General features: G+C 41.9%; 2 protein-coding genes, 1 long non-coding RNA gene and 1 other non-coding gene across 18 annotated transcripts; 1 reads left to right on the top strand and 3 right to left on the bottom strand.

Annotated features, from left to right (window-relative positions):
- Window positions 1-31,077: 31,077 nt before the first annotated feature.
- Window positions 31,078-41,781, bottom strand: LOC110557926 (uncharacterized). Of its 2 annotated transcripts, XR_009592474.1 has the most exons (4): window positions 41,662-41,718; window positions 40,790-40,857; window positions 36,297-37,048; window positions 31,078-36,083 (listed from the first exon to the last, which is right to left on the bottom strand). It is a non-coding gene; the product is annotated as an uncharacterized LOC110557926 (long non-coding RNA). The 2 variants fall into 2 exon arrangements; XR_002476976.2 differs by lacking the exon at window positions 40,790-40,857 and having other exon boundaries at window positions 41,662-41,781.
- A 72,642-nt stretch (window positions 41,782-114,423) lies between these two features.
- Window positions 114,424-319,521, top strand: Asph (aspartate beta-hydroxylase). 12 transcript variants are annotated; one of them, XM_021659815.2, is made up of 25 exons: window positions 114,424-114,944; window positions 155,092-155,241; window positions 156,788-156,832; window positions 158,067-158,135; window positions 183,517-183,609; window positions 186,128-186,202; window positions 189,442-189,561; window positions 191,761-191,793; window positions 192,865-192,921; window positions 194,662-194,709; window positions 195,144-195,176; window positions 198,636-198,674; window positions 199,335-199,370; window positions 200,400-200,444; window positions 243,977-244,062; window positions 247,283-247,369; window positions 253,814-253,964; window positions 255,861-255,997; window positions 264,272-264,370; window positions 266,021-266,110; window positions 271,639-271,776; window positions 292,231-292,366; window positions 299,856-299,947; window positions 300,302-300,435; window positions 315,146-319,521. In XM_021659815.2, exons 1-25 carry the CDS (start codon window positions 114,818-114,820, stop codon window positions 315,294-315,296), a joined length of 2,271 nt encoding a protein of 756 aa, XP_021515490.2. In that variant the 5' UTR covers window positions 114,424-114,817; the 3' UTR covers window positions 315,297-319,521. The 12 variants fall into 12 exon arrangements, with proteins under 12 accessions (XP_021515490.2, XP_021515491.2, XP_021515494.1 ...); XM_060385961.1 differs by lacking the exon at window positions 114,424-114,944 and adding an exon at window positions 150,652-150,795; XM_060385966.1 differs by lacking the exons at window positions 114,424-114,944; window positions 315,146-319,521 and adding exons at window positions 150,653-150,795; window positions 300,770-300,990.
- Window positions 318,424-503,469, bottom strand: Clvs1 (clavesin 1). 3 transcript variants are annotated; one of them, XM_060385972.1, is made up of 6 exons: window positions 503,282-503,469; window positions 490,237-490,861; window positions 420,365-420,539; window positions 340,587-340,697; window positions 337,189-337,424; window positions 318,424-319,267 (listed from the first exon to the last, which is right to left on the bottom strand). In XM_060385972.1, exons 2-6 carry the CDS (start codon window positions 490,689-490,691, stop codon window positions 319,180-319,182), a joined length of 1,065 nt encoding a protein of 354 aa, XP_060241955.1. In that variant the 5' UTR covers window positions 490,692-490,861; window positions 503,282-503,469; the 3' UTR covers window positions 318,424-319,179. The 3 variants fall into 3 exon arrangements, with proteins under 3 accessions (XP_060241955.1, XP_060241956.1, XP_060241957.1); XM_060385973.1 differs by lacking the exon at window positions 503,282-503,469 and adding an exon at window positions 503,019-503,157; XM_060385974.1 differs by lacking the exons at window positions 490,237-490,861; window positions 503,282-503,469 and adding an exon at window positions 503,019-503,274.
- A 51,420-nt stretch (window positions 503,470-554,889) lies between these two features.
- Window positions 554,890-554,995, bottom strand: LOC132655056 (U6 spliceosomal RNA). Its single transcript, XR_009592637.1, has one exon. It is a non-coding gene; the product is annotated as a U6 spliceosomal RNA (small nuclear RNA).
- Window positions 554,996-576,716: the final 21,721 nt, after the last annotated feature.

Here is a 576,716-nt window from a genome sequence, read left to right as displayed (position 1 = left end):
AAAGGGTGAGTTTATTCAGGAGCAAGTCTCAGAGGCTTAGAACATTCTAGGCCTAGGTTAGATTTTAGGGAGGATAGAAACTTTCAGGAGCAGGCCTAGGGTAGCAGAAGGAGAAAGTAAGCCTCTGAGACAACAATTGAACCAGGAGAACAAAAGTTCCTTTTACATGGGCTTGTATGCCAAGGTCCTAGGAAGCCACCAATGTGTGCTCGGCAGTGTGTGCCAGGGCCAGATTTCCTGTAAGGAGGCTCTGAGATGAATTCCACATTTCAATGAAACTCTAGGATGTTAGCAATGTTGGGTCTGAGACATCTGCCAGGGATAGCTGCAGGATTGGGGTAGAGAGAGAGGCTATGTGTGCTGTCAGGAGAAGGCCAGAGAGGCATTGGAGCTCAGATGATTCCATCACGAATCCCAGATGGAAGACAAGGAGCTGCAGGATTTTGGTGTTTACTGGGATCTTTCCTTGCTGTCTTCCCTTTTGTCCCCTTTGGAATGAGGGCATTTATTCTGTGCCATTATATACTTGAAAGTATGTAATTTCATTTTTCATTTTATATGAGCTCACATTTAAGAATGGTCCTTGAATCTCAGAAAGTACTTCACATTTTTAAATTGGGTTCGGACTGCTAAAGACTATAGGAATCTTACAGATGAAATTAAAATGCATTTACAATACGAGATAAACCTGAGACTTTGGCACCTACGGTTGCAATGCTATGATTTCTGAGTGATATTTTTAGGTGTCGGGTTGGCAAGGAGCAGACTCCTGATGGTTAATCTTGATTACAGCTTGATGGGATCTAGAATCGGGATGTAATCACTCATTTAGCTTTTGTCTAGGAAAGTGTTTAACGGAGACTCACTCTAAGGATAGGCAACCCCACTGAATGGGCTAGCGTCCTATACCGACTAAGGAGGAGAACGGAGGATGAGCAGCAACCTTCATGTTTCTGTTTCCTGGTTGTGGATACACTGTGACTAGCTGCCTTGAACTCCGGCTGCCGTGTCTCTGCTGGAGACTGTCCTCACAACTGTGTGCCAAATTAAACCTTCCTCCCTCAAGTTGCTTTTGCCATGTGTTTTGTTATAGTCATGGGAAAACAGCTAATAACCCAGCGTGGATGAGCTGCTCTGCCATTTCTGCTTCTGTCCTGAGTGTTTTCACGTATTGGTCAGACACCGGAAGCGGTAGACTAGAGGAAACAGTACAGAGCCTACCACAGATGTCCTCTGAAAGACTCTACTCAGCAAAGCAGATGCAGAGACTCACGGCCAAACTTTGGGCAGAGCACGGGGAGTCTTATGGAAGAAATGGGAGGTGACAGAAGGACTCAGAGGGGACAGGAGCTCCCAAAAAAGCCAAGAAATCTGGGCCCAGGGAGGCCTGCAGAGACTGATCCATCAACCAAGGACCACGAATGGAAAGGACCTAGACTTCCTGCTCAGATGTAGCCCACACACATCCCTAGGAGTAAGGGGAGCAGAGGCAGTCTTTAACATATACCCAATTGCCTACTCTTTGATCACTTCCTCCTCATGGTAGGGCTTTCCAGGCCACAGAGGAAGGGGATCCAGGCAGTCCTGATGAGACCTGATAAGTAGGAGAGGAGGACCTCCCCAATCAGTGGACTAGGAAAGGGACATGGTGTGTGGGGGGTTGGGGTTGGAGGGAGAGAGGGTGGCACCTGGAGGAGATGAGAGAAGGCGCTACAGCTAGGATACAAAGTGAATAAATCGTAAAATAATAATTTTAAAAAGTCATTACAGCAAGATCTATGGCGGAGACTAATTTTTATAAAGAAATCTATCAGATTCACAGTTTCAGAGGCAAGAAAGTCCAAACGGCACAGTGCAGGCTGTGGTAAGGGCCCCACCGAGAGTCGTGGAGGGCTATGGGAGGGAGAATCACATCTTCAGGGAGGAAGCCGAGAAAGCATGTGGCTGGGAGCGCTTCCTGACCCCCCTGAGAGGAACCCCAGTGAACCAAGGACCTCTCATGAGGCCCCTCTACAGCATTACTGCTGGGGGCTGAGCTTCCAAACATTTAGGGAGGCAGCTAATATCCAAACCGCGGTAGTAATAAACATGAGGTAAACCCACTCACATTTTATTCCCATGTCACTGGGCACTTAGGAGAAAAAAAAAAAAAAAAAAGGAAAGAAAGAAAGAAAAAGAGAGGCCAGTGAGATGGCTCAGTGGGTAAAAGTACTTGCTTTAAATGGGTGATCTGAGTTTAGTCTCCAGAGCGCACTGTGGAAGGAAAAACCTGACATACTGACTTCTGAAAGTTATCCTCTAACTCACACGTGTGCAAGATGGCATGCACCAACACACACACTCTCTCTCTCACTCTCTTGCACCACACACACACACACACACACACACACTCACACTGATGATGATGATAATAATAACAACTTGTTAAATTTTTAACAAGAAAAATAGAGAGGAGACGGATATTTGCGGCACTGAAAAGTAAGGATAGAGGTAGCAACTTCCCAAAATTGAAGGACAACTTGAGAAAAAGACCAAGATGGCTGGAAAGCTTTAAAATATCAGAGCAAAGAAGGTGACTATAGCAGAAAGAGCAGGTGGATGGAGCAGGAGGGAACAGAATGAACTCAGTGTCTGCTGTTCCATGAGAAGACACCGCTTCACTAGGTACGTACACATGGCTAACTCCAGGACTCTTGCTACTTACAGTACTTGTAAAGGCTGTGCTGAACTGTACTCCATCATATGGCTGGGCCAACTTTGCATAGCATACATATTCTGTAGAAATGAATATGAGTGCTCAGGTAGTCAAATAAATATACAAGTCATTGAAGGAATTTTTTTTTCCTTTACAAAAGCTATCAAGCTGAAAGGAAAGCCAGGTCCACGTATAACAGAATCTGTTGGATGTTCATCTTTACCTGGCTCAGAGCTGTGCCAGCGTGAGACTAGAGGGAAAGTAATTCTAAGTCTATTAGATGGTTTAAAGGCAGTTGAATAAAATCACCAAGTATCATTTTCATAGGGCCCCAATTTCTCTCTCCAAGTAATTCTAGAGTCAGGAATCTTTCCAAAGAATTCCTGCTGAGCTATACTGGGATAAAATCTGGCCCATTGTGAATATAAAATGGCAATTTTATTTAAACAGTTGGAGCTCCTTGGGTCTCTTCTGACCGACTCTAATATTCTTCTTGTCTATATACTTTGGACACATTTTCACCTCACTCTAAAAGAGTTTTACTGCTTAATCATCTTCCTCTTGCCACCTTCCCCCTTCTAGAGAGTTCCCCTTGGAACATGGAATGACTTGCATAGTGGTTGGTTGACACATTTCACAGAAAAGTTATCACTTATAATCTCTAGCACATGTCCCTGAAGTCAGCTCACTGGCCAAATCATCTACCCTTCCAATATACCATTTTCCAGCTGTGAAATTTAGCTGATAAGTCTTCCTGCTTCAAGTGTTTCAACTGAAAAGGGCTCACAGCATCACCTCCCCAGATGTTGATGCCCAGACTCCTGCGTTTGAAAAGCTAAGTTACAGATTTTGACTTGAATTATTGTCTCACCTGTGTCCTTCCTCTGGCAAAGGCCAATAAACATGCATGCATGGGTTCGGCTCGTTTCACAGAGTATTTCTGGTTTAAGTCTGTGAACTCTAACCAGCCACGCACTGGCCAAACAAACTTATTATGAGACCTAGCCATGATATGTATATATGAACTTTTGAATGAAGTTGGTACATCATCAAAAATAGGTTGTAGTTTCTGTTTTGATCAGAGGAAAACATAGATTGCTATATTCATCCCCCACAATAGCGTCAGGTGGGCATTATGTACCAGGTTTAGTGAGTCATGGTGAGGGCTGTTTGTCTCCTCAGTGGGAGACAGGGTTTACTGTGACAGTGCATTTGAGGACCATAGAGAAGGCATTTCCATGACCTTGGGTGTTTATAAAAGGATCCATAGGTAGTGTCTCCACGTTCTACTCTCTAAGTTCAGCTCAGAAAGGCTGGAATTATGTTCTTTTTATCTCTAACAGCCTCTGGCCAGGGTAAAAAATGAAGCCCATGTCCCTGGGAAGGGATGGTGTTTATGATAAGGCATATCACATCAGCTATGTCAGCCTGGACCTCAGTGAAGCCTCCTTCCAGCAATGCTCTCGTTTTCTTCCCTTTGCTGTCAAATATCTTGAAATCAAAACTGTGTTTCCTGCCTGAATTGTCTCCCTCACTTTCTTGCCTTTCCAGTTCTTCTACACCACCACTCACTGTGGGATCTGATCACATCACTCTTCTGGTTCCCATGGGTGTCCTATGTCAAGTCCCTCAAATTCCTACAGTTCAAATTGTTCATTCCTGTGTCTTTAGTGAAACATTTGTAAGGGCTGGAATGGAATTGAGCACATCCTAGGCACCTAAACCACATTCTAATATCTAATAAGAACTATTCTAACTAGGAAAGTAGCTAATCTTTATGGAGCACTGGGTCCAAATCAAGCATTTTGCCATCTGATTTCATTTTCCTTTTTGCCTTTTTCTTTTCCTTCCTTCCTTCCTTCCTTCCTTCCTTCCTTCCTTCCTTCCTTCCTTCTCTCTTTCTCTCTCTCTTTTTCTTTTTTTTATTTGAGACAAAGCTTCTCTGTATAGCCCCTGGCTATCATGAAACTCCCTCTTAGACCAGGCTGTCACCCTGCCTCTGCCTGCTGAGTGGTCGGATTAAAGAAGTACACCACCATGCCCAGCTGTTACCTGACTTCTAAGTACTAACTCATTGTTTTCCTCACAGCTACACTGTGAGGTTTACACAAACCTTAGCCCCATTTCCAGATGAACAATGTAAGTGCCAAAAAGGATTAACTCAAAGTGAGCTGTCTCAGAAAAGGCTTTAGCTCAGGCCCCAACCTGCTTCACTGAGAACTCTCTATATGCCTGCCACCTTTCATAACTTCTTGACTGGTCCAAAGCCTCTCTCAAGAACCCTCCTCCCATTTCAACAGATGGCCCTGTACAAGAGAATGTGGGTTATCCCTGAAAACAGTGGCCTTCTGCCAGATCTCAGTGCGCACAGGTGTCACCAGACTAAATAAAGGCCCGAACCCTGGGAAACACACTATCAATGCAAGAGTAAAGGCCTATGTTAAGGAGAACATCAAAGATGGCATTTACCCAATCTTGTGACATGAGGGAAATATGGCTTTTGTATACTGTGTCATGTTGACAAAGACCTCCTTATAGAGAAGTCAGAAGAAGTCTACCTTGGAGTCAATTAAAGCCTGTGTCAAAGAGCAGAGGTGACTGCAAACCCAATGCCTATCACCAATCTCGTCCTCAGTGGCGTTCTAATGAGTTCCACTCTGCTGTAGTCAGAAACATACTAGCATTTGTTTCAGGATCTCAGTAGATTGGAAATGCCTTATCTTTTTTTTCCTTTTATTGAAAATAATTTTTTTCTTACATAATATATCCTGATTACAGGAGTAGATTGCCCCTCTACTCCTCCCAATTCCTCCCATCTTCCCTTGCATCCAGATCCACCCCTTTCTGTCTGTCATTAGAAAACAAGCAGGCTTCTAAGGGATAATAATGAAATACAATAAAATAAAACAAAAACTAACACATCAGAATAGGACAAAACAAACCGAAGAAAAAGAGCCCCCCCCCCCCCAAAAAAAAAGGCACAAGAGAGAGAGATAGACACTGAGACTCACTGTTCACGCACTCAGCAATCCCATGACATCACTACACTGGAACCCATAATAGTTATCCAAAGGACTTGTAGGGTAAAAGAGCAAAATATTAAAACAAAACAAACAAGCAAGCAAACAAACAAACAAACCCAGAGTCTTGGCACTATCATGGGACAAGAAACTTCCTAAAGATGCTGTTGAGCTTCTCTTCTGTTGGACTTTTACTGCTTGCAGCCTACCCTTAAGAGGAGTTTGTTTCCCCAGTGAGACTCCCTCGGAGAAAACGAAATTTTCATTTACAAGTGGTTATCAATGGGAAATGACGTCTGCATTTCAGATGAAGGCATATGATCTCTTTTTAGCTCAAGAACCCCGCCCGGTGCACACCCAGGAAGTCCCTGGACATCTGCCTTCAGTGTCTGTGACTTCATATGTGTGTTGATCCTGTTGCTCTAGAGCACCTTGTTTTCTTGATGTCCTCCATCCCCTCTGGTTCTTTCACTCTTTCTGCCTCTTCTAATGCAGGGTTCCCTAAGACCTGAAGGGAGTGATTTGATGGAGACATCTCATTTAGGGCTGAATGTTCCACTCTGTACATCGTCTGGCTCTGGGTCTCTGGATTTGTTTCCATCTGCTGTAAGAGGAAGTTTCTCTGATGGCTGAGCAAGTCATAGATTTATGAGTATAGCAGATTGTCATTAGGAGTCATTTTATTGGTAAGTTCTTTTAGTAGAAGAGTAGTATTTGTTTTTACCCTGGCTGTTGGGGTGATCTTTTCTGAATGAAGAGAGGTGACTACAGGCCTGACTTTGGTATTGTAATTTTTACGAAGCATCTCCTGTCTCAGTATTTTGTAAACACTCCCTCCAACCCCTTCTGATTGGTTAAAAAAAAAAGCTGAATGGCCAATAGCAAAGATAGGAGAAAGAGGCAGGGCTTCTGGGCAGAGATAGGAACTCTGAAAAACAAGTAGGTGTGGGAGGATTTGCCTAGGTGACATGGAGGAAGTTGGACATATGAAACTGAGGAAACTTAATGATCCACATGGCAGAACTTAGATTAATACAAAGGAAACAATTTAAGGTAAGAGCTAGTTTGGGAACAAGAGTCAACTAAGACCTTTATTAAAATATATATATGTGTGTTTCCATGTTGTTATTCAGAGCTGAGGCAGGCATAAAAAGCTCGCATTGTTTTATGTAGCCTAACTAGTCCTAGGTTCATGGCCAGCCAAGTGGTGTCAGGTATGGATTCCATCTTGTGGAGTGGGTCTTAAGTCAAATCAGATATTGGTTGGAGGTCCCACAAGCTTTGTGTCACAAATCTTGCAGGTGGGGCATCATTATAGATCAAAGCGTTTGTAGCCGAATTGGTGTTTATGTTTCTCCTTTGGTAGCGTGTAGAGTACTGTACTGAAGACTCTAGGACACAGAGGGGAAAGCTCTTTGTGCGCACCAGCTCATCTTCTTCATGTTTAATGAGTTGTATGAGTGTTATACTCAACAACGTGGCCTTTTAACTGATAGTCTTGGTAAGAACTTGGGTTGTTGGGGGTTCCTATGGGGTTCCTTCATTTACATGGCCTTCATATATGTATTTATTTTATGGATACTTCCATATTGCCTCTCATATGCCCTTAATTGTAGTAGCTCTCTCTCCCTGTTCTCCCTCCCTACTTGATCCTCCTATTGCAGCTTTTGCTCCTATGTATTTACAATTATTCTATTTCCCTTTCCTAAGTAGTTCTTATCTGTCCTCCTAGTCTTTTACTTTATACCCAACTTCTCTGGGTCTACAGATGTAGCTTGGTTATCATTGACTTAACAGCTAATATCTACATGTAAGCAAATACATATCATATTTGTCTTTCTGGGCATTACAATACTCAAGATGATTTTTTTTCTAGTTCTGCCTATTTATTTGTGAATTTCATTCTTTTAAATAGCTAGTAATATTCAATTTGTGTAATTGTACCACATTTTCTTTATCCATTCTTCTATTGAGGGACATCTAGGTTGTTTCCAATTTCTGGTCATTATGAATAGAGCAGCAATGAGCATGGCTGAGCAAGTGTCTCTGTGGTAGGATGAAGCATTGTTTGGGAATATGGTCAAGAGCGCTATTAGCTGGATCTTGAGGTAAATCAATTCCCATCTTCCTGAGGTACCACCACACTGACTCACATAGTGACTAAACATGCTCCAGTGGAGGAATGTTTCCTTATTCAACATCCTCCCCAGCATGAGGTGTCATTTGTTTTATTGATCTAAGCCATTCTGACCATTGTAAGATGAAGTATCAAAGTAGTTTTGATTTACATTTTGCTGATGTCTAAAGAGTTTCTCAGCCAGTTGCGTTTCTTTTCTTTTTTGAGAATTCTGTTTAGATATGTACTCCATTTTTAAATTGTGTTGTTTTCTTACTATCCATTTTTTAATTTTTTAAAATATGGATATTAGTCCTTTATTGGATGTGTAATTGGTAAAAATATTCTCCCATTCTCTAGGCAGCTGTTTTGTCTGAATGACACTGTATTTTTGCCTTACAGAGACTTCTCAGTTGCATGAGGTCTCACTTATTAATTGTTGATCCTAGTACTTGTATTAACAGTTTCATTTTCAGAAGGATTTTTTTTCCTGTGCCAATGAAGTCAAGACCATTCCCCCTTTTCTCTTCTAACAGGTTCAGTGTATCTGGCTTTATGTTGAGGCCTTTGATCCATTTGAAATTGAGTTTTGTGCTGGGTAATAAGTATGGATCCATTTGGATTTTTCTACATGCAGCCATAATGTGGTTGAAGATGCTGTCTCATTTTTCAGTGTTTCTGTTTGTTTTAATTTAAAAAAACATGTGTCCACCGGCATGTGCATTTATATCTGGGCCTTCTATTCAATTCCATTTATCAACATGTCTGTGCAAATACTGTATTGTTTTTATTACTATAGCTCTGTGGTACAATTTGAAGTCAGGGGTAATGATGCCTCCAGTAGCTCTTCTTTTGTTCAGGATTTTAGCTATTCTGAAGTTGTTTGTTTGTTTCCATGGGAAGATGAGAAATGTCCTCTCAAGATATGTGAAGAATTGTGTTGGAATTTTGATGGGGATTGCACTGAATCCATAGATTGCTTTCGGTAAGATGGCCACTTTTACTATGTTAAATCTACCAATCCATGAGCATGAGCGACCTTTCCATCTTCTTGTATCTTCTTTGATGTCTTAAAATTTTTATCTTTCACTTGCTTAGTTAGAGTTATCCCAGAATATATTATTTTAGGCTATTGTGAAAGGTATAAACACCTTATCTTATTGTCTTAGTGCACAAGCAGTTAGTGATGTCTGGATGGCTCAGCTCTGCCTCCACTTGAGCATGAGGCAACTGGCTATTTCTCACTCTGTATCATTGGTAAAATAGTTGTGCTAAAGATGCATACAATTCTGTCATTTGACAGCTGACCCCAGGCCATTATCACAACCTCACCTCCTTCGTTCTCTCTCTCACCCTCTTCTGCTCTAGCTCCATTGCCCAGCAGCATGTACCTTCCCACCTTAGAGCTTAGTACATTTTGTGAGCTCTCCTCGCCCTCATCATGCCTTTGTTTTTTTTTTTGGTTTCTGCTCAAGGTCCCTCTTTTCAGAGAGCTGTGCCCAAGCACTCTGTCTATACAGGATTAGCACCATCCTTCTTCAACCTCTGCCCTCCCTTCACTAACCTGCCAGGTATTTGTGACCTGGTAACTGTCTCTTTTAATGGGAGGTTAGCTCCTTGGGGAGGAGTGCTCCTTGGTTCCATCTCAGAATAAGAACAACATGAAATACAGCCATCCCCCAGGATGAAAGGTACATGGGCTACCATATTCCCCACCCCCACCCTGAATACCCAGGACTGGGGGTGCTCAGTTCGTTTTATGAAATCATGCAGCATGTGTGCATAACACATCTCTCCATAGAAGAGGATGCGCAATAAATGTTATGAAAGTAGATGTTATACTGAATTAGTGAAGAATGAAAAGAAGTCTATATTTTTGTGTATGTACAAATAGAATTAGTAATTTTTTTCACCCACAGTTGGTTGGACACACAGTTATGGAGGGCCTTCTCTAGTGTGTTCTCTTATAACATAGTAAGTGCTTAATAAATGCTTGCTGAGGGAAGGAAGTCAGTCAGTCCATAAGTGACTATGACTGTCTCCTAGGACTATGACACAGATTGTCTTTTTCATCCTGTAATTTCCAGCATCTGGTATAATAGGTCTAAGACAAAAGAGCATTTTAAGCTGATTCTTGGTGTAAATGAGAGGTGTGTACAGACAAGCCTTTGACCTCCGCTGAGCTGTAGAAGCAGGCACACTTGCTCTGCATAATGCTTTGCCACAACCTCACAAATGCATGGAGTCCTAACTGCTCCAACTTAGAAAGAGCATTGTGCCAAAGAGCTGGTAACACTTACCCAGGATCGTGAGGCAACTGAAGGGCAGATTTGGGATTTGAAGTTATCACCTGTGCTCTTTCTGGTACCTGGCACCTCTCTTAAAAGGTTCGTACCTTTGTTTAAACAAATGGGCACTCAATTGAAAGTCCTGTAATTAATGAAGTACATCAAGGCAGAAAATTCTATTGATTCTCCCAAGTGAGCCGTTTTACGTTCCCTGATTTTAAAATTTGCTCTTCAGGTTCCCTTTCAAGAAAAGCGAAATGGGAACAGTTGTGATGGTAAATTTAACAGTCACTTCGAGCAGTTGTGAATACAAAGGGCTATACAAAGCATAACACTCGTGAGGCTAAAGACATTGCCACAGTTTTCAGAATAACCACATCAAGTCCCCTCCAGTTAATTTGTTCTTTGAATTATTCCAACCACTTATAAATTTAGTGTTTTCAAAAACCAAGGGGTTCTAGGTAGTCTCTGCCATTCAGGTCTCAATGGAAGAGGCCTTCTTCTTGAACATATTCTGTTTGTGGCATGTCTTCTGCATGTGAAGATCAAAGTCTCACAGAGAGTTCTTGATCAGACTGGGCTCATAAAGGCCTTCTGGGAGACAGGGAAGTGTTTTGCAATAGTAGGAAAGCTTGGACTGAGTCTACGCAATCACACGTATTCAAATCTTGCACATTCTGCTGAGTCTTGCACTCAGTACCATTGCCAGCTGAGTCATCGGCTTGGTGATTGTGACCCGTGTGCTCAGAGTTGTTTAAGGACACGGCCAGAGGCAAGTATCACGAATGGGGGTGTCTAGAAGGAGATATCTGTGCCCCTCAATAACCATGACTGCCATACTCCTGTTAGTGTTGTTATGGGTAGTCCTGTCAATTAAAACAAAACAGTTCAAGACAAAAAGTTGTTCCTGCTTATTTCAGAGCTGCCTGGTGTCAAGTTCAAATACAACCTGTGAACTAGTAACATTCCACACTGATCTGGCAACTATTACTCAGAACCTCCATGTTAGTGTCCATAGGCAGCTAAATGCAACCTTCCCCAAAGGGAGCCTGTATCTAGATTTTCTCTCTGTCTATATGCGAGATTCTTTTCTTCAGCCCTGTTTCAGCAATGGCAGCCCTGCTCCTCAGATGGCTCAGTTTTAAAGTCATCCCCAATCCTTCTTGTCTCTGCCTTCAAGACATCTCCACAACCTGGCCCCTGCAGTGGTTTGAATGAGAATGGCCCCCATAGGCTCATGTGTTTAAGTACTTGGTCTCCAGTCGGTGGAACAGTCTCTGAAGGATTAGGAGATGTTGGGGGAGGTGTGTCACTGGGGGGGTGTCAGATTTCAAAAGACTCATGCTGTTCTCGGTGCGCTCACTGTCTCTCTGTCTCCTGCTTAGGAATCAGGGTATGAGCTCTCAGGTGCTCTGCACCATGCCTTATCTCCAGCATCATGGACCCCAACCTTCTGCAATGCTGAAGCAAAGGCCTCCTTTAGTATGTCTCCTTTGTTGTTTTATCACAGATATAAAAAACTTTAGCCAAGAGAGATCCTTTCTCATCACTTTCATGCTTTCATTGTTTAGTCACCATGAATATCCACATGAGATGCTGAGATGAAATGCAGAACCCGGTTCCTCTGCTAGGGCGGGACAGAGCAGAGAATGGGTGAGAATGCAGAAGTGGGCCCTGTGAAACGCTTAATTTTACAAGATGTTGAGGCAGCAGAAGATACAAGTCCTTCGCTTTGGGTCAACAGCTCTCTAGGCTTAGAGCTCCACTTGGGTATGCATACCTCTCCTTCAGGAGGGTTCATCCCAATAGCCTAGAAGAGAGACCTACCCAACATCCACCACGAGAATGCATTTAAAATCAAGTGTTGTTGAGGGGCTGGAGTTCAACAAACTTACAAGAAAAACACATCTGAATGTTTTTTGTTGTTTGGTTTTTGTTTTTGTTTTTTCTTGCAGCTTCAGATCAGTGCAAGAGCATCACTCTTTGGAGACTCCCTACATTTGAACAGACTTCCTGGTAGAGATATTTTACAGTGATAATAACTTACCTTTCACCTCCCATTCTCAGGTCTTTACCCAAACCAGTATGGATTATGACAAGGGAGCAAGGGCCCTTGTGAGCTAGAAGACAAGTGGATAAGCAGGGGGTTTAGGAACGTAAGCAGTGTCTCATGTCTGCTTTCTCCTGTTCTCGTGTACTAACTGCCAGCAGAGTGCCAATGGCCATCTCTCGGTAAACTTGCCTAACCCAGTGATCGTGATATTCTCTAAAGTACCAGATTACCTTCTTAACATTGTAGTAGTCATCTCCTGAGGGAGCCATTCATTCATCGGTCCATCTGCTTCTCAGACATGTGTTGAGTAATAAGTGTTTTAACACACAATTGCATAAGAAACCTTGACACCTGCCCTGCTGATGTTTATGGTAGGTAGGGACAGCTTGAAGGCATAGAAACTCAACCCAACCAATACATAACCTCATTTTCTATTCTCAGACCCACCCTTTCTTGTCAAACTAAAGATATCCCCTGGCCTCTACCGTGTGACATTTACAACTCCAAAGTTCTATCTGGTTCCTCTTTCTTTCTGTGTCATCCTCAGTTCACCTTTATTTCAGCCCTCAAAATCTGTTGGCTTGAAATGAATTTCATTACAGTCCGTAAGCATCCGGCCTTACCTGTATTCCATTCAGTTTTTGTTTTTTGTAAGATTCCTGCCTTGCCACATGGATGAGTGTGGGTAAAGAGCTATACTTTGTGTCTTATTAGCATTTGCTCTCTACTTTTCAAGCCTTTCTCTCATCAGAGCTCTCATTTGGGGGATTATTGTTACCAAGACTTCAAAAAGTCTGACAACTCTATTGTGTGAAAATCCAAATCAAGCCAATAGACATGGTCTGGTTTGTTAAGGCCAGACCAGAGGGAGGGAAAGAGAGATCTTTGCTGCTTAGAAAGATGCTGATGGTGCTATTCAGAAAGGGACTCTAAGGATTCTAGTTTAAACAAACTCTAATAACAAAACTCTTCCAGCCAAAAGTGAAAGTTGATCTTCCGACCTGAATGGTGCCAGCAATACCACCTTCGCTCCTTCAGCGATGCTGCTGACGCAAAGTGACGCATCTTCCACTTTGCTTGTGGGAGAGCCAATCAGTTTCCTTTGAATTCAATCTTGATTCAAATGCTTCAGCCCTCCAGGGAGAGGACAAGAGCAGTATTTCAGAAACAGGGGAGGACCCAAATGCCAAGTTTCTGTTCTTGTTACTGTTCAAGTTTTGGCCCTATGAATTCCGTCTCAGTTCCATGTTTTTTGCTAAGCTGGTTTGTTTGGGGAAAAAAAAATCTAATGATAACTACAAAACCCTGAGGTCAGTCTCACCTTACTCAGAAACTACAGCGGGGAAGCTCAGCTTTCTGAGGCCAGGAAACTTTGGAAGCCACTGATCTGCTGATGACAACAGGAGGCAAAGATATGGGCCAGATAATTTTTTTTTCTTTACCAACACACGAATCTAGGACTTTACCCTCTTCCAATCGTAAGGCACAACAAAAGCTTTGTTGATAGCTGGATGGTCAGGTGGAGGAGGAGAGGGCAGGCCAGGTGACCCACAGGGGAGTTCAAGTCTGCTCTTCAGCGGTCTCTAAGCAATAGGGTGAACCTTTTCTCTTTCTCAGTTTTCACCCTCTGTTTCACACAGGCAGTCACCCCCTGAAAGGGCAGAACAGGAAGAAGAAATGGGGTGCAGCAGGGACAGGCTGGATCTAGGAGGAATTGATAGAATACTCCGAAGACATTGGAACAGTCTAGGGTGACGTCTCAAGACCCAGATCCGCTTTCCTCCCTGCTAGCCTCTAGGCCATGTCTTTTTGAGTCTCTGTATATGCCCAAAGGATATAAAATAAGCCCCCTTTCTTCATGTATGATCACCCCCTTAGAGTAGAAAAGGAGTCAACATGTGAAGATGATGCTGTTTTACCACCAGAAACTCCAAGGCCAGGGTAAGTGCTCTGTTCTGTCTGACACTCTGTGCAACTCTAATGGTATGAAGGTATTAAAGGCCTGCCAAGCACCAGGCATGGCTCTGTGTCCCTCCTCAACAATCACAACAGGCTTATGAAATGAGTAATAGTACTGTCGGTCCACTTTTTATAACTATGGGGCCAGAGGCACAGAGAAGCTAACTACCTGCTCTAAAGTTGCACTGCCAGCAAGTACCAAATGTGGGATTTTGTCCTAGGGAATATGGCTAAGGAACCCTCTAACATTACCACACAGCCCCAGCCGGTGCCCTAAGTACAGTGGTGTGGACAGCACCAGCACATTTTCCTGGGTGAAGGGCTTAAGGGGAACAATGAGAACTATACAAAGAGAGGGCAGAACCCACAGTCATGCCAGGAACACAGGTGCCATCACACTCAACCCATCACAGAGACTGGGTGGTATCACACCATTGCACTACCAATGGAGATGCTCACCTGGGTAAAACCAGAAACATGAGCAACCCGCCTCAACATGGAGGGGTCCAGTTACCATCGCGGTGTGCACATCTGTCTGTCCACCCAGTGGCGTCTCAATGATGTGCAGTTTGGATATAGTTCCTGGACGATAGGAAGATGAACAGCTTAATGATCCTAACAGAAAAAGGCTCATCTTGTCCATGTACGTCAGCTACCTGCTTTCACAGAATACCATAAAGGGTGCTTAAATAAGCACAAGTTTCTCACTGTCTGAAGACAGGTGAGTCCATGTTCAAGGCAGCAGCAGATGCCTGTCTGGTGAGGCCTCTTCTTGGTGTGTGAAAAGCAAGCTGTCTTCTCCTTTCATCACATGGCAGAGAGCGAGGAGACATGAGGCATATTCATTTGTGATTCTTACACGTGCTCAGTTCGTTATTTCCTCTCTGAAGCCTGTCTTCCATTTCCAAAGCAAAGGGCTAGGGTTGCCATCTATCAATCAATGAGGTAAAAACCACTGTATGAGCAGCCATCCAGTAAGTCTTCACCAGCACTAGAAAAACACTGGAGAGAGATAGACTGTACAGGTATGGGTCAAACCCGTCTCCCAGCCATCGTGCAAACAGATCATGGAATGACTTCCTTCTTCTTCTCTATTCCCAAATGGATAGCTCAGTTTTGTTGCCAGTTGTACCTCAATGTCCCATTGCCTGAAGTGAAGTGTCCAGGTGGAGCTGAGGGACCCAGCCCATCCCATGATGTCACAGGAAAAGATTTCCTTTCATTTCCTCCCTCAAAGGTCTCATGGGTGTGACCTACACAGTGTTTCTATGAAGCTGCCCTTGTGGGCAGACAGTGGAGATGAATGGTCTATGGCTACTACAAAGGAATCATTCCAGAGTAGAGATAATGCTGGATTAAGAGTAACATAAACCTTTTAATTTTTTTTTCAAACTGAAAGAAAACTAAAACTACCTTTTTTTTCGTTTTCTATTTTTAACTCAAGCATAACAGCTAAACTTTAAGAAACCCAAGGATTTATCGAAGGAAGGTCTCTTTCTGTTAAAACAAGGGCCTTTCCTGGCCCCGCCGCTCTCCAATCTCATCCTGAGTCCTTGAAAGTCCATAGTCATTTTTCTCTTGGGACAACTGAACTGTGGAGCTGAGTTAGAGTTCCAAGTTGAAGTGTCAAGGACTGACCCTTCTTAAGTCAAACAAGTCATAATTTAAAACAGTTGTTGGTCAGAGAACCCATTTCCTCCCTCTCCCTTCCCTGATCTACAGATAACAGCCTCAACAACGAGAGAATAAAAGAATGGGTCAGCCAGCCAAGCAGTGTATTAGAATTCAATATCTAAGATAATAAAATTCAGAATCAAAATTTCAGTGTGAATTGGCAAGAAAAGACTCTCTTTTGAAAAAGAGAGAAAAGCAAAAAGACTTCTGCCCCAAGTGACTGCTCCTTCTTTTGGCCACCCAACTGTTTAACCCCAAAATGAGGTTCAGCAAATGGTCCTTTGTCTTTGTCATTTTTCTAGCCCATTCCAGCAGGATAAATCTCACCTGATTTGACGCTTTTGTAAGAAGTTTTAATCACTAAGTTTTAAACTACCAAGTCCGGCTATTTTCCAGTCAAGGGCGTTAAGGTTCAGACCTTGTTCTAGAGGGCGATTAAAGACTTACTCTTTTTATTCAAACCGCTCTCAGATTTTCCTGGTGGTGTGATGTGGGGACATAGAAAAGCCATTTTTTCTGAAGTTGGTTACTTAGTACCATTCACATGGTGGTGAATCAGCAACAGCTTGTGTGCTGGAAGACTTATTTGTGAATGTTCTGACTACACGTTCAAACCTAAAAACTTCATTGATGGCAATTGCTACAAAGACACACTAAAAGTGGCGGGGGGGAGAGAGAGGATTTTCAGGCTGGAGAGAAACGTGTTCCAGCAAGATGAAGCTTGTTCTAAGACAGAAAGGAGGCGAAGAAATGAAGAGAATGGGCTTTAGAGACATCAGTGATCTCAGCCATGAAGATATGAAGAGGTACAGACCATTAGAGTTGAGCAGGGTGTGGGTTTATTTTTAAATATGGGGAATATAGGCTTATAAACAATGATGCTGGCACCCTTATTAACTGGAGGCATCAGTCAGGCGTGTCCAAACTTTTGACATTGTGACACATTATCATTTCTCTCTTTCTACAAAGTTCATGCTAAACACGACCAAGTTAGGGCCAAGGTTGATGGTGCACACCTTTAATCTTATGTGGCAGGCACAGCTGGATCTCTGTGAGTTTGAGGTCAGCCTGGTCTACATAGTGAGTTCCAGGACAGCCAAGGCTAAATAATAAGCCTCTTCATTAAATAAATAAAATAAAAATGAAATAAAAGGAAGAAGAGAAGGAGGAGACACAAAAAGAAAAGAGGAAAAAATTCAAGTTTCTAAAAATGTACCAATAAATAAATTAATTAATTAAATAATTAAAAGAACTCATGTTTTCAGTAGGGCTAGGTAGGGCCATGAGCCGTGAATTGAACATGCCTGGTAGATGGTCCCGAGTGCTTGTGTTCATATCTAGACAAGAATCTTTAGAGTGGGGCCTGGGCGCGGCTGTTGTGCAAACACACACATCTCAAGTGGTCCTGAAACATGTTCTCTGCTAAGTAAGAAAGCTTTACTGCACTACTATTTTCCATTTTATCTTTTTACAACGTTTTAGTAGCAATAATTTCAAGAAACTATGTTCTGAATTTGTTAAAATTGGAGAGCATGACAAAGCATGGGGAAGACAATTAGAATGAAGTCTAGCCATTAACTAGAGAGACTGCTTAGTTAAGGGGAGTCTAAGCCTATTCTCCTGGGTAGACCTCAAAAGATCCATGGCCAGGAACTCTGAAGATGTATAAAAAATTCTCTCTCTGCTTTTCTTTTTTCTGACTCTCACGTGTGATTTTTATAATATTAGTATTATATCATATATTTGGCGTTGACTTTCATTAATTTAAAAAATTAGCAGAGGGAGTGGTGCATCTGATTATGACATTCTCATAAATGTATGTTATTATGTTTCATTCTTGTCCATTCCTCTCTCACTGCAGTCACTCACCACCTACTCCTCTCTTGCTGGTCACCTTTGTCCCACACGTAGTCCCCCCTTCTGCTTGCAAGTAATACTCTCTCTGTCCTCCATTCCCCTTTCATAAGGTCTCCACTTCCCTGTTCAAGATTGCCTTTCTACTCTCCCTTTTCCTTTATACACACACATACTTTCTCTCTCTCTCTCTCTCTCTCTCTCTCACACACACACACAAACACACACACACACACACACACACACACACACACACACACCCTTAACACTAACATAAATTCTGCATAGGAATGAAAACGTAGGCATTTGTCTTTCTGACAATGACTTATTTTGCTTAAAATAATGATCTCCAGTTGGATCCTTTTCTTACAAATTCCAGGATTTCCTCTTCCTTCAGGCCAAATAAAGTTGGACCGTGCATATGCACCGTATTTTCTTTACCAGCTCACCTGCTGATGGACACCTAGCTCACCTGCTGATGGACACCTAGCTCACCTGCTGATGGACACCTAGCTCACCTGTTGATGGACACCTAGCTCACCTGCTGATGGACACCTAGCTCACCTGTTGATGGACACCTAGCTCACCTGCTGATGGACACCTAGCTCACCTGCTGATGGACACCTAGCCCTCTTCTGTTTCTTGGCTGTTGTGGGTAGTGGAACACTAAGTATGAATGCACAAGTATCTCTATGCTGCAGTGTGTTGAATTAGAGTCCTCTGAGTTTAGTTGAGTCTTATGCTAGTTCTGTTTTCAGGTTGTTTAAGGCTCTCCACACTCACTTCCATGGTGGCCATGACTGCTTACATTCCCACCTGCAATGGGTCAGGCTCCATCTTTCTCCTCATCCTCAACAGCATTTGTTGTCCCTTGTTTTCTTGATGTTAGTGATTCTAAGAAGAATGAGATAAAATCTCAAGGTAGTTTTTATTTGCATTTTTCAGATGGCTTAGGATTTTGAGTGCCTTTTAAAATACTCTTTAGCCATTTTCTTTTATTGAGAACTGTCTACTCAGTTCATTGGCCCAATCATGGATTAGATTTTCTGGGTCTTTTGATGTTTGATATTTGGAGTTCATTAGAAAGACAAGGTAAGTTTATGTCTACTCTACAGTTGGCAAAGATTTTTTTTCCTCGTCCTGCGTGTTATCACTTCAGAGTTTTGTTTTGTTTTGTTTTTTGACATGAAGAAGCCTTTCTCTTGTAATTCTATTTCCCAGTTCTTGGAATTTCCTTCTTGTATTATTCTTGGGATGGCCTTCTCTGTTATTCAAATCCCTTTTGGAAAGTCCTTGACAATCTTTTTTTGTATCTTGCAGTCTTTCCCTCTTGTGTTTCTTAAGAAGTTTCAAACATTTCTCTTTTACATTAATGTCTTTTATCCACTTTGAATTTATTTTCATACATCACCATGAAATATAGAGAAATATATCTAATGTAATTCTTCTACATGTAGATACTCAGCTTTTACAGCACCTTTTGTTGAAGAGCTTGTTTTTTTTATTATATGTATGTTTTGACATATACTAGGTGCCTATAGCTACAAGGACTGAGTTCTACTACAGCCTTTATTCTTGTGACAATATTATAGTTTTTATAATATAAATATAACTATAAAAAATTTGTGGCTCTGCAGAATAATTTGAAACCAGTTACTATGAAACCTCTAGCATTACTTTTCCAAGTCAGTATTAATTTGGCTAATTAGGGCCTTTTTTTTTTGCTTCACATGAACTTCTGTGAAAAGAGGAATTACTAAAGGGGATTAAAACCCACTCACGTATCAAATGTATCTAATATATAAAAAATGGTTATAAAATAGAAAATGGAAAAACTAACGTAGACTGTATTACAAACTCAACTGTTTAGAGTGGATATAGACATAGTCAATGGATGAGATAATAAAAAGGCAGACAAGGGGGGAATTGCAGAAGAAGCAAAGATAAGTAAATGAAAGGAAAGAGATGAGTGGGGAAGAATGTTGTGGGCATAAAGAAAAAAGAGCAAGAGATGAGAAAACAAGAGTTTCTCCATGCAGTGGTTTGAATGGCCCCATAGGCTCCAATATTTAAATGCTCGGTTATCCAGTTAGTGGAATGGTTTGGAAAAGATTAGGAGGTGTGGCCTTGGAGGAGGAGGTGTCGCTAGGGTGGGCTTAGAGGTTTCAAAAGCCCAATTCTCCATCTGTGTGTGTGTGTGTGTGTGTGTGTGTGTGTGTGTGCACCTGCAACTTATGGATTATTTGTGAGCTCTCAGCGACTGCTCCAGCACCTGCCTCCCAGCTGCCATGCCCCCTGTCACGGTGATAATGACTAACTCTCTGAAACTGTAGGCAAGTGCCCAATTAAATGCTTCTTTTTATAAGTTGCCTTGGTCATGGTGTCTTCTCACAGCAATAGAACAGTAATTAAGACACCCAATTATCAGAAAATTTGAAAACAAAATTAGATAAATGTAAGAAATGAAACGAAGTAAAATAAAAGCAGTAGTAAAACAACAACAACTTAACACTACTGAGAACATAGTAGAAATGAAGAACATATGGTTAAAGAGAAAAAAATGACAACAGAAAAGTGTTACCCAATAACAAAGAAGTTACAAAAACAAAACTAGGTAAATCTATAAAAACAAAAAGATGAGAAATGAGGTGAAAGGTCAGAGCAAGCTTCTTTCTGGACATTTGAAACTTAGAGGTGTCCATTGCTACCCACAGGGATAGGGGTAGGTCAGTCAGCGTGTGGACTCACATCTTCTGTGGTTCATGCTGGTGATCCGCCAGCATTGTGATGTCTGCCAGAGCTGTCTTCACTTCAGCAACTTCTCTTGTGTACCAGGAGCCTCTGCTGACTAAACTTTGCTTTGTTGTCTGGGAGCTGGGCAGGCTTCCTCCTGATGCTCTCCTGATCCTATTCTCTGAGGTGGTTAATATTCTGGCTGTGGATGGCTCCCAAATGTGTTGGGAGTGTGGGAAGCCACCAGAGCCCGGAGATATGTATGGGCCAAATAGCCTGCCACTAGACTTTTAGGGTTGTTTGGGGCTAATCACCACGTTGGAGGTATGTACTTCAGGGTTCCTGTGCTCGCTAGCATCCCGTGGCAGAGAGATGCCCCCAGAGGTGGTTCAAACTGCTGACCTCATACTCAGGGTATTCTCCATCGATGAGACTGGCTCCCGGCAACCCAATGCAGGTTTATATTGCCTGAGCTGAGCCTCCTACAGTCTCCCTTCCAGATGTCACTCACCACTCCAAATCACATACAGTGACAAACTTTGATCCGTGTCCACTGCTGACACATCACAGAAGGATCTATTGGCTCAACAAAACCCACCATTGGATTTGAGGTTTGGGTGAGTCTGCTGGCTTCTTTGTGCAGTGGCTGCAAGGCTCGCTCTTTGGATGAGTTGTCCTCTCTCTGCCCTAGTCCTAGAGCAATGTAAACAGAGCTGTGTTCCACTTGGCTTTGCTTTCTTTTCTTTCCTTCCTTCCCTCCCTCCCTCCCTCCCTCCCTCCCTCCCTCCCTCCCTCCCTCCCTCCCTCCCTCCCTCCCTCCTTTCTTTCTTTCTTTCTTTCTTTCTTTCTTTCTTTCTTTCTTTCTTTCTTTCTTTCTTTCTTTCTTTCCTACTTCTCAGCACCTTTCTGCAAGTCCAAGCTGCCTCTATGGATTTCCCCAACCCTCTTGCTCATTCTCTCTATTGAGTAGTCTGTTCTTTCTTATCCTGGCTCTTCTCCTCAGTCAGGTTATGTACTGGCAGTTTCCTATCTGCCATCTTACCTAGACATCTCCATTATATTTGCTCTGAAGTGGATTTTTCCAACCAAAGTGAACACACCTTACACTATGTCCCTAAGCATTGTTTGAGAATATCTGTTTTAAGAAGAAAGATGATATTCTACCATCTGTCCTCCCATTGTGACATGGTAACATCATTGCAGGAAATACCCTTGTACACAATCTCTGAAATTCTATAGATAGATAAATAAGTAGATAGATAGATCTACCTTTCTGTATAAATAATTTGCATTATTAATTTTTCCACTTCTATCATAAAACACCATGACCAAGGCAACTTACATAATGGCTGGTTTATTTTGGGCTCATGGCTCCAGATGGATCAGAGGCCATCATGAGAGATGGGCAACTGTGGAGGCAGGCATGGAAACTGGAGGTGGAAGCTGAAAGCCAAGCTCTCATTTTAAACCACGAACAGGAAGCAGAAAGAGCAAACTGCTATAACTCTTTTGAAACCTCAACGCCCACCCTACACTGATATGCTTCCTCCAATAAAGCCACCTCCTTTAAACCTGCCCAAACAGTGCTACCAGCTGGGGAGCGAGCATTCAAACACTCAAGAATATGCAGGTCATCTCGTTCAAACCACCACACACGCATACACAATTTGAAATGTGGAATATCTGGGTCCGATAGTACGTCCTTTTATTTTTTTTACATGTGTGGATGTTTTGCTTGCAGCTGTGTATGTGCCCTATATGCATATCTGGAGCTCTTGGAGGGCAGCAGAGGACATTAGATCCTCTAGAGCTTGAAGTTAAAGGCAATTGTGAGTCCTGATGTGGGTGCTGTGAATCAAACGCTCAGTCCTGTCGAAGAATAGTCAATGCTCATAACCACCGAGCCACCTCTCTAGCCCCTCATAGGTTCTTGTAAAGATTCTTGCATCTTACTTACAAATTTCTTTTGGGAAAGGCCTTACCAGTGTGTGTCACTACTAAAGTGTATTAATGTGTGAGCAGCTATAGTCATTACATCCTTTTAAAATGTATTGGGCAGCTCTGATTTATTCACTAACCATAGGTCCCTCCGTTAGTGAAGTTCTTTCAATGACTGTCTGATAAAAGACCCAAGTGTCCTTTAATAAGTTAACCCAGAAAAAGAAAGACAGAACACTCGCGTGGGTCACCATCCTAGTCTACTTGCAGGCTTCAGCACAGCAGCTCTGCCTCAGGGAAATCTGGCGATCACCCACTCTTTCTTCCTCCAACGTACAAGTTTAGCACAGCCCTAACATGGTGTAAGCCCAGCTGAGAGGCCAAGCTCCTTTCTTTTGATGCCAGCGCCTTGGGAGTCATTTGCCTCTTCCTGACACTGGCATCGACACCTGGGCCAGGCTTCAGCAACTAAGTATTCCTAAGTGTTTGTCTCCTAGAAACAGGGCAAGCCCGGGGATAGCTGAGAAATCACTGAGGCAGAGGAGCATCCAGTAGCTATCTGGTTAGTCCTGTGCTTCAGCCTAGCCCCAGGCCTAGCCCCAGGGCAGGGCACCAGCTCTATGCACTTAATGCTATCCTCCCTGGCCCATGGCTACCCTGAAGGTCAGCCTCCCAGAGATGTTCCCATTCCCACCCCCTTTACACTGTGAATATGAAACCTTCGTGGCTAAACAAGTTTGCGGGCATGATTCAGTGAAGGATTATGACATGAAGAGATAATCCTGAGATTTTTACACAGGCTCAGTGAAACATCGAGAATTTTCAGACCAGGAAGAGAGGACAGAAAAAGACAGGTAAAGCCCTGGACCAGTAGAAACATATTGGAGTGATATAGCCATGAATCAAGGAATCCTTGTGGCCTCTGGATACTGACAGAGTCAAGGAACAGATTATCCTGAAGGCGCAAGTACTTGCTCTGCAAGGCTCCTTTTGAACTTCTGACCTCCACAACTGTAAGAGGAAATTCGTGGTGTTTTAAGCTGTTAATTCGCAGCAGCATATACCTTTCTGACAGTCTTTCAGCACAGATCTCTGCAGATGCTGTGTTATCCATTGAGTGTCACCCACCCCAGCCCCCATCTCTGGGCCCCATTACCATCCCTCCTTAAAAATGAAGACATTCTCGCTCTGAGTTGAGAGCCTCTGCCTTCTCTCCCTACACTGTGAACTCAATAAGGAAAAAGGATGCATGTGGCTCAGCACCAAGTACCGTGTATAAATTAAACAGTCCTTGTATGAACAAATTAAAACTTATTTGTACACAAACATGCTATGCCACATATCACCTTGAGAAGCTTACAACCAACCAACCAAACAAACAAACAAACTTCAACAACTGATTCTGGAAACCCCCTTCACCTTGTGCCGGAAGTTGTAAATGGCTTGTGGGAAAGAAACTGTGAACAGATAGAGAAACACTCCTGTTGGGCTCCCTTTCTTTAGACAATGAAAATAAAGCTTAAAAAAAAAAAAAAGTCTACTTATCTAAAAGGAAAATCCTGTTCTGATTTATGGTAAGGCTTTTTAAAAGCTGACTAGACACACACTTGTACGGAACTAAAAGCAGTCGGTGTGTGTGAAAACCTACAGGGAAATCCGTGTTCACCTCGGGAACAGTGGGTGTGGCTGCGTTTCTCGTACATCAGCATTTCTGTAGACACTCCAGTGGCCGCTTGCAAAATTTTGATGGTCTGCTAGAACTAGCTTGATTCCGCTGATGTGAAACATGCATGTGAAACACTCGAGCTTACAGTCCCTAGCGCAACACGGACCCTTCAATGATTTCACCCCCTTCCCACCAACCGCATTCCAGGTCTAAATTGTTTTAAGCATTTGGACTTGATCCCGTAACAGTTCTAAACTACACGTGTGCACAGGGATATTCTTTGCAGTTCTCTGTAGCAGGACTGGATTGGAAACAACCCAACTGTCAATCAACAGTAAAATGGTTGAATAAATTATGGTCCATCTATAATCCAGAGGGTTATGCATTCCTTCAAAAGAATGAGGTTGTTTTATATGTACTTCTTGCTTCACAATAATATTTCATTGCTCAAAACCCTCCGGGGCTTCCAATTGCGTTTATATGGTCTCCAAACTCCTTCCCCAAATCTAAAATGCCTTGTGCATCTTCTTCTGAGCCCAGGGCCACTCTCCACTCCTCCGTTTGGATTCAGCATCCTGGCTTTCTACTTTACCAACTCTCTAGCAGCTGTCCAAGTCCATCTCTGCCACAGGTCCTTTGCACTCGCTGTTCTCTCTCCTAGAATATTCTCCTTAGGCCAGTGTTTCTCAGCCTTAATTACACCTGTAGCCAAGACTGCATTCCAAAGCAGTCAGTTCAGTCTCTGAAGGAGTCTCCAGGATCAATTGTTGGGATTGGTTTGGTTGATTGTAAGCTTCTCAAGATGATGTATGGCGTAGCTTAAAAAGCAGGCTGGCTGTGGGTGGGGACACTACAGGCACCTATAGCCCAAACATCCTCTCACAAGGGACAGTGTACATTGTACACTACTTTCAAAACTAAAGATTTCATTTATCAGGCTGAGCTTGAAAACCAAAGCAGAAGCAGATGGTGAGTCGAAGCCAGAGTAAAACATAAAGATGTAAATGTTACCGGAGCAGCACATTGTGAAAGCCCCCAAATGTAAATAAAAACAACAGGTCAAGAACTAGAGAGCTTTCCAAAGAAGAGCAAAAAAAAAAAAATAATAATAATAATAATAATAATAATAAAGGCCAACAGGTATATGAAAAGGGGCTTAACATTCCTGGTGTTTATGAGCAATGCAAACAGCACGACAAAGAGACACAATCACATAAGGTGGCTAGTGTAAAACAGACAAGAAATGACAAGGGTAAAACTACATGAGTAGAGCTACCATATGAGCTAGCAATTTGACGTCTGGGTATGTGCCCAAAGGAAACTGAATCACTGCTTCTTAAAGATACCTGTGTCCTTGAGCTCTGTGTAGCATCGTTCTCAGAGTAGGCAGGACGTATAATTGATGTTCCAGTACAGAAGCATGGGTGATGAAAGCGTGGTGTGCAGATACAATGGAGTATCATTCAGTAGACAAGAGAACAAGACCCTGCCACTTACAACAAGAGAGGCAAACTTGGAAGACAGTATGCTTAGTGAAATAAGCCAGGCACAGAAAAAAAAACCCTGCCAAATCTTATTTATACATGGAATCTTAAGACGTCAAATACATAGAAACAGAGAGTAGACGATAGGAACCAGGGTAGGAGGGAAGAAAAGGGGGAGGAGCCTATCAAACAGCCCAGACCTGCAGTTCTGTAGGATGAATCAGCCTGGAGATCTGATGTATAGAAAGACCGGGTTAGTGTGGGGCTAACAAACAGGGACTATCAACCTGACAGGCTGTAAAACCTAGATTGTGTTAATTGAAGATGAAGGACCCACTCTAAGGACCTCTCTGTAAGTGGGAGTCCTAGACTGAATAAAAATAGAAAGTGAAGGAAAGTGCGTAAAAGATTTGGTCATACAGACCATCTGTGAAGAATGGAACCTTTAGTGGAAGGAAGGAAGGCGGTGTGCCTGCACCGCCCTCCCATACATGCCCTATACATGCAAACACATTCATAATAACTAGATGCCATGCAACTAGCTGCCCCAAGTTCTCGTCATCATGCCTCCTCTCCTGTGATGGACCGTACTCTCAAACTGGGAGCCAAAATAAATCGTGGCATCCTTAGGTTGCTCCTGTCAAGTATTTCATCACAGGAATGAGAAAGGTAACTAACACTTATGTATACCGAAATATCTGCTAAGAGACATCTCAGGTGTTCTTAATAATTGCACAAAAATGTAACAGTATGTGGCGTGGGCATTTTAATTTCTTCGAGAGGACAGCATAGCCATATCATGTCGCGACCGCCTCGACCAGCAAGGAAGACGCAGCCACCAGCTCTTCCTCAAGCAGTTTATTCAGGCCTTTGTAAGCTTCTTCTCCCCCCCCTACCCTGGGCCCTTCCCAATTATATTGGCAACCACATCAGCCAATCACAGCCAACCACACTCACTCATCAGACCTGCAGCAGGCAGCCAATGGGCCAGTGCCACACTCGCCTTGACCAAATATGGACTTGTTTATCAGCAGTCAGTACATCCGGCAGGCGCCATCTTTTAGGCTCAGCAACTTAATAGCCTAATAGCCACGGCTTGCCACAATATCACATCAGTCAGAATTTAGACCCATTTGCTTGCTTTCTAACTGGGATCTTGTGCTGCTTTCTTCACACCCCTGAGAAAGACTATCATAGCCCTCAGATGTTTTTAAAGAAAAAAGGTGAGCATGAAAGGCACACAGTGTGTGTGACTTAAGTAACATTCAGTTTTGTTAAGCAACAAGTGACTGAGGCAATGAATGCCTTTAAAAAGAAGAAAACTCAAAGACAACAGAAACAGCATGGGAACTGAGGATCAAAAACAGCTTCTCTGGATAAGCAGCATGTAGTTTTAATCATGAAGGTTGACTGGATCAACAGAGAGCCACATGTCAGGAGGGAAACAGAAGGAAGGGTGGTCAGGCAGAATTCTGTGGCATGTTCAGAATGAGGGAGTTATCCTGGAGGAAAGAGCTTGTCTAGAGAGACAGCACAGCTGTATGTCAAGATGGCCCAACCTTCTGTTTTCCATCATGTGGCAGGCATATCTTTAGTGGAATCATTACCTTGTTAGATAGTACAGAGAGTCTATGATTGGAAGCAGATCTGTTATGGGCAGAGGCAGAGGTGAGGGTGGTTGGAGGCAGGATTTGAATGGCTGTTTCCTTCAGGGGGAGCTTGTGTGGTCTCCCAGGGGTTGATTCTGGGGCATGAGTTCAGCAGCCTCAGAGTAGCAAGCTTTCGGGGCTCTCCAGGGACATATTTCAAACCAGTTCCAAGTGGCAGCATTGGATGCTCCCATGGGGCAATGTAGCTATCCTTGGGGAGAGTTCAGGTCCTGACAGGAAAGAAAGCACACACATTCAGGCTACTGAGGACAGTACAAAGACTGAATGGGATGAAGACCAGGGAGCAGGCTGGAGTCGAGGAAGAGCTTCTGTGGCAGAATTTCAAGGGAGGCTGTGGCGTAGCAAGCAATACGTAATAAGCAACTAATAAGTCACTTCTCTTGTTGGAGTGACAAAAAAAGAAAAAACAACTTAGGAAGAGTTTAAGGGTTCCGCCCATCCTAGCAGAGGGGATGGGCAGTGGGAATGTAAGGTGCTTCTGACATTGCATCTGCAGTTGGGAAAGAGAGGGGTGAAGGCTGGCGCTCAGCTCACTTCCTCCTTTCTAGTCTTTCTGTTCATCCACACCTGCAGTCCGTTGGATGCTGCTGTGCACATTCAGGGTGAATCCTTTCTTCTTCACATATGCCTCTCCGGAAGCAACCTCACAGCCATGCCTAGAGGTTTCTCTTAAATGGTTGTCAAGTAAACACAATTATTGATAGCTTGTTCTTGATTGTTGATTATTATTGATTATTGATACCTTCAAACGAGAAACTTCCATTTGACAACCCCCACTCTGAACAGTTGAAAAGACAAAATAACCATTCATTGCAAGGAGGCAGAGATGGAGGATCACAGAGCAGCTGACAGGAGTGGTTGCTTTCTAGAAAGGATGTAATCGTTGCCAAGCAGGAAGTGGGCTCTCTTTTGTCTGCCTTCCATACAGATTATTTCACTGTGGAACAAGTCCAAGTCAGAAGCCAGAGAAGAAGGTCTATCTGGAGGACAGAGCAAGGTGGAGAAGGGCAGACTGGCTCCGGAGCACTCAGCACAGTGGAGCAATCTTCCAAAGCAAGAAGCTCCCAGAGGGCCAGATGTGGTGGCGCACACCTGTGATCCTAGTACTCAGGCAGGCAGAGGCAGGTGGATCTCCATGAGTTCGAGGCCAGCCTGGTCTACAGAGTGAGTCAGGACAGCCAAGGCTGTTACACAGAGAAAGGAGAAGGAGAAGGAGAAGGAGGAGGAGAAGGAGAAGGAAGAAAAGGAGGAGGAGAAGGAGGAGGAGGAGGAGAAGCTCCCCAAGCAGCTCATCAGCAATCTGCATCCTCCCAACAGAATTACTTTGTGTCTTCTCCTATGCCTTCATCTCTAATCCTGATCCTGCAACTAAACCATTTGCTAGATGTTACCAAACAAACAAACAAACAAACAGAAAATACCCATGATCTCTCAAAAAATGTGCTCTGTCCACTCGGGTCAGGTAAAGAGGTGCATACTTTTAAACCCACCACTCAGAAGGCAGAAGCAGGCAGACCTCTACGAATTCAAAATTAGCCCGGTCTGCATTGCGAGTTCCAGTCAAGGCTACATAGTGAGACTTGACCTCAAACACAAAACAAAACATACACTCCGTCCACAACATATATCTAAAGTACAGAGACTTAAAGAATTGATGGATTTGCTTCTTATGGCTGAAAGTGCTGGATGAAAAGCTCCTTGTATATTTATGAAATCTTGGAGGAGACAGAGGTCTCCTTTAAACCCAACCTTAAAGCAAACCCATAGAAAACATTGATAGCTTGTGGAATATTCAAACGAGAAACTTCCATTTGACAAAATCCACCATGAACAGCTGAAAAGGCATAAAACAAAATTCAAACAACAAAGCAATATCTTGACAGCAAATTTAAGAAAAAAGTTTCCTGTCTAAACATATGACATCATACATATATATAAGAACTGACCAAAATCCTGAGGGAGGGCAAGAAGAAAAATATCAAACAAATAAGGGAAAAGCCATGAAAATAGAAATAGACACAGAGAGGCAGAGTAGGTGAAAAAAAAAAAAAAAAAAAAAACTTGTTTATTCAAAGAAATCCAGATCTGAAGAGAAAACTTTTCCCCAACTGAGATCTCAAAGGTGCTTTCACGGAAAACAGCTTGGTGAGCCAAACTCAGTGGCACATGCCTGCAATCCCAGCACTCAGGGAGGCAGACACAGGCAGATCTATGCGAGTTCAAGGCCAGCCTGATCTACAGAACAAATCCAGGACATCCAAGGCTACACAAAGAAACCCTGTCTCAAAAATAAACCACAACAACAAAAAATAAACAAAAACAAGAAATGGCTTTGGTGCAAGCAAGTTTACAATGAAAGCCTTTCCTGAATTTTTTGGAGGAAAATAAGCTAGTATCGGCTTTCTAAAAAAAGTCAACTGGCAGCTAAATACTGTGAAACACTAAATATTTATTCCTCTACCCCAACATCCTCACTTTATCAAAGCTATCAACATAACTCTCTCCACAAAGAATGAAGTCCAAGCAGCTCCCTGTGGAATGTAACTTCCAACTTCCGTCTCCCACATCTGCCCTTGCCTCCTTCTTGGCTTGAGTCTTCTGGAAATAGCTGTTACCAGGTTTTCCCTGACCTGGATCCACTGGATCGCTTTCCCCTGCATGTCTCCACTGCACCTACTGCACAGTTACTGTAAATATTGTAAATAGTATGTTCATGTTCATTTACATATCTAATTGTTCACTTGTCTCCATCATGTTAATTTCTATTCTCATAGTCCCTACATTGGTGCTTTTCAAAGTGGGGCAATTCTTCTCCTCTAGGAACATTTGGCGATATACAGAAACATTTATATTTAAGATTATCTTTATCTTAAATGTATGAGTGTTTTTGGCTGACATATATGTATGTATGTATGCCATGTATGTGCTTGGTGTCCATGGAGGTCAGAGGAGTTACAGGTGGTTTTGAGCCAAAATGTGGAGACTGAACCCAAGTTCTCTGGAAGAGCATCAAGTGCTCTTAATGAGCCATCTCTCCAGCTCCTAGAAACAAAACAACAGTAACAAGTAGGAGGTGGAAGATGGCAACGGTATTCAGTGTAGAGAAGGCAAAATTGTTGTTGTATGATCAATAGTTGTAGTTAGTTCTCCACAAATTCTTCAGCCCAAATGTTAATAATTAAAAACCATATGCTATATTTAGTTCTCCCCTTGTTGGGGACACAATTGCATAACCCTCTCCCTCCAATCTCTACAAAATTATGTACTGAAATGGTAAAAAACATGCAGGTTTCATTGGTTTCGGGTAATTTAGTTTCCCTGTGTATTTCTAGGCTGGCCTTGAACTGGAGAGCATCCTGTCTCAACTTCCCCAATACCACAACAAGATTTAAAATGAACGTTTCATGTCCCTGTATTTGTTTGTGCAGGTTCTTGTGTGTGCAGGTGCATGTGTATTAAAATGGACCTTTGAAGTCCAATTTTCTCCTCCAGGTCATGAGCAAAACAACATCTATGATAGGCGATGCAAGGAAGATAACGTGAGATGCTACGGACCCAGTGTCTGGGGCAAGGCTGGGGTTTCATCAATATTACTGTGTTTTCACAGGAAAGTACAAGACTAAGCCATAGACCGCAGAAGGTGCTGAAAGGAGTCGAAGGACCCTGTCGTAAGGTCCCTTCACTTGATAGCTGAAGAACTGTGACTATGATGGGGCTATGAAGGTCAGTCCTGCCGCCTCCTTGACTTGATATCTGAGTTCCTAGCTTTAGTGGTGAAGCAAAATTTCACTGCGTGGATAGGAAAGGAATGCAAGCTGACTCTTCAAAAAGAAATGACTGCCCTTTTGGTTTGGGTTATAAGTACAATTGGTAGGTATGTCAAATTAAAAAAAAAAATAGAATACTAACAGCATTAATTCAATTGAGTAATGTTACCAGAAGTTTCACAGGGGTTTATTTTAAAATTACATTTCTGGCATTTATGCACAAACAGGCAATTGTATTAAATACAAAGTTAAACAAATAATACATTCTTTCTACTGTAGGTGATCTCGTCAGAATTCAGAATTATTTAAATAGTTTGTCATAAAACACTTAAATATCCACAGAGATTCTGGTGTATGTGCTAAAATATAACTTCCTAGGAATGATTCAGCACTTTTTGCTCAATTATCAACACGGACAGGCAAATATCTTAGCCAGGTTTAACTTAGCAGCAGCATCAGATTTAAGGCCTTAGATTCTAACATGCTGTGGCTTTTTAAAAACCAGTATTTCTATGTGTGTGTGTGTGTGTGTGTACCTGGAGGTCAGAAGAAAACTTGTGAGTTCAGTTCTTCCACCATGTGAGTTCTCAAGATTAAATTCAGGTTGTCAATCTTGGTGGCAAGTCCTTTTACCCACTAAGCCATCTCGCTGGCCCCATGCTATGTTTTGTTTTGTTTTGTTTTTAGTACCAACACCCGTATAACCAAAATTTAAACAAATTATGGCAAATAAATGAAAACATTTCTATTTTAACAATGTTTTAACATGTATGGACTTTATTAGGTGTTCCATGTATAGTCATCTGGTATGTTTAAAGAGTGAGCAATCATATAAAAGGAAATATGGTCATAAGTGATTGAAGTAATAAAATCCCCAAACTAAATAACATCTCATAATTCACGGCACAGCAGATATTAGATTTCATTACATCAGTATATAGCTTAGCAGTAAATTCTCCTGATGGCCATAACCCTGCAAGGTGTTGTCATCCTGAAAAATGAAGGAGAGGGAGTTGGTGAGGGTACAAAATGGATAAATCTTCCCCAGGGCAGTGCGCCTTCGAGTTGCAAAGTTGTAGCGCAGTGCCGCCTAGTGGCAGAATTTGAGTCAGCCAGGAGCCTAACTTGACCATCATCTGGGAGGCTCCAGGCAGCAGTGGATAGTTACAGATGCTGGGATTTGCAGCCAAGTGTGGGGCGGAGCTCCGGGGGTCCTGTGGAAGTGTTGGGGGAAAGATGGAAGGACCTGGAGGGGACAGGAACCTCACAAGAAGACCAACAGAGACAACTAACCCAGACTCCTGGGGACTTTCAGACTGAGACATCAACTATGGAGCATGCGTGGTCTGGACCTAGGCCCCCTGCACACAAGGGGCCGATGAGAAGCTTCGTCTCTACACGGGGCGCATGGAGGGCGGAAGGGCGCTGTGTTTCTAGCATAGACTGTATTGCCTGGTTGTGGATCTCTTCCCCCTGGACTCTTGCTTCCTAACGGAAAGAGCTGTATGATTGGGGTGGGGCTGCATGAGCCCATCTTGCCGTGCTCACCACCTGGGGCTGGGCCCGAAGCAGCATCTCGGGCACAGCGCAAACTGCTCCGCTCTTCACCATCAGGACATCAAGGATCCGGGTGTGAGTTCTATGTTCACTTAACCTTTTGTTGTTGTTTTGTTTTTTAAGACAGGGTTTCTCCGTGTAGCTTTGACTGTCGTGGACTGGCTTCGTAGATCAGGCTGGCCTCGAACTCACAGAGATATGCCTGCCTCTGCCTTCCTGAGTGCTGGTATGTTCACTTAACTTTCAACATACTTCTATTTAAACAAACAAACAAACAAACAAACACACACACACTACCTGACTGTGACTTTGGAAGGATTGTATGACTATAGGATTTTGGACTTTGGACTAGTTTTTATTCTACTTTTGAGTCTGTTAGCAGGTTAGAATTAATGCAGAGCAAATACCTTACAGGGAGTCTTTGCATAGGTACATGAAGTCATTACATTCTACACTTTAGATTTTCAGATTCTAGGACTTGAGAGCAGCACCAATACTGTTAATAAAGATTTTTTTTTCTTGAACATAGGGTGTCACGCACAAAGACTACCATTAAGTATTTGTATGTAGTATGGAATAAAGCCAGCATGAGCATTTGAGGTCTGGGGTCCCAGCCAGCCTTACTCTCCTTCCCACATTTTGGCAACAGGAAGGGTGACTGACACAGAAGGGCACCTAAGCCAACACTGTTCTAGATGGACTTTCAGAGTATAGTAAAAATAATAATAATAAAAACAATAATCAGAACATAGATCTCTTCTCAGTAACAAATATGTCTTTCTTCAAGATTTAGAAAAGGCATATATTTCAAGCCAAGATCAATCTCAGACTTTGATGAATAAATACATTTTAAATGGTGCAAAGCAATATAGCAGGATGTGAAGTGTTTGAAGCAGAACACTGTCAGTGTAAAAAGTAAAATCTGGACCCAGCTGGGCTCCACCCTCATTAAAGCCACTGCAGATGAGCACTTCCTCCTCTTTCCAACGTAGGTGACAGTAACTTCCTTCAAGGACAGACATTCAAAGGGAATGGAACAGGAGTGAGTGACCCGAAGAGAAAGAAGAGAGACCATCGGGCCTTGGTTATCAGGCTTCAATTTGTTTTGATGGCACTTCCCCAGATAATTCTGTGATGTAAGTTCTTGCCATGTAATATAGTGAGTACATTTTTACGACACTGTAAAACTTATTCTATCATTACCTTTATCTTACAGGTGAGCAATTGGATGCACAGAGGTTGGTCTTCCTAAGGTTAAGGAGGAAGTAAAGGGATTGAGGCTTGTGCGGTCCAACCCAGATTCAGCTCAGAATGACTTGCTTTCAGCTGTTTCAGATTTCCCGGTGACTTGCAGACAGCTTTTTTTTGTTTGATTTTGTTTTTAGATTTATTCATTTATTGTTTCTACAGCATTCTGCCTGCATGTGTGCCTGTGCACCAGATCTCACTGTAGATGGTTGTGAGCCACCATGTGGTTGCTGGGAATAACTCAGGACCTTTGAAAGAAGAGAGAATGTTCTTGACCTCTGGGCCACCTCTCCAGCCCTGACAGGACAGTTCCGGCTAACAAAAAGGCTGTCCTCTGTCAATGCCAGGGTTGCACTGGTCTGCTCACCAGCTCTTTCCATTCCCCTGGCCTCCTAGTGATGTAAATCCCGGTCGTGATTATTCTTCAATAAACAGAATAACTCACAACACTGAAAACATTGAGCGACTGTGGTGGTGCTTAATCCCAGCTCGGTGAACCAACCTCGTCCACATGGTGAGCTGCAGGCCAGCCAGAGCAACATAGGAAGGCCCTGTCTCAAAACAAAAACAAAGCCCAAAACAGAAAAACCCAAACACAGCCATAAGTACATTCTAAGGTTTTCAAGAGACTTGTGTGTATTTGCTCATTTAGAACTCAGTAGCTAAGTGATGTAGGCTGGCAGTTTGGCTTGGGCAGGAAGTCTCCCCAAAATGAGAGGTTGCCCACTGTTATCCCACATTTTCAAATCAAATATCTCCTGTTCCTGGGGAGATGGCTCACTGGCTAAGAGCACTGGCTGCTCTTCCAGAGGACACAGGTTCAATTCCCAGCATCCACATGGCAGCTGAGCGCTGTTTGTAACTCAAGTTTTACGGGATCCAACACCCTCACACAGATAAACATGCAGACAAAACACCAATGCACACGAAACAAAAAGTTTTTTTTTTTTAAAGTTAAAAAAACAACTCATCGCTTTAAGTCCATCTCCTTAGTTTTTCTTTAAGAGCTTACAATGTTTATGATGTTAAGGAATTATTTTTACAAGCAAAACCATTTTTAGGAAGGCTCTAACTCACTGGAGAATTGACAAGAGTAAGTTTCAAGATGGATTTCCAAATAGAAGAGGGTGTGAGGAAAGTTTTTATGGAAATTAAATAAAGTAGCTTTCTAGTATTTTCCAATCTTTCAAGATATTACATATTTTTAACACTCTACACCCCAGGCTGAGCTCAAACTCCAAGGCCAGCCATCTGTCTCCCAAGTGCTGAGTTTGCCACCACGCCTAGTACATCTGGCTCTAAAACACGCTGGGCTCCTGTGGTAAAGACCAACCTAAGTGTCTTTTTTAATCATCTTTGTGTGTATGTGTAAGAAATGTATATATGCGCCTGTGCATTTTGATCATTTTATGAACTTTGTTTCTTCTTTTGGTTTTTCAAGGTTTCTCTGTGTAACAGAGCCCTGTGATGGGCTCACTCTGTAGACCAGGCTAGCCTTGAACTCAGAGATCCGCCTGCCTCTGCCTCTTGAGTGCTGGGATTAAAGGCCTGTGCCACCAACACATTTTGTGATTTTAAATGTAATAGCAAGTCTGCAGGTCACCTTCGAATGCTCTTGAGAGGGTACTCCTCCTTCTACGCTGCCCACTGCGGTTACAGCACTCACTCCCAAAGAACCAGAAAACTCACAGCAGAAGTGACTAATTTGTACTTTTATATTAGCCTATAATCTGAAAACTCTTTGCTGACTAGCACCCAGGGTTTTGGTGGTTTTGAGACAGGCTCTATGTAGCACTGGTTGTCCTAGAATCACTATGTAGACCAGGTCTGCCTGCCTATGTCCTGAGTGCTGTGGTTAACTGTGCATGCACTATGCCCAACTCAATACCTAGTTCTCAAACCAGTATTTGAAAGAAACTGTAATTTGTCTTTTGGTTTTTCCCTCTTCTTTTCCTAGTGCTTTATTTTTCAATTTTCTAACCTACATATTGATTAACACAGGGGCACACGTACCTATACATACACAGAGAAGTTATATAAGCCCAGACTGGGATACATACATCATTCCTTTCTAAATGGCTGGATGCAAAATAAATCTAGGTAGAGAGCAGCATCTCATGTCCTGAGAAACCAGGGTAAACTTTTCCTTCTCATGAGTCACTCTGGAAGCTGATGTTGCCGCTTCCCCCTCTTACACCTGTAATTTAGGCCTTGCTATGACTTCCCAGTGTCTCAAACCTACAAAGGGAGTCAAAGTTGACCACTCAGCTTGTATGAAATGCTGGCTGTTTACCTAGTCAATGAAGAAATAACTAAGGCAGGCCTTCCCATCTCCAAGCAGTTAAACAGCAACTAGAAAGTCTGGAAAACATGGTTGGAAAAGTGAAGTCAGTAACTATCAGGGTAAGAGTCTGAATTCAAACATCCCGACAACAGTTACAATTGGCATTTATTCAAAGTGAGGCATTGGAAAAGCCAATAATTTTTGTTTTGTGGGTTGGGTTGAATCAATGTCATAAAAATATGCTGAGACCAAGCACATCCAGATCTCAACTACAGACTGCTTTCACCTACCCTTCTCTCTCTTTTGTTTTTCAAGTAAGCGCTTTCTGATAGAATTCAAGGTTGAATTTGTCCTAAAGAATGAAGAAGAAAGTAACATGTCATAAACCACAAATAAAACTCAATATAATGGATTACTTTTTGCTTGTAACTTAACTTCTAGAACTATGTGCTTTTTAAATGTAAAACCTCACAAAAATCAGTGTAGGTCAGGAAGAGCACCGGGGAGAAACTGAGTCTCCAGACTTGCCTGGTGTCGATGAGGCATGAGGACAGAAGTCCAACCCTCCCACGAGCTAGCAGATCACGCAGTGGACTTCATAGAACTAAAACTCTTCAGAAAGCAGGAACCAGAGTTCAGGGAAAACACAGTGGCCCACGAGGCAGAAAACCTGGATTCTAAACCGGGCCTTCCACGCTAGAGACCAGCTTAGTCACCACAAGTCTTACCACGTTGTTCTTCAAGATAGAGCTGAGCTCTCTGCTAACCTCACTTGGCTGCTGAAATGCTATTCATGGGGCATGACTTGGCGAACACTGAAGCGCTGCACAAACAACCATGTTTCCCATTTATGGCACTGCCCCCTAAGCGACCAACACTGCTAGACACAGCAAACCTGTTCTACTTCCTCATATTTGTCCACTGCTCCTTAGGCATGACCTGATGCCTCTTCAGGTGAAACACTGTTGTTATAAGGTCCTCAGGAGGCCTTCTGATGGTTTCTCTCACATCTTAGCATAGAATGCTGTATCAGCGAACAGCCCTGTGAAGAAGAAGAAACAGAAGAACCAGATGAAAGAGCTATCTCAAAAAACAATGCTTTTGTTTTTGTTTTTAGACAGGGTCTCACTGTGCATCCCTGGCTAGCCTTGAACTCACCATGTAGCCCAGGTTGGCCTTAAATTCAGAAATTCATTCGTTTCTCCTCACTAGCCTTTAGACTCACAAATGACTCAAGTGACATCCTCTGGTTTCTGCTCCTAGATGCTAAAATTACAGGTGTAACTCACCATACTAGACATGAGCTTTTCATGTGTATGTGTGTGTGTGTGCACACATACCTCTACATACATGCTTGCGCGACTGTCAGCTTTTCTATGGGCTCTGAAGAGCATCAGGTTTTGAGCCATCTCCTCCACCCACATTTTTCTTTTCTAATGAGCAAAATATCTTTATGACTTATAACCCAAGACTTGACTAAAAAAGAACCAAGAGTTCAAATAATTAGGTAAAGTAGAAACCAAAAGCATTTCACACTCTAGTTACTTCTTGAGGCCAAAATCCCCATTTCGTATGAACCAATTCAGAAAATATTTCAAATGCGCATCTTGTCCTTGAAAACATTAGTAGACCACACCTCTTCCTCTAACCCGATACTACTTCAGGTTCTCAAAGTCTAATGCCCTCAGCCCTGACATCATGTGCTACCATCAGAGTTGAAATGACAGGGGACAGGAAGGAGGCTTGGGGGCACTTCAATAGTTTGTAGTTGCAGAATTTTTTTTTTCTTTTCAAAGTGGGTGGAGCTATGAGAGTTCAGATTAGGCGGCAGCCTTCACCTCTTCTCCAAAACTTTTAGTCTACATAACCTCACTTGACCATCATTCTTTCTTTTATTTTTTTAGATTTTTTTATGTATTTGTTTTATGTACCAGTGCTCTATCCGCATGTGCACCTGCACGCCAGAAGAGGGCAGTAGAGGGTATAGATGGTTGTGAGCCACCATGTGGTTGCTGGGAATTGAACTCAGGACCTCTGGAAGAGCGGACAGCGCTCTTAACCGCTGAGCCATCTCTCCAGCCCAGACCACCATTCTTAAGATATACTTATTTCTGGGAAAAGTTTTATACCATCAGTAAACCATTTAAATATCAATAGAAGTCCATTTCCTCCTCCCAAACAGCTAAGTATTCATCAAAGGAAGAGCATTTGAACATAGACAGTTAGAAATACTCCATGTTAAAAACAAATGCACCCCGCCCCTTGACACCTGGGCAGTGTGGGAGAGCTGGTCCTGGCAGCATGAGCGCTCTTGGCAGCAGCCTCAGGCAGGAGAACTGGCCCCACCTTTCACCTTGGCAACGCAGGAAGGCTGACAGGATGAGTAACTCAGCTACCACCCAGGTCCAGAATGGGCCCACCCTAACATTTACCTCACCTATGAACTGCTAGAGTGAATGGGGGGGGGGGAAGGGACTGCAGATCCAAAGCTGCAGGCTCTCCAGACACAGGGCAACAACAGGACATCTGCAAAGATTTTCAGTGAGGATCCACTATTGATAGTACAGCAGAAACCTGAGGCCGTGAACTAGATCAATGACTCACTGCAATGAACAGCAAGAAAAGCTGTTCGGGCAAAATATACGGTATGACACACTGCAGCTTCCACAGCAGGATATTTTGTTTATCTATTTTCTTTTGGGAGAGGGACTTCGAGTGGGATTGGGTTGTTTGATGCAAAATTCACAAAGCTCAAAAAGAAGTTAAAAAAAAAAAGACTACCCATGATGACATGTTACAGTATGTATTTATATTCTAATGTAACCATATACCATAATAAGTAAATAAAAGTTTGGCTACTTGGATTAATTTAAAAAGACTCTTAATGTAATAGAGCATGCCTGTAATCTCAGCACTCAGGAAGCTGATGCAGTGAGTCTGAATTCCAGGCTTTATCTAAACAAACAAACAAATATTAATAATACTAACAGTACACTTAAGAGGCTGGGAATATAGCTTAGCCTTAAAGTTCATGCCAAGCATGCAAAATACCCTATGCAAAAACAAAAAACAAACAAACAAAAAATACCTCACAAATCTTTGGGGGAACAAGGTTGAGTCGGAGGAAGGTAACCTAGAAGAGGCCAAGGACAGTACCTGATGTGTGCAGAACAAGTATGGTACAGGCAAGAAAGAGCAAGCTCAATTATAGAAGAATTTTAACATGTCTGCTCTTTCAAGAGATAATATCCAAAGACCTTTTAGGTCTGTGTGATCCTGCTGGAATACAAACAGGCTTTTAATCCAATAGACAGAAGCAAGCAGCTCTGAGTTCAAGGCCAGCCCAGTAGAGAGCAAGTTTCAAGTAAAGAAAAGCTTAGGTCCAGGTATGGTGGTACACTATTTTAATCCGAAACAATGAAGGTAAAGTTAGTTTGTAAAAGGAAGCACCCACATTTGACAATGATGTTTAAATGAATGGCAGAAAGTGATGAATCAGAGGAAGACTTGATAGAATAGGATATGTCCCACTTTCATGAGGAAAGGAAAGTGAAGCTACTTAAGGGACAATGCAGAGCAAGAGGCAGTTTTACTAGGAGAGTTGAACAGAAAAGAGGTTGAACGAGAGAACAAGCTAGACAGGTGAAGACAGAGCAAGCCCCAAAATGAGAAGGAGCCAGAAGATTAGAAAAGATTGCTGGAGTTAGCGAGGCCAAGCAGAGCAATTCAGAGGCCAAGAGAAAATCCAGATTGAATAAATTAGTCGGGAGAGGAGTTTGACCCAGCGTAGCTGAGTTGAACCAGCCAGCTATGAAGGAGCTCAGAAGGAGTAAGGGTGAACATATTAAGCACTAAGTCTCAAAAGCTTAAAACATTCTAGGCCTAGGTCATAGTGCATGGAGGCTAGAAGTGTCCAGGACTTGGCCTAGGGTCAGCAAGAGGCAGTGAGCCCCTGAGACGTCTGAAATAGGCAAATAAAAGTTCCTTTTACACTCAATCTTTTTAAAATTGAGGGGTAGGAAATCAGAAGTGTGATTGCCAGGGAACATTAGGTTCTTTTGTTTTTCTTTTTTTGTTTGTTTATGTGTTTTTCCCCATTTCCGTTCTCTCTTTTCTTCTCTTTGAATTGGCATCTCTCCCTGGCCTGGAACTTTCAAAACATGCTAGGCTCACTGGCCAGTGCCCAGGGGATCCACCTCCAGCTCTCCAGCGCTAGGACTAAAAGCATGGACTACTAGGATTGCAGGCTTATTTTTCTTTCTTTCATTTTAGGTTCTTTCTTTCTCTCTCTCTCTCTTTCTTTCTTAGGCAAACTCTCTTCTCAATTAGCTCCCTCTGACTTCCTATTCCTCAGCACAGATTACATGTCTTCCCCCAACCTTAGAAAACTGCCATGAATAAAACTGTTTCATAGGAAAATTTAAAACAGTACAGGGCTTAACGCTGGAGCTCAGCTGGTACAGGGCCTGCCCAGCATACACAAAGGCCTGAGGTCCATCTCCGGCATTACATAAAATGGCAGTGGTGTGGTTCACACCTGCAATTCCAGCATTCTTAGTGTGGAGGCAAAAGGATCCGACATTCAAGGTCATCCTTGAATTCACAGTGAGTAAAAACATATATGTGTGTATACACACACACACACACACACACGTGGGCTACATGAGACCCTGACTCAAAAAATAGAAATACAAATATGAAAGGGGGGAGGTGCGCTAAAAACTAACGTGTAGGAGATAAACTGCAGTTGGAAGTGATTATGATAAGATTAATATCCACTTACCACGTGTAAGGTGCCGGGCACTATTCAGTTCACTCCTTTCGCATTAGCTGGACTACAAGCCTATACTGCTGAAAAGGAAGCAGGCTACTAGAAGAGAGCCAGTCCGAACTCTGTTAAAATCAGGTCTCTAAGACCAAACATAAACACCGAAGTAGAAGGCCTTATGTTTAGTGAGGGTCCTTAAAAATTTGGTCAAGTGGGTGAAATTAATGACTTCACACTAAGACACTGCTTTTAAAAGCTATTCCAATTCACACCGCCAGAGGGCACAGACTCGCTTTTGAAAACACGGGGTGTGGAACTTGGGAGCGAATGGTTTTGAACACTCTCAGCTTTTAACCCGTGCCGGGTTTGTTCTAGGGCCTCCAATAAACAAAAATCCCGCCGGGCCCGCAGCTCCAGCTCACGTGCCACGCGCACCAAGGTTAACCTGCAACCTCACTGTATCCAAACCTCTAATTCTGACCGAAGTTCGAGGGGCTGAAGGCGGGCTCACGTGCCGACTGCCCCCATCGCGGTCACCAGCGATACAGAGCAACGCCAGCGGCAGCTAACGCGGAGGGCGGCGTCGGCCTCCAAGCGCTCCCTCGGGTCCCTGCGGCACACATCCGCCCAGCCATGCCCTCGCCTCCCCGCGCGGCCCAGGGGAGCGCAGGCCGCACCCGCTGTCCAGCCACGGCCAGCTCCTGCTGGCCAAGGTCCCCGTCCCACCCCCGCTGGCCGGGCCTAGCACAGCGAAACCCGCCCCTTGGGCCGCACTGGGCCGCCACGAGCCTGGAGCCCAAAGACTCAGCTAGAGCAGGAGGGGAACAAGCCGCCAGAAAAATAAAAGCGCCCCGGGATATCCACCAAGGGAGGACCCCGCCACTTACCAGCGGCTTCCCCGCCGTTCCGGTTGGAGAGTGGAGCGCGGCCTTCTGGGTAAGCCCTAGAGGGAGGCCGCCCGCGCAGGCGCAGCTCTGACGGCCCGGGAAGTAGCTCTGTTAAATCTTTGTTGTCGGAGTGAGGTCTGCACACTGGGCTGGTCGTTTTGAGCGCTCTTCTGCAACAAACGTTCTTCATGACACGACGAGGAAAATAGCAAGAAATTAGGAGACGGGGCAGAGTGTCATTCGGGGTTCTGTTACAGAAAGGGATTTTTATAGTGTTATTGGAACCATTGCTCGAAGACCGGTAATGTGGTAAAAGATGTTAAGGCACATAGCTCCTCCGGATGCGCGAATTCCTTTTCTCAGATGGCGCAGCATTTTAATATAATCTACATACATTTCCTCATTCTTAAAATTATTTCTGGATTACTTTTAATACCGGATATAAGGTAAACACTACACAAATAGTTGTTATATTGCATTATTTTGGAAATGACAAAGGGAAAATGTACGTGCATGCACTCCTCCGCAATCTGTGATGGTTCAAATCAGTTGATGGGGTCTCTTCAGATATAGGAGGGTGGCTGTGTTCTCATTTAACTCTAAATCTAGGGTGTGATTACTACAGTTATCAGTATTGGAGAAAGAAGGAAGATGCTCCTCAGAAAGGTTAAATAACTCACCCAAGGGCATTAAGTTGAGAAGAGTCCAGATATTTTTTCTAGAATTGAGAAATCCAGGTTCAAATTCAGCCCTCCTCGTTTCTAATATATGCAGCACAGCTATTCCCAGAAGACTTTCAACCTCTCAGACTTCACTTTCTCCACCTAAAGATTCATATCAAACCATCTTAGCGGAAAGTTAGGTCAGATGCCCTTTAAAGATATTAAGTCTAAGGCAGGAATAGTGGCGCATGCCACTATTGATCCTAGAATTCAGTAGGCTGAGGCAGGAGGATCACTGCTAGAGTTGTTTGACATAGTGAATTTGACATCACTCTGGGTTACCCATCAAGACCTCGCCTTAAACAAAACAAGAACTATATTAGACCTAAGATATATTTTAGAACCTGTATAGAATATTAAAAGCAGAGCAAGTTCATAGACTGTACACTTTCAAGGTCTCAACTGCAACAGGTGAAGTCTAAAACAGAACAGTGGACAGAAAAAGGAGAAACCGATAGTTACTGTTGAGTTTGAGCATGACTCAGCAGTGTCCTTATCCTGCTGTCCTTCAGTCTTAGTGAGACCCAGTACAGCATAGAACTGTCTCATTATGAACTCACAATCCATAACGAATAATTCAAAAGTTGAATTCAAACTTGAAATTTAATGCTATTTGATGCCTTTATCCACAAGTTCTAAAGTCCTGTGGCTGTTACCCCTTCTGTTTCTGCTGCCCCTGTTCCTGGCACACTAGTCATTGTGTGCAGCTCTAAGAGTGTATGCTGAGGTCCATCTGTGCCACAATCCCGTATGCTGTATAACTGAATGTATGGACTGTGAAAAACTTGCCAAGAGGAAAAGATTTCTGACTATATAAGAACCAAAAGTTAATTGAAAATGAACTGTATAGTGAACCCAAGGTGTTTCTGGCCATGCTTACTCATATTGTACTGGGTGTCCTGCATCCCCCGTTCCGAACACAAATGTCACACTGGGCTTTGTGCAAGCCTTCAACCTACTCAACACCAACACTGCTAGACCTTGGCTCAAAGCCAAGACTACTCCATGCTGAGACCTGCAGTTTCAGTGTTTTGTTAATTTATATTTACGTATGTATATGTATGTACTGTGTGTGCATATATGTACTATGTGTGCACCGGCACTGTGAGGGCCAGAAGAGGGTGACAGATCCTTGGAAGCTGGAGTTACAAGCAGCTGTGAGTCTACTGCTGTGGGTTCTGGGAACCAAACTCCTACCCTATGGAAGAAGAGCAAGGGATGCTCTTTACCACTGAACCATCTTTCCAGACCCAACAACGTTTTGCATTAAATCTCTTTATGATTTATTAACAATAAATTTTTGACATGTATACCTATTTTATGCACCTTTATCCATGGGCCATGCAAAAATTTCTTTAGTAAAAAGGGGCCATAGTAGAAAGTTTAAGAAGCCTAGATTAAGGAGTACTTTAATAGAAAGAAAGACACACATTTATCTTCTCACTTGAATTTGACCTCTTTGCTCTTGAAAGATCCCAGAAGTATAAAACTTACACTCTTTTGTAGCCTTTCTTCATTTTAGTTTTAGATTAACTAGTTTTACTGGTAATGTTTTCATTCACCTTTGCTAACAAAGAAACTGGGAAAAACTTACCGTATTGCTCAAATGCCTCAGAGTTTGACTGGCTGGAATATGTAAACAAGCCTAACTTACTCTAATTAGATAACTAACAACTAGTTAACTAACTAGCTAACTAAATAACTGTATATATATATATATAACTTACAACCTAAATGTTAAAACAAATTGTGAAATAAACTTGTTTTGCAGCATTGTTATAACCCTTCAATTGTTTTTTTCAGGGGCCTTCTGAGATTATAGAAATTATAGCTGCTATTCTTTTTGTACTTGTAATTTTATCATTGGATAAATTGAAAAGGAGAAGAGATTAGGCAACTGACATAAGAAAAGTTCAGGATCTACTTAAGTAAAGGAAATTAAGATGGCTAGTGATTCATTTGATTATAAAATTGATAGTTAAACTTATCAAAGTGCTAGGGGAGCTGCTGGGGTGACCACACAGTCTCTGATTGAAGTGGAGGCCTGCTCCACAGGAGAGAAATCATGCTTGGTACTGTAAAGCTGCCAAAAGCTCCGGGCTGGGAGATGACGGAGAGCAAAAGCTCCAAGGAAAAAATTGCAATTGTATTACTAAATCAGATTGCCTCTTAAATGTTTAGACTTATACCCATGAATGAGTGCCCATCTCGGCCTTGGTCAGAGAAGCCTCTTTTGGTGGTGGTTGGTCAGCAGTCAGCATAGAGGTTCATCTGGTCACAGTGCTGAGCATGTCTGTTGAGCGTTCTGCCGTGAGGCACTGATGTTACCCCCTCTAAGGTTCAGGAAACATCTTGATCGGTGTGAGAGAGGATATAAGGACTGGAAGGAGAGAATGTAGTAGAATGCTGTTTTAACGCAACTGCAGCATTCACGAACTCGGCAACTGTGGTACCCCGCACAAAACATGCACAAGACTGAGCCCAGGCACATTCTTTCCAAGATGGTGGAGGGCTTCATGAGGATCTATAGACAGTTAATAATTGCTAAGGGAGAGACATTTTTCTTTAGTAACGTAGCCAAGACTGAGAGCCCCTGTCCCTATAAATAATCCTCCCATCTGCTCATGTAAACAACCCTAGTTTAACTCATTGATCACAAAGAGGAGGAGGAGGAGAACTAGGAATTAGATGCTTGAAAGTAAAAGGAGAAATGGTTGGGATGAGACGATCAGCAAGAGTCAGACTGGGACAAGAGAGTAATGAGGGGTAAATAGAGTCAAATACTTTATGTACATGTATAAAAATGTCACAATGAAACATCTTATGTGTAATTAATATATTCCAAAAATTACAACTAAAATTGTCTTCCCTCAAATAATTGTTTTCATCATATGCTATAATTAGGGAAAACTTTGACATACATTTTGAATAGCACACTTTTTTACAAATTTAGATCTTAAACTTTGGGAGGAAGGCTGTGACAACTGATTTGGGTTCCTTTGAAAATAGAGCCATTCTTTGCCTGACCCCCTAGTGTTCACAGCAAGTAAGTATAGATCTGAAAATACCAATAAGAAGGACAGTGAGATACTCCAATTCCTCCTCCACTTTTGTTTTCAAGGTCAAGAAGCACCACTGATCTCATAGGCGACGTTCCCTTCTCCTGTCACTGATCTACAGTCATTTCAAAAAATAACCTTTCATCACCATCCTCACCAGGAAAAACAGCCACACTCACTATGCTTATATGAATTTGGAATTCCTTTTCTCTGAGACTGTAAAATACTGTTGTTGTTTTTTTTTTTTTAATTTGTTTTGTTTTCGTTTTTTTCTGTCAGCTTTTTTCACAATGACAAAATATTCAAGATAATAAGCTTAAAAAGAGTAGGGTTTATTTGGACTTGTACTTTTAGTGATTTAAGTCAGTTACCTCCACTGTTTGCAGGCCTGTGATGAGGCAGCACACCATGACAGGACCATAACGGCAGAAAAAGCTGGCAAGCAAAGAGTCAGGAAGTGATGAGGGTCCTACTGTTCCCTTCAAGGTCCCACTGAAGATACCTGACTTCCTTGCATCAAGTCTCCTAAAGGTGGTAGCACCTGCCAATAGCACCACAGCATGGTCCAATCTTTCGTTACGTGAGCTTTTGAGAACAATCTAGACTCAAAATAAAGCTAATGCTACTCAAGCATAGTGTAAGACTTGGGCAGACACAGGCACAGAATTCCATCATTTCCACCCAATCCTAGATAGACTTCACTTTTGTTTTGCTCTCTTTACAGTGAGTTGATGCATTCACTGAGTAATTGCTGGCTCTCAGCATGGTTACAGTGCTTTCCTTTGGAGACAGAGCTGTTCATGATTCAGTTGGTTGTATATAGCTCTCTGGTGTGTCAGTCAGGGCGGGGGCATACATGCGCGTGTGCCCCTCATAGTCAGTCAGAAGCCCTCTGAAAATTTGAATGATGACTTCGTCTTATTAAGTGGAACTATCAAACAGTAAGTTACATTTTCCTCCAGGGCTCCACAAAACAGGAAAAGAAAAGAACTCCATTGCTTTTGCTTGCTTGTTTTTGTTGTTGTTGTTGTTTTCCAGGAATTCTTTTGGTCTGTCCCAATTAGATAAGTAGCATCTATTTATTAGAGTCCCTGTTCCTTTCCATGCCATGCTACCTGCAATAGCATTAAAAAAATATTTCACTCTCTTGCTAAATGATTATTTTTGTTAATTATATCTAACAATCTCAACTAATACAGAAATTATATTGTTTCATTTCATGCCCAAAACTTAATTCTTTAAATGTTTATTTACTCAAATCAGTAGATAGTGAACTCAGTCAGACCAGTCAGCATTTGCTTAGTGATAATTAATTTCTCTAAATAAAGCCAGAGATTTGCCTCTCTGGTATTCTAAGAGACTTTAGATCAGACATGACCTTTCCGATGATTATTTAATTACATTTCTTAGTATCCAGTGTTCCAATTAGTCTCAATCTGTTTGCTGGAAATATTGATCAAGCACAGAGGTATTTATTGTTAATCTCTGTTCTCCTGTGCTTCTGCCTAACAGATTTTGTATATTAAAATCTGTTTTGCATTACAGCCTCTTGGTATTCCTTTTAGCTGCATGCCAGATAAGACTCTATTGCTGAACATACCATACTCCTTGATTGCAAGATGTAGAGAAAACTAACTAGAACTGAGCTAGAAGCTTCCTCCCTGTTGGATAGCTTTCATAGGACCAGAAAGTTGCTGGCTGCAGGCAACAAATATTTTACCCAGCTGTGAACCTATGAACTTCAGTATAACCTGTCAGATGAGATGCAAAGAACAATCACAACATTAAATTCATAAGAGAAATGGTAGTTTACTAAATATATACGGTATTATCCCTCTGTTGCTAATGTTTATCTGCGTTTTTAGAAGAATATAACGTTATGTGACAGTCAAAGAAATCAGATATGACCCTTGATGCAACAATGGCACAACTGTTACAGGAGTAGCCAACTGTACTCTGATTGGATTTATTCTTGCTCCACAGCAGGAAATTCATGCCTGGTGCTGGAAACCCAGTCAGAGACCCATGGCTGAGGAGGCTTTAGTCCCCAGGGGAAATTTACCAGTACTGTTGCTAAATTGATATGCCACCAAACTGCCTTTTAAATAGTTATTTTAGGCCCATAGAGAAGTATAGTCTCCATCACGTCTCTTTGCAATGAGCAGGAAGGAATACAGAGACTCATGGTAGCTCAACATGCTGAGACTTAGGGGCAGTAGAATGCTCAGCCTGTTGTAACCTGCTTACACGCTATAGTTCCCCTGTTGAGACCTACTTCGGTTCTTAGCATAACTGTGGCTCCTCTGTTAACACCTACTGTAGCTTTTAGCATATCAGAAGCCATTTTGCCTCGAAGTCTCCATTTTGGTTATAAGGTAAAATTAAATTCAAGTGTTCAGACTCTGCCTTCCAATGATTATGTCTCTATGGTTTCATTTCTCAAACTTTGTATACTTGTTACCTGGATACTTTATGAAGTCCCCAAACTGCAGAACCAATCGAACTAAAGGTCAGTTAGAAACGCTTTGTCTAGCTAGTCAAAATATTGTAATGTTGCTTGCTACACCTGGACACCTGGTTGCAATTACCTAGTTGCAGTTTGTTTCCTACACCTGGTTACAGTTTTGTTACCTGGTTGTTATATATATATATATATATATATATAACAGACCAACTATATATATATATACAGACCAACATTATAGTCTGGCTCCGGAGTCCAGATTACGGCCCTGACCAGTCAGTTTTTGTTCAGCAGTCAATAAACTTCCATCAATCCGAGTATGGTGTTCAAATAGTCAGTTTGAGTGTGGCTATTACTGAACCCATAACAAGCCCTAAAGAGAATATTCATATCGTCCCCTCTAAGGCTTGGTGAACATATGAGGAGTCAGAAAGCATGCCAGAGAAAAAAAGACAGGGACATAAGCCATGAAATGCTATTATCCCTGATAGCATTTAGCTGATTTAGCGACTTGCTGTCACAATCTTGCATCAGCTGTGGCTGCCTGTACTGGGCCAGGACAAAAACCAGCCCCACATGGAAGGGCTTCTGGAAGAGCCCCACTCTTCCCAGCAGAATGTTTGACTACTGGTGGGTTCTCAGAAACAGGAAGTCAGTTTTCTTCAGTTGTTATCACCTGGCAAGCCCACAAGGCTCCAAAGGAAAAGTCCAAACACGGTTAGCCCTGGACAGTCCTGGTTAAACTTGGTGGGTCAATATATATAATGACACAGAGTGGAAAAAGGATTTGTTGAAGGGGGTTGACCGTAGTGGGAGAAAAAGAGTGCAGAGTGAACATAATCATAGTGTTTAATACATAGATACGAAATCTTCAAAAAAACAAATTTAATGAAAGTTATTAAAGCTGTTTTGAGAGATAATCAAAATATTTTTAATTCAACTCTTCAGGTACCTTGTAGAAATATATACATTTAAATTTATTTACTTATAAGTCTGATTGTGTTTAAAAGTCTGCCAGGACCAATGAAGGAAAATATTAAGATCAATCATTTCTGAAGAAAGACCATTTTCTCAAACTATGGGTTATAGTAGATTCTAGCACCTGCGCGATTGCCTCAGCAACTAAGCTCCTCCTCCCTAACCCTGAGGGATTCCTGGGTCTAGCCCATTCTCCACACCCATCATCCAGACCCCCTCCCCCATCAATTTAGTGAGCTCCTACAATTGTGTTCTAGAAAAAGTCTCACTCTTTGCTAACAGATTATCTCTGCTGATGACATTTATCAGCCCACCTGCCACAGATATTGATTCTGAAGTGACTTGTAGTTAGCCTGATTTCAAGAAAGGGAAATTGGAACTAGTCATTTCTCTAAGATAAGGTGCAAGACAGTGAAAGAGCATCATAAGGTAGATATATAGAAACATTAAAATTTTTATCTATGGCTACCTGTATTTAGTCAGGGTTATCTAGGCTAATAGAACTTAAAGAATATATATATATATATATATATATATATATATATATATATAATGGGTATTTATCAGAATGACTTTCAGGCTATGGTCCTAGTAATTCAGCAGTGGCTGGCTATCAAAGTCCAAGAATCCAGCAGTGGCTCCGTCCTTGAGGCTGGATGTCTCAGCTGGTCTTCAGTATGCACTGGAATCCTGAAGAAGTAGGCTCTAATGCCAGTGAAGGAGGGTACTTGCTAGAAAGGAGAGATCGACTGGCAAAGAGCAAAATCTTCCTTCATCTGTGTCCTTATATAGACTTCCAACAGAAAGCACGGCCCAGATTAGATTGGGTTAAAGGTGCGTCTTCCTACCACAAAGATCTAGTTTAGAACTAGATTTTCCCACTTCGAAGTAAGCAGAAATTCCCCACAGGTGTGCCCTCTATTTTGGGCGTTTCATTAATTCCAGATGTAGTCAAGTTGGCAACCAAGAATAGCCATCACATTATCCAAAAGCAAATTCTTCTTAAGGTAAAGTTTTAAATGTTTGGGTCACTGCTGACATGAAGAATTCAATAAATCCATAGGCCCCAGAGCATCCTAACCAAAAGAAAAAGATGAAGACCGGCCATTATTATCCCGGTAAGTGCCAGACAGTTCTGAACTCAGTGATTTGATTTTTAACTGAATGGCAGTGTCCTGGAGTGATACAGTTAAGCAACCCAATAAGGCCATGTTTGTTTGTATAGGGAGCAGAGGGAGACTAGAGCTAGGAAACAGAAACCTCTCTTCAGCCACCACAATGAGGCATTGTTCTCTTGAATGAAGGGGAAGCTGGCTACTCTTCTGCAAGAACTCTGCAGTCAATGAGTTTGGAATGTCCCCATTCAGGCAGCCTGGCATCTGCAGAACAGCAGGCACTTTCTTACTCTGTTATAGCACTGCTGGAAGCATTGCCCCTAGGAACTTCAATTGACAATGGAAGAAATAAGGTATTGCTTAATGTCTGCCAAGTGTACACGTACCCTTGTTAATCAGACATAGCCAGCTTTATAGAACTCCGAAATTCTCACAGTGCATGCTGTAATTTTAAGTGTTGGGCCCTCTTTTATGGAGATATCTGAACTGGTAAACACTGCATAACATTATAACACCTCCCACATCCCAAATGCCTTCAGTCCCGAAGCAGAGGCATGAAAAGAAAATGCATAACATCAGTCGTTTGATCTAATTGAAGGTTCGTAAAACACCTGCCTTGTGCCCAGAAGCTCTGGGCTCTGCTTTTAGAGATGCAAATCTCTTTTACTCTGCCAATCTCACTCAACATTTAGGGGCTTTTGGGAAAGTTCAGAATATTTATCTTCCCATGAATACTCACTTTAGATGAGGCTTGGTGGGAATAGCATCAGCCTAAGGGGCCAAAGAACAATTGTAGAAATCACTCTAAGGTTTAATGTCTGAAATCCAGACTGTGAAGACTCAAACCAGGGCCATGATGAAATCTCTGTTGTCTCTGCACAAGCTCACTATTACATGGTAAGATCTTTAGAAACTGACTAGACTTGAGTCAGGTATGGCCAACCCACATGCCATAGGCTGCGTGCATGCCAGCATAGCTACGAATGCAATTTTAGGTGATGTCATGGTGCAATGTCAAAAGATTAGACACTTTTGCTGCATGACTTGTTTTGAAATGACATAAAATTAATGCTTCCCCCTGATAGGGACAACATCAGCACCCAAAAAAGAGTTCATCCTTAAGACATAAAATGAGTTTATTGGAGCTCACTTCAGAAACAATAGACAAGTACATAGAGTTCCATTTTTCTAAAGTCATAAATCCTACATACACAAAGTTTCTGTTTCACATGGCTCCGAGGCTGCCACAGGATTGGTGCTAACCTCAGTTCAGAGTGAAACACAATAGGAAAGCATTAGAGGTGCCATTACTCGGGCAACAGAACGGACAGATAAAAGCAAACCTTGGGAAATGTTTATACGCACTCCATCCTTGGCCTTTGCTAATTCTGTTGGTCTTGGAAAACATCATCACACCATGGACCAATGTTCTTCTCCTGCAGTCCAACATATGGAACAACTAAAGAGTGGCTTGCTGCAAAATGGAGTTTCCCTGGTGAATATTCAGAGAACTGGTCTCACTATGTATGCCTAATTGTAGGAAAACGTCTCATTCTGTTAGGCAGAAGCAGGGTGTACTTTTAAGGATAAGTATGTAAAGATGGAGAATTTTTTTTTTCCATTAGCAAATGTGAGGCCGACAAGGATCACTGATCAGTTTCTGCCTACTCAGCACCCACCATCCAGTTCCACTGGCATCTCACATCATCTGGAGAATCCTCCACTGTGGGGTTATGGGGTGAAGAGATGAAGTCACTTCCCATGTGGAAGCCAAAGCTGAAAACTCTTTGTCTCTGAATTACAACAAGCTTGTCCTGTGGGTATAACTTAAGTGGCTGAGGGAAGGAACCGTGGTTAGAGTCTAAGCCAGTAAGTGTGTATAATGGGCTGTGGAGAGCACTCTTCACTCCTCGTAGCTCCCTGGTGCTTTGTCTAGGACATCGCTGTCAGCCTGAGCCTCTGGTACCCACTAACAACTTCAGGGAGTTAGGTTAGGAAAAACTAAGCAAAGAGCACTCACAAATGCACAGGTTCCTCATTTTGAGTAGGACTAAATTACATTTAAACTCAAATGCTCTGAAAACATTCATTGTTTTTTAATTACACACATTTAAAAAAAATCACTCTTTAGTCTTTAGCCATTCTTGCAGCTCAGGATTTAATTAGGACACTTTGGGTTTGCTTGTTTTGTCATAAACTCATGTAGCCCAAGCTGGCCTCAAACTTGATATGTTGCCAAGGACACCACTAAATTCCTGATCCTCCCATTTCCACCTCCCAGGTGCTAGGATTACAAGCATGTGTCTCAGCTCCTAGTTTATGCCGTGGTGGGGATCGAACTCATGGCTTGAAGTGAACTAGGTAAGCATTCTGCCAACTGAGTTATACTCCCAGCCCCAGCATTTTTATGGTGGGTAGATCTTTGGTGAAAAATCTTTTTTTCTAGACATTTTAAGGATTATCTTTTCTCTAACTTAAAATTTTTACTCTGTTTATTAGAATGTGATCTGATGCATGTGTTAGCTTTCTGTCCCCGTGACAAGGGCCTCTAATATCAACTGATAATAAAGAAAGGTTTTCTTTTAATTCATGGCTTTCAAGGTTCCAGTCCGAAAAGAATTAACCCCGTTTCTGTGAGCCTGTGGTAAGGCAGAAGTACTGTTCCTCTCATAGCCAGGGGTAAACAAACAAACAAACAAACAAAAAAAAAACAGAAAAAGAAGAAGAAAAGAAGAAAGGTAAGTCTGATCCTTGTTGGCCTCACATTTGCTAATGAAAAAAATCCACCCTCCATCTTTACATATTTATCCTTGAAAGTATACCTCACCCCCTGGTCCTTCATAGGCTTATCCCCAGTATTGAAGACCTCCCTCTCAGCCTCTTCAATGTTCACCACTCTTAATGGTGCCATCCTGAGGAGCAAGTGTGTATCCTGGGCCTTAGGAAAGCATGTAGGACCCATGCTGAAGCAGTACACATCTCACAGGTGGCTTTGTATTCATCCAATTAAAGGTTTCTCTCCTTTTCTTTTCTATTAAAAAAAAGTATATTCTGATCATACTTTCCCTCCTCCAAACTCTCCTAGATGCTCCCCACATCCCTATCCACCCAACTCCACACCCTTCCTCTCTGTCTCAGTCTCTAAAAACAATCAGGTAAAGAAAACAAAATAAAAACGAGAAGAAATACATAAGAAACAAATATATATTTATAAGAAATGAATATATATACATACATACACACACACATACAAAATCAGGAATCACAATACACAAGGGAAAGACTAGTAAGACAAAAAAAAAAAAGGGCCAATGAAAAATGAGACAGATAAATCTACAAAAACACCATTGAGTTCATTTGTGTTGCTCATCTACTGCTGGGAATGGGGCCTGCCCTTAACTGTGGTTTACAAACATACTGAGACTCCACTGGAGAAAATTAAGTTTACCTTTGCAAGTGGTTGTCAGTTGCAGATAGCTTCTTGATTAGAGATGGGAGCCCATGTCCACTTCCCCCTCTCAGCACTGGGATCCTGCGAGGCTTGAAGCTGTACAGGTCCTATGTGTTCCTCCATAGTTACTGTGAGTTCATTTGTGCAGTAGTCTTGTTGTGTCCGGCAACCTCTGTTTCCTTGGTGTTTCCTCTGGCACCTACAGTCTTTCTCCCTGCTCATCCACATAGTTCCCTGAGCCCTGAGGGAAGTGCTTTGATGAAGACATCCCATGTAGGATTGGCTGTTCAAAGCCTCTGATTCTCTGCTTATTGTTCTCTTGTGTGTCCTTCTATCAGTTCCCATCTATTGTAAGAAGAAGCTTCTTTGAAGATGGCTGAGAAAAACACTGACATGTATATAGAAGATTGTCATTAGGAGACATTTTATTGCTATATTCCTTTAGCAGAACAATAGGATTTGGTTTTCCCCTAGGTACATAGCTGATTCAGCCTCAGGTTCTTGGCTACCCTAGCAATGATGGGAATGGGTTCTGTCTCATGGTGTTGGCCTTAAATCCAATCAGAAAGTGGCTGGTTACTCCCACATGCCCCAGTTACACCAGCATGTCTTGCAAGCAGGTTGTGGTTGCAACAGGGTTTGTATCTGGCTTGAAGAATACCTGTCTCCTCTGGTGCTGTGCAGAGTACCTTCCAACATCGTGAACACTAATTAGTAAGAGTGAAACCTCTAGTCAGGCACAAGCTCAACTTCTCCCTGTTCAAGAACATACATGACTGTTGTCTTTATCAACAGGGCTTTACCTTCAGTTTGTGGAGAGAAGCTGATAGTCTTGGCAACAGCCTAAGATGCTTGGGGTTTTCCACGAGGGCCTCTTCGGTGAATGGATAAACTAGGTGTAAACCATTCCTGGCACTGCAGGGTTTGCTTGGTGGCAAGGTTGTCTAGTGGGGACGATGTCTTCCCTGTTATTTTTTGACTTCGTTTAAATTCCTCTTATATATGAAGCTTCCATGGTAGTAAATTTTCATATGACCCCTCAAATGGCCCTTAGTGTTAGTTGTTCCCCCCATGTTCCCCCTTTTCTCCTCTCTTTCATTTCCTTCTCCACTTAATCTTCCCATTCCAGCCTCCTCCCCTCTCTGCATACCTATATAATCTGGTTTCCCTTCCTAAAAAGCCCTCCCTGCTAGTTCAGCAGTTCTCAACCTGTGGATTGCAGCCCTCTTGGAGGGGGGAGGGTAATTATGCTTCACCGGGATTTTCTAAGAGCATTGGAAAACACAGATAGTTACATTATGATTCATTACAGTAACAAAATTGCAGTGATGAGGTAGCAAAGAAAAGAATTTTATGGTTGGGGGTCACCACAACAGGAGGGATTGTATTAAAGAGTTACAGCATTAGGGAGGTTGAGAACCACTGTGCAGATTTCTTACTTGACATCTATCCTCTGTGGTTATACCAGTTGTACCATAATACCAAAGGCTTACACACTAATATCCACACATAAAAGAAAACATACAATAGTTGTCTTTGGGAGTCTGCTTTACCTCACCAGAATGATTTCTTTCTAATTCCATTCACCTGTGAATTGTGTAATTTCATTTTTTAACATTTGAATAACACTCTATTTGCATTTTCCTAATGATTGAACATTTCTTTAAATGTTTCTCAGCAATTTTTAATTCAGAATTATTACTAAAAATGATATTGTTCTTTTAAAATACTGTTTCTGCCCATTCTTGTTTCATGTGCTAGTGACTCATATTTAAGGACTCTCTCTCTGTTTTTCTGGGGCTCCTATCCTTACTAATCCCTAAGTTTCTTAGCACTGTTTCCACCAATACCCTACCATAGAGCAAATACTAAATTTCCTGTTAGGATTTAAGAATGAATGAGGAGTGTGCATGTTTATAAAGAAATGGCTGAAGTCTAGCAGAAATGTGTAGCCACCCATCGAGGGACCCAGGAGTGTACATCTGGATACATTCTCCTCTGTGCTACTCAACATGCCGGAACACAAAGCATTGTGGTCTGTGTAGTTTAAGACACACGTGATTCACAAGGAGGGTCGCAAACTTTTCTAGTCAGTATGCCACTCCTCCAGCATCCAACCTCACAATTCGCCTCTCTAAGGTCAGCTTTACTGTGTTTAACAGCGGTACAGGTCAAGGATAAAATGCAAAGAGAAGACAATAAACAAACAAACAAAGACCCCGGAGCTTCATCACAAACAGAAAACTCTCCATGCCCATGCTCCTCCTGCCCTAGCCTCCAGCAGGATGATTTCCCTCCTTTTGTTCTGTAATGACTTTGGAAAATATGTGCTAGAACTAGAACAGGAAACATATGAGCAGTATTAATGCTTTTTCTCTATTGTTTAGAATTTTATACATGTATACAGTTCCTATGTAACCTTCCTAATACGTCCCCCATTCAAAATTCATGTCTTCCTTTTTTTTGTTAAACTATAATCTACTAAGTTAGAAAGGAGTCTTTTATGACTCATCTTGCTTTAACTGAAAACGAGAATGCAAACAGGAAAAATGTCAAGCATAAACAAGGCCAAGATTCCGTTTCTGCTCATTGCTCAGCTTAAGCTACTTACACAAGATCCATGAGCTTGACGGATGGGAAGGAACACTGATAACTGATGCATTGAAATCGCCCTGAATGCTTTCATCGTAGAAAAGATTCAGAAGAGCTAAAGATGGTAGTCGTTTTTAAGTAATGCTGAACAGATCATTAAGATGAAAGCAAGATATATGAATAAGTTTTACAGCGATAATTAATACATTATTCTTAAAATGTATAGTATTTTTCCTGTTTTATTTTTTGTTTCTTTAATTTAGTTTTAAATTTTCCTGTCTTAGTAAATCATGTATTAATATCAATACTGGTGACCAAATATAGCACTTGTCTATGAACCACTCCAAGTGTTTGACACATATGTTTGAAAAGTTTTACCTTTACCACAAAAGGCATTGGATGATGTTATCAGTGGGGAAAAAATCTGAGAAAAAACAAAACAAACAAACAAACAAACAAACAAAAAACAGTGCTGCACCCAGGGTATTCTCCTTTGAATTTAAGTTGTCCTTAAGTTAAACCATGAAACAATACACTCTTTTTCTTTCCTAGAATATTTTTCCACTAGTATTTGGCAATCATGCTAGAATTACATAATGTTATGCATTGACTGAAATATCAAAGGAAAAAAAAAAGCTTTTGAAATAAGGCTAAATGAGTACTTTTACATTCACATAACCATCTACGTTGAGTGCTGTTTGAGTGTTTTGCTTTGACAATGGCATGGTGTTTATCCAGTCAGACTGCTGGTGGCACACTTCACTTCTGAGGGGGCAGGGTGCTTGTTGTCTGAACGTTTCTCATTTATAACCTATTAGGCTCTGAGATCCCATACTCTATGTGGTAGGAGTATGGGATCTTTTTATGTCACGTAAGGTTAATATAAAACTACTTTGAATTTTACTTGCCATAGAAGTTCCAAAACTTGAAATTTTAAATCAGACAAATTCTTTTTTTTTTTAAAGATTTATTTATTTATTTATTACTTATGCAATGTGTGTTAGCATGTACACCTGCACGCCAGAAGAGGGAACCAGATTTCATGTTTAGATGGTTGTGAGCCACCATGTGGTTGCTGGGAATTGAACTCAGAACCTTTGGGAAGAGCAATCAGTGCTCTTCCTCTGAGCCATCTCTCCAGCCCAGACAAATTCTTAAGGGATTTCAAAAAAATAAGCAGAAGTTATATTTCTAATGACATGGTGCTTAATACTTCTTCAAGGAATCTCTCATGGTTTGAGTATGAAATGTCTCTCACAGGCTCATGTATTTAAATACTCGGATCCCAGCAGGTGAGACTATTTTATGGATGATATGGACACTTGGTGACATATAGGCCACGCTTGCAGAAGTGGGCATTGGTGGACCAATATCCACCTTTCATTCAGATGTGAGCTCTCGGAGTCCTCATTTACTAAGATGTGGGAGTACCACCCACATGCACCCATGCTATTATGGACTGAGCCAAAATAAATCTTTTCCCTCTTAGTTGTTCCAGTCAAATATCTTTTCACAGCAATGAGAACTTAGGTAACATAGGATCAGATGAGATGTTTAGCTCCTTTCTGTTGTGCAGACACATTGATTCATTTTTCATTAACTTGTGAACAGTAATTTAACGTACTACTGAGATATACCAGCACCAAGGACACTTCATCTCCTTGGTGCTTCCCATAATGGTGATGCCTCCCTGGCAGATTCTTAATTAGCTAGTTAATGGTCACTTGATTAAAACAGAAACTTGATCTCACACTTCGCTTAGGCTAATTCACATGCTAATTCACATTCCTGGTCTGCTTCTCTATTGCTTTGATAAAACTCTATGAAAACCAACTTGGGAAGGAAAGGGTTATTTCAGCTTAAAAATCATAGTCCATCATTGACAGAAGCCAGGGAAGGAGCTGAAGACAGGATTCTGGAGGCAGGACCGAAGAGGAGACCATGGGAGAATTCTTAATGACTTGATCCTTATGGTTTGCTCAGGCAGCTTTCTTCTATAAGCCAGAATCACCTTCCCAGAGACAGCGCCACATGCAATATGCTGGGCCCTCGAATGCCAATTATTAATCAATAGAGGCATGCCCACAGGCCAATCTAATAGATACGATTCCTCAGTTGAGCCTCCCTCTTCTCAGGTGACTCTAGTTTCTGTCAAATTGACAAAAACTAGCCAACACAAAATCCCTAATTAGAAGAAACCAGATGCAGATTTTTAAATTATTAAGAAAATAAATTCAGAGATGACATATCTAAATCTGAAAGGCCCATTGATTTCACTTAAAAACCATTCTGAGCTAGGCAACAAATGCAATGCTAAAAGCATAGTACCATTTTCCACACGTGTTTTCGTAGATGAATGTAAAACATCAGAGGCAAATGTCAAAACACACCCTCCCCACACACACATACTAAGATATGATGCTCATTCTTGACAAAGGCATCTTGACAAATACAACAGGTTCAACAAAGCTAGACCTATAAACACCTTTCTGTGACAGCTAAAAATCTCAGTTACCAGCTGAGCAGCCCAGGAGGAGCAATTGAAAGTATTAAGCTGTTTAAGCATTGTGGTGATTTGAATAGGATGGACCCCATAGGATCATAGATTTTAATGCACCTGGAGAGGCACTATTGGGAGGTTTGGCCTAGTTGGAGAAAGTTTGTCACTACAGTGGGCTTTGTGGTTTCAAATGCCTAAGTATTTTAGTACCTCATATTCAACCTTCTCCTGTTCTTCCCATCTCCTACCCCTCTCAGCCTCCATCCACATCCAAATAGATAAATTTTAGGTTTTACGTGTGAGAGAGAGCATATAGAATGTGTCTTTCTGTGTGTGGCTTTGTTCCATCCAATTAGCCAATTTTTTTTTTTTTAATAACTGTGCCACTGTACCCATGAGCTCACAGCAGCTGTGGCTGCAGAAGATGAAGCAGTGTTTTATTATGGGGCGAAGAGGGTCTTGTGAGCACCCAACCCTAGCTGAGGTGCAATTGACAACTGCTGACTTCTTTTGGAGGATCAATTTTCTTTAAGGGTGTGACCAATAGTAGGTGGACCATGTGCCCATGCATGGCCCCATATCCCCGAGTATATGGGAAGCACAAATAGAAGTCCAAAAAAGAAAAAAGAAGAAATTAGGAAGAGGTGTCGTTGGATCTGGGATGAGTTAGTAGGAAGAATGGGGTGAGTATGATCAAATGCATCCTGTGGGATTCTCAAAGAGTTTATACAAATATTACATGAAAATTTAAGAAGTAGATCATGCACTGTGGCCTCAGTAGAACCATTGACAGTGAGCTGAAAGCATACAAGGGGCTGAGCAGCATTTCTGTTTCCAACATGCCCGGGCGAACACTACTGTGGTTACTGAGGAAAATGAAGCTCAGCTATACCCAGGGTCTGCCAGCTAAGACGAGCAGGTTTGACCTCACTGTGACCATGATGAGTCGTATTCCCCCAGATGTGGAGAACTGTCTACCTTGCACACTTACAAGGAACTAACAAGGCCTTAGAGTGGGAGGAATGCCCTCTTACTGTAGTGGCTGCATATATATATAATATATATTTATATATATTATATATATATGCATATATTTATAAAGAAATATATATACATGCATTTAAAACATATTCCAGTGATCAGATGCACAGTTTCTCCCTATCTCTAACCTTGGCAGCTGCCCACTTGACCGAAGCTGCACCCAACACCTCCTGCCTGGGTAGAAACATCTGAATTCACAGAAATAATCCTAACATGTTGTAAATTTGGGAAACTAGCCCTTGCTTGTCACACAATTTGCAGAGCCTTGTTATGCAATGTTTAGCATGCCTAGCCGAGCTTTCTTCATTGTCTTCGTTGCTTCTGCCCAGAAGAGCATTGCCAGTGAAACTGAAAGAACTGAGAAGTTTCCATGCCTGCGCAAGTCCAGGATCTAAATTTAAATGCAGAGAGTCATTCACAGTCCAAAGATGTGCAAAGTTTCTTCATAATTTAAATATTGGTGTAAATCCCATGCGAGGGAGAAAAACTTTCTTTTTAAAACATGACCTTTGTATTGCAGTGTGTGTGTCTGTCTTTGTATAAATGAAAAGATTTACTCAGTTTTCCAAACATAGATTTTCTTTTTAGCCTAGAAAACAATACTGATTTCGAAAACTGATTTGTTGCTCAATACTCCCCCCACCAAAAGAACAACAAACCCCCCAAAACAAAACAAAACAAAACAAAACAAAAAAAACTACACTATAGCATTTGCTCACATGATGAACTATAAACTCAAAAGTGCCAGGTAAAACTTGTCCTGTGGGTGCAAATGCAATTCCTCAAGAACAAATAAATCATGACACAACCCACAACTCAAATCCAAAACATGAGAATTAAAACGAGTGGCTCCTTCAGTGTTTACACACTCACTCACTCAGTGTGACCTTGTGGGTAAATGAAATCAGAAACTCTGAAGGCTCTATCGTGGTCAGTGAAGATGTATGCAGAAATCATCAGAATACTATGATGAAAACTTTGTTCTTAAACTAGGTGAGAAATGACAGGTAGTCTGAGCTGAGCAAGGACAGCTATGTGTCTGGGCAGTCTGGTGGCACAGTGGAAGAAGTGGCCTTCAATTTTAACTCCGAGAATAAATGTGGATTAAGGAGAGAAATGGTGAAAAGAAGCTCTACACAGAAGACTCAATCAAAATAAACAAAGCAACCCACTTTGAGCATCCTGAGATGGGCAGCTTTTGGGGAAGAGAAATCAGCTCAGAAATGCTGGTACTTCAATATGCCAAACACTGGGGCAGACTCCACATGCACAGAAGGATGTATTCAGACCTCCAAGGGGGATAATATTTTTTTTAATTTTTCATCAATTACACTTTATTCATTCTGCATCCCCCCATAAGCCCTTCCCTCCTCCCCTCCCAATCCCACCCTCCCTCCTCCCTCTGCTTGCATGCCATTCCCCAAGTCCACTGATAGGGGAGGTTCTCCTCTCCTTTCTGATCTTAGTCTATCAGTTCAATCAAAAGTGGCTGCATTGTCCTCTACTATGGCCTGGTAAGGCTGCTCCCCCCTCAGGGGGAGGTGATCAAAGAGCAGGCCAATCAGATTATGTCAGAGGCAGTCCCTCTTCACATTACTATGTAACCCAATTGGACTCTGAACTGCCCTGGGCTACACCTGTGCAGGGGTTCTGGGTTATCTCTATGAATAGTCCTTGGTTGGAGTATGAGTCTCTGGGAAGTTCCCTGTGTTCAAATTTTCTTGTTCTGTTGCTCTCCTTGTGGAGACCCTGTCCTCTCCAGCTCTTACTATTTCCCAGTTCTTACCTAAAATTCCATTCACTCTGCCCAACAGTTGCCCATCAGGCTCAGCATCTGCTTTGATAGTCTGAAGGGCAGAGGCTTTCAGAGGCCCTCTGTGGTAGGTTCCTAGGTTGTTTCCTGTTTTCTTCTTCTTCTGATGTCCATCCTCTTTGCCTTTCTGGATGGGGATTGGACATTTTAGTTAGGGTCCTCTCTCTTGCTTAGTTTCTTTAGATGCACAGGTTTTAGTGGATTTGTCCTATGCTGTATGTCTATATGAGTGAGTATATACCATGTGTGTCTTTTTGCTTCTGGGACAACTCACTCAGGATGATCCTTTCCAGATCCCACCATTTACCTGCAAATTTCATGATTTCCTTATTTTTCATTGCTGAGTAATATTCCATTGTGTAGATGTACCACATTTTCTGCATCCATTCTTCAGTTGAGGGGCATCTGGGCTGTTTCCAGCTTCTGGCTATTACAAATAAAGCTGATATATGCCCAGTAGTGGTATGGCTGGATCTTGAGGAAGCGCTATTCCTAGTTGTCTGAGAAAGCGCCAGATTGATTTCCAGAGTGGTTGTACAAGTTTACATTCCCACCAGCAGTGCAGAAGGGTTCCCCTTTCTCCACAACCTCTCCAGCATGTGCTGTCACTTGAGTTTTTGATCTTGGCCATTCTGATGGGTGTAAGGTGAAATCTCAGGGTTGTTTTGATTTGCATTTCCCTAATGGCTAGTGAAGTTGATATTTTTAACAGCGGTAAACTAAGGAAACCAGAGCACAGCCAGTCTGAAAAACTGTCCTGGGCTTCTCCAGCTAGGACAGGGTAAGGCTAGTGTCCAAACCCAGGAACGCTGTCTACAGAGCCTACTTTCCCAACTCAAGGCCCAACGTTTACCCTGAACTCAGCTCTGCCCCTCCTACACTAGCTCTACCTTTTTCCTGGATCCCCTACTTAGGTCAACAGCATCTCACGCACTTGACGGCTTTTTACCAGAAATTTCCTTGATTGTTTCCTCTCTCATCCCTGCTCCCTATGAACTGCCAAGCCTGGCCTTGTCTGACTCGGGGATCTCTTGGATTTTCTCTTTTGTCCATTCCCTCTGACTCTTATTTTTAGTCCAGGCCACCCTCATCGTCTCCCTGGAATGATCAATCTCTAGCTGCCTTTTACTCCCGATTTCACTTTCTTCAGTAAATGGTTCTCAAAGTGGGTATCTTCTGGGAGTTTGCAAGGAATGCAGATTCTCAGGTTCTCACAAAATGTGCTCAGAGATGTGTCCAGCAACAGGTTTCTCTAATGGGGATTGGGAGGCTTTGCTCAAATAATTTCTTTATGCCGAAACCAGCATGTATATTTGAAGAAGCAAAGTCGATCAAGCTCTTCCTTCCACTGAATAGCTGTCAGCCATTTCAGCTTCAAAGCTCTTCTTCAGAGATACTGGTCCACTCTGTCAGTTGGGTTTTCCTGTGTGTTTCCGCTGTCCTTCTGGCCTGAGTCACCCAACTGTCTCTCTTTTGTCTGTACATGCTGCAAAGTCAGGGATCTCGTGCTCTTCGATGCAGCCCAAGAAACTTATACAGAGACCCTTCTGTTATGTGATAATCATGTATAGTAGAGAAGAAAGGAAAAAGGAGAGATGGAAGGTAAGGCAGAAAATAGTCAACACTGTGTTCTGGAAACATAAATATAAGCCTTAAAAAGTGACGTCAGTAGATGACAGAAGTCTTTAAAGGGCTCAAAGACAAAGGGGAGCAGGGGCGGGAGAAATTTAGAGAACAAGACCACAGGATGTGATGACTCACTGGGCTGTAGCTGATAAAGTGGATTTAGCAATGTGAGGGCCGGCAGGGAAGTCCACCAAATAGAAGGCTATGCTGAACTGAAGTGCAAAATAGAGTTTGTGGAACAATGCAGCCAAAGCTAATGAATGTTGCTTGTCTCCTGGGGGGCTGAGCAGAGGAATTCAAAGGCAACACAGCCCAAAATGCTTATGTTATGTTTCAAAGCTAGATGAAGATGAGTATGGCAACACTCTTAGCGTCACACATTTTCTGGGATGATAAGCTTAGAAATGCATCATACAGGAGGCTACTGAGTGTCATCTGAATGAGATGTCTAATAGGAGAATCTCTAACAGTGCTGGAAAGCATCAGAAAATGGAGATAGGCAGGGGACCAGCTAGGAAGAGGTCAGAGTTGAAGCTACTGGAAAGCCTGGTGTCTGAGGGTGCTGGGAATGAGCAAAGGTAGCCTGACAGCAAGTAGCATCTTCTAGCTCGGTTGTTCTCAGCAGAGGTTAGCGCACTACTTGCTTCCTGTGCATCCTCCTAGACAGTTCCTTGGCTGCCTTCAGGATGCATCCTAGAGTCAGCCCCCAAGAACACCAATCAGATTCTACCCAGCAACAGATACCTCAACTTGGAAGCATGCCAACATCAATTGTACAGAGAGACAAAACAGCAGTGTGCCAAGTGCAAAGGGCCAAAGGTTAAAATACATGGTTCAACACTTCTCACTCAACACTGATGGCCTACCTCGCTGACTCCCCCTCCCCACCCCACCCCTGCAGAAATACATCTACTACTTACTGTCCTTTGCCAAAGGAAACCAGTGTTCGGGATACTGGATCCTCATCTTACTCCATCCTAGCCAAAGATGCAAAATGTAGTGTGGCCGCCTGAACCTTATTGCTTCAAATTACAGAACTTTCAGCTGATGCTGTAGATGTTACAATGGGGTCAAAGGGAAGAACATTAATTAATAAACAGAGTTGTAGAATTCCTAAAGTAACAAAAAATGGGGTCACTGTTTCAAATTAATTGATTTGAAGGATATTTAAATAAAACTATAGAAGCTAAAGTTGTTCAAATTGTTGCCAGTAACACAAATGAAGAGGCTAAGGATGGCACTTGTACTGCTACTGTTCGGGCAAGGTCTGTTGCCAAGGAGGGCTTTGAGAAGGTCAGCAACATGTTACTACAATAAGATTCAAAAGTGTGAGCTTAGCTGTTCATGCTGCAATTGCTGAGCTTAAAAACAACAACAACAAAAACAGTCTAAACCTGACAGTCCCCAAGGAAATTGTTCAGGTTGCTGTGATTCCTGCAAATGGAGACAAAGATACTGGAAACATCATTTCTGATGCAGTGAAAGTGGTTGGAAGAAGGGGCATCTTCACAGTGAAGCACGGAGAAAACCCTGAATGATGAATTAGAAATTACTGAAGGAATGAAGTTTGGTAGAGGATATATTTTATTAATGCATAAAAAGGTCAAAAATGTGAATTCTAAGATGTCTATGTTCTGTTGAGTGAAAAGAAAATTCTAGTGTCCCATCCACTGTACCTGCTCCTGACTTTCCCAGTGCTCATCAGAAGCCATTTGGTCATAAATGCTGAAGATGTTGGTGGAGAAGCGCTAAACACACTGGCTTTGGACAGCTAAAAGTTGGTCTTCTATACAGTTACAATAGTTATTCAGGACGAATGCTGTGCAAGCATTGTGGCAAGCCGTGGCTATTAGGCTATTAAGTTGCCGAGCCTAAAAGATGGTGCCTGCCGGATGTACTGACTGCTGATAAACAAGTCCCTATTTGGTCAAGGCGAGCGTAGCACTGGCCCATTGGCTGCCTGCTGCAGGTCTGATGAGTGAGCGTGGTTGGCTGTGATTGGCTGATGTTGTTGCCTATATAATTGGGAAGGGCCGGGGGGGGGGGAGGGGGAGAAGAAGCTTACAAAGGCCTGAATAAACTGCTTGAGAAAGAGCTGGTGGTTGCGTCTTCCTTGCTGGTCGAGGCGGTCGTGACGAAGCATCACATGAAAATTTACAGTCAATTTCAGCATTGACTGTGTTTTCTATCTACTTATCAATGACCAAACACAAAATACATTACAGGATTAGAACTGTAAAAGCAATTATCTTTATATTCTCTTTCATAAACCTCTGGTTTAGTCCACCATTTAAATGTTTCTTTATAAGAGTTGACATGGTTATGGTGTCTCTTCACAGCAATAGAAACCCTAAAACAGCTAGAGAGAAAGAATATCTATATTTTCATTCTGAAATCGTGTGACCTCAGTTAATGTTATACATTCTAAGTATAACACATGCTCCTGTAATTTTAAAATTATTTCTTTTATTATTTGATATTGTAATATAATTATATTACTTCCCCTTCTCTTTTATTCCTTCAAACCTTGTCATACACCTTTCCATGCTTTCTTTCATTTCTTAATTTTTTTACACTGTAACATACATATATAGGTATATACATGTATGTATAGTCTGAAGTACATAAGTACAACCTGCTCAGTCTGTAATGTTACATGTATGTATGTTTTCAGAGTTAGCCATTTAGTATCAAATAACTAACTGGTGTTCTCATCCCTGTGGAAGGGTTTTATTTTTCCTCCCGCTGTCAGCCCTCCTTAGCTGCCTGTATTTCTTTGTGCAGGGCTGAGGCCTCATGGGCGTCTCCCTGTCAGTGTTAGCATGTTTATTACTGTCGTCTTCGCTCAGCTCACCTTAGGCAGTCATGTTGGTGACACTTTATTGGTGTAGTTTCTGATGTTCCCAGGAGACACACCCTTAGCCCTCTGGTTTTTCTGACTTTGACCCCTTCTTCCACAGTGATTCCTGAGCCTTATGTATAGGGATTGTTTTGCCTGCATTGGAATTGGGCTTCACAGCAAAGAATTTTGATTGTTTGCATTGCATACAGTTGTTTGTTTGTTTGTAATGGTCTGTCCGTTCCTGCAATTTTTTAACTTCATTTATCTTTAGAGCTGAGTAAGTAATATTCCAGTTTTTATGTATACCACTTCTTCACTATCCATTCATCCGCTATCGGCTTATTCTGATTCTTTGCTTAGTCTTTGAATAAGCCAGCAATAAAGTTGAGGGTGCACACCTCCTCAGTAGGGTATGGAGTGGCTCAGGAGCGAAATCGCTAGGCCCTATGGTAGTTTTCTTTTGAATTTATTTTGAGAAATATCCAAGTTGATCCTACCATAGCTGTATCAGTTTGCACCCTAGAGCAGTTCAGTGTTAGCTTGATGGTGGTGATGAGGGACTTGAGCATTTTAACTTGTAGCATGATACCTTAGGATCCGCCACTACAGATTAGTCAAGAATAATACTCTCTAAAAATTTTTATTTAATAACCCTCTAATTATGGCACGATTCTAATTATCACATACATGAACATGTGGCCCAAACTTAAGGTAATAAAATTTCTTAGTTTTCACCATTTAGGCTTTTAGACACGTGTACTCATGATCACATGTTTCTTTGCATGCTTGTCATTCCAGCCAAAAACTATTTAATAGTCAGCAGATATATATGCGGACATTTAAATTATTTTCAAAGTGCACCAAGAAGACTTCTAAAATGACTGCAAGAATGTGAAATATGTGCCTGAACCAGGAATTCTATGAACGAGGCCAATGAAAACAGATTAGAACAGAACCGTATGAGGAGTGCCTGCTTTGTCCAAGTGGTCTCTTCATTTTGACAGCTAAGTCTCTATAAGACCAAATATTTTATCTGTGACACCAAGGAGGTGTCAACAACTTCTCGGATTCTTCTCTGCTGAGTTAGTAGGGAATAATCCTTTCATCTGCCATTGAGGAGTAGGTTACCTTAGAGCAGAGAGCACTCACTCTAAGGGGGAACGCAGGCACAATTGTGAGCAAGCAGCTGCATTACACAGTAGAAGGTAAACTGTGGGATGTCTCAGGATCTGTGGAAGCCTGGGTGTGACCAAACAGGTTCACCGGTTTTAGGTTGCCTGCAACACATCTGTCCAGGCCTTTCTGGATTTTACAGTCTTCATAGAGAAGTCAGGTGCAATTCTAACCACTGTGCCTTTATATGCTACTTGGTCCTTTTCCCCTTGCAGCTTTTAATATTTTTTCCTTGTTCTGTTCAATTAGTGTTTTTATTGTTATGTGTCAAGGGAATTTCTTTTCTGATCCGTGTGCTTGGTGTTCTGTGTGCTTCTTGCACTTTTATAGACATCTCCTTCTTTAGGTAAGGGACATTTTCTTCTATGATTTTGTTGAAAATATTTTCTGTGCCTTTGACCTGGGTTTCTTTTCCTCCATCTATTCCTATTTTTCTTAGATTTGGTCTTTTTGTGGTGTGCCAGATTTCTTGGCTGTTTTGTAGCAGGAGGTTTTGTATTTAACATTTTCCTCTGTTGTGTCTTCAATGCCTAAGATTCTTTCTTCCATTGTTTTTTCCTATTCTGTGGCTTGCCTCTGAGGTCCCTATTCTAGACTCCAAGGGAACCCCTGATGTCACCCCACAGTACAATACCCAGGAAACTTGCAGAAACAGTTGATAGAGAAAGTAATACTTTCCATGATAAAGCCAAATTTAAGCAATATGTATGTACAAATCCAGCCCTACAGAACACACTCCAAGGAAGACTCCAACCTAAAGAGGTAAACTACATCTGAAAAAACACATGCAATAAATAACCTCAGACCAACAAATCAAAAGTAGAGAAACACACACATCACCACCACCACCACCACCATCACCAAAACAACAACAAAATAACAGAAATCAATAAATGCTGATCATTAATATTTCTCAGCATTAATGGCCTTAATTCCCCAATAAAAAGACACAGACTAACAAGATGGATGTGAAAACAAGATCCATCCTTTTTCTGAAACCAAGAAGCACACCTTAACATCAAGGATAGACACTTCCTCAGGGTAAAAGGATAGAAAAAAAGAAATTCCTTGAAAAAGAACAAGCTTTTGTAGCCATTTTAATACCTGAAAAATAAACTTCAAACCAAAACTGATGAGAAGAGATGGAGAAGGACCCTACGTTCTCACCAAAGGAAGGGTCCAGCAAGAGGACATTGCAATTCTCAACATGTATGCCCCAAACACAAGGGCCCAAGGTTGTAGAGGAAACACTATTGTAGTTTAAAATCATATATTGACCCTCACACACTGATAAGGGGAGACTTCAGTACCCTACTCGTATCAACAGACAGGTGACCCAGACAAAAACCTGAGAAATGCTGGTGCTGACTGGTGTTATAAACCAAATGGACACAACAGGTATAGAACGTTTCACTCAAACACAAAAGAATATACCTTCCTTTTAGCACCTCATGGAACTTTCTCCAAAACTGACCACGTACTCTGACAAAAAGCAAGTCTCTACAAATACAAAAAAGAAAGAATTCCCTGCATCCCATCAGGCTGCCATGTATTAAAGCTGGATGTCAACAGCAACTGAAACAACAGAAAGCCTACAAACTTGCAGAAACTGAACAACTCACTATTAAATTTTAAAAAATAGATAAAACGGAAATTAAGAAAAATTAAGGACTTTCTAGAATTTAATTAAAACGAAAACCACAACATATCATATCAAACTTATGGAATATGATACCTAATTTTAAAAAATGGAGAGGTCTTACACTAGTAACTTAAAATCGCACCTGAAAACTCTAGAACAAAGAAGAAGAAATCACACCCCAAATGAGTAGATAGTGTAAGGTTATGGGGCGTTTTAAATAATGACAATTAGGCATACAGCAGATCTTTTATGTGAAAGAGGTTTATTAGCTGGAGGTGTAGAGAAGGAGAGAAGGGAGACCAGGACATGATGGGGGGAAAGAGAGAGAGAGAGAGACAGAGAAAGGGGAGAGGGCCAAGAGAGGCCAATAGAAGGGGAAGAGGGCAAGAGAGACCAATAGAGAAAAGACCAAGAGAGAGCCCACATGGCCGGCTGGTCCCTTTAAGGGGCAAGGTAACCACGCCTTCCAGGTGTGACCACATGATGACATCATAGGTTACTCGGCAACCCAGAAGCAGGTTTGGTTCCAAAATCCTAACATATTTCCGGACTGAAATAAATAAAGTAGAAACAGAAAAATATTCAATGAATCAATGAAACAAAGAGTTGGTTCTTTTGAGGAAATCAAGAAGATCGACAAATCCTCTCTTTCTCTGTTCAGCATTGGCCTGGATCTCAGCTGGGTCCTGAAGCTAGGCTTCCAGATGGACAACGGGGTTACATTTTTTTTCTCAGGGGAAGCTAGAGTGCTTCAGGGTGCCGCCTGAGTGTGCTAAACCTGGGTGTGGAACAGTTTTTCCACAGTGTTACAGTGGGAAAGAGCCACAGTGTTTGGCTCCTTTAGCATGCGATTGCCTGTGGCAATGAAAGCTCAGGCCTTCCAAAGCCTGTGGCAATGCGGAAGTGTTACAGATCTTGGCTAAGCTGCTGACCTGATCTGCTTGCAGCCAAAACACAGGACTGGTGAGGCGAGGGGGAGGGCCAGGCCCAGCCTGCAGGAAGACAGCCCCAGTGAAATGAGAAGTCTCAGATGGTCTTTCAGTGAGAAAGTTTACCTTTATTTGTGTCAAATCAAGAGCAATAAAAAAACCTGGGCAGAGAGAGGGATTTCGAGAGTGAATGTGTTTGATTTAGTGTTTTATTTAGTCAGGGAGTCAGGGATACTTAATGGTCCCATCACAAGAAGGAATTCAGTATTTCATTATGCTATGGGGGAACGGGAATTCTCCAAGGACTGCTGTACTAAGATTCTTAGCGCGGTGGGGTTTTCCTAGGAATTCCTAGATGCTTACTAGAGCAGTTTCCTTCTCAGGGAAGGGTCTGGCCTGTAATCTGCCCTGAGGGCTATGTGATGCGCTTTAGCTCTTTATAAGACCTAGGGTCACCCAGATCAGGGGAGATTTTTTTTAGATCCCTGATGAGAAAAGGAAGTCAATCATCATAGACTGAGTGCAAATAACTGCCTATTCGGAGACCTTATCCAGCAGAGCCCCACAAAATCCTTATTCAAATTAAATAAAGGTGAAGAAAAACTATCTAAATTAACAAACTTAGAAATGAAAAGGGGGATATAACAATAGGGGAGGGAGGGTGGGACTGGCAGGGGAAGTGGGAGGGGCTTATGGGGGAGATACAAAGTGAATAAAGTGTGATTAATAAAATAAAATTTAATTTTAAAAAAAAATAGACACTGAGGAAATCCAGAAAATCATAAGGACATACTTGAAAAACCTATACTCAAACAAATTGGAAAATCTAAAATTTTCTCAATAGGTACGACATACCAAAGTTAAATGAAGATCAGATAAGTAACTTAAACAGACTCTAACCCCTGGTGAAATAGAAGCAGACATTGCAAGTCTCCCAAACAAACAAACAAACAAACAAACCCAGGGCCAGATGGTCTCATTGCCAAATTAAATCAGACTTTCAAAGAAGAGTTTATGACAATATGACAATACTTTACAAGTTATTTCACAAAATAGAAATATTATTGTTCAGTTCATTTTTTGAGGCCACAGTTACCCTGATTCAAACCACATAAAGACCCAACAAAAAGAATTACAGACCAATTTTCCTTATGAGCATAGATGCAAAAATATTCAATAAAATACTTGCAACCCAACTCCAATAATACATCAAAATGATCATCCACCGTGATAAGTAGGTTTCATCGCAGAGATGCAGGGATGGTTTAACAGATATAAATAGATAAATGTATTCCACCATATAAACAAACTGAAAGAAAAAAACCCCACATGATCATCTCATTAGATACAGAAAAGGTCTTGGACAAAATCTGACACCCCTTCATAATAATAGTCCTGAAGAGATTAGGGATACAAAAGATATGTTTCAATATAAGAAAAGCAGTTTAAAGCAAGCCCATAGCCAAAAACAACTTAAGTAGAGATGAAAATTGTCTCTTCATACCTATTCAGTATACAACTTGAATGCTTCACCCGACCACAGAGACACTTGCTTGACCATGTTCATTGTTGCTTTATTTGGCAATAAAGGAAAACAGCCTAGTTGTTCCTCAACAGATGAATGAATAAAGAAAATGTGGTATGTGTATACAATGGAACATTACTCAGCCATTAAAAAGGAAATCATGCTCGCTAGAGGTTCAGTTCAAGGAATGAATGAGAAACTATGTATTTTGTATTCATGCCAGAGCACAAATGAGCGCAGTTAGCTATTAGTGCCAAATATTAATATGAAAACCCAGTGAGGGTCCAGACTTAAGAAAAAATAAAATTGCTTTCTTTTGTCTTTTTAATTGATTTATTATAAATTGCTTTCTTTCGATTTTGATATTTCTGAAGGCGCATAGTGTGAAAGTCGTGATTATTCAGTAAAAAAAAATGCTTCTTTTATGGAATAAAAGCAGATGTCAGGTAATACACCATTGTCATCATTGCAACAAATAAGGATTAGTCAAAAGAGCTGCAGAGATTAAGCACATGCACTCTCTTGTTCTCCCATCCAAGAAAAATGCCCATCTTAGCCCCAAAGGCTCACAGCACAGCATCAGCGGGCGGAATCTCCCTTCTCTCCATGTAGTGCTAAACCCCCTCCCCAAGCAGTCTGAAAGCCCATTGGCTAGAAGAGTGAATAAATGCCTTCTCCACCAAAGGCCATGAATGTCCCTGACAGCAATAGGACCACACAACATACTGTTGAGGAAAGCTGTGATGCCCATGACAGAAAAGCAGTGCTGAGCAAACACAGAGTGCCTGCTGAGCAGAGCGTGCTCAGACAGCTCTTTGACTTCTAACTCTGCCCAGGGCTTAATCGCCCTACCTAGAAGATAGGTTTTATGACTGCACCATTGCAGGGAATAAATGAAGGTGCTGGGGAGCTATTTGCCTTGAGTCTCACAGCTAAGTAGATGACGGAGTTTGTGCTTGGGACTTCAGGAGGCCGCTTCAAAGCTGGAGGCAGCTCAGTCACCCGCCAGCCAGGATGACTCTGTGTTCTGCTGAGAAGGCTCATTTCCTGCCAACCTGTCCCATCCACCAAAAGAGCAGGAAGGGGGTGGCAGCCAGTTGGTTCTGTTTGTTCTGAGTATCAGGCACCATGTTGAAGCCGAGACTTAAATATACAGTAAGGAGCGTTGAAGGTTTCAAACTGGTACCAGCAGAAAGAATAGGATAGGCATGGCCATAATTAGACCTGACCATGATGACTAAGTGCCATATGCTAAGGGGCTGGCTGGCTTCAGGCTGAGAGGACAAAGTTCCTTATCAGCAAGGTGGAGAAGGACCAACGCCCAAGGTTGTCCATATGCACACCATGAGATATATGTGCCAGCACTCACACACATGAACACACCCACACAAAAAGAAATGAATAAAAATAGGGAAAAAAATGTCTGTATCGAGGGAGATTTCAAAAGGAGGGAAATGAGAAGTACAATTTTGACCAAGTAGAGGTGAAAAAAAAATACATGTCCTGGTGAACATGAGGGTCTACACTGGCAGATGGAAAGACCAACAGGATAACAGGTATATTTTAATAGTTCCTAGAGTTGGTAAAAATTACTGCTGGGAGAAAGGAAAACCCCAGGAGCCAGAAAATTCTGACGGAGATCTGGTGAAGTTGGGAGTAAGGCAGTTTTGAGGTAGTGATGAGAGGAAATGCTGTGAGCCACCACGTTCTTTGAGATGCTTAGATAAACCTTTGAGCTACGAGCGGAGCCCCAGGCTGTTGGCAGCTAGACACCAGACCTCAGAGCAGGAAGAAGTGGGGGCAAAGCCAGGAAGGGGACGTGTGAAATCTGCAGTCCCTCATGGGTAGCTGAACTGCTCCTGTACAGAGTACATCGCCACTCCTACCGACCTCAAGCTTCAGGAAGCATGTCAGGCTGACGCCAGCCCGCTGTGTTGGTGCTCCAGTCACAGGGCTGTGGCTTTATTGAGACTTGGTGATGTAATGGCTGTGTGTGTGTGTGGGAAGGGGTCTATGCATTAAGAAAACTAATGTTTGCTGATATTAAAGGCACTGGGACTATTACCATGGAACCCCATGAGAAGCAGGAACCAACACTAAGGAGATATGGCCACGACACTCTGTCCACCGTACCAGTTTCTGTTGGCACGAGCAAATTCTAGCTGAGGCTAATTTTAAACTTGAAAACAAGGACACATGCCCCAACCAGCTGCAAAGCCTTATGTTATAGCTGGACCATGAAACATCCCCCACAGGCTCATAGATTAGAAGTTTGATTGCTTGTTAAAGAGCTTTTTGGAACATGACTGCCTTCTGAAAGCACTGACCTAATCAATAGATTTCCTTCCTGTGATGAATAAATAATATGGTGGCATTGCTAGGATGTCGTGAAAGAAAGGTAGTGGATCTAGTTGGAGGAAGTAGGAGAGAGGGATGACGATAACTCTGGAGATTAAGTCGTTAGTGGGACTCTACCTGTCCTGTTGCCATGTATTCCCTTCTCTCAGCTTCCTGTCTATCACAATGAAGAGAAGGTCTTCTGGTACTCAATGTTACCACCATGATTTTCTGCCCAAGCACTTAAGGCCAGTCTACCATGGACTGAACCCTCACCAATGCTGAATGAGTCTCCTCTTCTTTGGAATTGTTCTGACCACAGCAACAAATGCTAGTACCCTTGGAAACAGAATAATCACTCCTGTAAGAGGAATTGCGGGTGTTTCTGGAACTTAAATGAGTTAGCACAATGAAGCTGTGTTGGTCTAAAGCCAGAGGCCATGAGCAGTCAGAAGCTATTACTACGGATGCTGCTATATATATGGTTGCTGCTCTGGCTGGCCAGCAGGCCTGCCTGTGCTGCAAGGACTCATGCTTCTGAAATGGCTGATGCTGCTCAGGAGCAAAGCACCCACGGGGACTTAGGCTTCTGCAAGCCTCTGGGTCCCTTCCCTGTTCATGCATCTGTCTCCAGCCACTAACCACAATGTGAAGTTGTGCTTTTTTTTTTTTTTTTGTTATTGTTGTTGTTGCACAAATAGCTGCTTACACAAATAGCACCCTCTCGTTTTTTATTTCCTCAAGGAGTTTTAAGTCCATTCACATTAATCCTCCTCTTCCTGCTCTTCTCCCAGCACTGCCAAAGTCAAGTAAACTGAGCTTAATCTACAAAGCTTTTGATTCTGAACTGCGTGTGCTCTAGCAACAGCCTTCCAAAAAATTCTATTTCTCTACCACTGAAACTCATGCTCCTGTCTTCAGAGCTTCCTTTTATTGCTAAGAGAAGAATCTAATTGTGGATTTAAATTAACTTGCAGAAGAATTGTAAACATGTAAATCTTATTGTTTCTTAACTTGGCATCTTCAGACTTGAAGAAGACACAATGTCACCAGTTACATACTAGCTCAGTCTCTAATTACAGAAAACACAGACATTATAGGGAACACTGGGTGATTAAAAGTATTGACTCCACATCTGCTTCTGCCACTCTCTGCTTTGGGAAAATGAACACTTACATTTCTTAGTATCAGCTGACTCTTCAGTAAAGCAGTGATAACAATGTAACTGACTGTGCTTTTGAGGAGGTTAAATGATATAATTCAAGTGCACATTAGTTACCTGGCCTTGCCAAACATGAACAAACCATTTCAAGTCAAACTACTTTAACTTTACCTCTAACACTTATACACATTTTAACTTCAGACAGTAACAACTCTTCCTACAAACCTTTGCTTTATTAGCTATGTGGTTAAAGCAATGAGTTTTGTTCTAAACTATCTCTTGTGATCTGTGCCTCTGGTTTGTCTCATTTATGTGATCTATTTGATCATGTGTGACCAGGAAGAGACCAAAGGAGTCTTTATCTCTTCCGTGCCACTCAATATGAACTAACAGGCAGTGAACAGTAATTTCTGCATTCTGTGTTCAGACAAGGATTATACCAGCCACATTTCCTGACCTGTTTCCTACCCTTCCTCTCAAACCCCAAGGGGAATATTTACCCTCCAGTTCACCCTTTCTCTGCTCTTTGTTTTATTCTCTAAGACCAAATCAAAATTATACATTTTCATGTTTTCTTAAAAATACTGTATAAATTACATTTGGAAATGAAGAGAAGAAAGGATATAAGGAAGGAAGGAAAGGAAGGGAAGGCAAGGCAAGAGGAGGGGGAGGAGAAAGGAGAGGAAGGAAGGGAAGGGAAGGGAAGGGAGATGTCTGTCTCTAAGAAGTGGCTGGTGAGGAGGGCACCCAGAGCATGTGGCACAAGCACACAACGTCTGGATTGGTCATTGCTTGCAGGTAAGTCTTAACTTCAGCGGGGTCACCTGTGATCTCACAAATCTATCTAATTACTGAAACACCAAGTGGATTCTGAACTGGTCTGATGGAGAAGAAGCTTTTAGAGTATTCCCAACAAAGCATCGTCATTAGTGAGACAGGAGACATCATCCCTTCCCCAGGATAGGAGAAATCTGCAGTAGATGCAATTAGTCAGCCATGAGTTCCTCTCAAGAGTGGAGAAGTAACTATCTGGTTGAGCTGAGTGGGCTTTCACAGCAAGTATGACTCCTTACTGTCTCAGGCATGAAAACACTAAAAGATGACCGATTTCAATGCAGATTACTAAGTATCTATCCAATTCCCACCATAAGTTCCACAAAACCCAGTTAGGCTGAACCATCTGGTGACATTCTACCTTTGGAGCCAGTCCTACTCTCAGGAGTTCTTTCTTTCTTTTTATTAATAATTCAGCTTTCACTAATAATTCAATATTTCAATTTTCTGCTTCCTCCTTGTTCACATTTCATTATTATTCTTGTGGGGAGTGAAACAATGAACTCATAACCCACTGGCTTGGGTAGTTTTACTGCCACTTAATTGTCCAGATGCCGAGTATTCCAAGTTAAGGTCACCAGGAGCCAGGAAATCCCTGTCGACCTACAAGAACCCACATCATCAGTGCAAGCCGGGAAAAACTGTATAAAAGCCAGAATTGGATTTGAAACAGCATTTTCATCTGAGTGACTAGGAGCTGTCCTTGGAAATGTAATAAAAATAATGTTTGGTTTTTGTATTTGGGGTATATGGTTTTGGTGTGTGTGTGTGTGTGTGTTTATTTGTTTGTTTTTTGAGATGAAGTTTTGCTAAGGAGCCTGGGCTTGCCTCTGACTTGCTCTGAGTTCAAGATGGCCTTAAATTCTTAGCAGTCTTCCAGCCTTAGCCGTCTGAATATTTGATTACAGATGTGCATCATGGCATCTACTTCTTATTGTTGCTATTTTTATAATCCATGCTGTCTTTTTATTGTTATGAAAAAAATACCATGAACAAGGAAACTTATAAAAGAAAGCATTTAATTTGGGTCTCATGGTTTCAGAGAATTAGAGTTCGTGACCATCATGGTAGGGAGCATGGCAGCAGTAGGCAGGCTTGAAGCTGGACTAGTAGCTGAGATCTTACACCATGACCCATAAACATGAGACAGAGAAAAAGAAAGAACTGACTGGGAATGAAGTGGGCTTTTGAAACCCCAAAGCCTACCCTTACTGACATACCTCCCCCACCAAGGCCATACCTCCTAATCCTTCCCAAACAAAATTACAAACTGTAGACCAAGTATTCAAATATATGAGCTCTTAGAGGCAATTCTTATTCACACCACCACACTAAGGCTAATTAAATTTTTAAAAAATAAATTTTAAATGTCTTCCAATCAACTTTATATATTGGTATTAAACTCAATATTGTGTCTATCACTCAATATTGTGTCTATCACAGTCTCTAAGATAAACAATCAATAAATGGGACCTCATGAAACTGAAAACTTCTATAAAGCAAAGGACACTGTCATCAGAACAAAACAACAGCCTACAAATTGAGAAAGGATCTTCACTACCCTATATCTGACAGAGGGCTAATATCCAAAATATATAAAGAACTTAAGAAGTTAAACACAAACAAACTAAGTAATCCAATGAAAAAATGGGGTACAGAGCTAAACATAGAATTCTCAGTACAGGAATATTGAATGGCAGAGAAACACTTAAAGAAATGCTCAACCTCCTTCCTTAGTCATCAGGGAAATGCAAATCAAAACAAATATGAGGTTTCACCTTATACCCATCAGAATGACTAAGATAAAAAACTCAAGTGACAACACATGCTAGAGCAGATATGGAGAAAGAGGAACCCTACTCCATTGTTGGTGGGAATGTAAAATTGTGCAACCACTTTGGTAATCAATCTGGCTCTTTTTCAGACAATTAGGAATAGTGCTACTTCAAGATCCAGCTATACCACTCCTAGGCATATATCCAAAATATGCTCAAGTACACAACAAAGACGTTTGCTCAACCATGTTCATAGCAGCTTTATTTGTAATAGCCAGAATCTGGAAACAACACAGATGTTCCTCAGCTGAGGAATGGATACAGAAATTGTGGTATATTTACACAATGGAATACTACTCAGCAATTTAAAACAAGGAAATCATGAAATTTGCAGCAAATGGTGGGATCCTGAGTGAGGTATCCCAGAAACAGAAAGACACATATGGTATACACTCACTTATAAGTGGATATTAGACATATAATATAGGATAAGCATACTAAAATCTGTATGCTTAAAGAGGCTAAGCAAGGGGGACCCTGAGTAAGATGATCAGTTCTCACTCAGAAAGGCAAATGGGATGGACATTGGAACAGGGAGAAAACAGGAAACAGAACAGGAGCCTACCACAGAGGGCTTCTGAAAGACTCTACCCAGCAAGGTATCAAAGCAGTTGCTGAGAATCAAAGCTAAATTTGGGCAAAGTGCAGGAATCTTATGAAAAAAGGGAGAGATAGAAAGACCTGAAGGGAACTGGAGCTCTACAAGGAGGGCAACAGAACCAAGAAATCTGGGCCCAGGGGTCTTTTCTGAGACTGATACTCCAAACAAGGACCATGCATGGAGATAACCTAGAACCCCTGCACAGATGTAGCCCATGGCAGCTCAGTATCCAAGTGGGTTCCCTAGTAATGGGAACAGAGACTGTCTCTGAAATGAACTCAGTGGCTGGTTCTTTGATCACCTCCCCCTAATGTGGGAGCAGCCTTACTAGTCCACAGAGGAAGACAGTGCAGCCAGTCCTGATGTGACCTGGAGGAGGACCTCCCTTATCACTGGACTGGGGGAGGGGCATGGGAGGAGCTGAAGGAGGGAGGGTGGGATTGGGGGATGAGGGAGGGAGCTTCAGCTGGGATACAAAATGAATAAACTGTAATTAATAACAAATAAAATTTAAAAACTTAATAATACATTCAGAATGAGGTTAAACATGGTTGATGTTTCTGTACCAAGAAGATAAGCATATTGTCTGAAAGTTTCTAAATGCCAGCTGTTCATTCTTTTTAGAAAAGTAGTGTCTGTCTAGTACACACACACACACACACACACACACACACACACACACTTAATCTCTAATTTTGCTTATTTCTGACTTTCTCCTTCCTCTTTCTTTTTATAAGCTTGGCTAAAGGCTTATTAATTTTATAAACCTTTTCCAAGAACGAATTCTTAGTTTAGTTTCTTTTGAGTATTGCTTTCTTAGTCTCTATTGCTTTAATTTCCTTTCCATTTTTTATTGTTTCTTACTGAGTTTGGAACTGGATGCTTTCTTTTTAGGAGACTCTTGATGGGCACCATCCTCAGATTGTTTATTTTACTTTTTTTTTAATGCAAAATCTTATTGCTATGTACTTTCCTCTTATGACTGCCCTGGCTATGTCCCAAAGGTTCCAAAAGGTCATGTTCTCATTTTCACTTTTTTTTTCCTAGAAATTTTTAAATTTTCTCTTTGATTTATTGGATAGCCCATTGTAAATTCAAAAATGTACTGTTCCATTTCCAATTATGTTCAGAGTTTTAGAATCTCTCATTGATATCTGCTTTTGTTCCATTATGATCAGCTAAGACATGAGGAATTATTTCAGTATTCAGCATTTGTTGATAGTTGATTTGTGTTCTTTGCTATGATCAATTTTGAAGGTCCTGTGTACCATGGGGCTGGAGAGGGAATATATACTCCTTTCTGTAGGGTGGAATATTCTGCATATATTTGTTAGCTCCAGTGATCCATAGTATATTTTGGCTTTTAAGTTTCTTTGCTCATTTTTAGTTCGAAAGACATTTCTAAATATGAGAGTAGGACACCGAAATCCCTTACTATTATTGTATCAGGACCTATTTGACATTATATGCTTTTTTTAAACCTCCAACGATATGCAGAATGTCCCTGGAAACTTATTCTAGAAAAAAAAGTAGATAAAACTGATAGACTTTTAAATGTGCATTATTTACAAAAATCAAATTTGGAAGCTATAAATAACATAAGAGACCCATTAAAAGCAACAGGATAAAAACTTTAAGTTTTTCCTCACAGAAAAACCCAGGGCTGGATGAACTCACTACTGAATTCTGCTCAATTTTAAAGGAACATCTCATGCCAATTCTTCTTAACTATTTCTACAAAAGGTAAAGAAAAGGAACACCATGAAATTCATTCTACAAAGGTGCTATTATTCTGATACCCAAACAGGGTAAAGATATGACAACAACAACAAAATGAAAACTACAAACCAATTTCTTTGATGAACGTTAATACAATAACTGTCAATAAAAATACTTGTCAAATTAGTTCAGGAACATAATAATAAGATTATATATTATGACCTAGTAGGCTTCTTCCCAGAGAGGCAAAGTTGGTTCAACATATGTAAAACATTAAATGCAATACACCACATAGACAAACTTAATGGCAGAAACCACGAAATCATCTCAATTGATGTTAAAAAGGTATTTGCTGGTCAATGGATGGACTTAGAAGTTATATTGTTTAATGATGTCACTCAATCTCATATGTGTATCTACTCCATGTTTACATGCAGATATGTAAACAGCTGTAAGTGTAGCTATAGTATATTTGGAAAGGAGCCATGATTAGGTGATGAGGAAGGATGGAATTCAGGCAAAATGATTCATGAGTCACAAAAGTGGATGGGCATGGGAGAACTGGCCCTGCCTCTCACCCAGGCAGTGCAGGAGAGCTTGTAAATGTTGGTTTTATTTCCTCAGGTAGGGGATGAGATGAGAGTCATTCCTCAAATTTTCTGGCTTTTTCTGAACTCTCACCGGCTGTTTCAACTCAGTTCTTTTGGCCTTAACTCCTCTCCAAGCTGAGTGATTCAAACTGGCTTCCCTTGGTTTCTAACTGAATCGTTCTGCCTGGCCTCAAACCAATTCTGGCAATATGTTATAATCCTTTGGCTTCTTCTTATTCTCAGGCTCCTTCTGACTTCACCAGTGTCTAACTTGTTCTCTCTGTAACCTGTCTCTGTGTAAAACTGTCCCAATAATCAACTCTCGGTGCAAAACAAACAAACAAACAAACAACACCTCTTCTCTCTCTCTGCAATGTTCTTAAGCAGCCTCTCTTTCCTGTCCTGTTCTTGGGTATATCCTATCTCTGATTCATTCTGTCACATCTTTCTTTGCTTTGTCACTTCATCTGCCTCTCAATTAGCCATCACTTTCAGACATGGCTGTGTCCTTCTATAAACTAACCTTACCTTCATTGTTTGAGATTAAAGGTGTGTACCTAGGGCATGTCTGTATTCCAGCCAGATCACAAAGACCAAAGAAGGTCTTTGGATATGATCTCTTGCTAGAGTAGCCATGTTGCTGGATTAAAATTCCTCTACAGGAGCTGGGCCTGGTGGTGTGGGTGTGGGAGGAATGGTGGACTAACCAACTCAGCTACCACCCAGGCCCAGATCCAGGGCTTTGAGTTGGTCCACTCCAACATCTACCCCATCTATGAGCTGCTGGAGTAGGTGAGGTAGAGCCAAAGCTGCAGGATCTCCATGACACAGTCCTATTGTGTAGATGCTTGCTCAGCCATGTTTACCAAAGCACTGTTCACAGTAGTGAAGTAATGTAAACAACACGTGTCCAGAAACTGAAGAATGGAGAGGAAATATGGTTTACATATGCAAGGAAATATTTTTCAGCTGTAAAGAAGAATCAAGTTGTGTCATTTTTGGAAAGTAGATGAAACTGGGGGGGAAATCACATGAAGTAAATTAAGTCAGTCTCTGAAAAATGAACATTAAATGTCTATCCTCATTTGTGGTTATCTCCCTTTGTTTGTGGTTGTCAGTAGAGTTAATACAGTCACATAAAGCATGTATCATCACACTAAATGAAAGTAGAAGTTGAAATGTCTAGAATAAAGTGGTGCTAATGGGAGGTGGGAATAGTGAGGTGGGAGGAAGTTGGGGAGAAGTAGGCAGAGTAGATACACTCAACATGAAACGCACATCTGTAAAAAATCCAACGAACAGATACGTATATAAGTACCTCAAAGTTCAACTCCAGTTTTTTTCGTTTTAACATAATATTAAATTTAACACATGCATGGTTCAGCTAATTCAGGCTGAGGAACTGCACACTTAAATGTTGTTACATCTGTTTGCTCTAGCCATCATCATAATAGTAACATTTTAGAAGCCCAGTATGTGGGACTGAATCATTTTTTGACACTACATAAAAATAGAATTCAGCACAGAGGCAAGAATAGCAGGCATCCACACTTCGTGTAAAATTAAACCCTACTTTTAAAATCTGAGTGACTAATTTACATTTCTTTGCCTCTTGAATAGTTTTTGTTGAATTTTCAGATTTGGAACAGATTTTCAGACCTGGTGCTGTGCATTTAGCCTGCATATAGTTGTTTAAACTATTTACATTCATTCCTTTCCATTTTAGATAGTACTTTTTCGTTTTCCCTTTAACACAGGAGTTAGAAATAATTATATTCCCAAAGAAATTCTTCCTTAAAAACATGATGTTTGTTCCTGAATCATTTGGACTCTTGGTTGCAAATGAGGTTTAATGAAGAAGGGGGTTGCATTGGCTCCTATCTCTAACCTGGGAATGCTAAAAACTAAAGACAGATGATCTTTCTTGGGGTCACTACCTCCTATTTCCATTTCTCTCTGTAAGTGTTGTTCCAGCCCAGCAGCTGGTGGTGGACTTCATCACGTGACAGGACATACTGACCACTCCCTACAGCATACACCCTCAAAGCTCTGTACCAAGAAAGGAGGCAATCCCTGTAGCAGATCAACCGTGACAAATCTCTCTGGAGAAGTTCCACCAGTAAAGTGATGACCTCATAGCGTGGCTAGTGGCTGGTCCTACAGCTACACCGTTCAAGGAATGATTTAAGGAAAGGAAAGATTTATAAGCAGAAAATGAAAAGGCTAACTTTAATTATTAATGGAAAATGTAAATAGAAACATGTTGATTCTTTAAATCAAATGTGCTTTCTTCCATGAAGAACTTTAATTAAGCACCGGGGTGATGGTTTAGTTGGTAAAATACTAGCTGTACAGGTCTGAGGACCTGAGCCAAATCCCTAGAGCCCAGGTCAAAGGGCCTGGTATGGTGGTGTGTGCTTGCATTTTTAGCATTGGGTTGGGGAAGGGGAGACAAGCAGGTCTCCCACTCCAGAGAGACCTGTTTGGTAACCTCCTGGCCAGTTAGATAGCACTTCAAAAGACAAGACTCCTGAGGAATGACACCCACGGTTGTTCTGGGGCCTCCACAGGCATGCACATACATACACACAGCCACACACTCGCACATACATGGACAAACACACATGAAAGTCCTTTCTTCCACCACAGCGCTTGTAGCATTTGCCTCATCTGCTCAATGACAAACTAGCTAAAGAACTGACTGCATTGGGTCTGGGCCTGAGTGACTAGTGCTCAGCTTTGTATCCAGAGTGGAACAGGTTGACTAGTTGACTTGAACACATATGAAAATATAAAAAATTATTTGCACACAGCAAGAGAAATGTAGGTAACACTGGCCTATTCTTGGCCGCACTAGACACCCCACAAACACACACCCTGACTCTTTTACCACAAGTGAAGATTTGTCTTAACCGAAGGATGACAAAAGTGTGAAAAAAACTTCTAGTGACCTAACAAAGCTAGGTATTTTTCATCTTTCTTCCTGGATGCAAGCCAACACCTCTATTCTCAGACTCCTTTGGGTTTTAAATATACCCATTAGTCTATGTTCTTACAAATTAAATGCTTGTCATCTATAAGACAGGCCTTGAGCCACATCCTCGGCATTGCCTCTTTCTGTACACAGCCACCCAGACTAACCCTTCCTACACTACACAAGGAGTGACCATTGGTCAGAAAAGAGTGAGTCATGACACCAGGAAGTCCGGACTGCCTGACAAGTGTATGGAGCTGTGCTGACTCCTTGTAGCAGAATACTCACGTTGGAGGTGATAGGATGAGAAAAACAAAAACTTAGCTCTAAAGCTGCTGGAAGGCTAGCTAGGTTGCCTTGTTATGGAAGTTGGCCTTGTGAACTGAAGTTCCCTGGAGGAGCAGCACCTGTGTCAAAGATGTTGCAGACAGATCAAGGGTCAAAATTATCTGGTGATGGACTTACCTTTCTACTGCTGTGATAAACAGTAAAAGCTGCTTGAAAAGGAAGGCATTATTTGGTTTATGTATCCAGTTTGCAGTCTATCATTGAGAGAAGCCCAGGCAGGAACTTAAGCAGGATAGGAACCTGGAAGCAGGAACTGGAATGGAGAGCATGAAGGAGCACTGCTTACTTGAATTGCTCCCCATGGCTTGCTTGGCCTGCTTCTTCATGCAAATTAGGGCCACCCGACTAGGGTGGCACCATCCGCTGTAGACCATCCTCACAATATTAGCCATTAATGAAGGCAGTGTCCCCTAGTCCTGCCGTGAGGCCAAGATGTTGCAGGCATTTTCTCACTGAGGTGACTCGAGTTTGCGTTAAGATGACAAGAGACTAAGCAGCACATCTGGACTATCCTTCACTTTTTTGTTCTTTCAAAAAATATATTTATTATCTGTGTGTATGTGTACACAGGTCAGAGGACAACTTGCGGGCACTCTAACCTGCAGAGCATTGCGGTGATTTAATAGCCATATCTCTATAGTAGCATCCCTTTGACTCTCTGGTAAAATTTTTGTTATGGATTAGCTTAGCAGACCACTAGACTCCATCAAATAAACAGCTAAGAATGTCAACAGATGTCTGAGACCCTCAGCAGAGACCCCACTCTCCAGCCATCCCACCATTTTGTATATGCTGCCTATCTGATTCCTTTAGTATTTTTGGCAAATGTCTTCAATTTTGTCTGTCTCTTGTTCCGGGACTATAAAAATTACACAGAGGACAAAGCAACTTATACCTGTGTTCCTGGACTGTGCCCACTCATATTTGGCTCAGAACAAAAACAAAATCTATATTTCACTTTGCAACCCAAGTTTGGTTTTATGTCAAAGGCAAGTTTTTAAAGTTTGTCAATACAAACTTTAAAATACTAAAAGGTTGACCACCTGGGGCCACTCAGAAGGGTTTGCTTTGAAAACTGTAGAGGAGGACAAGCTGGAATCGGGCTGCAAGAAGATGCTTGGTAAGAATGAAGCCCATCCTGGGACTGAGCATGAGAAGGTTTGGGGCTAGAGAAGGGACAGCAGAAGAGGTAATTCAAGAAATTGACATTTTTCTTAGGACTTCTCTGCTATAAGGTAAAGATTTAAAGTACTTTAAAAATTATTCTTGGTGATCACACTTCCATCCCCTTAAATCTGATATGGAGTAAAAGGACTGCCCCCAGCTGGCTCATCAAGCAGTCTGGGGTCATTTCCGTAGGAACTGAGCCAGCACTGTTTCTTATGGGGTTTCAATTTTTTTTTTTCAATGCAGTTTATTCAGGAACCTTGAACAATCATCTGACCCTGGGTAAAGCCAGCCCACTTTAAATAGCCTCTGGGTAGCCAACCTCAGCATGCCACGTGGGCAATGCAGATAGGTCCACATACATGGAAGCAAGCCAGATCCTCGGCCTTAGCCAAATGTGGAGTTGTTCGTGACAGAGAGCACTCACCATCGGGAAGGTGGAAGGCGGAAACCAGCTCCATCTTTCAGGGGCGGCATTCCACAGCTCTCTACAGTTCCCCCTTTTGGTTTTAGACGCATCAGGCAAGAGTAGAGGTCTGATCTCTGATATTAGAAGTAAATTGGGACTTTGTACCAATGTTCATTTAGGTGTCATCCACCCAAAGAGCATCAGACCCGTCTGATACCTTTTTCTCAGAGGCGGGACCTGGGGCACCAACCCGCATGCAATCAGACATGCTCTTCTCTGGGTCCAAAGCGGCTGACCCTGAGTGCAGTGCTTAGCCTTGCATCCTGAGCATAACATTTTAGCTTTTTATGGTAGCCTACCATCCTTGGGGAGACTGTCCTGCTTCAATGGCTATAAAGGCCTGAATGGTCATGGCTGCATTACACTGTTGTGAGACTATAATCTTGCATATATACCACAGGCAAACCAAGGTGACCAACACCAGAAGGCCTGCTAACGCTCCCATGCCCGCCCATTCCTTCAGATGATTCATGGCTGCAGCAATCCATGATGATAATCCTGTGGCTAGTCCTGCGTCCACTCTGGTAGAATTTACCTTGACGATGGCCACTCTCAGCTGCTCCATCGTAGTATCGAATTCTCCAGTCCAATTACCTAAAATATAGCTAGACAATTGTTTAGACAGATTTGCAGCACAGGGAAAATTCTCATGTTGTATGCTAGTGACTCAAAGTCCAGCATACTTTCATTGACAGCCAAGTTGAGCGATTTGCCATAGGGTATCAATTTGCTCCTGCACGAGGTCAATCCTCTGATTGAACACCATCAAACCTCCTTTTAGTTGAGCATTAATTCCTTTTTGTACATCTAAGGCATGAGCTACATTGGCTAAAAGGTTATTCAGGGTCTGAGCAGTCTGCCCAGTATGACTCATGGCTAATGCCGCGGTGGTAGCTCCAACAGCCGCCAATGAGATGGCAGTAACAATGGCAGCTGTAATTCCAAGATCCCTTTTCTGTCTGAAGAGAGTCATAGCGTGAGGGGCATCAATGGGCACAGGCACCCAGCGAGGCATGCGAGTAACCAGCTAGTAAATTTACTAGCATTGCAGCATTGGGCAAAAAAGCAAGTATCATTACCACAATTACTTGGCTCTATCTGGTTAATAGTGAATAAAAATGGGGGATATAAACAAACAGGTGTGGGCTTATAGGAAATATTATGAGAAGCCTTAACCCCCTCGTTGGAACATCCTGCATCAGTTCTAGAACTAGCAGTGGTGGTGTCCGAGGTCTGAGTAGGTTCAGGAGACCATTGCCCCCAGGGGCGAGACGTGGTCCATGCCAATTGACTAACTCCATGTTTTCCTCCACTTTTGAAAGTCATTTAAGGTTCTTAAATTATTTCCCCCCCCTTTTTTTTAAATTTTTCATCAATTACACTTTATTCATTCTGCATCCCCCCATAAGCCTCTCCCTCCTCCCCTCCCAATCCCACCTTCCCTCCTCCCTCTGTATGCATGCCACTCCCCAAGTCCACTGATAGGGGAGGTTTTCCTCTCCTTTCTGATCTTAGTCCATCAGTTCAATCAAAAGTGGCTGCATTGTCCTCTACTATGGCCTGGTAAGGCTGCTCCCCCTCAGGAGGAGGTGACTAAAGAGCAGGCCAGTCAGTTCATGTCAGAGGCAGTCCCTCTTCACATTACTATGTAACCCAATTGGACTCTGAACTGCCCTGGGCTACACCTGTGCAGGGGTTCTGGGTTATCTCTATGAATAGTCCTTGGTTGGAGTATGAGTCTCTGGGAAGTTCCCTGTGTTCAAATTTTCTTGTTCTGTTGCTCTCCTTGTGGAGACCCTGTCCTCTCCAGCTCTTACCATTTCCCAGTTCTTACATAAAATTCCATTCACTCTGCCCAACAGTTGCCCATCAGGCTTAGCATCTGCTTTGATAGTCTGTAGGGCAGAGGCTTTCAGAGGCCCTCTGTGGTAGGTTCCTAGGTTGTTTCCTGTTTTCTTCTTCTTCTGATGTCCATCCTCTTTGCATTTCTGGATGGGGATTGGACATTTTAGTTAGGGTCCTCTCTCTTGCTTAGTTTCTTTAGATGCACAGGTTTTAGTGGGTTTGTCCTATGTTGTATGTCTATATGAGTGAGTATATACCATGTGTGTCTTTTTGCTTCTGGGACAACTCACTCAGGATGATCCTTTCCAGCTCCCACCATTTACCTGCAAATTTCATGATTTCCTTATTTTTCATTGCTGACTAATATTCCATTGTGTAGATGTACCACAATTTCTGCATCCATTCTTCAGTTGAGGGGCATCTGGGCTGTTTCCAGCTTCTGGTTATTATGAATAAAGCTGTTACAAACATGGTTGAGCAAATTTCCTTTTTGTGTGCTTGAGCCTCTTTTGGATATATGCCTAGGAGTGGTATGGCTGGATCTTGGGGAAGCACTATTCCTAGTTGTCTGAGAAAACGCCACATTGATTTCCAGAGTGGTTGTACCAGTTTACATTCCCACCAGCAGTGGAGAAGGGTTCCCCTTTCTCCACAACCTCTCCAGCATGTGTTGTCACTTGAGTTTTTGATCTTGGCCATTCTGATGGGTGTAAGGTGAAATCTCAGGGTTGTTTTGATTTGCATTTCCCTAATGGCTAGTGAGGTTGAGCATTTCTTTAAGTGCTTCTCTGCCATTCAGTATTCCTCTACAGAGAATTCTCTGTTTAGCTCTGTTCCCCATTTTTTAAGTGGGTTACTTGGTTTGCTGCTTTTCAGCTTCTTTAGTTCTTTATATATACTTGTTATGAGTCCTCTGCAGATAGAGGGTTGGTGAAGATTCTTTCCCATTCTGTAGGAGGTCGCTTTGTTTTGATGACGGTTTCCTTTGCTTTGCAGAAGCTTTTCAGTTTCATGAGGTCCCATTTATTGATTGTTGCTCTTAGAGCCTGTGCTGTTGGTGTTCTGTTCAGGAAGTTTTCCCCTGTACCAATGAGTTCTAGGGTATTCCCCACTTTTATTTCAAGCCGATTTAATGTGTCCGGTTTTATGTTGAGGTCTTTGATCCACTTGGACTTCAGTTTTGTGCAGGGTGATAAGTATGGATCTATTTTCATTTTTCTACATGTAGACATCCAGTTGGACCAGCACCATTTGTTGAAGATGCTATCTTTTTTCCATTGTATGGTTTTGGCATCTTTGTCAAAGATCAGGTGTCCATAAGTGTGTGGGTTTATTTCTGGGTCCTCTGTTCGGTTCCATTGATCCACCATTCTGTTTCTATGCCAGTACCATGCAGTTTTTAAAACTGTTGCTCTATAGTACAACTTAAGATCAGGGATGGAGATACCTCCAGAAGATCTTTTATTTTAGAGGATTATTTTAGCAATTCTGGGTTTCTTGTTATTCCATATGAAGTTGAGAATTTTTCTTTCCAGGTCTGTAAAGAATTGTGTTGGTAATTTGATGGGCATTACATTGAATCTGTAGATTGTTTTTGGTAAGATGGCCATTTTTACTATGTTAATCCTACCAAGCCATGAGCATGGGAGATCTTTCCATCTTCTCATATCTTCTTCTAGTTCTTTCTTCAGAGATTTGAAATTTTTTTTCATACAAGTCTTTGACTTCCTTGGTTAGGGTTACTTTGAGGTACCTTATGTCATTTGTGGCTATTGTGAAGGGTGTTGTTTCCCTAATTTCTTTCTCAGCCCTTTTGTCTTTTGTATACAGGAGGGCTACTGATTTTTTTGAGTTAATTTTGTATCCGGCCACTTTGCTGAAGGTGTTTATCAGCTGTAGGAGTTCCCTGGTAAAGTTTTTGGGGTCACTCACGTATACTATCATATCATCTGCAAATAGTGATAATTTGACTTCTTCCTTTCCAATTTGTATCCCCTTGATCTCCTTCAACTGTCCTATTGCTCTAGCAAGGACTTCCAGAACTATGTTGAAGAGATATGGAGAGAGTGGGCAGCCTTGTCTTGTCCCTGATTTCAGTGGGATTGCTTTAAGTTTCTCTCCATTCAGTTTGATGTTGGCTATAGGTTTGCTGTATACCTCCTTTACTATGTTTAGATATGTGCCTTGTATCCCTGATCTCTCCAATACTTTAAACATGAATGGATGTTGGATTTTGTCAAAGGCTTTTTCAGCATCTAGGGAGATTATCATGTGGTTTTTTCTTTCAATTTGTTAATATGGTGGATCACATTGATGGATTACCATATATTGAACCACCCCTGCATACCTGGGATGAAGCCTACTTGGTCATGGTGGATGATATCTTTGATGTGTTCTTGTATTCGGTTTGCGAGTATTTTGTTGAGTATTTTTGCATCAATGTTCATAAGGGAGATTGGCCTGAAATTCTCTTTCTTTGTTGAGTCTTTGTGAGGTTTAGGTACCAAGGTGACTGTGGCTTCATAGAATGAGTTTGGTAATGTTCCTTCTGTTTCTATTTTGTGGAATAGTTTGAAGAGAATTGGTGTTAGCTCTTCTTTGAATGTCTGGTAGAATTCTGCGCTGAAACCATCAGGTCCTGGGCTTTTTTTGGATGGGAGACTTTCGATGACTGTTTCTATTTCCTTGGGGGATATAGGACTATTTAATTGATTTACCTGGTCCTGATTTAGCTTTGGTAAGTGGAATCGATCAAGAAAATTGTCCATTTCATTTAAATTCTCAAATTTTGTTTCGTATAGACTTTTGAAGTAAGTCCTAATTGATTGCTTGGATTTCCTCAGTGTCTGTAGTTATGTCCCCCTTTTCATTTCTGATTTTGTTGATTTGGATGGTGTCTCGTTGCCTTTTAGTTAGCTTGGCTAAGGGTTTGTCTATCTTGTTGATTTTCTCAAAGAACCAGCTCTTGGTTTCATTGATTCTTTGAATTGTTTTATTTGTTTCTAATTGATTGATTTCAGCCCTGAGTTTGATTATTTCCAGCCATCTGCTCCTTCTTGGTGTGTCTGCTTCTTCTTTTTCTAGGGTTTTTAAGTGAGCCATTAAGTTGCTTGAACGCGCTGTCTCAAATTTCTTCTTGAAGGCACTTAGTGCTATGAACTTTCCTCTTAGCACTGCTTTCATTGTGTCCCACAAGTTTGGGTATGTTGTGTCTTCATTTTTATTGAGTTCTAGGAAGATTTTAATTTCTTTCTTTATTTCTTCCCTGACCCAGCTGTCTTTTAGTAGCAAGTTGTTCAGTTTCCATGTATGTGTAGGCTTTTTGCTATTTCTGTTGTTACTGAGGTCCAGCTTTATTCCATGGTGATCCGACAGGATACAAGGGATTATTTCAATCTTCCTGTATTTGTTGAGGCTTGCTTTGTGACCAACTATGTGGTCTATTTTGGAGAAGGTTCCATGAGGTGCTGAGAAGAAGGTAAATTCTTTTGTGTTTGTGTGTAAGGTTCTGTAAATGTCTGTTAGGTCCATTTGATTCATGACCTCTGTCAGAGATATTGTTTCTTTGTTTAATTTCTGTTTTGTTGACCTGTCCTTTGTTGAGAGTGGGGTGTTGAAGTCTCCCACTATTAGTGTGTGGGGATCTATATGTGGTTTAAGTTTTATCAATGTTTCTTTCACAAATGTGGGTGCCCTTGTATTTGGGGCATAGATGTTCAGGATTGTGATGTCTTCTTGGTGGAGTTTTCCCTTGATGAGTATGAAGTGTCCTTCCCCATCTCTTTTGATTAATTTTGGTTGAAAGACTATTTTATCAGATATTAGAATGGCTACTCCTGCTTGCTTCTTGTGTCCATTTGCTTGAAAAGCCATCTTCCATCCCTTTATCCTCAGGTAATGTCTATCTTTGTGACTTAGGTGTGTTTCTTGTATACAACAGATTGCTGGGTTTTGTTTATGCATCCATTCTGTTAGTCTGTGTCTTTTTATTGGAGAATTAAGTCCATTGATATCGAGAGAGAGTAATGACCAGTGGCTGTTAGATCCTTTGAATTTGATGTTGGCTGTGGTCATACGGTTGTGTGCTTGGTTGCTTTTTGTTTTACTGTAGTGGGGTTATTTATTTCCTGTGTTTTCTTGAATGTAGCTAGCTTTCTTGGGTTGTATTTTCCCTTCCAGTGTCTTCTGTAATGCTGGATTTGTTTGTAGGTATTGTTGAAATTTGTTTTTGTCATTGAATATCTTGTTTTCTCCGTCTATGAGGACTGAGAATTTTGCAGGGTATAGTAGCCTGGGCTGACATCTGTGTTCTCTTAGGGTCTGCATGATATCTGTCCAGGCCCTTCTGGCTTTCATAGTCTCTGTTGAAAAGTCAGGTGTGATTCTAATGGGTTTGCCATTATATGTTACTTGGCCTTTTTCTCTTGCAGCTTTTAGTATTTTTTCTTTGTTCTGTATAGTTACAGTTTGATTATTATGTGGCGGGAGGATTTTCTTTTCTGGTCTAATTTATTGGGTGTTCTATAGGCCTCTTGTATTCTTATTGGCCTCTCCTTTAAGTTGGGGAAATTTTCTTCAATGATTTTGTTGAAAATATTTTCTGGGCCTTGGTGCAAGGAATCTTCTTTTTCCTCTATTCCTATTATTCTTAGGTTTTGTCTTTTTATGTTGTCTTGAATTTCTTGGACGGTCTGTGTCAGAAATTTTTTAGATTTATCATTTTCTTTGACAGATACATCTATTTCTTCCATTGTATCTTCCACACCTGAGATTCTTTCTTCCATTTCTTGAAGCCTATTGGTTATGCTAACCTCTGTAGTTCCTGCTTTCTTCCCTAAGTTCTTTCTCTCCATAATTTCTTCCATTTGTGGTTTTTTTTTTTTTATTTTTCCAATTCTATCTTCAGGTCTTGAGCTATTTTGTTGGTTTCCTTCCCCTGTCTGACTGTATTTTCATGTTTTTCCGTCAATTCCTTCAGCTGTTTGTTTGAACAATCCACTGTTTCTTTTATTTCATTCAGTGATTTAAGCATTTCCTCTCTAAAGGCCACATACTTTTTGTCTTCAGCTTCTTTTATTTCTTTTCGTATTTTATTTGTTTCCTCTGTTATCATCTTCTTGAGCATAGATGTTAGGTCGTCTCCTTGAATTTCATTTATGCTGGGGTGTCTAGGGCTATTTGCCCCTGGATAACTGGGTTCTGGAGATGCCATAATGCTCTGGCTTTTGTTGGTTGAACTTTTACGCTGTCCTCTACCCATTGGGCTATCTTAGTTGTTTGAATTTAGTTTCTGGTTGTTCCTGGACTCTTGTAGTGGAGAGAATCCCTTTGGCAGGAAGATGTTTTGTTCCTGAAGGAAGCCTTCCCAGCTTTTTGGGTATAGTCCCTGGATGTCTGGTGTTTTTCAGGAGTTGCTACAGCTCACCTCAGGCCTAGAGACCTGGGTGGTAACTGTGGTCCTGATTAGTCAAGAGGGCTCTCCTCTCACCGGGAGAAGTCCTGGGGGAAGCTGCCTCCTTCTGGGTTTCTTGCTGTAAATTTAGTGATCAGCTGCGGTAATCTGTGGCGGGTGAGTACTGCTCTGGTGTCTTGGGGCACTCAGTTCTGTCTGTTTGCAATCTGCAGTCTGCTAGACTTTCCCTAGGTGACCCCAGCAGCACGGTTTCTTCCTTCTCTGTGGGGTCCTCTCCGGACAGGGGTTCCCAGTCCCTGTTGTACTGGGGTGCACAGCTTGTCTGTACCGCTGGGCTGAGCGCAAAGCTCTCTGCGTGCGGCAGGAGCTCGGCTGTGATGGCGGCAGAGACCTTCCGGGGAGAGACTGGGTGACCTGTGATCAGACCCGCAACCCTGCTTCCCCGTGGGGTCCCCCCGTGACTGGGACTCCCAGTCTCAGGTACCCTTGTGCCCACGGATCAGCCTGGGAAAGTGGCTGGGACACGCCTGCTTGCGGCTCCAGCCCGGAGACCCAAAGCCTGTGTTACCCGGGATTTCTTCCGGGTTCTGGCTGGGTAGCCATGAGTGGACCGGACCAATTCCCACGCCGTGGGAGCCTCCCCTCACCTGGGAAACACGATCAATGTAGTTTCAGGGCCCCGAGTTCAGTCTCCTGGTCTCTGCATGGAAAGTGCTGTCCTGCTCCTCAGACGCACTGTTTTCCCTGCGCCGCCATCTTGGCTCCTCCCCCCTGGTTTCCGGGGTTTCAATTATTAAATTGCTCTTTAAGTTTGCTTCTTCTTCTCTGGGCAAAAAAGATGTGTATGTTAGATATAGGTAAAAAGAAGTCATTTTGAAGAATGCAAACCTTACTATGGCCTGTTGTTCACTGTCCTTTTGTTGAGTTCAGAGTGTTTTAAAAACTGTTAAACCTGCAAAGAGTTGTAAACTAATGAACTGTAACCAGCTAGGGTCCTTTACCCAGTTATCAACCATGCCAGGTGTGTGTTTATATGTCACTGTGTCTGTCTGTTTCTCTCTCTCCCTGTCTATTCAGTTATTCTACAATAACTGTTATGTATAAAGCACTAGGGAATTAATTTTTTTAAATAATGATCAAGATTATAAATAATTTTTTTTATATATTTTGCTTTGTGACATTGAGTTGGGGGAAAACCATACCTCATTTCCCCTTTGCCAAGTGTCCCCAATTTTGTTCATGATATAAAGTATAAAAGGAGGCTGTAGTTTGAACACGACTGTGGGCCTGCTCTGTCCTCTGGATCTGTCGGTAACATTCCACCAACAGCTCTCTGAATGCCCCTGTCTTCTGTAACAGTTGCTCCTGTTTCCAGTTCTACTGCAACTCTCACACTCCCAGAGCCAGCCTTACTGTACCCTCCAGAGAAAACAGCACTGGCTAGTTGTGGCCTCATCACCTCACGTCTGGGCCCACATTCTGACGAACCTTTACTCCAAGCTTACAAGTTCTAATGCAGCCGACCACCATTTTCAGGGGACCTACAGCCACAGATTCAAACAACCAATGACTCATTGCAAGAAACATTTACAAACAAAGAAGTGTGGACAAAAGAGTATACCATGGGACACACTGTGACACACTATAGCTTCCATTATTAGATTTTTTTTCTTTTTGGTGGGGGAGGTTACAAGGGCAGAGGACAGGTACAAAGGGACAAGGAGATGAGTGGAACTGGAGTACACATTGTGAAATTCACAAAGAAGTAATAAAAAGTTCGATAAAAAAAAAGTTCAACAATACAGCAAATAAACGTTTCTTGCAATGAGTCATTGGTCTGGTTCAAGGCCTCTGGCTGCTACTATACCATCAATACTGGATCCTCACAGGGACTCCTCTTGGATACATTGTTGTTGCCTTGTGAATGGAGAGCCTGCACCTTTGGATCTGTAGGATGGATCACTTGCTCCATAAGTTTGTTGATGGGGTAAATGTTGGGGTGGAGCAAACTCTCCCCCATGGACGTCAAGGGATTACTGTCATCACAGACTTCTCTTTTGGACCATCTACGTCCTAGCAACAGCAGCTACTTCTTATCTATCTGTCCCTCTATCTATCTATCTATCTATCTATCTATCTATCTATCTATCTATCTTTGGTTTTTCAAGACAGGGTTTCTTTGTGTAGCCTTGGTTGTCTTGCACTTACTTTGTAGACCAGACCTGCCTCTGCCTCCCCAAGTGCTAGGATTAAACATGTGTACCACTGTGCCTGGGGGCAGCTATGGCTTATGTGTTAAGTCCATTACCTACCTGTGCCACTTTTGCCACTGAAGTTCCCTAACACTTGTTTGGGCCACTCCTTATATCCATCTTTAAACGATGACACTGTTTTCTCTCCAGACCTTGAATGATTCACTATCCTAAAATGACAAGGAATCTTTTACTAAACAATCATTCATTCATTCATTCATCCATTCATTCATTCATATAATACACTGCAAAGCTCTTTTACTTTGACAAATCAAGTGACCACAGGAAGGTAGCTAGGCTCTGGACTCCTGGGCTGACTGAGGTGTTCATCCACTCCTGAGGAAATAATAGCAGGCTTTGTTCCTGAGACTCCACAGTAAACCTCTAGTCTTCTTAGCATGCTCATCTTCTTTGAGTATGAGAGTGCAGATGCCTGCTCTTCTGGGATGCCCTCCAGCTACAGGGAGCTATATTTCCCAAGGTCAGAGCCTTCTGGAAGAAGACTGCATCTATTGACTCAAGATGTTGATAAATAAATCAGTACAGCCAGCCAGGAAGATGGCTTAGTAGGTAAAAAGTACCTGCTTCAGAGGCTTAAGGACCTGTACCAGATCCCAGAAACCCAACGGTTATGGAGACTGAAAAGCTGATACTTGTCCTTGGACCTCCACAGACATGCCATGGCACACATGCACCTGCACTCTCACACATCACACATACAAATACATAAATAATAAATAAAATTTAAAATGTTAAAGAAGGCATAGTTGCTTCTGTCAGTGCAGCACATTCCGATGGGGCCCCTGGCTCTTGAGCTTGCACTACGTGACTAAGGCTGGCTAAGCCCAGCACAGCAGTCTGAGCTCTCTCTCTCTCTCTCTCTCTCTCTCTCTCTCTCTCTCTCTCTCCACCCAGCTTGCCTCCTGCTCATCTCTCACAGGTTGGCTTTCTACTATATACCTTGCTCTCCAGCTGCTATCCTGATTGCTATAGGTGTACCACCAGGCCCTCTCGATTCCAGATATGTTCAGATTCATTGTATTGCCTCTTTAACTCATGGCTTACTCAACAGTATAATTTTCTTTTTTAAGTTTCAAATATTTGAGAATTTTACTTATGGGTTTTTGTTCAATTTCTTCTGATTTATACTGTAAACAAAAGTCATAGTCAACAAAATATGCTTATACTAACATTTTTGGGATTTTCTTGATGGCCACATTTTTAATTTTCTAAATGATCCATATATACTCAAGAAACATGCACATGTTATATCTGTTAAAAAGTTACCAAGTCAATGTATTGTTTTTGCAATTAGGGCTATATTTACTGTGCTGGTTAGTTTTATGTCAACTTGACACACAAATTAGAGTAAAATGAAAGGAGAAAACCTCAATTGAGAAAAATGTCTCCATAAGATCTGGCTGTAGGAAATTTTCTTAATTAGTGATTGATGTGGGAGGGTCTACTTCATTGTGCGTGGTACCATCCCTGAGCTGGTGGTCCTAACTCTATGAGAAAGCAGGTTGAGCAAGCTAAGGGGAGCAAGCCAGTAAGCAGCACCCCTCCATGGCCTCTGCACCTGCTCCTGTCTCCAGGTTCCTGCCCTGTTTGGTTCCTGTCCTAGCTGTCTTCAGTGATACACTACAATGTGGAAGTGTGAGCCAAATAAACCCCTTCCTCCCCAACTTGCTTTTTGGTCATAGCGTTTCATCACAACAATAGATACTCTAACTCACTTACTTATGCATTTTTATCTTCTTCAATAATTAGGAGAATTGGAGCTTCCTATTATGATGGCAAATTTCTCAGTACGCCTGTGTCTACTTTGCCCTCACATATTTTAAAGGTCTCATCCCATGCTTAGTGACTTGAATTTCTTTTTTTATTCAGCTATGGAAATCACCACGTTGTCTTAACATTCTTCTGTTAGTAGAAGCACACCAGCTGTCAGTAACTTTCCACCATGTTATTAACATCCTTCTATTTCGACCTTTGTATCCCATATGTTTCAGTGTATCATTGTAAATAGCATACATCTGTCAATATTTGCTTTTAACAGTCATATTTAGTTCTTTTACTTTACTGTAATGACTGATAAGTGCTTCTAGTTCCACTCCCTGTATGCAACATTTCAGTTTGTTTTTACATTTCGCGTGCCTCATTTTAAGCACCAAACAGCAAGGTTTTACTGTGCCCCCCCCCCCCCCCGTGGTCTTTAATTTGCTCCCAGTATCCATCGCGTTGAGCACTGTAGCCTCCCTCTATCATCAGCACACAGCCAGCCACACCACAATCCGTACCACACTGGCCGAAGCCAGGGCTCAGCACCCACACTGAGGCTGTGCTCCTCCATGAGGAGGCTTCTTAGGGTTTCATGCTTTGAGCTTCTGCTGTGTTCAATGGTGAATCTTACTGCCATTGGGACACGGCTGTTTGGTGTCATGGGGGGAACTGGAAATGGAGCCCTCTCTTTAATTAGCGCACCTGAGGACAACCTAACACTTTTTTTGGTGACAGAAAACTGCTAAGAAAAGACAGGTTGGGTAGAAAAAAAAATCCTTAGCAGGGGCTCTGAAGGAGGAGGAGGGACTCTGTAGTTATAAAAACAAACTTCAAGGAGCTGTTTAAGCAAGGTGTCGAGAACAAACCTTTGAAAGGGATCCATGTTTGCTCAGTAGAACATTAAAGCTTATAATTGCGTTGCCACATTTAACTTTCTTTCCCTTTGCTCTTGTAAGGTATGCTTCCTTATTTCAAAAGCAAACCTCTGTAGCAACAGAAAGAGAAGAAGAAGCAAATTGCTCCAGATAATTGGAGAAGCTAGACCATCTTTCATTAGCAAAGACTTTACACAAATGTGTAATGCCTTACTCAGGTCAAGTATAAATGGTGACGAAGTGCTCTTAATTTTAGGAGTACAATTCAGAGCATGGCATAGGCAGGAAAACTGAGTTAGCCAGGGCCGCTCATAAAAATTGTCATAGAGGTGAAGCAGCAATGAAGGGGACAATGAGTGCAGAGAGCTGGCCCTGAGAAAATTGATTAGAAAGTGGAGGAAAGTGGAAAGGGTCCTTGTGTGCTGAAGAGCAGAATACATTCTGATGGTGAAGTCCATACTTCTCAGCCCAGGCCACAAAGCAGTGCTCCTGTCTTAAAAAAAAGAAAAAGAAAAAACAAAACAAAAATACGGTTGAACTCTGATTTAGTTGGTGCTCTTTCATGTGCTCCCTTGAGGACTTTGAAACACACCAGATTTGGAACCACTGGCCAGAAGGAAGGACTAGGACAAAGGGAGCCGAAGAAACAGAGGGGAAATGATATTTGTTGGTGGTAAGGTGTTGGTGCAGGGGCAGGAGACAGGGTCTTCAGATCATTTATTCTCTAGGGGAAGAAGACAGAGAGGTAAACGTGGCTTCAGAAGAGTGTGATTTAATTACTGGGACCTGGAAGGAGATGAAGGAGTTCAACAACACTGTCCCACTGTGGAGTAGGAAAAGAATGACATTTGCTGAGGGCATGGGAGAAAAGCCGGAGAGGTCAGAGTGGCAGAGGTTGGAGGGGGTCTACAGGTTGCGAGCAGCCTGACTCTGCTGAGAACCCTGTGGGGCTGCTAAGGCCCTGTTCTGTAACACGAGGGCCAGGCTGAGCAGCACGTCTATGTTGACTGACACAGGCTGGCTCATGATGGGGAAATGAGATGTCCTGGAAAATGACCGTCTTAGGAATCACATATATGGACTGTAACTGGTCCACTGCAGAAGGAGATGAACAGGGAACAAGGGCTAGTGTGAAGAGCAAGGGAACTTCAGTAAAGTGAAGGTGGTTAGATGGAGATGCACCCCACCAAGAGGAGCTGTGTGAAGAAAGATCAGGATGTGGTTCTTGGAGAGGAGGTGCTGCTGAGTTTTGCCAACTTGACACAAACTAGAGACACCTGGGGAGAAGGAATCCTGAGGAATTGCCCTCATATGGTCGGCCTGTAGGTATGTTTGTGGGGACATTTTTGTTTTATTGTTAATTGATAAGGAAGGGAGGAGCCTATTGTGGGTACCACTTCTGGGCATGTGGCCTGTGCTGCAGAAGAAATCAAGCTGAGTAAGCTTGATTTTCCTTCATGGCCTCAGCGTCAGTTCCTGTCTCCAGGCTCCTGTATCACCTTTCCTCGATGAAGGACTGTAACTTGTACGCTAAATAAAGCCTTTCCTCTCCTAGTTGCTTTTGCTGTTGTTTATCACAGAACCAGAAAGCAAACTAAAACTAGGTGCTACAGTCTGACTATTTATACACCATTGAGTGTTCAGCGGTGGGTGATGGATAACCAGGTCCAGATGTAGCTGAAGTTATTCATGGACGGTGCATTAAGGAAAAATAAAACTAAGCACCAAAATGTCCATTGCATTTACCCAAATATTTTAAATGTTTTCCTTATATGTAGAGCTACTAAATCATATGTCATGTATATGGTATGTATATAAAAATGCATATAAGTAATATACAGTTATATTTGCCTACATGATTTTGTTTACATGATTTTGTAAACACAAAAGGAAAATAATAAAAACTCCACATGTGTATATACAAGTTAAAAGGACCAGATGAGAATAAACCAATATGTTAACAGTGAGATCATGGCTAGTTTTTTTCTTTTCTAAATAGTGGATAAAAGATCATACCATGTATCTAGAATCACAAGGGGCACTGATTGCAACTGACACATGAAAAGAAAATGGTTTAGCAAAGTAAACTTTGTTCTTTCCGGATACCTTAGTCTTTGAGGAAGTAATATTCTGAACTACAGAACATATTTTGATGTATTAATACTGATTGCTTAATTCAAACAGTCATTCAAGTGAGTCATTTCCTTTCCAACCCATTCTAACTTTGAGACACCAATCAGGTCTAATTATTTAGAACTTATAAATATTTATTCTCAAGACAGGTTTCTGATGTTGTTAAGGTTGACTTCCTACATAGAAGTTGACACTGACGTACTGCCAGCCTTTCTCTGAGGATTCTGTACACTTAGGATTTTGTACACAGAGATGACTGTATAAAGAAGAAAAAAAAAATCAGGCAAAGAAAGCCTGACCACACAACTGTAACTTGCAAGTTGTCAAAAAAATAAATCTACATGGACACTTCTGATCCCTCCTTTGAATCCTGTTTCTTCCACAATGTTTTTGAGAATATTACCTATACCACTAGTAGACATGAGCTTTTAAAAAAATTATGTGTATGTGTATGACTATGCATGTGTAGCTACTCACGTATCTTTGATGTGTGTTAAATCAGAAATTCTGATTTCCTGATCTTTGGTAAGGCATAAGGTTACTTTCCAAAGCTCCCAAGTGATTCTTGAGACAGACTCATTTTGAATACAGTACACTCGGTTAATTTGAATGCAGTCATTGCAGCCCCGTGGCTAGCAAGGCATCTTCTGGGCTGCTGATACGTCAGTGCTTTGATGTCCAGCCATCTTGAGCTCCTGGTCCCTCAGTCCTGGGTTTATCACCAACTTCTAATACCTGAAGCACTTATCCTAAGGGTTTTTCGTGTGTCTCTCTCTTCTTTGAGACACGTTACAAGCCAGCTAAAACTGAGGAACATAAGCCTCAAGTTCCTTCCTAAGAGAATTAAATGCAGGCTAGATCTGACCTCTCGGTTCTTAGAAAACAGAATGAAAGAAGCAGTTCAGTGGGAACCAACACTTGTGACAACTCAAGGACCACTGTTGCATGGTTAACGATGGCCTTGGGGCCACAGCCGGCAGGGGCTTCAGGAAGGTCGCCTAGGATAGGAAGGCCGCCTAGGACAGGAAGGCAGCAACCTCAGGGGCTGCTAAAGATGTAATCAACGCAGATCACCGAGACCTTACTCTTACCATTACATTGCCAGCACCATCAGACCTTTTTAATGATGGATTACGTTCCCTAACAGTGTGAGCCAAGGGTAAACTCTCACTTCCTTGAGTTACTTCTGTCGAGGATTTTTGTCTCAATGAGACACAACAACTTAAGTACTAGTTAGCTTTAAGTGACTTTTAAGCACTCTTTGATAACTCACTCTTCCTCTCATACGTAAAATGATAAATCTGAGCAACATGCTCCTCAATATTCATTTGCTGCCCTGGATTCCTTTGCCTCATACGGTGTGCATGGGACCGTGATGACGGAATCTCCCTGCCCTCACCCATGCCACGTTTGTTGGCAAAAGCAGGAGGTGACATTCTGTGCTGTGTGTGCATCTTTCTCCCTCCAAAACAACAAGAACTCCTTAAGAACCAAGAAGAGTGCCTGGAAGAAGTAGACATTTCATTAACGTTTACTGAGCAGGCTGCAAACTATAGTTACTCATTAAAGTTCATGAGCTTGCCAATTTTGGACAGCAATTTTATAACATAACTTTGGCATTGTAGTTTAAATGAAGCCTTACATTGTGCAGGAACTCACAGGGCAGTGTCTAAATCAGCAAGGGGTCAAGATTTGTTTTAGGTATGATTTGAATACGTGGGCATGCTTCCATTTAAGACGTAGATAGAAACACTTCTTTGCATTTATTTGGAAAACACTTTACTTTCTAGTTTACTTCACCATTGATTTCCTCCCAGTTTCATATTGTATAAAAACCAGTTCAAATAAGCAAATAGTTTGATGGAGTGCTGGATCATACTGTATTTGTATTTTCCGTAATGTCCTTAAGGATTGTCTTCACACACCAGTCAATGGCACGCAAAGTAGCATCAAATACAAGGAAACTCATTCACCACTTATGGTTCATTTTCCATTGCGGTAAGAAGATACCTTGGGCTGAATATCTGGAGACTGAAAGCGCAAATAGCATTGTGCTGGCTCTAGTGAAGGCCTGCTTCCTGACCCCACTGTATCACATCAAGGTGGAGGGCATCATGTAGGAACAAGAGATCACATGCTGAGACAGGATGCCAGAAAGATCACAGCAGATAGTTGAATTCTTTTATAACAACCTTATGGGAACTAGCAGGGGTCCAAAAGAACTATCTTAACCCCCTTCAAAGGCAGTGTCCTCAATGACCTAATTACATCGCATTAAACTTCATGTCTTAAAAAAAAGTTTCGCTGCACCACTCACTATGTCTCCTGATATCACAATTACTGTGGTTTGAATCTCAAATGTTCTCCCATAGACTCAGGTATTTGAACGCTTTGTCCTCAGCTAGTAGTGCTATCTGGGAAAATTGTGGAACATTTAGGAAGTGGCACTTTGAAGGATGTGGGTTAGTGGTGCGGGCTCTGAGGCTTTATAGCTTGGGCTATTTTCTTTCGGGTGCCCTCCAAGCTTATCCTGAGTTTGAGTGTTTAGCTGGATGAGCTGGCTTGGGTTTAATTATTCAATTTCACCTAAAGCACAGAGGATGAGTCATTTTTACACAGAGAAAATTTGAATAGGATGGCTAATGCTGCATGATTATAGATTAATATGTGCATTCCATTTTCTTGTAATTGGTTAGACAAAAGACATTATTTAAGAGTAAAGAAATTGAGGGAAAACCTAATTTGTGGCTCAAAACAACCTCAATTCATATATATATTCATATAATTCATATATATTATATATATAATATATACATATATATTATATATATATTAAAGCAGCAGTCAGATTTTGAAAAACCTGGTCAATGATTCTCCTAAAACCAAACATGAAATGTTTTTAAGGCATTCATACCGAAGTTATCTGTAAAAGGAACCTTTACTCCCCTGCTTCAGTCATTGTCTTGGAGGCCTATTGCCTCTGTCTTGTGACCTAGGCCTAGTCCTGGAAGCTTCTAGCCTCCATACATAACCTAGGCCAAGAATGTCTTCAACCTCTGAGAGTTACTGCCTAATAAGCTCACCCTTTCTTGTTCTTCCTGAGTTCTTGGGTGGCTGCTTCAATTCTGGCTCAAACTCCTCTGCCAGCTGACTTATTCAATCTGGCTTTTTTCTTGGCCTCTGAATTGCTCCAACAATCTGCTCCAATCTCTTGACTCCTCATTCTCTGGCTCATTCAGTCTTCACCTGAGTTCTCTCTCTCTGCAACCTGTCTCTCTATTATTGTCCCTGTGAAACTACCTCCTCTCTTTCTCTGCATTGCTTCTTAAGTAGCTTCCACTCCCTCCCTTTCTCCTGAGATTTGGTTATATCCGATTTTGTCAAATCTCTCTGATTTGTCACCTTTTCTGCCAGTCAAACAGACATCACTTTCAAACATGAGAGCTTTCTTTTACAAACTAATTTTACCTTCATTGTTTGGGATTAAAGGCATGTGCCAAGCCTGGACCTAAATTTTTCTTTTACCTGAAACTTGCTCTATACCAGGTTGGCTTTGAACTCTGATCTGCTTGCCTCTGCCTCTTGGATTAAAGGTGTGTTCGTATTCCAGCTGCTTGCCTCTGTCTCTTGGATTAAAGGTGTGTTCGTATTCCAGCTGGATCACACAGACCTAGAAGGTCTTTAGATGTAATCTCTTGCCACGTTCTGAATTAAAAGTCCTCTACAACTTCCCTCTTTCTGTTTGGACACAGTTTAACTTTTACAATAGAAATAATTATCAATCCCACAAACTTAATAGTCCAAATGTCCTCATGAAGATCCATTCAGCCATTGATGCAATGATCCTTCATATTTGCAGTCCTGATCATTTATCCTTCAGCAACGGTCCATTTCAGCATCAAGGTTTTCCAGTCTGCCAGTCTGATGAACTATTTGTCCCTCATCAGCTGGTTTGCTAAGCTGTCTCCATGCAGCGGGATTTACTTTCTGTGTCATTTGCATTGCTGTCTTTCTCCATCTCTTCCTTGAGTCTTGCCTTTCATTTGAAAGCCTCTCTTATTCAGATCAGATCTTTATCAATTTTGATGCAACTCATAGTCTTTCATCACCTATGAAAATATAGGCAAAACCTCTTCTCCAATATGACATAGTCCCCGAGTTCCATTCTGATGTTAAAACACCTTTAAAGTGTAGAGGTTGATATAATACAGTAGTTTTTCTACAACCGGTGTCTTTTTTTTTTTCTCCTCTGTCTCTTTGTCTCCTGAGGCAGGGATTCTCTGTATAACCTTGGCTGTCCTGGATGTACTTTATAGACCAGGTTGTCCTCGAACTCACAGTGATATATTTGCCTCTGCCTCCCTGAGTACTGGGATCACAAACATGCATCTCCATGCCTGGCTTACAATCTAGTGTCTTTTAGCTAGTCTTACTCCCCCTTTTTGTTTACCAAGGTACAATTATATCTTTATGAATTCACACATAAACTAGACATTTAGGCACTCTCATTTCATACCCAGCTCCATGCCAATGAGTTGGTCTTCACTCCAGTGAGATAGGCTTCTTACCTATTACCCATAATGGGTAATGAGCTGTCTATCTTGATCCTCAATTTCATTAGGTACCATAGGTTCACAATCAAGCATTTTCTCTTCTCTCAGCTCCTCTGTCTCTTATCTGTAAAACCTTTGTATTGTCATAGTTAATTTTTCTTGGACAGCTATTTTGTGACCTTTATTTTGAGAAGAAAAATATGAAGATTTCAATTGACAGTTATCAGTGTCTATATAAGAAGTATTACTAGGATGATTTAGAATATAAGTTCTTCATTTTTGTGCTTGAGAGTTTCCTAACAGAACAAAACAAACAAACAAAACACCTGGAAAAGGTTTCTTTTCAATGCTTGTCACTAGTAAGAATATAACCCATGAATAAACAATTAAACAGTTAACTGATGTAGAAATAGAAAAGCACCTGTCGTTGATTTAAACAAACATTTATACTCTTCTTTTTTGCTCCTTCTGTTTTCAAATCTCTAGGCTCAGAGCCTCCTATATACCTCCACATGGTAGTGTGCACTGATAATCCCAGCACTGGGGAGGGGAGAGAGGCAGATCCTTGGCTTAGTCAACTTAGTGTTCAGTCCCAGGTCAGTGAGAGGTCCTGTCCAACCTCCCCCCCTCACCAGCTGCCCAAGAAAAAGATGGATGATGCTTAAGAGCAACTCAAGAACTCAAGGTTTTCCTCTGGTCTCTAAAGCATGAGAACATACCCATGATCGTCCCCATGCCCCACACAACAGGTACTCCTCATCACATACAAATACAATGAAAAGAAACAAAACCTTTGTCACACACACACACACACACACTCCTTTGACCAAGTGCCTATTCTTTCTGACATTAACTGGAAACAGTTTTGACCAGAGGAAAAAAAGGCTCCAACATGACTGTAAGCAAAGGCAGTGAACACATGCTCTGTGGTTCCTAGGCAACCAACGAAGCCCTCCAAGTGTTGGAGGAAGACTTCTCAGTTCTTCCAAAGTCTCCCCAGTGCAGAGACGAGATGGAGTAGAGAGAGAATTTTGAGGGTTTTCTGGAAATGATGGAGGTATAGCTGAGAGAGGTATCATGACCATCTGGCCCTGCTGTCTGATGCTTTAGAAAGAAGGGCCTCCAGTGTAACTGATTCAAATGATTCATAGGGTAAGCCAAGAACTTCTGCAAGCCTTCTCAAAAGTTCTTTGCACTATATTTAGGATCTCTGTGGGATGAGTGGGCCAGTAAGAGGTCAGATGTTTGAGAAGTAGGCTAGGAAGGGTTAGAAACAGTGAAGAAGGGCTAATATCCAGTATATATAAAGAACTAAAGAAGCTGAAAAGCAGCAAACCAAGTAATCCAATTAAAAAATGGGGAACAGCACTAAACAGAGAATTCTCTGTAGAGGAATATAGAATGGCAGAAAAACACTTAAAGAAATGCTCAACGTCATTAGCCATCAGGGAAATGCAAATCAAAAAGACCCTGAGATTTCACCTTACACCCATCAGAATGGCCAAAGTGAAAAATTAGAGTGACAACACATGCTGTGGAGAAAGGGGAACCCTCCTTCACTGCTGGTGGAAATGTAAACTTGTACAACCACTCTGGAAATCAATCTGGCTCTTTCTTAGACAACTAGGAATAGTGCTTCCTCAAGATCCAGCCATACCACTCCTAGGTATATATCCAAAAGAGGCTCAAGTACACAATAAGGACATTTGCTCAACCATGTTTGTTGTAGCTTTATTTGTAATAGCCAGAAGCTGGAAACAGCCCAGATGCCCCTCAACTGAAGAATGGATGCAGAAATTGTGGTACATCTACACAATGGAATATTAGTCAGCAAAGAAAAATAAGGAAATCATGAAATTTGCAGGTAAATGGTGGGAGCTGGAAAGGATCATCCTGAGTGAGCTGTCCCAGAAGCAGAAAGAAACACATGGTATATACTCACTCATATAGACATGTAACATAGGATAAACCTACTAAAATCTGTACATCTAAAGATACTAATCATGAGAGAGGATCCTGACTAAAATGCTCAATCCCCAACCTGAAAGGCAAAGAGGAAGGACATCAGAAGAAGAAGAAAACAGGAAACAAGCTAGAAAACTCACCAAAGAGGGCCTCTGAAAGGCTCTGCCCTGCAGACTATCAAAGCAGATGCTGAGACTTATGGCCAACTGTTGGGCAGTGTGCATGTAATCTTATGCAAGAAGTGGGAAATAGTAAGATCTGGAGTGGACAGGAACCCCACAAGGAGAGTAACAGAACCAGAAATTTGAACACAGGGGTCTTCCCAGAGACTCATGTTCTAACCAAGGACTATTCATGGAGATAACCTAGAACCCCTGCACAGATGTAGCCCATGGCAGTTTAGTGTCCAAGTGGGTTCCATAGTAATGGGAAGAGGTACTGCCTCTGACATAATCTGATTGGCCTGCTCTTTGATCATCTCCCCCTGAGGGGGGAGCAGCCTTACCAGGCCACAAAAGATGACAATGAAGCCACTCCTGATGAGATCTGATAGACTAATATCAGAAGGAAGGAGAGGAGAACCTCCCCTATCAGTGGACTTGGAGAGGGGCATGCGTGAAGAAGGGGATGGGAGGGTGAGGTCAGGAGGGGAGGAAGGAGGGGCTTATGGGGGGATACAAAGTGAATAAAGTGTAATTAATAAAAAATAAAAATAAATAAGTAAATAAAATAAAAATAAAAACCTAAAAACAAACAAAAAATAAATAGTTTATAAGCCAATGGGCACATAAATGTAAAAAAAATTGTAATTAGCCAAACCTGAATAATTTAAATGTTCCTTTTTTCATTCTTGCAACACTAAAATGATGGATGAATTTGGAGCAATGTAAATATCAGATGAAGGGTGTGTCACAGACTGAAAAAGTTGAAGAGCATGGACTCACCAGTCTACAAGCAATATCAAGATTCTGCAAAATGCAAATACAGTGGCTCTATTAACAGAGACAATTTCTCTCTTTTTTTTTTTTTTTTTACATTTAAGTTAAAATAAAGACATTTTGCTGGAAAAAAAACCCAAAAAAACAAAAACAGAAACAGTGAAGAGCAACTCACTCACCCTTAGTCATAGTCACCAGACTGATCCCACAGGAAGTCTGAAAAATGGCACTTCCTTTTTTTTTTTTTTTTTTTTTTTTATTATTGTCCAGCCAACTAGAAAGTAGCGGGTCGGTGTTCCCAGCAGCCACAAGATGGCAGCCTTGGGGAAAGAGCTAGTATAAGAAAAGAAGGCACCAAGGCTTGTTCTTTGGCTCTCATTGGACCAAGGACCCACCTATAAAAAGGAAAGGCTGGGAGAGGAAAGATGAAAAGAAGTAAACCTGGGCTCCTCCGTTAACTGCCTTCAAATCTGCATGCTGCCAGTAGATGGTAGTGACAAGGTATCCTCCTGTTAGAAGAAATGGAGAAGAGGGATGTTCAGTACAGAATGGTGGTTTCCAAGATGCTTGTTGCGCTTGCTCTGAGGAAAACATTGGTTTGAGAGTGACGGGCCTCGGGCAAGCCTGCTTGTCTTGAAGGCTGTGCCCTACTGCCCATTAGCAAACTCCACCCCTGACTCTCAGTTGTCAATTTTATTTTTTTATTTTTTTGGCCTGTACCTCTGGTATGGCGTTACTTACTGTAGAGCCATTAGTGTGTGGGATCAGAGCCAGGAACTGGAAAATGTCTGCCAGTCCTGCTGGACCTCGGGTCCTTCCACCCAGCAACCCGCACTTGGAATGTGAGTCCTGAGGGTGGCAGTAGGATAAAAGAGGGCTTCCAGTCAGCTGGAAGAGGTTGTTCCCTCAGAGCTACAGAGCTTCCAACCTGCCTACCAGATCAGCCAGGAAAAGGACTTTAGTTCATACTGCACTGATAACAGGGGAGAGGAAAGAGTATAAAAGATGAGGGGGCCATGACCTTGTACTCTGAGTCTTTTTCCTTTGTGCTCCCTGTGTGTACCAGAATGCAAATATAGTTTACTTTCAGGAATAGACAGGAAGGAGAAATCACTGAAAAACAGCAGATGAGAGGAACATGGAATTACCTGGAGGCTTTGAGGCAAACATGGTGGAAGCCTGAAAGATTGGAGCTTGATGACGGTTATGTGTGTGCAGTGAGGCCTCTTACACACTTGTGCTCATGGAATCATTATTCATGGACTATTGTAGGTTATAATATCTATTTCTGAGCAGTATTTATCCTAAGGCTGAACCTTAACATCTTTTTTGTTGTTGTTGTTGTTGTTTTCTAGACAGGGTTTCTCTGTGTAGCTTTGGCTGTCCTGGAACTCACTCTGTAGACCAGGCTGGCCTCAAACTCAAAGATCTGCCTGCCTCTGCCTCCCGTGTGCTGGGATTAAAGCCTCGTGCAGTGCACTACAACCGGGCGCAGTTTAACATATTTTAATACCTGAAGGGATGCTTTTCCCTGGGCATCTCTCTTGGGAATGAACTGCCAGTACACAATAGCTTAGTTGACATTTCCCAAGTTTTTAATGCAAACACTTATGCCCAACTGTGGTGGTTTGAATAGGGTTGGCCCCCACAGACTCATGAGTGTGAATGTTTGGCCCATGGGGAGTGACAATATTAGGCCTTGTTGGAGGAAGTGTGCCACTGTGGAGGCAGGCTTTGAGATCTCCTGTGCTCACGATCCATCCGGTGTAGAAGACAGTCTCCTCCTTACTGCCTTTGGATCCAGATGTAGAACTCTCCAGCACCATGTCTGCCTGCAAGCTGCCATACTTCCTGCTATTGATGATAACGGACTAAACCTCATAGGTTATCTTTTCTGCTCCATGCCGGTCTGCTTGGGAAGCAGCAGCGCTGCTGTGAGGCAGTCACTCTGACTGAACAGTTGGCCATTATGTGTTTATAATGAGTGCACTGCCCATTTTAAGTAGGATTTCCTTGAATCCAGCTTGTTTTCAGGGGCTACTCTAGTTTTTGAGTGGTTGCTGTAGAGACAAACACAACGGTTTCATTCTCCTGTGCTATTTATTTAGTTATTTGCTTATTTATTTATTGGTTTTGCAAGACAGGGTTTCTGTGGAGCCTTGGTTGTCCTGGGCTCATTTTGTACACCAGTCTGGCATCAAACTCACAGAGATCTGCCTGCCTCTGCCTCCCAGAGTGCTGGGATTACCGGTGTGCACCAATGCATCCCACCCCATGCTTGCCTTTCTCACTACAGTTTATTCTCTCTCAGTTTGGGAATGGAATAAATGATCAGTGAGCTACGATAGCAGTGTTTATTCAAATAAGACTTTTCGAGTGGAGAGCTGTGTGCAAAGACTTCTTCTGTGGAACGATACTTTATTCAACCCGGTCACTGTTAAATGTTTGCCCTTATGTGCAATTTCACAGTGTTTTGTATCCAACCATTCTAACCTTTTACATAGATGGCCCACCATGGATATTTCAGCTTGAGAGGGACTGTGCAGCTTGAGGTAACCAAGTGAAGTGATGTTCGTCGCTAGGCACTGGGGAGAGTTATCCTCAGGCAGAAAGAGGGCAAGTGCAAAGATCACAGGATAGAACCGATCCTGTCATCCATGCTCTGTTCTGGACACTGTCTGAACCACCAAGCTCCCACATCTCAGTAAACATGAAAACAGGCCTCTCTCATGGACACTAAAATATAGAGTGTCCTAGTTATGTTTGTAACTTAGATTGTTTTTAGTTAGGCCTAAATGCTATATCAAGATATTTGTCTTTTATTTCAATTTTCTCAAATTTTAGGAAGAAAATGCTGTTTAAACAATCTCTTAGGATACATCTATACAAAGATTTTACATAATTGCTTCTTTAGGCATATGTTTTGGTAGCTGTGTTCCTCAATTGTTTTTGTTTTATAGCTAGAAAAATTAAGTGTAGTGTGTCTGCTTAGAGAAACAGAGGAAAAAACCCCACCTTATGTCATTTGTGAGGCAGCAGCACAGAGACTATTTTTACTGCATCTTTATTAGATTAATATGGTCTCTGGCATCAGGAGAAGTAGCTTTAGGGGTCATCTAGAATATTGGTGACTGTGTTTAACTCAAGGAATTCTGCCAAGAGAGAAATGAATTGAAGCATTGGAACAATTCCATGAAGGACTGAAAAATATCCAGAACTACTACATTATAAAAATGTGAATTCTGTACTCCATAAAGTAAATAATCTTGTAGTGTTTCATATATAAATTAATAGACAGCTTCAGAGTAATGAAATCTTATTATCCTGCAGCGTGACTGATGTTCTCTGTTAGTTTCATACTGCCAGACTTTTGGCAAAGCTCCTTAGAATTTTGTTTTGGTTCTGGCATAATAATGTTTGTCATGTGCTGATGAAATTGCAGAATAGATTCAAGTTAGGATGATGTCACTGCAAAAACAAAAAAAGAGGGGGTTAGTTAATATGAATTTCATGTAACTTATACATGCTTTTCCAATAACTATCAAGGATTCTGGTTGACTGCAATGATTGTCTTCATTGTAAGGAAAATTCACCTGCTTTATATAACTAGACTTTATCAAACTGAAAGGTCGTTGATGCTAATTTTAGGATACTTTACTCTGGCTCCGAGACCTGTCTCAGAGATTGGTGGCTTCATGAACACACACACACACACACACACACACACACACACAGAGAGAGAGAGAGAGAGAGAGAGAGAGAGAGAGAAAGATTATCTTACAAATTGAATTCTTGAGTTTCTTCATATTATTCTCTACATCTCAGATACTTTTTAAAATTCCACTGAAATATCAAGAGTATTTCCTTTTATATATCTCATATTGCTATGGTTGAAATTAACTATTATTCTCCAATACTTCAATTTCTTCCTACCTAGCTTTAAGTTCAGTAATTAAGAATAGTATGTTAATTCTATCAATTTCTTAGAAATAGCAACTGTTTAAATGTTTTTTTTCCATGAGGAAGTAACTTAGAAGCTTATCTGCAGTAACAGAGTCAAGTTTTTGTTGTAAAAGACAGTTAACTAACTTACTGAACTCTAACTAACTCTTTAGGGAATACTGTGAGTAGAGACAGTTAACTAACTTACTGAACTCTAACTAACTCTTTAGGGAATACTGTGAGTAGAGACAGTTAACTAACTTATTGAACTCTAACTAACTCTTTAGGGAATACTGTGAGTAGAGAAAGCTTAAAAAGGTTCTTGTCTATACTTGTATTTCAGCTCTCAGACATCATCAGACAAGATTCTTTTTGTGGTTAACACAGAAACAACCATCAAACTGCAGAAAATAAGTGTCTATTGAGTGTTTATTCACACATAGAACATATATCACCCCTCACAGCCAAAGGTCAAACACAGGAGACGAGGAGGAGGAGGCAGAAAGGTTCAAAGAATCAAAGGTTTTGAGGGCTGTAATAAAACACGGCCTCTGGAAATAAGACCCCTGTGTTCATGAACTCACTCAAGACCTGCATAGAATCAGGGCAGTTGACATTCCTGCTCCCTGAGACAGTATGTGTTTGCCAAAAGGCATTTTAAAAAAGATTTATTTACACATATATGAGTGCTCTATTTGCATGTGTGCCTGCGTGGTAGAAGAGGGCATCAAATCTCATTATAGATGGTTGTGAGTCACCACGTGGTTGCTGGAAATTGAACTCAGAACCTCTGGAAGAGCAGTCAGTGCTCTTAACTGCTGAGCCATCTCTCCAGCTCATTTTATCAAAGATGCTACAGTTTTCTCACTTAGTTCCAGATGATGCATTTCCAGAGCCCTCTCAATCAAGCATGCCCCAGTACTTAGGTTGTGCTGCTTAGGGCTAAAATGATGTGTAACTTTATGTTCCTAACACCCCCACCCCTCTCCTAGACCTAGATGATAACTCTCATGAATATACTGTACAGCTTTGTTACTGAGAAAAAAAAATGTTAACTTTTAAAACTGTTGCAAATTATAGTCTTTGGACAATATTAGAAAGAAGATGTTTCTTAGCAACCCCTAGGTGTAGCTTGAGAGCTACCCAAGTCCCATATACACCCATTGTGGAGGTGGTTTGAATAAGTATGGTCCCCATAGACTCATGTGTTTGAATGCTTGACCCATGGGGAGTGGCACTGTTAGGAGGTGTGGCCTTGTTGGAGTGGGTGTGCCCTTGTTGAAGGATGTGTGCCACTGTAGAGGCAGGCTTTGAGGTCTCCTATGTTCAAGCTCTACCCAGCATGGAAGACAGTCTCTTTTCCTGCAGATCAAGATGTAGAGCTCTCACATCCTTCTCCAGCAACATTTCTGCCTGGACGTTCATACTTCCCACCATGATGATAATGGACTAAACCTCTGAAACTGAAAGCCAGCACCAATTAATAGGTTTTTCTTTATGAAGGTTGCCTTTGTCATGGTGTCTCTTCATAGCAATAAAACCCTGATGAGACACTCATTGTGAAGAGACTCAATTGCAGCTCTTCCTTAGACGAGCCCATACTTGTCCTGCTGGCTGTGTTTTATCTCTCTCTCTGAAGCATCTTTTTTTTTTTCCTAATAAGCCCTCCACTTAAGAGCTATATTAAAACCTTCTTCTAATAAAATCTCCAACTCACTTTCTTATTGGCTCACCCTGAAAGTATTTTCTGAAGTGTAGCCATAGGTGCTGGTTTTGCTTGATTTGGAGGTCTCAGGAAAGGGGAAGCCACTCTTCAGGATTTTAGGGGAAATGGAGTGGAGAGGTGACTATGTCCCTCTTACTAGAGACAATACCAGGTTTAGTTTCTGGGAACTGCAGGCCTCTTGGAGACAGCTGTTAAAGAAATGTGATTTTCCCCAAACTATTTCTCCCTTTCATAAGTGTCTACACTGAAGTTTCACTCTTTCTTTGCAGGAAGGGTGAAAATGATCCCAGAAGCCTTTGCTGCAGGAGCCTAGAGTCAGGTGAGGTATTCTCGACTGAGAACGGGGCCTTTTCTAGGAAGAATAATTTGGAGGCAATTCTGTATGCAGGCTGAGTTCATATCCCCTCTCTATCACCAACTTTGTAACATTACTGGATTCGTTGATTAAAATATCCAAAGGAAATAACTTGAGAAAAGGTTTATTTAGGTTCACAGTTCTAGGGAGACTTTAATCTACTGTGGCCAAGGAACGAATAATAATAGTAGCTCCCATTGTCAGAAACAGTGGAAGCCCACGGCAGCAGGAGAGAAGGGCCTGGACCAATAAAATAACCTTCAAAGGACTGCTCTTGGTGACCCATTTAGGCAGCCAGATAGGTCTCACCTCCTAAAGATTCCCCAGCTCCCCAGATCAGCATCACCAGCTGAAGAATAAGGATTTAAACATTTGTGGGAGATATTTTAGATTAAACTCCCCAAAGCACAAACTCTATAATAGTGTTTTATGAGAAATTAAAAGTTTTATCTTGGAGATCAAGAACCTTTTGCTTGTTTTTTTTTTTTTTTTTTTTTTTTTTTTGTAGTTTAGATTTCAGTATCTTATATTAAATGATACGACTCAGATTTGCCTCTCAGCTTCTCCTCATCCCCGTCATTATTTCCTGCTGAAATAATGTCCTTTGTGGGCAGTAAGGGGTGCCCAAGAGAGAAGAGAGGACTCCTGGAGGCAGAAGGAGGCTTCGAGATAAAGAGATGAAGTGAAAACCACTGGTCCACATCTTCATAGACGTACGAAAAAGAGGCCTACTTTCTCCTTGCTCTGCAACGTTGCCCTCGCTAGATGCCACACTCCATCTGGGCAGTACCCAGCGTTCATATCTGGTTATGACAAGGCAGTGAACCTAGAAATTGCCAGTGGTGGCTGAGGAATTGCCAGCGCAGGCTGCAGAGGGGAATAAAGCTGAACGTCCCCTTCTCTGTTCTTCTGCAAGGGGGTGCTTCCAAGGTGGGCCAGCATTCCAGGAAGATCTCAGGATGTTGACAGCAACGTATCAAATCACCACGTCTTTCACGCTTTTCTGTTGCTCACAGACACGCCTTGGGCAACTGGTGACGCAAAAGTGATGGTGGTCTCTGCTGGACCTTAGCTGCTGCCATTTTTATTTTTAATACTCAGTTCTCAGGCACCAGCATAGGAGGCGGTCCATGGCTGGAGACATCAAGTAACGTCTGGCAAGTGTCGTGCACGGTAAGAAAATGGGGTTTTTGAGTCAATGCTAACATTTTTATGCCTTAACTAAGGTTCTCCAAAAATACTATGGCACCAATGACATAAATCCCTGTTTTGAGACCGAAAGGATCAATGATCGCGGTGTACTGGTGCATGCTTAGGCTCCGGAACCAAATTCCCAGGAAGAAGCCAAGAGGTGGTGCGCCGCTCTCGGGCACCACCCCATTACCCGCCCCATCCCGTTGGAGCTAGAGCGCCAAGGCTCGCGAGAGCCCTGGCGGCTTCCACGTTTGCCACGTTCCAGAGGATCAAGACAAACTAGAAAGCCACAAGCCGCTCTGGGGTTTGCAGCCGCTGCACAGCGCCAGACCGGCTTCGGCCGGCGGGGGGCAGGGGAGCGCAGCCGGCCCCGCCCCCAGCCGGCGGTCCTCAGGATTGGCCCGTGTGGCCGTCCTTCAGAGCTGGTGGGCGGGCCGAGGCTGGCGTGGGCGGGGCCGAGACTGTGGCAGCAGAACGCTCTGAGCAGCGCAGGGAGTCACACACTGGCTGGGCGCACGCGAGGCTGAACCCGCCGCCGCACGCTGCTGCAAAGTCCTCCGAGGAGCGGCGAGCGCGGTGGAGGCTGAGGCGCCGCTGCAGGAGCCGCCGATCGCCGGAGTCCCCCAGCACACCCAGCGAGGCCCCCGTTCTCTGCAGTCCCCAGAGCGGCTCGCGATGCCCCCGCGCAAGAACGCCAAGGGCGGCGGCGGCCACAGCAGCAGCAGCAGCGGCAGCGGCTCCGGCAGCGGTAGCCCGAGCACGGGCAGCAGCGGCAGCAGCAGTAGCCCGGGGACGCGGAGAGGTCAGAGTCCCCCGCAGGCCGGGCCCGGGCGGCGGGCGGGAGCAGGGTGGGCTCTGCAGGTGGGGTCTGGCCGCCGCTCCGCCGCTCCTCTCCATCCTCGGGGAGGCCGCGCTCACCGGGTGGGGAGGCAGAGAAGCAGGGCTCGGCCCGAGGGCATCCCGGCGCGGGCCTCGGGTCTCCTGTGCGCAGCCCGCCCGAGGTCACTGCGCGAGGCCCTTGGTTGCCTTTCCTAGTGGAAGCTGGGCGTAGAGGACCCTTTATCTGCTCCCTGCAGATTTCGGGGCGCTTGACCCTGAGCCAAAGTCAGGAAAAGTAAGTTCTAACCTGCCCTGCAGCGTGGAGGAGCAAGCAGCGTGGAGGACTGTATTCAGGGGCTGGATGCATCGTTCTTGAAAATTATTTTAAGGAGTTTTGTTTAGTTTTCTTTATATGTGTTGTGTTTGCCTCTTAAAATATGAGGGGATGTCATAAAATGCTAACCGAGTTTTCTTTCTGTGCCTCCTCCCTTTCACTTTTCGGAAAAAAAAAAGGAAAAGGAAACAAAAGAAAAAAATCTACTGGTTATTCACCTTTCTGCTCCATGTGCATAGCAGCAGAGTGGAGAACAGATGTTTTAAATCTGTTTCGTGTCATGTTTCACCGGGTCCCGGTTTCTTTTATATTTCCTTCGAATCATATTTAAAATATTGGAACTGGAATACACATGCGGACTGATTGTGAGCTCTCGGGTTCACTAGACATGATTTAGATTCTGTGCCGCCGGCTTGTGGGCAGTCCATTATTATATGTCATATATAGATCGGATGATTATGGTTTTATTAGTAGCTGTCAGGAAGACAGATAGCTTTTCTTCGTAGCCCTTACTGTCTTATTTATCTTCATACATATTGTCTTCGTTTCACCCCTTTTCAGCTCATTCCCTTTTCTTGACCTGAATAGTTGAGCACCATAATAGGTGCTCAATGAATATCTGATTAGAAAAATGAATGAATGTAAGTGGGGAAGGTAGTGCGGTGAAATCCACCGTACACACTGGCGTTCTGAGAACTGATGTTCGTGTTCTTAATGGAAGGAACTCTGTGTGCACAGTTTGAAGTTCAAGGCGCTGTAGTAATTGATTCACCTTTAAAAGGGGTGTTCTGGTTCCCTAAACCAGCTAATCTGCACCAGGCAGCACAGCTTCTTCTGGTCACTGTGGCCGTAGATGTGAACCCTGTGAATGAGGAGAGCCTGCTAGGAGTGGAGGTATCAAAGAGGAAGATTGTAATGTTTTCTGTAGCTATTTACTAGTGAAATGTCTTTGCTGCTGTCCTGGGAACTTCCTCTCTGCTGGGGAAAGTGCTTCCGTCACTTTATCCTTTACACCCTGGAGCAGAGAACTGATTGCATACAACCAAGAAGTCACTTAGGAGCCCTGTGGCCAGTGCGAATCAGTACCGAGAACGTGCAGCATTCCCCTATAGATAAACCGCTGTAACAGTCAGCTGACCGGCTTAGAAAAGGTCAGGATGTGTAGTACCTTATTCTCTCATTAGGATGGATAGTGCCTTGTCCTACCAGTCAGTCACATTTTAGTCTAAACTCCAAGGATCTCAAACTGTCGACAGTTTAGCACACTGATTGCATAACTATACTCAGGCATGCTGTGACGGAAGCACTTTTGTTCTACCCCTTCCCCAAATCCAAGCCTTCATTATGTAGAGTGGACCATCGTTCCGAGGCCGTGATTTTAAGTTAATATTGAGATCTGACTGGGTTAAGGAGAAGGTACCAGAGGTTGAAACTACGCCTCTTCCTATTGTGCTGAGCAGTTACACCACTGTGAGAAAGTGCGCTTCTGTTTATTGCTTTCTCACGGCAGGGTACAGCTGAAAGAGTAACGGACACTTAAAGGAAAGTTAACTTCGTGTGGTCACTGGGTTAGCGAGAGTGGCATGCGAACCAGCGGTGGCTGCTGGGGAGGTCCTACAAAGGCGCAGATATCAGTGACATTGTTGAGGCATTTAGTGCCTTTTAGTTTTATAAGGCAAGACAGTTCATGCTTCAAGGTTATCTTGTTCAGCCCATCACGCCCAGATCGAAAGGGAGAACGCAAGCCAGAATCCAGGTTTTCTGTTGCTCAACACTGCACTGCACTGCTTGAATCTTGGGTCCGTAAACTGAATGTGAGGTATCTTACAGGGGTAGGGTAGGTTGAACTAGTTTATCAACTTTCCTTCTGGCATTTTTCATGGTATATTTGCAGTCATTGTGGAAATTTGTGCTTTTGTCTTTAACTAAGCAGCCTTTTGGCTAAAATATGTTTGAAATGACAAACTTGTAAATCTCCGTTTGAAAAGTGTGCACCCTGAATTTTCTACATGGAGAATCTGATGTCAGTAGTGACATCGGTCACATGGCTTTTATGTAAAAGTGTGATGGGGATGAGAGCTGTGATTCAGTCTAGTAATGCACACCTTTTAGAAAAATATGTTTTAAAGCAGGTTTCTGCTATTCATGGTCTTCAGCTCACCTGAGATGTGATAAAGTGGAGTTTCATTTTTACATTTTTCAGTTTTACTCCTTAGAGCACAAAAGTTGGGCCTTTAAGCTTTAGCTTGCATATTCAGTGTGATTTGCCTGGCTAGCCGGGGCCAGCAAATGTCTTTCTCACACACAGTTACTGATGGGGCCATGGCTGTCTTTGGGCTCGCGGTGTAGTGCAGAGAGGCTGGAGCAGGCTATCAGCACTGTTGCAGGTAATGCCCCCCTGTGCCTGTTTTGCCTGTGGCTTGCTTCTGCCTTGCCACCTACCAGGAGGTGTCGCTGTAGAACATGCTTCACCTCCCAGCTGGAAGCTCTAGTTATGTAATAGCAATTATGTCTTAAAACTATTTAATCATTCTAGACTTATGCAGAAGAAACTCTTATCTGCTGGGGTTCATGTCTCTTAAGATATTTAACAGAATTTGAAAATTAGTAATGAGTTTACGTGGAACAATCCTCCTAACACTGATGAAGTATGAAATATATCCATATATATTTGATGCTCTTTGGTCACTTAGAAACATGCTTCTGAGTTTCTTCTTTCCCTACCGCCACATACTTTCAATGTCTCATAGGTTGCTAATGTATACCACATGTTGCTGAGTGTGTCCTGGCTTCCTTGAAAGAATGGGACCCTTGGCACAATTCTTTTTTACTTAACTGGGGGGGGGGGGGGCTGGTCAGTTAGGGCCAGTGACATAATCCTCTGCCAGCCATTTAAGATGGAAAAGTAGGAAGTCTATAATTTGCTCACTAGAATTTTATGTTTTTGTTGTTCTAGTAGCAGTTTTTTTTTGTTGTTGTTGTTTTTTTTAGATTGGCTTGATTGTGTAAAAACAGGTTCTATAAAATGCTCAGAGGGAATTCTTTATACCCATATCATGGACTGTGGACTAAAGATCCATATTTCAGTCTTGTACTAATATCAGCTACCTCATAGAGATTATTAGAAAATAATAATATTTACATTTTCAGCTAATTCATAACACTGGCATAGTTAATAGCTTATGGGGGCTAGCTTCTTTATTTCTAGTTAGCGTTAGATATTTTATTCATGTGCTTGCTGATCCCAAAAGACAACAACAAAAGCCATTTTTTCTCATGAAAGGCAATGCAGTTTAGAACAAAGAATCTGATAGCCCGGGCCTCTATTTATTTAAGAAACACGTGACAAATCTTTCTGACATCTCTAATCTTAATCTATTTACTCTCTGTTTTGCTTCCTGGTTCTGATAGCCTAAGACAATTTGATGTGACTTGGTGCAGGGTACACACGGTCTCAATGCTGATGGTAAGGGAGAGTACAAAACACAAGAGAACACAAAGTGTACATCTTGCTTCCAAGTCTGTTATTTTTGTTATTCTGTAGTGTGTTTGTTTCAAATATAAGATGCTTTTGCAGTCGATTACATTGTAACTTTCTGAAGCACTTGTTACATTTTTGTAAGTGTCTCATTTGTACAGAGGCCTTAAAAATGCTTGTTGCCAGCTGATCTCTTAGAGTTTTGTAACTTTTTTTTTAACCTTATTAGAGCTCAGATACAATTTGTTTTTTTGATGCTCTTCCAGGTCCTGATGTCATGTAATGAGAAGTACTTGGCCTGTGTCTTGAATATGCTACTTCTCTATCCCCAGCAAGTACAAAGTACAAAAAGACTGTTAAATAATTCTCCTTTAGTAAAAACTGTATGCACAAGATAAGACCAAGATATTTCGGTGTGGTTTTACATAATAGGGCCTAGAGATGACGGTAATGTATAGTACATTTCAAAATAAGAAAATTATTTTCAAATTTTTCACGGTAAGAATTAGATGTGAAGATAGAATGTTTTACCTGATTTTCATACTAATACATAATGAAACATTGTAAGGCACCCCTTTAATATGTATAGTTTCTCTGTATCAGTTAAGAAATTAAAACAAAAACTGTATGGCAATAGAAACCATTTACAATTTGCCAGTATAATTTGAGGAAAGCTTCTGCTGTCTCTGAACCTGGTGGTGCCTGGCTGGCTCCGTCTGCTGCCCCAGTGTCTTGGTGTTCAGTTCTGCACTCAGGGCTGGAATATGCCATTCCGAGGAAACACACAGCTGTCCCACTGCAGTGGTGTGCTCTAAGTCAGCGCATGAACTCTCCTTTTGGTTCTGGTACTGCTCGGAGCCAGGGTGGTTCTTTATCAGACGTTATAATTAATTGTACTGTTAGTTTGTGTTCCTCTGGTGTTTGGGTGTTCAAGCATTTGTTCTGCAGTTGACATTTGTTTTTTTAGGGATGTGATTTGGTTCCTTTCAGCTGCTGTTCTTATTTTTTCATGGCAAGCCATTGAATGCAACTGAATTCTGATCAGATTGATGATGGCTGATCAGATTGATGATGGCTGAAGACAAGCCAGTTATAACCCATTAGATCGAAAGGATTTTTAAGCTCCTGCATTCAACGAGATTTTAAAAGGAGGAGTTATAAGAGAGTTGCTGAAGGTTGCAGGGTGTCCTTTGGCCTGGCCTTGAGATACAGGGAAGTTTGGCTCATCTCACAGGTGCTGGCACCTGCTGTAGGTAGTTTCTGTGCTCCCTAGCAGAGATTAGTATGAAAGGGGAACAGGAGGTTGTCCACTTACGGAGGACAGCCTTTGCAGGACACAGCACTATTGCTTAATTTGGAGAAATGTTGATGCTTCTCTTGTGTGTATGCCCACAGATCTTACCCAGTGACTCATTCATTATGGAAGGCAGCCAGGGTTGCCTTATTTTTAAAGTGGAAGAATAGTGTGTGATAAAATAGTTGCTTTTGCTTTTGTTTTCCGTAGGCTTGACCCTGCCATGCAGTCAGTGCAACTATGTTATATTTCTCAGGCCACATATGCTCATATGTGGAATGGTAGCTCCTAACGTCTGTTTTAATTCCAGTTATTCTAGAATGGCATATTGGAAGGCCTCTTCAGTCTTAAGATTCTCATGCAGATTTTATTTGGGAGTTAATTTCTTTTGCATGAACAAAAGTTACTGTTGCAAATGCGTCAAATGAATTTTAATAAGATGCTTCTGGCTTAATTTTTAAAACTGTGTCAAGCACTTGCTTTTTGAAAGTACCACCCTTCGCTTCATAAATAAAACATGTCTGTTCTTTTAGTTCTGCATCTATTAAAATGTTATTTTAAGACTATTTACTATATATGCAAAGACATAAACTGTTTCCAACTTGTGAATTTTTTCCTGTGGTATCACTTCTTAGTCATTCAGACACATTTTTTGATACTCATTCTCATACATGCTGTTATATAACCTATATGATACAAACTACCAAATGTTATGTTGTACATTACGTGCTAAATACCCATGTATGGTATTTATATATGTATATATTATTAAAATACTTTCTATTAAATATATATATTTAGATTGATTTTAAATTAAATTTTTTTTTATTGTGTGGGTGTTTTGCTTGCATTTATGTCGGTGCACTATGTTCATTCTTGGTGCCTGTGAAAGCCAGAAGAGAGCATCAGATCTCTTGGAACTGGAGTCACAGACAGTTGTGAGCCACCATGTGGATACTGAGAATTGATACTGGGCCTTTAGAAGAGCAGCCAGTGCTCTTAGCCACTGAGCCGTCCATATGTCTAGCCCAAGACTTATTTTCTTTTAAGTTCTCTTTCTCTTTCTTCTCTCTCTCTCTCTCTCTCTCTCTCTCTCTCTCTGTGTGTGTGTATGTGTGTGCACATGAGTGCATGTGGCCCCAGAGGCTAGAAGAGGGCATCGGCTCCCTTGAAGCTGGACTTAGAGGACTTGGTGAGGAGCCTGGCATTGTTGGGAATCAAAATCAAGTTCTATGGAAGAGCAGGAAAAGAGATCTTAACTAACACCAAGTGTGAAATAGTTTATTGCTAACATTATGTAGGAAAACTGCTTGAGAAGCCTGTCTGTGTCCTTACATATAGAAGTATGCCCGTGCCTGTTTAACATGCAAAGTGTTGTGACTTGGTTCTTGCTTTGTTTACCAGCTCTCCATGTCCGTAGCCACAACTTCTCACTGTATGTGTATGCCTCTTTCTGTTGAGCAGCCGTGCTGAGACTGCTGCTCCATAGCGTTCCTCCTGTTAAAGCGCTGCTCTCGACCTGTTTGGCCTTTTCTGTATGTGTCTGAATATGTTTCCATGCTAGAAAATTAGATTGGGATTGTTGTCATAGCATGAATTAACCTTTTTACATATTGCCATTTTATTAAACTCAAAGTAGTTGCACAAATTCACATCCTTCCTATGATGAATTACGTTAGTTACCTTCTTGTGCCACCCTTGGTAAAGTTTAATGTTTGCAAGTTCAGGTACTCTTAAACGGCTGACATTTGCATTTTCTGGTGAGTAGTAAGACTTGATTTTTTTCCTGTAAATTTCTTGTTCATACATATTTCCTGGTGTTTTTAATTTATGTGTGTGCTTGCGTTGATTTGTAGGGTGTATTTCACAACCCCAAGTCTTTTGTTTGTTTGAGTGACAGGTCAGGAACTTCTCTGTTCTATCATTGATTGTTTACCTTGCCATTTCCTGTGCTATATTTCACTAACAGAATTTTATAATTTTAATATAGCAACAATAGAATTTTTCTGTTTTCTATGTTATGGTTTGGGCTTTTGTGCTCTATGACATTGTTTGCAGTAGAGATGGCGATTTTTTTAAAATTTTATTTAAATAAGATCATGAAGTATCAGAAATTTTACTCTTTTGAGTTTGGATCTCAATAGTACCAGGTGTTGATTTCTACTGTATATGTACTGTTCAAGTGGGGGGGGGAATCTATTTTAAATATTTTTTACAAAATAGGTAAGGAAGTGTTCTGTAGTTAGTGATCAGATAGACTGTGTCGAACCACTCTTCCCTGTTTCTAAGCCTTGAACCATGTTCCAGGCGGGGAGGATCCATGTCGCTGAGAACTCTTCCCCTGTGTAGGAAGGCCCTGTGTCTCAAAGGACAGGTTATGCTGCCTTTTCAATATTGTTCTTGCCATTTAAGGTCTTTTTTTCTTCTTCTTCATGTTAGAACATACTTCTCAAGTATGACAGGCTTTTCTTTTTTAGAACTTTGGACACACCATATTGAATTTACAGAATAATTTGGCACAAATTATATTTTTATAATAGTGAGTCTTATACCTTAGTAAATAGAAATATTCTTTTTATTTTATCAAACACACGTCTTTTGTTAGGGATAGTTTTGGTATTGTTTGTATGTGCATATGTGTGTATGATCACATGTAGTTGGCTTAATTTTTTTCTTTCTTTTTTGTTTCTTGTTTTTGAGACATTATCTGTGTAGCTTTGGCTATCCTGGAACTTGTTTTGTGGATTAGTCTGGACTCAAACTCAGATCCACATTGGCACTAGTTTCTAAACTATTTTATTTGTGTTTCCTTAAGCTTCTACCTCTCTTCCAATCCCCAGACTATTGGTAGGAGAGAAAGAAGGTTAGAAGGGAAGGATATGTAGACCTCTTTATACTTAGATCCTGCTGATTAGGTCCTTGGGTTCTTTGGGGCAATAGTAATCTCAGTCATCAGGATATGTAGCAGTCGGCCAAACCAACAACAGCCAACAGCAAGTGCAGCAGAAGCGGCTACTTCCTCCTCCTCCCCTCTCCTCAAAGCCTCTTCCTTGTCTCTTGGCCCTGCTATTTATGTGGTCTGGGAGTCCTCAGAGTTAAACCAACAGCAGCTGGCAAAGACCACACCCCTCTCAGAGCCACAGGAGGCTGTTATCAGTTGTGGACAAATTAGAAGCATCTCCATATGCCACACTTGGGATTAAAACAAAAATCCTTTTACATAACATAACTGAGTTAAAAAACAAACAAACGAACAAACAAACAAAAAACTTGCACTACAAATCCACCTGCCTCTGCCTCTGGAGTGCTGGGATTAAAGGTGTGCACTACTGCCTGGCTAGCTTGACTTTTTTTTTTTTTTTTTTTTGACACTGTCTCATTGCTCATGTTGACCTGAAACTTGCTTGACATGTAGCCCTGGCTGACTTTAAGCTTGTGATCATCCTGCCTTTGTTTACTGAATTCTCAGATTCTAGGTATATGCCACCATTTCTGGTGATTCTTTATAATTTTTAAAGTATTTTAAAAATTGTATTTAAATTTATTTTGTGTGTTTATTTTGCCTGCCTGCATGCCTGGTGCCCACAGCGGTCAGAAGAGACTGTTAGATCTCCTGGAATTGTAGTTAAGAATGGTCCTCCGTACAAAGTCCTAATTTATTTCTAATATCAGAGATCAGACCTCTACTCTTGCCTGATGCGTCTAAAACAAAAAGGGGGAACTGTAGAGAGCTGCGGAATGCCGTGCCTTAAAGGTGGTTTCTGCCTTCCACCTTCCCGATGGTGAGTGCTCTCTGTCACAAACAACTCCATATTTGGCTAAGGCTGAGGATCTGGCTTGCTTCCATGTATGTGGACCTATCTGCATAGCCCACGAGGCACGCTGGGGTTGGCTACCCAGAGGCTGTTTAAGTTGTGGGCTGGCTTTCTCCAGGGTCAGAAGATTGTTCAAGGTTCCTGAATAAACTGCATTGAGAAGAAAAAAAAAAAAAAAAAAAAAAAAGAATGGTCCTCCATCACCATGTTGGTGCTGAAATTGAACTTGGGTCCTCTTCAAGAGTAACATGTGCTTGTAACAGTTGAGCCATCTCTCTAGCTCCCTTGGTGGTGTTCTTTAACAAGCACTTAATTATCAAAAATTGGAACATGCATCCAACTTGATACTCCATTACCTAGATTCTGCAGCAGTATGTATTTACTTCATGCTATGCATTTGTCAAATAGACTTCAGTATACTACCCTCTGCTAGACATCTGTGCTTCCTTGCCATTAGCAAGAACTTAGCCTGTATCTACACTTTTATTTTCCTTTGTGGTAAATTAAAATTTTCATGAATTGCACAAATTTTAGTGTGCAATTTAAGAAGTTTTGATGAATCTATTACCTACCTGTGTAATCTGCCAATTTATTAAACCATCAGGAAAGTTCTCTTTAACCTTCCCACCATCAGGTGAAGCTCCATAAAAATATTAATCTTGTCTGTTTTGGAATTTTTAAAAAAGATTTATTTATTTGTTTTATGTATACGAGTACAGTTTTCATACACACCAGAAGAGGGCATCGGATCATATTGCAGATGGTTGTTAGCCACTTAAATATGTGAAATGGTTTCTTTCACTTAGCGTGATCTTTTTGGGATTCACCCGCATCACTACACATAACAGTACCTAGTTGTTGTTCCTTTTCTTCTTGTTGCTCTTTTTCTGCATTTATTGTGTGAATATAGCACAACTTGCTGGTCTCTTAATGGTAGACACCTGAACTATTTCCAAATAGTTGTGTAGACTATTTGGAAGAACAATTTATAAACATATAAGATCTTTAAGAGATATGTATTCATGTTTTTGAGCAAATACAAGAGGAGTTTCTGTGTTATAGGACAGATGTGTTTTTAGTTTTTATTGCACACTGCTCAGCTGTTTAGCAGGGTGGTTGTAAAGTGGTATTTCCTATTCCTACTAACAGCAGGATGAGGGCATCTAATCGTTTTCTTTACATGTTGTCTTAGCGCCCCATTGCTGTGAAGAGATAGCATGGCCACAGCAACACTTATAAAGGAAAGCATTTAATTGAGGCTGGCTTAGAGTTTCAGAAGCTTAGTCCACAGTAATCATGGCAGAAAACATGGTGGCATGCAGGCAGACGTGGTGCTGACGAAGTAACTGAGAGTTCTCCATCTGGATCTACAGGCAGCAGGAAGAGAGAGTAAGCCACTGGCTTGCCTTGGGCTTCTGAAACTTGAAAGCACACCCTCAGTGACAGACTTCCTCCAAAAAAAGCCACACCTCACAATCCGTTCAAGTAGTGCCACTCCCTGATGACTAAGCATTCAAATATATGAGCCTATGGGGGCCGTCCTTATTCAAAGCACCCCATGTGTACATCAACATCTGAAGTAGTCATCTTTTAAAATCTGAAGTATGCTCTGGATCTGAGGGGGCTTCTCTTCTGGTTACCTTTCTCTATTCTATTCTCTATTGATGTTAGACAAACTTTTCTTGTGATTGTTGTCCACACACATTCTTCATTTGTCAGTTTTCCATTTGTATTATTGAGATCGAATTATATATTCTAAATAAAAGCTACTTTCAGCTATATGTACGAGAATCACTTGTCCTGATTGATAACTTTTCATTTTCTTCTTTGTTTGGTATGGTATGTTTCTTGAAGGCAGCAGAAAGATCCTGTTTTCTCTAATCCAGCCTGCTAGTCTGTGTCTCTTTACTGGGAAACCGAGACTGTTAATGTTGACAGCTGTTGTTGAATGATGTGCACTAACTCCTGTTATTTTGTTGTTTTGTGGTGTTTTCTTTGGGCTTTTTTTTTTTTTTTTTTTTAGTAACTGTTTGAGAGTTTTAATTTATTTCCTGTGCCCTCTTAGATGTGTTTATCCTTTTCTTCCTATCTAAGCATCTCTTCCTCATCCTCTGTAGGGATGGTTTACTGTTCATAAATTCCTTTAATCTGTTTTTATTGTGGAAAGTTTTTTCTTTCCTTTTTTGGTTGCACTCTATAGTCACTTGGGTGTACTGGTGTAGGCTGGCATCTTTGGTCTTTCATAAATTGTAGAATATAGGTCTGATCCCTTCTGTCTATTAAAGTCTATTGAAAATTATTTGTTATTTTGATAGCTCTCCCTTTTATGTCACATGGTTTTTCTTGCAGCTTTCAAAGTCTGTTCTTTGTTCTGTAGAGTTAGTGACTCCATTTATTGTATGACATGAAAGTTCCTTTTCTGATTTTTTTTTCTATTTGTTGTTCTGTATACTTCTTGTACTTTGGTAGCTATTTCTTTCCTTAAATTTGGTAAATTTTCTTTAACAGTTTTGCTGAAAATATTTTCTGTACTTTTAGCTTAGGTTTCTTCTTCTATACCTGTAATTTGTAGGTTTGGTCTTTCTGTAGTGGTCCAGAGTTTCTGTGTTTTCTGTCCTGGAATTTTTGGAGGTAACTTTTTTTTTTTTTTTTTTACCAAGTGATACAATTCATCTACCTTATCTTCAAGACCTAATATTCTCACTTCCCCTTGATCCGTTCTGTTCATGAGGCTTGCCACTTGCCTTTTTGTTATTGAATTATTGACTTACTGAATTTTTCAAAATTTTTTTAGTTTGATGTTTTATAAAACAAATTCTATCTTCATTAAACTATTTCCATATCTTCATTATTTGCTTTATTTCATTCAAACATTTGTGTTTTTGCAGTCTGCATTTAATCAATGATTTGCATCCTCTTTGGGTTGCTTGAACATATAGATGACATTGTCTTGTAAGACAACTGAGTTGTGTTTCTCAGGAACCATTATAATTGGAGTACTAAGTTTTGGAGGAGAGAAATATTGTCGTGATTTTCTTTGTGTGTGTGTGTTTGTGTTTGCCGGGGGACCTTGACCTCTGATAATAGGTCGTTGGTGGTATTTCCTGGTAAGACTATCTGTCCGCTTTTGTTGGGTGGGCATTTGGGTCTCTGTTTGCTCTTACCCTAACTTGCCAGGTTAAGGAGCTCCTGAATGGTGCTTGGGGTTCATTGTTGGTACAACACAGTGTTGATGTGTGAATGGGATGTCAGAAGTGGTCTCAGCCTAGCTGTAGCTTCTGAGCACAGAAGAAGATCTTCCGTAGACTGGGATGATTCTTGATGAAGCTCCTCACAAGTCTATAGAAGGCTCCTAGGGAGCTACATGTAGTCTTTAGGTGGCATGGTCCTTAGGCAGGTGGGGAGGCGTCTCTGTATAGTGTTGAGGGTCCCTACCTCAGGTTGGCATACAAGGGGTAGGTTTCTCAGGTACGGGAAGAACAAATATTTTTATGTTAATACTTATGTTTTTCGTTTCTGACTTTACTTTCTCTATCCTGAGAAACTTTCTATTCTAAAGCCACAAAACTAATGTCTGTTTCTTTTAGAAATTGCAAAGTCTTAGATTTTATATTTAAGTTTATAATCTTCCTCAAGTTAGTTTAGAGTAACTTTCTTTTGTTTGTTTTGCTGTGATGGCACAATTTATAGAACACACTTTGCTTTTATTATTAGGTTGCTTTTGGTGCCTTTGTTAAAAAGTAAACGAGAGTGTAATTATTAAGTGTTCCTTTAATAAGTATAATTATTTCTGTGTTCCTTACTGTGTACTTTAAAAATTATGTTTGTGCATAAGCGTGTGCTACAGTCCTGATTACTTTAAGTACATAGTCATAGTAACTGGTGAAAGTAGGTATTAAATGTCTTTTATTACTCTTTTAAAGATGGTTCTGCATGGCTAGTTCTCCTGAGTACCCATGTGTGCTTTCCAGTAAATGTCTCACTTTCAGCAGAGAGAAGTACCTACACCTATGAAGAGATTTGCGTTGACTGTTTACCTTAGTTTGGGAGAAATGCGAGTCTCAGCAGTACCAAGTCTCCCGTCACATGCTAGTGGCATATCTTTATTTATCTGGGTCTTTAATTTCCTTCTGCCTTGTTCTGCAGTTTGGGGTATGGCCCTCATATATTTTTGTTGGATGTTTTTTGTAGATATTTTATACATTTTGATGCCATTATGACTCACAGTAGAAAAATCATAAATGTAGTGGTGGGTACCTTATACTCCCGGCACTTGGGAGGTGGAGGTGGGAGGATTAGGAGTTTGAAGCCACCAAGGGCAAGACATATAGCAAGACATCTTAATAACAAAACAAAACCACCTCAAACATGGACTGAATATGTGGCTCATTGGTAGTGTCTGCCTACTGTGTATGTAATGACCTAGCACTGTAAGAAAACAGAAGAAATTCCTTCTGCCATTTTGTGTTTTTAGTGTAGAGACATAGAACTGATACACATATCTTAGATCACATGGTCTTGTTAAATTCACTTTGCAATTTCTAGTAGTATATGTATATATGTCTATACACACGTATATATAGTCTCTGAGATTTTTCTATGTAAATATCTCATTATTCATTAACAGACAAGTTTTTTGTTGTTGTTCTTTTCTGTCTTAGAGGAACCTTTGTTGTCTAGAAGTAATGGAGGCAGACACTCTGCCTTTGTGCTAGCAAGTCAAGTGCTAACTAGGTGTTACATAGATATCCATTGTCAGATTGTGGGAATTTATGCATATCTAGTTTAAGAGTTTTATCAAATTCCCTTTCTCAGGTCTGTTTGATCACGTTGAACGATCCTTTAGGCATGACTTTTTTTGCTAATACTGTACACTAGGCTTTACTGCTAATATACACATGACTTCAATTACCAATGCTGTGTACATGGCTTTGTTGCTAATAGTACCCACATATATTTCTTTGCCAATTATTTGCACATAGCTTTACTTGCTAATATTTTGCTCATGATGAATGCAGGTCTGTAATGCTGACATCCCTTCCCCATTTCTTTTTTCCTTCTTCTTTGCCTTACTAATAATTCTATTAGTATTTAATATTTTCTTGGCATTTATTAAGTTTATATGTATTTTTTAGTTTGCATTTTACTTGGTAAATTATAATAACTATGTTCTAACTTGAAACTACCCTCTTGCCCTCTTCTTTCCTGTCCCTGCCCCGTCTCCCCTGTGCGTTCCCCTACCCCTCCTTACTCTACCCTACCCACATCCCTACAGATATGTTTCTAGGGGTTAATCCAACCTAGTAACTTTTAGTTTTTCAATATCATTTGGAAGTTGTTTTAAACTAGTATCGCTACTGAATGTCCCATAGTGTTCTTTGCTGGGCTTCTCATCTGGGCTGTTGTAGCTGTGTACATGAATTAGAGAATGCTTCCTCATTTACTATATCTATATTAGCTTTCAGGGGGTATAGCTCATCTGAACCTCTTTGTCATGTCAGCCTCTGCAGGGTTGGTGGAAAGGGCTCTTTTCTCAATGTTCATCATTGAACTTTTGTTTCCAGATTGAAGTTGGCTACTGTACATTTTCTGTTTCCTTGTGGGCACATTTGACTTAAAATGCTTTCTATCTTTAAACATTTTTGGAAGACACTTTATGTGTGATTGTTTTCATTAGGGTTCTGTTGCCATGATGATAATATTGTGCCCAAAAGCAGGTTGGGGAGGGAAGGATTCATTTCAGCTTATGCTTTCAGGTAACCATTTGCCACTGAGGGAAGTCAGGGCAGGAACCTGGAAGAAGCAGGAGACTGGAAGAGTGCTGCTTGCTGGCTTGCTCCTAATTCCTTGCTCAGCCTGCTTTCTCCTAGAACCCACCACCCACAGTAAACTGGGCCCTCTCATATCAATCACCAGTCAAGACAGTGTACCATAAGCTTGCCCACAGGTTCATCTGGTGGAGGACTTCCTCAGTTGATATTATGTCTTCCTGAATGACTCTAGCTTGTACCTAGTTGACACAAAACTAGCCAGCACAGTGGCTTTTAGCTGTATGTCTTGTAAATGAAGTGTATCTGTTTATACCTAGAACTCAGCAATAATAAAATTAAACTACTAAGGATTAAGGGTCTTTAAATTTATTATTTTTAAGCCCCCAGAAATACTTTATTGAGTTTATTACGTGAATTTTTTTTTTTTAATCTGTAAGAGTCTGACCATCTGCAGATACCCATGAGAAACGAGGCTCCTTAATATTAGACATGCGCTTCGGTTGACTCCATGAAGCCACCTGTTCCTTCCTATTCATGAGTAGTGGCTTGGACTAGGTACAATTCTTTGTTCAAGTTGAACTTATTTCTTCATGAGTGAAACATAACGTTTATTTTCTTGAACTTTAAGATGTATTTTGGCTTTTCGCTGATTGGTTTATTTGTAACCAGTACTCATAGAGGCCTTGGGCACCTGGCATGGACCTATGACATGATTGTTAACAGTTTGCATCGCCACTGTGGAGGTCTTGGATGTTCGTGCCAGACATAGTGCAGTGCAAACAATTATGGATCAGGGAATTGGGTATTTGAAAAGGCTAAGGTAGAAACAAACACCAGTAAGAACTGACTAAGAGCACACAGAGAGGTGCTGCCGGGCAGGCTGAAGAGGAGGAGGCCTGGGGCACAGAGCAGAATACTGGAGTCTACATAAAGCTCTCCTTCTGGGTCTTACTCTGATTTTACTCATCCATCCCAAATGTCTCACTGATTGTAAGAGAAATCTAAAAATGGGTCTGTGTCTTTATTAGCACAAATGTTACATTGCTAGGCAAAACAATTTAATAAATGCAAGTAGCTCAAGAACTTTGGTACATAGTAATTTAAAAACCTTTAAAATGATCTACCTGTAATCTTGTATGCAGCTAATGTTCAATTCATTGAGCTACCACCTTATCCCTGCCCTTCATTTTTGTCAGACAACTCCCTCCTGTTTTCCTATCTCACTTTAAAAGCTTCCACATCTGTCGCTTGGTGAGTAGAAGCTGATCTTGGAGTTGATGTTGGGAGCCAACTGGCAAGAGAAACTCACTATCCCTCTATTTAGAACCTTTGATGTGGCAAAAGCAGTTCGGTTGAGAATCTTGGAAAGTGTGCTCTCATATGGACATGAAAATCCACAGGCTTATGTGGATAATTTTTAATGCACAGTTCAATAAAGCGCCTTTCCTTTAGCTGCAGAGGGAGCCTGGAGTGAAGTGGGTGAAGAGATAGTCAGCACCAGCCGCCACAGTTAAACCTTACAGTCACAGCAGTCCTTCCGTCTCAGCCTGCCTAGGAGCAGAGAAGGCAGAGGCTGACTTGTGAGTTCTGTGCCTGTGGGAATTGTTTGTTAGAGGAGGCTTACATTAGCATCCCAGCCAGTTTGCCTTTCTCTGTGTGTCCCTTCCTGCGCACTGGCTCATTAAACTGCTTCATTTCACTCTTCAGTTTGGAATCATTTCCCTTAGATTCCCCCTGCGCTTCCTTCAGCAGCTTCTCTTAGACCAGGGTTGCCAACCTCTATTCCCGGACTCACCATTTTCCTTAGAACTTGTCATATGGTTTCTTCAACAGACGGAAGTTCAGTCAACAAAACTGTCTCCAGCTGAACTGAACCCACGTACAAACTCACACTCTTCTCCTTGCCAGTTTGGGTAGACCACCAGACCTCTCCAGATGTTTCTCAGCCTTTCCCCGGCTTCACAATGAAGACAATCAGTAGTGAAGATTGACTTCAAAGTGACTCTTCGTGGGAGTTTCGTAAATGTAGTCAACATGTTTGGTGATGATGAGGGTCTGTGTATAGAATCTCACAGATTTGGTAAGGGCAGTGACCACTAGGATAATACCAGATTCAACATGTATTTCTGGGAGAGTGATTTCATATGAAAGCAAAGCAGAGGTGGAGCTGGCTCCAGATGTGCACTGATTATTTATTGGTTCTAACCGCCTCCTCTGGACCACTTTCTTCTGCCTATTGGCTTTTCGTGAAGAACTCAGGAAGGAAGCAGCCAGCAATGGCGAAGAACAAGCAGGGCTTCTCCTTCCGTTTTCCTCTGAGCCAGACATGCCTGCTTCTCCAGGCTTACTTTGGCTAAGGCCCTACCCTGTGAGCTGGGCTGCAGAGTACCCCCTGTGATGGATTAGACAGGCAGCACTGACCGTGCAGCATCTGTTACAGCCTCTCAGCTCTGCTGCTGTTGCCTGGAAGCAGCCGTGGCAAGGCCAGCCAGGAGGTGAATGTAACAGCGCTCCAATAAAAACTGATTATGGGCCCTGCGGTTGAATTTCATATCAACCTCACATTATGAAATATATTCTCTAATTTCTTTTCAGCTGTTCTAAAACGAAAACCATGCTTCATGTCTGGCTCATACTAAAACCCAAACAAAGAGCAAAACCAAAACCCAAAATGGGAGTTTGGCCATAGTTGACTCTTACTCAGAATCCTGCAAAATTAGGAGTTTCTCTACTGTAGATAACATATGTATCTGATGTTAAAGCAGCTGCCTGGCCAGGCTTGGTCCTCTGTACTTGCTGGTATGTTACTATTGAGCATCACAGCGGGTGCTCAGGCCACAGAAAGGCGGATAACAGTAGAACACATACAGATGAACATTTCTCTGTTATCACTCCCGAAGGATATTAAGGTGAGATGTAGCCATGCTGTTTTCTGTTTTGCTTTTAATGTCATAAGTTCTCAGAGATGACGTTACAGGGGATTTCTTAAGTTTGTGTTATAGGAAAGAAAATAGAAATTCTACTGAGAAGTGTTAGAGCTAAAAAGAAATCTAACAACATGCACTTCATGGATTAGAGAATTGTTTAGATAGATAGATCAAGTCCATCCTGGGTTAGATACAGTGAGATAGCGTGCTGTAGGTTCTCATCATCTTGGGTCACACCAGGAAGCTGTTTGTAGTAATAGAAGAGGATTTCCTGGCACTCTTTTATCCACACTTTGTTCAATTCTGTTTGGGAATAAAGTTGGGCCAAAGCAGACAGTTCATTTGTATATTCTTTCTCTTTCCTCTCTCTCTTATCCTCTCTTATTCTCTCTCTCTCTCTGGGTCAAAACAGACAGTTCATTTGTATATTCTCTCTCTCCTCTTTCATTCTCTCTCTGTCTGGGTCAAAACAGACAGTTCATTTGTGTTCTCTCTCTCTGTGTGTGTATGTGTGTGTATAGTGTTTAGAGAAGCTTCAGTAATTTTCAAGGTTTCAGTTTTCCTTTTTATTTTTAAACATGACTCAAAAGAATGAGCTAAAATTACTCATGTAAATACTGAAGCATGGAGTCATCTGCTGATTTTTTTCTTCCCCTTTTTGGGTTTCATATTTTTAAATTCCTTTGTAAGAATTATGAATATTTCCTCTTTAAAACTAACATTTGCCAATTTTCATCAAACAATACCAGATTATAAAGTAGACTTTTTTAATATTTATAAAGAGTGGCTTACAGCAGTTAACACCTGAGAATGGTGTATATTTCAAATTTAACGGTGTAATCTTTCCAAATGACTGTTCGTATGCTGTTATCCTGTCTACTGTGTATCTGGGCAGTGTGTATTTTACTGCCTTTCTAGTTTCTCTTCTTTTGGTTTTAAGTTAAGTTGCCTCTCTGGTTTATTGCTATAGCACAGGGCAGAGATTTAGATCATTTGCTGAATAAATGAAATATATGTTTGCGAAAAAAATTTATGGAAAACATTTAAAATTTGCCACCCTGAGAGTTATGTTTACTTTCTACAGTCTATGCTGGCCTACAGAACTGATCTATTTTGCCAATCTGAATTTGATGGTGACTGAAAACTTTTTATGTAAAGACGGTATTTTAGCCAGTGTTGGCTTGTTATCATATTTAACACCATGACTGTGCTTGGCATTCTGCCTGAGACTTAGTGTGAGAGAGAGTGTGTGTGTGTGTGTGTGTGTGTGTGTGTGTTTTAATTGAAAACAATGCCTTCAGCCATAAGATATGCAGAGAACCTGATGCAAACCTATGAAGGCCCTGTGAGCCAGAATTGAGCCCTGCTTAGTTGATTTGGTGGGATATGTTCTCTTGGTGTCCTCCATCCCCTCTGACTCCTAAGATCTCTCCTCCCCCTCTTCTGTGGTCTCTGAGCTCCGATGCAAGGGACCTGATGGAGGTCTTCAATTTGGACTCTCTCTCGGCATACTGTCTGGCTGTGGGCCTCTGCATCTACTCCCATCTGCTGCCAGCGGAAGCCACTCTTAGGATGGCTGGACAAGGCACCCATCCTAGGTCTCTGTGTTATCCAGTCTCTGGTTCCTGGCCATCCCGGCAGTGTTGGGCATGGCTGAACTATTTTGCCAATCTATTTTGCCATTTGATGGTGACCCCCAACTTTGCATGGAAAACAGTATTTTAAGCCAGTGCTGTGTTACCATCTTTAAGCACTATGGCTGAGCTTGGCTTTTTGCGTGAGTGTTAGCCTATGCGGATTTTGTAGAGAGCCTAAAAAATTGTACTTTGCAGCTAGTTAGAACTTTGAATTTTGTAGAGAGCCTAAAGAATTGTACTTTGTAGCAAGTTAGAACTTTTGGTGTTACTCTCTCCCACAGTGATGGTTAGAGAAAAACGAGTTCATGAGATCAGAATTGTGGGACATCTTTGATCGTGGCAGTGACGTTGTCCATAACTTTGTGTGGTTGTGGTCCATTAGGAGGGGCGGGGCACACACAGGTGTACGTGTGGGATAAACAGAGTAAAAACCACACACGTTTTCCTTTTCAAATAACTCTACAACACCAGATTTGCTCTATCACTGGATTGGGACAAAAGTTACTTGTATTCTCTTTTAGATTTTTATGGAAATAAGGTTATGAACTATGCAGTGAAGTTTAAGAGACAAGGCCCAGCATGGGGTAAGCCTTAGTAGATCATATCAGATGTCCTGCATATCAGTTACTTCCATTACGATTCATAACAGTAGCGAAATTACAGTTATACATTGGCAACAAAATAATTCCATGGTTGGGGGTCACCAAACCGTGAGGGACTGTATTAGAGGGTCTAAACATTAGGAAGGTTGAGAACCAAAGGCTCTTCTAAAGTTTCAGAACTGTGCCTGGAGCCAACAAGCCCCGAGTATCTTACCGTCGAGAATCTAGAGGTCAGAAAGGCAGGAAGCTAAAGTGCCAGATTTCTCATTTTTTCGTAAAGGAAAAGAGGAATAGATACAGAACTACAAACTGGCAATTTCAAGGTATTCCTAAATGAATTCTGTCAGTAGAAAGTCTTTTAAAGTGCCATTCTAGAGAGGCACTGTGAACATCTGGAGACACCTTGTGTTTCTCAAGCTGAGGCTGCTGAAGGGTGTATTTGTTATGTATTTTGTAGGCATTGCACATTGGTCAGATTCAGTCTTGACATTTTCCAGCTTTGCTGAGGTTAGCATCATTTTGGGAACGCCCTGGGGTCAAAGGTGCTCACCATTAATCACATGTACAGCGTGAGAAACATGATTTGTGGAACCCAGGTATGAAATTCGAGAAACCTGCCCAGATAATGCTTATTAAATTCAGGTTAAACTGTGTGCGAGATCTCGTTCCAGGAGCAGAAGTTTGTATGCACTCAGTGGCCTGGGATATGAATGGAAGATGGGCTTGATCAGGGTCGAGACAGTTTGCAAATCAAAATCATTGTCAGGAATGAACTTTTAACTGGAAAGATTTGAAGTAGGTTTTTTTTTTTTAATTTTTTTGTTTTGCATGTTTGTTTTGATTTTGATTGCTTTTAGTCTCAGGAAGTGACCAGGATAGTCTAGCTAACAACAACAACAACAACAAAAAAAAAAAGAAAGAAAGAAAGAAAGAAAGAAAGAAAGAAAGAAAGAAAGAAAGAAAAGAAAGAAATAGCAAGCACTTTTAGAATGGAGCAATGGATTAGAAACCAGAATGAAAGGGAAGAGAGCAGAAACCCCACCCTACACTGTGAGGCTGCATCTGGGGTGATGGTTTTGGGTTCAGGAGTTGTGTGCTAGCTGTAGCCTAGGAGGAGGCACATGAGACACTGCTCCTTAATAGGAGCAGTGCTCCCTCATCTTGGCTTTCTTTGTTGTGAGAGTGAGCTGTAATCATCCCATCATCCTACTACATAAACTCATGTTAGTTCTTGTCACGTGTCTGTCAAGACTCAAAACATTCTGCATGGCCCGCATGAAATTGAAGCTGCATCACACTGTGAAGCAAGGAACCCTGTGACTGCTTACCCTGACACATTGGTGACATCTTTACAATATACCTGAAACGGGTGTGTTCTGCATCTTCAGCACCAAACACTACCAATTGGAAGATGCTATTGAGGAGATGAGCAAACAGGGACCAGGAAAAACAGTTTTTATGAGTTGTGAGTGCTTATGGACAAGTGTCAGGGAAATGCAAAGAACTCTAGGAGTTCAATTGAAAAGTGTTAAGCAGATGTGTAAAAGATTTGAGCAAATGCTTCACAAACTGAGCGAAATAAATGGCTGACATTGATGTGCTCCACATAATTAATTCTCAGGGCAGCATACATGAAACCCATTGTAAGATTCATGAAGCACCCAACAGAATGGCTAAACCTAAGACCAGATCCTAATTGTGACAGAGTGGTAAGTGGTTCTTAATGAGTAAATTAAATGGTGGAATTACTTTGTGAATGAACGATATGTCCGTTTTTCATAATACTCAATGTGCTTATGCCTTAAGACCTGCATGCTTATCTGAAGCAGTAATGTGCAGCCATTTGTAATTACCCCTCTTTATCAGAAGAAGATTGGTTCTGAGGACCTCCTCGTCGCAGAGAAGCTCATGCCCTGTGTGTAAACCAGTGTTGTATTTACATGTAAACCATGCGTCCCCTCCCCTAGGCTTCAAATCAGCCCTATATTACTTCTAACCCTGTCTTACTTTTACTGTGACAAGACATTATAACCAAAGTGACCTAAGGAAGAAAGGGTTTAATCGCCTTACATTTCTTTATTAGTGTTCATCGCTGAGGGAAGTCGGGAACTGGGTTGCTCCTCATAGAGGGAGAAAGAGGGAGAGGGCGAGGGAGAAAGAGAGCATAGCCTGCTTGTGGCTCCACCCACAATGGGCTGGGCCCTCCCCCCCTTTGACCAACAGTTAAGAAATTGCCCTACTGTCTTGTCTACAGCCCCATCTTTGGAGACATTTTCTCAATTGAGGTTCCCTCCTCTTAGATGACTTTAGCTTGTGTGAGGTTGACGTAAAACTATGCAGCACAGACATCTAATTCAGTGCAAGTGCTATGAATATTGCTAAGGAATAAATGTTTGTGCATATTAAGTACACGTATAAGTAAGCACCGTAGGCCTGTATCCATTTTCCATTTGCTGTTGATTGAATCCATGGATGTAAAGCTGTGAGTGTGCGGAGCCGGCTGTATTTCCAGTAATCCCGTATGACAGTATTTCTAGTAGTTTCAGTTCATGATAGTACAGTACTGGGAATGCCTAGTTTTCTACTAGTAGCAGAATAGATATACTCTCCTTTCTCACTCATACAGACTCATGTATGCAGACAGTGAAACTCTCCTTCATGGTTAACTAGTATGACAGGAACATAGAACAGACACATGAAAGATGCATGATACGGTGCTATTTTCACAAGACCCTTAAGAATCGGCGAAAGTAATCTGCATTAAAAAAAAAACAACAACAACAACAGAAAAGCTTACAACAGAACAGCGGGGGCCCACCACCGAGCATGGGATGGAAGGAGCTAAAAAAGGAATGACCCTGAGTGAAATAGGTAGGATTCTTGTTCTGGGTTTTGACAAGGGTTTAGCTGTACCAGAGTGCACTTTTGTTAAAGCTCGGGGGATAGTCCCTTAAGATTAGTGCTCTTTCTTCCATGTGAATTTTACACTTAAAACCATAAAAAATGGTGAGCTGTGTGACCTATAAACCGATGGGGGTAGATATGAACTGATGTCTGCAATTTACTCTGAATTGTTTTATGCAAACAAGAGTGATTAAAAGGTGAACATAGAGTGATGAGTGATTATAATGAAAGCCATGCAATAACCTCTTCTCAGTAGAATCTAAGTGATACTCATTATAGAATTATGTCATATTTAATTGCGATTTTGGAACGTTAATCAAACATGGGGGGGCATATTCACAGTTAAGTTACATCCAAGTTATTTTACTGGCTATTTCTTATTGTGTAGACATTTCTTTTATGTGTCTCTGTCTGGCAGGGTACCTGTGGAAAGCCCTTCATCTTCCTCTAGTCATTGCGCTTAGCTGGGCAGGATTAATCCCTTGTTTCCTCTAGGGAGCGCAGGCCCTCTTCCACTTGTGAAACACATTCCTCAGCATACCCGTCACTCTCTGTATTTGAGACTGGCCGCTTCAGCACTGATCTCATTTTCAGTGTAAAGCCCTGTCTGTTGCAGGCAGGCAGAAGGACCTGCGGGGATGAGGACAGCCTAGTACCTCCAGGATGTGTCCTCATTGTCTCTTCAAGCCTTGTTTCTCAGGAGTTCCCAGGCAGGGAGGAGACTGACAAGGCTCTGTCCTCACAGGCCTCTGGCCCTGCCTCTTCTGCCAGTTGATAAGACTGGCTGGCAAGTTGCTCACAGGAGGCATGGGCCAAGTGCTGCCTCAGTTCTTGGGAAGGCCAGATGGGGACCTTCGCCCTGGCACACAGTTTCTTCCAGCTGCCTCACACCCACTCTTGGCAGAGTGACCTGGAGATACTCAGGTGAACGGTCTGTCATTTTGGGGCGAACTGCTCATCCCACCCCATGCTCAGTGGTGGGCCCCCGCTGTTCTGTTGTAAGCGTTTCTGTTTTTTATTTATTTTTTAATGCAGGTTACTTTTGCCTATTCTTAAGAGTCTTATGAAAATAGCACCGTATCATGCATCTTTCATGTGTTTGTTCTATGTTCCTGTCATACTAGTTAACCATGAAGGAGAGTTTCACTGTCTGCATACGTGAGTCTACATGAATGAAAAAGAGTCTACATGAATGAAAAAGGAGAGTATATCTATTCATATTCATACTTGCTGCTTCCTTGTTGCCCATTTTCACCCATGGAAAACTGGATCTTTCCAGGAGCTCAGGCTGTTCTCTCTCTGTGTGTGGCCTTTTCCCTGTAGTCCTTTCACATTTCCCCCTGTTCTGCCGCTCAGGTGCAGAGAGGGCTCTTGTAGCTTCTGCTTGAGTGCGCATCCCCTTGGGGAATGAGTCTCTCCCAGGCGTCTTTATCCTGTGCCTGCAATTCTTCTAGTCCCTTGCTCTCTCTCATTTGGCATTGAGGATCTGGGGAGGTCATGTATGTTATTAAGTTCTTTGCCGTATGTATTGTAAAGTTCAGAGTTTTGAAAACCCAATTCACTGTTCAGCAGAACTGTGCTTTTGAGCTTCTGGCAGAGCTGTAAAATTTCTCCCAAAGATAGGTATGTGAGGAAGTTTGCAATTCATGCAGTTTGAAAGGACACCGGAAGTTAGGAAACTGTGGACGTGAGGGAGCACCTCTGCAAGATTGGCCTCACTTCATACACTAGCCATGGCTTGGGGCCTCCTGAGGGCACTGGTGAGTTCAGACTAGTTGACCTCAAATTTGAGAGCCCCTGCAGCCACCCTTGGGTTCAGTAACTCACTAGAATGAATGATAGAACTCAGGAAAGTGCTGTGCTTATCAGTACTGCTTTGTTACGGTGAAAAGAGTTAGGAATAGTTAATGGAGGGCACACAAAGCAGTAAATATCATATGATGTAGTGCCACCTGTGGTTGCTCATCCAGCCTTTGGTGTGCGGGGTTTATAAAGCTTGCATACAGGCTTCATTTAGTTTAATACTTCCAGAGATCAGAACCGATAATTCTGTGGTTCACAGCTTCCCCAGTGCCCGGAATCCATAGACCACTGGTTGTCAGCCTTCCTAATGCTGCGACCCTTCAGTCCAGTTTCTCACATTGTGTAGACTCCCTCTTTCCCTCCCCATCATGGTTAGGTTTTTATTGCTGTGAACAGACAACATGACCGTGGCAGTGTTGTCTTATAATATTTCCTCATATAAAGGAAAACATATAATTGGGGTGGCTTACAGTTTCAGAGTTTGGACCATTATCATCACGGTGGGAAGCATTGTAGTGTCCAGGCATGGTGCTAGAGAAGGAGTTGAGAGTTCTACATCTCCATCCTCGGGCTGTAGAAGGAGACTGTATGCCACACTGGTTTGCCTTGAACTTAGGAGACCTCAAAGCCTACCTCTGCGGTGGCACACTTCCTCCAACAAAGCCACATCTCCTCAGAGTGCCGCTTCTTATAGGCTGGGCATTCAAACACATGAATCTGTGGGGGCCATTCCTATTTGAACCACCACATCCCCAGCCACAAAATTATTTTGTTGCTACTTTCCAACATTTTGCTCCGGTTATGAATCGTAATGTGAATATTTGATATGTGACCCCCCCAAAGGGGTTGTGATCCTCGCGTTGAAGACCACTGCCTTAGACAAAGAGTATTTCTATCAAGCAGGGCATCTCTATACAGAGGCAGTTCTCACTGTGTAATTCTTACATTTGTTCGGGTGCGTGTTCACGTGGAAGCAAGTCTGTGTGTGTGTCCTGGTGCATATGTAAGTCAGAGTTAACCTTGGGTGCAATTTCTCAGGGAACAATCACCTTGTGTTTTAGATGGGATCTCTCATTGGCCCGAAGTCAGCCAAGTAGGTTAGGTTGGCCAGTGAGTCCTGGATCTCTTCACTGCTGAGATTACAACCCCACCCAGCTTTTTACATGGATGCCAGGGTTAACTCAGGTCCTCACCCTTGTGCAGCAAATCGGTCACTTCACTGACAGAGCTGCTTCCCTAGCCCTGCTCTGGAATTTTTGGTTACAGCCAAATTACAGTTCTTGATTTTTATTTTTCTCTATCACTGTCGTTCTGCATCCAGAAGTACTATGGGACCCTGCTGTCAGCTTCCAGAAGAGGAACAGAGGGACCCTGGGATCAAAGGTTCTGTTTCTCTCAGGAATGGGGAGAGCAATTTGTGCAAGGCTCCTGTGATAGGCAAGGTTCCCAGTCTCAACAGGAGAGGTGGAAATGAATTTTCCACTGGGTGTTACAGTTAGCTCTTTTAAATGAGATTGTTGGTATCAGATGATACCGAAGTGTTACAGCCCTTTGGCCAAACTGCTGTGACTACAGCAGGGGTGTGGGCGTGCCTGGCTTGCAGCTGGAACACAGGCCTAAGTGGTGAGTCTTCAGCCCAGTGGACCAGAAGGCAGGTCCAGTGAGCTGCAGGCCTAGAGGGCTGGAAGGCGGGTCCAGGCTTGCAGGGTGCTTCACCAAGCTCATTGCTGTCAGGCAGGCTCCGGCTGGTTTGGCTGGCGGCCAAGCCCTGGGAGTTCAGCAGCTAATCCACAGTAAATGGTGAGTCTCAAGGGGTCATGGTGGAGAGCCGATGATATCACACAGCCCATTTATTTCATGTGAAATCAGGGATTCATGGGCAGTGGGAGGGGATCCGAGGGTGAATGTGTTTGACTTGATGGGGCTATTGGCACTAGGGATGCTTGCTCTACCTGTAGTGGTAAAGTACCTCAGGTATCTGCAGTAGCAAGGTCCTATCACCAGAAGGAGAAAGCAGTATTTAATTATCCTGTGGGTGGGGCAAAATCTCCAGGTACAATTGAAGGTCACTTGCTGTTTGCTGAAAGCTAACATCTCCTTAGCATAGGGTTGGGTAGTTCCAAGAAACCCCAGGGGCTTGCTGAGCAGGTTTCTGGTCAGGAAAGGGGCCGGCCTGTAACCTTCTCTGAGGGATATGTGAGGCTCTGTAGAGGTTTTAGGATTCAGGTAGAACCCTAAGAAAGGGAGTCCGCCGTAATGGACTGAGCTCAGAGGCTATCTGGAAATGCTGGACTTGGGCCTTAACCAGCAGAGTCCCACATGTTACATTCATTTTTACTAATTTATATGGTAAAGTGTTGTTGGCTGTATCTGCCAAAGCATCGTGATCATGATTGCATCTAGTGATTTTTCTTTTTTAATTTTTTTGACTTTAGTTTTCTATTATTTTGATTCAAAGACCTAATATTGCTTTGTAATTACACATGGTTTTAATGCTTTTATGTATTCTTTTTCTTCTGTTTATGTAAAATGTAAATGTCACACATTTATATATTTATTTATTTATTATTTTGCTTGAAAGTTGTAAGGGCGGAGGAATGTGGATCTTTTCGCCTTCTGGGTGAATCAAAGTCAAGAAAGCTCCAAGGGTACGACCGAAGATCAGCTGTGGCCATCCATATGGGCTTCATGCCCTTCTTTCACTGGATCAAGAGTTAAATGAGTAGCCATGTTTAAATTCTTTGTCCTTCCTTCCTCCCTTTTATTCTCTCTGTTAGTAAAAATAAAGAAATGGAAGAACTTTATTCTAACAGTTTTTCTCTTACCACTTTTTGGTTCCTGATTAAGCATCATTTCTCAAAAACTTTCCCTTTCTTGGGCCTGCAAGAAACTTGCCTCATTTTAAGTGTCATGTTAACACCGTTACATGGGGAATTAGCCTGGGGGCAGTTACTCCTCAGACATGCACTGTCCTCTACTGAGCACTCTATGGGGAGAACTAATTAACTTTTAAAAACCAATTCATTAATCATGGCTTGAAGAGCTAACCAAGCTTTCCAGTGTACTTTTGGGATCCTAAAAGATTCCTAAGGGGTGTGTGGTGGTGGTGTTGGTGGTGTTGGGGGTATTGTGTTTGGTGGGTGTGGGGTATGGACCCGTGTTCTGATGCCTTTAGTTTCCTCGGTGGTGAATCAGCATCCCTACAAACACAGGTGAATGCCAGGGTAGTGGTTCTTACCTGAGGATTCCAGAGGATAGTTAGTTTTCAAGTGGAAGGCTGAATGGAAAAACGTGGGGAGGAAGGGCATGATGGAAGGCAGGCAGGCCAGGGTATTGCTAATACGTCATTGTAACATAGACTGATGAAACTGCAGACTATTTCTTGGGTTTGTTTTCTTGAATGCTAACACAGGGGCAGTCCCTGTCACCCTTCCAAACATTGTACCTTTGGTGCACAGTCTTAGCCAAGAAAGCACAGTGTGTTTCTGGCTGCTGTAGTCTATGGAGGGGCCTGCAGAACAACGTCCTCCAATCTGGGCTGGAGCTGTGGAAAGCTGGTATGGCTGGATGGAGTTCCCTTAACTTGTGCTTAGCAATCACTGAACTTCCTTCTTCTGCCTTTCTTAATGGTTTGCAGTCCTTTTTCTCCTGTGAGTTTGAGAATCACTGCATTGATGGAGGTGTGGGAACTTGAACTAACTTGGCAGTTGTTCAGATACACTTCCCCACCGGTTTAGATACATGAAACACTTAAGTGTTGAGTTAATTTTCTTAGCTTTTTGGTACTGGAAAGTGGCCAGTGGTAGGGAGGCAGGTGATGTATCTTTTTCCTTCTGAATAAATTAAGGTCAAGCAGTCCTCAAGGACAGGGTTTGATTAATCCTATCTTATCCAGCATGGGAGAAGGAAGTCATTTAGTTTTTCAAAAGTGCTGATATCCTACTGTGGCTCTCCTCTTCCCTGTGGGGCTGTTGGCCACCAGCCCATGAGGGCAGGAGGAGCAGAGGTGGGGAGCAGGGAAGGCCTTGAGCATGATGACAGAACAGCATCCAGGATCAGCTTCAGGGAGGCAGGTCGACTTTATTCCAGGGCTGGGGGGAATATATAGGAAAGGAAAGCAGCCAGGAGATACTCTGATAGGTGTTCACAGGGTGCTTCATTTGCATAAAACAGCACAGTCCTATTGCCTGTGCAGGGGCTCAGTACCTAATTGTCCTGTAGGTACAGGGAAGGGAGAGCTAGCAGGGAACTGTGCCAAAGGCCATATATCAGATGTGGTTAGGCATATATCTATGCCTAAAGACACTCTCCAGATGAGGTCAGGCGGAGAGTAGGAAGCCCTGCTGGGGAGAAGGAGTCCTCCATCTAGCACAGAAAGGCTCTCTGGACTGGGAGGACAGCAACCTCAAACTGCAGGGTCCTCCAGCACCTACTAGGTGCAGTGTAAATGTTCAGTAATGAGTGAGACCTATTCTTCTTGACCCGCCTTCTTGAAACTTACAGTCCAGAGGCAGAAGAAGACTAAAAACCCATTGTCTTAAACTGTCTAATTCCCAGTGACATGCTGGCTGTCAGAGTGGTTAAGGAAAGATAGGAAGGCTTCCTTAAGGAGGAAGTGTTTTAGTAGAGTGAACAGAAAATAGTGAGGCAGGGGACAGAGCAGTGACTGTATGAGGTGGTCAAAGTGCTGGAACATTTCAGGAACAGGGTGGGCAGAGAGCATGAGGTAGAGTATAAAACGGTGGGTTTTTTTTCTTTTGTGTGTGTGTGTCTTTTTGTCTGTCTAGACTCTAGCTCAGGGAAAATGAAGCAAAGCTGAGGTTTGAGCATCCAAATCAAGCCAGCGCAACTATATCCCCCATTCCATCCACCTTGAAGATTTTCTTTTTTATCTTGAGAGTAGTGTGAAGCCATTAGGGATTATTATTATTATTTTTAGAAACTCAGCTCACAATGTAATCAGATTAAAGCACGTCTGTAGCTATGTAAAGCAGTGACTTTATGCTAAGGTGGATGAGAACTTGGGTTTGGAGGATACATTATACTCAAAAGGCAACCTGAGTGGAAACAGATTTTTCCCACCCTTCCCTGTCATAGCAAACACAAAGCTTAAGGGAAGACACCCACACAGTTGACCAGGAGCCTGTGGGATGGTTCAGTGGATAAAGTGCTTGAAAATGATCAGAAACCATATAAGGGTGGAAGGAAAAAACGATTCTCCAAAGATATGCTTTGGTCTTCACAGGCACGCTGGGGCACGATGGTTTTAGAAATTGACAAGGATGCCCAGGTGCTGAGGGAGCCCACTTCTGTGCATAACCATAGCCCTTTCCAAGTAGCCAGGTGGGGAAACAGCCTGAGGTGAACCTTCAGGAAAGGGGTCAACAGCAAATCCCAAGTTTCTGGCTTAAGCAATTGGCTTCTTGGAAGTGATTTGTGACTCTGACCTTGGAGAGGAAAGGGAAGGATATCAGAGACATGTGTGCAGGTCAGCCATCCATACAGGACTCTGGGGGCCAGTTACCTGGATTTGTAGCCAAAGTGGAGACATTATAATCCTGCAGATAGAACGTGAAGTGAGCGGGGACAGGCAGAGGGCCAAGTTTAGGAATTTTTCACGCTTCAATGTCACATAGAGGAGAGTGACCCAAGGAGATAGACTGAAAGTTACAAAGTCCAAGAAGGTGATAGGAGTCTGAAGGTGGGGAGGGAAAAAAATGTGAATGGGAGAGAATCCGGCTAAGAGGTCAGGTAAGATGGAGTCAGAAAGCTTTCCATCTGGCTTAATGGCATGGATGTCACTAGAGTGACACTGGGGAGCCTGCTCTGGCATGTGCTGACGTCAGAGGCCAGTGTAGTTTCGAAGTTGTGAGTGGGAGGTTAGACGTGACAGAAGAACTCTGCTAAGAATTGTACCAGTGTGTGTGTGGGGGGGGGGGGGATGGGCGGTGCTCAGCGGTTCAGAAAACTGGCTGCTCTTCCTGAGGACCCAGGCTCATTTCCCAGGACCCACAATACAAGGCAGTTTTCACAACTGTAACTCTAGTCCCAGGGGATCCAGTGTCCTCTCGGTCTCTGTGGTCAGCAGGCTCACATGTGGTACACCAACATTCAAGGAGGCAAACCACTCAGACATAGAAAAATAAATAAAATATCTTGAAAGGATGTACCTGTGAAGAGAGGGAGAGGCACAGAGCAGGGCTGGCCATGAGGAGAAGCGGAAATGAGGAGAATGTGGTGGGAGGAGTGGGCAGGAAGCTGGGAGGAATGCACTCAAGAAGTTCTCTCAAGACAGTTCCCTGGTGTCGGTTTTAGGTTTCCATCTTGATTCTGGTAGAAAGGACTTAAGGGCGGAGCGGAGAAGTTGGACGACGTTTCGGTGGACACAGCGAAGCTATAATGAACCATAGCACCACTGTGGAAGTTGCCTGCTCTTGGTTTCCGGAAGGATGAGCAAGACTTGGCCAGAGGGGCCTTCATGTCAGTCGGCCCAGTGCTGTGAAGAGACTGAGTGGTTGACGTGCCCAGTGTGTCAGGAGGGGACTTGACTGAGGAACTGTGTACTCACTCCAGCCTGGGTGTGGAGAGATGGGGAGGCAGGTGTTGAGGGGATATTAATCAGTTCATGTTACTGTAATACACACCAAAGCTGATTACACCTATAAAGAGGTAAAGTTTGTCCTAATGGTTCTAGAAAGTCCATCACAAGGTTGGGTGTTCTGTCACTTGGAGATTCAGGGGAGAGCAGCCGATGGTAGAGCAGGCAGCTGCCTTACTTTATGAGTCAGGAAAACTGAGAGGGGAGGTGGGTGCCTGCTTTTGAGGGTCCACTCCAATAAGGGCCACCTGTGAGACTCTACTTCCTGAAGGCCCCACCTCCTCTGAACATTACACTGGAGGCATGGGGCAGCTTGCAGATACCATCCACACTAGAGACAAAGCAAGTTTCAGGGAGTAGAAATAAGAGAGCTACAGAGTCTGTGAAGAAATCGGTGACTGACAAGCTAGAAGAACAGTTGTGTATTCTCCTGCTATTCCTGAGGGGGGGGCAGAGGTAATTTTCCATAGCAGGGGGAGGAGTCAGCAGGGCTGTGTTTTGCTTGGTGCCTGCAGCTTTGCTTCAGTTACTTTGGTGGTGATCTTGGCTACTTATACTAGGTTTAGAACGACACCACTTGCTCATGTTTGTTGAGGTATTGTGAGCATATGGAGGGAAGCTCCTTTTTTTTGTGGGGAGGGTGTTGGTTTAAATAACATGACTGATAGTGAGGTGCTCTGCTGGCATCGTAGTGGAGCTGAAAAAGCATCACACTTTTCAATAGGGCTTTAGACTCTGTGAAGGCCTGCCTGGAGGGCCACAGAAATATCTCAGCAAGAATGAAGATATGCCCATGAAGGTGAATTAGGTGGAGGTCACAGCAAGGCATAGTCTAAGAGCGGGTGTTAGATAGAGCACGCAAGGAGCAAAGTTTCTGGGGGTGAAGAAAAGAGGGAGAGGATCTGTCATCGTGACCCAGGGCTGGGCACCGACTCCATTGGGTTACATCTGAGATGGAGGTGCTGTGAAGGCCACTGCTGCTGGGCTGGAGCAGGGCTGTGTAATTGCAATGTTGAGAGCTCTGAGGTAGCAGCATTCTTGTTGCTTGGCAAGGAGTTGATAATCTTGCAGTTGGTAAAAACAGAGCTGCTTTCCCCTTCTTGAGACGGAGAATATGGGGCTCATATCGCGTTCCTTTTGTTTGTTTGCTCATCAGCGTACATTATTATACATGGTCATGTGTTTTTCTGTGATAGTTCAGCACTTGAATGCAGTGTGTGCTCATCAAATCCAGCCTTCCCATCCCCGCTTCCCAACTGCTGTTTAATCACTCTTCTACATTCAGTCTCTCCGCAGTGATTCTGATGTGTTCCCTGGCCATTGGCATCCAATCACTGGGGACTTAGGCATGTTCTTGGGACCCTGCACAGACCCACAGCAATGCATGGGAGGAAAAGATTAAGAAGCCCCAGAATATCCTAACCTGTTTTGGCTGCAGCTAATGGCTGGGGACCAAGGAAAGGGAGAGGCCAGTATTGGCCTGAGAGGGCTGATAGATTTTCACCTGGCAGGTGCTTGGAGACAGGCGCAGCCTGTGGCTCAGTGGTTGTATGTCTTGGATCTTGTGGCCTCAGGTCATATCAGGTTGATATTAATAGTCTGCAAGTTCACATTACAGTTTTGTTCCCTGCTTGTACCCAGGGGTGGCTTAGTCCCAGCAGCTGCTACTTTTGATAGTAACTGTCAGTGTAGTTGTCTGCTGTGGTGTTAATTTCCCATATACAAACCCAGCTAATTTAAAAAAAAAAAAAACTTTTAGAAGGATTCTTATTTCCTTTGTTTGTTTGTTTGTTTGTTTACCAAAAAAGTTATTGTCATTACAGATAATTTCTTGGAATTCAGAATTTACTTTTCTGCCAGGAAATACGTGACTAATTTGAAGTGCTATCTCAGAGCAATTTTCTTCCTTTATCGCCCTGCATAGGTAGTCTGTCGCTTTTACCTAATTAGGGAAGAGAGACATTTTGTGACAGTGCTTATTTAAGTGGTGAAGAATACAGAAGGAGGAGGAGGTTAACTGTCTCAGTGCTTCTGTTGCTGAGTGAAATACCACGACCAAACAAAAAGCAAGGTGGGGAGAAGAGGACTATTGGCTTACACTTCCAGGACAGGAGCTCAAGCAGGGCAGGAACTTGGAGATAGGAGCTCATACAGAGGCCACGAAGTAGCAATGCTTACCGTCCTGCTTCCCCATACTTTGCTCGGTCTGCTTTCTTATAGAACCTAGGACCACCTGCTCAGGGATGGCACCATCCACAATGGGCTGGACCCTCTCTCATTAATCACAATAAAAAAATATGAGAGTTGGGCTATATATTACCTATTATTATCCCTAAAGTTATCACGGTGGTATTATCTAACCCACTATCACAAATAAGCACAGGCACCTGTTAGATTTTATCATTGTCTTGTTTACCTTGGGCTGAGCAGATATTTCACCTATGCTGTCTCAATAACCTCACCATCCACCTCCCACCCCCCATCCAATGCCATACTCCATAACCATCCTCATCTGAACCACCACCCATAATCTTATAAATAGTTGCTTTTACTCTTCATCTGGGCCTTTCCACGCCATTACTGGAGTCCTTCCTCCCAGTCCACATGTGATTCCTTCTCCACACTAACCCGTCATGGCGTACTCCTTCCTCCTCTCTTCCATGTTTCCCCTGTCCTCCAAAGCCACATCCAACCCACTCGGCCCAGCCGGCCATTTAATCAACCAATCAGGTAAAATGGCTTAGGCAGGTTAACAAAACAAGGATGGGTATGGCCAGATCTTTAGGGCCAATAATTAGCATCAAAATAAAGCTTCAGAGCAACCATCAAATTAAGAAAATGCTCTTGTTCTTCTCTCAGATGACACTAGTTTGTGTCAAGTTGACATACACCTGTCCATCTCAGTAACCATATTGTATACGGTCATGTTTAATATTAGTCCAGAAGGAATAACCAGATCTGTACTGATGAAGTCCCTGATTTAATGGTCATGATTCTTAACTTTAATTAATTGGCTCCTGTCTTATAATTTTTAATGTGGCTGGCCCAGCACAGGCCGGCCAAGAGCCCAAGAGCCCCTCAGCACTGGTTATGTTAGGATAGCCAGGATTATTAGACAGGTGAACTGAATGAGTGAGCAGATTCTCTGCACTGGTTCTGAATGAGTCCAGAAAACGCGGGGCATGGATGGTTGTAGCAAAGACATGTGTGTCTAGTGTATGTCAAAAAAGTATTTCATATGCAGGAAACTTGTCCAGGGGTGTGCTGGCTCCCCGGCATGATGGAGAGCCTGAGAAGCACATCCCCATCTCAAATCATTACGTATGAGGCCACAGCCCAGAACTGTGGTGGTCCTGCGAGTCAGTTGTGGCATGGTCTTACCATCCAACAAAAGAGGCTTCCTGAATGTTTACCCATCATAGTAATATAATATTATATTACATAACATTGTATAATAATATTATATTCATAATGTTATACTAGCTACCTGAAGGTCATCTTTAACTCCATTTTTAGAAAACCAAGGCACAAATTGGTTTTCAGTCGTCTCTTGTACTATCTAGACCATGAAACTTCAAGTTACTGACCCCTCTTCAGGATGTTGAAATGTTTTTTTTTTTTCCTTGCAGTAACTTTTTAAAATTTAAAAATTTTTATTTCTATTAATTACAGTTTATTCACTTTGTATCCCTGTTTAAATGTTTTATTAAGTCTTATGAAGACTAAGTTGGAGTGAAAAAAAAATGGAAGAGCAGCTTTGGAAGGTTGCTGCTTGCTCTAGATTCTACTTGCTCTAAATTAATTTCATATATTAATTAGAGCTCCAAAAGTCTTTAAGCTACTAATCTTAGAATAGTTAAAAAAAAAAAAAGTATTAAAATTGGGCCAATTTCATTTCCCAGAAGGGAACCTTTGGATGTGGGATTGCATAATCTCTCTCCAGTACCCTTTTTGAGGTGCTCTTTCCATTCCCCCATCATATCCTTCCTGTCATCCCTTCCCCTCTGTTTATTTCCTTCAATGTCCCCCAGCCCTCTCTTGGCTTCCAGTGAAATGGTTTTGTGCCCTGGCTTTAATTTTGCTGTTCTGAAGGACCATTGCTGGGATGACAATGCTGTGAATCAGGATTCTAGAGAATTCACTAATTTCTTGTATTTATCATGGCTTCCTTTAAGCACACTGGCTAAATAGTCTCACTGATTTCTGGTAAAAATTCTGAAGGACCAAATGAAGCTGGCTCTGGGCTTGGGGCCACCTGTGGGCTCTTGAAGTCTGTGGTGGTACAGTTTGTTTCCTGGAGCTTTGCCAAGCTGCTTCATCATTCAGAGCTTGGACTAGGAAGAGAGAGGGTCCCACCGAGCAGGAGATCCATCCTGAGTGGGAAGGGCTACAGGGTTGCCAGGAGTGCTGTTCACCCCAGCAATTAGCAGCATGTGGCCATGAGGAAGCGCTCTCTAAAAATAGCTGGTGAGCAGTCTGCAGTCAGGTCCTGTTTCAACTCTGGAGCCCTTGGCCAGGCGGGATTGGTAGTTCACGGTTCTAGCAGGGAAGAGCATGCCGGGTGCCCCATACCTCCTGGGGACACCTTAGTTTTTTTTTTTTTTTTTTTTTTTTTTCCCTTCAGTGTATTTTATGCATGGATTGAAGAAATCAAAATGGCTGAAGATAAAGGTATATTTGTGTTTGGAATAAAAGGGGCTTGTGCCTGGCTGACAACGTCTTGCCTTATTTCCAGCTGTGCTCCGTTCGGTCGTTTTTGTCTTAAGTGCTTTTTGCCTTCTGTGTTTTCTATCCTGAATTTCTGGAGAGGTCGACTTTTCACAGTGGCCAGGGATTTTCATAGACTGGTTTTTAATCTGAATAGGTTTTGGTGTCCTAACTTAGAATGTCTTTTAATATATTCTACTAACACAAACCACATTTTATAAACTTCTATGGTTGGATATTTACAATGAACCTAGAGGACTGCCTGTAGAGGTTTCATATAAAAGGACGGGAAACTCAAGGGCTATGTAAGTCTGCTCTGGCATTAGTGAGCATGCTTGGTTCGAGCAGGCTTACCTTATATGGAAATTGACCTACTTCATGTGAAGCGGAGGGTAAATGAAAAACAAAATACAAGGCACTGGAATTTTGTTTCTTAAAATGATGCTTTCGTTTCCTTAATTTGTTGAATTTACTTTTTTTTGTATATATGCCTTTTTTTTTGTATGTTTATAAGCAAAAATTGCCGTTTTGTTTTGTTAGTTGATTTCATATGCATCGGGTAGGTATATTGAAACTATTGAACTCCAGATGGGGGATTGTTGCTTTAGGTTTTTAAATGCTCTGCTTACTCTCGGTGTGAAATACCCTGAACAGTGCCCACAACACTTGTCCATGAACGGTTTGTAGTTTTTAATGACAAATGAGCTGCTTGACCTTTCTGTTTGCCCATTCCTCACCTGGGATACAGTGGCCATTTGTCCCGCGCCCAGGCTTCATTTTGGAGTGTTTTCTTCTGACTGATGGGACTTTTGCTCAGTATCATAATGCTCTGTTTAGTACCATGTGGTAATATTTTCTAATGTGGACATATGTCATTTTGATGAGGCAACATGGAAGAAAATGAATCTCACTTCATTTCCACTTCAGAGTACGAACTGCCATATTCTTATCTGTAAGAAACCTGCTTGGTGACCAGTCCCTGTGACTGCACTTTGTATATGGATCCAGAAAACAGGATGAAGGCCAGCTTAGCTGTATTTTGATCTAAGAAAATAGCATCAACTGCTGGATTGTCTTTCCAGGACATTTTTGTGACAGTGCCCTGGTTTTGAGTTTGTTTGTGGAGTTTGAAACCCTCGGGAGGCGCTTGTTTTACCACACTTCCTTCGCTTGAGTCGGTAAAACTGACCTGCTCCTGGGACTAGGAATACACACTTACAAAGGGTCAGACTGAGCACATACTGCATGCTCCAGAAAGGGGCTCTTAAAAGGCTTCTAGACCCTTAGCTCACACTCAGCTTTCCTCATGAGCACGCTCGAAGAGTTTGAAGTGCCGATAGAAAGCTTCTATGACTTAATGCTTTGATCCTTTATGGAGCTAGCAAATATTAATAGTAATAAGGTTAATGATGAGAGAGTAACACACTGCTTGACATTGTAAAGGGATAAAGTATTTTTAACAATATGCTATTTTAGTTAATGAGGAGCACTAGGAAAAGATAATGTCTGTGACAGTGTCCAAGAGCAGATAAGAGACAAGAACCCTGATCACTGTAGTTTTATCCTTGATTTTAAGTGAAGGTTTCAGTTTGAGATGTATTTCACTTTTTAAAAAGACTTATTTTTGTTCTGGGATTATGGGTGTGTGCACATGAGTTTAGAGGCCAGCGACATTGGATTCCTCTGGAGCTGGGGTTACAGTCAGTTGTAAGCCACTGGTTTGGGTACTGGAAACTGAATACAAGAGCAGTACACACTCCTTGACCACTGAGCCATCTCCCAAGCATGTGTCTATTCATATCCTATATAAAAGTTAGAAGGGCTTTTTCACATAGCTTGGGGAGGATGCCCTCATGTTTATAAAAGTGTAGTGAACTAAACACTAAACACTGCTACTGAGTTTGCGGTGTCCTCCTGCCCCAAAGAACTTAGCCATCTTTCCTTTATTTGGAAAAATTCCAGTGATAGCTTATTTTGTATTATTTTATAATGTATGTGATTGCTTAAAAGTAGTGGAAACCATGTTCCTCGACAATAAAATGTCTTCATTAACCATAATTTTATGTGCTTAATTTTAGGAATTATATATTTAGGTTTCCATGAGTGTAAGAATGTTTGCACACACAAAGATTGAGTTAGCTTTCTGCTGTCTTGAAAACTTGGTCTAGTAGTGGGTCTTGAATAGTCATGGGATTGGAGAGTTGGCTCAGTGGTTAAGAGCATACATAGGTTGCGCTTTCAGAGGACCTGGCTTTGGTTTCAGCACTCACGTAGTGGCTCACAGCCAGCCATAGCTCCAGTTCCTGATGCCGCTTCTGGCATTCGTAGGTACCAAGCACTCACATGATACACGGGTGTACATGTAGACAAAACACTCATACACGTAAAATAAACATAAGAACAGAAAACTCCTTTTAATTTTCTTTTCTTGCTAAGCAGTGCCATTGGACATATTTTGTTGCCCGAAGCCACTAGTGTCCTTTCAGAAGTGTGTATGGAGGCAGAAGGCAGGCTCTGGGCAAGAGCTGGTGGAGAGAGTCATGCGGACTCTCAGACGCTCAGCTTAGGACCGAAGAGGTCATTTTCTGAGTTCTGAACAATGTTCAGTGCTTGAATGCCTTCATTTTCCCCCTCGGACAGATGATGATTCCTGTCCCCGAGGATTCAGTGGTTCTCAAGAAGGCAATGCCCATGTGAGGCATACTTGGAGATATTTGGGAGATTATGCTGGAACCTACCTGCTTTGGGGCTGGCAGCATATTAGATGTCTTGCCGTACTAGGAACAGTCACACAGAACGAACAATGCCCCCCTTAAGCTTGTAGAAACAGCTTCAGCAGCAACCGGGCAAGTGGCCATGAGACTGCATGCAGTAGTGCTTGTGACGGCGCCGTGGGAAGAGCCCACCATGCCACACATACCAGCAGTGTCCTGCTATGTTGGGAGGATGGAGGAAGGTTTCCTCTTCTCAGATGGCCTTTGGAGATGTGATATAATCCTTCAAATATATTTGTTTATACGTGTGGAGTATAACATCGATTTTAAAGAGAAATTCATATATGGTGCTAACTTTCAAACGGTATTGACTTCTTATACCTATGACTGACTTTCATGAATTCTTGTTTATTTTGACAATGAGGACATTATTTCTAGAAGAATATAAGGTACACAAAGCATAGCAAACATGATAAATGACATTTGGTGAACAGCAGTTTACAGAGCTGTTTCCTGCATTGGGGCCAGTTGGCAAGGGCCGTTTCCTGCCTCCCCACGCCCTGCTGGATCTCCTGAAGGAGGAAGGTGGAATTGTGCTGCATTGCTTCTTTTTGTCTGTGATTTATGTGTCTGTGCCTTCCCTCCCTCCCTCGCCTTCCTTCAATATTGAGTGATTTTAGAGGGAATCATTTTCTTCTGTGGCAGGTAATGCGATTTAGAGTTGGAAACAGCATAAATAGGATATGGGAAAAGCTCCATTTACATCTCTGATTTCATTTAGTAAGCTGACATGCGCTAGACTCTGAAGGTTATAGGCTGGGTTTTTGATTGTGTGTGTATTTGCCAGCACCAGGAAAAGGGAGCCACCCGTGAAGGAGCTGGCTGAGCCAGAAGGCTCTGTAAAGATCAGTGTAACTGTTAGAGGATTAGGGGGTCACACAGGAAAGAAAGCCACGGAAGTGGGAGGCAAAACAGAATGTCTGTCCCAGTGTCCATGACTCTCGCTAAGGTCTTGGGGTATTGAATCAAAGTGAAAGCTGAATAGCTTTGGCTAGTGGGAAAGTTAAATTTTTGGACAATGCAAGATAACAGTGAGAAATATCAAACGGGGGCCAGTATTTTTCTTGGTACAGGAAGGCAAGAACATGAAGTTTCGGGAATGCTTATGACAGTCTAGTGTCTGCTAATCAGCCCATGAACAGGACACATGTGACCATTTGGACACAAAAGTGTTTCCCATGCAGACTGCTTTGACAGAGGATGTGGAAGGGATGTATATGTTCTGCCATCATATTAAAAAAAATGCCCATCAGGAGTAAACTTCTGTTCAAAATTAAGGTTATTTAGATGTGGTAACTGAGTCTAAGCAAAAGTCATTTCCGTTCAAAGTCATTATTCCATATAGCGTACTTTGAGAATTTATGTAAAATGTGTTTCTGAAATGATCTATCAAATCACTGTCCAAACAAGTGAGTGGGAAAAGTGGCATCCAGCCAAGCGTTTTCTTCTCGGTGACGACACTTCATCTTTTTCTTTCTCCAAACAGAGGCAAAGCATGGAGGACACAGGAATGGGAAGAGAGGAGGAATTTCAGGAGGCTCCTTTTTCACGTGGTTCATGGTCATCGCATTGCTGGGCGTCTGGACGTCTGTGGCCGTCGTATGGTTTGACCTTGTTGATTATGAGGAAGTTCTAGGTAAGAATTAGGGTGCGATCTCTCCAGTGAATTTGTATGAGGGAATCCCCGAGGCTTGTTAGTCCCTCTCTGGTATCATTACTGGCTTTGCTTTCCACTGGTTCTGGAGAAATTGAACGCAAAGGGTGCGTTCCTCAGGCTGCCTTGGAGTGGTGACCTGAATCTTGAAGATCTCTACGTCGGCTTCACTTATTGCAATACACGGGAAGCTTCCACCAAAACGAATTTTGTTAAATTCATTTTCAGCGTTTTCTGTACTTTGTTTTATATTCAGTTCTGTTATGATTTTTGAAATTTCGAGATTATGAACTGCTTCCTCCGGTAGGCCTGGCACCTCATTCTGTAGCCTAGGCTGGCCTGGAACCTACGACGATCCTCCTGCCTTGGCTTCCAGTGTGGGGGTTACAGAAGTGAGCTGCCGTGGCTGACTCGCAGAACCTTTCTTTAGAGGGTTGGGGTGACTGCTGCTGGTTGGGGTGGGGGTTGTGTATCTCCACGAGGACCTCCTGAGGTTACTTCTGGTAGTATCTCACGTTCTTCTTCTTCATTTTCCTTCCCTTCACATGATCACTAAAATTAAAAATTTTTTATTCATGTATTGATGTGAGTGTATGCATGTGTGTAGGTATACACAGGAATCAGAATAGGGCAATGGGCCCCTCGGAGCTGGGGTTTCGGATGCTTATGAACCATCCGACACGGGTTCTGGGGACTGAAACTTCAGTTTTCTGGAAGAGCAGGAGGCACTTTCAGATGCTGAGCCATCTCTCCAGTCATACCAACGTTTTTTAAAAAATGATTTGTTTTATATTAACTTTAAAAAAATGGAAAGAATCCTGTCAGTTAAATATTGGAAACATTTGAATATCTGCAATTCACCGGTTTTTATTATATTCACAATTTTGTATAGTCACCCTCAGCTAATTTTAGAACATTTCTATTATCCATCCTTCCCCAGACAGTCACTCCTCCCTCAACAGTCTGACCTTCTGTGATTGTTTTGGGTGTTCTGAACATAGCATGTGCATGTGTGGGGACTATTGAGTTGTCTGCTTACTCTTAGCATCATTATATGCCTAAGGTTGAGAGTAAAACTCCATCATCTAGACACACCACACTTTTCTTATCGCATGGTCAGTGATGACGATCATTTGGTTTTCATTTTGGGCAATTATAAAGTCTGGCCTTCCTCTTTAATAGTCCAGTTCAGGACATGGACCAGTCAGTAAGAAAAACACAGAATTACTAATGTGCTGAAGACCAACCCCCTTTGAGTAAACTCTCATGCCAGTCATAGATCATTGCCATCTTTTCTATGGGGGACAGGAGAACAAAGAATAAGGCAATGTGCTTACAAATGATCTGTCACTCACTGATGTTTTTCTCTCGTAATGCCTTAAGGAAAATGTCTCATAATAGATGAATCGCTTAAAAATGTTTGGTTTGGCATAAACAAAAATATGATTTCATTAACATATAGTGTTGCTAGGCAATTTGTGTACCTTCAATGATATATAACAATTTTCATGTTTTTGTATGCATGCAGCCAAAGCAAAGGACTTCCGTTATAACTTATCAGAGGTACTTCAAGGTAGGATACTGGAGATGCATCCTAAGTGTTTGCGCATCTGTCTCTAAGACCTCCTCCTTATTCTCCTAACTTAGTTATCTACGTCAAGAATGGACGTGGTAGGACAGGACTAGTTTCTTCTTGTGAGGTTCTGAGGAACGGGTGTGACTTGCTGTCTTTAAAATGGTTTTTAGAGCGCTATGCTACTGACAGCCTTGACTTCCAGGTTATTACTTTGATTTTCTTAGTGGTAAGGATACTGTCTTCATCCCTCCATTCCTACCTGTTTTCTTGTGTGTACTAAGTTAGACTTTTGTATAGCAAAACTAGAGCCAGGGATCTGGGAATTTTGTTCTGTCTGTCTGTCCTTAGGCAATCTTTTAATGTACTTTGAATTAAAGAACTGGAAACGATAGTTATTGCCAACTATTTTTCATAAGATTTTTGCTATATTTTTTGCTATTTAAAATAGTACTGTGCAGTGTAATTTTTTCCATATTTCTTTTCCAATGAAGAATTATAAACCATGTTGATTTTAGAATATTTTTTAGGGTATGGACTATATTAGGCTCATGTGAAGCGATAGAGAAAGCACCCTGAAAGCACTTGGAGTCCACAGCCATTGTTGAATAAGGCTGAGTGAACCTGGCTTCTCACTGTTCCTCTTTCTGCCTTCCCTTATTTCTCTTAAGTAATGGATGTCTGGTGCCAAGTATGCTTTCAAGTGGGTGGCCATAAATTTTTCCCTTGTCTTTCCAGGAAGCCTCCAGTTTTACATACTTCACTTTCCGAACAGCACCCACCCATCCAAGTAGCTGCACGATTTTTTGTTGTTGTAATTTATTGTTATACGCCAAACTGTTTATACTTCACTGTGTAAAGAGCTTATGCTCTCTGTTGATTTATTTTTGTTTGATCTTTATTTGAAGCTTGGGTTGCATTCATTTTTGGTAGTTTAGTGAAGTTTTATAGTTTAGAATTATCAGATTTTATGTACTTGTCAGGATCAGAATATTCCTGAATCTTTAGGGAAAACTTCTCACGTGTCTCTTAGAATCCATTAGAGATCCAGTCTTTGTGAATCTGTAGGTGACTGCCAGGGAGCTTTGATAATTTATTCTTACAGTTCTGCCTTGCAGGAGTAAAGGAGAGGGATCAGTAACATTTATGGTGTCTAAAACTGCAGTGAGAGACGGTTCGTAATTAAATCTGTTTTCTCTCTGTTCCCGTGTCTATCGTTTCTCTCCTGTTGTAGGGAAACTAGGAGTCTATGATGCGGATGGAGATGGAGACTTTGACATGGACGATGCCAAAGTTCTATTAGGCAAGTACACCTCTTTCTCCCTTTTTGCTAGAAGGAGTCACACACTAATGCCGAAGGAATGTTTGTAGTTTTATAATTATCTACAGCAACTGTAAACATTTTTGAAGATATTTTACAACTTAATGCTTCATTTTTGTTGACCTGCTAAATGAGCACTTGTCCATTGTGACTTTTCAAATCACTTCTATAAGAGCATGTAGCTTTTACACCTCAGTTTTTAATAACTACAGCTTCATTTATGCTTTCAGATTTAAGCATTTTATAGTCTGGACTTCATGTTCAGAGACCTAGATAATGTCCTCATGTGTTTTCTAATGAGAAACAGATTTTTTTAAATCACCATTTGACATAATTTATTCTGGCTTTAAAATGCAAACTTCGCTCCCTCAGATGCTGATTACGGTCAGGCAGCTGTGCTTAGCATTCATAATGAGACCAGATCAGGGCAGCGTGTTCAGTGTGGTATGACTGTAGGTGCAAATGTTCATTTCTCAATGTTTGTATTAGTTAGTTTTGAAATAAAAGCATGACAGCATCTTTAATGTCCTATTTGTATTTAATTAGTGCTCTTTAATCACACTTTTCTGTTTTGACAGTCGTGGATTCCTCTCTGTCTTTGTAATTATGTTACCAGCTAGGTGGTTCTTGATATAAATAAAGATTGGCATCTCCTCATTGTTGTAAAATACTGTCTTAATAGAAAGGGTAGTGCTGATTTGAACATGCAGATTTTGCTTAATGTGCTCATTATTTCTGGTTTTAGGCAGCTCATTTCCTTTCCTTAATATGAAACGATATGTATTAAAGCTTTGTGTCAAATTATCTAGCAAAGTAGTAGCTATACCTGGTATTATATGTGCACAATTTTTTTAAAAGATTTATTTATTTATTTCATGTATATGGGTGTTCTATCTGCATGTACACCTGCATGCCAGAAGAGGGCATCAGATCATCCCAGTATAGATGGTTGTGAGCTACCATGTTGTTGCTTGGAATTGAATTCAGGACCTTTGGAAGAACAGACAGTGCTCTTAACCGCTGAGCCATCTCTCCAGCTCCATGTGCACTGATTTTAATATTCTGCTAAATGCACTTGTATTTTTATGATCACAAAGAAACAGAAATGTACTGTAGTAGTTAAGCAGCTTTCCATAGTTAGATCTCACTTCCTTTTAAAACAAATTCTAAATATGAGACAGGTTTAGTTATGGTGAGCTGTAGCACAGCTTCTGACATAGCCCTGCCTTGACGTGTGTTTTCTTCTTCACGTACAGTGGGAGTGAATGCTTGCTCTTTACAGTTGGAAGTCCACTGTAGGATTTTCACGTTATGTGTTGACTCAATCTTAATGGTTTTCTTACTGTAATTTCATCATTTTACATCTAGATCAGAGTTTCAGTACATATAGTAAATCTGCAAATGACCATAGTTTTAGGCATATGAAAGAAATAAACATGTTAGGATGATGGCATTTTTTTCTATAACTGGTTTTATTGTTCCAAGATGCTGCTTTAAATAAATTCTGAATATTAAGTTTTTGAAGGTAATGTCATAGGAGCTGTCCTATCTTTTTTTAATATTAATAACTTTAGTGTGTTTTGGATTTTTTAACTATAGTAGAGAAATTGTATACACACATACACATGCATACACACTCACACACAGAAATTAACCAGAGTCTATACAGCCTCAGTGAAGGGAAGTACAGTTAGAAAAGCCATTTGGAATGGACACTGTGTAGCTTCCCATGGGATTTTACACATTCACTATTGTAGCAAATAAAAAACGTTGGGTTAAATAATTTTTATTGTTATTAGCCCTATAATTATTGCAGCATTTAACCCACTGTCACAAATAATAAGATACAGACACCTGTTAGATTTTAAAATTGCCTTGTTTTTCTTGGGCGGGTCAGATATTTCTGCCTGTGCTATCTCCATCACCTCACCATTGATCCCCCAGCCCCCATCCAATGACATCCACCTTAATCATCCTCATCTGCTCTACCTTCCATCCATAATCCCAATATAATTGTTTATGTTTTTCATCTTGGTGTTTTTTCCATCCACGCCATCCTTGCAGTCCTTCCTCCCAGCCCACGTGGTTCCTTCTTCATGCTAACCCATCGTGACCTCCTCTTGCCTCCTCTTTTCCCGTCCATCTGTCTCCCATGATTCTCCTGTCCTCCAAAGCCAAGGAACCGTAGCCACGCCTACCTCACTCTGCCCTGCCCAGGTACAGGCTGTTTAATCAACCAGTCAGGTATGTCTTAGGCAGGTTTACCCAACAAGGACAGGTATATCTTGGGAGTAACCAGATCTTGAGATAACCAGCATCAGAACAACACCCCACACACTACTAGCTATGTTTTTGTGTATTTACCCATCTGTGATAGACTTTCAGCTAGAAGATTGATTTGTTTTGGGTTCTGAGAGGTGGTCTAAGGCTTTTAATCAGTTTAAGATGTTAGTGATCTGTAACATGGAGAATTGCTGTTTGTAGTGGACACAAATGGTGCGAGCAGCTGTCTGTTCCTTTCGTCAGACCCGGTGCCAGGAGGCGGGTCCCAGGCGGCAGAGCTTCCAAGAAAGTTGTTCTATGTGCAGGCCTCAGGTCTCACTTCTTTTATGGCTTTAATAAAGAAGTACCAGACCCCGCATGGTGTTTGTTCTCTGCGCCCGGCACAACTTTAGCTCTTTTTGACGAGGACGGCTCGAATTCTTTTCTCACACACGAGGTCGTGAAAGCTTAGCCGTGCCTCAGTTCCTTGCAGGTGTCTGGTACAGTGTTGGGATGGTCTGTGCGATGGCCGAGAAGTTACAGAGCATGTCCCACCGAGACACCAACCCCTGCTTTTCTTTTTGTTGGGATAGCACCTTGACCCTTAACAGCACAGTTTTACAGTGAGGCGGGAAGTCCAGGTAAGGGAGGGAGGAGGACAGAGGTTACAAGGAGGCACAACAGCGTAAACTTCCACAGACTTGGTGCTTCTTTCATACATTTTTCCCCCTTGGCATTTGAAGTCTAACTCTAATCGTCTAATTTGCGGAACATCTACATACATGTTGCTTTCTGTTCACATTCCCACTTGTGAATTACAGGTACAGAAGTATGAGTAAATAAAAAATAGCTGTTCCTGATTCTACTGATTCTAAGTCTCCTGATATGCTTTAAAAATGCACTAGTCCTGCCCCTCTTGGACACACAACTTCCTATTGTTTAGCCCACATTGCTCAAAACCCGCGTGATTTTGGTTCTAGTGTGTGAATGAAACCTACGTACACATGTGTGCAACAATAATTAAAAGAAGGCAGCGAACCGGAAAGGCAGCAGGGGGGTGGGGCAGCAGTGGAGGGTTTGGAGGGAAGACAGGGCAGACAAAATAATGTAACTGTATCATAATAACGACGAAAAGGAAAAAGAGTTTGCTTCTCACACACTGTCAGTAGGAAATGGTCCCCGGGCTCAGTGAAGAGAGTTATTTCGTACAGCAGCCTCACCCGAGGATGCAAGCCTGTCCCTTCGTTCCACAGCTAGTACCTAGCTGACCCCCATCAGGTACTGCTGCAGAAGGCACTCAGCAGTCCTGGACCTGCGCTAAGTCCGGACTGGAAAGAACCATGACTCCATATTGAGGAACAAGGAACTCACCCAGCACTTGGTGCTGTTCGTTCTCTTGGGGCGCACTCTCATGTTTAGAGAAATTGATTGGCCAGAATAGTTTTCTCTTCAGACTGGTACTCCTGTTCCAAGAACTACAGATACAGCTCTAGAGGTGGGTTGGTTGGTAAAACTCCTGCTGCCCAGGCATGAGGACTGAGTCTAGAGCCTTACAGCTACAGCAGTTCATTCGTCATCAGGAGTGGACAGGGGAGGAGCCTCGGGGCTGTCAGCTCCCTCTAGACTACTTGGTGGTGTCCTTTAGGGAGAGTCCCTGTGCTGGCTCACGTCGGACCTGTCTCAGGCCCCACATTCCTTGCAAAATCACTGTGCACCTCAAGGCCTCCCAGGCTCTGTCCAGGGTCACAAAGACGTGTCACAGATAAACTTCTGGCCATCACATATGCCCATACAGAAGTGTGTGATACACACAAACACATGTATCCACATCACATCCACAACTACAAGCTGTTTAGGTAGGTCATTGTCCTTATATTTGTCGCTCAGTTCTACCTGCTGTACTGAAACACAGAAGTTAAATGAAAAATACCTGGGGCTTGTCAAGAGAAAAAATAATAATAATTAAATACCTACTGAAGTTCGTGTTTCTCCCTTCCCCTCACGCATGGGAACTGATGGGGTCTCCTCCTATTGACTGAAGTTCACTGTAAATTTTATGACTTCAACTAGCCAGGATTCTGCTATCTCTCGGGCGTCAGTATTGCTGGTCATTGTGCTACAATGGAGAAACGGTGTGTTGTAAATGACCTGAAATGGCAGGCTTTGGCGATGTGTAGTGCCCTGATTTGATGATACCTCAAGGGTCTTTCCCTACCCCAGCTCATTTTCATTTCTCCGTTGTAGAAAGCCATGATAATTTACATCTTTGTTCCTTCTACTCAGAGGGCTCTGTTTGGCAGCTGTACTTAAAACACAGCAGACATCAAGAGTCTTTTCAGTAAGAACTTCTCCTTTCGTGGCCAAGGGGAAGAGGAGTCAGGGATGCCCCCTCTGCAGCTGGGTCCTAGAGCCTTCCTCCGAGTTCTGATAGGTAGGCAGAGAGGATTATTAGCGGCTCATTTTGACTTACCAGGCCGTGAGTCAGTTGCGAGAAGGTTTTAGCACTAACTGATTTAGGTGTTTTATCTGAATTACGTATTTGAGTGTCTGGATGCCAGCTGACATGCCGTACCGTAGCCCACTGGCCTGAGCACCCACCGTTGGTTGACTCCAGGGCTACGATCTGCTCCAGTTCATCAGGCTGCAAGTTTGGAGGTTGTCAGCAGCATTTACCTGCTCTTGGGTGTCAAATCTGTTCACTTTTCCTGTTGCATCTGCAGAGTTCGGTGATACGCTTTACCACCTGCTTCTGAGCTGGGAGGAGCGTGAGGCTGGTTGGGTGGGTCGAGACTTGGTTTGGAGGTGATCCATTTGCTTTGAAGTCCATTTGCTCCCTAATGGATTTCTTTATTCTCTATGTTACCGTTCTGTAAATCTGGGACCACGATGCACCTCCCTTTTGAGATCGCTCTGCCTAAGCTTGACTTTTTTTTTCCACCTAACTGCTGTTCTTGTTTTCTCTTTCTCTCTTCCTTTATTCTTATGTAGGCCTGACCAAAGATGGCAGTAATGAAAATATTGATTCTCTTGAGGAAGTCCTTAATATTTTAGCGGAGGAGAGTTCAGATTGGTTTTATGGTTTCCTCTCATTTCTCTATGATATAATGACTCCTTTTGAAATGCTAGAAGAGGAAGAAGAAGAAAGCGAAACCGCAGATGATGTTGATGGTACGTCGCAGAATGAAGGGGTTCAGGGAAAGACCTGTGTCATTTTGGATTTGCATAACCAGTAAGCCTTGATTCAGGGACGAAAACCACTGGGTTGTCAAACGGAGCAGCCTCCTCCTCCCCCTTTGCTTATGCAGGGCTCAGCGGTTCCGTGGGGCAGTTGTGACTTCTGATAAGTGTCAACCATGTGATCCTGCCCAGTACAGCCACTTAGCTAGTCCCCTCGCTCTGCTGGCTCCCTCCACGCCTAGAAAGGAAGTGGCATTCCTCCTTCCTGTAGCTGTTCACAAAGCACTGGACATGATGTTCTTGGTCGTATAATTGGTTTCTGTATCATTTTGTTTCAACTTATGTATTCACTGAACTAAACTGAAAATTGTGTTGTATTTAACCCTTGATGCTTGTCTTTTTAACGCTCTACTGATCATTCTAATGGGAGTGAATCTAAAAATATGTCTGGCATGACTAATAATGCTTCTCTGATCTTTAACTTGCCTGCTGTATAGTGAAAGCTCTTTAAGAAGCTGGTACTTTTTAATCTGTAATTTCGTTAGGTTAATTGACTTGTCATATAAGTTCCTACAAACTTATTAAAGTTCTGTATTAATGGTGCTTTTGCGATAGTTTAAAAATAATCCCATGTTTTTGCCTTAGGGTAGTGAAGTTTCTGAATTCACATACACATGTATGTGGTTACACACTAACAGGTCTGAATATGTCTATTTCTGAAATCAGAATTCATTTCAATTTTATTTTCAAATATACATCTAGAGAAGGTAATCTGTAATTTTTTAAGGTAGCATATTATAAAAGAGGGACAGTGTGGATGTGCGCCTTGCATAACGTTGTACACTGAAACTGTCCATCCCGAAGTAGCTTTTTTCCATTCTTTCCACTAACTTATTAGCTGTTGATTTGGGGCTTAGGTATAAAATGATGTTTAGACTTATAAATTAAATTCATTAAAGTGGTTCTTCACTTTTAGGAGATTTTTTCCCCCCAAATAGGAACATAGCAATAGCTTTGACTTAGCTTTTTGAAATTGAATTTGCTTCAGTAATACAAAGTCAGTTGTTAGATATATATGAATCCATTTGACTTATTTGTTTCTTCAGTGACCAGCTGTAAGCTGGAATAGAGTGCCACCTAAGAGATATAGTCTTGCTCTTTGAAGGACTGTCAGCGTGTTTAGTTCCCTTTGAGAGTCTCCTAAAATTCTGCTCAGCTTTGGGTTCTCATGCATTTTAAACTAGAAGACACTGGTGTTTTAATCAGTTTAAGTACCATTAAAAATTTTTTTTATACATTACTTTCAAGTAAGCAGCTCATTCACACATTTGTTGTGGGAATAACGTGGCACCTTTTGTTTTGTAATTATAAAATGCTGTCCCGAGAAGTTTCTAAAATCAGAACACAGGGATTCCCTCTCTCCCAACTATAGCTACTATTGTCTGTGGTTGCACATGCCAGTCATGGACCAGGGTTTCCCAAAACTTAAACGGTTGTTAAGACTCTAGTTTTTCTCATTTTTGTGTTCAAGCAGTATGCTTCCTCGGTTAGTGTGGCCTTGCTCAGAAGTGTTCGATGCTCAACTATAGGAACACTTCAACTCAGCCCTCAACGAGTGTTCTTTAATAATCTTTCTCAAAGCTATTTGAGTTTTCCTCATGATCATGTCTTAATTCATTTTGAATTCAACGACTGTGAAGTAATCAAAGGTTATTAGTTTTAAATTCACAATCTTAGGTCCTACTCTCAATAGAAGCCACTTACTCAGTTGGCTGAGAAAAATTCTTCGAATCAATTTTGTTCATGTGTCCTGACTACTAACTATGGATGATGAAATGAATAATTGAATTGATGTTAAAATGTCTGTAATTTCTCCTCAGGTTTTGTATTGTCGTGATACTAATGCACACTTTATGTACAGAAATTAATTATGCCCATTTTCCCAATTGTAAAACAAGTGTGTGACATGGTAACTTCCTGACAATTTTATTGGTCCATTTGGAAAACGTTTAGTGATGATCAAGTACAGGCAGCTGATGAACCCCTTACTTCTGTGACCTCCTTCAACTTGTGTCTACGGCTTTTTTTTGTGTGTGTGTATGAGAAAGAATAAAATTATTCGCAAAAATGTGGTCTAAAGCAAGCATAAACTTTTCTTAAGTGTTACTGAATACATATATCTAAGTTGTGATTTTTTTTTTTCCTAAGGGTTTACTTTGTAATTCTGTTTCATAAGATATTTTCTTGGTTCGTGTCTTAAGCTTATGGGCCTACTTTGAAAGGCAGCTTTGTATTCTGTATATATGAGTGTTTATTTAGTTGTAGAGTTGTAAATTGCTGCATTAACTCTGCTCTTTCTGTTTTTATCACCTACAAAACTGGTGTGTGCTGTGCTGTTAATGCAGCCCTGGCTCCCAAAGCTGCTTTCTTGCCTGCTCATGTGCTGTGCCACTTTTCCTGTTGAAAAATCACTGGGAACGGGAGCTGGAGATTCTGTGCTGCTCCTTGGCTACTTTCTGCTGTTCTTTCCCTTGGAATGTTAGTGATGAGTTACGAGCAGGAGCGTTTTCTAGGAGCTGACCTTACTAACTCAGAAGCCTGGCTGTCAGTGTCCTGCTCGTGGATCCTGCAGAAACCACACATGGGGTGCAGTGCTGGCTGGTCCTGCTTGTACATCTCAACCTTGAGTCTTTTTCTCTACAAATTGCTCCCTGCCTTGCCCAGCCCTGTGCAGACATGTAAGAAAAGTATTTTCAGTATTTGAACCCTGGTTGGTGTGTATTTATCCCTAGTTATTCTGACTAGTGTTTCCTCAGCTCTCTTACTATCGGCAACTTTCTAGGACTTTGAAAGCGTTTTGAAAGCGTTTAGAGACCGCTGCCCTGTTGCTTGTCTTATTGGTACTCATGGCCCTTTTTTAAGGAGATTGGGGGCTAGCTCCATAAAATGTAAAACGAGCTTTCTGTGGCGTGGGCTATGGAACTTTTATTAATTGTGATGAGTATCTGTACACTGAACAAGGAATTCAGTGACTGTGTTCATACGATAGTCCACAGGGCAAGAATGCCGTGTTTTTCCTGTATTTGCTGAAAAGCCTGCCATACCCTAAGCGTTTATCAGCTAGATTGAGGGCTTCTTCAACGTAGGAGGTGGGTGTTGGACTCTGTTTGATGCTTCAACCCCGAGTCCAGCATGTGACATCCACTATCACATCCACATCATTTGCTGATGTCAGTCTCGTGAGCAGGAGCCTCAGGTGTTTCCATCATGTACAAAAACACTGAGGGACTATTCTTTGCCAAAAAAGTAATACTGAAAGAAAGGCTTCTTTTTTTTAAACCCCACCCCCCCAAGAGAAGTGGCATTTTGAAATTTACTCCATTAGTTAGTGCCACTGTTAGTGGCAGTGCTAACACAGGCCATGAAATGGTCTTCCCACTCACTGGCATGCTTGAGTCTGCTTTCATACAAACTTGGTTTCTAGACGAGAATCCCTGTGCTCGGATTCTCCTGTTTCACCCGTCTATCTTACTGTGTTGGGATGACCCTCCCTCACATTGAGAAGGTGTGTCCCTGTATTTTCAGTTGTTAAGTGCTGGCAGGATTTTGGTGCTGTCATTTCTATGGCCGGTCACCTGTCATTTATTTGTAAATTCTTGTCCAAGTCCTCACCTGTGAAAGGGCAACCCTTAAGAGATGGGTCTGGTGTTGTGGAGCTGCTGGTTGGTTCAGAGTAGGATGTGAGCTTTTGTCTAAGGCCTAGAGCTGGGGCAGGCCCTTCCAGCCAAGATCCCAGGCAGATGTGAGGAGATGAGACATGGAAGAAAGCAGAAGGGAGATAGAGTAGGAAGAGGCAGGGAGAGCCACGTGGAGAGATGGTATGGAGGACAACTCAGTAGCTAAGCAAGAGACTGCCCTAAAAAGGCCAACAGCTTCAAACTATGTAGAAGGCTCTCTGTCTTAATTAAACCTCAGGCGGGATTTGTCAAAGCCTGGTAGTCTTACTGAGTTGCTTTTCTCACTGGTGGATTTCTTCAGTCTCAGCCCAGCTCTTAAAAAGAAAATAGGTACAAAATCTCTGCGTGCATTTTACCAAGACTTGACAGAAGCTAGGCAGCCATATCTACTGGTCCATTGGACCATTCCTTAAAACTGGTTTAGTGTAGTCCACGTTGAGAATGGGTTGAGTGTTCCAGTATAGGAAGGAGGTTGGTGAGAAACTGAGACTCATAGTGATCATGGTGGTTTCTTCAGGGAGAATGGGAGTGGCCAGGTGACCTCAGTGGAAGGACAGGTACAGAAAGGACCTGTAGCCTGAAAGAGCTACTTCGATGTCATAATAGAGCCAATCTCCTAAAGTCCTCTGTTCTGCATGTGGCAAAGCCGTGGATCCAAACTGCTGGCTTAATCATTAACACGTTTTAACCTCAAAGCAGATATTCGATTTTGAAAATGTGTTTGCAGTAATGCCTCCATGACAGTTGCCAAAGGAGTAAATTAAACTACACAATTCTCTCTAACGGAAGAACATAAGGCATTTCATCTTTCCAAATTTCTGTGGAAGAGTTCCCAGTGATTACATATGTAAACAGCAGTTGCCATAAACACCACCAGAGTAAATGTACAGTGACTGATGACAGGGGTGTGGATGTGGGGGAGGGAGGATTTCAGATTACAGTTGCTGTGTTGTTTTAGGTTCTCTTAGTGTTTCCATCAAGACTGCCTTAAGTTGGGATGCCCTCTGTCAGTACTTGCATCCAGGTGGATTTCAAATGGGGGGGAGGGGGGGGCGCGTCTCAGCAGTGCTTGGAAACTATTTACACAGTTGTAAATAATATTGGCTTCTTTTATTGTTTAACAGAATTCCTTTTGTCCCCCGGGGCACTACCGTTGGTAGTAAAGAGAGAAAAAGAGAAAGTGAAGATGTGTTTGTTGACATATCACGCTGCTTTGAATCCACAGCAGCCGGAGGCAATACAAACAGTAGTGATTTATGCCTACTGACCCTATGATCTTCCTGCTTACCTCTATCCAAGCTCCTCTGCCATCCAAGGTCTTTGTATTCCTCTGCAGATGTGGTTTTCTTTTTTGCCCTTTTTTTCTTTTTCTTTTTCTGGTGGACCCTGGCTTTGGTTCCACTGACCTCTGCCTTTATTCTTTTCACCATAGAATTTCTTTGAAGCCATTGCTTCTTCTTCAGATATTTTTTTTAAAGAATGCTGGTTCCTAACTTGAGCCTTTCCTTAGTCTACTTCAGCCTGTCTTCCCATAATTCTCCTCCCAGTAGCTCAGCTGCGTCTCTCTCTTGCAGCCACTCCTGTTACACACACGTCCGTCCCCTGCAGTTTGAAACACACAGATTTAGATAAACACTTCCAACTCTTTTCCTTGTTTAGCTTCATCTTGAGACTAGCCCATGGTACCACTTCTCCTGAGGAGGTAAGGGAGACCCTCCTGAAGAAGTTGGGTCTTGGGGTCACTTTTCTTTTTCATTGCCACTGCCCCTTTTCCTGGAAAACCAACCTGAAGAGGCTCAGGTAACAGGAACCAACATTACTTAGCAGTGTGCAGGCTTTTGTCCTGCTATGTTCTGACGTTCAGAACCCAATTTCTCTGATCCCGCTCTTCTATGTTGTTACTCAGCTGGAGTAGAGGGTGGTCATCTGTTAATTTCTTATTTTCCAAGGGCTTGGATCTTTCTTTTCCATTCCCTTTCCTTTAGAAACTAAGTAGGATAGTTGTCAGTTAATTGGTTGTCCTTATCTTTTCATCTTCAAAGTCACTGTGTGTGTGTGTGTGTGTGTGTGTGTGTGTGTGTGTGTATGAGGGGGGGGCGACTCAGAAAAAAGTAGCTTAAATGGATGCTTGGAACTGTTGGATGTTAGTTGCACTTGGATACTTTGTATCACTTTGATGCCTTAAACCAAATAGTACAATATTCTTTCATAGGGTTTTAAAATCCTGGTGCTAATCTAGTGTTCTGGGTTGTTGGTGATTAAGTTTTAACTGGCATTTCATCAGTGTAGCTCATTTGGGTTCTAGTGAGCAGATGTGGCGAGTAGATGGTCTGATTTTCTTTTTCCCACTTTACATTTTGTGGGAATCCAGGCTATGATGGAAACAGCATTGGAAGGGGCATCCACAGTACTAGACTGTCAATGCTATATTCTCATTCTTTTATACATTAAAACTTAAAGGTTAGTGTTACAGAAGTAGCTTTGGTATTTTATTGTGAATTAACTAAACTTGTTAGGCAGTGCTCTCTGACAGTGTTTCTTACATAGTGGAGTACTGTTATTGGTTGTATTTTAAAGGAGTCAGGCTTTGCCTTTGGAAAGTGATTGTTCTTCTGATGCTGTTGTTGGGTCTCCTGTGTATTTCAGGTAATTGTACAGAAACAGCCACAGAGAGCAATTAGGGAACCATTCTCCTCTCCCCTCCTCCCTCCTTTCTTTTTCCTTTGAATGCAGTCAATGGCACGGCATTCTCAGACTTTGCCTCTCCAGAAGGATGATCAAAACATTTTAACTGTAATAAATGACCGTTTTCAGATGGGCTGTCTCACAAGTAAAGAAAGTGGAGGAAGTTAAGAGCGGATTATGTGAACAACAAAACCAACACAAGAACACCTCATTCCTGAAGTGGGGTTGTGACTGGAGTGTGGGGAAACAATGTTTTTGTTTTCTAAGTAACATTGTATTGTAGTTTGTAGTATGGTTAAACCTCCGGCTTAGGGTTTCTGTTTGTTACCCCCCTGGTTTAGCTGATGGGTAATCAGTTGTAAATCCCTTCCCTTTCCATGGTAAGACCGGTGTCTACTACCTGATACACCCAAGAACTGGATTAGCAGCTTATAATGCCACATTAGAAAGCTTGCCAATATGTGAATATAAAATAACATTTATATAAGTGGGAAATAGAAAAGGAAAATCAATTGAATGAGATGTAAGTACATCCCTGTTGGAAAAGAGTATGCCGAAAGCATATGGTATTGATGTTTGTTACAGGGTCAAAAAGAAACCTGTTATCGGAAAATTGATTTTTCAAGAGGGGAAGTACAAAAGGGCTGCAGAACTTTTAGAGCAGTGAGCAAATATGACTCACCTAATAATGTAGTGTTTGCTTATGTAACTTTAAAACACTAAATGTGAAATGACAGAGAAAAACAATGCTTTTTCGAAGAGTAAAATTCTATCAGAATAGCTGTTGTGGTCAGCAGTGTGATGCAACATGGTAACGAGGGCCTTTACATGGATGGTCTTTGGCTTGAGACGTCTACTGCCTGCAGAAAGAGGGGTCCTGGCAGTGGCAAAGCCAGAGTCTTGAAGATCTAATGCAAATTATGATGCTGACTGGCTCTGTAGGTTAGTTATAATGGAGTCCTCTTAAGACTGTCTTTGTTGAAGTCTTAAGATTATGTTTATGACTGATGTTTGTTTACTGTCCTTTGAATGGTGAACTTAAGCACTTTAATTTATGTCATAGAGACATCAGTTTAAGTTAGTTTATAAGTACTGAATTTAAAAAAAAAAATAAGTACTGAATTTTAAATTCCTCAACAGTTTGTCTTCATAACCTCTTTTTGTCTTGTAAATACCAACAGAAGGACCTGGTGGTTTAGCCAAGAGGAAAACTAAGGCTAAAGGTATTATCTTCTATTTTGTCAAGCAGCCCCTGGTGAATCAAGTCCATGCTTGATGGTGCATGACGTTTCTAATGGAAATGCTGCCTCGGTTAATAATACCGCTTTTTCATTTGGGCTCACTTTGTGTTATGAGTAGCTTTTTGAAGACTAAATTGAAGGCTTTTGCCTCTTCTAGCTAGCCTGTAATTTTAATTAATTTCCTTTTCATGTTACCAGATCTTTCTAACAGCTTGTTGATTAAGAGTTTATCAACATAGCTGACTCCATTTGCTAAATTTAAATATGTACATGTTACCTTGCTGCCTTATACCCTTCTTTGTCTGAGTTTTTTTAAATTACTGTACAATAGAGAATCTACTAGCAATTGATTTCATTTCTCCCAAAGCTGTGAGGATATTGTCCTAAAGTGCAATAAAATCTAGTGTGATCTAACACTAAAAGTTAGGTTTATAACCTAAAGCACTGAATTGTTGGTTTGAATTTGCTGTGTTTGATAGTCTAGTGCATTAAAATTGCTGTACCTTTGTGATAGTCTATGTAGACTAACATTGCATTATTACTGCCTGTGTATCCTTACATATAACCATTGATGTTCTTTTAGGGAGAGGGGCATGGAAGGCATGCATGGTTTTCTTTAAAAACCTTGGAACAGTTTTTTTGTGTGTGTGTATGTGTGTATGCAAGTGCTAGGAATATTTGTACATTTGTATATGTTCAAGCCATTAATATGTAAGACTTGCTCAGGGATATGCAGGATTTTTAATTGCATTTTCAGCTTTAGGATGAGAAAATTTTAATTTCTAACTCGTGTCCCATCAAAATAATTTCCAAGAAGAAAATAATTTCTTACCATTTTATGTAACCCACGTTGAACTAAATTGCCAATAAATTATAATCACACCTCCTGATCTGTTAAATCATTTTAAGCATTAAAGGTACAATTTAAAAAAAAATACAGTGCAGACTAACGCGTGACAGCAGTGTGCAAACGTTTCACGGTTTTGCCATTTTCTGTTGGTTAGTGAGCAACCTTAAAGTGAGGCGCAGGCTTGCAGGTGGGTTCTGAATGAGTTTGAATCTATGTGTTTACAGAGGTTCAATGAATTTTTTGTTAATGAAACTCTAAACAGACTGCTTTAGAGAAGCAGTGTCTTCAGTGAACACCGAGTTCACCTTGAATGCCCTTTGTGTTATATGAATTTTAGGTAAATTTTGTTGGGGCAAACATCTCTCATGTTTTATTGTTTAGATTTTTCATTTTATTTTTGACTGCCTAAATCCTGCACTATACAGCAAGAATCTTTATAATTCTCAAATGAGAGCAGGACGTGACATATGAAGCTTTTGCTAGCTGCTCAGTTAAATGTTATAAAAGGTAATGTGAAAACAGTATTCTATCTGAGACTTGGAAATAGCTATACTCTTCATTCAATTGCTGTCTCTCTCCCTAAGAGTCTGGAGGGTGTGTACATTGACCTGTGTGGCTTTCTATAAATTAACACAGAAATGTACTTAAAGAAAGGAATATTGATTTTATGATGTTGACTGTGAGCATACCATTACAAATGTTACAAATAACAAATTTTACAATTTTTTAATATGTGGATTTTTTTGTGTGTGTGCTGCCAAGAATTAAATGATATTTAACTTATTTTTGCATTTCTTTTCTCAAGGCCTGTAAACATAACTGTTAAGGACATGATGCTTTGTTTAAGCTGAAAGTTTGTAATTATCTTTGTATAAAAATAAGCTCAAGTTTGTCCTCACATTGCTGGCATTCCTTGTGACATCATAGTTAGTTAACCCTTCACTGCCCTTATGGGTAGTTTCACCTTGTTAATGTTGCATGTCTGCCAGTGTTAATGCAAGTCAGACCGTATTTTAAACTGGAAAAAATAAGATAAGATAGTCCAAAAATTTCTTTCATAGCTAATATTTTATAGAGGTTTATATGTCTTTCTCTACATTTGAACTGGTAGACTAACTTGTGAATGAGAACATTCCAGTGGGTAGGGTGGGTGGGGACAAGGCAGTACTTTACCTCTAAGCCACCCTTCTGTGATTTAAGAGGTATGGTCAGTAAACATTTTCTCCTTTGATTGGAAAACCTGAAAGCTAAAGAACCCACCAAAGAAGAGCTCAAAAAGGAGAGAGAGAAAGCTGTGCCTCGAAAGGCTGAAGAGAGAAAAAGGGGAAAGAAGGAGGAGGAGGATGCAAGGAAGGGGAAGAAGAAGACTGACTCAGACACATCTCAGAAAGCATCTCCTGGAAGTAAGAAAGACAGAGAAAAGGAGAAAGCCAACCCCGACAAAAGTGCCAAGTCCAAGGAAAACTGGAAAAAAGCAACCGAGGAGAAGGCTGTTCCTAGTAAAGTGGCTTCCAGAGACAGAGGTGACAGGAAAGGAAGAAGCTCTTCCGGGCATGCTCACATAGCAAAGGAAAATAACCAGAAGAGAAAGAACTGAAGGCCTGTCATCACCACCCAGCCATGGGAGCCAGGCTTGACTCCAGTTTGCTGCTGAACAGCAGAGAAAAATCTGGGTTTGCTCTGACTCAGGAGGATGATACATGTTAGCCTCTGAATGTGTTTTTTGGTGCTCAGTAAGCAAATTCTGCGAAACAAGTATTCGTCATCATGCTTCTAAGTGTAAAGAAATGAAACTTTGCAACTAATGTAACAACTTCTATTTTTATTGCTACATTGACCATGTATTCAGATTAAATATGTGTATAATATGAGTTGTAATGGTTTTATCAATGTATTAAATACTGCCGTTGGAGTAAGGAAGAAAGAATCTGGAGATCTGAGCGGTATTTCTGTGCAGCGAGGTCCTCAGCTATGTAGGGCCTTCCCTTTCTATTTCTTTCCTGCTTCTCTTACCTGGCTCTCCCCAACTCCCGGCTCCTCTGTGGAGCCCCTCCTTCCTCATTCGTTAGGCCTTTTCCCCTTTAAGCTCCTTCCAAGTTTTTTTTCCCATCTACCTCCATCTCTCCCATTTTCTGTCAAGGTCCAACTCTCCCAGCCTTACAGCTCCTCTCTCACCTTCCTGTCCCCTTGGACCTCCTCAGTTGCCCCTCCCTTTTCTATCTATCTTCCTGTTTTTACCCCTTCCTTCTAATACAGAAAAACAACAAGGACAAGGACAAAAACAACAAAACCAGAAAGCCCTGTTTACCCCATACTGGAGACAGCATTCGAGTTCTGTGTGTTGTCAAGAATTAAAGTTTTATCTAGGAGAGCATTTCCAAATGTAGTGCTAGCTTTATAGACTCTGAGTCATCGAAAGGCTTTGGCTTCACTGCAGTACTTTTATGGTATGCTAGTTTGCAGTCCTGGTTAGATGACATATATTCTCATGTTTGTATCAATTACCAATTCCAAAGAACTGCAAATTTGAGCTCAAAGTTTTTAGCTCATCATAGACAATTAATAAAGGAAACCTTAACAAGAGAGACAGTTCTACAAATGGTGTGTACTGGTCTGTGCATAATGCTTAAGTCTATCTTTAGATTGCATATTGACTAAAAAAAATAATAATAATACAAAAAAACACCAAAAAAAAAAATAAACTGAGCCAGATGTGGTGTCTCATGCCTGTAATTCTAACACTGGGGTGATGCAGGCAAGAGGATCAGAAGTTTGAAGTCATCTTTGGCTACATAGGGAGGCCAGCCTGGGCTATGTCTCAATCAAAACAAACAAGCAAACAAACAAACAAAAAAACAAAAACAAAAGCAACTTGGTAATAGAATAAAAACATGTTATCGGAAGATTTTAATTTTAAAAACTAATTTGTACTTTTTCTGTGAAGAACTTGGAAATAGAATTTTTTTGGCTTAGTTAAAAAGTACTAAAAACAGATATGAGTGTTAAATATATTTCTTAACAAACTTTTGTTGTTGTTGTTGCTGCTGTTTTTTAAAGCCAGCAGCTTTTGCTGCTTATAAACTCAGCTCTAAACTGAGAAGTCCCAGCTCATACAAGGAAATCATCAAAGGACTTTGGTCATACACTAAGATCTCGATGATGTTCTTGGGCGAAAAATATTATTCTATTATATTCTCAGGCCCAAAGAAATTATAGACTGTGGTGACATGATTCCCTGTGTTGGTTAGTCAGGATCTCGTGTTCTTGTTTCTGTTTTGTTTTAATTTTGTTTACATCAAACACCAAACTACACACACACAAAACCAGGGGTCTGTGGCTCCGTCTGTGGCTTCATATTGATGGCTACCCCAGTTCTTATCTGTGATGAGAGATTCTTCCTCATTCACTTTCCAAAATCGTGGCCCTGCTGATTGGCCCATTTTATTCCTTGCAACATACAACCACATGCTACACAAGGAGATTCCCAACAGGCCTGGGACTCATTGTTTGAGTTTTCTGGAGGGTTCTGGTGGAAAAAGCTCTCTGGGAGATTCGGTTAAACATGCTTTTTAAACCACTTGGGTCTTTGAACAGCGGTTTGGGGTGGGCCATGAGTGAGTGACAGAAAGTGTTTTGACCTACTCACCACAAAAGGGGTTTTGGGGACACTTTCGAGGATGAGTGAAACAGGAAATCTACCATGTATAACAGAGTGTCTTCAACATGTATTCTGGTGCTAGATCTTTCTGCAAGGTACATAATTTAATAAAAAAAAAAATACCTGAAAGAAATTCATTGTGTTTCTGTAAGTGACTTCCACTCACCTAACAGAGAAGGGCAAAGCATTTAGTGGAGGCATTAAATATTAATTTTATTTATTAATACGAAAATATTAATTTTTCCTTGGTTTTGAAGTTCAGTGGCAAGGCGGTGTCAAGTATGGAAATGTTAAATTCTAGGCAATGAGAAGGTTTTAGGAACAGGACCAGCGTAAGCAGGTGAGCATTACTGTGTTTCCGGAAGTTGCTGTAAGCTTTTTTTTAGGACTAGAAAACTTCTTTCTTTGAACAGCAGCACTCTAGAATTGAAGGAGCTCACAAGCCAGGGGAGGTCACAGCCGATGTAGCTCAGCACGCAGCCAGCAGAAATTCTGCAATGTTACTGTTTCTAAGTGCTTCACTTCTTTGGGAGCATTTGTGAATGTTTACTTGGTTTATTCTCCCTTTCTCTCCAGGGTACAAATGGTTAAACTGGATTTTCCTGCTGCTCCCATCTGGTCCAATGTATTAGCACCCAGAGTTCACTTAAAATCAAGATAAACCTTGATGGTGATTGAGGTTTAAAATCCTGTCCTGTTCTTAGATTTACTTCCTTTTATTTATCTGGTAATTGCTTTTCATCATGTTTCTGTCTGAGGATATAATTAAATCCTAAGACTACCCTAGAAAGAAATCAGCTAAACACGGTCTATGATGCTATGTGGCTGGCAATCAAGAGTTTTGTGTAAACATTTGAAAAATCAAAACTAAATGTGTAAGTTCTTATCACACCTCTAACATTTTACATTTTCAGAGATAATGCTATAAATTAAAAATGATTATTGCATTAGCTGCATTTAAACCCTAGAGATCAATTGCATTTGATATCCTTAAAAATGACCTTATAAAAATAGTTTCAAGCCCGTCAGTTTTTCTAAGAATTTTCCCCCTAAAATGCAGACGGCATTCATCAACTGTTTTTCCTTTGTTGGCTGATAGCGTTCAACTCTCCTCGCTGATAGTGTCCTCTGTGAATTTCCTTGTGTTTAACGTCACTTGGAATCGGTTTCTTCAGTTTTGCTTTGTGGCTGCTTTACCTTGTCTAATTAGACACAAATGAGTCAGCGTAGCTGCTGTGTTCCTCTGCAGAGCGGAGTGAATTCTAGAGGTGCACAGGGACCACGCTGTGCTAGAACCTGCTTTGCTCCCCAGGTTTTTAGCTAACTTTGTACTTGTGATTCCTGTGGGGGGGGGGGAGAGTGCTTGTGGTGTTTCTGGTGAGTGATAGAAAGGGAATAAACAAGTACGCTTTTTATTATTTTAAGTGGTCTGTAGTCATTTTCCAGGCTGGGTAGGTCTTCTCGCCTCCTTTCGTCATCTGCTAATGCTGATGGGAAGCATTCTCACAATTGGTGCAGTGAATTATTGCACCATGACGTACAAGTTGGCAGAGTTAGTTTTCCTCATCGGCTGGTTGGTTGTGATACCTGTGCCAGAGCGGCCGCGAGAACCGGTGAGGACTGCGCATGTGTGAGCTGGCAGCACCCTTGGCTCCTCAGTCCGTTTCCTCCGCAGGACACCGATGGTAAGGGACCCAGGGAATCTCTCCGCTGCTCCTTCTGTGGACAGATTGTGAGGAAAGGGCCCGGGTTCTCAGTCCTTCACGTCTTCATGAAATCTAAGTTTTGTACCCAGAACACAGTTTTGTTTGTTTGTTTGTTTGTTTGTTTTTTCACCAGACAACTTTATATTCTTTAGGTGTTGTCAGTGAAAACGTATTCAATCACTGGCTAGGCGTGTGTCAGTTACTGTGTTACCATGGCTGTCCGAGATAGGTCTTCGGGAAGCGGAGCCGTGATTGGGTATTTGCCCTTACTTAGGGATGTCCTCCTGGATTCTCTCGGTTATGTGTGATAAGTCCATTCCAGTTCGTAGGCAGCTTTGATGTCTACGTTGTGAGGTCCAGGAGAACGAGGTTGGGTGGTGGTTCTAGATCTCTCCTAAAACCTTGGGCCTCTGTGCTCATCTCTGGGCCCTTCCTGAATGTTGTTTTTCTCCTCAGACGGGGTCATGTATTCCTGGTCAGGTGGAACCATATGGATGCGGGCTAGGGTTGCTTCCGTTGATGAGACCCGTGCTGTGTGCCGTGTCCCCTGTTAACAGGGTGTGTGAAGGAACGCTGGTTCCCTGGAAGGAAATTCCTTTCCCTGGGGGAAGCAGCGGATGATTCCAAACCTCCCTTCCGCTGTACTCCCATCCGAGCTGGCAGGCTCTGGGTTGGTTTCCAGTTCTTGCCTCCTTCCTTCTTTGCCTCTGCTTCAGTACGGAAAGTTGGACAGGACTGACCAGAATGGATATCTCATGTAAAAAGCCATGGGACAGAGATCTCATCCTGACCCTTGACCAGGTTTGCTTTGCAGTGAGTTTGGCATTTCTTCCAGGCCTACCGAAGAGAACATTTTTATTCTTAGGAAGATGAAGGATGAGTACTGTATGGCATATGTATTTTTCACCAAACCTTTTTTCTTTTTTTCAAGACATGGGGGATTGAATGCAGGCCTTACTCAAGCTTGACAAAGGCTAATCCTCAACTCCTTTTGTTTTTATTTTGAGACGGAATCTCACTGAGTTGCCCTGAAGGCCACCTGTCCCCTCCCTGTACGTCAGGCTGGGCTTGCTCTTTTATCCTCTTGATCTAACCTTAACCTCCTGAACTGATGGGTGTGTTACTGGCACCCCAGCCCTCATGAAGAATCTAAGGAAAAAAAAAGTTCTCGGTGGTAAACGGTGGTTCCAGGTCCTCTCCTTTCATTTGGCAAAGGATATAACCACATAAGCTACATTTTCAGTTTTTATTTGCCTCATTTTTTTTTTCATAGAAATCAGTTTCTGCGAGAGGTTTACGTTTGTAAGGTTTGTTATTCGTGATAGTGGTATTTTCCGAACACCCACGTGCCGAAGCAGTATGTCTCACTCAATGACTCGCTCAGCACACACCCCTGAGAATCTGCAGTGTGCCACTGAATTGATGGAGCCTGATTTCAGGAAGTCAGGCCCTGAGGTGGGCAGAGTGCCCAAAGGGAAACGCTGGGTAGTAATGAAGCTGAGGCAGAAAGACAAAGTACAGGTAACACTTCTGTGGATGTTCCCCCCTCCCGAGAACACCCTTGTGGGGGGCAGCAGCTGGTACACACGTATTTGGCTCACCTGGGTGGCTGGGAACCATGCCACAGCCGCCATGCCCCACCCCTGCTTCATCTTCGCAGTACCTGGCCAGTAGCCACCGGTCTATATAGCCAGTGTTTGCTCTCTGCACAGTAAATAAGCTGAAACCTTTTAGGTCTTTTAATGCAATTGGAGACTTTTAGAAGGGAGGAATGTTAGCTCTTTAAAAGAGAAATCTTCAGTGCCTGCAAGTTTTAGCTGTTCCTTTTGCTACGTGTGTAGGGGTGTGCAGAAGATTTGGCTTTTGAATAAATGAAAAAGAAAATTGATGCACCCCCAACCCCTACACACAGTTTTACTGGGTTTAAGTGATCTGTCTTTAAAAATCTTAAGGGATGCCATTTCCCTCTTCCTACCCCCGCTTTCTTTCTTGGAGGAAACCAAAAATGTTATTGGGGCCAGTTGCTAGAGGTGAGGTCCAAATGCATCCCACTTAATTCAGGCACCAGTGGTCATCCACACATGGGTGCTTGCACCCTGTTTAGTTTTTTGTGTGGTCCTTGTGGAGTCTCTTCGCTGGTTCCAAATCCAGGCCCTTAGGAACCTTTTTGTCGTATTTGTTTAGTGACATACATTTTCTCTTTCTGAATTTTGTGTAGCCTAGATCTGGTAGATCCCTTGAATAAAGAGGTCCTACATTACCAAGGGATGGCCTTTATTTCTGGTGACCTCAGAACCTTGCCTAGTTCTCAAACTGTTGGTGTACTTAATAAAATCTCTATCTACTGATTATACAAGGCAGGACCAACAAGAAGATTTGGCATGGCTGATTAGCATATATGCCATTTTGGTGTATCGGGTTCCTGGAATGTCTGTCGGGTTTCATGTGCTTGTTAGCCTTTTTCTTGGGGGTGTATTGATTTATATTGTTAGGCCATATGCACGGAGAGCAGCTACTGTCTCGGTACCAACTCATCACAACAGTAGCCAGAGAAACCTGGAGAGGTAAGATCAAAAATATCCTCAGCCTCTACACCATAGTATTAGTACCCTGAAGGCCAAATAATTCTTTAAAATACATTTTTAATTTATGTAGAATTTCTATTCTATAGATGATGGAAGTATGTAGGAGGAAGAGCATAAGTGATTATAAGCAGTACCCTATTCCTTAGAAGGGAATTGAGCATCTTTGGTGTTTGGTATCTTGGAAGTCCTAAGTCCGCTCATCTGGACAGTGAGGAACAGTGCAGGTCCTAGAAAAGGTGATTCCGTGCTCTTGCACAGAAGAGATGTAGTATGCTAGGGCATTTTTGTGTTTAAGCCCAGCCTTCCTTTCTTGCACCATTGACTCAGGCTTCTAAGATTGCTCTTCTGTTGCCAGAGGTTTGCAGTATAGCTCGTGGACCTGCCCTGTCACATTTATTGAGATAAATGTCTTGTTTCACCTTCATTCTGATCAGGTAGTGTAGGGTAGCAGTGAATAAAGTAAAGGAGTTAATAGTGGGCCCTGGAAAATTGTCTCCAATGTTCAAAGGTGCTGTGAATGGTTTAAATGCTGGCTCCATTTACTTTTGGTGGCTTCTTGAATTTTTAATTAAAACGAAAGGAACAGCTATTCATAAATGCAAAATTTTAAAAAGTTTCCTAATTTGTCTAATGAATTTGCAGGACAAAAATGAAGGTGTTGTGAGGAAATTGTTTTTTGTTTTGTTCTGTATTCTACCCGACCATCGCTGTAGCCTGGCAACATGCAAACCTCCTCTGTAGTGACAGTGAGCAGCTGCAGTCGAGTGCAGCCTCGCTGGAAGAATTCCTCAAGACTCCCGAGCAGAGCAGGCAGTGGTCCTTCTGCTTCTGGGCATCCTGTCTGGAAGAGGCTTGCCCCTGGCGGCTGGGTTTCTGTCTGAGGCTAAGATGCGGGCTGAGAGCAAGCCAGCCTGATCTGCTCTACATGTTAAGTTAGGTGGTTAAAAAAAAAAGTCTCACTCAGGCCAGTGTGATTATGGTTTTGTTATAAATAGCCGCAGGGACTAGACAACAAACACATTAAAACACATTACATTTCATAACGTAACTTTAAATGCTCATTTCAAAATCCACTCCTAACCCTTTGTCCTTTGTACTTCTTACTAAATGAATCAAGCCTTAACAGAAACAAACAAGAACCCTTTCCTTTGAGTCTCAGTTGACCATGTGTTATTTATGTTTCTGGTTTTGTGAAGCAGAAGTGTCCAGGCCAGTGCTTCTCCATAGATTAAAGCCATTTATTTATTATAGCCATTTCAGCACGGCTTGTTTTGTTAAAGGTTAAAAGTTGGTAGGGGCCCAGCAAAGGAGATGTATAAATATGATCTTTTACTGCTTGAAGCTTATAATAAAGCTTATTTGTGCTGATGTCACCTCTGGCTATCCTGCTGAGCAGTGGTTCCTAAGTGCGTTATTTGACTGATAGTTTTGGGGGAAATGAAGCTGTGTAGTATTTTCCCCTGTTGGATGCTTTTTCTTCCTCTTGTTACTTTTTCCATTAAAAAAAAATTCTTTGGATTGTAATGACGAATGACTCCTCATTGAGTTGCAGAACGCTGGCTCTTTGGCTACTGTGTCTGAAAACTTACACTGGTAGCTTTTAAACATCAGCTGCGTTTATTTCTTTTTCAAATGAAATGGGATTTCAGGCAGATGAATCTGCCATTTGTGGGGACTCTTTTATTGCTGAATTCACAAGTTGGTAAGCCAGTGGAGTATATGTTATTGAAGGGCGAAGCTGTAACCTTTCATTCACACAGAGACACTTCTGAGAATGTAATTATTCCAGGACACCAGACACAAACCAACTGCCCCGGGGAAACTAGACCCGCAATACAGAAGTGGTGGACACTGTGGCAGAGAGGCGTCTCTTGCAAATATTAACAGCAAGACTGATGCAGTCCTCATTTTTTTCCCCGCATCCCTGTGCCCACCAGCTGTATTTAAGAAGCCCTGGGCCTGCAGTGGGCCTCTGCAGCAGTGGGCTGGTGGAGTGGACACCACTGCATGCTCTAACAGCAGGCCTTTCTGTGGCCATGCCTGTGGCCAGCAGTTGGCTGAAGTACTGAATGCAAAGACAAATTCCATGAGTGTACGAAATCTTTTAAGTTTTTCCTCATTGGCTTTAGCACAACTTATTCATTGATGGTTCCTGACCGACAGTCAGTGGAGAGGTAAAAGAGTGGGTTATGTCAGTGAGAAAGAGCACTGTAGTTGTCACCCTATGTTTCAAGTAGATGTGAGGTGTTGGTTTTCACCCTTACCCACATGCTCAGAAGGTGAACTGGTTTGAAATCTGTTCTAGAGTTAGAGTGCACTGCCGTGCAGAGCGCAGCTGTGTGTGGTGGTGTGTGCAGAGTGTTGGAACTGAGGAAAGAGAAGACAGCTGGTCCTGTGTGTTGCGTTTGAAGTGTCTCTGTAAGATTACAGAAGCGGCGCCTGGCAGAAACGAGAATAAGAGAACAGGCAAAGAGTTGAGATAAGGGAAACTTAACCTCACACCGTGCCAGTGCTGGCTTGACCCTTCACGGAGGACCAGAGTGCACACACCATCCGGGTGGCCACCCTTGCCCCGTTGTCAGTGAGGGCAGAGAGGCCCAGGGCTCAGCTAACAGATATGGACTCTTGGTCATGCCTTTGTATCCTAAACAGCTGCGTTTAATTAGGGATTCGTTTAATGTCCCACATGTAAGGCAGCAAAGCACTAAGTTGGTGTTTTTGTGAGTTTAAATCAGTTTTCATGTCAACTTGTTGCTCCGTCTTATTTTATTTGTTATTATTATTATTTGTTTTGGGAGACAGGGTTTCTCTGTGTAGCCCTGTCTGTCCTGGAACTCACTCTGTAGAGCAGGCTGGCCTTGAACTTACAGAGGTCCACCTGCCTCTGCCTTCTGAATGCTGGGATTAAAGGCCACCACTCCCTGGCTTTTCTTATGTTTTAAACAGGGACTTTTGATACTTTTTAGCTCCAGAAAAATAACATGCTTGCTTTTAGGTGGTGCTTTGAGAAGATTGTAGGTAGTGAGTTGGGTGTGATTTATTTAACACTCTAGTATTCCCAGAAGACGCCAACATTACATGTGAATTAAGTCTGGCCTATGCACAGCCCAAATTCTGAGTGTCTTGGGTTTTTTCCTGCTGGGCGCTGAGCTCAGGCTTAGGAGTTACTCATCCTTTTAAGTGGTGGAGCTGGGACTCACACTGAACTTCTTTTGACAAGGCTAGAAGTGGTTATATATTGTAAAAGTCCAGGAATGTCCTTTAAAAAAAAAAAGTCTTAGATACACTGAAGACCCTCCAAGGTGAAAGAGAAATCTTTCTTCATATTTAAGCACCTGTATTGGAAAGTATGCGTTCCTTGCACCACCAACCAAATGTTCGAAAATTGTTTTTCCTGATTTTAAAATGTAAAAATGACTTCTAAAGAAGCGTCAGTTAACCCTGTGAATAAAAAAAATGCAGGACTTAAAGAAAGATCTTCTCCAGAGAGGACATTTTCACCAGAAGAGGCAGAGCCACGGGCCGAGCTGGAGGAGCAAGCGGCTGAGGGGCCAGGTAAGTGTCCCCAGAGACTCCGCACGGCTGCCTGGCCTGCAGGTTTCTGTGCAGTAAGCCGTCGTGTCTCACCCACTTGTTCACGTTGTTTCTAAAACAAGCCCCCGTTTCTTCTTTCCCAAAGTCATAATAAACGATCCTGTGGTGGCCTTATGTGTGCAGGGTTGTTTTCATTTACGTAGTCGAGGTTCTGAGCCACAAATGGTCGTGCATTGCCCGAGAGCATGCAGTCAGGAACAGCCGAAGCCAAATGTGTCCTGACTCCAATTCCTGCACTCTCTTACCGTTTGTATTACACCCAGAGGAAAAACAGACGCAGAGCACACGCAGCCTGCCCATTGCCGCGTGAACGATTCCAGCCGGAATAAAGAGCTCCCATCTTTTTTATATAACGGCCCCGCAGACCTCCTGGTCGTGTTGTTTCTGTTCCCGTGGCTTCATACTTCAAGTCATGTTTTTTCCATAAAGGGACTTTGACTTAATAAATCGGCACATAAAATTCTAATCTGTTACCACTACTTTCTGCTTGTGACGTAATTATGGAATAGTAGCTTCCGTACCATCAGAAATTGGTCTCCTTCCGCCACCTATTGGAGGTTCTAGATATGACACTTTATTGGAAAAAACACATGACCTAAATTGTGCTGGTGAATAATAAACGCTATTTGATTTTCTTTGCTTCATCCTTTCAAGGAACAATACATAAGTCCAAGTTTTATTATGTGTTCATTTCAGAACCCAAGGAGGTTTTACTGTCTCCCTCCCATGCCTGTGGAATTGGTATATGGCTCCAGAATCTATACTGACTTTCTAAAAAAGGTTTTTAGTTTAAATATTTGAATGTAACACTGAATATTTTACTTGGCACCAAATAAATACATTTGTAATTTTCAAAAGTCTAGTTTTTAAGCTAGTGCGGGAATGTGAGCTGTGCCGGGTGCTTCCCGTTTTCCCTTTTTGTTCTCCTCCTCCGCACGTGGCTGTAAGCCCCTGATCCTGCTGCTTTAGGGTTAGCCCTCATTTATCTCAAGGTCTTGGCAGCGTCTTTTTCCAATTGCGTTCTGCTCTCTCAGCTCTTCTCTTGCTGCTGCTCTGGATCGTTGTTCCTTCTCTGGCTCCTCCCACCTGCTTTACAAATGTCGCTCCTCATCTCTCCTAACACACATTAAAATAAAGCCTTTGCTGCCCTCCTAACCGCCAGCTGCCCGACCCCTCTTCACTGTAGTAACTTCTGAAGGAACACACTACGTAGACTTACCTTTTCACTCTATTGTCTGTTCGCTCTTTGGCTTCTTGTAATCCAGCTTCTGGCTCTGCACCATCTCCCCAGGAGGAGAAAGATGTGTAGCCTGCCAAGTAGAGTGGCACCTAGCTCAGAACGAGTGCAGGGTACAGATGAGTCTGGAAAAGTGCAGGAGGACCCCATTTGCAGTCCTCAGCCAACAGCTCTCGGAATCAGTAAGGAGCCGAGCGTAAGAACAGAGCCCTCCCCATGCCCCGGCTAGAAATTTTCAGGTGATCACATCGGATGCTTTGCTCAGCACCTGTGGAATGGTCCAATGAAGAGGGTGTCACAAACACTGGGGACAGGGACGGAAGAATAGAGATTAGGGGCCTGTATGATTTTATCAGGACATCCATCTGGATCACTAGTGAAACAAAACATCTTTATGCTTTGGAAGACTCTTATTAAGTGATTAGCATAATGTGTTAAGCTTGTCCCCTGCCTGAACGTTGAATTTGTTCTGTCTGTCTCTGAAGCTCTGTGCTTTGTAACCGCTGTCATCAGCATTATCTCACTTGCTGCCCTGATGATACAGGAGGTGGTGTAGCACAGTTACTCAGCAAACTGGCAACAGGGTCATTGTAGAAACGGCTTATTGTATAATGTTGGGGGTATTGCCACCTTATATTCTGATAAGGACTATGGTGTTGTCAGAATTTCATCGTTCATGTCCACTTATTATTGGAGCCTGGGGATCTGGCTTTCAGATACAATTTTCTGAAGCGGACAGGGTACTCATTTGTGAATTGGCCAATCCCACCTTTTCTGGTCCTCGCTCCTGTAGTGGTGCCCCGCCTCCTGTCAGGAGCTCAGGAGTTAGTCACATTGCTTCATGTGTATTGTGTTTGGTCGTTTCCAGCACCCCTCTTTATGGAAAGCTTGTCCTTGCTTGCTTCTAACATGAATGAGAATATTAATTAGAAACTAAAAGCATTTGCTCTTAGAGAAAGTTCCTTTTAAAAGAAAAATGTATGCCTGAATTAGTTTCTTTCTTTGAAAGTCTTTTGAAAGTCTCTTGATGTTTACACCTACTGAGAAAATAAGGCCAATTTTAAGTATCTAGTATGGTCACCAATGTAGGGGAGTTAGTGGCATATGGATAGAAAAAAATGCAGAGCATCTCAGCCAGATGCAGTCATTTTAATATGTGTGCAAATGCCATATTTAAGTATTGGAATTTCCCATTAATACTTGGGTGTTATTTGATTTATTTATGCTTTGTAATTATTTTAGAAGTCCAGAATGTTGAAGATGAAGCAAAAGAACAAATTCAGTCCCTTCTCCAGGAATCATTATACACAGAACATGGTATGAATTCAATTCTGTTTTGCATAAGATACTAAAGCAGTTGGGTTTCTCTATTTACATTCCAAGTAATTATGGACCATCTATTATTTCTGGGGGGAGGGGCGGCACTGGACATACTTTCCAAAATCCCACCTCACTGTGAAGGAGCTTTATGGACATATTTAATTTAAAAACCATAGGACTAAGTGAAGATAAATAATTCAAGGCAGAATAAATGGGAGAGTAGGCGTGGAGTGGCTTGTCTCTGGCTGTGTGTCTTGGAGTTGTCCTCCATCCGTGAGAGTCATCCTCTACACCTGCGTGCAGCAGAGAGAGACCAAATATGAAGTCAGGATGGCACAAGAAGGTCAGTGGGTGGGTGCAGATGAGTGCAAGGGTGGGTGTGGAAGAGTGGAAAGGTACAGCCGCGGGCGCTTGTCAGAACAGCCCCGTATCTAAGGTGTGTGCTGAACAGTGAACCGGAAGAGGAAAGAATCTTATCTGAGAGCCATGTTCCCTGCCTCGCTCTCTTGGTTCTGTTTTATGTCCTTAGAGAGGCTTTCTCCATGGACCATTACACGTGGGTTCAGACATCAGTTATGTGTGGTTACTCCTGTAGGTGACTCCAAAGGCTTGCCCTTGTGGTACCCAGTTACAGCTCCATCTGGGTGTAACTGAGCCATTGGTGACTCAGCCGGCAGCTGTGCCCAGCACAGGCTTTCCTCCTTCCCAGGGCAGTCTCACGGCTCTCATTAGCCCTTCCCCGTTAGCTCCTGCTGGAGCTTTTCATGCTTCCGTTAATGAGTATGCCAGGTGTGTAGGGGCGCAAGCTAAAATCTCCCCAGCTTGCTATGATTTCTTCGCTCTTCTAAGCAGTAAGCCCTGTCTGAGTTGTTTTTAACATGTGTTCTGACTCTTGTGCCTTTAGCTATGTCTGTTGCCCCTTGCCATGGTCCTTCAGTGACATCCGTCTAGGTCGGTTTCTGTTATATCTTCTCTATTCTGCATCACACGTGGCCTTCTCCGTTATGCCTTTTCACAAAGCACAGCTGACTGTCTCGTAATAGTTCCATCGTATGTGATCTGCTGTATCATCTGCTTGGATGTGTTTCTCATTCCTCTCCCGTCTTTACATCTCATCACACTGAGCATGGCCTCCTTGTGCCTACTGTCATGAACTTCATTGCTATCCCACATCTGCCATGTATTAGCTGTGTGGCTTTGAGCGAAGTCCCTCGTCTTTCAGAGTTGGATGGTGGCATGAGCCGTCTGGGATAAGAGCGACAGCACAGAGGGTTGGCAGTACCTAGTGTGGTGGGCCCCAGAATGTGTTCTCCTTTCCTCATGCCTGGCTGACACTGGCTGAGCAGTAGACTCAAAGCCACTGGACAGTGCTTGCATTGGTGTCTCTGCTGGGAACGATGGCATGTCCATTGAACAGCGGTGCCGACTGCTGGTGATGCAAGTCAGAAAGTGCTCTAGAGGGCATGAAGGGAGAAGGAGAGAGGATTGTGCTCGGTTGAGAGCCACACGGTCCCCAGTACAATGGGATTTGGTAAGTAGCGGATTTGAAAGAAGGAGAAACTCTAGAGCAGGCGGTGGTGAAGATATGGAAAGCAGATCCCGTGCGTCCTCCTACAACTCTCTGAGAACTGTTGGAATCTGTGAGAACAAAAAAGTACGGAACCCTGCCCTATGACTGGACCCTGCCCCCTCATCTTTACCATATACCCTGGCTGTAACTTCTGCTGTTAAAGCTACAATAGCAAAGTTAGCATCATTTTTTTCTCAATATGAAGATTTTATAGCTACTTCACATGTCTTTTCTTTCTTTTAAAAAATCAATTATAAAAAACATGGTTTGGGTATTATTCCTTGGCATAGCCAACATCACTATTGTCTTTGGAGCTGTTAAATTAAGTAAGGGTGCTTGTACCATAAATACTGAAACTGCCACTAAATCTGATGATACACAGTTGCTAGGTGACTAATGGGGCAGGTTGAGTTTACAGTGTTGAAGAGCCTGGACTGAAGGGTGGTTCATATCCCAGGTAGGATGGAGAGAGATGAGGATGGAATTGCACACATTTCAAAACTTATGAACTGTTTATTCCTGGTACTTTAAGGTTTCATATTGTGGTTGGCCCCAGACTAATGAAATTGCAGAAAACAAAACTGCAGATAATGGGCGACTTCTATAAAAGCCTCTACACCAAGCGGTCTATATGACTCAGTGAGACCAGGCATCACCATGCCACAAGATGCAGAATAACCAAAGAGGACTTCCTGTGGTCATGGGGGTAGATGAGCAGCAGTAAAAAGAATCATGTTGTTTCTATAGTAATTATAATGCTAATGACCACAGCTAGATACTTATGGTGAACCAGGCATATTTCTAAGTATTTTCATCCTCTTATCAGTGATATAAATAGATAATTTTATTCCAGTTTCATGGAAGGCAGTATCAGGCATGGAGTAGGTAATTTGTCTACACTCAAACAACTGGTGTAGACCCTAAACCTAGAACCTGCTTCCTGAGACTCCAGATTCCCAAATACAGACCAGTCCAGCTCATTCATGCTCTTCAACTGGGACAGTCTTTAAAAATAGTCATCTGCTAGAAGCCATGCAGATTGCTGTGGGGTCATTTGAGGGCAGGGTCCCAGTCCAGGCTGTATGGAAACGGGATACTGTACATATTCACTCAGTATATCCTAAACAATTCAGCAAAGAACTTCACACCTCTGCTAACTAAAAAGCCAAGCCCAGGTCAGTCCAGGAGCACAAGGAGATGTGTATCTGGGGTGTAGCAATGTGAGTTATGAGGCAACCAGCTGCTCTCCACATTAAAACATTTGAGTTGTCAATTACAGTTGCTACATGGAATGTGACAATTCTCAATAAAAGGGCTTGATGTGACCTTTTTTTTTTTTTTTTCTGACTCGGGGATTATGAAAGAGATGTGTGTATTAATAATGAATTCACTTACTCATTCGTCATATCTAGGAGCATCTCCATTGGCTAGTCATGGTTCTGCCTGCTTTGTATGCGGCATGAGCATCGTTATGAGGTGCCTGTCCTCCATGAGTTCACACCATAATCAGAAGTGACTTTCAGACAAGAGTGGCAGAGTGAGAAACTAGCTTCAGAGGGGACAATGGTGGAGTCTTGTGGGGTGGTTGCAGATGGGCCTGTCTAGGTTGGCTGCTGCTGTGGGCTCTCACTGTTCCCCTTGACCACTGTATTTCTCCTTGCTGAAGACCTGCAGCTCGAAGCAGATGGGCCAGGAGGAGAGCCACAGCCCGAGGTTGAGGACTTCCTCACAGTGATTGACGGAGAGGACACATTCGAGGCCCTGGAGCCAGGGACGGTTCATGAAGGTAGAACACATTTGTTTTAGAATCGTTGATAGTTTATAGTGTAATCATTAAAACTTTTCTAAAGTTCCTTTAAGAGCAATATTAAATTTTATTTAAATATTGTGAGCATGAAGCTTAGTGCTTCAAAGTGAATACATTTTTCTCTAGAGCAAACGTGATTTGTTTCAAAGCCTGAAGAGAACTCATTGGTAAGTGGATTTCTGATAATATGAGTGTGATGCTTCGGTAGTATTGCCCCATCTGGGTGTCAAGTGTCACTTGAAGTTCAAGTCACAAATCCCACTTGCCCTCTCCCTGGCTTTGTTCTAACCACCCTGTTTCCCTACATGGGGCAGAGTGCAATTTGTGGCTCCCGCAGCACGTCCCGAGACAGTCTTTTGTAAATAGCCAGGGAGCAAGCATTCTCAACTAATGGGGATTCACTACCTTCTAGAACACTCAGCTCAGTGCAAAGACAATCATCAGCTGTAACTGATTATGTATAAACATGACTATGTTTCTGTGAGCCTCTACTTACGAAACCAGCTGCTAAGTGGTTGCGGAAACTGCAAGTCCCAAAACAGCAAAGCATGTACACCTCTGACCTAATACGCTAGAAAATTTCCTTACCAGTGCCAGCTACTAACTTCTGTGTAAGAGTTTCTGGAAACTTTATCCAAGCCTGCTTAGAGCAGGAGAGGTATTCTCTGTAGAAAAAGTGATGGCGTGGATGGGTAGCATACACTCCAGCTATCAGAAATGTATATTGTATATATTTTTGTGTGTCGAAAACACAAATCAGAGTGCTTTCGGGCATTACATCTGATTTCAGCATAGAGGGTAGCTGTTGATGAACACAGGTGAGAGCTTCCAAACTTATCATTTATGTCATGATTTCCGTAGGAACATGTTTCTAATTCCTGAGTAAAGATGTACAAGCAATGGTATGCTCATTGCCATGGTGCTATGCTTAGCTCTCTTGTCATGCATGGCTCAGCATGGTTTACAGTGACTCACAGTTTTCACTGAGGTACCGCTTATGCAGCAAATTGCAATCTACATGGATCTGATATCGTTCAAAGCAGGGAGGATCATTATCAATAAGGTTAGGAGGTTCAGCTTTGGGCAGGGAGAAGCAGTTCTAAGAAGTCTAAGTGGAAGAAACCCTGTTTTCTAATATAATCCTTGATAAAACTGATTAAATCTTGAACGAAAAAATTTATCATTTGAAGTCTTTAGAGATTAAAAATGTTTCCACCTCCTATATCTGTTAAGTAAAATATAGAAAGGTTAAATCATGAAAAAACAGTTAAGCAAGTGTGGGGTGGATTTGTTAGAAAGAAGGGGTCCAGAGAGGGAGTTGAGGCGATGAAGAAAAGGTGATGGAGGGCAAATGTGATCACAACACATTCTGTATATGTACAAAATTGTCAAAAAATATCTGAATAAAATACACAAAGGTCACAGTGTGACCATCAAATGGTGGCATTTTCATATTCATATATTGAGTATATGAGCTCAGTGACGCAGACATTTATTTTCTGAGCAGGTGTGGTGCTTCCAGTCCATGAGTTGGAAGCCAGGCTGGATGGTGAGACCCTGTTTCAAAAACCAATCTTCGCCAGGTGTGGTGGTTCAGGCTTTTAATCCCAGCCCTCAGGAGGCAGAGGCAAGTGGATTTCTGAGCTGTAAGCCAGCCCGGTCCCTGCGGAAAGTTCCACACCAGCTGTTGCCACCTTGTCTGAAAGCATAATAACAAAACCAACCAACCAATTAAAGAAGACAAAGGCCTATCATTTTAGCTTTGCAAACGGGCCAGCTCGCTTCCATTCTCCTTTCGTGTTTTCACCTGTAGACGTGAATTTTCCCTCTAGAAAACAGTGGGACAAAGCTCAAACAGAATGCCACAAAGGAATGTGAAATGCGTCAGCAGTTGGCACCATTCCTGCGGTCAGCCTTTGTCCCTGCGGGTCACCACGTGAATTGCCTTCTCTCTTTACCCCAGATTTTGGTGTGTGCGTCAACACTGTAGAACTGTTGGGTAGATACAGCAAGAGAATGTATGAGATGATGTGGTATGAAGTATAGTGATACAATCATAGAGACTTGATATTTCCATGCTTTATTTTGATTGTTTTATAGTAAAATGAATGATATGCATTTGAATTAGCTATAGCATGTGCAAGAGTGGTAATATCAACCCAATGCTTTTTTTTTCAGAGGCTGAAGATAGTTACCATAAAGAAGAGGCAGGTAAGATGTTATTAGTCTTTATTAATTAAAGTAAGCCTGCTTCTAACAGCATCGCGAGATAACAAATAAATACTACTTACTAACATTTTAAAAATATCTAATGTGTCATATGACATATAGCTAATAATGTTATATGTGTATATATTCATTTCCTGAATATAACCCTCAAGTAGTGGAATTATTCTGTCTACATAAGGAAACTGCATTTGGTACCTATAATTTTACACTAGAAAAGTGGATGCAGGAATACACAAGACTCCCTTGGGTTATATAGTGAGACCTTGTCAAAATACACACACACACACAAAACAGCATTAACAACAAGAAAAGCAAGCTGGGCATGGTGCCTCATACCTATAATTCCAGCATCCGGCAGGCTGAGGCAAGAGAATTGCCGCTGTTTTGAGACCAGCTGGGACTGTAAAGTAAGACCTGTCTCAGACAAAACAAGAGAAAGAGAAAGAAACAAAACAAAACGACGCACATGCATGATTTATAGCCTTAAATTGTGAAGTCAGTGAAATACCTCTGTTGTGTTCTCTTACATGTCACGGGCCCCCAGAAAGCGTGGCTGTGTTCGAGATGGATTCACAGAGCCTGTGTGGGCCTGTTTTCATAGTTTCAGAGAAAATGACTCTACTGAATTTAAGCCTCCCTTCTTGGTATTGTTGCGTGACCTTTAGGATGTGAATTACTTCTGCAAACACTGAAACTGTTAGAGTTGGATCCAGTCAGTTGGGTAGAGGCCCCATGCTTCCGGTGCTCTTTACAGAAGGAGCAGGACCGACTGCACTGTCGTTTGGTGCTCTGCCCTCCTGTGTTTTGGATACTTGAACTTGTATGTGCCACATGAGAACACAGCTCTGCTGCTTTGTGCCTGGATTATATGTTGCAAGCTGCCTTATCTTTGTATTTGGCATTAGGTAGAGTTCATGCGTGTTTGTTCTCTCGGTGAACATGGTAGATCATAGGACTTGTGACTTTCTGACTTTAGGTGTCATATATAAGCCTTATTTGTCATGTATAAGCCTTATTTGAGACATTTTACACTTCCTATTTCTTAATTTATAGCATCGCAAGACCATCCAAACGATTTGGAAGAGCTGATGAATGAACTGGAAAACTCAGGTTTGCAAATATCAAAATTACCAATGTAGATTTCTGTTGGGAGTTGTAAATAGAAAAGGTTCAAGTCAGGGTAAATGGTTTCCTCTGATTTCCCACAGAGGTCTTGTAATTCTTGCAATTGTTTGTATTCCCCAGATGACAGAGTTTTATGCAGATCGTTTAACTTTACAAGGTAAATGAAGAGAAAAGGGTGCCTTTGTTCAGCCACCACTGAGATTATTTTTTGTTCTAAGGAGTACTGGAAATGGAAGAGAGTGTGATGCCATAAAGTCAGGAGGGGGTGCAAACCTTAGTCTGTTCTTTACTGTCTTTGTAACTAGACAGCAACTTGTGGGACTTGTGATATGTTAAATTTTATTAAATGAGAAGAGTAGTGCATGCATTAGTTTTTATTGCTGTGGCAAAATACCTAAGAGAGGACAAAAGATTTTCAGTTTTATTAACACAAAGGCTTTCATTATAATGTTTTCATACATTTATATAGTGTACATTATATATTTACAATCATCCTGCCATCTACCCTTCTCCAGCTTCCCCATCATTCTGAGTCTCTTCATTTTCTTAAATAGTTTCACTTCCACTTTTGTGTTTTGTCTTTTTTTTTTTTTCTTTTGCTTTCCTTCCCCTTCCTCTTCTGCCCTTTTAAAATATAGTTTCCAGATGGGCGTGGTGGTGCACGCCTTTAATCCCAGCACTCTGAGTGGCAGAGGCAGGGGGATCTCTGTGAGTTTGAGGCCAGCCTGATCTACAAAGTGAGTCTAGGACAGCCAAGGCTACACAGAGAAACCCTGTCTTGAAAAACAACACACACACAAACACACACAGAGTTTTTATAGGAGAGAAAATATTTGTCTTTCTGATTCTAGTTTACTTCGCCTAACTTGATCTTCAGTTCAGTCCATTTACATGGCACAGTTTTGTTCTTTATGGCTAAGTAAAACATCAGTTTTTATTCATACCACATTGTCTATATCTATTTATTTGTTGAAGGACACCCAGGCTGATTCCATGATTCAGCACTTGTAAATGGGGGTCACAGCAGACATAGATGTACAGGTGTCTTATTGTATACAAACTTACCTTTTTTAAGGCATATATCTGGAGTGGGATAGCAGGATCAAACCAAGGAGGGATGAATTCTCTCAGCTCATAGAATCAGATTATTGTTGTTGTTTTTATTTTTGGTGATGCTGGGCTTTGAACCCAGGGCCACCTAAATTCTAGGCAAGCACTCTACTGATGGGCTACTTCCCAGCCCAGAACCATATATTTCACTTTGGGGTTTACTGGCTCTACTGCTTTGAACCTGAGGCAAAGAAGAATATTACACAGAGCTGATGCAGGAGCAGAGCTAGGCTCCTCGAATCATGGTTGCCAGGAAGCAAAAAGCCTGGTCAGGGAGATCGAGGTATATTCAAAGACAAACCCTTCAGTGACACAATGACCTATTTTCTCCAATAAGTCCCTGCCTCCTAACATGCCATTCAGCTGTGAATTCATTGATGGATTAATCCACTGATGAGGTTAATACTTTATGATTCATTCACCTCTGAATAATGCCACTGACTGGGATCAAAGCCTCCAACACAGGAGCCTTTGGGGACATTTTATATTGAAACCACCACAGTATCTATCTTACAAGATGCTGCAGGTTAGAGTCAATTGTGACTCTTTGAGAGTGGCGTCTGTGATGTGCGTGCTCTTTGTTAATTGTCAACTCCTCTCCTTTTTTTCTTGTAGATCGCGGTGAGGCAGTAACAGAGGCCGATGGTCTGCAGCCGGGCACAGGTACTTGATGAGCATTGACATTCACTCCAAAATCATCTGTTACTGTCTTTATTTGGTGGCTTTTCTTTCAAAGACTAGAGATGCAACTTTAGAAGGACTTTTTCTCCTGTACCAACGTTACTTTATTAAAAGAATATAACGTGTCTCTGTCTCATCTGCTGGCAGCGCCACTGTGGCAAAGCAGGCTGCTAACTCCCAATGTTAACATCTTATTATTAGGAAGAATTTTTATGAAAACAAAATTTCTTTCTATTACATTCATTCCTTTTGGGCAGAGACACACATTTGTAATCTCAATATTAAGTAGGAATCTGTGTTTAAGATAATATTTTTAATATTTGTTTGTTTCTTTTTTCTTTAGCTAGAAGCTTTAATATTTTGTTTAATATTTATTTTGTCTTAAATCTTATTCTTATTTTTATTTTTTTTTGCAGAGGAAGTAACACACCAAGACTATGATGAACCAGGTTTGTAAATATCTTTTTTTGTTGTTGTTGTTGTTGGAATTTTTTTTTAATTCTTTTTTAATTACACTTTATTCACTTTGTATCCCTGCTGTGGTTCCCTCCCCCGTCCCAATCCCTAAATACCTCCCCCCTCTGCATGCATGCCCCTACCCAAGTCCACTGATAGGAGAGGTCTTCTTTTCCTTCCTTCTGATCCTAGTCAATTAGGTCTCATCAGGAGTGGCTACATTGTCTTCTTCTGTGGCCTGGTAATGCTGCTCCCCCCTTAGGGGGAGGTAATTAAAGAGCAGGCCAATCAGTTTATACCAGAGGCAGTTCCTCTTCCCATTACTATGTAACTCACTTGGACACTGAACTGCCACGGGCTACATCTGTACAGGGGTTCTAGGTTATCTCCATGCCTGGTACTTGGTTGAAGTATGAGTCTCTGGGAAGACCCCTGTGTTCAAATTTTCTGGTTCTGTTGCTCTCCTTGTGGAGACCCTGTTCTCTCCAGATCTTACTATTTCCCACTTCTTTCATAAGATTCCCTGCACTCTGCCCAACAGTTGGCCCTATGTCTCAGCATCTGCTTTGATAGTCTGCAGGGCAGAGGCTTTCAGAGGCCCTCTGTGGCAGGTTCCTAACTTGTTTTCTGTTTTCTTCTTCTTCTGATGTCCATCCTCTTTGCCTTTCGGGATGGGGATTGACCATTTTAGTCAGGGTCCTCCCTCTTGATTAGTTTCTTTAGATGTACTCAAGTACACAATAAGGACATTTGCTCAACCATGTTTGTAGCAGCTTTATTTGTAATAGCCAGAAGCAGTTTTTTTTTAAACTGACATACTTGACCATTGAGATAGCATTTAAACTTTTAGTCGTGAATTTAAAGGATAAAATGAAAATTTAGACATTAAAGGTTATTTCTCAAGCTAAGATATGAGATACTTTTCTTCATTCTTCCAATCATTGCTATGATTTATAAAAACAGGTTTGGTCTGCAGTGTTCAGAGTAGCTCTAGAGGAATTTAAAATCACACGTCACAGGAGCTAAGTTGGATATCAGACTTAATGGCAATATTTTCCACAGGCAAAGCATTAATAATAAACCTTATTTTTAAATGTTAACAAAGGGTAATGACCATGATCTGACCGAAAGAGACATCAGGGTTTGGTAGAATGCTTTCCATCACCTTGGTATATATAAATGAAGCCATGTCAGGTAGAAAGGGTGGGAGAACACTGTGCACATTGTCTGTCAGACCCTCTAGAACATGTGGTTTGACAGAACAGGTACCACACAGATGTCCCCGAAGCATCAAGCCCGAAGTGCGCAACCGAAGAAGTGATGGCACAATCGTGTATCCCCATGAGTTATTTATTTAAATGCCATCTGTGTCCAGCACAGGTGACTGGAGCAGCTGTAGTGAAGGGCACGTGTATTTGGTGTCCTCATAGACTTCATAGTGTAGCAGGAAGAAGAAATTAGCCAAGAATTCCAGTGCAGCCTTTTGCTTGAGTTCACAGTTTGCAAGAGGCAGCTCATTGCATGGCAAGTCTGTAATGAAAGACACATACTGGCTTGTGGGTTAGGCACGTGGAGATGAGTGTGGTCGGTAATGTCTGCTTATGGATTCTCTGGGGCAAAAAATCAGATGGAGCTAAGATGGCCCCTTGATCCATAGGTAGGAGATGTGTAGGTGAGATCAGGAACTTCATCTTCATCTTGGGATTGCACGCAGGGGCACTGTGAAGTCAGATCTGCATTCTGCATAGCTTAATGAGTCTGGTGTATAATGGACTAGAGATAGACGAGGGTAGGTAGTGGAGAGATGGTTAGATGATGGCAGTCATCGAAGTCTGACCTGTCCCCTAAGTCATATCTAGGCCACTCGAGGATCCAAAAAAGATAAGTTCCAGAAAGCAATATTTGGTGAGGGCTAGTGCTTCTTGGAGCCACATGCTATGAGTGCTGAAAACATGTGTCTGCTCAGCTGCTGAGTGTTTCAGTGGACAGACTGAATGGCAGCCATCGCAGTTTATGCCAGGAAACTAGGGTAGTGGTAATAAAGGCGGAGGGCAGAGGATATCTGAGGAATATCTGGAGGGTGGAGATGATGAATGGGGAACAAGGTGCCGACTTCTGCTGGCTTGATGGACGTTGGGCATTTTCTCTAAGAACATAGAAACTGGAGACAGAGAGCAGATGGGTAGTGAGGGTGCTTTAAGCTACCCAAGAGGTGAGGCCAGGGACGCATTTGATGGTGTTCAGCTTGCTGTGACGTCCAGTGCTCAGGGGTTCTTCGGCTCTATCTAGCTGGTAATTGGAGCTAGACTATGAATCCTCTATTGAGAGGTCAGTGGGGTCAAGAGTAGGTTCTGTGTCTGAGAGCACACTCCTACTGCCTCGTGAGAAAAGGACTGAGTGATGGGGAGGCTGAGAACAGAAAAGGGAGCCCTGCATGCCCAGGGGTGAGGTTGGAGAAAGACCTATTGCGAAGAGGTGGTAGAAGGCGGGGCTTGGAAGTACTTTTAAGAAGTGATGCTTTTCCCTGATCTTCTCATGGGGGTCGTTTCCAGGCACTGATGGGAGTGGGTTGAGGAGAGGAAATCCGTTGTCAATTACTGAAGACATCTGAAGGAGGTAGAAGCAGGGCAAAGGGCAGCTAGCTCAAGAAAGAGCTGGCTTCTCGCATGAGGTCTGTAATTTAAATGCTAACTGCCTTCTGACATGACTGCACTCTAATACCAAGAGTGTTCTCTAAAAGATAGTCAATACTCAAAATCAGTCTTTATTAATGTATAAATGGATAGATTTATTACCATTGAGCAGACTAGAAGATTTGGTTTTGGTGTACCAGATATGGGAAGCAGTTTAGAAGGTCCGTTGACTGAGGAAATTGCTTGCTGCTCGGTGTGGGGGAGGGCCATGGGGACACAGGCCTTTGCATCTAAGCACAGAAACTCCAGACCCTGTGTCAATAGAGGGCAGCAGGGCCCTGGGCCCTGGGCGCAGGTTACCATGGTAAATTAACGGTCCTCTCAGCTAGTTCCTGCTAAGAGGGAAGCAGCAGGGAGGTTTGTCCCTAGGTTACCGTCTGAGGACCAATCCTCATGCAAACAGAGACTGTCTAGTAAGACCTGGGATCCTGTAATTAGCAGGGTAGAGCTCACACAGACAGGAAGACCAGAAAAGGAGAATCAGTGTCAATTAGCGAGTGGGGGAGGAGCTTTGTGAGGGAAAGAGCATGTGAAATTACCATCTCCCTTGGCTCCCGGGGGGGCTAAAATGTGAACCCAGACTGTTTGTTTCACAGCATTTAGCCAAGCTCCTCCCATCCCTGGCTCTACAGTATACCTTGTTAGTGAGTAAGCCTGGAAGCTAAAACGTTTATAAATGAAATAAGGCAAGACCCAAAGTACATTTTCTGTTTTTATTGTTATGCAGTGCTACATGATCTTTTTTCTGTTTATTCTTAGTATATGAACATCCAGAAAATGATGGGGTAGAGATTGCAGGTGAGATTTTGTTTTGTTTTGTTTTATGTTAACTTTGTTTTCACCTGCAAAACTTCGTAGCAAAGAGGTAGAAGAAATGGAAGAGATCTTTCAAGCCGCTAAGAAAGTAATTAGCAATTGTCAAACATGGTGTCTACAGTGAGACTAGTGCCAGGATGGCCAACATTTCTCAAAATCTGAAGATACTCTAGGCCCTGGTATAAAACAGCATGGCATTTTTAACTTGTAATGATCTATAAATTTTATATATTATGGAATATTTATTTTGTATCAACAGAAGTGAGATTAAACTTTTGAGTTAAATTTAGAAGTCTCCCATAAGACGACCCAGCCTAGACAAAGCTTTCTGAGTGGATTTTGGCCACTTTATGGATCCAAGTCAGTGGTTCACAACCTATGGGTTACGACCCATTTGTGGTATCAAATGGCCCTTTCCCAGGGGTTGGTTAAAACCATCGGAAAACATAGACACACATATTACAATCCATAACAGTAGCAAAATTATAGTTATAAAGTGGCAAAGAAAGTAATTTTCTGGTTGGGGTCAACAGGACATGAGGAACTGTATTCAAGGGTCACGGCGTTAGGAAGGTTGGGAGCCACCGCTCTAAGTGGAGGTGAGTTGATGTAATGTGTTTGGTTTGTTCATTTATTTTTCAGATAACGTCGTAGAGGATTCCAGCATAATTTCAGAAGGTAGGTTTGTTGTTGTTGTTGTTTCCAGATAGGGTGTTTCTGTGTAGCCTTGGCTGTCCTGGACTCACTTTGAAGACCAGGTTGGCCTTGAACTCACAGAGATCCACCTGTCTCTGCTTCCTGAATGTTGCCACTATGCCCACGGATAAGTTATTTTTAGCGACAATACCACCAAGTCACACTGCACAACAACCCTCACATAAGAGATATTTTAGGAGAGACGCAAGAGGGTGGCTGCTTGTGTTCTGGCCAGGAGCATCAAAGAACTGAGCAGGAGACAGACTTTATATAGGGTTTCTTGGGAATGGGGGTTTTCCAGGGCGGAGACTTCCAGATGAGGATTGGTGGGATTTCAAGGCATGCCCAGGGATTGGTGGGATTTTGAGTTTAGGGCTTGGAGGGATTTGGTGCATTTCAGAGATCCAGAAGTATGCTCGGATCTTTTCGCCTACACAGTGCAAAGCACCAAAACATACAAATAAAATACAGATTCATCTTGAAGATTTTTTTCCCCGAAACCACTCTACTGAGCATGCTGTTTGATTTTAACATTCTTTTGCAGTTTAATTTTTAAATGTTATTCAGTGTTATAACTATGAGGCAGGACTTTTTCAAGCCGAAGCAGGTACAGTGGTAGAGAGAATGCACACCCCCCCCCCGAGGTCCTGATCCTGTCTACTGCCCCAAAGAGAGAACAGTGAAACTTTCCAGTGAACAAGTCCCTACAGAAGAAACAAGGTGCTCGGCTGGTCTTTACTCCACTTGATTATTGAGTCTGATGCAAAACTGTAGATAAAACCTAGGTCATAGTGCCCATCCCCTAGCTGTTAGCCAGCTCACATCCTGAAGCCTGTTCTACAGATGTTTCATGACTATACAGCCTTGCTCAACTGTAGCAAGTTGTCTTTTGTTGTCATGGTGTAAGACCCTAATGCCTTTATGACAATCATAGGTAAATTGTCTAGAATGGATTATTAGCACAGCCATGATCTGCGGCATGTAATGGATTGTTGCTTTGTTTAATTTTAGAAATAAATATCCCCTCCATGGAAGAACAGCAAGACACACCACCAGGTATGACAGTTCCTTAGATCTAGTGTGTTTTTGCTTTTTGGTTTAAATTTATAATACTGTTGGTGTTAAACTGGCCTTATGAAACAGAGCTATAGTGCGTAAAAAAAATCTTAAGAAGATTTCTGTACTTAAAAAAAAAAAAAGACATTTGTGTTTTAATGGCATGACAGCCATGGAAAGCATGACTAATACATGCGTGTTGTATAGAATTTAAGAGATGTTTAACAAAGTTCTGTCTGAGCTTGCTGCTGCAGGTGCTGATGGGGATGTAAATTGAGATTTGTGGGTTTCTTTTTTTCCTCCTCTTTGATTGTCAGGGTGTTTGGTGGTGGATATAAAAATGGTTGTTTCAGGTAAAAACGGAGTAGTGTGTTTTGTGATGACGTTGTCCCTCTTTCTCCATCTTCCCAGCCCAATGCCCAGGGCTGCTCAGGACCCAATGCCTTCCCTTAGCCACTACAGGGAGCCCACTACCCACATTTTCCTTTGTCTCCATAGTCCCCTGTCAGCAATGAATTTGAGGAGTGAGAGTGGTCCTGGAGTCTAAGCTGGTGCTTTCAGGGTCCTTTCATAGGTGGCCTAAGCTGTAGTGGTCCGATTGGCATGGGCGGGGAAAGAATGTTTTTACCAGATTTTCTTTCTGTATCTCTTCTCCAGTCATATTCTTATCATTTCTGTATCTTATTTATTTTTTTCTTTGTTTCATCTTGGTTCACTTTTTACTCCTTTTCACCTTAGCAGTGATGTAGATGACAGCTCTAGATTTTGGTAGGAGTAATTATACCTGCTATACTGAATAGAAAACTGAATTGCAGAATGAAAAATAGCCAATGAATAAAATAATGAATATTTTCAGTTGTGTTTTAGTGTGTCTTGGTTCATTTGGTTGATGGGATGTTTTAGGTTTTGATAGTTTTCATACCCTGTAGATGTATGTCAATTAATATGCAGAAACATTTAATTTAGAGACCTGACTCATTGGCGTTACAGTAGGAAAAGGAAAAGATATCCATGGAGAGAATTTACACAGTGGGTTTGGAAGAGTGTATGTTTCATTATCAGAATAGGCAGGCATGGCAAGTGAAGCTGAGACTTTTGTTGGTTTTCTACTTCTTGTTGAATGATGATGGACATTGTCAGGCAAAGTAGGTTTTAGAATTAGCGTTTTTCATGATTATAGGCCTTCAGAGAAAAGTATTCGAGAAGTGATCTTAGAAGTAATGAATGTCCAAAGAGTATTTTTCTATTTTTAGTCGATACTTTTTAATCTATCATTGACCTAACTACGGTGAAAAGAGTTGAGCCTATGAATCTCTGTGCTTTTATGTCAGTGCCTTACAAACTGATGCTCTAATTGTTTGGGGGGATAAACATGAAATACCAAGTGTTTACCTGGCTGGTGGAGTAAGGTGCTTTGTAAAGCGAGATACTTTTCAGCCTCAAGAAAGCACAGAAAAATAAAGACATGATCTGTGGTGTAGTTCCCAGTGTGTGATGAAGTCTCTGTTAATGGTGGACGTGGCTGTTTCTGTTCAGGGATTAATTAGCTCGAACTGTGAGGTAGAGCAAGAGGAGCTGGAATTCTGAAAGAACTGATCAAAAACTGGGTTCTGTACCTGGGTCCTGTGAAAGCTCCCTGGACTAGATTCTGCAGGGCTGTAATTTGACCTTGCTGCGAGAAAGCGCGAGGTTCAGTGTCAATAGCGGTCACCTTGAGCCTTTGCACTGGGCTTACTCATTCCCTGTCCCTTGGACTTACTATTATGTCATATTATAGTTTATATTATATAATTGTACAGAGAAATAAGCATATTAATGATATATTGGTTCAGTCAGTTGACTGCTTTTGCCAAAGTGTTGACTGTCCGATGGCAGGAACTGCTGGAACGTAGCCATCGGGCCTGCCCCCTCACTAGCGCCCTTCTCTGGAAAGCTGAACTGGAGAACTTCTGCAGAATGTTAAGTCTCTGCCTTCCTTGATCATGCCAACACTAGGTTACACAATCTCACTGTTGCTTACTAAAGCTCATGGTGATATATTTACTGGTGTTAATCCCATGAGGCATTATTGCCGTGTAAACAGTCACAAGGAAGGAAACAGCTCACCAAGCATTAGCTCGGAGGCTTCTAAAGACATTTCATGGGCTAACCTGATAGTTACCACAGCAAAGAAGCTGGACTTGCTGTTGTGTCAATTTTGCAGGTGAGGATGCTGGGATGTGGCAAGGCAGTGGCCTTCCCCAGACCCCAGAAGGTGACTAGCAGAAGAAGTTCAGTTAAACATCACATGTGATTCTAGACCCTACAAACCTGCTGTGTTTCTAGAACATTTCAGAGAAATGATGGTCGCGGAGCTGTTGGAAGTTTCTTCAGCTTTTTGAGTGTGATGAATTAGACTTGTCATGGTCCTGTATGCCTTTTGGTCTCCCTTGGTTTATCATGTAGGACTGGGGTTGTGGAAGATTGGCTTGTGATTTGTGGCATCAAGCACAGTTCACTAATCATGTAACTTTTGATTCCTTAGTAAATGGGTTGGTGCTTTGTGGTATATGAGAAATCGTTCTTAAGAAATGACCACCCTTGTATTAGAAATTAAATATTTTGAATACCAGATATTTTAAATTGATTGATTAAAACATTTGCCTTTTTTTCTTTAAAGTTTTTATTTACCTTTCTCCTTAAACTCATATTTTTATTTGAAATCATCCATGGCATTCTAGCAATTTCAGAACATAGACTCACCTGTCCACATAGCATCAGTGGAATGACTTAGGAAGGAGTCGTTTATGAAGTTCCATAGAGTAACATTTTTGCCGAAGACCTTAAGACCTTGTGAACTAAGTAGCTCCATAGAGTTTGTGTCTTGATGTGCTAGCCGAAGAGTAAAAGAATGTCACTTACATTCTGAGAATCATTTGACTCAGAAGGGAGGTATGTGGGCATTGCGATTTTGAGGGATTCCTCTGTTCCTGACTGTCTAAAACTGGTGATCACACTCTTGGCTCGGCCTACTATGGAATATTCCAGCAGTGGGCATAGTGTCTCTCCATTATATCCAGCCAGAACTCCCACCCAAGCATTCCCTTCACCCAGCGCTTTAAACACGGGCAGCCTTAAAAGTTTGAGTCAGTAGAGATTGATTTCATGTCCATAGTGGCCAGTGTTTAATAATCACTTCATACTTTCTTGTTATTGATAATTCATTCAGAGATCATATATGGACTAATTACTATGACACAGGATTTGCACCGGTCAATGAAAATCAATAATATCCTCTCTGGCCTGTCTTGGTTTAGTATCAACAGGAATATAGTGTGGTAAAATAAATGTGATGGTATTAAAGTCTCAGAGTGGTGTGAGGGATGGCTCTCAGGACGGGTAACTCATTTGACTTCCAAAGGGCTGTACCAATAGAGGGTTGGCCTCCTGTTGGTCATTGTGCACTAGCAGGTGGTGTGGAGGTTGGGGCACATGCTTCTTGACAAAGGCTCAGGCAGTGTGTCACCCAGGATATCAGAAGACTTGGAGGGAAGCAGACAGGCATCTTGCAATGTATTTATTCTAGATGGTGTTTGGAAATGCAGATCCATGGCCCAAAGTAACCAAAAGCCACTACAAGTTTTCAAGTAGAGAAGTTACAGAGTCAAGTCCAGGTTTGAAAAGGGTTGTGTGGGCTGGAGAGATGGCTCAGAGGTTAAGAGCACTGTCTGTTCTTCCAGAGGTCCTGAGTTCAATTCCCAGCAACCACATGGTAGCTCACAACTATCTATAATAATAAGATCTGGTGCCCTCTTCTGTCATGCAGATGTACTTGCAAAATAGAGCACTCATATGTAAAATAAAGAAATAAATCTTAAAAAAAAAAGAAAGAAAAGGGTTGTGCATCAAGACAGTGGAAATAAGTGAAGGAAAAGTGAGTTTGACTCAGTCAGGAGGGAGGGTCCTGGGCATCATCAGCCTCACATCTACAGAAATCACAGGTAGAAACAAAGCATCATGAGGGCACAGAGTGAGTGCTTGTGGGTGAAGGGTGGGCCTCAGTGGAGATGGATAGGGTAGGAAGGATGAAGGCAGCTCCAGAAGAAACTAGCCGTGTGCTTGGGAGAGTGTTTGCAGCTTGCTTACTGAAGCACTTGGGAGTGGCAGCGTTGAATGTACAGAAGCAGATACTTAAGTTGTGAAGATTGTATTGGGGGTGTTAGGTTGTTTAAAAGATTTATTTTGTTTTTAATTTTGTGTGTGTGTGTACCTAACCTTTATCCTTCTGGTTTCACGCACTGTTACTAGGTACAAGAAGACAAAGAACAGAGGGGGAGAGAGAAATAGAGATCCTTGAATCAAACTTCTTTCTTCTTGTTTCTTCTTTGAGCACAACTACTAACAAACCACAACCAACTCCTCTGAACAACCAATAACTACCACCTACCAGGGCTTTTTCATGTACATACCCTCTGAAAATTTTTCAAAATTCCCAATTGCAGAAACTATCTGCAGCTGGCAAAACCACACCTCTGCTAGAGAATGAGACAAATGATAGTTGACTGCTGTGGACAGTCGGAAGCAGCCACATATTCCCACAGCTGGGATTAAAATGAAAACGTATTCTTATAATATTCTTATAACATTTCAGTCTTTTCGAAGAAATCAAAATTCCAGAATTCACAAAAATGTCACTACATGCGTGCATGTGTGGACCAGTTGGGGAATGTGCAGATGTGTGCAGCTGCCCATGGAGGTCACAAGGGAACAGCAGATGTGCTGGAGCTGGAGTTACAGACGTTTGTGAGCGCTTTTACATCAGTGCTGGGAACCAAGATCAGCAAGCGCTCCTAAGTGCTGAGCCATCTCTGCAGACCATTACAACTACTTAATGAGCATTTACTATTCAACTTTGAACAACTTCCCACTGTTTCAATATAATTCAAATATAATATTTTAAAGTCTAGGTAGTTGTTAAATTCTAAATTGTAGCATAAGGTCAAATTGCCTTTAAACTTCTCTATTGAGGTATAATTTGTATACCAAGAAGTGCTAAAATGTTGAGTTTTGACATGTGTACACATGTTTATAACTACTCAGACCATAGTCTAGAAAACATTTTGGACCCCAAAATCTCTATTTCTTGTCAGCAATCTCCACAATTGCTGTTCTGGCCTACAACATCTAGACTGGTTTAGTCTGCTTTTAAATTTAATGCAACTAGACAAAAATATTCATACACATACACACATTTTTGTGATTGGTTTCTGTTGTTCAACATAACATCAGTGAGCTTCAATTACATTGTTTATAAAGTCCAGAAATTTAATCTGAACCATTACTGTTTTCTATGAATAGACAGTATGTTTTTATCATTGTGATAGTGATAATAATTATTTCTAGTTTTAGCTGCTATGTAGAAAGCTAATCTATTCTTCTACATGTCTTTTGTTGGTTGTTATACTGTCACTTTACGAAGGTATACATATACTTCTTAATGAGCAATAACAGTTCTTGCTTATATAATGGCTTGGGTTTTGCTTTTGCTATGTATAGAGATAGATGGATAGATAGATACATAGATGATGGATGGTCGAATGGGTGGATGGTTGGGTGAACACTATGTAGTATCTTAGCATTTCTGTTTTTGTGATAAACCATTATGACTTAAACCAACTTGGAGATAAAAGAGTTTATTTCACTTTATAAATTACAGTCCATTATCAAGGAAACACAGGGCAGGAACTAGAGACAGAGCTGAAGCAGGAAAGGAGTGCTGCTTACTGGCTTGCTCCCCGTGGCTTGCTCATGTCTGCTTTCTTATACGCTACAGCCCCACATGCCCACAGTAGGCGGGAGTGTCCCCCATCAGTCACTAATCAAAACAGTACCCGATAGGCTTAGGGGAATTTCTCAGTTAAGAATCCTTCTTCCAGCATATGTCCAGGTTTCTGTCAATTTGACAAAAACCAAGCAGCACAAATAATGACATAGTCATAAAATATCTTAACTAATTTATAAAGAAATGCATTTAGCTCACAGTTTTACAGGATGTCCATGGACATGACATCACCAGGTGCTTGGCCTTTTTTCACTACATCATGTCAGGCTGGAAGATATCATGTGCTGAGTCTAGGAAAGCCTTGTAGTTTGGCCATTCTCTCCTTGTTTTTAAAAAAAAAACATTAATGCTGTCAGAGGTCCCCAACCTCTTGACCTCCTCTAAAGTGGCCTGTCTCTGAAAACCACAATAAACATGTCTTTATATTAAACTTCTGACACAAAAGTTTATGGGAAACACACCAAGACTCAACAGTAATGTGTCTTTAAAAATTGTATCAGCTTTTGATTAGGCCATTAAAGCCCCACCCCCATTTTTACCCAGTACTGTATATAGACCCAACACTACAATGAAACAAATCACACACTAAAATCTGGAGCAAAAATACATGTTTAAAGTCATATAGGAATGGATTTTGCTTGCTTAAAACATACTTTATACTTGTCAGCAGCATTGAAGATTAACATGAAATTACTCTATATTTTATTGTGTTAATGATTAAAAAAAATTTCTGTGTATGTGTGCAGGTGCCTGGGGAGATCAGAGGAGGGGGATCAGATCCCCTGAAGCTAAATTTATAGGTGGTTGTGAGCTGCCCTATATGGGTCTGACAACTAAATGCAGGTTCCTGGAAGGAAAGCAAGGGCTCTTAACCCCTGAGCCAATCCACAGCTTCTATTTTAGAGGCCACATGAATACTGTTGGAAATTCTTTATGTACCTATTTTTCAAATACAAACTCTATTTCTTTGTGTTTCTTTAAAATCATTGGTAGGAGAAAGAACTTTAATGCTCATATTTCTCATAAACCTTCCTCCATTTGGTGCTGTCAGATATTTTCAAGAGCCCCAGACTTCCATCGGTAACTTTTTCAACTAGCGGCCAGAGCCTGTTGGGTTGTTAGTTTATTCTGTTACCAAGTCACCCTTAAAAACAAGCAAAAAATATTTCCTTCAGCTGCTGCTGCTGCTGCTGCTGTGTGTGTGTGTGTGTGTGTGTGTGTGTGTGTGTGTGTGTTTTAAGTTTCATGGGCTGCCTGACTGGTCCTTTAATTTAGATTTCCCCTTATTTTTACAGATACTTAAAGCCTCAAAAAGACTGCCCCCACTACTGCAGGAGGACCAGACTAACCATACGCTCCAAATGATGGCTGTGATAGATCTTGTGATGTAGCCACTGGCACATCAAGATCTTTGGGAATGGACACTAAAGATGTTTAGATTGAATTACAGTCCACTGGCATTTTAGTGTACTCTCTCTTTTTTTTTTAATAACACATTACCTTACATTCCTGCATGTCTTTATTTGAGAACATCTGTGGCTCTGTGGGGTTTCTTTTTCTTTCGTGGTACAGCGCTAGTTTTTCTACATTTATGTGTAATTTTCAGAGAAGAGTTCGTAATTATATTGATAATGTAGCGACGATTGTCATGACGGGGCTTTAATATATTATTAATAACTAGCTTTAACTGTGTTGAACTGACTGGTGTGAACACTGTTGACCGGGACTCAGAGGCCATTGTGAGCACCTTGTACTAGCGCTCTGGAAACTGTGAGAGGCCCTGGAATGCTGAGAAGGTGCGAGTTGTGTCTACCTGCACTGAAAATCTTCACCGGGGTTGTTCACATTAGCTTCAAGTGGTCAGGTTACAGCGCTGGCTTTCATTTTTCTTTTCTTTTTTTTTTTTTTGTGGCTTTTAGATGGTTTATTTAAAAATTTAATATTTTGGTTCAAGGTGCAGATGATCACTAATAGACTTCTCAAAGTGAGGGGAAAATTAAATTCCTTGTGGGGACAGAAGGTAGACAGTAGGCTGCAAACACACACATCTTCACACTTCAACATGCTAGGTCAGTCATATACCAACAACAGTCCAGTCAGTATTTATTTATGTCTCAGAGCACTTACATAAATTACTGCTGCATAGCTTAAGGACTGCCCTGTGCGGGTCTAAATGAGTACCGTACTCTCAGTCCTGGTCATGGCTCTCACTAGGTGAAGGCCATGATACCTCAGGCTGAGGGAATTCAGAGTATATAAGAAGCAGTGACTGAGCCCAGTGTCTGCTGCTGGGTACCAGGGATGAGCCTCTTCCTTTATACACTGACAAGTTTATCCTATTTTAAGTGTGGTTTCTCTGTGGCTAAGAAGTTGTGCTCTGATGAGAAACTGATTTCTTAGAAAAGAAGGCAGCTAGCTGAAATGTGGGGTGATCCACCAGCCATCGCAAAAAGGCCACAAGGTTGTTTTATTTGCAGGCAAGGAGCAGCTCTTGATTATGTCAACACTGCTTTAAGATGCCATGACTTCTCCCATTCCTCTAGGATAAGATCAGAATAAGTCTTGCGTTGAGCATTGTACTCACAGTATGCTGACGTCGCATGATGCCTCAATGTGTAATAACACCTCAGATAAGTCAATAAGCAATAATTTTTTAAGGCTGTGATATGGATGCCATAGAGCTAAAACTTGAATTACAATAAGGCTCTTCATATCATAAATTGTAGAACACTACTTTTTATAAAACCATATTTTTTAGGGTAACTTGGGAGTGACATATTACTGATAAATGGCTGAAATAAGTTTTGCTGGACTTCTGTGTATAATCATTTCTAGAACTCTGGGAAGTGAGGGTTCACTGTGGCCAACTTCAAATACTTTTATGTGATAAAAGAAATATGTGAATTAACGAGCCTTGTTTTTGCAAATATGTGCCATGCTGGGCAACAGGGGTGGGTTGCCTTAAAAAAAATATGTCTTTTGTGCAAGGTTGCAATAAAGTGCAATAAAATGCAGATGAATTCTTCTGTAGATTGTCATTATTTTGAAGCATTTTAAAATTTTCCGTGACAGAATTGGCATATGTTATATTTATACCTACAGCAAATTTGTTGACCGAAATCACAAAGAAACGCACCCCCCTTTTTAACCTATGTATCTTTTTTCTTTAGTACTGAGAATTGCCAGAGAAGTGCCCTACCACATACTACATACACACACACACACACACACACACACACACACACACACACACAAGCATGCAGGCAGGCATACTCGCACTCACTCCAAGCCCTTTAGTTATTTGAGACATTCTGTCTAAGTTGTCTAGGCTAGCACTGAACTTTCTGTATAGCCTAGGCTGTCCGTGAGCTTGTAAACCTCCTGTGTTAACCTTCCAAGTAGCTTGGATTGCAAGGGACTAGTGTCACACTCTGTTTCTAATCCAGGTTCCATGAGGGAATGCTGGTTTGTTTGAACATGGCCTACTGTGCTACGTTGCCAGAGGACAGAATTCAAGGCCATGCATGCCCTTGTCTTCGTCCTGAGTAGGTATTTGCTCTGCACTGGGGACTTTTGCTTACTTCCCTGTGGAGAGGTTTATTCTTAACTCCTGTGACCACCAGACCAGGAAGTTACAACCTTCCCTAGGAAATGCCTGTTGGGAAGTGTAGGTGGCTCTTTGTTCTTTCCCATTTTCAGTCTTCATTTCTCCACAGGTAATTCTTTACATGTCAGATAAGTAAGGAACATTCTCCTTGGGCTTGAGAAAGGTTGTTTTCACCTGTAATGGGTTCAGAAGGAACTGTGAAGATGCATCTGCCTGGTAAACAACAGATCATCTTTGGAAGCATCTAACCCTCTCTGCTCCTGCTACACACATCTTAGGGAGTTGAGCTTTCTAGGCTTCTGGGTAGTATCCCTGCTTGCAGAAAATAAACTGAGAGTCAGAGGAGCCATTGAGTGGACAGGAGGCCAGGTATGAAGTGTCCAGGCTTAGGTGGTGGTGCTGTGCTTCAGCTTGAACTGAGGCAACGTTAGTGAAGAGAGAGGAGACAGGATGGAGGGGACGGTATGACTTGAATGGGCATCCCAGAAGCTCAGGCAGAAGCAGACTTGGTCCTGGTCTTAGAATGAACAAGTGCCTGGGATGAGGCTCTTGAGTGAGCAGGTGGTTTGGGGGCAGGTTAGCTTTTAACTGCTGTGTTCAATAGAGCGCCTTGTTAGGTACATCATTCACACAGGAAACGGGATAGAGCAGGCTGTAGAATATCCCAGTCTATGAGTGACTCTAGTCATGGCTGCATACAAACTTTTGAAGGTCAAGATTTTATTCCTCTTAATGTTTCTTCATGCTGTTAAAATAATGCGACAGAAGAAACAAGAACAGTATCAGGACAGATGAGGAGTGTGTAATGCCAGTTTTGGACAGAAGGATGTAAACATTGTCAGGGTTGATAGTTTTCAGGGGGACCCTTACTACTGGAATGTTCACTGTTACATAATTAGCATCTTAGTTTTAGCATATGGACTCAGAAATCCATCTTTCTTATTCTTTACCCTGAGAGGGATTCCTCAGCTACTTTATGTCTCAACATCCTTAAGTGTAAATTATAACTACTTCTCATAGCTGACGAGAAAGTTAGTGGAGGTAATGTGCACAGTGTTTAGAACGTGTCCAGCAAACATAAGTGCTCAGTCAGTCTTTGGCGTCAAGAGGTCCATATGAGGTCCCTAGAGATGCACAGGGCAGGGGATACAGTAACAGAAGTAGGCTAGAAGCTGAATTAAATCTCCCAGGAAATTCCTTAAGCACCAAAACAACTGTAGCTGAAATGCTTACTCCTGCTTTTTTCTCCAAACTGGATTCTCAGAACTTGGCTCATTGATATGGTGTGAGGGACAGGGCAAACACAAATGAGAAAGGGGCTTTTGCCCCAGGGCCTGGAAAATTTGCATAGACATAAGCTCACTTATGATCCCATGCATGAGAGAATGGAGGAAGATGGTGTCCTAGTTTCTGGGAGCATGTCCAGCATACCTGCCTTCTAAGTACTGGGGAATGTAGGTCCAAGCAACATAAGGAGACCTGGGATTGTGGCCTAGGGTGCGCCCACGTGGGATCAGAACCTTATGCTTATATTTGGAATGTACACTTCTTCCTCTGGTCTTCTCCAGGGGTGGAGAGATCCCTGAACCCCTTCATAAGCAGCCCCCACCTGATTTACCTATTTGTATTCTCCATAGGTGGCTTTTCATGTCGCTTGAACTTAGGGTGATGACTAGATGCAGTGCTGTGGGCTTCTTGTAATACTATGGATCCCACGCAAAAAGAGCTTTTGGAGGACAGCAATTGCTTATGTTTTTCTTCTCTGTTATCTATAAGAGTACTAGGCAGATACTCTGCCCAGTTGATATGAACTGTTGGGCCTGGGGAGATGGTGGGGTCAGTAAAGGACCTGAGTTCAGGCCAGACACAAGGATATGTGTTTATGACTGCTACTAGGGCAGGTAGAGATAGATAGTTCCCTGGCTCCCACTGCCCAGTCAATGCAGTCAATGTGCCATAGGTTCACTGAGAGACTCTGCCTCATAAAATAAGTTGAAGAGAAACTGAGGAAGATACTCGGTGCTGACCTCAGACTTTCACATACATGTGTACATACATGTGCATTTGCATGTCTGTGTGTGCATACATTAACCACACATGTACTGAACTGTGTGTGTGTGTGTGTGTGTGTGTGTGTGTGTGTGTGTGCTGACTACTGAGTGAATTGTCTGCAGCTCCCCAACTTTAAGGAGATTATTGCTCGGTAATTCCAAAGTTCTAGGACATTCAATAGGAATCTAAGAAACATTGCTCCCCCTTTGCTCACTTATCTTATCTCGTATGTCTTGCAGCATTTGCAAGAGTTGTATGTAGCGAGTCTACTCTCTTATAGCTGCCCTTAGCAACAGTGAAGACTTGTGCCTTTCTGTCCTTTCCCATCTCTTTCAGGGAAAAGGTGCAGAGGGGCGCAATGCACAGAACATGACGGCTTGAGGTCCTGTAAACTCTGACCTCAATAGCTTGGGAGACTGTAGCTGCTTGATATCTACTTCCTCCTTCACATGTAGACACTTTGCCCACAGGGTGTCAGGAGCTTATGAGCTGTGATTTGCACACAGTGCCCAACTTGACACCCTACATTTCAGTGTCAGATGTCTTCGTCTGTTTCAGGTCTCAAAAGAGCAAAACCATGATTGACCTATAAAAAGCTCTTTTCTGCATCAAAGCCTGCCTCATTTATTTTTTTATGTTTACATATTGAAATGTATTCTGTGAATGAGCTGAGCTCACAGGTCAAGTGATCTGTGTCACTACCCTCTGGATCCCATCACTAATTATACCCCACACTCTCTTATGTCTGCTAAGGGGAGAGGAGAGAGTCTAAGACTTTGTCTTTATTGTCCACTCTGCCTCATTCCTAGGTCAATATACACACATCATTCCAGAAACAGTTGGAGACTAGTGTCTACAGTAGCCATAATCAACTAAATTACCTGGAGAATTAGCTGGATCAGTTTTTCATTAGATAAACATGCCCATTCTTAGGTTGCATAAGACATTATGACATATGGTTTCTCATTTTCTGTTGTCCGTGGAAGAGGTGAATTGCATCTACTTTTCCAGGCACCTTACGGTTTTCAGTCCTCATTGCTGGCAATTGCTTTGAGGGAGGCTGACACAGGTTGACTTTGGGTTCACCTTAAACCTCTTAGTAGTTGAACAGATAGTGTACACCTAGGATCCAACACAGGCACCTCCGAGGAGCCATCTGAGTACGTCAAGTCCTTAGAGGAAGGAGACATCCAAGTAGGGTACCATGCACTATTCTGTTAAAATACACTGTGGCTCTTATCAAAGAAGTGAGGGTATAACGAGACAGTGAGAACACTGGACGAGCATTGCTGATTGTGTCTCATCACCTTCCCTTCTCCTCAGAGTGGCCAGCGGTCACCACAGGGACGCTCGGTGTTGGTGGGTGTTGCCTATACCACCGCTTTCATACACAAGGAGTGCTTAGCCTGACATCTGATACCTAAGCCATTTTTCATTTTTAGAATTCAAATTGATTCGTATGAACTGAAATCTTGGTATTCTGTAATGAAGTTTGAATGTGAAGAATTCAGGACTTAGAAAATTTGAATGATATAACTGAACATAATTTTCTTGAATTACACTCACTGGACTTATTGAAGTAGATATGGTTATATGTTTTGAAATACAGAATAGTGACTTGCACATTTGTTTTGTCTTTAATTTTCATAAACAAATATAAAAGCAGATGAGGCAGAGCAAAAAGAAAAAGGGGAAATTGTCTAATAAATAGCCTTTTAATATATGTGCAGAAAAAAGTCATACCATCCAAGAATAACAGGGAATTTTATTTTATGTCATAGATTGAAAGAACTTGGCACTGGCTTTTTTTTTGTTTTATTTAAATCATTGTATCAAGAGATATTTATTGATATTCTACATAAACATTTAATAGCTTAGGCTCCAGTGATGGGTTAAGCCAATGCTTAAGACTGCGTAGTTGACTAGGGCCAGGGGCAAGGGTTTGGATTGATTACTGTTGGCTTTTGGTGGTTGAACATTGATAGTTGGCAGTTAGGCAGTGGCTGTTAGGTGTTACATGTTTATGGTTGAGTGTTGGTTGGGCCGTAGCTGTTGGTTTTGGCAGTGGGGCAGTAGCAGTGCATTATAAGTGGTTGGGCTTCAGCAAGATGTGTGACCTCGGTAGAGAAAGATGCTGTCCTCTTTTCCTAGGGCACCAATCTGGGGTCCTTTGGCCAGTGTCAAGAGAGCCACAGCAAGATAATAGGTTGGTATGAACCTGACTATGTTCCATGATGTAAGTTGAGAAACAGGTGTTTGTTTTGGAAGTGACTTTGCTTCATAAAAATGGAACACCTAAATCATTGTCCTTTGCTATGATCAAGATCTGGACTCAAAACAATACAAGCCTGTGCACTGTAATGGTATATTGAGAGGAAAGGACCCAGCTATTATCATTACAGAGTGGTTCTATTTGGGCAACGCATGGTGAAGCATTTGTTCTTCCAGTGGTATCTTAGTTGTTGCTGGCTCCGAAAGACTGTCACAGACCAAGTGCTGGTACTGTGCTGCTTCAGGATCTGAAGTGTCTTCCTGGATGGCAATCAAAATGCTAAACTTGAAGACTTTCAACTAGCTAGAATATCAAATTGTGATAGAAGTGTACAGAAACATTTGTTGACACTCCTGAAAAAAGTGAACAGCATGTCCAGTAATGAGAAATCAAGCATATGGTCACTAGTTTGCTTGATGTGAGTTGTGCGCGCACATGTGTGTGTGTGTGTGTGTGTGTGTGTGTGTGTGTGTTTGTGTGTGGATGCAGGTACATACATGCCTTGGCTTGTGTATGACAATTGGAGCACAATCTTGGGTGTCAGTTTTCACCCTTCACCCTTCCAGATTCATTTCTCATCTCCTTTCCATTTCCGCACAGGAATGCTTTTGCTGTTTAAAGATCTCCCCTGCAGAGGTGCAGCAGGCCTTTACGAGTGGGCGTGTTAGCACCAGAGGCACAGTCGTCCTCGTGACCCCACCACGCCTGCCAGCATCCCAATTCCAATGTCCTAATTATGCTTCTCAGAAATAAATTCAGTTCAGTCCCGAGAGACAGAAAAAGAAAAGTGATTTAGACGGTGAGTGAGGAAAGCAAAAGGGAGGGAAACTTTGTGGGCAAGAATAGGCAGGAACACCAGGGAAGCATCTCCGAAGACTGTGTCCAATGGAAGAAACACTAAGAAGCCAAAGAAACTTCTGAAGAACCCAAGGACTCTAGGACCCTAATAAGGAAGCAAACGTTAAACTTCGCTCGTTGCATTCTGTTGCGAGGCAGCTCCTGCAGGCAACCAGGGAGCGCCTACAGGTTGGGGTTGGGCTAGAGAGTGGACTGGGGTGAGGCTGCTGTTGAGTCTGTTGTTAAAGTCTAGCCGCCCAGTGGAGCCACCACTCTGTCACCCTCCTCATGCTCAGCTGAGACACGAGAGAATCTGAAAATGGCTTTATGTCACAGGGGACCTTAGTCCTTCGGATTTCTGTATAACATTGGTGGTTAACGTTCACTTAAAAAGACAGGTTTTGGCGATTGTGTTCACATCTATTAGTGTTTGATTTCTAAGGCAATTGATGGGACTTTTGATAAATGTTGCCGTGAGCCCTTAACTATGATATGCAAATGTTACAAAGCCATGGTGAGTATTTTAAATCAGTTTGTGCAGTTAGCTTTCCCAACACCTGTGGTTCCCTAATGTTTAATATTATGGGACTGTCCTCAAGAAGCTTGTCAGTTTTCAGGGCTATGAGGAAAAACAGAAAGCCTTTTCGGTTTGCCCACAATTCTTTTAACACCTTTTTAGAAGAGGGTATGTTTGCCCAGGCAATGCTATCAGGTGAAAACGGAGTGTAATGACTAAAGTAAACTAGAGTGTATATACTGAGTTAAAGGACCTCAAGCCATTTTTATGCTGTTTGTTTTTATTGTAGACAAAGACTCCTTGGATTCTGAATTCATATTTGTCACTTACATTATATATATATATATATATATATTTTTTTTTTTTTAAACACCCTGCTTGGGTGTGATTCGCCAGGCGTGAACATTTGCATTTGAAGCATTTGCATACATTCTATACTGTTCGGAGCTTGAAGCTACAGAAGCGTTGTTAGGAATTGCTTGGACACTGACTCTTAAGCTTTTTGACATCGTTAATGAGCATGTTCATCTTTTCTTGTCACTAGTCCAAGAAAAATATGCGTACTGTGTATCACTAAAGGCTGTGTCTGTGTTAACCTGTTTTAATGCCAAAAGTTTGCTCTTTGTCCACAACTTCTTGAAACCGCTTCACAGAAGGATTTGTTCGCCTTAATGGATGCTGTTGGGTGAAAACACAGTGTAATGGTGGGAAGGGCAGAAGCAGAAACCCCCACACTAAGCGACTCTGAGAGTGAGCACCACACCGAGAGGGCACGCCATGCCCCCTTAACCTTCCCTTAGACACAATAATGTTCCCTTTTAGTCACACAATTTCCAAGTATATTTTCATGACAGTTTGTCCACCTTGATGTACAGTGACTGTGGGTTTTTATTTCGTGGTGATCTGCGCGATCTCAAAAACATGAGTTGCACCTTGTCTGTTTTGAAGGGATGTGGCAATAAATCTATCAGATGTAAAATCCTGCAAAAAAACGAGAAAAATAGTTTCGCTTTCTCCTTCCTTCTTCCCCCTCCTCCTTTCTTTTCTTTTCTCTTGTTCTATAATGAAATTGTTATAGCAATACAAACTAAAATCCCCATACTATATACAAATATTGAAAGTATGAGTTCAGGAAACCTAATCATATATATATATATATATATATATATATATATATATATATCCAAGACAGCTTGCTTATAGTGTAGTGAAAATCTGTTCTTTTGTCTTCCTGGTGTTTCCAACACATGAACTGGATGCCATTACCCACCTCTTTCCCATGATATAAAAGACATCTTGAGTTTCTCTATTTAAAAATAAAAATAAAACCAAAAAGCAACCAAAATAAAACAATTGCAGCTCAAAGAGAGTTTCTTCGTTTTCTAATCGTTTTTTGGCTGTTGGTTGTATGTGGGTTTGGGGGGAGAATTATTTTGCCTTAGTTTTTCTCTTCTATGGAAATGCTGCGTGAGAACCAGGCGGTGGTGGTGTCCACCTTTCATCCTCGGGAGGCAGAGGCAGGTGAATCTCTGAGTTCAAGACCTGCCTGGTTTACAGAGCGACTTTTAGGACAGCCAGGGCTACACAGAGAAACCCTGTCTCAACAAAACAAAACAAAAATTCTGCTTGAGAACGAGCTTGAAACGACTTTTTTCTTGTTCTTTTTCTCTGTGTATTACTGGATGTCCTGGAACTTACACTGTAGACCAAGATGGTCTCAAACTCAAAGGTCCACCTGACTCTGCCCCCTCCCTGGAGTGCTGGGATTCAAGGCGGGCGCCACCACTACAGGGCTCCATGGTGGTTTATGAGGCTTCTAAACCAGCTGCTTTCCCTCTCTTTTTCTTCTTTGGTTATCTGCCCATCCCATGTCATGTTCCTCCTCCATGGCATTCAGACTAGAGCTTTACTAACTTCCACCTCTCTACTCCCCGTGCACACACACCCAGCAGGCTCACCTGACTCCCCCTTTGTCCATATGGCTTGTTCTCCTTGTGTTTCACCAGCCTCTCTGCTCTGAAGGAGCAGCCCCAGACTCTGATCTCATTCAAGCTCTTACCCTTCTCCATCTATCCATGTCTTTGCCTCTTTTTTTCTGTTGCACTGTCTCTGCCGCAGATACAGTTGGTCATTTAGTAGCTGAATGCCTACTGTCCAAACCTCACACATGTGTTTTCTTGGCTCACCATTGCGTATGCTCACCTAGCACTATGCTAGCTATAACTTAGGCTCTTAAAAAACTATTTTTTTTTATTACTAAGTTTTCACATAAAAAGACTTCTTAGGATTTGGGAAATGTGAATTGGAGCAAAGTTTAGGAGCATGAGCTAGAGAGTCGATTTTACTCTTCAGATAGGACTTTTGGGGGATGTCAGTAGGTAATACTGGGGTAAGAAGATTGCCCTTCCCAGATATGCTGGTGTGTAACTGCAGCTCTAATACTTTGAAGGCTAATGCAAGAGGACCATGAGTTTGAGGCCAGCCTGGGCTATATATAGAGGCTGTCTCAAAAATAAATAAATAAGTAAATAAATGGAAAAAATGGTAGAAGAAAAGATTGAGGGGGAAAGATAGAAATGACTAACAGCATGGTTTCCTGTGGCTAAGCATGTGTGGATTCATAGAGAGAGCATAAACACATGACATCAGAATGACATGCCATTCTGGAGTGTAGAAGTAATATTGAAAAGAAAACATTTTAAAACCTGACTTATTAATTGTGTGAACATGTGTGTGTGTGGTGCTGGGGATAGAATTCTAGGGTCTTTGCATGCTAGACAGAAGTTCCACCATTGAGACATGTCCTCAGCCCTTAACACTTTGCATTTGATATCTCTATTCGGATAAGAATAATGATTCCTGTATCTTATATGATGCGTATAAAAAGTGCAACTGCTGCTGTTGTTATTGTCTGAATTCATTCAACTACTCTTAACCAGAGAGCTGGACTGTGGGCTTCTACCATCAGTAATTTGTTTGGCTTGGAGGTCTAACTTAGCTGCTCCAGCATTCTGATGTAGCTGAGACAGGCTTTTAAAGATCCACATCTATCACAGAGAGGCAATGGTATTTTAGTCCAAAATATGAAACACATAATTTCAGAATAAAGGAATTTTTAAGAATTGAATAAGCTTAGCCCTATGCGACAGTATCTGATGTTCTCTACATTGCTCACCATTGACCACGTCTTTAAAAGACTCCAGGACAGAGGTGACTCATTGTTGGTACTGAGTCAGCCAAGCCTCCCTCCTCAAGATGGCGTAGAGAGTGGGGAGGAGAAAATGCAGTTGTCTGTGTCCTTTATTCCGGGTTTGCAACCCTCCATCCTAAGGATAAAGATCCTCTTTAAATAATCCTGGTTTCCTTACTAGCCCCCTGAATGTGTCCTCCCACAGCTTTACGAACTGGGTGATTTATCATAATAGACCCAGGCAACATCTCACAACATTCCTGTGGCAGTTAGATCCAGTTACATGTCATTTACAAAGTTCAAATTCCAATGACTTAAATGTCCATATGTCGGGGCTGGAGAGATGGCTCAGAGGTTAAGAGCACTGGCTGCTCTTCCACAGGTCCTGATTTCAATTCCCAGCACCCACATGGTGGCTCACAACCATCTATAATGGGATCTGATGCTCTGTTCTGTCATGCACATGTACATGCAGCTAAAGCTCTCATATACATAAATAAATATATATTTTTAAAAAAGTTCATATGTCATGCATGTGACCTAAGTCTATTCTAGCATTTTCTAGGGACCTAGTGCTTCTCTTGCCATTAGGCCATCATTGGCCAGCCATTGGAGCCACACTTATATAAACAGAAGAGGCTTGGAGAAAATGCAGATTTCTTGGAAGAGCTGCATTTTTTAAAAAGATATATTTATTTATTTATTTATTTATTTATTTATTATTTAAACAGTATTCTGCCTGCATGTGTGCCTGCAGGCCAGAAGAGGGTACCAGATTGCATTATAGATGGTTGTGAGTCACTATGTGGTTGCTGGGAATTGAACTCAGGAACTTGGGAAGAACAGCCAGTTCTCTTAATCTCTGAGCCATCTCTCCAGCCCTGGAAGAGCTGCATTAAACTGACAGAATTTGTTAATGGGATGCTGTTCCAGAAGAAGCATGGACAATAAGTGACAATTATTAGTAGTCATGAACACTATTTTATTCGTTTGTCTGCAATTCATTCTCAACATCCATCTGTTAGGAACATAGCGAAGATTTGATGAGAAGCAGTTCACTAGATGCATTATTTTTCCTGTTGCTGTGAGGGAGCAATCTGACAAAAGCAAATTCAGTAAGAAAAGGGTCATAGTTCAAGGGTTCAACAGATCATCAGGGCAGGAAAGCCAAAGCAATGGGTGACACAGCCAGTCATGTTGGCTTTTCAGCCTGGAGGAAGAGAGCAATGAAAGCATGCTCAGCTGGTTTCCTTCTCCTTGTGCAGTCTAGGACTAAAGCCCAGGAAATGTGCCACACTCCTTTAAGGTGGATCTCCCCACTTCAAGATAAACCCCACAGGCATGCCCACATGTTAACTTGATCTAAAGAACTCTTGGCAGTATTTTGAAACTATTTTATTTGGGTTCCTTTTACCTCTACCCACTTCACCTAAGCCCCCAACACTAGGCAGGAGAGAAAGAAGATTAGTGGGGAGAAGGGACAGAGTTCTCTTTAGCTACTTCCAGCTGTTTCGGGTCATTGGGTTCTTTGGGGCAATACCAATCTCAGTCATCAGGACATCTGGCAGTCAGTAAACACAACAAAGATGCCTCTTTCTTCTTGGAGGCATCCCTCATCCCTTAAAACATTTCTCTCTCTCTCTCTCTCTCTCTCTCACTTTTTCTCTGAGCATCCTCTCGAAGCCCTCCTTTGAATCATCTTTTTTTTCTCCTCTCTTGGCTCTGGTATTTATACCCTCTCAGAGTCCTCAGAATTCCACTAGCTGCAGCTGGCAAAGACTATGCCCCTCTCCTAGCCACATGAAGTAATTATCAGCTGTGGATAAACTAAAAGCAGCCCCATATCCCACACTTGGGGTTAAAACAAAAACATATTTACGTAACTTAACTGAGTTTTTAAAGAAACCAAAACTTTCAATACAAATAAGCCCTCATACGTGTGCCTGGAGATTTGTCCTCTAGGTGATTTCAGATTCTGCCAAGTTGACAGTCATCAATGACATCATACTAGGCCATTGAAAAATCTATTCTTATGAAGATAGCACTTGGCATTCTTTATTTTCGTGTGCCTGCTCTGTGCCCTTTCTATGAAGTGGGTGCTGCTGAGAGCAGACGGCAGTGTGGTGTTGTCTGGGAGTTGCCTCCCAGGAGTAGTGCACAGGAGAGCTGAAATTGAGTTCTCTGAAGACTCAGCAGGCATGAGTATGAGTTGGGTATGAGAGATGCCATCCAGGAGCTTTTTGTTTGTTTGTTTGTTTGTTTGATGAGCAGGGGAGGAAAAGAAGGCCCATGCAACCGAGAACCCTGAGCAAGCTGAGAGTTAGAGATGGGCAGCTAGAGAGAGTCTAAGGCCAGAGCACGGCAGCAAGAACGAACACCTTCCTCTGTGGGTGAGATGCTCGGCCTGTCCCAGACCTCTCCTCTCCACATGTGTGAGCATGTGCCTCTAAGAAGCTTCCCCCCTGGTTGTAATTTTACAAAGAAAGTGAGAGTTGAGAGTGGTGGTGGCCTATTGTAGATACAGAAGATTATCTGAAACCCCAGAGCTGCTGAGCTTTGTTCTCCCTCCCACACTAGCTCTAGCTTTAGCCTTGTCTTCTGTCCACACAGTCCTTTGTGCCCTGCACAGGTCCATCCTCCAAGGGCTTAAGTCCTAAAGGAGACTCTGCAGGGAAGTGTGGGACCCAGGCTCTCTGGAGCGAGGACCAGGGCAGCAGCTTTCCTTGTCCATTTTAGCATCTTCCATTTCACTGGCATCAGGGGCCCCGCCTGATGGCCTCACACCTGCTTAGAGAGAGTGAGAGAGGCAATAGCAGGAGAATCAGAAGTTCAGGGCCAGCCTGAACTATGAAAACTCTGTCTCCGAAAGTCAAAATTAAGTAAAATAGGAGTTGAGGTCAGTACCAAGCAAATGATGTTTATAGCTAAAGTGTTTCTCTAAGGAGTGAGGGCAGGAATAGCCACAACTTAAAGAAATAGTGAATAGTGTCGCCACCAATTCATTGAGAAAAATCTTCACGCTTGGGAATCTCATGTATTTACACAGTTAGATTCAGGTGCAAGGAAAATTGAGTCTTTCCAGTTTTTTAACATTTGTGAATGTGCTCAGTGGCCGTACTTCAGCTTCATAGGAACGGAGAGTGGAAATTTGAAAAGCGGCAATAATGAATTTGTCTTAGAATGACTTGTTAGGTTCACTAATTTTTCATCTATGTTATCCCACACTAGAATATTGATGAGTATCAATTATGGGTCATACCTGAAATCCCAGCACTCAGGTGACTGAGGCAGAAGAACCATGGGGTTGAGGCCAGCCTAGGTCCTAGTATAACAAGACCTTGTCTCCAAAACAAACAAACAAACAAACAAAAAAGCAAAATAAATGAAAAAAATTACTAATAAGAACAGGAGGAGAAGGGCTGTGATATTTTACTTAGAATTAATAATTCCATGACCCTGTCAGAGAATCAAATCTTATTTTTAGCGGTGTGTGCGTGTGCTCGAATGTGTTGGCCTCTGCTTGTGCGTGCATACACTTGCCTGTTTTATGTGTGGAGGCCAGAGGTTGATGCCAGGTGTCTTTTCTTGCTTTCCACCTTATCTTTTAAGACAGGATCGCTCCCTAAACCTGGAGCTCACCAAACAGGCTCATCTGGCTGGCCAGCAGTCCCTGAGCTGCCTATGTGCCTCAGCACGGGGGTCGCAGGCTCGGGCGGCTGTTCCGTGATTGCTGGGGTCTTAGCCCAGGTCCCCAGTCTGCCAGCCAAGCATGTGACCTTTCGGGCTGTCTCGCCAACCCTGAGATGCCCCAGAACTGAATCGAGCTATTTGTCTGCTGTAGATAAAGTCGCCCTAGCAAGCTCTCTCCACTGGATGTCACCTTTGCCCACGCAGTCACACTCCAGAGACTGAGTGCAGGTGTGAGCTACAGACTGGCACAGTGCAGGCAGTTTATGTCCGCTCGTTCAGTGCCTATTCAAGTCAGCCGCCAGCCCTGCATTTGGGCACCGGGATTGTTACGATAGTGACAACATGAAGCCCCCATCCTCACAGCACACACTGAGTTTCCCCTGCTCAAAATACGTTGGGCCAGAAATGTTTTGGATTGTGGACTTTTTCAGATTTTAGAATATTTGAATATATAATTATGTATGCATCGATACCTATCTATCATCTATCTATCTAGACATAGACATACATACATACACATGTACACAAGAGTCACATGTATCTTACATGCATTGTTTGAGGCAACATTATAATATTGCTTTGTAATCTTCCCCTTGAGGTAGGTAGGATGCCTGTAATCCTGGTGCTAGGAAAGCCGAGGCAGAAAGACCATGAGGGCTTGCTGGTCACCAGGTGCAGCTGAGTCAGTGAGCTTCAGGCTCATGACAGCCTCCATCTCACAATCACAAGATGAGGAATGGCTGAGGAAGACACTGGACGTTAACCTCTGACATGCGTGCACACACACACACACACACACACACACACACATAAACATACACACAGGGTGGGGGCCAGTTTATAACAGGAAAAACAACTGCCCCTTGTTGTCCCTTTCCGACAAGTCAGTGGAGATTTGAAGACTTTGGAGAGAGAGTTTGGTTCGTCCATGTGGCAGGAAAGCCTGGGCTCGAAGAGGGGGTTCTGAGGCTCTAAGTCATTCATGCTCAGTGCAGTTGGGCACAGTTAGTGGTTGGTGGTGTTTACTGGAGAAGACTGTGGGGAGGGTCAGTGAGGAGTGGGTGAGGTCAGAGAGGTTGAGAGAATTCACGGAGAGCTTTGAAGGTCACAGCCGGGGAGAGGGGAGCCCATGGGATCTGCTTTGTTTTCAGAACCTCATTCTGACCAAGCAGGTATGGATGGACGCAGAAGCGAAGAGGAGACTAATACAGACATCTGAGTGACCAATGATGACCAGGATTAGCATGGACATTAGAGGGATAGGGAGGATGGGATGGAGGGAGGGAGGGAGAGCATTTGTTGTTAAATAAGATGGTGTTTTCATCATGGACTTTTCTATAATTTCCTTTAATTTAGATCAATACTCAATATATATATACTATAGTACATATATATATAAGATTTAGAGCAATACTCATTATATAGTTAAGTACAATTAGTGATGTGTTTTCACATTATGTATTGTGAAGGTTTCTAAAAAGGCATTTGGAAGTTTCCTGCCTTCATAGTATTTTAAAAATGAACAGTGCTCCAGCAAAACACCAGATGGCAGTAGAAAATAATATTTAGGCCACAGACATTAAAAAAAAAATCACATTTGGAATGCAGCTTAAAGAAAAGATCGAAGCAGAGAAAAATTGTAGCCAGGAAATTGGCTTGGTGCGACTGGTACCTTTTATGGAGAGTTCTTACTTCTCTACGGCCATAAGGAAAGTAAAAATCGGGCAAAGAGGAGGCATAACCAAGCCTCCTTCTGAGCTTCTGCCTCCCTGATTGTATGTGGTGTGTGTGTGTGTTCATGTTTGTGTTTTCTAAGAACAGCACCTGCTACTTTCTGCCTGCCCTTGCTCATTGCCCATTGCCTCCAAAAGCTTTTGAAATGTTCTCATGACATTTCATCAAGTAATGAAGTGTATATACCCTCACACTCGGTATTAAGGAAGCTGAACATCTCAGATTTTAACTTCCCGGGCTGAATTATTCATCTGTGTCTTTTTACTCATTTTTCCTGTTGGACTACTTTTCTTTTTCTTGTTGATTTTAGTGTTTTTGATACTAGCCCCTCACTGGCTTTTGATATTGTGCAGTGTCTTTCCCTAACTCTCTTTTTACATATTAGCTTCACACACGATGCCTACAGACGAAGTGTTTGGGGAAGTTCGATGCACAGATGGATGAGCACAAGAAAGAATTCTGTGTTGGGCAAGAGTACTTAGACCAGGCTTCACAATACCTTCTGGGCCTCACAAACTTGTCTATTCCAGAGGAAAAGCGTGTACACAAAGACACTGACAGTCTTGATGAACTGGAAAGCTTAGGAAATAGAAAGTGAGGAGTGTGGTACCTTCCTAGATAATCTCCTATGGAGACGAGAAACGTGTACTTGGCCGTGAAGACACCTGTCATGAAGGGGCAATCCCTCACCTGTAGGGACCCATCATCCAATACGCATGAGCTCCATCAGGTCCCCCTGCCTCGACCGTACACACTGTGTGTTCAGTGCAGGTTAGCTGCTTGTGACACGTCCCTAGCGGTCCAAAACCACAAGGTACTCCTCATTATTAGCACCGGCATCCGGTCTAGGCTTTGCTGTACCAGCTGGTGCTTCAGTTCAGGCCAGATCACTTCGTCTTAGTGTTCTCACCGTATAATAGAAAAGCAATGTAGAAATAGCATGTTTAAGCCCACTTGGTCAAAAAGCTTTGAAAAATAATCCCGATCCCGCCCTGCAGCTGTGAGAAGAGGCTAGGAGAGAAATGCCGTTCAAGATTTATTATCGTCATTACCCTCGCCGGCTACAGCAGCGTTCATGCTTCCTAAAATATATCAGCAGTTATTGTCTGATTACTTCTACAGATAAGTTAATTATAGGAGATTTCTGACTCTTATATAACTCTGATTTAGAGAGAAGTTTAATTACAGCAATTTTAGTGATTTAAAGAAGCTCAGCATATATTACCAGCCTCGGCAAGTGTGGTAGAGGTTTTTCAGCTGTGTTGAAATACACATTTGCTTTGTTTTTATTTTTCATCCCAGGATTTTAACTCTACTGTAGGCCACGTGATAATCCAGGACACCTGTTTCCACCAGAGTGCTGCTGCAGTCAAACACTCGGCAGGACCATAATAGCAACTTCCTCGTTATCATTAAAATCCCATTCTAATGCTTCCCATTGAGTTCTCCACGTTTGCCAGCACTAATTTGTGTAATGATTGTGACAATGTGGGCAGGAAAGGAAAACAGCCTTCTTAAGTGGAGAAAAAGAAAATGTTCAAATGTTCCGTTAGGATCTTGATTTTTCTTTTTTAATTGATGAGAATTGTGGCATTATCTTTAGATCAGAATAATTCACATGACTTTATCAATACTTTTTCTATCAGTCTACTTAATCAGTTAAAGATTAACATATTAGTTGTGTATGTTTAGACTGACTTAAAATTAAAATTTCAAGAAAAATGCGCTATAAATAGACCTATGGCTAAGACGTAAAATTGGCAGCATGTTAGTTCAAAAGGTGCAGTGAGAATTACCTTAATTCCATCACTGTAGTGTTTTCTATTTTATGGTTCTTCTGGTAGTTTCTGTTGGCATTTATGGCAGTAATTCTTACCATATAATTGTATATTTTCCATTAAACATAAAATTGTATTTACCATAGAAAGTATATAATCCTCGTTTATCTGTGGTTTTTCTTACTCATGGTCAAGGGTGCTCAGGTACAGAAATCCCTACCATCTGAGGGTCACTGTGATAAGGTCCAAAAGACTCACCTCACTTCATCCCATCACTGGGTACTGGATCGTCACCTCACTTCATCCCATCACTGGGTACTGGATCGGCTAACATCGCCCCAAGAATAGCAGTACACTAAGATACTTTGATGAAGAGAAAGTGACTTCTATTCTAATGCATAGCCTGTTATTATAGTGCAATGCTTGTTCTGTTTTATTAGTCATTTTTTTAAATCCACAAGTGTGCCTATTCGTGAGTTATACTTCAAAATGGGTGTTTACGTCTAGAAAGAGCATTGTCTATGGGGCTAGTTGTGTCTACAGCTTCAGGCATGTGTTTCGGACCTCTTCCCTGTTGGTAAGGGCAGGCTGTCACACCAACCATAGAGAAAACTAAACAGGGTCCAGGCTGTTTCACTCTGGGCAATTTATCACATTCTTCCTGGGTACAAGCCCGTCTACTACCTTACCTCGCGCTACGGAATGTCAAGGACACTTTCCCTTTTTATTAGAATGCTGCTTCTTTCTTCACCTCCTTTGCCCTCTTTGTCACTCATGTTTCGTCTCCCTCGGAGACCTCACCCTTTCTCTCTTCGTTCCCTGAGCCTCGCAAATTCGAATCGGAACACAGAAAGAAGGATTATAGAAAGTCTCAGCTGCCATCTTCACATACTCCAGCTCAGGTATTGTGAGCGTGGGCATTTCTTAGGCCCAGGGTTTCTGACACAGTGCTCATGGACACAGTGGTGGTGGTGGGGGACCCTGAGGTTCTTCTAGTGCTGCCGACGGGCCGCCTGAGGTGGGATCTGAGTGAGAGGCACCCACTTCTAGTTCCACGCTGCAGACTGGGGCTGCCAGCTCCACTGTGCTCCTCTCACTGTCCAGTGCGTCCAGCGGACACACTGCTCCCTGGGAGAGCTGTTGTTCCACTGTTTGAGGTAACTGATTTCAGCACTGCGCAGACACTGACTGCAGGGCCGGGACACGGCAGTTACTGACGTTATATTCCTGCACACGGTGAAGATGCTTTGGGAATATATGCGCCTGAGAATAAAAAAGTGACTTTCCCCAGTGGTTTCACGTTTTGTTGCCTTTTCCTTACAGAGTCTGGCTGTGCCTTCTACTCAGAAGGCAGCAGCTTCAACTGGACACAAGGGTAGACCCTTTTTGGGTTTCCAGAAAGAACTGTTTGGTTTTCTTTGGGTTTTTGTTTGTTTGTTTTGTTTTATTTTCTTTGTTTTTTTTTTTTTAACATACTTAAGTAACAAGAAAACACAACCAGTGAGATGGGCACAGTGACACACAGGGGCAGAGGCAGAGACAGAAAGATTGTCACAAGTTTCAGGCCAGCCTGGTTTATACAGCAAGTTCTATAACAGCCTGGAGTCAAAAGAACAAAAATTAATTAAAAACAACAGAGATGGCTGGACTAAGTGGTGCATGCCTGTAATCCCAACACTCAGGATGGCAGAGGCAGGCAGATCTCTGTGAGTTCGAGGCCAGCCTAGTCCACAAAGCATGCTCTAGGACAGAGAAACCCTGTCATGAAAAAAGTTAAAAACAATGACAACCGCACAAAAACAGCACCACCACCACCACCAACAAAAAAAAACCCTTATATTTCGCAGTTCTCTCCCAGATCATTCACTAATGGATGTGTTGGCCACTTAAAGCAAATGTGTACACAGTTATCTTATGAATTCTAAACTCAGAAAATCGGTTATGATTGAAGCAGAAAAATACAGGATCTATCTATCTATCTATCTATCTATCCATCTATCTATCTATTTATTCTTTAAGAAGACACCCGTATGTCCCAGTGAAGGAAATAAGTAAAGAAATTTTATTTGTTCTCATATTTTGCTTTCACTGTGTCTTGGGACCACAGCCGTCTGTGGCATTTGGGCTGTTCCTCAAGTACCAGCACGGGTTGGATACTCACTCATGTAAAAGCTCCTCGAATTCTGCTAGCCGCTTGTTTCTGTAGGTGAGGGAGTAGGTCGATGCAGAGAAGAACTGTGGGATTCCTATACACGGCAGCCTATCCCTGTTATACTTCTAGGATGTGAGGGCAGTACTCTCGACAAAACGCTTTCTCCGGCATAGAGCCCCTCAACGCTCGGCGGCATTAGTCTTTGAAAAGCAAACAAGATGCGTTTTTCTCTCACTATCCAGTGAGATGGTGCTTTCCCTGCTTTGAGTCCTCAGTGCACTGACCAGACTGCCCCCGGCCTATCCTGGTCCTGGGTCATGTGCTGGATTTTGTCAGCGTCCCCTTTAAGATGAAGTATTCTTTCTTATGGGCAACCTTTGGGCAGAGTGCAGGGAATCTAAGGAAAGAAGTGGGAAACAGTGAGATCTGGAGAGGACAGGAACTCCACAAGGAGAGCAACAGAAACAAAAATTCTGAGTGTAGGGGTCTTTCCTGAGACTGATACTCCAACCAAGGACTAGGCAAGGAGATAACCTAAGACCCCTGCACAGATGTAGCCCATGACAGTTCAGTATCCAAGTGGGTTCCATAGTAATAGGAACAGGGACTGTCTCCGACATGAACTGATTGGCCTGCTCTTTAATTACCTCCCCCTGAGGGGGAAGCAGCCTTACCAGGCCACAGAAGAAGACAATACAGCCACTCCTGAGGAGACCTAATTGACTAGGATCAGAAGGAAAGAAAAGAAGACCTCCCCTATCAGTGGACTTGGGGAGGGGCATGCATGCAGAGGGTGGAGGAAGAGAGGGATTGGGACAGGAGGAGGGTGGGAACCATAGGGGGGATACAAAGTGAATAAAGTGTAATCAATAAAGAATTAAAAAAAAGAATAGAAATTGCTACAAAAAAAGATTAAGTATTCTTTTAAGTATGTTCGAGTTGTGTGAAGCACACTTAAGACTCAACTGGAATAAAATCTGTTTAATATGGCATGACGCCTTCAGTTGTTACCCTTTATGCAAAAGCCAGGGTGTGATAAAGCTGTGCTTCAGGTAATAACCTTGATTTTTATGCTTCATGGAAATTTGTCTCCTCTTCCTCTGAAGATCACTGGCTCCCAGTGTGGGCACCAACGTATTGCCGATGTTATTACTAGTGTTATTCAGCAAGCCAGAGGCTGGACATAGCATTAATTGCAAATTATAGCCTCAACATAAAACCAATGAACTTGGGTGAGCTTTTAATTTCGGTGCCTTGTCACTTTGATTCATACTGCATCTTGCTTTTTAACTGCTGCCATGAACCCCGTGTGCATTTCTCTGCGGTGTATTTTTTTTCATGGCATTTGCAGACAGTCATGAGAGTCAAGCAGTATAGGGCGCAGCAGGAGACGTGTTGTTGTGCCATTAATTGCATACCTCTGTGCCTTTCGAGGAAGGAGGCCAGAGGCAGATTGTCTTTTACCCCCTGAGAAGTATGATAATAGCTTGACAGTGCACTTCCTTGCGTATTTCTCAGTGATTATAAAACACAAGTGAGGAGACTTGTTGGAAAGAAAGAATGGGAAGTAGCTTTAAATTGCCTTTCAGATGAACAGCATCAAGCATGCTTGGTACACTGGCAGTGGGTGGGTCAGGCAGGAAGAGTAAGTTCTGTTGAGGGTTTTTTTGTTGTTTCTCTTTCAATCTTTCTTTCTTTCTTTCTTTCTTTCTTTCTTTCTTTCTTTCTTTCTTTCTTTCTTTCTTTCTTTCTTTCTTCCTTCCTTCCTTCCTTCCTTCCTTCCTTCCTTTCTTTCTTTCTTTCTTTTTTTTTTTTTTTTTTTTTTGACAGGATTTCTCTGTGTAACAGAGTCCTGGCTGTCCTGGACTCACTTGTAGACCAGACTGGCCTTGGATTCACAGAGATCCATCTGCCTCTGCCTTCCGAGTGCTGAGATTAAAAGACATTTGCCACCATGCCCAGCTTTTGTTGAGTTTTTAGGATCAAGCGTGAGTCTGACCATGGCTTTGGGTGTTGAGAACCTCACAGAAAGTATTAACCTGTCCAGCCTTTAATGTAGCCATTTCTTCTCCCCCTCATGAGCACTTTAGTTTCTGCTATTTGTGTGAAATCCTTGATGTAAAAGGGGAGAATCGTTGCCATGAGACACAAAGGATCTTTGAGCAGAGCTGGAGTCTCTGGTCGACCCCTTCCTTTTTTGTCCTTTGACTCTGAACACATCACTCATGCTCAAGCAACCTTTCTTTTTCCACATGTAAAGTAATACATGTTCTTGCAGTTTTTGTATATGGTACATGATTGTATTGCCTTGTTCCTGGTGCCTTGATCCTCAGATGTGATCGACTCTTACCATCCCTTTCCCTGCAATGGATTTAAAACCAAACTAAACCAAACCAAACCAAACCAAAACCAAGATGCCTAGAGGTGGCACAGTGGTAAATATCTCTAATTCCAGGACTTGAAAGATAGAGAGCTAAAAGTACCGGAAGTTCAAGGTCATTCCTTGGTTCTGCATCAAGTTTCAGACCAGCCTAAGCTATGAGAAATCCAGCTTCAAACAAAAACAACAACAAAAATGTAGTTTTAAATAAAATCCGCATGATCTCCAAATTCAGGTGCTATAGAAAAGAATTCTAATACTCTGTTTTATTTGTTCCTTTTTCCACAAGGCTCTCGATGAGTGTGATAAACTATTGACGTGACAGCCTAGTGTTCTTAATGTCTTAATTGCAAGAGAAGGATGCTAATTCTCCGGGGCTGGTTCTCTCTGAAGTGTGTTTTTCTGGAAAGTGAACATCAACAAGCTGGATGGAGTGTGAGCATGTTGGGGAGCCATCAGAGGAGGGCTTGTGGTAGCAGCTCATTAAATAAATAGCAAGTTAAGTTTTCTTTCTACCTTGGCTGTTAAAGTGGAGTTTGAAAACAGCCAAATGCTGTTAGTTTGAAAAAGCTAAATGCTTAAGGGATTGATCGTAAGACTCACTAGTGCCATTAATTTCCATGTATGCTTTAGATTGCTGTGGTGAAATAATGTATTCAGCAAAGAAGCAAGTTCCTGCTTCCTCCCATGAGTCTCCTTGATTGTGCAATTGATATCACATTCTTTAATTAAACTTGTCCAAAGATAGGATCAGCTAAAGTGTTTACTGTATAAATAGTTTTCATTCCCAGTGTGCAAGCTTAAAGCCATGGTATAAAGAGCTTGCCATCTGTTAAAAACCAAAACATGTGGTGTGCTGTTGCATAAAAATAAACCACACATTATTCATATAAAGCACCACAGCATAGTATATCTTTGGGGATGACAATAATCTGTGATATTTTGGAATGTCACCACCTTCTCTGTAAGTGACAGTATGTTCAGTAATGCGTTATGAAAACAACGTGACTGTGAAGAAGCATAGGAAAGTGAGTTTTATTTTCAAACTTGTTTTTCTTCCCTTGATCTCTTTCTTTCTTAACATTTGGTCATTCATTTATGCCAGAAATGTAATCAATCCTCTCCCCTCACTGCCATCCTTTTGGCCCGAGATTTCACCTGTGGTCATCATAGCTCAAGGATCTGTCTACTACTACATTTTTTCCACTTGTGCATGTACCGGGAATGCTTCAAGCTGGTCCTTTATGGTCACCATTAAAGCCATATACCACAGTAGTGACTGCAGAACGTCTTCCTTCTCTGGGGAAGGAAGGAAGCAGCAGAGCAATGTGTCATCTGGCTTCAGGCCACCATGTAGCCTTGGCCCTCACTGCCCTTTCCTGGCACCCTGGAAACTCCTCTATGGTCTCTAAAGCCTCGAACTTACCTCCTTTTTATTTGTACCTCCATGCTTCTATTTCACTTTGGAATCAACTTTCCTCCTCACACTCCCAAATTAGATCTATGTCTTGGGACTCCGAAGACTGGATTCTTCCAAGTTTTCTCTAGCACTGACCCATGTTGAAGTAGCTGTCTGTGTGTACGCGAGCTGTAATTGTTATATTGACTCTTCAGTCTCAGCTTGCTCTTGTACCTACTACATATCTCGCCGAAGCATTTGAGTTTGTGTTTATATGTGGACTAGTTTTGAATCTCTCACCCTAACCATCATAAGGCGAGGCCTCAGTAAATATATGCCAGAGTTCTCTGGAGCTGTTCTCAGCATGGCTCAGGATACTGCCATGTCATATACTGGAGTTTCCCACCACACAACAATGGGTACAGGTGTTTAAAGTGATTCGAGGAATCAATCATATATGACAGGATTATGTGAGGAGTTTTGACATTAAGACCAAACCAGTATCATAGTATTTGGACTTCTTAGATTCCACTTCAGAACAACAAAGAAAATAGAAGTTCTTAAGAAAACTGTGGAAACCTAAACACTATCAGGAAAAGTGTTTGTGATAGTCAGAATTATTCTTTTTTATTTCCTTTAAAGATTTATTTATTTATTTGTGTGTGTGTGTGTGTGTGTGTGTGTGTGTGTGTGTGTGTGTATGAGTACGGTTGCCCAAAGAGGGCAAAAGGAAACATTGGATTCCCCAGAGCTGGAGTTACAAGAACAGAAAGTGCTTTTACCTGTTTAGCCACTTCTCCTGCCCCTCAGAATTATTCTGAAATTAAAAAAATGTATATATATATATATATAATTATATTATATTTTACATGTTTATTATAATTTTATTGATGTGTAGTTGTCAGAATAAAGTTCACTAAATGCAGTGTGAAATTTTGATGTGTCAAAGCAAGAAAGTCACTACCATCAAGACAGTAGCCACATCCAGGGACCCAGCAGTTTCCCTGTGCTCTTCCGCAGTCCATCTTCTGCTCCCACATGCCACACAGTCACTGGTCAGCTCAGGTCCCTTCACTTCCTAGGAGCTTGAATTCATGGAATTATAGAGTGTACAGTATTTGAGGGTAGCATTTTATTGAGCAGTTATTGTGAGGTTCATGTAACAGTATGTAGTAATAGCTTATTCCTATTGACAAGCACTCCAGATTTTATTGCTACAATAGCATTTTCAATCCACTTACAGGCATTTGGATTGGTTCCAGCTTTGGGCCATGGCAAATCTATTACGAATATCCACATACAAGTCATTGTTGAAGACACATGCTTTCATTTTCCTTGAGATATACAGGAGTAGAAATTTTGTACTGTATGATGTATGTTTGACTTCTTAAGGAACTCCTATGCTATTCTAAATGGATGTATAAATTAATTTTTATTTTAAGTTTATTTACTTTACATCCCAAGGGTGCCCCCTCCCTCTTCTCCTCCCAGTACCCCCTTTCCCTCCTCCTCTCTTTCCCTCCAGAAAAGGGGAGTCCCTCTACCCTGTATCAACTTTCCCCAGTCAGGTCAAGTCACATCAGGACTGAGCATATCCTCATCCCCTGAGGCCAGGCAAGGCAGCCCTGTCCAGGGGAACTGATCCAAAAGCAGTCAAGAGAGTCCATGTTAGAAACAACCCCCCCACCCCCACTTGCCAGGTCCCCCACATGAGACCAAGCCACCCTTCAGCCACATATGTTCAGAGGGCCGAGGTCTAGACCATTTATGCTCCTTATTTGATGTCTCAGCCTCTGTAAGCACCCAGTGGGTCTGGGTTAGTTGTTTCTGTTGGTCTTCTTATGGGATTTCTGTCCCCTCCAGATTCTTCCATCTTTCCTCCAACACTTCCACAGGACCCTGGAGCTTCGTCCCATGCTTGGATACAAGTCCCAGCATCTGCTTCAAGCTTCTGCTGGCTGGAGTCTCCCAGAGGACTGTCATGTTAGGCTTCTGTCCGGAAGCAGAGCAGAGTATCGTTAATAGTGTCAGGGGCTGGCTCTCTACCATGGGGTGGGTCTAGGTTGGACCAGTTTGGACATTCCCTCAATCAGGTTGGACCATATTGGACATTCCCTCAATCTCTGTTCCCTCTTTATCTCTGCACTTCTTATAGGCAGAGTAATTTTTGGATCAACATTTTTGCATGTGAGTTGTCTTTCCCTTCCTTCCACTAGTCCTTCCTGGCTAGGAGGTGGTCACTTTAGTCTCCATGCCTCCCCCTGTTAGGAGTCTCAGCTAGACTCACACCCATATCTCAAGCCTACCCTTTTGCAGGCCTCCAGCTTGTCAAAGAGATGCCCCCCTCAGTTTCCCTTCTTGTTCCCAGCCCTTTCACTTCCCACCCCCGTTCTCCCCACATCTGATCCCCACCATTGTTTTCTTGATTGTGTGTCGGTTCTTTCCCATCCTTGCCAACATTTGCTACACAGCAACTGCTAGCCATTGCAGCCACTCTCATAGGTCAGTGTTTATTTCTCATTTTCTTAGTGAAACATGATTTTGAACATCTTTTGTCGAACTTTCTCGTATTATTTCCCCTTGGAAGAAATGTTTCATCAAATCTTGCCTAGCTTGTTTTTTAATTTTGAGTTTGGGGATTATGTCATGGTATTTTAAAAAAGATATTATGCAACCTTGTAAGTATTTTCTTCTACTCATTTTTATTGTAATAGTATGATAAATAGCACTAATTGGTTTTCAAATGTTAGACTGGTAGAGTACATTTCCGAGTTAAGCCTTACTGTACATTTTCCTTTATCTGTCTTGTTGGATTGCTTGCCAAGTGTTTGCCAGAATTGTTTACACCTGTTTTGGTAAAGCACAACAGTTTTTAGTGTTGTTTTCATATAAAGTCTGTCTGTTGCTGGTCTCAGGAGTAATGCCGGCTTGCGGTATAAGTTGAGAAACAGATTGTTTTCTTCAACAATTTATGTTCTATTTCTTCCTGAAATGCTTAGTAAAATTCTCCAATGGAGACTATTGGGCCTAGAATTTTCTCTGTGGGAAGATTTTGAACCACATGTTCAATTTCATTAATTAGTATGTATGTTCTCTTCAATTCTTTTTAACTTACTTTTTAAAGTTGGTGGCTTTCAAAAAAAATTGCTTCATTTTATCTGGTTTGTTTAATTAATTCACATAACATTGTTTTATCTCTTTGTTATCCTCTTAGTAAGGCTGGAATATTTGGAAGAACCTCTTCCCTAATGTTGGTTATTTGTTATTGTTTTCTTGATTCATTAGTGTGTTTATAGCCTGGCTCCATTCGCATCACCTTCTGTTTCCTTCTGGCAGAAATTCACTCTCCATCATTATTTTTGTTTTCTTAACTATGACCTGTCTGCTTTGTCTGCTTTTAGGATTCTCTTTTTAAAACTGGTTTGAGAAACTTGATCTGGGCTCCCTCACAGTCACTGCCTTTTGTTGCCATATGTACAGTTTCTAGGAAACCATTGTCTCATGTATTATACGAAATATTTAAAGCACTGTCATCATATTTAACCATATCTTTGGTATTGGAAGGAAACATTCCCTTCGACTGTACTGTTATCTTCAGCACTTCTGTCTAGAATAGTAATGGCTTGCTTCTACATTGTATCAAATTACAGTTTTAACTCTCTGATTCTAGTATAAACTAAAATCCTATTTGTTTATAATGAGAAATATACCACTTAAGCACATGATTTTTTTCCTATTTGTGTAACTACCAGAAATCAAATTTTATCCTCTTTCTGTTGCCCCCCAAAAGGGTGAGCATTTCTCATCCTCTGGAGACCAGGATGGTCTCAGCTGAGTGGCTTGCTGAAGGTGTGTGGTCATCCTCTCTTGTCAAGCGTTGCTCCTAAAGCCAAGATTAATAACTTCTGAAATATCAGGCGTTCATATTTAGTTTCGGGGACAAATTTAAAAGGCTCCCCTGAGATCTCTCCTATTCTGGTCATCAGATTTGTTGTAGAGATTGATAGTGATATCTCCTCTGATATACATTAAAGTAGGAATCCCACGCAACTTCTATCTTTAAAGTATGTGATAATTAAAGCGAATCATTGTTATGCTGTTAAACACTTATCAGAACCTGTTGATAGCAAGGCGATTCAGTGAAATGTAAGCACTAAAAACTGTCTTGTAAATCCCTAACTTGTTATTGGTGTAAACATTCCGCCCTGTCTGTAGACGTATCAGAGATGTTGTGCCTCAGAGGCACTTGCTGTTTACCCACTATGGGTGTCTGGGAGTCTCTGCTTATTTTAGGTTCTCCCAGAGATGCTGGTGCCAGCCAGGCTTGAACATTATAGAAAGGGCCTTGTTTTGACATTAGTGGGTAATCATTGTTTCACAGAAACGAAGCTTTCAAAGAAAGATGTCAAGTACCTTTAAGCATCATTAAAAAAAAAATAATGCAGTTTTGTAGATCATTTTCTGACAGTTTTTTACATACATTTCTGCTCCTTGAAAGTGGATGTTGTACAGAACTTCATGGCCGGTAATTAGGGACTACCAGTCTTTGTAGTAACGTTTTGGGGGTTGTTAGTATGGGTAACCCTATGCGTTTTACCCACCTAGAATTCTATCTGAACTTGTACAGAAAAGTCCGCTGGCTTTTCTGCCTTCCTTACATTTAATGTGTAGGTTTGTGTTTGCTGCTGAGCATTTTGCTGATCCTGCCGCCCTCACCCTTATTTGCTTGCTGAGGATGGGACCCATACTTTCCCTGTGCTGAGCATGTGATTCCCCTCCCCCTGGAGCTGCACTTCTAGCTTCTGCTTTTTGTTGCTTAGCAGCTACTCAGTTAATGGTTAGGGAACCAGAGGGCCAAGGATGTCAGTCCTGTGTCTGGAGTTAAGCCTGTGTTGAGATCCTTCCTCCTGAGCAGTGCCCATGGAGATGACATTCATAATGACTGTGCGTGAGAGTATGGACTGCCTTGGCACTGATGGGGTTTCAGTAATGTCTAAAAAAACACATCACTTAGTGTCTAAAATTTCTAATCTAACATATGGGGTCACATCTGTTAAAGGATTATTACTGTAGAAGGGGAATGATGTATAATTTATTAAAATAACCCTATGGGGAGACAGCCCACTCCATTTAATGAACTGAAATACTTGCTGCCTCCACGAAGTGCTCCCAGCTGAATCTCGCAGTAGTTCCATCGAGGGGGCAGATGAAAACAATTGCCCTTTATATAATGTTTACTGTGTTGTATTAGTTAGTGTCTCTTAGCTGAAAAAATATTTATGTTCACTGTTCAGGGTAAGCTTTGAATATTGGACTCCCGCTGGTTTGTAGTTGGTATTTAATTTTGAGGAGAACAAAGGTCCATTATTCCTCCACTGTAGGAGGCAAGGAAGGGGCCACTGTCCACCCTTCCCCTCACACTGCCGCAGAGGGCTGGCAGGCTAGACCACTCATACTTATGAAGTGTGTGGCCTTAGAGAATGAAGCCTCATAAAGGGTTACTTTTGGATCAAATACATTAATTTTTCTTTCGCACACACCCGTAGTACAAACGGAGGCTCCTGCCAGGAGCACTTCCGTGACTGCCCAGTGACTGGGTTTCCCAGCAGCAGAGAACTTGTCTGTCTCTCGATGTACTAGCAAACTGATTGCGGAAACAGTGGGAGGCTTAGCAGTGGGGAACACCTTGTACAATTCCCACCTTTAAATGAAAGAGAAAATAGCTGAGGGCTCCGGCCCACATCCCCTGCCGGTCTCATCAGAACACTGGTGGATGCAGGCGCGCTCGTCCTGTGCTCAGCAGATAGATTTTCATCAAAAACTCTAGCATGGGACTCTTTAGGGGTCTGCGCCATTGTTTTCTTGTCCTTCTCACCTGTCTTAATTGTTGTCCTGTGCTGAAATGTACCAGTGATTTTTGTTTTAAAAACATCAGGTGTAGCTTCTTATTTTCACTTAGGAAGGTTAAAATGTTTAGTAGGATTTGTCTTAATTGCTAATCACGTGACTGTTGGCTTCATCCTACATCTCAGGCAGAGAGCATGTTTTTCTCGGATACCACAGCATAATCTCGTATTTCTTTCCCCAAAATTATTTTGCTTTTCAAATTGATTAATTAAATTTGATGGATTCACATCAGATTCTACCCTTGATAACTACTGTAATAAACGCCTGTCAACACTGTTCTGCATGTTTCTGATGAATACCTGTAGTTGTTGAATATTCTTTACCTAAAATATCTGGAATTAGAAATGCTTTTGATTTCCAAAGCTTGGGAATATTTATATATTCACAGTGAGCTGCCTTGAGGATGAGGCATAAGCCTTGTCATGCAATTCTTCTATGTTTCATATAAACTTGATTCATATAGACTGAAGTTAATTTTTTTTATATTCTGATGGTTAGCCTCAACTGTCCATACTAATGAGATATAATCACCTGGGATACAAGCCTCAGGGGTTTTATCTTGATTACTTTAATTGATATAGGAAGACTCACCCATGGGTGGCACCATTCCCTAGGCCATTTTCCTGGACTGTATATGAAGGAAAAAGTAAGCTGAGAACAGGCATCTGTCATGTCTTGGGTGCAACTATGTGCCTCAAGCTCTTTACACCATAATATGGTGCTTCCTTATGATGAAACCTTGAATTGTGTATCAAAATAAATGTCTCCATCTTTGAGTTGATTTTGTCAGGATATTTGTATCATACTAACAGGAAAAGTAAATAAGACATACATATTAAATAATATTTTTTTCTGCATGAAATAAAGTTTGTATGGATTGAAGTATCAGATTTTTTATATTTTATTTTTATTAATTAGAAGAGTTTATTCACTTTGTATCCCACCTGTAGCTCCCTTCCTCGTCCCCTCCTAATCTGACCCTCTCTCCCTTGTCTCCACCCATGCTCTCTCCCAGTCCACTGATAGGGGAGGTCCCCCTCCCCTGCTCTGTGACCCTAGCCTATCAGGTCTCATCAGGACTGGCTGCATTGTCTTCTTCTATGGCCTGGTAAGGCTGCTCCCTGCTTAGGGGGAGGTGATCAAAGAGCAGGCCATTGAGTTCATGTCAGAGACAGTCCCTGTTCCTTTTACTAGGGAACCCACTTGGAGACTGAGTTGCCATGGGCTACATCTGTGCAGGGGTTGTAGGTTATCTCTGTGCATGGTCCTTGGTTGGAGTATCAGTCTCAGAAAACATCAGATTTTTAGTAACATGTGCTATCCAGAAAGTTTTGAACTTCTGAGCATGTTACTAAAATTTCTTCCCTGAGGGAGACGAAAACAACTAGTAACCCTTTTTGTAAGGTCCTAACAACAAACCAAGTTGTGGTTTCACTGGAGTTCACCTGGAGGAACTAGCGAGATATTTAGGCTTACTTAGAGCAGTGGGTGAGGGGTTAGATGCAAGAGCATGGATGGCCCTAGAGAATCCACACTGGAAGGCCTGTACACGGCAGGGATGATAGCTTTCCTGTGCCCATGTATTTGGAATCCACTCCGCTCATCCTTCCCCATCTAGATCCTCTAGCCCCTCCCAGAGATCCTTAGCCACATGCAATCAGTATAGAATCACATGCAGTTTGTCGTGTGTATGTGCGTGCATGCGTGCATGTGTCTGGAACTCCGGTGAGGGTTCCACGACCCAACCTGCCCTCTTCTGTCCTTCCAACAAATCCAGCTATGCTGCTCTTTGGCAAGCAAGGCAACCTGCACTAAGAGAAGATGGCAGCTGTAGGGCAGCCCAATACAACAGAGCATTTCAGATTTGCATTTTGTTTGTTTGTTTGTTTCTTTCTTTCTTTCTTTTTTTTTTTTTATTAGGGGAAGATGTCATGCCATAGCACACATACAGAGGTCAGAGGACAGTTTCCAGAAGTCATTTCTCTTCTTCTATTGATTGACTTCTGTGGCTCAAACTCAGGTTTCGTAGCAAGTACTCTCAAGGGCCATCTCATATGCCTAGACTGGAATTTAGGATTAGGGATTCTCAAAGAGTAATAGGGGTTGGGGAGCAAAAGAAGTGCAATGTGGCTCCACAGATATAGTATGGGTCAAAAGAGTCTCCTAAGCCTCTACAAGAGAAGTGTTTGACCATGGAGCCAACCTGAAATTTTAAAAAAATTACTCATTTACTAATTTAATAAGAGAGCTCAGACAGTAATAAATTTACTAATAAGAGAGCTCAGACTGTGATAAATTTACTAAGAAGATGGCTCACACAGATTTCCCCCTGAATTAAAAAGCGGAATTTTAAAGTACATTAAGAAGCCGTATGCAGAACTTGTACTAGTGTTGGTGCGGTGCTTGATGACCATGGCCCTCCTCCCCGTGGCAGACTGGCAGGGGCAGGTACCCACACTGCACAGCTGCAGACTTGGAGGCTTAGAAGATGTTTCAAAACACCCGCAGGTGGCAGCACTGAGGCTCACACTTTCATCTTTCTACTGAGGCAAGGTGTGTTAGCAGAATGTAACTGGCTGCTTTAGACACAAAATGAAGGAAAATTACTGTGGGTTTTAAACGGCCTTTATCTCTAGAGACAGTAATACAAAGTTGTTAGTTCCTTTGTAGAATGTACTACTTACACTAATACTTAATTCCACTCTGCCATCATGATCAAAGCGAATGAACAACCCACTTTCCCAATGTCTGGGCCAGATGCCAGAGAGAGGAAGCGAGTGTAAAGAGTGTTGGCATTGCAGTCTACTGGGGACAACCTGAAACCCAGTCCTGGCTCCTGATGTTTACACAATATGTATCTTGGATAAGGGATACATGCTTAACCAATTAAGTGCTCAATAAATGCCAACTATGTAGCCACAATGGATTTCCCTGGTGTACTAACCTGCACCTGTAAACCTGAGGACTTGGGAGGCTGAGGTAGGATGATCATCTGAGTCAGCAAGTTCGAGGCTGGTCTAAAGAACACAGTGAGACCTTTGTTTCATAAACAAAACAAAAAGAATTTGAGAGGCCCAGAGCATGGCTCAGTTAGTAGAGTGCTTGCCTAGCATGGGAGAAGCCGTGGGTTCAATCTTGATCCCTGTGGTTTGTAAAACCTGGCTTGGTAACTCGTGTCTGTAATGATTCCTATAATGGAAGCAAGAGGATCGAGGTCATTTTCATGTCCATGGTGAAATCAAAGCCAACCTGAACTACGTGAGTCTATGTTCAATAATGAGATAGAGGGAGGAGAAAGGGAGAGAGAGAGGGGGAGGAAAGGAGGGAGAGAGGGTAGCCATGTTCTACTGAAAACGGCTGAACTTTGCAAACCAAGAACCTCCTGGTTAGCCATGCCTACATCCTATTAAATGCACTAAAAACTTAGAATAAGACATGTGAAATACATACCAGTGCTCTCTCCATGGTATGTTCTATGAGAAATAGCTTGAGCCTTGATTGCTTCTTTTCCTTGTCTTCCTCCTCTGTCCTTCCCATTATGGTCCACTGAACAATTTGGATTAGATATTCTTTAAAGTCTTGTATTCAGTTCATTGTGTATCTTAGCTTAGAACTGTAGCTTTTATTTTAAGGATGTGAATATGCCTAAATTGCAAAGTGATGCTGCTGTCATCCCTTCTAGGATGTCTTGATTTGTTCACGCATTCATACTTTCAGAAACAGTTCTTGAGGATTTCCATATGGTGTATATGTATATATGATATATATGAATTAGATGATTTTCATGTATAAATTTGTGTCCAGTCACCAAGATAATGTATTTTATGTTCGTAGGGATTTAAAAATTCAGTATTTTTAAAATCTGAAAGTCTTCTTATTCTAAGTATTTTGTACAGTAAACCTGTATTCACTTTTCTCAAATTCAGCTTTCCCCTTAATGCCTTTCTCACTTGCTATGGTTTGCCAAAGGCTAGGTATTAAAGTCTTTGTCTCAAGCTCCTGGTACTGCTGGGAAAGGAAAGAGCTCTTAAGAGGTGGAGCCTAGTGGAAGAACCTTAGCTCACTGTGGGCGAGTCTTTGGAGGATACTGGCATCCCAGCCCCTCCTCATCCACTTTTGCTTTCTTGTTGCCTATTCCTCTTTGTGCATAGTGTCGCGGCATGCTGCTTCAGCCCAGGACCAAAATCAATTGAGCATGGACGTAGGCCTCAAAAAACTTAGGCCAAAAGTAACCTTCTCCTTTCATAAGTGGATTTTCTGGTTTATTGTTACAGCAATGGAAAGCTAGTTTCATAGAAGACTCTAGCTTCCTTGGGAAAATTCCTGTTGAATTCCAAACACAATCATAGTATTTAGAGGGTGAGGACTTTGAATTTTTCTCCACTTAGTGACTAATGCAAGATAGTGTCTGCTTTGGAGCCGCGAACTTCTTGAAAGGCATGATGTCATTTTCCATGGGTAGGATTGGCATTGGTTGACATTTGAAGGAATCAGGGCTTTGTTTTGGGTGTTCTGGGATCTACAAGATTGCTTTGAGTAATACAGTAGCAAGAACAAGCTATGTTTCAGAAAGATCCTCAGAATCATATGCCACTGTAGGCAAAGAAAATGAGTAGAAAAGGGTTAATTTTCTTATGTTTTTATTGGAGAAATTGTTTTGCTTGCTGTTTTGCGTGGAGCAGATCAAGTAAAATGTGAAGATGCTGGGTGTTTTGTTGGTGGCCAGCTTCTGTTGTGTACCACACTCTCAAACAGGAGGGTGACAACGTCATGACTAGCCTGGGATGTAGCATGAGTTCAAATTCAGCTTTGGAGAATTTAATGAGACCCTACCTCAAGATAGAAAGTAAAAAGAGAGATTGGAATACAGCTTAGTGGTAGAGCATGTTCATAGCATGTGTTTGTCTTGGGCTTCAATCCCTAGACCAACAACCTTATTAAATGTTGTTGGAGCCCAAGAACAGCTAGCAAGTGAGGCACAAAGAAGAGTCATTTTTCAGGTGGAGGACAAGGGTATGTGGGTATATGCATGGAATCCTGGGAAGCAGTCTCTCTTGCTTTGTCCCAGAATAAAATAAAGGTTAATATGTTTATAAGTTTAATGTAAAAAAAAATCATTGAATTCATCTTTGGATTGTTGTCTTTTATCCTATTGTGCCACGATCTGAAAGCTTCGGTTTTACCCTTCAAGCTTCTGGGTTTGGCAGGCTGGGTTCTTGGGGAATCTTGTGCACCTGAGTTTTCCAGGGGTGCTACTGAGGAGGAGGAGTGTGTACCAGCCGACCTGCCCTCAGTCTTGCAGAGTGTGGCGTCCTTTTAGGGGAAGGGCTTTGCTTTGCATTAGGCCCCAAACCACTGGCCAAATAAGTGATAAGACTCAGCTTTGGCTTAAGACATGATGCAGCCCTGCTGGAGTGTCTGATTTGGGCTAAGAAAGTACAGGAGGAATATGATAATAGAAGTCAGATGGGGGAAGGACCAGCAAAGAGACATGTGCATGGTGGAGAACAGGTAGGGAAGAAGTGAAAGCCTCAGGAAGAAGCAAGAGGTGGGGAGAGAGCTAGCAAACTGAGCAACATTGGGAGGCTTTGCCAGTCACATGGCTTTAGTGAAAGCATAGTAGTATTTTCAACTGAGAAACATAAGAAAAGTCATTTTATCTAGAAATTGGCATAAGAAATGGTGCTAAGAATAAGAAGGGAGCCTGCCGTGTTCTCATTTAGCAGAAACACAGAATCTATGGGGATGGCTATGACTCATAGGTCTTTCTGTCAAATATGAGTGTGGATCACGGCATCCCAAAGTAATGACAACATTAGGACAAAGACAGCTGGCTTCCAATCACCAGAATGGGTCTAATAACATTAAGGGGATTGTAAGCAACCAGGAGAATGAGGAAGTGAGCACTCACTGTTAGAAAGGTTGACCTACTGACTTCTTCAAAATGGTGTCCACGTTCGGTTTGTGCAACAGCAGTTTCTGTGCCATGTGGTGCACGGTAGCTCACAGGTTGGCAGAGTCTTCCTCGGTATTACCGGCTCCGTGCTCACTGGTTGAAAGGGAACTGGAATATTCTTGTTCTCATAGTTTCATGCTAGATAACAACACCAACCTGGTTTCTCAGCCTTATTTTTGGCTACTGCCTTGACGAAAAGCAAGTTAAATAGAAAACCCCTCTCTTTTTTTTCTCTCTCAGTTAAGAAAAAGAAGCCTAAACTTCTGAACAAATTTGACAAAACGATTAAAGCTGAACTTGACGCTGCAGAAAAGCTCCGGAAAAGAGTAGGTTGCTGCTTTTTGTTTTCCTCAAAAATGTGTAATGGTTTCATTGTTAAAAGCTTGAGAATTGCAGGTTTGTGAACAGTGTAAAAACAATGACAACAACAATAGTAAATGTCAAAGAAACAATCCTTGACATCTCTGGACACCTCAACACATTTCTATGTGAGCTGAATCGCGTGGGACAAAACTGCACCCAAGGGACGCAGAAGAAGAGAACAAACCACAGAACCTCTGGCTTGGTGCTGGCACAACTCCATTGAGTTCTAATTACTTGGATTCCATAACCGCTTGGTCACTGCAGGCTTCAGTTTTCTCATTTATTAAAATGAAAGTGTTATGTGTTAGTCCTAAATCCCTCTTGCTTTTTGTAAAACTGAGAAAGAAAAAAAAAATTATCACTGCCAAGTGCCACCGTACTACCATCGTTAAATCTGTAGCACATTAGTGCAGACACAAAGAGTCTCAGCTAGCACCTGTGGCCATGAAATGGCGCACACAGGCTTAGCATGAAATGGCGCACACAGGCTTAGCATTCTCCTTGCTCAGGTAAAGCTCGTGACAACTTTGCTCTATCACCAAGTAATTGAAATGTTCTTCTTTCTCACTACATGGCTCAGCTCTTGAAAACCATGAATTGACATTATATGGAAATCTTTATCTCCCTTAGCTTGGTCATAGTCATTTAATATAATAATATCATAGTCCACAAATGTATTTATTATATTGTGGTAGGATCTGTAACTAACTGCTCACTTTTCTTAGGAATTTCGTTTTGATTTTTGGGCCTGTGATGATCATTGGTTTTGCTGTTGTGTGCTTTTCTATTGATCAGCCATTAGCTACAAAGACATAGACAAAAAGCATGCAAGCAAGGAAACAGCAATAAGAGAAATGTGCAAGTTAGGAACGGGAGTGGGATACGTTTGCACTTCTGACCTGTTTATTGGAAGAGGCAGAAAGAGCCTCTGTAACCAGCATTAGACAGGACTCCACAGCTGAGGTTTGGTCAACCCTGGTCACCAGCAGATAGAAACAAGGCCTCCAGGGGATCCTACACAGAGGATGCTTCACTGCACCTAGATTTTATCAGATAAAAGGATTTCTTCTGCATCTACCTTGTTTCACTTCATAAATAAAGCAAATCCACCTATGGGTTTTTGTTGTTTGTTTTTGTTTTTATGTGTATGTTTATGTGTTGGTGAGTGTGAGAGGTGGGAAGATTTGCATTTCTTTCTCTTTCTCTCTTTTTTCCCCGAGACAGGGTTTCTGTGTCTAGGCTTGGCTGTCCTGGACTCACTTTGTAGACCAGGCTGGCTTTGAACTCACAGAGATCCTCCTGCCTCTACCTCCCTGCGTAGATCCTCCATGCCTCTGGGATCAGAGGCATGCACCACCATACCCAGTGGGATTTGTATTTTTTTTTTTAACCCAAATGAATCAGGGATCCTCTTTGCTTATCTCGCTGTGTTTCCTTCATATTCTCTGCTCTAGATCATGCGTGTAAACATGAAGGAAGCTGCAAGTACAGGTATCTTTTGGGCTAAAATATCAATAAAGGACTTTAAAGAAGGAGTTCTCTTTGCTTATCACGAACGATAAACATGGACTGGGATACCAGGGAGCTCATAAGTCAGCGGGCTTTCAAGGGCTGGCCCTGTCCAGGGGGTGTCCTCCAGTCTTGCTCATTTGGAGAAATTATGGTGCTTTCCTCTAGGAGCACTGTGAGCCTGCAACAGGACCGATCAGAGGAAGGAACGGCAGCTACACGTGCACTTCTGCTCTAGAGACGTGTTATGACAGAACCCCCAACATAATTAAGTCTTGTACATGACTGATTTCACAGCTGGAGTTTCCAAAGGGCACCACTCAGCATACAGGAATGCTTGAGAACTGTGCTGGGCCCCGACAGCTAGTGCAGCCTCATCCGTGTCACACATCTGGATTCTGCGCCTTGGGGACGCGTGTGCTTCCTTTTGCTATAAACTTTGTCATGAATCTTGGTGCCCCTTGTTTTTGGTCTGTTAGTGGCACACTTGGCAGGATGGCCAAAAAAGTGGCTGTGGCAATTTAATGTTGAATATGAAATAAGCTAAAGAAGGCCCACCAAAAGGTAACCAAATTCAAATCAAAGTTCATTACTTGAAAAAATGTGATGATTTTAAGAATCTACGTGGAAATATTATATTATACTCTCCACTTAGTCCCTAAGAAATGTAGTCCCTGACACTGGCACACTGAAAAATGACCTCCCTGTTTCCTGGCTGTTGTCTTGGCAACATCTTAAAAATGGGGCTTTCTCAGTGTAATGTTCATGGACTATCTAGAAAGGACTGGAATGGGCCATTTCCAGCAAGGTAAACAGAGATTTGGTCCAGACAGAAGAAAAAAACAAGCGTGTGTGTGTGTGTGTGTGTGTGTGTGTGTGTGTGTGTGTGTGTGTATGACGATATGAAGCTAGAAGAAGAGATTAAAGCAATGCAGTCATGGGCCAAGGGATGCCGACCACATTGGAAGCTCGCTTGGCATGCACTTAGTCTCTCATGGAGCTTTTCTGACACCTTGATTCCAACATCATGAAACGGGTTTCAGCCTTTAGTTCTCCAGCCATGAAATTTGTTGTAATTTGTTACATCCCCCATAGGAAATGGATGGTATTTATTTTTAAAGAACCGTCGAGGAGGCACTTAAGAGCTCATGCGTGCCTCGGAGGCAGCCATGTGTTCCACTCAGCCAGATGAGCCAAATCAACCCTGACTTCTGCCAGAGACCAGCACCATGGCCAAGCGGCCCTTGCGGCCTCCTTGTTTATTCTTCCTCCTTCTCAGACACTGCAAAGCCATGGTGACGCCTCATTGCCTCTGACAGGCCCAAGGCATCCTACTGCAAACGGTGTTGGCCCCCACATGTAACTTAAATATCTTCATTAAGAAAACATGTGGGGACTCTATAGATTGAGGGGAAAAATGTGGTCATCTTCAACGAAATTCATTTTTCATCATTATCAGCACACATCACTTTAAAAATTAAGAGATAACACTCATTACAGTTTCATGTTTGTTACTTAACACAGCTTGTTGTTTTTTTTAAAGGAGGCAACTCCGTTTAGCATTCAAGGAAGAATTCTAAAAGATTCTGACTAATCATTTGGTGACTATTAAATAACAAAACTGAATATCATTAATCAACGGGATTGTATTTATGAGTTGTGCTTCTCTAACAGGGTAAAACTGAAGAAGCAGTGAACGCATTTGAAGAACTGGTTCGAAAGTACCCTCAGAGCCCACGAGCGAGATACGGCAAAGCACAGGTACCTAGGCCCAACTCACCAAAACACTTTGCTGGAGTTCACACGTTCTGTGTAATCTAGTTTTTTATTCTCTTGTGTTTGCTTTTCTTTTTTATCTGCGCCTCTTATAATTTCTAGATAGTCAGTTTCCTAAGTATATGCATACACTTGGGACCATGGGTGGCATTTTAATTAAGGCAGTTTTCAGTACTGGATGCTGCCGACTCCAGAAACATCCAGAGAACTTGTCTCTGGCTTTGCAAAGAAAATAAAGTGGGAGGACACCTTTGCCATTGGTCCGGTGTCACCCCTAACTCCCTTCCGTTTGAATTTTCTCATGGTTTTGATTTCAGGCTCCTTGGAGCTTTGGGTCTTGGAGCTTTGTGTGTGTGACTGAAGAGTATAACTCTGCCTTGGAAAGACCTTTTAAGACTGTGACTTGGACAGCACTTTGTTTCTTTGCAGTTTCCTTGACTAGACACATTTCTTACCAGGCACCTCCCTCCTCATTTCTTTCCCCATCAGCTCCTCTTCTATGTTTCAACTGCTGTCACAAGGTTTGGAAAGACAGGAAGCGGGTACCCTGTGCCCTCCCATGGGAAAGATGGCAGCAATGCAAGGCAGACCGGGAAGGAAAGTTTAACATGATCTTTTGGGGCTTTCCCATGAGAGAAGTCAGGTGAGGTAGGATGGGGAGTGCAGGATTGCCTGGCTTGAACTGCACTGTCAAGGTTGGGGCCACAGGAATGGCTTCTAGTTGCTGAGCATCTGACCCCGGGGTGACTAAGGCAAAGGATGTCACCTCCTGCGCAGCAGGGCTAGAGAGAGGAGGCCGGGCTCTGGGCTGCATGGTCTGCATATGAAGCCTTGTTTGCTCTCCTGCCGTCTCTCAGATAGCAAGCCCTAGAAGTTTTCTGAGGTGTCGACCGTTCTAATATACAGACAACATGAAAATGTTTCCAGTGTAATATAAGGGAGATCTGAGGGCTACTTAACTCCAGGTAATGTAGTGAGAGCCCACTGTGTCAGGTCCTGTTAGGAACTAGATATAGATCCATCAGCAAAAATGTACTCACAAAGCTCCACTGTGAAGGAAAGAGATTGCATAAGATAAGGAAGTAGCAAGCACAGACCTTCGAGTGGTGACTGAGGAGAATAAAAAGAAACAGGGAATGGACACTAGCTATGTTGAGGGTGTCAATGATGGTAAAGAAATGGTCACCAGGAAGGTAACATTTGAATAAACCCTTGAAAGTTTTTATAAATGAACACATTGTTGACTCTTACAAGGCACTGAAAATAAATACATTAGATCATGTCACCTAACAGTGTACGCTGTAAGCAAGGGAAGAGGGCAATGGGGTTCTAAGCGCACACTTGGTTGTAGCTGATGTGTGTGAAGGTGACAGAGAAGACAGCACTTTCTTGAGAGGAGACAGTAGCTAAGTTGTGTCACGGTTGTGGGAGAAGCTGTCCAGGTAGAGGGAACAGATAAAGAGAGACCGTGATTCAGGACAACTATCTTGGCATCAGAAACCTGAACAGAAAGAGAGGCATGCTGGTCAGAAATGGGTTATGAGAGCAGAATCAGATGCACAGAAAGGAGGAGGAAGTTGTAGTGTCAGGTGCATGAGATGCTGGCGGCAGGCATGGTCTGTGGCCTGGCCATGGAGGGAGATAAGGGCAGGGAGAGGTTAGAGATGGCTTTAGATGGAAGGGCCAAAGAAAAAGAATTGGCCGGTGACCTCTGGTTTGCTGTGAACAGCTGAGGAGACGATGATGCCAATTAACCGACCAAGCAGAACCACGGGTTTGACAAGAGGCTGAAATCGGGAGTTTGCTTTTGATCTGGTTTGCAATTGCAGTGGTCATTAGATAGTCCTGTGGCTGCATCAAGGAGACACTGGGTTTATGGAATTTGGAACTCAAGAGTAAAGCCAGAGCTGGTGAGCAAAATTGTCAAGGCCATAAAGCTCCTGCAGTCCTCCCTTGGGGGCGGAGGAGATGGGAAGAAATGGGTAGAGAGCTACCGACGGACCTTAGTGGAGCAAGGAGCAGCAGGTAGCATTCCCTTGTATGTAGGCGTTAGTTTTTAAAAACTTTTTTTTACATTTCTTTTATCTTTTTCTCCGTACTCCACCCCAATCTCTTCCCACACCCCAACACCAGGTAAGAGAGAGAAGGGTTAGTGGGAGACGGGGCAGGTTCCCTTAGCTGTTTCCTGCCGGTTAGGGTCGTTGGCTTTCTTGGAGCCAGTCCCATCCTCGTTTCAGGAGATCTCCAACTTCTTGTCTCACAACAGCAACCAGGAGCAGCCTCATTCTTTCTCCGAGCTCCACACCCTCTGGACTCTGGCATTTATTCTCTCTCCAGAGTCCTCAGATTTAAACTATGTGCAGCTGGCAAAGCGTTTCTCTCAGAGCCCGCATGAAGCAAATAGTCTGCTGCTGTGGACCATCTGAATCAGTCCCACATCCCACACCTGGGACCAAAACAAAAACATGTTTGTCTCCACAATACTTGTGCATGATCTTCCCAGGAAGTCACACATCTACAGGAAGTGTGTCTAGCTCTGAACTGAAGGTGGATGCTCTGATCCTTTCCATTTAGTTAATGAAATTCAATTTTCATTAACTAAACTTGCACAAATCTAATTTGTTAGACAATCAATGCAAATAAGTTTCCCTTGTCCTTGCTATGTACCAGGTTTAGTGCATAGCAACTGTGTGGTTTTTGGCCATTGTCCTCTAACATTGGGAAACTACTAAGAGAAAATGTTTGTTACCAAAAGATCCAGAATGTCCATAGAAGTGATGTGCCTTGTCACTAGTGTCGAGTCCTTTGATTACAGAAAGCTCATTAACAGGAGAGAATACGGTTGTGCAGATGTTAGTTATGGCAAAAAAAAAATGTTTTGTACTTTCCAAGTATGTGATTTTAATCATGGTTACTGGTTCCTCTGCAATGTGATGATCTCTGTATGTGCAGTCTTCTTTCACAGGAGGAATTTAAGATGTGGGCCTCGGGCAGTATTTTTTAATCTCTAAGCTATTACACTACAGATGTTATTGATATTAACACTAATGTGGCATAAAACAAAAGTTAAGCATGGTAAATTAAATTTTAATAGAGTAATTTACAGGAAACTTTAAATTCATATGAGTTTTAAAAATAAAAATTGACAGATTTTTGTAAGGAGGACTAATCTGTGGCTTTTTTCATTCTCACTTAGCAAATTAACCAGTTTCTTGCAATATCTCAACAGAGCCAGAAGAGCCAGCACCAAGTAAAATCAAACTATAGTGTCTGTGTGTTTAAGGATCACTGATACATCGTGATGATAGCATCTCTGTGAAGGTCAATTTTGAGCAAGTTCCCTCAACAGTGAATGCAAAGGTCTTACATTACAAACTGAATTCATTTCATTATCTTTCACAATCCATTGGTGGCTCTGAAATATGAAGTGACACATTCCCTAGGAAGTTTGAGTGAATTAGTCCATCCACAAAAGGCTGTGTGACAGAAATGTCCTGTGGCAAAAGTTCTTTCTCAGCCTGGCTTGTGTGAGCTATAGATATAAAACTGTTAAAAAAAATCATGTATACATTTCTGATTTCTATACGAATGTTGTTAGTTCCATTCATCTGAGCTCCTAAGAATTTCATGTTATTATGATAGTTATAGTTGCCTAAAATGAAAGACCCAGGGACTTGAGAAGGGACGGGCACATGGATTGCATGTCTTTCTCTCTTTCCAGCCTGGCTTTAAAGGACATGACACCTGTCTGTCTGAGGATTATGGAGGTCAGCATTTGTCCGTGCACTAACCTCGCAGAGCCCTCGGTTCTGTTGGGAAGCAATGCAGACTCCAGGCAGAGACGGTCCACTCCGTGGCCTCTGTAGAACTCACTCGGTTGACCATGTTGTTTCTCTGTACTCATCTATCAATAGCCATGGTCTTGGAGGTTAACTCTCCGTAGCCAGTGGGAGGGTAGGTGCCCAGGATGGATCACTGAAATGGGACTTCTGTCCCAGGAGCTGAATCTGCTGGATGAGCCTGCTGTGGATTCAAAAGTCGGTTGAATGGTCTGATGTGTATTTCCATCAGGCAAGAGAATTGCTATAACAAATTTTTCTTCCTTATGAATCCACATCTATCCACGGCTTCCACTGAGCTCTTCTATCCTGGAACCTTATCCCAACCAATGCACATCAACACGTTATTTGATGTGCTGCGTTCTGAGAAGGACTGTCTCACAAATGTCTTTATCAACTTGTTGGCTTTTGCAAATTTTTTTCTTGTCTGAAGGTGGAGAAATGAGGATTTTCTTACCAAAGTCCTCAGACTTTATATATTAGCCCAGCACGCAGTTTATTTTAAATAGTAGTTCCATTGCCAATTTCTGATTAAAGATTGCACGTACTACTTTCACCATCAAGCCTGCTATCCTTTTTTTTCCTTGAGTGCTGATCTTTAAATGAAAGTCTGTAAAATCTGATGAGCTATTGAATCTTACACATTCTGCCTATTTTCCTGTCTCTGGTATTTCATTCCCAATTTCAAGTTAGGAATTTGGGGTATTTTGTTAGGAAAATAAAAGTCTCCAGAGATTCACACAGATGTACCGATTCCTGTGTCCATCTATTGGCAGGTGTGAACTTGTCCCCTTTCCTTCTCACCTACTGGAAGTCTTCCTTGTGTTTGTGCCCTCTCGTTTGTCATCAAATAGTTCCTTTCCGCTGGGTCTTTTGCTTCTGATGAGAAGCTACAATGCACTATCTCATCCATAAGCCTTCTCCCTGGGCTCTCATCTCCCTCTCCCGGTACCTCTACCTCTGGCTGCCTTTAAAGCTAGCCCTCCTGCAACCTTCCCACATTCTCTTGATAGTGCTCCACTCTGGTGCATGTCCTCAACAATCCCATGGAAACAATTTTGCTAGGGCCATTGAGTCTCCACAAGTCCATTCCAATGTCTTCGCAATCCTCCTCTTGACCAACTTGGTGGCCCCTTGGAACATAACTTCTCTCTCTTATAACCTTTGTATTCCACTTTGCCTCCGGGGCATCAATGTGTTGTTGAGGTCTTCTTATGAAACTCATTTTTATTATCCTATTTTCTCATGGGAGAAAATGTGCCTTCCTAACCTCTAATGATCTTGAAACATTGGATAATTTTAGAATTTAGTCCTTGGAACTCTTCTGAGTCTATAAAGGCTCTTCCAGCTTTCCAACTTGAAATACTATATACATCCTTCCTTGACAACTCCAATGTACAGGTCCTTAATGGCAACTTCTCTTTGAACTCCACACCTAGAAATGCACCCTCTGAGTGTTTGTCTCCACTTGGCATTTGGTTTACTGTACCAAAAACTGAACTCCTGATTCCATGCTTCCCCAAGACCTGCCTCTGTCCTATTGTCCCATTCTCAGGGGATGGCATCCCAGTCAGGTAGTCACTCACACCAAACCCTGAATTCATCCCCTCTCTCTTCGTGTCTCTTATACTACACTCACAGCATCTGTGGCTCCCTTTGCCCAAACCTTCTGAATCTGTAATCCCATCTCTTCCTACCACTCACCACAGCCGCATTAGCCCAAACAACTGCTGTGCCATGCCTGGCTTCCTGCTTCTGCCCATCTCTTAGCCTGCTCTCAGTGCTGTTGCTAGCACAATCACGTATCTTTCTCCTCACGGAATAGTTTAGACTCCTCAGTAGTTTACCAGGCCTGAATCGCCTGATGGCAGCGTCTCCGCCCTCCTCCCCTACACTCCTGCAACCTTTCCTTCATTCCTCGTGGCATCAGAAAGCCTCTGTGCCTGCTTTTCTCTCTGCCTCCAGCGATCCTCCTCCATAGCCTCACAGCCTGTCCCCTCTTTCAGACACCCCCATTGTCCCCATTAAACCAGTAATGTTCCCATTCTACATTCATCATGCATCAGTCTGCTACTTCTATGCCCAGCACCTCTGTTTGTATTTATCATTTTATCCTTTCCTAAATTGAAGGAAAATGGTCTCATCCTGATTTGTTCAATTACTGTGACACACACACACAGACCAGTGTCTGGCCCCTGAAGAGAGCTGTTAAATGAGTGTGTGAATGAATGAATGAATGAACGAATGAAGGGGTTAAATGAATGAGCCACTGAGCACACAGATTGAAGAACAGAGGCTTGTCTATAATGTTCTCATATATTATTATGTTCCTCCCCATCAGCCCTACACAGTATTTTCTTGATCTTACTGTCTTCCTTCCCATCTGTAACCTAATGACAAACCAAGCTTTCAGCAACTTCTTGCTGTTGAAACAGCAGTTGCCCTGCTTTCCTTTGCTTGCATCCTTTGAGAAGGAAAAGGACTGTGGTCTCTTTAACAAGCATGCCAAGAGATGACTGCCACGAATGTCTGGGGGAAATGACAAACATGGAGGTTACGGGGCACTGACCTGTCCGGGGCCTTCCTCCAGTGTGAAGATGACTTGGCAGAGAAAAGGAGGAGCAATGAGATTCTGCGCAGGGCCATCGAGAGCTACCAGGAGGCGGCCGACCTGCCTGATGCCCCCGCAGACCTGGTGAAGCTGAGCCTGAGGCGACGGTCGGAGAGGCAGCAGTTTCTAGGTGAGAAGCAGAAGCAGGAACTTGATGGGAGGTGGAGCATGTCCATCTTCAGTGGCAGCGACATGGCACCTTCTCAAAGTCAAGTGCCTAGGAAGAAGCCTGGCTTTTAGCTCCCTGAGACTTGTCTGTCTCTGACAGACCTTTTCTACATTTGACCAGTAATTTAACCTCAGTAATTGTGTACATGCATGTGCGGTGGGAATGTGCCAGTCTGTCTGTGTACACACAAGTACCTGTATGCATGTACAGAAGCACATATCTATGAGTGTCCAGCCAGGGGAAAACCTAGGTGCCATTTCTCCTTTTTTTTTTTTTTTTTTTTTTTTTTTTAAGACAGGGTTTTCAGTGGCCTGGAGTGCTTCACATTGCCTAGACCAGCTGGCTTGCTAGTCCCAAGGCTCTGCCTGTCTCTGCCTCCCAAACAGGGGATTACAAACCTGCACCAACACATGTGGCCCATCTGCTTGGATTCTGGGTATCACATGCAGATCTTCATGCTTGCCAGGCGAGCCAGCTTGCCAGCAATTGAGCTTTTCTCAGACTCTCATAACAAGGCCGACAGCTCCTGAGGAAGGGGTACGCAAGGTCGTCCTCTAGCCTCTGTTTTCACGCACACACGTGCTTATAAAAACATGCAGAACCATTGTGGAGTTTTACACTAATTTTTATTTTTTTTTTAGAACCTGTTAAAATATTATTCAACTTAGAATTGTGGATTTTCTTTGGTTCCCTCTTAGTTCTTATGCCAAGAGACTTTCTTGTCTCCCAGCTGTAGATCAAGGCGTCTTGTGACGGTGTCTCACTTTTTACAGAAATTCTTCCGTTTTTAGTATAGTCTCTTCTGCCGCAGAGAGAGTGAGGCAGAGTCGCATGAGGAGGCTCACGGGCAACTGGACAGAGCCTGAGATTGCAGGGAGTTGAAGGTCTCCAGTAGAGCAGGGGACCAGGACACAGTGTGGACGGGAAAAGCAGCAGGTGTACTTCTGTCTGCACCGTTGGGCCCATTGTCCTGCAATGACCTATGGGCAAACCACTCGGGAGTCATGACTGGAAGAGCATCACCTGGCAATGGGGCACAGACCACGGAGTAGATAGGCTAAGTTTTCTTCCATGAGGAGAGCAGCAGCTGCATTCTCTGACTGAACCTGCTGGTGCCTCCTGCTACACCCTCTGCAGGCAATTAATCCCTGTAAGGTAGCTTTTTACAAGTGCTAGTCTTAGCACTTTTTTTTTTTCATTTGCTGTCTGTTTTTTTCCAGTTGTGGCAAAGAACAATGTCAGGGGGCCCGGGTTATCTCCTTCTAAGGCCTACAAGTAAGCAGCAGCTGGGGTTTCCTGAGCCATCTGGTGCACCGTAGCCTGTCTTCCACCAGAGGCTCCCATAGCACTGGAAAATGGCTCCTCGGCACCTCAACTAGATCAGCACCTAGAGACAAGTTACATCTGTTAGAGGAAGCGTCTGCAGCGGAGCCTGTTCCATGCCCCTCGGTGCCCATTGAAATTTTATTACTGACCACTCAGCCCTAAGCCAGATCTGTGCTCTATCTAAAATTTAAAAGCTAATAAGCCAAAATTGTTTCAACAGAATATTTTTCTAAGGAATTGGTAACTGACATTTTCTGAAGAAGGAATTTCAGATAAAAATGCAAATGTGAATTGACTCAGAAAGTAAGCATGCCTTTACAATTTATGATTGATATTGTATTTAGTATCTACAGATAGCCATTGCGGATAGCATTGTAACTGTGCTGCTCAGGACTTAATAATCCATTCACAGCTGAAGTTAGATGGAAGGTGTTTTTCAGGCTCTGTTAAATCCTCTCTCATGGTTTGTATTCTCAGGACAAAGGAACTCATAATAATTTTTATCCGTGTTCATCATTTTTCCAACATCAGGTCACATGAGAGGCTCTCTGCTCACCCTCCAGAGACTGGTTCAGCTGTTCCCTAGTGACACTACCTTAAAAAATGACCTTGGCGTCGGCTACCTCTTGATGGGAGACAATGACAGTGCCAAGAAGGTTTATGAAGAGGTAAGCACTGGTCTTCTATGAACCGTGCTGTGATCATGGTTCATAGTAAGAGCAAGTTCAAGTGCTGATCGAAAATTACATGGAATGTGCACTGCGTCTTGTTCTCTTTATCTTGAATGAAATAGTATGTAAGTTATTATGAGTGCTAACATATTGTAGACTTGGTTTTCCCATTGCTCTTTCTTTCCTTCACACCCTTCTAGAGCCAGAATGTTGCATCTAGCACACACTGGCCTCAAACTCATGGCGATCGTCCTGCCTCAGCCTTTCTGATGCTGCCATGACCATTTTTTCTCCTTATTGCTGTGTCACCACTGTACAAGATGATAGACCCCATAAAGTCTATTCAAGTATACCTATACATTGATCATATTGGTCCCTATATCTTGATTGGAACAATTTAAATTTTAGTTAACTGTGACTTAAGCTTCATTTTTATCAATCTATAGACAACTTTCTAAGGGTTTTCTTCATGATAGGAGTAGGGAAGAGGTTAATAATGAGGTTGATAAATGTAAAAATTATAGTCTTTTCAAGTTTTGCAAGTATGAGCCTCTCAGGCAAAAGTAGTAGATTATACAGTTTTCAAAGTGGCATTGATGTTTCCTTCCTCTGGCCAGGATGGCTTTCAAAGGCTTTCTGCATGATAGTGAATGTTTTAATAGATAACCTCTAAGTCACAAGTAACTAGGAAACCTAGACAACTGGTTCCTTTAGGCAATGAGGGAATTTATTTGTATATAGCCAACAGGGTACTTAATGAACTTTGAATCAGGAGAAAGCTAACATCTCCATAAAACAAGAGTGGATGCATGTCCTTGTTCTTTAACTTGGGCCTCTGGATCAATGGTTTCCAAACTGCTGCCTGTGCATTAAATGCAACTACAGTGAGCCAGCTGTGTAGCCAAAGGGTCCCTTCTGTATTGGAAATGTAGTCAAGAGCAGCAGTCTCACCCTCAGAGACTGCGTGCCCTCACAACGCAATGCTTGCCTCCGTTGCTATTGCTTCTTAATTGAAAAAGCATTGACTTTTTGAAGCTATTGTCTTTCTACCCTTGTCATCATTTTTAATGTGTTTGAGAGAGCGGAAGTTGGGTCTTATCTTTCTATGGCATCATTCATACCTGATTGGGAGGACTGAGACTACAGCACTGCAAATGTGTGTCGTCTAGAGAAGACCTACCCCAGGCCATAAGAATGGCATGTGGGACATGGTGTTTGCTCACATGCCCAGTGTCCCTCTCCTTCAGAATTTGATTAAAAGAGACACCTTGTCTTGGTGATTCAGGATCTTATCAAAGTAAAAAGAAAAAGAAAATCTTCAAGGACACAAAATGGAAGTACAGTGGTCCTTCCTCTCTTTCTGTCCCCTCCTTCCCATACTCCCTTTTTTTCTTCATAAAATTCTTTGTTTCTCATCTCTCTTTTTTTCCTCTCCTTCTGGTATCCTTCTCTCACTCCATGATTTTAATCTAATGTGCCCAATGAAGTACTCTCTCTGAGCCACCACCTGTGAGGTCACAGCAGCTAAGAGCTTGTACCAACTAGCATCTAACTGCGTTTCTCATCTCTTCTTCCTTGAATACTCTCATCTCTTCTTCCTGACACTAAGTCTCAGAAATGTGAAGCATTTTTCTTCACCTTGAAAACTGAAATCATGTTGTTTATGCACCTGAGACCACAGTCTCCCCTGGTTGAGCATACTAGGGTGCACGAAGCTCCAAATATTGCCGTGTCACACAATGGATTGGTTCTCTTTTCAAAGAAACATTAACACATGGCAAGCAATGTCGTGTGCTCCTCATTTTCTTCTCCCTCTTCCTTCTAAGCTAATGAGCTGTGGCTAATGGATACTCTTTTTCCCAATCAAAGTTTGTCCTGGTGTGTTTATCTAATTTTCCAAGTTCATTTTAGAAAATAATACCAGGCTTGCATATTTTTCTTCACATTGATTTTTGAGTATATTTTTAAAAGTCATTGTGAGATCCTATTTTTAGTTTTAGGGTTTTTTTTTTGTTTGTTTGTTTTGTTTTGTTTTCTGCTTTTGTTTTCAGCCCAGAGACTAGCTTTACAGAGGTTGGGTAGAGGCTGCTCACGCCTGTAGTTTTTGGAGGCTCCTCCCACATCTCCTTTCCAAGCCAGCATCATTTCAAGTTCTTCGCTGCTCCCTTCTCCCCCCACACACACATTTTGCAGATGCCGTAACTCAGCCAGCCCACATTCATGAAACACACACACACCAGCTCAGGACCTGAGCTTCTCGAAGCAACACAGAGTGTGTCTTCATTGACCAAGTCTGGGACCAAGTCAACTTGTTCAGTTTTTTTCCAAATAGATTCACCTTCCCAATGCTTTCACCCAGACACTGATCACCTTTTGCTGGAACTGACCCAGATCCCTCTGCAGGATTGCTGTCTTCTGACCTTCATCCACCCCAAGTACCACCTAGTCATCGCTCTCAGCTCCAACTCTGCTGTGCCTCCCACACCAAGGTTCTTTAAATATCCTTTCTGGTGTGCGCTTCCAGGCCAAAGTGTTCAATCAAATGTTTGCAGTTCTTTATAGATTTAAGTGTTGTCTATTTATATACTAGACATACTTTATAAAAAGTACACGCACCCTCAAATAAGACTGTAAGCTCAAATGAAATATTTCGAATGCTTTTCAAATTTTAGTGAACTGACAAAAATCCTTTCACCCTTACTAAAATGTTCCTATTTCGGTATCATCACCGTGAAGTGCTACTCATGGTTTGGTAATATCTGTGCATCTATGATGAATCCATTCTAAGACCCGGAGTATGCCTGTAGATGAAGGCAGCCCTTCACCCTGCATGTGTTACCCTGCAGTGGTGCTTTGCTCCATGATTAATCGAGATGAGGATTATTGGAAGCACTGTGATAGTAGAAACAGTCAGACAAATTCTGACAACAATGTTGGGTAGTGTATACAATACGGACATGCAGAAAAATCAGCAATTTACATCCCAGGAACATAAAGTATAATTAAACATTTTCTCATGCTACTCACAGTGACACACAATTTAAAGCATGGATTCTCTTTTGTTATTGTATGTTTTATTTGCTTTATGAGACAAAAAAAAAATTTAAGCAGGGATCCAACAGAAGAGCATTCACTTTTTGGAGGCAGAGGATGGGGTGCGGAAAGAGGTTTCCTCTCTGTAGCCCTGGTCTCCCTGGCTTTCCTGGAACTTTCTATGTAGACCAGGCTGACCTCGAACACACAGAGCTCTGCCTGCCTCTGCCTCCCAAGTGCACCACTAGGGCGGGCCTACCTTCTATTCTTGTATTCATCTTTTATTATCTCCGGTAGCAATCCAGGTAAAAGATTCCCTACAAGACAACGCTTGGTTCCTTTTCCTGGTCTGAAATTGGAGTATGACTGTACACAGAGAACTCTTGAAATACTTGTGGAGGACCTAGGTCAGACCCATACATGTCCCTGATCTCTGGGAGCCCATTTGAGTCCTAGTCAGTTGATTCTGTGGACCTTGTTCTTGTGTTCTTGATCCCGCTGGATCCTCCAACCATTCCTACCCCTCCTGTGGAAGACTCCCCAAGCTCCGCCTAATATTTGGCTGTGAGAGTCCGCATCTGATCCCATGAGTTGCTGGATGAAGTAAATCTCTCTGGTCTGTCTGATGATGATGCTGGCCTCCAGTTCTGGCAACATGCATCTTGTAAGCATGACAAAACTTTAGGTCAGAGGTTGTATGGCTGGATTGGTGTTCCAGTCCTCTACTTGAGCCTTGCCTGGTTACAGAGGATGGTTAGTGCCCCCATTGCTAGGAGTCTTCACTATTGTCACCCTTGTAGATTTCCTGGAGTTTTCATTGTACTAGGTTTCTCACTCAGTCCCAAAACGCCCCCCATTTTGAGTCATCTCTTCTCTCCTTCCATGTCCCCACTCCAACCTGATCTCTCCCGGCCCCATCCCCATCAGCCCCCAGTCCACTCATGAAATCTGTTCTATTTCCCCAGGAAGATCCTTGCATCCCACCTAAAGTTCTCCTGATTACTTAGCCTCTCAGAGTCTGTGGATTGTAGGATGATTATCATTTACTTCACAGCTAATATCCACTCATAAGCGAGTGTATACTCTGTTTGTCTTTCCAGGTCTGGGTTACCTCACCCAGGATGATTTTTTTCTAGTTTCATCCATTTGTCTGCAAATTTCATGATGTCATTTTTTTAAAGAGCTTATGTAATGCTCCATGTAAATATACCACATTTTTTAAAATCCATTTTTTGATTAAGGGACATCTAGGTTGTTTCCAGTTTCTGCAGTTAGGAATAAAGCTGCTATGAACACAGTTGAGCAAGTATGCTTGTGGTAAGGTGGAGCATCCTTTGAGTATATCTGCATCTTGAAGTGGATCAATTCTCATTTTTCTGAGACACTGCCATATGATTTCTAAACTGGCTGTACAAGTGTGCATGCACTCCACCCATCAATGGAGGAGTGTTCCCCTTATTCTGTATACTCTCGGGATGAGCTATCACTTGTGGTTTTGATCTTAGCCATTCTGGCAGGTGTAGGATGGAATCTCCAAGTTGTTTTGACTTGCATTTAAACATCTAGGTATTTTGTGCATTCATTTTTATTGAAATTCTGGGAAGTCTTTAATTTCCTTCTTTACTTCTGCCTTGACCGAGTAGTCACTTAGTGTTGAGTTCTTCAGTTTTCATGAGTTTGTAGACTTTCTGTTGTTTCTGTCATTGCTGTAAATCAGCTGAAATCTACTGAGGTGTGAGAGAATGTAGGGGGTTTCTTCTGTTTTCTTTTATCTATTGAGATTCCCTTTGTGATGGAGTTTGTGGTCAATTCTGAAGAATGTTCTATGTGCTAAGAAGATATATTTTTTTTGTGTGTGTTCAGGTGAAATGTTTAGGTCCATTTGAGTCATAACGTCTGTTAGTCCATTATTTCTCTGTTTTGCTTGTGTCTGAATGACCTGTCCATTGCTTTAACTAGGGTGTTGAAGCCTCCAACTATCATGTGTGGAGTTGGATGCATGACTTAAGTTTCAGTACTGATTCTTTTACAAATATGGGTGCCCTTGCATTTGGGGCATAGATGTTGAGAATTAAAACTTCATCTGGGTGGATTCTCCTGTGATAAGTATGAAGGGTCCTTCCCTATCTCTTTCGAGTAATTCTGTTTCAAAGTCTATTTTGTTAGTTATTAGCAGAGCTCTATCAGCTTGCTTCTTGGGTCTGTTTGCTTAGAAAATCATTTTCTAACCTTTTGCTCTGAGGTAATGTCTATCTTTGATGCTGAGGTGTGTATCTTGTATGCAGCAGCAGAAGCATGTATTGTGTTTTCACATCTGTTCTGTTAGTCTGTGTCTTTTTATTGGGGAATTGAGTACATTGACATGGAGAGATATCTATGACCAAGGATTGTTAATTCTTGTTATTTTGTTGTAGTTGGTGGTGGTGGTGGTATGTGTGTGTGTTTCTTTCTTTGGGTTACACTAGTATGAGATTATTTATTGATTTATTGCCTGCTTTTTTGTGGGTGTAGTTAACTGCCTTGGATTGGAGTTTTTCTTCTAGTACTTGCTATAGTGCTGGATTTATAGACAGATACACGGATAGATAGGTGATAGACAGATGGATATAGACAGGCAGATAGATGATATTCAGGCAGATAATAGGTAGATACAAAGATGCTCTAATATCATTTTACATTTTCCTGGGTTTCTTGTCTGTGGGTTTATTAAACCTGTGGATTCACTGCATTGCCATCTACAAAGTTTAAAAGACGGTGCCTACATGTAAAGGAACTGGTACAGACAGCACTGTCAGCTGCTTTGGGGCCTCAGCCCTACCCATCCTCCTGATTCTGTATGTGCCAGATAGGATTCCTGCCTGTCCACCTGCAAATGAGCATGGAGCTGTGGCCCTGCTTCCTAGTAAGTGTACTTCAGAGCAGAAGTGCTGGCAATGTCTTCTCCCTAGGGGATTATCTTTCTTGTATTCCTAAACAGAATGCTTTATGATTCAACACGCCTCTTGTCTTCCTTTCCATTTTTTTATGCTTATTGTCTTGTTTCTATTTCTTCCTGTGTGTGTGCTTGTGTGTGCATGGGCACATGGGTTTGTGTGAATATGTGTATGCATGTATGTGTGTGTGTGTGTGCATGTCGCATGTCGCCTGTTTGTTTCTGGAAGCTGTTGGGTCATCCTTGTCTGCTGCAATTGTGTCTCCCGTATTTGACCGAGAGCCCTTTGAAAGAGAAGATTGTCTCGTTCTTGTTTGTATTTCTGGGGCCTAGAATTTGGTGGGCTTTGAAATCCCAGTAAATGCTTAAATACAGTAGTTACTTGAGTTGATGTCTGTGAGCCTGCACTAGGCCATGGGTGTTATCCATGCAGTACATTATTTAGCATTTGTTTGCAGCAGAACCATGATCGGCACCGATTCTGTTCAGTCCTGGAGGGTCTTTCTCAGTGCAGGGTCTGGTTTGGGGCCTCTGAGCTGAAGAAGCATGGCCTGTGCCTGCAGAGATTCTCCTAGGAAGGAGAGCCCAGCATGTACCCTTCTGCGCCTTTATCATAGAGCTGCTGAAAGTTCCCTGTCACCAGGCTCGGGGCATGAGCCACGAGTCAAGCAAAGTCCCTGTGGAGCGTACGTGATAGAGAGGTAGTAAAGGATCCAGATAGGTCAGATAGGTCCTCTGAAAACACAGAGAACTCGGAGGGGCCCCTGAGGCTGGGAGTGGGGTCTGTTTTCTAGCTTGGAGATTGTTGTGGGTCCAATGCACCGGAATGGTGTAGTAACGTTTGACCAAGGCCATTCTCACACAAGGGAGGACCCACGTGGCTGCCCGAGGGAGCGCCAAAGGGGTATCGTGAGCATAAGCGCTGTGTGGCAAGGGTGTCTTTGGCTTGCTATGAACAGCATGGAGTCTAGTGTGTCTCAGAGGGATGGCTGGAAAGGATAGAGAGGTCAACAACTCCCTAACTGGCTCAGGGACAGAGAGGAGAAGAGCACAGGCATCTTCTCCCTCTCAAGTACCACTCGGATCTTCGCCGTCTTCCTCTTTGTTCAAGAATTTCATTTCCTAGGTAGCCCCACAAGTCAAATGCTCTCGCGCCGATTTCTCTCTGTTAATATTTAATTTAGGGGCACTTTGCATAATTTATCTTTAGATCATAATAAATGCGTGTAGTGGTGAAAAGTGGGGCAGCTTTATGAAATACCCACCTGCGTTTCGTCACAGGCTGTTGGATTTCTTTTTTCCACCAACTTTATATTGAACATTTAAAATCATTGTGCTCCAAGGAATCTATATTTAATTCATAATTATTAAGCCTGTTATTTCAAAATAATCTCACACTTCCCAAAGGTTGCCGAAGTAGGACACAGGTTCAAGTCCCAGCCATTCTGTTCACAGCCCAGAGTCAAAGAATTTACTTCTGGTACCTCACTAGGCTCACACACAGGTTCCCGACGTTTAAGGACTCTCCAGTGTTGCCATGCAAGACCCACACGGCTCGGTGTACTCACATCTGCTGGTATGTCAAACCTGTAACAGATCCTCGGGTAGTTTTCACTCTCACAGCCATGAAAAACACAGGCAATTTCGGCTGTCAGCTACTTCCTCGTCATTCAATACGGTTGTACTTCGAAGCAGGACAGCCTCAGGAGTCCTGTATCGTCTGCAGTGAGGTGGGCTCTGTATCACAGCAGGGGTCATTTCCATGGTCATGGCAGTGCCCCTGTCATGCCACCGTGGTTGCTTTCGTGCTCACCATGCACCGGTAGCCGTTTCCTCAGAGTTCTTTTCATGTCCCACTCAGCTGATGGCTTCAGGGACCACTGCTGAGTGTTTAGTGAATGAATGGCACCTAATATTTTGAGTCATGTGTGTAAAGCAATGCGGGATAACCATTCAAAGTTGCCTTCAGGCACAAAAATCTAGTGATTTTTCCCTCATCACCAGAAAACCTGGAAGGCATTATCAATCGGCAGGTATGTTTCTGATTGCAGTGTTAAGGACACGCTCCAGCAGTCACCGCCTTCCCGTTCACAACTTTGGTTCAGCGAGCGTGAAAAGCGTCTTGAGTTGGGAGGCGATGGGTTTGTTTTGTTTAACGATGGCAGAGAGACAACACTACCACAGTGTTCGAAACGGCAACATCGTAATCCGTCCTAGGCACAGCAAAACTAGTTAGAATGTGTTTTGACAGTCGCTTGTACAGTTTCTTCTCTGTCACAGCAGCTCTTTGTTTTCTTTGAATTCAGGTTCTGAATGTGACACCGAATGACGGCTTTGCTAAGGTGCATTACGGCTTCATCCTGAAGGCGCAGAACAAGATAGCTGAGAGCATTCCGTACCTGAAGGTAGTTGCCGTGGTCTCCTCATCTGCTTACTTGTAGTTATGGCTCCTGACTGATTGCCATACATTGACGAGTCTATGCTATAATAGAAGTACCACTTGCTGGGTACTTCTTTAGTCCCAGCGCTCAGGAGGCAGAGGCAGAGGCAGAGGCAGGCAGATCTCTGAGTTGGAGGCTAGCCTGGTCTACAGAGCAAGTTCCAGGACAGTCAGGGCTACATAGAGAAACCATGTCTCAAACCAAAAAAAAAGGAAAAGGAAAAGAAAAAAGATATATCTCTTGTGTATTATTCACACACTGAATATCTAAAATGTGGCTACTATGACTGAGAAAGACAATTAAAGTTTAAGTTTAATTTGCTTTGTTTGAATAGTAACAATGTGGCAGCTAAGAGCAAGCCCCACTGAGGGAAGAGATTTTTGAGAGCTATGGCTGGCTTTTGTGTCATCTTCAAACAATTCTCGCTGTTGGAATTGCTGCCTGTCTTGAGAATTCCCACACTCTGTGTGTGTCACACAGACTTCTTGATTCCTACCTGTCCCACAACCCTGGGGCACAGGGCTGAGCAATGGTGCCCCTCTAAATGGCTTGTTTTCCCGTATGTCCTGGCTGTCATCAAACACTGCAGACCTCTCCATTCTTTCCAGAACCATGTGGGTAGGTGCACAGGTGTGCCTTAACGTGCCCTCACATTTGTGTGTGTGTGTGTGTATATATAATGTATAATCATTGGTATGTATATCCACATTATGTACTTGGAGGTCAGAGGACCACTTACAGGAACTGGCTCTCTCCTTGGGATCTGGAAATCAAACTCAGGTCATCAGGCTTGGCAGCAGCAAGCACCCTCCCACACTCAGCCATCTTGCCAGCCCTAAGATAATGGGCCTTTCATGGAGACCTCAAAGACGTAACCTTCAGAAAAGAAGTCTTGCTATTAAACTACTTCACACTTTTGTCCATTGTTTTGCTTTTCCATATTCAAACGTTTAGTATTTTCTCTTCCCTCCTTTTTTTAAAAACAAAAACAAAAAAATATCAATTCCAGCACCTATGTGAAAAGAGGAAAGAAAGAGCAAAACGTTTCACAATAGAAAATGTTTAGTAAAAGTTACATGTGTCAAAATTGCAGTTGGCTTGAATCCCGTAAATTTAGTAAGAAGGCACAATAAGTGCTTGTGGCACATTTGTTTGGGGTAGAAAGAAATATCACTTAAGCTTGGACTGCCGTTACTTGGAACACAAGCAGTTAAGTGCTGGGGTTCAGGGATAAAAAGACTGTAGGTGGCATATGGTCAGACTTGGAGAGCAAAATAACTGTGAAAATACCCAGACAGAGGAATCATCTGCAATATTGAATATGATGGCACCCTCTGCGAAAGGAGACAGCGTGCATGCTAATTTATGGGCTAGTCCAATATCAGTTAATTATAACCTGTTGTTAAACTGAGATCCATAATCTCATTTGATTTTTTGCACTGCAAAATAGATACCAAATTCATTGTCCAATTTTAATAATGAGATGTAATTTTCAAGATATCATGTTATTCTGGGAGATCGTACGTATAGTTCATATATAAAGAAAATCTGCAGAAGTCAAGGAACGAGACCTCAGTTGTTAGCCTTCACAGATGTAATACTGTCTTTTTTCAGGAAGGAATCGAATCCGGGGACCCTGGCACGGATGATGGCCGGTTTTATTTTCACTTGGGTGATGCCATGCAGAGGGTCGGGAACAAAGAGGTACTGCTGACTGTGCTTGTGACTCTATTTCCAGTAGCTGATAGAGTGTGTGTGTGCATGTGTGTGTGTGTGTGGGGGGGGGTACTTCTAGGAACCAGTTAGAAGTTTACAAGCATTTTTAGCATAAATTATGAAGGCAATGTTCTGCTAAGAGCTTTGGGGTTTGGATTTTATTTGTTTATTTTCCCCAAGGTATCAAATGCATAATCTGAAAAGTGCCTCTTTTGGTATTGTGTCTGTGTGTGTGTGTGTGTGTGTGTGTGTGTGTACAAGTCTGAGTGTATCTATGCATGAAAAGAAAGGTAAATGATGCTTTGGGAAAGTATCTTTCAAACTATTTTAGAATTTCTTTAGTAGTTGTTTTTAGAACCAACTATTTGACTAGCCCCTAAGCACAGTGTTTTTTTTTTCTTAATTCAAATTCAATTTATTAGGTCATAGATTCTTATAATAGCTTCTAAAATACAATTTATATACTATACAGTCTTCTCATTTAAAACACATATGATTAAATGTGTTTTTTTACTCTATGTACAAAGTTCTGCAGCCATTAGTTTTAGAACTGTTTTATGATTAATTTCATTTTTTCTTTATTAATTACACTTTATTCACTTTGTATCCCCCCTATGGTTCCCTCCCTCCTCCCATCCCAATCCCTCCCTTCCTCCACCCCCTGCATGCATGCCCCTCCCCAAGTCCACTGATAGGGGAGGTCTTCTTTTCCTTCCTTCTGATCCTACTCAGTTAGGTCTCATCAGGAGTGGTTGCGTTGTCTTCTTCTAAGCACAGTGGTCTTAATGGTTTTAAATTTATATTAAATTTAAGCTGAACTTTATAGCTAGGATAATGACAGAGATCAACACACATACACAAGTAACTAAAACAAGTGACATAGTATCTTCTTGGGCATTATCTTTTTCCTGAGCACAGTTGTCAGCTTATATAAATATACTATTGGTATGAAATCATGTGCCATGAGTTTCTAGCCTTTTTCCAAATCTTGTGATTTACATCCTGATAAACAAGACCCACCTCTTCCATCCTACACCATTGGAGGAATTCTAACTCAGCTGTCTTCAAAAACGGCAAATGAGCCAGTGAATCTTGGTAATCACTGCCTTCCCTATGTGACATCTAAGGACATCTTAGCTTCAAATTTCTAAATTTAGTAAGAATCTAAGACCCTCTGGACAGCTGAAAGCTAGAGAAGCAAGGGGTGTTGTGACTGTGCAGTTTCCTGCAAGAAACGTGAACGAACTCAGAGCAGTAGAGGTTTGGATGATTGGCATTTCCCCCCTTTAACCTACCAATCATTTGACTAAAATAGAATAAGACGCTAGAAGTGAAGAGCAGGAGGGGAGAAGAAATCGCTGATGGGTAGTCATTATTTCATTCCTTCATGCTTTTTGAAGTAAAAAGAGCCCTCCTTTGACTGAGAAGGATGAGAAAATGGCTGCCACAGTATCCAACACTAGGTAAAAGTTTCTGTTCAATTACTGTAAACATAATTGTCACTAATTAATTTATCTTTGAACACTTTGTGGTACAGGGCAAAGACAGATGAAAGAAATCTACTTTTATCTCATATCTTAGATGAAAACAGCTCTTACTTCAAGGACAATGAACCCGCTACTGAACACTTGTTATGAGCCTGGTATTTAAGCCTAGGGGACTGTTCTACCAGCATAATTGTCATTAATATGCAAAGAACAGTACAGTCCCTGAATTTGGAAAGTTCGCAAGGATTCATCCTTACACGGAACAGAAACATGCCCATGGAAGCCCCACGTTAGCATAACCCAGTATTAGGTGTTGGGTCTGCGTCTCAGAGCTTACCTGCGGGGAAGCAGCTGCCCTCTGCTCTCCTCCACGGAGCTGACCCATCCTGAAAGAGGATAGACTTGTGGGAGGCAAACCCCCAGCTTTGCTGTCTGCGGCAAATGAGAGAATGGGCTTCTAATGAACGCTTCTTTTAGTGGAGGAGAGAGAGCGGAAGACAAACCATGGCGGCCCTGAAACACTCGACCTTCAGCAGATTCACCCCGGGTCTACTGCCAGTGTGAGGGCAGTGCATGGAGATCACACAGCAAGCTTGCTCTTTTCCTCTGAATCATTTTCCTTTTCGATTCTGCCTCCGGTTCCCTCATGGCCAACTTCTGACTCACAGCTGGGGTCAGTCTTAGCTCCTCCCTCTTTTCCTCCATTCCTGAGGGTCAGTTCTGAGGAGCAGGCTACCCGGGCTCATTGGAAGTCCCACTTGTTCGGGGACGTCAATTCCAGTTTCTTATCAGCCACCCCAGTGATCTCTGTAGGCATCTGGCTGTTCATTTTCTACCCAGCCACATTATTCTCCAGATATCTGTGATTCAAAATAGAACAAAGCCCTGCTTCCATGTCATGTCATTTACAGTTCAGCACAAGCAAGTGGCCACCCAGAGTTAGTGCCAAAAGTGTGTCTCCCGATCCCAGTGGACAGACACTCCAGACAGACCAGTTCAAGCCCAATCTCTCAGGACAGATTCATTGCACAGATTTCAGAATTGGAATCTTTCTCTGCGTGTGTGTGTGTGTGCGTGTGTGTGTGTGTATGTGTGTGTGTGTGTGTGTGTGTGTGTGTGTGTTGGTGTCAGTGGAAAGAACACAGCAATAACCTGACAATATAGAAATGACATTGATGTAGAATACATGTAAGAAGGTAGCCCAAGGCTGGGGATGTAGCTCAGGTCCTAGAGTGCTGGCCTACTGTTCCTGTCCCCAGCACCACATGAAAGGGGTTTGGTAGTACCTCCTGTAATACCAGCACTTGGGAAGTAAAGGCAGGAGGATCAGAAATTCAAAGTCACTTTCAGCTACACGCCAAGCCTGAGGTCCACCTGGGCTGCACGGCCCTGTTTCAAAAGAAAAAACAAAAAAGCAAGGTAGCTGACGAACTCCTACTGCAACCTCGCTATTCTTCTTTATGAATGTAAAACTCCTGATGAATGACCTCTGTGTGGAGCCTATTTACACAGGCTTCTTATTTAACTGAGTATTCTAGACATTTTTGTTGTCATTTAGAATATCTGTGAAAATTCTAGCCCACGCTGTTAAATTCATCCTACAATATACCAGTAGAATGAACTTTTACATTCCTGACCTGTCATCGGTCTGGTAAAGGGGAAATGACAGAGTGCAAATCCAAGGCTGTTGTTCAGTGCATACTGGACACTGTGAGCGTCAGAGCAGACTGTACAGACAGTGTGAACAGGTACTGTAAGGACCCCCCTTGCTCGGGCATCCAGCACAGGACAGCCCGAAACCTCAGAGCCCGAAGGCTGCAGCATGGGCCGCGCTATCTGCTGCTTAGGTTGCCCTATAATTACCTTTTTCTTTACTATTCCATCAGTACGGCAGTCCTTCAAATGGATTACTGATGATTCAAAAATTAATGAACTACCAGACTTTAAACAAAGAATCATATATTGTAATTAATAGTGTTCAGTTGAACAGCAGAAGGCTCCAGAAACAAAGTCTTAAATTCAAATTGGCTGAAACTACAATGATCAAATTAATTTCAAAGATGAGTGCTATTTTCTTTTCTTTTTTTTTCAGCCTGATTAGCCATTTTAACTTTCTGGGCTGTCAGTTCTGGGCCCAGCTTACATGTGTTTCAAGGATAAACATAGAAGAAGTATTAGCATGTGTGCTCTTTGAGATTTTAATGAGAAAGATAATTAAGAATTTTTTATGGTTTCAAAATATGATAAAAAGAAAGAGAATTTAGCTTTTTTTTTTTTTTTTTGAGGGGCCTTGTATTCTTGGTCAAGGAATTTAGCTCAGTTGTAACATTTATAAAATGGAAATATTTGAGGCTGCTAGAAAGATGTGATGATGTCATTTGAGTAAAGGCAAATAGTGCGGCGTTGTGGCAAATAGGAAGGACATTGATCCTTTACTATGCTAAGCAATGAAAGCTGGAAACATGATTGTTAAACTCTTTCAAAAGTTTAATAGTTTCATACACTAAAATATAATTTATTTACTTCCAAGTTCTTTTAAATAATAAAATAAAGAGTCAACAGTTTCTATGTTTAAATTATTATGTCTGGAATTTTACAAAGAAGGTATTTAACTTTAAATGCTTCCTTTTATTGATCGAAACATGTATATTTATCCAAGTATGATAACACATGCCTATAATCTTAGCCCTCTTCTGGGAAGCCAGGGCAGGAGAATTAGACGTTTTAGGCTATCCTGCCCTCATGAGGAGACACTGTATAAGAGGTGGGGAAGGATGTACATTTTTAAAAACGCAGCTCTCAAAGGAGCAGTCTTTAGACCAGAGGCAGCAGTGGAGCTGATGGTACTCATTGTGCCACTAGAAAACTCTTCTGTGCAGACAATGGGTGGGTGAGGCAGGCAGCCTGAGGGCAGGGCCACTTAGGAGCATATGGTGGGCCCTCATTTGGGCCAGCCATATGGACCAAGTACTCTGCAGGCAGCTGTTCCCTCCCCCCCTAAAAAAAAAAAAGCTAGTTTTAGATGCCAGTTATATCACAAGAGCCAGCTTGAAACTATGAGTGCTGTCCCTTATGGTAGAAAATGTACATATATCATGAACAAAGGTTTCCTATTAAAAAGTCTGACATACTATACTATGTATATCATAGTTATAGCCACCACACTATTGCCAACTCTGAATAATATTTCCTTTTTCTCTATTCTGTCACCATGGGACATCAAAGAAAGTAACTAGGAAAAGAATTTACTCCTGATTTCCGCAGACCATTTCAGTAGATACCAAATGTATTTGAAATCGTTTAAATCATAATCCATTCCTTTACTATATATATCACAAAATGAAAGCTAAATACAACCGTGGCCTCCTTTGGCATCTTAAGTTATGTGTGTTCTCAACAAATGAGTTCTAAACTGGCTTAGATATGTGGAAACCAAAATAGGTGGGACATGAACCCAGAATCCACAAAGCTGACAGCCTGAGAGTGGAAATAAGATGCTGCTGTTCACTTATCCTAACAGCTTATAGAAGTTAGTTAGACCACAGAATTCTCACCAGATCTCATCGGGTAAGATCTTTATGTAATTATCTCAAGGTACAGACAGCCCCTGTATTAAGATAGGTCACCATTTTTCAGGCTTTTCGGTTTTGTTGGGTATGAAACCTGACAGCTTTGTCTGCATTCAGTAGAGACCACACTTCGAATTTGGACTTTTGAGTTCTTCCCAGGGAAGCAATCTATAGCACCACATTCTCTGTGATGCTGAGCAGTGGTGATGAGCCGTGACCCTGTCGGTCATACATCTTGGGCAGAGCCAAAGGGCCCTCTGCAGGAGCACTGGTGCTGAAGAAGGGTATTCTGTACATTGGAAGGATGTAAGTTTTCACCGTAGTCTTTACAAAGGGTCTGCCTAATGGCCACACCACAACTCAGAGAACATCTGTACTAGCTTACAGTAACTCCTTTAATTTTGAAATAAAAATGTTTCCTTGAAAAGAACAGTGTGAAGCAGTCTTTCTGCTCTTTTAGGCGTATAAATGGTACGAGCTTGGCCACAAGAGAGGACACTTCGCTTCTGTGTGGCAGCGTTCCCTCTACAATGTGAATGGTCTGAAAGCTCAGCCGTGGTGGACGCCAAGGGAGACTGGCTACACAGAATTAGTAAAGGTGAGTGTTAACTTCCTCAGCAGTCCACCCAACCCACTTTCTACTGAAACCACAGGTTGTGGAAGGGATGTTAGAGAAAAAGGTGTTTTATTTCTAGTAAGGAATCTCCTTTTAGCCAAGCCCATCATCTGTACATTTCTGTCTTACTAGCACCCAAAGCCAGCTCATTAATCTCTGATCACACAGAGACCTTTTCTAACTCAATGCTCTAAAATCCTCCCACAATCCTTCCCAAAACAACACAGTCAAGTTCATCACAGAAGCATCCTGTTCCAGGTACCAATTTCTGGCCTATTGTGCTTTCTGTTGCTGTGATGAAACACTGATCAAAACCAACTTGGGGAGGAAAGGGTTATTTCGTCTTATAGGCTATAGTCCATCGTCAAGGGAACCCAGGGCAGGAGCTCAAGGTAGAAACCTGGAGGCAGACACTGAAGCCAGAGACCATGGAGGAGTGCTGCTTGCTGCATTGATCCTCATAGCTTGCATGAACTGTCCTAGTCTATATCCCAGGGCCACCTGTCCAGGGGTGGCGCTGCCCACGGTGGGCTGGACCTTTCTCCAGAAATCATTAATTACACGCATACACAAAAAGGTGCCCCCACCAATCTGCTCGTGGGCCAACCTGTTGAAGGCAGCTCTTCAGTACAGGTCCCTCTTTCTAGGTGACTCTAGCTCGAGTCATTGACAAAAACTAACCTGTATGGTGTTAGATGACAAGGAAGAAAACCTGTGTGGACTGACAGTCTTCAAACTTTTTGATCGTAGTAGCCCCTGGTACCCTTAAAAATTACTGAGCTTTGTGGAGGTTTTTTTGTTTTGTTTTGTTTCGTTTGGTAGGGTAGGGGGCTGTTATTTCCTACAAAGTGATCAAAAAGTAAAACTGAAATAAAAATTTAGTTCTGTGTGTATTATTTAAAAATGCTGTCATCATATGGCAGTACGAATAATTATATTTTCTAAGTGGAAAACGTGATGAGAAGACTGAAATTGTGACACATTTTTCAAGTCTCTTCAGTTTCCATTTTAGTAGAAGGCAGCAGGGATATGTTGTTTGTGTCACACTTCTCTTGTGTTGCAGATCACACAACCCCTGGAAACTCCTTTGTGCCTGATCCCAAGGGATCATGCTAAGAGCCAAGTGTTCCTCTATGTTATCTAGATGATAGTTTGGGCCTTTGAAATTTCTGAAGGGTCCAGACCCAGGAAATCCTGGACTATACTTTGAGAACTTCTGGCCTTGACAGAACAAAAAAAGCTATAAATGTTTTTATAAAGGATCGTAAGAGGGCTGGAGAGACAGCTCAGTGGTTAAGAGCACTGTCTGTTCTATCAAAGGACCCAGGTTCAACTCCCAGCTCCCACATAGCAGCTCACAACTGTCTGTAACTCTGGTTCTGAATGGGCTGACACCCTCACACCAATGCACATAAAATAAAATTAAATAAGTTATATTTTAAAAAATCATAAAAAATGGAAGCAAAGTGATTCTGGCAACTTAATAGCTATAAGACATGGGAACAGTTTTTTCCTTTTTTATTTATTTTTTTATGTGGATTATTGTTTTGCCTACATGTATGTCTGTGTGTGAATGTCAAATCTTAGAGTTGTAGACAGTTGTGAGCTGCCATGTGGTTGCTGAGACTTGAACCCTGGTCCTCTGGAAGAGCAGTTAGTGCCCTTAACCTCTGAGCCATCTCTCCAGCCTTACATCAGTAGATTAAATCTAAATTTAAAGGTTACATATTATTTTGGTAGAGATAACCAGGCTTACGTTTGCTTTAGGTTAAATGTGTTCTTAGGCACATTAATAAGATGAGACTGGGTATTGATTTCCTAATAAACTCTCTATGTTGTTTTATATTTCAAATAAAATAGTGTATGTGATTGGTCAGATGGGCTTCCATGTTTGCCTCAGCAGTTTGTGGAAGATGATACTGGTTTTCTAATAACTAAAGCTCGTATGTATGAGGATGGCAAGGGTGACAAACGTTACTAATTCTAAAACCTGGATAATGGACATGGCTAGCTCCTTGTTCTTTGCTTTTTACTTTTGGGTATATGTTTTAAATTAGTCACATTTTTGTATGAAAAAAATCACCTGGGATAAGATGTCTTTAAGACTTACTAGACTTAACTGATCAATTTGGTCTCCCTGGTAAGAAAAGCTGCAACATGATTCCAATGTACTTATGAAACAGGCCTTATTTGACTTTGTTCTTATTTCCTATAACTGCATGCTTGTGATCATGCACTCTGGTTTTAAAGCCAACTTCCCTCCCTCAGGCTCTAAGCACTCTGCAGCTCAGAGAAGGATGTGAGGATTCTTTTAAGAGGCCCCACGTCTGAATAGAAAGCACAGGAGCATCTTGATGCATCCACAACTCTTAGTGCTGTCGACTGTTTTCTTTTTCCTCATAAGGATTCTTCTTTCCTCAGAGCACACACTGAGCTCTGCTGATTCTCCTGTATCAATTCGCATTTCCTGGACTCTTAGGGAGATGGGCTATCTGCTGCAGGATGCTTTTAAGTTCAAGTGACAGAACTGAAACCCAAAGATTGCTTCCACAACAGGGAGTCTGATTGATTCTCGTAGCTGGAAAACTGGTATTAGAACAGATGCTGTGTGGGGAACAGTTAGGAAAAAGGTTTCTTGGCCTTTCGAGTCCTCCTTGGTCAGCTTTGTCCTCCCTGTGAGAGAGCTGCCAGCAGCACCAGGACCAGGGTTGAGAAGAGTGAAAATGCATCTGGGCTACCACACAAACCCTGGAGACTTCCAGACAGACCCTTTCCTACTGGCAACCTACGGGTACTCACAGATACAGGGGAGCCTGAGACACGGAGTAGCTGGCAACAGGCTTACAGGAGAAGGCCACCAACCCAGAACAGTGGCCTGGCCCTGCAGTCTAACTGAGCCAGTTTGAGGGCAAGGTCATGTGGAGTTGTCTGTAAGCCAACACATACACCCAGAGGGATTCTTCTGAGCTGACTGGGGGAGGTGGGTACCCTAACAGAGCCATGGTGCTGCTGGGAAGGCAGCCTGCAGTGCTGGTGTTCTGCTGCCTCCGAGCACATGCTTGCACACAATTTTTTTTTCTGTTCGTTGTCTTCATTTTTGTTGTTAATTCGTTTTAGAGCTATCTTCACTTTTTGTGGTTTATCCTCTATGAAAATGTTGGGTGAAGCTATATTACCAAATAGACTCTGGTCCATGCCCAACTAAATTAACCTTATCATTCACTGTGAAGATCTACATACCATGTAAATGTCCTTTAAACCTGATGCTTTTAGCCAGAATCTTGGTCCGTTTGGGATGCTATAACAGAATCCCAAGGACAGAACGTCTTGGCAATGACACAGATGTAGTTTTTAAGATTCTGTATCTGAAAAGTCTAAGATGAAAGTGCCCATAGACTCGGTGTCTGGTAGGAGCTTGCTTCCTGGTTCACAGATGGTAGTTACTCACTGGGTCTTCGTACAGTGGAAGAGAAAAGGCAACATTCCACTAGTACATTACTAAAGTTAGGATTGTATCAAGCCAAACTAGATTATGTCAAATAAAGTGCTAACATCCACCAAGCTATTAAAAAAAAAAAAAGACAGACATTAACAAGTGCTGGTGTGTATATGGAGAAACTGAAACCTTTAAACACTTCAGATGGGTGTAGAAAATGGTGCAGCCACTTTGGAAAACAGTGTGGTTGCTCCTAAAATAGTTGAATATAGAGTCCGTGCATAACCCAACAATTCTGTTCCAGTAAAATCAGGGTCCTTTAAAGTCAGGAACAAGTAGACAAAATGTGGTATTATCTATACTACAACAGTTAAAAGTAATGGAGTCCTTCTCCCTTTCCATTTGACCCTAGCTTATCAGGTCTGACCAGGACTGGTTGCATTGTCCTCCTCTGTGGCCTGGCAAGGCTGCTTCCCCCTCAGGGGGAGGTGATCAAAGAGCCAGCCCCTGGGGTCATATCAGAGACAGGCCCTGTTCCCATTACTAGGGAAACCCGCTTGGATACTGAGCTGCTATGGGCTACATCTGAGCAGGGGTTCTAGGTTATCTCCATGAATGGTCCTTAGTTGAGTATCAGTCTCAGAAAAGACCCCTGGGCCCAGAATTTTTGGTTCTGTTGCTCTCTTTGTGGAGCTCCTGTCTTCTCTATCTCCCCCTCCTTTTCTAAGATTCCCTGCACTCTGCCCAAAGTTTGGTTATGAGTCTCAGCATCTGCTTTGATACCTCCCCTATCAGTGGACTTGTAGAGGGCCATGGAAGGAGATGAGGGAAGGAGGGTGGGATGGAGAGGGAATGAGGATGGGGGCTATAGCTAGGATACAAAATGAATTAACTGTAATTAACATATAAATAATAAAAATTTAATAAAAAAGTAATGGAGTCCTGATACCTAGTTAAACATGGATGAACTTAAAAAAAAATCATGCTAAGTAAAAACTGGCTAGGCAGTAGAAGAGCACATATGAAGAGTTCATATGAACTTTTCTCACTAGGTCCGTTTGGGATGCTATACCATCAAATCAACATAGGCAAATCAACTGACACAGGAAATAGATAGGTGTTTTCCACTGTCCAAATGGTTGGGAAAATGGGGAGTGGCCTCTAATGAGAAAGGGCTACTTTTTGAAGTAAAAATGTTTTGATATTAAAATGTTAATGATTTCCTCGACTCTGAATCTACTAAACCCCACTGCTTGCTTGGATTTTCTGAGTCATTCCTCTAGCTATGTGACATTGGCTGTGTTCTCTATTTTTCAGTTTCATTATCTGCAAAATGTGCATGGCTTTCAGTCTGCCCGTGTTCTGAAGGTTTAATGAGTGGGAATGCTCAATAAACATTAGATATTGTTTTTATGATATTTGTAATCTTAATTACATGATTTTATGCATTTTAGAAAGCAACTGGGAAGTTAACTTTGAAGTATCCTGTATTATTGGAATAATAATGTAATAATTAACATCCATTAAATGCTGCGTGCCAGCCATCAATGTGCTGAGCACTTTTGTGTGATATTTCTAATCTAATCTTTACAGCAGCTCTAAAAGATTATTACCCACTTATATACAAGTGAAATAAGGATGAGAGAACTTAAGACACTTGCCTAAGTTCCATTCTTAAACTGGATTTTAATCCAGTTCGCCTTACCCTTAAATCCATGTCCTTAGAAAAAGTGGGGGAAGAGCCTAGAACTCATTGGCACAAGAGACAACTTTCTGAACAGAATACCAACAGCACGGGCTCTAAGATCAACAATCAATAAATGGGACCTCATAAAACCAAAAAGCTTCTGTAAAGCAAAGAACACTGTCATCAAATAAAAAACAACAGCCTATAAACTGGGAAATGATCTTCACCAACCCTATATCTGACAGAGGGCTAATATCCAGAATATCTAAAGAACTCAAGAAGTGAAAAAGCAGCAAATGAAGTAATCCAATTAAAAAATGGGGTACATGGCTAAACAGAGAATTTTCAAGAGAGAAATACCGAATGGCAGAGAAACACTTAAAGAAATGTTCAGCACCCTTAGTCATCAGGGAAATGCAAATCAAAACAACCCTGAGATTTCACCTTATACCCATCAGAATGGCTAAGATCAAAAACTCAAGGTGACAATACATGCTGGAGAGGATGTGGAGAAAGGGGAACCCTCTTCCATTGCTGGTGGGAATGTAAACTTGTACAACTACTTTGGAAATCAACATGGCACTTTCTCAAAAAATTAGGAATAGTGCTACCTCAAGATCCAGCTGTACCACTCCTAGGCATATATCCAAAATATTCTCAAGTACACAAGGACATTTGCTCAACATGTTCGTAGCAGCTTTATTTGTAATAGCCAGAAGCTGGAAACAACCCAGATGTCCCTCAACTGAGGAATGGATACAGAAATTGTCATACATTTACACAATGGAATACTACTCAGCTATTAAAAACAAGAAAATCATGAAATTTGCAGGCAAATTGTGAGAACTAGAAAAGATCATCCTGGCTGAGGTATCCCAGAAGCAGAAAGACACATAGGTATATACTCACTTATAAGTGGATATTAGACATATAATAGGATAAACATACTAAAATCTGCACACCTAAAGAAGCTAATCAAGAAGGAGGACCCTGCGTAAAATGATCAATCCTTATTCAGAAAAGCAAATGGGATGGACATTGGAAGAGAAAACAGGGAACAGGACAGGGGCCTACCACAGAAGGCCTCTGAAAGACTACCCAGCAGGGTATCAAAGCAGGTGCTGAGACTCATGGCCAAACTTTGGGCAGAGTGCAGGGAATCTTACAAAAGGAGGGGGAGATAGTAAGACCTGAAGAGGACAGGGGCTCCACAAAGAGAGCAACAGAGCCAAAAATTCTGGGCCAAGGGGTCTTTTCTGAGACTGATACTCAACCAAGGACCATTCATGGAGATAACCTAGAACCCCTTCTCAGATGTAGCCCATGGCAGCTCAGTATCCAAGTGGATAGTAATGGAAACAGGTCCTGTCTCTGATATGACCTCAGGGGCTGGCTCTTTTATCACTTCTCCTGATGGGGGTGCAGCCTTACCAGCCACAGAGGAAGACAATGCAACAGAGTACTAATGAAATCTGATAGGCTAAGGTCGGATTGAAGGGGAGGAGGTCCTCTCCTATCAGTGGACTGGGGAAGGGGCATGGGAGGAGAAGAGGGTGGGAGAGTGGGATTGAGAGGGCTACAGCTGGGATACAAAGTTAATAAATTGTAATTAATAAAAAAAATTCCTTGTCCTTCCTCATGCCTTACAGTGAGTGAGTGGCCTTCAGAATTATTGACATTTGCTTAGGTCATAGGTTCTCCTTTTGCTAGTTAAGCGTTTATTTCATAATCCCATTTAACTAAGCTTCTGGGTTTTGGCATTTGCCTGATTCAAGCTCAGCTTTATTTAAGAAGTAGAGCAGAGGCTCCGTGTTAGTTTGATTCCAGCATCATGGAATCTCAATGTGGGTGACATCTGGGAGCTCCAGTCCATGTGACACTATTTTACTTTGCTACCTTAACTAACAGAAATATTAATATCATGCATGGAACAATCTTTTAAAAAGAAATGCATTTCAGTGCAACTGCTGCCAGCAATGACTGAATATTGAGGAATTCACAAGGCTCATCACTATTTAGTTGCCAAACACCCTTCAAGATAATCTTCCATTTCAAAATTCCAGATTTGAATATCCTCGGTCATCTAGCCATTGTTATCTTGAAATAGAGACCTTCCAGATAGGTGGCTGTCATGTTTGGCCAAAACACTTGCAAAATAATTTCTTCGAGTGTGTCTAAGTCCCTTGAGTGACTTGCATTAACTACCAGACTGTCTTCATTTGGGATACTCGGTGTGTTCAGAGAACAGAGTGAAGTTTCCTTGATGGTGTAGGATGAAGCGGAGTAAAGTGCAGCCTTGTTTTACATTCCCACTTGGTTGAGTTGTCACCATTCCCCTTATTGTGTAACTTTTAATTCAGGCGCTCTGACACTTGCTTTATAAAGCTAGATGGAAGAAATAAAAGTTACACTGGCATTTTCCCTTTGGGGTATGTGTTCATAAAAGTTGGTAGGTTGTAGCTTATAGTTCACAAATATCAGAGTGCCATGTTTCCGGGAGATATTTAACTTAGAAAGTAATATTTAAAAATGAGTTAAATCTTTAGTAGGTTAGCAACAGAACTAAGAAATCTGAGCCCAGGGGTCTTTTCAACCAAGGACTGTGCATGGAGATAACCTAGAACCCCTGAACAGAGTAGTCCATGGCAGCTCAGTCTCCAAGTGGGACTAGTAAGGGGAACAGGGACTGTCTCTGTCATGAACTCAGTGGCCAGCTCTTTGATCACTTCCCCCTGATAGGGGAATACCCTTACCAGGCCACAGAGGAAGACAATACAGCCAGTCCTGATGAGACCTGATAGGCTAAGGTCAGATGGAAGGGGATGGGATGAGGACCTCCCCTTTCAGTGGACTTGGAGAGGGCTAGGGGAGGAGATGAGGGAGGAAGGGTGGGGTTTGGAGGGAATGAAGGAGGGGGCTACAGCTGGGATGCAAAGTGAATAAAATGTAATTGATATAAAAAATAAAGATTAGAACAAGTCTTTAGTAGGTTGAAAATAGAAATTATTACTTGGTCAAGGAGAAGAGCCATATCACCTTGAGAATTCTACTCTCTGTCTGAGGTTAGCAGTTTGATCAGCACTAGTTCGTGGCCGCTTCAGATGTAAGCACCCATGCATAGATTCACTGTGGCATATTCCAAACACAGTGGCCAAGAGCAGCTGGAACTGTAGGTTATCCCTTTTTCCTGATACTTTACCTCCTTGCATTCAGCAGTTGGAGAAAAAAAAAATGTCTTACATTCTACTCTAAGCTTCTCAGGCCAGATGCTCTGAGGTGTAAGCAAACAGCTTGTGGGAGAAGTTTGCCTTTCTTCTTACCGTGGTTTTCTTTCAGCTGGAGAAGTTCCCAACAGTGCTAGGCCAGTGGTGTGACAGGGTGCACAGGAATGATTGATTAGAATGGCACTCTGTCCAGTTCCCTTAGATGCTGCTCTTTCCAAGAAGCCCATTGTGTCTGAATGACTTCACTTGGACAAAAAGAGGAATTACCCAGTAGTTACTGTTAGGCTTCGACAGTTCTTTCTCCATGATTAAATATTTGACTGTTTTCAAGGAACTTGAACTTGCTTTGAAATGAAATGGACCGAGGAAACAAAAATGTCAGATTTACTGTGGAATTAAGCTACACATTAAGAGGATTAGCAATTTCACATAAAAATAAGTGCTGAGCTGTGGAGAAGCATCGAAAGCAATTCCTTAAGATTTACATAATAGTTTTTAATGCGTTTTTTTCTTTCTTACTGTTATTATCACTTATTACAATTTAAGGCACACTTCAAAACTTTTTGGACCACATTGGTGTCTTCACTGAAAATGGCAATAAAACAAAAGATGAGGTGAAAGTCTGCGAGCCTTAAAAAAGGGAAGCCCACTGTTAGAGGCCAATAATGTTTTCTCTTCGCTCTGGCACTCTGTGGAAATAAGTGCATTCGCCCCAGACTGTTTTATCTCAAAATTTAAGGTAATGACACCAGTTCCTCCTCTCTTACAAGGTTTTGTTCAGACTCAAAATACAGAAGAGGGAAGCAACCACCTCAGATGTCTCTGTGTGCAGTTTAGATGCCAGCATTGTGCTGAGAGTATAATTGGAGCTGTAGGGCAAAAGGCCTGTCTGCCAGAGTCACAGAGGACTAGGCTCAGCTACAGCTCCTAATACCACAACTGAAGAGCCAAGTGAGAGTGAAATGCACAAAGATTTAATCTGTGCTTCTTGGGAAGAAGGGCAGAAGAAGGGCCCAGGCTCTCCAACTTTATCCTCTGAACCCTGACATGAGCTTTAGATGACACTTCTGTGATTTACATGGCTATGGGCAGAAATAAGTGGTAGCCCAATTTACAGGAGACAGCCTGCCTTTCATCCTGCCTTCAGTTGGTTATCTTGTAGGCCCAAGTGAGAAATCTATTTCTTTCAACGAAAGCTGCTTTTAAGGGCCTCTAGAAGATCATCATATATAAACCATGCATGGCAAAGAACAAAATATTGCATAGTCCTGAGTTATTTTAAGCTGAAAGGTCATTTTTCTTCTCCAAAATAAATGAGTTTTCAATGATTTGTTAGCATGGGGAAAAAATGGCTTTATTGCCAACGCTTTTGAGAAACTCGCAGGGAAGCACTTGATATTTTAGAATGATTGTCTATAGTTCATATTTGGTAGGCTTAAAAATGCTCAACCGAGAGCTTCCTGATCTGTGGCTTGATATACATATGTACAGATCAGTGTTTTCAGTGCACACATGCCCATGCTTATGCTTGTGTGTCTTGTTGGCCTTCGAAGTCCCTGAAGCCCTCAGCTTAGGATATTTCTTCAGGCAAATGCAGATGCCCAAAGACCAAGCTCAACAATAATAAAGCTGTGACCCTAAGGCCTGCAAGAGCCTGCCTGGTGAACCAACCAAAGAAAGCAGCTCAGTATACATTAGGGCTTGAAGAAGGCTGCACTCCTGTCTTTAGCGACAATCTGGAAAAGTTGGCAGTGACTTGTCTAGCAGTAGCCCAAATGACAGGGATTGGATTCATAATAACACCTTTTCTGGGTTTTGTCCATGGTTCCAACTTAACCAGAAAAAGCCAAGAAGGCGCTTCTAACTTACCTCCAACAGATACTCTGCTTGTCAGACCTTCCACAGTCCTCCCTTGACCTCCCCTCTCCACCCCCCTTCAAAACATGGGTGGCCAAGCCCAACTCTCTTCAAGCCTAGAATAAATAGCTTCTGCTGTTTTCATTTGGCTGGTCCTGGTTTACCTTCACAGTAAGAAATGATGAAACACAAAAAGCTGGTCAGAATGCATTAAGGCCAGTAGGAAATTGTTTCTTTGATCTGTAGAGGTTGTATTACAATTATTGCACAGAGAATTTGCTGTGAGACTCTGTGTTTGCCATGGCCTGTGCTCTGTTCTACTGCCTCAGCTATGCCCCTCCCCCATTCAGGGGGTCCATACCTCCATGTTGATGCTGTTTCCAAAGCCTGGCACATTACTGCACATGGCTTAGCATGCTAAGATTTAAGACAACTGATTTTACCTCTAAAAAGGGTATATAACTCCTAAAATAAGATAAAATAATCACCCTTCCGAAATAAGTTATGCAATTTTTAATATAAACCCTAAGCGTATTCCTAAGAAGTTAAGTAAGATTTGGTATATAATATATGGATGTACCATAGTTATCCTTTCATTCTAACTCCAATTAAAGGCATAGGTGTTGCCTACCCATCCCTTTGACCACACCCCTTCTTTTAATATACAACCAGAACCTGTCAAGGTTCCTGATATCACCAGAACCTTCTCAATTGCTTATCTGTAGTCTCAGTTTTTTTCAAACCACTAGTCACCCAGAACATCTCACTTAGACTACTCTGAGTCCTTTGAGTTCTTATATTATGTTTTTTCTACAGAATAAAAGCATAACTCTTTTCTTTTTTTCTAGAGAAGGGTCTCACTATGTAGACCAGTCTGTCCTGGGACTGAGAAATATGCCCTTTTCTACCTCTGTAGTGGTGGGATTAAAGGTGTGTATCCACATACCCTGCAAAATATATTTTCTCTCCCCTTTCTCCATGAGTTTTATTTGTATAAATTCACTGATTCTCTTGTTGATATCGAGTTATCTAGGACCTCCTGCATGCTGTTCACTTTCTTAGCTGGAGCAGGTTCTGACTTGAACATGTTTTACTGTGGTAGCTCAATCACATCTCTCTCCCCAATTCATATGTTGAAGTGCTAACCAAAAGAACCTTAATATGTGATGTTATTCGAAGGTAGGATCTTTACAAAGGTGAGTAAATTAAATACAGGCCATTAAGGAGGGCCCTGACCCAGTCTACCTGACACCCTTCTAAGAGCATGGTATTTAAATCCATAGATAGAACCCAGTGGTGCTCAGCTTCAGAAGACAGGCCAGTGAGAAAACTGAATAGTGTGTTTCTGTATGGCTTTGGAGAGAAGAAGGCTTCTATTCGGGTGGCTCCTGATTATGATGCTCTGGATGTTGCCAGCAAGACTGGGATCATCTAAACTGAGTCCAGCTGGTTAATTCTAAATATATACTTTTTCCACGATAAAAAAAAATCCTTTAGTGTTAATTGCTTCTCCTCCTATTCCTCTTGGAGAAGCTTTTAAAATGAGGAACCTAGGGTAATTGGTAAGCAAGCTACCCAGAATCACACAGCTGATAGGTGGCCGAATCAAATTTGTAATGTAAGCAGTCTATCTGAGAAACAGAGGAAAGAGGTAGGGAAGGGAGGGGGAAGCAGAGAATAAGGAGGAAGGGGGAAGAGGAGTGGGAGGAAGAAGGTCTAAAAGGCGCCAGGTGGCCAAGAGCAACACTTAAAACAGCATAAGGCAGGGATGTTTTTAAAGTTATAAAAAGACATTGGTCTTAGCAATGACTTCCTGGTATTCAAAATTACAAGCCCCCAAAAGCCAAAAATAGGCCAATGGGATAGCATTATACTTTTGTGCAGTGGAAGCAGTCAATAAAATGAAAAGGCAGCCTACGGAATTCGAAAACATTTGCAAAGTAACTGTATAATTAAGATTTCGTAACTAAGATATATGAGGACTAAGTGTACACCTCAAAGGCAAATATTATGATTTAAAATGGCTAAGACAGTTTCCCAAGGAATGTGTACAAATGACCAATGGGTGTGTGAAAATGGCCAACATCATTAGTCAAGGAAATACAAACCCAAGCCATGATGAGATGTCACATCACTCCTGATAAATAAGAAGAAACAAGTGCTGACAAGGATGTGGAGGAAAGAGCGCTCCCAGGCATCAATGGAGTATAAGTCAGTACAGTATGTAAAATAGTGGGAGGCTTTTTCACTAAACAATTAATAGCACTATAATAACCCAGTAATCACGTTTTTGGATACACATACATATATACATATTTATGTATATATATTTATGTATATGCATATGTGTGTGTGTGTGTGCACACAGGGAAAGTGACATCAGAATGTGAGCATGCCTCCCAACTCCTACGCCAATCCATTATAGCATATAAATATTCCAACATCTGACAATACTGTGTGTGTCCACCAGCAGGATCATGGATAACAAGCATGATACATATTCCCAGGAGGATGCTACTTGGACTTTTAAAGAAGGAGCCATTTTCATTTGTAACAACATCAGTTGTTGAAGGATATATAAGCCTGGCATAGCAAAATAAATTCTGTATGATCTTACTTATATGTGAAATCTGACAAAGTCAAACTTTAAGAGTGGCACAGTGGCTGTCATGAGCATGCAGCACGGGTGGTGATGGATGTGGTCATGAATTTGAGTGTGGACATCATAATCTTCATAAAATAGACAAATAAAGACTATTGCACACACTGGGCCTACTTAGACATTGTCAATTGCCTATTTCCAGATGAAAGTGAGATTCTAAACAGTGTTGGATAACAAGAAAAACAAAAAAATGGTTACCTTAATGTGCTAAATAAACACTTATTATACATAGGCTAAGCTTTGATCAGGGGTCAAAGGCACCTTTGATACTTTTAGACATGTAGTTTTACCTGTGGTATGTTCTCTCAAGAACAGGAATAGCGGATAGCCCAGTGCTAGGCCCAGGTCAAGCAATGTCACCTAGCCCTGGCTGCGCTGGTGTGGGTCACGCCGTGCAGGTGGCCTGTGCGATTATTGCCTTGGAAGAAGAAACAAATTCTGTGAGGTTTTTGATGAAGTGCAGAATCCTGCACCTAAAATGCCCAGGGATAGAAGTGTTTCAGAGTCAGTTTTGGGGGGTTTATATAATGAGAAGTCTTGGGAGTGGGGGCCGCTGGGAGCACAGAGTTCATTTCCATTTCAGATGCACTTTGTGCCTATAAGGTGAAAGTGACTTTATACAATATTTTGTATAATTTTTCACATGAAACAAAGTTCTGTGGTATGTTATTTTCTGCTTGTCACTGCTCATAAAGCTCCAGAATTTGAAGAGTTGGGGCTTTCGGCTGTTAGTAGGCACACTCAACCTTGGGAGTGAAGGGATCTTACAGTAACTTTTTCTTCAGAGTCAATAAAGAAGTTGGCTACATGCCTTAGAAAACTAAGCCATCAAAGGGGACAGAATGTCTAACAGCTACATGGAAAATGAAGTGTGATCATTACAACTCAAGTATGAGTGATGCTTTGCTGTCATATATTATAAAAACCTACGTGTGAATATGATAGGTTTGTGAAGCTAGTGATCACCAAGATGGAAAAGAGAAAGCCATCAAATTTTAAGTTGCTAACCTTCCCTCGTGGGTTAGTCATGGTGTCTATAGTTCATAATCAAAAATAGCAATAAACACATCTTACTTAGATACAAGCACCCAAAGAAACACTTGAAAGAATGACCTGTGAGTGGGTGCAGGGTTGGGGAAGAGTGGGGAGAGAGCATTGTGCTTTTTGTAAGACCTGTTTTGATGGCTGACTATTTAACAAGCGTGGACTCTTTTTTTTTTTTTTTTTCATTAAAAGTTAGTAATGAAAATGAATTTAGCTTCAGTTTGTCCTCAAAAGAATGAGGGGTTTGTCCAAGAAACATAACCCATGATTTATGCCACTGAGCTGTAACCGCAGCTTCAAAAGAAAGATTTTGGAGAAATTTTGAAGGGCTGGAAAGCAAAGGACTTGAAAACCTTTGGCTGTAGGTGGGTGGAGCAGTCTGAAGGGGCAGGTGGGGATGCTGCTGTGACTGGCCAGAGCCTTCCACGGAGGTAAACCGGCACACCGAAATTAGACGAGCTGGAGATTCAAAGTCTGTCTGTCGATAATGAGAGGGGTGAATACAGCTGGGGTTTACTAAAAAGGCAAGGGTAGGTTTATGAAGCCATGTGGCTCTGTCATGACAGACCTCTGGGTTCCAAAATCCATGTCGCCACAGGAAGCAACATGCATCTGAAGGTACCGGCTTCCTCAAACCAGCCCAGATACACAGATCACTTAACTTCTCCTCCCAAGTGGATGAATTCAAAGACCAAAGAGATCATACTTCAAACGAAGACTTGAAAGATGTGTAGGTATCCCTCACTCAATGTCCAGATTTCTGCTATAATTTAAAGAACAGAAAAGGACAAAGCCGATCCTTGCATCTCAGACAAGTGTGGAGAAAATGGATATTGTTTATTTTACCCTCTTACTCTGTGCCCCCCCAACACACACATATACACACAGGGACACACACACACACACACACACACACACACACACACACGTGCACTTGGCTGGATCTGGATGTTGTGTTTATGCCATGTCCTTACGTTGAACTTGCGGCTCCCATGATGAAGGCATTCAGATGTGGGACTTCAGAGAGGAGACTGGCTCTCGAGGCGCTTAGACTCTCCTCCCTGTGGATTTTTAGGGGAAAAGTGCCACTGCAAAATAGCATGTCGAGAGACACTAAATCTTCCAGTTCCATGATCTGGGACTTGAGTGCCTAGAAATAAAATACTAGATTTCTGTTGTTCAGAGCCACCCAGTCAGTGGTTTGCGCTGTACCACAAAACTGACTAGCGCACATGAAAACACACACATGCACTCGGTGTAATTAGGTTTGATTTTTGTACGTATGTATGTATGTGTGTGTGTGTGTATTGAGACAGGCTTTCCCTGTGTTGCTGTCTGTCCTGGAACTCACTCCATAGACCAGACTGATCTCAAGTTCACAGAGTTCCGCCTGACACTGCCTCCTGGGATTAAAGGCGTATACCGCCACCGGCCAGCCAGCACTTGTTTTCTTGGTATAGAAAAATATTCTCAGGCTCTTCCCACAGCTCTTCCTAAAGACCCTATTGTATCATTTTAAACAGGACACCTCCCCTAGAGTCATTAATGAGGTTAAGATAGGTTTCCGTCAACATTTATGGGGTTGTGCGTGGCGCGCACCAGAGTGTCCCATTGTGCGTGCACTTGACAGCACCATCTGTGCCTCACTCGGTGCCGACGATCATCATGGGTGAGAGCTGCCTTCAAATTGCTTCCCATGGATGGTGCGGAGCAGGCAGTCCAAACACCGGGGCATACCTTCTCCTGACAGGTGCCTGTGTGAACTACTGTGTGTGGGAGCCCTCGAGAACCCCAATATCTGAGAGCCCTGGGGGGAACGGGGGAACACCCACCACAGTATATAGTCTCTGTGCCAGGTGTGACCCTCTTTCTTTCCGTGGATGCCTGAATGTTTGAGGGGGAGACAGAGGAGTGGCTCTGCACACACACACACACACTCACCAGTAGCTCTGCTGGGCACAGGCCTGTGGGTGTAGGATTAATAACCACTCCCAGAGTCTTTTTGTGTTTCTTGATGAGAAAACTTCCCCCTAGAGCAACTGTAAGGATCCTTCCAGCTGTTAACTTCTGTGATGGAGTGTTGAACTCAGGAAAGGAAATAACAAGTTGACAGTTTACAATGAAAAGGAATAGAAATCTCTGTGGCTCCCAGTTAGTCATTGTAGTCTGCAAAGGGACAGAACCGGAAAGAATTAGGATCAGAGTGTGAGTTATTAGACGACCAGAGTCCAGTTAGTGTCATGGTGGCTGACTGGGGGCTGGAGAGCTGGGAGAGCAAAAAGATGCAGCTGCAGTGGGAGTCTGCGTGTCCAGCCCTGTGTCGAGTTACTAGTGCCAGTGAATTCAAAGGCTGGAGCCTGATGTCCTCTGACACACACTGGTGACAGGAGAAAATCCAGGTGGGCTACATGGCTCACAACATAAAGGCGACTGCTGCCAAGCCTGAAACTGGAATTAGATTTTTAAGACCCACAGGGTAGGTGAGAAATGACTCCTTCTGATTGTCTTCTAACTTTCTGATACACACAATGACACATATGTGCCCCCTCCACAGCAGGGAGAGTAATTAAACTCAAACACACAAGAAAAATCACTACTACCATGGAAAAGCACCTTGGCAATATTTCCCAGGGAAGCTGGGGTGAAAGGTGCAGGACTGACATTTTGTATAAAAAGACAGCCTGTTCTTAAGTAGAAAATCTAAATTACACCGAGTGATGCAATCACGTTAACATTTTCTCCTAGGACTTTGTGTCCTATTTTAGTAACAAAAGATCAGCTGTTCCCAACTATGCCCTTAAAATCAGCTTTCAAAAGAAATCAAGGGAATTTCTAAAATACTGGGGGCAGGGGAAGGAAGAGCTTGCCCTTATAAGGCTCCAATAACTTCATTTGGAAAGCAATTTCATGTGTTAGAGAGGTAATTCTCTCCTTGCCTGTGTGACAGGCTCACAAGAATCTAACAGATTTATCTAGCAACTCAAACAAGCTACAGTACTGCTGTGGAGTGTGGTAATTTTAGGCGCATTCGGGATGAATGGGCTGCAAAGTCCTGCGGTGCCTTTCTTTCTTTTTCCTTCTTTCCTATAATTTTGAAATTCTAAACAAAATCATCCAATTCTCTTACTCTGGGGCCCTAACACAGCATGGACTTCTGAGCCTCCCTTTATTGAAATGTGCTCTTTGACTTGCTAGCTATAAACTGCCAGCTTGGGAGGAATAAACAGGGAACGTTGGGCTGTGTTGAACAAGGACAAGTGATTGGCACCACTCCACAGGAGGAAGAAATGCACAGGTGGCAGGAAGGTGATGATGGTTTTCACAGAAACAGACTTCCCAAAGTGTTCTCTAATCAAAATCTCTTGCCCTGCAGTATTTTAAGAGGTCCTTGTGTTTTTCACATGATATAAAAAGGTTCCCTGGTTTTAAAAGAGGGGATAACAAATCTTAGCCGTACTGATCTCAATTAGCCATATTTGTTATTCCAGAATTGGGGAGCAGTGTTGGTGATTCTTTTTAGGCTATTTTAATTTTGTTTCTTATGCCTCTACCTCCCTTCTCCACCCCTTTTTCCTCCTAATAATACCTACCTAATAATACCCCAACAACAGGCAGGAGAGGAAAAAGGTTAGTGGGGAAAGGGATGTAGGTCTCTTTAGATTTAGCTTCCCCAGTTAGGGTCATTGAGTTCTTTGGGGCAATACCAATCTCAGTCATCAGGATATCTAGCGGTCATCAAACCAGCAACACTAAACACAGAGGATAAACCAGCAACAACATGAGGAGCAGCAGCCTTCTTCTTTCTTGGAGTCCCTAGCTCTCCCCTGCTCTGGTATTTATACCCTCTCTGAGTCCTCAGAAGTCCACTAACTGCAGCTGGCAAAGACCACTCCCCCTCCGAGTCCCACCAGGCAATTATCAGCTGTGGATAAACTAAGGCATCCCTACATCCCACACTTGGGATTAAAACAAAAACATATTTATATAAGCATAACTGAGTTTTGTTTTTGTTTGTTTGTTTAATTTAATTTATATATTTATTTATTATAATGTATTTACTTGGTATCCCTGCTGTAGGCCCCTCCTTTTTCTCTTCCCTGGTTCTACCCACATTCCCTCTTCTCCCCCTATGCTGTTTCCCTAGTCCCCTGGTAGAGGAGGACCTCCTCCCCTTCTATCTGACCCTATCTTATCAGGTCTCATCAAGGCTGGCTGCATCATCTTCCTCTGTGGCCTGAAAAGGTTGCACCTACCAGGGAAAGATAATCAAAGAGCCAGCCACTGAGTTCATGTCAGAGACAATCCCTATTCCCCTTACTAGGAAACCCACTTGGAAACTGAGCAGCCAACAGGCTTCCTTTGAACAGGGGGTCTAGGTCCTCTCTATGTAAGGTCCTTAGTTGGAGTATTGGTCTGTGCAGGACCCCCTGGGCCCAGGTATTTTGGCTCTGTTCTTCTTGTGGAGTTCGTGTTTCCTCCAAGGTCTTTCTACCTCCCTCTTCCTCCATAAGGATTCTGGCACTCTGCCCAAAGTTTGGCTATGAGTCTCAGTATTTCCGTTAATACCCTGGTGGGTAGGGTCTTGTAGAGACCATCTGTGAAAGGCTCCTGTCCCATCCCTTGTCTTTTATTTCCAATGTCTATCCTGTTTGCCCTTCTGAATGTTGATTAAGCATCTTCTCTAGGGTCTTCCTTATTGTTTAGTGTCTTTAGGGCTATAGATTTTAGTGTTTATCCTATATTATATGGCTAATATCCACTTAAAAGTGAGTATATATCATATGTGTCTTTCTGCTTCTGGGATACCTCACTGAGGATAATCTTTTCTAGTTCCCCATTTGCCTGCAAATTTCATAATTTCTTTGTTTTTAATTGCTGCATAGTATTCCATTGTATGAATGTACCACAATTTCTGTATCCATTCCTCAATTGAGGGACATCTGGGTTGTTTCCAGCTTCTGGCTATTAGGAATAAAGCTTCTACAAACATGGTTGAGCAAATGTCCTTCTGTACTTGAGCATATTCTGGATATATGCCTAGGAGTGGTATAGCTGCATCTTGAGGTAGCACTATTCCTAATTTTCTGAGAAAGTGACAGATTAATTTCTCACCAGCAGTGGAGGAGGGTTTTCCTTTCTCCACAACCTCTCCAGCATGTGTTGTCACTTGAGTTTTTGATCTCAGCCATTCTGATGGGTGTAAGGTGAAATCTCAAGGTTGTTTTGATTTGCATTTCCTGAATGACTAAGGATGTTGAGCATTTCTTTAAGTGTTTCTCTGCCATCCGATATTCCTCTGTTGAAAATTCTCTGTTTAGCTCTGTACCCCATTTTTTAATTGGATTATTTGGTTTGTTGCTGTTTAACTTATTGAGTTCTTTATATATTCTGGATATTAGCCCTTTGTCAGATGTAGAGTTGGTGAAGATTTTACCCAGTCTGTAGGCTGTCATTTTGTTCTGATGACAGTGTCCTTTGCTTTACAGAAGCTTTTTGGTTTCATGACATCCCATTTATTGATTGTTGATCTTAGAGCCTGTGCTGTTGGGTGTTCTGTTCAGGAAGTTGTCTCCTGTGCCAGTGAGTTCAAGGCTCTTCCCAACTTTTTCTTCTAATAGAGTTAGTGTGTCTTGTTTTATGTTTAGGTCTTCGATCTACTTGGACTTTAACTTTGTGCAGGGCAATAAGTATGGATCTATTTGCATTTTTCTACATGTAAGCATCCAGTTATACCAGCACCATTTGTTGAAGATGCTGTCTTTTTTTTCCATTGTATGGTTTTGGCTTCTTTGTCAAAAATTAAATTTCCATAGTTGTGTGGGTTTATTTCTGTGTCTTCGATTCGATTCCATTGATCCACCAGTCTGTTTCTATGTCAGTATCATGCCATTTTTATTCCTATTGCTCTAGTACAGCTTGAGATCTGGGATGGAGATACCTCCAGATCTGTTATTATACAGGATTATTTCAGCTGTTCTGGATTTTTTGTTTTTCCATATGAAATTGAAAACTGTTCTTTCAAGGTCTGTAAAGAATTGTGTTGGTATTTTGATGGGAATTGCACTGAATCTGTAGAATAAGTTTATTTTTTTCTTTCATTTTTATTTTATGTGTGTGTGTTCCTGCATGTATGTTTATACATCAAATGTCTACCTGATGCCCTAAGAAGGCATGGAATTCCCTGGAACTGGAGTTAAAGACAGTTTTGAGGCATGTTGTGGATTCAAGGAACCAAATCCTGGTCCTCTGCAAGAGTATCTAGCAAGAACTCTTTAACCAATAATAAGCTGCCTTTCTATCTAAATGCATTCATTCCTTTCCTTTCTTCCTTCCCCTTCTTCCTTCCCCCATTCCCTACCCCCTCACTATACTTGAGAAGAGCTTCCACAGAAATTAAAATAAGCAATCTAAATGAACGAAGGAATTTGTATTTCTTTCTTTAACAAACAAGAAACAACTGAAAGTCATTATGATGTATTCTGGAAGGCATATTTTTATCTCAGTGGAACTAACATCTTCTTTGAAGTCTTTAGAGAGAAACTGGAAGCTCATCCGTGATGAAGGCCTCATGGTGATGGATAAAGCCCAGGGTCTCTTCCTGCCCGAAGATGAAAACCTGCGGGAGAAGGGGGACTGGAGCCAGTTCACGCTGTGGCAGCAAGGTGAGATCTTGGCTTCTAGATGGCCTTTCTCATGCACTGACCAGATGACAAGTGGCCGGAGTCTCCTGGGAACAGCTGCCTGTGGCACAAAAGCACTCAGTTGTTTTTAAACATGCACGTACTTGTGTGTATGTGCCACGGACCGGCCCAGTCAGAGTTCCCCACCCATGGGAAAATCAGGCGTTCAGATATCAGATTAGGCACAGATAGGCAAAATGACAGAGACCACACCAGGTAATGTTGGTTTAGATCAGCTGCGATTTACTGAAGTCAGGCTAACACTTATATAGTGATTACATACAGAAGCATCTTGAAGTTGACATACTTCCCGAAGCATTTAGACTTTTATTTTCCTTCTACTCTTATTTGCTAAAGCTTTTAGTAATCTATTAGAAATGTTTCCTTGAATAGTTAATTGTACTGTTCCAAGAATCATAGAGAAACAGCAAAAAAGCTCATCAATCCAATCTTGCAACCAAGTAAGCGTGGGACTTTCAGAATACGTCTTTTTGGCTTAGATGGCCATGTTAGGGTTCTTGCTAGGGATCTCCAGGGAGCATATTTCTGAAGAAAACGTATCTCCCATCTAGTAGCACAATCTATTGATATGCTACACTGACGACACTGGAGAGGGTGTAGCATGTATGCATATGTGTGTTTGCATGAAAGTTTTCAGTTTTCTTAGTCTCCACTGTCAAGCGGTGTGTGTGTGTAACTGGAAAGCCAACCACACCTGTCACTGTCTCAGAACGGAGTGCCTCTGAACTGTAGTCACTGCTGTAAAATGCAGGTGATGCGGTGGACGAAATGATGCCAGCATGGGCGTGAGCTACTGCAAAGGATAAAGTTGTTGTTTTATGTTGTGACTCTTTCCTAGTTCCTCACTCGTAACTTTCTTTCTGGTATTGTTCTTTCTGTTGATTTTTAATTGTCCCAGTAAACGTTTTGGTTAAAACGCCTTAGTAAATTTGTTACATTCTTCATTAATATAAGCAGATAAGGTTAATGATATGTGGCTTCAGATGCCTAATCTGTTCTGTGTGCTATTTTTTACTAGAGTTATTAAGAATGCTGAATTTATGTCCTGATTTTTATTTTTAATCAAATTTAATATGTGAGTGAGTATATGTGTATGTGTTTGTTTGTGTAAGTGTGTAACAAGCATCTGTTTTTTGTTGCTTAAACCATTCAGTTTGTGTATTTTGTTACAAAGCTCCAGTACAGCTGTATAGTCTCTAAGTAATACGATTGATACTGAACTGTAATTGTGTGTGTGTGTGTATGTAAGAGAATGTGTGTGAGAGTGAATGTGTGTGTATGTGTGTAAATAAGTGTATGTGTGTAAGAGAGTATGTGTGTGGAAGAGAATGTGTGTGTGGAAGAGAGTATGTGGGTAGGAGAAAGTTGTGTGAGAGAAAGTCTATGTGTATATAAGAGAGTGTGTATGTGTAAGAGTGTGTGTGACAGAAAATATGTGGTTGTGAATAAGGGAGAATGTGTGTGTGAGGGCCTGAGTTAGTGTGTTACAAGGATTTAAACCCAGAACGTCACATATGTTAGGCAAATGATGTACCACCACGTTTTGTTCTCAGTAACTGTATTCCTTTTTGAATAATCAACTTTTTCTTTTTATTATAGTTTTGTTATGTAAAACATTATTTAAATATATTTTGATCCTAGTCTTCTCCTCCCTCAAGTCCTTCCAGGCCCTTTCCTCCTTCCTACCCACCCAATTTTAAAAAGCCAAACAAAAATCCAAAACCAACCAAATCCCCCAATTCAAGAGAGCAAAATAAAACAACACCCCTCCCCCTAAACAACACCAAACTGTAACCACACACACACACACACACACACACACACCCCTTGTGGTTGATCAGCTACTCCTGAATATTAGGCCTTCCTTGGAATGGTTGATATACCTAGTGTCACTCCATTGGAAAAAATTGATTTTTTTCCCCGCTCTCCTAGCATGTTTAAATGACAGTTCCGTTGTTACCATTCACTCTAGTGGCTAGGTTTTAATTCTTTTATTTATTCATTCATTTTTTAAATATATAACAAGATAAAACAAAAAATATCACATTGAAGCTGAGCAAGGCAAACCAACAGAAGGGAAAGAGCCCAAGAGAAGGCATGAACATGAGAGACACACTTGTTTGCTCTTTCAGGAATTCTATAAACACATTGAACTGGAGGCCATAATACAAGAGGACCTGGTTCAGGCCCATGTGAGGGCTGCTTCAGTCTCTGCAAGTGTATATGCGTTTATATTCTGTGAGTTGTGCTTATGTTGGTTTATAGGGCCTTTTATTCTTGGTGTCCACCATCCTCTCTGGCTCATAGTCTTTCTCCCTCCTCTTTCACAGGGTTCCCTGAGTTCTAAGGAAAGGGATTTGATGGAGACCTCCCATCTGGTGCTGGGGGTTCCAAAAGCTCTTCCTCTGACTGTGGGTCTCTGTATTTGTTCCCATCTGGTGCAGGATGAAGCTTCTCTCTGGATGACTAAATAAGGCACTGATCCATGAGTGTAGCAGAATATCATTAGGAGTCATTTTATCACTACCTTTTTTTATCTTTTGTTTAAACCAGTATTATTTGGTTTTTGCCCTAGGTCCCTAGGCTTTCTAGTCTCTAGATCCTGGTTACCCATGCAGTGTGGGTGTGAGTTCCATCACATGGAATAGGCTTTATGTCAAATCAGTTATTGGTTGGTTACTCCCGTAAGCTTTGTGCCAGCATTAGCATGTCTTACAGTGAGTAGCTAAAGGGGTTGTGTTTGACATGTTGTTTACGTTTTTATTTTGATAATGTGGAGAGCACTTTCCTGTGCCAGAGACTCTAGCAGCTAGGTGCAAAGGCTCTATATAGGCAATGGTTCAACATCTCAATGTTCAATGAATTGTGTAGGTGCTGTTTCAGCAATGAGGTCTTGCTGTCTGTTTGTGGAGAGCCACCTATAGTCTTGGTAAAAGCCTCAGTTGTTTGGGGATTTCTGTCTGTCCCCTTTGGCCAACAATTCAATTAGATGTAGCCTAATCCCAATTACAGGAAGCTTCATTTGCTGGCAAGAGATGGCCAGTTGAAACTCTGTCTCTCCATTACTTGTATATTTTTTCAGGAGATTCCTACTGTATTGGGTTTCCGTACTATCCCTCAAATGCCCTTTAGGTTTAGCTGTCACTCCATTTATTCCCTCCCACAACCTGCTCTTGATCCTCCCGTTCCAGCCCCCATCTCCCAATTCATCCATATCTGTTTATTCTATTTCCCTTTCCTAATCATATCTATCTGTTCTCTTTAGTCCCTTACTTTATACATAACCCCTGTGGGTCTATGGATTGTAGTTTGGTAATCATTGACTCAGGAGCTAATATCTGCATATAAGTGAGTTCATTCCATTTTTGTCTTTCTGGGGTTATGATACTTTACTCACTCAGGATGATTTTTTTTCTAATTCCATCCATTTATCTGCAAGCTTCATGATTTCATTTTTTTTTTAAATGGCTGAGAGGTACTCTATTGTATAAATGTACCACATTTTCTTTATCTATTCTTCTGTTGAGGGACATCTAGGTTGTTTTCAGTTTCTAGCTATTATGAATAGAGCAGCAATAAACATAGTTGATGGTAAGATGAAGCATCCTTTGGGCTTCAAGAATTATATAGCTGGATCTTGAGGTAGATTGGTTCCCATCTTCCTGTGGAACTACCATGCTGATTTTCACAGTTAGAGGGGTTTACACTCCCACCAGCAGTATATAAGTGTTCCCTTTCTCCACATCCTCTCTATCTTGAGTTGTCACTTGTTTTGTTGATCATAGCCAATCTGAGTGGAATAATGATGGATTCTTAAAATAGTTTTGATTTGCATTTCCCTGATGGCTAAGGATGTTGGACATTTCTTTAAGTGTTTTTCAGCCATTTTAGTGTCCTCTATTGATAATTCTGTTCAGCTCTGTACCCCATTTTTGGATGGGTCATTTTCTTGATATCTGATTTTTGAACTCTATATAATTTGGATATTAGCCCTCTATCAGTTGCGCAGTTAGTAAAAATCTTTTTCCATTCTGTAGGCTGCCACTTTGTCCAAATGATGGTGTGGCTCAGCCATTAAAGGCTAGACTCAAAACCAAAATATAAGAATAATCAAGGTTTTAGCATTAAAGAATGCTAGAGTTGACAGATATATTGTCTTCACAAATAAAATGTAAATGGCTACCTGCAGGACTAGGAGCCTGAGTCAGTGTCACAATACTAGCCTGGGCACTACAAGGCCCTGTGCTTGCTCTCCAGAATGCTAATAAACTACTACATGACTACTGTTAAACATGTGTTTTGCTCACAAGTTAAACAATTATTGCCAACCATGACTAAAATACGAAGGAAATAAGCTGCACATGTTTATTTTGGAGCCTCGGGGTAACAGTGCTAATGGATCGTCCATCACTTCTGGATGACTGAAGCTTTAGGTCCTCTGTGATCTGCTCGTGGCCCAGGATAGAATGAGATGGGCAGCCATATTTTAATGCCTTGGGTTTGGGAACAACAGGCACAGTTTACACTGTTGTGCTGGGCAGCCACTATTGATTGATCAGTGTTATCATGAAAAATGGAAACTGTCCTCTCTGTAGAATCTTGAACCATAAGAAGAATATACCCAGGTCTCTAGCTCCATGAATATACCTGATAAAGTCACATGCAAGCATTGCATTATTCTTTAAATCTGCATTGCCTGCTACCTCACTTCTCTGTGCCATTTTCCCAAAGAAACCAAGTTTGGACTTACAGAGAATTAACTTTGATGACAAATAATGAAAATGCCAGCAAATCCATTGTATTTCCAATGCCAGGCATTCCTTTTTCAATTACAGAGTCAGCTGACTGCCTCCTGCCTTATAACCCATGAAGTAACCAAATGAGGAAGCATACTTTGAAGCATAGAATTTGGAAATCATTGTCCTCGGTTATAGTCCCAAATGTATTTTCTCTTACTCTATCATGTGGTCATACCCTGAATCTCATTGAAAAGACTAATGAAAAATAACTGTGTTGAGTATGAACTAGTTCCACCATCAGTGACTACTGGGGAGTATTGACTATATGACAGTGATTCTGCAGGGTTGCTGAGTAATAGGAACTCATTTGTAATAGGCAATAAAGAGGTGGTCTTGAGGCCTGTATTAGTCAGGGTTCTCTACAATAATAGGAATTATAGAAAGTGTGCTGCGTGCGTGCATACGTGTGTGTGTGTGTGTGTGTGTGTGTGTGTGTGTGTGTGTGTTTGGTCCATGACAGCTCCATTGGAATTCTCAATTCTCTGCTCTCCTATTTACTGTGTAACCCTTCTCTATGTCAGCTTGTCCTTTGTATAAGACCTAAGTGCCTGCCTTCTTGGGCACAGTGAACATTCTCTCTCTCTCTCTCCATATGTGTGTGTATGTATTTATGTATGTATGTATGTATGTATGTATGTATGTATGTATAATAAGACCTAAGTGCCTGTCTTCTGAGGCACATTGTACATAATGCATCATCACTCTAAGGATCTGACTGTGGTAAGCATGATGGGAATTTTGTGTTTACTGGACCTGTCCAATCACATGTGAATACTTAAAACTATAGGTTGCAAGTTACAGATGTTGAACTGTTACCACACAACCTTCTCCTGAGAGATAATCTGTATTTTCCGACTACAGGAGATATACAAGGTCTACCCCTGATGCTTGAGACCAGAAATATGTCAGGTTACAGAGTTTTTCTGAACTGGCAATATTGGCATGGACCTTGCCAGTTGAGTGTTTATGATCAAAGCATAGTTTAGACCTGAGGTCATTTGAACAGCGTGCCCAAAAAGCCCAATTAGTTTCAGATTGTGCATATGTAGATTAGGGATCGTCACTTTTTATGGCCTAGAGGTCTCTAGCCCAGACCTGACCAGGAGAACACTGGTGACAGGAACCACTTGGTAATCTTGGCACAACTGACCAATCAGGTGTTGCACAAGCTCAGGCTTCACCAATGTGCTGAGGAAATCCCAGCTGCTCTGGTGGCTTTTCGAGCTAGGAGACCTCACCCAGCCCCAGGCAGAGCAGCATAGGCCATAGCTGATGGTCTCCTGCCAGCAGCTCTCTCCAAACCTTCCCCATAGATGCCCTGGAAATCCAAAGCCTAAAGGTATGTTATGAGCCAGGTGTAGTGGCGCACGCCTTTCATCCCAGCATTGGGAAGGCAGAGGCAGGCCGATCACTGTGAATTCAAGGCCAGCCTCTACAAAGTCCAGGACATCCAAGAGAAACCCTGTCTCAAAAACAAAAACAAAACAACAACAAAAAGTATGTTATAATAGCTTATACATTTGTATGTCATTCTTCCAAAGTGACAGGACTTGTTTGGCTCATTTGGGGTACACGATTACTAACTAAAAAGAACAACTAGAGTGTACTCTATCAAGAAGCAAAAAGCTCATCCACAAAGAGCTGATCAAACTATACAAGCTATTTCCTAAGTCTAGAGGTCCACTTTACTGGGGCAGAAGTCATAAAGCTCTATTGTTCTTAGCATAAGATTATCTTATGGTACATTAACATTAAAGTCAAACTCATCTTTAGATGTAGCTTCTTTTATAGGAATTTTGAATAGGAAAACAAAAATTTCTGTCTTAAAAATAAAAAAAACTATTGTTTAACTCTTGCACAAGAGCTAGTGCTACTGCATGCATTCTGAGCCTCTCTTCCCAAGAAGAGTGTGGAGAATGTGACATGGGCCAGGATGCTGAAGATGATGTCTCAGAATCTGTTCTTGATACAGTTACCCATAAAAATACTTTTGCTTAAAGATCCTCTTGCTCTTCATTTTAATGTCATTTTATCAACATTTAAAGATTCTTAATACATTGAAAAATACACCAAATTCCAACTCAAAATGTTTTGTTATCTCTTAGAAATGCATTTCAGATTAGGCATAGGATATAAGGTATTTTCCTTTCTTAGAGGCTGTATTGATTTCCTGTATGTGCTATAATAAATTAGCACAAACTAGAGGCATGCATGGCTCAGAAGACTGCAGTGAGTTTCACTGGCTAAAACCAAGTTGTTATCCTTCAGGAGGCTTCAGATTTTAGAATCTGCCTGTGGTTCTGTCTTACGTCCTTCCATCTCTAAAATCAGCAATGGCTGGTCAGTCTTTTACAAATCACTGACTCTTCTCTCTCACTTTTGCCTATGAAAGGACCTTATGATGACATTGGCCTCTGTCTTTCTCTTGGCCTTCACATTCCAACATTGAAGGTGATTATATCAGCACCTGTGGTCCAAATGGGATGAGATAACCTTTTACTGCAGTTTGGTTTTGTGTGTGTGTGTTTAAGTACAGTCTCACTATGTTGATCAGGTTGGCTTTGAACTCCTAGTTAACTTACAGGGTAGCTGGAACTTACATGCCACCTGTGATTTGCTTCTCACAATGGTTTTATCGTGTTTTGTTCCAGGAAGGAAAAATGAGAATGCCTGTAAAGGAGCTCCGAAGACCTGCACTTTACTAGAAAAGTTCTCCGAGACAACAGGATGTAGGAGAGGACAGGTACCAGGGGTATTTTCAGAGATGGGAAGAACACAGTCTGTTGTCAGGAAAGAGACAGAACTGACCTTTACAAAAATCACAGTTATTTCCCATGGCACATTGGATGTCTCTTTTTCTGTTCACTTTTAATGAAACATAATTTCATGGTTTATGTCCGAATTTGAAGGTGGAAAAATGTTCGGTGTTAAGACAGTTTTTGGAAAATGAGAGGGCTTGCTTTTTACCTCCTTAACAATGAACTAGGATATTAACCTAAGTTCCGAGGGTTACAAAGATTCATGTGAATGGATACTGATTCTGCTGTTTCTCTATGCCTCGATAGATGGGTGATTAGGTGTCATACTTTCTATGCAGATCAAATACTCCATCATGCATCCTGGAACTCATGTGTGGCCACACACAGGCCCCACAAACTGCAGGCTCCGAATGCATCTAGGATTGGTGATTCCCAAGGAAGGCTGCAAGATCCGGTGTGCCAATGAGACCAGGTGTGTTTCCTTGTCATTTTCTTTTTCACCTATCACCCAACAAGAGGTGTTCCTTACAGAAAGTCTGTATTCAGTGGAATCATGCCACTTTCTTTGTACTGAAGGAAATAGTTGCCAGAAGTGAAGTGACTTGCATCCAGACTTGAGTGTGTGGCCTTCTTTGTGCTTCCTGAGAGTGTAAAGATGCCGTTCAGAGTCAGGGCAGGTCTCTGCCATTTAACCCCAGAGCATTCATATGCCTGTCCAGCCTCCTTGTGTCTTTTGAGTGGACAAACCTTGCCTCCAAAGTCAATTCCCTTGCCTTTAACTCCCCACATTGTACATTGTGCTATAGGTTCCGCGGCATTTATTATGCAGGTATATAAGAAGTCTTCTTCTGCTGGAGAGATGGTTCAGTGGTTAAGAGCTCTGACTGCTCTTCCAGAGGTCCTGAGTTCAATTCCCAGCAACCACATGGTGGCTCACAACCATCTATACCTTCTACTGCTCTCTTCTGGCATTAAGGTGTACATAAAGATAGAACATTCGAAATAAATAAATAAAATCTTAAAAAAAAAAAAAAGATACTGACCCCTGTGGGATTTTTATTAAAAAAAAAAAAAAAGAAGTCTTCTTCTTTGAAGAAATCACCGGTGTTGTTTGTGTTTTGCTCTGGAGGTGACAGCAGCACCATTACTGTCACTATGTGGCCTTGACTAGTCACTTAATCTCCTTAAATCACAGCTTTCATGCTTATAAAATTGGTAAGAAAGCTGGCTCTGCAGGGTTGGCATGATCATAAGAAGCTCTCAGTCCTCCACCTGGCACAGGCAAGGCCGTGGTGAATGTCAGGACTCCACTTCCTGCTTGCCCCTTTTCTGATTACAGCAGCTGACTCACCCTCTTGGAAACAAGCCACATTTGCTAAAGCCACATTTAAACAAGCTTCACAAGCTCTGGGTTTGGGGAGGAGTTACCTAGGTACTTCTTTGCCCTAGGAGTCTTTCTATCTATTCAAAGTATACTAATTACTAAGACCCAGTTTCAGTTCATAAAAACAAGACCTACAGTTTGACATCTCAAGCCAGGTGCAAAGTGCGGACCTCGGTGGTCCTTCTGGCCAGCTGTCATTGCTGTTAATGTCTGTTAGCCTGGTGATCATGCTAAATGGAAGCTCCTAAAGATGAGAAACCAAGATATTATCTTTTTCTACGTTCTTTATCATCTCTGTAAGGGGACAGAATGGAGAGTGAGACAAATGTTATGGGACATACGATGATGGGTCACATGGGGCTTCCCTTTCCCAGACATACATGAGCAGGAAGACTGTAGCATTGATTCTCCATGAGCCCAAGGGGAGCACAGGTCAAAGGTTACAAGTGGGTCATTGGGCAGGATCTCTCTTGCCCCTAAGATTTGGGAATCTTGGGTAGTGCTTTGTTATGTTCTTGTAGTTTGCTTCTTTGTTTGTTTTTATACAAAAGGGTTATGGGTATTGAAAGCTGGGAGGGAAACATTCTGAAACATCCAAAAATTTAAAGATGCCAAATCTTAGGAACACTGTGGTTCAGCAGCCAAGACTAGAGAGCACGTGGGGAGTTAGGTAGGAGAGTGAGTGTGGGCAAGACCAGTCCATAGGAAGAAAGCTTCTGACAGCAAACGTACAGGCTTAGTTCACCTTCGGGAGCTGTGCTCTGAAGAGAAGAGAGAGGAGCCCCATCAGTAGCTGACACAGTGAAATGTTCCAAAGTGAAGAAGAGTGAAAGTAATGGAGAATAAAGAAGTGGAAGACGGGAGAGCACTGACTCGGGGTGGGGGTGGGGGATCCTCAGAGTGCAATAACTGGAGGAGTCCAAGATGGCTCTCCACTTTCAGTCTTCAGCAGGAAGGTGCTTATATCTGGATGGACACATGGTGACAACTGGAAGTGTATGAGGCAAGTTTAGAGAAAAGAGAATGAATTTAGTGTTTGTGCATATTTTACTTAGCTGCCGTTGGAATACAGGAGGAATGTCAAGGAGCTGGCTGAAACTAGGATAAATAGAAGCCTAGCATTCAGGACCAAAGAGACGGAGACTTGAGTCAGTGGGAGCTTTGAAAGGCAGTTTGACAGACAACTGAGTGATGACAAATGAAAAGAAGACATGAGAATCTCTTGTGACACTTTCAGAAATTTAGTATGGGTCTTCAGGGTCTCTCATGCCATGGGAGGGTGGAGAATGGAACCGTGAGAATAGAAATATCAAGGTCTTATTCCTGATAACCAAATAGGGTCATAGAACTTTCAACCATTTCCATGCATTTTTGTCTCTTACTCTCTACCTCTTTTCTCCCTTCAGTCCTTCTCTCCTTCCTTCCCTCCTTCCCTCCTTCCTTCCTTCCTTGCTTGCTTCCTTCTTCCTTCCTTCCCTTGTCTACTCTGCTTGAAGCTACCTGTAGCAAAATTAGTCAATTAAAAGTCCCTTTATGCCTAGGCAGGAAAGTGTGGAACTGAGCCTTGATTTCAGAGACCCTGAGGAAGAAGAAGAAACCTCAGTTTGAAGAATGGCTGTGGCAGGAAGGTAGGGGAGCAGGTGGGTAGAGCCAGAGGTATAACCATGAAGTCTCTGAGAATTCTGAATGTTCAGTAACCTTCCCTGGCATTATTGCTCATCTAGATGCTCCTTTGCATCAGATGCTCCAGTCTCTCCTGGCTACACTTGAGGATGCAAGCCACTGTCACCCCCCCGCCCCAAATCTTAAACCACCCCTAGATTAATGCCTCTCACCTAACAGAGGTCTCACAGCTAACTTAGAGGACACTGGATAGGACAGTAACTTGTAGTCTATCGGTTTCTGCTGAGATAAAAGTCAGTCTAGTTCATTTGACACTAAGGAGCTACTAACAACAGTAATTTGCAGGTGGTCTATTTTTGAAAATTTACAGTCATTAAGAAGTGTTCCCCAACCATCCGCCTATTGCCAGGTGCTGGGCTGATTCTGCAGCGGAGCTGGGAGCATAGAGACCCTTGTTTCTCACAGTCGCTGCCCCTCAGCAGTCCTTCTCCATCTCTGGCCCTAGGCTGGGGTGCCTTCTCCTCTGTAATCTTTAACTCAATGGTGCTTAGAATGGGTTTAGTATTTCACTGGCAAAATCGTGCTTTTCATAAGAGAGATTGGTTGATTTAGCTAAAGTTCTGTGTTATGCTTGAAGTACAAATATCAGAACTGAACTGTAGGTAGTCTATAAAGATTTAGAATACAAAGACGTTCTAATGAAATCTGGAAGCCTTGTTCTGTGACCAGTTTTACAAGGACCAAGCATCAAAACAAGCACACAGGGAAAGAAATCAGGCTTCTTTGCTCTAGGTGGCAGGCAGGGAGTTTTCAGAGCCTGAAACCTGGCCGGCTGAAAGAATAGCTTACCCACAGCAGTTTGTTTGCTGTAGTTCCCAGGTCTTGATAATCAGATTTCTTCTTCCGTGGAACCATGGGATTCCCACCAGGGTGCGAGTGCTTTAAATACTCCACCGCTGGAAACAACACCGTGGTTTGTTTTGTTTCTCTGACAGTGAGCTTGTGAAGTGTGTAACCTCTACACCTTAAAATACCACTTCAGACTTACAGATGCCTTCTGATTGCAGGATCAGATTGTCCCTTGGACATAATTTATGCGACACAGAGAAACACAACGGAAAGGATTGTCTTTGATCCTGTTACTCACAGGTATTATCCAGATGGTCCTCAGCTGTGCCGCCAGTATGCTCTTAATGCCAATGATACAGCTGTGCCACAGCCAACTTTAAGCACATTAGGTACAACACTATTGCTAACAGTAATCCCAAGTAATCAGGCTTATTAAGATCCCCGTGCTACAATGGAGAAGACTAAGCTGTGAAAACAGATTGCCCCTAGTGACATTTTTTTCTAGTCTCTTCGGGAGCTTGTAAATGGCCATGTGCCAAATGACAAAAGACAGCAGAAGTTTGTTCTTCCAGAGTGTGGAATCAAGGTATTTTGTAGGACTTGATCCTCCTGAGGGCTCAAAGAGACAACCTGCCCCTCTCCTCATTCTGAGGCTGCTCCTTAGCCTTGACGTTCCTTGGCTAGTAGGTGCTTACCTACAAGCTCTGCCTCTACTTTCCCCTGTATCTTCTTGCTTATCCTTTGATACTGATACTACCAGATTTAGGGACCCACCCAGGCTGATCTTGTTTCAAAGGCATAAACTTGGCAACTGCAAAGATCTTGATTTCAGAATAACTTTCCAGCAGATATGATCTTTGTATTAACAGGTAGTCAGAAATAGGCTCCATCCTAGGTGTTTGTGACTTGAACTGTATTCCTACGGACGCCCAAACTCACAGCCTTGCTGAGACAGGTGAGGGGGACCCACTTCTTCCTGGGTCACTGGGCAAGCATTAAGCCCTGACAAAGCAATGTTAAAATCTGTTAAAGTCACTATTAATATTGATGATGAGCTCATTATAGTCTAAGTACTCCTGGTGTCCACTTACCAGTACGTAAGCAAAAATGGTAGAGATGAAGACTGTGACATTTATTGGGCCCTTTTCCTGCCATGGCTGCTACCTTAAGCAAAAGGACTGTCTATAGCCAGCCTGAGGGTGCTTATCCGGACCATCTGTCTGGAACACTATTTAGCTGCCTTCAAAGAGCTAAGTGATGACCACAATGATTACCCCAGCCCCTGGATGCTAAACAATTTGTACCAGACTTTGCTCTCTCAAGTTTTGGTGAACTCTAGGTGTCCCTGCAACCATTTGTATCCATGCCACTGAGGGGAGCACTTCACTGGCTGTGAAGCAGCAGGACAGCAGGGGGTGGTGCTGAGAGGCCAAACCGAAGCAAGGCTCCTTGCTTAATTCAGCCTACTGGAATACAGCCCTCCGTGCTTCCGCTGGTATTGTAACATCAATTCCAATTCAAAAAAGGAAGTTGTCCTTGCCTACCCTTAGTAATGTATGCTGAGCTGACAACACAGCTAGAAGCAATAGAAGACAGCAGAAGCAGAGCAGTTGCAGTGATTGCTGGGAGCAAGCCATGTTGGGGGAAGCCAAACTAGCCAACTCTCTGGCCTCTGAAGAAGCTTCTGGACACTTCAAAGTTGGCCAGGGTGGAAAGAAAGAAGAGTCACCAAAGTAGAAGTTGAGAGAGTAGAGAGATAGCTAGATGGGGTGGAGAGCTGACAGTGAGGAAGGATCAAATGCTTCAAGGAGCCAGAGCAGAGAACCTGCATGCCCTTGTCACTAGAGAGCTAAGTGTGTGGGGCCAAGGGTCTCAGGCCCAGGCTATGTCACTGGCTGGTGTTAAAGGCTGAGGAGTCTACTTTCTAGGCCTGTGCAGGGCTGTTGCACTCGCTACTGTCAAGGCCTAAAAAAGCCTGGTACACTAGACCAGCCTGGAGGCTGCAAGCAACAGCAGCTGCAAGCAAGGGCTCAGGGATCTTGGTTTCCTAGCCCCACCTAAAAGCCTTAGCAGTGCCAAGGCAGGGAGTCCTGATTCCCTAGACCTGCAGCATAAGGAAGGAGCACCTCTTGCCGTTCCCTCCTGCTTACTGATGTTCCTCACCACTGCCAACTATGGAGGGAAATGAATCGCCAAAGGCCAGCACTTGGAGAGCTCTTTTGCCCGATTGAATTGTGTATCTGGATAGATAACCAGACACTCAGCCAGTTGATTGGCAATACTGCTATATAGAGCCACATCAATATCAATCAAGAAAATGTCCAACAGACTTGCTTTCAGGTAATCAGATGCAAATATTTTCTCAATCAAGGTTTCTTTTCTCAGAAGACTCTAGCTCAGTGGTTCTCAACCTCCCTAAAGCTGCGACCCTTTAATAGAGTTTCTCATGTTGTGGTGAACCCCAACCATAAAATTATTCCCATGGTGACTTCGTAACTGTAGTTTTGCTATGTTTATGAGGCTTATTGTAAATATCTGTGTTTTCTGGTCACCTTGGGCGACACTGGTGCAGTAGCTGAGAGCTACATCCTAATCTTCGGACCAAGGAGGGAAGAGAGAAAGAGAGGGAGAGAGAGAGAGAGAATAGGCCTGGCACGAGCTTTTAAAACCTCAGAGCCTACTTACAGTGACATACTTCTTCCAGCAAACCACACCTACTAATCCTTCTCAATTAGTGTCCATCCCTGATGACTAAGCATTCAAATATATGAGCCTGTGGGGACCATTCTTATTCAAAGCACCACATTCATTAAGCCTGAGTTTCTTTATCTGCAAAATGGGAATGATAAATGTCAGTGTATTCGTAATCTGAGTTTTAAAGCCATCCGTAGGAATACGCTCAGAATCAGTATTACAGAGTTCTGTGTGGTTCGTGCACTTCACATACTTGAGCTGTCGTCACCCTTGTTTCTGGCTGCTGCAGAAGGGGACCCAACTATAGATTACAGGGAGTGAGCCCAGCACTCTTGTCACATTAGTGATGGTTCCTGTCGCCTGGAATATAAACTCAGGGGCTTGAAGAAGTCAAGAAATGATGGCATAGTACCTGATGTGTTGGGCCGTGGCTGGTGGAGGCGTGATGCACACCTGGGCACTGTGGTTTGAAGGAAGGAATGGGCAAGCATGTTTTTCCCAAGGTTGGCTTGTTGCAGAATAGTAACATTTTGCATCTGAGCAATTGGACAAGTTAAAGGTATCAGTATAGTACGTGTGACCCTGTTGGTTTAGCACACTCTCTCCCCAACATGTGTTTCTCACCTTCTCCTGAACCAGCCCTGACAGCAGAAACTGGGCTCAAGGCTGTCATCTCCTCCCGAGGCTCAGTGCTAGTTCCAGCTGTATTAAAACACTGGCCATAATCAACTCGGGGATGAAAGGATGTATTTCATCTTATACTTTGCAGTCTATCATCTAGAGAGATCAAGGCAGGAACTGAAGAAGAGGCCATGGAAGAAAGCCTCTTGCTTTCTTGCTTGCTTGCTTGCTTGCTTGCTCTTCATGACTTGCTCATCTTACTTTCATGTACAACCCAGGTGTTAGCTCATGAAACACACCAGCATTGAGCTGGGCCTTTCCCCATTGGTCATTAATCAAGAAAAAGCTTCCACAGACCTGCCCACAGGCCAAACTGATGGGAGCAATAGCTCAGTTGAGAGTCCTTCCCAGTTTGTATCGTGTTGACATACACAGAGCAGAATAGGCCTAAGAGCTTTTCTCTCCCACTCTACCCCCGCTCTTACGGCGTTCTTATATGTTTATCTGTGGTCACAGCCCCTTCTGCTATCGATAACCTAGAACCAAGAGAAGGAAGAGAAGTGATAAAGAGAGGCCGAGAGGGGGCCAGAGGACTGATGTGTGAGTAGGTGAGGAATTTCTCTAGTAGACGAGTTGGAAGGCTCTCCCCACAAGAGAAAAGAGGTCACAAACCCGAGTGTGCCATGGGGTGTGTCTGTTTTGATCCTAGTTGCAAGAGAGTTTCTCTGAGAAGTTAGACAGTCCTTAGTGCACTCACAGTCAAGCAAAATAGCAAACCCTGCCCATGTCTTAGATGACTTTTCACTCTATCTTGTTATATAAAGAATGAACTTATCAAAACCAAAGGTTTCACTCAAAGAATTGGAAGAACTTCAGTGCTGAAAGGAGACCTTGGGCCTATCTTATCCATTCCCAAACATTATGCAAATTGATATATTGAAGCCATAAGTGAAATTCTTCGCCATGGTCAAAGCTGGTTAGTAGTCATCATAGCAAGAACACAAGTGCCCTGGCTTCCAAGACAGTGAGAGGCAGGGGGAGGAGAGGATTTCGGTCAGTGTGCATTTTGAGGAATGAGGGAACAGAAGAGGGTGATAAGGCAGCTCCACATCTGTGAGGCCATGTGCCATAATTTCCACGTGGGGGACTGCAGTAGATCAGAATTTGTAAAGGTTAAGTTTTATTGTGTCTGAGTGCTCAACCCCCTTTTCCTGTATTCCACTCACCCTGATTAAATACCTTGTAGTTCACCTCAGCATGGCATCCTCAGACACTAAGACTATCCCTTGGCCATTATCGTGGGCTGAAACAGCAAACCTGAAGGATTTCTGTAGCTTCTATAGAATCAACCTGTCCTGAGAGAGTCGAATATGTTTTCATGAAGTTCCTTTGTATAAAAATTACAACCATGTCATGAATTTTGCCCAGCTGGAAACATTCTAGCAAAGGTCACTGACATTTTCATCTGTAGGATTTTTCCCTTTATTTGTTTGTTTGTTTGTTTGTTTTTAATCACTTTGTGGCCTGATCCCAGTCTCCTCCCTCCTCTTCTTCCAATCCCTCCCTCATGCCCCCCTCCCCATCCTTTTTCCCATCCTGGGATCTCAAGACACAGCAGGACTAAGTGAATCCCCTTCCACTGAGGCAAGACAAAGCTGCCCAGCTAGGGCAAAGGGATTCCAAAGGTTGTCAGAGACAGCCCCTAATCCCATTGTTAGGGAACCCACATAATGACCATACTGCATATCTGTTACATATATGTAGGATTTTAGGTGCAGCCCATGCAAGCTCTTTGTTTGGGACCAAGTTAGTTTACTCTGTAGGTTTTCTGGTGGTGTCTTTGACCCCTCCTGCATCCTCAATCCTTCCTCCCACTCTTCCACAAATCTCCCTGAGCTTGCCTATTGTTTGGCTGTGGATCTCTGCATCTGTTTCCATCAGCTGCTGAATGAGGACAGTTATGGTAGGCTCCTGTCTGCAAGCACAGCAGAATATCATTAATATAGTCAGGGTTTTGCTCTCTCCCATCGGGTGTCTCTCAAGCTGGGCCAGTCATTGGTTAGCTGTTCTCTCAATCTCTGCTCCATCTTTATCCCTACACTTCTTGTAGGTGAGACAGATGTGGGGTTGGAAGTTTTATGGGTGGGTTGGAGTCCCCCTTTGGGGGTGACCCTAGCTGAGATTCCTAGCAGTGCGAGCACCACTTCGTATCTGTAGGATTTTTAGGTGGAAGACTGCAGGCATCTAGAGTCACAACTAGCCTTATTAATACTGGTGATAATTGTGTGAGAAGATTATAGCTGTTGAGTAAGCCTTGCCACCATTATGGCATTATCATTAGTTATAATTATAATCGTTTGAGAAGCTGAAGGATTATGCACTATTGCTTTGTCTTGTTACTGGATATTACTGCACCTTTGGCATAAGGGGCAGAAAGCCTCTCTCAATGCTCAGATATTCAATCAGTAGGAAGCATATTCATCCACCCCTAAACTTGAGTCATGAGCCCTCACAGGAGGACTGTGAGACCAGGTCCAGGAGGCTGCTGCCCAACGCCACCCTGAAAAGCTTTGTTGTCCTTTAGCTGCCTGAATCATAATTCGAACACTACTTAGTCGTATTTGTTGGAGATTTCTTTAAAAAGCAAGTGGCTGGGAAGCTGTGTTTGCATCCCCTTGCACCTTTGCTTTTCATTCAGAAACAATCTGTAGCCCTGTGACAACTCCATGCACGTCTGTTTGTTGTTTGAAACCCTTGTTCTTTCCCGTCTGTTTGTTGTTTGAAACCCTTGTTCTTTCCCAGAATGGTGATAGCATTCCAGGTAAACCCCGTGTCAGCTTGGGCTGGGACGGGCTTGGGTCAGGTTCTAGTGCACTTCCCTCTGCCTCTTTGGAATAATTGAAGCTGAGGTTTTACTTGTTCTGCCTCTGAAAACTAGGGAAAAGACAAAGGACAGTATTTTTAGGGAAAGGATCTAGACCCATTACCATTGATGGGTTCTATGGAAACAGAAAATGCAAGGACAGATCTAAGCCCAGCAGAACATATTGCCCATGTAGTTTTTGTTTTGTTGTTTTGTGTCTTTCTTTTCCTCATTTGTTTGTTTTGAGACAGGGTATCATTGGATAGTGCAGGCTGGACTCATATTCACCTTGTAGACCATTTGAATTCCTTATCATAGTTCCTTGGACTCCCTATAGTCTTTTAAGGACTTGGAAAAATCCATCAGGGTCTGGTGAGAGGGATGGGTGAGTAAAGGTGCCTGCCTCCAAGCCCAGCACCTTAGCTCAACACCTGAGATGCACGTGATGGAAGACAGCCATCTCTTGCAGCTTGATTGCTGACCCCAAGTGTAGCCGAAGAACCCCTCTCTTTCTCTATCTTTCTCTCTCTCTCACACATATGTCAATAAAATATTTTTAAGTAAATGTTTTTAAAGAAAAAATTAAATGCACAATCCATGGAAATGCCTTCTAGATTTTAGGTTTATCTTTTTTTTTTTAATGGTTAATTACTGGTCTAGGCATGATCAACCTTTCCACATTGCAAGATCATAGCATTTATCTATGGAGTTTATGCTGAAGAACTATGCAATCAAGTTACCAAAAAGAAAAAAGAAATCCCACAACATTCTAAATAAGTTGAAGATTTTTGTGTTAGGCTATATTCATAACTGTCCTGGCACACATATGACCCACAGCCTGAGGTAGGACACACCTGGTACACATTCGACTGAAAGTACTTGAAAAGCCACAAACAGGGGTTCTGAACTCTTATATGCAGTAGTCAGTATTTCCTTGTGAGCCACTCTTCCTAGTTCCCAGGAAGTGTAAGCCAATGAATGGGATGATTAGAGTTTTTAAACATTCCTAAGTCTTGGTTTCATTACACCTCATCAGAATATCCTGGAAAATGTCATTTTATGCGGTGGAGACATTTGTACCTTATTTGAATTACATGTAGACTTTTAAATAGCTTCCAGATTCTCTGGTGCTCAAATAACTTCAAGAACCATTTGTTATTGGTATCCAGGTGTATTTTCAGTCTTCTCGGATTTCGTAAGGAGTGGTGTCAAATTTATTCTTGCTAATCTATTGCCTTTTCTATATTTTATGTTTTCTTCCCATGTCTGTTTCATGATTTCTGCCATGAAATGGAATGTCCACCATATACTCTTATCAGGTCCGAGGGTGAAAATACAAGTGTAAATGTGCTATGTTCAGACGCTTCCCACCCTAATAGAATGACAGCCCTACTTGCAGCATTTTACCTTATGATCGTAAAGAAATGATGTCCATTTAGTAGAAACCGAACTTGTAATTTTGACCTTTTTCTGGGTTAGCGATGTATGCTAACACCTTCTGGTGATGCTGGGACATAGCAACCCAGCTTCAGTTAGCCACTCCATCATGGGCAGCCAGCTAAGACTACTGGATGTTATGTTGCTACATGGAATTTGTTGGATATTGGTCTCTGATAAGTCATGTTAGTGATTCCACACATTAGCATACAGCAGGCTTTGTATTACATGACATGGCCCAGCTCTAGGCTAAAGTCAACATGCAGATCCTGTGTAGACTAACATGGTCAGTCTGGATAGTGTGTTGCAGGCATTAGCAATGTGTGGGAGAGAGTGACAAATGCCAGAACCGAAAGGTTTTATTCTGCTCCCTTCAACGACCATGATGTCCCACCATGTTCTGATGCTTTTTCACTATTTTCTCTCATGTGTCCCCTTTGCCTTTCCTTCCTTCCTTCCTTCCTTCCTTCCTTCCTTCCTTCCTTCCTTCCTCCCTCCCTCCCTCCCTCCCTCCCTCCCTCCCTCCCTCTCTTTCTTTCTTTCTTTCTTTCTTTCTTAATGTAATCATGTAAAATACACATCATAAAGTTAGCCCTGTTAACCATTTTAAAATGTGTGGTTTGTTAGCATCAAGTTCACTAACATTGTGCAACCTTTGCCACCACCTAGCTCCAGAATTTTATGTCAGAAGACTGGGCTGTTAAAAAAATGAGCCCATACTCCTTTCGCATCCCAGCTCCAATTCACTTCAGTGTCTGTGCGCTTGACTACTCCAGGACCGTATAAAGCAGAACCACAGAGAACCTGGCCTTTAGTGACTACCTTGATTAATTTAGCATACAGCCCTTAAGACATATCTGTGGGGCTGGCAAGATGGCTCAGCCATTAAAGGCTAGGCTCACAACCAAAAATATAAAATACATCTGTGTTGGGTTGTGCAGATAGATCACTGGATAAAAGCACTTGCAATCATATCTCAGGAATCCTTACGTATCTTAGGAGGACACTTGACACAGGGTCCAAATTATTTTGCTTTCATCTCAGTCCATTTGTTGAGGATCCATTTTGTGGAAGAAATGAGTCTTGCATTCAGTGACCAAACCTAAAACATTAGGTATTTCCTAAGCAGTATCCTATCTTAGGAAAATGGACAGATTGGAAATTAATCTTGTTTATATTCTTAGCTTCATTTACTATGCAAGTGGGTTATACATGGAATATTTTAAATCGGTGCTGCAAAGCTCCCTGCAGGGCCTCCAGCCGAACCTTAGAGGGGAGCCGCATGAGAACCAAAACCTAAATAGAATGTTAGTCTAAACAAAGCATCGAGAGAACCATGCAGGCGGCAGCTGTGAGGTGCTTCTCTAACCCACAGAAACTGAGCTGAGTCAGCGCTCCTGTATTGACGAGTAAATATTAACGTGAAAATGCATATCAAGTGATGCTAAGTGCTGTCACCTTTTAAATGAAATTTTCATTAGGGAAATTTTGTTTGAGTATTAAAATTCCAATTACAAGTTAAAAATTTCGTGTTGTACCTTGGCAAAGAGTAACAGTATAGCAGGAACAGTGCTATCTGGTTACCGTATTATCATTGGGACACATTTTTGAGAACATGATTGGCATTGTTTAATATACCCACGCTGCAGGCCCTGGCACTGTGGCCATCTGGCCTAGGCAGGCTTGTGCATTGATCTTCCCCACGACTTCTGGCCTGCAGCCACTAGAGGGCAGTACACCTTTTGTGACAATGAGGAATATTTACAGGAGTTCCTAAATGTGGGGACCGGTTTAGGGGAGGCAAAGTCACTCCAGAGAACAATAACTGACCGACTGGAGAAACCTAACAATAAAAATTCTAAGTTATTAACTGATAAAAAGTAAGTAACACTGGCAAATAAAAAGTTCAATCAATGTTCTCCATCTACCCCTACCCACCTACCTGCCCATTCCCTCCCTGAGATGTCTCTCGGCTTTCCATCTGGCACTCAGCAAATGTGCTGCTTAGCTGTTTATACAGTTCCTCCGGATATAGGGAATACGGTGTTCACCCCAAGGTTTACCGAGGACAGAAACCTAGACTGGGCAGCAAATGAAAGCATAGGCATTCATTACCGTGTGAAATCAAACCTGAAAAAGAAAACTAAGAAAAATTCAATCAAAAGAAAGAGAAAGGAAAGAAAGTCAAGCAGCTCCCCTCTCCTGAAACATCTTTAATAGGAGAGATATGGTCATTTTCTTGATCTTACTGTTATCAGAGCAGCGTCAAGGGGCCAAAAGGTGGGAGCCACCCAAATGTTTCTTGGTAGATGAGGATGAGCTAAAGCAGTGGGAGCTACACAGCCTTACACCATCCAGCCCTGAAACAGAAAGAAGATCCAGCGATGCTATAAAAATCATGAACCTTTTATTTTTTTTTTTATTATTTATTTATTTTTGGTACGGGAGTGTGTCAGAGAAGTCACTGTTCAAAGGGAGACAGAAAGCTGGGGGCAAGGACAGACCACACACTTTCAGAGAGGCAGAAGACAGAGAGACAGAGACAGACAGAGATAGAGGGAACACAAAATGTCTGGATTATCTTAGGGAAGAGCTTCTGAGGAAGGAGAATGCTAGCCCCTGCGCTGGAAAGTTCAGGGCAGAGGGTGAGGTATGCCAGCCATACCCTGTAACAAGTAGACACTAAAGGATGCTGGGAGAACCTGAAGGCCAGCTCCACTTTGTTTAAACGGACACCTCAGCCGCCTGGCCCCAGGGGTGAATCCCAACAGAAGGTGTGTGGATGGGGAACGTGGATCCAGCATGTGCGTGTACACACGTGTGTGTGTGAGGGAAAATGTGGGCACGTGTGTATGCCACTGCAGGTGTGTAGAACTCAGAGACAACCTCAAATGTCAGTCCTCACCTTTTGCCTTGTTTGAGACAGGGTCTCTCTTTCGTTCTTCACCAGGGCATACAACAGGCCAACTCAGCCTCCCGTCTCCACGTAGACCCAAACCACTAGAATTACAGCTGCTCGTGCTATGTGTCTGGCTTTTATGTGGGTTCTGGGGGATGGAAACTTTGGTCCTCACCACCCAGAAGCCTAAACCCGTCTCTGAAGTGACAGATGGCACAGCTGTGGAGTTGTTTTCCTAAAGCGTGATGTACCAGGGTGTGCATCTAGATGAGTGCTTCTCCACCTGTCAGCTGCGACCCTTTGGGGGGGGGCAATGACCTTTTCACAGAGGTTGCATGTCAGGCGTCCAGCGTTTCAGATACTTACATCATGGTCCATAGCAGTTGCAAAATTACAGTTATAAAGCAGCAATGAAATAATTTTACAGTTGGCGGTCACTACAGCATGAGGGACTGTAATATAGGATCACAGCATTAGGAAGGTTGAGAACCACTGCTCTAGATACTTGCTCAACCAAACAACTCTCTTTTAAGGTGGGATCCAGACTAAATGGAGAGTATGAAATGCCAGTATGTCCTCATCACCAGCCCATACGCCTGGCATATCTTCAGTGAAGGATGAGAAAATTGGCGTCCCTAATAAGAAGACTGATGTTCTGAATTATTAATGGGAGACTGTTTTCAGGCGTGGTGTTAGGGTCATATCCCGAAGGAGGTCACGAACAGGACTTCCTGCCCCTGGACAGACACTGGTCCTCGGGCAAGTGACACTCCCAAGGCCATTCTGACAAAATGCCTGCTTTTCTTTTCCAGGACGTGGGAAGAAGGCAAGGTGCTCATCTTTGATGACTCTTTTGAGCATGAGGTGTGGCAGGATGCCTCCTCCTACCGGCTGATCTTCATCGTGGATGTGTGGCACCCCGAGCTGACCCCTCAGCAGAGACGCAGCCTCCCTGCAATTTAAAAGGAAATGTCGCAGACTTAGATGGTCTCCAGGGATATCACCTTTCTGGTCCTTTCTGGGTGTGGATATACAAGTTCAAGAGCCACGACTCTTCATTCCGTTGCCTTCCGGCTGAAGACCTCTAAGGTTCCTTCTGGATTAGAAACCACTGGAGGGAGTGTTTGCCTTACTACAATTCATTTAGGAGGCCCCTTGCTCCACGGCACTCAGGAGAGCACAGAACTAGTGCCTGGATTGAAGGGGCACACTTGGTTGTGTCTACATTGCTGGCCAAAGATATTTTTCTATGTAGAATAGTGTCTACATCAATGTAAACTGAGGATATACTATAGAAACTGTGAATGAATCACCTGCATTTGTAACTTTTCTATGCAGTTATATTTTTCTAGGTGGCTAAATCGGCCTGTCACCATCTACACCCATGTTCTGTTGACAAGAAGTGTGAATGCTTCACTTCTAACTATTAAATAGTAATTTTCCTGGTAAATTCAGACATCTCCATTTTGAAAAAAAAAATATCACTTGTGAAGAAGACAACTTTGTTCTCCCAACACGAATGGGAAGTTACTCCAGGATTATGAACTGTGCCAACCCTGGGGTCTACCTATGTATTTTCACTTAGACTCAGTATCTTTTCCTTTCTCTGTGCTGATAATGGAAATGCCAGCAAGCTCTTATATCTACGAGCAACTGAACAAAGCCATGGAAACATTTCATGTTGTGATAGGAAAACACCACAGACAATTGGGCTCGGAAAGAAGGTGTAACAGGCAAATGAAAATTCTCTGTCAGGATCAGATGGCCATTATTTTTTTTTTGAGGGGGGGTGGTTCTTATTTGTTTGTTTGTTTGTTTGTTTTGGGCCTCTTTGCCTTCTGTACTTCTGTACTACAGGGCCTAGAATCTACAGTGTCTGCCTCCTGTAGATCCGTTTGAGTGTCACAAAGCTGGCCTCCTAGTCTCTAAGAGTCCCCTCACAATTTCATCAAAGTAGGAAGTGCCCAGGAATGCTAGGATCCTTCCCTAAGTGTGGATGGCTCAGCTTGTTTGATTCTGATTTGTAGAGCTTTTCACCTTCCTCACTCTAAAAAGCTCTCATCATTATTTGGAAATAGTGTTTCACGTGTGTGTTCAATTTGTGTATACACATGATATAGGAAGAGCAGTGAAAAGTCATCTTGCACCTCAAGGTGATCAGTTCATTACTTAAGCATTACTACCTTTGATTTTCTCTTTTAAAACTGAAGGTAACTCGAGCCTGAGACTGTCACAACACTCATGCACTGATCTCTAAGCCAGTCGAACAGCAGTGCTGCAGAAATGACACGAACTGCAGCCACACAGTTGGTAAAATATAGATGCCCCCTTTTCATTCAGTGTCAAGAGAAGCAGCTTTCCGTACCTCATTTAAAGGGCAATTCTTTAACATTGAAATTGACCCCTTTTCTTTTAGCTAAAGGATATTAGCTGTTAGTAGGAAAGTTTACAGAATATGTGTCCATTCTTAAAATAGGTACTTGCTCCTTCTTTGCCATTGTTCAAAATTTCCTCTAAAACAGATGGCAAAAGCATGGCAGGAAAATATCAAATCATTACCAAATTCCAGAAAAGAAAACAACCTCGTGGGAAGCAAGAAGTTATGTGTGTTCTTCAGTGTTTATTGAACGGAGGAACTTACTGACAAAAGGCGATACAGTCCAGTGTCCGTGGGGTAACACGTGGTCAACTATTGGGTTTGGCTCTCCTATATATCACATACACATAAGAAAATGCAAACCATGGGTTCTCATTGTTAAACCATCACCTTACATCCATGTAATAAAGTGGTGGAGATGAGCAAAAGTTAGCTTTTAACTTAGTAAATATAGTGTTTTTTAAAATAAGGTTATTACAGTGGGATTCTGAATATTGCCACGTGAAAAGTCAGACCTACCGTCACTATGAAAAGAGTTGGCAGTCATCGACTCCAACAGCACTTTGAGTACTTGGATCCCGTTTTCATTTTATAAACCCAAGCAATAAAACATTTTCTAATTCACTTTAATATTTCCTCTCTCTTCTGTCATAAGAATTTACTCCAGTGTCTTGGTAGACATTTTTCAAGGTTGTTATTTCATGATTCAAAAGGTCTATATGAAATGAATTGGTGTTTTTATATACTATGATGCAATTGTTTGAGACATATTTTAAATTCTGTTTCGATTTTACTTCTCCAAAGTTTTGGAACATAAAAATAGCTTCTGTTACTATTCTCTGCCAAGAGAAAGAAATAAGAGTACAGTAGATCAACTGAGGAACGGTATACATGTGGACTGTAGCTCAGAGCTCAGGAGGGGAACCCTTTGCTTAGCTAGAATGACAGGGCCCCGGACTTGATCTCCAGCACTGAAAGGAGTCAGGGAGGAAAGAGAAATAGAGAGACAGAGAAAGATAGACAAAGGAAAAGGGGAAGAGGAGGCAAAAAGAAGGGGGAATAAAGAAAGACATGCAGACAGTGAAAGAGGCAAGAATAGGAAAACAGAGAAGAGAAAGAAGAGGCCACAATTAGCAATATTTTTGGTGGTGACTATGGCTGGACGGAAGCTGAATTGGTTTTCTTTAGGTTGTTCAGCTAGTAAATCAACCTACCAAAAGCTTAAAATGTAAGCTATTTTTCCTAAGCATTCTCAATTAAAGTTTTGAAGGGAAGCACTGTGGTCATATTAGTAAGTGGCTGTGTTGTACGGATGCTGGAGAAGTGTACATATACTCAACGGGCCTTGGGAATCATGGCACAGACAACATCCTACCCTTTGATGGCTGTCTGTTTTCTGTCTGACTTCCTGGGAGCAGAGACCAGGGTCCATTTCTAAGAAAAATGAATAAGGAAGTAGGTTGGTCTTTGGCATTTCATCTTGCATTCCTGGTCTTCTTCATTAGCTTGGTACTTACATGCTGAGCCATCCTTAAGGGTATTTCTGTGAGATTTGACTGTTTGTCACCTCAGGGCCTTTCATCACAGGTAATAGGAGGGTTGGGACAAAGGGGTCTAATTGTTGGCACTTTTCTTTGCTATAGGAACCCAAGAACTAACTTGAGTGAGCTCATCAGTCACTGGTGTGTTTTTGTCAAAGAGTTGCTTCCTCTCTGTAGACATTCCTCCAGATGCCTACAGGGAATCACTTTGCTAAGATGAAGCAGCCGTTTTTTTAAACTGCCTGCACATTCTTAATATCCAGTTCATGTGGCCTCACAAACAAGGCGATGTCAAAATCATTCTTGCAGGATATTTAAATTAAAAACCGCAAATAGCCAGACCTGTGAGATCACACTCTTAGGCTGAAAACTTAGATGCTGGTGATGAGGTCAGAAAACAAGTCAATAAAACTGAAAATTATTGTAGCTACTATTGTCTTGGGGTTCTGCACTACATTAAACTTGACAGTGTGTCTGCACAGTTTCACTCTGTTGTATTTATTTGGAAATGAAGTTCATCTTAATTTTCAAAACCTGGAGAGGGTTCCTGTGTGAAATCCTTAGAGCAATTCTTGTCCTAATGTATATGCAGCAAATTTAGTATTTTTCCCTTTTCTAAGTACATCTGCTGCCATAAATATGAGGGGAGGGAGAATCCTTTCTACACAATGCCTGTCTTCATTTCCCCAACCCCTCACAGTAAAACATAAATTAATTAGTTAAATTGAATTCTAAAAGTGTCTCTCAAATCTTTGTCCGGTGTGGGCCGCTCAGGCCGATGGCTGCTGCCAGTCACGGCTGGGGTGGAGTGGAGGAGCTTCTGGCGAGCAGAGCAGAGCACAGGTGGCTGCAGGTCAGCTGCACAGGCTTCCCGGGAGGCTGCTCCCGTGAAGGCTTGTGCGCCATGGGGACGTCACGTGATGTTGGCTCAGTCCAGAGCCAGCAAGGGCTGAGTGTTCTCATTCTCTCCCTTCTCTTCATGTTTCAAGGTCCCAGCTTCTACCACAGACTGAGATCTAACAAGAGAGGAAGGAAACATACACATGATCACAGACAGTCCATGCCGGTAATGGTTGCCTTTCTCTTGGAGAAGCAAGGCCTGTAAAATAGCTACTTAGTGTAGACCTTTTGGTATCTGTTTTGTAGACAACACTTTTTTATTATTTTTACTTTATTTTGCTGAAGACTTAACCTGGTCAATTCTGAGACTCTTCTGTTGAATTTGCTCTGTATCATTTTGCTGTAATAAACCATAACCATGAATGTAAAATTGTGTGGGTGTGTCTATAAAATAAATGTAAGTGATTCCAAAGATACAAAAAACACTGTTTTCTGTGCATTTGGTGGCTGTGTAAGGGGTTCATCTCTTGTATGAGCTTACCACTTTCACAGCCCTGAGAAATGGAGCTACTGTCTCCATTTTTAAGTGCTGAAAAAATTTTAAGGGATCTGTAGACAAATAACTTAGGACAAGCGATACAATGCTGTGGAGAGCAGGGTCTGCTCAGGAGCTCTCTGCCCCTGGAAGTGCTGTGGTCGCAGAGCTCCTTGATGAAAGTCGAATGATGCTTCCACTTTACTGCAAAGGTGACTTGCTGCCTCAGGTTCTTAACCCCTCTCATATTACGAATGTAGCACAGAAAGCATGTGACGAAGAGTTAGGTCAGCGCTGAACATGGCTTGTACATTCATACAATGCCAGCTTTGGGGAGATAGGAGCAGGGGAATCAATTTCACGGACAGTCTGGGCAGTATAGTGAGTTCCCGACCAACCTAAATTGCATAATAAGATCCTATGTCAAAAAGAAGAATAATAATAATCCTATAATAATAATCCTATGTCAAAAAGAATAATAAGTCACTTCAGCTGCCATGTGCTACAGAAGAGGTAGTTTCTACTATGAAACATCAGTCATCTCAACCAACAGAACTAGGTGCTGTGCACAGCGGGAAACAGATTTATCTGCAGCCGGGATGGCCAGGAGAAAAGGCAGTAATAGAAATTGGGATCTTTGACACATTCCCCGTGTGTTTCTCTGTTTTATTTAAGAGCCCAGCATAAAGTGGGGGAGGAAGGAAGGAATGCTCATTTGCGTAAGTTCAGAAAATCAGAAACCCTAGAAGATATCAAGGCAAACTGGTGGTTCAAACTGGTAAAACCAGAACTGGGGAGGCTGAGGCTGGAGGAGTGTGGGTTCAAGGCCAGCCTAAGCTACATTCTGAGGTCTTACCTAAAAAATGGAAGCAAACGAGGAGACCCAGACGATCACAGCTGTAAGGCTACCCACACACATCACCTCCATCTGGCATCTTAGACCACTGCACAATTGCTTTGCACTAAGGATTGTTCAAAAATAAAGGAAACTGATACCAATCTGCTATTGAAACTTTAAAGTATACTTCTGACAGATAAGTCAACTGTGTAACAGAAAACAGCACCGGGGCCAGAGTCAGGATGAGGTGCCTGGCTTCTCAGAGGCACTGCTCCTACATCCCTTCCTGAGCACAGACAACTCGGGGAGCTTACTCCTCCATGCCCCAAAAGGTCGACCCTGTGAGAGTCTCCTTCACATTAAACTCACACGTGGTTTTGAAAACACCTATGCCCTGGCTTTCATTCCTCCTCTTCCAGAGCCACTGTATCCTGCCATCCTTCCCCTCCCTCTGTGGGGATTGGTAGCAGGGTCCTCCTGGATACCAGAATCATCAGATGTTCAAGTAGCTGCATGGAACCAGCACTCACCCTCATGTAGATTATAATGCCTAATACAAAGTATACACTGTGTTGTTTAGGGAATTACAAGAAGAAGTGAAGTGTGTACCCACCTAGTGATTGAATCAAGCATGTACAACCTCTGGCTGTACACACACAGGGATGACCATATACAATCCCTCCAGGAGTCGGCTTCGAAGCCTTGTTTCAGTTCGAGTCTCCCTCCCTCAATACACCATTCCTCACTGAGGTTAATTGGATTCCATTTGTGCCAAGATTTCTAGATCCTCTGACAGGTTGTGTGAACGCATGAACAGAGTGAAATGATGACTTCATGCATCATGTTCTGCTGGGGTTATCAAGAGCCACATTCTCCTTTCTGGCACTGGTGTACAGCAGGCTGTTCTTAAACATGATGCTGTTTCCCCATCTTCCTCCCATTTTGACAGTTCTATTAAAAAACCTTGAAGCTGTGAAATAAACTTCATCTCTTTAAACTTTCTTTCTGTTTCCAACCTGTCTCTGTCCTTTTAGATCATAAAATATTCTGCCAATCCCAGTTATTACCTCTGATTTCAATGATTATTAGATTTATTTTCAAACTTTCCCTTCTCACACTGTGAGGAAAGGTGAGAGAAAATCAGGTAGATCTCCATGAGTTTGCAAACCATCCTTTGTTCCCACTGTCTGAGGCTAAGTGATTTTATGTGTTGCTATACGCCAGTCATTGTGAGCAAATGTGCAGAAACCCTCATTGTTAAGCTACCCAGACACAAGGATATAAACAGGAATGCAGACCTATTGCAGATGGCTCTTTGCCTACCCAGGGGAGAGGCATCCTTTAGAAGAGAACATGGAAAGAAGGGGAGACAGAAGGACAAATCTCTGTCACACATACTAGTACCATTTGCCCTTCTTATTCGGATGGCCAGTGTTGGCTTTCCCCTCATGACATAGGATTGGGACCTGTGTCATTTCTTTCAGTAGATACATTGACAGCAATGACCTGGAATGTCTTACCCAATAGATTGTGGTGTGGTTGACTGGTAAGTGACACTGGGGCCTGTTCCAAGATGTTGAGAATGAGAAAGCAAACAGCATTTTGCCTCAGGTTTGTATGTTCCCTAATTGAGAACATGGCTTCTTAACTTTCAACATGATGGAATTCTATTTACCTGGTCACACAATAGACACTTAGTATTAAGATTTGATGTAAGTGACTCACTGTATCACGAAATATTTGAAATTCACTGGAAAAAAAATAACAAACTCTTCTTTTTAATGGAAATGATTAAAATGAGATTTATGAAATGTGAACACATTGGGAAGAGGGACAAAGGTATCTAGCAAACCCCTCAAGTCCAGCATCTGAGTCCTGAAGTGAGATCAAAATTTAAATAGATGGCAGAAGGAATAGTCCTGGTCAAGGCTGTTCTCAAGTACCACTGAGCAGTCTCATCCTATCTGACAACTTGTTAGAACTGTTTGAAATCTCTTTCTAGGTGACTGGCTTCCCCTCTGGCTGGCACACCCTTTCCTTCTCCCAGCATGAGCTTCCTGGGGGAAATCCTATTTCTTTGGGATCCTTCTTGGCTTGCCCTCAGTTCATTAGCTAAATTAAAATCCCTCTAAAATTCAAATCAATCATTCTCTGGTAAAGATGACTTGCTCTGGTTCAGTGAAGCACACAGGAGAAGTCCATCCAGTGGCCCCACCCATTCACGAGAAGCTGAGTTCGTTGGCTAAAATGAATGTTCGTATTGGTCTTCTTTACAATGTGGAATACCACCTAATCCCAAGGACAGGCACAGGGTGACAGGTAATTTTAGTGGTGGAGCACGCAACCCCTAAAAGGCTTCACCTAGTCTTGACAGCCATGGGATGCTTTCCTGCTATCCCCTGCCTTGGTCTGTTTTTCTGACTCCTTCCTTTACTTCCCTGTTTGTTCTTCTTTCCACTCTTTCTTCCTCCACGTTTAGAAATTTTTTTCATTTCATGTGATGAAGGACTATGGGTAAGGTTTCATATTTGAAAGATTTCAAAGATTGGCTTCCAGGATGAAGGTGTGATAGAAAACATAGGCCATGAGCCAGTTCATCCTTCATCAATCAACAACTGTAGCTATAATGTGGATCTCAGGAGGAGGTTTATATCCAGAACCTTATTAAACCATGTTGACAATGACATTGTGTTCTTATGGATGGGCCTCCTCTGCCCGTCTGGACTATGGAGGAGTCCTATAAAGGCCTGACTGCTGTGTCCTTTACATGAAGTCTACGCCATGAATCACAGTGCCAGGGCCAAAAGGGAGGCAGAACTGGTTCGGTTAGGCCCCCCCTTGAGTCAGAGGCTAACATCTGTTTTCTGCAGATCAACCTCTGCACTACATGGAAGAACGCCACAGAGGTCACTTTAGTTTCCCAAGTCAACAGCAGTTTGGTTCTGTGGAAGAACTCTGAACTATCTGACATCTTAGCTTATAAGGATTTCCAGCCAGAAAGAGAAATTTCTTCTGGGAGTGAGAGGGTGGGCTTGATCAAAGCACACTGCATGCCTGTTTGCAATTCTCCAAGAATAAATTAAAATATATATTTGGGTCTGAACAGATAGCTCAGTCAGTAAAGTGCTTGAGGCACAAACATCAAGATCTGACTTAAATTCCCAGAACCCACATTAAAAAAAAAATAAAAATAAAAAACTAAAAAGTGCATGCTTGAAAACCCAGTCCTGGGGAAGAGAGACAGGTGGATCCTTGAGAGTTGCTGGCCAGTCTTCTTAGTCTACCCCGGGCCAGTGGGAGAAACTGTTTCACAAAAAATCAAGGTGAACTGCACCTGAGAAATGAGATCTGAGGTCTGGTCTACGTATGGATGTGCACACACGTGTACACACCCCATGTACATGTGCACCCATACAAAACCGTGCACATTCTACACCTACACATGCATACACACACATACACACATACACACACACACATACACACATACACACCATATATATATACATGAAATACATATATATAATCCTAAGCAATCTGTATAGCTTTTTTTTTCTTCAATAACTTCAAGTGTAGAAAAAAAAATCCCCCAAGGGCTCCCTGTGGGATGAGAATGATGGTGCCACCACCAGCTTTATGTCCTTAGGTGAACTCTGCTTCCTCTGTAAACTGAAGATAATCACGCCCATGTTATGAGTGTGAGGATATTGGGGACCAGAGGAATTAAGGCTCACCTATGAATTAAAGGCACACGTATGGTTAATGTTAGCTCTCACTCATGCTCATCTATAAAAATATGCAATTAGTAATTTAAATCTTTATTTTTTTTTTCTTGTTTGTATTTTGAGACAAGGCCTCACTATCTAACTTAGGCTGGAACTCCTGTCCTCCTACCTCAGCGTTCCAAGATTTGGGATACTGGCATTGTGTCAATACTCTCATATAGTCTTATAAAACCATGTTTTCCATGCCTGTTAGGAAATCCAACAATTAAAATAATTATCTGTTATTTATAAAAACTTCATTTTGGTCACAGTGAATGAAATCTGAAGAATGGAAGATCTTCATTGAGGACTAAAGTGTCATCAGAATCACAGGCCATGGCATCACATCTCCATCTTTAATTAATAAAAGATATTGAATACCTCAAGACTCATGCGCAGCATTAACCCAAATACCTCAGACACCCATAGGAATGGTGAAAGGGGCAGAGTAGATTTAGCTGATAAAAGAATTCAGCAGTCAGAAAACTAACCAAAGCTTAGAGACTGGGAGGAACAGACAGGAGAAAGGGACCAGAGAGGCAACAGTGAAACCAGCAGCCAGACATGAACTTTCTTTCCTATTTATTCACAAAGGATTTTATTGGCCATTATGAAACCAGTCATAGGAATTCTCCTGCCTCAGGCTTTCTTCTGCAAATGGAGTCAGGTGATTTCAATATGTTAACTGAAAAATGAAGAGAAGCACTCAGAGCTCTTTGAAATGTGAACTGAGTTATATAAACTGTTCTGTCTCTGCCAAGTCCCTGGGAATGCAGGTTCTGGGAATGGGTGCCTGCTGCTCTACTCACCCCATAGCAGAGACAGCCCGCATCTGTCCACTGAAGAGATGAAAGACTAGAGCAAAACCTAACAAAACCCACACAGAGCAGCCTGCTCACACCACAATCACATTTCATAACTGAGTAAGCATAAACCAAACAACTTTTAAAAGAGCCACTGTACTCCACATCATCTATGAGAGCAGCAGGGGTCAAGGCTAGTGTTTGTAAAGCCTATTCGCTTTATAAGGACAGCAGGTGGTGGAGTGAGATCTACCGGGGTTTTAGGGCCCGCATCTGTGTCTGAAACCCTTTCTTCTCTGCAGTCATTCAGTGTAGGGTGTGTGTAGGCTTTCGAGCAGTGTGAGCACTGAGCATTGGCAGTGCTTTTGCTAGTGCACACTTTGAGGTGAGCTCAGATGTGAGAGATGGTCATAAGGAGCACGGGGTGTGTGGATTTCAAACACAGAGCTCTTCCCAGACGTTCTTATCAACCATTAAATCAGAACGTGAGGTAGCAGCAGAGAAAATGACAGCGTGTGTTCACACTGCCTGCTTTGAGCAGAGTCATGTTTCCTTAGAATTAGTCCAGCATGGAGAGCAGTGAGTCAGCCTGGGCATCTGCAGTCCTTTCCCTCCTGCTGAAATCAGTAGTGTGAATTGTGTGAGGTCACCACAGTGGGACTGGGATGCGACGTTCTTGAAGAGGGAGATGAATGGAGGAGGCTGCCAGGAGCTGAAGCAATGTAGGTGACTCATTCCGTTCACGGCATAGCTTAGAAAGAAAGTTCACTCTTGAAAAGAAAGAAAGAACTTTTGACAACAGCACCCTTTCCTGGGTCTGTTTATTTAGTCCAATGAGAGACTTCCTCCAACAAGTCCACACCTCTTCCTATAAAGCCACACCTCCTCCCAGAAGGCCACACCTCCTAATAGTGTCTCTCCTTGTGGCCAAGCATTGAAACACATGAATCTATATGGGCCAAACTTATTCAAACCACTAGAGGTGGTGTGCAAAAACCAAAGGTCTTTTGGGAACGAGGCTCTTTTGCAGACAGGAAGGAAGGAGGCATGGTATTGTCACTTGTGTGTGTGTTTGTGTGTCTTACCTTATCTGTTCAATACTCACCATGCCTGGCTGCATTCTGAGTGCAAAAGAAAAAATGAAAAGGACAAAGAAATCTAGATGGCTTTCATGTATAAATGTATTCAAAGAAGAGAGGGATGGCCAGTAGAAGCCTGATTTCTGACAGGAACAGAAAACATCTTCCCAGAGGCCCATTCCTTCCCTTTTCCTCTGGGCATCCTTGTGCATGATTCTGGGAAGGGAAGAATATCAATGTTTCCCCACACAGCTCTCCTACAGTTTTCCACAGTTTATCTTGTCGTCCTGCTGTCATTTGACTCTAGCAACCACAAGCAAGACCAAGCAAGTTATTGCATACATTTTACAGCTGAAGAAGCTCTATGAGACAGAATGGTCTCATGCTGCCCAGGGCTGATGGAAAGAAGGGACCAGACTGGAAAACAAAATAAAATAAAGAGGAAAACAAAGTGTAGTCGTAGCACACAGACATAGAGAGCTGGCCCTGGCGGCGTGTGTAGGAGAGCTGGTGGGCAGATCAATTCACCCACCACCCAGATGTAGGGCTTTGAGTTAGCCCACCCCAGCATCTACCCCAATTATGAACTGCTTGAGCACATGAAGGGGCCAGTCCTGCAGATCCAAAGCTTCAGGACATCTAGGACACAGGGCAACAACAGGATATTTAAGAGGAGTCCCAGTGAGGATCCAGTATTGAAAGTGTGGCAGGAGCCAGAGGCCTTGAACCAGACCAATGACTCCTTGCTATGAATATGTGTTTTATATGAATAGCTGTTTTGCCACAAGAGTATACTGTGTGGTTGAGGTCTGTTCTGTTTGGGCAGCATAATAGTAGTTATTTTTGTTTCAGGCCTATCAGCCTCATCATCTCAGCTTTTCATAGGGAAAAGCTCTCTGTGAGAGGTCAGGTTGACCAAAATCTCTGTTTATGTTCAGCATACTCTATGGCCTTGCAACACCTAGAAATTCTCCAACCATAAGTGTGGCTGGCCCAAACTATAAACTCTATTTGAGAGCGATCAAATTAAAGGTCAGCTAGAACTGCTTTTCCTAGTTAGCAAAAATAACTTGAGTCATAGGACTACCTTGATCCACTGTCCACACTGTCCCCCATATGAGCTAACTGTGTTTTTTGCCTTTATAAGCTAACTTTGAAAGATAATCAAAATCACGGTTTGGCTCTTGAGTCCACTGTGTCCCTGACCATGGTCAGTCTTGGGGTGTTGCAGTCAATAAACCATCCATATCTAACTGAGATTGGTGTGTGAGTGGTTTGTGCAGCTTCCTCTAGACTCTGACATGTGTGATAAACCATGACACACTGTAGCTTCCATAACAAGAGGTATTTGCCTTTTGTTTTGTTGTTTTGTTTTCCTTGGGGTTTGGGGGAGGTTCCAAGGGCAGAGGGTGGATATGGAAGGACAGGAGGATGAGTGGATTGGGGTGCATGATGTGAAATCAGGCCTGTAGAATCAATAAAAGAAGGTTTTAAAAAAAGTTACAGGACTGAAGCAAGCATGATGATATTTGGGTGCAGTGCAGTGGACAGAGACCCATGAGAAAGAGCCCTGAGCAAAGCATGCTCATTACCATGGTGAAAAGAACCAAAATGTGCTTTCCAAGTGTGGTTGCCAAGGAGTTTCCAATCAAATTCTCATTATGTGCCATCTTGTTGGAAAAGCTAAAATAAGAGCTATTTGAACACTTTAAGATCAAGTGAGGCCTAGGGAGATGGCTCAGTTGGTAAAGAGCCTGCGGTGCAAGCATAAGGACCCAAGTTCAGATCCCCAGCATACACTTTTTTTAAAGCCAGCTGTAGCTTGGCAATAGTGGAACTCCACCGCTGAGAAGACTGAGGCAACAGAATTCCTGTTGTCACTGGCTAACCATGCTAGCTGAATGGGAAAGAACAAAGTTCTGTAAGGGAACCTGGTTCAAAGATAAGATGGAAATTGAATGTGGAGGACACTTGTTGTGGACCATGGACTCCATACATATGAACACACACAGACACACACATACACACCATATGGACACACAAAGCTAATATGACCCCTACCACAACATCATCTTAAAACGAAGTGGGAGTTATGGAACTTCAGGAGCTGCATGCTGCTCTTAAACATGACATGACATCCAGAGTTCTCTCACACACTACGTCAAACACTTTGCTTTGTTCCTACGCTCGTCAAAGTCTCTGAGAACTTTGTTGGCTGGCTGTTGAGGTCAACAACAGCTTCAACTTAATTGGAATGAGTGTCACAAGAAATGAATATGCTTTGCCTTTTCTGTCTGGTCTGTGCCTCCCTCTCTAAGAGATTGCGCCCAAGCACTGCGCTTCCGCCAAACAGAATCTCAGAGCACACACTGTGAGTGATCACGGATTGCTAGACTTCTCTCCAGGCAGTTCTCAACATCTGTTCATCTTCCTCTGGTACAACCCCATTTCTTTGCTTTGCCAATAGCTTGTAAATCTTTATCTCATAATTCTTCACGTCATTCTTTTAAAAGGAGAGAAAACACGCCTCTCCGCACAGGCTTTAACTAGCCCCATTCATTTTATTACCGACAAATCCTTCATACAGATTTTCTTTCACTCTGCTGATCCGAGGTTAAATATGATATAGTTGCAAAAGGTGACTCCTCTCATTTATGCCTCAGAAAAGAAAGCTAAAAGATGCATGTCTGCCTCTGTCACAAGCCCAAATAAGAAGGAGACTAGGTGCCTATTTTTTTTTCTTTCTTTAAAAAATGCTAATAATAGCCAGGTGATGATGGCACATACCTTTAATCCCAGTACTCAGGAGGGAGAGACAAACAGATCTCTGTGAGTTTCAGGATATCCTGCTCTACAGAGTGAGTTCCAGGACAGCAAGAGCTACATAGTGAGACCTTGCCTCAACAACAACAACAACAGCATCAAAAAATGCTAAAAAATTCCTGTGAGCATGTGTGGACCCCTCCAGTATCTAGTAACCTACATAAATACTGTACTCATTTGACTTCCTTAGATGTCATTTTTATAAGCTCCATATACTTGAGCAGCAGTGATGCTACAAATCTAAACTGTTCAACCTTATTTGAGCTGGAGACCAGACTCCATCTGAGGGGGCAGCGTGGACTGTGTCCCACTTACTAAGAGATGATGTACTATATAATGTCCATGGATGCAGTGGCCGTGGGAGCTCCACTGCTCAAAAGCCAGGGTCCCCCTGTTCTCACACCATCACTTGTCATTCTTTCACGTGGTTGGTATTTCATCATGACCTAGCAACTCTGCTGCAAATGAACAGTTATCTAACAAACATGAGCTCAGTCTATAACCAAACAGGCTAGGTGCTGAGGAGATGGCTTAGATAATAATGTGCTTGCACAGCATGCACAAGAATCATGGTTTCATCCCTAGAACCTACACAGAAAAGTTGGGCTGGTGGTGCACACTTTTAATCCCAGAACTGCAGAGTCGCAGACGGGCAGACGTCTGAGGCTCATGGGTCAGCCAGCCTTGCCTACTTAGAGAGCTTCAGGCCAGTAAGAGACTGCATCTCAAATCCAAGCCAAAAGCAAAACCATGGATAGTGCTTGAGGACTGACACACAAGTTGACTTCTAACCTTCACATGCATTGCACTTGTGTGCACATACACACATGTGCATCGGTACACACATGCATTTATATACAAGTATACACATGAGAGAAATTTGTAACAATTTCTTCATAATTGACATGTTTAATCCTAGGGAGGTCTGCTTGGAACTTAGGAAGTTCTTAAGGAAGCTCTTTAAGACTCAGGAAAGAAACAACTCAGGAGTCTCAGGAAGTCACTGAAAATTACTAATTTCACAAGGTCCTTCCATCACCTGGGTCCTATAAATAGTAAGGTTGCTGAAGAAAGGAAACTGATCTGCAGAGCTGCCTGCAAGTTGGGCAGAGAGCTGCAGGGCTCCAGCTTTAATGAGTTGTGACTTATGCTGACATACATTTCCATGATGTCTTTGAGTTGTCCATGCTCCATTACCTTATTGACTTAAGAAATTTGCCTTTTGTAGGATTTTTACTTTGGTCTGTTGTCAATTCCCATCAGGGAGGAGTAGATGTTTGTTCATATCTTTCCAGGAATAATGTCACACAATACAACATAACAGAGACACAGACAAAGACACAGACACACAGATACATACACACACATACACATACACACACACTTGGAGGGGATGAGAGGGGAGACACAGGCTACATTCTCAAATCTCACTAAGGTAATGGCCAGCTCTACTGATAGATGAAAAGCATTTAAACTGATTTTAACCACTCAGGCAGGAACCAAAGTGGAACACATGGCTTCAAGTTTCCTTCTTGCTCAGAAATTTGAACTCGACCAAAACAATTTTCTGTTCAACCACTCCTAAATTAGGTGGCTCACCATATTATGCCATCTTCTGATGTTTATACACAATCTAGCAAGATGTCCTAGGAACATAAGGATGAAGATGTTTGGCAAAACAAAACAAAACAAAACAAACAAACAAACAAAAAAACCAAACAAACCAAAAAAAGAGTCAACTTTTTACAGCATCGCTGATCAAGGCCGCAAAGCACTGGCCTCTCCACATGAAGCTGAAAAAAACATTTCTCTAAGATCCTGGTTATTCTTTCCTTGTGACTGAAGTCACAGCTGAAGTCCTTTAGTCTTGCTCATCTGGGAATTGCTTTCTGCAGCTGTGTTCGTAGGATTTTTATAGTTATACAGATATTAGAGATAATCAAAAGGTAAAGAGATAAGACCTATTTGACCTATGTTCTCAGAAGTTCCATTTCAAAATTGATTAGCCCGATTGAGTTAAGGCCTGTGGTTACCTAGCACATCATGGTGGGAGCACACAGCAGAGGAAAACTGCTCATTTTGTGGTGTGGGAAGGGAAACAGAAGCAGTCAGACATGACATGTCTTCCATGACCCAAGACCTCATGACCTTCCACCTCCTGCCTCTTAAAGTTCTACTGTCTCATAATAGCAGCAAGCAGGAAGGCCCCTGTGTTTAATGGGTCAGACCATTACAAGATTGCCTAAAAAGTACTAAACATTTAACTTTATCTATAAACACGCTGCACCGAAAACTTACTTTAGAATTCCAAGAAATTATTAGAATTGAGTTTTGACTTTATGTCAATAACTCTTAAAAAAATTTTTTTAACAGAAAAAAATTTAAAGCCCAGGAAACAAAAATATTTCAACCTAAACATATACCAAAGGGAGCCATGGTATGTCATATCAACTTAGCACAGTGCTAATAACCAAAATCGGAATGCTCATTATCTACCTCAGGTGTGTGGCCGCCGCGCCACATTTGTGTGTGGGTGCTATAATGACTGCTAGGCTGAGTCTAGCCTTTCTACTCCATGACAGATAGAACTCAGACCATGTACATGCTCTCTGTTTGTTTGTTTGTTTGTTCTGAGGCAGGGTCTCTCTGTGTAGCCTTGGCTGTCCTGGAAGTCTCTTTGCAGACCAGGCTGGCCTTGAACTCACAGAGACCTGCCTGCCTCTGCCTCCCCGAGTGCTGGGATTAAAGGCATGCCCAGCTTTGGATATGCTCTCTGAATGCATGCTAAGACTAGGGAGTGAGGGCAGGCATGACTCTTTGCCTGGTGTTCGGATCCTATAGGAAGCATCTCTTCTCAGTATTCTTAGTCTGAATTAACCCCTTCTCAAATGGACTGTATTTGACATAAGTAGCCTTAGCAACTGTATCTTAGGGAAAGAAATCCAGCCTGTTCAGTTCATCTGTAGGTCAAAGAATGCTCCCTTCCTGTTATTACTTCCAGCTGCTGAGAAGGGGTTGCTGGCTCCAGGATCATTAGGCTTCAAGTCTTTCTTTTCATTGTCAAGACATGTTCTTGAGCTAGAATAATAGTTTTTTGTTTGTTTGTTTGTTTGTTTTTGACACAGGCCTTTCTATGTATTCCAGGCTGGCCTAAAATTTATAGTCCTCCTGCCTCAGACTCCCAATTGTTGCAATTACAGGCAAATATTCCCAAATCTGGCATTTTGTTTTGTTTTGTTTTAAGCAATCTCTTTCCTTGTATAGCAGGCCTCCTAGACTGAGCCCATATTGGAAAGCCCATATTGGAATGCTTCTGAGCATGCCAACAAACAAACAAAGACAAAAACCATAAACCACTAATATCTTTCAAAGGAAATTAAGAATAACAGAGGAAAAGCCTTCAGGCCTAAAGTCAGGAGGCTTGAGCTTCAGCCACAGCCACTGCTCCTGATCAGCAGTGGGCAAAAAGATTGATAAAAATGCTTTCACATCATCCCTCATATTACATAAAATGATGTAAGAAACTAAAAAGTATCAAGTGAATCTGTTTGGTTGAAATGTGAGATCTTAAAATAAAAAAGGTTTTGTGAAATAGCAATGACTATATTACAGAAATACAAATTTGTGATAACCCAATGAATGTGACACCCTGAGAAGTCAGTATCATTTAGGCCACATGCACCCATAAGCATGTGGATGATAACAGGAAAGATCTTTAGTGATGCAAATCCTGGTGTCTTCTAGATGACCTCTAAAGACCTCTGGATCTGAAATGTCATAAAGCTATCATAATACAGAGAAAGGGAAGTAGTTCTCTCTCTCTCCTTCCCTCCCTCTCTCCCTTCTTCCCTCCGTTTCTCCCTCCCTCCCTATTCCCCTCTCTTCTCTCCATCTTTCTCCAGACAGTGCATTGCCATTTAGCCCAGGTTTAGTCCTGACATCATGATCTTCCTGCATCGTCATCCTGCAAAATGTATTTTTATATAATTTTTTTTTCACCGAACATTCATCTATAAACAGAGAGGGTCTGAAGTCATATACTGTAAAAAGGGAGCTCGCTCTAGTCTAGGAAGATGATGGGTTAAAATATATGCCCTCTCTCCTGATAGCCCTGGCTGAAACTCCCTGCCCTTGCTGTGGTGGGGATACGGCGTGATGTGGTCCATGCTCATTTAAAAGCCCTGTCCCCTACCTTTCTCTCACAATCTTGTGTATTTCAGAGCTGTCCCTTGCCCTTTGCTGGATAACCTCGTGGTTAGTTCTGCATGTCAGATGTGTCTTTTCCCTGGGCATGGCGACAGGTCCAGAGGGCAGCACAAAGCCTGGCTTTTCAAAGCCCTCCCTTTCATCTGTGCCCAGCAAAGCCAAGAAAGGTGCTCTTTATTTCCTTGAGATCGTCAGCTGCAGTGTCAAAAGCTGCCCCAGGGCTGAGGAAAATTACGTGAAACAAACAAAACAATGAAATCCAAGAGCCATTTGTGATCTCTGGCACGCTGCAAGCTGCCAGCTCTGGCCTCCCCTTCTCAATATTGCCTGCAAGCCAAGCTCCTTCCCGACTCCCTCCTCCGCACCAAAAGCCTGTGCTCAGATGGCTCCAGCTTCGGGGCACAGCTCAGCTTCCCAAGCCCGAATGAGTCCAGGATAAAAGCGTAATGAAATTTATCAACAACAACCTTCTAATCAATACATACATATGTGTACATGTATGTATACGTGTATATATGTGTATGTGTATGCATGTTCGCCTGCATGCATGTAAAATTCTCATAAAATGGCTAATCATTCACCAGTACTTACTTCAAGACAGTGTCTCTGTGGATATGTTAGATTTTTATCATACCTAAAGACATTTTAATTACTTTGCCGGCAAGAAAGGCTAGATTCAGAAATTAATAAATATTGCCTAATGGTTAGAAGTGACATCACGAAATCTGGACGTGGATTTAAAAGTCATGCATTCACTTCGCGGGAAAGAATTGTTAGACGTACAGCTCTAATGCAGCCGAGATGGTTGGCTTCCAGCCCCAGGTCTGTTGTCCTCCTTTCCAGCTGACAAAAGCCCCCTTTGTCTGGGCATGATTTTCCCACACAAGTCCAGGGTGGTAAGCCTGGGAACCCCATATTGTGGCAGACTTTGTGGAGAGGACCCAGAGAACCTAGGTTCTGTGTCACCACTAAGAGACTGTCATTGGGCTCCCACCTTAATTTGACACATCTCTTCACGTAAAATAACGAACTTCCCTTCTTATTTAAGGCAGTTCATTTGAGGGTTTGTCTCATTCTGCAACAAAAATCATCATTGCTGGTAGAAAGCTGCATACCTCTGGCCACGCAGTCTTCAGAGACGTTGAAGTAAGTAGGGAGGGGGGAAATGGCTGCCTCACAGCTAAACCTTTTAAAAACAGCTAACGTACTGAGAAAGAGGGCTCCTAAGAAATAATGAGCAGGCAGAGGGCTCAGTGGTTAAAATGATCATCATACAAGCATAAGGTCCCAAGTTTGAATCCTCAGGACCCATGTAAAGTCAAGTATGTTGGTAGCACACGTCTGCAAAACAGGAGATGGTAGGCAGACATGGACAAAGCCCATGGGTCCTCAGTAGTGAAAACTGAAGAAAAAAGAGAGACCCCATGTTAAACAAAATAGAAGGTAAGAACCAGCATTACAGATTGTCCTCTGACTTCCACACATGCCCTGTAGCAAGTGTGCAACACACATACACACACCAAACAACATATATGAAAAATTAAACACAGGAAATTCCAGAGAGTTTAGACTATTGGAGGAAAGAATGCCTCAAACTCCGACCTGGTATTCACTGGATTAAAGACAGCAATCCTGAAATAATTTGCTTCAAGAAAGTTCCATTGCAATAGTAGTTATTGTCTTTTCACAGAGTCATAACTATTGAAGGAGCAAGGAAGCAACACCTGTTGCAGCCGCTCATTTGGTGACAGTGCTAGTTGTTTCACAGTTTACTTTATACTTGTCCAATTAGAAACACTGTTTCAGGCAGCCGCTCCCATCTCAGGGCCACATATACTCAGAAGCCCCATTATGAAAAGTGATCGGTTCCCAAAGATGGTCCATCAAAGACCGCTTGACTCCGAATAGACTTGAAGCATGTTGGGAGTCATGGCAGAGCCTAGGACCCAAGCTTACCCATTGGAACTCACAACACTACTCCAAGAAGAAGTGTTTTCTGTCCAGCACTCTGACATGGCCACATAGCAGGGGTACCCTGCCTCATCACTGCCTGTCTGAATCTGCACAGTGCAAAGGGAAGCTTCCCACAAATCTGGGCTTGAGAAAGAGCTTCATCTAATAGATACGAAGACAGGAAAGTTTATCTTGAAGCTTTCTCCTAGGTCTGTTTTCAATTTTCCTGCATCTCTGTAGGTACAGAGAGGTGAAGAAATGCATGAAATGTATAGTTCTGTTTCTGCATCACTGAGGTTTCTGGGTCTGGGGAAAGTTGATTCTTAATCACTGCTCATAAAACTGCCCCTCAGGAAACCCCTGTGCACTATGGTCTGAAACTTAAACAGACCCTCTGGTCAAGCAACGAAGAGACCTGAGGCTTCCCAGACAAACCTTCCTAGAAAAATGGAAAGACAAGCTAAGGAAAAATAATGAGAAAATAATTGTTTGAGATAGAGAAAAAAAACCCAAGCAACAGCCTAAATAAACCCTCACCAGTAAAGCAATGGTTACAGTGTTATATCCGTGTTCCAGGACTGTAGGCAGCATTAGATACATAAGCTGTGCCTGGGAGACACAGGTAGATGCAATTTAAGCACAGGAGCTGAATTAGGTTCTCCCACCGTTGCCAAACTTACAGGCTGGACTCCAGGTCTTCTGCTTATGACTGTGTCTGAAGATGAAGTTTCTTAAAGGGGTCATTACGGTAAAATGTGGTCAATAGAGTGGGCTCTCAGCCAATGCTTCCGATGTTCTCACAGGAAAGCAGGACACAAACTCATGCAGAAAGAAGATGGTGTGAGGACAAGGAGATAAGACAGCCATCTGCTTGCCAGGAAGAGAGGCTTCAAAGACTGTCCTGAGACCTTGATCTGTCTGTTCCAGGACTGAGGAAAGACTTTCCTGATGTTTAGGGAACCCAGGCTGCCTTACTTACTAATGCAATCACAGCCGGCAAGTCCTCACTAGGAGATGTGTGAAAACAACTAGGTGTGAGCACAGGTGCGTAACGTCCGTAAAAAAAAAAAAAAAAAAAAAAAAAAAAAAGGAAAAAAAGGCCCCACTCTGTCTGGTAAGAGTGGTCACATGTGGAGAGAGATTGAAGTTGGGATTCAGATGGTGACTGATGATTTTAGCTTTAAAACCTAAGGGTTAAGAGTGTACCAGGATCATTGGTAGAGCAAACCAGGGGATGTAGGTCATCGGTAGACTGTGGGATCTAGCATGAACAAAGCCCTGATTTCATCTCAGAAATGCAGGAAAACCAAACCAAATCAAAACAAAATCCCCAAGTTTTACTACCCAAGTGGTAAAGGAGGGAGTGAAAGAAGGGGGAAGGGAGGGAAAGAAAAAGAAAAAACAGAAAAAGTAACATTCTTCTATGGCACTGTCCTGAGCACCCAGGCAGCGCACTTTACCGGCTGAGATCAACCCTCTCTGGGGATTTACTCCACGTCCACAACCCTCTTCACACTTGCAAGCCTGCAGGTCACAACCCTGACAACACTACCTATCTTTGTAAGCCTTTGTTCTTCTGTCTGTCCCTCATGCTTGGCACAAAAGTTCCCTTTAACTTCAGAGTTGCTGACCTTTTTCCTTCTGAGAGAAGCCCAAATGCCAGCCATTTTATAAGGATGCTCAAAAGTCTCTCTTGGTGTATTTTCTAGAGGCACACCATCATGATCTTATCTGTATCGAGGACCACAATACCTATTGTTGCTACAGCCAAATAATGTGCCTTTGGTTCCAGGAGATGAATGATAGACACGTTTTCTACTGGATTGTTTTGCCATCACTGCCTTTCAAAGGCCTGAGAGTCCATCTGAGTATCCTACCAGACTCCCACAATTCTAAGAGCCAGACCGTAATCAGGACATAAAGTTCTTTTCTTAAACTGTGTAAAGGGGACAACTGTATTTCTGGGTCAGCCACGACCCATTTGCTGGAAACTCTAATGAGACATGCTTTATTCATCTCTGTGTCCACAGAGTTTTAAATTTTTTAAACCACGGTAGGTGTAAACTGACCCTCTCATGCCTTCCAGCAGGCCTTACCTTTTCATGGGCTTGGGTGAACATTCTCTCTCCAGGTTGGAGCAGGTGTGTTTCACATGCATGGCATTATAGGAGGTGTGGGTATAGTCATTTTCATCGCTGTAGTCAGGACCAAGTAACGTCCGGGCCCACGTCCCCATGTCATAAGGGGGAAGGGTTCCTCCAAATTCAGACGGCAGAAACTCAGGGTGGATTAGCTGGTGAAGGCTGTTTAAATTGTTTCCATGTAAGAAAATCTGGAAAGGAAAAAAAAATAACCCCCAAAAAATAACCATAGAAATTTAAAACATGACCAAGTGTTTAATCTTATACACACTTCAGCAAAGACTAATTGGAGGTGTCTCTGGTGACCATGGTGTTCAAAGAGGCAATTATTTTGTGTCCATGGCGTAGTCATCATAAAGGACTATTCTATCACTTAGAAAATGGGCTGAATTGACAGTTGTTTTTAAAAAATGAAGTTTAAGAATACACTGGACATTATTGGGCCACCACCCAATTAGAACATACAGTCACCTCCTGGTTATTCCTAGGAGAATGGGACGGTGATAGCAACTGCTCCAGAGTGGCTCATGCTTCAACCAAGGACAGCCTCTTCCCGCAGAGTTCCTGGGCCCTTGCTCATTCTGCTTCTCCTCCATAAATCTGTGCCTGGTCCCACCCATGCTGATCCTTCCCATATATTTGTCTGTATCTGATGCTTCCAGTTCTGTTCCAGTATGTTCCAGTGGGTCTTAGAGGGAATGAGATGATGATATTTTACCCTGCTAACATACGCCATAGTTACAGGATGGTGTGTGCTGTGGTAGAGAGCTGTTCAATCAGTCGGCTCACCAGAGTCACTCAGTGTAAAACTGTGGATGTGTTGAAGGGCATGCTTTGTGGCGGTTTTCCCTTCTTTCCTGCCTAGCGCACTGATACCCAAACAAGTTTGTGTTTTCTGAGCACACAGTATATAATGATCCAAACTGGCCAAAATAAAAATTAAAAAAAAAAAGCTTCACAATTCATTTAATTTTAGATAAATCCACAAATGGCATGCAATAAGTGGATAATTGTCACTGACTGCAATGTAAAAATTGACCTGGAAAGTTGGTTTAAAGTACATCTGTAATGACATTGGTTCCTATGCACATTGCGGGCATGAAATAATTACATGCAACGCATAGGTTACACACAATTAACTATATGGAGTAAATCAGTGGCACCCAAGTGAGACACCATCAATTATACTTGCACATGCAGGCCACAGCTGACAATGGTGAAATTTAAAGGTGAGTTTTCAAAAGCCCTCATTTGGGTTTCAGCAACAAACTCCACTGACTTGTGTTCACTGTAACCTGTACTGTAGACAGCATCAAGGAAAGAGAAAAGAATGTAAGTATAGAGCTCTTCTGGTGTTACAGTGCCCAGGAGAGCATTTTTGACATTGCAGTTGAATGTATTATAAATAACTAAAATATTCTGGCTTTCATGAAACTCTACAGTGAAGGATTGGATGCACATCAAGTTTTGTCCCTGGTGTTTATACTAGGCATCTGTATTAACACAGCCTACACAATAACTTCTTAAAGGACAAGGTGAGCTGCTGGAGTTGTCCCCGTTCTGGGATCTCTGCAGTCCAGAGGAGAGGAACACAGAGGCAGGAGACTGAACCCATGTGTCCTGAGCTAAGAGCTCCAGAAGCCCCTGCTCTGGTCCAGCAGACTGGATCCAATGTGGAGGAATTCCCACCATCCCCATGCTTGGTAGAAGATGCAAGCTCTGGGAAGCCTGAAGCCATATTGCAAACAATGTTCAGCATGTGCTTGTTGGAACTGTCCTGAGTAGGCTATAAAATATCTCAGAAGGTCCCTGATTCTTGGTGCTGGTGATGTCTGGTTCTAAGTTCTCTTCTTGTTTGGAAACAAGGACTTGACCTTCTCCCAGAGTCCACTACAATGTTCTCTAAAGATCAAGAAGCATTCAAGGCTTAAGAATTAAGAACCCAGCAGGCATGGTGGTACATACCTGTAATCCTAGCACCCTGGGAGGCAGAGGCAGACAGATCTCCGTGAGTTTGAGGCCAGCCTGGTCTACAAAGTGAGTCCAGTACAGCCAAGGCTACACAGAGAAAACCTGTCTCAAAAAACCATAATAATAATAATAATAATAATAATAGATATCTTAGGATGATTATGACGATCATGCCACAATGTATTCATATATTAAACTGCTGCATTATGTTCCTTACATACACAATGTTAACTTGTCAAGTATGTTTCGTAAAGCTAGCGGGGATAGACAAAGATAAATGTCACCAAGTATCTGGCACATCAATGGCATTATGCCACATGTTTTCATGTGCTGTCTCATTAAATTGCTCCAGAGAGTCTGTGGTAAAGGAGTTAGTTTCCCCAAAATATAAATGAGAAAGGTCGGCTACTGAGTAGTCAGTGGATGCCTGTTACTCCAGCTATTTAGATTGCCATGCCATCCTGCTCTGATGAAAGAGGCTGGCTTCTCAAATATTGACTGATGTCATTATTATCTCAAGCCTTCCTTTTAAGATTATTTCATACTATGAACAATGCTTTCAACCTTACAGATGATGGATCTGGCAGTTACCAAGGACCATGAGAGAAAAAAAATATAAAGAACCATTTTTCAAAGTGCTGATACAAGACAAAATGCCAGCTCCTGACATAGTCCAAAAACAAGAAGTAGCAACTGGGTGAATGCCTAGAATCCCAGAAGTCCAGACACAGGGGCAGGAGGGTTAAGAACGTAAGGGTAGGGGCTGGAGAGATGGCTCAACAGTCAAGACCACCTGTTACTACTGCAGAGGACCCAGCTCCTGTTGCCAGTACCCACATGGTCGCTCACAATTATCCGTAACTCCAGTCCCGTGGCATCTGATGCCCTCTCTCAGCCTCCATGTCCACTGCATGCATGTGTACAACACACACACACTTAGGCAAAGCGCTCATATACATTAAATGAAAATAAATGCTTTAAGGAAGAATTTGAGGCTAGCCTGGGCTACACAATAACACCCCCCCACACACATGCAAACAAACAAACATACTCCGCACAAACAAATATGAGGAGGAAGCGGCTTCATGCACTAGTCCCATAATCATTTGTAGCAAAATTGGCCTCTGGTATCTGCATCCCTCCAAGGTTTCTTTTGGTTTGTCTGGTGCTCTGAAAATAACCCATTCTGCTGAATTATTGATTAAATACAAGTTATTTGCAAACTCTCGCTTGGCTGCAAATGTACGAAAGTCACAAAACCGTGTAAACGCTATTGGCGGCAGTGAGGGAGGGGCATGCACACACAGAACAGCCCTGGAATTGTCACTGACACACTGGCCACCCTCACTCCTCCATGTTCAAAGACACTTCTTTTTCCTTACCCGTTTCCTTGTCTTGTCTTTAAGGAATGGCTTGATGAGCGTGTACAGGGCATGGATGTACCAGGGCTGGTTGACAAAATGGACTCCTCCAAAGCGGGCAGGAAAGCTGTCCTGGGAATGAAATAGAGAGAGCATGTCAGTTACCAACACTCCAGGCTGGGTAACAGCGGTAACACAGGGGTCAGCCTGCTCCTCGGGCAGAAGCCCCAACTCCCAGGGAAAGAAAGGACTCAGACACTCAGCTCCTGGCCTGTTTTCTTTCCCTGCATTTCTCTTGCATTTTTTTCCTCCTTTCACTCTACAGCCTAACACTGTATGTAGGTTCCAAGCTGGTCCTCCCAAATGGCTCATTCATCAAGGTGATATGGAGGTATGTGTGACCCAGATCATTAGAAGTCAGAACTTTTTCATGGCATTGGGTAACCATGCTTCAGTTCGTGACGGCTTTGAGTATAGCTCTCCATCTCTTCTCTCCTTCCCTTTTCTCTCCACGATCTTGTGTCCACTGCTCAGAACTTGAAAATGCCTGGTGAGTGAGCAGGTTCCACAGGAAAGGACTGAGAAAGGACCCCAAAGCACCTTATGAGCTGAGTTCTCTAAGTGACCCTGGTCTGACAATATGTGCTGTCAGTCCCTTTCTGGATCTGTCTGTCTGTCCATTCCACCCTGGAAACATACACCGGATCCTTGAAAGATAATGCTGAGTAAGGGCTGGTTGACAAGCCTAACTGAACAAGAGCCTCTGGCCAGTAGAGGAGCCTGTGATTTGCAAGCATTCGGGACCCTCAGGAGGAGGGATCTTGGCCAGAAAGTCTTGATGTGTGGTTTCAGCAGAGTGGGTTTGCCACTGCTAATGGAATTGAAAAAGGGGGAACACCTAAATGCTATTTGTGTCACCAAACTTGCTGTCAATCAGGTTCATTGCGACAAACATCTTGTAACATGTTAGCAAGACAACAAGAAACGGGGCAGCTAACAGTCCAGGCAGTGAGCTCTCTCTGTGGGCGTATGAAGTGCCATGCCTGGCTCTCTTTTAGTATAATAACAAGCAAAGAGGGCTATTAACTTTTTCCAGAACTCTCTGCGCCTACAGGATGCCTAGGCAGCTAGCACAAGGAGACCTAGTTTCAATGAAAGTATATGGAACTGAACTTAAAGGCTGACATTTGAAAATCTTAAAAATAACTTTTTCTTCTAGCTAGACATTTTATAAAATAGGGAATAATGAAACATTTTGAAGGCCAAACTAGAAAATTTCAGTTTATTTGTTCATTTTATTTGTCATGTTTTTTTTAATTTTTATTTATTTATTTATTTTAATATATTTTTTAATTTATTACAATTTATTCACTTTGTATCCGAGCTGTAGCCCCCACTCTTGTCCATTCCCAATCTCTCCCTCCCTCCCTTATCTCCTCTCATGCCCCTTCCCCAGTCCACTGATAGGGAAGAAAATCCTCCCCTTCCATCTGACCCTAGCCTATGAGGTCTCATCAGGACTGTCTTTCAGTCTTCTTCTGTGGCCTGGTAAGGCTGCCCCCCCCTCCATGGGGAGGTGATCAAAGAGCCAGCCACTGAGTTCATGTCAGAGACAGCCCCTTTTTCCATTACTAGGGAACCTACTTGGACACTGAGCTGTCATGGGCTACATCTGTGCAGGGGTTCTATGTTATCTTCATGAATGGTCTTTGGTTGGAGTATCAGTCTCAGAAAAGATCCTTGTGCCCAGATTTTTTGGTTCTGTTGTTCTCCTTGTGGAGCTCTTGTTCCCTCCTGGGCTTTCTATCTCCCCTTTCTTTCATAAGATTCCCTGCACTCTGCCCAAAGTTTGTCTATGAGTCTCAGCATCTGCTTTAAATACTCTGCTGGGTAGAGTTTTTCAGGGGCCCTCTGTGGTAGGCTCCTGTCTTCATCCTTGTTTTCATCTTCTCTTTCTCAGAAGAAGGTAAAAACAAGGTTGGATACCATAAAAAGCTAAAATGATACGCTCAGGATGCGAGGCTAAGCACTGCACTCAGGGTCAGCCGCTTTGGACCCAGAGAAGAGCATGTCTGATTGCATGCGGGTTGATGCCCCAGGTCCCGCCTCTGAGAAAAAGGTATCGGACGGTCTGATGCTCTTTGGGTGGATGACACCTAAATGAACATCTGTACAAAGTCCCAATTTATTTCTAATATCAGAGATCAGACCTCTACTCTTGCCTGATGCGTCTAAAACAAAAAGGGGGAACTGCAGAGAGCTGCGGAATGCTATGCCTTAAAGATGGAGCTGGTTTCCGCCTTCCACCTTCCCGATGGTGAGTGCTCTCTGTCACGAACAACTCCACATTTGGCTAAGGCCGAGGATCTGGCTTGCTTCCATGTATGTGGACCTATCTGCATTGCCCCCGTGGCACGCCTGGGTTGGCTACCCAGAGGCTATTTAAGCTGTGGGCTGGCTTTCCCCGGGGTCCGAGGATTGTTCAATGTTCCTGAATAAACTGCATTGAAAAAAAAAAAAAAAAAAAAGAAAAATTTAACATTCATTTTACATCCTCCTGGTAACCCCATTCCTCCTCTCCTATTCTTGATTTTTAAAACTCCGTGAAACCACCGCTAAATATAGGGATTGAGTGATCACTTACATTAACATAAGTATTCACCATTACATGTAATGTTCTCCAAACATGACATGGCCACTGCCCTACGGAACTGTCTACAACCACAATTACCAAAGCAGACTTTGTACAAATTTGGACCCATTTTCCTGTTGTGAATGAGAGTAAAAGGGGTACGGGAGACAGTGTTCTACAAAGAGACCTGACTATCTTTTGAGACCTAGCAAGGCTCAGCGAGGGTTGTTCCCTTTGGTGTAGGACAGCCCATCATCGCTCTTGCACTTGTGAGCAGTTCCTCATACATGCCTCAAGCTAGACTTGGGTAAAATTGTTTCTTGAGTCTGTCTGGGGAGAGGAGATGTTTGTCTCCCAGGAAATTCATGAACAGTGTTGATCTTACTCCTCTTCATCTGATTTCAGAAAAGTCCAAGCTGTAGATAAGCTCTTTCTCTCTCTCTCTCTCTCTCTCTTTGTGTGTGTGTGTGTGTGTGTGTGTGTGTGTGTGTGTAGAAGAGTTAGCTTTTTGTCTGTACTAAACTTTGAACACAGAACCCTGCTCATTCTAGGCCAGCTCTGCCCCAGCAAGCTACACCCTAGCCCAACACTGTCTTTCTATGTCTAGTTCAAGACCTAGCAATGTTTTTGGTTCCTTAAAAACAAGAGGCTGCCCCTCAAAGCTCTTCCTTTGTAACAAGGACTACACTCTAGGTTCATTCTTTTTGCACCTTTTGATCTCTTATTCAGAAACATAACTTAGATGATGAATGTGAGCTCTGAGAGGTTATAGAAAAAGAGCAGGAATAAAGCATTTATTCATCAAACCCAGGCTTTACTGTTTTGTTTTGTTTTGTTTACTGTAACTAATAAGAACATTTATATTTCTTCTGGTAGTCTTTTTGTGTTCTATATTTTTAGGTTAGTAAAATAGAAGGAAATGCTAAAAAGTATTCAAAAGACAGTAGGAAAATCATAATGACCAATATTAACCTTTAAAAATACAGAGACATTTAGTTTTAGTCTACAAAACCTTAATCATCAAAGACATCAAAAACCATGCTCTGTTTGTATCAGGAGGGGTTGAAAAGAAGCTTTCTCTTGTAGCAACTGTAAGTTCTCTGTAATTTATCTCAAGTTCATGCATCTGTCAGAGAGACAGAGCAGGCTTTTATTGCCCTCACTCAAGTCAGCTAGTGAAAATGTGAAAACAAAAACACATGAACCCGAGCCTTGGAATTCTGGGCTTGGGTTTAAATAGAAACAATGTTATTTTTCTTTAGGTCACTCTTATGAAGTTCAAATGAGAGATTTTCCTGTTTTGTAACAGCCAGATGCAAATGTTTTGGGTAGAGCCTGGCTGTGTATTAACTGTGTGAAGGTGTGTGTGTGTAGAGGGAAAATATTAAAATTAAGAAACCCATTGTTCAAGTTTGCATTCCCACCAGCAGTGGAGGAGGGTTCCCCTTTCTCCACAACCTCTCCTGCATGTGTTGTCACTTGAGTTTTTCACCTTGGCCATTCTGATGGCTGTAAGGTGAAATCTCAGGCTCGTTTTGATTTGCATTTCCCTAATGGCTAATGATGATGAGCATTTCTTTAAGTGTTTCTCTGCCATTTGATATTCCTCTGAAGAGAGTTCTCTGTTTAGCTCTGTTCCCCATTTTTTAAGTGGATTACTTGGTTTGCTGCTTTTCAGCTTCTTTAGTTCTTTGTATATACTGGATATTAGTCCTCTGTCAGATAAAGGGTTGGAATGTAAACTTGTACAACCACTCTGGAAATCAGTCTGGCACTTTCTCAGACAACTAGGAATAGTATTTCTTCAAGATCCAGCCATACCACTTCTAGGCATATATCCAAAAGAGGCTCAAGTACACAATAAGGACATTTGCTCAACCATGTTTGTAGCAGCTTTATTTGTAATAGCCAGAAGCTGGAAACAGCCCAGATGCCCCTCAACTGAAGAATGGATGCAGAAACTGTGGTACATCTACACAATGAAATATTACTCTGCAATGAAATATAAGGAAATCATGAAATTTGCAGGTAAATGGTGGGACCTGGAAAGGATCATCCTGAGTGAGCTGTCCCAGAAGTGGAAAGACACACACACAGTATATACTCACTCATATAGACATATGACATAGGATAAACCTACTAAAATCTGTACATCTAAAGAAACTAATCAAGAGAGAGGACCCTGAATAAAATGCTCAATCCCCATCCCAAAAGGTGAAGAGGATGGACATGAGAAGAAGAAGAAAACAGGAAACAACCTAGGAACCTGCCACAGAGGGCCTCTGAAAGGCTCTGCCCTGCAGACTATCAAAGCAGACACTGAGACTTATGGCCAACTGTTGGGCAGAGTGCATGGAATCTTATGGAAGAAGTGGGAAATAGATCTGGAGAGGACAGGAACTCCACAAGGAGAGCAACAGAACCAGAAAATTTGAACACAGGGGTCTTCCCAGAGACTCATACTCCAACCAAGTACCATGCATGGAGATAACCTAGAACCCCTGCACAGATGTAGCCCATGGTAGTTTAGTGTCCAAGTGGGTTCCATAGTAATGAAAAAAAGGGACTGCCTCTGACATAATCTGATTGGCCTGCTCTTTGATCACCTCCCCCTGAGGGGGGAGCAGCCTTACCAGGCCACAGAAGATGACAATGCAGCCATTCCTGATGTGATCTGATAGACTAAGATCAGAAGGAAGGAGAGGAGGACCTCCCCTATCAGTGGACTTGGGGAGGGGCATGTGTGAAGAAGGGGGAGGGGAGGGTGGGACTGGGAGGGGAGGAGGGAGGGACTTATGGGGGGATACAAAGTTAATAAAGTGTGATTAATAGAATAAAATAAAAAAAGAAAGAAACCCATTGTTATATTTTGAGTCCGGAATGCCCTCCACAGTCTCATGCTTTAAGACCTGAGTCACCCAGGACATAGGAATGTTTTGGAAGGTGGGCATTTGAAGGCTACAGACCAGCCCTAGTTCTGTTTTGGTCTATGTTTTCTGATCTACCAACCTTTGGCCACCACAGTCCAAGATGCCCAAGCAGCTAAACCTTGCTCACCATGATCAACTGTTTTCTCTGAACCTATTAGTGAAATGTATTCTTCCTCCCATGATGCCCTGGCAGGAACTCTGTCACAGCACAGTAATAGAAAAATGACAAACACAACAAGCTTTCAGAGTTAGCGCCTGCCAGTGTGACACTCTCGGCTGGTCATATTAGCCAACTGCAGGCAAAGCAGAAGTTGTTATCACTCCGACATCTCCCACAATCCCAAGGGACTTCATGGAAGTGCATGCCTTAGGAGCTAGAACAGATCTCAGATTGATTAGCATTGATTTAATTAGTTCATGCTTCACCTGTCTCCATTTTAGCATGTACGTGAAGGCTACAGACCAGCCCTAGTCCTGCTTTGGTCAGTGCTTTCTGATCTGACAACCTTTGAGTTCCTATTATGCCCAACACAGGTTCAAACACTGAGCTGCATTGTCTAAACTGTACATGCCTTAAATGGTGAGTTTCCAGAGTCTTTTTCTGTCTCTTGTAACTTCAATGTTTCCTGTGTCCCTTACCACACTGGCAAAGGCAGCCTAACTGTCACCCTAGTGAGGCTAAAACTAGGAAAGCATTCCTGTGTGGGGCATGCTGTGAAAGACCCAGGGGAGATCCGGAACTTCAGGGCAACTTCCCTTCATTAGCAAAGTCCCTTCACCCCCATGGTCAGCACCACCACTTCTTCCATACCTATGTCAATGGAGGTCATCTGGAGAGTAAGGTCTTCCCCCAAACTTGCATCAGTAACAATGGCTTCTTTTAGTTCCTCACTGGGAATGTCTATTTATATGTTTATAAAACATTCCACCCAATAGGAGAATACACTTTCTTTATCAATACCCATAGGGCACACTCCAAGACAGAGCAACCCAGGCCATACAAAACATTGAAACTAAAGTCCAATAAATGCAGTTATAAAACTTTATTCAAAACTGGAAAGGGGCTCAAGCTAGAAAACAGAAAAATCTTAAAGAATTGCAAACAAAACCACACACTTCTAAATAACTTATGACTGGATCAAAGAATATCTCAATTTTTTTAAAAAAACATATGTAACTGAATGACAATGAAAATAGAGCACATCAAAATGTAGGGGACACAGTGAACCTATGGCTCCCAGGGAGATATTCAGTGCTGAATGTGTGCTGAACAAAAGGAGAAAAGCTTCAGATCAATAAAGTGAGTCCCACTTGAGTTTGGAGAAGAAAACAAAGCCACAGCAGGGAGAAGAAAGGAAACAATGAAAGTAAGATCAGAAATCAATGGTGTTTAAAATGGAGATATGGCCAGGAAAATCAATGAAACCAAGAGTTGATTCTTTGAGAAGGTAAATAAAACTATCCAGCCTTTCATCAAGACTGACATAAAGGAATATCACAAAATACCAATGTCAGCAACAAAACTGCCTGTCACACGGCTTCAAAAGGACAGTCAGGGGACAAAACTACAGCTCTACGTGGGGACGTGACAACCTAGAGGACAGGAATAACTCTTGATTTTCAAAAAGCCACAGCTCATCAGGAAAGAGGTAATTCAAACAGCCCTCGAATTACTAAGGAAATTAAAATTGCCATAGCAATAATTCTTCAGGCTCACATGGTTTCATAGAAGAATCCAATTCCATATAATCTCTTCCAGAAAATAAAGAAACATGTCCTAATTCACTTATGAAACATGTCAAGACAAGACAAGGATGATACTAACCAATCAAATTACAGAGCACTATTCTTCATGAGTACAAATGAAAAATCCTTCATAATACATTGGTAAGTGGAACCTAGCAATTTATGACAGGAATTATATACATTATGGCTAAGCAGGGCTTACTTCAGGCCTTCAAGTCTGGTACAATTTAAAATCAGTCTTTCTAACTGTAGTAACATCTTCTGGCTTTTATTCCTGGTACTTTGACATATGAGGTCCTCCTAGCCAGGAAGAGGTTGTCTCACTTATGAGTGAAAAAGCAAGTTAGGAGCCTGGGAACTCTCTTCTCACAGACAGATGAGTCCTGCCACCTCCCACTCTTCTATACACTTTCTGCTCAGGCCCTTGAATGTGGCTGCACTGCTGTTTCTTTGTGCTTAGCACTCACATTCTGAATCCAGACAAATGGGGAAGACCCTACACGGTGGAGTCCTTGAAGCTGTTCAAACTGACCAATATCAATCCACTTTAGATCCCTTTCTCTTCCTTATTCATTCTTTACTGTGAAAAAGATACAAAAATATCCTCGTCTAAGCTTTCCCTCACTTTTAGAAAATAAAAGAAGTAGGACTAGGCAAACAGACAAGATTTGATTCTTAGTCTTGGCTCAACAGCATGGTCTATACAACAGAGAATGAGTGTCTAGAACACGAACACACACACACACACACACACACACACACACACAGTACTAGAAGAACAGGAATACATAATCCAATTAGAATATGTGCAACAGACACAGAGGAACATTTTACTAAAGAGAACGTATAGAAGTAAAGTAGGCACACGAGAACATGTTCCACATTTTTAGCCATGAGCAAGCTGCTCCAGAGAACTCTAAACCCGTCAGGATAGCATTAAAAACAACGACCACTTTGGGTGCTGGCAAGCTGTCCTAGTGGTGAGACAGCTCATGTACCTGCGTGAGAACTTGAGTTCCAATGAGCAGCACCCATAGAAAATGCCAGGTAGAGCCGTATTTGAACCTGTAACCTTATCAGTGTGGAGGACAGAGATAGGAGGATTGTTGGGGTTACTGGCCTGTGGATCTATCCAAAACAGAGCTTCAGGTCCAATGAGAGATCCTGTCCCAAGGGATAGGATAGGTAGTGATAGAACAAGCCATCCAGCCTTTTCATGTAGGCACAGTTGCTCACTCATGTGCACACACATGCACACTTACATACAGCAAACCACCACAACCAAAACAAAATATCCAACCCAATTCCAAATGCTGGCAGAGATCAAGAGGAATGAAGTTACCCATTAAAAGTGAATAGAAGAAAATTTTCTAAGTTTCAAAATCATTTATTATCATTATCACCAACCAAATGTTTTCTAGTCATTTAGTTTAGAGAGATTAAGACTTATTTCCACAAAAAGTTTGTATGTGCATAGAAGCATTATTTGTGGTAGTTAGAGTGAGTACAAGTTTTTTTATGAATGCATCAACAATAAATGATTAAACTATTGTGTCCATACTGAGGGACACCAGACAGCAACAAAGGATAAAATTAATGCGATATACAACAACCCAAGTGAATCTAGAATATTTTACTCAGTTGTGTGTGTGTATGTGTATTTGTTTGTATATGTGGTGTGTGTGTGTGTGTGTGTGTGTGTGCCAAGCATGGTGGTGCACACCTTTAATTCAAACATTTAGGAGGCAGGTATATATGGATCTCTGTGAGTCAAAGTCAGCTTAATCTGCCTAGTATGTCAGCCAGAGTTACATGGTCAGACTCTATCTCAAAACAACTCGTTGAGGTTAAATGCTGCAGGATTCCAATCGTGTTATATCTTTGAAATATCAAACTTAAGGAGTGGGTAGAGAGCTAGGGAGTTGGAAGTACCTTGGAAAAGGCAACTTGAGCAGCCCTTATGGTGATGGGCTGCCCTGTACCTTTAACCCCAAAAGAAAGGTGGTTGTTTTAGCCTACACAAAATATTATCAGCAAACAAAAATTCCAAGGAAACCACTGATTTCAGAATCTTCTATTTTCTCTGGGCATCGTAGATGGAGCTCAGTGATCCTTCCCATTTCTTAGTGTGCCCACCATTTTTAATGGTCCACTCTTTGCTTCCATGCACACCACTCAAATGTCACTTGGCTGCCTTGCTGTGCGTTTGATCAGAATTTAGGAACAGCACGGTACAGGCCAAATCATTTCCTTTCTCTTTCATTGATCAAACACTGCTGTTCTAGTGGCTGCAGGTTCCCTTTCCTTCTAGAAAGTAGCACTTACTAGAGCCGTTTGTAAGACCTGTAAGGCTGTAGGGTAGGGTACTCCATAACAGAATTCCAAACATCTGAAACCCAAAGTCACATAGCATTGGGAAGCCTAGGGAGCTGCCTCTCTAACTCTCAGCTGCCTTCACCTCGTCCTCATGCTTTCATAGGAAAACTAACACAGGACTACTACAATTCACAGAACTCACAACTCACCTCTTAAAATGCTGGTAGAATATAAACGCAAAGAAGAAAAGGGGCATGCTCCAGAAGCTGTTCTCTTACCTACAGGGTCAATCCTTTTAGTTGAAAGGAGGCCTGAGTGTCTTCCAGGGCCTGGCAAAGGCCTCTTCATTCATGTACCTGCATGTATGAAGTTCTACAGGCACAGCAAGGACACAGCTTACACTTCGGTTTTATTTATTCTGCTCACGCATGCCCTATCAATGACATCCATTTCTCACTCCAAAGCAGTAGAAATAAAACATTGTTAGCAATGTAAATGGGCTTTGGTGGTACAAGGGAGCCTGGAAAAACGCTCTAGTGTATGATGATGGATTTCTATCATGCCTCATAGCAATCATTAGTGTAGTAATACCTATGCATATGTTTGTAAAGATATGAAGACCTCATGTAAAAGCTGTGTGTGAGAGTGTATTTACATATATACAATGTAGATATCAGTAATGCATGTAAGAGAGCAGACAGAACCCGCTCACCAGGACTAGCAATGGTGCCTCTGACCACAGAGGGGTTTGTCTCAGGTTCTCCTGGAGAACCTAACCATTAAGAACTCTACCATCTTATCATTGTCCTAGGTTCAAAGGTACAAAGGGTGTTCGGTATGTTGAGATCAATGTGCATTGGGGTAGTTTCCTTTAGATCCCAAAGGGAAAAAAAAGGTATCTTAGGTAAGTCTCCCAGTGAGCAAAACTGGACTCTGCCAAGCAGGTTAGGCCAGCTGACCAAGCTTAGGCTGCAACTTAAACAACATTCCTGGACCTTACTTTCCAAGTTGCATTCTGATCTCTAGTTCAGGAAAAGATGCTAAACACCCTCACAAAGGCAAAAGTAGAAGGCGCAGGGTGTACCAAATATATGCGTTCAGTGAGTTCACTGTCCAGGGAGAAGCAGGAACGGCAGTGCCTTCTGAGAAGGCATGGCATGGGCTCAGGGTCCAGACGCTGAGCTTTGCAGGTGCTCCCCAGAGGAAAGCAAACAAGCAGTCAATAACTAAGCATGAAGATCAAGAGAACATGCACGTCCTGCTGTCGCCAAATAAAAAAGCCTCACGTAAACGACCCAGCAAGGCCGGAAGTGGAGGTGCACGCCGACAGTCCTAGCATTAGGGAGGCTGAGGCAAGAAGAATACAGGGTTCAAAGTCAGCCTGAGCTACAGAGGGAAAACTGGAATCCAAAACCCAGAACGTTCTCATTGGGGTAAGATAAACTTTCAGCATTGTTTTGGTTTTCATTTTTCTAATTGTTGAAAATGATGAGCGCTTTTGAGATACTCCTTGGCAGCCAGTTCTGACTCTTCTAGTCACCAGGTCTCCATTACCAGGCATCACCTATGAGGTCATAGTCCATTTCTGAATGGCTCACTTGTCTTCTCGACTCTTTCTTGAGGTCTTTGTGTATTATGGATATTAATTATGCTGGGTGTATAGCTATTAAAGATCCTCCCCCATACAATGGGCTTGCTTCTAGCTTGATTATTTGCTCAGCTGAACAGAAATCTTTTAGTTTTGTGAGGTCCCAGCTGCCAATTGCTGGCATTTCTTCCTGGGCAGATGAAGTCCTTTTCACAGAGTCCTTCCCTACACCTGCGACTTGTAGGGCACTGCCTGCCTTTTCTTCTAGCAGTTTCAGGTTTGGGATTGAGATCTTTGAACCATTTAGAGGGTATTTTGGTTTGGTTTCGGCTTTTGGTTTATTTGCAGGGTGATACCTATGGGTCTAATTTCATTCTTCAACACATGGACATCCAGATCTTTTCTCCAGTTGATATTCTTAAATATCAAACGTCTGTAGTTATGTTTGGATCATCAGTTTTGTTCAATGTGTGGTTTTGTGTTAATACCACACCTTTTGTTTTTTAACTTTACTACAGCGTTGTAATATATCTTGCAATCTGAAATGGTAATCCCTTCAGCTTTGTTTCTGTTGTTTGTTTTTAGCTCAGGAATTTTGGCAACTTTTCTGATTCCCTATGGATTTAAAGATGTTTAATTTTTTTTTCCTATTTCTGTGAAAAGTGTGGTGATGTTTTTATGGGGATTGTACTGAATCTGCAAATTGATTTTGGCAGAATGGTGAGAGCTAGACTTGTTGGTGGGGGTTAGGATGACTACTTAGAGCGCAGCTAGGGAAGGAATTGAACTAGAGTAGTAAACTGGCGGCAGTAGGTTCTCCTGTAAGATCCATAACTTCACAAGCCCCAGAGAGTTGGCTAGCTTTCCACGGCTAGCCAGGATCTCCTTCCTGTTGAGGAGGCCTTCAGTCCAATTAGACAGCCTTTAGTTTCTGCTAAGATATAAGTTCTATGTTGCACATTTAGGGGCAATTTGTCATGCTGGTTCTTGTTGTAGTCTGGGGATGTCCTGGCTGCCTTGGACCACTGACTGCTTCTCTCCCTTGGCAGATTCACTAACACGTTCAGGGACTGTGCAAGTTAGTCCTCGGGGAGGAGGAGTTCAGATCAGACACAGCTCAAACCTCAAAGTCCTGTGTCTAAAACGGATGATAGCTTCATAAGAAAGGTTTGGCTTCCACTTCTGGGACACAGCAAAGGGCAACAGCAATAACCTACATTGGTTTTGAAGTCCTTGGATGCCTCTGACCAACAACTAAGATGGAGGCTTCTCTCTCGCCTAACACTGTGATTTCTGCCGGATAACCTATGGTGCTTGTGGGGGCCATTATCTCCTCAATTGGTACAACTTCATTGAAAAAAATATGTATAGACACACTTATTTGAACTATATATATTTTATGTTAGTGTAAAACCATATGATTTTCTGTGACCTTTTTAAACATCTTTAGTTTTATTTATCCTTCCACCTTCTGTATCAACTTCCTTCCTTCTTCTTAACTAAACTCCCACCATGTTTCTTATTTTCTTCTTCTTATCACTAGTATTGTGCTACTCCCTTCTTTAGCATTTCTGTTCCTTTCCTCCCACCCTCCGCCATCATCACTTTCACTTTCTTGGTTTCTGTTGTTACTCCAGGTTATGGACTACATTTGAAAATTTGGTCCTAGGAACCACAGATGGGAGGAGACATGTGGTGTTGTCCTTCTGGGGCTGAGTTACTTCCTTCAATATATCATTTGCCTGCAATATTCATGATTTCATTTTTCTTACCCTATTTTCGTTAACCCTAGAACATAGAGTCTCTTCAGCCATGGGCTTTTAAACAAGCAGGTATATAGTTCCTTCCTCTGAATAAGGCTTCAAATCCAATCAAAAAATATTTTTCCCATAGCAGTTGTGCCATTCGCTCATGAGTTGAAGGACCGTTATGTCATTTAATTTTTCTGGCTGTTATGAATAGAGCATCAATGAACAAGGCTGAGAAGGTATCTATGGAGTAAAACACCCCATCCGTTGAACATAAGCCAAGGAGTGGTATAGTTGAGTCTATAGTAGATTTACTTTTAGGTTTTTGAGGATTTTCCACACTGATATTCAGAGTGGCTGCACCAGTTTGCAATCCTACCAACAGCGAATGAGGGTTCCGCCACCTCTTCAGCATTTGTGGTCAGTTGTTTTGTTGATCTTAGCCATTCTGAGTGGGGTAATGATCAGGGAACTTTACAGAAGAAGGGCAGAAAGATTATAAGAGTCAGAGGAGCAGGAAGTCTGTTGTAGCGTGTCTTCTAGAATGACAAGGAAGCTACCCACTTGATAGTTCAACAGTGTGACTTCCTAATTTATACCTGAACCACCGGTGATAACACCAATGGACATGCTAACATGGAAGGGGGGAATCTCATGGGACCCTGCTCCTATTAAAAAAACAAACAAAACTGTGGGTACATAATCATGCTGAGAAAGGAAGAATTAATCTTTCTTAGGGAGGTGCCCCTAACTGGTTATCCAATAACAAGTGGTCAGCCTCAAAATCATATACATACATGAAACACTAAACATACTCAACAGGTTGTGTTCATGTGTACACATACATGTGTTTATATGCATATATAATGTGTTATATGTATGAATATATAACAATAATAATTAAAGAAAAAACATGAAATTTGAGAGGGAGGACAGGTATGGGGGTTGGAGAGAGTGGTAAATGATATAATTATATTTTAGTTGCAAAAATTTAAATTGGATGAGAAAAAAAGAAATAAAGAATTTAATGTAGGACCCTAAGTATTCACTTATATTATCCTCTATGCCATTTAAATACTATAACCATCAAAATACCAATATTAAAAGAGCTAGAAAAGACCATTCTGAGTGAGGTGACCCAGACCCAGAAAGAAACACATGGTATGTACTCCCTTTTAAGTGTAGTTTAGCCATACAGTACAGGATAAACAGAACACAAGGCACAGACCCAAAGAAGATAAATAACAAGGAGGATCCAAGGGAGGATGCACAAATCTCACCTGGAAGGGGAGATAGACTAGACAGTGGCTGGAGAGAGGGAACAAGGTAGGAGAGGGGGTGCAGAGAAATATGAGGGTGGGGAGTGCAGGGGTGAGGGGACAGAAGGCCTTTAGAGAAGGGAGAAACTGAGGCCAGGATATCTCTATGACAAGCTGGAGACCTAAGTCAGGGTAGATCTCTGGAAGCATATAAGGGGGACTCGAGCAGAGACTCCTAGCAGCAGAGGCCATAGAGACTAAAGAGGACATCCTTTAACTAGACTAGTCTCCTAGCAGAGGGAGGGGAATACCAACCCACCCACAAAAGCTTTAACCCAAAATTTACCCTGCCTATGAGATGTGCAGGAAAAAAGATAGAACAGATAGGGCAGAGATTGAGGGAATGTCCAATCAATGTCTGGCCCAACCAAAGACCCACCCTACAGGAGAGCACCAACCCCTGACACTATGAAAGATACTCTGCTATGCTAGCAGACAGATGCTTTTCAGAGTTGTCTTCTGAGAGGCTCTACCCAGCAGCTTCTCAAAACAGATGCTGAGAGTAGGAACTCTTGTGGAACAGTGGGAAAAAAGACAAAAGGACCTGGAGGTGACAGGAGCTTCACAAGAAGACCCACAGAGCCAACTAATCAGGGCCCAAAGTGGCTTGCTGAGACTGAAGCATCAACCAAGGACCATGCATAGGTTGGACCTAGGCCCCCTACAAAGATGTAGCCAATGGGAAGCTTAGGCTTCATGTGGGTCCTCAAGTAAGGGAAATGTGGGCTACATATGACATGGACTCTCTTTTTGATCACTTCCTCCTGGCAGGACTGCCTTGCCAGGCCATTGGGGAGGAGGACACACTCAGCCCTGATGCAACTTGATGAGCTGGGGTGAATAGGAGGGGACACTCCCCTTTTCTGAGAAATAGGGGACAGAAGAAGCAAGGAATAATAGGGTTATAATCAGGATGTAAAGTCAATAATAAAAAGAGCTAACCAAAGCTTTTGTGAAGAATTAATACACATGACTGTATTTGACATTCTTTAGCACTTAATTAGCCAGTTAGAACTCTGAAATTTTACTTAGTTCATCTTTTTCCCACAAACAAAGTGATAATATATTAATGGAAAAAGTGGGAGGGTGAAATGGAGGAATAAAATGGGAGAGAAAAGAGGGAAGAAAACAGTTGAACAATCACAAGGCGATGCCTATCTGCCGAATTTTCAACAAGGTAGCAGAAAACTGAACATACATTTAGAGACTGTCTTGATGGCAACGATACCAGTCTTGTGCCTTAGGGACACCCTTTAGTGCAAGATCAATGTTATCTTACCAACCTACCAGGCAAGCTGTGCCTGTTGGTGCAACAATGGCACAACTGCTATGGGAAAAATAAACACTTTTTGATTGGATCTGAAGCCTTATTCAGAGGAAGGAACTATATACCTGGTTGTTTAAAAGCCCATGGCTGAAGAGACTCTATGCTCTAGGCTTAAACTTGTTACTGTAAGTTTGCTAAGTGCAGATGCTGCCAAATTACCTTCTATGTATCTTGTGCCCATAGACCTTGGCTGCTCTCAACCTTGGTCAGAGAAGCTTCATTTTGCAGGGGAAAACAGTCAATTCAGGGATACATCTGGTCAGAATTCTTAGGATGAGAGATGTAGCGCTCAGTCCAAACAGAACATCTGTATCAATTGCTTCTTTTACTTCTTACTTCATAAAGCTGCAAATAGGAGTGCTATCTACTTTGCTAGCTCTGCCCATCTCATTACTGGCCCAGTAAGAGGACCAGAGGGGTGACCTCTATTAGGACTTGGAGATAGAAGGGGTGGAATATTACCCATCCACCTGGACACTCTGTATCAGCAGAATGGAACCCAAGCACTGGAAACTTAATTTACTATAAAAACCACTGCCAGCTTTTCTAACCACACTGACCTTAAGGAGGGCTTATATTTGACTATTAGATAACAAATACATTACGGTTATTACATAATCCTTCATCTTCATTCACATTTCCCTAAGGACCTCTAAGTGGTAAATAGATGATTGCTGCTTATTATTTAAAAGCCAATTCATGGAGAAACCCAGATCCCTTGAATGGCTGATTCACAGAAGAAATCGATGCCAGCAGAGGCAGCTTGCTTTGTATGATTCACTCTGCCAGTTAGTGCTTAAACTCCCAAAGTCCTGATAGCTCTGTGAGAAGGAAGCATAGTAGAGTGATCACAGAGGTGACTCAGTGTAGGACTTTTGCAAATGTCGAACTTTCAATTGGTCACTCATCCTTTTTGTCTGTAACAGATTTCGCAACAAGTTTGTGTAGCAACACTTCCATCATAGTAGATATAACTTAAGAGAAAGCATTAAAAGTGGCAACGGTTAACGGCGGACTATTCAGGGGCTGGGAGGATAGCTCAGTGGGTCAAGCACTCACCACATAAGGATGAAGACCCTGTAAAAGCTGGTCCTCAGTTCATATTTGTAACCCAGTAGTAGGAAGAGACAGGTAGAGAGGTAGGTGGAGCTCTGAGGCTCTGGCCAGCCTAGACAAAACCCTGAGGTCCAGGTTCAGTGAGGGATCTTACCCTCAAAATAAGATGAAGAGTGATAGAGGAAGACACCTGTGCACAGAGGTCTAGGTGTACCTGCACAGACACATCACACAGACACACAGATACACACACACACACACACACACACACACACACACACACACACACGGACACAGACACTCTCACACACATACACACACCCGTACACTTAAATTACTTAGAACTTGTGTCTCAGGAACTATACTAATAAGTTTTACATTCCACTTCATCTAACACAAATATATCTGTCACACACACGCATATGGAGGATGGATTTGGTGTCATTTGAAGAGCAGGATGCCCTCAGTAGCAGAACTACAGAGACGTGTTGGTCACTGGGACCTGGGTCCCCGCAGAAGAGACAAGCAGTGCTCACCAGGTGACACTGGGCCAAGTGACAGGAGTTTGCTCAAGCTCTTGCAAAGTGACATGTGCATTGCTAAATGGCTGGGCACACAATAGATGCAGTGATTTATATTACAATACAGTAGTAGTGTCTTCCCTTTTGCAGCCTCCAGATGGCTTCGCTGCTTTGCTCCATGTGAAAACGTGTCTATGCTTTGAAGGCCGAGGCTAGTAAATGACTCAGGAGGAGCGTTATTCCTTCTTCTTTAGAAGGGGGTCATAGCTGGAACAAATGGTCGTTATCCTCGTTTAATCATTCAGTACATTGAGCAAATGTATTAAATCACACTGCATCTCATAAATTACCATCTATGTGTCAATCTACATTTTAAACATTATCTCATACGTCACTTTTTATGCTCATCTGTCTGCAGTGATGAATAGAGGCCTAAAGCAATTTATGAAAACTTCATTGTCCAGAGAAAACTCTTACTGTTGTATAGCCACCTTACTGGTTTCAGGAACTATAAAACTTGACTTAAATATGACCAAAGAATGGCTGCATTCTTATGTCTGAAGATGTCTACAGAAGAATTGTGATGGGAATGTAGAATTTACAACAGCTTTGACACAATAGTTTGCGTACCACATAGGTCTGAGTGTTCTTTCCAGGACACAACATATCAAGCACAATTGGCTTCTTGGTACATGTCAACCACTGTAAACACTTGAGTGCTTTTAGTCATGGGAAGAGCAGCATCTATTAATGTAAGCAAATACAGCTAACTACGTTAGAAATGGCTAGATAGCAAATAACAGCTCACCTGTAAGACTCGTTACATTCTCCCTCCCAGGTGCTTTTAACTCACCTATGCAAATCTTGGGAAACCCAAGGGCTGGGAGTGAGAAGCTTATGACTAATAAAATGAAGAATTTTTCCATTAAAGAAAATGCACAACCACTCCTATGATATACCCAGGGCACTGTTGCTTTCCTGGTTTTTATTAGTTACACAAATTCTCATGAGTGTTTTATATTTTCTACTAGTAGTAAACATTGGATTTGCTGAATGTTATACCACTAAGCTATTCTATTGCTAATTAGTTCTTTCAGAAATTGCTATTATTTTTTCAAAAGAGCTTCATGAAATTATCACATCAAACAGACAAACACACATGCACTTCTGCTGAATAACATATAGAAGAAAAGAGGTGTGTCTTTTCTTACGTACACAATTCAAGTCTGTTAGACTACCCACGTGCTCTCCATGAAGTGCTTGCTTAGGAAGCAAGAAACTCATTACTTTTACAAGAAAAGACTCACAAAGGGCTTGCTGCATTCCCGAGTCCTTACTCTGCTATATGCTATTATTATATTTTTTGTTTTTGTTTTTGTTTTTTTGAGACAGGGTTTCTCTGTGTAGCCTTGGCTTGGTTGTCCTAGACTCACTTTGCAGACCAGGCTTGGAATGAATTCACAGAGACAGGCCTGCCTCTGCCTCCTTGAATGCAAGGGATTACAGGCATGCACTTCGGCTGGTATCTTTTTTTTTTAACTTCATTTTATTGTAACATTTTATCCATTTTGTCACTGAATATGTGCTTGTCTTGTTATATAATGTGCAAAAACATGTCTCAGGACACAGCTGAAATTGTCAATATTTTAAAAAAATTCTCCCTTAATTTTTAATGGTCATCCCAGTCTATGATTCAATGCACATATGTGTTTATGGAGACCTTTGAGAATATGACACAGAAGTATTTTCTTGTCTTTAAAGGGGGCTTTCAGAAAGTTTCTTAACCAGTCTCTACTTATTTTCTTCCTTACAGTTCTGCAGGTTCTAGTGACTGCTCAAGGGTGTGACCTGGTGTCTGAGGACTGGACTTTGCCTGGCCTTTCCCTCTCCACTTCCACTGCTCCCTCTTGGCTGGATGTAGGTCTGAACAGGACCTCACTGCCAAGCCAGCTCTGCACTGCGATGCCTATGAGTCTTGGCTGCACTGTGAGTAATACTCACAGACCTTTATGTACATAGCCTATGTGTATCAGGCCTTATATCTTAATGTCCCTTTCTTCCTCTGGGTTGGAGGGCAGCATCTGACCAGTCTCCTCCTACCCGCACCACTCATTGCTCTTTCTCTATGGCTCAAAGGAGCTACCATTGGGAAGTCTGAAGTGAGTGACATGAGAGAAAAAGCTGTGTTGTCATAGTTACTGCACCCAGATGGGAAGCTCAAGCTATATAACGCCAAAGGATGCACCTGCAGACATTCTGGGAAAATGGGCATAAAGCCTTGAAGGACCAAGTTGTTGTCAGGAGCCAGAGGAGCACAAATGTTCATCTGAACAGAAAGAGGACAAAGGTGAGGTCTGCTTAGGTAGGACTTCTGCGTACACTCTGATGAAGGTCACACTTGATTAGGAAATGAAATTCCCACAGAAGGGGGTATAAAGCTCTGTGTCCCAGGAAGGCTGAGAGTAGACTGCCTCTTCCAAGAGCCCTGTGCTGTGTTTCACGCAGAGGAGTGACACCCCATCCGTTTCCTACTTTACCCCAGACGTAAGTGCTCATCCACAGCTTCTGTGTGCTCCCTGCCATGTGTACGCAGCCTCAGGGCTTGCCCTGACAGACCGGAAGGCCTCCAACCAAACTACAAGCAGGACCTTTTTCATTTTCTTTCCCTGTCATACTTGTTTTAAGATCACAGCACTGTCCACAGCTCCTCCATGCAGCTCCCTTCACCTCTTTTACTTCCCAGAGGTAAGGAGTCTCTGGGTGCTGGGTTGACTTCAGGCTTCTCTTTATGGCACAGATTTGGGGAAACAGTGAAAGTGAGAACAGAAGACATAATCAAGACTGTGTGTGTCTCTGCACGGACAAGAAGGGCTGGGAGACACCCTGAAAGTAGGTACAGCCTGACGTGGGAAAGAGACATGGGAGAAAGACTGCAGGGTATTAAGGGATCAGGGGGGACTGGGGACTGAAAGGACATAATTTGAAGTATCTGGGCTATGTGAGTGACACTGCTTTAACTTCTGAAAAAGATGCAAAATAAATCCAATACGCATGCAATTGAATAGATAAAAAATTATCTTTTGCCAGCTCCATGCTGTGTGGTTTCCTAAAGTTTACTGGTTTACAGATAGTCTGATTTACATAATTAGCACCTAAATGATATTAGCCTCTTGCTTCATTACTTCAAAAATGTTGTCTTCACAGGCAGTCAGAAAGCTGTGAGAACAGCGTTTTTATTTGTTAATTCATGAAACAAACATTAAAGGCCTGCTATGCATTAGGTTGCGTGTGAGGCTCTAACCTGCCCTTGATAAAGGCACATAGCCTATGGAAGTTCACAGCCTATAGAGAAAGATGTAAAGCCATCTTTCTTTATTGTATATATTGTATATTGTCATTGTATATACTGTTATTGTATATACTCAGTATCATGACAGAAATGAAGACATGAATGAAAACATAAGAGGAATGAGACTTAAACATGGTCTACAAAGCCAGGCACAAAATAAGAGCTTGAGTAAGAGGGGAATCCAGCAGTAGAGAGCGGTAGGGCTACAGAACAAATGTAGAGACACGGCAACATCTGCTGCAGGAACCCAGTTCTCCATTATTACAAAACAGGGCTAAAGTGTAATGGTGGTACTCATATCTTGGCAGTAACCAACAGTTATCTAAATTGAACTTCAGACCCACTCAACAGGAGAGAAGTTATAACTGGTATTAGAAACCTAGCCAACTTCCTCAGGGCTGGTGAGGTCATAGTTCTTGGAGTAGAATCTAATATTTCCACTTTAATAAAGCAGCATAATTCCTAAATGTACTCTAAGTACTTATCCTTATGCCCACCGATGAGTGTAGCTCCCAACCCCCACCAAAGAAGCTTTGCTTTGCAACAGACAGGGTACTTCACAGAAAATCGCAATTTGTTAAAGCACAGGAAACAACTGATTCTAGGGTGAACAGTCCCAATGGATAAATCTAAAACAGAAGTTTACCACCTAAGGCTTAGGGAACATCCTGGAAAACGGGGTGGAAAGATTGTAAGAGACAGAGGAAGAGAAAATGTGATGTGACATTGTGTCTCCTAAAATGAAAGGGAAGCATCACCCATTCCACCTTAATATTAAAACTACCTGGGCAAGGAAAATATCAACAGACATGCTAACATGGAAGGGGAAATCTTATGGGCCTTACCCATAGACAAAGAACTACTGACAACTAAGGGACTCTGAAAGCAGAAGTAGTTTTTCCCAAGTATGAGCCCCAAAACTGGTTGCTTCAAACCAAGTGGTCAGCCCTAAAATCATATACTTATAAGCAATTGTAGGGGAATTTCAATTTAGAAACATGGCTGCTCTGGCTGGAATACAGGTATTACTTTAATCCCAGGAAACAGAGGCTAGCAGATCTCTGAATTCAAGGCCAGCTTGGTATAAAACAAGTTTCAGGTAAAGAAAAGCTTAGGACCAGGCATGGAAGTATAGAGGCATGGAGAAAGAGGTATGCCGATCTCTTGAGTTCTGTTGAGGCAGTTCAGTTGAGTCAGTGAGATGAGAGGCAATATAGTAGAGTCGAGTTTGTGACAGTTTAGTTCATGGAATGTAGGAGCAATTTTACTGGGACAGAGAGAGACAAATTGCAGAGAGAGACATAGTTAGACATAGTTCAAAACAGAACAAGCCAGAGAATAAGAAAGAACCAGAAGATTAGAACAGATTGCTAGAGTTAGTTTGAAGCCAAGCAAAGCAATTCAGTCAGAAGCTGAGAAAAGCCAGATTGAATCAGTCAACCAGAACAGTTGAGTTGAACCAGCCAGAATTCAGAAAGAACAAGAAAGGGTGAGCTTATTCAGCAGTAAGTCTTAGAGCCTGAAAATAATCTATGCTTAGAATAGTTTGTATAGAGGCTCGAATCTTCCAGGACCAAGCCTAGGTTAGGAGATGAAGGCAGTAACAATTACTTCAGGTGAATAAAAGTTACTCTTACAGCAAACTCAGCAGGTTGTATTGCTATGTTTATGTATATTTTTATGTGTATATTCTATCTTGTAGCACTGGGAATCAAGCCCAGGGTCTTAGGTATGTTAGGCCAGACCTTTACAACAAAGCTGTATTCCCAACCACATGAGCTCTCCATTCTTAAGGAACCATCACTACATTTCGGGAAGACAATATCAATATACGACATAATTGTCAAACAGTGTAAGTCCATATATAGTAAAGTAAAAAATAATCATGACCCGGAAGTAATCACAGACTATCAGAATTATCTATTAGGCAAACCTTCTCTATATCAAAGGATTCACATGACGAAAACAAATAGTGGAAATGTTAGGGGTATGCTATGATAATACTGTGGATCACCCAATGGGAGCACGTGTGTGTAAGAACGAGGAAAGCTAGTCAATGGCATCCCCAGGTTGGTTTCAGGAGGAGAACAGAGACAGAAGTGTAGCAAACACTTATCTACACACTGTGTGGTCCCTGCTGAGGGAGCCAAATTCTGAGTAAACCTGGAAGCCACAGGCCTAATATGTTTTCACAGGTCTTCGGCGCCAGAGAGAATAGATGATGACATTTTTAGTAACTTAAAATGGACCTCATGCAACATGGTGTTGTGTCTGGTTTTATGTCAATCAAGCACACAAATGAGATGCGGCCCATTCACCCTGAGCACACCTCACAGGAGAGCTCTTCTCCTCTGCTCTCGCAGTCCAAATACCACCCAGTAGCTATTCATAGAGCAGATGAAGAAGGACATGGTTTGGGGACAATAAAAGATAAAATAAAATAAACTCTAATTGTCCGCTGCCTACGCTAATTACAAAAACTTCAAGCTTTGCATTTAAGATTTTTTTTTCTGGTTGCAATGTAGCTATTTTGGGCTATGGAGGGGGTGCCGTGGAGCGATGCTGATGGACAAAGCGGTTTTCACTGGGGTGATAAAAATATTTGGAAATTAGATGGTGTCACAATAGTTGCACAAGTCTGTGAATCTATTAAAGTCCACAGATTCATGCACTTGAAAGAAAGGTACTCCGTTGCATATGGATCACATATCAATGAAGTTGCTTTAAAAAATTACCATTGACAGTCTCAACAAGATACCTTATAACTCATAAATCCAAATTAGAGTTCACTGTGCATAGTGCAATAAATTAGCCCTATTATTGAAAGCAAGAGGATCTATATTATAATCCAATGCAAATAGTGATCTTGGACTAGAGATAAAATGTATTCTTTTGAATTGTGAAAGCCATTTAAATAGAAGACCAGAATGCAGATGAGCTTGGGTTCTGTAACCTGGGGGTGGAGATATTTTCCCCCAACAGAGAACTGGCAGCAGGCTATTGTTTCATTTGATCTTTTACCTAACACATGTTTATTGAGAAACTTGATTAGCATTTTTATGTTTTCTATATTTCTTCTTTTAAAATATTTCCTTTACTGTTAATTGTGTGTGTGTTTATGTGCAAGTGAATACAGGTACCCTCAGAGGCTAGAGCATTAGATTCTGCTGTGCCGAGGCTGCAAGTTTCCCAACATGTGTGCGGGGATCTGAACTCATGTCCTCGGCTACAGCATTACCCTCTCTTAACTGCTGGGCTATCTCTCCAGCCTGTAGTTTTTCTATTTTTATTGAGACCCAATGCCATCCTTAGTTGAATAATGGAGCACTGGAGAGACTGAACTTCTCTAAGGCCACTTGAAAATATTAGCAGATTACTCAAATCCATTGGCTACCACATGTAGGAAGACTTAGCATATCTTGGGTAGAAAACCGAGGTAGAGTTTGCACAGTGACCACAGAAATGGGGTCATCTTGCACACAAATCTTGATGCTTTGCGCATAGAACAATGGAAGTCCTTTCCTGGCGGAGCGGCTTCTTGCATTTTTGATGTATAACTCTATATGTTCTCTGGGAAGCCTTTACTTCAAACTTCCTCAGCCTGTAGCTGTTAGGCAGCTGATGCCTACAAGCCTGCACCAGTAAAGAAATAAGCAGACACAAGTGCTACTGAGCATTTGAAATATGCCCTGTCTAAACAGACATGTGTCCTAGGTATCCAATAGCCAAGGTATTTTCAAAACTTGGGTTAAGAATATAAACATTTATCCTTATATAAGTGTAGCCTTCACTCCTTGCCAAGGATGCTGGTCTACAACAGATGGAGACCACTACAAAAAACCACAACCAATCAAAATGCAGAGTTATGGAGTCCAGTCTCAACGGATAGTTCTCCAAAACACACTCCTACACCTAAGGCACAGGGAACCTTGTGGAAGAGGGGGCAGAAAGATTGTAAGAGCCAGAGAAATAAGAATTTTGTCATGAAATTGTGTCTCCTGGGAATGATCAGAAGCTACACCCACAAAGTCTCACCAACATGATTGCCCATATGTGAATGGACCAAGACAACACCAATGAACATGCCAAAGTATGTAAGGAAAAAGCCCATGAGATCTAAATCCTACACAAAGAACTATAGGCAACTGTGAAGCAGGATAGTTGGTCTTCCTCAGGAAAGAACACATTAATTGTTTTTTTTTTTTTCCAGGACCAAATGGTCAGCCCTCAATACATACAAATAAGTAGCATTACATGACTGAAAAGTTTGTATTTAGGAATATATGTATATGCACATGCACTTATATAGATGCGTTCAATAACAATTAGTGAAAACAGGAGGGAGTGAATTTGAAGGAGAAGGGAGGAGTATATGTTAAGGGTTTGGAGAGTTTAGAGAGTGAGAGGGAAATGTTGAAATGATATTATTATAAACTCAAAAATAAGAAATGTAAAAATCTAAACTGTTTTTAACATTTGTGAATATTAACTACATATTTAAATGCTGGTGATACATTGGGTTAAAGTACACCTTTCCTTCCTCTAAAAATAAACACAAAACAACCCCCCCTAACATGTCCTTTCCTTTCAGATGCGTGATAAAGGATGGTCAGCTCAGTGTCCAAGAATCTAGCCACAAGAATGTGACTATGGAAGTCAAGATGGATGAAGAAAGACACAAGGCAAGTGCTCCCCCACCCAGATTTTATAACTTGTCGTAAATAAGGGAAAATTGTGAGAATCAGGCTTGAGATGTTGATCTTACATGCTTACCTTGTCATTACCTTACATCATTTTGTGGCCAACATTTCTTTCCAGCTGATTGCAGGTGGATTGTACAGTGAGGCACGAAGGCCTGGCCCTTGCTAAAGGAACTGATGTCATGTTATACTGGCACCACTGGATGCTTTGCAGAGCTGAGCCACACAGGGTAGGTGAATTAAAATCTGCTGGAGCCCTTTACCCACATAAAGCAGTCATTTTCAAACTCTCCTTTTGAAAGAGATTTTTAAAAGTCATAGCAAGGAGAAATAGATAATTACATTTACATTGCATAAAAAATATTATCTTAATGGTCTGTGTTCATTTCCTTTGTGTGAATAGTCCCAATTAAAGAAAACCCAAATTTTGTCAGAATAAGCGATAGTGTACATTAACTTCTTAGCTTCGGTTTATCCCCTAAGACTCGCTGTAGTTAGGGATATTAATACTTAAAGATAGCATGGCTAAAGTTTCCCTTGAGGGTGACCATTTGATGGGCAAAGTCACAGAAAAATGTAAAATGGTATACATGTTGTGATAGTGACATTTATGTCCTAGTGGATTTAAGATAACATGTACAGTTAGGTAAATAATTAAAAGCCACAATAAAGTGGCTGCTGTCATGTGACAGTGAATAACTTATATGCCAGTTGTAACTAATTCGCAGAGATCAGTCCACTCTATGTTGGCATCTGTGTGTCAGTCTGTGTCCTTTGTTGGTAGGGATACAGAACAGAAAACACAGGAGTAAGCCTTTGTTTGCTGTGCCCAAAGGTAGCCATTTGTCAAGGGGAGACCTGGACTTCCTCATAGGCATGGCATGTTGTGGGCTTTGCCCTGCAGGTGAGGGGCAGACCTCTGTGAAACCAATGCATTCACCGAGAGCCACAGGTTGAAAAAAAAAAAAATGTTGAACAATCTGGGAAAGCAGATGAATGCTCACCGCTGACCATTTGGTGGGGAAAATCTGAGTATGTGTTACAAAAGTACTCATTTTATAAACCTGGGAGGACAGATAATTAGCTTTCAGACATGTTTAAAATTGTACACGTGTGTGTTTATGTGGTGTTGGTGTATATCTGGTGTCTGTGTGCAAGGTATATGTGTAGGCTATGTGGTCTGTGTGTGTGCGTTTCATGAGTTTGTGTATGTGTGTGGTGTGTGTATGTGTATGAGGTGTATGTGTAGTGTGTGTGTGTTGTGTGTGTGTGTCCCCATTTATGTGGGTATGGACCACAAAACCTTGCAGTGCCAGGCAGTGTTTCCTTTAAGTATATGCCACCCCCAAATTATTCACTTATTTTCTAACATGTCATTAGTCTGATTTAGGACACGCTCTCCATTAGCAGTCACTCCCTCAATGAATAAATAATTTTAAGCACGATTATATAACGCTGTCCAGATGACATTTGGAGAGATGCTTTGTAATTAGGTACAAAAAAAGGAAGTGGATGCCGCCTGAATGGAGTCCCTTTAGAGCTTTTCTATGCCCTAGAAAAGATATAAAAATCCTAACTTGGCTTGAGGGAGCTAATGAGAGCCATTAGCTTAAAATTCTCTGTGAACTCCTAACGTATCGCTCTGTATGGCTCGGCCAGAAGAACGTGTTGAGTATTACTGCTGAAGTTAAGGAGACCCTCAGACCAATATGTGAGTCAGGATTACCTTAGCTCACACTCACAAATGCCTATTCCCTAATGCCACAGCCTGGGATGGGGAATCAGAGGGTGGGCCAGTAGGTGGTAGGTGGATTCCACTGCAGGGTGGGGCCGGGGAAGAGGGAAGGCCAGTGGGAGGTATAGCCCTCATGGCATACTTTCCAGTAAGTAGAACCAGGATTGCTGAAGGCTGGAAGAGACTGACAATACTTATGTCATGGGGCACCCTTCTAGTCATTCAGCCGTCTAAAGTGGGCATTCACCACCGGGGACAGTCTGCCAAGGAAAGGGCTGAGAGAAGGTAATTAGAGCCCAGTAACCTTTTTTTTTTTTTTTGCCTGTCTCATGTTCCCTTGCTCGAAGGCCGCCTTTTGCTTTGGTGAATGTGTGTGAGGGGGACAGGGAGGGGGACAGGGATAGGGCTCAGGATAGCTCTCTGCTTTCCCTCTACTGTCTTTCTGACTAAGGACAGCTGAACAGGAGCCTCAGAGACTTTGTTCAGTTCTGAACACTTGAGTCCAGCCAGGGCTACAGAACAATATTTGGTCTTTTTCTCTTTTTTCACACAATCGTTTGAACTCCCTGTATGGTTGTCCCAGGATTTTATTTTTATCCTATTATATATATATATATATATATATATATATATATATATATATAGAGAGAGAGAGAGAGAGAGAGAGAGAGAGACCATGTTTCTATTTAGGGTGATGCCGCCTCGTTATAACTATGTCCATTACATTTTTAGATGGAAAGCTAAGCATTCGGCCTTAGAAAGGAAGTAGCTGAAGCATTTGTGCAAACAACCCAGATTAACAGGGTAAAAAGAGTTAGAGCGATTAAAAAAAAAAACAACTATCAAACTATGTTGGTTCATATTCTTTTCTTTTCTTCATCATGCTCAGTATAATTTTCAATTGCTTGTTTTCCTCTCTTGTGGACTCTAAGCCCTCTGATGCTAGATCAGCTGAATGTTATGTTACGCTCTGCAAAGCCATCACCAACTCAGTGTCAGGGATAGAGTGGAGACTCGGCGAGGGCTCACTGATAACTATTGGTCTGTCATGTGACTTCCAAACATGTATGTTCATTCTCACTGAAACTGATACCACTGTTAGAAGACCCGTAATGGTCTGGGGTTTTTGTTGGCTTACTTGCTTTTGATTTTTGCTTTGTTTTTAATTAGAATATTGAGCACAAACGGCTATATGTCTGAAGATCTTTAAAGAAGATAAAGAAACCACGCCGGGAAAAAGAATCATGTATGGAGGCCAGCTCACACACGCATGGCATTTCTCAGATAAGAAAATATTCCTGTGGGCCACAGATATAGCTCAGCGGTAGAGCGCGCCTTGTGTACTTGAGGCTCTGAGTTAGATCTTCAGCAACCTTATCTTCCTCAAAATAAAAACTTCAAAGTAAGGAGAGCCATCTTTCAATATCTGAATGTCTTTGACAAACCCCAGCCTTTCTTGCGGCTGACCTGCATGCTCCTAAAATGGAGGGGAGCATGGGGAGAACCACCAAGGTCACCCCACGTCCTCTCACTCCCCTGCCGGAGTGGTAGAGGCACAGCAAAGAGAAATGGCAGCAGGCTGTCTCTTTGCATCTAATGACATGAAGATAGCAATACTGTGTCCTGCTGCTTGCTTCCAGAGCAGGGGTTGGAGGGATGGGAACGAGCCACAAGCTGATTGATTTGAACAGGGACTCATTAAGCCTCTGGTTCTGCTGGAGTCTGGCCCACTGGAGCTGGGACTACCTGCTGTGTGCACAGAAATGGTTTCTGCTCCCTTGACCTGAACTGAGAAAGGCCAGGGTCTTTTAAAGTGCTAGGGTGTCATGGCCAGGTTAGGAAACATCCTGTATGCAGCTCAGGCAAGATTCAAACAGTTCAAATTGCTTTCGTAATATTAACCAGGGTTCTCACAGACTCTTGAGTGTAGAGACTGAGCTCTTTTTTTTTTTTAATGACTTTATTCTATGGAGTTTTGCTTTCTACCACCCCCACCCCCAAACAGGCCACTCCCCCACACCACTGCAGCATGTTTGTGGGTACTTACAGCTCTTAGCACACAGTTTGGCAGTGACATCAGCTCGAGTATACTGAAAGAGGCAACCCTACGCATCATTCTAGAATCTAGGTTTTTGTTTTGTTTTGTTTTTTTAATTCTTCAAAGAACCAGCCTCAAAACACTGACAGTTTAAACAAAGGGGCAAAGCTAACACTATATTGGATGTTGGTTTTCAATTTCTTTTTCTCAGAAAAGAAAATATTCTTGTGGGCTGTACATGTATTGATCTGGGTATTCAATTTCATACACTTTGGTTTTAGTATTTATTAGAAAAATTAATGAGAAATAAAAGCAACATTCTTAAAATGTTAACAATTATTTCTTTACCAAAACTCATTTAGTTTAGAGATAGAGATCATGGCCAATACTCACTAATAGACAACTAGAATTTTTAGAGGAATAAACCAGCAATAGGAAAAAAAAAAACTAATTTCTAGAAGGTCTAGAAAACAGGACAGAATGGGAGCCCATTCTGGTGGTGGAGCTCATCCAACGTGGAGGCCTTTCTGTTTCCCTTTTAGAGTGAGTGAATCTGCAGAGGCTTGGAACCACAGAAAAGTTTTAGTACCAGATTATACTTAGAGGAGATAGAGATAGTGATGAAAGAGAGAGAGAGAGATGGGGGTAGGGAAGAAAGAGGAGAGGTGGGCCAAGAGAAGAAACAGGAGGAGAGGTAGTACATGGGGACAAAAGAAGAAAGAGGTGGAGAATTAAAAAAAAAAATCCTAGACACCAAAAATGCACAGCTGCTATTAAGTACATCATTGGACAGACTTGCCATCCAAGTACACAGAGATCTTGGTGTTCACATCCTGTGCGGGTGCTAGAATAATCTCTTTTCAGCATTGGAGAAGCAACAAGGAGCCATTTTTTTTAATAGGCCCATGCTGAGTTGGTGACAAGAAACTTCTAGGAGCAAAGATTACCTGGAAACCCAGGGCAAGGGTCAGGGGATTATTTTCTAAGTCTTGCCCTGAAGAATACCTTTAGTGAGAGAGAAAAAGCTTTGGAATAGAACCGTGCCGTACGCCATGCTGTGGAAATCTGATTTGGGTCACACAGTGAGTCTGCCTAGTTCCCTACCTACAAAAGAGACAAGCAGTGGCAACTGCTTAGAAGTGCTGGGTCTCAGGTCCAGTGGAAAGCTTAGTTTAGCCTGTTCCTATTATAGTGCCCAATGCAGACCCATGGGCTATTCTCCTGATCATAAGGCAAACAGCATCATGACCAGTACACATCTATGAGGTTGCAGGAAAGAATAAATTCTATTACAACAGCTGAGTAAATGAGGATTAGGGAAATGACAGACCTTAAAAAAAAAAAAGACATGATAGAAATAAATATATGCCTTTCAACAAGAAACCAGAATCTTAATGATATCAATTCTTCAAGCAAACGTCACAGACATGAGACTAGATTAAAAATAACCCATATATTACTGTAAGAAACATTTATCACTGACAAAGACAAATAGCCCTATGAAGAATTAACAGAAAATGGCATTCTAAGTATATTAAACACAATAACAGTATATTATTCGATTACCCACTCAAGCCAATGGACAAGTCATCAGACAAAAAGACAACAAAGGCACTCCAAAGTTGTAAAATTAGCAGATATCTTCATAACATTCTACGTAGATATTGAAGAGTACACATTCTTTCCAGCAGAATCCTGTGGATCTCTCAGTAAAGTAGACCATGTTTTAGGACACAAAGTAATTCTTAACAAATGCAAAAAAACGAGATAATATTCTGTCTAATCACAATGAAATAAAAATGAAAATAAACAACAAGAGAAAATATAGGAAATATATAAATCCATGGTGCCTGAAAAAGGCATGATTGAATGAAAGGGTCATGAAAGAAATCAGGAGGGAAATTAAAAAAAAAAAAAAAACTCACATAATCAAACAAATTAAAACACAACATACTAGCACCTGTGGGATGCTTTGATAGGAATCCTAAAAGAGAAAATTGAGGCTATAGAGGCTTACATTTAAAAAAAAAAATCAGAGTGATCCCAAGTAAATAGTTTCATAATGGTTCTGTAAGTGTTAGGAAAATCAAACAAATGCAAATGCCAAATCAGTATATGGAAAGAAATATTAAAGATCAAGGCAGAAATGGGTCAAATGTAACTTTAAAATGTAAAGAATTGGTATAAAAAGATTTTGTTCTTTGAAAAGAGGGATTTTGATGTGCTTTAGCCAAACTAGCCAAATTAAAGGGAACATCTATATTAATAAAATTAGAGATGAAAGTGGAGACACAACAACAGATATCTATAAAGCTCAAGATGATCATAAGGGTGTACTATGAAAAACTATATTCCAAAACATGTGAGAAATCTAACAAATTTGGAAAATTTTCTAGACACATACTAAAATTAATCCAAGAGGATACAAACAATTTAAACATATCTGTAAAAAGCAACAAGACTGAAGCAACCATAAAAGTCATATATCTAAAACCAGAGCAAGCCCAGATGGATTCACTGATTAATTCTACCAGGCTTTCAAGAATGCTCCTCAAATGTCCCATGAAAAAGTAGGAAAGAAATTTACCAAAACATTGTACAAAACCAATTTTACCCTAGAACTAGACGAGGCCATAACAATAAAGAAAATAATAGGTCAACATTCCTAATAAAGATAAATATTAAAATTCACAATAAAATACTTGGCCAGCTTGGGACTGGAGAGACAGCTCAGCTGTCAGGAGCAATAGCTGCCTTTCCAGAGGAGTAGGGTTTGGTTTCCAGCATCCACATGGTCCTCAATCACCTGTATCTCCAGTTTGAGGGGATCCAATTCCCTCATCTGGCCTCTGTGGGCACCAGGCTTGTGTGGGGACACATACAGTCATGAAGGCAAAACACCAATATACATAAAACAAAAATAAATAAATATTTAAGAAATACTTGCAAACTGAGTCCAAGATCACATAAAATCATTTATCATAATCAACGTGGCTTCTTTCCATAGAGGCAATGACATTTGACACATGCAAATCAATAAATGTAATACATCACATTAGTAGACTCAAAGACAGAAATCCTATGATCACCTCAATACATGCAGAAAAGATCTTTGACAAAGGCCAACATTACTATGATTCTAAATCCTGAAAAGTTAGTAAGAGAAGGAATGAACTTCAATCTAATGAAGACTACATTCGACAAACCTCTAGCCAATAGAAATGGGAAAAACTGAAGGCATTTCCCCTAACATCAAGAATGAGATAAAAATACCCATTGTCTTCATTCTTAATTCAATATAATGTTCTGACTGTTGGCTATAGCAATAAGAGAAGAGAAAGAATAAAAGAAATACAAACAAGAAAGGAAGAAATAAAAATATTCAGATTTGCAGATGATATGATTATGTACATACAGAGATTCTAAACACTTCACCACAAAAGTTTAAAGCCAAAAAATACTCTTTAAAAAAAGAAAAGGATTAAGAATCAGCATAAGACAAATCAGGAAGGCTCGTAAGAAAATTTAATGGTAAAACCTTCTGCTGTCCTAGCATGATGACTGGAGTTTAAAATTCACATATGAAAGGGTGTGCTAACTTGCCAGTAATTCCATCACTTAGAAGACGCACTTCCAGAGATTCTTAGAGCAAGTTGGCTAACCAGAACAGCCATATCAATGAGCTTTGGTTTCAACTGAGAGACCCAGCCTCAGTGAATATGGTACAGAATGATTGAGAAAAACCTATTATCAACATTGGGTCTCTGCAGACATGTGCACATATATGTATGTGCATTTGTACACACACAAGTACCCATATACACTTAAATAAACACATACACACACATACATTCACACCATATACATAAACAGGAGAAAAAACTAGATATTTTATAACATGCTAATAATGAACATGCTGAGAAAGAGATAAGAAAAATAATTTTATGCACATTAGCTTCAAATAAATAAACAAATAAACAAACAAACTAACTAACAACAACTATAAAAAAAACCTTGGAGAAAACCTAACTACAGAAGTAGAAGACCTTAGCAATGAAAATGTTAAAAGTTAAACATTCTAAAATCTGTACACCTAAAGAAGCTAAGCAAGAAGGAGGACCCTGGGTAAGATGCTCAATTCTCATTCAGAAAGGCAAATGGGATAGACATCAGAAGAGGGAGAAAACAGGAAACAGCACAGGAGCTTACCACAGAGAACCTCTGGAAGATTCTAGCCAGCAGGGTATCAAAGCAGATGCTGAGACTCAGAGCCAAACTTTGGACAGAGTGCAGGGAATCTTATGAAAGAAAGGAGAGATAGAAAGTCTTGGAGCGGACAGTAGCTCCACAAGGAGAGTAACAGAACCAAAAACTCTGGGCCCAGGGGTCTTTTCTGAGACTGATACTCCAACCAAGGACCATCTATAGAGATAATGTAGAACCCCAGCACAGAAGGAGCCCATGGTGGCTCAGTGTCCAGGTGGGTTCCCTAGCAAGGGGAACAGGGGCTCTCTCTGACATGAACTCAGTGGCTGGCTCTTTGATCATCTCCCCCTGGGGGAGGTCAGCCTTACTAAGCCACAGAGGAAGACAATACAGCAAGTCCTGATGAGAACTGATAGGCTAGGGTCAGATGGAAGGGGAGGAGAACCTTCCCTATCAGTGGACTAGGGGAGGAGCATGGGAGAAGAGGGAGGTAGGGTGTACTGAGAGAGGATAAGGGAGGGGGCTATAGCTGGTATACAAGGTGAATAAATTGTAATAAATAATACATAAATAAATGAATAAATAATTTTTAAAAAATTAAGAAGACACCAGAAGATGGACTGGATTGGCACAATAAATATTATAAAGATGACTGTTACAGACTCAATGAAATCCTCATCAAAATTCCAATTTTTTTTTTTTTGCCAAGCTAGAAACAGCAATCTTCAAATTCACACAGAAGCACAAAAGACTCACACAGTGAAACAACCTTGTACAAAAAGGGCGCTGCTGGAGGCATCGTAATGCAAGACTTGAAGTTATACTGCTGATCTGTTGTACAAAACCAGCGTGATATTGAACAAAAATAGAAAAACAGCCCATAGAAGAGAGCACAGCAGGGCTTCTTAAACTTTCCCACTCATGTCCTGTTTTCATCTGAGTTATAACGTGGCCTTGGGTAGGTACATAGGCATGTAAAATAGGAACACAAACGAAACGTTTACTGATAATAAATCACAGACGTTCATTTTAAAGAAATTCTTTGGTGGGATACAAAAGTACTATTTGTAAAAGATGAAAGCAAATTTACATGCTAATGAGATGGAGTTGTCAGTCTAAATTTACATATAGAATTAAATATTGAACCTGAGTATTTACACTGCAGGACATAGGAGATCTTCACCTTAATGACTGATAATTTTATTTTATTATCAATGCCAAGAGTCAGAGTCCAATTGGGTTACATAGTAATGTGAAGAGGGACTGCCTCTGACATAATCTGATTGGCCTGCTCTTTGATCACCTCCCTCTGGGGGGGGGGGGTGCAGCCTTACCAGGCCACAGTAGAGGACAATACAGCCACTTTTGATGTGAACTGACAGACTAAGATCAGAAAGGAGAGGAGAACCTCCCCTATTAGTGGACTTGGGGAGTGGCATGCAAGCAGAGGGAGGAGGGTGGGTGGGATTGGGATGGGAGGAGGGAGGGACTTATAGGGGGATGCAGAATGAATAAAGTGTAATTGATGAAAAATTTAAGAAAAAAAGGGAAAAAAATAATTTAAGAACCTTAAATGACTTTCAAAATTGGAGGAAAACATGGAGTTAGTCAATTGGCATGGAGCATGTGTCGCCCCTGGGGGCAATGGTCTCCTGAACCTACTCAGACCTCGGACACCAGCACTGCTAATTCTAGAACTGACGCAGGATGTTCCAACGAGGGGTTAAGGCTTCTCATAATATTTCCTATAAGCCCACACCTGTTTGTCTATATCCCCCATTTTTATTCATTATTAGCCAGATAGAGCCAAGTAATTGTGGTAATGATACTTGGTTTTTTTTAAGCCCCAATGCTAGTAAAGTTAGGTATGCCCTGGTTACTCGCATGCCTCACTGGGTGCCTATGCCCATTGATGCCCCTCACGCTATGACTCTCTTCAGACAGAAAAGGGATCTTGGAACTACAGCCACCATTGTTACTACCATCTCATTGACGGCTGTTGGAGCTACCACCAGGGCATTAGCCATGAGTCATACTGGGCAGACTGCTCAGACCCTGAATAATCATTTAGCCAATGTAGCTCATGCCTTAGTTGTACATAAAGGAATTAATGCTCAACTAAAAGGAAGCTTGATGGTGTTCAATCAGAGGATTGACCTCTTGCAGGAGCAAATTGATACCCTATGGCAAATCGCTCAATCTGGCTGTCAATGAAAGTATGCTGGACTTTGTGTCACTAGCATACAACATGAGAATTTTTCCTGCACTGCAAATCTGTCTAAACAATTGTCGAGCTATATTTTAGGTAATTGGACTGGAGAATTCGATACTACGATGGAGCAGCTGAGAGTGGCCATTGTCACAGTAAATTCTACCGGAGTGGACGCAGGACTACCCACAGGATTATCAACATGGATTGCTGCAGCCATGAATCATCTGAAGGAATGGGCGGGCATGGGAGTGTTAGCAGGCCTTCTGGTGTTGGTCTCCTTGGTTTGCCTGTGGTATATATACAAGATTAGAGTCTCACAACAGTGTGATGCAGCCATGATCATTCAGGCCTTTACAGCCATTGAAGCAGGACATTCTCCCCAAGCATGGTTGGATACCATAAAAAGCTAAAATGATACGCTCAGGATGCGAGGCTAAGCACTGCACTCAGGGTCAGCCGCTTTGGACCCAGAGAAGAGCATGTCTGATTGCATGCGGGTTGATGCCCCAGGTCCCGCCTCTGAGAAAAAGGTATCGGACGGGTCCGATGCTCTTTGGGTGGATGACACCTAAATGAACATCTGTACAAAGTCCCAATTTATTTCTAATATCAGAGATCAGACCTCTACTCTTGCCTGATGCGTCTAAAACAAAAAGGGGGAACTGTAGAGAGCTGCGGAATGCTATGCCTTAAAGATGGAGCTGGTTTCCGCCTTCCACCTTCCCGATGGTGAGTGCTCTCTGTCACGAACAACTCCACATTTGGCTAAGGCCGAGGATCTGGCTTGCTTCCATGTATGTGGACCTATCTGCATTGCCCCCGTGGCACGCCTGGGTTGGCTACCCAGAGGCTATTTAAGCTGTGGGCTGGCTTTCCCCGGGGTCCGAGGATTGTTCAATGTTCTTGAATAAACTGCATCGAAAAAAAAAAAAAAAAAAAAAGAGTACCACTTCACCTAAATACATGGGAAAAAATTGCAGAAGTGTATTTGGAGTGATGTAAATGATTGGAAAATCTATCTGAATCCCTCCCCAAAATTAATACAGCAATTTTTAAAAATTAAAGTCATCGGCAATTCAAGCAACATTAAAAAAATCTTCAAACACTGTAATACAATACAATACAGAGACATAAAATTTTGATATTTACGTGCTAAAGAATGCTGGTAGGAAACTAAAGTGTTTTCTGCAATTAAGGGACTATCTCTGTAAGTGCAGAACACCTCATGTGCCCAATAAAGCACTGTGATTCTTTACAAACAGTGGTCTCGAATCTGAGACAAGCTGGTTCAGGCAGTGAAGCTGCTTCCTGATGTTGTGTGGGTCTCAGCTTCCACAGTGCAAGGTTCACATGTGAGCGCAGAACCACGGCTGTGCTGGAGTCTCAGGCAGCACACATTCACGCTGCGAAGACTTCTACTTACTGTATGTTTGACTTGAGTTAACTTCTGGTCACTGATCATTCAGAAATCTTTTACTGTTGCCCAAGGTTTACAGTTTCCACATCCCATTATGTGACTATGTAAGGGGTCACAACAGTCGTCTAAGAAGCTGGGAACAGAGGGCCAGAAATAAAAGCTCTCAACTACAGCCTCCTGGTTTTTTGAAAAAGGAAATAACATGGATATTTGTGGAAAACACAATCTTTTTAACAAGTGGTGCTGGTAAAACTATTTCCCCGATGCAGAAGAATGAAACACGAGCCTTTTCTCTCACCCACATGAAAAACAGTTAAAAATGGGTCAAGAATATTTAATGTACGGTCTGAAACTAGTGGGGGAAGTACTTTAGGGTATGACCATAGATACAGACTTTCCAAAAAGAGCTCTCTCTACATAGAGGAAATGTAACCAAGAGTTAATAAGTGAGATTATATTAAATTAAAATTTGTTTGTAGAGCATAGATTATATATATATATATACACATACATACATATACACAACACACACACATATATATGCATAAAATCATTTACATCATGACATGAAGGTAGAAACAAGATTGTCTGCGAGAAGGATGGTTAATAAAGGGCAAGGAGAGAGGTTGTAGAATGAATATGGACAAAGTACATCATACACTTGAAAGAAAATTAATTTTCCTTCCTACTTCCTGTTTTGTGTATGCACATGCAGAGCTCAGGGGACAACTTGCAGGGATTGATTTTTCCCTTCCGTCATGTGTACCTACACATACACACAAACACACACACGTACACACGCCTGTGAACATACATGTATGCACAATAAAAAGAAAATGTAAAAGGGAGAAAGACACTAGACAATAACAACCTGTTTTATAAGGTTCCAGACTTGTAGAAATTACAAGCAATTCCCTCATTTCCTGTCTAATCGAGCTAGTGTATGTAATAGGCAAATACCAAGGAATCAGAAAATGGGTCTTGGAAACTCTAATTTAGACATTTGCCTTGGGCCCTTTGGACATTAATTGTATCATTAGCAGATTTGCAGATGTGCAGTCAAATTCCAAATATGGAGTGCAGAAGCATCTAGAATCAGGATGTTATGCCAGAAAAGCCTGAGACAATATGGAGACCTAAGGAAAATTAAGGGGTAAGGTGTTTAACTCTGTGGGGGCAGATGCTTCCAGAGGGCGTACCCCCGGGGAAAGGTCCACAGAATGATGCTGAATTCAGTTAATGTACGAGGGTGAAGGTGAAGCCTGACTTCCAATTCTGCTCTGGAGTTCCCATGGCTGGTGACTGCAGATCCTTTGCTGTAAGCCTTTACTGTGTCAGCAACTTTTTTTTTTTTCATTGATTATTTAAATTTAATCTCAAATCTCCTAGAGGAAAACCTCTCTATTTTGCCACACGGTCTTTCTTATTTTCACCCTAACACTGCTTACATAAACTGACTTTGTTTGCGGTCTTCTTTGTTCTGTATTTGTTCCTCTTGCTGCATTTATTCATTTACTCTCTCCTTCTCTCTCTGTCTATGTATGTGTACACGTGTGTCAGTGAGAAGTCATGTGGAGATAAGAAAACAGCCTAGCCTGCGGGGGTTGGTTCTCTCCTTCCACCGTGTAGGTTTATGGGACCGAATTCAGGCTGTGGGGCTCTTCATCTAGCACCTTTACCTGCTGAGTCATCCCCCTTCCCCTCTTTGTTTCATCTGAAAATGACTGATTTATGGTTTGGTCCACTTGACGTCTCTCTTTTCTCATCCCAAATCTACGGTTTGGCAACTCTGGCAAGACAACCCACATGTTTCTATGTGCAACTGTGCACGCAGAAATCTCTTTCCAAACCTCTGGGTCCCACTAATAACCTTTCACCAATTTATACCCAGTCCTGACCAGGCATTTGGGACAACTCTGTACTCAATGCAGCTCTGTCTCTGAATTCATCTGTGTTCCACAAACTCATCCTTCACTCCACTTCCTGATGCTAAGGAGATTAACCAAACCCCAAACTACTTGAGGTGTTATGTGCATGAAAGAGTGGTTGAGTACTTCACACTAAGTTCTTTCCTGGGTCTCATCTAACTTGACCCTTAAAACCAAAATAGATTGAACAGAGAAGCCCTGACTGCACATCTCTCTATATATATCTATATATCTATATCAATATAGATAAATAGATATCCATATATATGTTTTTATACAAAAAATACTTATTGAATGCTGTGTGAACAAAGAGTAAAGGGTAGGCAGAAGAAAATTGGCAGCAGTGTTTGCCTGCAGCACATAAGGGGGACACAGGAGGCGTCAGTGCATAAAATCTTGCATAAAAAACAATTACAGATAATTTTATGTGGTTGATAATAACTATTCTTCATGCTTCCAGTCAAAGACATTGGTTCTGGGGTAAGCATGAGTCTGTTGTAGTAATGAGCTCAGGAACAGGCAGAGTCAGGCTCCATTCTGAATACACTGTTTGGGTAGATGATGACTTTTTTGCCCACTTTTTTTTTTTATTATGGAAAGCAAGTACCTACTTGCTTTCCATAATAAAAAACACAGGGAACTTGTTAGGATTTCAGACAGTTTGCTGAAGGAAACTGAAATGCTCCAGTACTGGGGAGTTGGGCAGTATTGACTGACTGAGGCATCAATGAAGCTTTGGATATGATGTCAGCCATGGAGAAAATGGACTACACTGTGGTCCTGAATGCTTCATATCCTTCCCTTTCTGAATTCAGGCACCCACCAACAGCTCCTGACTCTCATAAAATGGCTCTTATGTGTTCAGCTCTGGCATCAGAAACTAGATTAAGGATGATTTTTAGTTCTAAGCATGAATTGGGAATCCAAAGCACTTTACTTGGATAATGCCTTAGGATATTTTTCTACCTGTATTTTGTATAGAATGTTGATTTTCATGTTTAACATCAGTAAAAATTAATGTACCAGACTGAAGTTTCTTTACCTCTCCCTTAGAAACTCTTAGAAGAGAGGAAGGCATTCAGTGGCTACACCCCACAATGACTAATGAAGCTGAGAAAATGAGCAAGTGGAATAATTCAGACACTGGGTAAGCCACCAGAAAAGCATAAAGTTCAATAGTTAATACTAAAACTAAGCCTGGAACCTTACATTTCAGTTTCTTCTTGAAATCACTTATGAAGACACCAAAGTCTGTGGGAAAATATAGCAAAAATAATTCAGATGTACAGCATATTCCTTTAAACACAATATACACATGTGAGCAGTGAGGCTCCAGGCAGAGTTCTGTTTCCTACTGCAGCCACATTTCTTCTTCTTCTCCTTCTCCTTCTCCTTCTCCTTCTCCTTCTCCTTCTCCTTCTCCTTCTCCTTCTCCTTCTCCTTCTCCTTCTCCTTCTTCTTCCTCTCCTCCTTCTTCTTCTCCCACTTCTCCTTCTCCCTCTTCTTCTTCTTCTTCTTCTTCTTCTTCTTCTTCTTCTTCTTCTTCTTCTTCTTCTTCTTCTTCTTCTTCTTCTTCTCCCTCTCCTCCTTCTTCTTCTCCCACTTCTCCTTTTTCTCCCTCTTCTCCTTCTTCCTCTTCTCCTCTCCTCCTTCTTCTTTGTTGTTGCATACACATACATACATAAATAAATACATACATATGTACAAATTGAAAGCAGGGAGAAATCAATGAAGATAGAAAACACTCTCCTCCTCCACACAATGGCTCATCTTGCATGGCATTTGGGACTCCTCACAGTGTGCTTCCTTCATAATTACAATGCAGGGGCTTCATCTTCTTGAGGGAGAGGGTGCTCCAGACATTTTTACATTCCTGGAGAATGAAAAGCTTGGAGCATATAGCAGCACACATGGTGGACCTGCTGGTCTTTAGGGTCCCTGGGATTCTGCTGATCTGACGTCATTCCTGTGACTATGAAGCACTGGGTTATTTTAATATTTTGAACAAAGTTTTATGCCTCCAGACAGCTGAGCCAAGTCATTAAAAATGACAAATGAAAACCTTGTAAGGGCCATTTTTCATCTTAGAGATTTACTATGTGTTACTAAGGTAAGGTTCCAGCCACAATTTATTTCAGAAAAATAAAGAAATAAAGAGACTGATCACATCCCTCAGTGCTGAGAGCTCCATAGCATTTGCCTGTGTGCACAGGGCCAGGCTGGTGACACCCAGTGCCACTCAGAGGCTCCCATCCTTGCCTTGTCACCAAGGAACTGCTAACAAGCAAAGGAAGGAAGGAAGGAAGGAAGAAAGGAAGGAAGGAAGGAAGGAAGGAAGGAAAGAAGGGAGAGGGAGGGAGGGAGGGAGGGAGGGAGGAAGGAAGGAAGGAAGGAAGGAAGGAAGGAAGGAAGGAAGGAAGGAAGGAAGAGAGGGAGAGAGGAAGGGAGGGAGGGAGGCGGGAAGGAAGGTGACATGGCAAAGGGTATGAGAGCAGGGACATGCATACAGCTTAGGTATCAGAATACAGATCATGCTGGAGCTAGCACAGAGGAACCACAAGCAGAAGCCTTGATCCTTCACCCAGAGTACAGCCCAACTTTCCCTTCCCTCGGATTGGGAATGCCACTGTCTACTGTCTCATATCTCAACCACCAGAGGAGGTCAACCTTCTGTCTCTCTCTGGGCTCACAGTGGATAAAAAATAAGGGTTATCCCTTGTGTATCCACAAAATATGCTAACAAATGGCCAAATAAGGATAGGGGCTTGGTGTTGGATCATAGAGTTAGAGCAGAGACATAAAGTATAAGGATGAGAGCCATGTTGAAACCTCATACATCTCCATCTGTGTTGCCTGGAGGAGCTTATAGCTAGCTGTAAGGGACAGTTGAGGGCCGTTTTAATCGTACGGACTCTCGGCATGTTGGTGGGGTTTCTCTCCTCTTCATCTCTGCTCTCCTTTCCTTGGAGCTTATCAGTTAATTTCAGGCTAGCAAGAGCAAAGGCAAAGGGGTGGCTGGTTCTCTCGGTCTCCCTGCAGGCAGATTCTAACAGCAGCCAACGAAGAGCCATTTCTTAAGCTTTGGGAAAACACTCAGAGACCTGGCAGGTTACAGAAGCATCTTTATTAAAGCACTTCATTCTGTCCTCACTCTGTGTCATTAAAAAATCCTACCCTCTGGGAAGGCTCAGTGGGTGGAGTGTCTGCCTTGCAAGCCTGGTGATCTGAGGCCGTTCCCTGGAAGCCATGTAAAGGTGGAAGAAGAGACCTGACTCCTCAAGGTTGTCCTCTGGTCTCCACACATGTGCTAAGGCTAGTCCATCCCATACAAACATACACACATGCACACACATAAGTCACACAAATTAAGAATATTAAATATTTCAGCCCTGATGCAAAATTTAAAAAAAAACAAGTTAAAAGAAAATGATTTCTATTAAATTCCAAATGAAGCTGGAGTATTCCATTGTACTTTATCTCCCACTGTCTGTGTGCTGTTAAAAATCCCCTGCAGATCTGAGTTCATCTGCAGTGCCTTCCTTAACGCCGAGCACCTGCACTCTCAAACTGTGTACTTCTTTATCAACGAAGTCTGATGAGTGCAGGCCTCCTCTTTTGTTCTGAAGAAAGAAGGAAAAACTTGGAAGAAGATAGACAGGAAGAGTGGATGAATGAGAATGAGTGAGAGTGAATGTGAACGGATGGAAACGAGGAGAATGTGTGCAGGAGTGCAGTGTAAGCAGAGACAGCATGCGGGACAAAGGTGTGAGCCAGAGCGCAAGTGAGGACGACTGTGGAGCTGACGGGAGTGTCTGTGGGGAGGCTCGCTGATACAAGCACACATGAGAGTATGAGAGGAGGAGAGTGTGGGCACGTGAGGTGAGTGAACAGTAGGGGTGTGGGTATGGGACGCCGAGTATGTGTGTGTGAGAGAGCTGTGTAACTGAGTGTGAGACAGCAGTGTGAGATAGACACATGTCACAACTCATGTGTGTGCACAGGTGCAGGAGGGAGTGCTTGGCTCTGGTGTTAAGATGGTTTCCTCAGAGCTCAGGGTGATGGCAGCAGTGCTGGCTGCTTCTGCCAGACAACAGAGCAGAGAGAGGAATAGAAGCCAGACTGGTAGGAACAGAGCTTTGATGGGAGAGAAAAAGAGAGCCCTATACCTCTTGGAAGGGTGGAAACCCTCTGTTCCATACTGAGCCCCTCTGCAGCCCATCCTCCTTGCCCCTCTTGGGGTTCATTTTTTTCTTGGTGCCTTAGCCTGTTTCGCCAGTGCTGGGCACCCAACCCACCTCCGTATATTTCGAGTGATATAGTTGGAGACAAAGATGATCCTTGAGCCAATAGTGGGGATATGCCTCTGACACCTTGGTCCAAGAGGATAACAGTGCGCCTTGTATTTGTATTTTCTGTCTCAAATACCCTGGTCAGTTTCAAATTCAGGGGTACTAACCACTTCATGATAGCTGTTGGCTATATATGGAAGGTGGAAGATGGAGTAGCGATGAGAGTTTGAACAATGGGAGTTACGTGGTGTCCCTGGTTCTTTGACCCATGTGGTAGGCCTATGTTTCTTTAGAAACACCAGCAAAAATGTTAAAGTCATACGTTCTTAACAATGCCCCCAACCTTATTGCTGGGTCATCTTTCTTCCTTCAAGGTCTCCGGTCCTCTCTTCACCCCCCTCTCTCCCCCTTTTTCTTCTATTAAAAAAACAAAACAAAACAAAAACAAAAACAAACTTTTTACTTATGCTTAATTATCTCATCCAATTTGCAGTTTGCAATGAAATATACTCACATCAAGCTTCATTTACTTCCTCTAATTCCCCCCATAGTCTACCAAACATGTCTTCTCCACTTCAAGTCTTAATGCTATTCATATGTGCGTGAATGTGGGGCCATGCACTTGAGTAGGAGGAACCTACTCTGTCCTCAGGAAGAATTACTTTCCATCTCCCAGGGGCTCCTCAGTAAGAGATGTAGTCCAGAGAGCATGTCTACCATTTGTGCTGAAGTTTTAAATGGCCTGCTGGTGTGCAGTTATTGTGCAGGTAACCACAGCTGCTGTGAGTTCATGAGTGTGATAGCTGCGTCACATCCAGAAGCAGCATTTCAGAGCCACTACCTCATCACCCAGCTCTTTCTAGTTTCTCTTCAGCCTTCTGCTGATGGAGTTGATCTCTACGCTCTCAGCTGCCAGGTGTCACCTGTTTTCCTAGCCTAAAACAGGCTTGAGCATGAGCTAAAGCTACTTGGGAGATAAGTATTCAATGCTTTTCTTGAACGCCTAGCAACAAACTCAAGAACCTAAAAAATATCTCCTTTTCTCTTCTTCTTCTTCTTCTTCTTCTTCTTCTTCTTCTTCTTCTTCTTCTTCTTCTTCTTCTTCTTCTTCTTCGCATACAATTTTGGGCATGTATATTTCTATAATGATTCTATTAAAATTAATATCTGTTCCCTAGAAAAACATTTATGATTTAGATTTGGTAGCCTGGAAAACAGATAAAGTGCTCCCTGTTTGTGGAGGTCTCTGAGACCCTGAGAAACACCATGGAGGGGGAGTGGGATGTAGATGAAGCATTCCCTGTGTGCAGAGGTCTGTGAGACCCTGAAAGCACAGTGGAGGGAAAAGGAAGAAGCTTACCATCCTCACAAGCAGCAGTTTTAATGATGAGACCTGTGGGTGGAGAGGGCTGTGGATTTGTGAAGAATGTAAATGGAAGGGGAATGTTGGTCTCATGGATACTGTTTGACTCTGACCTCAGAAACCATGCATTTCACTTTGGGCAATGAGCTCTATTCCTGCTCACAGCAGATAAATTTATACTGTGTAGAATTATTCAAAGGAACCAGAGCGATTAGATGCAAAACTTATTTTTGAGTCTCAATAATTAAAACAGTGTAGTATCCATGCATGAACAGACTCAAGTATATATCTTATGGAATGAAGATTGAAAAGATTGAAAGGCAAAACAAATCTTTCCAAAAATTGTGTTGGAATGACAGTCATCCTTCTAGTAAACAAACACATATACAAAGACACCTCCCTTGGGACAGTAGGATAAGCTGCAAGTGGATGGAGACTTTGCATTGAGGCCAGCTGTGCTGGAACATACATGCAACCCCAACACTCAGGACCAGAGATGAGTGGATCAGAAGTTTGGGATTGGCCTGGAATATAGCGTAGTACCCCTTCTCAAAACAAACAAAAGTTAAACTAAAGTAAAAGCCTTCACATTTTAGAAGAGAATTCAGAAGCTATATAAAATTGATAAACTCTACAATAAAGAGTCCTACCCCAAAAAAGCAAGATAAAGAGGCGAAAATATCCTACAGTTAAAAAATCAAATAATTAATGAAAACTGTGAGAAGTATGCATTGTTTATTTCATCTCCCTCATACGAATCACCATAAGAAACAACTGTAGTAAAACATAAAGAAGAAATACTAATGAAATAAAAAGAAAAGACAAATTCCAGTCAGATAAATGAAAAGATGCTTCCTATCAGTCGTGATTAAAAAACTACAAAATAAAATAAAATTTCATTGAGATTGTCAAGACCATGATAGTGGGAGGATATGTTCATAAGAGAGGTAGGCATTCCCAGGCATTATTGTCAACAGTGGACATTATAGTACCCTCCCCATGTCATTACCCCAATTACAAGTAGATAACTTTCAGTTCACATAAAAATTCTACTTTGGAAAACTTATCTTGCAGATATAAATGTCCCAATACAAAAGAATGCTATACACAACCTTACTCACACTAGGCCTTTTAAACCTGATAGATTTCTTCCTTTTACTGGAGGGAGAAAATAAAATGACCATGATGATGAGTACCCTGAGGATTTGGGGTGTTTTGTCAACAACATGGAGGCTTCCTCTTCACTATTAAGGCTGGGCACCTGTCTCTAAGACATCAGCTTTTCTTAATGAGTGAAGTGCTTTACTCTGTATCTGAGGGCCACTGTTATCAACTACAGCAGCTGCCGTCATGACCAACATCAGGATTCCTTTGACCTCCTCTGTCTCTGCCTTTTCAAGCTTCCCCGATTAAAAGCAAGGGTTGTTAACCTGCTTAATGCTCTCAGAAAATGGGAACATTTTGAAATTGTAACGTAGATGAAATTATATGAAGTCTGTAAGTAAGTTGCTGTGGGCCAGCTGAAGCTGGCCTTCCGCCAGGTGTGTCAGATTCCAGGCTGAGAGAAAGTGGGTCAGGTTCTAACACCAGATGAAGTTAACCTAAAGCAGATGAGGTGCAGGTGCAGAGCTGGAGAAAGGAGGTGCTTCCACTTCACTTGCTTCCTTGTTTTTTTTCTTTTTTTTTTTCTTCTTTCTCGAGACTTGTTTTTCTCTGTGTAGCCCTGGCTGTCCTGGAACTCTCTCTGTATCTCTGTAGACCAGGCTGCCTACCTCTGCCTCCCAGTGCTGAGATTAAAGGTATGCACTGCCGCTGCCCAGCTTGCCTCTTTTGTTTGTTTGTTATGTTTTGTTTTTATGTGTATGGTGTTTGGTGTCCATGTGTCACATATGGGATGTACTCTCAAAGGCCAGGGGAAAGGGCATCAGATGCCCTGGAACTGGGCTTACAGATGGTCATTCACCACCATATGGATGGAGGAGACTGAACCAGGTCCTTTAAAGAGTCACTGGCGTTCTTCACTGGTAAGCCATCTCTCCAGCCTACCTCTTGTCTTAGAAGTTGGATCATCTTCACAATACAGGTCTTTGTACCTGTGACTGCCTCTGCTCAGAAGTTTGTGCCCTGATTCTTTGAGAGTTGTCTTTTGGCTTGCTCTTTAGGTCTGAGCTCACATTTTACCTCTTGAGATATATTTCTGTGGCGTTCTCATTTCCTCTTAATTTGTTTTCTCAACAGAACCAAGCCACTGTCTGATGGGATTTTTCTTTTTTCTTTCTTTCTTCTTTCTGTCCGTTCTTTCATCCTTCCTTCCTTCCTTCCTTCCTTCCTTCCTTCCTTCCTTCCTTGCTTCCTTCCTTCTTTTCTTCCTTCCTTCCTTCCTTCCTTGCTTTCCTTCCTTTGTTTGCTTTTGAGACATAGTTTCTCTGCGTAGCCCTGGCTGTCCAGGAGTTTGTAGACTAGGCTGGCTTTGAACTCACAGAGATCTGCCTGTCTCTGTCTCCCTGAGTGCTGGGATTACAGGCGTGAGTCACCATGTCATGGCCCCATTAATGTTTTCACCAAGTGTTGTCCCTCTTCTCCTACCACTGTGATATGCAAGAAAATAGGAACCATGTCTCCTTTGCTCTTCTGAACGCTCTTGTTCTTGAACTAATATCTGATCCATAGCAATATCTCATTAATACTACAGACCTCACTAATTAATCAGTAAAGGGTCAGGCTCCAAGTCAAATGTGTGGTTTTATTTTAAACACAAAATCTAGCAAACGAAAAAAGAAGTCTTTAATCAATATATATTCTGGGAATACATCCATTTAAGTAATGCTTACATTAGAAATAGCTGCTGTGTTTGACACTGTCAGGTTGTCGAGGAAAAGATGAATTCATCCTTTCATGTTTAACAATCACCCTCTCCTACACAGTAATTTAAAAATCATCTTTAGATTTAGTCATCTCATTTTGTGTGCATCAGTGGTTTTGCCTGCATGTATGCCTGTGTACCACATCTCTAATACACAGAGGTTGTGAGAGGGTGCCCAGTCCCCTGGAATTGAAGTTAAGGATGGTTGTGAGACACCATGTGGGTGCTGGAACCTGAACTGGGGTCCCCTGCAAGAACACATGCTCTTAACCACAGACTCATCTTTCCAGGCCCCATTTTCAGAAATCTTAAGCTCTTCAACATCTGAATAAAAATACAGTTTTCTCACATGATTTGTTTAAAACTTCAGTCTATCTTGAAAGACATATTTTTCAATTAAAATTTCATATTTTTCAATTTAAATGAGGCTGAGAAGACTTATTTAACATGCCATTTCTTTCTTGGGGATCTGCAGAAATTTCACAAACTGAACTCATTTTTCCCCGATAACTGAATTAAAAGTAGAGTGTGGTGGTTTGGATAAGAATGACTTCTACACGGCTGATGGATTTGAATGCTTGGTCAGCAGGGAGTGGCACTGTTAGGAGCATGGTCTTGTGGAGGAAGTGTGTCATTGCGGGTGGGCTTTGAGGTTTGAAATGCTCGTGCCAGGCCCAGTGGCACTGGCTTTCTGCTGCCTGCTTATCCAGATGTAGAGTTCCAGCACCATGTCTGCCTGTGTGCCACCATGCTTTTCACCGTGATGATAATGGCCTGGAACTCTGAACCTGTAAGCCACCCCTAGTTAAATGCTTTTCTTTATAAGAGTTGCCTTGGTCATGGTGTCTTCTCACATCAATAGAAACCCTAACTAAGACAATTATACAGACTTTGTCATTGTCATTGGTAATGAAATTTTTCTTTAGGTACTCTATTATAATTTCTTTTCTTTTATTACAGTTTTTCCTTTTTAAAATTTTTTTTGTTTCTGAGATTATAATATAATTATATCTTTTCCCCCTTCCATTTTCTTGCTCTACCCCACCCCATATACCCTTCTCTGTTCTCTGTCAATTTTATGGCATGTTTTTTGAAATTTTGAAATTAATTATTGCTTTACAATACACACACAAAGCACCCAGTCTGTACAATGTTACGTATATGTATACTTTCAGGACTGACCATTTGGTATTGAATAACCAATTGATGTGCTCTTCCCTCGGGAAAAAATATTTCTCCCAAGGCTGGTAATTTTTCCTTTTATTAAACATAGATTCTTCACTTGTACAATATAATTTGAATATAGTTTTCTCTCCCTCTGCTCCTCCCGTTTCCTCTCCTCCCATCCAGATCCACTCCCTTTCTGTCTCTCATTAGAAAAGAGCAGGCTTCTAAGAAATAACAGCAAAATATAACACAATAAAATATTATACAATAAAACAAAGCCCATCATATCAAAGTTGGACAAGACAAGCCAACAGAAGGGAAAGAACCCTAATTTCAGTTTTTAATGTCATTTTTATAAACATGAAAATAGATGGCTTAATTTTTTAAGCATCTAACTTTGGTTTGGCTTAATAAATATTAACTATAACACAACACATTTAAAACACTAGTACTAAATATTAAGCATTATTAATTACAGTTCAAAGCACCAACTTATGGGTTTTCAGGAGACTGACAGTTCTGTTAGGAAGAATGATTTGCTCTTTGGAGACACTGTTTCCCGAGAAGGGGAAGTTCCAGGTGGTCGCCAGGCTCTGGAAGGAAGTGGACAGCCCTCTTGAATGTTTAGACGTGTTCCAGACAGGACTGTAGGTATCTTTCCCATGCTGGGGACTGACCGCATGCCTCTTCAGGTGTTTGCCAAGTGCCTGGAACTTTGGGAAGCTTCTGACATGTGACTCTTCTGCTGTATGCCGCCTACATCCCAAAGCCATCCCTTGGTGTTTAGGCACCTTTAACTTGGGACCAACATTAATCTTATTTTTATTAAATTTATCACTAATCATAATGCCACTCACTATAATATGAAATACCTAAGATTACAGAATCTAATCTTTCTGAGGGTGTTTTGTTCTAACTTTGGTTTGAAGGATTTTTATGTCAATCTTCCTGTAATCGTGTGAATTAACCAGGCACTATCTTCTGTTTTCTTCTATTCCTATGATTACACACTAAGTATGCTTGTGGTAGAATTTTATCACAATGAAAGTATTGATAGAGTCACATTTTAGATGAATGGAATTGCAGCTGAATGCTGATGTCTTTGTAATAAATCAGCGGACTACAACTATTTTCTTGGAGAACATATTTTTTCTCTCCTCTTTTCTAATTTCACAAATCTCCTGGGACAGGTCTTAGACGTTGGTTTGGAGTTTACAGCAACAGTCTATCAAATAATACAGAGGTCTGAGTTGGAAAAAGCAAAGAAAATTGAAAAGATATTACCACCTCTATCTCCAACAAGAACTGTGACTGAATTCCCAGATGGATCCTCCCCCTTCCCTTAAGCAAGCCAGTCAGTGAGGAGTGCTATGCTCTGTAGATCTTAATGGAGCATATCTACGGCAATGGGTTAATATTATCAGGCACCTAATTTTTTTTTAATAGAATTGATCCGAGAATTTCAAGGCACACAAAAAGACGTGTATAGAGCAACAGATATTCAGTTGTGGTTCAGCATCCTATTGAGGTCCTTGAGATGTTTTCAGAAAAAACAAAATGGTCAAGATTATTTTAGTAACACTATTAGCATCTTTTGACTTTAAAAAAAAAAACCCTGCCTTGTCATTTGCATCAATGGCATAACATGATTAGACAGTGGCAAAGAGCACACTAGAAATTATTGCCCCCACATTTATGTTCCCTGGGAGTTATCAAAGAAGGAATCTTTGATGAAACAGAAGAAGTTAGTGGAATTATTTAATCTTGACCCTCAAATACATGCCTTTAATATTCTGTGTGGGGATGGGGTGATCATCTAGCAGACTCAGGTGTGCGTCATCAGAAGGCTACTCTCTGATTGTGCGCTGGGTGGACCAGCTACTTTTTACACGGAGCATCCTTTATAGAAAAGGATCATCAAAAGACAGACTATGAATATCCAGACATGGCTTTTTGGCAAGAATTTTCTTCAAAATGAAGGAAGTGACCCTGCCTTTTGAGAAAAGCAAGTAATAGTGTTTGTAAATTGGCTAACACATTACGTGAGTCTATGAGTCAGAGAAGCTGCAGTAGAAGCAGAGCAAGCTACAGTGACTAACACAGTCTTATTTTAGGATAAATGAGTGTGCATATTAACTACCCACAGAGAACTCTTTGGAACATCTAGACACCCAGGACTCAAGCATATGCCCCTCCCCATTTGAGGAGCTCTTCATTCTTTCTTGTGGCTAACTCTCAGTCAGTAGAAGCTTAAGACTCTAGTCATGGCAAGTCTGTCTCTCTGCCAGGACTAGAGGCTAAGATACCAACTTCCCTGATGTTATAGTAGAGGCTCTTGGGGGATGCTAAGCCAAGTCCTCTGCTTCAGGTCTCTGACTAGATGAGCACTGACTGTCACAGTCCTCATCACCAACCTGCGCAAGTACTTCAAAGTTTTATTCTTAGATGTCCAACTAATGCTAGAGTGACCTGCACAGGTTTGTGTGTTGAGGGATTGGTCCCCATCCTGTGGCAATATTGGGAGGTGGCAGAACCTTCAGGAGGTAGGATCTGATAGAAAGACGTTAAGTTTCTAGGATATGCCCTTGGATGGAATATTGCCTCTTCCTGAATTTTCATTTGTTTCCCATCCCATTTCCAAAGTTTCCATCTTGTCATATTCCCTGAGGACTGTGGTGTTCTCTGCCATTGACAATTAATCTTAAGAAAGCTGTTTTGCTGTTGTTTTTTTTTTCAACTTTTCTATCATGCTAACCCTTTCAAGATGAGTTCTATTACTATTCAATAAAGACAGATTTTTATTTTTAACTAAAAATGTTCGTGTAGGCATTGAAGTAAGATAGAATAGGAAGAACTTGGTAAAATAGACATATAAGTTATTGTTTAAGCAAGTACTCTCTGAATAAATCATTGTGGTTAAAAAGAAGAGAAATATGAAGTCTTTGTTCTCATATAACTTTGAATATTGGAGCCTGAGAGAAATGTGAATAGACTCTCAAAATATTCTGGTATGGTTCCAAGATGAAAATGTAGGCAGTAAGCTCTGGGCAATGGGCCCAGGGTAGTGTTCTTGAGGGAACCTCATGTTTAAAGCCTCCTAAGTGACATTTGTCCCTTAATTACCTGTCCATATGTCCTCAGCATTTCCACAAACACCCATCTTCCAAATGGCTCTCTGCTAATTCTCACAAACTCCCTGCTTGCTCCTATCAAAGGGTCTAGAATGCTCTTACCATTAGCTCTTCATTGTCCAGTGGCCCATTTACTTTTCTGGTCCTTCCTGATTACACGAGCAACCTGTTCCTTTGCAAGGACAGCGTTGGGTATACAGTGTCTGTTCTTGGAGCTCCCTACTCCCATTCTAACTTGTGCCATAGTAATTACAGACCCAATTGCTGCAGGGATGGCTTTTCCAGAGAGAGAGAGAGAGAGAGAGAGAGAGAGAGAGAGTTCATAAACAATATGCAAAGCTGAGCTTTTCTCTCTCTGACCTTATCTCAAGTGTTGTCACCTGAATTCTTTCCCAATTTTCCCCATGTTCTTAAGGAGAGGGCCTTTCCTAAACACTTAGAGCATCTTTAATGCCCATCTTGTCCCACATGACACACCCTATTCTGCCAACCTAAAATGTAAGTTTATCTCCTACCTTAAATTTAATTAATTTAAATATATTAATAGAATCTGAAATCTATTTGATTTCTACCTGAAAATACTTTCATTGTTTCTATCCTAATTTTAGCCACTAAAACCAAATTCTCAAATTTAAAATATACTAATAGTTTCTCAACTGGTTTCTTTATAGCTGCCCTTGAACTTTAAGTTTACTTTTCAGAATAAAAGAGAAAGTACAACCAAGTACCAGGCATGGAAATAACCTAGAACCCTTGCACAGATGTACCCCATGGCAGTTTAGTGTCCAAGAGGGTTACATAGTAAGGGGAAGAAGGACTGTCTCTGACATGAACTGATTGGCCTGCTCTTTGATCACCTCCCCCTGAGGGGGGAGCAGCCTTACCAGGCCACAGAAGATGACAATGCAGCCGCTCCTGATGTGATCTGATAGACTAAGATCAGAAGGAAGGAGAGGAGGACCTGCCCTCTCAGTGGACTTGGGGAGGGGCATGCGTGAAGAAGGGGGAGGGGAGAGTGGAACCGGGAGGGGAGGAGGGAGGAGCTTATGGGGGGACACAAAGTGAATAAAGTATAATTAATAAAATTAAATTAAATTAAAAAAAGAGAAAGTGCAGACACTCCCAAGTTGTGATGGGCTATATCCTGAAGAGTTGATCTTAGGATGAACGTATCTTACGTCCCAACTCATCTAATGTACCTAAGATGCCCAGCTCTGCAATACAGCCTGCTGTGGAGTGTCGTGTCTTCTAGTCTTATGGTTGACCTGTGCTGTGACTGTGGCTCACACTGCTGTCAGCATTAAAAGAAAGGCCGGGACTACCTCTCCTTAGCCTGAACGAAGAGCACAGCTCATGCTGAAATACAGTTCCTATTGAGATGTAGTTCGCTAAATTGTCACGTGCTCTTTGTGCCTCCTGAGAGCTGACTGAGAACAACAGACAGGGCCGTTGTATCAGACTCAATAATGTTTATTTCAAATATCCTCCAAGACTCCTTGTTCTGGGTCGGGCTGGACCCCTGGCCCTGTAACAGGAAGGAAGGAGAGAGAACAGAGAGACATTTTACCCTAGAAAACAGCTAAAAGGTAAGCCACTTCTGAAAGGTGATCATTGTTTACCTCGTGGTATAAAAATGCTTACGGTTGGAACAAAAAGCCGAAAGCCCGCTCAGGGTGAGATGGGACTGCTTTGCAGGGAAGGCTCTGCAGAGGGATTCCCACATGACTGAGAGGGGCTTCCCACTCATTTCTGCCGGTTTGGGGTCAGCCCCATGTTCAATTATGTCACCTATCTGCCACTTGCTATTTGTTCTTTTACCATTTGTTCTTTGGCTCACCTTGTGCTTAATAGGCTCTCTCATTTCAAAGCAGAAGCATGCCTGTTTTAGATCCTTCTCTGGACCGAACATGTGAATTTTGCTTTTGTACCATTATAAAATGGTAAAAAAAAAAAGTCATACATTGGAAATCAGGCATTGTAATATATTTAGAACATAAATTAGATTGAACCACAATTTTGCTCAAAACCTTATGATTATTCCCTGTTTTATTAAGTCTAAACTCCTCCCACGTTGGGAGGGTACCTCACCTTGTTTGACTAATAGTCTACGGCTGTGCACAAGCACCTGACCATAATTGGAACACCGCTACTATTCTGTTTACTCTCCGAGGGCCCTGGCATTTCAAGGCATTGTCTTCACCCTTGCTGTGCCTGGAACATCTGATCCAGCAGTTGTGCATCCAACAACGTCAAGTTTGTACCCCAAAAAGCCAGCCATAAGTCATGGCCTGTTTCATCTTTAAATTTAAATTTAATTAAAAAAAATCTTTAAAAACTAATTTTAAAAAGTTCCTGGTAAGTTGAGTGTACTGGTGCACACCCATAACCCAGCACTCAGGGAGGCGGAGGCAGGTGGATCTCTGTGAGTTTGAAGCCAGCCTGGTCTACAAAGCGAGTCCATGGCAGCCAAGGCTACACAGAGAAACCCTGTCTTGAAAACAAAACAAAACAAACAAACAAAGACCCAAAAAAACAACAAAAAAGTTACTGTTATGTAAAAAAAAAATTATACATGTTAATGGGATTCCATGTGGCTTTAAATATTTATATGCATAACATTGTGTAGTATTTGAAAACCATTTCAAATGTATCTGCCTCATTAAATATTTATCATGGTGAGGGGCAACACTCAGTCTTTTTCTCACTATATTGATATATGCTCACTAGTCGCAATCTTCCTAACTGCCTTTTTTCCTTTTCCATGGTACAAATCATGTTTAGCATCTTATTTCTATATGTGTGTGTTCAAACACAAACATGGCACGGTTGTTTACTGCTTGCTTGTCTCAGTATAACGTGTGCTCTATTTGGGCAGAGGTCTATTTATTTTGATTCACTGCTGTATCCCAAGCACTCTTAGGCTGTTTCTGTGACAGCTTTCGGTAAACATTCCAGAGCAGATGACAAGCAGTGTGTTAAGGAGCATTGGTCTTCACTGAAGCACAGATTCCTTGAATGCACAGAATCCAGCATTTTGTGCTGACCATCCAGCCAATCACATGAATATTATTAGGACACAATCAATAATTGTTGACAAATGAGCCTCAACACCAAGGAAATTTTCAAGACAGTAAAAAGATATAACTCATGTATGTACTGCTCATTCCAATAGCTATTAGTGGAGTTTATGCTTCACTGACTCTTGTTTGAATGTCAGCTACTTGGTGAAACTTGCTTTAATGGTAAATCTCAGGCAATAGCCATCGATCTTTTTGTATATAAATATGGCCAATTAATGTAAGTACTACCATACTTCTTCAGTTGAATAGAATATAGAACAATTTATGTTGGAGATTGTGGGTAAGGAGTGGGAGAGACGAAGACACAAAGAATGGGATCCCTAGGTGAAATGTCATAAAGAACACTATTTCTAGAAATAGAGAAAATTCTCTGGCAACTATACCTTCTAATTTTTTTTTTTTTTGCTTGACATGTCTTCTTATTTGCTAGTCATTTTTCTTTTTATATTCCCAATGCCTTAGAACAATAACTGCATTTGCCTTTAGGGTCTTTTGGTTTTTATAGAATTATGTGAATCTCTTTACTAATTTATGAAGCCTCAATATAAAAAGTGGAATATATCTCATCATTATTCATGCACATATCTGTCCATCAAAATAGTGATGTATATGAAAGATGTCTAATATAGCCTCCAACTTTAAGAACTTATACTGCATGGAGACTCAGAAATTTAAATTGACAAGGCAGAAAACCACATTGATTCTAATGCAGAAATATACACATCTTGTTATGAAGATACAAAAGAAGAGAGCTAAAGCAGCTCTAGTTCATTCATAAAGTTTTGAAGTTAGTAGCAACTGACCTGTGTGTTGAAGAACAATTGTGTGGTTATTCAGGGTAAGGCAAAGAGAAATCAGACAGAGGCAGCATGGACTGATACTTCATTAATCTGATACATCGGTCAAACAAAATGCTATATCTAAAATGTTTCTAACACAAAACATCCAGGAAATTTGGGACCCTATACAAAGGCCAAACCTAAGAATAATAGAAATAGAAAAATGAGAAGATTCCCAGGAACGAGGCCAAGAAACTATCTTCAACAAAATCGTAGAAGAAAATTTCCCTAACCTAAAGAAAGAGATGCCTGTAAACATGCAAGAAGCCTACTGAACACCAAAAAGATTGAACCAAAAAGAAAATCCTCCTGCCACACAATAATAAAAACACTAAAGGTACAGAGCAGAGAAAAAATAGTAAAAGCCACGAGAGATAAAGGCCAACCAACAGATAAAGGCAGACCTATTAGAATTACACCAGACTTCTCAATAAAGACTTTAAAAGGCAGAAGGGCCTGGGCAGACATCCTGCAGACCCTAAGATAGCACAGATTCCAGGATAGATTACTAAACCCGGCAACACTTTCAATCACCATAGATGGAGAAAATAAGATATTTCATGAAAAAACAAACAAACAAATTTAAACAATATCTTTCCACTAACCCAGGCTTACAGAGGATACTAGAAGGAAAACTCCAACAGAGCAAGGGTAACTACACCCAAGAGAACACAGGACATAAATGATATCACACCAGCAAAAACAAAGAAGTGAAGCATACACACTACCACTACTGATATTAAAATTACAGGAATAGATAATCATTGGTCATTATTATCTCTCAACATCAGTGGACTCAATTTCCCAATAAAAAGACACAGCTTAACACAGTGAATACAAAAACATGATCCATCATTCTGCTGCTTAAAAGAAACACCGTCAGCAACAAAGATAGACATTACCTCAGAGTAAGGGGCTGGAAAAAGGTATTCCAAGCAAATAGACCCAAGAAACAAGCAGGAATAGCTATTCTACTATCTAAAAAAAAATAGACTTTCAAGCAAAAGTAATCAAAAGAGATGAGCAAGCACACTATATACTCATCAAAGAAAAAACCCAACCAGATGACATCTTAATTCTGAACATCTATGCCCCAAATGCAAGGGCACCCGCATTCATAGAAGAATCATTACTAAAGCTTAAATCACACATTGAACTCCACACATTAATAGTGGGAGACTTCAACACCCCGCTGTCATCAATAAATAGATCAACAAGCCAGAAACTAAACAGAAAAATAATGAAATTAACTGACGTCATGAATCAAATGGACCCAACAGATATCTACAGAACATTTCACCCAAACACAAAAGAATATACCTTCTTCTCAGCACCACATAAATCCTTCTCCAAAATTTACCACATACTCTGTCACAAAGCAAACCTCAACAGATACAAGATTGGCCACCATGGATAAAAGCTGGAACTCAATAACAACAGAAATAATAGAAAGCCTACACACTCATGGAAACTGAACAACTCCCTACTTAATGACCACTGGGTCAGGGATGAAATTAAAAAAAAAGAAATTAAAGACTTTCTAGAATTCAATGAACATGAAGGCACAGCATACCCAAACTTATAGGACACAATGAAAGCAGTACCAAGAGGAAAGTTCATAGCACTAAGTGCCCTCATAAAGAAATTGATGAAATCACATACTAGCAACTTAACAGCTCATTTGAAAACTCTAGAACAAAAAGAAGCAAACACACCCAAGAGTAGTAGATGAGAGGAAGTAATCAAACTCGGGGCTGAAATCAATAAATCAGAAACAAAGAAAACAATACAAAGAATCAATAAAACCAAGAGGTGGGGCTTTGAGAAAATCAACAAGATAAACAAACTCTTAGCTGAACTGAATAAAAGGCAGAAGGAGAGTATTCAAACTAACAAAATTAGAAATGAAAAGGGGGACATAACAACAGACACTGAGGAAATCCAAACAATTGTTAGGTCTTAGTTCAAAAGCTATCCACCACAATATTTGAAAATCTAAATGAAATGGACAATCTTCTTGATCGATTCTGCTTACCAAAGCTGAATCAAGACCAGGTAAATAAATTAAATAGTCCTATAACCCTTAAGGAAATAGAAGACAGAGGCAGCATGGACTGATGCTTCATTAATCTGATACATAGGTCAAACAAAATGCTATATCTAAAATGTTTCTAACACAAAACATCCAGGAAATTTGGGACACTATACAAAGGCCAAACCTAAGAATAATAGGAATAGAAAAATGAGAAGATTCCCAGGAACGAGGCTCAGAAAATATCTTCAACAAAATCGTAGAAGAAAATTTTCCTAAAGTAAAGAGATGCCTATAAACACGCAAGAAGCCTACTGAACGCCAAAAAGATTGAACCAAAAAGAAAATCCTCCTGCCACACAATAATAAAAACAACTAAAGGTACATTACAATCTCTCAACCAAAAAAAAAAAAAAAGCCCAGGGCCAGATGGTTTTAGTGCAGAATTCTACCAGACTTTCAAAGAAGAGCTAATCAATATTCCTCAAACTATTCCACAAAATAGAAACAGAAGGGACATTGCCAAACTCATTCTATAAAGCCACAGTTACCCTGATACCTAAACTACACAAAGACCCAACAACAACAACAAAAAGAATTTTAGACCAGTTTTCCTTATGAACATTGACTCAAGAATACTCAATAAAACACTTGCAAACCTAATCCAGGAACACATCAAAAATATCATCCACCATGATCAAGTAGGCTTCATCCCAGGGGTGCAGGGATGGTTCAACATATTAAAATCCTTCAATGTAATCCATCATATAAACAGACTGAAAGACAAAAACCACATGATCATCTCAGTAAGACACTTACAAAGCTTTGGACAAAATTCAACACCCCTTCATATTTAAAGTCTTGGAGAGATCAGGGATACAAGGCACATTCCTAAACACAATAAAGGCAATATACAGCAAGCTGATACCCAACATCAAACGAAATGGAAAGAAACTCAAGGCAATCCCACTAAAATCAGGGGCAAAATAAGGTTGCCCACTCTCTCCATATCTCTTCAATATAGTACTTGAAGTCCTATCTGGAGCAGTAAGACAACTAAAGGAGATTAAGGGAATACAAATTGGAAAGGAAGAAGTCAGAAGTTTTGCTATTTGCAGACGATATGATAGTATAAGTTGGTGACCCCCAAAATTCTACCAGGGAATTCCTACAGCTGATAAACACCTTCAGCAAACTGGCTGGATAAAAAATTAACTCAAAAAGAATCAGTAGCCCTCTTGTATACAAGTTATAAATTGGCTGAGAATGAAATTAGGGAAATAACACTTTTCATAATAGCCACAAATAATATAAAGTATCTTGGTATAACTCTAACCAAACAAGTGAAAGACCTGCATGAAAAGAACTTCAAGTCTCTGAAGAAAGAAACTGAAGAAGATACCAGAAGATGGAAAGATCTCCCATGCTCATGGATAGGTAGGATTAACATAGAAAAAATGCTATCTTACCAAAAGCAATCTACCATCAAATTACCAACACAATTCTTTAAAGACCTGGAAAGAACAATAAAAACGACAAAAACCCAAAATAGCTAAAACAAATACATGCTGGAGAGGTTGTAGAGAAAGGGGAACCCTCCTCCATTGCTGGTGGGAATGTAAACCTGTACAACCACTTTGAAAATCAATCTGGTGCTTTCTCAGACAATTAGGAATAGTGCTTCCTCAAGATACAGCTATACCACTCCTAGGCATATATCCAAAATATGCTCAAGTATACAACAAGGACATTTGTTCAACCATGTTTGTAGCAGCTTTATTCATAATAGCTAGAACTTGGAAACAACCCAGGTGACCCTCAGCGGAGGAATGGATACAGAAATTGTGGAAAATTCATACAATGGAATACTACTCAGCAATTAAAAACAAAGAAATTATGAAATTTTCAGGCAAATGGGGAACTAGAAAAGATTATCCTGAGTGAAGTATCCCAGAATCAGAAAGACACACATGGTACATACTCAGTTATAAGTAGATATTAGACCTATAATACAGGATAAACATATTAAAATCTGTACACCTAAAGAAGCTAAGCAAGAAGGAGGACCCTGGGTAAGATGATTAATCCTCACTCAGAAAGACAAACTGGATGGACATTGGAAGAAGGAGAAAACTACTCACCTATTAAAAAGAAAGAAATCATGAAATTTGAAGACAAATGGATGAAACTAGAAAATATTGAGTGGGGTAACTTAGACTCAGAAAGATACACATGGTATGCACTCACTTATAAGTGGATATTAGCCATATAGTATAGGATAACCATACTATGACTCACAGACCCAAAGAAGCTGACTAACAAGGAGGACCCAAGGGAGGTTGCATGAATCTCACTGAGAAAGGAAAATAGAAAAGACATAGGAAGTGTTCAAAGAGAGGAAACAGGATAGGAGATGAAGTGTTGAGGGAAGGAGTGCTGAGAGAATGAGGGTGGGGATTTGATGTAGGGACAGGGAAAAGGAGAGAGAGCATTCAGAGAGAAGAGAAACCATGGCCTGAGGCATCTCTGAGACAGGCTGGAGATCTATGACAGGGTAGGCGTCTGGGAGGATATAGGGGTGACTATAGCAGAGATCCCTACTAGCAGGGGACATGGAGAAGAGGCCATGCTCTATCCACACAGAATTCCAAGTAGAGGGAGGGAAACACCAACCCACCTACAAAAATTTCGACCCAAAATTTATACTGCCTATAATATGTGCAGGAACAGAGAGAGAGCAAAGATTGAGGGAATTCTAACCAATGTCTGGCCACACCGTGGGAGAGAGCCAACCCTGGACATGGACACTCTGCAATGCTTGCAGACAGGAGCCTCCAATCGTTGTCCTTCGAGAGGCTCCACCCAGCAACGGATCAAAACAGTTCGGAACAGACTAACAGTCCAACATTGGGCAGAGTGCAGGGAGCCTTGTGGAAGAGTAGGAAGAAGGATAGATGGACCCAGAGGGAATAGGTTCTCCACAAGAAGACAGACAGAGCACACTAACCTGGGCCCAAGGGCTTGTGGAGACTGAAACACCAACCAAAGACCGAAGACCATGAATGGACTGGACCTAGGCTCCCTACACATATGTACATGATGGACAGCTTGGTCTTCATGTTGAGTCCACTAGCAAGAGAAGTGGGAATTCTCTGACAAGTACTCTCTTGCCTGCTTTTCAATCACTTCCCCCTGGTGTGACTGCCTTGCCAGGCCACCAAGGTAGAGGATGCTCTCAGTCCTGGTAAGACTTGATGTAGATTGCTTTGGGCAGGTTGGCCATTTTCACTATGCTAATCCTACCGATCCATGAGCATGGGAGATCTTGCCATCTTCTGATACCTTCTTCAGTTTCTTTCTTCAGAGACTGTTTTTTTTTTTTTTTTTTTCATACAGGTCTTTCATTTGCTTGGTTAGCATCACACCAAGGTACTTTATGTTATTTGTGGCTATTGTAAAGGGTGTTGCTTCCCTTATTTTTTTTCTCAGCCCATTTGTCTTTTGTATACAGGAGGGCTTCTGATTTTTTTTAGTTAATTTTGTATCCAGCCACTTTGCTGAAGGTGTTTATCACCTGAAAAGGTTCTCTGATAGAATTTTTGGGGCCGCTCATGGGAATAGTGATACTTTGACTTCTTCCTTTCCAATTGTATCCCCTTGTTCTCCTTTAGTTGCCTTATTTCTCTGTCAAGGACTTCCAGCACTATGTTGAAGAGATATGGAGAGAGTGGGCAGCCTTGCTTTGTCCCTGATTTCAGTGGGATTGATTTAAGTTTCTCTCCATTTAGCTTGATGTTGGCTATAGGCTTGCTGTATATTGTCTTTACTATGTTTAGGTATGTGCCTTGTATCCCTGATCTCTCTGAAACTTTAAATATGAAGGGGTGTTGGATTTGTTAAATGCTTTTAAGCATCTAAGGAGATGATCATGTGGTTTTAGTTCCTTCAGTTTGTTTACATGGTGGATTACCTAGACGTCTGCTCAGATGTAGGCCATAGGCAGCTCAGCTCCAAGTGGCTTACCTAGTAAGATGAGCAGGGGCTGTCTCTGACATGAACTTAATGGCCAGCTCATTGATCACCATCCCCTGAAGGGGGAGCAGCCTTACCAGGCCACAGAGGAAGACAATGCAGCCAGTCCTGATGAGACCTGATAGGCTAGCCTCAGATGGAAGAGGAGGAGAACCTCCCCTATCAGTGGACTGGGGAAGGGGCATGAGAGAAGAAGAGGGAGGAAGGGTGGGATTGGGAAGAGACAAGGGAGGAGGCCACAGCCAGAATACAAAGTAAATAAATTGTAATAAATAATAAATAAATAAATAAACATTTACAAAAAGACTTGATGTGCTAGAAAGGGAGCTCCCCTTTTCAGAGAGGAAGGGGAAGGGTGATATGGGGAAGAGGAAAGGAGGGAAGACATGCAGGAGAGGAGGAGGGGTTTAAGATTGGGGTGTAAAGTGAATCAAAAGACAAAATTAATAACTCATAAAAATGTGAACAGATGGTAATTTATTTCTTTAAGTATGTATTCAGTTTGGCTTAGTATGACTTACAGGTTAGATGTCTTTTAATAAATTGTCTTCTCAGTTTAAAAAAAGAAAATGAAAATGAAATGTAAAACTATTCCTGTCTTCAGTATACAGAAAACCTCAAGGAATCCTTTTTAAAAAGCGATTAGAAGTCATAAAGGGAAGATTATAGAACATAATGTTATTATACCAATATCAGTTGTATTTTAACACATTAGCTTGGAAGTTCTAAAAATAGGAAATTAAATTCATTTAAAATGTCAAGAAGTGTAAAATATATGGAAATAAAAATTTAGCCAGAGCTGGGTACGGTGGTGCATACCTGTAATCCCAGCACTCCAGGAGGCAGAGACAAACAGATCTCTGTGAGTTCGAGGCCAGCCTGATCTACAAAGTGAGTCCAGGATAGCCAAGGCTACACAGAAAAAACCCTGTCTTGGACAAACAAAACAAGATTTAGCCAGAACAGAGTTAAGGAAATTGTGAACAAGAGGGAGAGGAAGGATTGTAGGATTCAGAGGGGTCAAGCACACAAGAAAACCCACAGAATTAACTAGTCAGAACTCAAAGGGGCTCACAGAGACTGAAGTGGCAATGAGGGAGCCTACATGGGTCTGACCTAAGCCCTCTGCATATATGTTATGGTGGTGCAGCTTGGTGTTCTTGTGGGATTCCTAACAGTGGGAGCAGGAGCTGTCTCTGACTCTTTTGCCTGCTTTTGGGACCCTTTTTCTTCTATTGGGCTGCCTCATCCAGCCTCGATATAAGAGTGGTGCCTAAACTTACTGCGGCTTGATATGCCATCTTTGGTTGATATCCCTGGGAGGCCTGCTCTTTTCTGAAGGGAAACAGGGGAGGAGTAGATTTTGGGGAGAGGAGAGAGAGAAAATGAGATGGACTGAGAAGGGGACCGCAGTCGTGGAGTAATGCACGAGAGAAGAAATTTAAAAATTAGCCAGCAAAGTAGAAAATAAAAATCAGAACGCAAGGGCTGGAGAGATGGCTCAGTGGTCAAGAGCACTGTCTGCTACTGCAGAGGACCCCGGGTTCAATTCCCAGGACCTGTCTTTTAAGAAAAAAAAAAATCAGGATCTAAAGAAATGGAAAAACATCCCAGGCTTGGAATACTAGATAGCATGGTGACAGTTTACCCCAGATTGATCTTGATCTAAAGATTAAACTCCATCTTCCAATTCCAAGTTCATGGTTGTTGGCATTGTTTGCTTGGTTGATTTGTTTTGACAAATTTGACAAATGTGTTCTAAGACTGGTATGAAAGTAGGAAATCTTGAATGGTGCTACCCTGACAGAGAAAATGAAGCTGGGCAACTCACGTTTCCCCTGTCATTACAAGTCATCACTACGAAGCTACTGCAGTCAAGACAGAATCCTGGCATAGAAACATGTCAACCCGTGGAATGAAATCAGGCCCAGAAATGGATGGTCTGTGGTAGGTTGAAGCAGAACCATTCAAGGAGGGACAGCATTTAACAGTAATGCTAGAACAATCCTAATGTGAAAGGATGTTGAGCCTGCCTTGTGCCATACACACCAAAAAGCCTTCAGATAGAACAAACGTGTCAATGTAAGTCTCTTAGAAAGAACACACGAGCAGGTCACCTGGCTTTGCTTAGTAACGCTTTCTTGGAGATGAAACCAAAAGAACGTGTACTGGGAAAGTAGAGTTGATAAATCGGGCTCCATCAAAATGAAAATCTTGTATGATTTATAGATTTCAGTTGGTAAAGTAAAACACAGAATGGAGAAAATGGTTTCTATGACAAAGTCCTGAGTTTGAACTCCACCCAGCACAGCACAAGTGAGGCATGAGAATATACCTGTCAACCTCTATTTAGGAGGTGGAGGCAGATGGAAGTTCATGGCTGACCCCAGCTACTTAGCCAGCTCAAGGGCAGCTTGAGCAATCTGGGTCCCTGCCTCAAATATTTTTCTTTTCCATACAAAGCATTTCAATTCCTGTTAGCAGCTGTTTTTCAGTCATTACTTTCTCCACCCTTCCTAGAGCCTGAAGCCACCAGAAATCTACTTTCATGGCACTTTTTATATGCAAGGCAAACGTGTTTTAACTATGCTACATCCTCAACCCTAAGTAAATGTTTTAAAAAATTAGGTTGTAGCAATGGGTACACATTTCTGTACACTAAACCCCACCAATTTTGCATTTGGGATGGATGAATTATATGATATATAAACATATATATCAACAAAGCAGTTTAATAAAAAATAAATTCAAATTTAAAAATATACATGTGTGATGAAAGGAAAGAACAACGCAGTGGGAAGTGCATCTGTGGTTGATTTTGATTTTCTTTATATTTTTGGAAAATTTCCAAGGTTCTCCAATAAGTTTTTATTATTTATTTTTTAAACTTAATTTTTCAAATACTTATTTAAATTAAAAGTCAATGATGTGATTTTTTTTAATGAAGTGATTTTATTTATTTATTTAGTTAGTTGCTTACTTATTTATTTTTAGAAAGAATCATGCAGTGTTTGAGTGCATTAAACTCTGCCTGGACCAAAAGACAAAGAAAGTCAGGTATTCTCCTGTCCCCTGAGGAAGAATTGATGAGGTCCCAACCAAAGCAGTATCTCTAGGGATGGAGAGAAAAAGATGAAAGTTTGTGACACATTAAATAAAGTCACTTAAGATTGGAGACCAATTATGTACACAGGAAAACAAAGAGATTTATGAATTCAGTTACTGTTCCTATTTGGGATAAATGTGTGAACAGTAAAATATTTTAGCATCTTAAAGTGAGGTAACCCAGACCCAGAAAGATGCACATGGTTATGTTTTCACTTATAAGTGGGTATTAGGCCTATAGTACAGGATAACCTTATACAATCCACAGACCCAAAGAAGCTAAGTAACAAAGAAAGCCCGAGGGAGGGTGCAGGAATGTCACTCAGAAGGAAAATTAGACTAGAGAGCAGAAATGGATGAAGACAGGGAACTGGGGAGGAGATGGAATGGGGAGGGAAACAAAGGTGGGGATCAGATGTGGGAGAACTGTGGTGGGAGGCGAGAGGGCTGGGAACACGAAGAGAAACGAAGAGAAACGGAGTGGTGGGGGGACATCTTTTGTCAAGTTGGAGGCCTAGGGTCAGCTCCTGGGAGGATATAGGTATGACTCTAGCTGAGACTCCTAACTAGGGGGAGGGGGACATAAAGACTGAAGTGAGCACCTACTAGCCAAGCAGGACTAGTGCAAGGAGGGGAACAACAACGCACCCACAAAACACACACACACGATCCAAAAATTCCCCTGCCTACAAGAAGTGCAGAGATAAAGAGGAAACAAAATTCGAGAGAAAGTCCAACCAATAATTGGCCCAACCTGAGGCCCACACCACGGGAAAGAGCCAGCACCTGACAGCAAATAATGATTCCCTATGATGCTTGCAGACAGGAGCCTAACTTGGCTGTTTTCCAGGAGGCTCCAGCCAGCAGTGGCTTGAGACAAATGCTGGGCCCTGCAGCCAAGCATGGGGCAGAATTCTGGGGGGGTCCTGTGGAAGTGTTGGGGGAGGGATGGAAGAACCTGGAGGGGACAGGAACCCCACAAGAAGACCAACAGAGACAACTAACCCAGTCCCATGGGGGCTTTCAGAGACTGAGACATCAGCTAAGGAGCATGCATGAGTTGCACCTAGGACCCCTGCACACATGTGGCTGACAGGCAGCTTGGTCTTTATGTGAGGTGGTGGGGCAGGGGCCTGTTACTGGCATGGACTCTATTGCCTGCTTTTGAATCACTTCCCTCTGGCAGCAACACCTTGCCTGGCCCTATGGGATGAGGATGTGTTCAATCCTGATATGACATGATGTGCGGTGGAATGTTAAGGGACAGGAGCCCCACAAGGAGACCAACAAAACTAAAAGATCTGAGCCCAGGGGGTCCTGCAGAGACTGATGCACAACAGAGGACCATGCATGGACAGGAGCCAGACCCCCTTCTCAGATGTGGGTGATTGATAGCTCAATCTCCATGTGGATCTCTGATAAGGGGCTGCCTCTATCATGAACTCAGTTGACTGCTCTCTGATCACTCACCCCTGATGATGCAGCCTTGCCAGGCCAGAGAGGAAGAGGATCCAAGCAGTGCTGACAAGCCATGGACAAATGACAATAGTGAAGAACTCCTCCTTTCAGTGGACTAGGAAAAGGGGATGGGGGGAAGAGGGAGGAAGGGTAGGACGTGGGGAATTGAGGGAGGGGGCTTCAATGTGAATATATAATGTGAATATTCAATGTGAATAAATTGTGAAGAAAAAATAAAATTTTTTTAAAAGAATAGGAGCTGCTTGCTCTCTCTGTATTAGTTATTCTTGGTATTAAAATAGTCATTACATACAGCTAACTCTCTGAAGAAGATGCTTAAAGATTAAGAAACACACTTTAGAAACTGCAGAAGCAGTCAAGAACAAAAATTTATAACCAGATATTCACTGAAGACGGTCACCTAGGACAGCAGCTGGGAATGGGCTCATGGCTTCATGTAAATATACTTCAAAGAAAGCTTCAGTTGAATCTTGTGTAGACTCTTTCAAAAATGACTTCTCCCTTGCAATTACTTAAAATGCATTTTAAAGCTGTCCTGTACTACTGCTTTCCCAGTGAGATCTTCTTTAAAACCTCATTCAAGTGAACGGAATAGGAAATTCATAATTCCCTCCAAAGCCGAACGAGTGTACAGATTAGGGCATTAGGAATTACTCCTCTCAACTAATGACACTCCAATGAGCGGGCATTAGCTTAGCTTCTTGCTTTTTATTCTACATTCATAATACTCTTCACAAAACATCTTTAAGTTTCTAAAACCCACTCTATCACTGAGGTAGGATAAATTCCCTTTGTGACTATACATTCCGGAATTCCTCAGCACTGAGGAGTATTTTGAAAACTCTTCAGAGAATACTTTTTGAGCCTTAAATTAACTACCTCTCAAGCCGGCCAATGACTTTGTGTGTTTGTTATTCTTTTTTAATTTTTATTTTATTTATATATTTATTTATTACAATGTATTCACTTTGTATCCCCACTGCAGCTCCCTCCCTCATCTCCTCCCAGTCCCACCCACCCTCCTTTTTTTAGTTTTTCTTACAGGTGGCCCCAAAGAAACAGTAAGCTAATCTTCACCTGGTGCTGGTAGTTTGAGCTGCAGGGAAGCTGCTCCTCTGCTTCTGGCAGTTGCTGATCTGAAGGGAGTTTGTGCTAATCAATTATGTCAGGTTTCTCAGAGAAAGCAGGCAAGGCTCCAGCTCTGCCCTCACTGTCTTAACAGTCCCTAGACATTCATTTATCTGCCTTCTAAAGTGCACTTCAGGAAGCATTATCTAATAACCGGCATCAAGACATACTGAAACACAATTAACTTAGATTCCTTCCTCACATCTTCTAAACACAAATCCCAGAGTCAATAAAACGATGAATTAGAAAGGAATCCCAGTCTAGAAAATACTAGTGGATTTTATTTAACATTTGGGGAAAATGATGATGCTGTAAGTCTAAGCAAAAGCAATTAACAGACTTTCCATAAAACCTTTTGCAACCATTGGAAATAAGAGCAACAGAATGAAATAATTAGCATAAACTATGTAAAAACCCTTTTTGTGACATGAGGCAAAAGGTTAAAAAAAATCCTTAAGTTAAAAAAAAAATTCTTACAAGCTAGTAATAAGACAAGATTTTAACCCTCAGCCCAAATGGCTGATGCCTAGTACCAAGCGATGTGTAGAGAAAAGAATAAAACATTTAATAAACATATGGAAAACTGTGCCACCTCAGTATAGTAATCACGGTGCCCAGGGAACTGAAAACAAGGCGCTGTGTGTATGGAGCATCATCAAATACCAAGCACTTACATTTAGTGCCCAGAAATGTTTTGGCTTAGGCATCAGAGTGTTGGACACTGTTGGTGATCCTCCCTCCCCTTCTTTTCTCCCACCTCCATCCCTTCTTTCTTCCCTTTCTTTCCTGTGCTAAAGATGACTCCAGGCCCTTATGCATAGTAACAGAACGTGTAATGAATGATTCTGAGAGGAATTTGAATTTACATGGCATTTCATATTGTTATTCCAATTCTCTGCATTATTATTATTGGTTCATGCATGTCTTAGAGGAGCCAATTGATCACCCATTTCCAAGAAGCCTTAAAGAGCTTTCCTGGCAGTGTGGGAACTGTTCTATTTATTTATTTATTTATTTATTTATTTATACTATCAACTGTTTTCAGTGTCTTTATAGTGGATTGGTAACTGTTTCTAGGAACTCTTAGGAAACACACGGAACTAAGGTGAGCTGTGAACATTTTACACCACACTGTAACTATAGCAGACAAACCCCCCTCTGATACTCTGCATGTGTCCCTGCCTGGTTGAGTGCTGGTTGAGTGTAACAGACTCTTCGAGATTGCTTAGGATCACAGCTGTGCACATGGGATCTGATGCTGTGATACACTGTTGGCCTCCAGGCACCTTGGAATAGCAGCGTCTAAACAAAACAGTCTGAACTCTGCGGTTTCCAGGCGCAGAAGCATAAAGTTACCCTGTTTGTGCTGAATCTCTGGCTATCAGCTGGAATTGGAGGGTAGAGCTTGAACCCAGAGCCTTGTACATTCTTAGCACGTTCTGTTCTGCTGAGCAACACCTCTAGACAACTGTTACTTCCTAATATTGTCTACATTGTGTATATGCTAAGTGAAGAATGCATCAGCAAGAATTATTTGTAAAATGGGAGCAAATCAGCTCTAATGGAGCATCTCTTAACGGCAGTGTGTAACTGACAGCAGGCATTTTGTAATACTCATGATGCTGTATATTCTATAGCCTATGTGGTTGCCCTAATATTCCTTATGGAATGCACCATGGCCTTTCTCTTGTCTGCAGAGTTTCAAGACTAATTGTATTCTTGAATCAAATATATATGTAGGCACAAAGAGTGTTAAGATCGTTTATGAAAATGACACACTCAAGACAGGACCCGGTATTGTGAAGCCTGCTTGACTGAGATAGGAAAATCTGGACATGAGTCACATTTGGTTTTGGCAGAGGGTGGGGATGGGGGATGTGGAATTAAACTGTGCCCTATAAAAACCAATCTGTGCTTTTGAAGTCAGGAAAGTGGTTACCTTTGGTGTCAATTTTTAATACTCAGTACTCCTGGGTCACAAGGCTTGATTTTTCTTTCTTTTCTGTTAACTATTTATTTGCTTTCAGTTTCTAAAAATTTACCTGAACTGTACATTTTGTGAAGTTAATTTATATATTAATATTTTACATACAAAACCAAATCTGCAGATCCTTCTAATATAAAAAACTGCATTTTGATTTTTTCCTTTGCACTAATTAAATGGGGGTTAGCAATGTTTAGTGATTTCTTAGAAACAAATGTTTCCATTTTCCCCAAATTAATTCACATGTTTATTCCCACAAGGGACACTTTCTCCCATGGTAAGAAACATGACAAAGTGCAAGATCTGTAGTTGGCCTCCATGGAAACATATCTTATTCAGAACAGATTCTTGATTTGCTATACCAACCATCTATTTAATGTTTTATCTTGAAACACTATGCTTCAGATGTAGCTAGCTTGGGCAAAACCCCGTCATCTTGCAAAGGATGCTGACACCAAGGATCTCTTATACATGGGTCTGACAGACGTGCAGGACACCATGGAAAAACACTTCTGAAAAGAAGGGGGTCCAGAGACAGTGGGACTGACAGACAGGCAAGGAAAGACAGATTGATTCTCCAGGCATCTTCCAAGGCCAGGTCTGGCTGAGCCTGGAGGACACTGTAGCTCAGAATTGTACTGTGTAAATTCCCTTCTTTGTTTCTACTCTACTTTGTTTTGGCTTGACTTGGTTTCCTAGCTTTTAGAAACAAAAACTCTACTTAATGCTTGCAAGGGATGCTATTTTTCTACCCATGGTTTAATCTCAAGAGAATATGGATTATGCAGGGAAAGACTCTTTAGGAATACCAAGTACTGCTTGGACTTGATGCTGGTTCCCCTGGGGACATAAACAGAACTAGAAACCTGTGATGGCATCTCCTGTAGATGTATTTCAAGGATACATTCAGAACAGAATCCCTGGATAGCCACTCCACACTTCATTTCATAATCACAAGAGGCAGAGATCTTTTCTCTGACTCTTCGAAAATTATTATTCTGTAACTAAACAATTCACAGAGGCCAATGCTCGGTCCAGATTGAACTTCTGCAGTTGTACAAAGGACACCTAATGCTTCTCTTTAGTGTATCCTTTGTCGTCCGAAAAGTGATATAAAATGTCTCCTCTGCTTCCATCTTCCTGCTTCTTCTGCTTTGGTTTCTTCCGTGTCCCTGAGCCTGTAATCTGGTGAGATATGTTTATGGACAAATTTATATTCCTTTTCAAGCCCCCTCTCAAGCCAGAGCTTCTAGCTGACACCTAGCCATAGCATCACACTAAGATCCTCCTTGAAGCCTCACTCTCAGCTCCTGTGTTGATCCTTACAGCTCCCCGGTCCAGCTTTCCTGCCCTCCCTGTGGCTGCTCCTCATCTGGATTGATGTCACTCTTTCTTCACTTGTATTATTCTCTCAGTTTCTGCCTCCCATTCCTTAGTTTTGCCTGAATGTTATCTTTCCTAAACTTTCAGATACAAATACTGTGAAATCTAGAAAATCACAAAATTTGCAGGAAAATGGATGGACTTAGAATGTGTAGTAAGTGATGTCACACAATCTCACAAAAAAAAGTATGTTCTCCCTAAAATGAGAATCCCAGGCAATAAACATATACATGTGTGTGTATATATATATATATATATATATATATATATATATACATATATATATTTGTGATATATATATGTGTGTAGGTAGAGTATAAACATTTAGAAGGAGATTAAATCAGGGGAAATATTAGGTGATAAGGAATGAATGATTCAGGCAGTGGACACGAGACTATAAAGCTACTTGTTTTTCCAGTTTTAAGTCTGTCATAATTTATTCTTTTCTCATGGTAGGTGAGTGCATAAGAATATAATTGGTAGCAAAAGTGTGAAACACTAAGAGAAGCTCCAGGGCTTCAGAGTATCCACACTAACTGGACAGTGGCTCACTGAGATGTTTGGAGTTTGGACAGGGCAAGTGCTTATTTGAATTGATTCCTGAATTTAGCTGTGTGATGTGTTTATTTATGAATTCATTACAATCAAGTGATTTTTAATTAAAAATGGGGACCAAAAAGATGGCTTCTCAGAGCTTAAGAGCACTGGCTGTTCTTCCAGAGGACTCAATTTTGATTCCCAGCATCCAAATGACACCTCACAACGATCTGTATGTAACTCCAGTCCCAGGGGAACCCATGCCTTCGTTTGCCCTACATAGGTGACAGGAATGCACAGAATGTAAGGACATAGATGTCACGCATATAAAAGAAATGAATTTAAAAATTATATTAAAACTAAAAAGTACTCAAATCTATTGATTTAGCCCAAACTCCTCCTTTTCATCTCAGACTTAATGTAAATCACTAGACTACCTGATAAGATCTTATGGTTACATGTCTAATGGTTTTAGTTCATTTTCCATCACTATAATGAAAGAATACTTTATATAAAAAAAGAGAGGGATGTTGGGTTTAATTTTGGAGACAGAATGTCCGTGATCATATCATCCCATCCACTAAGCAACCCGTTGGCTGTATCGCTCAGCAGCATCATGGCAGCGAAGAGGACAGGATATTCCACAGTAAGACAGGAAATCGTCGGGGCAGGAAATGCCAGTCCTGCTCTTTTATAACAAAGCACTCCAACCCAGTGAGGTCCCACAGGAGCTACACCAATTTCTTCCAAGAACAGTGTCCCAGTGGTCTCTTCACTCCTGCTAGGTTCTACCTCTTCAAGGATCTATTGTAGCTTTTACGTCACCGAGCATAGGACAAAACTTTCACCACATGGACCTTTGGTGGGCACAATCACTGTATCTGAGGCTCAGAACCAATGCTGTGCTCTATTTTCTTTTCCACACCTGTCCACGCCTCACAGCGTCACCTTAACGTCATTCCTGACCCTTGCCCTTCCACAGTTTTATGAATCAAATTACCTTATCCTGCTTCCTAATTGGTTATTGAAGCACTCCTATTTCTCCTAATTTAAAGTCTTATTCATATTATTGAAGTTGATTTCCAGTTGGTTTATTCAGCCCTGCAAACTTCTGTCATGGCTTCAATGTGAAACAAACACCCTGCTCTCAGGCTCATGAGTACTTGGTCCCCAATAATGAGTCTATTATTGTTTTGGCTGCTTGTAAGACCATTGGAACATGGCATCTGTCTAGAATACGTACACTGCAGGCCTTTGACGATCATAGCTCAAGTCCCACTCACACCCTCTGCTTTCTCACCTGCCGAGATGTTTTAAGGGGCCATTGTCCACTGTTTCCACTTCAATAGATGGAGAAACTCCCTGACCACACCATCCTCACCACAATGTACGACTCCTTCAGGAATAATGGACCAGAATACATCTTTCCTTCCTTTGGTTGCTTCTGTCAGACATTTTGGTCATAATGATGAAGAAAACAACTAAAACACCCTTCTTACTCAAAGCCCTAAATGATCGTCATGGGAAATATAAACCTGCCACCTTGCTTCAGTAACACATTCTAAGGTCACCAAAAACTTCAGATTACCATGGATACACCAAAGTCTTCACTGGTGCTCGTGAGCTGCAGGCTATAAAATGAATTCTAATTTCCTCTTCACCTGAGCTACACCTGGCCTCTTTGTCTCTCACTATAGTCTTGCCATTGCCTAGGATTTCTTCCCTTCTGTCTGTACTCCCCTATTCCACATTTACCTGCTAAGAATGAGCTGAGGTAGTGGCGTTGCCCAGGAAACCATTTCTGGCTCCTAGCATATTGTTTTCTTCACCTGGGATTCTATTCACTCAGTATTTTAAGTCCTTTCTGAATGTTGTTTTTGTTGTTGTTGTTGTTGTTTTAAATCATTTGCTTGTAAGTCTGGCTTTGCTTTGAACCATGGCCTGCTCAGTGTCAGAGGCTCTCTCTTTACCTTTGTGACTAACTAGAAGTAAAGACTGAGCAATTGTTTTTCCATGGATTCAATAGAATTGAGGACTGGCTAGGTTTATAAAGCACAACTCAAAGGCCTGCACCAAGCAGTGTATGTTTTCTAGACTGAACCCATGTTCCAAAGGTCTTTCAACCTCCCAAAACAATGACATGAGCTTGAAGGGGGTGAGGGTGAGATAAGTTTTAAAGGCTGAATAAACCAATTAAAAGTCAACTGCAATAATACAAATAAGGAAGGATACAAGAGTCCAAAAGGCCAAAAGTATGGCACATCAAAAGTATTTAATTTAATCGGAACCATCTTAAATGGGCCACACCATCTGTATTGGGATCACTAGGGTACCATTATTCGTGATTATCTTCCTGAATTTAATTGACACTTAACAAGGCAGAGCTTTAGAAGAGATGTTTTATTTCCCTAGTATCTTCATAATAACAGATTGCGCTACTACAAATTCAGAATTACAGCTTTGCGGTGTGTGGAGGTAAAACAGTGTTTGCTTTAGAGAAAACATGTTCGCTGAGCACACATGCAAACTGTAGGAGACACAAATTCATTAGCTTCCTTGTCCAAAATGCAAATATCTTTTCCTTCAATCTGTTCCTAACATGTTTTAGTACACAGAGTCGAAGATGCTGCAGATGCTGCTGTTGCAGCGTGTTACAGGGAGAAGGAGGATTTCAGCCCCACCCATCACCCACTGTTAAGATGGTGGGACTAGACTAACCCTTGCACCCCACTACGGGGTGATAATTGAAAAGATCACACCACGGGGATAGAAAAGCAGGCAGCTCTGAGCAGGTGACACCATCTGGGCCTGAGTCATGCTAACCACGGATAGATAAGGATCTTCCTTGTTTTGGAGTAATGATGAAGCTGATGGGGTCCAGCGCTCAGAAATCTAGGCGTATGGAGCCAGGCAGTGCAGATTTTATTTCTACAAGTGCACTAAAGCCATGTGAATCTATAGGCCAGGTCTCTTCATCCTTTCAGTCCCAATTGGACATTCATGAAGCACTGGCTATGTACAAACACCTTTCATTAATTTCTGCTACACACATGTGAGAAAGAGTTTGTTATGTGCTACCTTGTGCAGATGGAGAACTGGAACCCACAGAGAGAGTGGCTGGTCAGTTGCAGACAGAAGAGCAAAGCCCAGGTAGTTGACTATGCTCTTACCCACACCAAATGTGGTCATACCAGCAACATGAGCACCTAAAAATGTTTGAAGGGTTAACTCTCAGTCTGTGCTCCAGAGCTCAAAAATGAGAAAGTTTGGTAGAGGACACAGTGATGTGGGGTATTGGCCAACAGGTGAGTATGATGATGTAATGTCAAAATCACTTGCATTATGTTATAACATCATGCCTTAGAGCAGTGACCCTCAAGCCTGAGTGTCTACCAACCATAGATAAGACTGTTGACATGTTCACTCAGAAAGAATGTTCCTTGAAACCATGTTAATACTGTCATCTCCTGCAGTCCCATCATTAGAGTATCTGAGCCACATCTTTGTTGAAGAACACATGAGTCAGAATGTATGCACACCTAAGTCAGAATGTATGCACACCTAGGACATGGAGCCCAAACTGGAGACAGCTACTGCTGTGATTGTGATGTACAGATGCCTTTCCAAATTTCCAAGCTTAGCATGACCTGTTCATTTACACTCAGGTGTTTTCACGTTGCCCGTGACATAACAGACTTCCAAACAGTCTGTCTGCTCTTTCAATTGAATCTGGCACTTTGGAATCCCCCAGAATATGTAAACATACACATTTTGGAAAGGGGGATGAAAAATAGAAAAGGATACATAGAGAATGGGGCAGGATTGAAGAGCTATAATAGAACAGTCTCTAAGGAGATGGATAATTTGAGTTGGCCAAGGTTCTGAGCATTGCTCCGAATCTTCTACCACCTGGGTTAAGATCTGAAAAGTTATCTTTAAGAAGCTTTAAGAAAAGATCTGGGAAAATACTTCACTTTGATAAGGTAATTGCCTTCAAGCACAAGGACATGAGTTCAATCCTTAGAACCCACATATTAATAAGGTAAGCATGTTGGTACCCACTTAAAACCCCACCATTGAAGAGAGGCAGATTCCTCAAGTTCACTGACCAGGGAGTTCTAGATGAGTGGGTTTCAGGCCAGTGATAGAACAGGTCTCAAATAAAAAGATGAATACCATCTAATAAACAGCACCTGAAGTTGTCTTCTATACACATACATACATGTATACAGCGCACACACACACACACACACACACATACACACACACATTAATAACTAGTTCTTCCATTAGTCTGGCTCACACCTGTTGAAAATGTTGATTCAAAGTTGACTGAATACTATGAAAACACCTTTACTACAAAAAGGAGTGCCAGGATGAAGTGATGGCTCAGTGTTTAAGAGTACTGCCTGCTCTTCCAAAAGACCCAGGTTCAATTCCAGCACACAACTCACAACTGTCAGTAACTCCACCACTTCCAGGAGATCTGACAACCCTCACATATACATACAAGCGGCAGAACACCAATGTACACATAAAATAAACATAAATAATTTTTTAAAAAAGGAGTACCACAATACATTTTGAGCAAAGAGCTAATGACCTGATACACTTTCTAGATTGGCTGGAAATAATAATATGAACATGCAAATAAAAGGAAAAAAAACAACTAAAAGAAAAAGCACGACAGAACAAAATGGCAAACATTTCTTATGTTTCCTCTACTGAATGAAGAACAGGATTCTCTAAACCCACAATGAATATTTGAATCCAAGACAAGACACTTTGTAAATACCTCCCAAGACAAGTGGCAATTGTTCTCCATCACTAAGACGCAGCGAGCTTTCTGAGTACATGAGTAAACATGAAAAGATTTAAACTTCGGTGTTCTGTATATTATCATAATTGATTCACCTATAAAACACGTAACAAATGTCTTACGTACATGCTAGATTTTAAATTATATGCAGAGACAAAATAATTACCTTCTGAAGTATAGAAATACTGCTAAAAGACACCCCCAAAGTTGCATCGAATTGCTAGCCCAGTCCCTCACAACTAAACTCCGTAGTACCACCTATATTTTGAGTTAATTAGGATTTGGGGTAACCAAGAAAAAGACCCAGAAAAAGCAATGCCCCTTGGTTTCCTGCTGCAGGGTATTCCAAATGCCTTTTGTGTATTGCATCAAATGTCCTGCACACAGATAGCCACTGAGAGGGACATGTGGAGAATGACTTCAGGTGGCTGCTGTCTCTCAACCTCAGAATGGGGATACCATGTTCACAGCCCCTTCTTGGGCAGCCAGCACACAGAGAGAGGACAATATGGAAACACTACTGCCCAGATGCTTGACTCCAATTTGGGGCTGAATCTGAAGGGTCCTTTCAGGTTCCGAACACCTGAGATCTTCAATGGAAGTAACTGATTCCTGCCAGAAGACGTGAAGCCTCCCTTTTTGTGCTGACCAGTAAGCATTATCTCATGAGTTCCCTTCATGATAACCCTAACTTCATAGCCCGTCAGCCCAAGAGAGAAGAACGTGAAATACTCAGCAATCTTTTTAAACATCTCTTTATAGAGAATTAAACAAAACAGAAACTCAGGGCTGTTGAACCAGGTTGGAACAGGAGATACAGGACCAACCAAAACTGACATTAAGTTCTCACCGAGGACTATCTGAACTAACACATTTTCTTCTTCCCATTAGAATTACTGCATTTGTTAGCTACAAATGCAGTAGGAATGCATTTTACTGCATTTGTTACCTACAAATGTAGGAATGGAATCACAGCCCAGGGCCCTAAATTCTACAGGGGCTGAGACACAGGGAAACCCAGATTCATCCTGTAAACAGCTTAAATCACAAACCAGATAGTCAAGCACCACAGTTTTCTGACTGTTATGCTGAGAAGACCATCAACTAGCTCCTAGGCAAGGGCTCAGACAGGGTAAGTTTTGCACGTTGGAATACAGGCTCTTTCTTCTGCAAACTCTGAGGGTCCAGCAGATACGTGGACTCTTCAAGCCTCTCTCAAGGTGTGTGGAAGGAAGGCGGGGTCTTGCTTCTCTTCTGTTGCAGATGGTGCCCTTGTGTAGCTGTCCTTGTCTCCACTGTAGTGCTATTGCATAAGGTGCCTTGAGCCATTATGGGTAACAATTAGGGAGCTATGCAGAACTGTTGCTGTTGACCAAAAATGAGCGATTTCTGTTTGGTCCTAGTTATAACATTCTAAGGTATCAGAAGGGTTCATGGCCAGCTAGTGATGAGGATAACCCCCGTGATGAAGAAAGGACCCTAGGAGAGATAGAGGTAACAGTTTCCAAAGGATCCCAATGTCACAGAGGGCAGCCAGTATGACAAGTGATGTGTTTCTACACACACAGAGTGGCTACCAATTATAGAGCAAGAGCAGAATTGCCTGTGGGTGCCTCAGTAACTTCTTCGTGCCCACTATAGCATGTGTTTTAAAAGCACAGTATTGGACAATCCACATCCTAGATCAGTGGTTCTCAGGCTGTGGGTTGTGAACCCTCTGGGGTCACATATCAGATACTCTTCATATTAGATACTTACATTACTATTAATAATGTAACAAAATTACAGTTATGAAGCAGCAACAAAAATAATTTTATGGTTGGGTCACCACAACATGAGGAACAACATTAAAGAGTCACAGCATTAGGAGGGTGCTCTATCCTGGCTTCCTTTTGGCCATGATTTTTCTGCCCCATGCAGGAGGTGCACCACAATTTAAACAGTTTGAATCCAGAATGGTCTGACACCTTCTCACATCAGAGTGGCTCATCCTGCCCTGTGAAAGGAAGCCCAGTGCTCTTGAGATCAGGGAAGCACATACCTCTTCCCCTCTCTGACCCTGTTCTCACAAATCTCCCCTCATCCCAGGAGAGGCTCTCTCTTAACTGGAGCTGTAGGGCACTGTGGGATTCACCTTGGACCCTGGCACATAGACAGTAAAGACATAAATGGGACTCATTCTGACCGCCCAAGGTTCATCTGCTATTTCCTGTAGTAATAGCTCAGCTTTGTGTATAGCTTCACCTTTAAAACCCACTCACCCACATTAGCTCAGGAAGGCCTCTCTCTGCCTGGTAAGGTGAGCAAGGGCCTGCTATATAAGCCACACATTTTTTTTTTAGAAAGAGAAATTGGAACATGGGGTTGACTAAAGGGCATTTTTTTTTTCTGCAAAGAAATCACATAAAGGAATATAAGCTGATTCAGAGAAACTTACATATTTAAAACTATTGTTTTAAGAGGAAAGGTAGAAGCCTTTGCAGAAATTCCTAGAAATAATGGCCAGCCTAATTATGAGCATGAGATAAGTCTTAAAGCTTAAAATCTCCCTTAAGAAAAGGTTAGAGAGAGAAGCTCTATTCAGGGGCTAAGAATAGAGGAGGAAGGGAAAGGAACCACAGGGAAGGCAACTGATGGGAATGTGAAGAATGAGTTGAGGAGGAATGCTGCACACAGTCTGGACATGCAAAAGTGACTAAGCTGTGCCTACAACACACAGGGTCAGTTTAGTGTTCCAGGGACCATATTCATGAGCTGCTCTTCTTCGAAATGTCAGCTCTACTCCCCTGGGAAACAGGAAACCATTTTAATGCTCTAATTTCCATGCATTGGGCGTGTGTTTCTCAGAGGCCAGTGAGGGCTCTATTTGCCAGAGGCCAAATGAGAACAGGCCACTGCTTAAGAAACGGAGCCCTTAGTCCCGTGTGCTCAGATATTGTGAGTGGTGGAACTGGAGTTCTGAAGAGCATAAGAAATCGACCTGGGAAGTGTCCACAGTCTGGAGTTTGCTATGTGGCTACACAGTAACTGGTCACTCCCTTGAGTAAATCTTCCTATCAGATTAAGAAGGGACATGAGATTTTCCTATGCTGATTTTTTTTTAATGCTTCCAAATTATTCCTTTAATTCTGTATTTGAACACGTGTCACCTAAGAATGCCAAGCAACACTTCTGAGTTAGCTGCTTTCCAGAGAACCAGTGGTCTTAAAAGGTCCACTGCTCTGGGAGATGAGGGGTGCACTGAAGTTCCCTGAAAATTGCTCTAGAGACAAAAATCTCTTCCTCAACAGACCCGTTCTGAAGACTGACAACAACAAACTGCCTCGTGAGCTTCATCCACTTCCTTGGTTCACAGGGAAACAATCTACTTTAATGCAAACACTTCAGCATAGAACGCTTTGGAAAGTAAAGATCTACAGACTGCATTTCCGAAGGGCTTCTGGGAGACCCAGGGAAGCCCCCAAACCATCTCTGTGGGATAAACACATGAAGAAGAGACTTTCCAGTTGTCATTTTGTGAACTCAATGGAGTTAGCCAAACATCTCCAGGCTTTAGCCATTATTGTTCTGGCAGGTAATTTGTGCCTGAAATAACACTAATTTAATGTTACTAATGCAAATGAAAGCTAATTAAGGAAAAGCAACAAATGTTTAGGCTGAGGCTGAAGGAAAAATATGGAACTCTCACAGATGAGTTTTATTCCTACTCTGTTTATAATATTTTGGACAGATAATATTTTGGTTGCAATAATCAGAGAAAAGTGCAAACACATCTGACACCGCATCTTTGTTGAACGTACCTGCAGCCCTTCGATGGCCAGTTTAAGGATAGAAGGTGTCAGTTTGGAGGCTTGTTTGAAGGAAAAATTACTCCAGTCTATAATTAAGATGAAACCATTTATCTGAAGCTCAGGATCTTCAATGAGCACTTCCAAGGACAGAAGAATGGCACGGAGGATGTCTGTGAAGGAGTTTCTGCAGCCAGAACAGAAAGGAAAACATGCGTGAGTCAGAGACTAGAAAGACGACACACTGTGGAATGGCTCTGCTGTCCTCGCCCCACTGCCCCATGAATCCTTCATGCAGAGTCACATTGAGGTTCTATACCCAGAATGAATGAAAATACTTCTGCTGAACATCCAAGACTGCCAGGATGGGTGCTTCCTTTCATTTGGTCACAACAGCATCTTAGACTTAATGTAATGTCACTCGTTTGCAACCCATGGCCCTCTGTGCTCTGCTTTCACTTCATCGCTGTACACATCTCACTGAAAAACATCCCGGAACACACATACAGCCATGCCCTGATTCCCACAGGGCAGGGGTTTGGGCTATAAAGCTAGGCAGTATCTTCAGCACCTAGGAACACAACAAATCTTTGATAAGCAAATGGAGTGAAACCTCAATCACGGGTGCTTGCTTGGATTAAGTATCTTTTATTCCTTTTCTATGCTAGAACCGTGTAGACAGTGAAAGAACACCCATGCTATTGTTGCTCTGTTTTTAGTTTTGATTCATGAGTAGCAGAACAGAAAGCAGGAAGAACCAGCTTATTTTCACTTAAGGTCTACAGGTTGTGATTCCGAAGGGAAATCACTCTTGAGTACATCAGTAACTATGACAACAGGCAGACCTGAATACAAACTAGGATGATAGTTCTCCAGGGTTATGTATAAGCCTCCACATCGCAGATAGAAATCACTGGCTGGCTTTCATTTAAATGGTTTTCAGACAGGAAGAAATGATGACAGAAGGACATAAGCACTTGCAAATGAGGTGAACTGCAATTCCAACATGTTGCAAGGATTTTATAATCAGTGTCTTTGACGAGCTGGAAGATGTGAGCCTGGATAGCAAATGTCTGTGAATTCTACGACTTCCCTCAGGTTTTCATTAAAATCAGAAACTTGTGAAGTCACTGTCAGAGGATTGGATTCCGAAGATGATCAACCTGGTGTAGAATCCTAACATAATGCCTACAGAATAGAGTTTGAGCATCTATGATTGAAAGAGGTTACACACACCTACCGTGACTTACTGCACACCTAGTACAAGCTCAGAGTTCTGTTTAATGCCTGAAGTTATACGTTAGTATGCCGTGTCTCTGCTTTCAAAGATGATAGTTGGTGGGGGATTGGAAATGTGCTATGTTGAGTTTAGAGGGTCTGATACCACTGGCTCAGTCTGGAAAGACTGTATGAGGAGATGATGGTGATGGTTTGGGATAAACCTTGAGTGAAGAGCTTTTGGATGGATTATTTAAATAATAGAAAGTGAGATCTTTCTATGTGCTTCTGCTCTTTTCGTTAAGTTCTTTCCCCTGATAACAAGATAAAATTTTTCTTCCTCCAATATACCCATTAGATTAGATAGACCCAATGTATGGGGAGGGGAGGAGTGCTCAGCGCTACTCACACCACACACCTTCAACTATGCAAACATACTGCTCACGGACCCATATGATCTCTGGAGGGAAATGGTTGCTCTTGGTGACTCTTCTTATCAGTATGCTTTCTTTTTAAAACACTGCCTATTTTAGAGATACTGTGTACTTAGAAACTTAGGGTAAATTTTAGTGGAGCTGGTTTTGCTTGTGGCTTGGATTTCAGTTTACATAATTACCAGACAACTTACTTATGTCAGAAGTACACCTTTGTCTTCTGAAGAAATATTGCTTTAAGGGGAACACGGAGCAAAAATTATGTGTTTGGGTGATTTCAAATGGTAATGTGGAAATATGTAGTGTAAGTCACTCTTTTGGAAATGACTATTGGGGTACCAAGGAATCTGAGCTTGGATGAGCTTTCCAAGCAAAAGCAAATCCAGAAAACCCAGAGAATCTGAGTCTGACATACACCCTGTATATGGTATTGAAGGTGAGTGAAAAAGAATTAAATAAACAATGAAAGGTGAAAAGCTCAAGACAGGATGGTTTAACAAAAAGAAGAGAATATTTCAGTGCACGGTAACCTACATTGCTGTATCACTGACCCCAAATCCTCATGTACTGCCTAGGGCATAGTTATTTATTCATTTGATTTCTCTTCATTAATTGCATGTAAGCAAACACAAAAGGTGGCCAGCTCTTAGTCTCGTTCTTCAAGGACAAGATCCTAGTCTTTTACCCTTTTACTAATGTAAACCATTTACTAAGTGGTCAAACAATACCACAGCTACAATGATGGATTGAGAATGAGGCACGTACTGGAAAGTAACACCCAGCTGTCTCCATAGGAAGCAGAGATACCTGTCTGAACCTCGCATAGGTGAACGCCCCATAGAGAATAAACAATTGCTTTTTAATGTTGGTATGGTTTATTACGCATCAATAACTACCCAAGGCAAGAGGGTGGTTTTCAAACTCAGCGCAGCAGCAAGGTCAAGGAAAATAGGGGAGGAGAAATAAATAACATGTCCATAAGTAGATCTTATTGTTGTTTAGGTGTTTGGATGATTGATTTTCCGAGACTGGGTCCAACTATGAATACTAGAATGGCCTCAAATTTCCAATCAAACTTATTTCAGTCTCTCAAACATTGAGAATATAGGTTGAAAGACCCTTCCTAGCAACACAGTACATCTTGATGGAGTTTTAGGAGACCACTTTAGTTAACGATACTGATAATGTTGGAAATATTTAGTAAACGAATTATCCTCTACCTTATTTTACTTCTTTAGTAAAAGATGTCTCTTCCCATAGCATATTCACTTGTGTCCACTTCTAAGAAAGCACAGTGAATTCTGTCTGGAAGCCTCTAAACCTATCTGGCAACCAAAATATCTAGAGCAGGCATCAGCAGGAAGAACAATGTCACAGCCACGAGATGATCCCAGGAATAAAGTAAAAGGATTGTGGACTCAGTTTCCCTTCCAAACTTCAAGGACTTTACTTTTCTGGATGAACTGGTGGGCAGGGAAAGGGCAGACGGAACAGGTGTTCTGATGGTTTGTTGCTCCTGAAGAGTGTAGCCTTACAGCTTACCATCCCCAGAAATATACCCTTCACTCTCTGAATTGTTGGCTTCCTCATATAATTTCCCCTTCCTCTTCTCTTTTTGTAATATGCTTCATTTGTGAAATACTTCTAGCTATTTGAAATTTAAAATAGCCATTAAACTAAATAATTTATGTGAATAATTGACCCTGAAGGATTTGGAGCATAACTCCCCACTCCATAAATACTTGCTGGGCATATTGACTCCTTTCCAAAGAGGAGAGCAAGGAAAGAAGCCACCGTACAGTAGAAAAGGCTGAAGACAAAGCCTGAGCCAGGGCACCAACACAATATCACTGGAGAGAAACCACAGGGTTTTTTTCTTGCTATGATGTTCAAAATAGTATTTTATTTCTAGAGCTCTCCTCCCCCACATCACACTGTCAGGCCAATAATGAGGGGAAACACCAAACACATTTCACTTAAAAGACATTCCACAAAACAGGTGACCAGTATTTCTCACGCTTGAGAAGTCTGTCAAAACACAAGGAAATTCTGAGCAGCTGTCCTAGTCAAAAGGGCTCTGAGGGAACATGACAGCTAATGTAGCCAGGTCTCATCAATGAGATCCTGAGATGGAAGAGACATTGAGGACTGAAGGATGTATGAAGCATAGTGAATAGCAGCAGCTTAACTTAGCTATCTAGTTGTGACAAGTACTGCAGACTGAAGATGTTAATCCGCATAAACCAGTCGCCTGCAGCGCACAGAGTGAGAGCCTCTCTCTAGGACATCCTCTTCATACTTTGTATCTCTGAAATTTTGCAAATACAGTTATTTTTTTAATAAAATAGATCCACTGGAGCTTGTGGCCTGTCACCATGAGTCTTTATGCTCTAGAAAGGTTTTTGGACAAACAAAATGTTCATTAAGAATTCAACCTTAGGCAAATTGTGGTTGTAAGAACAGAAATCATTTTTCAGGAGGTCTTCTGAACTAGACATGAATGTAGACATAAATTGTTTCACTCTAACAACCCAGAGGAAAAGGATTATTTTTTTTCTTGTAATCACAATTAGATCAGAATATTCTAGCATGTGTTTCAGAGTGAAATAACAGAAGAAAATGGGTATTTACGTTTCAACCATCCTTTCCAAAATTTGCATAGTCTTTGTATTGTAAGTGTTTAGTGCGAACAATTTTAACCTCACATGAAAGTACTATGTGATCTGCTAATTGGCAATGAAATGTAAAGAATTATCCTAAGAGGGTAAGCTTTTGAAAATTTTCCCATTAGGATTTGAGTTAACTAGGACTTAGCAGTGGATTTTAACAATACTTTCATCATACTGAGAACACCTAGAGACTATGAATATGGCTTATTTTAAGTTTCTTTTGCTGTGTTCACAGTTTTATTGTTTTTTTTTAAAGCATCAGCATTTAAGGCTTTAAAATCTAGTAACAAGTGAGAAATAAAATGGTATAAAATAGTGTTTGTCAATTAGAAGATATTTAACTTTCAAGAACTGACTACTTTGTCTTGACTTTGTAGGAGAGATTCTAAGACTTCGATCTCAAGAATGTAAGAAAAAGAGGTCACCTGTGCGCAGATTACCATGTAGGGTCATGATGGGATTGTAAATAACACTTGTCAGGAAGAATGGGCGAGAACTTCTCAGCCAGTTACACAAGCACAGTGTGTATTCCTGAATTTTTCATTGTAGTGAAAAAATCATTAATAGCTGTAAAGCTCTCATGTCAATTCTACTATTTCCCAAACAATGTGGTTAAATGTCTATGAACATTTTCCTTAATAATTTAAAGGGTCATTCCTACTCCACCAGAGGCTAAGCCCACATCCTGAACCCCAAGGTAAGACCTCTCCCATTCTGCCAGTGCCTGCCTAGCATAAACACAAGTGCCACTCCTCTCCTTGTCACTATATTCCAGGTCACACCTCTCATGGAAGCCTCTTTCCCCATCAGAGGTTAGACCAGAATCCTGAACCCCAGAGACCAGTCAAGCTCCTAACCACTCACCACAGGCCAGACCTGCTTCCTGAAAACCAGAAAAGCCACCCCACCTCAGCCCTGCCCACCCAATATAACCCCAACCATCCCTCTGGTCCTAGTCACTATATCCTGGCCCACACCCCTGGCATAAGCCTCCTACTCCATCAGAGACCAGTCCAGCTCACTAAAAACCAGGCAGAAGCCTCCTACTCCACCAGAAGCCTGGCCAGAATCCTGAACCACAGAAGAGCCTCAGTAGATCAGAAGTCACACATATTACAAAAATTCTAGCCCCCAGCTCGGGCATCAACCCTCTGCAGAACCAGAGACCATCTAGGTAATCAAAATTCCAACTTGGGTGGAGAACTTCTACTCAAACACAAGCCACTCCAGCCAGAACACCAGAGAGAAAACAGAAACCAAAGAAGGAAACACCCATCCAACAAAGGCAAACCCAGAAATTGCACCTAGACCTATAATTACTCTAAATACAGATGTCTAAACATCAGTGTAAGAACTCAATCAACAATAGCCAGGGCCAACCATTCCATTATAGCAAGCCATAAATATTCCAACACAGCCAAAGCAAAATGACCTTAAAATGAACTTTATAAAGATGTTATGTCTTTTAAGAGAAAATGAACAAATCCCTTAAAGAAATAGTGGAAAAACAAACAAACAAAAAAAGTAGAGGAAATCAATAAAATCATTAAAGGATGTTAAGGAACCCAAGGGGGGGAAAGACAGATGAAGGAAGCAAATAATATTGCTCAAGACCTGAAAGTGGAAATAAAATCAGTAAAGAAAACACAAACTGAGAACATTCTGGAAATAGAAAGTATAAGTAAGCAAGCAGTAGTTACAGACACAAGCATAACCAACAGAGTACAAGTGATGGAAGGAAAAAAATCTCAGATATTGAAGACATGATTAAAAAACAAAACAAAACAGACACACCAGTCAAAACAATGTTAAATCTAAGAAAAATTCCTGACACAAAACATCCAGGAAATCTGAGACATTATGAAAAGACCAAGTCTAAGAATAATAGGAATAAAGATTATTCCCATTATTCCTAAGATTCCCAGCTCAAAGGCCCAGAAAATGTTTCTAACAAAATCATAGAAGAAAGATGTCCTAACCTAAGGAAGGACATGTTTATAAAGGTCATACCAGCATGACCCAAAGAAACACACACTACCACCACCACCAACTACAACAAAATAACAAGAATTAACATTCTTTGGTCATTTTGATATCTTTTAACATCAATGTACTCAATTCCCCAATAAAAAGATACAGACTAACAGAACGGATGTGAAAACAAGATACATCCTTCTGCTGCTGCAGACAAGATACACACCTCAGCAACAAAGATAGACACTAACTCAGAGTAAAAGATTAGAAAAAGATTTTCCAAGTAAATGGACCCAAGAAGCAAGCTGATAGAGCTTTGCTAATAACTAATAAAACAGACTTTGAAACAAAATTAATCAAAACAGATAGATAGGGAAAGAGGAGACTTTATATTCATCACAGGAAAAATCCACCCAGATGAAGTTTTAATTCTCAACATCTATGCCCCAAATGCAAGGGCATGCACATTTGTAAAAGAAACATTACTAAAACTGAAGGCACATATCAAACCTCACACATTGACAATGGGAGAGTTCAGCGCCCTACTCTCACCAATGGACGGGTCATTTAGACATGGATAAACAGAGAAATAATGGTGTTAACAGACATTATGAACCAAATGGACCTAACAGATATCTACAAAATATTTCACCCAAACACAAAATATTATATCAGACAAGTGAATCAATGGAATTAAATTGAAGACGCAGAAATAAACCCACACACCTATGGAAACCTAATTTTGATAATGAAACCAGAAATATACAATGGGAAAAAGGAAAACATCTTCAATAAATGGTGCTGGCTTAACTAGATGTCTGCATGTAGAAGATCACAAATAGATCCACATCTATCACCCTGCACAAAACTTCAGTTGAAGTGGATCACAGACCTCAACATAAAACCAGAAACAATGAATCAGATAGAAAAGAACGTGGGAAATAGGCTTAATCACATTGGCACAGGAGATAACTTTCTGAAAAGAACACAAATATTACAGGCCCTAAAATCAAAAGTTACTAAATGGGACCTCATGAAACTGAAAAGCTTCTGCAGGGCAAAGGACACCACGGATAGGACAAAATGGCAGCCTACAAAAAGAGAAAATATTTTCCCCAACTCCCCATTTGACAGAGGGCTAATAACAAAAATATATATAAAGAACTCAAAAAATGAGACATCAGCAAGCTAAATAATCCAATTAAAATGGGGTACCAAGCTAAACAGAAATCTCAACACAGGAATCTCAAATTTCTAAAAATCACTTAAAGAAATGTTCATCAAGTCGATCAAAACAGCTTGGAGACTGTATCTTGCACCTGTCAAAATGTCTAAGATCAAAAACACAATTGACAGCTCATGCTGTGGAGGATGTGCAGCAAGAACACTCCTCCATTGTTGGTGAAAGCGCAGCCACTTTGGAGATCAAGAGGGCGGTATCTCAGAAAATTGGGAATCCATCTTCCTCAAGTTTCACCCATACCACTACTGCACATAATCCCAAAGGTGCTCTATCCTACCAAAAGGACATTTGCTCAATTATGTTCATAGCAGATTTATTTATAAGAGACAGAAACTGAAAACAAACTAGATGTCCCTCAACTTAAGAATGGATCAAAAAATGTGATACGTTTGCACAATGGAGTATTACTTAACTATTAAAAATGGCATAAAATTTTCTGGCAAATAGATGGAACTAGAAAAAACATCATCCTGAATGAGGTAACCCCAGATCTAGAAAAAAATATCTTATGTACTCATTTATAAGAGTATTTTAGTTGCAAAGCAAAAGATAATTTTTGTGAAATTGCTTTGGGTGTCTCTCCATTTAATTTAATGTTGGTTATCAACTTGCTGTACAATGTCTTTATTATGTTTAGGTATGTTCCTTGTGTTCCTGATCTCTCCAAGACTTTTATCATGAAGGTGCATTGTAGTTTATCAAAGGCTTTCTCAGCATCTAATGAGATGACCATGTTTTTTTTTTTCTTTCAGTTTGTTTATATGGTGGATTACACTGACAGATTTTCATACGTTGAAATCCTTGCATCTCATAGATGAAGCCTACTTGATCATAGTGAATAATCTTTTTGATGTATTCTTTGATTCAGTTGTGAGTATTTTATTGAGTGTTTTTGTATCTATGTTTATGAGGGAAATTGGCCTATAAATCTCTTTCTTTGTTGAATCTTTGTGTGGTTTGGGTATCAGGATGACTGTGGCCCCATAAAATTTGGCAATGTTCATTTTGTTTCTACTTTGTGAAATAATTTGAGAAGTATTGATATTAGCTCTTCTTTGAAAGTCTGGCAAAATTCTGTACTAAAACTATCTTGCCCTGTGCTTTTTTTGGTTGGAAGACTTTGAATGGCCTTTTCTATGTCCTTGGGCACTACAGGTCTATGTAAGATGTTTATCTGATCTTGATTTAACTTTGGCAAATGGTATTTATTGAGAAAATTGTCAATATCATTTAGATTTTCTGATTTTGTGGAGTACAGATTTTTGAGGTATGACCTAGTCATTCTTTGGATTTCCTTGGTGTCTATTGTTATGCCCCTTTTTCATTTCTGATTTTGTTAATTTGGATTTTTTTTCTGTCTTTTAGTTAATTTGGATAAAGATTTGTTTTTGTTTGTTTGTTTGTTTAAAGAACTAATTCTTTGTTTCACTGACTCTATTATTCTCTTTGTCTCTATTTTATTGATTTCATTTCTCAGTTTGATTATTTCCTGCAGTCTACTTCTCTTGTCTGTGTTTGTTTCTCTTTGTTCTAGAACTTGCAGATGTGGTGTTAAGTGGCTAATATGAGATCTTTCCAATTTCTCTACGAAGGCACTTAGTGCTATGAATTTTCCTTTTAGCACAGCTTTCATAGTATTCTGTAAGTTTGGTTATGTTGTGCATTCATTGTCATTGGATTCTAAAAAGTTTTAAAATTTCCTTCTTCATTCTTTGCCTTGACCCAGTAGTCATTCAGTGTGGTTGTTCGGTTTCCACAAGTTTGTAGGCTGTTGTTGTAATTCAATTTTAATCCATGGTGGTCTGACAGGATACAGGGGTTATTTAATCCTGCATCTGTTCGGATGTAGGGAGTTATTTCAGTTTTCTTGCATCTGTTGAGACTTGCTTTGTGATTGAGTATGTAGTTCATTTTGGAGACTGTCCCATGTGATGCTAAGAAGATATATTCGTTTGTGTTTGGGTGAAATACTTTGTAGATATCTGTTAGGTCCATTTGGTTCATAATGTCTGTTAGCACCATTATTTCTCTGTTTATCCATGTCTAAATGACCCGTCCATTGGTGAGCGTGGAGTACTGAACTCTCCCATTGTCAGTGTGTGAGGTTTGATATGTGACTTCAGCTTTAGTAATGTTTCTTTTACAAATGTGGGTGCCCTTGCATTTGGAGCATAGATGTTGAGAATTAAAACTTCATCTGGGTGGATTTTTCCTGTGATGAATATAAAGTCTCCTCTTTCCCTATCTATCTGTTTTGATTAATTTTGTTTCAAAGTCTGTTTTATTAGTTATTAGCAAAGCTCTATCAGCTTGCTTCTTGGGTCCATTTACTTGGAAAATCTTTTTCTAGTCTTTTACTCTGAGTTAGTGTCTATCTTTGATGCTGAGGTATACTTCTTGTATGCAGCAGAAGGAGTAAGGATGATTATAAGGATAAGTGTTCAGAATACATTTAGAAATGTTATTAGTTTAGGAGAATGGTAGTAGTAGGTTCTGTTCTAAAGTTTACATCCCCTCCACAAAAGTTTACAACCACAGATAGTTGTCTATGTTTATAATACCTTGCATAAATTCCCTCTCATCTAATGGTCCTTAATTCCCGTTAGACATCTGTTGGCTTCCCCAAAGATAACAGTGTCATGATCGTATGATTAGGGACATCTTGCCAATCTGGTCATTGTTATGTTTCATAGGCTTTACCGGTGGGTGGGATTATCAATTCCTTTCACCTCTGGGCACAAAACTTATACTATGGGAGCTAGTCTTCAGGGAGGCAGCTTCTAGAATACCTTCAGTTTGAGCCCTCTGGAGTATGGCATCTTCAGCATTTTAGTCTCATCTCCAAACTCTGAGAAAGCAACCACGGCAGCAACAATAACCTCTATATTGTGTTGAGAGTCTCTTGGACACCTTCCCAACACCAACCAACACCTCAAAGGGTGGCTTCCCATGCCTGATACTAGGGTATTTATATATGTATTTTACATTAGCTTATAAAATATTTCCCTATGGGCTTGTTAAATCACACCCCTCTCTCCTCTGGATTACACCTCTCCTTCCCAATGGGCCCTGACTCCAATTTTTCTTTCTGTCTTCATAATACCTGTCCTCCCTCTTCTCTCTGCATTATTTCAAAATCAGGGCCCTATTCTCAGATAAGATTGTGTTCTGTCTTCAGAAAACAATGGTCGGATTGTGGCAAAGGATGATTGTCATACTTTATACAGATAACTTCAGCACTGACTATAGCTGTTTTGCGAAACCATACACCAGGCTAAGTCAGACTTCTGTAATCTGAACTGAACCCAAAATTAAGAAAGTAGACAAATTGATGTAACCTGCCTTTTTTTCCCCCTACAACTTCACATTCTGGAACTTGATTCTGTTGCAATAAGATGTTAAATAGTACTCAAGATTTTATTCCGCATAAGGTTGTGGCTTTGAAGGACAGATTTCTTATATTGCAATTACTCATGTCAATAAGCAATTCTTTAGACGCATCAGGCAAGAGTAGAGGTCTGATCTCTGATATTAGAAATAAATTGGGACTTTGTACAGATGTTCATTTAGGTGTCATCCACCCAAAGAGCATCAGACCGTCCGATACCTTTTTCTCAGAGGCGGGACCTGGGGCATCAACCCGCATGCAATCAGACATGCTCTTCTCTGGGTCCGAAGCGGCTGACCCTGAGTGCAGTGCTTAGCCTCGCATCCTGAGCGTATCATTTTAGCTTTTTATGGTATCCAACCATGCTTGGGGAGAATGTCCTGCTTCAATGGCTGTAAAGGCCTGAATGATCATGCCTGATGCGTCTAAAACAAAAAGGGGGAACTGTAGAGAGCTGCGGAATGCTATGCCTTAAAGATGGAGCTGGTTTCCGCCTTCCACCTTCCCGATGGTGAGTGCTCTCTGTCACGAACAACTCCACATTTGGCTAAGGCCGAGGATCTGGCTTGCTTCCATGTATGTGGACCTATCTGCATTGCCCCTGTGGCACGCCTGGGTTGGCTACCCAGAGGCTATTTAAGCTGTGGGCTGGCTTTCCCCGGGGTCCGAGGATTGTTCAATGTTCCTGAATAAACTGCATTGAAAAAAAAAAAAAAAAGCAATTCTTTACTCTGGCATTACAAAAACAAATCTAATCCTTATGCTAACACTTTTATTTGTAAGATTCTCTTTATTTCCTTTGTGCCTTCCACTCATTCCTCTTTTCCCCCTTACATCACTTCCTTCCTTTATCCTTTTGAGAAGATACTTCTATCAGATTATGAGACAGAATCTAGGATACTGCTTTCTGTTCTCTTCTCTTGATTAGGAAAAGTTTGAGTTTCTAACCAAAATTAGGATAGTAAATTTAATATTAAGCTTTTATTCATATTAGCCCTACTATAGGGAAGCCAAATTATTTTTGTTAGCAACCTTCTCAGCATGGATATTTTTAGAGTTCAAACACTTTTCCTTTTCATTGCAACATTGTCAAATAAATTGGTGTAGAAAGACAATAACATAAAAACAGACATTGTCAAATCACATAGGAATTGCTAGAACCTGTCTGAGAGAGTGCATCGCCCAAGTTCCAGACCATTTCCAAACACCCCATCTGGCCTAAAAGAGGGAAAAACAGATTCATTTGAAATCAATAAGCTTGAATTGTGCATGCTTTCCATTGTTCTACCACCACTAAAGCACGATGACCAAGAAGGGCCTCCCCACATCTCATTCAGTTCAGATGCCTCCAAACTCAAAAATACTGATTGTGCATTTCTCCTTGCAAAATGCTTTTTACAAAAATAGCTCCCACATGAAAAAGCAAGAAGCTGCCTCTTGCTGAACATCATTATCTGTGGGTGTTTGAGTGTGTGGGAAGTGACAGAGGCAGAATGTCAAGCCTAGAGTACATCATATCAAATAGGGCTCTTGTTTGCCTGGGGCCCAAACCAGAGGAGCTCCAGTGAGTATGTCGTCTCCTTATTGGGTGAGGCATTGCTCTCAATTAGGGCAGTGGTTAATCTGAAGGAAGTCTCAAATGGGATGGTGAAATAGAGATGAGAGCATAGATAAATATTTCTGTAACTGTGACGAAGACAGGTACCTGGAGAAGAAACGTGCTCAACATTACTCAGTGGTTTATGGTGACCTTTAAAGTTCTGGTTTTCCTGTTTATTTATTCTTCTCTCATACTTTAGATCCCTACTTCAGTTTTCCCTTCTTCCCCTGTCATCAGGAGCTCCTCATTCCCTTTCCTTCCTGCCCCGCCCCCCAGCCACCCTGCTTCCCCTCCCGTCAGAAAAAGGCAGGCCTTTCAGGAACATCAACTAAATACTGCATAACAAGCTACAATAAGACCAGACACATATTCTCACATCAAGGCTGGATGAAACAACCCAGTAGGAGGAAATGAGTCCCAAAGGCAGGCAAAAGAGACAAAGACAGCCCCTGCTACCACTGTTAGGAATCCACCAAAAACACTAAGTTACATAACCATAACATATATTCAGAGGACCTAGGTCAGACCCCCTACAGGCTCCCTGGTCTCATGGGCCTATTTGAGTCCCCACCAGTTGATTTTGTGGGCCATGTTCTTGTGGTGTCCTGGGTCCTCTGGCTCCTCCAATCTTTCCTCCCCCTCCTCCACAGGACTCTGCAAACTCTGTCTAACATTTGGATGTAGGACTCTGTCTCTGCTCCCCTCAGTTGCTAGATGAAGTCTCTCCGGTCTCTCTGATGATGGTTACGCTAGCCTCCAGTACCTCCTACCGGCATGACAAACTGTAGGTCAGAGGTTTTGTGGCTGGGTTGGTGTCGGAATCCCACCCCTTAAGTCTTTTCCTGGTTATAGAGGATGGTGTGTTCAGGCTCCATTTTCCCCATTATGAGGAGTCCTCACTAATGTCACCCTCATAGATTTCATGAATTTCCATTGCTCTAGGTTTCTATCGCACTCCTGAAATGCCTCCCAGTTCCTCATTTCTCCCAGTATTCTCTTCATCCATTCCTCAACCTGTGAAATCTATTCCCCACCTACCCCAACCAACCTGTGAAATCTATTCTATTTTCCCTTCCCATGAAGATCGTTGTGTCCCCTCTCCCTTAATCCCTTCTTTTTAATTAGCCCCTCTGGGTCTGTGGATGAGAAGTTTCTGCACTCACCCTGTGGGCTGTCTGTCTCCTTTACAGACAGCAGAAGGTACAGTGGCTATCTGCCATTCAGAAGGATCCTTGAAATGAAACACTTCAAATTCTAAGCTGCTGCTGTCTTCTCTGCATTTGTTTACAGAATGAGAATACAAATGGAGAGTGCATCGGTGCATGTGTGTGTGTGTGTGTGTGTGTGTGTACTTATGTGCATAATAACTTTGCTTATGGTTAATTCTCCTTCTTAAATGAAGACTGGGTGGAATGAATAAAAATAGAGTATTTTGTCACATTTGGCCCTAGTCTTCTCAATCTTTCTAGAATTTCAGAGAGGGATGTGAACATTAAGTGTATTTGCCCACTGACTTAAGTCATATGCCTAATGCATGATCAGTGTATCAGCCTTCTTATTCAATAGTCCAATGCACAATTAGTCAAAGTCTTTTTACTTAATTTAAAACTTTTTTTATACCTTACATTCTGACTGTTTTCCCTTTCTGTAACTACTCTCAAGTCCTCCTCATCTGCCCACCCACTCAACTCCATGCCTTTTCCTTTTCTTTCTCTTCAGGAAACAAACAGGAAGGCAACAAAAACAAATCAAACAAAACAGAATTTTAAAAAGTGATCTGATAGACTAAGATCAGAAGGAAGGAGAGGAGGACCTCCCCTATCAGTGGACTTGGGGAGGGGCATGCGTGAAGTAGGGGGAGGGAGGATGGGACCGGGAGGGGAGGAGGGAGGGTTTTATGGGGGATACAAAGTGAAGAAATTCTAATTAATAAAAATAAATAAATTTTTAAAAAAGATGAAAAATGAACACTGACAGCCACACACCAAACAAACATCAAACCCATAAAAACACTAAATCTGAAACCATATATACTAGCAAAAGACACTCAGAGAAAAAAAAAAAGCCCAAACAAAGCAATATGAGATAAAATTGGAAAACCTGAAACTGGATGTGCATAACAGATCAGAAAGCCTTTGCTCAAAGATGTAGTGAAGATTTATTGTATGGAAGATGTAAGGGATTAAAGGAGTATTCTTCCATTTTGTCTAGTATATGGACACCAATAGTAGGCATTGAGTATAACAAGATCATTAAAGAATGTTCGGAGTTTGATAGGTTCAGATTCAAGACATGGTTCTTCCTCTTAAGCTTGGTAAGTCTCTCTCTGGCTTAGCTTCATCTCTGAGGAAAGGTCTTTCCAACCAGCTCCTTTGCTATGAAAGAGTGAGATAAAGTGGATGAAATTATTACAGAGCAACTGGCTCAGAGTCGTGCTTAGAAGATGCTGATGGTCAATGACTTTTAATTTTGCATGAGGTGGAATGGAATCACACAGGGAGTACTAGCGGTTTGCAGTCTGCTTGAGGTTATTAAAAGAAGAGTTCAGTTCAGACGGGGCGTTTTCATAAATTCTTTAACGGGTCCAGGAAGAAGGGGAAGCTTTAGACACTGAGCTTGGAAAGCAAAGGGCAAAGAGAGCTACATAAACAAGAGTGCAGTGAAAACATCACTCCATGTTTGGAAAAAGGACACAATTCTGTGGAATGGTGCCAACGGAAAAAAATCAAAATGTGAGTCAGAACTGTGCTGTGACCCACCTGCATTCTGCCTGCTGGGGCACCTGGTGAGTGAATAAAGAAAAGGGCAATGATAGCAGGTGGGCCATAGAGACCCAGATGGTAAGCTGGGACACAGAGACCAGCAGGGTCTGGGGTCAAGTCTGGTTAGAAGGAGGAGACTGGTACACAAGGAATAGGAATCAAAGGAAGAGCCAGGCTTGGTGGTACATGCCTGTAATCCCAGCACTCAAAGAGGCAGAGGCAGGTGCATCTCTGTGAGTTCGAGGCCAACATGGTCTACAAAATGAGTCCAGGACAGCCAGGGATACCTATCGAAACCCTGTCTCCAAAAACCAAAGGGTGGGGGGCAGAATCAAGGGAAACGGTATAGATAGGAAACACAGGAACGGTTGCCAGGACTCCTTACACAGAGGGACGCCTGGTCATACTGCGAAGGTGAGAGGAGCTCCGGGAGGCAGGAAGGAGTCAGAATGGCTGCAGCACACTGCGCTCCGGTTAGTATTAAGGTGACCCACCCTGAGGCATTCCTGTCACAGGAGATGAAAGCCACTATAAGCTGACACTGTGTTTTTAAGAGAGGTCATTTATTGTCCTTTTTGTACCATAAGTATACTGGGCTTCCTAGGCTGCTTTATGAGCTCTAGCCGAGTTGGGGGGCTTGTGTATTTCCCTCTAAATCCCAAGCATTCACCAGTTCCCTCCCACAGTAGAAGCTCAATAAATAATTACTAGTGACAGAAGGAGAGAAGGCAAGTGAAGCGACATGCCCATTTATTTCAAGACACTGAAAATAGACCTAGCCCACTCTGTACTCAGTGGCAGGTGCACGCTCCCAGTTCAAGGCCTTCCATGCTCACCCCTGGTGCCTGATGCGTGTCTTCGAGTGCTTTTCCTAGCCTGGATCAAACTAATGTGCTACTGAATACCGTGTGCGCCAGCAGAAGAAGGAAACCAGACCTGTCAGATTTGTATTTGTTTTCTTTTTTATAAGTCTCTCTCTCTCTCTCTCTCTCTCTCTCTCTCTCTCTCTCTCTCTCTCTCTCTCTCAAGTTGCTTGGCTGTATCCACATGCTTCCTTTCAGGCAATCCTCTCATTTCCGGTTCTCAAATAGCTGAGACTACATGCATGTGCCAACAGACATGGTTAAGGTTTGATTTTGACTTAAAAAAGGCTGTACTTGAGTCTGCATAAGGTTTGTGTATGGTGACTGAAGTCAGTGAGGAAATTACTGTAGGACAATTAACAATGAGGGCTTAGTATATGTTTGCAGACAGGAAGGCTGATATGTCATAGTATTTTGTTTGATGAGAAAGTAGTCACCCAAAGACATCTTCGTGACACCTAAATGAATCTACGGATGGGAGTTACCGAACTCAGGTAGAATTAAGCAGGGAGAATTAAAAACAAACAAACAAAAAAAATAAAAAAATAAAAAATTTCAATGGGAGTGAGCATTCTATTCATTGCTAAGCTAGGATGGAAAATTAATTTCATGCTTGTCTATTTTGGTAACTCCCTTGGCTGAGAGGTATCATAAAAGTAAGAATTAAGAAGAATGTCAGGAATGCAAATGAGCACTTAGTATAGTTAAATGAGCACTGGTTTTAGTTCTTTTCTGGCCAGTCTGTCTCCACTGAGAGCTTCTCAAACCAAGGCTTTCCTACACCTATTATTCCAAAGCTTGTGGCCACTTTCCAAGTTCCTTAGCCTTTCTGTACAACGACTGTGAGTGATTTCACAGTAGAGTCCTCTCTCTCTCTCTCTTTCTTTCTCTCTCTCTCTCTCTCCTTGTCTCTATCTATCTGTCTCTGACTCTGTCTCTTTCTCTCTCTCTGTCACACAGACACCATCACCACCACCATTAGGTTTACATACTTCTTCGTTGACATTATGTAAAACTTTCCTGAGCAATAGATATACAGCCAGTATTGTATCTACTAGATCGGGGTCACAAACATCACCCTCTCCCCCTCATGTAGGCACAGGTGGAATTCAGTGTGCATTTATAGGCCTTGCACTGTATTTATGATAATTTGCTTAAAACAGAATATTCTTTTTCCAAGGTTGATCTGACTCAGAACCATAACATGACTTTCAAGTTAAGAAACATTCTAATAAATGAGAAGACAAGTGAGGAAAACATCATCTGTTGGTACCACGGCGCTTTGAATGATTCTGCACTCTGAGACCCTTCCCTCTTAGTGACACTCTGTAGCCACTTACAGTCAGGAAGTAGTTTTTCAATGTAACCAGTTCTGAAAATAGCATGCAAGGCAACCCAAATTAAATTGTGAGTTAGGAAAAACGACCGATAGTGCAAACTGTCATGGAAGGTATACCAGTGATGAGTTGAGAATATACCATAGCTCATAATTTTAATTAGTTCAGAACATTGCCTACTGACAACAAGAACTCCAAAACTTTGTCCTTAGTAAAGAGATCAATACATTCTGGAAGAATCACAAACATCAAGAGGAATTTAGGTTCTAAAGTTAGTTGTCCATGACTAAATATCTGAGCCCTCCAAACTGTAATTCCCACTGTAAGAATAGAGATTGAACTTAGAGACTCTGCTGATTACAGTTTACAAAATCAGTCTGTCATTTCTCCTCTTTAAGACATCTAGCCTTCTTAATCATAAGCCACAGAATCAGCAGCCATCAATTATATTTAGGAGATACAGCAAGGTGAAATCACAGGACAGTATTCAGACATTTACAACACGGGACTAGATTCACCATCTTCTTTGAATGGAATGTCATTTGTTTGCTGCTTTTTAAATTGCTGTTTTCTGCCTGCTGTCTCTCTTTGGTGACACTTCTTCAAGACACCTCGAGATGTGTGTGACCTTTACATCTCTCAGGCTCAGAGAGATGCTGGCCTCGGAGCACACTCTTTCAGAGTTAAGGTGCCAGGAAGTAAGTCTGATGGGAATAATTCTTTGTCTTGGTCACCCCTAAAGCTTATTATTTCACAAATAACAACTGTCACCCCTGCTTGGCTATTACCTGAAACCAGAGTGCATGTGCTTTCATAGCTCAGAGAAAAAAGAGGTCTTTTGCAAACTCCACCATCACCTCAAGAATGGAAGCTATTTTTAAAATTAATTCATTTATTTATTCACTTTGTATTGCAATCATAGCCCCTTCCCTCCTCTCTACCTTCCCTCTTTGTACATCCTCCCTCCTCTATTCCTCAAAAAGGGGAGCCCACCACTCATCCACCCCAGCTCATCCAGTCACATCAGGACTGAGTGCATCCTCTTCTCCAGCCCTGTCTGGGGGAGTGATTAAAAAGCTGGCAACAGGGTCCATGTCAGAGACAACCCTCATTCCCCTTTCTAGAGACTTACAAGGCTCCCAAGGAAATCATGCAATTTGCAGGCAAGTAGATGAACCTAGAAAAGATCATCCTGAGTGAGGTAACACAGACCCAGAAAGACACACATGGTATGTACTCGCTTACAAGTGGATTTTAGCCATATGAGTACAAAATAAACAGAGTAGAATTCACAGACCCAGCAAAGGTCAGTAACAAGGAAGACCTAAGGGAAGATGCTTATATCTCACTGAGAATGGGAAATAGAATAGACAGCAGAAGTGGCTGAAAAAAGGGGACAAGTCAGGAGAGGGAGTGCAGAGAGAAATGAGGTGGAAACCAGACCTGGGGAGAGGAGGGAGGGAGGATAGAGGGCCTGCAGAGAGAAGAAAAATGATGGGCAGAGAGTTTCTCTGTGACAAGCTGGAAACCTAAGACAGGGTATGCTTCTGCGAGGGTATGGGGGTGACTTTACCTGAGACTCCTAGTAGCGGGGGGCATGGAGACTGAAGAGGCCACCTCTAACTAGACAGGATTCTAGTGGAGGGAGAAGAACACCAACCCACTCACAAAAACTTTGACACAAAATTTACCCTGCCAACAAGATGTGCAGGGATAAAGATAGAGCAGAGATTGAGGGAATGTCCACCCAATGCCTGGCCCAACCTGAGACCTGCCCCACGGGAGAGAGCCAACCCCTGACACTATTAACGTTATTCTGCTGTTTGCAGATGGGAGCCTAGCATAGCTGTCCTCTGAGAGACTTCACCCAGGGGTGGATCAGAACAGATGCTGAGACTCACAGCCAAACATTGGGCAAAGCATAGGGGGTCTTGTGGAAAAGTGGAAGGACCTGGAGGTGATAGGAGCTCCACAAGACCAACAAGGGCCAACTAACCAAGGCCCAGAGGGACTTGTGGAGACTGAAGCACCAACCAAGGACCCTGCATGGGCTGTACCTAGGCCCCTACAGAGATGTAGTCGGTGGCATCTCAAGCTTCATGTAGAAGCTATTTTTAACTGGAAATATGGTAAAGGGGTAGAGCCCAGATTGTTGTGACTATGAGAGTCAATGGGCAGACACAGATGTAAACAATCTGCCTGTTTACATTAAGGTAAAGATATGGAAGTCTTGGCTTTACCATAACAAAGAATCACAGGTACCCACCACACCCAGCTGAGCCAAGCAGGTGAAGAAGAGGAAGAGCGACAATTCAACTTTTTAAATTTACAGTATTTATTTGTCAGTCTATTTTAATTGTGTGGGGGAGGGCTGCAAACATGGAGGGGGTCAGTAGACATCTGGAAGGATTCAGGTTTCTGTTTCTGCTCATTGTCTACCATATGCATTCTCTGCAGTGTCAACAACAGAAAACGAAAAATAAAAATAAAGGATTGGTGAGAGATTCTAACCCCCAGTGTGGGGTCAGTTCATTTTGTCCCACCCTGTAACTTTCCCCATGGAAGTTTTGATGCCTCCCTGGGGAATTATTTTATGGGAGAGGCTAAAGACAACACTGGTTTCTTTCATTTAATTACCTCACAGATTATCACTTGGAAGTTCTCTAAGAAATCAGAGCTAGCAGTTATTATATATTACTGCCATCTATACTGCAGGGGACATTGTGAAGCATCAGCGACATTTATCTTATTTATCTTCAAAATAGGTCCAAAATATCCCACACCCTGAATAACAAAATGGAACTTGGAGAATGCATTGTGTATGCATGTAAATACATATACATCTTAAATTCTCAGAAACAGGAAAGTCCAGCATTTGACTTGGGGTTTTGCTGTAGAGGAAATTGGGTGCCTCTACGTAACAAAATCTTAGAGATTGTTAACAACTGGAAACACTAAAAAACAGGACCTACTTTAGAAGTACTTCAGTGTCCAAAGAGAAAAAAAATTAATGTTCTACCTCTGGAAATTCTATCTCAAATTTTTATTCCTGTTTTAATCCTTAATCACTAAAGTTGATGAGTCATCGCCTGTTTCATTTCTGTTAATCAATCCACAGGGATGATTTTCCAAACTCTGTTCAGGCAGCACATTCCCAGAGGAGACCGCTAGACCTTTCTGTCTCCTCTTTTGCATTCAGCAGTCATTGATTGCTCTAAGATCTGTATAATTCTCTACATTCTGAGGCAACATATAAATAAATGCCTGAACACTGTAACTGCTGACTGCAGAAATCTCCAGTACTGGGGAAGCTCGGGGGTCGAAGGTCATGACTCAGATTGGTTCTTACAGAATAACTTTGCAATTAAAATAGAATGAAGCAGTTGAAAATTTACAATAACAGTGACTCTTACAAGGAGCTAGACTTCCTCCTCTCCCCATTTAGGCCTTATCTGCTACTGTGTGCACAGAGAAAAAGGGCATTGATGGTTTTCACAACACTGAAGAATGCTACCAGCATTCGTTTGGCTGAAGCCAGTAATGAATAATTACCTGCAAAGTGCAATAAATCCGGAAAAAGATCCCAAATGTTAGCAAACTCTTATCTTAGACAATGCGGTGAAGTGCATTTCCAGATAAGCTCAATGAAACTGTAAGAACAATTCATTGCACAACTGGACCAAGGATCATGGCTCCATGTGTAGTATGCCTGGGACTCAGAGAACAATTTGGGGAAAAAATATTAACTACAACAGGAAGCTGAAAAATGCGTGGAACCAAGGCCATTTCTTCTCTTTCTTCCAACCCATTTAGAGCATTCTCTTTTTCTGTGGTACTCTCTTATCGCATCTCTTGACAAAGTTTCACTGTCCTAAGCAGGCTTTCCCATTCAGGAAATCACACTTCTATTCACCAGAAATCCCACCTTGATGCCCCTCTAAGCCTTATTTTGATCTGTGAACTCTGACTCCAGCACCAATTTTTATGAAGAATTCTGAAAAGCTGTTTTCTGAAAAAACTCTTTACTATTTATGGCTAATGGAATTCCGATTGTTTTTCACTCCATTTTTGAACCCCTAACCAAGTTCTCCTTAGTAACTGTTCATCTACTTCTTCACTGTGCTGCTGTATACAAATCTTCACTTGTCCTTGTTGTTTTCAGGGTCGGATTCAATCTTTCTCTCCTATTATAATAGCCTTGACCCCTACTGCAGTAGTCTTGCACAGTCTTTGTTGCCACACTTAGCAACTGTCTGGTGAGTAATTTCTTTTTTAGAGTCAAATAAATGAGTGTTAACTAGACAAGTCCCTGGCACAAGCCATGTAAATAAATAGCCCTAAACGGGCAAGTTGGCCTGGATGGAAGCAGAGAAGTTCTTTCTCTGGTGGGTGCCATCAGGATATCCCTCATAGGCTGCAAACAGTGGAGAAGGAATCGCTCTGTCTGCCATTACCCCAAACGGCTTTCTCCAGCAACCAACACCAGGGAGGACTTGTTGCATCTGGTTGGCCTAAAGAGCCTTGTCTAGGTCCAAGGTCATCAGTTAAATCAGTCTCTGGGACCGGTAAGGGTTGAGTCTCTGTAAGGCTTGGAGAGTACACTTTGAATAACTTGGTTGACTGAAGTAGTTTGGGATTATATGGGTGAAATAAACGACTAGGACACCATCACATAGGCTGAGCTTTTCCTTTGCTATTACACACTCATTGAACAGACACACTTACTTCTGCTCATTTGTGGATGCTTTGCTAACTCATTTGTCATCATTAGGAACCAGAATGAGGTTTTTAAAGACAGACAACTGTGGCATTGATTATTTAGTACTTAAGGAAAAGTCACAGATTTTTCAGGAATCGTTGGAAGAGCTCTGATGTTCCACACTAGATACCTTGAATTGCTTCTTATTTCCACCTAGTGCAAAACCACCAAGAGGAAGAAAACCAGTTTTCTTTTTGCCCTCCAGGCTAATTTTGAAACCTTCACAGGTCATTTTCTCTCACTGTGCAAGGCACCAGATTAGAGCAGAGCCATCTCAAAACAGCAGTGATTGTATAAACCCCAGATATGCCTTCATGCTGGGTGAATTTCATTTAGCTGGCCTTAGAAGAAAGGATCAAGGTTGATATCTAAGGATTAGTTGGCATGTACCAGGTACCATGTACCCCATGTTCCACATACCCCATTTTATTCACTCTCACAGCCACCCACTGCAGTGAATATAAGAACACACAAGTGCCGGGAGGTTGGCCTAATGAGCAATGAGGCGATACACCTGTGCACCAGAAATCTCATGAGCAGGCTGTGAGGCTCCACCTCCAGGCTCCCCTTTCCAATGTGTCTTAACACTCCTAAGCAGTTTACAGCCACAGGCTCCCAGCAATCTTTTTCTCTGAAGTCAAGGAATAAGCAGGGTCCAGGTAGATGAGACATTGACATTAGCTAAGTTTGTCTCTCCAGCTAGATTTCTTCTCTTGGTTGCCTGCTAACCTCCACCTCTCAGATGTAAGATGTGTCTTAACTCTGACTCTGGGATGCTTTTCCCAGTGGGAGCTAAGAACGAGGACAAGTATAGCTTGTATTTACCTTTTGATGGTGACTAGTGTCTTCCCTTCACCCACCCACAGCATGCCTCACTCTGAGAGCAGCAAGTGAGGAAGATGCCTCTTCTAGAGAAGGACCTGGTGTCCCATTATTTCCTCAGTGCACAGTGGCTTTTCTCTTCCAGCTCCTCCAGGCCTGTCCATACTAGCTCTGCCGCATGGCCAGATGTCCCAAAGTGTGGGATATATGTCCTCCCCACTGTGAAGTGCAGGCCCACAGATAGTGTGCTGTAAACTAGAAGACCAAAGGCCATTTAGCTCTGGAAACAAGACTTAGCCACTGTCCTTAGCAACTCTAAGGTCTTACAGGGCCAGCTGGCACATAGGACAAAACACAGCATACTGGGCATTTGGTTACTGCTAGTGATGGAAGGATGGATTTATCACAGGTTAATTGTATGTACCGAGTAAGGTATAGAGCTTATTTTTGACTTGGGGAAGTGATGTTTATCTGAGTTCAAAGTTCTTATCTCCATCAATCTTTGCAGTATTTTCTGGTATTGTTAATCAAGAGACCTCTTATTATTTGCATTATGGAACCAAATTATTTTTACCTCTTAATTCTTCCATAGATACTGGTTGTACAGTCTCTGAGCTTAATCCTATGTGGTCAACTCGATCAGGCTACAAGAAGATAATTTGTGTCTTAGTCCTTCAAATTATGATGATGTGACTTGTTGCAGTAAGCAATAATCAGCAAGTGAAAACATTTTTCAAGGAAAAACTTGTGAATTATTTTTGTAACAGAAACATAATTTTGGAGAATGTAAACCCATAAATGTGATATGTCTTTAAGAAGGTATATAAGTTAAAGGTCTTGGATTTTTAAATTGTAACAACACAAAATTTCAAGGTTGCATGAAATAAACTTAGAAAGCAGAATCTAGAGTTATTTAAAGATTCCATGTCTTTAATTCAGCCAGTTACAGAGTGAAGCTGTTCAAAAAAGAGAAAGAAACACATCTGCAACGAGTGTGCACTATCTTTTCTTTGTCATGGTTCCATAAAAAATAAAGTACATACCTAACTCCATAGCATTTACATTGCACTCGGTATTAGAATCAATTAAGGGATGATATCAAGACCTGAGAGGATGCACAGAGGCCATGCAAATACTATGCCACTGTTTCACAATGGCTTTAGCATCCATGGATTTTGTAGTATGGCCATACAGGACGATCACATTCTTTGGTGTAATCTGCATAATCATGCTTTGGAAAATAATAAATTAGCATGCCTGGAGTCATAAACAAATAGGGACTTATAACTGGAGAACTTCCAATGGGCAGTTCAGAGCAATGGAGGTAAATTAGTTAGGATTAACTAGGCTTTGACTGACATACTTGGGGAAAGATTTAAAGGAAAATAAAATATAGCTGACTATGGACAATGAAAAGGCAAATGAATCTGGCACACGGCATTGTGATACCACACAGTGATATGACTGGCTGACAGCATCTGACTCAGGAAGGAAGCAGGTAGCAGGGAGAGGAGAATGATTTCCAAGCATCTGAAGATTACTTACTCTTCTTCCTTCTTCCATTTTCGGCTTGAAAAGAAGGAAGTTCTTAAATTACTGTTTGAGAGGTACAGATTGGAAGCAAAAATGTACTGTCACAAAGAGCTCTTCATAACGTGAACAGGTTAGCCAGAGATTTCAAATCGATTTCTCTGGTGACCTTAAGATATACAGAATTTTGGAGCGCTCCTAAAGCTTTCATCTTTATACATGAGAAAAGCTAAGGCCCAGAGGACACAGCTAATAAATACCAGAGCCAAGATTTGAACTTCAATGTCTGAATATCACTATGGGAAGGGACAGAAAAGATCATGTAATCCCCAGCTAGGCAGCAGGGTTTGTTCCTGCCAACTTTTTTTTATTAAGAAAATGTCCAGGCAAACAGAAAAGTCGAAAGAATAGTACAACAATACTGTTAGCATTTGATTCAAAAACTGTCAACATTGTGTAGAGTTGCCCAGTGTATCCTGCATGTGTGTGGCTGTGTGCACACTAAACAGAAGTTGAGCGAAAGCACAACCTTTTCATCATGCTCTCTATAGGGTGTCCTTAATTTTTGGATTGGCTTGTTCTCTTTTGATGTCCCTGAACTTGATCATCTTAAGCTATGGTGGATTCTAGGGGCTAGCATACGTTCAGGTTCACTCTTTCTGGAAGAATGCTTTCTATTTAGATGGTGGTGGGTCAGTGCTTGAATTCATTGCCTTATCCCAAATAGTGGGGATCTGCTGCAAGAACTCTAGCTAAGGAAGTCAAAGGCAACATCAAAGCTTAGCCTAAACGGGTGCAAGATGAAGCTGTTATGGGCATGAACACGAGTGAGTAAAACGGTCAGGGGAAAATATTTTTAACTGACATAATTATGGGCTCACATGCACTTGTAGTCATTTGAATGTGCATATGTTTCATTTAATACAACTTTATCTGATATGAGTGGGCCTGCCTTCAGCACCCCAGTGAGCATAGTGGACAAATTCACAAACCAGGTTCTATACTCTGTCCTTCACTAACCTCTTCTCTCCATCCCATAAAAAAACTTGTTGTTTTTTTTTCTTTATTAATTACACTTTATTCACTTTGTATCCCCCCCGTGGTTCCCTCCCTCCTTCCATCCCATAAAGTCTGGTAATTATAATCTGTCCTTCATTTCTAAAGCGGTGTCATTCTTGACATATCATATGAATAAAAGGTCACTAACACTCTTTAGAATGGCTCTTTCTTGCACCCAGCATAGTTACCTAAACTCCATCCATGCTGGTACGTATGTAACACTTTGGTGGGAATGTAACAGCTTGTTCCTTTTATTTCTGAGTTGTGCTCAGTGCTACTGATGGGCAAGGAGTTTAATCATTAAACCTACAGACAGGGACTGGGATGATTTAATTTGGGATTGTTACAAACAAAGCTGACTGTACAGAGGCTTAACGTGAACATATATTTTAACCTCTCTGAGATATATGCCCAAGAGTAAAAACCTTGTTTCTTACACCATTTGGATCTTCATTACATTTAAGAAACTGTCAGGCTGCTTTTTAGAAACGAGAGAGCGTTTAACATCTCCCTGTAGCCTGGTTCTGGTAACCTTCACCAGTATGTGTCACTGGTTCTGTCCTTCCCTCTTTCTGGAGCTGGGTCCTCAACGCTGAAACCAGAGCATCTGACACTGAGATATAGCCTCAGCCTAATATGTTTTGTTTTAGACCCCCTGATAGACATGCAGTGTTACCTCACTGCCTTCTTACTTTACACTCTATAATGGCATTTGTTTTTATTTTATGCTCTTGAGCGTTTTGCCTGAATGTATGCCTGTGCATCAGTCGCTTGGCTCTTACCCTAAGGGGTCAGAAGAGGACACCAGATCCTCTGGAGCTGGAATTAGAAATGGTTGTGAACATCCATGTAGAAGCTGGAAACCAAATCTCAGTCCTCTAGAAGAGCAACTATTAAACAGCGGAGCCATCTCTCCAGCTCCAATTTGATTACCCTTTAAAGCTACCTTTTTGCATTGGTCTTTCTAGTATTTATTTTTAATTTCAAGAGGGGTTTTAAATCGTCACATTTCCTCGGCTTTCTCGGGTTCAGTTTACTCCATTCTCCCCTTTAGTTTCTTGAGGGAACTTAGAATTTTGTCTTCACATCCTTTCTTATCTTTCACATTAGAATCCCACACTGTTTGTGTCTTATCAGCCTGTGCGTGTGTGCGTGTGTGTGTGTGTGTGTGTGTGTGTGTGTGATATTAGCATGTGTGTGTGTGTATGTTCTTATGCGTATGTGGAGGTCAGAGGAGGAAGTCAAGTGTCACTCTCTACATGTTTTTTTTTCTTTATTAATTACACTTTATTCACTTTGTATCCCCCTGTGGTTCCCTCCCTCCTCCTGTCCCAATCCCTCCCTTCCTCCCCACTGTGCACGAATGCCCCTCCCCAAGTCCACTGATAGGGGAGGACTTCTTTTCCTTCCTTCTGATCCTAGTCAATTAGGTTTCATCAGGAGTGGCTGTGTTGTCTTCTTCTGTGGCCCAGTAATGCTGCTTCCCCCTCGGGGGGAGGTAATTAAAGAGCAGGCCAATCAGTTCATGTCAGAGACCGTCCCTGTTCCTCTTACAATGGAACCCACTTGGATACTGAACTGCCATGAGACGGAGGCAGCAATCACAGGGCCTACATAGGTTGGCACTAGGTCACCTGCATATATATTATAGCTTCCAGTTTAGAGTTCTTATAGAACTTGTGAATGTAAGAATGAGTGGCTCCCTGATTCTTGTGCCAGATCTTGGGGCCCTTTTACTTTTCTGTTTGCTTGGCTTGTCCAACTTTAATATAATGGTTTTTGTTTTAACTTATTATAATTTATTTTGTCATGTTTGGCTGCTCTCTCTTAGAAGCCTGTTCTTTTCTAATGAGAAGCAGAAAGGGGGTGGATCCAGATAGGATGGGAGGTGGGGAGGAACTGGAAGGAGTAGAGGGATGGACAAGTGTATTCAGATTTAATAAAAGGGGGAGTGAATATGAGTCCCACAAAAATTATCCCTCCCTTGTTTTTACCTCTTTTAGCTATAGTTATCTGGACTGTTAGATAATACAAAAGTTTGAATCACTCATGCGCTATGAGTTCTAAAGCTCATGAAATAAAAACCAGTCTTCTATGTCCTGCTTCTGCTTTTCCATGTCCTATCTTACTGAAGCCTCACGATTCTCTCTTTTCTATTACATACTTTCTGTTGGATTAAATTTCTTGAGCCATTTTTTAATAGTATATCTCCCAGGAGCAAAGTTTCAGTCATGTTTGTGTAACTTGTCTTTGCTACTTTGTGAGTTCTTCTTTTTCCCACTCTTTATCCCCTCCAGTTTCACCCCCTATCACTAGATAGAAGGATAGAGAGGAGAAAGAGAGAGATCCCCAAATCTAATTTCTTTCTTCTTGTTTCTTCTTTGCTTGTAGCTGGTCTTTGCTACTTTGTGGGTTCTTCTTTCCCCACCCTTTATCCACCCTGGTTTTACCCCCTATCATTAGATAGGAAAGAAAGCACAGAGTGAAAAGAGCGATTTAGAGGTCCCTGAATCTAATTTCTTTCTTCTTCTTTCTTCTTTGATCATGACTACTAACAAACCACAACCAACCCCCTGAATGGCCAACAACCACAGACTTTGCCTGCTGGGGCTCTAGCATTTATAGACCCTCTGAAAAGTTTGCAGAATGCTAAATGTCATATAATCACAGAAACAATCTGCAGCTGGCAAAAACACGCCTCTGCTAGAGCACGAGGCAAATCACAGTCAGCTGCTGCAGACAATCTGAAGCAGCCCCATATCCCCACACCTGGGATTAAAATGAAAACATAGTCTTATAGTATTTCCGTGCTTTTAAAGAAAACAAAATTTCGGAATTCTCACCACGTATTTGTTGAGAATACCTGCATTTCCTCTCATGTTTGAAAAGCACTCACACAGTTGTAAAGGCCACAGCTGGCAGTTCTTTTCTTCTTGCCCTTGAAAAAACATGCCTGCGCATATTTTTGCTTCTTATTCTGCAAAACCCTGGTTGTTATGCTGTGAGACTCCACATCTTAAGTCATTTATTTTATCAAGCAACTTCCATCTCCTGTCGAAGCGTCAGTGTTGTTTTGTTTTGTGTGTCGCTTAGGGGATTTTGAGAGACACGGTGTTACCCTGGAGCCCACACTGGTGTGGAAATCATGAGATTCCCGCTTTAGCCTCTTAAATGATGGAACCACACATATGAGCCACCATACCCAGCTATGGCTCCACCTTAATGGCTCCATGTTAATCATGCTGACATTTTTAACTCATGGTCTCAACAGAAGTTTTCTTTCAGAGCCTTTTGCAATGATAACTGGTGTGGTTACAGTTCCCTCTGGTCCTGGATTGTCCTGTCTTGTATAGGAAGAAGTTTTCATAGACAACTGTACTAACCATATAGAGAAGCGAGTTGGGATCACCTCATTAATTTTCTCTGGCTACAAAAGTATTCTATGCAGAAAAATAAAAAATTCAGGCTCACAAGTTCAAAAAGGGTTCATGGTCAGGGTTACTTGCTCTGGCTATTTCCTTGTACTGGGTGTGCCTGCTTAATCCAATGTTTCCTCTCTCAAGCTTAAGGAGACTGAAAGCATCCAGCAAACCTGGAACCTTCATTGGAGTCCAGCATAGCTCAATTACAGACCATTTATTAATGCGTGAGTGTGTTCTATATGGGTAATGTCCTCATAGCCATATTAAGTAGCCATAACCTCCTGTGACAGATAAAAACATTCACCCATGTTCTTCCAACACCCCTGCTCATTATGAGTTTTAGAAACTTCCCTCAGCTCGCAAAGCATACACTGCCTATCAGACGAGTGAGGCATCATTGCTATTCATTCAACAGCCTGGCTGTTGTATGGGAGCATCACAGAGAATAGCTGGTGCTGGAGGCAATGCACCATCACAGTGAGAGTGACTGGGAAACACCAGTGAACTAAAGACCCCACTCAGTTCTGTGTCCTCTACGTGGGAACTGTGCATTTGTGCTTTGCCTTCATTTCCACATGCACAAGCAAAACCAGTCTGTTAGAAGACAGGAAAAGAGAAAAAAAATTAAGCTGCCTGGAGTCTGAAAATTATTTCAAAGTATATGTGCATTTAACAAGATGGTAGATAACAGTACAAGCTTATCTTTGGAGTAATAAAAACCACATTCAGAGGCAATGGTCTTCTAATGGTTTGTTGAAGTGGTTACCCCCTTGTGATGCACTATCCCGGTACTTTACAATGAAGAGAAAATTATGTTCCAGTGCAGCATCAGATAATGCCAAGTATGGACTTTCAAGAGGAACAGCTCACTGGAGAGAGAGAGGAACTGAAGTAAAATTACCAGGTGAGAGATGCTAAGGAGTGCTCTATAGAAGGAGATAAGCAATGGCCCACATGGGGCGTGTCGCTCTATTCAGTGATCAAAAAACCCTCAGGAGGACAGCAAGTAGACAGGGACAACCTCTGAAGGAACTCTGCTTAATTCTCTATTCCACACATTTATTAGTCTATTAAGGAGACAAAGTCAAACCTTCCTGAAAAATTCCTTGCATGCCACATCAATTGATGATGGGGTTTGGGATGGACTGAGGTTCAAATGTGACTGGTAGATAGCACACAGCTATGCTTGGGGAGCACCCAGGATTCTGGAGGCTATGACTCCCCAACAGTGATCATTCCTGCGGGTAACTGTAATGCATGTAGGCTTATTTACATAATTTTTCTCTTTGGCATTTTCAAGCCAGGAGAGCTTGGGATCAATTACACTAAAATTGCAAATCACATCAAATTGTTTCTTTCTGACTCCAATTGGGAAATCAAAAATGTTCTCAGCACTCAGGCTCAGTGTCTAATGGAAAACAAAAACAAAACAAAACAAAACAAAACAAAAAAAACAAAAACAGAATGCACACATAGATTAGGGTAAGGAGGGAAACAGAGACAGAGACACAGGGACACAGAGACAGACTCTAAAAAAAGAAGCTTTTTAGTGTGTGCCTTGAAAGCTCTGACTATCTAGATTTGGTCCTCCTCCACTGGAGGAGATGGGACCACCTCCAAAATGGCTTCCTCTGTAGCATTCTAACAGCATAACAGCATTTTGGCTACCTCTCCCTCTAGCTTATAGACATTAAGCAGCCAGATCTGTTGGGTTTTCACCTCATAACGGCCAGAGCATGGACAGATGGGGTGTTGTTTGTGTGACTGCCTTTGCTATTAGCAGGCAAACCCCCTGGGTACAGAGCAGTCATCTGTCTGGGTTCTGGCACTGTGCCTTACACATGGGAGGTACTCAACGGCTGCCAAATGAATGGATGCTTTATCTGGGGAAAAAGAAAATCAATTCACATAGAAACTTCCAGAGAGCACCATATTGGTAGGTTTCCTAGGGAGAGGTGATGCCAAATGGAAATTAATTATGCACTGCTTTTTAACTAATTAGTGATATACAAAAGATTATCATTGGGGTTTGGTAGGAATTTTTATTATATTGCCCTGACTATAACACATCTATCTATACACATCTTAAGGGTGCCCAAGAGATTCCCATTGTTATATACTCTTTGATTGTTTCATTTCATGTCTGCTTTTCTACAGGGAATCTACTTAGGGAAGTAGTTCTTGGCCCTGCTTTCATACATGGAAAGATTTTCTAAAATACCAATTCCCTTGCTTCTCGCTGAGAAATGCTGGTATAATCATTTTAGGGGTCTCAGGCAGTCTGAGCAAAAAAAAAAAAAAAAAAAAAAAAAAAAAAAATGCTGACTGACATCCTATACCAGATGTAAAGATTTCTGCAGGGAGTATTTTATGCAGGGAAATTGGATGGTTACTCATAGTTCAATATTTTTTGTTAAGATCTGATGAACAAAGAGATGCCTTTTAGGCCATTAGGCTAACCGAAAGCTTCATTTTAAGGTAAGTCAGAAGAAAGCTAAATGCACTCTCTCTTCATTGTCTCTAAAACAGCAATTGAGCATAGGTATGTTTGGAGCCCTTCAGCTTCTTCCCTGGTGATTTTATCTGAGTTACTTAAATGGATGCCCTGTAACTCAATCTAAACCCCCTTCCTGTCTAACCCCGGGAGGCAACCAGACACAAGATTCAACTCCTCCAACATCTTCCCTCACAACTACCACCTACCCTGCTAAGAACCAGTCTTTTGTCCTCTCTCTCTCTCTCTCTCTCTCTCTCTCTCTCTCTCTCTCATCATCATCATTTGCCCCATCTCCCCTTTTGCTCTCTTGCCCTTTTCTGTGTTAATCAAAGATGAGCTTTGAAAAATATGTCTTTTATGAGACTGTTTCTCCAACCAAGGACCATGTATGGATATAACCTAGAACCCTCGCTCAGTTGTAGCCCGTGGTAGCTCAGTATCCAAGTGAGTTCCTAGTAATGAGAACAGAGATTATTTCTGACATGAACTCAATGGCTGACTCTTTGACCTCTCCACCCCCTGAGGGAGGAGCCCCTTTGCCAAGCCACAGAGGAGGACATTGCAGACAGTCCTGAAGATACCTGATAAGCTAGAGTCAGATGGAAGGGGAGGAGGACCTCCCCTATCAGTGGACTTGGAAAAGAGCAGGGAGGAGATGAGAGAGGGAGGGTGGGATTGGGTGGGAATGAGAGAGGGGGCTATGGCTGGAATACAAAGTAAATAACCTCTGATTAATATAAAAAATAAAAATTATAATATATATACATATACATATATTATTTTTCTCTAACATCTGAATAGTAGCCACACATGATGCCACGCAAAGTTCCAAACATCCCTACACACACACACACACACTAAGAAGGCTTCGTGGAGAGCATGCTAGTGTGTATGTGCCTGGGCACACAGTTGCTTTTAAGAAAAGGGTAGCAGCCATATCTCTGTCTTTCTTATTGCTTCAGCCTCTGGCAGCTTCCCAATAGCTTCCTTCACAAGAATTCCTTGATATTGCAAGTATCAGAATATCAGACTAGCTTGTTTTGTGAACAGAAATGCAAACACAAATGTGAATTTGTAAGTGCCTGACTGTACTGCAAGACCCATTAGTAGCAATGGCAAAATGTAATTATCACAGGACGATAGAGCAAAAGGAAATTGGCGAGGAGGGCACAGGGAAGAGGGTCATAAGCAGTGATGCTAAACTTGCTTCCCTTCAGCTTTCTGTAGATTTACAGTCTGATATCATCGCTCTTCAGAGTAAACTCTCCAACACAGGAATCGTTTTTTATCATAAGGACAGTTTAGAAAATCACCCCATGAAAGAATCATTTTTATCATAAGGACAGTTGTGAAAATCATGCCATGAAAGAGGCCCTCGGAGGAAAGCATAGCCCAGATAAGCAAGCCTCAGCCAATACAACACACAATCCCTTTTTGATACTGCGTCAGGACGCAAGCGCCATTTTCTACTTTAACCCTTATACTTTCCTATTCTTTGAAGCAGTACTTTGTTTCCCTTCATTTTAGTCACTGAATAGTATGCTTTTTGCTGAATCTCACCTTAAAGTGAGGGAAGATGCCAAATGGCCAAAGAAACAAGTCTCATAGCCAAGAGAGTTAAAGCAAATTAACTAAGGAACTAATGCAGAGTAAACCTAGCTCCTTTAGTAAGGGAAAAATATCTCTGATTCTAGGCGGACATTAACCCGTTCATTGGCTTACATAGTTAGGACTATGTCCTGGCTCTGTTCTCCTTCCGAGACAGCTGAGATAGGACAACTATGCAAATTCCAGTCTAGACTTCAAGTGCTCATACATCATGGAGTTGGAAGAGGTTGTCCAAGAGAAGTGGATTGTTCTTTGCCTAATGCTGTCTCTGATGCTATGCTGAGCATGGTTTTTCATATGATTCTGCTGCCTTGAGGAAAGAGTGCTATCATGATAGTTTTTGTTTGTTTGTTTGTTTGTTTGTTTTTGACAGTCCTCAGGACAGGTGTCATCTTGAGAGGCGGACTACAGGCTCAGAAGATTGTGTCTGAGTTGACCAGCTCTTACATGGTCAGGGTTGTTTCATTGTCTGAAATTTCTCTGTGCTACGGGTTGTCCATTTGTATGTTAAGATGGCAGAACCAAAGTTTCTCAGGTTCTGTGGAGAAGGTATACATTTAAAGAACTTAGAGCAGGACCTAACACAGAATGGACAAAGCATTAGCATTTTATTATGGTATGTGCTGGTCTTTTGGGGATTGACGTATTGTGGTTTTTTTTTTTTTTTATTAATAACAGTATAATATAGCATAGTTACTATAGTTCTTAAAAATAGGCACTGTATAAATTTTTAACTCCTCAGCCCTTCTGTTGAGATTTGAGATCCTCACACTGAGGATGAGAATAACAAATATGCCTAATTTTATTTTATGTAGCATTTTTTTTCCTAGTAGGATGTTGATATTCCCTCACAGGCATTGCCAAAATAAAATCTGTCATCTCTCAGAAATGAAGTGCCCTCTGAGAATTTTGCTTTGGAGTCTCAGAGCAATCAGAAAGGGGATTGAAGACTATTCAGTCTTAATTCTGTAATTAACTCCAAGACCCAGGCCCAACCCTAATTGCCCACAGTTTGCCCGGATCTTTGTAGGGCACACACATTTTGAGTTTTCATTTCCTTGTTTGTTTCATTTCCTTGCCTCTCCTCATTCATATTTTCCGAGTACCCAGAACGTTGCCTTAGTCTTTGGATACATTGCCCTGAAGATGCCCAGGTTTGTAAGCGAGAGGTGAATTAGACTGTATGTGCTGTGATTGACACATCTCCTCTGGTTGTTAAAGAGCTGACCTGCCAATGCTCAATAATCCCTACTCATGATCTGATCTAAAGGAAGGTCCTTCCTGTTGCTAGCCACGCAGAAGCATAGTAATGTTTATTTGTTAATACCAAGCTGAACCGTAAATCAATAAACATCCTCATCTTTATATAATAAACAGCTGATTATAAACCAGTAAACCACAATGGCCAAGGCCCAATCGACCAGGCAAAAGCACTTCCCTGCACTGTGTGTACATACGCACATGTGTTCATGGTGCATGAAGGTACATTTGCATGTGTTGCGCATGTGAGTAAAGGCCAGAAGTCCATTTTAGGTCTTTTCTTTCAGTCACTCTCCACCTCGTTTTCGAGACAGGACATTTCACTATACCTGAAGCTCGCTGATTTAGCCAGATTGTCTAATCAGCAGATTCTGGAATCCTCCTGTTGCTGCCTCCCTGACACTGGGTTTATAAATGTGTGCCACTACATCTGGCTTTTTTATGTGGGGGTTGGGGATCTGAACTCAGGTCCTCATGGCTGTCACTTAGCCAGCTGAAGCATCACTCAGACACATCTGTATGCATTTTAAGAGATCCATGATACATGAGTGAAGTTCATTTGAAGTCTTGTTAATTGAGTGGAACATTGAAGTCTCTGTCTTGCCTCCATGTAGAGAACTCAAGACCACTCTGATGGCAATATCAAAACCCAAATGGACATTTGAAAAATTTTATAATATTAGGTCTCCATTTCTACCGATCTTATTCTGTCAGTTATGGTGTCCTCTGGTCATGTTGGCACCCAGCATGGCTCTTTTGGACATTGTTACATCTTTCCAAAGCTCAATTAAAACATGCAATAATGAAGTCTGGCTAGGAAAAAAACCCCGCTCATCACGCTGCTGAGCTCTGCAGAGAGGGGCACTTCATTATTAGCTGCTCTAGGAGGGATGCCAGAGAGCCCATCTAGATGGTTCCGTTGGATGCATAAAGCAGCCTTCACAAACCACTGCCTCATAATGAGCTGTTAAAACTGAACTCTGGAAGGAGTGACATCTGGCACTCAGCTTTTCATCAAGAGGTACCTAGGTTCTGTGTGCCAAGCACTGCGTCAGTGCAGAGGCCACGGAATGGAGGAAAGCACCATTTCCGGCTTTAACGTTCACCCTGTCAGGAAGAATAGAAGAAAACATACACAGACACATGCACAAGCACAACTAGGGTGGGAAAATCTAGTGGTTCCTGAGATGGGCTAAGTCAGACAAGTTCTCCTCAGGGAGTTAAGGGCAGAGGACATCTGGTTAGCAAGTGCCTAATCCAAGGCCATTGGCCAAACACTATAGGAACTTCACCCTTTCCTGCTTCCATTCTCTTTCCCCTTCATTAGGAAAAGAGTATTCTCGTCCCCTATCAAGCCAATGATGCAAATACAAGAATCCTAAGCTACTCGGGCTGGAGAGATGTTTGTTACCTTCAGCAAGAAGCAGAAGGAAGCTAGGTTGGACCTGAGGCAAATAAAAGAAGGTTCTTAAAAGCAAGAGCACGCCCAAGGGACGGGAAGTAGGGCTGTCGAGTAGCTATGGTTATCTCCTTTAGACCTGCCAGAGAGATCTCGGGTACACTACCAAGCATCTGTGCTGCAAATATCCTTTCAATATCTAGATGCTCACAAGTGGTTCCCTGAAGCCTAGAAAATCTATTGTTTTCTACAGAAGAACCATTGACCCCCCCTTCATGACTCTTTTTTTTTTTTAACCCGCTGAGTGCTGAATGACCTCAATGTCCAGTGACAGTATTGTCAGCATCCATTCAAAGAAAAGAGGGAGCAGCTATGGTCACTAGGGGATATTCACACTCTGGGTCTTTCAGAATCCTTTTAGAAGCCATCAATCAGATTTAGGGAGTGCTGTCCCATCTGCTAGTACAACCCTGGCTTTCCCCTCCAGCCTTAATTTAAAGGGGAGAAAACACTGCCAGCCTGTCTCTTGTGTATACTTGTTTTTGTCTGAAACAAAGTTTTCGACCCCAAGGGAACTGTTCGTCCAAGTGACTGTTCAGAACAAATCAGGCAGGCTTGCTGTCTGCAGGGTGTGCAGCCTAGGCAGGGAGGGCCACCAGCATGACCACGCCAGATGGCAGGTCCCAAATTGATTAGAGGCCTCCTGATAGATGTTTGGGGAAATGCACATAGACGTGAATCTCTGGTCTGGACGCCAGGGCAATAATTTGAACATGCATATTCACAAAGGTCCCCAAAAGAAATTGGACAGCTAGCTGTGAGCTTGTCATCTGTGAGGGAAATGGATAACAAAGAGCTTGCTTGGGCAAGCCAGAGGACCATTGCATTCACTGGTGCATTTTAACACAGGTCTGTTATCTCTAACTGCTTCATGCTGCCATCCAATTTCAGGTTCAGAGCAATCCGCAGACCTGATTCTTTCTAAACAGAGTGACGCATATAGCAACATGTGGAACACAGCTTATTTGTTGTGAAGAGCAAAGGGACTCAGAGCTGAAAAGGAAATATTTCTATTGTTTTCCTCCTAGGCATTGTTTATTCTTTTTGGTGCTTTTTGAAATTGCATGTTTTTATCAACAACACTTTTAAGCCTATTGTCTTCATGCCTGCATCATGCCCGCAACGTTTTCACAGAGCTGACAGCATGGATACCTAAGACTCAAAACACAGCAGCTCAGCCCCACCATCTCAAATGGTTTCGCATTTCCCCAAGTGCCAACTCCAAAACATCCCACAGCAGAGATTCAAGTTATTGAGGCAATTAAAAACGGAGAGATTGTTCAGAAGCAAAATTCCTGTTTGCTTCCAAAGAGCACAGTGCTGAAATTCATCCAAATTAAAAATGTGCCCAGTGATAAGACAGCCACGGTGGTGGGGAGATCCTTCAAATGCATTAAAAATGAAGACATCACGGGACTAGTCAGCCCACTTCTGAGTATAGAACCAAAACAAAGGAAGCCAGCATGCTGAAGAGACACCTTGTCCCCATGTTTATTGTCACTCTGTTCACAACAGCTAAAATACGGACTCAAATCAAGTTCGCCCCAGTGGATGAAGGGATGAAACACGGTCTATCAGTATATACGCAGCATGGACTGTAAGTTTGCCTTCAAAAGAAAGAAGCCCTGTCAACCTCGACAACATGGATTTTTGAACTGGCAGGACATGCTATAAAGTGAAATGTGCTAGACACAGGGGCAAACCCTCTGTGTATCATCTTTCCCATGCGTGTAACAGAGAAACAGAGTAGAACCCAGTTGCCAGGAGCTGGGGGCGGGAGGCAGAAGTTAGGTAGATGTCAGTCAAGGTTACAAACTTTCAGTTAGGTAAGAGGACTTTTGTATATCTTGATAACTATAGTTAATGACTGTAACTTTACTGTAGTTAAAAAAATATATAATTTTAAACAGTGCCGAGATTATATTTTAAAGTGTTTATACCTCCTGAAACTATCTACGTGAGATAACAATTATGTTAATCAGATGATTTAATCGTTCCATAATGTATGCAGATCTCAAAAAAAAAACAAGCTGTTTGCCATAAATACATGCAATTTTAATTCACCAATTAAAATAACTGGAGAGGAAGGAAGGGAATCCAGAATTTCGGAGAGTGTGATGGCTAATCTTGGCTGTCAGCTCGACTGAATCTGTCCTCATGTGGGCTCCCCCATGTGAGTGACCCCTTCTCACAGAGACTCACCCTGAACATGGGTGCACCTTCTTGTGGCAGCCCGGTTAAAAGGACATGGAAGACAGAAACTTCTTTTTGCCTGCTTGCCCTCACACTCACTGGCAAGTTCATATATTCTGGGGCTGTGGCACTTCTTAGCTGACATTAGAACCCACTTCTTTGGGCTTCCAATGTAGACTAAAGACCAGAAGTTCTCCAGGAAGCTGGCAATCCAGCAGCATGAGATTGGAGCTGCTGATACATCTAGCCTCATGGAGTAAGTAGCTATTGGATTCTAGACCTCTCCAGTGTGAGACAGGCACCATTGGACTACCCAGACACTTAGTATAAACCAGTCTAATAAACTCCATATATATATATATATATATATATATATATATATATATATGTATATATATGTGTGTGTGTGTGTGTGTGTGTGTGTGTGTGTACTATTAGTTTCCTCTTAAGAACCCTAACACAGATTGGTAATCGTACCTTCACATTTTAAATTTTTTACAGTCCTGCCTCATGGTTGGCTTTTCTGAATACCTGTTTACTGATAAGACACGGCCAAACACTTTAAATTGTAGAGGTACTCTAAATATGTCCCCTCAGAGGACAAGTTAGTAATTGCTCATTTGTCACACCCCCGAAAGGACATGCCATGACCTTCAAGGGTATAGGGCAGAGGTCAGTGGCTCAGCTAAAGGTTTCACCTTTGAATAACCCATATAGGGGCCCACCAACAGCCAGAGTCTGCCTGGGCTTAGATGCTTGATTATTTAAAAAAAAAAAAAAAAAAAATTTTTTTTTCCTGCATCTTAAGCAAAATTCCAAGCACATTGAAGCTCTGTCCATGCAGCTCTGGCAACCATGCCAAGTGCTGGAGTGAAACTGGGCCCGAGGTCTGACAAGGGTTTTCCATAGCTCACCACAGTCCCTCCTCATTCCTACTTATGTAGGCTAACGGATGCTCAGGGCAGACTCATGACAACAGCTCATGCTGGCTGTGAACCTCAGCCCCCTCGGAATAATGGCAGTCATGTTCACACACAAGCAGTTCCTCTCATCACCAGGCCCACAGCCCTGCAACCCTGGAACACATGTGCCAAATAAATTGGATCCTTTCTGGCTCTGTTTTGCAGCTGGGCATGAATACACCGGAAAGCTAAGCAACAGCATCTCCTCGGGGTACAGGCAGCAGGAACAGGCAGCTGAGGTCCCTGGGAGTGTTTCCTATGCCTAGACTCAGCCAGGGAGACCCGTGCGTACATTCTACATCAGAGGCAAGAGGCAAGGACACTGAGCAGAGGCTCTTTCTGGAAGAATCTGTCACTTTCTCCTATCCATGGGTGAGTTATTTACTTCATGAGTCCAGCCTTTGGTTCTCATATTTTAAAAAATAAAGACAATGATATCCCATGTCATAAATTTATCTTTCAGAATAAAGGATTGCAAATGAACTCATCACAGACGACAAACTTTAATTTGGTTAGATCAGATGGGTACATCTGAGCAGTGAAACCAGCACTGGAGACCTCTAAAGGATGGAAGATGCCTCCATAGTTCTGGAAAAATGGGAAGTCTGGGTGGGAAAGGTTCATTTGAAACAAGACAGAGGCACTGCTCAGGACTCTAATCCTGCATCAGGAATCAGAAATGAGGAGCCTAGTTTGTAAGACCAGTATAGGTAAAGAACAGATCATCCCAGTCACCTAGACGGAGAAAGATGCCATGGTCTGTACTCACTTATATGTGAATATTAGACCTCTGTATAGTACAGGATAATCATACCATGATCCACAGACTCAAAGCAGCTAAGGAGGGCCTGAGGGAGGGTGCCGGGATGTCGCTCAGAAGGGGAAATAGAACAGACAGAAGTGGTTAAAGAGAAGGAACTGGGCAGGAGATGGAATGAGGAGGGAAACAAGGATGGGGATCAGATGCGGGGAGGACGAGGGTGGGAGATGAGAGGGCTGGGAACATGATGGGAAACTGAGGAGGGACATCTCTTTATCCAGCTGGAGGCCTACAACAGCGTAGGCTCCTGGGAGGATATGGGTGTGACTCTAGCTGAGACTCCTAACAGAAACACGAAGACTGAAGCGACCAGCTCCTATCCTGGTAGGACTAGTGGAAGGAGGGGAACAACAACCCACCCACAAAACCTGTGATCCAAAAATTACCCTGCCTACAAGAAGTGCAGCGATAAAGAGGGAACAAAGATTGAGGGACTGTCCAAGCAATGACCGGCCCAACCTGAGACTCACCCTGTGGTGAGAGCCAGCCCCTGACACTATTAATGATACTTTGCTATGCTTGCAGATAGGAGTCTAACTTAAATGTCATCTCAGAGGCTCCAGCCAGCAGTGGATCCAGACAGATGCTGGGACTTGCAGCCAAGCATGGGGTGGAGCTTCGGGGGCCCTGAGGAAGTGTTGGAGGAAGATGGAAAGACCTGGAGGGGACAAGAACACCAACAGAGACAACTAACCCAGTCCTATGGGGGCTTATAGAGACTGAGACATCAGCTAAGGAGCATGCATGGTCTAGACCTCGGCCCCCGGCACAGATGTGGCTGATGGGTGGTTTGGTCTTCTTGTGGGTCACCTGGCGAGGTAGGAAGACATTTCTAACATGAACTCTATCGCCTGCTTTTGGATCATTTCCCCCTGGCATGGCTGCCTTGTCAGTCTTGATGAGACTTGATTTGCTAGGGAGGGTTGACCTGGGGGAAGGGGACTCCTCTTTTCTGGGGGGAAAGGGAGAAGGGAAGAGGAAAGGAGGGAAGGAGGGAAATGGGAGAACAGGAGGGAAATGTAAAATAAATAAAATGAAATAAAAAATTTAAAAAAAAATAAAAGAACAGAATGAATGCAGAAAACCTCGTGGCCAGAAGGGCAAAAACAGGTTCCCCATCTGAAGGGAGGATGAACAGTCTTACTCAATGCTTTTGGCTGGAAGAGGGTGAAGTGGGTAAGGCTTGCGTACCCTGGCCTCTGCAGTGCTGTGTTCAGCACAGAGATGTGCGATGTGATCACCTCTCTAGGGTACTGACATAAAGCGCAGACAGGCTGACTCCGAATTACTGATGTCACAGTCTGAGAAGGAAGGGGCACAAGCCGTGTGACCTTCACCCTGGAACCAGACTTTCTGAAAAGGCTGACACTGGACATCTGTCTGTGTTTTGCTGTCTACTCTTCTTGTATCCCGTTTTCATTATGTTTTCAGATTCAGATGGATTTTTCTGCTTGTCTTGTCGTCTCTGCTCTATTTATTACTGGTAGATAACATTCATTCTTTTACCTTTCCTTAGTTGTCCACAGTTTGTAACGCTAACATCAATCAAGGTGTTGGAATTTTCACCTTAATGGTCTTTTCCTGGGATCAACACTGATTTTTTTTAGGGGGTTTTGTTTCTTTACTTCCCTCAGTTTGCATATTATTATTACTAGGGTGGTTGATTTTTGGCTTCCCTAAGTCTCCTGTTCTTGCTTTGCTCACCCATTACATGCACACACACCTTCCCTGCCCCACAGACAGGACCAGGAAAATCTCTGTTCACTTCACTGACCGAGCCTCGAGTCAGACGAAGTGTTTGTGGTGCAGAAAGGCATGATAGCAAATGGAGGTGACTGAAACGCTGCCAAGAAGGAGGACATCTTTACTTCTAGCTTCAGGAAGGACATTTCCCCTCCTGTTAGAATCCTTACAGCACGTTTTAAAATGACAATAAATGCTACAAGGATTAAGTAACAAGTAGGAGGTTGGGAAATGGCTCTTAAGTTGGGGGAAAGGTTGCTCTTCTCAAGGGGATATATGTGAGACTGTCCTTGAAGAAAAATTGGAGGGGCACCACAGCACCAGCTGGGACAGGCTCCTGACTCAGGTGAGTAATAGTGGACAGGAGGGCCCAGCATGGGGGTGGGTATGGACTTACCTTATTTTCTTCACTGAATTTTTATTACCACAGGTACTCTCCTCCACTTGGAGAGCTCTCTATCTAGACCCTTCCTTTATGACCCATCCTGTGGGGATGCCAGGATGCCCTTATTGGGCCACATAAATAGGTTTCCTGTCAGCCAGAGCTCAACAACACACAAAAGGAAGTGGCCTAGATCATGATATTGCTTACTCCCTCCAAGGTCTGAAGAGGAAACCTGTTTTTACAGCAGTGTTGCTCAGAAAGAATCGGGTAAGATGTTGTGTTGCTTTGTTATTGCTTTGATAAAGCAAGAGTCAATACTTTCGAGACAACAATTCTGATGCAGAGAGAGAGAGACAGCAAAGACCTTGTGTTGGAAAAGAAGCTCAAAACAAACTCTCATGTATTATCTGGGTTTTTACTCGGTGTTTACAAATAGACTCTTGGCGTGAAGAAAACGGATGTTGCAGCCCTAGAAGGAAGTCTTCCATCAGCCAGGGAAGCTTATTTTCTCCCCATCTCCTCTCAGGTAAACTTGGCTGCACCAGGCTTACAAAGCGCATTCACCTTCATGATCTCCATTGCCTTCTCTGGTTTGGAGCTGATGACCTATTCTCCACCTCGGTCAATGGAGCTTAGCCTAGACTGCCTGTCCCTCCTTCTCTGCATCACCATGGCAACCTGCAGATTTGTCCCTTCACCAGCGACCTTACATTGAGATATGTTCCTCTGTTTTCTCCCACCTCAGACTCTTATCTTTTTAGGCATGGCCATCTGGCTTAATCATACTGACGATGCACAAATGACCTGAGTCTTAAGGGCCTAGAAAAAGCAACAGTTTAGAAATCCCACCACTCCGTGTTTTGAGGACCAGCTGATTGCAAAGGAGTTCCTTCCCAGAGGACTCACAATACAGCTCCCACAGACAATCCCCTGCTTAGCAAAGACGAGGCGGGGGCATAGCCCCCCAAAGGCTTGTCCTTTGCCTCATTAATAGTTAGATGAACTGCTTTCCCCCAGAGATCAATCAGAACAAAATGCCTGTTAAAGGAATTGGGTTTAGATTCTGTCTTTCCCTCAGGCCCTTGAACTTGGCCTCTGTTTCTGGCAGCCAGCACTCAGCTCCTGCCTCTGCCCAGTGCACAAGAGCAGACTCTCTGATGTACTGTGTCATCATGCCAGGCCCTCAGCCTCCTTCCCATTATGCTTCTCCCTGGTCTTATTTGCCCACTCCCAGAGGCCTTGCAGATCTTGGGGTTACAGCATCTCTACTAGGACATCAGCCCCTTTTCTCAACTACCCACCACACTTATTTTCACTAGTTTTGAAATGCATTCTAAGTATTCTCTTTTTTTCCTGAGGGCTACTGTTATTCTTGGAGTCACCATATCCTAGAGAGCTATAGGTGATTATGACTTGATCTTTCAAGGTTTTCTGGTTATAATTATTTCATATTGTAGAAAGTACCTATTTGCCACGAGTTTTGGAAAAAAAAATCATTAAACCCCCAAGTTTCTCTATATTCTTTTTTATCCTAATTATCTGAATCCAAAGGCTATGCTAAACAATTTCACTTCCTGAGCAATGTAGTCAAAATATAATCAATAAGCTCATAAAAGTAAATGAATTAAAACCTTTGATGTCTTAAAGAACAAATTGTACAAGGATTGGATAGATGGCCCAAAAGTTAAGAACACTTGTTGCTCTTATAAAAGACAGAGGGTTGATTCACAGCTCCCACATTATGGTTCAAAACCATCTATAACTCCAGTTCCAAGTGATCCAATGCCCTCTTGACCTCTGTGGGCATAGGTATGTATATGGTACACATACGTATATTTAGGCCAAACACTCATACACATAAAAAAAAATACATCTAAAATTTGAAAAAGACAATTCATATGGAGATTTTTGATGTTAACTCCTATAGTTAATAATAGATTATAGGGTCGTATAAAGAATACACATACGTATACATACATATGAGCAAAACCATATAAACATTAAAAAGCTTTCAGTTAAAGATGGCTGGTTGAGCTGACAGAGTTGGACATGGTGGCTCATGCCTGTAATCTTCGCTCTTGGGAAGCTGAGGTAGATGTTTGCCTGGGCTATGATACAAGATCTGATTGAGCAAACAAAGGAAGATGGCAGAGGCTGCACTTGTGAGTTTATCTCATATTCATCTAAATTGCCACTAACGTAGGGCAAATTATAATTATTTTTTTAATGATTGATGCTATAGGACAAAGAATGCCTTGAGGAGCTGGTTGCAGATGAGGCATGGTGGCAGGTGGGAGTTGACCAGATGTGCAAGTGGTGGTGGTCCCAACAGAGCAGAGGAAGCAAACTAGGAAGAAATATGTCAACTGACACCTCAAACTCCTGGAGATGCCCAGGAGAGAGACTGCCCCAGAAAATAAAGTAGGTGACCAACAGGGGGCTCCATGGAAGTGTTTAAAAGAGCAGGTCCAAGTCCAGATAGCCAATCCAACAGAAGGGCACTTTAGTGCCTGAGGCACATGGACAGGGAGGGGCTTCAAGCAACCCCAGCAGAGGTCAAGGCCAACGTCCCGAAAGGACATGTGGAAAATCTCTATCCTAAACTTAAAAAAAAAAAAAAAAAATCATTCAGCCACTCACATTTGCTGTTCCTTTTCTATTCAGCTCACAGAAACCTGGCAGACCATCTTTTCCCCTAGTCAGGAGACTGAAGAGTCTCTCCAGGGATATTTATCTGTTCAAAATAAAAGATCTAGCTATATGATAGTTTCCCTCACCACAACCAACCTAGCAATGGAGCAAGCTAACACCTCTAAAGCCATGAGAAAACACAAACCCTAGGAGCAGCACAGCTCTTAACTTTGGAGCATCTAAGCATTAGCCTTCCTACACTTCTGGAGGACTCACCAAACAACAGGCAATAACAATTCGATCTCTTCTTTTAAACAAGAGAACAAAATAGGTCTGTATGGAACTCAGGACTGGGAATAAGAATTGGCATCCTTACTGTAATAAAAGACACCATATCTGCGGAGAAAAGAGAAGACAAGACATATGCACCACCACCAGGAACACAGAAATATAACGTTCTGTTTCCCCCGCAAAAGGGGAAGAAGCTATTATGTTGGCAAAGACTCCAGAAAAGAGTACAAAAAGACAAAAAAAGAAAAAAATAAATCTAAAGTTTTGAAGAAATTAAACATTCAAATAATAATAATAGCTTTTAAAGGTAAATGCCAGAGAAAATGTAGGAGGAAATTTAATAGCGTGTAAGGTGAGAAAAACCCCTGGCTGAAAATTATGGTTTTTCAAAACGGATGGGCCCATAGAGCTCTCTGTTCAAAGTGTGAAAGACCCATAGCAAACATAGCCATATGAAATTACAGAACAGCAGGCGATGCTCCCAGGAGAACTGAAGAAGAAAAGGAGCAGAAGCAGTTTGAAAGGCCAAGGATTAAAGGATCTCCGGACTTAACAGCTATATTAGAAGCCTAACAATGAAGAAATGATTACAAAACACTTAGTCATCAACTGCCGATCTACTGATTTCTGCCAAGCTTAGTGGGAGAACACAATATGTCTCTCCACTTGTGTGCTCTCAATAAACCAAGAAAGAAAAATATGGGATCCAGAAGACATCAGGGAAGACACCTAGAAAGGCAAAAGGAAGCCCATGAAGGAGGAGGAGTTATGAGTCACAACAGCATGGCAGGGCAGGGGGCAGGTAATATGGGGGCAGGAAGGAGAGGTAATGAGAGAATATAGAAATGACAAAAACAGAAACAAAAGTTCTTTAGGAATGAACAGGAATGTTAATAAGAACTAAAATAATGCAGAGGTCCACACTAGGAAAGCTTTTGAGGCTATGATCCCTTAACATGTTTGCCTTTGTTTATTCCTCACACCATGTCTATGAATCAGTCTGTGGCAACATTCATTAAATGTCCAGTATAAACAGAAAGCAGGAGGAAGACACAAGGAGGGTTGAAGGAAAAGACAGCCTCTGCTTCCAGTAGATCTGTCTCCCACTGACACAGAACCAACAGAAGTGGGGAAACATGAAAGTACAGATGACAAGAAACACAGAAATCCGTCCAAGGCAGGCTGGAAGTGAACTCCTGTGTGGGGCTTCTGGACTCTCAGGAAGTTAGACAGCAGTCGGCAGCAGGCAGACAGGGACGGCAGGTAAACTGCCCTGCAGGGTGAGAAGAGTCTACCCGTTGTCACTGAGTCCTAGTCTCTGGCAACTTACAAGATTTCCAAAGCCTATTATTTCTCTACTTGATAATTGGACAGAGCAATTGACTGACTCTGTGTATGGGAAGGAATGGAAGGTGACATACGAAACTCTCTGAACAAAGAACAACCAGGTACAGAACAGTGATGCTATTACTATCAGGATTACATCACTAGCTGAAACAGGTTTTCTTCGACGTGGCTGCATGTATTCCGAAGCATAGACTTTTTCCTCCTCTCAGTGTCACAGTGTCTGTCGGACATGTGCCACCGAAGTGCTGACTCCACTGAGAGAAATCTAGCAAGGAAAAGACACCATCGTCTGTTGCTGAGAGAAAAAGAATCCAGGCTCCTAACTTAGTGGACGCTAAATGATGGTGCGTGAGAGAGTCACTGGCTCTGTTTATTAATCTGCTTATTGATGAGTAGGAATGTTACAGGGGGTAGTGGATGTGAAACACAAAGGTACAGCCATGAGAGAGAAAAAACTACACCAATATCTACACATGTGTGTTTACCACTGAATACCAAGTCATTTAGGATACCTCAGGATAAAACTTATTACAATGTACATAATATATGATGGGTAGGCTTTCTTTGCCAAAGAGAAAAAAAAATGACCTTATTCTTTGAAGGGTTTGTTTTAGTTAGGGTTTCAGGTGCTCTGATAAACACCATGACCGAAAAAGAAGTTGGGAGGAAAGTGTTTATTTGGCCTACACTTCCACAGTGCTGTTCATCACTAAAAGCAGTCAGGACAGGAACTCAAGCAGGGCAGGAACCTGGAGGCAGGAGCTGATGCAGAGGCCGTGGAGGGGTGCTGCTTTCTACTAGGCTTACTCTCTTGGCTCTCTCAGCCTGCTTTCTTATAAAACCCGGGACCGCCAACCCAGGGATGGCACCACCCACAAGGGGCTGCACCCTCCCCCATCAATCACCAACTGAGAAATTCCCAACATGCTTTTCTGCAACCCAATCCCACGGAGGTTGTTTTCGCAACAGAGGTCCCCTCCTCTCAGATGACGTTAGCTTGTGCCAAGTTGACAGAATACCAACTACCGTAGGGTTCATGCTGAATTCTCTTCACATTCATCTACAGTACACTTGCAGAAAAGTGAATGTATTCACATGTGTGGAAATTATTTTTTCCTCCGGTCTTATAGTTGTACTTTATTCCATTCTCTCAATCACCCAAATACCATATTCATGAGAGCTCTTAAATAGAAAATCCAGTAGCTGAACTGAGCCATGTTTCTAGGGGTTTTAAGTATTAAAAGATAAAATCAGCAGTTCTCTGGTTGCATTAATTATGTGGAGAGAAATCCCCTAAATCACCAGAAGAAAACGCCTTTGCTAGCATTAGAAGCTGAGCCTGCTGTAAACAGAGCATCAGATTTGACCTCAATTCTTCCTCCTTCTCTTCCATGAGTACCGATTACAGTGCATACTTATGCCAGATGATCTTCGTGACATAAGGAATGAAATGAATTGCAGCTGGCTTCTGTGATGCATTGTCTAATGGCTGCAAAGCCATCCCATCTCAGGCCACATTCATGTCCACTGTGACTGTGCTAGCTAGAAGCATGATCTCCTTTCACTCCCTCCAGCCAACCTGGCTACATGACTTGCATTGGTAAGCAGGCTATGCTAGAAGGGACAGCTCAGTTCTAGAGTCCAGACTCCAACAGATCTGGTTTCCTTTGTCCCCTCTTTCTTAGAACCATGTAGCAATCATTCCACCACAAAACCAAAGAAAAATAGAAAAGCCTGATGTGGTGACATACATCTGGAATCCCAGCACCTAGAAGCCTGAGGCAGGAGGCTTGCAGTTTCAAACTGAGCCTGCAGCTAGCTATACAGTCTGACCTTGCCAAACAGACAGACAATAGTAAAATCATTGATACAGAGGTTCAGCTCTCCAGCATTGCACTCAACTCACAGCCAACACTGTACCTGAATGCAGCTGTGTGAAGAAAGCCAAGGAGAATCAGCAGAGAACCAGCCAACTGAGCCACAGAATCATAAGAAATCTTCACTCGCTGCTACTGTAAGCCAACCAGTTTTGATACAGTCTATGATACCAAAACCAAAACCAACTCACACTGGTACAAGTGTGGTAGTGATCCATGATAGGATAACCATGCCTGGAAACTCGTAGCTTTGCCTTTAGATCTGGAATGGGTGGGGGCAGGGAAGGGCTAACCATCAGGAAAAAGGCTGATTTTCAGGCAGCCAAGTGCCGGAAGGAGACTGCTATTAAAAGCTTGGGAAATGCAATCCATTTATGGAATTATGGAACATTTACAAGACTATTTTCTGAGACACTGTGGAGCATCGAAAATGTTACCTAATGAGTTCATGGATCTGGCAGAAAGCTGACAGTGTCAATTGGCACTCTGCTGTGTATGATAAATTATGTCAAGAGAGGGATGAACTAAAGAAGGAAGATTTCAGCTTGTGAGTGTAACTTCAAGAAAGATAAATGGGCCCAGGATTTCTTGAGTTGGGAAATTAAGCTGGTTTGTATTCTCAATCTGTCCTGCAAACAAATAGATGATCAAAGTGCAACGTGGCCTCAACATGGAGATCAAAACAAGGCTATAGCCCTGAGCCTTTCATTAAAACCTTGTGAATACTTAAATGGTGCCTGGTGGACAAAGAAACTCAAGGTACTGCCACACAGCAGCTATTTACCTAATAGTAATGCCTATTCCTGAGGCACAACATAAACACTGAGAAGATGCACAAGAAACTTACAATTTTTTAAAGGAAAGCTGTATTGATAAAATAGCATAGATTGGCTAAAAATAGACAAAGTTTAAAGGGAAAATTCCCCCTATCCTCTCTAGCGTTTGGTGGGAAGAAGACTGAGAATTCTACTCATTTGCCAAGATGTTAATTATTTTCACCGAGATATAATAAACCAGTGCACCCACATTAGACTTTTATTTTTATTTTATTTGTATGAGTGCTTGTCTGCATGTATGTATGCACACCACATGTATTTCTATTGCCCAGAGAGACCAGAAGGCAGCTCTGGATCCCCAGGAACTGGAGATAAGAATGGTTGTGAGCCACCTGTGGATGCTGGACACACATCCTGGGTCCCCTGAAAGAATATGCAGTTATCTTAACAACCAAAGCTATGGGGCAGAGCAAAGGCCAAACAGAACAATAAACTAAGAAATCCCCTCAATGGGTTAGAAACAAGTCATACTAAGCAGCACCCTCTGCCTCTCAGGGAGTAGCAGTCTGCCCGGCACTAGGGAGTGCCATGTGCTACCAGCTCATTCCTGTCTTGGTCACAAGTGCTCCTGCATTTTTTGAATCAGAGGATTATGGGAAAATATGAACAGAGAACATGGCATTTTAGTGCACAAATCTTGAGATCAATAGTTTCTGTAGGCTTTGGCTTCTTAGGAAATTCCCTAGAAAACGCAGCCACTGAAGAACCCTGGGATGAAAGAAAAATCCAACTGTTCACTCATTTCTGCTGGACCCATTGACTAAATGATATGCCCCTTACTTCCAACTAACTATATCTGTCAGAACAGGCTAAGGTAAAACCAGGGAAGAACCTTGAATTCGGCTCCCAGAATTGTAAGAAACAAATTTTTGGCGTGGTAAGTTTTGTTAGTCCTTAAGCAGCAGTGAATAGATGAGATGGTTCTTTTTCTTTGAGTACCTGAAATGTATTAGGAAGGAGAAGCATACTAATAACTTAAGATTGTATTCAAGGATGGTTTTGCCATGTATCATAACAGATTCAGCACTAAGACGGGGTGAACCAAAATGATACTAAATTTTGTTTGGAAAAACTGAGGAATTGGTTAAAGTAAAAACTGTTTTTAAATTAAATCTGGTAAGGCTGCTCCCCCCTCAGGGGGAGGTGATCAGAGAGCCAGCCACAGTTCAGGGAATCTTATAAAAGAAGAGGGAGGTGAAAGACCTGGAGGGGACAGGAGCTCCACAAGGAGAGAACAGAACCAAAATATCTGGGTGCAGGAGTTTTTTTCTGAGACTGATATTCCAACCAAGGACTATGTATGGAGATAACCTAGAACCCCTGCACAGATGTAGCCCATGGCAGCTCAGTGTCCAAGAGGGTTTCCTAGTAAGGGGAACAGGGACTGTCTCTGACATGAACTCAGTGGCTGGCTCTTTAAATCTTTAAGAATGTTTAAGTGAGAGGAATCATGAGCAGAAATCTTGAATGTTCTTAAGAAAATGAGTTAACTCTTTTATTCCTTTGTTGCTGCTGCATTAACAAAAGATCTGAGTCTGCATACTTTGAAGAGTTTTGTTTGACTTAGTTTGGGAGACAGACAGTCTGAGCTGAGTGATGCTGACCCCTGCAAGGACCTTCCCTGGTTGATGGAGAAGTGGAAGGGGAATCAGCTTGTAGAGAAAGCCACACACAGGGGGTGGCCTCTCACTACTTGCTCTTAAGAAAAGATGAAGTCACCCTACAGGCACTGCTCAGAACCCATAAGTCTGGCTTTCTTTTGTTAAGGCTTCACCTTTCAAAGGTAGAACACTGCTGCCACAATGAGACCTGTGGGGACAAACCATACTAAAGCATCAACAATCACGAATCCACTTACTGACTATTTGGATTGTAAAGAGATGGCTCAGAAGATGAGGAGAATATTTCCATGTAGTCAATCATCTACATTCCTGCTCACAGATGAAAATAAAAGCTGCCCTACCACCTGTATTTCCATTGTCTTCCTCTTACTTTATCTTTATTCTTTGGTAAGAAAATTCATCTCCGGAGTACACTGACACCAAGGGAAGGCTCTGGGAGTCCCTAAGGCTTGTGCAAACTTTGCCCTAAAAGAGCAGACTTCCAAAACAGAGATGACTCCAGGTAGTCACTTGTCCATTCTCTACCCCAGAGTGAGCATCCTGGGATGATGGTTCCAACTCGCAGTCAACATTCAGCTTCTCTTTCTTAGGTGACCAGGACTTGAAGCCTACCAAAAAACCAAACCATACCCCCTCCTCCATACCTGCAGGTAATGATTAGAGAAGGGTGTCTTTGCTTGTGTAAATGTGAGCAGAACACACCATAGGCTGGAGAGGTCAGTCACTCATCCAATAATCAGTTAATGAGCACTTGACAGTACTTGCCCCTGACTGTGTGCTTGTGAACCAGTAGAGAACTGAATCTAAACATGCTTATTCTCCTTCTGGGAGGTTATATTTTGATGCCATTGAAAATGAGATAAAAGAAGGACAACTATAAAAAATAGAAGTAGATTAAGCAAGCTAATGAAAGTGTAATGTTTTAGAAAAAGACAGAATGGAATCAGGAAGTGAAAGGCACAGGAGACATTGTAGTGCTAAACTAGATGGTCAAGGAGACCTCACTAAGACCATGATATCAGAGATATTAACCATATCAGATATATTGAATGAACCTCTAATGTAAGTTTATTATGAGAAAAAAAAAACAATATTTGAAAGTAAAATATTCTTTTAAAAACTCACAGTATTTCACCTATGGAACTTGAAGAAGCTGATGAAGAAGGCCATGCTGACAAGAAGTGCATTCAGTTAGAAAAGTTTACAGAGATATGCTCAACTGAGAATATTTAGTGTGGATTATGTCTCAAGAAAATAAAAAGGCATGATAAAGCAGTTTCCATTATCTGGCAAGAGGAGGAGGAAGAGGATACACAAAGAGAAAGAATGTGTTAGCATCTAGAAGTAAATAACAAGGTCACACAGAAAGCAGTCCATGATAAGACCAGGTTGTTCTGGATCCTTAGCAGTAGGACTACTGGGAGGCAGCCAGCAAATGAGGACCAACCCAGTCAGGTCCCAGCTATGTAAGGACACAGCAAAAGCCTTTCAGTCAGCCTCCGCCTGTCAGGGCTGCATTCCTGAATAAGCTGTTGGAAATCCCAGCTCTTTTAATCTAGAAATAAAAATTTCAAGTATTCATAGAGACAAAAACAGGAAACACCAGAGAAGAAAAAGACATGGCTGTAGGCCTAATATCCTAACAGTTGGTAACTTAGGAGGCTGAGGTGGCAGAAAGTGGGGGGGAGGTTGGAAGCGGGTTTCTATGTATTCAGTTCAGTTTACTGTTAACAAACACATATCACTTTGCCTTTAGACTAGAACAATTAGTCCATTCTATAATAAAATACCAATAGAGTAGTGGCCTCCTCAGGACACTACAGAATTGTACTTTTGCAGAAATTAATAGGACGGTAATAGATGGTGATTCTTAAACTTCCTTGAAATGTGACCTGCTAAGAACCTACTAAAACTATGATCTCCTCTACTAAATGTATATGAGTCCACAGTTTCAAAAATCCATATATTTCCAATATAATCCACGTAGACTATGAGCCATATAGATGATATAGACCAGTATAGACCATAAGAATATATCCTAGGATTAAGAATGGCAGGTTAGACTGAGTGCAGGAATATGTGTGATCCCAGCTCTTGGGAGGCTGAAGAAAGAGAATCCAGAGTTCTGGGCTGGCATGGCAATTTATCAAGACTCTACCTCAAACAAAACAACAAACAAACAAACAAACAAATACAGGTTAAAGTTCCTTACTTATCCAAAAGCTTCAGCACCCAGTCCACTGCTGGTACCATGGAAGAAAACATCATCCATGTTTATCTCTCTGTGCTGAGCCAGTGCTCTCTGACCCTACCTATGGATGTCTCAGTACCGGAAGGATCAAAGCAGTATAAATAGAACCCTTCAAACGTGAAAGCTGTGGCTGCAGTGGAGGGCCACATATGTCACGATGACCGCTCGGAAAAGAGACGATGGTGGCAGCTCTGATGAAGAACCAAAGGAAAAGAAAAAGAGGCGACAACAATAAGCCGAAAGACAGACACTTCATTTTCTTCCCCTGAAATAGCCTTTGGAGAGACTAAGTCCTGTATTTAATTGCTAGAGAAATCCAAAAAAGAAGAGAGCAAAGCAGGCACTACCTGGGAAAAAATGATTGTTAGTCCAGGTATAAACGAAAATATAGGTCGCCTTCTGCAAGGCTGGCGAGACCACTAAGGAGAAGGGTAGAGATGTCAGGGAACAGCAAAGTGCAAGGCTGAAGAAACCTTGGAAGAAAGACTGACCAGGGTTTCCATTCTACACAGCCTAGACTCTACAGTCTAGAATATAGAGACTAGGGAAGGTGTCTTTTGCCCCGTAGATTACTGCTCTGGGCATATAGATGAGAGGCTGTAAATTTATGCCTGTCTACAGCTGATGTACTTCATTCTTTGGGATTCCCCGTTGGCCTGCACACAGAGCATGTCTGTCCCCAAGTTTTGTTTCCTGGCTTCCCAATCCACAGAAAAACAAGAAAGAAGGAGAGGTTTGAAGCAGAACTATGAACGGCTACTGCTAAGATGGAAAGGACAAAACTATTAAAAGTATTAGCTAAGTCATAAAGTATGGTAGTGTGGGCAGCGTAGCAGGGGACAGAGCCCACTTCGCAGGGGCCATCATTATGATGGTTGTTGACAGCCAGCACCATGGTGATTCACATGCCTCAGAGCCGGTGCTTTCCATGAAGCACTGAAGTGTGTGTAACAAGGTCTGCTTCCTTTCAACAGAGGTGAATAACTCAAGAGGCATCCTTTGGCTCTTGGAAATTCAGTATGTCCAGAATACATTTTTCCTTTCCAAAGATATCAGGCATTGAGTCGGAAGATTCCACAGATCAAATACCAGAAGCGGCAGCATTCTACCGAGGGAAGGTTACCAGTTAGCCCATCTGCATGCGTGCGATGAGATTACATGATGGATTAACCTCTCCAAAACGCGCGAGGGAGCGTGTTACTGCCAGAATTTACACACACCTTTCAGAGTGACGGAACGCTGAGTAGAAATGGGAAGCCGTTCACTGAGAGCAAGGCAGGGGGCCTGGGCTTCCATTTGCCCTGGGCACTGCATGGATTTAGCATCGCTAACAACCGTGGCATCTGCAGCATGAAGCCTTTGCTTAAGTGTGTGTGGTGCACAGTGACACTGAGTATGGATATAAATTAGGCGCTGAGAGAAAACAATCAAGCCCTGTCCTTCCACAGCCTTATTGTTCAGTGAGGCAGCTCAGACCAAGTCACACAGCAGACCAAGCCCCTCCTGCCTGTGCTCCACCTACCCCGACTCTGTCCTCTTCCTGCTGTGGCTTCCGCAATACTCAATGTCCGCAGGGATCATAAGCTAGCATCCTAGACTTCTCCTGAATTCTCAAATTCAATTGCACATAACTCAATCACCTTAGTAAAGATGTTACTGAGAAGAGAGCCTAGAAAGTCTGGCTCAGTGCTTCCGATTACACTCCCATAATCAGGCAGCCAATAGGATGCTTTGGGGACCTGCTCTGTAGCCACAGGTACCAAGGAGGAGCCATGGCAGAGCCTTTCCTCCGCTAGCTTCCTTCTGACTGCAGATGTGGGCCTTGAAAGGCAGGTGGGAGTTAACGTGTCCTTGGCATGAAATGAGATTTCATGTTCCTGGCTGCAGCCTAGCTCCTAAGCCTCATTCATCTCTTGAGGTGAACCTTCGTCCTCTATGTGCAGTGGATACACTATAGGTTTCCCCGTATTGGCAAGCTCTGTCCTGAGGGTCACTGTGGGGGGAACAGTCTTGTCCCCAGCAGGCCTCCTATGCATTTCCCTATTTCCCATGCTTGTTCTTGCTTTCCCTTCAAGCTAGATAAAAATCTCTTTGGGCATCCCATGTACCCAGTGGGGTAAGCTGTTTCTTCTCTGCTTCTGTAAACTCCATGCCCTCCTTATGGTAATCAAGGTGGAGAAACCAGAAAAAGGTCGGAAAAGCTGAGGGGAGAGGAAGGTCATGGGAGAGAGGCTCTTTGAACTCAGCTAGCATATGCCCTTTTGATCAGGAAAGTGATGTTAGACTCTATGAGGCAAAATGTATGGCTGAGAGACTACACCAGATGTACTAGGGAATGATACTGATTCCTGAGCAAAGAGTTTACAACAGCTTTGGAGATTAGGTGGCCCTTTCCCTAATAACAGGTCCCAAACTTAGGAGATTAAATGAAGGAGCAAGAGAAGGGGAGGTCCTCAAGATCAAAGCTTTAATCAGGATTGGAATTAGGTCCAGATCAAATACCCTCTATTTAAAATGGTGATAATGGATTCCAGCAGTGGAAGCAGGTAAGCTGACTGTAGATCTCCATCTCTCCTTCCTCCAAATCCAGCCCCCAGAACTCACCTGCTTCCCCCATCTCCTGTGGACCGCATAGATCATCCTTCCCAGCCTTCTTTCTCCCCATTCATCCCTTTATCCCAGCTCCCACCTATGGCAGGCATTTCCTGGGAACCCACAGGCACCTCTGGCCAGGGAATCAGGTACATTCACGGCAGACCCTCCCCCCTCCCTCTTCTCCACATCCAATATGCCACTCTGATTTGAGATCATTAACAGACTACCTGTTCTGGCCTCTCCTCACTCCCTGTCCCCATTCCAAAGAAATGGACCTAAGAAACAAGCTGGTGTTAGTCATTTTAATATCTAACAAAATATACTTTAAACTGAAACTAATCAGAAGAAATAAGGGAAGATACTACATAGTCATCAAAGGACAAATCCAAAAAGAGGACATTGCAATTCTCCACATCTATGGACCCAGGTTTGTGAAAGAAACACTACGACAGCTTTAGTAGCATAGTTACTCTATTACACACGAGAGTGGGAGGCTTCAGGACCCAACTCTGGCCAGTAGACAGGTCATGCAGACAAAGACTAAACAAAGAAATCTTGGAACTAACTGATGTCATAAATCAAATGGGCCTAACACATATTTTAAAGAACATTTCACCCAAATACGAAAGAATATAATTTATTCTCAGCACCTCATGGAACTTTCTCCAAAAGCAACCACATACTCAGACACAAAGCAAGTCTCTACAGATACAAACAAATTGAAATAAAACCCTGAATCCTATCTGATTTCCACAGATTTAAGCTGGATTTCAACAACAGAAAGCTTACAAACTCATGAAAACCAAACAACTCTACTGAATGAAACTGAATGAAAAAGAGGGTCAAGACAGAATTTAAGAAAGGAATAAAAGACTTTCTAGAAGGAAATGAAAACAAATACAGAACATACCCAAACTTATGGGACACCATGATGGTGTTTCTAAGAGGCAAAGTTCAAGTTCATAACACTAAGTGCCTACATTAAAAAAAAAATAGACATGATCTAATAGTAGCAACCTAACAGTCAACCTGAATGCTCTAGAAGAAAAAGAAAAAATGACACCCAAATAAACTAGATGGCAAGAAATAATCAAATGATGCAGGGTTGAAATCAATAAAATAAAAACAATATGAAGAACCAGTGAAACAAAGAGTTGGTTCTTGGAGAAAATAAATAAAATTAACAAATCCTTATCTGAGTTAACTGAGTGATTGAAAGGCTGTCCAAACAAGCAAAATTAGAAATGAAGGGAGGACATAACAACAGACACTGAGGAAATCTAAAGAATCATAATGACATACTTTAAAAACCTGCACTCTACAAAATGGGAGAATCCAAAAGAAATAGATAATTTTCTCAGCATTTCACATAAGAAATTTAAACAGATCTATAACCTCTAGTGAAAGAGAAGCAGTCATTAAATATCTACCAAACAAAAGCAAAAACAAAACAAAACAAAAAATCCCTCAGGGCTAGATGGTTTTGGTACAGATTCTACCAGACTTTCAGACTTTCAAAGAAGAGTTAATGTCAATACTTGTTATTCCACAAGATATAAACAAGAGGAACATTGTCCAGTTTATTTTACAAGGCCACAGTTCACAGTTACATTGATAACTAAACCACATAAAGACACAACAACAACAACAAAAAGTACAATTTCCCTTATGGACATAGATGCAAAAAAAATTCTCAATAAAATACTTGCAAACTAAATCCAAAAATATATCAAAAAGATCATCCACCATGGTCAAATAAGCTTCATCCTAGAGATGAAGGAATGGTTCAACATGTATAAAGCTGTATAAAGCGGTATATGTAATCCACCACATAAACAAACTGAAAGAAAAAAAAAACTATAAAAATCTTATGTAGAAAAGGACTTTGACAAACTGTAACACCCTTTCATGATAAAAGTCCTGGATATATTAAGGATACATGAGATGTCATAAAGGCAGTTTACAACAAGCCTCCTCCCCCCAAAAAAAAACCATCAATTTAAGTGGAGAGAAACTCAAAGCAATTCTACTAAAATCAGGAACAAGAAAAGGTTGTCCATTCTCTCCATAGCTAAGCAATATACATAACAGTTAACCAACCAATATCTAATTTAACTTAAGGCCCACTCTATGAGATGGAACTCATACCCAATACTGTTTGGGAGACTAGGTAGCCCAGGGACTTGAGGTATAACAAATTACACTGTTATGCTATAAGAATATAGCAACAAAATTATTCTTAATGATAGTCTGCTATATTCTTAGATGGATGCCTTGCTCATCAGAGAAGCTTCTTCCCTTAGCAGATGGGAACCAGTTCAGACACTCTTAGCCAGGCAATATGCAGAGAGTGAGAGACTTTGGAACACTCGGTCCTAAATGGGATGTCTCCAACAATTTCCTCCCCCCATGGCTCAGAAAACCCTGCAGAAGAGGAGGCAGAAAGAGTGTAAGGACCAGAATGGTTACAGGACACCAAAGAAACAAGGTCCTCTAATTCTACAGGATCAACACACATATAAATTTATAGAGACTGAGGCAGCATGCTCAGGAACTGCACAGGTTTGCAACACATGGAATCCTAGAGCTGAAAGGAGAAATGGATACATACTCCCATCCCTAACCCAAAAGCAGTCTTCAGTTGACAACCACTTGCAAGTTAAAATTCAGTTTTCTCCAAGGGTGTCTCCCAGGGGAAACAAACTATTGTTAAAGGTAGGCTGTGTGCCCAGCAGCAGAAGCCTAAGAGAAAATGAGCTCGAAGGTATCTTTGGTGGTTTCTTGTCTTATAATGTTGTGTCAGGGCTTTTTTCAAAATCTTATCTTTTTATTTTATCTCTTTTTCCCCTACAGGTCCTTTGGGTATATATTATGGATTCTAGTTTAATGCTTTTATGGGATTCCTGTGTGCATATGAGAGAGTCTCTGCACTTGTACCTATTTTCTTGTGCCTCTTCCCAGGTCTTTCTTTTCCTTCTGTTTGCTTGTTTTGTTTTGTTTATTCTCCGAATGTGATGTTAGGGTTGTTTTTAATCTCATTATATTTTACTATTATCCCTTAGAAGCCTGTTTGTTTTCTACTGAGAGGAAGAAAGGGGGTGCACTCAGATGAGAGGGGTGGTGGGGAGGAACTGGGAGGAGTAGAGAGAGAGAAACCACAATCAGGATATATGAAAAAAAATCTATTTACAATAAAAGGAAAAAATAATAAATAAAATAATAAAATAAAATGCAGACACTGTCACGAGGATTAGCTAAAACAATGGGACAAACAATGGGACACGGGGACATACATGCCCAAGATCATTACTGATGCTAATGCCCTCAACCCAGAATGACACTGGTTGTTATTCGAAGAACCATATTTTAAAGTCTAGCATAATGACTTCAGCATGGATCAGGAGGAAATAGAGGCAAAGGAAATGATATGAAGCAGGAAGGAGAACAGGCCAAGGAAGAAGAAGAACATGTCATGTTAAAACCTTCACAATGAAATTTAGCCTCTCTTTATTTTCTTGTCTAATGTTGCGTTTTGCAGTACAGAAGCAATAACTTCAGCTGCTTTAGAGTACACTGACAATAAATGGCTTCTGAGCTTGATTTACAGCCTCAGCTAAGCATAGCCACTTAATCATCTCCAGCAGCTGCTTAGGGTTCTATATATCACCATTCAGGAGTGATTATCTGGGAACCATATTTAAAAAGCAAGAGAGCTACTGGTTGGGTATTGATGAGGCTCGGTGTTCCAGTATGGGGTGGTAAGTCTGGGCATGGGCCTTGAGATTTCTTCAGTTCTACATTGTCCCTCCCATGAAGTGGTCAGAAAATGGTGGTCAGGTTTCCTGAAATTTTGAGAGTAATGCAAGCATTCAAGTGCCAGCTACTCCTCCTGGAAAATCTCTAAGTGAATGCAGAACACCGTGATGCCGTGATGAGCAATACTCTTTCTATGTGTTCTCTCCTGTTCTCTCCTGTTCTCTCTCTCTCTCTCTCTCTCTCTCTCTCTCTCTCTCTCTCTCTCTCTCTCTCTTTCTCTCATTACTGGTCACAATTTATTATCTTATACAAAATACAAAACCAAAAGTCTCATCAGGACTGCCTGGATCCTCTCCCTCTGTGGCTTGGAAAGGCCGCAACACCAGGGGGTAGTGATCAAAGAGTTCATGACAGAGGCAGACCCTGCTGTCCTTACTCAGAGATCCACATGGAAACTGAGCTGCCAATTGGCTACATCTGAGCAGGGGGTCTAGGTCCTCTCCATGCATGGTCCTTGGTCTCTGCAGGACCCCCTGGGCTCAGATATTTTAGCTTTGTTGGTCTCTTTGTGGGGCTCTGCTCTTTTTTAATGACACTGGTCTTTTATGGTGCAAACATTGGAATCAGCAACATGACTCAAGTAAAGGCTTTTGCTGCCAAGCCTGATCCCCAGAATCCACATAGCAGAAAAAGAAAGGTCATTCCCACAGGTTGATCTCTGATCTACACACACACACACCACACCATAGTACACCTTTACATACATGCACAAACAAATATAAATGAAAAACTTTAAATAATAATATTCTTGTGCTGGTTAATTTTGGGTTGTTTGTTTGTTTGTTTTTGGTTTGACACAAGTTAGGATCATCTTGAGAAAGAAAAGTTCAATTGAGAAAAACACCCCCAATCAACATGGCGTGCAGGCAAACCTATGGAGCATGTTCCTTGATTAATGATGGGTGTGGAAGGGCCAGCCCATTATTGGTAGTTCTATCCCTGGTCAAGGTCCTGGAGTACATAATAAAGCAGGCTGAGCAAGCCATAAAGAGCAAACCAGCAAGCAGTTTTCCTCCGCGGCTTCTGCGTTCATTTCTCTCATTCCCTCTTTTAGGTTCTTGTCCTTGCTTCCTTTCAAGTAAACCTTTCCCTACCCAAGCTGCTTATAGTCTTGGTGTTTCGTCACATCAATAGGAAGCAAATTAAGACAAGGTAAATGAAGGTCTTTGTTCAGATTTCGGACATTTCCAAATGGAGGAATTGACAGCAAGCTTCCCCAAGTTGCCCTAATCAGAACCTGTCCTGAAAAGAATTTCTGTCCACACCCAAGAGTGTTTTATCTGCAAGATGAGAATTTGGGAAGAGCAGTGACAGAGAAAGGCATTCTGTCAATCAAACTTTGTTCACTAAATCCTTACAACACCTTAAGCTCAAATCCACTGACCTTTGTAGCAGTGATTACCTTGAGACAGGAATGTCTCCCTGGGAAGCAGCAGTCACTTAGGCAGACAAGCTCTATGGTAATAGCTCCAAACTCAGACCCATGGCTCCCCCGTGTATTAGCTTACATGAGATACAGCTTCTACCAGGCAAGGTGATGTTGGCAGCCACGTGTCCGCTAAGAGGTACTTGTGTAGAAGGGATTTGAAAGAGACAAGGAATTGCTTGGTTGTCTCACATAACAAGCCACATTAAAGAAGCTGCAGTGACACATTATGAGCCCTTCCAATTTCACCCCTTTATTAATCGGTAGCTTTTTAGGACTGCATAATAGATTTTATAGTCTTTTATAAAATTTTTAGCTGAAGGGGATATTTTGTTTTGGGCACCTGAGGCTCTGAATTATGTCAAAGTAAGAAAACTTTCTTAACTGTAAAAACAGAACAATAAGGCTTCATTGTGTGGGAAAGCCTTCCTCCTGTGCCTTGTCTCATCCTGACAGCTCTGCTGAGCACATGGTATTGTTACCAGACGAGGACACTGAACATAAAACGCATAGCTTTCTGAGGCTACAGGCTGGCAAGCCAAAGAGCTGAAATTCTGAGGCCAACTGAGAATCTGCACAGGAACGCTTACTTAATACTGAAAGAGAATGGGTAGGTAAAGTTGGCCACTACTGTTGCTTAGATTGGGGTCATTTTTTAGAATAAATTTCAAGCAATATCAACTTTCCTTTCCTGGACAATGAGTTCTTGAACATGAAAGTTGCTTTATTTTGTTGTTGTTGTTGTCATGGTTGGTTTTGTCAAGTATTATTGGTAGAGATTGGACATGATGTCTAAATTTGATAGTCCACTTGACACATCGGGTAAAGGGAATATCAGCTGAGAAACTGCCCTGATCAGATGGACCTGTGGCCATGTCTTTGAAGCATTTTCTAACTATCTGGTTGGTGGAGAAGGTACAGCTTCCCATGGGTGATGCCATCCTTGAGGAGGTGTGCCTGGGCTGTCTGAGATAGCTGAGGAAGCCAGGGAGAGCAAAGCAGTAAGCAATGCTCCTCCGCAGGTTCTCCTTCAGTTACTACCCTCGGGCTCCTGCCTTGAGTTCCTACGTTTGCTTCCCTCAGTGGTGGACTATGGAACCAGTAAAGGTAAAAGAACAAAAACAAACAAACAAACAAACCTCGATACCCCCCCCCCACGTTGCTCTTGGTCATGGTGTTTATCCCAGCAACAGAAAAACAAACTAGTATATTGGATAAGGATTTTCAACCTGCGGTCTTCCAGGTTTACATGGACCTAAAGTAGACTGTGGTGAAGGATTTGCCTTGTGGACCATGAGGTTTTCCACGTCCTTTGAGACCAATGCTTCCTCACAAATTCTCTTGAATGTCTGCTTAGTCAGCCCCAAATGGGCAGATAGGTTCCAGTGATGAGCTGTGGTGTGGTACTGTCCCTAAGGAGTTGGGACTGAGATTTTTGCCCATGTTAGCACTTTGCAGCTGTGTGACCTCAGATAGATGGTTTAACCTCCTTGAGCTTTAATTTCATCATCTGCTAAACATAGATATTATTAGTGTCTACCCAAGGGCATTTCTTCCAAGCATATGTTGAGCACTTAATAAATATGCAGTGTTTCTTAATATTGTTTTGATCACACTCACTCTCCAGCTCATCTTCAAACTCCTAACAATTGAAAAGCTGATCTCTGCCATAGGAATTCTAGTGGTATTATTGCATAAAGAACAGAAAACTAAACCTTTTGCTGGATTTCCCTTTGAATAGCCTTTGGGGTTTGGAGACCAGGATTCACCTGACCCTAGTGAAAGGTCAAGCAGCTTCACCAGCCCCTCATCTTTTGCTTTCTTTCTTTCTTTCTTTCTTTCTTTCTTTCTTTCTTTCTTTCTTCACAAGTGCTCAACATGGATATGTAAGAATTAGGTCTCTTGTCATGCCATGACTTTTTATCACTCAGGAAAATCAAACTGAATGAGGCCAGATGTAAAAGTCTGGTGAATGCCCTTGCGATAGCTAAAGGAGCCTCAGTCAGCTAGTTTATTTATAGTTTTAAGAAGTACACCAAACCCACGGTCTCAGGATTTCAATCAGAAGAGAGAACTGACTTAACACTCACCCCATGACCACTTCAGCTATCTTGTACCCACTGAAACTTGGCATTTTTGTGTTCTGGAGAGGTGGTTGCAGTTATGCAACCACTATCTCTAGAAAATCCACCAGATAAAATTTCTGCAGTGTCAGTAAACAAGGAACAACTGAACACCTTTCAGGAAGCTCTACAGAGTTGGAAGGCAACCATCTCTAAGCACAGGTGGATCCAAATGTCTTTCTACAGTACATGGGAATATTATGTTCTCACCTTCAGACGCTCAAAGAAAAGGTCATGCTCTTGTAACATTCATCCTCCTATCATGATATGCATCGAGGGGATGACTGAGGTTCTGCTAGGAGATGTCCTTCTGGAATGTGAGCCCAGGGCAGGAACACTACATTGGGACCTTCATGAAGCACAGGTCAGACTACTGCAGCTAGTCTGGGTGCAATAGGATGAATGAGGAGTGCATTCTTATTTGTCACAGTAAAGAATTCCAAGTCTAGGGGGTGGGTAGATGTTCAGTTTGTAAGGTGTATACAATGCAATGTAAGAACCCGAGTTCAGGACCCAAAACTCACATAAGAGCCAGGCATAGTGGCATGAATTCATAAATTCATCCCCAGAAATGGAGAGTAGGAGACAGGAAGATCCGTGGAGTTCATTGGGAAGCCAACCTCACTGAATGAATAAGCTCCAGGCTGAGTAAGAGACCCTGGAGAGTGATCCAGGAAGACCCCCAATGCTGACCCCCCTCACACACACACAGTTAACATCACATATCCCTTCTTATTTACTCAGACTGAACTCATGAGTTTCCCAAAATCCCTTCCTCCCACTCACAATGCGGATTGAGCAGGTCATTCACTCGTGTCATTGTGAATCATCTCATGTCCCTGTGCGCTGCCTTACAATGCACAGTCATCCTTGGCTGTACTCCTTTGGGATGCTCCAAGACGCTCTTCATTGTTCTCAGTGAGTCACCTTGTGTGCCTCCGCTGACAGAAACTTGAAGAATGCAAATGAAAACTCAGAACCTGGGCTACTTCGTCACTTAGTAAAATCTATTAGCAGTGATTCAGGTTTTTGTTGCCAAGGACTTGAAAGCTGAAGTTTGGAAAGGAGTGAAATAATGCATAGAGCTTTTGTGGGAGGACATAGTTTCCATTTCCATTCTGGGACAGATCTCCTCTTGTGTTGGCATCAGGATATATATGCCTGTGCACGTATCAGAGATTTTTGTGAAATAATGTGAAGTTGACCTTCTGTATCTGTGGGTTCTGCACCTGCAGACCCAATTAACTAGATATAGAAAATATTTGCCGGGAGGAGTGATATCAGCCCTAAACACAGACCGACTTGTGCCCATTATTCCCTAATCCAGCAGAATAATTAATAATACACTTAAAGAATATTATTATAAACAACATAGAAATGATTTACAGTGTTAAGGAGGATATATATATATATATATATATATATATATATATATATGTTGCCTTCAAATACTATTCCATTTTATGAAAGGGTCCTGAGCATCTGTGGATTTTAGCATCTATGGAAATTTCTCAAACTTTCGCCACAAGTACCGATTAAATATGGAAACACTTGATGTAAAAAAAAATGCCTTCAAGGGCTAATTATTGATACTTCTTTTGGTTTGGATTTCAATTGTCCCCCAAAAGTTCACACTTTGAAGGTGTGGTCCAGAATGCATCAGTGTTCAGAGATTCTGGGAAACAGATAAGGAGCCTTTGGGAACAGCTGGGCTATGGGGTGGCTACAGCATTGAGAGGGAGGGTCTCGTTGAAGAAGAAAGCCACTCAGGGTACAGCATTGAAAGGTGCTCTTTGTCCCCACTTCCCTTTTCTCTCCTTTTCTGCCTCTCAACTGCTGTGAGGTAAACAGCTTTTCTCCTCTGCCATCAGGTAGGGAATAGACTGAAACCTCGGGAAGTGTGAGCTGAAACAAACCTTTCTTTAGAGACGGATTACCTCAGGCATCTTGTCACAAGAAAGCTGACTACTACAACGTGGCTAGTAGAAGTTTTTTACAAAGTCTCTCTCCAGCTTCCTTGACGGATTGGGAAATGCAGTGGTCTTTTTGCTCAGACAGTGCCTGAGAAAGGGACCACTCAACTTTTCACAGCGATCCACAAAGTCCTGCTCATTAACATCCACGCAGCCCCACCATCACTAGGGCTTTCGGGAGTCATTCTTCTCAGATCTCAATTTTTTTGTCTTGAGCCTCATTACACACACACACTCACAGGAAAATGCACACACATACACACACACTTGCAGAAGCTCTAGCAATATTTTGAAACATCTAACAATGCCAAGGCTGAGCAATTGGTTCCAGATGTCTTTGGAATTCACTTGGAATAGAAGCATGTGCCTCAGCTTTTCCATGGGTGAGTCACCTTGCTCCCTGAAGAAGGCGGCACCAAGTCCTCCCAAGCCCCTTTCTATTAGTAAGTTAGCGATGCTCAGTCTCCCCAACAGCTTTTGGTAGTAACTGAGAAAATGCACTCAGAAATGCCTGTAAAATGTAAAGCGCTTGCAGCTGTGTTGCTGTTCATGTGAACTGGACCTGGAATAACAGGACCCAATGTAATGAAGGCTCTCTCCCCAAGATAACTGGCTTGCCATAGCAGAGCCATGCTAAGTCAAAGCAAAAGTGCTTGTCTGGCCTTTAGAAATATTGATTTTATTGATTATGTATTTATATCTTAAATGTGAGTTTCTAAAATGTTTTGTTAGAATCTGATTTGCTGTCAGTAAATTACTGGTGGTTTTGGTCCCTCTTTAAGTTTTGCTCTGCTTCCTCAGCTTTGCCCCAGCTCTGGGCCATAAGTCTTGCCTGGGGCTTGCTACTCTTCAGTATAGATTGTTTTTGTCCCTTAACCCCTGTTGCAGAAAGAACATCCCTGCTGGATGTTTGTCTGTTTTGTTATTCCTACGCTTAAAGGTATTAATCAAGCTGCTCATCAGCCTTCTTTACTCTTCCCTGAGTTATCTAAATTTAACTGTTTCTTACAGTGCCTCATCTGCCCTGGAGAAACAACGCTTTCAGCTGGTTTTCAACGTGCTTCCTGATTTCTGAACCTTTACCTATGAGAGACAATAATATTGACAGGAGAATGTTCCCTACATCTCCTCACACTTTGAGTTGTAGTAGATCCTCTGTTGTGTTCCCTGTCCTAAAACTTGGGCGGGACCAGCTGGCATGGTCATGGTGTAACAGATGCCATTATGGTATGTTATGGGACTTGTGTTGTCTGGAGCTCCCAATTGCTGTTCTCATAACCTAAGAGTATGATCAACAGTAGAAAGAGGCCTTCAAACTAGGTCTCTAAGAACAACAAAGCCTTCTAGGCCAACCTGACTTTGGAGTTATGGGTCTGTCATAGTTATGGAAAAAGTTGATCATCTTATCAAAGGCTTCTGCATTTAGAAAGTGTCTTTTGACCTGGTGTCTCACTGATTTCTCTGCTCAGCTTATTTGTTCTTAAGAAACAACTACTTCTGAATGTCAACCAGTGTAAACGGGTGGTCACCTCCCCTGGCTTACAGGTGAGAGCCTGCATAACAGCATTTCAACTACATGCTAAGGGGTGGGACTGGTGGGGAGGCAGCTGGAATTTAAGGTGGCCATCTGGCTTCAGAGTTTGTCATGCCATGTCTTCTGCCTTTTGGGGACCCCCCAGATTGGGTTTGTTCTTGCAGCAGCCTGAGGAGCCTGATGTCCTACCCGCTTTCCACTTAAGAAATTGAGACTCCAAGAAGTAAAATGGTGGTATCCAAGCTTAAATTTTGTTTTTGACTGAGGTTAAATCCAGGAATAGCACAAGAGCCTCTCTGCTTGTGTTTCTCTCTGCAGCACCAGGGTGCCATCAGCAAAGGCTCACACCCAGATTTGCAGCACAGATTTAAAAAAAAAAAAAGAAAAAAGAAAAAAAAGGAGGCAAAAAAATGGATTTTCTGTAGGGATGTTAAAGGGGCAAATTGTGCATTCTTGCTAATGCCGATATAAGATTGAGTGAGAGATCGCTGAGTAAGGGTGTTTTCTCGTGTCCCCAGTGAATGTCAAGCAACTCTGCTAGCTAGAGGAGGGATGGGCATGTTCACTTGATGAATGAGTAGTGAACTTGTCCATCCCAGCCTGGCAGACTCAGAAAGCGAAGAAGCCAGACAGATTTCTGCTGTTGGGCAAGACCAGCTTGAATTCTACTAGCTCAGCTACTGTGGTGCCTTTGCTGTGACCCACTTGCAGCTGGTCACTTTTATACATGTGTCAGGTCAAGATGGATGAGATTTACATCATTTTAATAAATATTAATAATCACCTTCATCTCAGTCAATCTTTCACATGAGACATTCAAATCACCACCTGATCATCTGAAACCCCTGGAGAGATGCACTCACTTTGCAAAGCTGTAAGAACTTCCCTGGCCTTTTGGACCTCATCTGGGCAGGATCCACATGATTAGTACCTGGGGAAAGCAAGCAGGTGCTTTGGACAAGTAGGTGGGTGAGCTGCATACATAACCCCACTTTGAAATATTATCCTCCTGTATCCAGTTCTAATTTATTTGCCATCTGTCTGCCATTACTTTTGAAGTCAGATTTTTATATATTAGTGATAATACCAGAAGGCAGTGTCTACTGAATGCTTATTATATTCAAACCATGAACTTCAGCATGACATTTCTCTCTCCCACTGAACATAAAGACATCACTCTAACCCCTCCCCCCTTGCAGGGAGGCTGCTTGCCTTAGTCATATGACCAAGTGACGTGGTCATATCCGTGTTCAAACTGGTTTGCTTGCATCTGATTTAATGTCAAGTGTGTTGACTTACAAAAAAACACCTTGTCAAATGCAAAAATGGCTTGGATGAAATTGTATGGTTAGAAGAAAAATAGATCATGGGACTATGAGAAAAAGGAGAGGAGAGGGATTCTTTTTTTTAAAGTTGAGTGAATGGGGAGCCTATAAAGTGAATTTGAGAATCCCTTCTCATCCATCGGACGAGGCTGAATGGGCTTCTCATTCATGAGTCATTAGAGCTGGAAACTTATTTTACACATGAGGAATTCCAGGAACAGAGAAGGAAGTAACTTGTCCAAGGTTATCATAATCATAAACATTTTCATTATTTCCTTGGAAATTTGTTACCTCTTAGTTCTTCATGGCATATTAGAGTATATATATAGAGCAAATCTTAATAAGAAATAAAAGAATTTTACTATGGCTCATTTTCTATGTGAATGTCACAGCTCAGTGGTGTTCAATGCACAGTCTGTCCTAGCAGATGGAAGCCTCAGAGCACTGACAATTTAGCACAATGACATCAGCATGATTATTCTCTAGAATCATCAAAACCTTCCGGTTTCCAGATCCAGAATGTGAGTGCGTCATTCTTGGGTGTAGGACTGTTCCCTTCAGTTTAGATGCGGTGTCTATGGCTCCTGTGTGTCAGAAGAAATTATTCAGTAGTGCATACGGGGCTAGCCACTTACATGCTGCCCCCCTGACTGGACCATGAACTGCGCTGGGTCTTCACCTATGGAGACCACATGTTCTCAGCATTGTCTTAAGTGCCTCATACTCACACTTCTACGTGTTTGTTGACTGAATTATGCAGATAAATAAATGAATGTAAAAATCCAGCCGTCCTTCTCGTCTGGGGAGCGAGGTAAAGCAAGGCTCACCACGAACTGCAACAAGAGCTTGACAAACATGGTTTCTAATCCACATCCCTATTATTGGTTCAGGTGTAGATCTGTCTAGGCTGATTGTGTTGAGACATTTGCATGCTTTTCCAGAGTCAGATAGTCCTGCCTTGATTTATCAGCCAGGAAATGTGAAGAACTCCTGCACGTCTATGTTATTCTTAGGAAAAGCAGCGGCATGAGGCAATGGAAAGGCAAACTAGAAATTCCTTTAAATAGCACTGGGAAGGTGTTTGATATATTTTTTAGTTAAGCCTGTGTCTTCCTATAAACATAAAATTTGCATCCATGATATTGTCGTGAAACCTCCAGCCACAGTGGATGCTCTAAAGATTGTCTGCTTCCCTTTCCTCGCATGCTTATTGTGCTACCTGGCAAAGAGATAAACATGCTAAAGGCACCATCTTCCAGGATCTCATAAACACACAATGGCATTACTCAGCTGGTCTAAGACAACTGGTTCTCAAGTCACACAACCACACACAGCTTCCATTCTGGTTTCATTAGCTGTGTGACATGGATCCAGGTCCTTGGCTTCTCAAATTCTTGTGCCATCAACTGTGAAGTATGGGAAATGGCAACAATATTTATCATTCCAAGGTCCTGTATGGATTAAATGAGATCATATAAATACCCAGTTGAAACCATGGTAAGGACAAAAATAATAACCATTATCTACTGAGCAGTGATCTTACACTTCTATATTTGTTTTCATAAAATACTATGAACCTAAACTTAGTCACTAGAAAGGTGGGGCAGTGAAATGAAAACATGGGGAATTTTTTTTTACAGGAAAAAAAAAATGTGGGTGGGATAGAATTTGGGAAGAAATCAAATGTTAGGACCAAAGACCAAGAGGAATCATATTTTGGAATGAGGAACTGGGTAGCAAGAGATGAACAAGGACACGGAGAGGATGGCATACTTAACCTGGGACATGTGGAGTTTGGGGCTCTCAAAAAGGATGTGTAGGAAGGAAGACCATTTGGGAAATCTTGTACCCAGGAGAGGGGGATATCAAAGTTATAGAGAGCATCCACAAAAGTATTATATGTGTGGAAGCCAGTCTAGTGAACCCACTTTTGTACTGTTGTTGTTAAGGGTGGTTACACTAAAGAGAATATATGAATCTTCTAGAGCATCAGCTTTGGGTTTATTAAAATAAATGACCCAATGTGATGAACGGAACACTTGCTTCTAAAGTCCAGTACAACCCACAGGCTATGATTCTCTTCTGGTCTTGCTTCTGCGTGAAGCTGGGTCTTAAAGCCACCTTTGAACGCAAGTGGAATGAATTCTCAGCTCGGAAGCCATACCACCCCAGCATGCAGTGATGATGCCATGTCAAAGCAAAGTCAAGTAAAAACGCTATCTACATTTACCTACTCTGATCCCAATTGGCAGCAAACAGCAGCAGAATCTTCCTGCCGTAGTGGTCTCGATTTTCCAGCACTCCAGGGAACCCGTCGATCAAAGCCCTCTTAATCCCGGGATCGTCTGCCTTGAAGTTTTTGAACATGTCCAGGTTTAGCTGGCGGTACTGAAAGTACTGGGCCAGGAGTCTGAAGGCATCGGCTTGGTGAAACTTCCTGGCTCGGAGAAATCGCAGGATGAAGGCATCATCTGTACGTAAAAACCCAATGTCCGGCCTGGTGATGATCATGTCTCTGACCTGCTGAATGTCCTGATGTAAAACGTCGGGGTTCTCATTCAGTTCCAAGCGGGCTTTCTCTATAGTGTCTGCGCTAAGCCCAGCCTGCAAATGCGTCATCTTGACCCAGTCTCCTTCCCAAGTGCTTAAGCTCTGAGGTTTGGGAGGAACAGAAACTGGTCCCATTCACATGAAAGGGTGCTGAATCCGTGGCCCATTCAACGGTTCTCCTACAAGACTGCCCCCAAAACAGACAGTTGCAGAGTCTTCCTTCTGCTCTTGGAAAACAGCAGGACATTCAGGCCCTACGTGCTGGTAGACATCCAAAAGAGAAGGAAAACCGAGGCCATTGCTTACTGAAAAACAAATGCACACAAGAGAAACAAGAAAGAGATGATGCAGAGAAAATCTGGGCAAGTTAATTGGAGACTAGATAGAAAAGAGTTCATTAAATGTTGAGTATGGTAGTTGCATACCCTGTAACTAAATGCATATAATTCTTCAGATTGGACATTTTGCCTTATTATTATCAACTTAAATATTTACTATGCAAATATGTGTAATACATTAACAAAAATTTTTAGTTACAGTGAGTGACTCCTTAAAATAATGGTCTGTGGTCAGATTAGCAATGGAGTGCTGTTTTATTAATGAAAGATTTTGTTGTTGCTTCTAAAGCATGCTTTATGGGGCTGTCCAAGGGCCTAGATACAGTTGAGATATATGACTGCTGAACAATTGATTGTTTCCCATTAGCCTCATTTCTCAGACAGAAGTATCTCAGAGAGGAATCTGCTGCTCACATCTTTTAAAGGCAGTCCTTTAGAATATTAAAGGTCACCCTAACCTAACCCTAAGGTGCCTAATTAGTGATAAGAGTATTGCCACATGGCCTGGGCTGTGGCAAACAGGTTCAGGGCTGAAAGACGACCTTCAACAAGGACATTCTGAGCCATGAGAAAGGCTTACTGGCTCAGGAGGGATCTTTTATTCTGATTTCTCGCAAAGAAACCACAGGCGCCCAATGCTCTCAATCTGCTCTATTTTATCCATACAGGCTCCGGAATCCATCCATTTTCTATAACATTTCTATTGTCCTGAGATACTGTTTTACACAGGAAAATAATAGACTTCTGCTTATCATCTCATTTCTCCGTACAAATAACATACAAAAAATAAAATCACCTGTATCTCTTGAATCGCTCTCGCTTTGTGAATTAATGCTTAAACTCTCACAGGCATCCAAGTTATCCTTCCTATTCTCACAAGCAAAAGACAAGTGTGAATATATTTTAAAGCATTCATTGTTTCGTAAGCGAACAGTATTTGCAGTGAGAGGCAAAATATTTACTTCCCATATAATCATTATTGATAATGCTTCATCATGCAAAATCATTCAAAAGAAAAAAAGAAGTCCCCTGCTTAGATGTCTACACCTATTTGCCTCATGGTGTGGGAGCTGAAGAACATTTCAGGTAACATGTTCATTTTTAATCTAATGATACAAAAATAGCATATTTCAACACATTTGCTCTGTAAGGTAACAGCTAACTCTAAAACGTGTGGATAAGAAACAGAGTTTTATTTTTCACTAATCTTAAAGACCCACAACAGTGAAAGTAAACAGTGCTATGAACTAGTCTAGGATTGATGGAAACTTCCAATTCTAGGTAGCTCAATATTCACCCAATGTTAAAATGCCTTCTCCTGCAGCCTCGTCACAGCCTTCAAAGATCTGCCTTATTGTATGTAAACTCCTTTCCTCCAATTCATCCTACACTCATACATCATTAGACACACTGCTGAACATGCTCCCACAAACCAACCAAACATGGAGGTATAATTGTTATCTAAACACAGGCAATAACGACACTAGGACTATTTTGTGTCAATTTAACCCAAGCTAGAGTCATCTAAACAGAGGGAACCTCGATTGAGAAATTCCTTCCATAAGACTGAGCTATAGGCAAGTCTGTACAGATCTTAATTAGTAATTGATGCAGGAGAGCCCAGGCCACTGTGGGTGGTGCCACCCCTGGGTTAATGGGCCTGCATGCTGTAAGAAACCAGGCTTATCAAACTATGAGGAGAACTGAGCTTTCCTCATTTAATAATCAGGGTTATTAAACCATGAGGGAAAAGCTTCTTTTAGAGAAGCACACTTCCATTACCTCTGCATCAGCTCCTGCCTCCAGGTCCTGCCTTCTTTGATGTTCCTGCTTTGGTTTTCCCCAATGGACTGTGATTCCGGATATGTAAGCCAACAAACCCTTTCCCCCCCAAGTTGGTCGTGGTATTTCATTACAGCAATAGTAACCCTGGCTGAGATAGGCACTAAAAATGATGCTGCTGGAGCAACCATAAACTGGCAGAGTTCCAAGCACTCCAGACAGCTGGTCACCTAGCATTGACTGTTCATGTTACTGCATCCAAAAGACAAATTTCAGTTTCCAACGCAGGTGACATCCATCAGTATTTGACACTGGCTGTTTCCTCCTTACACCACCTTCTCCTGCCCTCATTCCTTTCTCCGTCCAGGCACCATGGCTATTCCTGGCCCCTGGCTTCCTGCCTTTTCCCTGCTCATTCTTCTTCCTCTGTGCAAGCCAACGGCCATGATTTTCAGGATCCTGCCTCATGATCCATCCACCTGCATGCAAGTAGCTTCAGTCCCTAGCTTTCTCCTGATCTCCAGCCTCCTCATTCAGTTGCCCACTGAGCATCTCCCTGCCCATGTCACACAGATACTACAAACATGTTATGTTCAAAACTGAACCAATCATAGTTCCTCATTCTGAATTTGACCCTCCAGCTCCATCTCTTAGGGAATGACATCATCTCCCAAGCAGGTTTACATTCTGGAAATCTGAGGGTCAACTCATATTCTACCCTCTCCTTACCAACCTCTACCAGACACTTACTCTTTTAATAGATCTCAAAACTGCTCATCTTTGCAGCTCCATGGTTGCTGACATAATTAAGACCATCACCCACTCATGTTTAGATCAGAAGCAGGTTTTCTACTGTGCCCTTTGCTGCCAATCTAGTCTCCAGTATTCTCATCACTCTCTGCATTACAGAAAAAAATACTCTCTTACCACACTGTGTTTGCATCCATCATTAGCTTCCAGCTCCTCTCTATTCTTCAGAACTGAATCTGAAAGAAGGTTCCTCCAGGAAGCCCTCCCCAACCTTCAGAAATCAGATAATACCCCCCCCCACACACACACAGGGAACCACACCAAGTTTTATTACCATCTTCCCTTCTCCCTTTTATTCAGAATCTCCTATAAAAGAAGAGTGTTTATCACTTATCTGTGAATCCTTGTTATATGCGACATAAAGAGGGTCAGCTCTGTGAGCAAAGAAGTTCATTGGAACCACTACTACTTCATCAGTGCTACAGCACCCGCTTATACAAAGTCAAAATACTGTTTTTATAGTTTGGTGGTTCCCCCATGTCTGGGGCAGGCTATTTTTTTTCTTAAAGCCTTCCTTGCAGCTAACCTTTAATTCCTTTCCACATCTACTAAGAATCTCCCTCTGCTCCCCAGAGAATTTTCTCTAGGAACATTGTATCCCAGTCTCACTGAAGAATTCTGGGTAATGTTCATAGTTCCAAGCCAGAGAGCACAGTGCTAAGAGCACATAGCATAGCAACAGCTCATTCCCTGAAGAAGATTTAAAGCTGCTTTGGAGCAAGTTACTTACCTCACAGCCCAGGGAACTCAACAGTGTTTCCCAGATAAATTACTGTGGGTTCAAGGGGAGAATTGAGGTTGCATTTTTCATGTCCTGCCTCCATATATAGCTCTGCCTCTAATCTATAATATCTGAAATAAATTTGCTCCAATCTACATCTTTATTCTGTGCTCAGCATGTAATAGAAGCTCCTAGTGAGAACAGTCCAAACCAGGATCACTGGATTTCACGCTTAATATGATATATATATATATATATATATATATATATATATATATATTCATTAAAGGCAAATTCTTCATACCAGAAGCCTTAACAGACTACTACTATTTAAATAGCACCAAACCAATCAGTGCTATTAAGGCACAAGAAAAGCTGTATGAAGAATGTTTAGCACAATGTACCATTTCCAACAGCTTTTGTTCTCACTCGACTTTTCTTACCTATGGATAGGTTACATTGGACTTGATGTCCTACTCATAAGTAAGAGTGGTTTACTTTCCTGGTGGTATTCATAACAATGATAATAGCTGCAATTCATTATTTGTTATCTTTATGTTTATCCTGTTCCAGACACTTACATACTACAATACTTTTTTTTTACAACAACTATAAAAAAAAAAAAGAAGTTGAATCTGAGATGCAAAGAAACTAAGTGACTTGTGAAGAGGTGGAAACTGGATGGGAGTCCAAATAATCTCTCTGGACTTTAGTTTTCATTCCTGGGCTCTGTGTTTTGCCTCTGCTGTGTAGCAGAGGTTTCAGTATTTGGTATCTAATATCTGTATGACATTCCTCTCAAAGCTCCAGATCCTCACTCTCCTTCCCTTTTATCTCTTCTGTACTAAGCCTTCCATGAGCCCAAATCTGCCTCTGTGTTATCAGACCTTCTTAGACAGCCTAGTGTTGAACCTTAAAGAAAGATGCCCGCTGTCCTCATCCTCGTTATCATCGGGGAATGAGTGTTGATGATACAGTTGACCGGGCTTTTCCAGCTGTCACTAATATTTGGCTCCTTTTTAGTATTTTTTCTTGGCCAACACAACAGATCAAAGACCCCTCTGCCATTGTCTTGGAAAGACTCACTCTTTGTCATGCCTCACAGTGCCAAGCACAGCATCAGCTGTGAAGTCGGCTCACCAAGCAGAGAGAGAGCTCCCCAATTCTAGAGGGTCACTCACTGCCTCATATGCTGAAACAGGTGCATCTCCTGGGGGGTCACGCTGGAGAAGCCTGCACTAACAACCCGTGAATTTTCCCAATAAACTAGAAAGTTGGGTTGGAGGATTTTTGTATAAGTGAACAGAAAAAAGAGTCTCTATTGCTTGGTGTTTAAATACTTGACATCCATAGATTCCAGATGTGCATTTCATCTCAGGTAAGACAAAGATAAATCAGTGTGTATGTTTACTCATACACAAGTCAGTCTTGAGGAAGTGACTTATAAATGAATATCATATGTTTATCTTTACAAAGGAGTAACAAAAGATTCCTTTAATGAAGCAGGATTATTTTTTTTAAGTATAACCTATTTTGGCTGTTTTATCACCTATTACTCTCATACATTATCATCTTCACAAATGCACATTCAATACCTGGGAAAAACTAGAACAATTGTAGCAATGTCCACTCTAAAAATATGTAACATTTCAAAGAATTTTACACAAATTTACTTTTCCTTTGTTACAATGATCCTTCAATCTATCAAAGAAAGATGATTCCTGGGAAATGCTAAGGTAAAATAATGTGGAGTAAGACAAATAAAGGTGCTTATAAAATGAAAAGATCTATCTTCCATTAGCTGTGGTATTCTTGTTAATATTGTAATTATGTTATATCCAGATTTTTAAAAAAGATATTGAGTTGCACACTAACTTCTGGATGGCTTAACATTGAATAATGAGCTATTAGTGGCAAGGGGAAAGAAACAAATATTTGTGAGTGCTTCTTATTTGCTAAGGGCTTTAACATTATATTATCTAGTTTCTAACCAATCTTTAAAGTTAGGTTATTGGTTGTTAGTTATTAGGTGAGAGGAAAAATTGAGAGCTTACTCTAAAATCTTGTTTACACATATATATACACACACACACATACACATAACACACACACACACACATGAAACAAACTGTCATACCACAAATTACCTGCCCATGTCTTGTTTGTGGCTACCTGTTGTCTCTGAGGAGGTGCACTCTTGGAAGCAACATCCTAACATTCACTCACTCACTCACACACACACTCACACTCATTCACATACTCATACACTCACACACAAACACAAACTCACTCACTCACTCACTCACACATCAGGCATGAAATTTGGAGAGGAAAGGGAATATTGTTGTCATGATCAAAAATATACTGTCTATAAAGCCTCACTAGGCACAGTGGATAAACTTGTAATCAAAAGATTCAGGAGACTGAGGCAGGAGGATTATAAATTTGAGGTCATCTTGGGATACAAAATTAGACCTTGTTTCAAAGACAACAACAAAATCTTAATATTATTTGAAATACATAAACATAAATCACTAATAAATAAAGCTTTAGAGTAATGTGACTCCTGGGTAAAGTAATACATAGATGAATTTCACATAAATATTGATATAAATATGGAATGAGAAGCTCATGTTTATTTCATGAGCTCCTTTTTGTAAAAGATGAAATATGACTCTTCATGATAAACCCTACATATAAAAGTCTGATCAACTACATCTTCCAGTAGGGCAAATAAACATTTTTACAAATATGTTGTATAAAACTTCATTCCAACTATTTAAACAGTATATATATATATATATATATTCACCTAGGAATGACAAAGATGTTTTTAATATCTTTGCTTCAATTTATCTTTTAGTTATTTATTGTTAGTTTTGTAAAGGGGTCTTGCTGTGTAGCACAGATGGCCCCTGCTACACAATCCTCCTGCCTCAGCTTGAGTGTTGGTATTATAGGCATACAGCAACACATTGAGCACAAAAGGAATTTTTATACCAAATGAAATCATGGTAGGGGTTACTAGAATGCCTAGAACAATGTTTACAATCACAGCAAAGTTCCTTCCTTGGGGTGACTCTGAGATGGTTCCTGAATGCTAACATGTTTCCTAGAGGATTCGAGCCCACACTTCAATTCCAGGGGTTGTTAATTACACATTCTGAATGTGTCATTCTTTGAAAGAGTTTCTGCAGTTGCTGGGTATTCAGGGGGGTGGTATGGCTTGTAGGACTTCTTCCTTTGCACAGACCAAGCTGTGTGAGTAGCAATTCATTGCTACTGCTTGCACTGACTGTCATCGAATGTTATCCAACTTGCAGATAGGAACTTTCTGTACCAAGGGTTGGGAGACATGTCTGGAAGGACAGAGGGGAGACCCATAATCATCAGAAACTGTAGTGTGATCAGAATTTAGCCCTGGCTCACTGTCAACATTCCATCACCTTTAGCTCAGCCCTAACCCAGGGCTTACTCCTGTCCCATAAATATTCATTGCGTAGACTCCCTTAGATCCTTTTAAAATAGAAACTGAACCTTGTCATGTGCTTCCATTTGTGCCCGCTTTTGAGAAAGGTTAAAAGTAAATTGAAATGAGTTCCATCAATGCAGAGACACTGAGAACTTCTTGCCCAAAATAGATGCCAGATCAAAATGAAAATAGACTGGGCCTCAGGTACATTGGAGCTATTTGGCAGAGTTGCATCCTGAGTTCCAGAACAATCTTTTGTTGTCATTTATGGGTTTTAGTTTGCTGTGTGGCAATACAAAAAAGGGCTAAGCAAGCTGGAACACAGTAGAGTTTCCTTCTTCCTCTATATTATATTGGGGGAGAAGTTTTTCACTGAAGTAGTAGCTTCTTTCTAATCATTATATCTTGTAGAAAGACAGTGCAAGGGGGAGAAAGTTACAGACATGTGGGAAATTAGACTAAAATGTCTTCATACATGTTTCTCTGTTGCCATAAGAAGACACACTCTATACCCAAAACAATCAGCTGTGTTTGGTAGGCATATCACAGGGAGAGGAACAAAGGAGGCTGAAAAGCTTGACTATTATCCCTCAAAGGCAGAAGCTATTTCCTCCAAATAGACTCCATTATTTAAGAAAAATAATCTAGAGGTATAAGAAAGATGGGCTCCCCAAATGGTCACTAATTGTCTCTTTCATTCTGTTTATCAGGACATCTGTGTAACTAGGGCTCTTCTCATTGATGTGCCTGAAACAACAATGGCTGCAGCAAGGATCAAAATGAGGAAAATTCTCAGGCAATCGTAGACTGGAAAAAGTTGTTTTGCGGTAAGGTGGGAGGAAAGAAAAGCCCCCACAGCTGAAGTTCTCCTCAACTGAACTTGTGATTTCTGATTCTTCACCACCTCAGAAGTTGGAATGGTTTGGGTTTGGTTCAGTCAAATGCCATTACTAATTACAACTGAAGGTACAACATTTAAATAAGAGGGTAACTGTTGGCTGGAGAGATGGCTTAGTGGTTAAGAACACTGGCTGCTGTTCCAGAGGACCCGGGTTCAATTCCCAGCACCCACATGCCAGCTCACAACTGTCTGTAACTCCAGTTTCAGGGGATCTGACACCTTTTCACAGGCAGTCTAAAACACCAATGTACATAAAATAAAAATAAATAAATTATTTAAAAAAAAAAGAGGATAACTGTTGTCCTTCTTTCTTCAAGAGAGATCCATTCATCATGTTAAGTGAAATAAGCCAGACACAGAAAAACAAATACCATGTTTTCCCTCACACATAGGAGACAAAACAAAGTGATCTGATGGATGAGAATAATAGTAGAGGCTGGAAAGGGGGGAGAAGAAATGAGACAAGTACCAAAATATTGCTAAACTTGAGCAACAAGCTCCATTGTTCCACAGAACTGTTATAGTTTACAGTGAACTGTTATAGTTTACTGTTATAGTTTACAGTGACGATAGATAGATAGATAGATAGATAGATAGATAGATAGATAGGTAGATAGATAGATAGATAGATAGATATTCAAATCAGCAGAAAAGTAGGAAGGCTCTCAATGCAAAGAATTGATAATTAACCTGATTTGCTCATTGCACATTATATACATTCACTGAAAGATTACACTGTTCCACAAATATGCATAACCATTATGTGTCAATCAAGAATTTCACCAAAAGTAGCCCTTAATCAGAAGCAGCTTCATAACTTCACAGGTTATTAGGAACACAGACTACTGAGCTGTACCCCTGACCCACTGAATGAGCAGTAAGATCAGACCTGAGAGGCAATGACATCACATTGCAGGGGGTGGATGACCTGTCCAGAAGCAGATCTCACCATGTGTGTAGACAGCAGTACCAGCTTAATACAGGGATGAGTGTGTCATTAGGCTATCTGTTCACATGCGCAGTGGCATCCATGGTGGCTTACTCTATCACTCTATAATTACACCTGCATATGCTTGCTTACTGTATAGCATCTAAGAAGAAGGGAAAAAGGAAAAAAAAAGGAGGGGAGAGAGACAAGAAGGAAGGCAAAACTGGGAAGAAAGAAGAGGGATGGAGAGACAGGAGAGGGGAGGAATGAGAAAGTGAACAGAGGAAGAGTGGGAAGGAAGAGAGAGATAAAGAAAATGAAAGAAAAAAGTGTGAAAAAAATGTCAAGTGATGCCATTTTGAGAAGTTTGCTTACATAGCCTATAATCTAAGCCCCTCAGTTGTCCCTTGACCCACAGCATTGTTCCTGTCTCTTCCAAAACTGTAAAATACAGAACACCAAGTAACCTATGCATGTGACACACATAAAGGTGTGGACATTTTACATAATACTTTTGAGCAATAATAGAATCTGAATCGAGGTGATGCTATTTTAAGGAACAGAAATGGGAAAGAGATAGACAGACACCTAAATGATATCTAAGAATCAAAGATTCAGCTGTGAGTGCCCAGGACACAGAGTATATCACCCCAACACACATGGGAAAATTCTTTGTTGCTCAGAAGTCAAGCTGAACAAAAGCTCCCAGGAAATTAGCCTACCACTATTATGGAAAGGGCACTTTCCATAGTATTTCCTGACACAGAACAAGTCCATGGGGGCACAGCGCAGGGTTACCTGATAGAGAAAACTGAGAGAAGATAGGGAAACTAATAAACTTATATCTGAATACAGAAAGGTTCTTTACAGGGAGAAGTGTCTGGCCAGTTGATTTACACATCTAGATTAACCAAACAGAATACAAACTTCCTTTAAGCTGAGTAAAACTTGATGAGAAACTGAGCCCAGCCTTTTCTGGAGAGATGCAGCATTTGGAACCAATGAGGGTTGCAGACTTGTGGCCATTCACACTGTGAGCCTCCTCTTGAAGCTTCAGTCTACTGAAATCTGGATGAGTTAATAACGATCATCGAAACGATGACTATTTGGGAGAGGATGTAAAAGAAGGGAGGACCAGCTCTTTCAATGACCCTGGGGACCTTTCTGGGTTAATATATGCTTCTTATCCTCACGCTGCTTGTCACCGCCTCTGTCTGAGTCACAGTGTCACGAGAGCAGAGGAGATCAAACCCAGCCAGAGACCATTTATGAAGGATGACTCTGTAACAATGGAGTTCGTGAAGCCAGGGGCAGATTTCTCAGAGATAATAGGGTACCTCACTTGTCAAGTCCAAAGATGTAAACAGATATGAGCAGTTGTAAGAAAGAGTTCAAGATTTCACCTTTTAGGAAATGGGCCTTCCAGCTATGTACTCAGATTCTGAAATGCTGTACTCTTCCATAAACAAATCCACAAAAAGGGTACTGTGCTGAGAAAAAAAAAAAAGGCTTCTGTTTGCCTTTAAATCCATTTTGAATGAAAAACTTTTGTTATTATCAATATAAAAGATAAACAACCCAAACTAAAGAAATGTGTGGAAGCCACAAGAGCAGTACTCTATAAAAATTAATAAGCTTGGCATAATATTCCAGACAGCGAGAAGCATTGCTTCTGACACAGGTGCCTGTAAATCTCCCTGAAGCAGCACTGCTCTGAAACCTCTCCAGCCTCAGGAAATTGCATTATGCACAGGAAGACAGCAGCTCTGGAAGCTTTGCATTCCGAGTCTGCACTTCTGGTGAAGCAGCTTAAATTGGCAACACGAACACATCTTTCAACCTCCTGGACCGGACCGTTCTTTGCACACAGATAAGGGAGTTTAAAGAAATCTTTCCCAGAAACTCGAGAGTCCTTGTTTGTTGTGTATGTTATCAGTCTAAGGACAGCAGGTGGGTGGGTAAAATACAGGACATCTTGCCAAATTATTTTCTTGGTTTGAGCTTTTAAAGGAGGAAAATTTAGAGACAAACAGAACTGTGCTTAAGCTCATATAATTAGCAGTGTGAGTGAACTTTTGACGTGATGCTACTAGTCCCATTCATAAAGATTATCGAGCATAGTTTTTTGGTTTTTTTTCACCAAGCCTCTTCCAGAACATACCTGTGTGTGAGCCTCTTCACTTTGGGAGGTGCCCCTGAAGACGAGCAAGACCAAACTTGCATCAGTGTCCCTTTTCCAAGAGGCAGATTAAATGCACAAAGATAGTGTTCTGCGCTTTGGTTTAAATGTTCTTGTGATCAGTGACCTGATCACATTATTTTTTACTTAGATACAACACATTTAAATTGAGATTCTGATATTATGGAAAAAAAAAAACTTGACCCTCCCCCTCAAAAAAAAAAAAAACAGTGACAAAAGAAACTTCAATACTTCACAGTTCGGTAAAATCATTTCAAAGAGTCCCTTTCGACACACTTGTATATGACAGTGTAGGCACTTGTTTGCCATTGTTTGTTAGCTCTTATAAAGCAAGTGATCCTGGTTAAATCAAATAGGTTCCATGACCTAGGACTGAACCATCAGTGCCAAATTAATGAGCTATTTGAAAGATGTTCCAACTCCCTGTCGGCTTTGATAGGAAATGATAGCACTGTAAAGCAGAGCCAGGCAAACCACAGTTACATAAAATGCCTTTTCAATTTCTGCACTCTATTACCCTTTTACTATTATAGGAAAATGGTGTTATCGCCTGATTACTGAGAAAGCACACAAAAATCTCGCCTTCCAAATCTGAGCCAGCCCTTGACTAGTAATGAACAAAGCCTGGCCATCTGCTCCTAATATCATTATCACTTTGGCCATTTGGGCAAGGGATATATCTGTTCTCCTTCCAGGAGAGGTTTAAGATCAGGAAATTGAAATAAGTAGAAAAGAAGAGACGTTTGAGAAAATAGAATATCCTAATGAGAGTCTTATTCGTTAGGTTCTTACTACCATCATTTTAATTTTCATTTTGGCCACAGAGTTAACCTCTGGGGCTCTCATTCTATAGAACATTTCAATAAAAACTTAATTCCGGAGTTTCTACAGTAAATGCCTCGGAAGAAAACCAGCCATGTGGGTGCTGTTAGTCACCCATCACCCCCACCCTGCTTCCTGGTGACTATCCATTGGGAAATCAGAGCATTGGGGCTGAGCTAAGATTTCTTCCTGGAATCACACTATGCCTCAGGCCATGTTAATTTCCTGAACTAAACAGTCCCTAATCTGCTGAAAGGCAGCTGGCTTACTGCTGGTGTCTGGCAAGTCCCCATCTGTCCCCTTGCTGGGGTCTCTTCCTGCTGCCTCCACTTTCCCTTTCCCCCAAGCAGGCGTCTCTCTTTGTTTTCAGGGGTCCCTCCACCTGAACTTTCTCTTCTATGCCTGTGAACTTGAGCTCTTTCCTATCTACCTTGCGGACCTCGGGCTTTGTCTAAGTGACAAGACACAGTTGTGTGGACTGTAGTTACCGCGCCGGTGATGGTGGAGATGATGACGGCGATGGTGGAGACGGGGTGCTGATGGCTGGGGAGCGCAGGCTGGGCGGCGTGGCAGGAGGATGGACCGCGGAGGCGGTGGAGAGTGGGGTGCAGAAGGGATGGAGTGCAGTGAGATTGCAGATGGGAGCTGTCCACGCGCCGAAGTGCTGAAACGCCGCAGCCATGGCATCGCTAGAGCGGGGACAGGCGGGGAGGCGCTGCGAACACAGAAGATAGAAAAAGGCAACAAATACCTTCACACCGCCGCCCAGGCTTGCTTTGAGAATGTGTTTCCGCAGGTGTCCTCGCGGCTGAACTGGGTGGGTGAGATCGCCTATCCTGGCAGTTGGAGCTCAGATTTCTCTAGAAAGCTGTGAATGAGAGCCCGGGCTGCATGGGGCTGTGATTTGGGTAGGAGGCGTGTGCGCCAGAGACTCTGTCCTTCTATACCAAGCCTGGCTTTCCCCTGGGTCCTAAATGCCTCCGCAGGTTGCTCTCACCCGTTCCAGCAATATGGTACTAAGAATTATTGTAATCTTTTAACACCTAGGACAGAAAGTACTGGAAACGTGTCACTCACCACATTTAAAGCCTAATCTCTTAGATAATTTCAAGTTCCAAAATAGACCAGGTCCCGTTTATGTAAACCTGACAAACGATAAAGCACCACATGCCTGTGGAAAAATAATTATTTTTATTAGCAAATGACATTCAGAAAATGGGCTGTTGGAAAAGTCTCACATTAAAGCTCCACCTTGTCAAAATAAATACAAGTAAGTTAATCTGTCGATGAAAACTAAAACATTTACCAAACAACTAAAAATACGTATTTTAGTGGTTTTAGAATATGAAACATTTTCTAAACAGAATAATAAGATAAATCACAGAAAAGAGGTCAGCAAATTTGAATGTATAAATTATTTCTTAATGTCAAAGGATATGAATATAAATTATCACTTGAAAAATCACAGCAAATGTGTATCTTGTACATAGATATTTCATAATAAAAAGGAAAATGCTGAAAAACCAAAAAGAATTTTAAAAGTCAACTTTATCACTAAAAAGCAATGCATGATTTAATATAGCACCAAAGAAATGCCAAAGAGAGAAAGAGAGGTAAAAGATCAATGATGTGTGGTTTGGTTGAAAATTTTAAATGCACAAAATATTCCATATCCTAAGATATTAGTGAAAAAGTGTAACCTTCCTACAGATCTACTTCAGAATGCATTTCAAAAGTCCTAAAATGTATATGATGTTCAGTCTTATCATTCTACTCAGCACTTTGTGTGAAGATTTATGCATACATATTTCATTTATGATCATAGAAATTTTCAAAACAATAAACTTAATTTTATTCAGGCTGCTAAATTTTCTGAATCAAAGCTACAGTTCTGAAGAGTAAAGACAAAGGGAAATGCTTGCAAAAATAGAAATGGAGACAAGACACGGATGTGGCAACAGCTTCTCAGGTTGATAAGATCGTGGGATAGCATGAAGACATAATAAGTAAATAAGCTTTTTTGCTAAGGGGACTCAATTTTCTTCCCTATATTTGCCTAAATTTATCATATTTATTTAAAAACTGAAAGCCTGTGAGTCTATTTCCAATTCCTATTATGCTTTATATGCTTTACCAAGATTTTAAATCTTCCAGCTTTCACATGGTATCATTATTTGTTCTCTCTCTCTCTCTTTCTCTTCTGTATATGTTATACATAACTCATACGGGAGAGAGAGCTCTACTTTGCTCAGTGCTGCCTGTAATCCATGGAAGGCTGCCTGGAACTTCACAGTAGTTCAATAAATATGTCCTGAGTGGAAGAGTAAATGGATGAATGACATAACCCACAACACATATATGTGTATTTAAAGTATTTTATGAAGCTATGAATTTTATATAGAAATTGATCTGAACAAGCTCAGCGTATCAAAACGGTCTACAGGGGATGCTGAGCTTTCATTGCCTAAGCTTAGTTAGAGAAATGCCTTCAAGGACACAGCTCAGCTCATCATAGACACAGGCAAAGACACTAAATGTGAACTGTCCAAGGAAAACACTTTCCCCAATTAATTCCCATCGTGCTATTTTCATTCACTCAAATACATACTTTGATCATTTCTCCTATATTGCCTTCCTCCACTTCTGATGGCCTTCCTGTACTGTAGTAGTCCTTTTTCTTCTTTCATGTCATCCTTTTTTCCTTTTATAAATTCTACATATGAGAAAAACGTGTAATATTTGTATTGTCTGCATTTGACTTATTTTACTTGACATGGTGATTTCCAGCTGCATCCATTTTCTGGCAAGTAAAATGGCTTCATTCTTCTTTGTGGAACAACAAAAAAAAAGTAATTTTCTTTATCCATTAGTCTCTTGAGGGGCACCTAGGCCAGTTATATATATTGGCTAGTATAAATAATGCTGCAATAAACGTGGTTGTGCGGACATTCCTGTGGTGTGCTGACTTAGATCCCTCCAGGTTTAGCTCTGGAAAAGGTACAGCTAGATCACATGGTAGTTTTATGCTAAGGCTCTTAAAGAATATCCATGTTTACTTTCATTAAAAAAAAAACTGGACTAAGTTACATTCTCGTCGTCAGCTCACAAATAGTTCTTTCTTCCAATCCTTGCGAACATTTGTGTGTTCTTCATAACAGTCATACTAATAGTTCATTGTTCTTAAATGTATGCCCCTTCTACAGCTTTGTGGGCTGGATATGGCAGCAAAGGCTTAACATACAATCCCTTAGGAATCAAATGTGGAAAGAGTAAAGTGGAATGCCAGCCTGAAATATATATTTATAGAAAAACGTGTAGTAGACTTTTCCTTTTTCTGAGATGCAGTATTGATGGACACCCTTTCTCCACACTCACACTTCCTTGATTCTATCCCTGATGACAGAAATGAAAGGCGAGACACGGGTATTTCAGAAGTGTGTAGTTCTAAAAACAATTAGTTTTGCTGGAAGTTTACCTGTGCTTTCACAGCTTTGCTCAACCAGTGTTAACTTTTGGAATAATTTTACTATTGATCAAGACATGTGAATGACACCATTGATGATAGAGCTGACTTAGATCCCTTAGATATATGTTCTAAGTGATGAAACAGAAAATCATATATATATATATATATATATATACACATATATATATGTGAGGAAATCATACACATGAGATCAGAATATGTTGCTCATATAAATGCTGATAGTCTGTTTATTGGAAAAGTCATCAACCCATAGTACATGAAAAGAGATGGGTGGTGACCATAGAAACTACTTGCTAGAGGAGTACAGTCTTGTAGGCTAAAGTTTAAATATCCAAGCTTAAAATTCAGTTTCACTGAAAAGAATGAAAAAAAAAAACTCCCTTTAAGAGGCCTTTTGTCTTGGTTTTATTGGTTTGGGAGACAGAGTTGCATGTAGCCAATCAGTCCTTGAACTTACTGTGCTGCAGAGAGATGGCTCTGAACTCATGATCCTTCTTCTCTATATCCCGAGTGCTGGAATTTAGGTGTGTGTCACTTACTCAGCCAAACTAGGTCAACTACACCGATTATTAACCAGATGTACCTGATATCTGTGAACATTTACCTTTCCCTGAAGTGCCAATGGCAGTGTGAGCTTCCCCTTCACACTCTGCTTGTTAACCGCAATGTTTATAAGCCCCATCTCTATTCCAGCGGTTCTCAATCTTCCCAATGCTGTGACCCTTTACCACAGTTTCTCATGTTGTGGTGACCACCCAATCATAAAATCATTTCATAAAATTAATTACTTCCTAACTGTAATTTTGCTACTGTTATGAATCATAATGGAAATGTCTGGCATACAGGATATTTGACATGTAGCCTCCAAATGAGCTGTAGCTTCCTTATGATCTAGGCATGGGTCGATCACCAACATGTGAAGGTTTATCTACCCAGGGGATGCACTGAAGTTGGTAGTGCAAGGTATTAGTGGATTAATACACAGAGAATTCTGATGTTTATGAAAGAGGTATTGGAATAATATCACAATGGTAAAGCAACATTTCTGGACTGTAGAGAAATTTTAATCCAACAACATGGCTGCTCTAGCAAGAGATAACATCCAAAAACTTAGGTCTGTATGATCTGGATGAAATACAGACACACTCTTAGCATGCATTTTTGATTCCTCTAGCTGGAATATGCACCTTTAATCCCTCTGGCTGAAATACAGACAGGCCTTTAGTACACACCTTTAATCCCAAACAATGACATCTAATTGAGGAGCAAACAAAGTGATGAATCAGAGAAAGATCTGACAGAATGAGGCAGAGATAGGATGTGTCCCGTTCTCAGGAGAGCAGACAGAAAAGAGAAGCCACTCAAGAGCAGTGCATATAGTGAGTAGAGCGTTTGTGAAGACACTGCAGTAGGGTTTTGGAGTACAGTGCAGTTCATTAGTACAGTTCAGTTCATGAAGCTCAGTTTGTGAAATTCAGAAGAAAATTTTTCCAAGCAGAGCAATTCAGTGAGAAGCAGAGAGAAGCCGATTTGAATCAGTCAGCTTGGAGAGTTGTTAAGCCAGAACAGCTGAGTTGAACTAGTCAGCCAGAGGTCAGAAGGAACTAAAAAGTGTGGCTTATTCGGCAGTAAGTCTCCGAGGATGAAAACATTCTAGGCCTACCTAGGTTAGCAGATGGAGGCTGGAAGATGAAGCCTTCAAGGTACAGGCGTGCAGCAGAGGATTAGATTGTGCAAAGGCTAGAAGCTTCCAGGCCTAGGCTTAGAGATGGTTAGAAACCCTCTGTGATCAGCCAAAGCCATGTATTCATAAAGCTTGGGTTCAGCTCTCATCTCATCCCCTCATCTGAGGAAATAAAAACATTTGCACTGGACACCTGCCTAACTTGAATGTTTAAGGGATGGAAGAACTTATGAGGACTAGGGTCAAATTGTGATGACGAGAACATTCTAGTTATATCTAGTTGTATCTCATTCCATTCAAAGTTCTGTAACTTGTATCTCAATATATTCTCATAAGAAATTGCCAGTGCTATTTCTGTTATGTAGCATATAGGCCAGTTTTGAAGTTTCAGAGTTTGTGCTAGTCAGGATAGCCTAGGGTATACTGAAAGCAAAATTTATATCTGCAGTCCTAGTGGCATCCCACAACAATGGCTTCTTTCTTATTCTCACGAAAGGTGAGGGATGAGGGAAGAAGGTGGGCCGTGCTGCAAAACCACCAAGGTACTGTTTGAGGGATTATTACATCAGGGAACAATAATGCCTGAAGAACTTACACATGCTCTTATGCCTCAGCAAAATCATTTCTGCACATGGCAGATAGCCAGATTAAGTCTAATAGCCCTGCCTGTATGCAAAAAGGCTGGGAAATGTTGCCAGTCACCAAAGTATTTCATGACCAGTCACTTAAAACACCAGCCTGTTTTTATGGCTGTTAAACACACACACACACACACACACACACACACACACACACATACACACATACACAAACACACACACATCTTAGCTTCTTTTCTTACCACACAAAACTTACCTAACCCATCTCCAAAGATTTCTTCAACCACTACACCCACTCCCAGTCAGAACTTTAGATTCTATGTGGCTACTTTATCCCTGCCATGTCCAAATTGGAACTTCCTGTCCTAAAGATGTAGAATCTAAAAATATGAATCATCCCCAACCCCCTCCCACAACACACAAACACATATTAGCAGACAATGACGGAGCAGGTGATGGTAAATACTTGAGCCCAAGACAGGAAAGATGGAGACACCTGGTCCTCATTGAATTCTCAGTTCGGAAATCTTGCTGGGCAGTTCATAGGAAGACTTTCTGTGAGGAGGGCTAAGAGATTAGCTTCCTAGGAGAAGTGTCCCGTGCTGCTGACTTGTTCTCTGTGACACACTGTCCTACAGGCAGGGAGAATCTTTTGGCTCCCACCACACACTACTCAGACATATATAGAATAGTAATTGTAGAAAATGTCCTCAGCTGAATTCCAGTTTCCAAATTTAATCTCAATCACAGTAAAACTGAGATCAGAGCAAACCCTGAGTTCTTTGGGTAGAACTTCACAGTCATCAGGCACACGGATAGGGGCTGGAGAGAAGGCGCGGACGTTACCACCATTTGCTGCTCTCGCAGAGGACATTGGTGTGCTTCTCCACACCCACATCTGGCAGCTCATTCCCTCTTGGGACTCGAGTTACAAGCAGTTCAACACCCCCTTCCTGCTTCTTGCAAGAATATAATGCATACATGTACTCCTGCAAACATGTGCATGCAAATAAATAACAAACATTTTTTAAAACCACAGCATGAGATGTTTAAATATCCCAGTGTTTACTTGCTCAGAAGAGTAACCAGCCAGAAAATTTTAAAAATGAAAAAAAAAATTAGAAGGCTGAAACTAAATGGACGCCTCTATTAAGCAGTCTTTCTATCCTAAGCACTAGCAAAGGCTCCCGTTGATTGACTACAATAGGTCAGTAATTCTTGGAGACATTTGGTAAGCTGATTTCACAGACTGGCCCACAAAAGGTGTGGGGAATGTCAGAGCCCTAGCATTTCCACAGGCTTGGATGTGGATGACAGTGATGGGCCTCCCACTCACTCCTCTGGTTAAGTTTCATTCAGGCTTCTCCTTGAACATTCCTTGAATGTTCCTGGACTGACACATTCTAATGTGTGCTAGGCAAAAGGACCATGTGTTTATCAAAGTAACTTAGCTTCCTAAGTAATGACAAGTTTAAGATCGAATTCATTTCAAATTTTGTTGAGAAATTCTACCTTACCACGAAGTTCTAAGTTTTCTGGAAAGATGTACCTTATACATGATTCTTGCAGCAACAAAAGAGCAGGCGGAGGTTTCAAGGATGCTTTTATCAACCATTTTCTTCTTTTTTAATAATTTTTCTTTTATGTTTGATAATGCAATATCATTACATAATTTCTACTTTTCCTTTCCTCCCTCCAAGCCTTCCCATATACCTCTCCCATCTTTCTTCCAAATTCATAGGCTCTTTTCTTCATTAACTGTTGTTACATGCATATGTGTGTATATATATGTATATAAACATATATATTACTGAATATAACTTTCTCAGGCTGTAGATATTTAACTGTATTTATGTTTTCAGGGCTGACCATTGATACTGGATAACCAGTTGGTGTGTTCTTCCCTAGAAAAGACTATTTCTCCTACTTTCAGCATTCTTTCATCGCCTGTAGTTCTCTGTCTGGGACTGAGACCCATGGTCTTTCCCATCAATTTTGGCATGTGCATTGCTGATGTCCGTACTGATCCCTTGTTTATGCAGTCATGTTGGCAAGACTTTATGAGTGTGGCTTCTGATAGTACGAGAAGACACAGTCTCACAGAACACTCCCTCGTCTTCTGGCTCTTACAGTCTTTCCACCCTCGCATCCACAATGTTCCCTGAGCCTTAGGTGTAGATGAATCCTTTGGGACTGGGCTGCACAACTCAGCCCAGTTTTGATTGGCTGTGATTTTTGTTGATGGTCTCTGATGAAAAATTCTGGATGTGAGGACTACACTTACCTACGGTGTAAAGACAAATAATAGACTGTAATTAGGGATCATACTGGTTGAGTAAAGGGGTTCTTGTGAGTCACTAGCCTGAGCAGTTGGCCAAATGCTTTCTTAACTTCCCTCTTCTTTTGAAAGCATGAATTCTTTGGTTTGTACCACACGTAAAGACCTTATCTTTCTAGAAGTTTGTAGTCTTATCATAACACCAGGCCATTTCTTTCTTTATTACCTTGAAAAACACCACAACTAATATGATATATATGCTAAGATGATATGTAAATCATGTAAACACAGTCTTATTCCTAAAATATTGCAGGTAGAACCCCTATCAGTGGACTTGGGGAGGGGCATTCGCGAAGAAGGGGGAGGGAGGGTGGGACCGGGAGGGGAGGAGGGAGGGGCTTATGGGGGGATACAAAGTGAATAAACTGTAATTATTAAAAAAAATAAATTTAAAAAAAAGTTAAAATAAAAAAAGTTTTTTTTCACATTTCTTCTTCTTTTCAAACATATGTATGTATATATGTTCGTGTACCATGTATGTGCCTGGTGCCTCCAGAGGCCAAAAGAGGCCAATTTGAGATCTCTTGGAATTGGAGTTAGAGATGCACCACAAGTAGTCTTGATTGCTTAGTCATCTCTGCAGCCCCAGCGTGAGTTTTTAGCAAGTGTTGTATCACTGTATAATGACTATTCTCTTCCTGCTTTTTGTTTTCACTTCCTAACCACATATTGCTAGCAATCAACACTATGTGACTTTTTTCTTCAGAAATCATTTTCAAGAAATTATATCTGTGTTACAGCAATAAATAACACCAAAGCTATCATAATTTTAACCCAACAAAGGTTTTTTTTTTTTTTTTTCAGGTTAAAAGTTTGAATGGAGACAGAATGGGGAAAGAAAGAAATCTACGTTCCACAGAGTCAAAATCAGAACTAAGTTCCATCCTTGTGAAAGCCATCATGATAGGGGAAATAAATATTTGAGAACTCATGCTTATTCCTTGTATCATTTTGTCCAAAATAAACTATCGAATTCTTCTTTACACCACAAGATAGGCAGGGTGGAGGTATTCTCATTCAATACACAAGACAGGCTCAAACAGAAGTACAGACTCATTAGGAGCAGCTGACAGCACAGAGTGATTGAATATTACATACTGCTGCTCACTCAGTGGATCGGGGAGTAGCATCAAACAGCAGAAGGTTGGACCTTCTTTACAGAAAGAAAGAATAAAGGGGTTCGTTCTTTGAATGTCCACAAAGCATCAAAGTAGGAAGCCCAAACAATGTTACCAAAACTATCACTTCTGTAAACTTGAAATCAGACCGGCTCAGTAATGGATTACAGTATGACTGAGGAGAGAGCATGAAGACTGGAGATAGCCTTCATTCAGATCCTTTCTAGCTACGACGTCTCAGATGAATTACAGTGACAAACACATGTTTTTCTACCTGGTCAAAACTCCTTTACAGGAATAACTTCTCCTGCCCTCCAAAATTCCTGTTTCAGACCACGTTCTGAGAGGCCCTGGGCCTGCTGTCAGTCATTTTAGCAGAGCATAGAGTGGATGAAGGAAGCAGGAAGGAGGAGAGCTATGAAATGCCTAGATCCCAAGAATACCATCGTGGGATTTGTTTCCTGTTCCGAGGGTTTGTTTCCTACAGCTCCTCCTGCAATCATCCTAGCCATGTGAACCAGCTCATCATGCTAATTTAAAATGTATTTCTGTCACTGATACTGAAATACATCAGCTCCATTTGACTGCCTTTTCTGCAACAATTCTCCTCACCAGGCTCTGACTTCTCTACAGGACCTGCTTCTGTGAGGCAAGCCTTCCTTGGAGGCAATGGACCCCCTGAAGGAATGCCTACCTTTGGGAGAAGGAAATAAGCAGTGCGCTACCATGGGTGCCTTCTCACCACAAAATGAGATTGTGCTGGGAAATCCTAACTTTTTCTTCTACAGATCTCACATTGTTAGGGCAAAAGAAGCAACAACTCCAATCTACATTCCCACAAAACCACTCCCAAAGAAAGGACATTTTAGAGAGGAATTATTACATCATGATATGTTTTACTGTCTTTCAGATAGTAAGAAACAGACCTGACTTTCATTTAATTCACTGGGTAGAAGTGAATAATAATAATAATAATAATAAAAACATACACAGTACATGTGGTAACAGTTTGAATTTATCAGCAATTCCTATGTACAATCAACATAGCAGTTTACAAACCCTATTTCGTTGAACATTCATAGCAGTTTCATGAGGCAGGTACTTTTATTATTTCCATTTTGTTAGGGAAACTTAGTAATAGAGTTTAAGTATCATGTTTAAGTAACATGCCTCAATAATTTGGGCAGCTAGCGTCGTAATTGATAACTGTCTGTTCCCAAGGCCAGCATTGAAGCATGGTTCTACTTTCCTGAGACAGTAGGATAGGGCAGAAAGTAAAGTCTGGAAAGCCTCACCCAAAGGCTGAAAAGCAGCATATGAGAAAAATCCTTTGTTAAAGAGTAAGGGTAGATGTCCCTCCCCCTCACACAGAGAAGCCAACCATTGGCACAGGTGCAGAAGAACCCCACAGGGTCTAAAGGTGTCCTGGGGTTCATTATAATACTAAAATGTAAATCCTTCAGTTAAGATGGTAGAGCTTTAAAATGCAACCAAGACAAACAATGCATGAAGTGTTAGAACTATGTAACAGATACAGCAAGTTTCAGAAAGCCTAAACAGGGCAAGGTGGTGCATGCCTTTAACCCCAGCACTGGGGAAGCAGAGAAAGGCAGATCTGTGTGAGTTCAAGGACATCCTGGTCTACAAAGGGAGTCCAAGACAAACAAGGCTACACAGAGAAACTTTGTCTTGAAAACCCCCCAAAAAAGGAAAGAAAGGAAAAAAAAGCCAACCTAAGCAGATGAACACAAAAAAGCTCCCATCCTTAGTATGGCACTTTTCTAATTGCTCGGTCTGCTTCTTTCCTTAAATCTGTGTCTTTCTTTTTTTTTCTCACAAAGTGTTATCACTCCTGCTACTTACTGTCCTGTGTCTCTGTCCAATTCCATGCCTTGGGACACAAGAACCTAGAACCATGGTGATTACCCACCAAATCCTGGTAGCCGTACCTATTATGGCTATATGATTTCCAGAAGAGCTAAGCAACCTGGACTCCTGGAGAAGTAAAAGGCCCCAGCTTCTGTCAGCTTGTGTTAAGATCTTCATGGCTGAGGGGCCCCTGCAACTGTTCTAGGCAGTGAGTGTGCCACCACTCTGCACACCCCATCTCTTGCTCCTGTGATCTGATTGTCTAAAGGACCTATAATGACTTTTCTCCTCACTCTCACACTGAGGAGCAGTGATCCAACCTACAGCTTGGCAGGAGTTAAGTCCACAACGCCCCTTGACCTCTTCCATTATAAATAGTAAGCCCTCAGTTCACCCAACCCATTCTCACTCAGCTCACAGGCGGCGGATGCAGCTTTTCAGCACACTCTTCATTTCAGGACTGATAAAAGAGCTTATCATCAACTCACGGCCCCCCTCCCATCCTTAATCTCCTCTCTTACACTGAGACTTGAACCTAGGACCTGTGCATGCTAGGTAGTCATTCTCCCACTGAGCTACATTCCTAGCTCCCAGCCCCTGAGTTTGTTAACATTTAAGTTGTGAGACTGGGTCTTTCATAGACTTTGAATTTAGAATTTTCCTGCATTGGCCTTTCAAGTAGCTGGGATTACAAACGTGTACTACCAGTCCCAGATTCCTTTGGGACTTTTTGGACTTATTTTTTTTTAACAGTGCTTGCTGTTGATTCTGCTCAAGAGACGGAATCTACATAAAACAAATGCAATGAATCTGTTCCCTGGCAGCCATTTAAGGACCTTTCCTTACTGACTCCATATCCCAAGAGTATGTGTGTGTGTCTCAAGTGAATTTTAATGTTTTTTTAGAGGGAGAGGCTATGAAAATGTATGTGTGCAGACTAACAAGTAACTGTGTTCTACAGAGAATACTCTCAGGATTCATCCTTCTCTTTTTGTACTGTTACATGTGAAGTTAAGAGGTGTGAGGAAAGACCTGGGTCTCTCAAAAACTACTTTGTTGACAAACACTAATGTAGATGTTTAATGTTCCCAACACGTTCACTTTCAATTTCAATATAAGCCAATATTCAAACCTAAAATGAATGCTCCAGTTGATCCCGAAGGAAAGGTCTATCTGATATAAGAGATAAACTACAGAAACTGGATTTTAGATTTGTTGTTTACAAGCCCGAATCATGCTTTTTGTTTCATGCCTTGAATAATGTGACCTATAACACAAATTAAAATGTTTATGCTGATTTTTATCACATGTAAAATAACATATTTACTATTTACACTCATATTTTGTTCAGGTGGATTTCCTTCTCCAAACATGTATGCAATGTATCTTGGTTATATCTATTCTCCACATCCTCTTTCCATCTTCCCCATCTTCCAACATATCTCCCATCTTCCTCCCAACTTCAAGTCTTTTAAAAAAGTAAACCTGTACCTCCAAAAATCATCGTCATGCCAGATTACACCTCATTTTTTTATCTTCTGGTGTGTGCGTGTAGTATATGCGCTGATTGGGGGAATCGCCCACACCCAGAGGCCAGAGGAGGATGCGAGGCATTCTGCTCTGCCATGCTCTCCATCATTCCCCTGACTCAGGGTGTCTTACTGAACTTGGAACTAGACTGGCAGCTAGCAAGCCTAAAAGGTCTTCCTGCCTCTACCCCTCTACCTTACACAACACAAAGGCTATGGCCATATACGGTCCCATGACCTCCACCATATTTTTACATAGGTGCTAGGGTTTGAACTCAGGTCCTCATACTTGTATAGCAGGAGTTATTACCCACTGAGCTATTTTCCCGACACCAGACATTAAATTGAAACTTAACACTGAAAAATTAAGTTTAAATCATCAGGACCAGTTCTGAATTTTACATCGATCTTATCACAAATTTTGTTGAGATCCTGAACCTGGGCAACATGTCTTACGGATTTAAAAATCAGTATGATATATGTAGGTATAATTACACATATATTCATAAAAGACTAATTTATAGGACATCAAACTTACATACACATTTTATTGGGTCAGTATTTCAGATTCATGTCTTTATTATATAGGTAAAGTGTGCAACCGTCCACCCTCCCAGAGTGCTCAGGGGATAATACCACGGGGATTTAGAGTCACAGCTTGAGAAATTAAGGTACAGATGAGCTTTAACTGATTCCAGCCACTTCGAGTTCTGCCTCCTGCAAAATTTGAATATTATTATTCAAATCTTGTAGAATCCTTTCCCGCAGATCTCTTCGGCGTCCAGAAGAGTTTTGTTTCTAAATTGGTAATTTGCAAGTCATTACTTTCGAAGGCCATTAGAAGCAGAGGGACACAGTCTGAAGGAACAGAAAAAAAAGGAAGTGAAGCAGAAGGTAGAAAGATGGCTTTTTGCATGAAGACTTGTAAGGCAGAAGCATAGGGCCCTCTGGGCAGAATGGCCTTGAACCCCTGCCTCATGGAGGATGGAGCATTCAGATGAGGTACCACAGAGGAGGCAGCTCAGAAGCAAGCATCCTCCACGTCAGCACAGACTCAAGAATTGTGCAGTAAGGAAGGGGAAGGACTGGGAAACACTTCAGGTTTCTTTAGCTATAACATGTTTTGCACCCACGTACCAGATGCTAGATAAGTGTACAGGGGTATGACCCAAATATTTAGGAGCTATAGGTGCAGTTTGATTGGCCCACTATGACCAAGGCTTCTGTCAGCCAGACGACATCTATGGGGCACAGGCCTACACAGAGGCTGCAGCTCCAGTCAGAGGGGAACGTTGCCTCACTGTTGCGTTCTCTGAACCAGACGAGGATTGTTAGCGCTCTAGTGTTCAGCACCCACCTGTCCCATGGGACCCAGAAGGACCCCAGATCACAGAACTGGGTGAAAGATGGTTGGTTCATGTTCCAGAGCAAAGCTGTCCTTAGGTATTCCAAGATGAGAGTCTTCCAAGAAAGACCCCCTTCCATGGGGCTCTGTGTAAACCGGAAGAGTTCTGGAAGAAGAGGATATCAAAGTTCTTTTTGTCTTTGAAGAAGAAATATGTATATATGTGTCTTGCATGCATGTATGTATATATAGTATGTTTATCTGAATATTGTCCAATATACAGATATATGTGTGTTTTTATGTATGTATATAATATGTATATGTGTATATTTACATGTGTATACATAATGTGTATTTGTGTGTTGTATATATGTATACATAGTATGTATATGTGTATATTCTATCTGTGTATATATGTGTACACATGTATGTATTAGCACTCACAGAAAGAAGTAGAGCATGAGGTGGGAGTGCTTTGCATACACATATTCATGCACACACACATTTCATTTCTGATGGCAGCTAGCACCAAATATAGACAAATGAACTGCTGTTCTTGACATCACAGGGGAACTTGGAAAGTTCTATCCAATAACTTTGTTGTAAAATCAGAAACTTTTCAAACAACTGCTTGGAAAACAGGGAAATAATGCTCACAAGAAAACAAAAACGAACAAATTTATAAGAACTTTTTACATTTTTTAGTTTTTTAATAGTCTTTATTTTTTTTTTAGTTCTTTGAGAATTTTGTACAATATGTTTTGATCGTGTTCACTCCTTCCCCAGAACTCTTCTCAGATCCACCTTGCTTCCCCATCCATTCAAATACATGTTCTTTAAAAGGGGCAAAAGACAAAAACAAACAAACAAACAAAAAACATCAACACCAATCTGTGCTCCCCAAACATTCCTGAATGTGTGTCTTTCCACATGATTGCAGTTGACTTACTAAGGGCTACTCGCCCAGAAAAATCTGACCTTTCCTCTCTCCGCAGCTGTAAATTGCCAATAGCTCCATGACAAGGGGAAAGGTTCCATGCCCAGCTTCCTTCTCCACACCAGTAATCCGACTCTGCACTGGGCTTGCACAGGTCTTGTTCATGAACTCACAAATGCTGTGAGTTCATATGTGCAGTTGCTGTATTGTGTCCAGAAGACACTGTTTACTTATAGTTATCCGCCACTTTTACAAGCTTTCTGCCCCCTCTGAAACACCTCCCTACACAAACAAACACATACACACACATTTTCTTAAAGTTAAGGATCCTTTAAAGCCCGCTGAACTGTGGGAACTACTAGAATGTGCAAGTATGTGATGGAGAAATGGGAGAGAAAGAGAATTATAAAGGTTTGCACGCTGTGAGGAGAGGCAGAACTGGAGATTCAAGGGTGGTGAGGAACTGACATGCCACCTGAGGCCATGATAAAGTACTGGCCCATGCTGCCGTGGAGGGCCATGTCTAGGTCTGTGGCCTTGAGGCAGCAGGAGTCTGTGTTGATGTCCGTGGCCCTTGTTACCACCAAAGGCCATGTGTATGTGCCTGGTCTGGGCTGATACCCAGGACCACGCTGATGTCCAAGGGCTATGTAGATCTGGCCTCACACCTCAGTGCCTGCAGCACATGAGAGACAGGGGCCCACCCCTTGTCTTCCATGTGGTGGTGTGGCCATAGAGAAGATGCCCCTTCCTATCCCTCACCACTCTCAGTAAGTGAGAGAGACGGCCCCAGGGCATAAAAGCAGGAGAGCTGGCCCTGCTCCTTGCCAGCTCACTTGGATGAACTAGCCGGGGCAGCGCTGGAGATTCTGGTGGGATGGATATGGAAGAGCTATCTGGCTGACCAACTGAGCTACCACCCAGGCCCAGATCCAGGACTTTGATATGGCCCACGCTTACATCTATCTGTGAACTGCTGGAGCCCATGAAGGGGCGGGTTCTGCAGATCCAAAGCTGCAGGATCTCCACGACACAGGGCAACAGCAGGAGATCTGAGAGGAGTCCCAGTGAGGATACAGTATTGACAGTGTAGCAGAAGCCAGAGGCCTTGGAAGCGGCCAGTGACTCACAGCGATGAGCATTTGCAAGTAAAGATGTGTGCGCAAAGGTTGCACTGTGTGCATACATCCCCTGTGATATACTTCAGCTTCCGTGGAAAGATGTTGGGTTTTTATTTTTCCTTTTCTTTTCTTTGGGAGGGGGATTGTAAGGGCAGAGAGCGAATAGAAAGGGATAGGGAAATAAGTGAGATTAAAGTGCATGATGTGAAATTCACGAAGAATCAATAAAATGTTTTTAAAAACACATTTTAAAAAATGAAGATCAATCCTGAAAATTAGAAAAAAAAATTAAAAAATAAAGAGTCCTTTGAAATTTTAGAGGCAGGTAAGCCAAGCCAAAAGACTTCCTAAAAGTCTAAGACCGGAACCAAATTTGCTGCCCATTGCCATGCTAAAACTCAGGCAAAAAGGAAATTTGAGGAAGAAAGATTGGTTACATCCACCACTGAGGAAAGTCAGGGCAGAAACTCAAACAGGAACCAGGAGACCAGAACTGAGGCAGTAACAATGAAGAAACATCTCTTACTTCCTTGCTCAGATGGCATATTCTCAGAATTTACTACGTTCTCTCTCCTGGTTTAGTAAGTAGAAACGAGAACTTTCATATGAAAAGAGCCTTACCCATGTATGTCCACTGTTACAATAGTTGTATTATTGTTGTGGATGGAAACAGCCATGTTTTTATTGGATTTGAGGCCTGTTTCACAACCGGAGATTCGTGCATGGTACTGTAAAACTGAAGAGAAAACAATGGCTAGGGATGTCATTTGTCCTTGGGGAGAATGTTCTACTGTTGTTTTGCTAGATGGACATGCTTCCTTCTAAATATTTATGTTTGTGCTGGAGAGACACCTTGGCAATTGAGAGCACGTTCCTTTTAGCTCCTAGTACCCATGCTGGGCAGCTCCCAACAGCCTCCAGCTTCAGGGAGTCCAGTACTCCTGGCCTGCACAGGCACCTGCATACATATGTATGTATGTACTGGCATGTGCACACACATGCATAGTACACAAGGCTAAAAATAAAATCAACCTTTAAAATTAGAACAGTTATTTGCTGTTCCCTCCAAAGTTACTCTCTGTAGTAACTTAAAGGGCACATAGGCCAGCATGTCCGAGATTCACACTGAAAAGCTTATCCAACCTCATCCCCAACAGACAGCAGAAAGATACTCTGGCATCAAGACCTATGAAAGAACTCCACATAAGCTCTAAACACAGATTTGGAAGCCATTTAGATAGAAAATTCTTATATGTTGGGTCCTCAAAACATGAAAAGATGATTTGAATTTTGGTTGGACATATCCCCGGGGGACAGTAACATCTCAGGGAAATAATGGACTCAAGTCTTTCCTTGCCAAGGATCCAATTTTAAAACTGGGGGTAGGAGAGAGAAAGGGGGACAGAGACGAAGACAGAGAGACAGATGGGGGAGGGAGGAAAAGGAAGGCAGGAAAGAGAGATGCATTTCCTATCATACAGACCTAATTAACAAATAATAGAGCCAGAAAAGACTGTGGGTAAAGGGGACTTGAGTTTCTTATGGTGGTGTTCTAATGCAACAGAAAAGGGCAGATCTGAAAGGTGAATAAACAGATCACCCCAGAAGCAATGAGGTGGTGAGAGGGTAAGGAGAAAGGCATAGAGTAAGGAGGGGACTTGACAGAGAGCAGGGTTTCATTCTGTCTGCTCTCTCATCTGCTAGTGACACTGGACCGGAGTCAGCTTCCCTTCCGTATGTGGTCCCGGCCCTGTAGAAATCGTCCTTTCCGGGTCTCCCAAATCTCCCATTTGTGTTCTTCACTGTTTTAATTTGTTAACTAACACTTAAAGATTTTAAGCGTAGGACTCTTCACTGATACTTACTTTGTTAGATTTCATTAATTCATTTCTTTCTTTTAATAATCTAACACCTACTGTGTTAGGTGCTAAGAACGTAAGGCTGATTAATCAGATGTAATCCTTCGTCCTTGAGGCACATGGAGTCAAATGAAGGAACTGAATAAGTGAGAAAATAATTATAAGGCAATCTGAACGTGCTGACTACAGGTGTGAAAAAAGAAGTCAGAGTGTACAGAGGAGGTTTAGAAACTAAGAGTCTAGCTTAATGAAGATGTCAAAACAAACAGGAGAATACTGCCAGAAACACAGTCCTGGAGTGCATAAATACAAGAGTTTCTTGGGCAATCTTTCTAACTCATTCACATCTCCTGCTGGGGCACTTTAGGATCACCTTGTAGAAGAGAAGACAGAATAATGAGAAGTGACACATTCTAAGTTCATCCATTAAACAGGGGGAAGGAGGAGACTGAAAATAGAGTGTAAGCTAATGGGAGGCATATTGATGCCGCCTGTTAGGGTCAAGAATGACAGGAGAGTGTTTCTCAGCAGCAGTCTGGACTTTTGTGCTTCATCCTGCGGTCACCTTCCCTGCTGATTGTTAATGGTATGTTCCAAATCCGAGACCACGGAGGCATCATTTTCTTAATGGTGTTCAGCTCTGAATCAGAAAGATCAAGGAATCTAGTAGTTCCCAATGCGAACTTTTCTTTGTTCCTTTTTAGTCTTGCAAGATGCAGGATGGCTCTCGAATGACCACACTAATGGAGACGTAGGTTAAGAAATGCCACTGCTTCTTTTGTCAGAGCGAATGATCTCCTCTGGCTTTGTATGTGTATGTGTTTCTCTTTTTGGAAGAAACGCAGAGCATGTCTGGGGGAGGGGTGTGTGTGTGTGTGTGTGTGTGTGTGTGACTGTGTGTGTGTGTGTGAGTGTGTGTAGAGGCCAGAGAGTCCCCTCAAGTGTCATGCTCAGGAATACCATCTGATTTGTTGAGGCTGGTTCTCTCATTAGCCCAAGATCAATTAGGTTAGATTGTCTGGCCAGTGAGCCCCCAGGGATCTTCCTGTCTCTAACTCCTCAAAGTTGGGATTGTTAGAGAACACTGTGACACCTAGAAATTTTACGTGGATGCTGAGCTATCATACTAAGGTCCAGGCTTGTAAGGCAACCTTAACTAAGGGATCAATTTCCCCATTCCCTAAATAATCTTTTAAAATGGAACATACATTGAAATAAGTGCAAAATAGATGAATAATACAGTGGCTAAGAAAATAATTTCTCCACGTGTCACAGGGTTTTATTTGTTTAAATTTGGTAGTCTTTTCGGCAATTATGGCACTGTAAATGCAAGTGCCTTACAGAGATCTACTTGGAAGCTGTGATTTAACTGTTATAGGAAGAAACACTAAATTTAATTAGTAATTATTGGCTTTACCATCATTGCACAAATGAACAATACACCAGCCTGTAAGCAAGATTGGACACAAGACATAGCTTCCTCCTCAGTGTCATCACTTGAGTCCAGCTCTGCTACCTTTTTGTTGGTTGTTCTTCTAAAACACTTTTACAGTATCAACGCTATATTAATGGCCCAGATTTTTAGTTCATTCTGACTTTAAACTACCCTGATGAATATAGCTGCACACGGGGTGGAAAGGACTCAAGATGTGAAATCAGGTTATGTATGAAATGCCTTCAAATATATGCAGATGTCAGCTCTGAGGGTCAAAGAGCTTTCAACGTGGAAGCTAAAACTCCTCTCGCCATCATCTCCTCATTCCTAGTCTGTTAACGGTGTCTCAGCTTCGAGTGCCTGTAGGCGCTGGACAAGTGGGGTAATTACGTGTGTGTGCTGATGGTAGAGCATGGCAAACTGGAGCTTAGCTGCATTTCCTAAAGATGCCCAAAATCAAAACTAAAGAACAAGCTCTCTGTGTGCCAGACCGAGCCTGGAGGCTTGTAATCTCTGGGTTAGATGAGATTTTCTTTTTTCTTCCACTCCAGTTCTAATAATTTTATAGTCTTTATTTCTTTGGTTTAACTCTCTCGGGATCTGAACTATCTGAGTGCAAGCTAGGCACCTTTGAAAACTTCATTCATTCATTGCATCATTGCAGATCCAAGCCATACATCATGTTTTTAGTGGCACTCTGTATGCATTGCTCAAAGACTGCAGGCTGACATTGTCTGACAGGCCTATTTGTACTTGGAGAAATAGAAAGATGGCAACATTAATGATGAAGATACAAGAGACTACAGAGGTTAATCAATTTAAGAAAGAGGTACTATATTTCAAGCAACTTTATCTGAACAAAAGGTGTGTTTTGGGTCACCCAAACTTAAAATCAATGAGTGATTGTGTACATCCTTTGCTTGATGCACCCCCAAAATGGAGATAAATTGTTGAGTCCTGAAAATCAATTGCAGGGTGATGAAAAAGGGAAGTAGCGATTTCTCCGCTTTCATGAAACATCTCATATTTGTTACATGTGTAAAAACATTCAGGTACATGAAGCTCACTAGTCTATAATTAGAGTTTGGTTATAATAGAAAAGTAGGGGAGAAAAGAGTATCTAAAATTAAGTATGTCCTTGGTTAACTGATTCATAAGGGTAGAGAAGTGGCATTATCAATAACTATCAAGGAGATTTAGACTTGGGGAAATAGAGCTAATTTCAGCTGAAATAAATGAGCACATCTAGTAACAGTGTGGGGAAAAAATTGGAGCCAAAGGGGAGTTAATGTAATCTAAGCAGACAATGCAGCTTTCCTAAAAGAGAACTGAGAACAGGCACCGCCTACCATCTTTACTTCCCCTTAGCTCATAGCATGGGGCTGGACACAATGTCATTGATCAGAAAATTGGTGTGAAGTCCCTGATAGTTGTCAAAACATTGAAACACTTTTGAGTGCTGTTTTAAAAAGTTTGGCCGGAATAATTAACCATATCTAATTTTTCCAGATTTAAAATGGCAATTCAGTCCTCAAACTACTGCCATCAAGATGTTTACATCATGTTAAGTAATCACCCAAGTTTGTGAATGGCAGTCTCTTCCCTTGATCAATCCACCAATAAAGATCTAGTTAATGGCCTTTCCATGCTCAGCCCTGAGACAGACTCCTTAATAGCTGTGAGCAGAATTTTCCCATGTAAATTAACTTAAAATGACAATATACTTACAATAAATTGGAGCACATTTTATGGGCCTTGAAATGTGATGAAACTAACTGTGGAAGTGTATATTTGTTGTACATATGAGAAAGCAATAAACCCAAATTAGCTACGTACCTCAGTCATGATTATCATTTAATTTATTTACAGTTGACAAGGATGCTTTGTCATAAGAAGAGAAAAAACTAATACTGGAGTGGAAATTTGTTATTTTTTTTTAATTAGTGGTTTAAACGGTATATGAAAAATATGAGTTGTCTGCCTTTCAAGGCTAAAAGATACTTTTTCCTATTAACTCATCCTTATCTAGAGCTGGGGTTGCGGGTCACTTGGGAGGACGCTTGCTCAGAATGTACAGAGCATCACAACAGCATGATGGTGCGTATCCATAATCCAAGCAATCAGGAGGAGGAGGAAGGAGGAATGAAAGATCAAAATCCTCTTCTGATCGTTGAGATGCATGAGAGCTGTATCAAAATATTTCTTAATATCATAGTCACCTTTATTCTCCATGTTCATGAGGAAGGCTGACCTTATGTTACCTTTACCAAGAAAACCCTAATTATGGTAGAAGTGTATAAAGATGTGCTAGAGTTAATAAGAGTGATCATGGTTGTTATGTTTTGTTCTTTCTCTTGGTATTGACTTAAATATAGCCAGAAATACAATGCAAATTTATATGTACATTTTAAGTGATAAATCTTGCTTAAATGATAGATCTTTTTTTAAAACTAAAGACCTTTGATTGCATGTGTATTTGCCTTCTTCTAGAACTGAGGACATAACCCTCTTGCTCTTTTCACCCCTTTCACTGGGTGTCCCACGAAGGACTGCGTGATAAACATAGGAAATAAAGTTCCAGATGGCCAGAACATATTTCTTTTTCCTGTAAGTGAATAAAAATGAATGAGCTAATGAGTTAACTCTATTCTTTCTGAAGCAACCTATTCTTAGCAGAATGACTATTTCCCCTGGTGTTCCGCCTTTGCTTCCATAAAATCAACTCAAAGCAAAATTGCCTCTTTATGGAAGTCACACGGTGGAAATCAAGCAATCAGTATTGGGATTCACCAGGTACAAGGTCTGACATTCTACAGCTACAGTAGTTTTGCTAGAATCTCACATAGCAATCTACTTTTTCTACATAACAAATATCCATCAGGAACCTATCATGTGCCATGCACTGTGTAAACCCCAGGTGTAGTGATTTGAATGAGAAATGTTCCCCATAGTTGGGCATTTGAACACATGTTCTCCAGTAAAGCTGGTAATACTATATAGAGAAGTTTAGGTTCTACAGCCTTGCTGAAGAAAGGATGTCACTGGAGACTGTCTTTGAGGTTACAAACCTCCTCCCTGTTTCCAGTTTTCATTCTCTGCTTCACGATTGCCCTTCAAGATGAGAGCTTTCAGATTTCTGCTGCCACCATGCCTGCTGTCCTGATTGCTGTCACAACAAGATGGACCCCTGGAACCATGAGCTCAAATAAACTCTTCTATATATTGTCATAACATTTCACTACGGACTATCTAATTAAATCAAATTCATATTTTTTGAAAAGAGGTTTAATTGGAAGGATTATTGCAAGAAGGTAACAGAATGACTGCAATAGAGTAAGATACAGTGTTGGAATAAGAAGAATGTTGTGACCATAAAATTCATAAGTATGAAAAAATATGCTAGGCAGGATTTTGTTTGATGGGAGAAAATGGCCAATCCCATAGCTGTTCAGATGACAGCAAATTCACACGTGGGCTCTCTGCAACTGAGCCAAGAGAGAGAATGTCAACAAACTTAGCCAACATTTGTCCTGACCGAGGGTTGGGTGACTAATGGGCAGTTCGTCTAATTGCTTCGGAGACAAAGAGTAGGGTCTCGTCTGAGCCCGTCGGCGAGGAAATATTCTTTCCTAGCCTGTTCCTCAGAGAACAAGGGTAGAGAAAGTCTTATCTTTCTCTATTTTAACACACTACAAGAAACAGGTGCAGTCCAAGATTGTCAGGACACAAAATAGACTCTCATCTGAAATTCCATGGAGAGAGATGAACTGGAATCCTGGGACCTGTTGAATAATGTAGTCACTTCAGATCCTATTAAGTGCTAAGAATAAAACAGGCTGATGTGAACACAGAGATGAGACATGACCTTAGACACGAGACCACACACATCTCGTGGGAAGAAGCCGCATTTAGGCTGCAAAATAACTGATGGTCAGGGGCAGCATGCAGCTTAGATCATGCCGAGTTAACACAGAGAACGGCAATGGGGATGGAAAGGAGCAGATACAAGCATCGTGAGGAACTGGATTATGGCTGTTCTATAGTCAGGGAGAGTAAAGACAAGATATGGATTAGAGAGTGTCCAGGAACTGGGTGTGATGAGAAGGGTTGCAACTCCAGCCGGGAGCCTGCTTTCCTTGCTCACCCAGCATCCCAGTGTGTGCTCTGAGAGCCATGCCTGAAACCCCCAGTCACTCTAAAAAAGAAGGGTGGAAATGCAAGCACTTAACCTTGTCTCTGTTCCTAGCCAAAAGGCCTCTGGGTTGGTGATATTTAATGCCAAGACAACATGAATTATAGATAAGAGCCCATAGAAGGAATCAGACAGAAACTGGGCAATTTCTCACACTTATTCTGGGAGCCACTCTGCAAGACACAAGTTCTCAAAGCATGAAATAATACCCACTTTCTTATGCAAATACAGAACTATGTCCAAAAGTTAGGCAAATCTCATCAACAGTTTTTAGAACTGCAGTTGTATAACAGAATTGTTAGAAGCAATTCAGCATGTGTTTAAAAGCAAGCAATATGCAAAACCCAAGCCTTGCTCTATATGCTCAGAAAAGTTGTAGCAGAAATCTTAAACAAACTAGAAGAGTATGAGCTGCTCATCTTGTAGAGTTGAGCCAACCATTTAACCAGGAACCTTCTCTGGGTCATTTTCAACCATCAAGTGCCCCAAGATATCATTCTCTCTCTCTCTCTCTCTCTCTCTCTCTCTCTCTCTCTCTCTCTCTCTCTCTCTTTCTCTCTCTCTCTCTCTGTCTCTCTGTCTCTCTCTCTTTATCTCTGTGTGTGTGTCTCTCTCTATCTCTGTCTCTCTATCTCTCTGTCCCCCAATACCTCTAGGCCTTATAGCAGGAGCAGTTGCTCCTTGCTGGATTCTAAAGCAATATGTGCCTTTTGCTGCTGTAACCGAAGCTTCTTGAGATTGCAGTCAGAAACCGGCATGTCAGTGAGAAGGAGCAGGCTGGAGTGAATACATGCCACTTTGCATTGCATGCTCAGCCTGCAATTTAGAGACAGGACATGCTGTGTCGAGTGCAAACTAGTGCTCACATGAGATTGGGCTTTGTCCAGCAGGGTAGAAACCCAGTCTCTATCTCTCCTGGCACAGACATCATAGTTTACTACATGTGCTCTCATTGTGTCAATTCTCAGTTGGAAGAGAAGTTCTTACCAGGTATAGCCAGAAAGCTATATATTTGAGGCATGGACACTGTTCCTTTAGACTACCAAGAAGCATCACTTTCAAAATACAAGCATACTTTCAAAATACAAGGCAGTGATCATTGCTGCCAAAATGTAGAGAAATGGAGAGTCCTCTGCCTGAAAAATGTGGACTGTGCAGTCTTCCACTGCCTTACTCAGCTCAGACTAAGATAAGGGAATATACATCAACTCAGTGACTCATCAACAACAGAAATATATTTCTTACCAGCCCTAAAGGCTGAGACATTCAAGGTCAAGACTTGATTTTTGGCGAGGGTTCACCAAAAGAGACCCAATGAACTTTCTGGAATTCCATGCTAGAGAACTGATTCCATAGGAAAGGGCTCCCCTCTCCTATCCATCACCTCCCCAATGCTCCACCAGCTAATGCTATCACTGAATTCTGAGTAAGGATTTCAGAACATACATTCAATAGGGGCACAACCATCCATGCAAACTACAGATATACTCTCTAGCCTTTGCATCTCTCTAGATGCAAGGGGTTAGGAGATACGGAGCAGAGGCAGCTGCTGAACTTCCCTGGACCTAAGTCATAGCAGCCCTGTCACAACATCTAAAGAGCCAACCAACTACAAATCAAAAGCACTGAAAAATACTGTGTCTGCCATTTCTTTTTCATGTCACCATTCCCTCAGAAGTTACGAAGAACAGCAGTTTGTACAGCACTCCCATTTCTTCTGCACTCTAAGCACTCTGGGGATGACTCAAAGTATTGGGGAAGATACACTGCCTTGTCCAAGCACAGCACTACTTTACAACAACAGCTTGAATATTTGAGAGTTAGACTATCTGTGGGGGGTCATGGAACCTGGGCTAAGTGGGGGTGGAGGGAACCATGTTCTCTTTCTGCAGTTCCTCACCCTGAGGATAATTGGCCTGTTTGGGTTCTGACAGACTGGCACTTAGCCAAGACTCTTTCACATCAGGACTTTCAAAACCAGAGAGTATTTGTAAGACAAGGCAAGCTAAGTAAATGAGGCTGGATGAGGTCTAGCCTTTGGAATGGGATCGTTTAGCCCTCTCTAGGAAACCGTGTCTGAGCACGGATGGTTTGGAAACTCTGACTCAGACAACTAAGCTGTGGTCATAGGTGCCTGGCCATTTGTGATTGGTAAAAATAATAGATTGGCTTTTGTGATAGCAAAGTGAATTTATAACTGCATAGACCTTGTGAACTCAGCTGTAAAAGGAGATAGGATCTTATGCTGTTTGGGTGCTGAGGGTTGAGTGGAGCATCCTGTATCGGCCAAGCACTTACTCTAGCTGTATCCCAGACCCAGGACATTCAGAAATCCTGGGAATTTGTATTTCAAAAACCTCCTCACCGAGTGTGATAGTGATTATGGTATCATAATCTCAGCCAGCTGAAGCAAGGCGACTGCTATTTCTTGGCTAACTAAGGTAATGTACTGAAATCCTCTTTGAAGAAGGAGGAAGAGGAGGATAAAGAGTAAAAGTAATTGTTTTTGTTAATATTTGCACATTTTTGTGCTTCATTCTCACTGACCAGTCATTTCCCAGCACTGCTGTCTTCCTTCCTTTGGCACTTCCTGGAAGAGAAGCTTCCTGTGTGGAAGCTTCAATTCTTCTCAAGTTGAAATAACAGAAAATAGTAGGAAAAAAAATAACTTAGTATCACACATAAGGGCCTGGGCCAGGAAGGGCCCATCTTCTGACATCCTCCTATGAGTGAAAGAAGGGGGATGTGAAACCTGCAGTCGCAGCCCAGCATCCTTAGGCAATAGCTTGGCTGGGAGGCAGGGAATGAGATGACAGAGCCCCAGTAGGACAGAAGAATTGAGGAGTGAAAACACATGCTCTTGTTTTAAGGGTGTATGAAAAGAGGACACCATAGCAGGCTCTGCTAGAGACACAGAGAAAAGGAGAGAAGGCAAAATGCTCTGCCTCTTTATATGGACTGGATTTGTTACATCATTTAACAGGTGGGTGTGTATGAAGTCAAAAAATCTTTCAGATGTTCTGGCGTGTTGCCATTGTTAATGAAGCTGTGCTGCTTCCAGCACCCCCTCTACATCTTTGACCATTAATATCTTTGTTTATGAAAGGATAGGAGTAAAATGCTATACGCATCAATCATGAATAGCATGTGAATACAATGAGGGACATCAAGAAAGGATTGTACTTTAAAGGAAGGAGAGGGTAGAGAAAGAGGTAACATTGAAACTGAGCGCAAACTGGGAGAAATCTGAAAGGAGGCTCACACATTCTAGGCAGAGGGACCATTTGTGTAAGGAAAAAGGCTGTAGAGTTACTGCAACAGCTGGGTCATGGGAATGGGCAAGGAGGAGAGCCAGGATGGTACAGGAGACGCTCTACTTCAGCTGGCAGAGCTGGGTCCGGGCACACCTTGCACAAAGTACTGTGCCAACAGCTGTAGCCAGGCGGCCTGATGTATAGACACTACCCTGCTTGGTACCAGCTGTTCAGCCTGAGTATGGATGGAATTAATCAAGACGCTCAGGATGCTAGAGAACCAAATGCATCCATACGTTCTCAAAGCGCAGCCAGGCCTGACTGAATGCCATGATGATTCCACAGTGCTAAGTCTTGGAACCTCTGTCTGTCTCCTGTGTATATCATCTCATTCTTCTATAACAGGTCTTGGATGGACAGGGATTTGCTTCAGTGGAAAGCACATGGCACAGGCATGAGGCTCTGGGTTCCATCTCCAAGAAAATTTTAGATCTTTGATTTAAGAAAAAAAAAAAGGCATATACTCTTTGAACCAAATACCACAAGGCTACATATGGTAGCTGCCTTGTAATTAATTACAACCCTATCAGACAGCTATCAGTATAGATATTTCTGCCTGTATAGAACTATCATGATATTTAAGGGCTTCCTAAAAGGCTATATTTTCTGAATTACTATTGATATGCTGAAGTAGTTTATAAGGAGTGCACTATAAGATTATTGTTGCTACAAAGGGAAAAGAATGATAGGGAGGGACATTGGCACTTTCCTGGCATCTTTCCCAGATGGATAGCTGCATTCCTCACTATCTCTATTTTCTTGTTCCCCTCCCTCTTTTCCCCATCCTTTCTTTTGTTGGGGGATGGGGGAGGAACATGTGGATCTCACTATACAGTTCAGACTGGTCTCATTCTTATGATGTAGCTCAGTCTATCCTTGGACTCACATCCATCCTCCTGCCTCAGCCTCCCAGTTATTATACGCATGTGCCAACATGTTTGAATTGTATTTCATTTTTAAAGTGCACTGTTTAAGGCCATTCGCTAATGATATGCTGTGGTTTTTCAACAGTGTAGTGAATCACTTTATGAGTGGTTTATACCACGTGCTGTGACTAGAAGACTGTGATTGTTAGGCTGTGACATTCTTGCTGGACCTTTGTTATAAATCTTTGGGATGTCATGTTGCATACATGGGAGATTTTAAACATTTTATACCTAAGGCACCACAGAGTTAGGGAACGGGCTTTACCTTCTGTCTATGCAAATTGCTCTGCATTGTGCTTGGGATGTAGAAAATAAAATTACAGTTGAATATTACCTTTTCCACATGCAACACATCCTGCTGTGCCGAGTAAGTGCCTACAGGAGCAAGAATAGTTGTCACGTGATCAATTCACTAGTCAAGCCATCTTAATAATACAGAAACTCACCAGCATCTCCTTGTCCCCACAGAAACCCATAGGTTGTTTTGAATATCAAGAACGAGAAGTTTGGGTGAAAGTTGTTCAATTGTCCTAGACAAGGAAGGAAATAAATAACAAGAGTCTATGCTGGAGGCCAGGGTGGACTTCTGGGTCGCAGGGTGAGGGTTTGCTCCTCTGGTCTGGCCTCTGACTGCCTTCCTGGTGATCCCCTTTCTCCCTGGTGCTGCTTTTATTGCTCTCTGGCTCAAGCTTGATGCAAGTGTCTGGATCACACACACTTTCTCATCTGTGTGAGTTAACACACTTTCTTCTCTTTGCAAGGATCATGGTGTGCATTGTAGCGCCTACAAATAGGTTATACTGTAATGTTAAAACACAAAGCACTCGCTGCTTTGCAAACTGAAGGTAGCACTCTTGAATGCTGTTATCTTGACTCCTAAATGCCAAGGCATTTTAATGCATTTGACTCACTGAGAGAAATCTGAAAATCTCACTTCATAGTCCCTGGTAAGTTCAGTGTGAATGAAGGGTTTTGAAATTGAGATGCGACATGTTCCCAACTTAAAATGTAAAAGGCCTAAGCACTTCCAACACTAAAATACATTTGGAGAAGAGCTGAGCCGGCTCTCCCTCTTCCCCGTGCCCTTCCCCGCTCTCCCTTTTGTCTTCTTTCCCTGCCTGTTGTCCTGACTTGTTGCCAGGATCATCACCACCATGGATGCTGACAACCACAAATACCTGTGCAGGAAACAGCAATGCAAAGCCAGGCTCTGCTGACACAGAAATGGGAAATGGGACACAGAATAAAATGAACCTAGATTATCCATTTGCCTCATTGGGCTCAGAATTTTTCTCTTCCTTCCTTTATTCTTCCTCTTTCTCTCATTAAGTCACCCAGCCTTCATCCCTTTAATTAGATAGAATACACTCAATGCTCAGTGATCTCCTTGGGACATGGGTAGAAATCTTGATGATTTGCAGCCCATGCCCTAAAGGAGGGGACCACTCCCAACTTTCCCATCAGGAAGGAAATTCTCCATTTCCAAAGCAGATTTACTCAGAAGACAGAGAACTGAAAGCTTCTAAATGATTTTACCACCTTTTTCAAGGATATACAAGTCACTTATAACATAAGTATTTACAGTCCGGAGTTAAGATGTATGTAAAGCTCACAAAACCTTAAACATCAAGATCTTAACTGCGGGTCTTTGTGAAATAAATATCAAATTTATAGGCCCTGAATACCCGCCCGCCATCAGTTTAACGGGTGACAGAACTCCGAGAGATGTTTTATCAATGTTTGTCTGCTGCAGAGGAAATGCCTCTCCACTCAATTAGCACAGTGACAGTAAATGAAAGTGACGCCACTAATGCATTTGTTGGAGTCATCCCCACACCATGGGTTTTGTTTAAATCAAATAGTGCAGCTGTAATCAGTTTTAGTCAGTTTGGAATGCCTGTGTTATGATCAATCAAAATCATTTTGGTAATGGTTCAGGGAAGAAAATCATGCTGAACAGCAAGGAAGTTACCTCCCCTACCTCAGGACCACCACCCCACAGCCACACAGTGTCAGACCCCGCAGGTCTTTAGAAACTTACATTTCCAATTAGAAAATCGATAACAGCAGTGTGTAAGTGGGTAAGTAGGCCCGGTAGCGAAACTTGCTTTCTTTAATCCACTTAGAATCTCTGTGTGACATCAGAAGGCTGCAGTGATTTATTTGATTTGAAATTTTCTAAAATTGCCTCCTTCGCTGAAACCACCCCTCAAATCTAATCAGCAGGTTGCATAAAAACCACAATCAATAACCATGGTCAGAACAGAGTTACCTGCGATGGTTGCATACCTCTAGAAGTGTAAGTTAGTTTTTAAATAGTGTCTTAATATATCGTACGCCTTCACACATGCGAAGTGCCTAGTAGGCTAATTTATACACATAGAAAATCGAATAGATCCCAGCGCTTAGGAGTCAGAGACAGGAGGATCTCTGTGAGTTCGAGGAGCCTAATCTACACAGTGAGTTCCAGGCTAACCAGGGCTACATAGTAAGACCCTGTCTCAGAAAAGAAAGTAAAATAGAGTTTATTGTTAGGAGCTAGAGAGAGTCCCTGTGTCAGCGTGGGATGGTGCCAGGTTCTGGAGAGATGACAATAACAGTGTATAACAATGCAATGTCACAGATGTCACTAAGCTTCATATTAAAAACTGAATTTAGTGTATTTTGCTGTGTTTTGCTATGTTAAAAATGAAAATATGGGAACAGGAACTCCACAAGAACAACAGAGCCAAAACACCTGGGCCCAGGGGCCCCCCAGAGACTGATACTCCAACCAAGGACCATGCATGGAGAGGACCTAGACTGTCTGTTCAGAGGAAGCCCATAGACAGCTCAGTTTCCAAGTGAGTTCCCTAGTAAGAGGAACAGGCACTATCTCTGACATGAACTCACTGGCTGGCTCTTTGATCACCTCCCTTGGGGGGCCGAGGGGGGGTGCAACCTTGCCAGGTCAGGAGGAAGATGATGCAGCCAGCCTTGATAAGACCTGATAGGCTAGGGTCAGATAGTAGGGGAGGAGGTTCTCCCCTATCAGGGGACGAGGGAATGGGCTTAGGAGGAGAAGACGGAGGGTGGGTGGGACTGGGAGGAGATGAGGGAGGGAGCTTCAGTGGGGATGCAAAGTGAATAAATTATAATAAATTAATTAATTAATTAAAATTTTAAAATGAAAATATGAGTTGGGTGTGGTGGCAAATGCCTTCAATCCCAGAACGCAGGGAGGCAGAGGAAGGCAGACTGATAAGAGTTTGAGGCCAGCCTGGTCTACAAAACCAGTTCAGAAAAGCCAAGGCTACACAGAGAGAAACCCTGTCTCAACACCCCTCCCCACCCATTAAAAATAAAAATAAAAGAAAAATTAAAATGTGGGACCCGCACCTGTGGCTGTGCAGCCCAGGTGTAAGTGAGCCTGAGACCAGGTGACCCCTGCCCAGGGCCCAGGGAAGCAAGCCCAAGACAGTCACCAGCCCAGCACTCTGGAGCCCAGGCATGGTGCTGAACAGTGATAGTCTAGCCTGAGACAACCACCAACTTGGCACTGCACAGGTCCAGGCAAGCAGACCACACCCAAAATGCCCCCTGCCAGGTGCCAGGCTTCCAGGACAAATAGAAAGCCCAAGACAAGACCACTCCTGCCTGAGGCCACCACACAGGAGCCATCAGTTCAGGACTGTGCAGGGCTCAGTGGGCAGACCGCACCCAAGATGACTCCTGCTCTGTGCTCTGCAGGGGTTGGGCATAGCCCTCCTAAGACCACTCCTGAGATAATGACAGACACCCAGAGACCCCAAGCACTGCTAAGAGGACCAAGTAAGTGGTGAAGAAATGGAAAGAAAAGAGAAGCAGGAGGTGGGCACGGTGAAGAGAGGCAGAACTGGAGACTCGAGGGTAGTGAGGAACAGCCTGATGTGAGTAGCCAGTGATGCCACCTAGGACCATGGTGAGTTCCTGTTCTGTGCTGCCACTGAGGGTCATGTATGGATTTGTGGCCCTGCAGCATCAGGGGCCTAGTAACACCAAAGACCTTATGGATATCCTTGGTCTGGGCTACCTCCTGGACTGTGTAACATCTGAGGGCTGTGCAAAACTGGACCCATCTCTTCCCTACAAAAGCTGACCCCGTCCCTCACCAGCTATAGTACGTGGGAGAGTGTCCTCCCCCTTCATCCAGGAAACAAAGTAGAGTTGGCCTGGTTATGGGGGTTGCAGGTGAGCCAGACTCTAGGGCATGAGTATGGGAGAGCCGGCTCTGCCCCTTGTCTGTCCACTCCCCATTTGCCCTTGTCTGTGGTGGGTGGGAGAGCTGGTCCAGGAATCATGAGAGCAGAAGGGCAGGCCCTGGGCCTCACCTGGGCAACATAATGGAGCTGGCCCTGATGGCACGGATGAGCCAGCCCCGAGGGCATGAGAGCAGGAGAGCTGGCTCTACCCCTTACTGGCTGCAGCATTGGATGACCTAGCCAGGGCAGTTCTGGAGAGCTCACCCCAGTGGTATATGTGTGCTGGACAGCTGGTAGGCTGACCAGCTCAGATACCTCTCAGGCCCAGATCCAGGGCTTTGAGTTGGCCCACCCCTACAGCTATCTCATTGGTGAACTGCTGGCGCGCAAGAATGGACCAGTCCTACAGATCCAAAACTACAGGATCTCTAAGACACAGGGCAACAACAGGATATATGAGAGGAGTCCCCGTGAGGATCCAGTCTTGATAGAGTAGCAGATGCCATAGACCTTGAACCAGACCAATGGCTCATTGCAATGAACATTTACAATGTAAGACACACTGCACCACACTACAGCTTCTACAAGATTCTTTCTGTTTTTGTTTTGTTTTTGGAGGGTAGGTTGCAAGGGTGGAGAGCAGGTCTAAGGGGACAGGACTTTACAAAGAACCAATAAAAAATTGAAAACATGTTAGCTAATCTTTTCTCAATGCAATATGTAATGAATTAGAAAGAACTGTGAAAGAAAGCTGAGTCACATATTGTTAAGGCAAAGATGGTGTTTGGATTTGAGAAGTATACCATTTCTTTTAGAGTAATACCAATTTAGGGTTATTTTTTTTCCTAAGCCAAACTACATTCAGCTTTATTAAAGATTATTTTCATAATCATGACACTTCAGAGGCCCTAGACAGAGGATCATTAAAAGTATACAACATTCAAACTCTCTCATGTATGGAGTATAAAAATCCAATAAATCTTCTTTTGATTTTCTAAGCAGGTAGAGCTTAGAATAGAGATTGACATTTTACATGGACCATGTTGCTTAACAGCTTTTACAAGTCAGTGACTTTTAGGATCTGAAATTAAAATGGCAGAATTATGACTATGAAGACCCATGATCTTTTTTTTCATGGATTTTGTTAGCATATATTTTATACACATAGCATTGGGTTTCATCATAACATTTTCATACATATTCATAATGTATTTTGATCTTAGAAAAGAAATCAATGATGTCGGGGCCCAGTGCCAATCATCTGACATACTGAAATACCAACTTTAGGGGCTCATGTCTCAGCAGGCCTTTGGTTTTAAGGGAAAATTAAATCTATACTTATGGTGGAGGAAAATATATGAATACATTATATTTTTTTCCACAGCATCAAGCATTCGTGATAAGGTACATGTATCAATGTCCAGAAATCGCTCCTCCTGAGTGACCAGTCTCTCATGACTGGCAGGAAAATTTGCCCCCCACATGGAACTAGTCTGTTATTGACACTTGTCTCCGCCCACCAAAACAGTGACGTATTCTCTGTGCTAACAGCATAGTCTTTCTCCCCATGGTTCCTCAGTGAAGGGTGGAGCCTCATGAGTCTCTCCATGTTTAATGAAACAATGACAGGTCCAATCTCATGCAAGTTTTGTGCAATAAGTTCAGGAGTACAATCCTTGTGGACCAGGCGATACTGTTAGTGGCTGCTAGAGAGGGGAAGTTATTTTCTCTAGTGCTGTAGCCACTGATAAGTACCCCCCACATTCCAATAAATATTTCCCAACTCATGCTCATACAAGGAACTGAAATTAAACTTGCCGTTCAAAAAAATAGGGGACACCCAAGCTCAAAGCATAAGGGAGATTCTTGGGGAAAAGGAATAATGCTCAAAATTCAGTACACGCATGTGTGAGATTGTCAAGGAATAGCCATAAAAGAAAAAAAAAAAAAACAGTAAGGCAAAATTCTGAATTTTGTAAAAATTTATGAAAACTATATTTCAAACTGTGTAGTCACCAGGAGTTTAGATATTAAAAATTCACTGCATCACAGCCCCATCTGCAGTCTGCCTCATCTCTGTCTTCAGCAGGGTTCCCCCATCCTCTCCAGCACCCACATTCTTCTCTCCCTCCTTCGCAGGAGCCTCTTTGGATTGGGCTTTAGCTTGTGGCAGCAGGCTTAGCAGACGACCTCCTGAGTCTTCTCTGTGGCTCACCCTTAGCCTTTGCTCTCTTTATGATGCCCTGCCTTTAAGGCAAGGCAGGATGAAGTTGCTAAACCTGAGAATGGGATTCAGTGGGGCGACTCTCAGTTCTTCCAATGTTTAGAGTTTCATGTTTTCAAATTGGATTTTTTCTTTTTAATTTTTTCATATAATATATCCTGATCATTTTATTCCCCTTTTCCCAATTCTACCCAGATCCTCTGCACCTAGTTACCCAATTTCATGTTTTTTCTCTTTCTCTCTCCAAAAATGTCACAGTAAACAAACAAATCTAATAGTGAAAAAAAAAAAGAGCAAAAAAGGATCTACTTCAGGATTCTTTCTTTATGTTGTATATTTGGTAGATTTTCAGAGTGGATATATTTTAAAGCTCTCTTGGTAACTAACAAAACAAGCATCTAAAAATATTAGTATAGACATTAAATAATTGCCAACAACATTAAAATCACACCTTAATTGTTACATGTAGAACATTACATCTATCAGCTATAAAAATAATTACCTATGTGTTCAAGAAAGATTCCAAAATTTGGCCACATAAAAGGCCACAAAACAAATCTCAGTGTTCTCTGGGTTTTCTCTAACAGCATTCATGAGGAATATCTGTAAAGGAGGGATCTAGAGAGGCAACTTTCATTAATATCAGACATTTAAGAACTAATAAACATATTATAAATAATTTGTAGATCAAAAGAAACATTTGAATTAAAAAATATTTCAGGTGAAGAAATTGAAACATACAGTCCACCCACTGTACTGTTCTATATCAGCTCCGTTTTCTGTCCTTGACAGGAGAGGTGAAATGAAGGCAGAATGTTACTGCTGGAAATGTTCCCACTAAATAATATAAATATTTTACCACATTGTGCATTTTCACAAATGAACACAAAAGCAGGACAAGTATTAATTCAAGGACACAAACAAATTCTGGTCATTTTATAAATATAAATATTAGCCAGGTGGTGATGGCACATGCCTTAATCCCAGCACTTAGAAAGGAGAGACAAGTAGATCTCTGAGTTTAAGGCTAGCTTGGCTTACTGAGTGACTTCTGTGACAGTCAGGGCTACACAGAGAAACCCTATCTTGAAAGACAAATAAAATAAATAATAATTAAACAAAAAATAAATATGAAGATTAGAAATAGTAAAGACAACTCATATCAGGAAAGTTCTTAAAATGAATGAATCAAGTAGTCATTTCTAGAAACTGGAGGCATAACTGAAAAGAAACTGGAGGTGTAACTGAAAATTACAAGAAATGTAACAAAGAAAAAAAGACATAAATCCAATTCTCAGGGTTGCCCCTAGTGCTACAACAGAACATCAGTTTCAGCCTCACCTCCTCTCCATACACACACCCCCAATCCACAACCCTCCATAGATCCCACAGACCATCTCATCACGGCATTCCCTCTCTGCTTCATTTCTTTGTCCCAGCCCCCAAATGAGACAGACAGCTTCTGCTCAACCACAGGCCACACCTGTCTGATAACCAGCTGCCCATGGACCTTCTTCACTTTCTCTTTTCCCCAAAACCCAAATATAAGGGTCAGCCCTAGCACAGCAACAGACCACCTTGCCCTGGCTTCCTGTTTCTTTTGACTCCAACACCAGGAGGCATTAACCTTGAACACACCAGCTGAGCAGGCCAGTAAAACAAGGAATACACAGCCTCCCTGAAAACCTAGAGAGGAAACAGAAAACAAGGAACAAAACACCCACCCAACAAAGACAAACTCAGATTCCTTTAATCACTCAAAACCCAGATGCCTAGATGCCAGTGTAAAAACAAAATCAATAACAGCCAGAGAATATGTCTCCACAAAAGAGTCCAGCTATCCTACCATAGGGGGCCCTGAATATCCTAGCATCGCTGAAAAAGATCTTAAAACCAATATGTAAAGATGATGGATGTCCTTTAAAAAAATGAATAAATCCCTTAAAATAAAAGCCAAGGAAACATAAGCAATTGGAGAAATGAATAAATCCCCTAACGAAAGTCAGGAAAACACACACACACACACACACACACACAAAACAATTGAAGGAAATTAATAACTCTCTTAAAGAAAGTCAAGAAAAAACAAACAGCTCAAGAAAACAAAACAGTTCAAGACCTGAAAATGGAAATACAAGCAATAAAGAAAAAAAAAAAATCAGAGGAAATTCTGGAAATAAAAATTTAGGAATGTGTACAGAAACAGAAGCAACCTTTCCAAACAAACAAACAAAAACTCAGCAGCCTTCCTATATACAAATGACAACGAACTAAGAAAAAAAAAATCAGGGAAACAACACCTTTCACAATAGCCTCAAATAATATAAAATATCTTGAGTAACTCTAACCAAGCAAGTCTGACAAAATCTTCAAGTCTTTAAAGAAAGAAATTGAAAAAGATATCAGAAGAGAAAGATCTCCCATACTCATGGATTGGTAGGACTAACAATGAAAATGGCCATCCTGCCAAAAGCAATCTACAGATTCAACACAATCCCCATCAAAATTCCAACACAAATCTTCACAGAACTTGTAAAAGCAATCCTCAACTTCATATAAAAAAACAAAACAAAACAAAACAAAAAAACCAGAATCGCTAAAACAATCCTGCACAATAAAAGAACTACTGGAAGTATCACTGTCCATAATTTCAAGCTGTACTACAGAGCTATAATAATAAAAACTGCATGGTACTGGCATAGAAACAGACCTATTGATCACTGGAATCCAATTAAAGACCCAGATATAAACAAACATTTCCATAGACACCTGATAATGACGACAGACACACACACACTGGAAAGAAGACAGCACCTTCAACAAATAGTGCTGGTCAAAGTGGATGTCTGCATGTAAAAAAATACAAATAGATCCATATTTATCACCTTGCACAAAGCTCAAGTTCAAGTGGATCAAAAACCTCAACATAAATCCAGACACACTGATCCTGTTAGAAGAGAAAGTAGGGAAAAGTCTTAAATGCATTGTGACAGGAAGCAATTTTCTAAACAAAATTCTTAGTGCAGGCACCAAGATCAACAATTAATAAAAGGGACCTCATAAAACTGAAAACCTTCTGCAAGGCAAAGGATACCAACATTGGAAAAAGAGGTAGCCTACAGAATGGAAAAAAGATTTTTACCAACTCCACATCTGATTGAGGTCTAATATCCAAAATATATAAAGAACTCAAGAAATTAGATATCGACAAACCAAATAATCCAACTAAAAATGGGGTAGCAAAACAAAAAAATCTCAATAGAGGAATCTCAAATGGTTAAAAAACATTTCAAACCAAAAAATCTGAGCACAGGGGTCTTTCCTGAGACTGATACTCCAACCAGGGACCATACATGGAGATAACCTAAGACCCCTGCACAGATGTAGTCCATAGCAGTTCAGTATCCAAGTGGGTTCCATTGTAATAGTAACAGGGACTATCTCTGACATGAACTGATTGGCCTGCTCTTTAATTACCTCCCCCTGAGGGGGAAGCAGCATTACCAGGCACAGAAGAAAACAATGCAGCTACTCCTGATGAGACCTAATTGACTAGGATCAGAAGGAAGGAAAAGAAGACTTCCCCTATCAGTGGACTTGGGGAGGGGCATGCATGCAGAAGGTGGAGGAAGGGAGGGATTGGGATGGGAGGAGGGAGGGAACTACAGGGGGATACAAAGTGAATAAAGTGTAATTAATAAAGAATTATTAAGAAAGAAAAGAAAAAAAGAAAAGAAACATTTCAAGAAATGTTCAACATCCTTATCCATGAAGGAAATGCAAATCAAAACGACTCTGAGATTCCATCTTACACCTGTCAGAATGTTTAAGATCAATAGCACAAGTGACAGCTTATGCTGATAAGGATGTGGAATAAGGAGAACATTCCTCCATTGCCAGTGAATGTGCAAACTTGTACAGCCAGTATGAAAATCAGTAAAGTGGTTCCTCAGATAATTGGGAATTGATCTACCTTAAGACGCAGCTATATCACTCTTGGGTATATACTCAAAGGATGCCCCACCCTACCACAAAAACACTTGTTCATTGCAACTCTCTTCAGGATAGCCACAAACTGCCAATAACTTACATGTCCCTCAACGTAAGAATGGTTAACAAAAATGTGGTACGTTTACACAATCAAGTAATACTTGGCTGTTGGCATTATGAAATTTGCGGACAAATAGATGGAACTAGAAAAAAATTATCCTGAGTGGGGTAACCCAGACCCCAAAATGGATACTAGCTGTTAAGCAAATGATAATCAGGCTATAATCCACAGACCAAGAGAAGTTAGGTAAAGAGAACTCTAGGGGGAGACATATAAACACCCCTGGGAAGGGGAAATGGAATAAATTTTGCGGGTGGGCTTGAGGAAGTTTGGGACAGGTGGTTGGGGGGATGGGTGGAGGTAGAAAGTGGAGGGGCGTGTGGAACCTAGTGCAGGGAAACTTCCTGGAATCTGTGAGGGTGACCCTAGTGAGCGCTCCTGGTAATTAAGGAAATGGAGTCTGGCCATCTTTTGTAGCCAGGAAAGACTTCCAGTGATGAGACTGGATTGCGTTCAGCTGAGCTATGGCTGAGGGGTGTCCTGCGGAAATCCCTAACAACCCAGGCTGGTACTAGGACAGAAGGTCGCTCTCTGAAAACTGACAATGGACCTGCATTGCCAAGAACAACATCTACACTGTTTACTGCAGGTAGAGGCCAAGCTGGTGCCTGCATGGAGTGAGCTTTCACCCCTATGTTATAGGCTCTTCAGCAGGACAAAAAGTACTCTGCAAGCCAGGAAAAAAAATAAATGTGGATACCAACTCAGCCACAAAGCTCTCTACCTATAATCTGTCCTGCCTGCAAGACATGTTGGGGCAGTGGTGGTGCAGAGCTTGTAGAAGTTAATCAATATTTGTTTTAACTTGAGGCCTCCTCTTTGCATGAGAGGGAGCCCTACACTGCCTGGATGGGTAGGAACTAGATTAGATAGTCCAGATACCTAAGGGAGAACCAAACATGCCCAGGCAACCTCCTCTTTGCCCCCCCCCCAAAAAAAACAACAAAATTAATGATTCCTAACAATATTTTGCTATACTCATGGAATGGTTCCTTGTCCAATGGTCATCAAACAGGCAGCAGATGGGAATAGATACAGATGCCCACAGAGAGACAAGAGAGAGACTAAATTAGAGTTCTCTGTCAGGTCACTCCCCTCAGAGACTGGAGAATCCCATGGAAGAGGGAGAGGAAAGGCTGTAGGCGTCAGAGAAATGAAAACAAGAGAACATGACTCACTGAATCAAATAAGCAGGGCTCACATAGGTTCACAGAGACTGACAGAGCTGTCATGGGCCTGCATGGATCTGAGCCAGGTCCTCTGTGTAATTGTTGAGGCTGTTAGTTTGGTGTTTCTGTGGGACTCTTAACAGCGGGAGCAGGTATATCTCTGACTCTTTTGCCTGCTCTTGGGACTCTTTTCTTCCCATTGGGTTGCCTTATCCAGCCTCTATATGAGGGCTTTTGCCTTGTCTTTTTATATCTTGTTTTGGCTTATTTGGCTGTCATCTATTAGAGACCTGATCTTTTATGAAGAGAAAAGAAAAGTGGGGTAGAACTGGTGAGAGGGTAGGCAGGAAGAGCTGGAGTGAGGGGAAACTGTAGTTGGGATGTATTATATGAGAAGAAAATCTATTTTCAATAAAAATAAAAAATAAATGCAAAAATCATAAATCAAAGCACAGACACACACAAGAAAAACAACATACAATAAAGAGCAACAACCAACAATTGTTTCAATAAAAAATTAAAATGGTTGATAACCAACCCCTTAGTAGGAATGACTAAAGAAGAGAAAGCACATATAAATAACATCAAGAATATAAAAGGAAGCATCACTACAGATCTCACAGACGTTGAAATTGTATCATCAGATATATTATAATCAAGTTTATGCCAACAAATGGATAAACCTAGATAAAATGCACAAATTTGGATTTTTTTTTCAAAAAATCCAACACAAAACTATGACCAAGTGAAAATAAAACTTGAAAGCACATAACAATTCAAGAAAACTTAACTTGGAAATTAAAACTCCTGATACAGGGCCTCATCACTGTTTCATTTCTTTTTTTATTAAATTTTTATTTTTTTATACATTAATTACAGTTTATTCATTTTTGTATCCCAGCTGTAGCCCCACCCTATTCCCCTCCCAATCCCATCTTCCCTTCCTCATCTCCTCCCATGTGCCTCTCCAAGCCCACTGATAGCAGAGTTTCTCCTCCCCTTCCATCTGACCCTAGCTTTTCAGGTCTCATCAGGACTGGTTGTACTCTCCTCCTCTGTGGCCTGGCAAGGCTGCTCCCCTGTCAGAGGGAGGTAATCAAAGAGCCAGCCACTGAGTTCATGTCAGAGACAGTCCCTGTTCCCCTTTCTAGGAAACCCAGACTGAGATTGCAAACTGAGTTGCTATCTGAGCAACATCTGAGCAGGGGTTCTAGGTTATTTCCATGAATGGTTCTTGGTTGGAATATTAGTCTCAGAAGAGATCCCTGTGCCCAGTTTCTTTTGGTTCTGTTGCTCTCCTTGTGGAGCTTCTGTCCCTTCCAGGTCTTACTATCTCCCCCTTCTTTCCTAAGATTCCCTGCACTTTGCTCAAAGTTTGGTTATGAGTCTCATCATCTGCTTTGGTACACTGCTGAGTAGTTTTTCAAAGGTCCTCTGTGTTAGGTTCCTGTTCTGTTTCATTTCTTTATCCATGCCTCTGTCTTCCATGGGAACCCATGCCTGTGAGAAGTAGATATGAAGGAGCCCTTGGAATGTTATAGTTTCAGAGCCAAATCAGGCTTTCTGGCCAAGCAGTGTTTAGCTAGCTCAGATTTGTTTATATGATTCTGGTAGGTTCCTTGGGGCCAAAGAGTTCTATCCTGTCTCTGCTCCCAGAGGCAGCTCTTGGATGACCAGAAATGGCAGAGATACTAGAATGTCTGAGTTTAGGTGTCTCTGGAAAGAGGTGAATGCTCTCATTTACCTCAGTCTCTCAATACTGTAGCTTCTTAAATAAGTGATAAATCTTTGTTGACATCTGGACCCTAGAGGATCCCTTCAAACCAGCACCCACTGGAATGGATGCCGGGCCAGGGTCTGCATCAAGGTTCTAAATGTTTGTCAGAGCAAGAGAATTTGCCTTATTTTTCTTTATTTCAGTATGCTCAGACTTGAATTCATAATTAAAGACACAAGACTCAGTGACTTTAGAAGCTTCTACCAGCTTTGGTAAGGGTGAAAGGGCAGCTTAGAGATTCTCGGACTACAGAATCTGTCTTCTCCATTTTCTCCCTTGCAGAACTGTCACCATCATCCTTAAAGTTTGTACTATTGCCAACAACCTCGTTGAAGCTTATTCTATTGCTGTGGCCAGCAGCTTGCTGAGTGTCAGAACTAGGTAACCCAGGTGATCTCTGCTCAAATACTAGTCATGCTGTACCTTGAATAGATAGCCTGATAGATTCCAGCTACCTGAAAAATATTCCCTTCTGTCTTTCTGCTCAGTTTCTCGTAGGTCTGCTTCTTCCAAGAGGGCACTGTAATGCCCAAAACTAATCTTGTAAGCCCCACCTGCCCAAGAACCAGGTAAACTCTTGGGGTACTGGAAGTTGTAGTTCTCAGAGAAATAACAAAGCCTCATGGGAAAGTATAGTGGCCTCTGTGGTTTTCTCCATGAAGGCCTCTGCAACACGAGGCCACTCAGCTGGAAATTGCCAGGGAATGGTCCTGACCGAAGTCCATCTCTTGGTCAGTATTTAATATTTAAGAAAGCTTGCTTCAAATTTAATCCAAAATGGTAGAACTGGATTTTCTCCAGCAAATCTCAGGATTAACAGGCATATGAAGAACTAATGGGCTAGGAGCAAAAATAAAGTGTTCTTGGGTTATCTGGCCAAATTGTTCATACTGCCACATTTATATAGCACACAGTGTTTACTGTATGAATTTCTCTCTGCTCCCTCACCCATGAGCACTGGAGAGATGTGGATGGTGGGATGCAGGTGTGGGCTCAGGCCATCGTTTGCATTAGTTCCCTGCAGTAGCTGGGTGATCTAGAGAGATAACCTTCAGTCTCTTGGCCACCTTCCTTCATTTTTAAAATGATGTCAATAAAGTGAACCCTGCTGTCATTTCTATTGAGAAACCTGTCCTCCTTCTTGTTTTCCTAAAATGAAGCCCTGCTGGAGGTTGGCCCCAGGGAGCTGTTAAAGAACAGAACAGGTGCAGAGGCTGGGAGAAGAGATGAGATTTCACAAAGAACCAAGGTGCGGGCCAGGAACAGTGCCACTGACGCATTTGGACAGCTTCAGTGGGGGTGCCAGGCTGTGTGGGGGTCAGATTTCACAGTCCCAGAAGGCTGCCTGAGGAAATGGAGACTTGTGGAGGGAGGACGCCCCTGCAAGCCACATTTTGGAAGGAAGCCTTCTCAGGGCCTGCTGCCATGGAAAACAAACTTGGAGCAGGTTGGCTCTGCTGCAGGTCGGCTTCGCTGTGGACCCCGTGGGGTGTGAGCTGCACACATTCATTGCTAATTGCCAGCTGTCACCTTCCCGAGCCACTGGGTAAATATTGGTAGCGTACTCCTTGGGATTCTCCTTCACCCTTTGTTGAGCTCGAGAAGCGCAGAGCACTTGGCCAACCCTGTCTCCTCTTCAGTCTGGCAGCAGGCTGCCTCATTTCAACATCGGATAGCATTAGCCAAAATGGAAGGAAGGGCTGTATGGTACAGCCAACTCATTACCGGCAGGCTTCGCTTTCTCACCAACTATGGAAGGCAGGCCAGGAGCAGCACAAGGGGTCCTGAGAGTAATGGCAAGTCTCAGCTGGCCCCCAGCCTCTGATTTCATGGGTCTGAAGCCTGCTTGCTTGGCGGGGCCAGAGCCATCTATCTGACCAGGAGCCAAATGACTCGTTGCCTTTGTCAGTAGGTCTTTCGTCTTAGAGATGGGGACGATTAATGCAGAGGCAAAGCCTCAGAAAATCTTGGCCCTTACAGTCTATGTTCCCAGCAACAGGAAGTAGCTTGTGCATGCAGTTTTAACTGTTAGACACGGGATGTGCCAGAGAGAAAGTCATTCATCTACCGACCTTCACAGAAATTTCTGAGTGTCAATGTCCTTGCAAATGATGACTTCTTTTCTTTGAATACAAGCTGGAGAAGGCCTGAGAAGCTGTTGTATGCAAACAGGGAACTCTCTCCTCTTTTTTCTAATCTGTACAATCCTCAAAATATATCATTGTTATATGGAAACTCATTCCAAATGCTTAAGAATTAAAATTTTGCCTTACTGCGTAAGTTTTAAAAACCATGTAAGATGTGTTCCACTAAGTTTCATTGCCTGGCGTATTTGTAAGCTGTTGCTGACCACACCCTGCTAGATAACTGTATCTGTAATGTGAAGTTCTTGTCTTCTGACACCTTTTTTTCCCCCAAGGCGTTTCAGAGCCGTGCAGCTGGTAGGCTGATGGAGGGAGTTCTCTGTGCTTTGGGCCTAAGCATTGTCACCAAATCACCTCATCTTTGGGGACACCAATTGATCCCTCGGCAGCTGCACAGTTTGGTGTTCAGCTCACATCCTGGGTTATGACCTTTGAAACATTTATTCCACAGCCTCTGCAGTAATCACCTACAGGACAGACAAGTCACTGAGATACACACACACACACACACACACACACACACACAAACACACATACACACACACACAGCTTATCAGTGCCTCTCTATCCTAGGCTCCCAACGTTTTCTATATAAGTGCCCCCTAAGTTCATCTCTGTGGTGCTGAGCCTTGTGTGAAGCAGTACGATCTTATTTGTTAGGGTAACAACAATACTTTGGCAGTGGCCTTCAACTCGATACCCTGTGAAGACACCCAACTGCTTCTTGAGACCTAGGCTAGAAAATAACCACAACACCCTTTGGCTCACTCATTTTTTATGAGAGCACTATGAAAAGAACCCAGCTCGTCCACCTACGGTTGGTGAGCTCTAGTAATGCCTCATTTCCCTGCTGGGACCATGTCCTCTGATCTGGTAAGAGCTCATCACATAAAGGTGAGCAGCAACTGTCAACATCAGGCTCTGCTGCTGCCATTTTTCTGGGTAGGTCTAGACCATGGGCAATATATGGGCATGCCTATAAGCCCTACTTGTCATCTGAAAGACAGGGACACTCTAATTCTGTGATCTCATACAGGTGTTATTGTTACCGGGGCTAGAGCAGGAAAAGCTGCAGGACGCCATACTGTGCGCCCATTTTGATTCGCTACCCCTGGATTATTGCGGTGAATGACTGTAGGCTTCAAGTTACCGTCACTTGGAACAGGGGCATGTGTCTCCATGCTGTGCACCTGGAACACCTAGCACAAGAGTTTGCACACAGAAAGAACTCCACATTGAAAAGAAGAAAGAAGGAAAAGGAAGATCCCCAAGTGTCAACCACTCCTCGATGGGGGCCAGTTTGTCTACCACAGGAACAGGGGCAGCGGAGAGTTGTGTGAGTTGCCACTGATGGGAAAGGCTTATTTCTAACCTTCCCAGGCCTCTTCCCATTGCGTGTGGGGTGGCTGCCTTCTCTCCTGCTGCCACAGCCAAATGAGAGAGCAAGGCTCAAATGTGCTCTGGGCCCTTCGCCTGCCTAGACTCGGATAATAGACATGTACAAGCTCTGCCTGTACAGATGGGCCTGGCAGGGACAATTCACCTTTTCCTCTGGAGTAATTATGCAAAGTGACTTACTCACGGATGTGGGATTCCTCTGCCAAACCAACCCACTCCAAGAGGAGGAACACTGGAATGAGGCACAGCAAGTGTTGATCCTGCCAGGTGCCATCCTCAAACCAGTTTGCTTTCAACATTCAACAGGCCAAGGACAGATGCCACACACCCTTGTTTTCCACAGCCTAACCCATGCAGACTCCTGATCCTGGCCCAGTGTGCCCTGTTGCATGGTCTGCAGTGAGATACTGGATGGAGGCTGCTCCAGAGCAACAGTAATAGGTGACTGACAGATCCTGAGAAGGCCTTCCCTATTGCCTCAGGTAAGAGGCTGGGTGTAAATGGAACTTCTATTAGCCTGGTTCAATTGCTGTCTCAGAGGATTACTTCCTTCTGCTAACCTAGGCCTGTTCCTGGAAGCTTCTAGCCTCCCTACAATCTAACCTAGGCCTAGAATGTTTTCTCTCTGAGACTTACTGCTTGATAAGTTCACCCATCATAGTTCTCTCCAAGTTCTAGGTTGCTCTAAGTTGGGTTGTTCTGGCTCAAACTCCTCTCCCAGCTGATTTATTCATTCTGGCTTTTCTCTTGGCCACTGAGTTACTCTGCTTGGCCTCAAACTAACAGCAGCAATCTGCTCCAATCTTCTGGATCTTTCTCATTTTCTAGCTTGTTCTGCCTTTAATTTCTCTGTGTAAAAATCTCCTAGTACAACTGCCTTCTCCTGCTCTCAGCATTGCCCCTTATGTAGCTTCCCTTTCCTCTCTCTTCTCGTGAGAGTTAGGCGTATCCTATTCTTTCAAGTTTTTCACTGTTTCTGCCACCCAACTAAACACCACTTTCAAACATAGGTGCTTCCTTTCACAAACTAACTTTACCTTCATTTTTGGAATTAAAGGCATGTACTACCACTCCTGGACCTAAGCTTTTCTTTACCTGAAACTTGCTCTATCCCAGGCTGGCCTTGAACTCGGGGATCTGCTTGGCTCTGTCCTAGGATTAAAGGCATGTCACACAGCCCTAGAAGGTCTTTGGATGTGATCTCTGACCAGAGAAACCATGTTCTGAAATAAAATTCCTCTACAGCTGGATTCAAAAGTAAAGGATAAGCAGTATCATTTCTCTCCCCACAAATTTCAAGGTAGTTACTCCTATGCATGACTTCCTAAGAAATGATTGCCCAATTCAGCTGCCCATTCCAAAGTCAGTTCTTTCTCTTATCCATTCTGGAGTAAGGTGGAAAGAGAAAGAAAGAAAAACACTTACACCCAAAGAAAGGACTCAAAAACTCTAATCGTTACTTTCCCCTCTTTAGGGAGAGGGGAATAGAGAGAATAGGCCATGGACTAAGAAGAGCCCATAAGAAAACAAACCCAGAGCTGTGTGTGCACAGAAAAAGGGCATAGCTCTTCTTCAGTGGGTGGACATTAGCATTGTACAGCAAGATGGCAGGCAGGTGGCAACCAGAGAGCAGAGAACATGATGAGTGTACACACGGTTCCTTGGACGGAGCACTCCCTGTGTCCAGACAATAGGTCAGGTTCCAGGAGCAGCAACATCATCAACTGGGGGCTGAGGAGTACCCAGAAGGGAGAGGCAGAGAAGAAGCAGGACTAGATGAGGACTGGTTCAGGGAGAAGTAAACCGGTGAGAATTAAGTTTGCAAACTAGAGGCTGACCTGGACAATTAAGTAACAGGACGTTACAAGAAGCTAAGGGGACTTCCTGACACCTCACTAAGGATTGAAAAACAAGACAGTTGATGGGAAATGATGAACAGTAATGATGGAGAGAAAAATTAACCCACTTCTTATTCATATCCCACCAAATATGTACATGTAAAGTCTTTATAGCTAGCTTGCATCCCTTGCAATCAAATAAGTTCAGACACGGTCAGTATATTACTTATTTTTACTTTGTCTGAATGGATATTTTGCCTGCATACACAGGTATGTGCGCCATGTGCATGCCTGGTTAGATGGATCCCCTGGAACATGAGTTACAGACATGAGCTGCCATGTAGGTGCTGGGATTTGAACCCCGGTCCTCTAGAGGAGCAGGCAGTACTCTTAACCACTGAGCCATCCCTCAATTTTCTGTTCCTGTGATAAAACACCATGGCCACAGCCACTTATAGAAGAAAGAGCTTATGTGGGCTTACAGTTCCAGAGAGGTAAGATCTATCGTGGCAGAAATCATGTCTTGGCTGCAGGCGCAGTGGCAAGAACAGAAAACTGAGAGCTCATACCTCAAGCACAAGCATCAGGAAGAGAAAAAAACTGGGAGTAGGGTGAGGCCTTCAGCTCTCAAAGCCCACTCCCAAGGGCACACTTCCTCCAGCAAGGCCATGCCTCCTAAGCCTTCCCAAGCAGCCCCATCAACTTGAAACAGAGTGTTCACATACATGAGCCTAGAGAGACAATCTCATCCAAGCTACCACCTTTACCCTCTTCAAATCCTCAGCTAGCCTTACTGGAATATAAATTGCCAGGCCCACCTTTAGCTTGTCTAGTAAATAAACTAATATTCCCTATAATTTTTCAATGATTAGAGAGAGAACTGTGTGTACAATTCACTCCTATGTGGGTTTCTTTATAAAAATTTAGAAAGTCCTTGTGTGCAGAGTATCTAGAAATTCTTCATCTGACTGGTGAGCAATGGCTTTTGAAAGACATTAGCTGGTCTTCACACATAATAGAAAACATGGTAGCTTACCCTCTACTCAATTACTTTTATGTTATATGGGCTCCATATATTTTGGTCTACATTGGTCTAGGAAACCGAGACTAAATGTAAAGACATGAAATGGATCATTAAAGAGATGGCTGGTTTCAGTGAAAAATGTCAAGATAAAATCTAATCAAATAGCAACCTTACCCAAGTAACCCTGCTTGCCCTAAGGGGACAGCTGCATGGCCAGGCTGGTGCCTTGATAGTTATTCCCTTGATGTGTGGTCTGGTTAAATTGTCCAGGGCAGAGCACACACGAAGACTGTCACTAGGGGTTTAGTAGGTTCTCCCTAACCAAGAAATATCTGAGACTTATCCACCTCTTCCTAAGGTTTATCTTAACCCCTTGATGTGATGGCAGGAGGAGGTGGGGCCTTTGGGAGATGATTAGATTATGAGGCTGGGGCCCTCACCAACTAGATGACTAATTGTATAAAAAAGAGATTTCATAGCCCGTACCCTGTGCACTACATGAGGACACAGCAGAGGCTTTATCTATAAACCAGGAGACAGACCACATCATCAACCACATCTGCTGGCTTCTTGATAGAGGACTCTCAGCCTCTAGAAATAAGTTCTGTTATATGTAGCCACTCAGCCTGTAGTACTTTAGTTACAGCAACTCAAACCAATTAGGACACAGACTAAGCCAAAGACCTAATCCTGCTCAACTCAAGTATAAAGCTTGATCAGCTAGACAGGCAACGAAGAAAGTACAGGAAAAATTTGTAGCTTATATAGTATGCTATACTCATTTAAATAATACAGTATTGCCTTATAAGTAAAATCAATATGCTTTAGTCATAAATCATTGTGTGTGCCGGAGACCTTTCTTGGTGCCTATCTCTGTTTCTTTCAATGACATTAGATTATCCTTTTAATTTTATTAAAAGATGCTATACTGTAATTGTATAAACTGAATTATTGATGTTCAGAGAGGTTAGTCACAGACTCAAGACCACACAGCCAAGTGTGGCAGATCTGGGATTTAAATTCTGTCTGATTGCCCAACAAATAAAAAAAGTAGAAATGGGCAGCAAGAGAGTGTTGGGGGAGGGGTCAGCAAATTATCCTGAAGTTCTCATCCATGGTTGCTTCCCCATGCTTTGTTGTTGTTGTTGTTCTCTCTCTCTCTCTCTCTCTCTCTCTCTCTCTCTCTCTCTCTCTCTCATTCCACTCATCTTCTCTTGGCCTTTCAAGCCCAATCCTCAGAGTTCCTTATCAACAGATAAATTCTCAGGTCCTAGAGAAAGTGTTCTATAGTTTACTTTTCTGTCACTGTGATAAAACACTGTGGCCAAAAGCAACTTAGAAGAGGAAAGGTAGCCAGGTGGTAATGACTCATGCCTTTAGTTCCAGCATTCAGAAGGCAGAGGCAGACGGATCTCTGAACTCAAGGCCAGAACTTCTCTATAGAGCAAGTTCCAGGTCAGCCAGAACTACACAGGGAAACCCTATTAGAGAGAGAGAGAGAGAGAGAGAGAGAGAGAGAGAGAGAGAGAGAAAGGGAGAGAGAAAAGGAGGAAAAACCTTTCCTCTTATGTCTTTCACTTCCAGATCATATCACTGGGAGAAGCCAAGGTAGGATCCCAGTAAGAGTTTGAAAACAGGCCTGCTTACTACTCAGCAAAGTAGGAATACAGCAAGAACCACAAGGAGGATGCCTGCCTGCTAGCAGGTTCTCTGGTTCAGACCCAGAAGCCTTCCATGTCAAGCATCAACCAAGACAACCCAGGAAAACTCTTCAGTTGAGGTTCCCTCTTCCAAGATGACTCTATGTCAATAAAAACTGACCAGGGCGTATGAGCTCCTTTTAAGTGGTTCACTGTCTTCTGATGTGACATGAGCAGAGAAGAGGACCTACATAAAGGCTGTGAGACATCTACAGCACAGGCAGATGCTCCTTAACTTCACCTACATCTGGGGCTTTCAGGGACTGGAACTGCCCCTCTCCCGCCATGGTGTAGGGATTCATTGGGTACTCTGCGTCAGGACTTTTGCATCTGCTGTTGAGCAGGTACTTTTGTCTTCAGAATTCTAATTCTCCACATAGAAAGTGGGACAAATGGGGGACTGGGTAGAGTTGTGGGGAGCAAATGAGAGCACAAGGGAAGTGTCTTGCATGAGGCAAGTGTTCAGTAAGAGCCAGTGTTGTCATTTTAAATATAAATCTCACAAAAAGAGAGGCACTGCTTTATCCCTGAATGTATTTCTCCTGACAGTGTTTGGCGTAGAACAGGCACTCAATATTCTTAATGAATTAGGGAGTGAGTGGATGAGACAAATCACTTAGCTGCTAGCTTTAACTTGTTCATTGAAATTCAGGGAAACTAGACCTGAGCAGACATTTCTCAAAAGAAGACATACAAATGGCCAGCGGGTATATGGGGGGAAAAAAAAAGGTCCAGATTGCTAATCACTAGGGAAACACAAATTAAAATCACAATGAGCCATCCCTTCACACCTGTTAGGATAACTGCTATCAAGATAATAAAACATACAAAGACGAGGAGCTGGCAATGTCACTCTGAAGTAGCGTGCTGCCCTGGCATGTGTGAGAGTCTGAGTTCAATCTTCACTGTAAAACAAACAAAGGAAACCCTTGGTGAGCAGCGGGTGGGGATCGTGTAGCCTTGTGGAAAGCAGCAGGGTATTTCCCTAAGGTAAAGATACTTAGTCCTGCCCCCTGGATGTGTCAAGATATCTGACTCCCATGATGATTCTCAATAGCTAAGACACGGCATCAAATTGGGTTTCCATTTGCCGATAAAGAGATACAGGCAGTGTGGTCTAACTAGACAATGGAATGTAATTCAGTCTCTGAGACAAGAAATTATCAGCTTTTGCAACACAGGTAAATATAGAAGCTGTCCGGGCACTGAAAGTCAAACATTGCACAGTCTCATCTGTATCCACAGTGTTTAAAAAATAACCGGGCTCATAAAAACAGCATGAAAAGGCGAGTAGGGCGACTGGAAGAGATGTCATTCAACCGACATCAAAGTTCCATCAGACACGAGAAATAAATGCTATAATGGTCAGTTACATCGTGGCCTCGCGAGTTGTTTAAGGAGCAGATCTGAAATGGTCTCCACAGCAAAGCCTCACGTGAGGTAACAGATATACTGAGTACCTCAGTCTAGTCATTCTAAGATACATGCATGAAAACATGATGCCACATGCTGGGAGTACTCTACAATTTTGTTTGTCGGTGAGAAGTTCAAAGTTAAATAAAATGAAAGCTTAAGTCATTAAAATAGGTAGTAGACAAATTAAATAAAATAAAGATAGACGAAAAACCCTTCAGGGCTTCTGAAGGTATATTTTGTAACTGACCTCCGGGTAGAACTGAGTAAGGTTTTGACTTTTTTGTACCCCTCCTGCTCTGTAGTTCTCTGTTTTCTTTCCACACAGGGACTACCTACACTTCACCATGAGCTCCTTTCTTTTGACCCCTCCCATTGCATTATCAGATGCTGGTCCACAGCCTAGGTTCTCCGAGAATCCCAGTTTTAGTTTTGCACTCAGAAACACTCCCCCCCCCTTCACCTGACTGGTACCTACTCATCTTTGGGCTGGGAAGGTGTAACTTTGGGTACAACTGACTCCAATCCAGACTGCCTCCCAGGGTCATCCCTCGGAAATCTGCCATGAGCAAGCTCCACCCTCCCTCTCTGACTCTAGTTATGATCAGAGGTGTTAAAAAGGTAAACATGAGCGCAAATGGTACATTTATGAAAAAGTAAATAATATTTTCCCATAAATAATCACAAGAAATTGTCTCTTCAGGGTTTCATTTTTTTAACTGGTATTGTTTAAACAGAAGGAAATGAGTCAAGGACCTTACAGTGAGGCAAATGGCAGCGAGTTCCTCTGAAACTGAGATACTTTGGTTTCAGTGCTTCAAAGGGTTGTGGGCGTTGCCACTTCCCACATCAGATCTTAAACCGTGTGTGGATCAGGACTGGACAGCGCCTCACAGGCGACAGTACCAACCTTTCTCCCCTAGTCCTAAGCCCAGCTTATCTTGGCCAAGTGAACGTTGTTCTTCAGGAGCATTAACGCGATATGGCTCTGCTTGTCTGAAAGACTGTTTCATGAGGCACGTGCCTTGATGCTAGTGGATGAGGAGGACATGTTTACACAGTAAAGACATGCAAACATCATCTGCCTGCTGACAAGTTCCTTTCCTGCACAAGGTTCCTCCCAACCAGCATCAGAAACTATCTCCATTTAGAAATGGCACTTGGGAGGCAAATATGGAGCTGCCTTTGCAGAGCCCAGCTTAACACTGATGCTGAATCAGGAAAAGCACATTAGCGGAACATGACAGGTGTTCCCACTGGAATTCTAAAACCCTGGATTCGGATCCTCGGAGGGCAGCTCTCCCTCATTCTGCTTACTTTGAAAGGAAACACTCATCACCTCACCTGCAGCATTTTTAGACCTTTTAGGCATTTTAGTCTCATGTCTTAGCCACACAGATGCTGGTTTTTACTCAACACCAAACCAACTATTGCAAAGAGAAGCCCCATACCCACTCCTCTGATTTCATCATCTTTCTACCCCAGCTTCAATATTAAAGTAAAAATCAGTGCTAGAGGATGGCTACCACCATTGCCTTCAAGAGAAATTGATTTGATTTGATCATTTATTCATTTATTCATTTATTTTTACAATATGGACTGCTTTATGGATTTCATGTCATCCTTTTGCAGGCGTCATGCTGATCTTCCCTACATGATTTCAGTTTTAGCATATGTACCATTGAAGAGAGCACCTGATTTTGATTTTAAATCAGCAGGAAGGAGACTCTGGGATTATTATCAATTTTATGCATTACTTAAGACATCAAGAAGAGCCAGAAGGCTATAACCCCAGCACTTGGAGAGGCACAGGCAAGAGGATCTCTGTGAGTTCAAGGTAGCCTGTTCTACAGAGTTCAGGATAGACAAGGCTACCCAGAAAAACCATGTCTTGAAAACCCAAAAACCAAAAATCAGAAAAAAAAAAAAAGAGGTTCAAACTCAACTGTGTGCAAAGTTAAAGCATTTCTATGTGAAAATATCTTCCAGTTTTAAGGGCAAGTTTCAAATTAGAAGATTGCATGTGACTCATAAGTTTGAAAAGTTAATCATCCTCTTTTTGTAAAAGATAAACTCTCACTGTGTTGTTCAAGCCAGTCTCAAACACCCGGAGTTCAAGCAGCTGTACTGCTTCAGCTAGATACAGGCATACATATCTGTATGTTCCTGGTGGTTGGCTTTAATTTTTTTCCAATCTTATTTGAAAGATTCTAGCCTTATTTTTACACTAAGGTTGTATTCACTGTTCAAAAATACATTTTCTAATAATACTTTTGACCAATAAACGATGGGAAGAGTTTTCTCTTTGGATGTAACTTGCTATTGACTAATTGATTCCCCTATCTTGAAAAGACTCAGTGAGTTTTTAAAAGTAATTATATGGCTATGACCAACATCTGCCTTTTCATTTCTGACACGTATTAATTTTGCCCAAACGAATATCTCTACTCAGGTCTGAATTCTCTGAAGCCGGAATGAACCTAGTCATTATACCCACCACAGTTCAAGTTAGTGGCTGTAGTCCTTTGTATCTGTAACTGAAACTCAGACTTTGGTTTTTGTTTTGTTTTGTTTTGTTTTTTTTTAATTTTCTTCTTGAAAGCCCACATGAAATGCCTTCAGAAACAGGCAAAGGTGACTTTGTGGAGATAATACAGGACTCAATGGCTCCACTGGGCTTCGTGGTAGAACTGTAAAAGACTAAAGATTTATGGAATCTAAAGAGAAGCCTGCATATCCCATAGCGTAATTAGAAGTAGCGGACATTGCTTTTTCTGTACACTATGTTGGGCAGTTCCTTGCCGGTAGGAGCCTCCATCACAGGAGCAAACGGAAACTTGGGATTAACAGTAGCGTGTGAGGTGCTTGTGGGCTCAGTGAAAACCGTACTTCTCTTTAAGTCTAACTAATTATTTTGTCCTGCAATGTGGGCAATGTCCAGCTAAGTGGCTCACATCACCAGAGGCTGTGCACAAAGCCTGATGGCTGTCAGAATGTCTTACTGGTCAAATTCTGTATTTTGCAGGGCAAAACAAAACAAAGACTTTTCACTTCTGGTTCAAGTCCCATGGCCTTCTTACTCAGTTCCTGTAAAACTGGAAAGATGACCGACAGGAACTTAGGACAACCCTTTGAAATAAAAACTGCCTTACCAAGACTTTAGAATTCTGAGGAAAATCTCATTTCCCAGTCTGAATCCATTCAGAGCATTGGAAGGCTGCCCAGGATTTCACTTGACAAGAATGTAAGATTATTGGCAGAAATGGTAAGCCACACTTGTTATTCCAGAACTTGGGAGACTGAGGCAGAAGTCTGTAGCCAGCTTAGAATACATAGAGAGACCCTGTCTCAGAGAGAGACAGACAAAAAGACACAGACACACACACACACACACACACACACACACACAGAATAAAAACAGTGCTATGTCAAAGCCCATTTCCTAGGAGCTGATAAGTACACACAGAGAAGAGTTAATGCTAACCGTCAGGGCAAATTAGAGTGACAGCCCGGGGGTTACAAGTGATTACTCCTCTTCTGGAGAACCCCAATTCAGTTCTTTTACAATTTTACCCTTCCCGCCCCTTCTCCAAAAAAAAGAGTGTAAGCCAGAATCCATGGCCTTACAGAAGACTGTAAAGAGAACTTGCTGTGGTGAGAGCTCAGTTGTTCCTATGCATGGGCACATTTCAGAGACACTTTTTATTTACCCGTTCTTCTCTCTCCCCCGAGACAACTGCGAGCAGCTTGAACTCAGTCACCCCACCACCGCATTTATTTATTTATTTATTTATTTATTTATTTTTATTTTTACAGTTGATGACTGTCTTAGGGTTTCTATTGCTACAGTGAAGCACCAGGACCAAAAGCAAGTTGGGGAGGAAAGGGATTGTCTGGCTTACACTTCCATATCACTATTTCTCATTGAAGGACGTCAGGGCAGGAGCTCGAACAGAGCAGGAACTGGATGGAGGAGCTGAGGAGGAGGCCATCAAGAGGGTGCAGCTCACTGGCTTGCTCTGCCCAGGGATGGCACCGCCCACAATGGGCTGGGCCCTCCCCCATCAGTCACTAATTAAGACAATGCCCTACAGCCCTGCCTACAGCCTGATCCCAGGTAGGCATTTCCTCAAGTGAGGCTCCCTCCTCTCAGGTGACTTTAGCTTGTGTCAAGTTGGCATAAATCTATCCATCACAATGATCTAGCACATGGTGACAAAACTGTAAGATGCAGACAGTCCTGATGAGACCTGATAGGTTAGGGTCAGATAGAAGGGAGGAGGTAATGGACTAGAGGAGGGGCATAAGGGGAGAAGAGGGAGGAAGGGTGGGGCTAGGAGGGGGCTACAGCCTGGATACAAAGTGAATAAATTGTTATAAATAATAACAATAAATAATAAAAAGAAAAAAAACTTGTAAAAAAAACTGAACACCTCATGTTACACAATCAGAGACTCAATTTGACCACCACTCTCAAAAATGAGATGAATTTAAAGTGGGACCATCCTAATTATATTAAAGAGAGGTGCATTAACCAGACTGCCAGCTAACTAATTCACAACAGGAAGCGGGTCAGGCAGGTGTACCGATGTTCTCAGGAAGATAGGCACTCCACATTGGTCATTAATCAAGACAGTGTCTCACAGAACTGCCCACAGGCCAATCTTATGAAGATATCTTCTCAGTTAACAAAAACCAGCCAGCACAAGTGAGACAGCTCAGTCCAGTAAAGCACAGACAAGCTGTAGGTTCCAGGTCAGATAACCAGCACCACATAAAAATGTCCACCACGGTAGGGAATGCTTACAATCACAGCACTGGAGGAGCACAACCAGGCATTTCCCTGGGGCTCACTAGCAGCCAGCCTAGCATAAATAGCCAGCCTCAACCTAGAAAGAGATCTTGTCTCCAAAAATGAACTGGGTAGTAATGGCGGAGGAAACTCTGAGGCTGTACCTGCTCCTTACTGATGAGGTATTTCTCCAGCCCCTAAAACTATAACTTCAAAATCTCTGAAGCAGAAGAGATAAATTATGAAATAATTAAAGTTCACAGAGATACTTGCGATACTTAACGTCCAAGGGTTAACTTGTTCACATAGACTCATTTTCTTGGTTGTGGTCAGGTTGTATGAATATATCAATATTTTAAAAGCAGAAAAATGCACGTGAAATATTTTCATGCATTTATGTTTATTAGTGTACATTTATAAACTTGACCAAAAAGGACCATATTTGTTTCACAATCCCCAGTTCAAAACTTATTCCTAAACAGACCATAGAAGAAATTTTCATTTATTTAGACTTATGATACTTACTCTTCGAGATAATTCTACTGGATTGTGGGTCTTTGCTTGAAGAGGTTGACAAGAAGATTTAAAACTTTCAATACGTAAGGAGTTCAGTGAGCTGAAGCAGCCCTAACCAAGAATGACTACATGTGCACTATAACATACTAAATAGTTTACAATCCTGCCTTGTCTCTTGATGTCTTTCCTTTGATTGAGCTCCATTTTTGGTCAACTATGAGTTAAGGTTAAGCAAGGCTGTAAACCCAAGTAGGCAACAAAAACTAATTGTGCAGTGATTTCCTGACTGCATTCGGAGTCAAATAGCTGCTTTCTGTAATATGACACAGCATAGCTAATGGGGGACTGGAAATAAAAGGATGATTAGTCTCAACCTAAGCCTGGCCTATTCTGAGTAAGAATTGGGAGCAGGAGTAGCTAGGTTTTCAAACTTGGATTCAGAACTAATTAATTATGATAGGCTACCTATATCACTAAATAGTAATCTCTAAAACATGGATGCAAATTTCTTAAAAGTGCTATCAAAACTCAGTTTCATATTTAAAATTTAAATAAATAAATAAAACATGAAGCCACAGGGGAGCATAGGGTTATCTGAATCCTCAGTTATTTTAAAATGTTATTTTCTAATTCAGTAAAGTTATTTAATAATCTAATATATCTATTTGTAGGACAATGTTGACTGGCAAAATGCTCAAGTCATGTGAGTATAGTGTGTGTCTCCATGCATAGCTTCGCTGTTTTAAATTACTAAAAAAAAATAGTGAAGTTTCATATCAAACTGGAAGAAATAAAGCACTTTCTGCCCAAAAGGAAAAAAAAAAATCCATCGGTGATGGTAGACACCTGACCTCAGCAAGATGCACTGGAAAACAGAAGAAAGATTTCCAAACAGGAGCAGCCACCACTTGCAGACCTACTTTTCCAAGTGTTAGACTTGCCAAGTGTTAGAAGGTTCTAGAAAGCCATGGTCCAGGGCATACCACTTTTCAGTAAAATTAGCATCGGGGTCTGTGTGACATTTAGATGGGCGCCAAAGTCAAACATTTCCTTTGACTCCAATACAATAAAGCTAAACATCATCAGCTACAAAAAGTGACCCCAAAATTCATGTAGAAGAGTACACACTAAAAGACCAAGGAAAGGGGACTTCCCTATCAGATAATGAGACTTCATTTAGATGATGATTTAAAACTGGTTTTATGGACTTAGGGAGAGATCAAAGGCATAGCATTAAAAAAATACTCAAGTCAGTGTGAGAATATGTACATGAATGCTGTGGTGCCCAACAGAGGCTGTAGATGTGCAGAGGAAGGGTGATCCTACACAGAGTGCTAAGACATTGAGTTTGCACTCAGAAAATGGAAGATAATATGTTCCTACTGCATACCACATGTAAAAGATTACTCGTGCTGCCTTTAAACCCCTAAGCAGAAAAACAACTACAAAGTCTCCAAAGAGTGTGTTAAGATGTTGAAGGATGCTTTTGTGGCATTTGAGTAAGGGATTTCTTTCAATAATGAATGTATATGCATTTTAGTCTTGTGACAGAATATTACTCAGCATTAAAAATGAAGGTACTCCTGCTGCTTAAGACAAGATGGGGCATTATGCAAAGTGGCCAGACAAGCAAGCACCAACACAGCATGGTCACACAGACACACAGAGCAGAAGACAGGAAAGGGGAAAACAGAGGGAAAGCCTTAAAATCACTTAAAACTCTATTGTAGTGATGTGGCACTCAGGGCTTCAGCAGGAGGATGACCATTTCAAGGTCAGCTTAGAGCCTAAGAGGTAAAAATCACCTCAGCTTGTCAATTCCCTTAAGCTGAGTTCTTCAGCTATCACAGCTTCCTGCCAGGAAAGGGTAAAAATGTAACACTGTTCTTCTGATTTATCTATTTGGTTGGAGCCGTTTCTTCAAAATTAATGATCTAGATATCTTGTTTCCCAAGTATGTGAAAAATAGAGTCTTTAAGGAATTCTGCCATATGCTTGAAACTAAATCAGCACATGTGCCTGGAAGAAATCTATCATTTCATGAAACCAATAAATATTCTTTCTCGGCAAATGTACGGGAGATGGAGCACAAGAAGAAATTACCTCATCTATCAGTAGGCAATAAAAATATTTCAGGTATTTCTACTCTCTGACTTTGCATTTTTAGTTTCATTGATAAGACTGAGACTCTGCTCCCTGATGAAGGGAGCAGATCAGAACTTCAGGTAGAGGCCGCAGCTGTGGCTACCCAGACTAGCTTCTCTGTTCTCATCTACCTGCAGCACCCAGGGAGGCTTTCCCTTCCCCTTGATAGCAGGTTCCCTAAGCCATCAGTCCAGGACTCCCAGTGGCTGCAAACTTTTACTTCAAAGGCAGATGGACAGGCTTTCTGGGAAGCCATTAGGCTAAACACCTTCTCTTTCTGCACCTGGGAATGCACATAAGGATAGCTGAGACCCATGGCAGAATTTTTTTATTTTTGAGGCAGGGTTTCTCTGTCCTAGAACTAGCTGAGTAGACCAGGCTGGCCTTAAACTCAGAGACGCACCTGCCTCTGCCCCCAACAGAAAATCTTACATGAAACATTTGTTTCATATGTTCCATGTGACTGAAAAGTGTTTCAAGTTACCAAGTTACAAATCAACTACTTCATCACCATGTCTTCCTTGGTTAGAACTCAATAGACATACAGCAAACTGGGGTGGGACCAGTAACTGATGACCTGGGGTCATACACCTGGCCAATGGTTAAACAGGCTCCAGGATGTGGTTCTCACTGGCTTCCTGATGTAAGCATCCACCAGTATCACTGAAGAGATTCTAGGATCCCAGTTGGCTGGCTTGGTCCCCGCACCCTCGAGGCCTTGCAGCCTGATGTTTTTATCCACATCCCCTGAAAACTGTCATGTACTTCTCTCTTAGTCAATATCCTATTGCTGTGAAGAGATAACATGACCACGACAACTCTTACAAAAGAAAGTATTTAATCAAGGCTGGCTTACACTTTAGTCCATTATCATCATGGCGGGGAGGATGACAGCAGGAAGGCAGGAGATCTCTTGGCTGGAGTACCCAAGAGATATACATCCTGATGCATGGGCAACAGGAAAAGAGAGAGATTAGGCCTGGCTTGAGCACTTGAAACCTCCAAGCTTACCCCCCTCCCCCCGGTGACAGGCTTCTTCCAATAAGGCCACAGGTACTCCAAAAAGGCCACACCTCCTAGCAGTGCCATTCCCTATGGACCTATAGCAGACATTTTCATTCAAGCCACCACAGTGTCCAACCCAAGTTGGATACTCTCTCATACCAGCTTAGGGAAAGCAGAGCTGTCTCTACCTGCTGCGGTGTCAGCTGCCCTGGGAATGGAATTGAAATAGCACGGGGCTTTGAGCTCTCAGTTGCTCACCTAAGACTGAGGCGTCACAACCACGCAGAGAAAGGACCATCTAATGTCTTCAGCAAAGGTGTTCAATGGCCAAGCCAACTCCAGCAAGTCAATTAACTGAAAATTATTCAGCCACAGAAAACCATAAAACCTTGCTCACAAGCGTGGCAGAGCCAAGGAAAGGCATAGAAAGATAGAAAACGCTATTAGGGTGCTAACGCAGTAGGCACATGTGACACTTTTCTTTAAAATTTCCAGGCAAAATTTTAATTTTTGAAACCCGAATTAGAAAACTGCCATGTCCTGACTGGCAACTATTGCATGGCACAGACAGAGCTTAGATCTATAGCGATGTTAAGCTGAAACAACCCTGTACTCAGAGGCAGGTAACTCCTTCTGCATGGGTCCCAGGTCAAGAAGGGCAAGGCCATTGGCTTCAGATAGCATTTATCATTCATCTCAATCTTTTCCAATGCAGAAGCCTCACCACTACAGATACCCTAATACAAGTACACAGTCGGCACAATAAATACAGGATGCCCGAGATATGGAATCCCTCTAACCTTACAGGTTTCTGTCCTTGTGCTGTGATTGGATTGATCCAGATAACATTCCATGCATATACTGTGTGGTATCCCTTTCCCCACCCAACATTTCCCATCATATACCCTACTTTCAGGCTTCATTTTAGCTCACACACACACACAGACACACACACACACACACACACACACACAGCCCAGCTCAGAAATACCTTCCACGGTAAAGACTTCAGATTCACTTCCTCTGCGGTAAAAACTACATTTTCCTTTTCTTTGCTCGCACAGCAATTTGTTGATGATAACATTTGTGATAACAAGCCATTTGTATCTGCGCTATTTGACAACAGGCTCCCTGGGGATAGGGATGGCTTGGGAGCTCTTTCATTCATTCATCAAAGCGCTCTCTGCTGACAGATATAGACCAGGCACTGTGCAGACAGCAGAGAACCCCACACATAAAGCACAATGTGGCCTCGTTCCGTCATTGGGAGCAAAGTACTCAATAACCAAAGACACTTAACAACAGAGTTAGGGAGCAGTCCAGAGCCCCAAGGAAAAGTATGTGAAAGGCAAATCTAGCTTGGGAGGTAGGGTAGGTTTCTCTACAGATGCGGCAGTTATCTATACCTTGAATGTTGAGTGATATATTAAAGAATAGGAAATGGAGATGCTCACGCACTCCAGGCAGAAAGAACTGACTGCCTTGTTTCCAGTCACTCTGCATACATCACACACACATACACACCAGAATCACACACAGACACACTCACGCAGACACACACACAGAGACTCACACTTACACATACAGACACATACGCACTCATGCAGACATACACACACTCACACAGATACACACACACACTCACAAATATGCTCACACACACAGTCTGACTCACACAGACACAGACACACAGACAGTCTCCTGCTCATAACCTACTGTAGATCCCGTTGTTCACACCCAGGGCTGAGTAGGCACTTACTGTCTCAGTGACCTGAGCGAGGACATCACTTTCTAAGCTGCTTTACAGATGCACTCAAATCTAGGAACAGGTAAACACCCAATGATGATAAAATTTTCTAAGTAGAATGCAAATTAATTATAAAATGCTGGCAGAATAGCTCATTAACTAACTCAACTGTATGTTCATCAAGTGTCTGCTTTAATGAGCACTCTGTGCTTGAACTGTTTGCCAAATAGACTCAGCACATGCCGGCCATGGTTACACACAGGTGAGAAATGAGATTAATTAAACCAGGACACTAAAATATATGAACCTATGGCTAAAAAAAAAAAATGAGCAGAATTAAGTAATTTACATCGATTGTAAAAAGTTTGGTTTTAAAAAATCAGAAGGTTTAGTATTAAAACATTCCCCTTTCATACTTACAAAGAAGAGTATTTTTAATAAGGAAAAAGGTGTTGATAAGAATGTAGGGAAGTCAGAATGTCTGTTCTTTTCCGGTGAAAAATGTATGATTGTGTGATCTCTATAAACATCAATACAGTCATTTCTCAGAAAAATCAAGCCCAGAATTACCATCTGATCCAGAAGCTCCATTTCTGGCTATGTCTCCAATATCCAACATCCGGGTTTATAGAAAGATGGCTCTTATATAAGTATTTGTTTGTCATCTTCATAGCAGCCTTGCACCTATGGGCTGTACATGAGAACAGCCCACATGTTCACTGAAGAACAGATGGGACACATACAGACATACATCTTCTAAAGGGATGGACAGTTTGACACACGCTACAACATAAATAAGCTTGAAGACATTAATCACCTAAGAAATTGTCAGGTCACAAACACAGGACCAATGGCTGAGGTCTCTATTGACATATCAAAATATTAATAGCATCCCTCAGTCCCTACATGTTACAGGGTCCTCCTTGTTGAACTCTACAGCCCGAGGGCTGGCTTTGCCCAGCTCTCTTTCCTATGTAATTCAGCCATTTTGGATATGCTGGTCCTTTTGGCCCTTTTGCCCCTCAGCTACTGCTCCAGGTTCCCTCTCTTTCCTTTGTCCTCCCCACTCTTCACATGTGGCTCGGCTCAGGGTCATGTTCAGTCTGGGCTCTTCCAGGTGCCTCTGCCTGTGATTCCTCCTATCTACAAGAAACTTCCTCCCCCATCATACTTGTCACATCCTTCCTTCTTATTCCTCTTTTTCATCCAGAAATTTGTATACAGTGTCTGGCATACAGGTACATAAAAAAATATACAAATCAAGTACTCATAAGTCGTAATGGGATTTGTTTTAAAGCAGTGCTTTGATGTACACGTAATTTCACCATTTATTAAAATGAACACAAACCTAATGAGGTCTCCTAATGAGGTGGGCATGCTTGTTTCCTTCGCATAAGGATGCCATCCCGACCGAGCACTTTAGCTACTGCAGGACATAACTCACCTTCAACACTCTTTAGAGTCAATCGCGATTTTTATTTTTATCATCGTCAACGATGAGAACAACTGCTTTAAGCACAAAATGTCAGGACTATGTCCCGAAATTCTCAGGCATTCTGTCTTAATCCCAACTCAAAATTATCCTTAATTTCTATTAAACGTATTAGCATTTCAAATGGCAACTTTGAAAAACATCCAATCCCAATACTATCAAACACATACTGCTTAGGTGCCTACCACACTGAGGAATGGTAGGAAAATTTTAAATGCCATTGTTTTCCACCATGAAACTATGACGCTTCTGTAAGAGCAAACACTTTACATATGCAGTGAAAATGCCACAACTCAGCACACAGGAGTCTCCGATCCGAGCAGAGGGGTTCCAGGCAGTGTTGGTTAGCTCTGTATAGTGTGAGTGCATGCACACAGCAAAGAAGCCATGTTGCATGTTCAAAAGCAAGAAGGCATAGGACATGGTGGCACACACCTTTCATTTCAGCACTTGGGAGGCAAAGGCAGGCAGATCTCTGTGAGTTCAAGGCCAGCCTGGTCTACAAAGTGAGTCCAGGACAGCAAAGGTTGCACAGAGAAACCCTATTGCAAAAAACAAAAACAAACAAGCAGAACATCAACAACAACAACAAAAACTAAGGTGACAGTGATGGTCTCCAACACAGCACAGGTGGGAACTCTTGGAGTCATTATGTTTTTGATTCTAAAGTATTTTTTTAATCGCTATGCATTCAGAAACCTTTACTGTTGCCATATTTTACAAAACCTCATATGGAGTTAATAACCTAGTTTAGGAAGCTATGCCTTGTCCAGTTTGTCTGTTTTGTATAAATTCTGGAAACTTGTAGGTTGTCCATTTGTTTCCAGCAGCTGCACAATTCTACCCACCCCAAACTTTCTTCTGTGAACAATGAGTTTCTTTGAGAAGTCACTGATTTGTCTTGGAGAACAGATTCAGAAACACGGGTTTGTTCTCACTGTAGTTTCTGTATCCGGCACCTGTAGGCGGTTCCTATTTGGCTTCCCCTGGCTTGGGTTTCTGTCATTTTTAGCAGCAAGCTCTTGGAAAAAAAAAAAAAAAGCAAAGGAAATACTGAGCACTGTGGGTGATCAGTTAGCAGGACTGCCTGGCCTCATGAAAACTTAATGAAGCTGGATTCCCCTCCATGGGGAAAGCAGCCTCTCAGAAAGCAGCTGTGAGGCACCTATCATTCATTTTGTTAGATGGACGTGAATCTTGTCTTTTTAATAAGGCAACAATGCAGTCAGCGCCATCAGCGGAAGGTTTAGAGGAATCTCATTATACTCGGTCCTACATTTATTTATTTATTTATTGCAAAAAGATTAAGATTGTATAATGTAGTGAGAAGCTCTTCATCTTTATGTTCTCAACAGTGTAAACAATTTGCACATATAGACTTAAAAACGTAGTCAGATCTCACCCTAGCATAATGTGATCATATGACCTGCAATTTCCTTGCTGAAAAATCTACCTTTTGTGCCCTGGATGGAAAAGAAACCTGTGTGCTTTGTTAAAATAGGCCCTTCCTCAAGAACATAGGCGCCATGAGTCCAGCTAGAAATAACCATGAAGATTATCATAGTTTTCCCATCTCTGAGACCCTCTACCAGCTCGTTATCCAAGCAAGATGGTTTCCCCTGCGTTGCCTGTGATCAGAGAAGGCTTAACACAGGCAGGACATATGACAGCCCAAAGCACCAAGTTAGAGTGGCAGCTCGAGTTCAGATCCTCGCCCCATTCCTAGTGGGATCCCAAGAAACTGTCTCACTCTGCTTGGCCTTGGGTTTCCTGGTCTCATGTTTCTTATTTGAAAAAATGGATCAATATTCCCTGACTGGAAGGAAGATTTTAAGGTTGAAATAAAATACCTTCTGTGGAAGCACCCATCATTTAACAGTTGTTCAGTGTTCATTAGTTGACTTCCTATGGAGCTGTTTTAAAGCAATCCGTTACCATGGACAATAAATCCTGCTCTGTGCCTAGCTTGTGTAGGCAATTTTACTTAAAATGGAATGTGTGCAACATACGTGACAGTATATAATCAGCAAATAAAGACAACATGCAACGGTGTTCAGAAAGCAAGAAAATGGGGAAAATAGTCCATGTTTGAGTGAGTGAGTGAGAGTATGTTGAGTGAGTCAACACACAAGTCTGAGCAGTTGAACTAAGTCTTCTGGAAAGCTTCTTGGAGGAGAAAGAGGCTTGGGTGGCATACGAGATATAGGTCAATTAGGTTTGAGTTATCAGGTGGCATTTTCTAAGGCACTAAGCACAGTATGTAAAGTGCAAACTCTCTAAACCATGCTCTCTTCAGCCCCATAGAGCATGACCCTAACACATGCCTCCTATACAACCCGTGTCCCACCTGCTGATGGACCTGTCCCTTGCCTCTTCAGTGCTTCTGGACTCCTTGTTCAGCAGAATGCCCTGAACTCTCCCACCTTGGCCCCTTACCTCTGATGATGTGGACTCTGAAGACGGTAGATGAATGGTAGAGAGGAGAGAGACTTTAAGGGTGAATTGTAGCCTCCCAAAAAGCAGCCCTGCATGTAGGGTAGAAGGTGGGTTTGGAAATGAAGGACCCTGGGTAGCAATCAGCACGTGTGTACGGGCAAGGTAAGGAGCAAGACATAACGGAGGAAGCAAAGGCCAGGAGTGTGGCTGGGAGTGGGCTAGAAGCCCTTAATATCTCCCAAGAAACGCAAGAACACAATGGAACTGTACTTTGGCTTAATGGACTGCATACCTTTAGGCAATACACACACAAGACCGAGGACCTTTCAGTTTTATTAAAATACCTTAGGGTTACAGTTTGGGGAAAGGTTTTGGAAAGCATTTTGAAAACGTTTTAAGCCAGTACAGCATCGAGTATGTCTAGACACACTTGAATAAGCAAAATTCTAAAAGGACCTATAGTCAAAATCATATGCAGTGACAGTCTCTGGATAGCAGAATTTTCAATGCTTTTTTTTGTTTGTTTGTTTGTTTTTCACTGATTTTCCTGGCTTTTTTTACAAGGAGTATATTGTTTATGCAACAAAATGAAGGGAGGAAATAAAGCACAATTCGTTTAAAATCTTAGTATGAATGCTCAGTGCTCAGGATTGTATACACACACACACACACACCAGCCTCCCTTCTGCACACGCATGTGCCAGGCTGTGCTGGCTTCTCTGTGTGAGCCACCACAACCCACCGTTCATTTGGAGCAAAAGGCAGGCATCCTTGTCGCTGCTCAGCTCTGAAGAGTCGGGTTCTTGCAGGGACAGGCTGCTGCGGCACGGGGCTCCGGCACCACTTGCGTGACTCACCAGGAGAGGAGTGAAATGTGAGCTTGAGATAAATGAGGCAGAGCGAGAAGGCTGCGGAAGCCAGCACAGTCCACCCTGTGAGGAGCTGGAAGACAATCACACGTGGAGGCAGAGAGAAATGTACGGCGCAAGGAAACTGAGAAGCCTGATAAAGTGGGCGTCAGATTTCTGTGGAATTTCATGCTAATAATACCTTCACGCTGCCTCCTCAGAGAAAGTAAGGAAAGAGGAAGCCCTGGTACTGTCCTGAGTTCGGCTGAGATAACAGCCACAGTCTGGTCGGCACAGGCCGAACGGAAGCATGTTTGAAGAAAAGCTCATAATCAAGCAAATGAGGAGCCTGACATGCGTCTGACTCCTGACTTGAGAAGACCATCCTCGGAGGAGAGGAGGAGCGGTCTGCACGTTACAGACTCTTCTAGCGGCCAGTTAACTTCCCCAGCCTCTTCAGATAAGGCCTTGGTCCGTGTGTTATTTTCCTGCCAACAGTGCCGCTCTGATAGAGCTCATGAGCTCCATAAACTTGGATAAACCGGTATGGGATTTTTGTCGCTAATAACAAGAGCCTCGATCGGCACTTAGTAAAAAAACTTATGATAAGCCAAGCACAACAGGAAGAACTCTGAAGTCTGGGTGAAATGCCTCACTCCTGTAACCTCGGCACCCTGGAGGCCGAAGCAGGAAGGTCTCTGCGTTTAATGAGCTCAGCCTGGTCTACATTCTAAATTCCAGGACTACACAGTGAGTCCCTTTCTCAAGAAAGGGACTTTCAGACATGTTTTTAATTTGCCTGACAATACCCTGTTTCTTCTATAGCATGTACCTGTTTGTTGCCTTTTTAATTTTAGTGGATTTAATTTTAATTTAATTTAATTGGAAGAGAAATTCTATGGTAATGACATTGTCTATATTACTGTTACTCAAAAAGTATTTGTTGAATAGATGGCTGTGGTTATGACTCTCAAGTCTATTCTCTTATTATTTTGGAATATCCCCCTTTCTAATACCAGAATTGTATTTTGAAGATCAGGAATTATCTTGTCCGGTCAGATCACCTAGTGGAAAAGAAACTAAAACCCACAAATTCTCGTTTAATTGCTCCAAAGTCAAAAGCAACCTGAAGAGATAGTCTGTCGAAGATACTGTTTATGTTTTAATTGTCAGCTTGTAAATGAAGTGTCAGTGCAGCAGTGGCTCCTCAGCTTATCGCTACCGTCTTCCCTTCATCCCTCTTTTCCACTTTCACATCCCTGTTGCCCGCCGCTCTGCTAACCAATCTTGTACTAAACATATTCAACCTGTCTTGTCTAACACATCTAAAACTACGATGATAAATCCAATTACTCTTTTTATTGCATAGCTGTCATTTATGAACTAAGATTATTCTCAATTTTAAGTAAACTCTAACTGAGGGGGGACGTTTTCCTCTTGAGTAAACATAATTAAGGGGGAAAAGCCAGAACCACCAACTGTGTGAGCACCGACTGCGCGTTCTGTGGAGCGAGTGTGCGCTGAGATGTGCTAGATGGAAAGACACTTTAGGCGTAAGAATAGCTTGTGCAAGTGACAGGGGAACAAATGTAATGCCAACCACATGGATCATGATCTCAGCTTCGTAATTCCTCGAATTGGCAATGCCCTCACCCCTCTCTCCATACACACATCCTGAGAATTAACTAGAGATTTGTCAGCTTTAGTGGATTTTTTAGTGTCAGCCTTTGATTTTATTTTTTTAATTATCTCCATGTTTACTGGATATTTCGCAATTATCGCCTCATAATGTTTTATTACTCACATGTCTACTTTGTTCTCTTCCTAATGGCCCATCAGATCCCAGGCTTCCTTCCTCCATTATGTGTGTGCTCAAAGCTCTGCTCGGCTGTTCCCCATGCACACTGAGGTATCAGGATCTCACCTGTATCTCAGGAGGCCTTCTCTGCAGAACCCCGGGCTTAGCAAGAGTAGGTTTTAGAACTTCAGCACATGAGAATTTTCTAATTTTCCCTTGGTTTGTGAATATCTAGCTGGTGTGATGATTACAGATACCTGATGGGATTCCAGTGCGAGCACTCATTGCTTAATGTCAGAAACATGCTTGGAGAAATATATCCTCGGGTGAAGGTTCTATCTAGGCACCAGCTCAGCCTGTCCATGTTCAGTGAGTTGTGTGGGTGGAGTCTCAGCAATGGGGCCTTGCTGTCAGTCTGTGGGGAGCAACATATTGTCTTGGCAACAGTCTGGGTTGTTGGGAGTTTTCTATGTGACTCCTTAGCCCAACAACCTAACTGGATGGAATCCAGTCCTGCTATAGGAAACATTTTTTTTTTTTTTTTTTTGGTGGCAAGAGATGGCCAATTGGGACTTCGAGTATTACATATATATATTACATATTATATATATACATATTACATATATATATATATACATTATTTCTGAATGAGATAACGAGACCCAGAAAGATAAATATGATATGTGTCTTAGTTAAGGTTACTATTGCTGTGGTGACACACCATGACCAAAGAAACTTGAGAAAGGGTTTATGCGCCTTATGCTTCGACCTCACTGTTCATCATGAAGGAAGGCAGGACAGGAACTCAGTCAGGGAATGATTCTAGAGACCTACGCAGATGCAGAAGCCATGGAGAGATGCTGCTTACTGGCTTGCTCCCCATGGCCTGCTTAGCCTGCTTTCTTATAGAACACAGGACCACTAGCCCAGGGATGGCACCACCCGTGATGAGCTGGCCCCTGCCCTACTGATCCCTAATTAAGAAAATGCCTGACAGCAGGGTCTCATAGAGGCAGTGTCTCAATTGAGGCTCCTCCCTCTCTAATGACTCTAGCTTGGGTCAAGGTGACATAAACCAGCCACTACAGTATGTATTCACTTATACCTGAATATTAGCCATTAAATAAGTGATGGCCAAGCGACTCTCGAGACCCAGAGAGCTTAGGTGTAAAGGAGAGGACTAGACGAAACATATGGACCTCCCTGGGAAGGAGAAATAGAATAGATTTTATGGGTGGACCGGGGGCATGAGGGGATGGAATGGTATGAACAGGTGGGGAGAGGAAGGAGAGATAAGATTGAGGGAGGGAATGAGGGAAGAGATAGCTAGAACTGAAGAGCATTTAAGGGGTGGTGTGGAAACACAGGAGAGTAGAAACTTCGTAAAGTATATGAAGACTGCAATATTGAAGTCTCCCAACATTGGTTATGGTATTTGATAACAGCAATAGAATACTCAGATAATGTGCAAAAACGAGGAGCTGAGTTTACATCTCAGAAGGCACGTTGGCATCCTCAGAAGGTACGGTTGCTCACAGTTGTGACATCAGCACTGGTGTGGTTGAGAGAGACTTTGTAGATTCACTGGTCTTCCAGCTTACCCAAATCGTGAACTCCAAATTCACATTAATTCCTCATGGATGGGTGAGGAGCTCATGGAACCCCGTATCCTACTGTTGAACTCTTGGTTATCGTTAGATTCTTGGGGAGGAGGAGAAATCATCTTCACTTGTATAGCCATTGCTGAGCCCACTACGCTCCCCACCCATGGTCACGCGGACAGCCCTGGTTAAACTCGGTGGACAATCAAACAAAACTAATAGACATGAATGTGAGAAAGAGATTTGGAGGGAGAAGTGAGGATAGACAGGAGTAGTATGGACATGTAAGAGGGTGGAAGTGAGAATTGTCAACTGTGTTATGTATGTGTGTGTGCAATTGACAACGAACAGATTCAATTAGTTTTTTATAGTTTATTGTTTTATTTATTTATCTATCTATTTATTTATTTATTTAAATTTATTCACTTTGTATCATGGCTGTAGCTCCCTCCATCTTCTCCCAATCCCTCCCTCCCTCCTTCTTCTCCCTCTATGCCCCTTCCCTAGTCTCCAATAGGGGAGGTCCTCCTCCCCTTCCATCTGACCCTAGCCTATCAGGTCTCATCAGAGCTGGCTGCATCATCTTCCCCCATGGCCTGGTAAGTCTGCACTCCTCACAGGAGGAAGTGGTCAAAGAGCCAGTCACTGAGTTCATGTCAGAGACAGCCCCAGCTCCCCTTACTAGGGAACCCACTTGAAAACTGAGCAGGGAGGAGGCAAATCCTCCCCATGTAATTTTTTAAATGGAAGCAGAGAGCAATAGATAAACAAACCCAGCACCAACCTATGGTCTACAAGCACATGCAAAGGTGAAGGCACCCACATACACATAAACACAAACACACACACATACACACACATCAGAAAAAAAATATTAATAGTATAAATCAATTGTTGGATTTTACAAATCATCTATATTCTATAATTCTATTTTTTTCCTTTCTCTAGTTCCTTAGAGATGTGCCAAAATCCTCCAATATAATAGTTATTCGTTCATGTATCAGTTACTTTCTGTTGCTCTGATAAGATACCATGACCAAAGTGAGTCATGGAAGAAAACAATTTATTGTGGCCTACAGTTCCAGAGGGAAAGCCCATTATGATGGGGAAAGCATGGTGACAGGCAACTGGAGCAGGAATCGGGATGATCACATCTTCATCCATACGCAGCAAGCAATGAGTGAACTGGGAGCTCGGTGAGGCTATAAAATCTCAAAGCCCATCTACAGCGGCATACTTCCTCAAGCACAGCTAAACATCTTAACGGTTCCACAACCTACCCCCAAAATATCACTCCTCGTTGGTGACCAATCATTCAAATACCCATGGAGAATATTTTTTTTATTAAAATTGCACAATCTACTTTGAATGAAGAGAGGGTGGTGGGTCACATTTGTTGGCTTACACAAAGATTTAAATTGTTACATTTTTAGTTGATTCAGATTTTTCTGTTAAAAAAAATCCCAACATGCCTCTAATAATGTCCCTTTCATTAATGTCTAATTTGTGTGACATTGGTGGTTCAGATATCACTCAAAAGAAAATAAAAACAACTTCAGACTTTGTCTATTATTTGCCTGGCATATATTTCTCTCTTCTTTGGTCTTAACTTTACTCTTGATTTTCAAATGAGATCTTTAAAAAAAGAAATAAATAAAAAAGAGTCTTTGATATTTTTAGTCACCAATAAGAAACCTTTATGTCTTCTTATTTTAACTGGTGGACTTAGCCCTTCCCCCCATTACATCTCTTTCTTTAGACCAGGCTAGCTTGCAACTTGAAGCAATGATTTTGCCTCCGCTGGTAGAGGGTTGGGTTATATGTGTGCAAATCATTTAGATCAGCAGAACTTTTGGTCCATCGGGGTGACTCCACCAATACAGTCATTGCTTTCCACAGGCAGCATTCATCTTTTTTTCTTCCTCTGTTTCTTTCCTTGAGATGAGCACCCGCTCTTATTCAGTCCCATCCTCCCCACTATGAAATGAACATCTTCTCTGTTGTTTTAAGTATTTATTTTTGCATCACAAACATGCATGCATATTTCCCAAATTTTAATATTAAGCAATACCTTTATTCTCTTCCAATACAATACATAATTCAAAATACATTTGTTCCATTCACTGCTTTCTGCTTCCATGTGTTATCTTTGTATCTTCTTTTTAACTACTCAAGACATCAGTTCTATTGTTGGCTACACTATTCATTTAAATTTGCCTAAATGTTTAACCTTTAATAAGCTTTCCTTTGCTTCTAACCAGGCCCACTTTCTTCCACTTAAAGTACATTCCTATAATTATTTATTATGTAGAATATTTACACAAGTCCATCTATGTAACAATTAGATTGGCACTATCCACTGGAGCCTAGTGGGGTCATCAGTGGGTATATGATTCCCTTCTCCCTGAATCTATAAGTAGCAAGTAGCTCGGCCATGAGCCATAGAGGTGCCTGAGTGCCTCCTTTGTGGAAAATCCCATTCGGAGGGGTTTTGTTGTATTTCTACGTCTCTGACTCTCCTCACTGGTGAAACAACTATCACTGCTTCAAGACTGGTCAAAGCAGCAGGGCTTGACCTGTGTAGGTCTTGATCCCTTTGGGGTCAAACAACCCTCTCACAGGGTCACTCAAGATGATCAAAAACACACATATACTTATGATTCATTACAGGTAATTTACTGTTATAAAGTAGCAACACAAATAATTTCATGGTGGGGGCTCACCGCATCAGGAGGAACTGTGTTAAAGGGTTGCAGCATTAGGAAGGTTGAGAATGACTGGGTTAAAAAGATTGTTTTTTTTCCTTGTCACTAGTTCTGCAGCTTGCTGTGATATAGCTAAATGTGTGGGGTTTTTTTTATCTTACTTGAGATCACCTAGTATTCTGAAAATGTAATTTGTGCTCTTTCACTAGTTTTGAATATTCCTAGCTATTGTTTTTAAATACCATTGTACCTATTTACTACTTGAAAGGGTGATCTATGTGCACTCTTCAAGAAATATTAATGCATTCCCGAGGAGGGTTCCTTTCTCCTGCCTCCTATATTGCTTACCCTCTTTGGGTGTGTATTCCCTCCGTTTGTTTCTCTGCATTACATGCAGGGGAATTTTGTCTGATTATCTTATAATCCATTGGCTCTCTACTATTGCCTAATCACTGTTTAAATATCCCACTAAGTTTCAATGTTGACAGTTTTCATTTTTATTTCTAGGAATTCTATTTATCTGATGTGCTAGTTTCTTTTAGTCAGTCATTCCAATTCTATAGGTTCCTTGAGTTTGTTTCATTGATTTGAGTTTGTTTAATAAACCTGTCAGAAGCATCTTGAGCCCCTGAAGTGATGACAGTCATAAGGAACTCTTCGGATCACCATGCAGGACCAGAACTAGTCAATGAAGGGCAAGGCCCCATCTTGACCAGGACTGCTTAATCATACATGTGTCTTGTATCTTGTGCTGATTCAAAGTATGGTAATAGTAATTGTTTTATGACCTGTTCCTGATCATTTCAGCAGCATTTCAGCAGCAGCTTTTCAATTATAGTTATGTTCTTTGTTGTTTCTGCTCATCTGTATGGTTATACAACATATGATATGTAAGATATGAAGATAGAAAACATAAAACCAGACTTTCACAAGCTGAAGCATGTGAGATTGTGTCTTCCCAGGGCCTGGAAAGTAGCACTAACTGGACTACCTTAATCAAAAAGATATGCAGCTCTACACAAGAGCCAGGTGAGCCAAACTTGGGCTTCAATGTCTTGAAATGTCTGGTCCACTTCAGACTATAATAATAAAAATCTAGTTATTTATATTCACAGATCGTTTCGAAATGCTAGTCTGTTATTTCTAACACCTTGTGAAGTCCGGTTTTACATTTTTCATCTTCATACCATATAAAACCATCAACACAAAAATTTAAACCCTTCTCAATGAATTAAGCTCAAAACAAAAATGGCTTCATGATGCACCAGCCATTTGCCTCTGAGCTGTGTTCTTTTGCAGTATTGGTTTGGGACTCTGCCAGATGTTTAACACATTTATGAAGGCATGTTTTAAACATAGGTTATATGAACATATCACATACAGGAGTAATCTGTGTTGGGTGTATATAGGTTTTAAGGTGTTTTCAGTGAGACAGTGTAGACAACCTAGACTGTGCTACTAGAAATAAACTCCACTGAAGAAAGATGAAAGCTAGTATTAGGTATGGTGTTCAAAATCCTGGCCTTTTACAAACAGCTAATCTTGTGTGAAGTCTGTACAAAAGGAGATTATATTACAACTATCTCATAGTATTTGGCACAGAAAACACAGGTGTAATTAAAGAAATTTATTCATTTCAAGTCACTTTGGGGGATAAGAATGTGAGAGGAAAGCAAATATCGAGAGAGAAGATTTGGGTTTGGATACACATACAAGGTGCTGACAATAAAGAAATTAGGCTGCTGAGAGCAGACCTTTTATGAACTAGTATATTGAAGACAGATGGCCAAATCTAGCCTATTTAGGCTACTGGAGCCCTGGATTTTGCCTTAAAACTCTGGTTAATAGGGTTATAATACATAATTGCCTATCCTGCTTATGAATAGGCATCTTGCTTCTTCTTGCCTGTTTGAGTAGTTTATTCCTGTCTTTTATTGCCTAGTTGAAGGGTCACCTCAGTCAAAATGCTCATTAAATGACTGAATGCATGGACCTCTATCAGCTGGTTTTCTGATGAGAGATGCTTTACTGCCTCGAAAATGCTCAAAGCACTTGTCACTGCGCCAAGCCTCTGGTTAGTACATCAGGCTTCCGTTTCACGTCACTGCTTATGTGAGAACGTACGTCTGTCTGTGTGTATAGTATGACTCGGCAGGATCCCCAACCCCTCAGACACTCACATTCAACATTCTAGAACATTATACAACCTAAAAGTCTCAGAGTTTTCCTCAGATTGCCTGCCTTTTCTAGCCCATCTCTCTCTCATCAGCTGAATCCTCCCTGAAATTACCTAACTAGATAAAATGACATTTAGAAGAAAAAAAAAAAAC

Source organism: Meriones unguiculatus, chromosome 6 (assembly GCF_030254825.1).
Source record: "Meriones unguiculatus strain TT.TT164.6M chromosome 6, Bangor_MerUng_6.1, whole genome shotgun sequence".
In the NCBI taxonomy this organism is placed as follows: Eukaryota; Metazoa; Chordata; class Mammalia; order Rodentia; family Muridae; genus Meriones; species Meriones unguiculatus.
Note: the sequence above shows the minus strand (reverse complement) of the source record. Positions and strands in the feature narration are given on the sequence as shown.

Excerpts from the sequence above, each read along its gene's own strand:
- Asph (XM_021659815.2), top strand. The coding sequence starts at position 114,818 with ATGCCCCCGCGCAAGAACGCCAAGGGCGGCGGCGGCCACAGCAGCAGC. Across the intron at positions 189,562-191,760 it reads GCCAGGGACGGTTCATGAAG|AGGCTGAAGATAGTTACCAT; the intron begins GTAGAACACATT and ends TTTTTTTTTCAG. Across the intron at positions 266,111-271,638 it reads AGAGGGTCGGGAACAAAGAG|GCGTATAAATGGTACGAGCT; the intron begins GTACTGCTGACT and ends CTGCTCTTTTAG.
- Clvs1 (XM_060385972.1), bottom strand. The coding sequence starts at position 490,691 with ATGGGACCAGTTTCTGTTCCTCCCAAACCTCAGAGCTTAAGCACTTGG. Across the intron at positions 340,698-420,364 it reads TGGCCATCGAAGGGCTGCAG|GACAGCTTTCCTGCCCGCTT; the intron begins GTACGTTCAACA and ends TTTCATTCCCAG. Across the intron at positions 337,425-340,586 it reads AAGACAAGACAAGGAAACGG|ATTTTCTTACATGGAAACAA; the intron begins GTAAGGAAAAAG and ends TTTCCTTTCCAG.